The sequence below is a fragment of the Pseudorca crassidens genome, chromosome 19, assembly GCF_039906515.1.
Source record: "Pseudorca crassidens isolate mPseCra1 chromosome 19, mPseCra1.hap1, whole genome shotgun sequence".
Lineage (NCBI taxonomy): Eukaryota > Metazoa > Chordata > Mammalia > Artiodactyla > Delphinidae > Pseudorca > Pseudorca crassidens.
The window spans coordinates 16625757-17107727 of NC_090314.1; the positions used below are offsets into that span (position 1 = coordinate 16625757).

Here is a 481971-nt window from a genome sequence, read left to right on the forward strand (position 1 = left end):
GACAGAAATCCCGACCATCCTCCAAGTGAGGGTGACCTCCCCTCGTCCCCACACACCCTGCCCCCCAGGGAGACACCGGCAGGGCTCCCAGCCCTAGGACAGAGCTGGGTTTGACAGTCTCCAACTACTGCCCCATTCTTTACAGGAGGACCCGTGCTGGACTCCTTGTGTTTCTCCAACTGGCCTTCTCAGGCTTCTGAGCACGTGTTCCCGTGAAGGGGGGGAATGAACACGTGTCCACAAGGATGTCTGTAATCCGAGAGTCCACCCCCCGCAACAGCAAGTCAAACCCGGAGAGGTGGCAGCCAGAGCTCCAGCGGGGGATCTGCCTCTGACGCTCTAATCCAAACGAGAATCCCGGCTTCCAGAGGGTTCGACAGACGACCACGTTAGGGCTTGGTTCTCAAAAATTCTGAAACATAGCTGCCAAACATCCTGTGAAAGTCAAGAGGATCTTGTGTGTCCCCCCCCCCCCCCCGCCACTGCCCACCCCACGGAGCACAAGCCAAAAGAGTTTCGTTATGAAGGACAGGAATGGCCAAGTGGTTGATAACGTCCAGAGATGCCTGTTTTATTTCTTACTAGGTGACTGCATTTCAGGCTGGTAACAGTGACAGTCTAATTACCAACTAAATTTGTACCTCTGAACTACAAATCAACAATCCCACTCAGCAAGGAGCAACATGTCAACAGCTAATTGGAGGGGGCTGGGTTTTCCAAATAAATGGTCTTGATTGGCTGTGAGTGGAGCCAGGGGTGAGGCCTGAGATTCTTTTAAAGGCCCTGACTTCTGACTGAGATAGGCTGAAACCCTGTGAGGCCCTAGGCAAAGCCTTCCATCCCAAATCCTAAGAGCACAGCTGTTAGCTTCCTTTCTGTGGTCAGTTCAGCCCAAACAAGGAGCTGAGCTGGGCCCGGCAGAGCGGACCCAGGGCCTACTCTTAGCTGACCTGTTTTTGGCCTGCACTCCCACCTCAGGGCACAGCCCTTTCTGTAGGTTCTTAGGAAAAAGCTAGGCTTCTGGTAATTTTTTTGTCTCTTTTAAGTTCTGCTTTGAGAAGAAAAGGGAATGCAGGGGTGACCAAGGGTGGGCAAGAGCACCTCAGCAGAGCTCCAGCGGCCCCAGGCCCAGAGCCGGGCTGAGTCAGGTCTGAGCTGGTGAGCGGTGCTCCTCCGGGAACACAGGACCACCGCGTCTTCTTGGGAAGATGTCCAAGGGGGAGAACTTAGTAACAACATTCCAAGATTGTAGGGGCTGTTCATCTGAGAAGGTAGAAACTGGGAGAAGGTCAAGATCAAGGAAGAAAGAGCTAGAAGGAAGGAATGAGCAGCTCCTTCTTATCACATGGGAGGCGCTCCATCAAAGTAAGCAATTAGTACGGGAATCATTACCGTAGCTACTCTCTTCCTCACCAGAAAAGAACACAAACTTCCTTTGAGGGCTGGAGAGCCCCTGCCCGAGAACCGGCTGACAAGCTGGTGTTTTTCCCTCAGACCAAGGCAGACCAAGTCAATTAGGAAAGGACGTCCTCGCCAGCAGCTCTGCACGGGGCCTCCGCGGCTGCCGCGCTCTCCCTGTTCCACCCGCCGCGCGTGCGCCTCTGAACCCTCGGGCTCTGCTCGTACGTGCCGGCACCTAAGGCAGAGCCAGAGCACCGATGCTCTGTCCCTTGGTGCCCACTTGACAGAAGAACACCCTGGCAAATACCTCACCAAGAGCTAGGGACCAAGAGAAGGCTGCAGTCCCAGTTCGGGCTGGGTTATGCCAGCCCCGCGAATCCCAAGCAGAGTCTCCAAACACGGAGGTTCTTCTGCTGCTGGAGAGGATGCGCACCCTAGGGTGCTAGCTGAGGAGTTAATGCAGAAAACAAGGCACCACAGAGAGGTTGGACACTTGGGCTGTGTGATTCGGGACACCCTGGGAAAGTCCAAGGGTGGAGGGAAGGGCGGGGGAGGGGGAGGAGAAGAATGCGTTTTAAATAACATCCCGGGAAGCGGGAGCCCGACTAGATGGGCTCTGGTTTGAGCTTTTCTGCTAGGAAGTCATTCACAAAGGCCTCCACAATGGCAGGGGTGATCTCCTCCACGTCCATCACGTACTTGGCCCGGGCTGACATGTCCAGAATGGTGAGCAAAGGGGCAGCCTCGGGCAGGTTGGTGTAATCTCGCAGGGAGTCGGTCATGTCATCCTGGAAGTCACCGGAGGGAAAGAAAACCAGTAAGTTTCCAAGAAAGAGGGTAGAGAGTCCCCTGGGCCCGGACTCCCCAGACGGCCTAGGGACGGAGCCACCACATCATCCTGGAGCGAGGCCGGCCTCCAGGAAAGATGGGCTCTCAGAACGGGGAGCAGCCTGGTTCATAAAATTCTCTCTCTGCATCACCCCAAACCCCAGGCAAGCCATCTTTTCTTATTAGCATGAAAGCAGCTTTAACTTGTGAAAATGGGATGTCCTTTGATTACTTACTTTTGCAACCAACTCTCAATTATCTGCAGCCCCACTGTGGGCCCAGGCCAATCTGGACTTCAACTTCAGAATGTTTTTAAGAAAACAGCCCACTGCCCCCAGCCCCACAGCTGCAGCAGGGGCAGGAGTTACACCGCCAGTTCAGAAGCCGGGGCCCCTGAAGTGCTACTGAAGTTTACACGGGTCGCTGTATTTACCATACGTTCCCAGTGACTGCCCTGAGGAATTTCCCTAGTATCAGATGTAGCTTTAAAGTATAAAGGCAAAGAGAAATCCAAAGACAAGGAGAAAGATTTGTAAGGGAGCAACCACCTGAGATTACCTTTCACGCTGCTGATACAGGAAATGGGCTGTCTATACCCATCCCCAGCTTGTCTTACCATAAAATGTGCAAAACTCTCCACTGAATGAAAAGCCCTGAGTCGCCCTGCCGAAAAAGGACTCGGGGTATTCCTGGCCTTAAATGCGGGTGAGCAGGAGGCTCACCGGGCTCTGAGACAAGAAACATTTCTTTCTGAAAGGGCAGTTCTTTAGGAAAGATGATTAGTTACTGTCTTTCTTTCCCCCACCCTATAAAGAGCACGCACTTCCCAGCAATGCCGGGGATTCAGCATCTCTGGCAGCATTCACCCAACTCAGGGCCTCCATCTGGGTTAATAAACAATCTTCACGATAAACAGAGGGGAGACACCTGGACAAATACCATACATCCAATTCCCGTTAGGAGGCCGAGCCAGAGCCCGCTGCCTCCCCTTCACTTTCCCTGGAGCAAACGCGGGGAGATGAATTTTAACGTCTGTTAAGGCTTCAGAAGGGGCAACTTCTGCCTGCGGGAGAGGACAGGATCAAGACAAAGCCGCAGCCCGCTCAGCCCTGGGGGATCGTGAAGGGCCTAAGTCCAGGGCTCAGAGGCCCCCAGTCGGTGCCTGATGCTCCTGCGCCCTGTGCTCCTTCCTGGCTGCCTTGCTTCCGAGGTCAGACCAAGAGAGCTGCCAAGTCCAGGAGCCCAGGTGCAGAGCAGGGGAAGGCCTGGCGGTGGGTGGGAGAGCTGGAGCAGCGGATGCCCCCGGGCCTCTGCCCAACCTCCTGGTCCAGGCTGGGCGGCCCGTCTGCCAGACCCGCACGGACAGAGGAAGGGAGAGCACTGCTTCCAGAGTCACTCCTCATCTCACGTTCACTCCTCTCTCTGCCACCCACTTAATGCAGGACTTTGGCAGAAACTTCTCGGAGCCCAGCTCTCCTAAAACATGTGAAACGGATTCAATAATGGCTCACGTGGGGCTCCGCCAGCGTGAGAGCCAGCCCGCACTCACAGCCCGCCCGGGCGGGGCTCGGAGCCGGCTCACCCTCTCTGAGCCTCACCCTCCTCATCTGTGGGACGGTAAGGACGATGCTCCCTGCCCACGAGGTGAGGAGCACGTGGGTGGTCCAGGTGAGGCACCTCGCTCGGGCCTGGCCTATAGGAAACCTGCCATTGCTCCTTTTCAGCCACGTTTGTAACGCGGCCACCGGAGCCCTCCAGCCCTGCCCCCGCGCTGGCTCCGCCCTTTCTCCTCTGCGCCCATCTTTTCTCTCCGAGCCGTTCGAAAGGGGTTAGAGTTTAATACATTCAGAGCGGCTTCCATTTGTGCTTTGTGTGGAGCGGGCTGGGGACCCCCAAGGCAGGGCCCTGTGAACCTGCTTTGTTCCCTCCACCCCACGGCTGGGCAGGGTGACTTCAGCTGCCTTCCAGGGGCCCGCGGAGCAGGGGCGGCTACTGAGGTGATGAATGGGTGGTTCCGGGTGTCGCGCCGCCGCGGCATCCCCTGGGATCCAAACAGCGTGAAATGAGCAGGGGCTCGGACCAACTGGAGGTACAGATGGGAGCAAGGAGGGCAGGGGGGCTTCAAAACGTGTATCCGTCAGTAACTGGCTTAGGCCGGTTCCCCGGGTGGGGGAAGGCAGCGGCACCTGTGCGGAGGGTGGCTCGGGGTGGGGACCGGGGAGACGTGGCTGCGACCATCTTGCAGATTCCACGTGTGCGGGACCCAGGCTCCCAGACCCCCGGGGAGGCGGCCCAGCTTAAGGGCCTGCCCCTCGTCCCTCCCCCTCCCCCTCTCCCGGTGGCGAGCCTTCTGCTCGGTCCAGCCCAGACGAAGGCCCTCCAGGGACAGGCCTGGGGTGGGAGACACAGGGATGCCAGGAACGTCAGCACTCTCCCTGGGCTGGAGGGGTAATTGCAGGTCGGAGTGGTGGTCGGATCCCCGCCGGCATCCCATGATGGGAAAAGGCCCCCTTGCGGGCCGGGGGAGGGGACTAACCAAGAAGACACTCTGTAAAGCACCAAGAGCTTGGTTTGGACCCAGCCCAGAGGGAGTAAGTGTTGATCGCGATCTTTGTGGCTCCCCAGCAGCCGGGGTGGGCACAGCCTGGGTGCAAGGGGTGGGGGGGCCTCTGTCGTGGGAGGGCCTCCTGCGGCCCTGAGGCTGCTGTGTGTGAGAGATGGCAAGAAGGAGGCGGCAGGGGCCAGAATTGGTTTTCCTTGACATCTTCTTATGCTACATTTGTTTGTGGAGTGTTCTGGAAGCACGGTCACCCCAGAACCCCTTCAGACATCCCCAAGGGCTGTTATCACCGGTGTTTTAAAGCGGGCCAGCTGAGCCAGCCCCGGGGCCAGGCCACAGCAGCACTCACCTCCCCCGCCACAAAGAACAGAAGCGGCGCCTCCTCCTCTTTGGCTTTGTACTTGGCGATGATCTTCTCAGCTATGGGCTGGATCAGCTGCTTGGCCGCCTCGGACTCCCCGTCATCCTCAGAATCTGTGACAGGAGAGAGAAAGACACAAAGACGCACTGGCTTGTCAATCAAGATGGAGTGGTGCCTGGGTCCAGGGCCTGACTTGCCCATCTGAGCAGCGCCTGAAGGGAAGAGAAGCCTCCCCTGGGACACCAGCCTCGCCTCCTGGGTGCAGGAGCGTGTGTCCCCAGGCATAGGCCAGCATGCTCGCTGCTCTCACACACAGGCTGTCCTGAACCACGCCCCCAGGAAGAACCAAGTAGCGCTAATGCCCAGGCAAGTGCAGTCCTGTTCACTGAGCTCTTCACAAACCCACCTTGGAAGCTAAGCCTCCCCTAGGCCAGGACCTGAGGTCCCGGCAGTTTTTCCTCACAATCACAGAATGAGATGCTGTGACCGCGGATCTCTGACTTCCTAATGGAAATGGCAGAACTGGTGGTGGTGGGTCAGGACTGTGGTCTGATCAGCAGCTTTGGTGGTGGTTGGGAAGCACCAGGGCACTGGCAACTTCACAGCTGGCAGCGGGACTTGGCTGGGAAGGGACAGGCTGACTGCAGGGAAGAACCCCCAGCCGGGCTCTGGCCTCCAGTGAAACAGCAGCATGGGAGCAGCTCACTCCTGCTGAACCCTGAAACCCAGAGCAAGCGCAGACCGGGGGTGGGTGGAAACAGGTGCCCCGGAAGTGCCACACCACCCGGGAGGCCCAGTGCGCAGGCTCGGCCCCACACACTCTAGATCCACAGTTAATTAGCTCCGTGATGCTGGGAACTCGCTCTGCCTCCCTGGGACCCTATTTCCACATCTGCAAATGGCCAGTGAGGTTCCCTACGGTCCCTCAGTTCAGAATTGCTTCCCAGGCCCCAGGATGTGGGCGTGTGAGCCTGCCCAGGAAAGCCCCAAGGTGAATGGTCCCCCAAGGCCAGCCCCTCCCAGGGCCTCTGCCCTCCAAGCGCAGGGCCAGCCTGCAAGCCAGTTTGCTTCAGGATTCCCTCAAGTCTGCATGTTGGCTCCCGCCTGGGGGCCCCCAAACCAGACTCGCAGAGAATGGGGGTCGGATGCTGCCTGCATTCTCCAGCCCCTCACCGTGGTGCGTATGGCAGCAGCTCAGCCGTGATTCCGGTACCCAGATTTACTTTAAGTTGGAACCAAGCAACGAGTCCCAAGGCAGAGGGCAAGGTGGACCTTGGCCAGCAGTTGCTCCGTTTGCAGAAGGAACCAGGGTCACCCTATGGGCCTGCAGGGAGCCCGGAGTGGGTGTTCTGTGTCCTCCTGCTGTCACCCACTGAAAGTCAGAGTGGGAGAGGCGGGGAGACTGAGGGGCTCTCAGCCCCGGAGATGCCCCCCGAGGCCGGGCCCTGCTCCAGCCACCCTGGCGCAGCTCCTCAGAGCACAGGTGAGCGGCAGCAGCAGCTGGGGACGAGCCTTGGCCTAAGGGGCCCAGCCCCCCACAGCTGCTGTGCTGCAGCCCGGCCCCCAACAATGGGTCTGTTCATCACGGGGCCGAGGGCTTCCTCCCGGGCTGACCTCTTCCTCCCAGCTGGCAGCCGGGAGCAGCTAGGAAGGAAAGCACAGCAGCAGCTCCCAGAACACCACCCCCCACAGGGGAGAACCACGAGTAAATCACTGGGGTCAGGAGCACGGCAGCCGCGGAGACAAAGGCCCAGGCCCTGCGTTGCTGGCGACAGAAAGAAGATGTGGGGACAGACTTCCCAGACCCCCACCCAGTGAGCTCTGCCCATCCCGTCCCACCCTGGGGCTCCCGCTGAGCTTCATACCTACAAAAAGGACGAGGCAGGGGCCCTCGTTGAGCTGCACGGCGTTGGAGTCGGAGAGCTCCAGCACGGGCTTGGGGTGCCACGGGAAGCCCCTGCAGTCCTCGTCGTTCAGCACCTCCACCCGCCCCTGCCGCGTGATCACCTCCCCCTGTGGGTCCAGCACAATGAGGGTGGGGATGCCTGCAAGAGAGGGCGCGAGATTGGCCACAGACCCACAGTCCACGGGATGGCCCCCTAGGACACAATTCAGCCAGAGAGCTCTGGGATGGAAGCTGGGCTCAGCCTCTGAAGAGCCAGGGAGCCTCCCTGGGTTGGCAGGTAACATCTCCATGGGAGCCTAATAAGCAAGTCACTCCCCCGCCCCCCGGCTCCTGGTGAATGCACTGAAGCTCCCACCTTATCCTACCGCCACGTAAAGATCAACAAGGCTGTGCGTTTCAGAACTCAGCACGGGGGCTTGGCACATAGAAGCAGGGAAGTCCTAGAGAGATCCCCAAGAAGCAGGAGCTGCTCCCATACCTGCAGGGAGTCTAAACCTCATGAGGTGGTGTGAACACCCACTCCCCTGTAATGCAGACCAGCACAGGTCAAGGGCAGGAGGGCCCCACCCGTGCAAGCACTGGGGGCCTGTTGCGGGGAGGAGCCTGGGACAGGGGCTGCCAGGGGCAGAAGGACACGAGGAGGACAGCTGGCCGCCATCTCCAGCCCTGCTGCTTGGGGAGGTTCCAGCATTCGCTCTGAGGGAGGCAGTCCCTGGAGGGAACATGCTGACGGCAGTGCTGTCGCCCTCATGTTAGAATCCTGGGCTGGGGTAAGAAACGCAACACAAAGCGCCCCGCAAACCACAGCCCGCCTCTAACCATGAAGCCTCCAGTGGAAAATCAGAGGAGATCCCTCCTGGGTTACAGTCGCATGTGGGTTTTCCACCTCCCTGTTTTTTGTACCCCATTCCCCGCTGCTTCTCCTCCAGCCACCACCCACAGAGGCAGACTCGGCCCTGCCCTTTGGGGACACTTGTCTCTCCACTGGCAGCTGGTCCCCTCCCCCCTTGCACCAACCAGCTGCCTTCCCTCTGGAGCTGACCGGAGCTTTAATTTTATATGGGCCAGGGAAAGCCAGAGCAATTTAATATTTATAGATTCCACAGCATTCAGTCGGTAATTTGCTCCACTGACATTTTACTTCGCCACGGGGGGCGATGCTGAGGTACCAGAAATACAGCCCTGCTGTTATGACCTGCATGGTGGCTGGGGCAGCGGGCATGCAGTGGTGAGCCTGTCTGAAAAAGGAAAAACGAGTCTATTATGTTCACACCTATTAGAAGGAGTGGCTTGGCATGTTAGGGAACAGGTCCAGAGAGAAACAGACTCTGGGGACTGCCTTTCCCACAACGCACAGCACATACAAACGCACGTGGCTGCAGCCGGCACACTCGGGCTTTTAGGATGCGCCCAGAGCTGTCCGGGCCTCCTGAGTTGTCCGGGTCTCCTGAGTTGTGTGTCAGAGTACAAGAGACTTGGGGCATTTCCAGCCTCATCCGCACAATGGCATGTCATCCCCCAGAGGCCTGGGGCTCACATCAGGTGTGTCCCCAACCCGGATCGGGCTGGGCTTGAGTCAGAAACCTGAAGGGAGCCTGGGGCTGGGGCCCACAACATGACAGTCTGGCCATCTGCAGACAAATACCTCCCCAGCACCATACCTCATCTCAAAAATGCCTTGGCCAAGGTCTTTAATCAGTTTCTGAAATTGGGCAATTTCAAGTGTTGGGCTAAACCAGGGCCTGCCCACTGCTATGATTAGACACTGCAGCAGGCCTGTTTGTAGCTCAGACGTGGGATGCTGAGTTGGTCTGTGGAGGGCAAGCAGGCACAGAGGACGGACAGAAAAGGCAGGAGAAGTAAAATCCAAAGGCAAAGAAGCTCACTTCCTGGTTTGGTGCCTCGGTTTCTCCCAGTGACTACTCTAAGAGGCTTCTTTGTTACCACGGCTGCAGCCTCTCTCCAGTCATGGCTGGTGGGGACCAGGGCAGCAGGGCAGGGACACAGGCCCCCAGCTGGCTGCCATGGCGTCCTCGCCAAGTCAACAGAGGAACAGCTCCGCTGGGCCCCCGGGTCTCCCCACTCCTCCCCCACGGCTACGTGAAAGCGAAGTCCCCCTTGTATTTGGTGCTTTGAGCCCAAGATGATGAGGTGCATGTGCCTGTGGAGTGTAAACAGAAAGCGACTCGGTACAATGACCACAGACTTCAACCAAGAGAAGCCCATTTCCGGCACATGGACAGAGAAAAAGAATCAACAAGCATCGGGCCAGGCCGCCTTCCCATCACCGGATCTTGGGTTAGCTTGGCCCTGGAGCCCTAAGTGTCTATGTTCCTCCAGAGACAACCAGCAGGTGAGAAAAGGAAGCTTGCTCTCAGGGCATCTGCTCTGTGCTCCGCACAGGGCGTGGGACCTCACTCACTCCTGAAGTATGATTATCCTCCTCCTGCAGATGTTCAAGTTGCCTGCCCAAGGTCGTCTGGCCAGTAAGTGGCCACGGTGGGACAGGAAGCCTGGTCTGCCTGCTGGAAAAGCTGCTGCTCTTTCTACCAGGCCGGCCACTGGCGGGAGCGCTCACAGCCCGGGGTTGGGGACTCTCATCCCCATGGAGGAGCTGGGCAGGGTGGGCCCTGCATCCACACTCTCTGCACCACCCACCTCCCTCTTCTCTGAGGCTTTGGGGAAGGAGGCTGAGATACGATCACCTCTCCCCTCTCTCCCCCGCCCCCCGCCCCATCAGGCCTTTCCTGCTCCCCCCTCCCTTGAAGCAGGTTCCCCGAAGCAGAGACTTCTAAGGAGAAAATAGGGCAGAGCCTCTTATGGGAAACTTAAAGGGAATGGAAAATTTCTAATCAATGCCTTTGTACAGAATAACTACCACCCCAGCAAGGGGCTCGCTTCCCTGACGGGAATGAAAAGGGAGCAGTTCGCCTCTGCTTCTCTTGAACTTGTCGTTTCCCAGCTGGGATGGCTGGAATGGTTGGAGGCAGAGTACAGTAAGAATTCTAAGGAAGACCCCGGAAAGTCACTTAACTGCTCAGAGCCTCATTTCCACACCGTCAAATGGGGGTAGTGACAGTTTCCTGTCTTACTTGGGGGCTGGAAGTAGAATGACACGTAGAAAATGCTTTCGAGCAGACCATCTGGCACCCAGTAAGTACTCCGTAAATATTAGCTCTTATTATAAATAAGTTCATCATTATTTTTTTTAATCATCCCTAAGTTGATCATTTGGCTCGCGAGAAGGGACAGAAGACTGGTGCCTTGCTCTCGTGAGATAAACAGAAACCTCCACGCTGGCTCGAGGGAGTTTGCTAAAGTAATAGAACACCGAGGCGACGTCAACACCACAGGGAGGGCTCCGGGGATGGTATAATGCTGCCACGTGTGCGGCTGGTGTTCTGTCGGTTGCACCACCCCAAGCTTAACCTCTGCGAGTAGAACACACACTCTGCGCTCCTAGAGAGGGCTTCAGCCCCAGGCCCCCACCCAGGGGAGCTTGGGTGGACCACAGCAGTGCCTCAGAATCCCCTTCAGCATCTCCCCGAAAACCTAGAGAAGAAGGAACAAGGCCTAAGAAGCCGGCTCCATACTGTTTCCTCCTGGGAGGAGCCGATTCGTGAGTATTTAAAACCATCTCAAAGCCACGTGCGGGACTTCCCTGGTAGCGCAGTGGTTAAGTATCCACCTGCCAATGAAGGGGACACGGGTTCGAGCCCTGGTCCGGGAAGATCCCACATGCCGCAGAGCAACTAAGCCCGTGCGTCACAACTACTGAGCCTGTGCTCTAGAGCCCGCGAGCCACAACTACTGAGCCCACGTGCCACAACTACTGAAGCCCGCACGCCTAGAGCCCGTGCTCCGCAACAGGAGAAGCCACTGCAATGAGAAGCCTGTCCACAGAGTAGCCCCCGCTCGCCACAACTAGAGAAAGCCCATGCACAGCAACGAAGACCCAACGCGGCCGGAAAAAAAAAAAAGCCACGTGCATGGAGACTGTCCCACAGTTGCGTTTGGTTGCTTTCCTATCACCAAGGAAAGAGGGAGTTTCAAAGGAGGTGGTGGGTCTGGGGCAGCACCTGGGGGTGGGAGAGGACCTGGTCAGGGCCGTAACCCAACTTTGTTTCTCTGCTTCTAGATGGCAATGTGATCGCAAAGATTGCTGGCAGTGGGGAAGAGAAAGGGGAGGAAAAGCAGACCCCAAGACAGGAAGAGTGGGTTAGGGCACGTGGCAGGGCAAGTGGTTACGTGATCACGGAAATAAATGGTCATCGTGAACACTGTGGCAGTATGGAAATGTTTGTAATGCATGGATGAGTTGAAAATGCAGAATACACAGTGCTATGTGTACAATTACAACTATGTAGAAATATGCTTGAAGACAGAGACCAAAAGGACTCAGAAAAGTGAAAACAGTTGTGCTAGGAAGGCAGGAATGTGGGTAAAATAGATACATATTTGAGTTTTGTTAAATGATATTATGATGAATGCACTAACATTAAGTAAAAATCAAACAGGAACCGTAGGGCAGCAGGGGTGGGATGACAAATACAGACCACGCCTTGGCAACATCAACCCCAGTTCATCACATCCCTCTTTTCCTCCCCCTCCTTCTCCCCCAAACCTTCCCCTACTGGGAGAGTTAAGGAAAGGAAGAAGGCAGCTGGTTTGAGTGGTGAAGCTCAGAGAAACCCAAAGGAAGTCAAAGGGATGAGTCTGGGCCCACTTGAACTCGGCCAGAAGGCCCGCGTCAGGAGGCACAAAGACGACTTTTCTTTTTTGACCATGCCACGTGGCATGCGGGAATCTTAGTTCCTGGACCAGGGATTGAACCCGAGCCCCCTGCAGTGGAAGCTCAGAGTCTTAACCACTGGACCGCCAGGAAGTCCCAAAGAAGACATTTAAAATGGCAGCGTTCTTGTAATACAGAAAAGCCAGAAATGACCAAGTATCCACTGACGGTGGAACTGATAAACAGGCTGTGGTACAACAAAGCACTTCACGGCACTGAAATAAACCAGATGTAAATATCAACAGGGATAAATCTCAAAAACATAATGTTTAGTGAGAAAAGCAAGCTGCATTATGATATTACAGCATGTCAGCACTTAAGTACACTTCTAGAAACACACCCAGCACGACTATACATTACTCACGGATTCAGAGACTCAGTGAACTTCTGAAAACAGATGAGGAATATTCACAGTGAAGGGCTGATAGTGTCACCGCTCTCCCCCGCTGGGGAGAAAGAAGGGGCAAGGCTCCACGGAGGAGTAAAGGGAGCCCCACTTGGTCTGTGTTTAATGCTCCCATTCGTTGATAAATACCTCAGGCAGAGATGTCAGTTCTAGGTGGTGGCCACATGGGTGTTTGTTACATTATTCTTTGTCCTTTCCTGTTTTTCCTTTTTTTATGTTTTCAGAATGAAACAAGACGAGCAGAGAAGAGCACTGAGGCTGCTCTGTAGGCCCTAAGACAGCCCCCAGCCGCCCTCCCCAGGCCCAGGGGGCCCGCTCCACAGAGCCTGCGCCAGCCCACAAAAAACACCAGCGTGGGCCCCTCGCCCTCTACTCATTGAAAAACACAATGGCTGAATGTTTCGTTTCTATAGAAAATAAAGAGACTCTGCCTCAAGTCCATTTTGTGAAAGGAGCAGGGAAGAGGGCAAAGGAAGGGAAAGAGAGAGGAGAAGGGCGGGAAATGGATGAGAAAGGCAGGGAAAGGGGAAAAGGAGAAGAAAAAGCCAGAGGATAAGGCTAAGGAATAAGAGGGCAACAGAGAAACAGAAGATAAATAGATCCCGGGAGAGCGACGGGCCTCACACAACTGCCTCCCGGTCTTCCCTGCTGCTCTCCTGGTGGCAGGGCCTCCGTCCACCCTGGGCCCTGTCGCTGGCCCCAGAGGCGGGGGCGGGGGTGGGGAGGAGAGGAACAAAGCCAGCGAGGGCCTCTAACCCAGGAGAGAAGGGGCTCGGAGCCTCCCTGCGCAGAACATGGTATTCTCCAACAGCCTGCATTAGAGAATTGCTAATGGGATCTGCCTTTTGCCAAGTGCGTCTAAACCCTTTCCTTAGAAAGGCATTTGTCAGCAGCTTATAGGGCTACAAATTCCCCAGTCTGCACAAAGCGCTGGGAGGAGGGAGGCCAACCCAGCTACTCCCCAAGGCAAAGGAAGTGGATGGAGGCCACATGCCAGGCTTTGGTGAACTCAAGCGGCCCCATGAAGACTGCGAGCTAACACGGCCCGGGCTCAGGCCAGAGCACCCGAGGGACCAGCAACCAGCCTGGGAGCAGATGCCTCCTCAAGGCCTGCAGCAGGTCCTACCATCTCTGAAAGGGGTGACTGGAGGACACAGCCTCAAGACCCAGACTCTCCCACCACCATCTGGATGGACACCTGAACGAAGGGGCAGCATCTTATGCAAGGCCTCCTCGGGATGCTGGAAGATACTCAGAATCCGGGGGCGCTCTGAGCCCAGCTCCCAGGATGCTCGGAGGATTCCAGGTTCTTCTGCATTGCCCATTTTCACCCAAGCCTGTCCAGGTGACACAGAGCGGCTCTGCCCTCATGGGCCTCAAGATGGTCTGATGAAGTCATTTGCGCGCTATAAGGCCCAAAGACAGGCCAGGTGGAGGTGGCTCAGCTTGGGTGCGGGCAGGGGAAGGTACCTCATACTGCTCTCTGAAAGCACCCTCATCGAAACGTTCAGGAAGAGACAGAAAGTGGGGTGAGAGACCAGGACACAGAGTCAAGCAGGGAGCATGAGCTCTCGCAGATAGAGCCCTGCGGGATTTGCAGAAGACCAGAGAGCTGGTGGAACCCTCCACTGACTCTGCATATGCATGGAGTGTATGTACGTGCACATCGTGATACTGTAACATGGTGAGGCGTATGTATTTGGCCTTCATCCCCAGCTCCTGGCACAGAGCTCCTAAAACCCCTATAATTTCCTGAATGATTGGGGTGATAGGAACATCTTTTGTTATAATATTTGGTCTTAGTCCCAGATCCTGACGCAAGAGCTTCCAAGACTGTTGGAATGGAAGTGGTAAGAGTGAGTGTCTTTTTGGATGCTCGCGAGATGACGGGTCTAGGTCGCCAGAGAGACGTGGTTAGAAGGTTGGAACATTCAGCTCCACACCCTTGACCTCAAGAGCTGGGGAAGGGAGAAGGGCTGGAGGTTGAGTTAATCACCAATGGCCAATGATTTAACCACTCATGCCTACATAGTGAGACCTCCATAAAGGCCCCAAAATGATGGGGTTCAGAGAGCTTCCAGGTTGGTGAACATGTGGAGGTGCTGGGAGGGCGGTACCTGGAGAGGACATGGGAGCCCTATTTGAGCAAGAAAGAAGAAAGGGGATGGAGAGACACACAGACATTCTGAGTTACGGACATGAGGCTGTAAAAGATGCTTCGTGGTGGAGAGGAGGGAGACTGAGGGAATTCAGGAGAGCCGGCCATACGCCCACCAAAGCAGGTCTGCTGAGGAGAGAGACACTCACCCAGGGGAGGAGTCTGGGCCATGGGAGATGCCGACAGGGAGGAAAGTGATGGCCCCGGGACCTCGGAACCCCGCCCCCTCGAACAGGCTGTGGATCTCCTCGACCTTATATTTTGGTAGTCAAACGCACTGGGATGCTGACTGGTAAGATCAATGGAAATGCTGCCAAAGAACTTACTAACGACTAATGCACCGGGGAACCCAAAACATGCCATGAAGCTGAAGCAGCCTGTGAGGCTGGAAGGAGGCAGAGGCCGCCTGGGCCACCTGCCCTAGAGCCCAAGGGAGCAGCCTCCCTCTCTCCCCACAGGTAGGCCTGTCGTGAGCCACAGCCTGAGGTCTGGCTACAGTGGGAGCTCAGTGAGTCCATCAGAAATATCAGAGGATGACATGCCTCTGGGATTTCTCTTCTAGTCTAGTTTACACGTCACTACTGTACTGATCTCCCCTTAATCAAATTTTTCAAAAAGCTCCAAAGCCCAAAGTTCAAGGACCACAGCCTGGTGCTCAAGGCCTTCTGTGATGTGGCATCACCAGCCTTATTACCCAGTCTGCCCTACAGTACACCACGGACATCCTACTCTGGCCTTTGCCCTGGAATAAACCCTCTACCTAAATCCCATCCATTCTGTAAGGCCCTGCTCTAGAGTCACCTCCTCCAGGAAGCCTTCTGGGCTCAAGAGCTCCAAGCCAGAGTCTCGTGTGAATTCAGACTATTCCACCGTCTGCCCTTCATTAAACGCTGCCTTGAAAAGGATCCTGTGTGACTCTTCCACACTCTCGATTCACCGTGCTTTAGTGCATCTCTGGCTTCACAGGGCCAGAGGCGGACAGACAGATCAGGGTCAGCCGGCAATGCCTGCAGGCTGCTTGCAGGAATGACTCCTAAGGCTTAGCCAAAGGGGTCAGTGATCAAGTGAGCAGCTGGCAGAAAACACTGTGCCAGGGGGAGAACCCAAGAGTGAGGCAGCAGGAGGTAGAGAGCTGGGAACGCAGGCTGGTCCAAGCTGAGGAGGGACTAGTACAGATGGCAGGGAGTGTACACCGTGGAGCCAGCAGACAAGGAGCAGCGGGACGGGCCAGGTGCAGGGCTGGGCTGCAGAGGACACTCGCCGGCCAGAGCTGGGTTCTTTTGTGTGGCTGCCCGGCCGCTGCTTGCCTGGGCACAGGGCCTCTCCAGATCAGCTTTCTGACTCTCAGCTGAGGGCTCCTTGAAGTCTGGGAACCACATATGTACTCATCCTCACACTGCCAGGCCTTAAGAGACTGAGCCAAATGAATGCATCTCTGAAAACTCTCCATTCTCTTCCTGCTCATTTGTGGTCACCCGCATCCTGGCTGTCTGGGCCACACCTAGCAACCACGGCTCCTACTGCTGTAATATTTACATGTCGATAGCTGGAGAATCCACAAGGAGAGTTCCCTTCTCTGCTCTCTGAAGGCAGACAGAAAACAATCAGTTTAATTTTTTTTCCTTTTTTGTTTTTTTGGCCACACCATGCAGCATGCGGGATCTTAAGTTCCCCAACCAGGGATCGAACCCACACCGCCTAAAGTGCAAGTGCGGAGTCTGAACCACTGGACCGCCAGGGAAGTCCCGCGATCAATTTAATTTTTTCGTGCCCTGCCAATGTCTGACAGAAGGGTACCTTCTAGCCTCAGCCGTGTGCCCAGAACTTGTGCGGAATCTTGCAGGGTTTGTGATTTCTCCTTAGGAGACTGCTATTCTGTGCCTACCCCACCAACAAGGGCCCCAAGAAGCATCTCACAGAGCACAGGGAGGGTAGAAACCCCCACCCTCAAACTGGCTCTGCATGATATAGACTGTCCTTTGGTAATTTATTACTTTCAGGTGACCTCAGGGCCTTAGCATCGACCACTAGAATATGACCTGCACCTCACTGGCCTCCACCCCCAAGAAAGGGCAACTCCCTTCCTCAGAGAGGAAAAGGCTGTGCTTCACTGAGGACGTGTGTTTGGAAAGAAGATGCCCCCATATGGAGAGGCTGCCTGACTGAGCAGAGTGGCCAAGTGAAGCCCAGCACCCGCTCTGCTCTCGGGGACAAGTTCAGTCTTCTGAGCCCTTGTACAAAGTGACACCTATTTGACCAACGCTTTTTAGTTCTTCAGAAGATATCATCCTACTGTAGTTATTTCCCAATGTAAATCCCATCTTGCCCACTCAAGGGCAGCCCTGGGACACCCTTCTGGTTTCTTATTCCCCACCAAGCTCAGTGTACAGTATTGGTGGTTAGCTGGAGCTCAAGAAATAGAATCCTATGCATTTAAATCTACTCCAGCTTTTTTCCAAAAAGGATTTGAGGCTGCTTAAAAAGTGCATGATATAATCCAATAAAAAACTGATGAAAACATCCCACTGACAGGAAAACAAGGAAGGAAGAGAAAACCAAGCTAGGGTCAAGGGCACGCAGAGAAATGGTCAGCTTTGTAAAACTGCTAAAGGTGGCTCCAAATTCAGCTCTGAGTTTTCTAGGGGCTAAAGCAAGGAAAGAACTGTGGTCTGCGATGAAATCCAAAGTATACGGAAGATGAAAGAAAAAACCACAAATGCACCTCCAACTGCAAAAGAAGTTCAGTTTTTGCTGGGTGCTAGAGGGTAATTTCCTGAACATGAATTCCTGCAAGTGGGATTCTGAAATTAAAGGTTTTATAGATTTTTAAGGCCTCTGGTGTACACTGCCAATTTCTCTCCTTGAAACGTTGTCCTGATTTAGATTCCCACTAGCAGTCTGCTCTCTTTCCTATACTGGGGATTATCTTTTTTTGGCAAGTAGAGTTCTTTGCAAATGTGATAGACACAAATTCAGTGTTTTAATCTGTAAATCATGAATGAAAATTATTCTGAATATTTTTCTTATCCATTCTGACAATATGCATCAGGTGAATTGCCCACCTCATATCTTGTACATATTTTCAACTAAATTGTTTGTCTCTCTCTCTTTTTGGACTGGTATCTGGAAAGAGCTCTTTTTCTATGAAGGATATAGATTCTTTGCCACATGTGTTATTAATACTGTTAGTTGCCTTTCTGTTAGTAAGCTTTTTGACATCGAAAAGTTTATCTTTTTTAGGTTGTAAAATCAAATATTTCCCTTTTTTCCCCTAAGTCAGTCAGTTAAATATTAAGTGCCTACTCTGTATCCAACAGTGAAACTGCCCAGTTTTACTGAAAAAAGTTAGGTTAAGTAACTTGCTCAAGGTCAGTCAGCAGTAGGGGGGTAAACCCTCAGCAAATACTTGTTGAATGAATGAATAAGTGAATTGAGAGACATGAAGTTTTACTTATCCCCACCAAGTGGCAATTCAACCCTCTGTTTAGTACGACTGGCCTAGGATCATCACTTTTCTCAAGCAATACTGCTCCTACCCCAAGGCACACATGCTTTAAGGCTCTCTGCAAGCAGAGTGCTGGAAGGAAATACTCCTGGGCCATCTCCTTTAAATTAACCAACTTGGTACCCGTCCTTCTGGACCAGTAAACCACGTCATGTCTCTCCACTTCTGCTTGGAAAGAAAACTGCTTTCATCTTTTTTATTAGTAGGAGGCATAAGGCTCCCAAATTCTCAAAGGATGAACAGACCCAGACTTAATGCCCAAAGTGTGGTCCCTGGACCAGCGGCAGTGGCATCACCTGGGGGCTTTTGCTAGAAATGCAGGATCTCAGCCACACCCCAGAACCACTGAATCCGAATCAGCATTTTCACAAGATCCCCAGGGAATTCTTATGCACATTTGAAACTGAGAATCACCAATTTTAAATGAAATATTAATTTTTTGGAACTAGCTCCTAACAAAGCCAAATGCTTACTCTAAATGGTGAAGAAAAAAGGTTAAAGAACCTGATGAGTTCCCCCACAAGCTGTGGAGTTGGTGGGTAGATCTTGATTTGTCTTTTTTTTTTCCACTTCCTATAAACCAAGACACTGAGAACTCAAATATTAGCTGTTATCTGTCTAGGGTTGACCAGGATCTGGTACCACTGATACAAAGACAATGAATTTAACTCTAAATAGGCCACCAAGAAAAAACCTGGCTGGGTGAAGGCTGGGAAGGAGGTATTCACATAATAAAGAATAAAAACACAGATTGTCTCACTAGTAATCATTATTTCTGAAAAACACCATGATTAGTACTTCAAGTCCAAGTTTTCAACACTCTCAGGAAATCAATTTTCTTGCCTAAAAGGCAATAAATACCCCCTCAGCCGTCACTGTGACACTTCAGGAATGTGCGAAGTATGGGATTTGCATTATCCTATTAACGCTCCCAGCGACTCTTTGTGGCAGATATATCATCCACAGTTTACAGATGAGGAAACCGAGGCTCAAGGAGCTTGACTAACAGAACCAAAGGTCACCCTCAGGTCTGTTTGACAGAAAGAACCTTGGGATAGGGTTTTGGCCGAGTCATTGGGCAGCTGTTCTCCATAGCCCAACCACATTAGAACCCACTAGGCCGGGTGGTGAGAAGTAGCTGTCTCACTGGGACAAGCATTTTCAAAAAAAAAAAAAAAAAAATGGCTTTAATGAGGGATAATCTACATACCTTAAAATCCACCGCATCTTTTTAAGATGCTAAAGAATGTGAACATTCATGGAAATAAAGATGTTCTTTTCCCTCTAGAAGGAAAGCCAAAGAGGTGGTGAGCCCAGACAAGCGAGCAGGATTCCAAGGAACCCACAAGTCGGGCACACCTACCTTGGATTCCATACAGCCGGTTGAGGCGCGACCTCCGGGCCTCGTCGGTGTAGGGAACTGCGAGCCACGGCATCTCACTGAAGTACTGTTTGAATGAGTCCTCTGACCTACAGAGACACACACAGGGAGACAAAGCCCTATTACCCCACAAGGCACCACCACTGGGTCCTCCCCACCTTCCACCAAGTCGTGCCCAGGGCCCTACAGATGCCGGGGCTTCTAATCATCGTGCTCCTCGGACACCAGGCCGGAGGACACTGTCCTACCCATTCCAGCGCACACCCCAAAGCAAAGCTCCACACAACAGGTGGACGCCAAACTGAAATGCCAGGCTGCTTCAACATCCCGCTTCTCTGCACCCTACACATTCAGCTCACGCTTAACTTCTCCTTTTTCAACACTGACAGGTCTTACTTTTATGAGGAGTCTAGATGTTCAGACACCACATTCCCCACCATGTTTGTAATCTGTGCACATAACAGTGATGCGTACAGGACACTTAACCAAGCGTATACCTACGACTCCATGTCTAAGAAACTCTAGGAGTGATAAATCTAATCAAGGGATAGAAAGCAGATCCGGGGATCTGTGGGGCTGGGATTTGGGGGTGAGGATTAACTGAGAAGAGGCACGAGGGATTCTTTTAATTGATGGGAATGTTCTACATCTTCACTGTGATGGTGACACAGGTACATACATTAGTGAAAATACATTGAACTGGACACCCAGAATGTATGAATTTCATTGTATGAAAATCGTACTTCAATAAAGCTGACTTTTTTATTATTTACTTATTTATTTTGGCTGCGCCACGGGGCTTGCAGGATCTTGGTTCCCTGACCAGGGATCAAACCCGCACCCTCGGCAGTGAAAGCGCGGAGTCCTAACCACTGGACCGCCAGGGAATTCCCAAGTTGATGTTGTTTAAGGCTTTAACAAAGTGACTCCTCCCTGTGGCATGCCTTCAGGCTTGCCGCACTCCATGCGGGGTGGGGGGGGGCCCCCCGCGGTGTAGTGGGGTGGGGCCCACGGGCCAATAAACTGAGGACAGCATCATGCAGACATCAAGGGTACGACAGTGGACACAAGGCCCTCCGTGTGTTGCCATCTCAGAGACCCTTCTGTGAACAGAACACCTGGTGGCTCAGTCTGAACTGGGGCTGGAGTTTTGAGATGAAGGAAGGTCACTGATGAGTAAAGCCGGCAAGAGGGCGAGAAACAGAGGCGACTGAGGCTAAAAGGCCCTGACGTACTCCAGGAAGAATGTCTGTTCTTGTTTTGAGGAGAGCCCCTAGAAAAAGCACGTGGCCAGAGCTCAGAGAAATGACTGCAGAGCCCACTAGGATAGGTGCCACATTCCATTAGTCTCCGGCTCTTTTCTTTCCATCCTCCCCCCTCCACATCCTTTCACCACCATCCACAAAGCTGAACTAATCAGAAAAAAATGCGTGCTAATCTCAAATGCCCCAGGCCAGAATTGGGATGTCCCTTAATAATGACAGCAAGGACGGGTTTTTCTTGGCTCCCCTTCAGACAATTACGTGAGTAAATATGAAATGTATCTGTCCCTCCGATAATCATCCCAGATATGTCTTCCCTGATGCCTATCCCCCAAGCTCTAAGCTTAAAGAGGCGAGATGTGTATGGCAAGAGACATCCACCTAGAGAAAAGGGGAGATGCACCGCCACTCTCTCCAGCACGCGTTACCTGTCTGCACTAACAAAGATGATCTCGAATTTCTGGCCTGCCTCCTTGATCTTCCGGTAGGATTCCACCAGGACCCGGGTGAGGCTTCGGCAGGGTGGACACTGGAAGACATGAGTGGGATCCTGCAGCCTCACGTCGCGCCTTCGCCTTCCCAATTCCCAGCCACCTGCCCGTAGAGGCCAGGTCAGCAACACCCAAGCAGGATTCGGATCGCGTTTCCAGTTTATGGAAGAGGCAGAAACAAACGTGCCTCTCGTGATGGCGCGTATCCAGCACAGGCCCTGCCCCATCCACGTGGGTGCCAGCAGGCAGCAGTTAAAACGAGCTCCCGCGGGGCCCATGAGGAGCCTCGTCAGAATGGGTTAGGAGGACTCCTCTTTTTATTTATTTGTTTTTTAGGGGGAAGGACTACCCTTTTAGGCCAGTCCAAAGAAGTCGTTTTCTTGCTGCTAATATCGTTCATCACAATAAGCACTTGCAGCATGCCAGCAATGCATTGGGCACAGGAGAAGGCAAGAATGCCGGGAAATGACACCTGAGCAGTCACACCTCCAGAAGCCAACCCCAGCTGGGGTTGGTGGTGACATCACTGCTCCCTTCTGTCTGGACTAAAGAGGGACCAAACACTCACCCAGTGTGCAGAGAAATAGACTCCCACGTGAGACCCCTCCAGGCTGCTGCTCTCCAGGGACTGCCCATTATTTCTAAGCAAGGGCCCTGCAATGACTTCCCTGAAGGGTTTAGGCCCCCAAGGGAATTCCAAACCTGAAACAGGCAACAGATAGCGAGAATGTTAAGACTCTTCCTCGTGGCCTCTGACCCAAAAGGCCTCAGGGCTGCAGAGCATGACAACTTTATCACCAAACAGTATTTTTTAACATATCCGTAGAATCCGCAGCTAAAGCAGGAATAAAAGCAGGACTCATCCGCGGCAGAGCCCTACCTACCTTCAAGGCAATGGTTCCTGAACCTGGATGACCACAGGACCCATCTCCTGGGGGGCTTTTGAAAAGTACAGAAGCCCAGGTCACCCCCCACCCCCAGTCTCAGGATTCAGGGGCAAGGCTGAAGATGCATGTCCAAAACAAAGCAAAACGACTCCCCGAGTAATTGTGATGATGGGACAGTTGGGAAATCACTGCCTTGGGTATTAACTGTGAGTTTCTTCGATTCCACCTCTGGACTCTCAGTGGCTCTCAACTCTGCATTTTAGAATCAGCTGGGGAACTGTAAAATTCCCCACCCCCAAAGATTCTGATTCAGCCAGTCTGGGTTGGGGCCCAGGGAACCAAGTGAGATGAGAATTTCAGTCTACTGAAAGGAAAGCGTAAAACCACTCAACCCAGATGGTCGACATTCTGGTGACACGTAAGCCCCAGGCAGGAAGAGCAAATGATATGCTCCCCCCCTCAACAGAACAGTGTTTTCTCACAGGGTGGTCCAGGGACCACTGCCTCAAAATCGCCTGGGGCGGGTGGAGGATGGGAGGGAGAAAGAAGCACAGCCTGGCTGAAAAAGCAGGTGGCCAAGCCCACCCTGAAACAAATGGATCCAAAATTCTCTGGGGGTGGAGGCGGGGAAGCTGGGTTTCTAACAAGTTTCAGAGTGGAGTGTGTGTGTGTGTGTTTACATTTCAGAAAGTAAAGACTTGGTTCTACCTGCCCTGGTTTTTACTGAGGACAATTCTTTGAAGCAGGTGAAATTTTTACTGGGAAAATTTGTGACCCGGGTTGAATCCTCCAATTGGATCAGTAAGTGAGGGACAGAAGAACTTGTAACACTTCTATGACTTTTATGACTCCAGTGCACAGGGTTGGGGGGCGGGGGTTGAGAGAAGGAGAGAAACAGGCCCTGGACAGCCTCTGAGCAGGGTGATGAGAGCCACCCAGGCACAGCCAGCCACCCGGCCAGTCAGCAAGACCAAGGCTTAGGACTTGAGCAGCCCCAAGAACTGAGGGGCCCCCACCGCCAGGCCAGCAGAGTAATGCAGAGATTGCGACTTTGCTACGGTAAAATTTTAATGAGAAAAAACCCCGAAACCACACAGCCTGCCTCTGATTGTGAAGGTGAGAGCTGCCGTTGAAACAGCACTAGGAGTCGGAATCTGGGCTCAAGCCGCTTCTCAATGGCCTCCTCAGCCCTCAAAGCTAAACTTCCTTTTTCAGATTCCATCTCCGCTGGCCCATGAACTAAAGCCCCCACGAGGGACATTCTGATCTCCGTAAAAATCTTAACCATGACCTGGAGAATACTGTAATTTCATCAAGACAATATTCTCTAGCCAAATAAACCCACACTCATCTATTTCCTTTATACACTCTCTACCAACAGGGAGGAGGGCAGGGCAGGGGGGTAGAGCAGGGAGTATGGGTGGACAAAGCAAGGTCTTACCCTCTGGGTCATCGCGGATCACCAGCAGCCCATTCCTGCACACGACCTTCCCGGTGGTGGCGTCTAAGAATATTAGTGATGGAATGTTGGAAATTCGATATTTGTTCCAAAGTTTAAGCTATAAGAAGAAAAGTAAAAGAAGGTGGTTAAATCCAAACCAGATTAATTGCAGAGTTCTTCGGAGCCTCCTGGGCCTCAGGGGTAGACAGGCTGGAAAACACGAAAGTACAGATGAAATGAATTACTGATTGAAAGCAGGGCTGGCTGGGCAAAAGGGGCAAGAGAAGCTACAATCCCACTTGTCCCTGTGGCCTGAGACAGTGGAGCGGACCCCAAGTCAGAGCCACACCCAGGCTCAAGTCGCAGCAGAGGCCGACGGAGAACCACACTCGCCCTGGGTGAGCTTTTCTCTCCTACCTCCCCCATGGGCACTGTCTCTAAGAAGCATGAACATGAAGATGGATCCGGCATCTTTCAGATACAGTCAGACCTCCACCAGGTGGTTAAGGCAGGAAGGGAGGCTTTTTATTGGTGCCTCTCCACCCTATCAGCAGGCAGGTGTTCGGCCGTGTCCCCTTGGCCCCAAGGGAGAAGGGACAAGGGCATTCCACAGATGACCAAGAGTTAAAATCGGCCCCTCTCCCCACTTCACCGGGTCCATGCACCGAAATATCGGTAGTCGCTCTACGTGTGTGCCACTCAGCCTGCAGACACTGGGGAAGCACGGTCCTCAGCCAGCCCCAGCCCTCATTTCCCTGTGCCACTTAAAACAATCCCCAGTCCTTGGCAGGTGCCTGCAGTCAGCTGTGCCAGCTGTCAGAGGGCCAGGGTCTGAGAGCCGAGGCTGAGAAAGTGTGAAGGCGACAGCCCAGGGCTAGGAGCCGAGTGTGTGCCGGCTCCTCTGTAAGCTCCTGGCCGTCTGGGTGGTGCTGGTCAGGTGGGCTGCTGAGAGCTCTGGAACTCAACTGCCAAGGCCAGAAAGTGACGTAAAGAAATGAAATGTTGAACTACCAATGCACCTCCAGAAAAGAAAGAAACGAGGGGAGATTGCAGGATGGCCCACTGGTGATTCAGCTGTGAGCCTCCCTTCCGGGGGCCTGGGGCCCAGACAGGAGGGGCTGGCCCTGTGGGCACTGGCACAATAGGGTATGGAGGTGTCGAGGGAAACAGGCATCAGAAATCCAGCTGCATAAAGCAGAGGAAAAGGCATGGGTGGCTGTGACCATTGTTTTTAACTCAGTCCCAAGCAGCCAGGGAGTTGGGCAGTGTATGTGCCAAGAAATGTGAGGCCTACCCAGCCTATGGAGACCTGGGTCTTGGCAGGAAGGGTTGCGGGACCCCACCTCTAACTGGGTGGGCCCCCCTTAGTGCTGCATGTTTTTCCCAGTCTCACGTTTCCATTGGGCTCCCCAAACCGGCCAGGACCTCAGATCAAGGGTGACTCTGCCCATCAAGTTTCCGGTGACCAATTTTGCACTATTCCCAAGAAACCCGATACAGGATTCAGATTAAACATTCTTAAGAGATTCAACAACAAAACAAGACCATCCTACCAGTGGGATTAGCTTTACAAGTTTGCTGGTACCAGGATCCAGCCAGGTTAAAAAAATAAAAAAAAAGTTGGGGTGGTGGGGGATTAAGTTATCAGATTTTCCTGATTTCAAAAGTAACTACTGGGGGGGAAAAGTAACTATTGGGAAAAATGGGAAACATAGCAAACCACAAAAACTGAGATAAAAATAACCCATGACTCATCACTTATGAAAGCTTAGACAATTTTATATTCCACCAATGGCAAATGAGAGCACCCGTTTCCTGGTACTCTCACCAACATTATCACTACCATTAGTTTTCCCAATTTGATAGGACAAAATGATGCTCATCTTTGTTGCTTATCATTCTTTTACTTACTGATGTTTAGGAGATACACATCTATCTCACTGTTATAAATACACTGTTTTTCCCAAGATATTTTTTTACAAGTGGTAAGTGCTGCAATTCATTGAACAGATATTAACTGAGCACCTACTATGTGCCAGCCCAAGGGACAAGAAAGAACAAGGCAGATGACGTGGCTGCCTTTGCAGAGCTTCTATTCTAGTGGGAGAGACAGACAATATAAGCAAGAATATATAGAGAAAAATAATTTCAGGCACTTGTAAGCAATAAAAAGAAGCCAGAGCAGGGTAAGAGCGAAGGCACACTGGGGGGAGTGGTACACGTTTTAGTGAGTGCTCTGGAAGGCATCTTTGAAGAAATGGCATCTGAGCACAGATAATGACATGAAACAAGTCACGTGCACATGGGGGGAGGCTGAATGGGAAAGGTGATAGTGGACGCAGCCAGACAGTCAGGGAGGGGAGCCACGATGAGGTCAGAAGGGCAGCCGTGGACCAGATCTTCAAGGCCCTGTAGACGTGTAAAAATAACGGAATTTTATTCTAAGCGTACAGTCAGACCTCCATATCCACAGGTCCCGCATCTGCAGATTCAACCAAGCGCAGATCAAAAATATTCGGGGGAGGGCTTCGCTAGTGGCACAGTGGTTGAGAGTCCGCCTGCCGATGCAGGGGACATGGGTTCGTGCCCCGGTCCGGGAAGATCCCACATGCCGCGGAGCGGCTGGGCCCGTGAGCCATGGCTGCTGAGCCTGCGCGTCTGGAGCCTGTGCTCCGCAACGGGAGAGGCCACAACAGTGAGAGGCCCGTGTACCACAAAAAAAATAAAAATATTCGGGGGAAAAAAAAATCAAGGAAGTTCTAAAATGCAAGGCTTGAATTTGCCAAGCGCAGGCAACTATTTACATAGCGTTTACATTGTAGGTATAACTATTTATGTTATATGTACACTGTATTAGGTATTGTAAGCACTCTAGAAAAGATCTGAAGTGTACAGGAGGATGTGTATAGGTGAGATGCAAATATCGTGCGATTTTATATAAGGGACTTGAGCATCCACGGATTTTGGTATCTGTGAGGATCCTAGAGTCTTGGATGACCAGGTGAGGTCATCCAAGGAGAAGACACGGCTACAGAGGAAAAGGGACCCCAGGGGAGAGCCGGGTACCACCCACAGCAGGCTGAGGAGTGATGAGTGACACAGGAAAACAGGGAGACTCCAGTGTCCCAATAGGCAGGTGAGCAAAGTGTTTTGGAGAGGACAGTGTAGGCCACTGTGTCAAATGCCCTGAGATGTTGAATAAGATGAGGACAGAGAACTGACCAGTGGATGTGGCACCAATGGTCACATATGACCTTGATGGGGTCGGGGAGGAGTCAGCGCAGGGGTGAAGCTGACAGACACACTGGAATGAAGAGGGAAGGAGGGGGCACAGCTCTGTCCAGCACACATGCCTACAATGGGCCTGGGACCCAGACAAGTCCAAGTCGTCCCGACAACACGTGAAACATCAAGAGGAGAATAACACAAAGAAGAAACGTTATAAAAAGAGGAGAAAATAGCAGATAAGGAGCTGAGGTAGTGACTATAGGCAACTCTCTTTAAGAGTTTTGCTGTAAAGGAAGCAAAGAAATGGGATTGTAGCTGGAAAAATGAGGTCAGATGATGAGGTCAGAGGGAGGATATTTTAAAGATGGGAGACACTGTAATATATGCAACTGGGAATAATACAGAAGAGAAAGAAGAAAACTGATGAAAAGGAAAAGTGTAGAAGCAAAGTCCTTGAATAGGCAAAAAGGTGGGATCCAGGTCACAAATGGAAAGATGGAATTGTAAAAACAGCTAATTTTTAAATACACAGTCATTCCTCAGTATCCACAGGGGACTGGTTCCAAGACCTGCCGCAGGTACCAAAATCTTGGAATGCTCAAGGTGGCCCGCCATATTCTCGGTTCCACATCTGCAGATTCAACCAGCCACAGACAGTGCAGTACTATAGTATTTACTATGGAAAAAACACACCAAAACTGTGTATAAGTGACCCACACAGTTAAAACCCATGTTGTTCAAGGGTCAACTATACACATTTCAAAGTAGTTTTTTAGTCTGAATAAAAAATCATGCCATTTGTAAATAAAAACAACTTCATCTTATTTTTTCAATATTTATATTACTTATTTCCTTTTCTTGTAGAACTATTCTGGCTGGAATTTCCAGAACAATATTAAGTAGCGAGCATCCTTATCTTCTACCTGACTGTAGTGGATATCTGTAATATTTTACTATCATATGTAATATTAGCCATTGCGTTGAGACAGATATCCTTTAACATGTTCAACAAAACAGTCTTGAATATTATCCAGCCTGAAAAAGGAAGGGTATGCTACAATAAGGATGAACATTGTGGACATATGCTAAGTGAAATAAGCCTGTCACTGAAAGACAAATACTGTATGATTCCACTTAAATGAGGTACTTAGAGTAGTCAAAATCATAAAGACAGAAATTGTAATGGTAGTTGTCAGGGGGTGGGGGGATGGGAGAAAGAGTTACTATTCAATGGGTGTAGAGTTTCAGTTTTACAAAGATGAAAAGAGTTATGGGGATAGATGGTGGTGATGGTTGCACAACAATATGCATGAATATATTTAATACCACTGCAATGTACACTTAAAAATAGTTAAGATGGTAAATTTTATGTATGTCTATCTTACCACAATTTTTAAAAAATAGCCTTCCTTAACACTTTGAACAAAAGTTTTATCAGGAAAAGGGCTTCCCTGGTGGCACGGTGGTTGGGAGTCCGCCTGCCCATGCGGGGGTCCCGGGTTCGAGTTCTGGTCCGGGAGGATCCTGCATGCCACAGAGCAACCAGGCACGTGCACCACGGCTTCTGAGCCTGCACTCTAGAGCCCAAGAGCCACAACTACTGAGCCCGCGTACCACAGCTACTGAGGCCTGCGCGCCTGGAGCCCGTGCTCCGCAACAAGAGTGGTCCCTGCTCACCGCGGCTGGAGAGGGCCCGCGCACAGCAGCGAAGACCCAGCGCAGCCAAGGGTAAATAAATAAATAAAACAATGGATCTATTAAAAACAAAAAAAAAGTTTTATCAGGAATGGATGGTTACTTTAAGGTTATTCTTTTGACTTGTTGTGGTATATTTCATTAGTAACCACTCTACGGTTAAACCATCCTTGCCTTCATAGAAGAAATCTTCCCTGGTCACGTGTATTGTTAAGGGATCACTATAATCCTATCTCCCCAGGGACCTGGGACTCCCACAAGCAAATGGCATCTTGTAACAACAAGCTTTTTGGTAGCTAGTCTTTTTCCTAAAGGAAACTGCAGCCTGTGAGCTTTAAATATAAAGATGGCAGATGTAATGTGATTGTAATAGAGCGGTTTGAATGTAGGCACCCATACTATACTTGAAACATAAGCATGTGATTGGCTCTTGGCTAGATATTTTTCGAGGAATGGTGGCTTATGGTACCTGGGCAACATAGCCCCTAAATGCTGGGCCACTTATGGTATCTGGGCAACATAGCCCCTAAATGCTGGGCCACTCAGTGTGAGTCAGGACCATCCCCCAGCTGATGTCATAAAAGGAGGACCTGAGAATGAGGCCTGCTTAGTGTAGTACCTTTTAAGACTCTAAAAATAAAGGTGCTGTCCCCTCCCCCATAACAGATAAGGAAGAATTCAATTTTTTCTGGGTCCCTCATGTAAGCAGAAGGACTATAACACCCTCCCCTTGTCCTACCTCAGATCATCACAGATATTTCTTTTTTCCCAATATCCTCCTTAGAGAGGGAAGAAACTGTAGCCCCTATGACCCTTATCTTCCTCCCTCCCTAGAGAGCCTCCCCTTTCTTTCCCCCTGGATCTCAAGGAAGACAGGAGGTCATGGCTGTGTTTTGTCCATTGTTGTTAGACCTTGTTTCCAAGTAAAGGCCCACTGGGTTAGTGGGAAAAAATTATGTTTCTAGACTCACATCTGACGCTGAAAAGTTGATCCTTCTGTAGACGAACATATCATGGCCTAATTTTATATGATAGTGATTTATTTAGGAAGTTATATCATTCATCAGTGATTTATAGATTTGCTTGGGACTATCCATCTCAGGTTTTAGCATCCCGATTACTCTGCTCTGAAACTGCAGAAGGCATAAGAATGATCATTCCAGCCATGTCAATTTATGTTAGAAAAGTCACACAGGTCCGCTTTGACGATTCTTTTATGCCAACTGGAGATGAGCTTAAAGAAATGATCACCAAGATTCACCTCTGTGCCTTTAAGTGTGGCTGACACAACCATGTCTATTTATGTTAGAAAAGTCACACAGGTCCGCTTTGACGATTCTTTTATGCCAACTGGAGATGAGCTTAAACAAATGATCACCAAGATTCACTTCTGTGCCTTTAAGTGTGGCTGACATCTCAAGTCCACTAAAGGTTTTCAAAAAGGCGTCTTAAAACATTGGTTTCATAACCATTTTGGGGTCACAGACACTTTTGATGATAAAAGCTACATATAGATCCTTTCCCCAGAGGAAAATACACATGCACAAAAAAGTCTGTGTGTAATTTCATAGAGTTCGTGATTTCTTTGAAGCCAGATTATTGAACCTGACTCCAAGAGGTCTATGGATCCCAGAAAAAGACCCCCTTCTTTTAAGAGTGCACTTTAGTACATGGCTTAACCTTGATTCAACTGGGAGAACTATGATATGGCCCCATCTTTACTCTTGTCATGAAAAATCTAATAAAAATCAGCATTTACCTAAACTCGACGATGATGCAATGGTGAAGAGTGGGAGGTTAAAATCTCACTATACGCAGCCTCCATCTTCCCAAACTTATTCAGAGCTGGGTACCGCCGGTGGTCTCCAATTCATCCCTTTGCCTTCAGGATGGTGAAGATCAGAACCACCTGGGACAGAGCACTAATGCTGCTTATTTTTTAAGGATCCCTAGGAAATGAGCTCATAGTCTTTCCTGGTATGATATTAGAGCATTTAACCAGAGTCAGGCGCATAAGTGCTTCTACATTATCTCAAAGCTCTTCTTGGGAGGAAATAACGGTGGTGGAGGAAGCAAATGGGCTTCGGAGGGCCTGGGTTTCCATCCTGGCCCTGACATCTCAGTAGATGTCAGTAGGTGACACGGTACCAGACCTTGGGCAGGTCACGCGGGCTGGCCTAGCACGGTCATACCCACATCGCAGGATGCATACGGAACTTAAACGACGTAACGTTGTGTGGAGACACTCTGAAAACTAAAGCATTACACACATGAGACACATTATTAATATCTGAATCAAATTTATGCTTACTTCCCCCTTGTCTTGTCAGCATCCTTTTCAAAAAATGTTTTCCTGTCAACTCTATTTTAAAGTTAATCAATCAACTGCCTAGGCTGCATATAAAGCTCAGAAAACAGGGATTTCCTTCTGTAGCAAGTGGTCTTTTTGCCATAAGCACCTTCTACAAAACACGTACATATTCGGGGCCCAGTTTAATGTGGTCCGTTTGCCTTCCCCCCCCCACTTTCTTCCTCCCACCTCCCATTTTGGATTTCCAGATTTTAAAGAGGCGTCTGGATTTTTTTTCTTAAACTGACCCTGGATTTTGCTTTTCTCTCTTTTTAAGAGAACTCTGACCTCACGTCTGATTCTGGCTTGGAAGTGTGAAATACCATACAGTCTGCTACCAAGGAGCGTAGGAGGGAGAGGGGCCATGCCAGGCGGTTCCCATTCCAGCACCTGAAACTGGGAGGTGGATTGAAGGCAGGAGCTCCTTCCAGGTCACCAGGACAAAAAAGGCTAACGGCTACTGAACAGGTTCGTTAGAAGGGCCATGCTGACAGGCACTGCTGCAGGTGGGAGAGACCCGGTAACTTTTATTTACATCCAATGCCTGCTCTCGCTCAAGTGACCATCCTGGCACAACGTCCACCCAGAGTTCATTTTGATGCCACGTCCCACCTCCTTTCATAGCTACCCAGAGGCCAGGCAACTCCGAGAGAATGCGTCCCAGCAAACACCCAAAGCCTAGAATACAGAAGGCAAGGCAGCAAAGATGAAATAGACAAAAAAAGAGGAGACAATATTAGCTAGACTTGGCCAAAAGCAAAAAGGATGACAAACCGGGCTACCGGGTTACTTAAAAGTTCCCATTCCTCAGCCTGGTGGCAGGTTCTCGTTAGCGATCCCAAGGCTGCTGTAGGAGCCGTCATCCCAGGAGTGCCGACCAGAAATGCTTGTACAGTGACCCACCGAACAATGAAGCAAATATCCAAAGGGATGGGATTGGGGACTGGTAAACTGTAAAAATGCAGACTCTAAAGCTGAGCTAAGCGGAAACCCTGGTGGGATTAGTCAGCACCCACACATGCCACAGGGAAATTCAACCCGGCAATTTCTGAGAAGCCCCAGCTCCTGAGGGTGACACAGAATCTGCCTCTCATTCTGAGGACCGGGTCTTGCACTTGACTGGGGGTCTAAGTTTTTAATTTCTCAACAGCTGCTGAAAATCTGTGGGATCAAGCCAAAGCTGACATAGATGTAGGATTAATCAGCCAGCTCCTTGGCAAGGTTAGCCGGAACCTTCTCAGGCAGACCTTACTCCAGCCCTTCCACCGAAGGCTAACCACGGTCAACACCATCCTTTCTGGAAGCAGCGTGTGAAAACAGATCTTCAAAAGTGTCCCTACCCTTTCTAACCAAACATGACCAAAGCCCATGATATATGCAGTGTGAGAGGGAAATCCCCCCGTCCCACTGTCCAATGTCAAGGCGGTATATACACGCACTAGAGGTTACTCAGCACAGGTTCTGGAGCCCAGGTCTAACTCCGCTCAGGCCACTTATTAGTTGGTGACCTCAGGCAAGCTACCTAACTCCTCTCTTAGTTTTCTCACTTGCAAAATGGAGATAACAGTACCTACACCTCACTGGGCTGTTGTCAAGATTAGATGTGTCATATAATGTGCTTAGAATAGGGCCTGACCCAGGTTAGGTACTATATAAGTGTTAGCTGCTATTATTATTTTGTTGTTGTTGTTATCCCAGAACCATTCTAAATGCTCCAGCAGGCCCTTGTCCTCATATCCCCAGAGTTAAGACCAAGCCTTGCTTCTGAGGCAGGATTCCCAGTGTGTGATTTGGCCTGAGACTCCAATTTTCAGGCCTGGTACAGCGGTTGGCCAAGTACAGTGCTTGTGGCACATGTTATGTGTTCAGTAAATGATGGTGAGCAAATGGAGGAATGACAATGAAAGGAAGGAAGGGAGAGAGGAAACACGGTCGACGGGTCAGCCAGACTAGATGCCCAGCTACACAATCAAGTTCAGCCGTTTAAAGGGCTTCTTGATGACCAAGACTCTTCCTTGTTCCTTGGCAGACTTGGGGGCCCAGAAAGCTTTTTAAACTGCAGAATAAATTACCCAAAACAAGTGCTGGTGGAATTAAAGCTCTTATCCCTTTATCTAACAGTGTCTCTGATCCCTTCCCTTCCCCAGCTCTCCTCTGTCTGGAGGCAACACAGAGAATGGGCCAGTGAGATCAAGGAAGAGGAACGAGTGGACTGGGCCGGGCTGATCGGAACCTGCACCAGCTTATGAGAAATCAAAGCCCTCCCAGGGGAGCAGCTCTGAAACTAGATTAACAATCAATTTCCCCTTCACTACAGCTGTTTTAGAAAGAGGACCTGTGCCCTAAGGGTCGTTGAGCCTGAGGTTTACAAAATAACATGTCCTCGCTGTTTCCTGCAGACAAAGGCACCAGGCCTGAAATACACCACACGCTCTCCTTCTGGGTCCATCTCTGCTACTCCAGGCTGCAGTAAAAGAAAAAGACAAGACTAGGTAGGAGGGATGTTATAAATTTACTCTTCATTTCCCCAAATCTCAGAATAGTAAGTTTTCTAGCTGATTTACAGCTGACCTAGCCGGGCTGCGCAATCCAGCAGAGATGCAGCAGGTGTGATTCACTGACAGCAATAATCGAAGTGCCACAGGGGACATGAAGGGTGTGAGACACCAGGCCTGCCTTCAGGAGCCTTACGGTTTAGAAGTGCAAAATGGTAAACATGGTCAATGTTATATCTATTTTACCACACGCACAGAAGTGGAGCTATAACTACTTCTGTGCAGGCATAACACGCGGTAACTGCCAGGAAAACTGAGCAGAAAGGGCCAGAAGGAAGCCTGGCTCCATCTTAGTTCAATGAACGTGCCAGGAACGGCTCTGTGTGTTCAATCAAACACGCTTACTGTTTCAAACATCCTCCATAAAACCACTGTGATTCCATGCAGGGGCAGCCCCAAGAAGCAACAGCAGCTCAGGGCTGAGTGTGGTCCTTGTCGGTCACTCAAATCTTTAGTCAGTACTTCTATCAGAAGGCAGTATAGGTAAAATGGTTAAGAACATGGTTCTGGAGCAGACTGCCTGGGTTCAAATCGCAACTCTGCTACATCCCCGCTGGGTGACGTGGGGCAAGTTACTTCACTTCTCTGAGCCTCTATTTCCTCATGAGTAAAGTGAGGATAATAACAATACCTGCTCCACGTTGTTGTTGCTAGAATGAACTGGATTACTATACGTATAAGGCTTAGAACACTGCCCGGTACACAGTAAGTGTTCGATAAATGTCAGAAATGATGATGAGGCCTGAAGAGGACACTGCCATTTCTCCTTGACCCTAAGTGGAGAAATGCGCTGACCCCTCTAACCCCCATCAAGCATCCATGTCAGCTGCAGGTTACATTCTGGCGGAGGCGGGGATGTGGGAAATGACTTCTTAGGCCTTGTGCAATGTGGGACACCTGCAGACACAGGAACCAGGCCAGGAGACAAGCCTACGGAGTAAGTGCTGGGTACTCCCCGCCTGGTGCTGCGGGGACTTGTTAAGCTCTTAAGAGCCTCACTTTGCTCTGCAAGGTATTCTTTTACAACAGGAGCCACTCTGCCGCTAGTATGAGGTGGAGGATCTGATACGCTGCTTCTTCCTTTTATCTCTTTATCCGAGAGACGTCTGTCCTTGTCAGCAGCCAGCCTTCCAGCACACACCTCACTGGCTGACAGCAAGCTCTGCTTCTGTCTTCACTTGTGGCTCCGAAGTACTGTCAAAGCCCTGCCGGTTCCCAGCATGAGGGGCGCGTACTATGCTTCTATTAGGTCCAACACAGAACCACCACTGCCCCTTCATCCTTCCTCCGAGCAGACTGCTGTGTTCTGGGGGCCTCCAGATCCTCACTGCATGAACGCGGGAGGGAAGCACACGTAGCCGCTGAGAGCACAGGCTCTGGGGGCAGATGGCCTGGAATCCTGGCTCTGCCCCTCAGGCAAATTAACACAGCAGCCCCCCAGCCTCACTTTCTTCAATGACAAAATGGTCCCATGGTACCTACTGGGTTGGCCAAGAAGTTCGGGTTTTTCCATAAGATGTGACGGAAAAAAGCCGAATGAACTTTTTGGCCAGCCCAATACTTCCTAAGGTTACCATGAGGATAAATAAGACATATGACGTGCTTAGTAAACACTCACATGAGAACGCTTCTAATGTGTGTCCTTCCAGAGTCTATGGGTAGAGAATACGATGAAGTCTCTTGATGAAAGGCCATCTAGGGCAATGGGCCCTGCACATAATCAAACTGCAAGGGCACTTACTAAGCAGTGTTTGAAAAATGGTGACCAGGACATCACAGGGCCACTGGCCCCTGCCAGGGCTGGGACCCAGAATAATCCACACAAATAAATACAGAAGAGATTACAAGAGGCCTCCTGCCAGAAGGTAAGCAGATGGGCTCTGATGAAGGAAGGGAGAGCAGAGGAGGATCTGCTTCCCCAGCAGCGGCTCTGGGAGGGGCAAAAGCTCCCCTTCTTCGTGGAAATGCAGATACTTTCCAGACCAGCATCCAGTCCACGGATGCTCCTTCCTGCTAACAGGGGTGCGGCAGAACAACTAAGAAATGGCCACTAATTCTAACCACGACCACCTGAGACGAAAGGGACGGATGGTGTCCATGCTAGTGGACACGAGAAGCTTGAACATTAAAAAGTGGTGTTTCATGTGGCTAGGAGGCCTGGGCCTGGCTGCCAGCACTGGCAGTGGGCTGCAGCTTTGCGACTCTGGTGACAAAGCCACAGTGGGTTCCTATGAACGCAGCTGCATCCCGTCTGCAACCAGCAGTCCAGAAGGAGCCGACATGTTCTAAGACACGGAGGCCACGGCCTCCGTCCGCTTTCCCTCCTTCCTTCCTGGGAGTCACTCACCAGGCAACTTTGCTACTAAAGGTCCTTTCAGAAAACTGCACCTTCGGACTGGCTTCAATCAGCAACAAGAAAAAATTAATGAGATAAGAAATAATGCCCACAAATACAAAGACAAAAAACGTAAATGTTTTCTTCTTACCCTTTCAAAAGTGCTAAAATGCAAAATATTTCTTAATCCCTCACCTCGGGCTTGGAGAGTCCTGTTCTCCGAATATTTGGAACCTGGTCCCATTTGCAACTCCAATTAAAGAGGTTCGTTGACTGTGCCACACAACTTCCTGTCCTAATGAGTCAACAGGCCAGGAGATGAGCAGTTGCTGGGATCACAAAGGGACATATGGCTGCCAAGTTCTTTCTGGCCGTCACCAAAGACAGAGGAGAGGCTGCTCTGTTTCCCTGTGCTGCAGTTTTCACAAGCTGACAGAGGGATTTCCTAGAGGCCCATCTGGTATAAAAGCCTCTACTGGGCAGAGTGGCTTGGAACAGTAAGCGGGTGGCTAGTAATAACATATGCCATCAAGGGGGCATATGGGGGATGGCCGATTCAGGGGACGCGGGTTCGCGTCCGGGAAGATCCCACATGCCGCTGAGCGGCTGGGCCCGTGAGCCATGGCCGCTGAGCCTGCGCGTCCGGAGCCTGTGCTCCGCAGCGGAAGAGGCCGCAACAGTGAGAGGCCCGCGTACCGCAAAAAAAAAAAAAAAAAAAAGAAAGAAGAACTAAAGAAAGGGTTGGGAGTTTTCAGAGGAGAGAGGACAAGGAGCCAGAACCACTCTGGAATTGGAGAGACCACGTCGCAGCTCCCAAGGCACTCACTTCTGGGGGGGATAGGGTTTCTGTGGCTTGTGCCATTGTGGATCCCTCTTCTGATATTATCGGGAAAGTTTGCCCACATTCACCCTGAGCAGTGTGTTTTCACTGGAACACTGGGATCTTGGGTCTGCCACCTCCTTTGAGAGACGTGTCACCATACAAGTTCAACCCAGAATGTTTAAGTTCATACCAAAGAGAAATAAATTCTGAGGGTCTGCACACCCGGTTTTTATAGGGTCCATAAGGTTAAAACAAAACAAAAAGGTAAGACAGGAACCCAAGGAATAAGGACTGTGGGGAAGGAAGACTGCTGTTCCTTGCAGAGTTGGGGATTCTGCTGGAGGGAGTTGCTTGTCAGAGTAGTGGTATCTCCCACGTTCCCCCCTCCCGAGCCAGAAAATGGTAGATGCCATCAATTCATACCCACTCCCCCCTGCCCACCCCCACCCCGGCCCCAACCAATCCGTCCCTCACAGTTCAATATAAAATGTAAGGCCATCAAATTTGGGAACTGGCTATAGCTGATAAAGGGACTTCTGCAAAAAAAAAAAAAAAAAAAAAAAAAAAAATGCCAGCAAGGTTTTGTTTTCATTTAAATTAAAAAAAATAAAAACCCAGGGACTTCCCTGGCGGTCCAGTGGTTAGGACTCTGCGCTTCCACTGCAGGGGGCATGGGTTTGATCCCTGGTCGGGGAACTAAGATACTGCAAACCGCGCATGGTGTGGCTAAATAAATACAATTAAAATCCATACTAAGAAAACTTCTTCATCTGAAAACAGACCTTCCCCCAGGAGACGGTGTTAGTGCAGGTTCCTGAGGGAGGAGAACAGAGCTCCCCCAGCCTCCTCAGTTCTCCATGACCTTGGAGCTCCAAGCTCTGATTTTCCACTAACTCTCAGACTCAGCACTTGAATGACATGTCCAGCATGGACTTACTGCACACGATAGAACCCCTAGGGCCAAGGAACCACAGTGAAAAGATCCAATGAGAAAGAGAGGGAGATTTCACAAACTATGGGAACAAGGGAATTTAAGGATGTGACGTGATCCAGCAAGTCAATAGCAAAAGAGAATTCCACCCTTCTAGAATCCTCCTGTGTTCATCCTTCCAGGGCTCAAAACCACCTTGTGTCTCCTCCATCTGATGAGTCCCTCCAGGAGACTAAATCTTACGCTGCTTTTGCATCTTCAGTGCTGTGCACCTGGTAGGTATTCAATACATCATGATGACGATGATGATGACAACGACGACGACGATGGTGATGTTCAGGCCAAGAAAGTATGTTTACTAGCTTCTCACATTTGACTCTACAGATGCGGCATGAAAAATAAGCAAGTTGGTATTTCGCTCTCACACATTCATCATGGTTCCTAAACAGCTACTAAATAAGTTCTTATCCAAAAAACAAATCAGGCAAATAGGCTCAAAACTTTCTGCAGCTTCCAGTAGATTAGGAATGCGATTGCGTAACACCTCCTAACCCAAATGCTGTAAATTACAAGTCAGCGGGGTGAGCATTTCCATGTCCTCTCTCCAAATGAAAATAGGGACCGGAAGTATGGTTTGTGAGAATTTCAGCGATGTTTATCATTTCCGCACCACCCATACCTGCTCCACCGTGAGGCCATCAGCAGAGTACTTCTTTCAATTTCCTGACTGTTATTTCATCAAGTTTTTTTTTTTTTTTTTTTTGCCCTGGCTTCACAGAAAGCTCTGTTTCTTGGCAGAACTTTCTGAGTGCCCAGTTAAACCCCTTGTTATCACTTTCCTGCTTCAGGAAGTCCCCACGGAGCCCCAGCCAAATGACAAGGGGAGGAAAGGAAACATTTACAATGATGTGAGAAATTCTCAGTCTGGAAAAAAAGATCAAAGAGGATAGTCATAAGGGCCCTTTCTGCACGGAGCTGGGCACATGAAGGTCAGCCATAAATTGGACTGGATTGGTCCATGATGGGAACAACATTACCTCGCTGGGAACCCAGCAAGCCAGGCTCCTCCAGAGTTCTGAAACCAGGGTCAGCCATGCTGCTACGTGCTTTGGACCAGCAGTGTCCCCAGCAAAAGGAATCGCATCCTATACGAAGAAGCTATGCTCGCCATGCGCCAAGATGCCTTTATGTAGAAATGGATTGTGTGGCCTGCATTGTTCCCCTCCGCCAGCTCTTGAAATGAAAGGGTTCCACGGCACAATGAAATAAATAACAGCAGGGAGAGAGAAAGAGGGAGGTAAATTGTTTGGAAAGCAGAAGACGGGGTGGAAAAGATGAAATTCAAGACAGATGTGTGAGAGCTGCAAACATATGTCCTTGAATTTATGCATCCAAGTGATTCATGTAGAATAAGTAAGAAAGAGCTACATACCCAATATAGAAATAAATATGGGAGTCAGTGCAGAACAAAGTATTACAGCCCCCCATTCTTACAAAGAAAGATCCGTTTCCATCTCTCTTTCTGCTAAATAAAGCTGTTATAAAACAGGGCAAGTGAAGGAACTGAGATGAAATTATTAATTAAGCCAAGGGTCTCTGTCACTCTCAGCAGGATGTCAACCACTACCAATTTATTTCCAGTGACTGAATGTTGATTTCTTACCACCGAAAGGTACTGCTGCTGCTTGCTTTAACTGCAGCCGCATTTTAGAAAACAGGAGTATTTGCCAAGTTAATGTCTGACCATTAAGGAAAAAAATCAAGCAGGAAATTTAGATGGGTGTTTCCACAGAAACACAGAAGTCCAAGACATTGGCCGGAAAGACATTTTTACAATGCAGTATTAGTGTGTGTTGTTTAACTTCTAAACAGCTAACTCTAAGAGGCCACCACACAATTGGTTCCAAATGCCTCATTCTGAGAAAAAATACAGGCGGCCTGCCCCGTTGGTTAAAGGCTCTCGGTTTGAGACTTCAGAGGGTAACAAGAAAGAGGAAAACGGCATGAAGGCCCCGGCTGGTTGCGAGATGTCCTGGAGAAATGGGGTCGAAGCAGCGTCACACAATGTGACACAGGGGGTGGGGAAGTGGCTGAGTTTACAGAGATGTCAAGTGTCACGCTCGGCAGAACATTAGGCCTCCACCCCGCACGGGCCTCGGCGCTCATTCAACGATAGACATTAAGTGAGTGTCCAAAACCTACCAAGTATTTGTGCCAGATGTCGTGGGACCATAGAGATTGAGGACAAAGGTCCCCACCTTCAAGGGAGGAGAGGAGCCTGCTCGCTATTTGGATGCTCCACCTGGGATGCCAGTCCCTGCCCCCCACACACCCCCATCGTCCCCATCGTGAGGACCCTGGGGACATGTCTGCTCCCCGGGTGCCGGCCTCAGGCCACAGGTGACTGCAGCAAGCGTGGACACTTGATCTGAGACCAACCTGTGGACACTTGATCTGAGACCAATTCTACTCTCTCCTGGAAACTTAGAAATTGAATACAAAGTTCAGTTCAGTAAGGGCAGGGCAGGGCTCCCCAACCAGTGATCTATAAAGAGGTTAAAGGAGGGCGCCATACTGATCCTCTCAGCCCTTGGGGCAGCTGGGTCTCCACCCCACCCCCCAAGTCCTAGGCCTCTGGTGACAACCTGCCCTGTCCCTTTATCCCAGAAGACACACAACGATCATTTTCTAAGTGTGGCAGGGATGTGACAAAGGTGAAGTACTGATTAGGCGACAGTGGAGGTGGGGACGAAATCTCATGTAAAATGGAGACAGGAGTAGCCTTGCTGGACCAGGGACAAGAAGGAAATGACACAGTCCTACAGCCCCCTATCCTCCCAAACAAACAGATGGGACAGCGAGGAAGACAGACACTAGAGAGTCAGGGACCGAGAAGCAAATGAGAGAAACTACACGGCAGGGAGAGACACCCGTTTCTGAAATCCCATCCTGGTCCCGCCGCATCCCAGCTGAACCCTACTTCCTGAATCTGGATGCCCGTGTGATTAACAACTGTATTCTGAGAGCCTCCCCCAACCTACTGATGCCAGCTTGAGCAAATTTCTGTTCTTTGTAAACAACTCCTAACTAAGACAGATGTGGGGATATGCGTGCTCGGAGGGCCCCTGTATACCACGGAGTCCTCACCGCTCCAAAGCCCGGAGAAAGAAAAGCAAAATTACATTATGCTCTTAACCCTTTCCAATCTCTTTCTCATCTAAACTTCTTCTGTTGCCCCCACAGGATCCTGGGACCCTGGGGAGGAAACTCCTCCCTGTGCCAGGGATGCAGAGATGGGAGCAAGATGACTCACCTACGATGACACAGCAAATCAGTACCAGGGCCTCTGCTCTCTGCCAGCCACCAACTTAAAATACAGTACTCCTTACACACGAGCCTAAAATACTACATGCAGATGGGAGAAAAACTGGCCTGCCTCTCTGACTTGTGGGTCTAAGGGAAGGTGGCCATGGTGGTCAAACTGTCACAAACTTGCAGAGAAGAGGCCTTTTTTTGGTGGGTTTTTTTTTTTTTATATCTTTGCAGATCTCTTTATTTTTAAAAATTTTATTTTATTATTTTTAATTGAAGTATATAAATTTATTTTTCCTTTGGGAAAAGCAACAAGTTACATACAATGAAGTATGTTTTTAATTGAAAATATTTATTTATATTTTTTTAGTTCCCAAGGAGAGGGTGGCTCTCCCGCCAGGAAGGTTCTTCATTCTCTTTGGCTCCAGGAGACACTGCCCTGAGATAAGTCAGGAGGTTGAAGGAAGCCTGAGGGTTTCCTCTACAGATAAGATGAGTGGCTACTTTTAACCCGCCCCCCGCCACACACCGTGTAGTCTACATTCCGCAGGTGTAACAGCACGTGTGGCATTCAGGAGCAGACACAGCAAGTCTTTACCAACTTTCATTCTCCAAATCCAGCTCAGTGAGGGGCGGCCCTCTGTGGACACTCCCAGGCCAAGTACCTTCTTGTGGGCCAATTCCAGAAGCCACCGGTGCCGCAGAACCAAAATGGACAGAGTGTGTAAAGTTTCTGAGGTTGTGACTGGGCTGACTTTCTCCTCCAGGACGTAAATGTCCCAGTGAACCAGACCTTGAATATGCCACTAATCACTTGCTTAGGAAACGTAAACTGCTGAGGCCTTCTGAATAGAAACCACACACAAATTGATTCCCCAGGAGTGCGGACTTTCTGGGACATGCAGACCACTTTCAAGAGCACAATAATCCTGTCGACCTTTAGCAGAACCGAACTGTTAAATGTCAACAAGTTTCAGACGGGGCTCCAGACCACCCAGAGAATCATCTGCGTCCAAGAACAGGCAAATTCAGTCAAGAGACCGGGTTCCCGTGCCCTCGAGCTCTGTTCTTTGCTCGCAACAAAGAAGACCCCGTGCTCCCCGGGCTGAAGCGAAGGAGGCCAGGACAAAGGGTGAGGCCCAGCTCCTCTGAGAGCAGCTCTGGCTACAGACAGCAGGAAAAGGCCCAGAGAGCAGGGGACAGCGCAAGCAGGGGAGCTGAGGGTCACAGAAGAGTGTGTAGTTCCCCGTGTCCCCCAGTCACCACGAAGGGCAGGCTGAGAGAGCAGAGGGAAGTCGGCCAGGCCGGCCAGGTTAGCTCACTTCTCTGACTGTTCTTGCCTCACAGGGTTGCTGTGAGGATTAAACGAGATGGAAAATCCAGATGGCTCCTTCCAGGCCCATACTTCCCAAATTCAGTTGTTCACATATATCATTTACAGTTTGTATCCCTAACTCTCTTATTTACTTAGTTTGCTTTAAATAAGCCTTTTATGTAAGGAAAAAAATATTTTTATTTTGAAAGGAAATTTGATATTGCTGCTGTAAACAGAAAACCAGTACCGCTTACCATAAATACAGGGTAAGAGTCAAAATAAAAAGAACGAAGGCCAAACGATTATTAAATTGGACCTGGACCCTGTTGCCTGCAAAAGGCTCTGAGGTCTGCTTTCTCTGTTGAAAAGGAGACGAGCAAGTGTTCCAGAGCTTTAAAGAAGGGGTGCACATCAAGACTTCCTCCTGATATAACCAGAGACTTGAAATAGAGAATGGAAAAAAACATGATATAGTTTAACCAACGGCTCCGATCCCAGTAAGAGCCCTGCCACCTCAAATTCCTCAGGGCCAGTGCCAGCGGAGGTAGCAGCGAGAAGGGGGATGAGAATCCGGTGGGCTCGGCTTACCCCTGCATGCCAGCCGAGGCCCCAGAGTCTCCAGAAAGCTCTTCGTCAGGAGGAAACCCTGCTGGCTCGGTCTGAGCTTTCCTGCCGCCTGGGAGCATCACGATGACTTCTTCCCACAGGCCCTAGCAGGGAGAACCCGCCTCGGCCATGGCCAGTGACGTCTCCGTCAAGGAACCTCATAAAACTCACCCTGACCAGGAAGCTGGCAAGGTTCCCCTGAACACTTGGGGTTACACTCATGCCAAACCTAGGTGCATCCACCCTTATGAAGGAGGCCTGGAGTTTAGCAAACATTGCACATTGGAGGGAAAGAGCATCCCCCAACGTTTAATACAGTATTTCCCCAGATGACCTGCATCAGAATCCCCTGGGGTGATATAGGTTTGGGGGCCCCACCTCTGAACCACTGAGTCTGACTCTCTGGGGATGAGATGCAAACATGTTACTTTTAAGGACGCTCCCAGGTAACACTTATGCCCACTGAAGTTTGAGTCCCTCTGCCTGTACTGCCCTCCAACTTCCCCGGTTATTTCTTATTCATCCTGGGGATCTTGGATCAAACATCACTTCCTCAGGGGAGCCCAGGGGCCCCTCTCACCCCCCCAACAAGTCTAGACCAGGTTCCCCATGATACGTCCAAGCCCTGGTGCACTTCCTTCATAGCCCCGATTTTCATTATCTATTTTGTGTGGCTTGTCGAATCATGTCTATCTTCCCAGCTGGCCTGCAGAGCTCCGTGAGGGCAGGGCTGACCATGGAGCCCCCAGCGTCCAGCATTGTTCCTGGCACAGAGTAGGCACACACTAAAAATATTTGTTGATTAAATGAACGAATCTGGAATCCCTGTTTCCAATTCTCATTTCCCACCCTACCTCACTCTTCTCACTAAGGTTTTTCAGATCCTTGAAAGTCATAGCAGGTCCTGGGAAGGGGGGGGCCTGTTGCTGAGATCTTTTAAATGATTCCATCTGCTCGCCCGAGTAGAGTTTTAAAAGTTAAAAATTTTTCATACACTGACATATAGTAATAGGAGCGGCTGAAAGCCTTCACACAGTGGCCCCTGCTCTTCTCAGCCCTTGCGTCTCCTGGGTCCCACCATGTCCTAACAAGACAGCTATGCCCAAGGTTACAGGCAGAGGAAGGGCATCACTTTCTATGCAATCCAAAATACCTTCCCTAAGGCTAACAAAAAATGGACTGCTCCCCTAGAATCAATTTATCCCGTAAGTTCTATTCATGAATAAGTTTGCTGAAAAGTTTTGTTTGAATTAGCACAACTCTCTCTGAAAATATGCCCCAGAAGGAAGCAACCATCTCATTCTTCAACAAGTATAGACACGGCCCCATCAGATCCACCTCCAGTTCTGGCAGCCAAATACCCACAAGTGTTTAGTTCTGCCATGGGATATATAGAATAAATTAAGTTTAGGGGGGAGAAATCATAAAACAAGTCTCTAAGTCTAAAGACGCTGTGTACCTTGGCAAGGGGAATGAATGTGCTACAACAAATCCTATCCCCTGTGCCAGAGAACTCAATCAAAACCAGCAGAAAACGATTCCTGTCATATGAGACAAGCTACTCGACAGCAGTCCCCGAGGGGAGATGGAGATAAGGGGGTCCAATCTAGCCTTGCATCTGCCAAAATTCTTTTCCATGATGGCTGAAGAAAGAAAAGGCCTAAAACCCTACATAAGAGGAGGCAGACATTTGAAAGTCAAGGCATTTGTAGGCACAAAACAAACACTAAACCCCTCAGGAAAGCTTTCTCACTGTGGTCTTTACCTCTGGGATTCTAACTGGATGTGATCCAGCAAGAGAAGAATCTTAAGTCGTTGTGGAGCATGTGCTCTAGGCTGGGATCCTACCGGGTCTTCAAGCTTGGCTCCACTGGTAGTGCTAAGCACTTGTCTTTCACTAGAAACTCCAATTTCCATGGCTGAGCCTGCCCTGCCATCTGGATGGCCAAGTTCACCTGGACCAAGGTAAACCTAAACTAATTATTCTAGAAGGCCCAGCCATATCACCCGCAGTAAAGTGAGACTGACTCATCCCCGGCAAACGAGACAACACAGAGTACCGATTAGTTACTTTGCTTAATAAGTCAGGGTTTCTCAGGCCGATATTTTATACGAGGGGCAGGCTACCTCACACCCCTGTTATACCTTTTACCATTCTGTGGAGAAATCTACCAGAAACATCAGATTATCTGTGGCTTTGAGGGGTCTCTGCTTCTTCAGACAGGAAAAAGGTCATAGGCCAAGGGCGTGAACTCAACTCTGGGCTATGGAGGCTCATTGAGAACCTGTACTGTAATAGTTCAAGAGTCACTATCAGAAATGTTTCCTGGGGGAGCAGTTTCACCAGATTAGAACAGGTTTCCATTCATTCTGGCTTCCTTCTCTTCTTTGCAACTTGTTCTTTTTTGGCCGCACCACAGCTTGCGGGATCTTAGTTCCCTGACCAGGGATGGAACCCACGCTGCAGGCAGTGTAAGCTCAGAGTCGTAACCACTGGACCATCAGAGAATTCCCTGCAACTTGTTCTTAGTGATCTAATAAGTGATAGCACTTTCGGATGAGCCGGGTACATGCCATCTCCAGAACAAAAACCGCAGAAGCCTTCTTCTACCATCTGTAATGCCAGTTTCTCATCTCCGATGGACACATGACTTTGCTAATTCACTGTTGTCAGAACTATTCAAAAGCTAAAGTTGTTATTTTTGGAAGACATTTGCCAGCTTTTAGTTGATTTGTAAATTAAGTAACAGTCCCATGTGGCACGCAGCTTCCTTTGGGTACCATCACCAAGACTTCCCCAGGAACCAGGATCAAAGCCAGGTCGTCTGTGAGGTATCTGTGGAGAGCTGTCCTTGGCCAAGGTGATTGAACGGTTTTACACACTTTAAACTTCGTTCAGTCTCAAAACACCATATTGGGTGGAACGTGGGAATTCAATCACTCCCCCGTCTATCTGGGTCCTAGAGCAGATGCACATGAATTTCCAAGAGGAGTTCTTTCCCTACCCCACCCTCTCCAGTCATCTTCCCTCGGTGAAGCCCAGTGTGGGATGGCCTTCCAGCCTGTTCTTACTGGGCTCCTTGGCTTTCTCAGGAGGGCACCAACCTAACCTCAGCTCACCCATGGTCCAGGCTTGTCTGGGAAGTACAATATTAAACTCATCGCCATTTTCCTGAGTTCACTCTCTCCACATTCCGGGAAGAATGCTTGCAGAATACACTTGCAGATGACCTGAAGTACGTGTCTACTTCACAGCAGAGTGGCGGGGAGCTGAACTTCATACTGACTGCTCTCAGAAGCAGTTTTACTGAACTCCTCTCTGGTAGAAGACACTATCTTTTTCATTTCTTTGGCCATCAGAGTCTATCTATCAACAGTTATCTTATGAAAACTATACACTTACAATAAGGTATTGTTGAAGGCAACAGACCACACAAATTCCTCTCTATGAGGTTCCTAGAAGAAATGCTCATGTTTTTCTTAAGCAGTTGGTTTTATTTTTATCTTACAGATATTGGGGATTGTGGAATAGACACAATTTCCCTTTCCTCACTGGCCATTAGGAAGTTCATGCAAAATTTTATGTTTCTATGTGGCAGGTGTACAGGTCACCATGATACGAATTTTTAGTCTTACTGCTAATTCTATTTTGTCCTCTCCTTCCTTATTTTTCCTATTTTATTTCTACCTTATTTCCATGTTTATCTTATTTTGCTCCACCTTTATTTTATCCTGCCAAAGTTTATGCTTCCTTATAAGTCAACTTTTTTGAAACATGGATTAGAACATGCATGCATGTATTCTGTTTCTAGAGGAAACCTCAGTGCCTTGATCTGAAATAAGGGTTTTTTGTTTGTCTGTCTTTTTAAGACATATGCCAAACTACTGTGAGACGCTTAGTTTTAAAGGACATTTTTAAACGTTGAGCATAGAAGCTATCTGTATCAATGGTTGCCACCTTCCCAAATACAACCAGAGCAGTCAAAATATGGCATTGGGCAATGTTTCTCTAAGTGAAATTCCTTACCTATACCTAATGGAGGTCTTTCCTTAGGTGACACAAGTATTCCCCAATAAATAATACTGAATCAAAATGTTATTCCTTTTTTCAATTTTCTTTCAGTACTGGAAATTACTTTAGGGGAAAGTCTTAGTTTGATGTCAATAAGTGATTAACATTTTTCCAGCACTGGCTCATCTCCCTTTTTAATAATGATATAAATCTAAAATTTTAAAGTGAGTATATTTAAAGAAAAATATGAAGCAAATGGTAATACAACTGGTATCCTGACATGACAAAACCACAATGGTGGTATTGGAATGACTGAGATTTGGAAAACACCAGTGAAAACCTCATTCTCCCCTTTCTATCCCATTCTAGCCAAGAACAGGCAGTGGTCACTTTTCAGAGTTTATTTACTGTACTCTGAGCACCCTGACATGATCAAAATGGGCTTCATCATCCAAGGGAGAACTGACAAAACGATTTAATGTTGGAAGGGTCTGGTTCAAAGGCCATCCCACCTCTACCGTCTCAGAGAGTTTCTTGACCAAGAACATTCACCGTTTGAGAAAAGGACTGAATCGTTCCAGGAAATGCTTTCAGATCCAGTTTCCTGTCCAGCTCTAGTTTTCAGATTAACTCTTCTAAGTCTCCCCCCAAAACCATGTTTAACGGAATCTATTAGAGTGTTTATCCACATTTACCCATAGTTCACAGTTGTCATTTGGAAGTGGGACAAAGAATCACTCCCTAAACTTACTGAGGAGCTAAGACCAGATATACTGGAAGAGATTCCTACTGAGGTCATTTGGAGTTTAGGGGAATTTTTGGTTTGGGTTTTCTCCTAGTTTTAATTGCTTATAAAAGCTCCTTAATGTCAAGTAAGGAACAACAACAACAAATGTGAAAAGTTAACTTCCCCAAAATGTTTATTCTAAAGAAAAAATGTGTTCCCAGCAACTATTATGCAGGAGGGGATTAAAACTAGATAATATTATATGAAAAGGAAAGGGAAGCCCAAATTACTCAAGTGAAAAAACAACAGCTGCACTAAAAGGCCCACCAGAGAAGCAACTTATCTGCTTAGTCAGAATCTGTTTCACGGATCCCAGATCTGCTCTGGGGATACCGAGTCAGTTCCACCCCTGTCAAAGGCGATTAAACGGACCATCAAAACCGAACTCAGACATCTTCATTCTACCTGAAAGGCCTGCACCACAGGGCCTCCCAGTCACCCGTTAATTATCCTCCCACGGAGAGCTTTGCCTTTTGCACAGATTACCAAGCAATAGACAAAACTAAGCAAATTAACAGAGCGAGGTAAGATAGGGAATGCCACACCTCACTGTTTCTAACTTGTTGTCTCTGGTTATGGCTGGCCCTGAAAACCAGCACCTCAGACCATTCCTGTGTGTGCATAAAGAACAGGTCCTAATACAGACAGGTGTTGGTTGCTTTCACAATACGGAAGACAGAAACTAATGAAAATGGTTACTTCTGGAGGTAGAAGTGAGACTTTTCTTAGTATATTGTTTTATACAGTTTTGGCTTTTGCACCATAAAATATTTTATGTACTAAAACAATAAAATTTTAAAAATGTATGAGGGAAAAAGCAAATCCTAAAGTTGAATATGAACAGAAATACATGAGCCTAACTGTTATGATAATTATATTATCTGCACAAAAAAGTGAAGTCATGCAAGTTTTCTGCCTGTTCACCCTTATTTGGATGTAGCCAAAGGACAAAAAGAACTGAAAAGATCTACATCAGCAGCTGAACTCATTTAATAAATTTAATAAATGGTGCTAAACTTAAAAAGAAAAAGAGGGACTTCCCTGGCAGTCCAGTGGTTAAGACTCCACGATTCCAATGCAGGGGGCACAGGTTCGATCCGTGGTCGGGGAACTAACCCACACGCCATGCGGTGCGGGCAAAAAAAAAGAAAAAGAAATCCTGAACTTTACTTAATAGGTTTATTGTTGGCCACAATATCAGTGTTGTCAATCTGTAAACAAGGATCTCACTGTGTGACATGAGGGATGTAAATATGCAATGGGGACAGCAAGGAAGTACCCTGTGATACTGGTTCTAAATTGAACATATCACTATGAGCTCAAGATGAAAAAACAAAAAATTAAATTTCTTAGTTCTTTCTACTGAAAGTATCTGGAAGCAATGACAACCCTAGCAATAAGCACAATTTATGCCCAGAGTCTGGTTTCTAAATACCATTTCTGCACTAAATGGAAACAGGGCTTCTTAGAGAAACAGCTGATTCCAAGACTGGGCCAAGGAAAGGGCAATTTGAGCTTGAGCACTTTGCTGTGTCAGAAAAGCAAGGAGATACTCAGAGAACGTTGGGGGCATGTTAAAAGGACCCAAGAGCCATCTTGAAAAGGATCTCATTTACCGAGTTCGGCATAATTAGAGTACTAAAAACAATTATGCAGTTAATGAACTACAGCATTTTTGAAAAATCCATGAGTCTAAAGTGATACTAAAAGCGGGGGCGGGGCACAAAGGTGTCTTCTTTATAAAAGAATGAGGGGTAGGACTTCCCTGGTGGTGCAGTGGTTGAGAATCTGCTTGCCAATGCAGGGGACATGGGTTCGACCCCTGGTCCGGGAAGATCCCACATGCCGTGGAGCAACTAAGCCCGTACACCACAACTACTGAGCCTGTGCTCTAGGGCCCATGAGCCACAACTACTGAGCCCATGTGCCACAACTACTGAAGCCCACGTGCCTAGAGCCCGTGCTCTGCAACAAGAGAAGCCACAATAATGACAAGCCAGCACACCGCAACGAAGAGTAGCCCCTGCTCGCGGCAACTAGAGAAAGCCCGCGTGCAGCAACAAAGACCCAGTGCAGCCAAAAATACAATAAAGAAAGAAAGAAAGAAATTTATAAAAAAAAGAAAGAATGAGGGGTAGATGATGGGCATTCATTGTACTATTGGGAATGGAGAGAATAAGTCTTAACCCATTTCCTTGTCAAGGAATCTAAACTACGGTTCTTCAAATTGTTGGTTCTTGAATGTGCAAAAGCGTTGGGGAGTGCTAAATTAGATAGATCCGTGTTATTGCTCCAAGTTGACAACGTACACATCCTTTGGCCTAGCAATCCCAATTCTACAAGTTTATCCTACAGATACACACGCATGAGTGTGCAAAAATGTATGTGCAAGAATGTTTATCATAGTGTTATTTGAAATATCAAAAGACTAGGGGAGAGGAGAAACATTCTTTATAGAGGCCTGGGCAAGTAAATCATGCTATAGTCATTCAATGGAATACAATGCTAGGATTTCAAAGATTGAAGCAAGTCAGCATGTGCTGAAAGGAAAAGACTGTCAAGATGCAGAATTAAGTTTTTTTTTTTTTTTTTTTTTTGGTGGTACGCGGGCCTCTCACTGCTGTGGCCTCTCCTGTTGCGGAGCACAGGCTCCGGATGCGCAGGCTCAGCGGCCATGGCTCACAGGCCCAGCTGCTCCGTGGCATGTGGGATCTTCATGGATCAGGGCACGAACCCATGTCCCCTGCATCGGCAGGCAGACTCCCAACCACTGCGCCACCAGGGAAGCCTCCAGAATTAAGTTTTTTACAAATCAAGGGTTTTTTGTAAATAAGATAGACATTATGCATACATATATGTGTGTTTAGAAAAGCATTGAGAAGGATGTATTATACATATTCATATTTTAGGGGGATGTGTGGTTATCAAATTATACCTCTGTTTTATCCTTCAGTACAGCTTAGAAGGTTTAACCATGTGCATGCAGTTCTACTTCTATAATTTAAGAAAAAGGGAGGGGCTTCCCTGGTGGCGCAGTGGTTAAGAATCTGCCTGCCAACGCTGGGGACACGGGTTTGAGCCCTGGTCCGGGAAGATCCCACATGCCACAGAGCAACTAACCCCATGCGCCACAACTACTGAGCCTGCGCTCTACAGCCCGTGAGCCACAACTACTGAGCCCGCATGCCACAACTACTGAAGCCCACGTGCCGAGAGCCTGTGCTCTCAAGAGAAGCCACCGCAATGAGAAGCCTGCACACCGCAATGAAGAGTAGCCCCCGCTCGCCGCAACTAGAGAAAGCCCGTGCACAGCAACAAAGACCCAACGCAGCCAAAAATAAATAAATTAATTAATTAAAAAAAAAAAAAAGAAAGAAAAAGGGAGAAGGCCTCTTCTTTTAGAAAAGTCCTGGCAGCCTCACAGGTTACTACATCTCAGGCCAGGCCCCATCAAGTAAAGACTTTTTAACTGAATCAGCAATTAAACTGCTGGATATGAGCTAATCTAGTTTACTATCTCAAAATACATACTCTTGGTGAGACAAATGATTTGAACATGGGTCAGGGTAAGGCCAACATTCAAATACTTCTTTGCTGCAAACGCTCAGCTGGTGCCAGCCTCAGGCTGGAGTCAGAACACTTGAGTGGAAACATTTTACAGGAAAGAAAAATGATGCCAGCTTGGTCAGCAAGTTCCCTGGCTTCTCCAGGGAATTCCTTCCAGTCCCTTAAACTGTGTTCAGGGTAAGGCATGCACAGCTTCAAAAATATACCCTCCCTTTGTTGAAAGAAAAATTCAGTAAAACTATGTAGCTAAAAGACACTAATGGCTTTTTCTCAAAGCCTGGGAGAACAGCAGTTTGGTCCTCTTGATACACCCAAATTTGTGATTAAGAGAAAAATAGCTGAGACTTCCCTGGTGGTCCAGTGGTAAAGAATCTGCCTTCCAATGCAAGGGACGCAGGTTCGATCCCTAGTCGGGGAAGTAAGATCCCACATGCCGCAGGGCAACTAAGCCCATGCGCCACAACTACTGAGCTCACACGCCTCAACTAGAGAGCCGGCGTACCCTGGAGCCTGTGCACCACAACTACAGAGCCCACATGCCCTGGAGCCTGCGTGCCACAACTAGAGAAGAGAAAACCTGCACGCCACAACTAGAGAGAAGCCCGCGCACCGCAGCCAAAGATCCTGCATGCCTCAACGAAGATCTCGTGTGCCAGCAACTAGGCCCGACGCAGCCAAAAATAAATAAAATAAATAAATAAATCTTAAAAAAAAGAGAGAGAAAAATAGCTTAATGTGGGAGACTCAAGTTTAAACAGATGTATTAGCAGTCAATTAACTTGCAAAGGATACGCAGAATATGTCAAAATGTTAGGTGAACATCCTGGATGAGGATTCTGCCTAGTCTTGAAAGACCCTCAGAGTTCCAGGAGCCGGAGCTATTTTGAGGGGCGCCGCGGGAGACGTGCATTTTGTCCTGGGCCAGACTGTGGGGCTTGCTGTGTACCGTCTCCTGGCTGGGCCTCTGCAGTAGCCCCAAGTCTCTGCCTCCATTTTGAGAACACTTACCTCCATCTCCTACACTGCGGCCACCTGCAGCCCGTGTCCCCTTACTAAAACACCTGTTTAAAACCATTTTCTATTTAAAACCCTTCTGACACCTTCAAGATGAAGTCTGCACTCTTTGCCATGTAAGACTTTTGCTCCCATCGCTCTTTCCAGCCGTCTACTTGGATCTTATTTTTTCAACTGTACCTTGGATATTGCAATATTTGCAACTGTACCGCGGACTTCCCTGAACTCACCCCACCCTCTGTCCTCTGCATATGCCGTTCCCTCTGTCTGAATTGCCCTTCCCTGTCCCATTTATCTGACTGCTATTCGTTCATCAGACTTGCTAAGAATCTCTGAAATCTCCCTGACCTCATCTCTCTCACACTCTCGTCCAGCCAGCAGAGCGAGGACTGAGCGCACCCTTGCTCTCACCCTCGTACTCCGTGCCACCGCATCACACATCCACTTCTCTCCTGTCCCCACTAACACCGAGACTCCCCCAGGAGCAGACACCGTGGTAGCCCCAGTGCCACACAGGCCCTGTGCCGGGTTCACCATCCAGCACGTGTTTGTGGAAGGAGTAAATGAGCAGAGAGGAATATCCAGGAAGGACGAAGAGGACAGATACTTCCCTTTCATCTCAGAAATCACTGCACGAGTGAAAGGTGCAGAGCACACAGAAGCCAGGCCGTTCGGCTCTTCATGGGGTCAGTCGGTCTTTGCAAGGCTGTCCGATCCTTCCAGAAGTGAGCAGGCAGCCAGACGGCACGCCACCTGCACGCGGGGGCCTTTATCAGGTCTGGCCCTTCTCACAGATGAACCTCAAGACTTGGATGAACGCTGTCCACCAGGCAGTCCCGTTTCTCACGTCTCTTTTTCCGTTTCTTTATTTGTTAATTTCCCATCTCCAATCTGTTCCTCTTTAAAGTGCAAGCAGTCACAACACACACGGGGCTACATCAAAGGCCGGAGTGCCTTGAGGAGGCATCCAGAACAGACAGTGGTCCTGCAGCTCCTGACACTGACTCAGGAGCGTCCCAGCTTCTGACTCACCAGGCACCTGCTCAGCCTCTCTGATCAGGAAGCTCTGGGCAGGCGACTTCAGGTTCCAGGGTGCAGCCTGTCACGTCTCTATTATGATCCAACAAGGGTTTCAGATCTACACAGGTTACAAAGTGGAGGAAGGTTTCTAAAGCGCCAGAAATGGCCCTGAGCTGCAAACGGGATCATCTTCTCAAAGCATTCTGGCAAAAGTTCCTATCCCTGTTCACTTACGTGTATTTTATACCCTGAGTAATATTTCTGCAGCATGTAAACTTAATACGTTAGAAAGAGCCTATAAGAATAATTGTTGTACGTAAGTTTCAATTGAAACACAGCTCTCCAGCTCTACCCACTAGGAAAAGACTTCTCATTTCAAATACTTGGGTCTGTAAATTACCTGGAGAAGTAAGTGAAAAGGAAAGTGTGAAATAGGTAAAATCTTGATGTTTTTTATTTCCTCTACTCTTTTGTATTCTGTGGACAAAGTTAAGTGCTAAGTTCTGCCGATTCTCCCACCAAGTGTCTCGGGGAACTAGTGACCTCGGTGAAGCATTGCCCCAGTGTCAAAGGTGGCGTGCCTCTGGGAAGGCCAGCTGTCCAGGAAGAGGGGGATGGTACCAGGCAGAGTGCTTGCTTTAAGCCAGTCGTTCTCAACCAAGGGTGATTTCATTTTGGTTGTCACAGCTGGGGAGAGAGGTTGCTACTAGCATGTAGTGGGCAGAAGGCAGGGATACTGTTAAATATTCTACAATGCACAGGACACACACACACACACACACACACACACACAATTATCTGGCTCAAAACGTCAATAGTGCCAGGGTTGAGAAGCCCTGCTCTAAGCCTCTGCTGGAATTCTTCTGGTTTCCATCTGCTCCTGAATCACTTCCTAACTCCAATTCTCCAACACGGGTATACAGGTAACAGATTAGAGAAAGGAAGGGCAAGTTAACTCAGCAAGTGTCTGGCTCTGCCATGTGTTAGCAATAGGGAAAGCACCTTGAATTTATTGTGTAATTTGGAAGACTCACGGGCAAGCCTTAACGGTCTCATTTTTATAATCTGGTAAGAGATAGGTGGCATAAAGGAACATCATGGAATAGGAAGGGCCAGGTTGAATGGGGAATCCTAGCCCCATAGTGTTTCCTTCTGAGCAAATAGTTCCTTCTGAGCAAAGTGTGGGAATCACCCACACTTTCGGAGCTTTGATATAGGCTTTGATTTTAAACACAGTGATCTTCACGGCTCTAGTTCTGGAGCCAGGTTTGCAACCAGCATTAATCAAAAGAATATACACCTCTCAGGCCCCTTCCATCAGCAACAGTGCTGAAGACTAGTCTGGCAACATCGCCTCAGTGATGAGATAAACAACAAAATCTATTACTGCTACCAGTCCAAGGCAAGTTTCTAAATCATAACTTTTGCAAATGTAAATCACAGCACATGCATTTTTTTTTTTTTTAAGTTTTGTTTTGGCCACACAGTGTGGCATGTGGGATCTTAGTTCCCGGACCAGGGATCGAAACCGCGTCCCCTTCATTGGAAGCGTGAAGCCTTAACCACTGGACCACCAGGGAAGTCCCATGCATGTTTTTGATAAGCTTCCTCAAGCGGAAAAACTTCAAGTACCCTAGCTAACTGGGAATTACATGTTTTAGCCATGCCCAATCTAGCCATGCTACATTACTGATGAATTCTTAAGAGTTACTCCCAAGCTTGTAAAATGCTTTTGTGAACATGTCACAAGGCATCTGTGGTGATATTTACTTTATTTCTTGGGAAACCTGAGGGTGGGAGTATAGGGGAGGAATTGTCAAAATTCGGACATGCCCATGGAAGTATGTTATGCATGGAATTTCATACACCATGTGTGCTGCAGCCAAACAGTAAAAAAAAGTTGAGGGGCTGTGGTTCTAATGCAGAACAAAGAAGGCCTGAAATAATACCAGCTGTAAATGGAAGAGCCTGGGACGGCACGGAGAGTTCCAGTATCAAGTCCTGATCGTTCAGCTAAGCTGCCAAAAACTCAAGGCCAGGACACGGAACCACATCATTAAAACACAGAAAGACAGCCAGAGGGGCGAGCCAGCATGTGTGAGCACTGCACCTATGATGGTAGATTTTCTGTATCAACTTGACCAGGCTACAGGGTAGCCAGATATTTGGTGAAACATTATTCTGGCTGTGTCTGTGTTTCTGGATAAGATGAACATTTGAATCAGTAGACTGAGTAAGCAGATTGCCCTCCCCAATGTGGGTGGGCCTCATCCAACCCACTGAAGGCCTGAATTGAACAAAAGGCTGCGCAAGGGAGAGTTCACTCTCTGTCTGTCTTCCAGCTGGGATATAGGTCTTGTCCTGCTTTTGCACTTGGACTCAGACTAGAACTTACATCACTGGCTGGCTCTCCTCGGTCTCCAGCTCGCCAGGTGCAGATCTTGAGACCTCTCAGCCTCCAGAACTCCATGAGCCAACTCCTCATAATAAATCTCTTCATTTAGAAACATATATATATATATATATATATATTTATTTATTTATTTATTTTTTTTGCGGTATGCGGGCTTCCCACTGTTGTGGCTTCTCCCGTTGTGGAGCACAGGCTCCGGATGCGCAGGCTCAGCGGCCATGGCTCCCGGGCCCAGTCGCTCTGCGGCATGTGGGATCTTCCCGGACCGGGGCACGAACCCGCGTCCCCTGCATCGGCAGGCGGACTCTCAACCACTGAGCCACCAGGGAAGCCCTATTTTTTATATATACTAAATATTTTAAATATATTAAATATAGAGAGATAGATCCTATTGGTTCTGTTTCTCTGGAGAACCCAGAGTAACAGAAAGCCCAAATCAATGACTTTTGCAGACCACAGAGAGAGTCTGTCACCTTCAAAATTATACACCGGACAACAGCATACTCTTATTGGAAACTTCTTCCAGCTTCTGCTTATCTGAGGCCTCCTGAGCCCTTGTGCTCGACAGTTTGGGGGAAGTGAAGTTCTACAAGCTTTGTTCACGTTAATAATGATGATGATAATATGCAAATGAGTTTGTAGGAAATTGCCTCCCTCCATCAAAGAAAAAGCAAATCCTCCCACAGTTGATTAAGGAAAAATGTTTAAACCTGCACTTAAACCATTTCCCTGGGGAAAAACAGGAGGCGGTCATTTATTACATAAGACAATGAAAGAGCAGGGGTGGGGTGAGACAACGGGGGTCTCATAAGAATTAACACTTCTCAGTTTCTTTCAATTCTCCAACACTCACTCCTAACACAGAATCATATTCTTCTGCATAAGTTCTCTCCTCTCAAGCACAAGCCCTTTTTCACAGACAAAGGCAACCTGTCATCACTGCAGAGACAGTCCTGCATGAGAACCAGAATCTGCTCTAGATGAATAAATAAATAAATTAGCTGGGACAAACGACAAAAATGACAAGAGGAAAGCACAATTCTGAAGAAACACATTAACAATGCAATTAACATAATGCAATACATTGTTAAAAAGCAAAATAACATTAGTTACCATTGGTTGAGCACTTTGTCAAGAACCATGTGCTTATTTAGAAGAGTGTCTGGGGCTCTGAGTTAGTACAATGTAAGTATTAGCTACTTTTATTATTCAATCTTGTTACAAGTTAGAGCAAGTGAAGGGGAAAGAAGAAGAGACATCTGAGCTGCTTTTTGAAGAATGAACTGGATTTTATTAGGCAGGTTGTGAGAAGGATGGGGTAAAGCATCCAAGACAGAGAGAGAGGCAGGGTAAAGCCTAGCACGTTTTGGGGGAACTGCAAGTTTTTAGGACCGTGGAATACAAACTTTCGGAGGCTAGTAAGGAGGGTGGGGAGCAGTGGGAGACTGAGTCATACGGGCTGACAAGTGTGACTCTAATTGACGTCATCATTGAAACAAACTATTGGAAACGAGGCCAGACCTAGAAAACCTGGGCTGCACTCTGGGGACATAGTCTGAAGGGGGAGATAGACAAGAACTAACTAGAACATGGGTGACGGATGCCATAACAGAGATCTGTAGAGCAAAGTGATACACACAGCAGAGGGAAGGTTTCTTAGAGTCAGTGACGGCTGAAGGGACAATGGATACAGCTTACTTGGAGCACAACTTCACCAGACAGAGAAGAAGGGAAGGGCACCCCTGGTGGAGGAATCAGCACGCACAAAGGTGCAAAGGTGTAACAGCAGGTGGTGGTTTGAGGATCTTTGGTGCAGATCAGTGTGGTAGAGGGTAGTGGCAAGGTGAGAGGGCAAGGAAGCAAGGTGGGGCTCGGTGGTAGGAGGCATTGGAGTCCATGCCAAGTTCTGGACTTAATCCGTCAACAATGAAGGTTTGTATGTAGGGCAGTGACGTGAACAACTGATGTTGTAGAAAGGTCATCCTGGGAGTTGTGTAGAGGGGGTGAGACTGGAGGTCAGTGGACTAGTTAAGGGATTACTAAAACAATGGCACTGGGATCTAACTAGATTCAGAGAATGGGGGGAGTTGAGAAATGCCAAGGTTTGTAGCTTGGGTAAATGGTCAGTATAATCTTGTTATCAGAGTTAACTAGAGCTTGAAAAAGCAGGTAGTCAGTTAAAAGCTCAACTATTTGTTGAATGAATGAATGAAAGAATGGGTGGGTAGAGAGAGAAGGAGAGAACAAAGTGGAGGAAAAACTGGTGGAGGCTGGGGAATGAGCTTGGTTTTGGACCAGGGAACCGGAGGCCTCTCCAGCAACCAGGTAAGGACGCCACTGGCTGAGTGATGAGTGGGAGATGTTGCCTTTCCCCATCCTGGGAGGCTACATCTTACATGCAGGAGAGCTAGAGGGGAAGAGCCTCTTGCAACTGCCTCTTTTTGGCCTCCAATGAGGGCGGTCAGCAAAAAGGATGATTCAGAAGAAAGAACTTGGCTAGGTATGTGTCTTTCAAGCCAAAGGGCTCTAGAAGCTTCTCTCACAGGTATGGAATTCAACCACAATGCCCACTGTGGGGAAGCACTGTTTTGGTCCAAGAAGAAAATGACGAACAAAATGACATTAAGACCAATCAATTCATCTTTCAAATAGAATCTCTGAGCTGTATTTTGTTTGGTTAAGAATGGAAATTCCACTTTTATTCCAAGCAAATCTTCTGACTCACCAAACTCAAGGATGAGGTTTCATTCAAGAAAAAAATTTTTTTTTAAATTTATTTTAGGGCTTCCCTGGTGACGCAGTGGTTGAGAGTCCGCCTGCCGATGCAGGGGACACGGGTTCGTGCCCCGGTCCGGGAAGATCCCACATGCCGCAGAGCGACTGGGCCCATGAGCCATGGCCGCTGAGCCTGAGCGTCCGGAGCCTGTGCTCTGCAACAGGAGAGGCCACAACAGCGAGAGGCCCGTGTACCGGGAAAAAAAAAAAAAATTATTTTATTTATTTATTTTTGGCTGCATTGGGTCTTTGTTGCTGCGCGCGGGCTTTCTCTAGTTGTGGCGAGTGGGGGCTACTCTTTGCTGTGGTACGCAGGCTTCTCACTGCGGTGGCTTCTCTTGTTGAGGAGCACGGGTTCTAGGTGCACAGGCTTCAGTAGTTGTGCCTCGTGGGCTCTAGAGCACAGGCTCAGTAGTTGTGGCACACGGGCTTAGCTGCTCCGCAGCATGTGGGATCTTCCCGACCAGGACTTGAACCCGTGTCCCCTACATTGGCAGGCAGATTCTTAACCATTGCGCCACCAGGGAAGCACTAAGAAATTTTTTAAACAATGAGATCACAGTGATTTTTAAAAAATCATCATCGGGGTGGGGTGGTCTTATCATTCAGGGCATAATTCCTAATCCTGGTCTCTGAAGACAACACACAGCCTTGAGCGAATCATTCTCTTTTTTTTTTTGCGGGGTTGGGGGGTGGGGGGTGTTTATTTTCTCATATGTAAAATTAAAGAATTTAATTAAATAACTTTGGATTAACTACCAGGGCTGAGGTTTATGATAAGATTGTGATTAGGGGCACATAAAAGGAGAAAAATATCTTAATAACTGCTTTTTTATTGCCTGTTGGAGCCTTTCTCAGTAAACTAATAAATTGCACTTTTCCTGGAGAGAAAAATCTTGGAAATGACCCATTTCCCCAATAGGAGATCATTTCCTGTAATTCACATGTGGTAGAGTTAAAAAAGATCATTTGAACTTAGCTCAGATAGGTCAGGGAGAAAATTCAAAATAAGTATTTATTTTTCCGATTAAAACCAAACAATCAGACTCAAAATAGGGAGGCCATAGAAAAGCCACAGAATCTTCCAAGTGGCTGCGAGCTGCACACACAGAGACCTCTACTAATGGCAAGAAGAAGCAGGGAAAAGAGGGAAAGGTGCTTCCCCTGCTCCCCCAAGGGGGCAGAGCTGGGGTCTGTTGGTCAAATTCCTTACACATGTTAAGAAGCAGAGCATCCTTTTGGCCAAAAGAGTAAGTTGACTGTGAAAGACAGATACTTCCAACTGGAAACTAACTAAGGCATTTGGTCTGAAACTAGGATAAGGCTATCTGAAATGTGGCCCTTCTCCAATGAGGCTGATCAGACCGGGGTCCACTGGCTCAAACACGTGGAAATTTCTCCCTCCCTTTCTGCTCCCTCTATGCCAGGTGGCATAAGCCCCACCTCTGCTCACACTCTAAACAATCAGAAAGTGTTAGGTATTAGAGTGAGGTACAGAACAAAGGACAGAACATCAGCTGGAGTCTGAATGGTCGTGGAATGTCTTCCTGGGAAAAGTGAGACTGAAAATAGGTCTGAGAGTGAAAAAGAGTCCTAAACGTGAAAGGCAGAACAATGAAGCTTGTCCAAAACAACAGAAGGTGAAAGAAAACACTTAGGATGAAAGCCTCAGGGTGCTGAAAGATTTCTTACGACACAAAAGCACCCATCCTTAATGAAAGGTCTGACAAATGTGACTTCATTTTAAGATTAATACCTAATTCTATTTACATAAAACTCCCAAACAGCCAAAACTAAACCACAGTGCTTAGGAAAGCACGCTTAGGTTGAGAATTCTGGACGGAGGCAAGGAAATGACTGCCATTCAGGGGGATGGCTCCCTTTGAAAGCGAGGAAGGCCTTGTGCCAGGAGAGGGGCACATGGGAGGCTTTGACAGTATGACAGAGGTCTATTTCTTGATTTAGATGCAGTCATATGGGAGTTCACCTCATAATAACGCATTAACTCGCTCATTTATGTCTTTTGCACTTTTCTGTATGCATGTTATACTGGACATAAAGGTTTTAAGAAAAAAAAAAAAAGTGAAGGGGAATCAGACAGCTGAACTACAGAACATATGACCCCAAAGAGCCTCTACACAAGTTCAAGAAGAGCCAGTAAGCACAAATGAACCTACCTACAAAACAGAAACAGACTCACAGACATAGAGAACAGACTTGTGGTTGCCAAGGGGGAGGGGAGAGGGGGAAGGATGGACTGGGAGTTTGGGGTTAGTAGATGCAAACTATTACATATAGGATGGATAAACAACAAGGTCCTACTGTATAGCACAGGGAACTATATCCAGTCTCCTGGGATAAACCATAATGGAAAAGAATACCAAAAATCAATGTATATATATGTATAACTGAGTCACTTTGCTGTATAGCAGAAATTAGCACAACATTGTAAATCAACTATACTTCAATTAAAAAAATTTTTTTTGAAAAAAAAAAAAGAAAAAGAGCCAGTAAGGATAAAAAGGAGCTAGCTTGTCTTCTGTCAGTGATGATCAAAATTCAGACAAAGGTCATTCAAACAAACCATAGAAAAAGTATTACTACGGAATTATTAATTTTTAAGGTGTGATAATGATATTTTGGTTGTGTGTGTGTGTGTGTGTATTTTGAAGAAGTCCTTATCTTTTAGAAATAGCAAAACATTCATGATGGAAATGATAGGACATCTGGGATTTGCTTTAAAATAAGCTGGGGAGGAGGTGTTAGTGCAGGTGAATGTGGAACAAGCAGTACTGGCTGTGAACAGCTGAGGCGGGGTGATGAGGGTTCCTTATAATATCCTCTCCACTGTGAAAACGTGAAGTTTGGAATTTAACATCATTTTTTAAAAAAGAAGGCAAGGGAATACTATCTTGGAAAGATTCTAATACTGGTTGTTCAATAACTGGGAAGAACTCTCCTTGGCACCACAAATAAACATATTTCTTAACATACAGAGGGGGTCATGTGCCTACGTGGGTACTGCTCAGCTCCAATCCCTGCCTAGAACAAGAGTCAGCAACAGTGCCTCTCACACACATCGTCGTATTTAATCCCCAAAATAGCCCGGAAAGGTGGGCATCATCATCATCCCCACGTTCATATATAAGAAAACTGAGGTTAAGAGAGGCTAAGTGACATTTTTTACGGAGCCAGAGCCACTGATAAAGCTAGAACAGAAAGCAAAACCTCCATTCTGTTATTTCGACAACAGAAATAAGTGATTATAATAACTAAAGCCTGTTACATCTTATAACTTCCTGACAAGAATCTGAAAATGCCTCTAACGCTTAGTGCCTCCAGATGGGTAGAACCAAGTGATGTGAAAACCAAAAACTTATGCAAATGTGTATTTGACAAAGGATTCCTACCCGGACTACATAAAGAACTCTTACAAATCAACAACAGAAAGATGAACAGCCCAATAAAAAACGGGCAACAGATCTGGACACTTCAAAAAAGAAATAGGTGGCTGGCCAAAATAAGCATATGGAAAGGTGCTCCACATCATAGCCACCAGGGAAATGCAAATGAAACCCACTTCACACACACAAGAAGAGCGTAAGACTGGCAACACCAAAGGCTGCCGAGGAGTGGGAACAAAGGGAACTCTCACACGCTGCTGGTGGGAGTAAAGATGGTACAACCAGGGCTTCCCTGGTGGCGCAGTGGTTGGGGGTCCACCTGCCGATGTGGGGGAGGCGGGTTCGTGCCCCGGTCCGGGAAGATCCCACATGCCGCGGGGCGGCTGGGCCCATGGCCGCTGAGCCTGTGTGTCCAGAGCCTGTGCTCCGCGGCGGGGGAGGCCGCAGCGGTGGGAGGCCCGCGTACCGCAAAAAAAAAAAAAAAAAAAAAAAGATGGTACAACCACTTCGGAGAATTGTTATAAACGTAAATATACATTTACTCTATAACCCTACAATACTACTCATAGGTATTCACCCAGAGAAAATGAAAAATATATCCATAAAGAGAATTATACAAGAATGTTTATAGCAGCCCTCCCCCACCCCAAACTGGAAACAATTCACACCTCCATCCACAGAAGAATGGTGAAATTGTGACATGAGTGTTCATTCAATGGAATACTTCTCAGCAATAACAAACAGCACACTATTGATACATGCAACAACATGGACTATCCTTATGAACATTAAATGCATATGAATGATTCCATTTATGACATTCTAGAACAGGAAGAACTAAATTATAGTGACAAAAGACCAAAAGTGATGGGGGGTGGGGAGGACCAGTTGACTGGAAAGGAGCATAAGAGAACTTTCTAGAGAGACAGAAATGTTCTATATCTTGTTTTGAATGATATTTACATAACAGTTGTCCAAACACATTGAACTAAATACTTAAGATCTGTGCATTTTATTGTATTAAATTACACCAAAACAAAACAAAGCAAAAAAACACATGCCAAAAAGAAAAAGAAAAACCAAACCTTTGTTCCTCCATCGAGGGGTAAATAATTGAGAATTCCAGAGTAAACACGTGGGGCCTGCCAGCTGGGCGTGTTCGCTTTGCCCTGTGCGAACACCTCCCCTCCCTATCTTTCTCTGTGATTATTCCCTGTCTCGGTGAATGGCACCAGCTACCCTCCACCCAGTTTCCCAAGCCAGAAGACTGGGAGTCCAGCCATACTAATCCCTCTTCTTCACTTCTACTTGATCACATCCACTCCTGAATCTAACCACCCCTACCCACTGCCTGCCCTCCATCCCAGCTGCCTCCTGACCATTTCCAGGCTGGCTTTCCAATTTGTCCTCATCCCAAAACAAAATCCTCTACCTAACATCCTTTTGTTGTTCCTGGTCACCCTGAGGATAAGGACCAAACTCCTCAGCAAGATAAGCAAAGGCAGTCAGTACCCTTCGTGCATCAAACAACTCTTTGCTTCAGATGTTACAGCTGCCTGGGGCACCCTCCTCCCCCTTATTGCTCCCCTATCTTCACACCTGTCCACCTGGTGAGTCCCTGTTCTTCCTTAAGACTTAGATCAAGCAACACCTATTCCCACAAGCCTCTCTCCTAAGCATCCCTCCTTGGCCCTCTGCCTCAGACATCCCCTTACACTGGCACATGGCTTATATGCTTACAAAACGGCTTACATGATGGGGCCAGGCACCGGGTGTGAGCACATTACATATGTTAGCTCATTTAACAGCAATTATCACTCTGCACAGTGATGACTGGTTTTCTTTTGTCTAAACGGACTCAACTGTAAATAGAGGTTATTCTGTTCAACTAGGACCTTTTCAAGCACTAGGAAAATATAGGTACTAGCTTAACTCTTTCCTGAATAAATGAGGGTCACACAGTGAAGGCCTGAAACGGTTTGCATGTCATTTTACTTCGACAAGCAAAGTGAACATAGAGGACATCCAGGCAAGACGCCAAGGCTGCTACCTGGCTTGCTGGGGCAAAACCCAACTGCACCCAAACGATTTTTTAGGCATAAGTCACTCGCCACACCCAACCATCTGGTGTCTCTAGGGCTCTAACAACCAAACTCCTACAACCACCTTGCACAAAGTACCTACTGTATACCTTGCACTGTCCTGGTCTCTCATGTAATCTAACCCCTGCCACAGCTGCAAAGATAGGCATCACCATCATCCCCATGTTTATGTACAAGAAAATTGAGGTTCAGAGAAGTTAAGTAACTTTGTTTAAAGGATCAGAGCCACGGAATGGTAAAGTCTAGAACAAAAAGCAGTTCTAAGGCCAAAAACCTACCTTGTTCCCACTCACCACTCTGCTTCCCGGGAAGACAAAAATGGGGAACCTTGAGAAATGGTTTCTCAAGGTTTCTCAATGGCTGCCTTGAGACAATGTTTTTTTGACTCACTGTTATATGGATGTATATCCACTTTTTGTAGAATGGGAAACCCAAACTCACTGTGACTCTGTGACCTTGCTGAGGCCACTCGAAGAGCAGTGACAGGAGCGAGGCAGGAGTGAGGTCTGTTCTGCACCGCCAGGCGGCTGCCAAACGGCTGAACAGCAGGTCCCTAACTCCATGCTCACCCCACGCATCACATTTCTTACCTGCTCAAACCCACCCTACAGCTGCGAGTTACAGTGACCAACTGGGCTTGTTGGGCTTAAGGTATAGAATTTCTAGAGAACTAGGGATATGATGACAATATGTTTATAGTCTCTAGTGGCTCTGGATTAAAATAGCAAAAATCTTTAAAGCCAAAAGCCTAGTAGGTAAAGACCACAGAACTAAGCAGAAAATGTTTTGCATGAGTATCGCCTTAAGGGACAGGGGATGTGCTGGAGGTCATTCTGGGAGGAGAAGCTTCAAGGCTTTGAGGATCTAGAAGACACTTGTGGGAAGCTGTTTGTTTAAGGCGAGGCTGACTCTATCGACCACGGAGGATGTGAGGAGGCCATCAGTTCGCACCCTCCCAAGAGGTGATAGGAAGCGGAGAGCTGGGCTGATGGAACTGTGATCCCATGCAGCATGGAGCCTGCAGAACCCACAGCATGTGGGGAAAGTGAGCTGGACTCTGCTTTGCCATGAGTAACCATGAGATGCAAGCCAACGCGGGCCCCCAGAGCCAGGCCCTGGAGCACCAGGAGGAAGCTGGCAGGTGGGTGGCCCCATCTCTCCTGAGGAAGGGAGGGTGGGTGAGAGAAAGATCTCTAAGAAATCGATCCAGCCTCTTCCTCCTCCATTGTGTCTTGGACATCAATTCATAGAATATGAAATTCCCGTTTTTAAATGAAAAAAAAAAAGGACTATTTGCTAACCTTTCCTTCGTCCTTCATACCAACATGTGCAGGAACTGGGCCAATGAGGACAGGAAGGTAAAGACTGAGAGTGAGAAGAGAGCTGATCTGGATAAAGAAGGCTGACCCTCTGTTACTATCCTAGTTTCTCAGACGTGGAAACACCCTGTTCACAGCTGAGGCCTAGGCCTCTCCTCTCTCTTTTTCTCCACTTTTTTCCCTGAGCCCCCTGGGCAGAAGCTGCTCCCTGGCTGTTGTAAAAGTAGTCTTTGTTTTTGGAGTTCAACCAGCATGGGCCTTGAACTTCCATTACATCCACAGCTCCAAACTCCTCCTACAGCACCTTCCCGACCTCAGGCTAAAGAAAGAAAACAGCCGGCCAAAAGCAACCTGGGCTAAGACACTAAAACCTCCTCTCCAAAGAGATCACCTATGAGGAGACCCTCCGGAATCCTCTCCCAAAAGCAGGCACCACCCTGGGAGAACCAGAAATTCCCGTACAGACAAGCATGGAAGAAAGCTCCCTTAGTAAAGAGTTCGGGGGTGACTGAACCCCAGAGGTCAAGGTACAAAAATGGGGTCAGCAAGGCCACAGGACCTCGGCCTGGTGAGTGGGATGAGTACATCTAAAGACAGACTCGGGTCTCCGTGGGTGGTGGTGTAGGGGCGTGGTCAGCAAAGAGCGGAGAAAATCAGGGTTCACAGAAGGAAGTTCTGGAAGTATGCCTGGCACTGCCTGGGGGACAGAAATTCAGTGGTCACAGGAGCTGGGGACAGGTCAGGGGAAATGTCCCTCCACCTCTCCATCCACCTGCCTAAAAATCCCTCTGGTTCCTAGTTTGGTTTCTAGTCCCCTAGATAATGGGGAAATGCATGGTCCTGGGTGGGGATACAGATGTTCAGATACCAGAAAAGGGATGGATGGCCCCTTGCGAATCAATTAACTAGCCTGAGCTGATGTCTCATCACCTCTGTTTCTCATCACCTCTGGAGGTCCTGCTAAAACATGTTTCTAGAATGTGCACAAATAGTTCTCAAGCAGCTGTATCCCAAACACCAATCTAGAACCTAGGGAACCAGAGATCAAAAACATGGTTTCCATACACTCATATCTGATTAATCCACCCCAATAAAGTCACCCAGTGAATTAAAGATCCCAGTAGAGAGGTGGCTGACCTCAGCTGGCTAACAGCCATACACTGCTTGCCCGGGCTGCCCACTGTCCTGTACACAATGAAAATGAAGTATTAAAACCTGTTATTTTTTATTATTATTAACTTGTGGTGTTTCCCCCTCAGATGTATAGCTGAGGACAAGGAAGAAAGACTGAGGTATGGATGAAAGGAGTCTGGCAAGTGCCGTCTCAGTTAGGGGTGAGAGAGGCAGCTAAGATGAAGCAGTCTGCGTGAGATGAGCTGGTATAAGGGAGAATCCCAAGGAAAGGGTCTTGTCACAATGACGGGTCCCATACAGATCAGGTGAGGCTTGGATGGTATGTGCAGGTCTGAGCAGGAGGCAGACACTAAGAAGGGTTAAGGGTTCCATAGTCTTCCATTTCTCAGCCATGAATAGTCTATGGAATTAAATGGCTTTTTCCTTTTCTTTTTGCAGCTGCTCCATTCTGAAGACAGGCTCTATGCCCACCTGGGGACTACGATACATGCTTTTCATGCCCCTTAGGAAATCCTAAACAAAAGCTCAAACACAGCTCAAAACCCTGGCTGGGAACCACACAAAAGACAGAAAGAGGCTGACATGAGGTGGGGTCCACCAGAAGTTGAAGGCTCCGCATTCGACCCTTCACATTCTGATCTCAGTGCAGGATTTCTCAACCAGAGCTTTCGGGTCCCAAGCGTAAGGCAGACTGGACTGCTGCCAGGAAACTATGCAAGGCTATGTTCTTGTACAGAATCTTTCCAGCATTATTCTTGGCTCTGCTAACATTGCTTTGGCTTTAAAAAATCAATAAATAAAGCAAGCAGAAGGTCCCCTCACAACCAGGGCTGGACCAAAGATACTCCTTTCCAAGCCAAAGGAGTATCTAGTCCAAGGAGGTATGTTCTGCTGGATACCTGATACCTTCACATGATTTTTCCTTGGGAGGGCCAACAGTACCCAGGTGACTTTGCTACATGAGATCAGTGTTGCTAGGCTACCAGAAATCACTGTGGTAAGGGAACAGCCAAGGATTCCAGGGCTGGGGCGGTGGGGGCGGTGGGGGCGGTGGGGGGGGATCAGCAGGAGAAAGGGATGCGAGGACAGGAAATAAAGTCCCAATGACACAATGACTTTTAAGGCTCTGAAGGGAAATTGCTGGACCCTGAAAGTTTCAGTTCTAGAAAGTGGATCAAAATCCTTTCCAGTGATCTTGAAAGATACTACATAAAGAAAGTGTACAAATAACAGCTCTTACTCCTCTGGGTGCTTTGAATCCGGACCTAAATCAAAAGGAAGAATGCCTTGATCTCATTCTAGTATTTATTCTAACATTTTTGCTTGACAGTCTGGGTACAACAAACAAACTTTTATCTAGTAGGAGCTCAGTAAATACTGGTTAGTGGACTGGCCAGGACCCTCCCAGGGAAGAGACCACAGCAGTAAAGGATCAACAGGAGAAAGAGAGGATGTGTGCAAGTTCTGCAGCAACAGGGCAGCGTGTGATTCGTGGGTGTGATGCAGGAAGCTCTTGTCACCAAGTCAACAAGGATACCTCCTCCTGCACCACGTACTTGGAGATTTTCCAACTCCCAGGCATTTTCAGTCCTTTACTCCTTCCACTAACAACCCACAGCTTACTTCTGAGTGACGAGGCCAAGAAAAGAATCTACTTTGTCAGAACCAGCCATAGGTAAACAAATACAAAGCAAGTGTGCGCTAGCCAATTATATAATAAAACAGAAATGCAAGTTCGTGGCAGCTACGTGACCCAGTGTTTCCATCCACTTGATGTAGGTAAACCTCCATTACTGCGATGGCTTCTGGCGAGGGTGAAAAGAAGAAGGTTTTCCATGTGTTTCTATGAGCCTTCTCTACCTCCTTTTTCGTAAGGAAAAGCAAAATGCCATTAAACCCAATTCACATTCAGTGGGAAGAAGTACAGTCAAGTAGAAAGACTTAGGCTGATGTCACAGAGGCCTGAGTCTGAACCCTTGTTCTGTTATACCCCACTGGCCATGAGGTCCAGAGCTAGTATACTGAACCCCTCCAAGCTTCAGTCCCCTTGTTCATAAGACAGAGATGTCTACAGCTATCACACAGGTTGCTGAGACAACTAGGGCAGATAATCCACGTTCAGAAAGCACCTAGGACATAGCATGTGCTCGGTAAGTGTTCCTTTCCCTTCAACTTGGGTTTATACCACACCTAAGGGATGTGGTGCAGGTATCATCGTAGGTGTAGAAAAGGACAGAATGGCTTCCCTGGTGGCGCAGTGGTTGAGAGTCCGTCCGCCTGCCGATGCAGGGGACACGGGTTCGTGCCCCGGTCCGGGAAGATCCCACATGCCGCAGAGCGGCTGGGCCCGTGAGCCATGGCCGCTGAGCCTGCGCGCCCGTAGCCTGTGCTCCGCAACGGGAGAGGCCACAACAGTGAGAGCCCCGCGCGTACCGCAAAAAAAAAAAAAGAAAGAAAAGGACAGAAGACTAGGCTTAAGGAGCTTGTAATGCAAAAGAAAGAGAGTGAGGGAGAGAGAATTCACATCTTAGAACAAGGCTGGAGAAAGTTCAGCAGAGAAAAAAAAAAAATAGAGTGCTCCAAGGTCTTCAGACAATTGCTATTATCAATCAAAATGAAAAAATACAGATGGGATATCAGAGGACTTTCTGATACATTGGAACATACACAAACTTTGACTGATCTACTCAAAATTCCAGACTCAAAAAAACAAAAGGGGGCTCCCCTGGTGGCACAGTGGTTAAGAATCTGCCTGCCAATGCAGGGGACATGGGTTTGAGCCCTGGTCCAGGAAGATCCCCCATGCCACGGACCAACTAAGCCCGTGCACCACAACTACTGAGCCTGCACTCTAGAGCCCACAAGCCACAACTACTGAGCCCGCGTGCCACAACTACTGAAGCCCGCACGCCTAGAGCCCGTGCTCTGCAACGAGAAGACACTGCAATGAGGAGCCCACACACTGCAATGAACAGTAGCCCCCGCTCGCTGCAACTAGAGAAAGCCCGCGTGCAGCAACGAACACCCAGTGCAGCCAAAAATAAAAAATATTAATTAATTTAAAAAAAAAGAACAAACCAAGAACCAGAAAGTGGGGAGTTTTTCTAAGTCTTAGAGCAGCGGTCCTCAACGTTTTTTGGCACCGGGGTCGGGTTTTGTGGAAGGCAATTTTTCCACTGATGGGGAGGGGGTGGGGGTGGGGGAGAGAAGTGGTTCAGGCAGTAATGCGAGCGATGGGAGCGGCAGATGAAGCTTCGCTCCTGCTCTGCAGCCCGGTTCCTAACAGGCCTTGGACCGTCACCAGTCCACGGCCCGAGGGCTGGGGACTCCTGTCTTAGAGCACAAAGAGAAAGCATGACAGCCTAATGGCTAAAGGCTTGATTCTGGTCAGGAAACAGGTTCAAATGTCAGCTCCTCCACCCATCAGCTGTATGACCCTTAGCTTCTTGGAGAATCCAGTAATAAGGCAGAGCATTAAGCCCTGTCCCTGCATATGTTAAATGCTTAATAGGTGGTGAAGATACTGTTCTTGCAACACACTGAAAAGCTCTGAGCCCTGATACCTGGAGTGATTCAAAGAGCAGACTGTGGGAAGGTAGGGATAAATGAGAAATGCAGACAGGTTAATCCTTCAGGGCTGCAGGATGCAAAATAAGGGTGGAGCTTGGGGTTTCAAGTTTAGGGCCAGGGATACTTCTTGTACTTCAGAGTGAGGGACAAAGCACCGGAATGTTTTGTCCTTGCTCCCCCGGGCTTGCCACACAAAATGTACGCTCACCCCCTCCCCACAAAGAGGGTGCACAAGCACGGCCAGTTCATGAGCCCTTGTCATTAGTCTAAAGAAAAATGTCCCAAACCCAAGGTCCAAACTTGCCAAGACATTACATTTCAAACAGCCGAAGTTGACACCTCACGTGCGAAGGATCTTAATTAAACCATATTAAAACTGCAAACACGAACTCAGTGTCTGGACCTACTTATTATGAAATAAACTTGATTAAGAACAAATCCCTTTTAAGAAGAGGAAAGAGCCCAGCAACTCTCATGCACATCAAATGCTGTTCTCAGTTAGCCCTTTTCCTCTGAACTTCACAAGGTACCAGCAGGTGGGAGATAATTAACGTTTTAATAAAACTTGTTTTACATGCCTTAGTTGAACCTTTTAGTTCTGCAAAGTTTTTCCCTCTCCAGCCCAAAGACGCACCACAAAGGAGGACTTTTTTTTCAAAAGATCATTTTTCTGGTTACATTTGGGGTTTTATGACTTCAGGAAGATGAGGGTGGAGGAGGTCATGTATGAAAAGGACTATTTCTCTTTATCCATATTTACATTCTCTAAGGGAGTGAGTTTGGTTTTTGGATTCTCCTCCCAGCCCTATCAGGGGAATAAAGTCCTTGCTCCCACTTGACAAGACTTATGGAGCAATGAGAGGTCTGCGGGACCAATGCAAGCCACACCACCCAATTCTTGAGCACAAGCCCTCCATCTGCAAGAATAGCTGACGTTTACAAAGCCTGCGTTTTTCCCTTATAAATCTCGTCTTGAAAAGCAGTCATCTTACAGCCTACCACCCTTGCCCACAAACCTCAGCACCCACGTAAACTCTTTCCAGTATATATTTTATTTTGTTTATTTAATTTTATTTTTTGCGGTATGCGGGCCTCTCACTGTCGTGGCCTCTCCCGTTGCGGAGCACAGGCTCCGGACGCGCAGGCTCAGCGCCCATGGCTCACGGGCCCAGCCGCTCCGCGGCATGTGGGATCTTCCCGGACCAGGGCACGAACCCGCGTCCCCTGCATCGGCAGGCGGACTCTCAACCACTGCGCCACCAGGGAAACCCATCCCTTTCCAGTATAAAAATGCTATTTCGTGGGCAGTTTCTAATTAATTAGGTCTTCAACAGTATTTATTCCCTGCTGCCCATAACACAACGTTGGCATCACAAAAGCTAACGGTAGCGCGTGGCAGAGAGTTAACTCATGAAGTCGAGACAAGGAAGACAACTGTTTTCCTTAGAAAAGGAAACCGAGGCAGCGAGAAAACACTGACGTTGCTTAAATACAGGGGATCTGAACCCGAGACTTAGGATTTTAGTTCTGGATGGATCCGACTGCATTTAATTTGAGAGTGACCTAAGCTAACCCCACCATGCAAAACCCAGTAATTATAATTTTGGGCATTTTAATTGGACTCAGACCTCAGGGTTTGAATTTAAGAGGGTGAGAGTTAAAGCAATATGTGTAGGGATTACGGCTGAAATGCTGCCTGCAAGTTACAGTTCATTTTCTCCTCAGGACGTTACAAATCTTCCCGGGTGCCTCTTTGCTGCCAATGCACAGCCAGGCCTCCCACCATCTAAATGCCAGGTTCCTCTGCAGCCCTGGAGCCTCACGACCACCCCCCATCCCCCCCATGCACACAACCACACCTGCGCGAGCGTGTACAGCGGGGTTTCACAATCTTGGCACTACTGACTTTTCATTAGGGCATTGGCTTCCGCACTGCAGAATATCTGGCAGCATCCCTGGCCTCTACCCATTGGATGCCAGCAACACCTGCCCAGTTGCGACGATCAAAAATGTCTCCAGGGGGCTTCCCTGGTGGCGCAGTGGTTGGGAGTCCGCCTGCCGATGCAGGGGACACGGGTTCGTGCCCCAGTCCAGGAAGATCCCACATGCCGCGGAGCGGCTGGGCCCGTGAGCCATGGGCGCTGAGCCTGCGCGTCCGGAGCCTGTGCTCCGCAACGGGGGAGGCCACAACAGTGAGAGGCCCGCGTACCGCAAAAAAAAAAAAATGTCTCCAGAAGGCACAGGAGACTTGAGAACAGTGAAACTATTCTGTGTGACACTGTGATGATGGATACATGTCATCACGCATCGGTCAAAACCCACAGAATGTACAACACAAAGAGTGAACTTTAGTAAGCCATGGACTTTAGTTAATAAGGTATCAGTATCGGCTCATCAGTTGTAACAAATATACCACATCAATGCAAGATGTTAGTAATAGGAGACACCGGGATAAAAGGTGTATATGGGAACTCTCTGTACTTCTGCTCAACTTTTCTATAAACCTAAAACTGCTCTAAATAAATAAAGTTTACTTTTTTAAAAAGTCTCCAGACATTGCCGTATGTCGCTAAAGGGCAAAAATGTCCGGTTGAGAACCGTGCTGCAGAGGGCAGGCCAAGTCCCTCTCACTGCTTTATTGAGTGCATCAGCCCAGTTGTATCAGGTCACACTTCCAGAGGGAGGGTGGAAAAGGTGAGTTTTCTGAGTGTACCTGGATTGTGGAGACTCCTCTAGAGGATAATCTTATTAGGGGAGAAAGCGAGGACATCTCTTAGGAAAATCCAGGCAGAGGCTGGACGGAGGGCCTCAATCCTCCGTCAGGTCAGGGAACTAGATCCCACATGCATGCCACAACTAAAAGTCCGCATGCCACAACTAAGGAGCCCACAAGCCGCAACTAAGGAGCCCTCCTGCCACAACTAAGACCCGGCACAACCAAATTTAAAAAATTAATATTTTTTAAAAAAGAAAGATAAAGGAAGAAAAGAGGCTCCCCAAAGAAGTGGAAGAGTGAAAGAAGGTAACACACAAACCAGGAGAAGGGCTCTGGGGTGCGCTGCCGTGACAAAGCTCGGTGTGGGGACAAAATGGAATTAAATACCACTCGAAAGCCGATACAACAATACTTCCCAGCTCAATGAGACCTCATCTTTCCCAACATCATTCATTTTTCTCTACATGGTTGATATTTTCCAAGGTTAAATCTTTTGGTAAAATGGGCCTCATGAATTGTTCCTACACCTTCCAGGGTTGGGAGGGGAGGATTAAGTGTGTCTCTACTACTGAACACAGTGCCTGGCATGGTAGCCATGCTCACTAGATGGTTTCACCTATTCTCTTTATATTTACTTCAACTTCATTTTTAACTGAATCTAAACATTTATTAATGAGACTTCCCTGGTGGTACAGTGGTTAAGAATCTGCCTGCCAATGCAGGGGACACGGGTTCGAGCCCTGGTCCAGGAAGATCCCACATGCCACGGAGCAACTAAGCCCGTGTGCCACAAGTACTGAGCCTGTGCTCTAGAGCCTGCGAGCCACAACTACTGAGCCCGCGTGCCACAACTACTGAAGCCCACGTGCCTAGAGCCCGTGCTCCGCAACAAGAGAAGCCACCGCAATGAGAAGCCTGCACACCACAATGAAGAGCAGCCCTTGCTCACCACAACTAGAGAGAGCCCGTGCGCAGCAACGATGACCCAAAACAGCCAAAAATAAATAAATAAAATAAAAATAAATTTAAAAAAACAAAAAATAAACATTTATTAAACCCAGTCCCCCCACATCTCATCTCATCCACCTTAGCCCAGGGGAGTTTCTCTGGAACTGACATTTGTTTTTATAGGGAGAGCTGTTCCTGGTAACAGGACTTTGTCATCTAGTTCAAAACTCCTAAAGGACCAAGTAGCCTCGGCCACTGAAACTGACCCAGGCTCAACCACTTGCACGTGGCCACTCGATTACAACTCACCCACTTCTCAGTTGCCAGATATCAGAGACTATTCTCTCTTTTTTCAAATCGGTCCCTTCTTATGCCTTACTGTTTAAATTATGCCTCTCAGAGAAAAATCCCTGCAGCAGATAAACACAGGATCTGGAATGGAAACTCCAGCATGCCCAACAATAGTGCCACTGTCACACACACGTGAGCTTTCGTGAAACCAAGGGATTGGCAACCCAGGGCTGCCGTGCCCAGGAAAACTACTTCCTGTGGGAGAAAGAAAACAACCTTCAGCTCCTGGCAGGTCCCGGGCAAGCCCAAGCCAGGCTCACTGGAGAACTTGAATGTTCTGTCTTTGGGAAGGGGGCGCTGGAGGTAAGGGCCGTTCCCACCCTCACTTGCCCTGGTCGAGAAAGGCAGTAGTTGGGTGAGCATCAAGGCTGCAGCATAGACACCTGGCTTTTTCCTAGGAAAGTGGAAACAAAGCCACCATGGGCGGCTCAACACTGCTTAGGGGACGATCAATTAGCAAGATGGGTCATGTGGTCCAGAGAGAAAAAAGAAACTCCATTCCTGTTTGAAAGCACCTTCCAGGGTCGGATGCATTTTTCTCCCATCAGTCAGATGCAGAAAGGCAATCACTTCAATTTAATAAGAGAAGGAAAATGCTGAGCTGCCTTATTGACATCCTGCATATTCCGCTATTATTGAAAGGAAATAAAGAAATTACAGGCCGCATAAGCTATTAGCTTCATAATGCCCTGTCCCAGGGTAATCAGCAAAGACTTCTTCAATACAGGGTGCTCTGCAACTCGGTGGTAAATGAATCCTTGCTTCAGGATTATTTAAGGATGACTGGACATTGTGCATCTAGAAGTTCTCCACGTCCTGAGCCGCCAAACAAAATTCAATTCTCAAATAACTACCCGCCCACGGCTGCCCCTTTCTTTCCTCCTGCTGTTCGTCTTTGTTCCCACCTCAGCACCTGCCCCTCCTCCCTGGGCCATTCTTCCTCTAACTCAGGGTTTCTCAACCTGGGCTCTAGGGGGCCAGATAGTTTCTCTGTGGTGGGGCCCGTCCAGTGCACTGCAGGATGCTCCCCGAGTCACGCCAAATTTCCTTGAGGGCAATACTCTCCGCACCCCGCCCCCTCCGGCCGCCCCTGCCCCGTTGAGAACCACTGTCCTAATCGCTTACTTTGCACTCTTTGGGGGTAAAACTTACCACTGCCTGGAATACTTTTAGTTCCATTCTGCTGTCAGGAACCAGTTTGGACATCACCTCCTCTGGAAAACTACTCTAACGCCCCTCCCCCCAAAAAGGAGCAGGGCTGGGATTCTTCCCTCGTGTGCCCTCCCCGCCCTGTACATGCTTTTCTGATAGCACCTATGTGACAGGATAATTGTCTCCTTACTTCATTTAATAATTCATCCATCCATTCATTAATTCAACCAACACTGAAGTGCTGTGTATAGGAAACAGGACCACAAATAAGACACTGGGTTCCTGCTCTCATGGGCTTATATTCTAGTGATGGAGGACAGGTAATAAACAAGGACAAGAAAATGGCAGATATTAATAAGCTACAAAAAAATATATAGCGGGTGTCTCCCCCCAAGGGAGACTTAGCTCCTTAAGAGCAAAGACCGCGTTATTCATTATTTTATCTACAGGAATTAGCAGTGAGCCTTAAAAAAAAAAACAAAAAACCCCCAGCCTTTTCCTCCTTTCTCTCCAGGCATATGTCATTTTCTGCTCTCTGTTATAGGGATCTGGGAGGGGTTCTCTCCTGGGGGACAGTAAACTTCTTGAAGGGAGGAACTGCCCAACCTATAAATTTTACAGAGAGAAAATCACAGGGTTTTTGTTCAATTAAATGATTTTCCTCAAGCTATAGTTTTGAACACTAAAATTTTACTAAAGATATAGCTAAAAAGCTTAAGAGGAGAGACAAGCATTTAATAGATGGGGAAACAGAAGCAGCAACTTGCCCAAGGTCACACAGCCAGTAAACTGGACGAGGCATCTGCCTCAAAAACCACGCTTTCTTCGCCACCACATATCACTGCATCTTGTAGAAACAGACAGGCACAGATTAGGTAAAAATGTCCGGAGAAAATCTCTTTCCTGACAGAAGGCTGTTGGCAAACCGTGGCTAGCATTGGGGATCCTCCCTGGGTGGGAACGGGGAGGTGGTGAGTTTATTTACAGGCAAAAGGGAGCTGCCAGTTCAAGGAGAAGAAAAATGAATGACATTAATTTTTCAGATTCTTACCACTGGGACTGAGCCTCTACTTCAGCACTTTACTAGCAGGGCCAAAAATCACTCCAAAACTAACGCCTACAAAGAAAAGGGCCAAAAATGTCTGCCTTTTTTCTTTTCAAGGAAAGAAAGGTTTGTAATATATAAAAGCTGGGATCGTTCTGCACAGATGTTAAAAATGACCCAATCTGTTGGGCTGGAAGCATCTTCTGAGAGGCAGGATGGCTCTGAGGGACAAGCATGGACTTTAGGAAGACAGGTCTGTACTCCAATCTGCATCTACTTTAGCCTCTCCAAACTCAGGGGTTTGGAGGGAGGGGGTATGATATCTAAGTTAAGGGGGATAACAGTACCTGGCACAGGAAGTGGACACTGCCTCTCCTGCCGTTTACACCAGGTAAGAACCTTGGCCTGGGAAACAAGAGACCTGGTTTCACCTCACAGCTCTGTCCTGACTCAGTGTGACTCAAATACTTCAAATGCCCTGACCTCAGTTTCCTTTCTGGTCCCTACTTCAGATCATGGTCACAGGATCAAATGACACTTCATCAGTTAAAACCAGAACAATGCCTGGCAAATTGTAGGCACCCAATAAATGTTAGCTAAATCTGACATCAACTGGATCTTGTCCTATAAATGCTCACCATGCAAGTTTCCCTCGACTTGCTATTTACACATTGGCTCCATCTGTCTGACAGCAATACCAGTCAGCCCTCCGTGGTCATCTCCCAAAAATACCCCTGCAGTGTTTGCTCCAGCTGATGAGTCAAGAATGAACCTGAAACCAAGGGCAAGTATTATTGCTATCCACCTACCTCTCACCAATGTTATCTATTATTCACTGCTCCCATACATTCAAAGAACAAATATCTATAATCCACCCCAGACATAAGTCAACATTAGCTCTATCATGCTTAGAAACTAAAGGGAATATAAAATTTTTTTTTTTAATTTTGAGGGTCAACATCTGATATCCACGACCTTCAGGCAGAAGGTATCAGAAAGTCTTTCTGAACGCTGAAAATCATGGTGAAGGTCTTAAGCATTCCTCCACAGAGACTAGACTGGCACAGACTGATTAGGGGGACAACAGTGATGAAAAAAGACACACAAAAACATGCTGCCTCACTGGACTCTTACCCTGCCCTGCCCCCCCAAAAGGGTGAGCAGAGAAGTCTATTTAAAGTCAACAGTCATTGGGTGGCAAGGCCACAGGCTTTCCAGGACTTATTTTCTTTCCCCCAAAACCTGTTTACAAAGAAGTGAAGAAAGGAGAGCATAGCCTACAGAGGTGCCTGTCTCCACTTAGCATTTTAATTTTTTTTTGGAGGGGGGGGCCGTGCTGCACAGCTTGCAGGATCTTAGTTCCCCGACCAGGGATCGAACCCACGCCCCCTACAGTGGAAGCACAGAGTTTTAACCACTGGACCGCCAGGGAAGTCCCACCACTTAGCATTTTAACGCTGCCCCCCAGAACAGCTCACCGCAATGAATGATGAGGAACAACAGTAACCAAAGAGCTAACAGCTACCAGGTTCTTACCTCCTCCATTCCGCCTCGAGCTTTATGTGCATTAGCTCACTTAGTATCTAGACAAATCTCTAGGTGTTATCATCCCCATTTTCCAGACGGAACACTAAGGTCCAGAGAGGCTAAGAAACCGGCCCGAAACCACACTACCCATAAGTGGCTTGGCCGGATGTGAACCCAGGCTGTCTAACTCCACAGCCTGAAGACCGAACACCTGCCTTAATTCGAAGATCAGAATAACTCCCTTCTGGAGTGATCCCCTCAGAGCCCTCCCCCACCCTTCCAGGTTCTTACGAAAATTCACGTGGCCTTGTTGGTGGGGGAAAAAGTCACTAGGCCTGTGGACAAGGAGGAGTTAAGGCCACACTTGTGGACTTAGAACTCAGAGTAGTTTTCTCAGTTCTGTGGGCTGGAGCCAGACTTGTAGCATTAATTTTAATGTAAATTTTTTTGGAGGTGATTCATGTAGAATTCCTGCCAAGAATTTTAATAATTAGACTGAGCTAGACCAAACTCTGTCTGTACATGCCTAACAATATCTGCTGATTTAACAGTTATCCTGGAAGCCCCACAGAGCCCGGGGAAGGCCTGGCCATGCAGGCTGCAAACGGGGATGGTCAGTGGAGAAAGACACCTGTGAGCCCCCCAACTTTGGCCCCCCATCCTACAAACAACTGGCTCCACTTTCCTAATATCCCATTACCACCAGGGAGCAGAGGAAGGGATGAAACCAATCAGAAAATGCTCATAAAAGAAAACCTTTCCCAACAGTCCTTTCTACCACGAGCTGAGGGCTATAAAGTGTTCCTCTCTAATGTGTGGATTTTCAGCCTTTTTCCCTGCTGTGGCTCAGTGCATTCCCATTGGCAACGGGGACTCATCCGCAGGGTGGGATTTCTTTAAGGAGAGGAGGAGCTGGGGGAGAATCCAAATCTTTACTCCCCACCCGTCAAGAATCAGACTCTTTAAGGGTGGGGACCTACAGAATTTGGTAGAGCCCCTGGAGAATCCGTTTCCCATCCTCCTCTCCCCCTCTCTCGTGGTCACACACATGCACATACATACACACACGTGTGTCCTCACACACAAACTCACACTCTCACACTAACAGCACCATGGATCTAACAGCTCCCAAACGAGGACGGTGCCAATGAATCAAGCCTCTCCTGGAAGGCGGTGCCGTTAAAACCACAGAAATTATATTAAAATTATAAAATAATTTACAGGCTTCTTAAAGCAGTCTTCAAAACAGAAAGGGAAATTTAGATCAACCTCTCCCCAAATAATGGGGAGAGGGGTTATATGCCAGAAGAGTAAAATATAAAGGCATATTATTCGCATAAGACACAAATTATGCTATGGAAAACCATGGAAAATGGTTCTAGCCATTGCTGTCCCATAGAAATATAATGTGAGCCACTTATATCATTTCAAATTTCCTGATAGTCACCTTTAAAAAGGTAAAAAAAAGGGCTTCCCTGGTGGCGCAGTGGTTGAGAGTCCGCCTGCCGATGCAGGGGACATGGGTTCGTGTCCCGGTCCGGGAAGATCCCACATGCCGCGGAGCGGCTGGGCCCGTGAGCCGTGGCCGCTGAGCCTGCGCGTCCGGAGCCTGTGCTCCGCAACGGGAGACGCCACAACAGTGAGACGCCCTTGTATCGCAAAAAAAAAAAAAAAAGGTAAAAAAAAAAGGTGAAATTAATCCTAATATATGATAACTCAGTATATCCAAAACAGTATCATTTCAACATATAATCAATGCAAACAAGTACTGATAGGGTATTTTACATTCTTTTTTTCATACTTAGTCACTGAAATCCAGTATGCATTTTAAACACTTACAGCACACTGCGATTCGGACAAGTCATGTTTCAGGTGCTTAAGATCCATGGGGCGGGGTGGGCGGGGCGGCTACCATATGGATTACTCTGCTCTAGAAATTGGTATGGTGCAACTTTTAAAAGGTCCAGAGTTCCAGCTATCTTCTAAATTGTGTATTTCTGAATGACTGGCCTGTAAGTAATGAATACATTCTATGTTCTTTAAAGGTTTTTTAAAAAGAAAAAGTGTTAAGTTCATGCTTGTCCATTTACTACTAAATGGCTCTGGACAAGTAATTTCAACCTTCTTGAGCTCCAGCTTCGTCAACTGTAAATGGAGATGAAAAATATGTCAATATGATTTCCCTCACAAGGGCTGTTATAAGGATCATATGCTATATGCGTATGAAAGTGTTGTGTACTATGTGTGCTATGCAAATGCTAATGATCGTTATTCTAGGTCCTGTAAGAGAACAGCTCATCTTTGCAAATCAATAGCATTCTTCTCTTCAGACTATAAACGTTTTGCCCACAGCTGTCCTTCCTTCCCAGAGGCTTCAGAACAGTAAGAAATGCATATTTCTGTTACCCTATCAGAAGCTATAAACCTACTTTACAAGAAAAATCCCATCAGAATTTCCAAGTGATATTTAAACTATTTTGTTGAATAGATATTTTGTTAAAATTGAAGACCCTGCTTTAAAAACAGGAAGGCATCCCTGGTTGGCAAATTCTAGAGGGAACCAACTAGCCTTGCCTCCAAGAGAATTAGCCAATTCAAAAGACACACTCTAAAAAAAAAAAAAAAAAGACACACTCTAAACTAGTGAGCAAAGATGGAGAACACCCATCCCCCACCCCATCCACCCACCCGCCTCACCTTGTTCCTTTTCCTCCAGCCTTCTGACTCTTTTAAGAGTTTTCCCAAATTATGTGTGAATTTGAGTGGTTAGAAACAATCAATATTTTAAGACTGAGAGCTGCTGTCTAAATATTTCTTGATGGGTGAACAAAAGACCTTCTAGACGCCCCTCCCCACCCCAATCTGTTATATAATGGAGGCAGTAAGGCAAGCCCTGAGGAGAGATGAAATGAATAAGTGAGTAGTACGTAATTATTTTATGAAGAGTGACTTATACAAAGAGAAACCAGAGAAAGCTTTCGTCTTTGAGAATTCGCTGAAGGCAGAGAACAAATCCTTGTTCCCAAAGGCCATCTGAGGTACCCAGCATTAGCACACTTCCCTGCAGACACAGACCCCCAACCCGGGAGACAGACGTGAAGACCATGAGTGACAGCATCCTCACTGTACAGCTCAGCCATACTTAGAGCTTCTGAGGTTTGTAAAGTCCAGATTATAACTAAGATCAGCCTTTCCCAAAGTGTGCTCTGCACGATGTTTCCAGGCATTTCACATTTGGGGTTGGGTGGGTAAACGAGCAGGAGTTCCATGGCCAAATGAGTTCTGGGAAATTCTGGACCACACGAAGTTCAGCAGGTGCTTCTACTGCTCAGAGCCTCTAACATGACAGTGTCCTGCGGGAGAGAGGGATCTGACCATGCACTGGACCTTTCTTCAGATATCAGATCTGGAGTATCCTCAGGTTGACATGATCACGTCTTCCGACACTTCCACTTTCATAAATGGTTACAGAATATACTGGGTGGCAGAAAAAAAAGAAAGGTTCTCTCCTGAAACCAGCTGAATCTCTGTTTTGTTGTTTTCACACTTGTAGAACTAACTGCACATCAAAGCTGACCCTCAGAAGCGCCAAACTCAGCACCCACTGATATAACAGCAGTAGCTTCACCCACCTACCTGTGATTTCTCTGTTCTACCTCCCGGGCTACCCCCAGGCCTCCCTCCCTATAGACACCTGCGGCCCCTAATCAAAGGCATTCCTGCTTTTGCACCTATAGGTATTGATAAAAAAGGTGTAAACATCCTGAAACAAAATATAATCATAATAACTTTAACTGTCTTAACCTCGTGTTCCACAGAGCTTGCTCAGAGTAGGAACAACAAAGAAAGAAACATTTCAGTTCTGACCTCTGACTTTTCTCCTCTAGACTCAATTGGGCTGTTTCAAAAACCATGTTCTACTTCTTTGGACTGAAGCCATCATGGTTAAATCTGAACAGTGCACGGCACTGGTTCCCAAACATGGGCCAAGGGCCCCTAGAAGAGGGTCTCAGGGTCATTTCAAAGGTCTTCCAACCACATGAGCACCAAAAATTGTCTGCAGACCAAAAAGTCAAAGTGTAACTTCTATTATATGAAGGAATCCACGAAACCTTTTGATGTTAAAAAGAGATCCTCATGGCGCTTCCCTAGTGGCGCAGTGGTTGAGAGTCCGCCTGCCGATGCAGGGGACACGGGTTCGTGCCCCGGTCCGAGAAGATCCCACATGCCGCGGAGCAGCTGGGCCCGTGAGCCATGGCCGCTGAGCCTGCGCGTCCGGAGCCTGTGCTCCGCAACGGGAGAGGCCACAACAGACAGAGGCCCGCGTACCGCAAAAACAAAACAAAACAAAGCAAAAAAAACTGGAAACCAAAACTAGCGCTTTTAATAAATACACCCCTTGCCAGTAATCTATCCTATTAGCAAGAGAATAACACAACTCAATATCTTCTTTTAAGTTACAGATTAATTAAATGATTTAAAAAACTCTTTGATTTTGTTTCTCAGTCTTAATCTCATAAGACATGGCAAAATTTGAAATGACAAATGCTCATAAACCCAAACGTCACTCAACGGTCCTCCTTGAAATTCTACAATTTTCTATTCTTCGGCAAGGAACAGATTCGATTTTGTGTTTATTTTTCAGTGACACCAAATAGAGGGAGCTACTGGTGTGTCTTTAGAATAAAGCCTCAATATAACATTTTGACAAGATCTGCACTAATTAGAAAAACAATATAGCCACCAAAACCATGATGACCTCTGACGATTCACAAAAGACAGCATTTCTTTATTTCTGGGGAGTTTCTCAAGCAATGAAAAATGGAGGTATATAAACTTGTGTTCCAAAGGAAGCGAAAGTTAAAGAACTACTGTGAGTGATGCTTATAAACTAGACTAATGGGAAATGGCACACAATAGATAACATATCTTAAGAAATGTTAGCAAGTAAGATCTCCTTTAATATCTATTTCTATCCCCTATGGACATTATAGAATCATCATGAAATACTCTCAACATAAAGGCAATTTATTTGCCAGGAGAAAAATCTTAAAAGTCATTTCACCTATTCACAGTGAAGATTTCATGAAGACCTACAAAAGCAATCATTTTTCTACTAGAAGTTCTATCCAGTTCTCAGTTGGAGCAACATGTCACATCTTCTATATCAATCTGTGGCTTAAATTCTAATCCTTATAACTGGCATAGAGAGATAATAAAATGTTTTCCAAATGCTGTGGGAATTTTTTAAAGCTCCCAATGCATAATAGTGTGGGTTTTTTTTTTTTAAGAATTTATCATCAGTTCCAAGTTAAGAGTTCAGTTGCAACAAATACTCAGAACTGAGGACTTAAAAAAAAAACCCATATTTTCTCTATATAGCATTATTGCTTCGATGAATTAATGCCGACAAATGTGGTCAGTATTGTTTCCAGATTCTTCAAGCAATTGTACTCCTTGTATGGTCGACCCAATCCCGGCTGTACTTGATTACTTAATTTTCAGTCATTTGCAAACTCAAAAGTGAAAATGTAGAGGCATTTGGGCCACTTTACTCAGCAGTAGAACGCAAAATGTGGGCACAGTTCATAGACTTTCTCACATAGGTCTTCTCAACACAAAATATCCTGTAGAAAGAACTCCCTCCCTACATTGAAAAGCCTTTGGGAGGGCAGTTTCCATTTTTTGAGAGAATATGGACTTTAAGAAAGATTCCTTCTTGTTATATAGTTTATCATTTGTTAGCTTTTTTTTTTAAGTATCCTTTGCTGATTAACTCCATTCTGTCTATTCTCTCAAAGGACTCCAAGTTCCCACAATACATATGTATTCAATTTTATTGCTTTTCACTTGATATATTGCCTTGTAACTGTTCAAGGCATTTTTTTGTGAACATTATGTTTCTGTCTCCCAAACTATACTCTAAGCTTCTTAACAATAAAAACCATGCCCTGCCTCCACCTTGGGAATTTTTTTCTTTACCGTGACTGCATTTAACCTATAAATTTATTCTGATTAAACGGCATCTTTACAATATTTTGTATTTCCAGCTAGTCTGTTTCTCCATTAATGCGAGTTTCTTTTCCTTTAACATCTAACCAAAGTTTTTTCATTTCCTCTACAAAAACAAAACATGCACATGGTAAAAAAAAAACAAAAAACAAAAAAACTTCCAGTGAGTCTCTCTCTCTCCTCCCAGATTCCACTGTCACCCTGAGAGGTAACCCCCTCATGCAGCTTCCAGAACATGTTCACGCATATGCATATTTATATAAGCATAAATATCTTTTCCCCACCCCTTGTTTTTAAAAAGCTGGGCCAGTTATCAATATACTACCTCTTAGCTGCCAAAGAAAAATTATTTAAAAGGATCAGAACCATTTTCATAGATTAGGCAAGAAGAGTGAATTTGGAGCCAAGAGACAATAAACTGATATTGGGCACAGAAACTAAATATAAGCACACTCCATGTGACACCAAGTACAAATCTTTTATTTTTTTAAATAAATTTATTTATTTATATATTTATTTTTGGCTGCATTGGGTCTTCGTTGTTGCACCTGGGCTTTCTCTAGTTATGGCGAGCGGGGGCTACTCTTCGTTGCGGTGCGCAGGCTTCTCACTGCAGTAGTTTCTCTTGTTGTGGACCACAGGCTCTAGGCACGTGGGCTTCAGTAGTTGCAGCACATGGATTCAGCAGTTGTGGCTTGCGGGCTCTAGAGCACAGGCTCAGTAGTTGCGGCACATGGGCTTGGTTGCTCCACGGCATGTGGGATCTTCCCGGACCAGGGATCGAACCTGTGTCCCCTGCATTGGCAGGCAGATTCTTAACCACTGCACCACCAGGGAAGTCCCTACAAATCTTTTCAATGGCTGAACAGTATTATGTTGTAGAGATACATCATGATTCACTTAACCAGTCTTTTATTCACAGGCACTTACACTGTTTCACATTTTAGCTAATATTGCTACAATGAAGATATCTTTGTTTATATTTGTAAATTCTATTGGATAAATTCCTAGAAATTGAATCCGGAGGTCAAAGGTTACATACATTTTGAGTGACCAGTGCCAAAGAAACAGCATCAGTTTACACGTGTGCCTGCTTCTCCATAACTTTCCAACACCCTGTCATCAAATGTTCTTTTTGCCAATCTAATAGTGACATATCGCATTCTATCAGTTGCACTTCTTGCATTATAAGTGGAACCAGGCATCTTTTCATATTTACAAACATGTTTATATTTCTTTCTCTGTTTAAACTCTTAACTCAAATTGATTTTAAGAGCTCATTATGCATTAAGGAAAAAAATGGCCCTTTTCTCAGTTGTGTGTGTTGGAAATACTCTTTCCCAATCTATGGTTTGTCATTTGATCTCGTTTCTGGTATTTTGAATCAAACAGAAGTTTTACATGAGATTCATCTCTTTTATACTCACCAACAAAATCTAGCTTAATTTTCTGAACACAAGTATATGTTAACTTCCTTCCAAGAGACGAGAAGTCAGACAGAAAAATTAACAGTCACCAAAAATCCTTCCCCTGGATTTGTGAGAATTTGGAGGAGCAAATAGCTGTTAACTAAACCACTGCCAGCACCCAATGACGTAATTCATGGAAAGGGGATCCGCAGATCCCTGGAAAGGCACATTTTCTCCTTTTGTTTGCAAAGTCCATATGCTTGTCAGCTTCCCAGAGGCCAGCAACCCTCTTTGCCTCCAGTAAAAGATGCCTTGGCTTAGCCACTTCAGAACAGAAGTGGTTACAGATGAAGATTTTGGCCCTTGCCCTGCCCCAGCAGAGACTCTTCCACACAACACCCAGGTCGATAAGCAAAGAAAGGAGATTTGGTCAATTTCCCAGAGAGACTATGGCCCAACACAAGACCAAAGGAAAAAAATGATAATGAGTCAGGTTCTTCAACTCACGAAGTCCCCAGGCAATGAACAGATGACAGATGTGCTCAGACAGCTATTTCTCTCCTGCCACTTTCTTCTTCTTTCCAGTAAAAGAACAGAGGAAAATGAAGTAGAAAAAAAATACTAAAAATGATTTCTCTCTTCACCTACACTGCCTTAAAGTCACTTATGTTACAGCAAGGACATTAACCTTAATAAGAATGGTGTGTCCCCCCAAATTCAGGGAAGATTTTAACTTCATTCAATGTGTTCTTGGTATTTGAACATGATGGTACCACATTAATGCCCAACAAGTAGGACAGTTCAAAAATAATTAATGATTATTGATGATAAGTTCATGGCATCAAGAGTAGAGATAGAGGAAAGAAAGAAAACAGGATGAGTAAAAATACTAAAGGGGGGGTGAGGTGGCAGAAAGGAACTTGTTTTGAAAAAATGGGATGTTATAGTTGAGAATAAATAAGTGGGATTATGATTAGAACCTTCAGAGTATAAAAAAGTAAAATTCTGATGACCTCTAGGAATTGCTTCTAAGAAAGGAATAAAAGTGAGAATTAATTAGTACCTAGTATAATGCTCACCAGCTTTGGTACAGGAACAAAGAAAGTACCTGACCAACAAGGATACGGTGGCGCTGGAAACTCGGCAGGGTGGCAGACCCAACAAAGCAAAGGTGACAGTTCTCAGAGACTAGGACACACAATACTAAAATGGGCAACCACATACAGGGGGCAGAACTGGAACTTTCAGGGTTTCCCCCCTAAGTCTCTTCCCCTCCCCAGAGTTTTGGTCTCCAAGCAATCAGTCCTATGCTTTTGTTTCTATGCTCAGTTTTAAACCACATTTTGAAAAGGTACTTCTTGAAAGGCAAAGATTGGGAGAAAAATACTGAAGCTCTTAAGAGCTCCTGTCTAGCTGCCAAAGCATTGTTTTAGTCAAATGTCAAATGAAAAGGGAGAAACAATGATGATTTTATTTGAATTGCTTCCAAGGAAAAGTAACCTCCAGCAGAACACTGGGCCCACTTTGCTAGAAATCCTGGCACGTCGACAACAGAGATGGAAGAAGAAAACTGCATCTTCCAGAAAGCACGGTATCAAACAGGAAAAACCACAAGGAGTGATGCAGGTTCCTGTGGCTCAGGATCCCTTTTATTCTTTTCTATTTCTTTCTGTTGTAAATAAAATTATTTTAAATTTTCCCTAGAAGGGGGCTTTAAAAATGCTTAAAGGTCAAATCTCTTATTTTAAGTAAAATTAATATATTCCAAATTTACTGACCTAAATAAGGAGAGAGTGAAAATCAATATAAATATATTCCAAATCTTTAAAATTAAGATTTCAGAACATGGTTAAATGATGGTCCCTCCTGGTAGAATGTGAAAATACATCCCACTAGATTAGCTACTGTAAATATCCGAGGAATCAAGGTTCTTAAGTGTTCATGGGTTCCAGGGCTCCCTGTGGTCCAGAAGTGAATGTTACGAGCCAATGAGGGAAGGAAAAGAAGAAAAGATGGGGCAGTGATCTTGGAGAGGTGAAACTATTGCAAAGTACCTAGAGCCTTTATGTATTACACTCAGTTCATTTGTAAGTTACAGCAGCCAACAGGCCTCTAGGTTAATCGCCATCTTAACCTCTTCCTTAGAAACGTCCTTCTTTTTTTTTTTTGGTGTTTCACTGTTCTTTTCTTTCTCCAACTTCACTGAGGTATAACTGACAAATTAAAGCTGTACGTACTTAAGGTATATAATGTAACGATTTTATCCACATATATATTGTGAACTGATTACCACAGTCAAGCTAATTAACACATCCATCACCCCACATGGTTACCACTTTTTATGCATGTATCGTGAGAATACTTACTATCTACTCTCTTACTAAATTTCAAGCATGCAGCCCACTATTATTAACTATAGTCACCAGGCTGTACATTAGATCCCCTCCTTAGAAATTTTCCAAGGAAGGCAGATATTTTCTGGAGGTCCTCATCTTCATTCATTACTCAAATTTATTTGACACTGTGTCCTGTTCCATTACACATACTGGAGATACAAATCAAAGAGACTTGGCCTCCGGTGAGATGGCTTATTCTTACATGAACAAAAGAATGAAGTGTTCTGGGTCTGTGACTCTCTTACTCATGAAACGAAAGCCAAGCCACAGGTGCCACCTTGTCGTTTGTGGCCACTGTCCCAGATGCTCCTTGTTCTTTCTCAACCTGCTCCCACTCTCCGGTCATGCTGCCACCTCCTTCCTGATCCTTGTCTTCATGCCCCATTTTTCAACTTCTCGTCTACTCCTTGAACTTAGCACCAGCACCTGCGGGCGCCTTGGCTTGGCGGTCAGGACTCCCTCAAGGACACGGCTCAGACCCACTGCACCATCTCAGCCCAATTCCAACTACCCACCCCGACATTCCTACCAGGCTCAATCTCCTGGAGGTAAACCCTGGTTCCCAGCTTGACAGGAGGCAGGTACAAAGTACATCATGGGAGCAATGGGAAGGCGCAGCTAACTCTTTCCAGCAAAGCTTTGCAGAGGAGGTGATGGCTAAACGGAGTCTTAGAGGACGAGCAGAGTGGAAAAGGGTGGGAAGAGCATCCCAAACAAAGCAGAGAGTATGTTAGTGAAGAAAAATAAAGTGTTTTGCAGTCAGTTTTGTGGACAAGAACCCCTGATGGATAATAAAATGTTTACTGAGCTCCTACATTATGGAAGGCACATGGCCCAGGACAGGGCACAAAACAGAAACTCATTAAGTACATGGACTACATGAAATAACAGTTTCATTTAAAAAGTAATCTCATGTGTCTAAGTCAGAAAATAACCTATAACATTATCTGACTAGAAGTACCCAAAACAAAAACAACCCAGAAAATTCAATATCGCCTCTCCCAAGACAACAGAGCCTTTTTTTCCTTCTGTAATCAAGCACACAATGACAAATGAGGCTGTACAAGGCCTGTCCTTTGTGCCAGAAACAGAGCCACAGAACCCTGGGCCCAAAGGGATCTGGTCTTGATTAAGGTTAGTTTCCTTTGTAACGTTCGTATTGGAGAGGAAAGGAAGGAGGATCGAAAAGAAACTGGAGGAGCCCAAGATGCATCAGTGAGTTTCATCACAGCATTTTATTTCCTCTGTGAACTCGACTCAGGGAGCTCATAATGCCCATCTTCATTTGGCTACTGAGTCAATAATTCACTTCAGTTCTAACAGCCTACGGTCTTAGTTTCTTGCCTTTAAAAGGGTCTGGTTGAACCCTTGGTGAATTTAAGGACTCAGAAAACAAAATAAATTAAATCGAGTTTGCACAGCCCCTTATGAAAAATGTTTCTGGGGTAATTATTCCAACTAAACAGCCTTTGCTACAGGATTCTGTCAATGTAGTGTGATTAACTCCTTAATTCCATGATGCTGTCAAATGTGACTATTGTTGTAACAACAGTGAGAAACCTCTACAATTTCAGCATGACTGGAAGTTAAATTACTGCTGCCAGTTTTGTGAAGACTGAGTCAAATCCCTTTCCATACACCTACTGGTACTGTGGGTTACGGAATCTATATCCCCCAGGCCTCACTCACTGAACCGCATGCATTCATCTCATTTAGTCCTCCAATGGGAGAGAGAATAGCACCAATCAACATTTATCAGGTAGTGAGTGCATAGCTCTGGAGGCAAGCAACAAATGGGAAAATAACGTTGGAAAAGAATTCAGAAAATCCAACTAGATGCAAAGTGGTCTTCAGAGGAAACAGCGGGACATACCTGCCCTTCAATCTTAGCAGACTATAGTGGCGTGCGAGCTCACCTGTCTATACCTCCCTCTGCTCACCCTACAAACTGACATTCACTGACCTCCAGGCTTCAACTCCTATGGGCATCCTATGTTTCTCCATCACCCATCTAGACTGCCCACCCAGTTCCACCACGTCCTCCAAGCTAAGGACATTCACCTCCACTCACTTTAGGATAGCAACAACCTGAATTTTTAACACCCAAATACTCCCAAATCCAAAATTGCAAACTTAGAAATCCTGCTTCCCATTCTTTCATCTATCCCACTACCTCTTTGGCCTTGGGGAATGTGACGACATCTTCTGATTGTTCAGATTCAGCCTAATGAGCCAACATGCCCAGGCGGCTGCCCTCTCAGTCAGGGGTAGCTGAGGACACCTAGGCCCCACTGGAGTTTGACTTCACAACCCAGCGGTGCGCCTGCACAGATCCCTTGGCCTTGGTGCACACCAGGCCTGCCCGGGCTTGGCACAGTCTCTTACCCCATCCTTCCAACATTCTCAGCCCCAGGGTCCAGCTCCCCACACCTCTGCCCCCAGGTGACCGGCCCTCACCAGCTCCCTCCGGAACTGCAGTGCTCTCCCAGGCTCTCCACTCTTACCCAGATTGACTAGCCTCCTCCCCGGGGTCAGTCTCATCAGTCACATTCTCACTGGCAGCATCTACTCCATTCTTGACTAGCTCTTGATTTACACATTGCTAATCCATCCTCCAGTTCCTCCTCTTCCGCGGTACCAGGAGGACTCTACATCCCGGAAGTGCTTTCGGTGATTCTCCTCTAGCTCCTTTGCTGGGGCCCACAGCAGTTGTTCACAAGTTTACCAGGTCTTCTGCTCGCAACAATCTTGTCTCATCTTCACCATGAAAGCAGAGGGCATCCAGTAAAGACTCTTCCAGCCTCTCCTCAGCTCCTTCCCCCAGTCTCGGACGATGGTACCCCACTTCCCACGGCCAGCTCTTCCACCCGTGCTCTTGTTTTGTTATCCCAAACCTGCCACTCTAATGCTATGTGACCTTTAAAAGTTACCTCACCTCTTTGTGACTCAGTTTTCCCATCTGTAAGATACAGAGAAGAGCACCTACCATAGATGTGTAGTGAAGACTGAGCAGGACACACGTGTAAAGCACTGAGAACAACGACTGGCACGCACATGGGAGTCATTCCTTTACTGCTCCCTCTTCTTCTCCTCAACCTACCAATAGAGTCAGGGCTTTGTCACCCAAAAAACTAGCTGTTTATCCTCAAGCAACCGCTTTCTCTTGCTCAGCACCAAGCTTCTTGACTTGACTCACCACTGCCTCTTTCTCACCCTGGCTCACTCCTTGGCTCCTTGTAGGTGCCCTGGGAACTCTACAGGATTGGCTCTCAGGGAGGTCACTGATGACTTCTAATGGCAAATGCACTGTCAAGTTTTCAGTCCCCTCTGCCATCTGAAACCACTGCTCTCCAACTCCTCCTTGAAACTCTTCACTTGCCTCTTGTGGCCGTTTTGACGGGTTGTCTTTCTTGGTCTCCTACACCAGCCCCTCTGCCTGCCCCTAAATGCCAGGGCTGTTGTTTCCACCCTTGGCTTCCTCCTACCCTCGCCTCCGTGCCCCCACCTGCCCCAAAGATGAGCTCATCTGCTCGCACAAGGGAGACCATGCCTGGAGTGCCAGCGACTGCTCATTCATTCCTCACCCGGCCTCCCTTCGGGTTCTACCTGCCTGCTGTCTCCATCTGGTTATCCCAAGTGAGCCTCAAACTCAACAGGTCTAAACTGAGGTCACTGCTTTCCCCAAACCTGCTTCTTCCTCTGTATTTCTTTTTTTTTTTTTTTTAAATAAATTTATTTATTTATTTTTGGCTGCGTTGGGCCTTCGTTGCTGTGCGCGGTCTTTCTCTAGTTGCAAGCGGGAGCTACTCTTCATTGCGGTGCGCGGGCTTCTCATCGCAGTGGCTTCTCTTGTCGTGGAGCATGGGCTCTAGGCGTGTGGGCTTCAGTAGTTGAGGCTCGCAGGCTCTAGAGAGCAGGCTTAGTAGTTGTGGCGCCCGGGCTTAGTTGCTCCGTGGCATGTGGGATCTTCCCGGACCAGGGCTCGAACTGGTGTCCCCTGCATTGGCAAGCAGATTCTTAACCGCTGGCCACCAGGGAAGCCCTCCTCTGTATTTCTTATATAGGCTGATGACATCATTATCAACTCAGCTCCTGCTTCAAACCTGTGGTAGTGTGCTGGGCAAAGGACTTAATTCTCATAAACCCACTTTAACGGGTCCCTGCGACCATGTTGGTAAAGAGAAACGGGTTAACCCTGTATTCATGGATGTAGATTCCAAGTGTAAGAATCATTAGTCAGAAATGGGATAGGGCAACAAATAAAATCAAAGGGGTACATTCCCAAAGCAAGAGCTTAACATAAGACCTAGTTAGCTCAAGGGATGGGGAGGGGGTTAATTTGGGGGCTAAGAGCAAGAGAGATGGAAGAAGTCTCAGTTCTTACAAGGCGCTGTGTGTGACTTCCCACGGCCTCAGCTATGCTCACCTCCTCCCTACTCCTCTCTGCAACTGTGATATCCGGGACTTCCCTGGCAGTCTACTGGTTAGGACTCCATACTCTCACTGCCAAAGGCCTGGGTTCGATGCCTGGTCGGGGAACGAAAAACCCCACAAGCTGCGCGGCGTGGCCAAAGAAACAAACAAAAACCCTGATATCCACTCCGTTCCCAAATTCCTCCAGATTTCTCCTGTTTTACCTTCCTTACCACACTATCCCACCAGCTCAGCTCTTCTCTGTTTCTCACCTTACAAACCACGACCACCTACTAAGGTGGTCCGAGAGAGACCCAGCCTTGAGTCTCTCTCTTGTGGTCAATCTTTCTAAGCCATAACTGTGGTCATACCATTTCTCTGCTTGAAAACTCTCAATGGCTCCCAACTGCTATTAGGAACAAGCACAAGCTCTTTGGCCTTCACAATCCAGCCCTGACCTGCCTTTCCTGCTCCCATCTGGCATCACTATAACTGCCACAAATGGCGTACCCTTTGCCGCCACGGAACACACCACGCTGAGCCCTTCACCCACCACTCAGGCACTTCTGCCGTCTGGAATGCCCCTCCTACAGCCACCTGCTATCACTTCTCTTTAACCTGCAGTTAGCTGCAAACATCTCATATTAGTAAGCACTAACCCTCATATTAGTAAGCACCATCTCATTTAATCCTCACAAGAACTAGGTAAGCACTAATTATCATCACTTCCAGATGAGTGAGTGAGGCTGGCCAGTAGCTCGATAATGTTCCTGAAGGACAAACTGACTTTACCTGGTGAATGGTTACAGCTATTCAGTCTTAAAGAGACCCTCAATCAGGCCAGGGTCATTAAGGAGACAAAGCTCCTGGCCATTCCTGCACACAACAGAAAATTTTGAAACACTGTCTGGCAACTCATTCCAAGAGATTCTCAAGTTCCTGTATAGAGTGTGCTTAATACATCTCTGCCCTTTGCTGCCCCTCTCCCAGAAATGGGGTTTCTTCATCACTGGAGTCCTTTGTTTTACCTGATGACTGCAATGCTAGTTATTTCTTCCCAGATTGGTACGGGTGAGAACTTTGCTTACAAAATATCTCCTCAGGGGACTTCCCTGGTGGTCCGCTGGGTAAGACTCCGTGCTCCCAGTGCAAGGGTCCCGGGTTCGATCCCTGGTCAGGGAACTAGATCCCACATGTATGCCGTAATTAAGAAGCCCGCATACCGCAACTAAACATGCGGCAGTGAAGAGCCCGCATGCCGCAACTAAGACAGGAACGCCAAAATAAATAAATAAATATTTAAAAACAAACAAACAAACAAAATATCTCCTCAGAATTCCACCAATTAAAAGCTCATTTGTGGAGACTGGGACCAACATATATACATTAATATGTATAAAATGGATAACGAATAAGAATCTGCTGTATAAAAAAATAAATAAAATTCAAAAATTCAATTTTTTTTTAATGAGAACTTACATCTATATTCTGGATATAGAGCTATTAGTTTTTGAAATTTTTTTGAATTTTTATTTATTTTTTTATACAGCAGGTTTTTATTAGTTATCCATTTTATACATATTAGTGTATATATGTCAGTCCCAATCTCCCAATTCATCCCACCAAAAAAAAGAAAGCTCATTTGGATAAAATACTCTGGGAGGAAAACATAAAAGACCAAAACTCACTAAAGAAGTAAAAAACTTGAATATAGTAATAATCACAGAATATCTACACACTCTTGTCAAATTACCACCTGGCCAAAAAGGCACTGGGCTCAGACAGGTTCACAGGCAATTCCAAACCTGTTAGGAACAGACAATGATCATGCTACTTAAACAATTCCAGAGCCCAGAAAAAGGACTGTGGTGAGCTTTATTTTTTTTTCTATTCTTTTCTATGTTTTCTGAAACTCCACACAGAGCATATATTACTATATTAGAAACACTTAACCTATTCAAATTATAGGAATTTTTCATAAGGAAATAATTATGGATTTGTTCAAAGTTTTATCTGTAAGTGAAGGAATTATACTTTTATGTATAATCCATGAGCAAAAATCATAAAATGAAAAGTCCAACAATGTATTCACTTTTAGTTTGCAGACCTACTACAAGCCAGGCACTGGGGATAAAATGGTCAGTTGAATAAGAGTTTATACTCTTGTAAGGAGACAGACATCAAATAATCTCCAAAACATATATTATAAACTCTGAAAAGCGATACAAAGTAAATACCTAGGTTACAGTGAGAGTGCATACTGTTAGGGAACCGGTGACCGAAATCGCCCACCTTGGCCGGGCACTTGCACAGGTTATCTTGCAACAAGAGGTCCCAGTAAGGAACACGGTGCTGCCACCGAAAACTAAATTCGCGAGGAAAATCCTGGAGGGGCCAAAAGGAGGGAGGAAATGCCAGCCTATAATATGCCCTAACAACCTCCCAGAACCCTCCTCACTGGAATCCAACTTGGCTGAGAGATGCGCACGCCACCAGGAAGGATGCTGAGTCAGACCAGATATGGGCCAAGCAAGATGACTGGCCAGAGACAATCTGGAAACTAATCCCATCACCATAAAACCTGAGACTGCGAGCCACATGGCAGAGCAGCTCTCCTGGGTTCCCTTATCCTACTGTTCTCTGCCCAGCTGCCCCTTCCCAACAAGATTTTTGCTTTGTCAGCATGTGTGTCTCCTCAGACAATTCATTTCCGAGTGTTAGACAAGAGCCCACTCTCAGGCTCTGGAAGGGGTCCCCCTTCCTGCAACAATATGATACTGGGAAGGGGGCCTTATCTGGGGATCAGGAATGATGGAATATCAAGCAACTGTTCAAACTAATGATATGCTGATGAATACTTGATGACATGGCATATTCATGACATAGTAAGTGAAAACTACAAAGCAATATGTACAGTTTTGTTTCACTTCTGTATAAAAATATTTACACAGAAAAAAGGTTGGAAAGATATACAAATCCAGTAAAAGGCAAAAATGTTAGCCATAGAGAGATTTATGGTTCCTGTTTTCTTGTGCTTCTCTGTATTTTCCGAATTTTCTTAAAGATCTCCTATTACTAAAAAAAAAAAAAATCTATTACTTACATAATAGTCTTTGTGAAAGCCTCATTTGATTTTTTAAATTCTTTTTTTTTTATCCTGGTAAGGTATACATACCATCAAATTCACCATTTTACCGTGTACAATTCTGTGGCATTAAGTACATTCACATTGCTCTGCAACCGTCACCACCATCCATCTCCACAACTTTTTCACCTTCCCAAACTGAAACTCTGTGCCCATTAAACACCAGCACACCCATCCCACCATACCCAGACCGCCCCCGCCCCCACCCACCCCCCCCCCCCGCTCCCCCAGCAACCACCTCCCAGCAACCATAAAGCATCATTTAATTTTAAAATTCAAACATTTAGAGACCAAGTCTCATTCACCCTTTAAATGTCAATTACCTTCAATCTGCTAAACTCCCATCACTAGAAAAGACAGCCCATAAGGCAGGAGCTAGAGTTTTATATGGCTGGGAGACAGGTCTAGGTGGCAATTTGGGACAATCAGAGGATGGGAGGTGAGGGGTGTGGTAGTGGGAGGAGATTCTAAAGCGGAGCTGGGAAGGCAAAGGAACTGCAGGCTTTGAAGTTTGCCCCAGGGCTCTGGGAGCAGCCAGCTCTTCAGGAGCAAGGACTAACCAACCATAAACCTGTTTCTTTCAGTTTTCAGCTCAACACTGATTGCCTCTGGCTGCTAAGACACACACACACACACACATACATACACACACACACACACACACACACACACACACACACACACACACACGCACGCGCGTGCGGAAAAATGGAGAAGAAAAGAGACAGAAACTTAAACGTCAAAGAATCAAGCCTCCCAGGAACCAAATGCAGGAATTTCCTTCACAATACCCTTGACAGCTGGCCTTGTAGCACCTGCCGGAACACATCCAAGGAGAGGGGTCCAACAGAGCCCTGACATTCCAGAGAACATCCAGACAGCTTCATAAATCCCCAAACCCATAAATACAGAAAAGGTTGTAGAGGCTTCTGGCTTTTCCTTGCCTTTTTTTTTTCTTCCAAATGTCTCACCTCCCACTGCAAGTTAACCCCCTTTTCAACCTTCACCAAAACGATCTCACCAGAAAAAATGTTGTCTTGGCTCAGGCCCCTGCGAAAATGTTCCTTATTTCTCTATGAAGTACAGTAGGCAGTGGACCTAGTCCCAGTACAGCAAAATTCATCATTCTAGTTTCTCATTTATCCAAAACTCCTTTTTTTTCCTGGCTAAGACCTACCCCTTCTTTGGACATCTTTGCTTTTTCTTTCCTAATATCAACCATATGAGCAGCTGATATTCTTTTCAAAGAGCCATTTTTCACAAAGTTTTAATTAGTTAAGAGTTACAAGTCAAATCTGTATCTCAGCAAAATTACAAATTACTACCTGTCAGGAACCTTTGGGATCGCTTAAAGCTCTCGAAAAATCAGGGCAGTGTTAGATCTTCAAATTCTAAATCTATATTGAATAGTATTACTGTCTGTGTGGTCACCCCACCCCACCCTCCTCTCTTTATTAACAACAGCATCCCACATTTCTCAGGATTTGTAGAACATGGTTCTAGGTAACAAAAGCATCTGCTGTTAAATACATTTATCCGTCTTCCCACCCAGTGCAGCCAGGAAAACTGTTTATAATAGCCTCACCCCGCCTCCACCGTCCTGCCGAAGATGAATGGGTGATATGACGGAGAGCCAGAAGGGGTACAGGAACAGGACGTAAAAGTAACAAAAGGTAGCCGGAGAGTTTGGGCTGATCTGGCGGAAGGGCAGGGGCAGGGCTACTTATGTGGGAAGTTTTGCACACCAGTCAGAGGGCACTGGGCTCCTGGGGGCAGAGAACAGAGGGAGGTACTTTTTGGAGACAGGCTGAAAGTTAGAGGGGTGAAGCTAACTTCAAAATATCGCCTAGAGATAGCCCTGCCCACCTCCTCATCAGCTGTCCTTCGATTACTCAAGTCTGCACTTAATGTTCCTTCTACCTAGAATCTCACCAGCTGGAGAGGCTTGTGTTAACAAAGGCAACTCCTCTGAGAAGCTGAGCTGGTGGTAATTAAAAAAGAGAGGAGAGGATACTCAGAGATAAAGGAAAACCACAACCTGTAAGCTTGAAGCAGACCGTGGCCAAAAATCTGGACGCATTATTTATTTCACAGGATTGTTGTAAGGAACTAACGAGGACGCAGATGAAGATGTCCTGCAAATAAAGTGCTATCCAAAGGTACAGAGTGCAGAAGTGGGGATCTTAATGGCTCAGCGCCACTTTAAAAAGTGACATCTAACTTCCTATTTTACTTCAAAAGTAAAAGTGGCAATATGGGAAAAGGTGGGTATGCCTGGCATATCTGACTTCATAAGGAAAGCATTCGATGAGATTTTCTCCATGGAATCCTGTGGACAAGATAGAGACCTGAAGGCTGGATGAGGTGAACTGGTAAGTGGTCAAACCAAGACGCCCCCAAAGTGCAGATTATTAGATGAATATTAACCTAGAGGGAAGTTTCCCACTGGGTTCTAAACGACTCCTTTCTGACCATGTCCAGCTCTACGTTATTCTTTTTAATTTTATTTATTTTTGGCTATGTTGGGTCTTCGCTGCTGTGCAGGGGCTTTCTCTAGTTGTGGTGAGCAGGGGCTACTCTCTTCATTGCCGTGCGTGGGCTTCTCATTGCGTGGCTTCTCTTGTTTGCAGAGCACGGGCTCTAGGCGCACAGGCTTCAGTAGTTGTGGCTCGCGGGCTTAGTTACTCCGCGGCATGTGGGATCTTCCCGGACCAGGGCTCGAACCCATGTCCCCTGCATTGGCAGACAGATTCTTAACCACTGTCCCACCAGGGAAGCCCTCTACATTATTCTTAATTCCCTTGAAAAAAGGTATCGGGGAATATTGTAAACTCATACAGATATCACGAAACTAGCAGAAGACAAACACTACAATCAGCTGTCTAAATGCGGTATTCCGAATACTTGTTATGCCTGCAATTTACATTTAATCCCCATGCAGTAAAGCAGAGGCCTTAAATTGATGAACTGCATATGTGCTTTGTTTAGCTTGCCCAATGTTAAGAAAAAATTTAAACTGGCTAATAGCATGTAAAACTTAGCTGGTTTCACGTAAAAATCCAGACTTTAAGCTTGGAAAAACAGAAGACCTCATTCCTGCAGGGCAACATCAGCTGGAGGTGTTGCCATCTGAACCCTTGGATGAGCTGTGCCCCACCCATTTTGGGTACCTAACATGGCCCAATTCATCCCATTTCACCTGCCAGGCCCCTACTGGCATTTGACTTGGTGACTCCTGCAGTAAACATTGGTTCATATTATTAAATGTATCTAATTTGATTGTGCATTAAACTCTAATTCAATCTTCTCTCACTTTCAGCCTTTGCAGGGTTTCGCTCCTGCACCAAGATCCAACATCTAATCACAACTTCATGGCGAAAACCTGTGCATACAGAACATCTCAGTTTTCTGGTGTGCTTTCCTATCCTTCAGTTTATTTAACCTCCCCAATATTCCAGGAAGTCTGAGCTTATTGTCTATATTATAAGGGAGATCAACTAGCTAACAGGGGCCAAAGGCAAGATTTCAGCTGAGGGCTTGGGTCAAATCTTAATCTACTATCTCCCACCATACCATGCACCCCTCAACCCCTGGAGACAGCCCTGATTCCAGGCTGACCCAACCAGAGGAGATTTAAGTCAGGATTGCAAAACTGCCGGGCTGCTCTGAAAGGGGCCAGTATGTGGAATCCTTGTTTTACTTCCGTTTTTAATCTTCTTTTAAAAAAACTGTAGTGTTTAATCCAAAGACAGCTGATTCTCATTTACACTTAACCTGTGTTGAACTCACACTAAATTTTAAAGCTCTGCTCTCAAAAATGCATTTTGCTCTTTAAGATCTCCTTGGTAACACTCGTAATTGGTATCTGGGCTACAAAGGAAAAAAGAAGCTTGGACCCAATCAGTGACTGGGGTTAAAATAAAATCCAACTGGAAATCCAACTAAGTAAAGTTCCAGAATGACAGCTGTACAGCAGACTCAGAGAATAACCTGTCCAAATTGGAGGAGGACTGCAAAATCCCAGGAAGGGCGGACTCTCCGAGATAAAAGGGGAAATTCAAGGGAATTCCCTGGCGGTCCAGTGGTTAGGACTCACCGCTTTCACTGCCAACGGCCTGGCTTCAATTCCTGGTCGGGGAACTAAGAGTAGGACGCTACCAACATTCTCAAATCATAAAAAGTTAATTTAGAGGTATGGATATAATTACCAGAATTTAAAAAAAGAAAAAACCACAACACTTAAAAGTGGTAACTCTTGGGAAGAAACAGAGAAAGATCGCTTTTTATTATAAGCCTATGTATACTGTTTGATTTATTTTGGACCATAAGCATATAGTGCATAATTTAAAAAATATTTTTACCTATTTAGAAACCCAGGAAAAAAAAGGTAAGGCAAAGATCATCTAAAAAGTCTGCCTCGGGACTTCCCTGGTGGTCCAGTGGTTAAGAATCTGCCTTCCGGGGCCTTCCCTGGAGGCGCAGAGGTTGAAAGTCCGTCTGCCGATGTGGGGGACACGGGTTCGTGCCCCGGTCCGGGAAGATCCCACATGCCGCGGAGCGGCTGGGCCCGTGGGTCATGGCTGCTGAGCCTGCGCGTCTGGGGCCTGTGCTCCGCAGCGCGAGAGGCCGCAGCGGTGAGAGGTCCGCGTACCGCCAAAAAAAAAAAAAAAAGAATCTGCCTTCTAATGCAGGTGGACGCCAGTTCAATCCCTGGTCAGGGAACTAAGATCCCACATGCCGCGGGGCTACTGAGCCCGTGCGCCCCAACTAATGAGCCTGCGCGCTCTGGAGCCCGTGTGCCACAACTAGAGAGAAGTCCACGTACCACAACGAAGAGCCCGCGTGCCACAACTAAGACCAGACGCAGTCAAAAATAAATAAACAATTAATTAATTTTTAAAAAAAGTCTGCCTCCCTATCTAGCTACCAGTGTTGCAAAGTTTTACCTTGAGTAGCGGTTCTTTAAGTGTGATCCCTGGGCCAGCAGCATCGGCAGTATCACCTGAGAACTATGAAGCAGTGCAGATTGGGGGGCCCTACCCTAGACCTAACTAGTCAGAAACTCTGGGATCGGGCCCAGCAACCTGTAGTTTAACAAGCCCTCCAGGTGATTCTGACGCAGGCTCCGGTTTGAAAATCATAGGCCTTGAGCAAAACAAAACTCTGTGGCAGTTTTTGGTACTAACAGCTCCTCAGCTGAAGTGTTAACTATCCAATCAGGCCGCCGCAGGTCAAGGCCTGAGCCCCTTCTAAAAAAATATGCATTTTAAAGGTATCTCTAGAGTTAGTTTCCCCAGGGCCAGGGCCACAAAGAGGTGACCTCTGCCCTCTGTGAGTTCTGGTGGGAGCCGGCAGCAAGGACCCATCTAGGAAGAGGCTTCTGAGAGGTCCCCATTTGCCACACCATCACTGGGCAATACGTGGGCTGGCTGACCCCCCGGCTGAGCGGCTGAGTGAGTTGGAAGTGCTCTGTGGCTGGCTTTGCATAAGTCACCTGCTGTTATAAGGAAGTAAGAGGCACTTCACTTCTGACTCCTGACATTCTGAACAGAGCTCTCGGATATCCTCTAGCTATTTCTGACTTAAAATAGACCAAAGTGGGAGGGGGAAGCAAGATCTTGCATCCTATATACACTCTGATGAGGGGCTCCAGGGTATATGCTTTGCCAGCTCCTTTCTTCTGTTTCTATTTGGAAGGAGTCAGAGTTCCGGGAAGGTAGAGAGCATTTCATGATTCTGCAGAGCCCTTGACAGACAGAGCAATCAGACAAAGCCTCAGAATCCTTCTTAACACTCAGTTCACAAAGCTACAGCTAGTCAATGTTGGCAGGCAAGATGAAATTTATCATATACCTGGTTCAGTACACTCAAGAATTCTATAATCAAAGAAGTCCCAAAGAATGACAGTTACCCTAGCGTCTCTTAGTAGAAACAGGTGACTGTCATTAATGATTTATAATTTTCCACATATTTTCCTTCTTAGGGTAATGAATTTCATGAGTTTATTACCGGCTACGTGAAATGGGGCTCATCTTCCTTTCCCCTAAACAGCTTTGCTAGAACTTAGGTCTGGAGGTTGATGGGCTGATTTGTGGGCCTACCTATCCTTAATAAGGGAAATTGAAAGTTCCGGAAACCAATTTAGAACTGGTTGGAGTCCCACATGAATATAAACAGACCAATCTACATTTTCAGTCCTGTTTCCTTCCTTCCAAGTGCTTCTAGTACAGTTTGGAAAGCAAAACGAAAATTACAAATTAACATAAGTAAGTGCCCAACTGCTGATGAGAAAATAACACCAAGGTTCTAAGAAGGGACTATCCGAGAGTTGGAAAAGGCTTTGTGGAGGGCATAATTGGGTTTGGACAGGCAGAGTGTAGAAGGGAAGACATTCCAGGCAGGAGGAACAACCAGCGCAAAGAGAGGGGATGGGGAATGAGCAGGGGTGTGGGGTCTGTGAGGAGACAGGCTTGCTTGCGGGGGGATGCTCTGGTGCTTAGTGAAGATTAAAACTGAACTTGGGCAGGGGAGGAACAGCGCCTGGCGCTAAGGGATGGGCCCAGCAGGCAACTGGGAACTACTGCTCAAGTGAGTCACTGAGTGAAAGTGGCATTTGAGAAAGATTAGTGCCTCAGCAGAAGGGATGAACTGAAGCTTGGGAAGGTACAACAGAAGATATGGATCTATGGTCTACTTTCTTAGGTCTCTTCTGGGTACCACACTGAGTGGTCTGTTGTCTCTCCCTGCCTGCCATCCATCCATATGACAAGGAATTCAGAACAACCTCCTGCCATGTCCTCCCACTGCCATGGAAGAGGCCCCAAAGCTCCTGGAAGTTACCTGAGGGCTGGTAAATCTCTCCGGGGGTCTTATGGACACAGTCATAATGAATGAATTACAGTGGCAGCAGGGTATAATGGTGAAGAGCTTGGGTTTGGAGTCAGCCTGTCTGAGCCTGTTTGGATTTGAATCCCAGCTGCATCACTTACCAATTTGTGATCTTTTCTTTTTTTAATTTTTGGCCAGGCCGCGCGGCTTGTGGGATCTTAGTTGCCCAAACAGGGTGAACCCAGGCCCTCTGCACTGAAAGCGCCTAGTCCTAACCACTGGACCACCAGGGAACTCCCACCAGTTTGTGAGCTTATGAAAGTTACCTAACTCCTTGCATCTCAGTTTCTGCATCGATAAAATGGGTCTAATAATAGCACTTCCCTCATATGGTTGTTAGGTAGATTAAATATATAAATACATGTAAAAATTAAACCAATGTCTTGCACATAGTAAGTGTTCATTAAATGTGGCTATTATCAGTAGTAGTAGTATCCAACACATTAACTATCCTTGTTCTACGATTCTTTTTATGGATTAGTTATTTTGAGTCAACCAGTACATTGGTTTTTCTCTCTTTTTTTTTTTTTTTGCAGTACGCGGGCCTCTCACCGTTGTGGCCTCTCCCGTTGTGGAGCACAGGCTCCGGACGTGCAGGCTCAGCGGCCATGGCTCACGGGCCCAGCCGTGGATCTTCCCGGACCGGGGCACGAACCCGTGTCCCCTGCATCGGCAGGCGAACTCTCAACCACTGCGCCACCAGGGAAGCCCAGTACATTGGTTTTTCTTAGGAAGTCTACACATCCCTCAACTGCATCTGAATCCACATAACCACTTGATATTCACATACAATTTTAGAACTGGAGAGAACTTAGAATTATTCAGTCCAACTAACTCCCTCTTTCAAAGATAAGGAAACTAAGACACAGAAATGCTGTGTCAGTGCTTAGTAAAAATATTCTTTCCATTGATTTTAATTGTCCAAGATCACAAAGGAAATTAGAGATGAAGCAGCCAAGCCCCCTCTTTAAACTGCTCAGTCTCAATCTTCACGACCATTTGTAAGAGCCCCTTCCCACCAACTTCAATATTTGCAACTTGACTCTCCCAGGAGGACTTAAAATTCACTTGTTTCCAAATCCTCAAAAGTTCCAAAAGGCAAGATAACTTAGTATCTCATTCCGGGTGCTGCTGGGCCCAAGACACAATGTAGTCACAATCATGTAAAAGGTATTCGGTTTTCCTGTTACGATTTTGTCCTCCAGATTGAGGTTACTACTGATGAAGCCAACATCTGCATCTAAAACACAGAACGAGGAATTCCCTGGTGGTGCAGTGGTTAGGACTCTGCGCTCTCACTGCTGAGGGGCCCGAGTTCAGTCCCTGGTCAGGGAACTAAGACCAGGGAACTAAGACCGCAAGCTGCACAGCGTGGCCCAAAAAAACAAAACAGAACCATTCTAACTGGCGAGTGTGCATCACAAGACCAAGGCAAGGCCTTTGGTTGAAGAGCTTGGCCAAGGGAGAAAATCTGATTAACAAAAAGAAAACCAGGGCTTCCCTGGTGGCGCAGTGGTTGAGAGTCCGCCTGCCAATGCAGGGGACACGGGTTCGTGCCCCAGTCCGGGAAGATCCCACATGCTGCGGAGCGTGCCGTGAGCCATGCGTGTCCGGAGCCTGTGCTCCACAACGGGAGAGGCCACAACAGTGAGAGGCCCGCGTACCGCAAAAAAAAAAAAAAGATAAGCAGCCAAAAAATAAATTAAACGACTGCTCACAGAGAAAGCACGAGAGAAAGGAGGTGTGGAGACGCGGTGCACACAAAGAGGGACAGAAGAGCTTGACGGATAGGGATGGGGGAAGGGTAAGAACGGATTTTCTAATATTAGACTCGCCACATGCTTAATTCCCAAATCCGAGCCAAAACGGGGTCCCCTGTCCTGCCGATGAGTTCCAGGCAGCTTTCTGTTCCGGGATACTGTCTGCAGCAGGACTGGGCATGAATGCCAAAGCAAATCCCCTCCATCTCAACCCCTCACTGCAACACAAAATTACTCACAGGGCTTATCTTGAAATGTCCTTTCATCTTTGCCTCCCCCTGACTTAAAACAATGCCTGTAAAAACTACTCAAGACCCCTACAGTAAATCCATATCCCTATTATGCACTTACTATAAAGCTGTTTATCCTGAACAATACGTGGTCAGTTTGAGAAATATGCCTTCATTTAAGCTGCTTGTTATAAAGTAAATAAATAAAAGTCTTCAGGAATACCAGAACACTATCAATTTGGACTAAATTCACGGATTCCAGTGCAAGCAGCCAAGGTCCTCGAGCCTCGAGCACAAACAGCCCTAACCCTGTATTAATTGAAAAATAAAGAGATGGGGGAAGACGTGGGTACGTGCCATGTTATGTGACTTAAATGACGTGATGTTCTCGCTTCCATCTAAGTGGCATTTTATTTTTAACTTTATGATTATAAAAGTAATAAATGCTGACTACAGGAAACTCAGGCAGTACAATAAGAAGAAAACCAGCAGATCACTTCTGAAAAAGTTCTTGCATTGATAACTGATGTTCAATAAAATCCCAAGTCTGGCCAAATTCCAACCCAAGGAAGAACACTGTCCTAACCCATTTCCAAGCTAACTTCCTAGCTGGGCAGAGTATTCATTTGCCGCCACTCACGACTGCATCATTTTGCTGTGCTCTTTAAAGGAACCGCAGGTCTCCACCCCAGTTGCTAAGTTTCATCTCTGGCAAGAAGTCACCACCTCTCCTATATTATGTGGTCTATCTGACAGCCAAAAACCCCCTCGGCTTAACAACATTGAGAAGTGGGGGGCTACCACTGGATGAGGGTGCTAGCAAAACAAGGAGAAACCAGAGGCAATTTTGTGGGTAGCCGAGCAGGCAATGAGATTTGGGAAAGGGCAATTCTTGGGAACTGAGAGCTATGAAAACGATCGGGGTCAGGGTGTGGCTGGGGGAAAGCTCCGAAAGCCCTTGAACCTTCTCGTCAAGGCAGAATAAAGAGGAACCTAGGTGACAATGTTGGGAGAAGATCTGGTAAGGTCGTGTGAAAGGAACCAGACACCAGCTTTGGGGTCCATGGAGGGCTGCAGTAAACAAGCATTCTGATCAATGAGCTATATGCACATACATTCAATGTGTATATACCGGGCACCTACTGTGTATAAGGCCCTGAGCTATGCAGAACATGACCAGGAATAACAGAAGGTGCTGACTCTGACAGATAGAGCCCTGGGAGAGAAGGCTATTAATGTGGGTGTTGACGGTTGTGGTCCTTCAGAGAACACACCTTTCCTACCACTCCAACCACATGAGGGTCTGCTTAGCATCCTTCAAACATCCCCCAATAAAACCTGCATCCCTGCTGCCATGAGGTTACGCTGTCCTCAGACCCCCTCGCCCTTACATCAGTTGTCTTCCCAAAGATGGACGCGCTCACATAATCAGGCTTCAACACAGAGAGCATGGCTAAAGCACTCTTCTCTCATTAGCCCAAAAATGTTCTCGTGACAAAGCCTTCCGGTTCTGTTTTACCTTTTTCCTCCCATTAGAGTGGGAGAGACGCCCTTTAAGCACGGCAGCGGCGCGTGCTCAGAGTGGCGGTGGGGCAGGTGCAGCCCTCACACTCTGCTGGCTACTGTGCACCGTGCGAGGCCACGGCCAGCAGTCGCCCCCAGGAAAGCCCTTTCTGTGAATGAACACACTCAGCCAATGAGTCTTTCCTTCTGTGCCTTCCAGTCCCCCAAGGTGACCTGAAGACTGGACGCTGCTGTGGTAAAGAACAGACCTGGATGGAAAGCGCTAAGCTGGAGAGAAGCAGGGAGAGAACAGCAAGGTATGTTGGCTTTGCCTCCTTTCTGGGATGCCAAATCCTGGCCTCACGTGCAACCAGTGAGGAAAGAAGGATGCTGCTGACATATGACTTAAGAGGCGTAGGCAATGTCGGTCAGGTGTCAGAGCTGTCAGCTGAACCAATTTTCAGAATGTGTGGCCTTATGATAATAGAGTTTCTTCCTAACATGCAGGTACATATGGAATATTTTATAACGGCATTACAGTTCACACTTACACATATAAACTCACCTTTTTCTGAAAAAGTTAAAATGATATAAAACTGAGAGCGTCCCAGAAAATGCAGGACATGTGTATCACCTACTGACATAAAAGAAACAGATAATCACCCTTTCCCTCTGGCCCGTATAAGCTAATCTTTAGGGTTATTATGAGAATTAGAGAGCTAATATGCATAAGCGCTTAGAATAGCGTTAGGTACAGTGAGTGCTATGCAAGTCTGTTAAATAACAAAAAAGGAATAACATTTTAAAATACTATAGTTTGGTACTAAAATCTGAAGTGACCCCAGAGACTCAAAGTTTATGAGGAAACTGTCTATACCCTCCAGGGGCTCCAAGACCAAAGGGGAGAAAGAGCCCAGGGCTCCAGTCACAGGGCCTGTCTGGCTAGGAAGGTCTGAAGCACGGGGCACCCCCCTTCTGGTTAAGTGCCTTTCACGGAATTTCCCTTTCTAGCTTGGGGTGGGAGGGAGTTTAACTGGAGCACCTTAGGCTTTGGCTGGGTAAACACTTAAGTGAAAGAAAACTTGAGACTGAATCAAGATACACAGGTAATTTTAAAAGCTGACATATATCAATATATGATATTTTGATATATGAAATATTTGAACCCTGATTAGATACCTGATGTTATTTAGGAATTATTAATTTGGACGGTACAGTCATAGTATTGGTTATTTTTCAAACCCTTACCTTCTAGCGGTCACATTTCAATATTTATGGCTGAAATGATAAAATGCCTGAGATTTTTCCTCAAAATAATAGGGTGAGAAAGGGTAGAGATGAAACAAGATTAGCTATGAATTGATTATTGCTGCTGCTGGATGATGGGTATATGGGCTTCATGAGATTATTCTAATTCTGTATAATTTTAAATTCTCTGTAATAAGAAATAATTTCTGGTTGTGCTTTTGTTTTTTAAGAAAAAAAAAAAAAGGGAGAGGCATGTCTAAAAAGAAGATCCCAAGCCTTGGCCAGAGGAGAGAGGCGGCTGCTTTAGAGAATTCGGGAAACAACAAATACCTCAAGAAAACCACCAGGCGATGGATAATTACTGCACCATGAATACCGAAGTAGTGGTTGAAGGGAAAACTTGGGGCTGGGGTGGTGAAAAGGAAGGAAAAACTGAATATTCTCCATAATCGAGAAGGACATATGTTCTTCCAGGGTTATTGCCAGCTAAACCTCATTTCCTTCCGAACACGTACACGAAGTTGCTGGGGCTTCTCCCTACCTCCCCACTCAACACACACGGACTAGACAATTTCACTCTTCTCTGCGCAGATTCCAGGGAGGTATCCTGGAGACAGACATCAAAGGAATTAGAGCTGGCAGCCCAGAACAGGTCATGCTGTCAGAGGGAGGCTAGGAACCACATGAAAAGCAGAGAATTCACAGGGTGTTTTATTATTATTATTATTTTTTTTTAAAGAGCTCAGAAATGTCTTTCGTTTGAGTTTTAGTTTAAGGACAGCTACCTCTGGGGGGATGGCTTTGAAGTCATATAACCCAGAGCAGCACTCAGCAGCAGGCCGGCAAGGGAAGGAAAATGCTGTACCCAGCGGAAAAAAACAGAGGGATCCATGCCGGCTGAGGGGTTAGTCTCGCTTCCCTAAATAATAACCTGGAAGATTTATGCTTGGTATAAGGACAGGGAGGGAGGGAGGGAGGGAGGGAGGAAAAGGAATCACTGCTACATAGAAACAGTGTAGCTGGGACCAGATTTGAAAAGGCAACCAAGGCTAGACTTGCAATTGCCCTTCTAAGCATCAGCAGCAGGATATAGAGATTAAGTGAAAGAGACCCTGGTGAAACCCAGCTGAATACAGGGGCCAGCACTGGGGGATCAGAGTGGCCTGGGAGCTAGGATACAGCTCTTGAAACAGTCACTTGGACTGTTTCAAGGCTCTAGAAAGCAGTATCTGAAAAGCACGAGATAGGAGTCCAAGGGCAGAGGTGTGGTATCTACATCAGGACAGCAAGAGCTTACCCGGATGTGACTAACCGGTGGGCTGGCCACAGTCAGAACTTACAGCTATGGGGAAGAAAAAAGAAAAAAGCCCCGAGCATAAAGTTGACCCCATCTCAGCAGCTCCAACAAACACAGAAGAAAGAGAAAAGAGAGGTTCCCTACTAGCACTGCCCATGGGTGCCACATCTTCACCACACCCACTGGGAGACTGGAGAGCCGAAATAGCGAGATAAATTTATACTAACAAACTCAAGATCCGAAAAGAGGTTCTGTCGGCAACAAGGCAGTCAGAGGGGAGCCAAGTTGAAATGACATGCCCTGTCTGTGGGGAAATACAGTACCCGACAAAACTTTCTTCATTCCAGAACAGGAAAACAAACAATACAAACTGTGAAGCTTCCGGAAATATTCTGTAACACAACAGCAGTATGTAAAATGTTGCACTGAAGATACAAAGAGTAGACCAGTGGAAACAGAAGAAAAATGTGGAAAATGTATGCTTGTTTTCAGACCAAAACGTTTTTTTTAAAAAAAGCTGAATAAAATGAGAAAATACTGTAAGGAAACCAAAAATGCAATTGCATTTTTAAAATTTCCATTTAAAATGGGCTTCCCTGGTGGCGCAGTGGTTGAGAGTCTGCCTGCCAATGCAGGGGACACGGGTTCGTGCCCTGGTCCGGGAAGATCCCACATGCCGCGGAGCGGCTGGGCCCATGAGCCATGGCTGCTGACCCTGCGCGTCCGGAGCCTGTGCTCCGCACGGGAGAGGCCACAACAGTGAGAGGCCCGTGTACTGCAAAAAAAAAAAAAAAAAAAAAAAATTTCCATTTAAAGACAACTTTAAAAACCCAACAGAACCAATCCTACAGAATTAAGAATAATAATAAAAAAAAAAAAAGCAGGGAAAGAGAACAGGAAAAGAAATTAAATTAATGAAAAAAAAGACGAAATTGAGGCTAGAACAAATGAAACGGAAATAATCACTAAAATATAACAGAACCTTTGACCCTTAGGTTATTCTTCTTAGGAATTTATCCTATGCAAACGACCAAAGACATGCACAAAGATGTATATAAAAGCAAGTTTAGGGACTTCCCTGGTGGTCCTGCAGTTAAGACTCTGCGCTCCCAATGCAGGGGGCCTAGTTCGATCCCTGGTCAGGGAACTAGATCTAGCATGCCACAACTAAGAGCCTGCAGGCCGTAGCTAAGACCCAGCACAGCCAAATAAATATTTTTAAAAAAAAGGAAAAAAAAAGGCAAGTTTATAACAGCACTGACGATTACAGCAAAATTTGGAACTGGCCTAAGTTTGCCATAACTGGACATTGTTAAATGTTAAATTATAAATTGTTATTTATAAATTATAAATGGTTCATTTATATAGTAGAATATCATGTAGCTGTCAGAGATTCCCTTTTAGAAGAATTTATTCTGGACTTCCCTGGTGGTGCAGTGGTTAAGATTCCGCCTGCCAATGCAAGGGACACGGGTTCGATCCCTGGTCCAGGAAGATCCCACATGCCGCAGAGCAACTAAGCCCACGAGCCACAACTACTGAGCCTGCGCTCTAGAGCCCACGACCCACAACTACTGAGCCCATGTGCCACAACTACTGAAGCCCATGTGCCTAGAGCCCATGCTTGGCAACAAGAGAAGCCACCGCAATGAGAAGCCTATGCATCACAACGAAGAGTAGCCCCTGCTCGCCCACGCGTAGCAATGAAGACCCAACACAACCAAAAATAAATCAATCAACAAATAAATTTTTAAAAAAATTATTCTTAGATGGAACTATGCACACATAGAAAAAGATAAGGCTAACCTGTGACATAGGAACATCAGTTACTTCAGTAAGAGGCCTATAGGGGATTTTTCCCTCTATACACTTTTCTGTATTTTCCAATTTTCTCCAATGATCCTGTATTACTTCTCAAAGAGAAGAAAATCCCAATAGATGTTTTGGTTAAAAGAAGAAAAAAAAGCCTTGAGCAACTTTAAAATGCAACAATACGGCTACCAAAAATCAATTCCTCTGAGGTCAAAGGCAGCTTCCCTCATGAAGCTATCGCCTGGACAAGTCTCCCCACGAGTACTCAGGATTGGCACCTCACCACCTGCCTTATTTTACAACAAAAACCCAGTGAGCTTTCCAGAACACTTAAAAACAGGATTCCACTGCGCAGCCATAAATTCACTACATGTGTTTGCCTCCTTGAATTTACTATGGGGTAGGCAGGCACTAGACTCCATCCTCCCTTCCCTGTGCCAACATACTTCACTGTTTTTAAATAAGCTGTCAATTGCTAAAGGTAAATATTAGGGTTAGCTCCTTCCCAGGCGTCATAATTCTCTCTCAACTCAAATGTTTGTGAATTTTAAATCTCTCAGCAGAGGTACTTGTCCTGCACGAGGTTACCCTGTGAGCAACGCTCCATATTAGTTGTTCCAGTGCACGGACCTCCAGAGAAAAGTCACAGACAGGGAAATGGAAGCTCCAAGGAGATCTACTGCCCGAAGGGTTCTGAGATCACAATGGAAAGGCAGGGATTCCCTGGCCAGGTCCCACGCTCTCACCCTCAGGTAGGTCTACTCTCTACAACTTACACACTTTGACCACATCACTTCTCCCAGCCTTCAGTTGTTGAACATAAGTAACACCCTGTCATTAAATCATATATTTTTCTTTATTTTTTTAAATATTATTTTATTTATTTATTTGGTTGTGCCGGGTCTTCGTTGTGGCAGGCGGGCTCCTTAGTTGCAGCTCCAGGGCTCCTTAGTTGCGGCATGTGGGCTCCTTAGTTGTGGCATGTGAACTCTTAGTTGCAGTATGCACGTGGGATCTAGTTCCCTGACCAGGGATCGAACCTGGGCCCCCTACATTGGGAGCACAGAATGTTATCCACTGCACCGCCATGGAAGTCCCCACATATCTTTCTTTAAAAGAACATTACTAACAAATTTGAAATTAATCCTCTCCCAAAGACTCCATAATTGCCAGTCCTGTTTTATGAACAGAAAAAAAAATGAGGTTACAAAAGGAAAATCAGACATTCATAAAATCAGAACACTGGAAAAGACCTTAAAATTTAGTTCAATGACTCCTGACAGATGAATGGATAAGCGAAATGTGGTATATTCAAAAAGACAACAGAATATTAGTCAGACTTAAAAACAAAGGAAATCCTGACACAGGCTACAAGACGGATGAACTGACTGACAACGCTAAGTGAAATTAGCCAGACACAAAAGGACAAATACCGCACGGCTCCACTTAGATGAGGCTAAGAGACAGAAGGTAGTCAAATTCAGAGACAGGAAGTAGAATGCTGATTCTTAGGGGCTGGAAGGAGAGGGCATGAGGAGTTATTGTTTAACAGGTACAGAGTTTTAGGTACAGAGTTTCAGTTGGGGAAGATGAGAAAGTTCTGGAGATGGACGGTGGTGATGGTTGCACAGCAATGTGAAAGTACCTAATGCCACTGCACGAAACACTTAAAAATATCTAAAATGGTAAATTGTTACGTACCTTCTACCACAATAGGAAATATAACCTCTTTTTAAAAAGTCATTTAGCTCAACAACTCTTCCACTAAAAAAATTACCTGCTGGACTTCCCTGGTGACTCAGTGGTTAAGAATCTGCCTGCCAATGCAGGGGACACAGGTTCGAGCCCTGGTCTGGGAAGATCCCACATGCCGCGGAGCAACTAAGCCCGTGCGCCACAACTACTGAGCCTGCCCTCTAGAGCCCGCAAGCCACAACTACTGAAGCCCGCGTGCGTAGAGCCCGCGCTCCGCAACAAGAGAAGCTACCGCAATGAGAAGCCCGCGCACAGCAACAAAGACCCAACGCAGCCAAAATTAAATAAATAAGTAATAAATAAAAGATATAATGAAATAAAATGTTAAAAAAAATTACCTGCTACAAAACTTGCTTGGAATCTAGGTGACTCTTGTTCCAATCTTGCCCATGTTAGACCCAAACTCCAAGGAGATCAAATATACTTCTGACTTTGAAGTTTAATGTTTATACCGACCCTCCCTATAAAAGGACTGCCTCCTGAAGAAGTGATTTTTCTGGGAATTCCCTGGTGGTCCAGAGGTTAGGACTCGGTGCTTTCACTGCCAAGGGCCTGGGTTCAAGCGTAAGTAAGTAAGTAAATAAGTAAGTAAATAAATAAAGGAGCGATTTTCCCGTCAGCTGCAAAGGCCATGCTTGGTACTCCTGTGAGGTGAGGTGCCTTCTCTAACCTGTTCAACTCGCTTCAGCCAGCAGTTACGCTGTGAGCTGTGGGAGGGCTTTTCCAGTTGAACAGATGGCAAACGGCCAAGTTTGGTGGTTCTTTGCGTATTTATTTGTTTCAAGTTGCTAAAAGAGACCCGTGCTTTCTTCTTTTATCTAAAAAGTCGCTACGCGAGTCTGCCAGTTGTTGGGGTGAAGGTGGTGAGAGACGTAGAGACAGAAGGAAACCCTCTCCCTTGTTCCCACCTCGAAAACATCACCCTTTGTTTTGGGCTTCCCAGCGAGTTTGTACTCCTCCCTCTTAGAAACTAAACAAATAGAAAAATCCAGAAATGCTTGGGCAGAGGTCAAAACGTTTTAAATTGTGGCCAGCGGGGTCAGTGTTTTCTTCCAGACGAGGGCCGCACAGGGGAACCTTTAAAAACCTAATAACAAACCTCCTACCAACTGTGAAACACAGTAAGAAGAGAAAATTGGGTGCAAAATAGAAATGGATTTTTCTAAAATGGAGGCAGATGCCCCAAGGGCTCACCAGAAAGCTCTAGGAATGGTTGCCTCGGTAATCAACAACATACTATCTTGTAACAGCATTTGTCTCTAAAGTACTCGTGGAATTGCCAAAAGTAGCTGAAAACCGTTTTCTCCAGGCTTTGGGCCTGTCCTTGTGACAAGCCACGCTCTCTGTCACCACAGTGGCCTGTGTCCTCTCGTTAGCCTCCCAGGCCAGTGTTTCCCCTCTAGTTCCTCCAACAAAACTGTACCGTAATAATTCTGCTCACACACCACAATCATCTTATGCCTCTCCTCAAAACCCCTCAATAGGGCTTCCCTGGTGGCGCCGGGGTTGAGAGTCCGCTTGCCGATGCAAGGGACACGGGTTCATGCCCCGGTCTGGGAAGATCCCACGTGCCACGGAGCAGCTGGGACCGTGAGCCATGGCCACTGAGCCTGAGTGTCCAGAGCCTGTGCTCCGCAACAGGAGAGGCCACAGCAGTGAGAAGCCCACGTACCGCAAAAAAAAAAAAAAAAAACCACACAAATGAACATACCTACGAAACAGAAACAGAGGCACAGACATAGAGAACAGACTTGTGGTTGCGAAGGTCAGGGTGTTGACGGAGAGGGATGGATTGGAAGTTTGGGACTAGAAGATGCAAACTATTATGTATAGAATGGATAAACGACAAGGTCCTACTGTATAGCACAGGGAACTATACTCAATATCCTGTGATAAACCATAATGGAAAAGAATATATATATGTGTGTACATAACTGAAAATCACTCTGCTATACAGAAGAAATTAACACAACATTGTAAATCAACTGTGCTTCAATAAAATTTTTTTAAAAGTCAAGTGCTATGTGGAGAGTATGTGTTACGACCACTTTTGAGCCACACTGGGAAATCTCCCTAAATATTCCTTCTCCCTGCCCTTCCAGGCCAAGGCAAGTCCTGCCCTTCTTGGGGGAGCTTCTCTGACCACTCCAAGGGGTCCCGGGCTTGCCTTCTGCCTCCTATACTGTTCCATACGGCTGAACGCCGTCTTCTCTTGTTTACTGCTTCTCTGACCCAAGCAGGGCTTTTTCACTGTAAGAAGGCTATAAACTCCCTGGAAACCACACATCCATACTCCTGAGTGCTCCTGGGGCCTCCCCGTGCAAAACTCCCCGCAGGTGCCCCACAGATTGCCACGTACATACAGAGTACAGTGTTGGGAGTTGCTGCCCCAGTGGTAGCCCCTAAAGCCAAAATCACCAAGAGGCCACCAAGGGCCAAACCGAGCCTTTAGATGTGTTGTTTGACACACACACGGTGTTTTAAATTTTAATTACTTAACAATACTTAGAAATCAGAAGAGTCCACAGTTTGTAAACATTTTGCTAGATGTGACCATCCAGGTCTGCGTTCCAGCAAGGCTGCTCCTTTGAGATGAGGATACTCTCCCCCACTTGCCCCAGGCTTGCCACTCTCCCTATCACCTCCTGAGTCACACTTACCAGTTTACTCAGGATGGAGCTGAGAACAAAAGGAAATTACTTTTCCCTCCTAAGTCTCTATCAAAGGTTAGAAAATAGAAGATACACTAAAAAGGATCTACGTTTCCAGAAAAACAGGCAAGAAGCATATTTCTTTGTAGAGAAGAAAATTATTCCTATGTTTCCTGCACACAGAAAGTCTATGTGGAAATTCCCCACGTGCTTCATGCAATCAGGTGGCACTTAGTATCTGAGCTTGCTGCCCAATGGCATGTCCTAGAATGCCAAGTGGGTCTTCAAGGAACCTCGGGGAATAGATGAGCATTTCCCAGATTAGAGAGTTAGAAGACAGACCCTGAAAAGTCAGTGGCCACTAAGATCACAGAGTTTGAAGTTAGATACTGAAAAGCCAGTGGCTACTAAGGGTTTGGATGTTTCTCCCAAGATAACGAGTAGAGGGGTCCAGTGAAAGTACCTAAAAGCAGATCACGGGGGCCACGGGGCACACAAGTGACCCAACACCACTTCCCACTTTCAGGATGTCTGGGGCAGCCCTCTCCCATGTGCTATCTGCTTATCTCTTGGATTATTTTTTACCTTCTCTCTCTAGAATGTGTCAATTCTGCCCTTGAACAGAAATGCTAATCTTTCAGAAATGACCAACCAATCAGGAGGTCCTTTGGGTTAGGTCAGCAAATCACAGGCTGGAAATGTCCCTGGGGTCCTGGGACCTTGGCTGTTCTCACCCTGTTGGCTACTCAAAGGGCTCTTTCTTTGCTGCCACAGACATTCTTCCCTGGGGTAGGAGAGACTCGTGTGTGTGTGTGTGTGTGTGTGTGTGTGTGTGTGTGTGCGCGCGCGTGTGTGTGTGTGTGTGTGTGTTGAGGGAGCTGGGTTAACTAAAAAAAAAAGACAAGAGGTTGAAGGATTCTACATGCTTAAAAACCTCAGAAGGCCATTTCTGAGAAATGAAGGTTTGCAATCACTCCTGAATTCTCTCTTTTCCAATTCTCTGTGTTTGGGGTGCTCAAGACCTTAGCCTGCCTTATCTCCAGCAACACCTTGGCTGAGAAATTCCTGTCAAAAGGCAGAGGCCATATTTGCTTCCCAAATGTGCTGTACACCATGTTCCCCATAAGACATGGTAGGGCACAGAGAAAAAGAATAGGCTTTGGAGGGAAAGCCAACTGACCAGGTGATTCTGCCACTTACTAACTCGGTGGGCACATCTCGTATCTCTCTGGGCCTCAGTTTCCTCATCTATACAATGGGAGTAATGATGCCTACCTCACAGAGTTCTTGTGAAAATTAAATAAGGCAGCACATGGGAAGTCCTTTCCAACTCCATGCTTGACACCTGGAAGACACCTCCTTAAGTGACAGCCTGGGCCTGTTATTAGGCAGTTCAGCACATCTCCAGGGGCAGGTGGTAGAGGCAGAGTTCAGATACTGGCTCCACCATTATGAAAACTACTCAGTCCAATAGTGCTTCACTCAAAGGGTCGTGTGAGGATTAAATAAATAATACAAAGCATTTAGGGACTTCCCTGCAGTCCAGTGGTTAAGACTCTGCGCTTCCAAGGCAGGAGGTGAGGGTTTGATCCCTGGTCGTGGAACTAAGATCTCACATGTGGCACGGTGTGGCCAAAAAAAAAAAAATTAAAATAAATAAAAATTTAAAAAAACAGCCTTCTCTTAAATAATAATACAAAGCATTTAGATGGGGCCTGGCAAAGTCGGCACACGCAATATGTAAATGAAATCTGTAATTTTTATTCTTGTTATGATTGTTTATTCCCTCTTTATGTGTCTCATCCCAGATCATGAAGCACTAGATACCTGAGTAGAGTACTAACCTAAAAGCACATTAACCCTAATAATCATCGGGACATTATCTGAGATGGACCAGAGCTGCATGACTGCTGGGGACTTGATATAGGAAGGAAGGACACAGCTTCCAGCTGACTCTTGACTCTGTGTGTATGGATGACGGGCTGAGAGGCGGTACCTACTCACTTTCCTAGGCATCATGGGCAGACAGAATGGGTTTCCCATGCGTTTAACTCATTTTACATAGTGCACATCCTATGTACCAGGCATGTGCTCTACGCTGGGGGACATAACAGTGAACAAGCCCTGGGAATCTGTATTTTTTTTGGCCTCACCATGCGGTTTGTGGGATCTTAGTTCCCCAACCAGGGATCGAGCCCTCGCCCTCGGCAATGAAAGCGTGGAGTCTTAACCACTGGACTGCCGGGGAATTCCCGGAAATCTGTACTTTTAAAAGCTCCCCAGGTGACTCTGAATAATCAGCCAGGGTTGAAAATCACCACCTGATGTTTCACTTGGAACAAGCACTTGAGGGAAACCTAACAGAACTGGGATCCCAACACCATTCCCTGTCTCTCCCCGCTGCACATTGAGATTGAGACCTGTATTCCCTACAATAATGTGGAATCCACACATCAGAACAGGAAGAGCAGAGACGGAGCCTCCTCTTCCCTCCATTGGCCCCCTTTGCTATAGCCCCACCTCCCTTGTGGAAAGAGCAGCAAAGTGAGGTCCCTCTATGCCCCGGGAGGCTCGGGACTCAGCCTGAGCTCCAGCCTGGGAGAAGCAGCTGGGGCTGGTGCAGGCAGACATTATCCATCCTTCGGCTCTGTTTGTAGGTCCGACACCCTGTGATAACAGCCATTTGGTCAGCAGCTTCTGGGAGGGTAATGATGAGGCCAAACAACTCTACAGCCAGAAGTAATTTGCCCCAAGTACTGGTCCTGCCTGGAGGCAAAACAATTAGTGGGTTGATGACAGCATGATGCTTGAGAAATCATTTTTTTAAACAGAAGGGGGGGGGGAAACGTTGCTAAAGAAGCCCTTTAACTCAGAAGGCAGTCCCATCCACCTTACAAATTCAATGCCCTCTGAATACACATCCATCAGTCACAGCAGGGAATCTTTCAACTCGAAAAAGAGCAAGAGAAGGAATTCAGATAAACATCACGGACTGTAGCAATAAAGCGGGTGCCGATTCACCCCTTCCCCTCAAGGCAGGAGAGAATCAAGGAAGAATTTCGAAATCTTTTTATACAATTAAAGAAAGGGATCCGGTGGGGGAAGGGAGTGAGGACAGAGATCAAGAAGCTCAAGGTTTGCTATTTTAAGCTCAAAATAAATCATAAGAAAGAACTGGAAGGTTTTTTTTATTTTTAAGATCTTATCTAAGGCCGGAACAGCATCTAGTGTTTGGCCGGAGGGTGGGGTGAGCAAGCCGTCAGGCCAGGATCAGTGTTTTCACTCCCTCTTCTAGTCCCCCAAAACAAAAGCAGAGTCTGTCACGTGCTCCCAGAATTTTACAATCTTGAATTACAGCTTTCAAATAATTCAGATTCCACTATAACAAATCTCAGAAAAGGGGAGGCAGACTACAAAGGAAGTCCAGCAAAATATACCCAAAGAACTGTACCCCAAATGGTAACAGGGCAAAGAACCAGATGATAACGGTAAATCTGGCCACCAGAGGACCAGCAAATAACACGACAAACCAGTAAAGACAGCTCCGTAAGAAATGCACATTCATTATTTCCCCAAACTACTTTAGGATCCACTGTTGTCAACTATTACTTTCTAGAAGTCTAACTTTTACATGGTCCAATCTTTGATCATTTACAAAACAAAAGCAAACCATGCAGGACCCTAGCATCGTGCATATAAATAGCACTTCCTTTAAGAACCAAAGTTCTTGAAAATTGATAGACATCAGTTAGCTGCTGGGCCACGTCAAGGTCTACCCCTGTTAGGATCGACAGCTCAGGTTTAGGTTGTTTTTGCCACTTCGTTTCATCACAGCACTACTCCGTTTTGGTTTGGTCCCCTCAGATTTTCTTTCTTTTTCCTCAAATCGGTGAGAAAAGTGTATGTACGCTCATATGTTAACAAATACACGCATATCTATGTTTAGAAAATGGATCTCTTCTCCCCCACCTCCAAAAGCTTCTTTACCCATTTGAAGATTTAAAAGCTTATCACTCCCATCCTTAGAATGTTCTAACCATCACAGGGTTGGAGATAAGTGTTGTAAGCACAGCACTCAGGAACTAGACTGCAATTTCTACTGCTTATTCTCTCTGTGGAGATGCCCAAGTTCTCTTTTGGCAGACACGTATGGTTAAATGCAGGGTCTTTTTCAATAAATACATTTTTTACATGTGAGCCAGGGGGCTGTCAGCTGTGAAGAAGCAAACCTCCTGCTACGGGCGTGCTCCCAGCAGAGGCTGGCAACCCTGCTTCCATGTATGGAAGTGAACGAAAGTAGTAAAACCTCAGGCATGAGTCTGGGCAGGGCTGGGGGTGGGGGCAGCATTCCTCACCATGAAGCAAATCCTGGCCCAGAGGGATGGACTCTGCCCAGGGCCTGGGGTCCCGTGGATTCTTCAGTGGATTCTTTAGTGGAACAGCCATAGCACAGAAATGATGGGAAGCAGGAAAGCAACGGGGCACCCGTTAAGTGGAGGATCGTTCGCTCAGAGAGTGTGGACAGAAGGGCCCAGGCTGTCCCGGGAGCAAAGCCCGAGCCCTGGAAATCAGTGCCACTGGGAGCCCACATGCGCTGACCTCAGCACACTGGAATGCAGAATTCTCCCCCACTAGCCGACCACAGCCATCGTCCCCACAAGGCCAGCACCAAAGGAAGGGGAAAGCTTATGTGTGGCCTAAGACACTCATGACTGAGGCAGAAGGCACAGTTACCCACTTCTTGGGCAGGGCAAGTCTGGGAGTTGCAAAACTGTTTAGGTGACATTGTGGGGGAAGAGTCAGATCAAGGCTGGAGCCCTGCAGGCACCGTTGACCATATATGCCTCTGTGCCTCAGTATCTCCATCTGTACAATGGAGAGAATAACTTAGGTGCCCCACAGGGCTGTGGTATGAAGCCTGCAGTGCTGTGTGCTGTGCCTGGCACAAAGTAAATGCTGTCAAATGTGAAGTATTGTCACTAACAATAATAAACAATAGAAACGGCTTAATGAAGACTTATGGTACCCTTCCTAGATTGATAAATCGAAGCGGTGCTTTTCAAACTTTTCTGACATTTCATGTTCCCACTGTTGCTCACGCTCTCTCTGATACACCTTCCTTCGGCCTCTGTGACCGCCCCCCCGATTTGTGTCCCTCTATGTGTTCCTTTGTTGTCCTGTCCCCAGGTCTCAGCTGTGTCTCCCCAGCACCTCCTCTCAGGCCACCTCCTTCTCTCCCCACACGCTCTCTGGGACCCTCAATTCTTCTCACAGCTCTCTATGTGTTGCTGACTCACAGATCTTTCCCAGGCAGAGACCTACCTCTCCACAGAGCTGGAATCAAGCAGTCAGACAGCTGAACATCTCGACTGCTTTTACTCGCCCAGCCTCCACTTTCCCTACCTCAGCTGGTGACATTAACTCCTTCCTGTCTCACCCCCTGTCTTAGCTCAGGCTGCTGTAACAAAACCCAGAGACTGGACAGCTTAGATAACAGACATTCATTTCTCACAGTTTGGGAGGCTAGAAGTCCAAAATTAAGGGGCTGGCAGATTCAGTGTCTGATGAGGGCTCTCTTTCTGGTTTGCAGACAGATGCCTTCTTGCTGTGTCCTCACATTGGGGGGTTAGGGAGCGAGCTCTGAACCCCTCCTCTTATCAGGGCACTAATTCCATGATGGGGGCTCCATCCTCATGACTCCATCTAAACCTAATTACCTCTCAAAGGTCCCACCTCCAAATACCATCCCTTTGGGGGTTAGGGCTTCAACACACGAAATTGGGAGAGACATAAATACTCAGTCCATAGCATCCTCCAAAGGCAAGACACAACCATCGATTATATTTCCTAACGCTTCTCAAACCCACTCCCTCCTTCCCATCTCCGTCACCATGACCCCAGGGCTAGGCCCTCATCATCTTTCCCCCTCCAGTCCAGTGCTGTCCAATACAAATAAACACAATTTAAAAAATTTTAGTAGCCACATTAAAAAGTAGGAAAAAGAAGTGAAATTAGGGAATTGCCTGGCAGTCCAGTGGTTAGGACTCAGCGCTTTCACTGACGAGGGCCTGGGTTCACGCCCTGGTTGGGGAACTAAGATCCCGCAAGCTGCGTGGCGTGGCCAAAAAAAAGAACCAAGTGAAATTAGTTTGTTCTTTCTTTTTTTAACTAATTAATTTATTTTATTTTTGGCTGCGTTGGGTCTTCATTACTGCATGTGGGCTCTCCCTAGTTGTAGCGAGTGGGGGCTACTCTTCATTGTGGTGTGTGGGCTTCTCATTGCGGTGGCTCCTCTTGTTGCAGAGCATGGGCTCTAGGCGCGCAGGCTTCAGTATTTGTGGCATGCAGCCTCAGTAGGTGTGGCTCGCAGGCTCTAGAGAGCAGGCTCAGTAGTTGTGGCACATGGGCTCAGTTGCTCTGCGGCATGTGGGATCTTACCAGAACAGGGCTCGAACCCATGTCCCCTGCATTGGCAGGCGGATTCTTTTTTTTCTTTTGCGGTACGTGGGCCTCTCACTGTTGTGGCCTCTCCCGTTGCGGAGCACAGGCTCCGGACGCGCAGGCTCAGCAGCCATGGCTCACGGGCCCAGCCGCTCCGCGGCATGTGGGATCTTCCTGGACCGGGGCACGAACCCGTGTCCCCTGCATCGGCAGGTGGACTCTCAACCACTGTGCCACCAGGGAAGTCCCTGAAATTAGTTTTAATTGTATAATTTATTTAAGCCAATATATCCAAAAGATGATCATTTCAACATGTCATTGGCATAAAAAATTATTGAGATATTTTACATTCTTCTTTTCTGGTACCACATTTTTTATATCCAGTGTATATTTAACACAGCCCATCTCAACTAGCCCACCCACATTCAAAGTGCTAACAGCCACACATGGCTAGTAGCTACCATACCGGACAGCATGGGTCTCGTTTCTGTCCCTCAAGTCTACTGTCTACACAGCTACCGTGGTTATATATCTAATCTGATTATGAAATGTCCCTGCTTAGAACCCATCAGTGGTCCCCATCAGAACACAGTCCACACCCTGACGACCCTTCATTTTCTGCCCCACTTACCCATCTAGCTTTGTCCCTCACCCTCCACTCTGCCTCTCATTTTAGACCTTTTTTAAAATATTTATTTATTTATTTGGTTGTATTGTGTCTTAGTTGTGGCAGACGGGCTCCTTAGTTGCAGCTCAATGGCTCCTTAGTGCAGCATGCATGTGGAATCTAGTTCCCTGACCAGGGATCGAACCCGGCCCCCCTGCATTGGGAGCACATAGTCTTAACCACTGTGCCACCAGGGAAGTCCCTGCCTCTCATTTTAGACTCCAGCAACGAGGAACTGTAAAATGCAGATTATATAACAATAAGCACTGTTTGATACTAACTTTGTTTTAAACATACACATTTATGCGTGTGTGTGTGTGTATGTATATATATATATATATATACATACACACACACACACGCATAAATATATATATATTGGGTTGGCCACAACATTCGTTTGGATTTTTCCATAAGATGTTCAATGAGTGAGAGTACCAATGATGGGTAAATAGTTGCAAAGAAAAAAATGCTGGAAAGACATGCACTGAAATGTAAACAATGGTGATCTCTGGTTGGTGGAATTTAGATGATCTTAAGTATCTTTCCTTTTGCAAGTTTGTATTTTCTAATTTTTTAAAATAACACAAAATTTAAAAGGTGGGGGGGATAAAGTAACTTGCTGGAGGAGTGAACCCTGAAGCCAAGCAGTATTAAGTAGAAGCCATTCTGCACATTTAGCATAATATTTGGGAAAAATGGGTACATTCAATCCTCATGATTCACGAATTCCATATTTGTGAATTTGCCCATTTGCTAAAATCTCTTTGTAACCCCCAAATCAGTCTGGTGACACCTTCGTGGTCATTCTCAGACGTGCACAGGGTGGTGAAAAATCAGTCACCCACCACATGAGTTCCCAGCTGAGGTCAAGGAAGGCCATGCTCTGCTTCTTGATTCAACTCATACTATAAACAAGTGTCCTTTTCGCAGTCTGTTTAGTGCTACATTTTTTGCATTTTTGTGCTTCTTTTGGGGATTTCACTGTTTGAAATGGCCCCCAAGCATCGTGCTAAAGTGCTGTCTAATGCTCCCAAGCACAAGAAGGCTATGGTGTGTCTTAAGGGGAAAATGTGTGTTAGATAAGTTTCATTCAGACAAGAGCCATAGGGCGGTAAATTCAGCATCACTGAACCAACAACATATATTGAATAAGATGTCTTCAAACAGAGACACACATAAAACCAGCTCTGCACACAGTCACCGTGGAGGGCGTGACCACGTGCACAGGTTCACCACAGCCCCAATGCCTCATCTCCTCCCTGTACACAGCACACAGCAAACCACAGCTTCAAGGGGACCTGTCCTGGGTTTCCAACAGTATTTTAACATTTTTTTTTCTTTTTGGCCATGCCACACAGCATGCAGGATCTTAGTTCTCCAACCAGAGATCGAACCCACACCCCCTTCATTGGAAGCTCAGAGTCTTTAACCACTGGACTGCCAGGGAAGTTCCTCCGACAGTATTTTAAAGCACACCAAGATGAAGCATCAGTAAGAATTGACTTGGGCTTCCCTGGTGGCACAGTGGTTAAGAACCCACCTGCCAATGCAGGGGACACGGGTTCGAGCCCTGGTCAGGGAAGATCTCACATGCCGCGGAGCAACTAGGCCCGTGTGCCACAACTACTGAGCCTGCGCTCTACCGTCCGCGAGCCACAACTACAGAGCCCGCGTGCCGCAACTACTGAAGCCCGCACGCCTAGAGCCCATGCTCCGCAACAAGAGAAGCCACCGCAATGAGAAGCCCGCGCACCACAACTAGAGAAAGCCCGTGCACAGCAACAAAGACCCAATGCAACCAAAATTAATTAATTAATTAATTGATTAATTTAAAAAAAGAACTGACTTGAGAAACAATTCCCACTCCTAATTTTCTGAACATCTCAATTCTCCCTCTAGGAAAATAGTCAAATAGCGGGTCTGACCCAGCAGCCTCCTTTCCAATCACTCAAGGCCAAAGCCAAGTATGTGTCCAGGGCTGTGCCTGTCTCCACTGTGGCTTCCATCTTCCTGCTCAGGTTGGAATGACCTCCTGGGAGCACAGTATGAATTCCCGTGACCCGGTCCCCAGGCCAGGTGCCAAGGGTTCAGATCCCGGCTATCCCTCAACACGGGAAGGGCCCTAACTGCCCGGACAGGCCCCAGGAAACTGCCTCCCCTCCCTTCCCTACTGGCCCAGCAGGAACAAATACTGTGGCGGCCAAGTCATCCGAATGGAATTTCTCTTTAACACTTTTGAGCCTCATCAGCCCAGACACAGGACTTGAAGCACCTGGCTCTTTTTAAATCCTTTCTTTACATTTTACATTTCAGCCCTGGTAATCCCCTCGTTAAGTGCTGTTGTTCAGTGGGGTAACATGCTTGTTTTTTCAGCCACTTGAGGCTTTCCACAAAGGAGGTCTGGCCGGCACCCCGGGCCTGACCCCAGCCCTCCCACAGGAAAACAGCTCTGCTCTCAGAAACAAGCTCTTGGGACCCGGAAAATCATCCCCTGTCCTAGAGGCCAAGATACACAAAATTACTCAGGAAAAATAGGACTGTGGCATTTCCCTCTTTTCAGGATGCTTATCTCTCTGTTCTCTGAGCAAAGTTTGGCAACGGCATACAGGCACGGGTTGGCCTTTTTTTTTTAGGGCCACCAGGAAGAATGCCAAGGAACACCACTGACCTAGCAATGAGGACCTTAGAGGCTGGAGCCTAAGAGACTGGTCAGCCACGTGGCTGCCTCCTTTCTGGGCCTCAGTTTCCTCATCTGTAAAGGAAGGGGGTTGCTACCCAATCCCCAACATCATTTCCTGTTTAACGTTCAATGATCACATCGGCCAATGTTATGTAACAAGAGCTTTTGTTTCACTGCGATTGCAGTACAAGTACATGAAAGAATGTATGCCTTTGTTTAACTTTGAGACTCACCTTTATGCTCGAATTTCATTCCTCTTTCTACTGGAATTCTGCCAACCGTTCATTCATTCATTCTTTCTTTCAATAAATGTTTGTGCCAAATATGTATTAATCAGATCTATCAAATGTACTAAGTATGAACGACACAGTGATGAAGAGCACAAGAAACTGCCCTCAGGAATGTTCTGCTCTGCCAGAACAGGACAGTCACCCCCTCCTGACCGATGACCGTGCGCCTCGCGCTAGGCTGAGGGCATTTTACTGGGTGGGCCAAAAGGTTCATTCAGTTTTTTCCGTAAGATGGCTCTAGTAGCACTTAGTTGTCTTTAACTTCATGCGAAACAATTTTGTTAGATTGTATGTGACAGCTGTTATATCAGTGTGTTCATTTTTATAAAAAGTTACCAAAATTGGTGAATTTCTGGATTTCCCTGGTGGCGCAGTGGTTAAAACTCAGCGCTTTCTCTGCCGTGGGCCCGGGTTCAATCCCTAGTCGGGGAACTAAGATCCTACAAGCCACGTGGTGTGGCCAAAAAAAATTAAAATTAAAATTAAAAAAAAAAAAAACATGTGACTGACCGAGACTGTGCAGTGCCAATACAAAGCAATGAAAAGTGCAAACCTGATTTTTGTAATATAAGCATATATGAAGAGGGAAATCCAGTTTGGGAACGTCTTAGTCCCTGTCATCGCTCCCTGTCTCAACACTGTACAGGAGTGGAAAATCACCAGAGGACTTTCCTTCCCGTTATTTAACAAACAGAAGCCCTTAACCCAGAGTTTCTTCTTTATGATCTAAGGAAGCGTATACAAAATGCATTTCTGCAACCTGGCCCAGGATGAGGTTCTTTAGTTCGACGTTGGCCTCTTTGGTGCAAAAAGCATCTGTTTCTTACTATATGGCACGTCTGGAATCCAGACCTTCTTTCTCATCCCAAGCCCAAGCCCCTGAGAGAGGCCACCATCACCTTGCAAACAGGCCACTTCAGGCGGTTTCTCAGAGTCTTCACACATAAAATTGCAACTCCAAATCAGCATCACCTACGGTGTATTTTCCTGACCATCTGCCTATGGAACTTTTGTTTTCCTTAGAAAAGGTTAAACTGTTCCCCACTGAGCACGGGAAGCCTCTGTCACTCATCAGTTTTCCAACATGCATCATCTCTCTCCATCCCATACTCACTTCCGAGCTGGATCAAATGAACTTTCTCCTTCTCAGCTTTCCCCCTTCATTCCCATGTGGTTATTTATATCCAGAATATCTTTCTTTCTTAATCCACTGGACTATCCTCCCCCTCATTTGAAAAGGTCACTTTCAAGTTATTCTTTCCAGAAAGCTTTCTTGAAGTAGGTGGCTGCAAGGTGATTCTTCCCCCGCCACCCCACGTTTATTTGCTAGATAAGAAACGATGAGCAAGTTACCCATCCTTCTAAAGATGCCTCTAACTGCTAACTAGATCCAAAGGAGGGGAAGAAAAACCTTGCACTAAAACGAAGCATTCGGGTTTCCCTGGGGGCGCAGTGGTTGAGAGTCCGCCTGCCAATGCAGGGGACACGGGTTCGTGCCCCGGTCTGGGAAGATCCCACATGCCGTGGAGCGGCTGGGCCCGTGAGCCATGGCCGCTGAGCCTGGGCGTCCGGAGCCTGTGCTCCGCAACGGGAGAGGCCACAACAGTGAGAGGCCCGCGTACCACAAAACAAAACAAAACAAAAAACGAAGCATTCAAAAACTGGATGCACACTCTTTCAGGCAAGAGTCCCATTATTTTCTTCACATATACTTAAGTTTTCATTACAGAAGTGATTACATCACTTGGAAATCAGTGACCCACCACCCATAGGCGCCACCATCCCAACATAACAATAAGCAACTTGGGGTATACTCTGATGGGCTCTGATTTCGATCCTTCTTCTTATATAACTGTTTAAACAGTGCTGCAGTCATGGTATCTGTGTAATTCGGGATCTTGCTTTTTTGAATACAATATCTGAAGTATAGCTCTGCGTGCCAGCAAAGGCATTAAATCATGTTCAACAAGATTCTGAGCGCTGTAATTTACTTAACCACCCTGTGATGAACATTTAGGACATTTCCAAAGTCTTACTATTATATACAGCTTTAAAGAATACCTTCATGAAGGTAAGTAAGATGAGGCAAGATCATTGGTTTTGTTGACACATTCAGTCTGCATTTATGATGAACTGTTCAGAAAATATTCTAAATTGACACTAATTCCCTTTCCATTCTTAAATCAAGCCCCCTTTAAAGGTTCACCAGATCTTTGTAAAGTTTTCTTTTCATAAGTTCTATTATCTATTTAATAGATCTATTTAATTCCCATAGCAACCCTTTGGTTTTCCATAAGCAACTTGCCTACATGAATCTACCATCGGATGAGTAATAAGTATTCTCAGCTGCCTCATACAGAAAAGAATAAGGAATATTCAGGGGAAAGGGAAAGTGTGTGCGTGATCTGGGTAATCACAGACTTCTGGTGTAATATTTGTATGTTTTTCTCAAAGCAACAGATGCATTCCTATGATGCTGTAGACGAGTTTTTCTAAGTGGGAGAAATCACATTTCAAACACCTCTTAGGAGCTCGCAATCTAAAACAATCCAGCCTAATAAAATGGAGATCCTTCCATAATGAAAATAGTAGTCACAGCCCCTTACTTTTTCTATTTTATAACTTTGGATTCTGGAAGTGATGGATTTTCTGAAAGTGCAGCATGTTTCAGTAAACAAAAACTTACACTAAATACAAGTTGCCTAATACTAGTCACTACAAAAGGCACAGCATAATACAAATGGCTGGCCTGGGGAAGCCTTTTGTCCCCATATAAATCTGAATACTCTTAGAAGGGGAGACTGACAGCCTCAGAGAATAACCTCTTAATTTATCCAAACGGCAGGGCACAGAAGTGGTAATTTCACAGACGCTGTCTTCTCGTTGCTTTATGTTAGTCCTAGAGGAGGCCCCTCTCAGAGGACAGAGAAAATGCTCTCAAGGTCTCCTTAGCCCACCATACTCTGAGTGTGTCAGGCTAAGTCACTTTTCTTCTGGAGACAGCAGTAGTTTGGGGGGATCCTGTTTCTTGTCTCCATCTTTGTTGGGCTCATTACCAAGGGAGACATGACACCAAGTTAACACAGGGCTACAAAACTACATTTCTAGTCTTTGCCCACCTGAGACAGAAAAACTAGCACCTGTCCAGGAGCCAATGAGCAAGATATGCAAAAGGCTTGGTTAAAAAAAAAAAAAAAAGTATGTCTGTCAGGGCCACACACACACATACATGTTTATACACATACAAAATACCTTTTTTCTTTTATTGAAGTATAGTTGCTGTATAATATTATATAAGTTATAGGTATATAACAGTGATTCACAATTTTTAAAGGTTATACTCCATTTATAGTTACTATAAAATATTGGCTATATTCCCCATGTTGTGCAATATACCCTTGTAGCTTATTTTATACCTAACAGTTTGTACCTCTTAATCCCCTACCCCTAAATTGCCCCTCCCCCCTCCCCTTTCTCCACTGGTAACCACTAGTTTGTTCTCTGTATCTGTGAGTCTGCTTCTTTTGTTATATTTACTAGTTCGTTGTATTTTTTTAGATTCCACATATAAATGTGGAGTCTAAATGTATGTATAAATATCATACAGTATTTGTCTTTCTCTGTCTGACTTATTTCACTTCGCAGAATGCGCTCCAAGTCTATCCAAGTCGCTGCAAATGGCAAAATTTCGTTCTTCTTTATGGCTGAGTAGTATTTTGTTGTGTGTGTGTGGGTGGGTATGTGGGGGTGTGTGTGTGTGTGTGTATCACACCTTCTCTATCCATTTATCTGTTGATGGAAACTTAGGATGCTTCCATATCTTGGCTATCGTGAACAATGCTGCTATGAACCCTGGGGTGCATGTATCTTTTTGAATTCGTGTTTTTGTTTTTTTGCGGATATATACCCAGGAGAGAATTGCTGGGTCATAAGGTAGTTCCATTTTTAGCTTCTTGAGCAACCTCAATACTGTTTTCCCAAAATACCTCTGAAGAGACACACAAGAAACTGATAATGGTGGCTGCTTCGGGAAAGGCAAACTATGGCCCACAATGAAAGTGACACTTACTTTTCCCTGCATGCCTTTCGTTTTGCTTGAAATTTCTTCTAACATGTAAAGGCACTATCTTTTCAGAAATTAGAAATTTGTTTGTGTAAAACAATATTTAAGCATCTACGTTTATATATACAGTATATACTTACTTTTTTTGGAAGAATATACAAGACACTATTAACAGTGGTTATCTTTGGAAAGAGAATTATTTTTACAAGTAACCAGTGAAACGCTGGCTTTCTCCTGGAAATGGGAAAAGTTAATAAGTGGAAAAACAGTGCTTAAGTATATGCTGAATGAAGGAATATAAATGGCTTTTTAATGTAAATAGCAGTAAAGCCATAGTCTGCGCTGTGTATGCACACAGGCAAACAAATCCCACTCTCCTCGTGAAGGAGCACCATGTCTTGTTCCAAAGATCTGGATTTACCCTGTAACTACTGCCTCTGTGGCCCTGTCAACTGAAGAACAGACTCAGACGATCTCAGGGAAAATGTCACTACTTGAGCCTTCACAGGAAAGCAGTGCTTCAAAAAGTGCTTCAAAACCAGAGTGTTCCACACCACAGCCCCTGCAAGTTAATACTTTCCACAAATCCAAATGAAAGAGAATACGTTCAAGTGGTATTAAGTAGTATTTTACTCTTAAGAACGTGTGTAAAAGCTTAAAACAATGCATCCAAGGGCTGAAGCCAGCGATCTTCTGCAAATTTAGGCAAGTGATTTCCACCAGGAAAGGGTTTTAGGCATTTAATTCCAATTCATCTTTGTGCCTAACATTTGAAATGTCAGAATTCTTAGGTGCCAAGTTGTAAAGCACATCACAGATTCATGTGTAATCGTAAATGGGCAAATACACTTCGGCAAGAAAGCAAATGCATTTTAAAACAAGGTAAATTGTTCAAAATAAATGGTTAATTCATCCTAAAAAGCCAAATATTAAGAAAAATCTATCTGCACAAGTACGCTGGGTTGCTTTGTCACTAGTTACTGTCTCCTGCTCATTTTGAAACAAAATGCCACACATAATTAATTAGCCAGCAGAGTCTCATCCTGCCTGCGCCTGATGGGGAGAAGTGGCATTACAGAAAAGACTCCCTCAGGCTCTATTAGTGCCTTAATGAGATGGTGGGGGGTGGAGGGTGTCGGGATAGGGACAAGGCAGCCACTATTGCCAGGCAGCCCTCAGAAAGCGCAGGATCTGGGCCTCCTGGACAAATCAAGTGCTCTCAACTACACACCAGCTGTTGGAGGTGTCTGGCCACAGCTATTCCTACAGGATCTACCACAGGAAACAAATGTACCATCGCTCCACGGATACCCCGATGATCTAGCAACTCTTCCTATAAGGTATGAATTACATCAGAGGGGGAGAAAATGTGCACATTATATCAGGTAACTGCAACCAACAGATGGAATATCCATTTTCTAGAGGGCAAAAAGAGGTAGATTCTGCAAACTACAGGTTGGTGAAGTTGACATCGGCCCTTAAGTAAAACCTTGCAGGTTATCACAGTTACTAAACACTTCGGAAAAGAAGTGATCAACTTAGAAGCAAGCATGGGCTCACCAAACACAAAGCATTGCAGACTATCTTCCCTCGAAAGGGAAACAGCAAATATCTAAGTCATAGCAAGCTACCTGTTAAGGTCTCCTAGGATAAACATGTTAACCAGATGGAGAAACGTGGGCTGGAATAATGATACAGTTAGGCAGATTCAGAACTGGCTGGATTTGAAGTTGGTTGAACAACTAACCAACAGACCACTTTTAGCCCAGAAGAAGCCCCTAGCCATGTGCCCTGGGGCTCCATCACCAGACATAGACAAGGTCTGGAAGGGATCACATAGTTCAAGGTCCAGAAGGGGCTATGATCATAGTGGATGACCACACAGGCATAAAAAAATATTTCAACAGACTGCAAAAACTCATCAAATCTCAATAAACTGATTCTTAAAGGTGACAGACACAATATTTGGGACTCTGTTCTCATTTGTTCAGGTATTAAGATTGGTGAAAAAGACTTTGGAGTTTTGTTGACCAAAAGGTCTCTGAATCAACACCATGCAATGTGACTGTCAGCCTCAGAGCCACCTGTGCCCACAAGGGCCACCCCCCCCCGCCCCATCTGGACTTCTCAGATACAGGAGGCTAGGACCCTTTTGAACCTAGGACTCGATATTCCACAGACCTAGATAAAGAGGGAAATACAGCTAAGAAAAGGTTGGGAATGTGGCAAGTAGACAGACCCAGAGACAAAGACAATTTAAACGAAAGTGAACAACAAATAAATGGTCAGGAGAGGGGGGAAAGATTTGAGATATAGGTACCAAATGCAAAGTGGAGAGCTTATTTGGATTCAAACAAACGAACTGTAACAACAACAACAAAAAAATCATGAGACAATCAAGGAAATTGAAATACTGGCTGGATATATGCTGATATTAAGGAATTATTAGATTTTTAAGGTATGATATGATGTTGTGGTTATTTTTCTTTAAAGAGTTACTTAGTGAAATGTTTAAGAAGGAAGTGATATGATGTCTGGGAGTGACTTCAAAGTAATCCAGTGAGGGGTGGGGGCAGTGGGTGTCCCTGAGTTGATTGTTGTATCTGGGCACTGGGTGCATGGGGGTTCCCTATACTATTTTCCCCACCTGTGTGGTGTTTGAAGTTTTCCATAATAAAAAGGTAAAAATAAATAAATAAATGGCAGGAGGAATAGGCACAGACCAGTATCTTTCCCCTCTCCTCTCCCAGCTCAAAAGTGAAAATAGAAGCCACTTAGTAAAAGTGAGTATTCAATTAGTCAAAGAGATAGTCTAGAATCATACCCACATTCAAAGACATGGATATGTCATCACGTCAACAACTGACAAAGAATGATTATAGTCCTAGTAAGAAACTGAAGAGACACCAGATTACATGATAGGCCATTAGAAGCAAAGAGCCAGGTGTTGAAAGTAAAGGGGATACAGAGAAAGAAAAAAGCTGAGAATTCTTTTCTCCTGTAATCTGAATAACCATTTAAAAAAATGGAATGGGGACTTCCCTGGTGGTCCAGCAGTTAAGACTCCACGCTGACACTGCAGGGAAGACCCTGTGTTCCATCCCTGGTCAGGGAACTAGATCCTGCATGCCACAACTAAAGATCCCGCACACAGCAACGAAGACCCCACGTGCCGCAACTAAAACCCGGTGCAGCCAAATAAATTAAATTAAATTAATCTTTTTTTTTTTTTAATGGAGGGACTCCCCTAGTGGTGCAATGGATAAGAATCCGCCTGCCAATGCAGGGGACACAGGTTTGATCTCTGGGCCAGGAAGATCCCACATGCCGCACAGCAACTAAGCCCGTGCACAACTACTGAAGCCCATGTACCTAGAGCCCGTGCTCCGAAACAAGAGAAGCCACCGCAATGAGAAGCCCGCGCACCGCAACGAAGAGTAGCCCCCACTCGCCACAAGTAGAGAAAGCCCACGCACAGCAACGAAGACCCAACGCAGCCAAAAATAAATAAAAATTAAATCTTAAAAAAAAAATGGAATGGCATAACCAAGCACCTGGGTACACATTCCAGTGACACTATGTACCAGGCACTGTTCTAAACAATTTTCAAATATTAATTCATTTAATCCTTAACAATACAACCCTATAAGATAGATACTATTATCTCCATTTTACTGACCAGAAACTTAAGAGACACACAAGTTAGGTAATTTGCGTCACTGTCACACTGCTAGAGAGTGACAGAGACAGGATTCAAATCCAGGAAACTTGATCCAGAGTCCACACTCTTATGCACTGTGCAACGGATTTTAAATACCACTTATAATGGGGTATTTTTGAAGGTCTGTGGGTTTAAACACTTTTCTAAGTTGCAGTCAAGCACGTGCCCAAAGGTGAAAAAAGGCTGCTCTCAGACCCACATCCACTGCCATTCAGAGCTCAGAGGGCAGCACTGTGATTTTGCCTATTGCACGTTGTTCTGCCCAGTCTTTATATTTCACATCAAACCCTAAAAAATGAGTAACAGATGAGGCAGCTGTGCTGTGAGCCACCATGATCAAAAGAAAACTGTCTTGACCTGATCACGTACAAGGGGGAAAAAAGGCAGCATCTTCTGATTTTAAGCACACTCAATCCATTCAGATTTTCATCCCAGGAATACTGACCAAAAAAGACAAACAAAAAACTGCAAAAAACCGATTCATGTGGATAAAATTCTCCTAGGAAAACAAAGAGGGAAATTCTATCCCTGGAACAGCAAAACTTACCACACCCTATTTTATGACTACTCAACAATGATCCAAGATAAAAGCATTATTAACTGTAGAAATATTACTTGAATTTACCTGTAACTGGGGTTTCAAGATAATCTGAAGGGGAGTGGGTGATAGATGTACTAGAAAGGAATGCTGAACTTTAAGCTTAAATTGTTTTTTAAAAAGGGTTTTCTGAGGTGTAGTTCACACAAAAATCCATTGTATATCTGGTCCAAGAGTTATATGACCAGCAAGCAGCAGAAAATTTATGTTTGCATTTAATCACAGATGCCACAGAACAAAAGTTTCCATTACAGGGTTTCACTACAGAATAACAGCACTCAAGCAACTTTCAATTACTATACTTCTTACTTGTCATAAAGCAGAAAGCACATGTTTGAGATTTCACTGGAAGTTAGAACAGCAGTTTCTGAAAACCTCATAAAAGGGAGGACTGATTTAGTCCTAGGATCTCGGCAGGATACCTGAAGTTCAATTTCGTCTCTGAACAAAAGCACGAAAGCAGCCCCAAGGCTTTGCATAGGATGAAGGGGCGTTGGGGACACTTCACTGGCTGATCTAAAAAAAGCCAAATGATTAAAAGGCCCTTAGAAACCACCACCACGGAAAGGCAGCAACAGAAGACGTTCTGGCTCTCCTGTCTTCCCAGCAACAGCAAATGTTTCAAGTGGTTAAACTATCTCTATCTTATTTCAGAGTCTATCTAGAGTGAATCCACTCAGAAAGTGATTTGTTGAAAAGAGAAGTTTCGGCTCCCTCCTCTTCCCTGGAGAATGTTTGATGTGCACATTTTTTAAGATCCAATTTCTTGAACAGAAAGGACTGAGTTGAATTTAAGAGAGTTCAGCTGAGCCCTTTCTTCCAACACTGAGACCCTGATCTGATAATTGGTTCTCTTTGAATCAATTCTCCAACTCAAATATACTTTGAAAAACTAAAATGCTTAATAGCTACTGATGACTAGTTGCTAGAAGATATAATATGCATGCAGTTTGAGCTCACTGGAAGAAAGATGCTAGAGAAACACAAACTATTTAGGAAATATAAACGCATGGAATGATAGGCCTGCAGTTTTTAACTAAGATTTTTGACATTTCAAAACTGGAGAGGCGAGTCTTTTTCTATTTTTGAGCACAGAATTACAGGGCAACGGAGTTACACATTCACTTGCTCATGGAAGTACTCTTGAAAGCACTCATTAAGAAACAAAACCAGCCACATACTGTGGGTATATACAATTATACAGTTCAATTAGGGCCCAACTCTAATATTAAATGTTAAAATCGAGCTAAGTACCAGTGAAAGTGCACATTCCAACTCACACAGTGTGGAAACTACCGTGCTTTCAAGTTACAAATCTAAAAGTCACACGCCTGCTTTCTGTGACCATATTATCCGATTGTCAGCACCAAAACACTGAGCATCTTCCCCTCCCTTTGGCTGGTTTCTGTCCTCAAGGAGCTTAAAGTCAAATGAAAAAGACCAAAAAAAAAAAAAAAATCACACAAGGCTAAGTGCTAAGACATCTATGTACTCCATCTATGGACATTCACAAAAGCATCCCACCTAGAGAGGAAAGAGACAGGAAAGCTTCTTAGAGCAGGGAAACCAGAACTGATTTTAGAAAGACCCAAACAAGCCAGGTAGGAGGAGAGAGGACACTGCCCAGGTGGGAGAAGAGGCAGGAGAACAGTCAGGGACCACGCTTTAGAGTTTGGACTTGACCCCAGAGGCTATGAAGAAGTACTGAAAAATTCTTAAGCAGGAGAATGACAAGATCAAAGTTGTGTTTTTGAACTTGTCATTCCATTCCGGAAACAGCCCGGAGCAGTACTGCTCAAGGTGGGTCTGTAGCCCAGTAGTTATCCATCAGTTCTTTGTTACTGGTCCATGACAGGGCAGGTACAGAAATGGAGAGTGAGCACCTAGAACTGCTTACAGCAGCTCAACATTCCAGCAACATCCAAGCTTGTGACCAATGGTCTCATCTTGTTGTACAGGACAGAGACCAGTCTGTGTGTTGTCAACCCAGCGGGGAGTTGTATGTGGTTCAAGCTGTACAGTAGTCCTGTATAATAGGGCCACGTATGGGTGTGTGACTGATTGCAAATTAACACAACAAAAGCAAACTGATCCTTGATTACAGACAGTCTGAGAAGCTCTAGTCTTGAGAATCAGGGGTCAGCATTGGAAGCAAAGAGCCCATGGAGGAGGCTGCTGTGGTCCAGATGAAATATGAACTCAAGCAGTGATGGTAGGAATGGAGAGAAGGGGTCAGAGTTGAGAACTGTTAAGGAGATCAACAGGGTTCGGTGACTTTTATTTTTTAATTTTTTAATTTATTTTATTTATTTATTTATTTATTTTTGGCTGCGTTGGGTCTTCATTGCTGCACATGGGTTTTCTCTAGTTGGGGCGAGCGGGGGCTACTCTTCGTTGCGGTGTGCTGGCTTCTCACTGCAGTGGCTTCTCTTGTTGCAGAGCACGGGCTCTAGGCGCGCGGGCTTCAGGAGTTGTGGCTCGTGGGCTCCAGAGCACAGGCTCAGTAGTTGTGGCGCACAGGCTTCGTGGCTCCGCGGCATGTCGGATCTTCCCGGGCCAGGGCTCGAACCTGTGTCCCCTGCGTTGGCAGGCGGACTCTTAACCACTGCGCCACCAGGGAAGTCCCTCAGTGCCCTTTAGATGTGAGGGGTGGGAGAGAATCAAGGATGACTCCTGAGACTCAAGAACTCTTAGTCACTTTTTAAATAATGACAAGATGTAAAGCAACAGTATGCAAAAGCTTCATAAAAGTCAGGATCAGCAAAAAGATTCTAAATTCATAGCCATTTTCTTTGAGTGCCTTTGAATAAGTATAATGATAAATTAATGAAATACAGAAACCCAAGCACCCTGGTGGTTAACACTGAGCACCACTGGGGATTCAGAACATGAAAAAAGAACACATCCTATGCCAAGCTTACACTCTCCCCCTGAAACAAAATCGTGCAGTAAGGAGCCCAGACTAGTTCAGAATGGGGCAAGCTGGAACCCTGAGGTCCCAGGTCCTAACAGTAAATAAAGAAGAACCCCCGCCCCCGGCCATCCCCCCAACTGAGGGACTTGTTCACCCCCCACCCCAGCTGTATACAACACAAAGCCTTCTTTCTCCAATTTGCGCAGATATTAAAACAAGGCCTCAAACCACAAGGAACAGTGATAAAAAGGGGGTAGGGGCGGAGGAAACGGGTAAATGAAATCAATGACCCTAACCTCAAAACCCACTGCTTTCCTCTGTGCTCTAGTTCATATCCCAACCCACATCAGGAGACAAATGGATCAGCAAAAGCTGTGGACAGCTGGCCCGTCAGGCCCAAGCCGCTAACTAGAAGACAAGTATTAAATCCGCAAACGGCAACAGGTCTGAACAAACCTATCCTACAACATTCCAGAGCTGGAAAGGGAGGCGGCTCCGTCTTAGGGGGATGAGGCTTCTACAGCTCCAGAGACCAGAGCAGGCACCGTCCATTTCCCACGCGAAAGAGCGGCAATCCTGCAACCCCCAAGCCGCCCAGATCTGAGCAGCTAGGATCAGCAGAAGACATGCCTGATGGCTTTGGCAAACCACAAAAACGATCACCCAAGTACGTAATTAATCTCCCTCAAGAAGAGCGCCCCATCACCTGAAAGCTGTTCTCCTTTATCATGCCTGGCTTCCCTGATTTGCTGTCTCAAGTTTCACTGGCAAATATAAGTACGAAGCTCAGTAAATATCGGTACTATCAGTACTTTAAGGAACGATGTTTGTTATATCCATTTGCTTTTGTTTCATTTTTCTAGATCTTTCTCCTCGATTGTAAGCTCTTCTAGGGCAATTCTTTCAACTCCTTGCTCATATCCCCTTGTATGGTTATAAAGGTCATTTGTTCGAAAAGTTAAAAATATGCCTCATAACAGTTTTGCAATTCTGTAATGTGATATATTCCAAAGGCTCACACTATAAAACGAATTACTGAAGTTCATGGTCATTTATTAACAAATAATAATTGCTAGCACTTATTGAGCACGTACTATATGCCAGGCACGTGTCTATTATCTTGTGTAGTCTTTACAACAATGCTGTAAGGCAGGTGCTGTTGCCATCTCCATTTTATAGGTTAGGAACCTGAGACACAGAGAGGTAGGATAACTTGCACAAGGTCACACAGCTAATAAATGGCAGAGCCAGGATCTAAAGGACAAGAGTCTGTATTTTCAGCCACTACACTAGACAGTTTCATTATGCAGAGAAGAAAAATGAGATTAAAAAATACATTACAAATAATGGAATGAGGAAAAAGCCTCTCAAGGAAAATTGCTCTTATTACTTTAATCAGACTGTTGTCTTTTATTAGACGGATCCAAGTCCTGGAAACAGTCAACAGAGGGAACCTGTCCTGGCTGGTCCTTATGTGGAAGGCAGAAAACGCCAATATTCAAAGCGGTGCCTTTTTGCCATCTTTTTCCACCTCGAAAGTCATTTGTCAGTGTTGTAGAAATCATTCTCTTAGTGGCTAGGGTATTTGCATTGAGGGAGAAAGCACTGGGAGAGATAGAGCTGTAAGACTGCCGGGGTTGGTACCAAATCTCACCCCATCCAAAGAGCCCAAGTGATTCAGGTGAATTCTAGGCCAAGCCTCTGATTTAGTCTGAACCAGAATCACCGAGAGCAAACAACCCTGGTGGGGAACAGGAAGATACCACTTCCCCTGGCCGAAGCAGGTGGACCAGAGACGCTAGACCAGAGCCCCTAACTCTGCCGCTCTCCTGCTCTGACTTTCTCGTCCCCTTTCTGTGGGGCAGGAAGTTCTGGGACCAAGCCAGAGCCCACCAAACCTGTCCAGATCAACACCAGCAATACTGGACTTCCCTGGTGGTGCAGTGGTTAAGAATCCACCTGCCAGTGCAGGGGACACGGGTTTGATCCTTGGTCCCGGAAGATCCCACATGCCGCAGAGCAACTAAGCCCGTGCGCCACAACTACTGAGCCTGTGCTCTAGAGCCCGCGAGCCACAACTACTGAAGCCCTCACGCCTAGAACCCGTGCTCTGCAACAAGAGAAGCCACTGCAATGAGAAGCCCACACACCGCAACGAAGAGCAGCCTCCGCTCACCGCAACTAGAGAAAGCCCACACGCAGCAACGAAGACCCAACGCAGCCAAAAATAAACAAACAAATTTATATATATAGATATATAAAAAAAGACCAGTGGTACTGCATCCTTTGATGTCAGGGCACGCAGACTGACCAAATGTTTTTCATCAGGCATCCAGCCCAGGCAAAGCTGAGCCCTGTGTCTCTAAGACCAAAACCAGTGCTTTCCTCTGTGATGCTGAAGCAGATCCCAAAGATCTACTCTCTAGTTTTGACAGCTAAGTAACCCATATTAGTTTAAAGGGATAGATCAAATCCCAAAAGTCCGAATCTTCACCACTTTCCAACTATTCATCACATTTTCTCTCCAGAAATCTGAAAAATGTCTATCAACAAAACAAAAAACAAACCTACTTATTAAAACAAATCTAACTGCCTTAACTTCGGGATTATATGTTTCCTGACAACACGGCTCTTATAAAAGCACTCAAAGTTCTGTTATCATCTAATTACAATTTCTATACAGCTCTTTATACGTGTGTGCTTAGAAGCCAAAAAGTGAAGCTTCAATTACTTTTGCCCCAACCACTAAAGCAAGTAGAAACAGGACAAACTTCCACAAAGAATTTTTTTAAAAAAGATGCTGGAATCCTGTTATTTGGTGTTCTCTCACAGTTCCAAGCAAGGTGAGAGAAGCCATGCAAAACGCAGTTTTAAAGTCTCGGCCACCCCGAGACTTTCTTACTACATAAAGGGGAAATTAATAAAAGAAGAAAAAGAGAAATAATACACTGCATTTTCTTTCCCTACCATAATTTTTCAATTTTCTTTAGAGAAATGCCAGCCAATAACTAATTAGAACCATATCCTTTGTTATCCCAGTGGGAAGTATACCAATGGATTTAAGAACAAATGTTAATGAGAACTTAAAAAAATTAGTAATCTGGAACTTTGGTTTCCCTTCAGTGTAAAAACAAAATTCTCTCCTTTAATGCTATTTTTATAGTTGGTGAAACAACATGGACAGAATCCATCAACAAGAAGCTAAGCTGTCTAGCCAGTGAGCACCCTGAATCGCGGGTGCCCTGGGTTTTTCACTGTTGTTATCACAGAATTGGCATCCCAAGATCACAGATTTCTAAGCACACCAATTTCAAATAAGAGAGACAAAAACTCAAAGTTACAGAAAAGGAATTTGTTTTACATCTCTTTGGTTTCAAGGGGGAAAATAATTTCTTCCAAAGTGAGTACATAGCTGTTGTAATTTCCAAGAGTATATTTTCCATAAGAAACACAGCTGGAGTCCTTTTACCTGGTATATCACCACAAATAAGAATATTTCTAGGATCCAGTCTTGAGTTGCCTATTCATGAACATCAAGGAGCAGAAACTACCTCCTTGAAAACTGGACTTGTTTTATTTTTTGAATAAACTTATTTACTTTCTTTATTTTTGGCTGCATTGGGTCTTCCTTGCTGTGTGTGGCTGGGCTTTCTCTAGTTGTGGCAAGCGGGGGCTACTCTTCTTTGAGGTACGCGGGCTTCTCACTGCGGTGGCTTTTCTTGCAGAGCACGGACTCTAGGCACGTGGGCTTCAGTAGTTGTGGCTCTAGGGCTCTAGAGCGCAGGCTCAGTAGTTGTGGCGCACGGGCTCCTCAGCATGTGGGATCTTCCCCCACCAGGGCTCCAACCTGGGTTCCCTGAATTGGCAGGCGGATTCTTAACCACTGCGCCACCAGGGAAGCCCTGGACTTGTTTTAGACAACAAAGTGAACTACAGAATGTGAGTCAGAAAAGCTCTGAGCAAAAATAAATTTTTAATATGCTAACGCACCATGGTTTGGGCACGGGCCAGCAATCTGAACTGTATTTTCAAATGAGGTTCTGCCCTGTGTCATCCAGACTCTCATCCTGGTGGAATTAGCAAGTCCAGGCTGGAGCCACACACCACTTTTTTTTCATGTAAAAGGACTGCCCAGAGCGCACTGAACTAGGCACGGCCTATGTCATATCAGATATTCTCCTTTTTGGAAAAAAAGCTTTAAGCATTTGCAAAACATCTCAATTTGCCCCATATTTTTTACTACCCAGCAAATTTATTTCCCCCACTTGTTGTGGAGGAAAACACAACAATAGGCCTTAGGTCTGTAACATTTTACCATCACTGTGTATTTGCAAAAGCTAGAATTCATTTGTATCGCCCAATAAGGACATTATTTTACATGGCCTTTGGTCTACAACAGAAAATGGACATAACAATGAAAATATTTCTTGATAAATCACTTTCTGGACATTACTCCTCCCCAAAACGATCATAAAAACCACCACCAAGGAAAACAAAGGATTCCCATGTTTTAAAGCAAAAAAGGACTGGCTATTCATATTCAGGCACCATATAAATCAAATATGGGCAAGATCACCTAAAAAGTGTTTAAAACGCCAAGCTTTGCCTCTGTGTGGTTAGTGAGCCCATGTTTCTCCAATGTTAAATTTACAAACTGTATTTGTTAAACTGTATTTCATACTTTAAATACCAAGTCTGTACCTTACACTGCTTCCATGGATGATTTACTCGAGACATGGGGTCACAGTCTAAGCCTTTTACTCGACTAAGTTTAAATCATGCTTCTCAACAAGATTCTGTACACATTAAAGCAGCACATGGCAGCCCTAAACGCCCCCAGAAGAGCCCTTCTCCTGTCCACTCCATAAAATGAGAGTTTCCTCCGGAAAGGAAGGGGCTGGATTCACACGTTGCATCAGGCATACTAATTAAGCAAAAGTGCTCCAAAACTTTTTCTGTTTCGATTCATGGCAAAATTTCCTGAATTTGTTTTATTAAAACAGACATCTTCATCCAACAGACACACTCAAAAATCAAAGCTAATTTCAGCAGCAAACCGGGGGGGGGGGCGGGGGGGCGGCGGGAGATGAGAAGTTGACAGCAAGGTATAAATTTCCCCCAATCCTCGTTCTTCCGGTCAATCTGCACCTATGGGATCGGTTCAGCATTTAATTCGATGTCAAGGCAACACTGGCCCACCAACCAAGCAACTAAGAGCTGCACGGACGGGTCTGGTCCGGTGCCCGAGAGGCATCTGGTGAGGATGGCTGGACAGCCAGACAATGAAAGGCTCCCCGGGGGCCACTAGTTCAGCCCGGGGTAGGGGTTGGGGGCGGAGGGAAGGCGAAGGCAGACGAGCGAGCTCCTTCTCGCCCGAAGCCACGGTCAGCGGCCGACACCCCCCCCCCAAAGGGCGCCTGGCGGCCTAGCCTCGGCCTTCGGGTCCCCGGCCACAGCCGGAGAGAGCCCCAGGAAAGCCGATTTCTCTCGGAAAGAGAGGAAACTTCCTGGTTCAGGCATTATGGGTAGGGGGCTAGCGCCCTCCCCCACCACCACAGGTATCCGCGGGGAGTCTAGCGCTGAGGGAAAGGAAGCGGCCCCTCCCTGCGCCTCTGCCTGGGGGTGGGGGTCACCGAGTCGCGACCCCCGAGCGCAGCCACCCCCTAACTCGAGGCTTCCCACCATGGGGGAACCGGGCTCTCGACTCCCCAGGACGCGAGTCGGGGTCCCAGGGGTTTCAAACTTCCCCAGCGGGCGCGGCCTGGCATCGGCACAGAGGAGTTGCCGCGGGAGCCGCTAGCCGGCGAGGTTCCGGGACGGGGAGGCGGGCAGAGGCAGGGGACGCTGAGGAGCAGGAGGGGAAGCTCGTGCACGACGGAGAAGGGGGCGGAGGGGGCGCCGGAGGGGGGGCGGCGAGGACCCGGCTCCCGGGAACTCGCGGGCTGCGCACCCAGGCCGGGGACGCCGACGAGGCCGGAGCCGCCGACGAGGCCGGCGCAGCTCACCTTCCTGTGCTTCTCCTTGTAGGGCAGCGCCAACCACGGCATGTCCCGCACGAAGTCCTGCCACTGCCGCTGGTCCTGGTCCGAGGACACGAAGACAATCTCCAGGCGACGCCGCGACTCGGGTTCCGCCGCCGCCCCGGCCCCCGGCCCCGGGCCGGCCCCAGCCCCTGGCCCGGCCGCCGCGTCCCCCCGCAGGCGGCCGTAGAAGGCGGCCAGGCTGGCGCTGAGCTGCGCGCAGGGGGCGCTCAGGCTACAGCCGAAGTAGAGCCCGAGCAGCGAGATGCCGCGGGCAGCCAACGAGTGCACGTCCACCTCCTCGCCGCCGCCCGTCACCAGCTTCTCTCCCAACAGCTCCTCCAGGAAACCCGACATCCTGGCCCACCGCTGCCCGGGCACGCGGGCACCCGGGCAGGCAGGCGGCGGCGACCGCGCTCCCTCGGTCCGCGCGGCGGGCAGAGGCGGCGGCAGCAGCGGCGGCGGCGGTGGCGGCGGGCACTGGGGAAAAGAAAGCCCCGCCCGTGGGGCCCGCCCACGCCACGCCCCCTTTGTAGCAGTGCTAGCCGCCTAGGCACTGGCTGCTGCAGAGGGCGTAGGGGGCGCGGGCTCCCGCCGCGTGGCCGAAGTGCTCGGGAGACAACCCTGGCGGAGGACTTCCCATCTTCACACAATGTTACCTTCATCACGCTAGGTCTTGCTCGGCACTTACTTCTCTGTGTGTATGTTTCATGTTCTCTACTATAAGAGGACTGGAGGACGCCACCTCTTTTATTTCTTGTGTAGCTTCTGATCTAGTGCTAGGCACATGGGAGGGAATCCATAAGTACTTGTGGGTTGATCGCAGGTCTCACTGTGGGATTTCAGTCCCCAGGTCGCCGCGGCCATTTCCTCACCAGCGATTGGCTCTCTTCCATCTCCACAATATAGGGACCAGATGCCACGGCATCTCTAAATCGAAGCTGGCTGCTTTCCTGAACCGGTTCCGTGGCTTCTATTAAGTCTGTTGATAGTTGAGAAAAATTCTAGGGATTATTTTTTTCCCCCAGCTGGCAAGACGCTACCCTATGGTTAGAACCTGGATTAAACAGGTGGTCTGTGGCAAGTCTTCCGGCCTCGCCACCCCGACACACACACAGTCGAAAAAATAAAATGTACACCATGCCCACCCGCAACAGAGGAACAACAGTGTGTCCGCTCAGCTACCAACAGCCCAGTGAAAGGATGGGACGCCCCTCTCACAGCCCTCCACAAGGCTTTTGCAAGTTATTTCTTGGACATCTACCGCCATCTAGTGGAAACGTTGAAAAAGAAAACGAGATACTGGCAGCCAAGCAGAATGTCTATATTTTATAGCGGCTTTCCACACATGCAAACACACACACACAAATCATAGCCTGCTTTACAAGAGTTCATTTAAACCTCAGAATATAACTGCAAGCTTTGGGCACAAACACAAATCTTCACGCTTAAGGTTCCCAATTTTCTGGGATAGAACATGGAATTGTACTCGTTTTCGGTTCAGTGAAATGTTACCACATAAAGCGGTGAAAGAGGTGGAGGTGGAGGCGGGCGCCACGAGTGGACTGGCAATCTCTTGAAACGATATCTACTTTCTCAGCATCCACCTAACACTGCTGCTCATTTCACAAGTAGGATCTTTGGACTGAGGATTGCCTTTAGGCAGGCAAGAGACCTATGATAAAGGCGAATTCCAAGCTCATTTTTAGTGTCATGCCAAAATTCTGTGCGACTGCAGGGACAGTATTATTATCCAACACATGGAAAGCATCGCTTTTTAGTGAAAACATGTAAAAGCTATTAACATAGCAGACATTAAGTTGTTAGATATCTTTTAAAATACTGAAAGTGGGTTAAAGTGTTTTATTTTCTCATCCAAATCATATTTGAAACACCCGTGGGTGGGTTACATCAGGCCCCATCCAAAGCATGTGAGACAGATAGATTCCTACACCCTGACGTTTTCAAGTGAACACTGAAGATATGGAAGGGGACCATAAACATCCTATGGGAGACGAGGGACAAAGTATTTGGTGTGGAGGGAGGTGAGGAGGGAATTAGGGGGGATTGCAAATTGGGGAAATAGTGAAGTCATTATTAGAGTACTTAACTTTGGTATACTATACGCAAGTCTGTATAAAGAGGTGGTATGTTCAGCATTTTCCTTTTATTATTTGACAGGAAAGCACTTTCTACTGGAGTGTGTCCAAACCAGCATCTGGCACCTGGGAAAGTGAGAGTTTGAACATACTGCACATGAAATATAAATAAAATTTAGAGAATTGTTGGTGCAGCAGGCCTTGGTTAGATGCCAAATACTGCAGCTGCCTTTTAAAGGGGTGTGGAAAGAGGGGATTTGCAATGGAAATGATTCCAAAATCATAGTTCTAGTGGGTGTTTGTTACAAGAAGCAGCCTAAGGAGACTCACTGGGTTTCCTGTAAAGAATAGCCAACATCCTTTGGCTTATGGAAAGCACTCTCTCTGAGTACACGGTTCAAGAGACCCACTTAAAGAAAATGTCCCAACTGGTATTTAGCTAGTTAGGTTACATGAATTGACCTGCTATTCTGCAAATTATTATTGTTTTAAAATATGTGTTAGGGAGCCACAACATACCTGACATTTATAGCACTTACACATTAGAGTTTTTCTTTGGGGAAACTGCATTCTAAGGCACATGATGTCATACAAAACATGCACAGAACAAATACATATTTGTCACCTTTAAGAGTCATAAATCACATTCCTTGGTCTTCAGTTATAGTAGCATAAGGGCACAAAGATGTATGTGTACAGATAGTTATTGATACACTGGTGAAATCAGAAAAAGACTGGAAAACTGGAAAGAGCCTAACTATGTATCAATGAGGAGGATTAAAGGATGGCACATTCATCATTTGGGATACAATCTAGTCATTGAAAGGAATTAAGGAGATGTACACTGTATCAGCACAGAGCTCTGTGTCTGTGCTCTCCAGAGAAAGAGAACCAATACAGAGAGAGATTTGCTATAAGGAATTGGTTCACATGATTATGGAGACTGAGAAGTCCCAAGGTCTGCAGTCAGCAAGCTGGAGACTCAGATAACTGATGGTATAGTTAGTTCCAGTCTGAGTCCAAAGACTGGAAAATCAGGGGAGCTGATGGTGTAAGTTCTAGTCTGTATTGAGTCCAAAGGCAGGGGAAGACCTATGTCCCAGCTCTAAGACAGGCAGAGAGAGTGAATTCTCCCTTACTTTTTATTCTATCCAGGCCTTCAACTGATTGGATGAGGCCCAACCACATTGGGAAGGCAACCTGCTTTACTCTGTCTACTGTTTTACATGTTAATCTCATCCAGAAACACCCTCACAGACACACCCAGAATAATGTTTAACCAAATATCTGGATACTCGGGACTTCCCTGGTGGCACAGTGGTTAAGACTCCATGTTCCCAATGCAGGGGGCATGGGTTCGATCCCTGGTCAGGGAACTAGATCCTGCCTGCATGCCATAACTAAGAGTTCACGTGCCGCAACTAAGAGTTCGCATGCCACAACGAAGGAGCCCGTATGTCACAACTAAGGAGCCAGGTGAGCCGCAACTAAGGACCCTGAAAGCCACAACTAAGGAGCCTGCCTGCCGCAACTAAGAGCTGGCACAACCAAATAAATAAATAAATATTTTAAAAAGTATCTGGGTACTCTGCACCCCAGTCAATTTGACACACAAAATTAAACATCACATGTCTACCCCTTGTCAATTTGGCACCCATATGCATCTCCTTAAACCACACTTACTCTCCAAATAAAGACAATAACAAGATCATAATCCTGCCTAAAATGATACAAGTATCATGTATACAAGCAAAAATGCACTGACTCCATCCCCATAAGAGACGGTAAAGTCGTTGAGGATGTTCACTCACCTTGATATCCCGTAACTTAAGTACGATGATGTAAAATTAACAATACTTAAATACTACAATATAAAGTCAATACATTTTATGTTACATTATAAGGAAATAAGAGATAAAAGGAACAAAGATGTTTGCCAAATACAAACACACACACATATATTCATAACAAGGAAGAAATACTCATGACAATATAGCCCTCATTTCTATAACTGATCATGTGATCATAGCTGGTATTTATAACCACCTTCTTCTACTATCTTTTTTTTATGTCTTTTGACTTCAGCAAGCACCTCAGCTGGTCATGGTTCTTTACCTGGTGGAGTGACTCAAACCCTCATTACTGAAGGGTCTAGGTCATTAGTAGTCCTGCCAGGACTAGGTTATTGTAGTATTCCTTTGACCTTAATCATAGGGTATGATAACTAAGAGATGCCCTAAGGGGTCTCCCATATTGCAGATACGCTCTTCCTTATCTTCACTGTTGACCAGTGGTCCAATTTCCCCTTGGTGGTCAGGATCAATCATTCCACCCAACAGAGTAACTCCCTTCTTTGCCTGTTAACTCAGAGGCATGAGATGTCCAAAGTGGCCAGGTGGCAGTCTTAAGTTCCTGTGCAATGGAATCACTGTTGTTTCTCCTGGTGGAGGCACTCCTCCATTTGGAACTAAGACCTGTAGGCCAGCAGAGCATGACGTTGTGGGAACAAGAAGCAAACATTTTGCTAGTGGGTCACTAGGGGTAATAGTGATCGGTGCCCCTTCCATTTCCACCTCCCGATTCCTGGCTCCGTTACCCTAGCTATGGGAGAAACAGCACCTTATACTGGATGCTAATTCAGAGCACACAGTCTTCTGGAGAACCTTGCCCTGGCCCTGCAAAGTGCTGCCACCTAACTAGTGCTGTAAACCGAATGTTCAAAAGGCCATTCTACTGTTCCACCAAACCAGCTGCTTCAGAGTGGTGAGGAACATGGTAACCTGTGAATTCCATGAGCCTGTAACTTACTTGTGCCTTCAGGGCCTGCTTGGGCCCAATGGCATATATTCCACATCCATCTGATGATGAAGTGTCCCTGTGCACACCCAACCTTATGGCTTGGTGGGGCAGATAACACCCAGTTCATGACGGACAGCTCAGGTAGCGTGGTAACTGATGCGTGGTGGCCCAAGTGTTCAGCCTCTATGAAGATCCAGTAGCAGGCCACGTACTGTTTCTCCAAAGGTGAGTAGTTATCCACAGAGAATGGCAGGCCTCACCTACACGGGCTGCCAAAGTCTCCAAATAGCATCCCTATCTGCCTGTGACCTACCTCAAGCACCATCGGATCTGATGGGTCATATGGCCCAAGGGACAGGGCAGTTTGTACAGCAGCCTGGAACTTCTGCAGAGTCTTCCCATGTTCGGGGACCCCCTCAAAACCAACAACTTTTGTGGTCACTCAGTAAACAGGCCAGAGTAACACACCCAAATGAGGAATATACTGGGCACACTGTGGCCTAGTCAAGTTGACACATAAAATTAACCATCTCTTGCACTGATATGAAATATCTCTAAGATGTAACACAAGAGAAAGTAAGGTGCAGAATAGGTAGGAAAGACTAAGCTACCACTTGTAAATTTTTTTTTTTTTAATTTATTTTTTTTGCGGTACTTGGGCCTCTCACTGTTGTGGCCTCTCCTGTTGCAGAGCACAGGCTCCGGACGCGCAGGCTCAGCGGCCATGGCTCACGGGCCCAGCCGCTCCGCAGCATGTGGGATCTTCCCAGACCGGGGCACGAACCCGTGTCCCCTGCATCGGCAGGCGTACTCTCAACCACTGCACCACCAGGGAAGCCCCAGTTGTGAATTTTTAAGTGGAGAAAAAAACATATATATGTATACACAAATATAATGCTTATGTATGGAGGAAACATATCTGGAAAGACACTTAAGAAATAGTAACAGGGGACTTCCCTGGCGGTCCGGTGGTTCAGACTCTGCGCTTCCAATGCCGGGGGCACGGGTTCGATCCCTGGTGGCATACTAAGATCCCACATACCGCGCAGTGCAGCCCAAAAAAAAAAAATAGGAAAAAGAAAAAGAAATAGTAACAGGTTGCTTAGGGAAGGGAATTGAAGAACTGGGAATAAATGTGAGAAAAATATGGAAGGTATTATCTAGTCCAAAAAGAAAGTACTTTTTGCATTTTCAAATAAGAACTTATTCAAGGATAAGATGCTATAAATGGAGAAAGAAATATTTAAAGTACATCAGGACGTCTCAGAATAAAAGAGACAGAATGTCTCACATACACAAATTCAAATGCCATTAAAACAAAGCTGTTTAAAAAAAACAAAAAAACAAAACAAAGCTGTTAGCACAAAATGAACACTTTGATTATAAAAGTTTTCCAAGTCCACTTAGTTCAAGAAATAATTGAGTCAACAAAATGTGAATCAAAATTGATTCAAACAAAAAATGTATTCCATTTAATTGGGAGTTCCCTGTAAAAGGATTTTACCTGTAGATTAATGCCCTAGTACAGTTTTTGCATCTGTTTTATCATTTCCTTTTTAAAAAGCTGGGCTTTCGTGGCAGATCCACTGATAAGGGAAATTGCTGGATAGAGAGGTAAGTGAAACAAAATATGGAGTGAGATTTGACAAAGATCAAGATGAGGGAAGGGAGAGAGGGGCATTGCCCTCACTGGTTACAGCAGAAGTGTGCTGCTTCTCTTTCTGGGACCAACTTGATATGTAACCTCGGGAATTCACCATCATAGTTCTTTCTATATTTCATTTTATCCCTCAGTAAAGCAGGAGTCCGGTCTCTAGTTTTTGAAGCCTCTTAACTCTTTTCTGAGTCAGAAGTGTGAGGTGCTAGAAAAACATGATGTATATTCCTACTTGCCTCCAATACTTTTCAGAGCAGATCTCAGGATCACAACTTGTCATCAATGTGACCCTACTGCAGATCTAGCCAGAGTGTATGATTCATTGCCTGAGTCTGAAATAGGTCCTAAACATCCACCGACTGCCAGACTATAGGTCAAATCTCCAATATAGCTTTTCATAAGCAAAGTCAAAGCAACAGCAGAAGAGATAGTAAGCAAATCTGGATTGCTGGGTCTGGGTGAGTAAATAAAACCTCCAAACAGTTATGCTGTGGAAGAAATCTGCTCTAGAACATTAAGACCACCCATCAGAATCAGAGTCTAAGCATCTGTCACTGGAAACAGTACAGGATACCTCTGTTGTCACCATGGCTATCATAGGTCAAAGGTAAAAAGAATTAAGAAATAATAATAATAAATATTTTGTAACAATTTACACTTGACTGAGGACAAGGCACAGATCAAAGAAATGACACTGAGTCCAAAAGTCCAAACTCACCTCCCAAACACTAAAGACCACACATTGTTGCGAATGATTCTGAGCCACCACTTTCAGATCCAAAAGAGATTATCAAAAGCAGAGATCTGAGAGACTTCGCTGGCGGTCCAGTGGTTAAGACTCCATGTTTCCACTGCAGGGGCACGGGTTCGATCGCTGGTTGGGGAAATAAGATCCCGCATGCCGCATGGCGCGGCATGGCATGGCCAAAAATTTTTTTAAAAGAAAAACATGTTTAAATGGTTAAAATAGCACATTAAAAAAAGAAAGCAGACAACCAGGAATGGAAATATTCGAGGAAGCACTAAACTTGGGCGGAAGCATATGTGTCTTCCTGGGCACAAGTTGTAGAAGCAACACACCAAGTTTAGGCTTTATCCTGGCACAGAGAAGAATTCTGAGCAGGGCACATGATCACGCTTCAGTGCTGAAAGACCATTCTGTGGATGGTTTGAAGAAGAGCAAGATAGGAGGCATGCAGACCAATTAAGAGTCTATTAAGTGAGGGCTTTCCCGGTGGTGCAGTGGTTAAGAATCTGCCTGCCAATGCAGAGGACACAAGTTCAAGCCCTGGTCCGGGATCCCACATGCCGTGGAGCAACTAAGCCCGTGCACCACAACTACTGAGCCTGCACTCTAAAGCCCGTGAGCCACAGCTACTGAGCCCACGTGCCACAACTACTGAAGCCCGTGCGCCTAGAGCCCGTGCTCTGCAACAGGAGAAGCCACCGCAATGAGAAGCCCGCTCACCGCAACTAGAGAAAGCCCGCGCATAGCAACAAAGACCCGACACAGCCAAAAATAAATAAAATAAGTAAATTTTAAAAAAAAAGCTTTAAATACAAAGTCACTTGTCCAGTACCCACCACACATGGTGACTCAGTTGGCTACCCAGAGTACCTATGTGGCCAGACCTCCTGCCAGCGATGGGACTATTCAGACTACTGACTGTTACCAAATTCACAGCCAACTCAGATCCACGTAGGACACACTGCACTTCTCAACTTGGACCTCCTCATTCTATCCCACTCCTGCTATTTCTTTTATTTCTGCACTCCTGACATGCTGAGAGAACTAGAGGCCAGCCAGGCTCTCCCAGACACCTGGGGCGAGAGACGATCAGGCTCTCCTCCAGTTCAGCACCTCCCCATCTGTGCCCTGACCTGGAGTCCTTCAAGTGATGGGTCATCAACTCAGAGTGTTCTGACTTCCTACAACCCTGCCTGTCAATCTCATTCATCCTGAAGTGTCTCCTTTCTGACCCACTGAGATATCGCCCCACCTCTGTATCCTTGCGGCCAGAACAGACAACCTGTAACGTGAGAGCAGCTGGACTTTTAGTGAAGCTGTGGCCAGATAAAGTCCCTAGGGTGCTGGCAAAGATTCAGGCCAGGGAAACAGACATGAGAAACCACTTCTCTCTTTCGGAATATGCTTGAAGAGGTTCAAGTTTTCCATCAGGTGAAACGCATTCCACCTATGGAAGGAGATGGGTGGGGGAAGAGAGATACCAGATCAGTGTATCTGTGTCTCCATCTGTGATTCGGGCCATTATGTTCCATAAAAGTCTCCCTCCCTCACTCACCATGGTTACAGTGGATCTCACCACATGCTGACTTGGCTCGTACCTGAAATCTGAGGCAGGCCCTTCATTTAGGGATTAATTATTGCTCTCTAACTAGTCCCAGGGATTAATTGTTTAGATCGTTCCTTGCTTTCCAAGGCCACCTTGCCTGGGACTTGCCTAGGGCCCTGTCCCAACTTCTCTCAGATCCAGCTTCAGCTCTTAAGACCTCAGCATGAATCAGAGCCCTGGGCCCCTCACTCATCTGGAAGGAATGGGTGGTTGGCAGGGTGTGTTGAGTTAGAGGTGCCTACGGGAAATGTCTGGTTCTTGTGTTGATGGGAAGGGTCGAAGCTGGAGATGAAGATTTGGGAGTCATTCCTGCATTAGAGGTGGTAGTAGAAGCTACGAGTGCGGATGAGTTGCTCAGGTAGAGTGAGCTGCATGAGAAAATAAAGGATGAAGCCCTGAGAGGACCAACAGGAAAAGTTCAGGCAGCGGTGCCTGCGCCGAAGACGGAGAAACTGGACAGGCTGTAGCACAACGAGGGGAGAGGGGCTTTGAAGTTTCTTCACAGAAGGAGGAGTCAATAGCGTGAAACGCAGCTGAGCAGTAAAGTGAAATGAGGTCTGAATTAGACTTAACAACTGAGGCGTCACCAGGGACCTTAGGACAAGCTGGTTTAGTGGTCTGGTGGGAGCAGAAGCAGAGTGAACCACAGGCTCTGCTCTGCGGCACAGAGAACTCTGGCTACCAAAGAGGTATCTCTGCCTCTGTTGACTGGCTACCTCACTACCTTCTGTTGCCATTTATGTTTCTCTTAGCTGATACACCCAGATACACTGCTAGTCTGGATCAATACAACAGTTGGGGATCCATTTTAGTACCACAGAAACTACTGCAAAAGATTTTCTGGGTTCATACACGGTGCTCTCACAGTTAACCTTCAAGTCCTCAGTTTGCAAGCTAGTAAGCACTTTAATTGATTCAGCATAATATAAATTTGGCTTTTCATGGCAATGCTAGTCCCACATCATTAATTCCATTGACAACAGCTGGCTGGCGTGAGTAGCAGCCTCAGCTTCCCTTGCTCTCCGTCAGGCCAAAGCCACCTCCACTTCCTATCATTGTCTCATATTAAGCTTGGTTAGCATCACTATTTTTGTTTGTTTGTTTTTTGGCCACGCTGCGAGGCTTGCGGAGGCTTAGTTTCTCAACCAGGGATCGAACCGGGGCCCTCAGCAGTGAAAGTGTGGAGTCCTAACCACTGGACAGACAGGGAATTCCTTTTTCTTTTTTTTTTTAAATAGCTTCACTCATTTTTTGGCTCCTTCTCTCTCCCCTCAACGGTTTAATTATTGAATAAAACATTTATTCCATACATTTATACCACGCTTTCACGTTGATTTACAAAGCACCTTCCCCTATTGACATCTCACAACACACGCTAGGAATTAGTAGGCTGGAAGGGCAGTGGCGGGGCGCGCGTACCTCCTGCTGGCGTCCCGGCGCGCTGCAGCCTCCCTTCCCTCCCGCCCGTCAGGAGCTCGAGAGAAGGCTGAGACGCTAGTGCCCGCGCAAAGCTTCCTGGGAAATGTCTGGGGTGTACGTGTTAAACTACAAATCCCGATACTCACCGCGCTGCAGCCCCGAAGAGGGTGTTTTCTGGTGACTCTGAATCTTTGTCAGTGTCGTTGGGACTGCTGCACAAGCCTGATTCAGTATTCACAGGAGGTTTTGGGAGAACGTGATAGCTCTTCCGCCGGGTGTGCACGAACGGACTTGGGTTCCGCTGCTTCCTCGGTCTCGCTCGGTGTGGCGAATCTGCCGTTGCGACACAATGGCTGGGAGCGCAAGGCCCCACGGGAGGCTTGTGGAATCTGCTGTGGGAAGAAGGAAGCCAGGTTTCTTAGGCAGCCACAGTCATGGGGGAGACGGCCCGCAGTGCCGCGGGCTCCGCGCCTGGGGCGGCGGCTTCTGCCGAAGCCCCGCTGCAGTACAGCCTTCTTCTGCAGTACCTGGTGGGTGACAAGCGTCAGCCCCGGCTCCTGGAGCCTGGGAGCCTGGGCGGGATCCCGAGTCCGGCCAAGAGTGAGGAGCAGAAGATGGTCGAGAGGGCGATGGAAAGCTGCGCCTTCAAGGCGGCGCTGGCCTGCTTGGGAGGTGAGGCGAGGAGGGGGGCCTTTGGGAGGCTTAGGGCTTGGGCGGCATAGGGGTCCCCTGCCAATAAGACCACGCGCCTGGGAGGCGAGGAGTCCATGGGCTTCGACCTTGACCCACCCCCGCCTGGTTCAGTGAGCTCGAGCAGCGCCTCCCTAGATCCCGAGGGTGGCTTTCGCCTCTGGAAATTGGATAAGAGAATCGATCCTGGGTCGGGACCTGGGGGTTCTAAGATGGTTGACTTCATTCATTCATTCGCTTTTAAATAATCATTTTCCAACAACTTGTTACTTTGCAGCTATCACGTGTCAGGCGGTGGAAAGACAGGGTGAGAACAAGATCCTTGTTCTCATGAAGCTAACATTTTAATATACATAGAAAATTGTTGAGAAGGAGCCTGGAGGAGAGCTCTGCAGACATAGGGCCCTGCAAAGGTCTGGCCGGAAGTGGCTTGAGGTTAGAAAAACAGAAAGGCCAGTGAGGCCAGTGTGACTAGACAGCAGGGAAAGAGGGGGAAAGAAGTCTGGACTTGGCTTTTTTTTTTTTTTTTAACGTTTTGAGGATTTGAGAATGTATGTGTCCCTCCTGTATGCAGAATAAAGAGGGTGGCCACATTTGCAGGTGATTTGAAGTCTCATTGAGAATGAAAGGCAATTAAGAAAGGAATGTAGGTGAGAGTGCACATGTGAAGTAGAGCAGAAAGAAAAAAAGATCTTTTTTGGTTGGGGGAAGGCCACAAGAGGAGGTGAGACTAGAGCGTGTCTTGGAGGATTGAGAGAATGGGGTTAGACAAAGAGGAGAAGAAACAGCATTTCAAGTTGGGGGTGGGGTGAGGGATTTGGGCTTTTTGCCTTCAGGCATTAGGGCAGTCATTGATGGTTTTTAAATTATTTTTTTAATGTTTATGTATGTATTTATTTTGGCTGCGCTGGGTCTTAGTTGCGGCACGCGGGATCTTTAGTTGCGGCATGCGAACTCTTAGTTGCAGCATGCATGTGGGATCTAGTTCCCCGACCAGAAATCGAACCCAGCCCCCTGCATTGGGAGCGTGGAGTCTTACCCACTGGACCACCAGGGAAGTCCCCGTTGATGGTTTTTTAGAGGGTAACAAGTGGTAATGAGCATGATGACTCAAGGTGGAGTGTGGTGAAGGAAAGGAAAGTCTGTGGATAGGGAGACCATATAGGGAACTTGCTAGACTGAAGCTCCGTGAGACATGGACTGGGTCTTTGTTCATCATTGTGCCTGACCCTAATAAATACATATCTGTTGAAATGATGAATGAGTCTTTGTAGTGCACCAGGGGTGAAGTGATAAAGGCCTTAGACTAGGATGATAATTGTGGACATAGGGTTACAGGGGGAAGCAAAGAAACAGTCAGAAATGCCCCTGAAGTTTGGAGTAGGAGTGACTGGAAAGAAGGAGCCATAAGCAGGAAAGTCTGGAGGGGAGGTGCCCATGATTTCATTGAACGTATACCGACCTTGAGGTGGCAAGAGGACATCCATGTTGAAATGTCCAGCAGGCTCAGGAAGGTCAGCTGTGGACAGCAGTGTGGGGTTTGCCGTTTGGTAGCTTTGTGACCTTAGGGAAATTAGTTAACCTCTCTGAGCCTCAGTTACTTCACCTACAGAAAGGAGAGGATAATAATATCTATCTCACAGGACTATTGTGAAGAATAAATGAGGCTGGGACTATAAAGCGTCAGAGTGATTGGCACATGGTATTTACCAAATGAGTATTATGGATGTCACCGTCGTCAAGGGAGTGATTTGCAAAGTTGATACCTGAACTTGAGGGTGACTGGTTTACATGTGAGAGTGTAGAGAGAGAAAGAGGGCTAAAGACTGAATTTTGAGGAATGTTAGAAAATGAAAGGAGGAAGAAATCCAAGAAGAGTCAGAGAAGAAGCTGCCAACAAGATAGATTCTGGATTTTGTAACGTGGAAACCAGACAAGTAGAGAGTTTTCCAGGCAAGAAGGGGCGTCCTCTTCGCTGGTGGCCACCCAAAAGGTGCTATTTGAGTATGACCCCATTACAGTAATCCAGAAAACATACCAAAGAAATCTTCATCTCTGTGTTTGTTTTTAGGATTTGTCTTGGGAGGTGCATTTGGGGTGTTCACTGCTGGCATTGATACCAATGTGGGCTTTGACCCTAAGGATCCTTACCGCACACCTACAGCAAAAGAAGTTCTTAAAGACATGGGGCAGAGAGGAATGTCCTACGCCAAAAATTTTGCCATCGTGGGCGCCATGTTTTCTTGCACTGAGTGTTTGGTAGAATCTGTAAGTGTCCCTGTCTTCTGAGAAAGCCTTGCCTGTTTCCATCTTGGGACTTCTCAAGAGAAATACTCTTAATGCTACTAGAAAGCAGGTCAGAAATGTCCAATACTTGCTAGATTAAATTTCCATGAAGTAGTCCCTAATGTAAACTTTTTGTGCGTTTATGATTTGGGCTTGCATTATTTTTTACTTGTTTTTGGAGGCTAGAAGTTGGTTAATGAGTTTTATTTATTTTTGGCTGCACCGCGCTGCTTGCAGGATCTTGGTTCCCCCACCAGGGATTGAACCCAGGCTCCCTGCAGTGGAAGCTCGGAGTCCTCACCACTGGACCGCCAGGGAAGTCCCAGTGAATGATTTTAAACAGAATACTTACTGGGGAACTGAGACGAGATTTTGATTACTTCTCAAATGTTACACTTGGTTTCAGCGCTCTGGTACCACCTGCAGGAAGCATTTATGAACACATTCAAATTTTAGGAACTATACTTTTGAAAGAGAAAAAGATAGGTTTCCTTTGGGGAGGGACTAAATTCGCCAGCCAGAAACCCCATCTTTTTTTTTCCTTAATCATCTTGTCTGGCGTGTTTCTTTGGCTCTGAACTGCTCTTCTCCACCCACAGTACCGGGGAAAATCAGATTGGAAGAACAGTGTCATCAGTGGCTGCATCACTGGAGGAGCCATTGGTTTCAGAGGTTAGTAAACAGTTCTCAGATGGTTTTCTTTGTGGCCTTGGACAACATGCTGAAGTTGACATTTCTAAACATATGAGCATTCCAAGGACAGCCCAAGGCGTATGTGGACACTTGATATTCTTCCCTTCTGACAAGTAAATCACGTTTGCTTCTGTGTTAACTCAGTTTTGGAAACTTTCTAGTATCTAGATCAGGGTTTCTGATCCTTGGCATTGTTGACATTTTAGACCAGATACATGTTTGCTAGGGGGAGGGGGGCGCTGTCCTGTGCATGGTAGGATGTATAGCATCCCTGGCCTCTACCCCCTAGATGCTAGTAGCATCCTTTAGTGGTGACAAGTAAAAGTGTCTCCAGACATTGCCAAATGTCCCCTGGGGAACAAAGTCACCCCCAGGTGAGAACCACAGAGAGATCTAGATCTATCTTAGAAAAAAGAACTGCCCCCATCTTGAACGTACGGGAAGAACTTCCTCATAATATGCAGGTGTGTGTTGCTATGCGGGAAGTACAGAAGCATAGCTGGGCCCCATTTGGCCAAATGGCAGGCTCTGCTGAAATTTCAGTTTCACGCATTGCAAACAGACATCTTTCTTCGTACTATACAACTGTCATTTTAATTTGTGTGTAAGTTATCACGGTAATAGGGTTCTTAGATATCTACCCCTTGAAAGCCAAATATAGGTATTCTAGAAATGTTGGATTATCATCTATAAACAACAAAGAAAAAAACCGGTTCCCTGCCACTTCTCCGTGTTGGTGTGTCTGTCAAGAGTGTGGTGCAGCGCGTCAGTGACAGGGTGTTATTAACAGTGTACATTGCTGGGCTGCTCTCCATCTGCTGTGCCCGGACTTATCCAAAGCAAAAAGCCTTTTTTCTCATTTTCTGAGAGGCAGGATAACTTGCTATCATTAAAACCTGATTTTCCTCCTCAAACAGCCATTTGTGATTTATGGAGTAACTTCCCCTTTGGTCTTCCCATGTCTCAGCTTTGTCAGGGCCTTTGAGAGGCTCAGCTCCCTCTAGGATTGCTTTGATCACCTTCCCAGGAATTTATTCCATAAACAAATCAGGGTACAGGCCATATGCTTTCACTTGATTCCAAGGGATGGTTCTCTTAACCAGTTTCCTGCCTGTGAGGGGCTATTTTCATGAGGCTGGAAATAGTAATTCTTTAGAACGAGAGAAGTTAAATGAACGTACAGTTAGATAAAAGCACACTGGATCAGATCGTGTGCACAGCTTCACTGAAGTCTTCCAGCTCTCTGCTAGGTTGAATGATTTGGAACGCGTCCGCCGGTTTCTTTGCGTCTGCGGGTACCCAGGCTCTTCCTGAGTGCAGCCTGACCCGGCATCTGTCACCACAGGTGATGTCATTTGTGTTTGCTTTGCAGCTGGCGTAAAGGCTGGGGTCATTGGTTGTGGAGGTTTTGCTGCTTTCTCTGCTGCGATCGATTATTACCTACGGTGAGAGCAGTTGCCTCCAGGGAAGGATGATGCCAGCCCAGGATCAGAGCTGTTCTGTGTAGGGCAGTGTCTGCACCATGCCGGGGCACTTGCTTCAGAGACTGAAGACATTTGTTTTCCCTCACATAGTTGGTGTCGTGAGGGAGCTGCCTGGCTGCAATCTGCCACCTCTGAGCTGCCACGCTCTCTGCTCCTGGACTCCAGCCAGGCTGTGGGGGGCTGTGCCACGCCAGCCGCTCTCTTTCGGGCAGATCAGGAGTCAGCGTGTTGACCTGTAGGAGTTGAGTCCCGCAGACGTTCAGTCCTGACCACAACTGGCCCTCTGGTGGTTTGGTGCCGTGGGAATGGAGGGAACTTCACATATACCCGGGAAGCTGTTCTACCTTGGACCTCCATGCCGTCATCCATCTCACACACTGGGGCAGGGCAAAGTGAATTTATGCCATCCGACCAATGATGTCATTTTGTTTAGTGTTCTGCCTTGTTAAAAAACATATATATATATGTATTTATATTACAGTTTAAAAGGTTGGCTTATTTTTATTTTCAAATTCCACAATTCCCAAAAATGGTTCCAGGTGCCCAAAGATTGAACATACATAGGGAAAGCGTGAGCAAACTCCTGCGAAGTTTGGGAATGTTAGGTTCCCAGGATCTGCAGAGTAGCGTTATCCTCACTGAGATTGTTACGTTGGCCAGGGCCTTCCCCTAAAGCAGCCCAGCCTAGCCATGTCCTAGGATGCATTGAAACTCCGCGCATAACCCCTGCTGGCCTCTTCTAAGAAATCCCTCCTGTGGGCTGGCCAATGGGAATGCCTGTGGTCTAAACCACACACGGGTGTTCCGCTCTGACCACCAGACCAGGCCCGGCTCAAGGACACAGTGTGTGAAGGGTCCTGCTCTGGTCCTCCTGGTGACTAAGTCACAGCAGCCACTGGTTACGATCAGACCGAGTTGAGGAGCTGTTCACCGCTACCATTTTTCTCTGATGTCAGCGTTTTTCTTTCTTCCTTAAACATATTAGTCTTTTTGACTTGACCTGGTAGCCTTTTTTTCTGACAGTAGCAGCTCAGCCTAATTCTGTGCCATATGCAAAGAAATAGCCTTTTACAATTGGGATCTGCCACAGATGCTGCTTTACTCGGGTGCTCTGGTGGTGGGGTGAGGATGAACTCGGGACAGGCAGGTAGCTTGGTGGGGGCCATGCAATTCCAGCCACCGTAAGCCAGTGGTAACGTCTCCTTTATTCTACCTTTGCCTTTTTGCCTCTTTTTGGCTTTCGGCCCCCTTGTCTGCCGTCTTCCAGCTCACCCACCCTTAACCAGAACTCAGACTCAGCTGAACCATCCAGACATCCTGAGTGAGTGTGTGTGTGAGATAACGTCAAACCCAGCTGGTAACACCTTCCTCTGGCCATGTCTGCTGTTGCCTTTGGAATGAGTGAGCCAGTACACAAGACTCATGTCCTTCTATGGGGAATTCTATAGAATGCCTGTCCCAGTCTCAGTCACGAGGCTTCACTGCGGCTAGGCTGGCTGGAGTATCCTCACAGGTCAGAGAACAAATGTAGGAGTGTTTCCTCTACCGTCTGTAAATAAGTCGCCTATAAGCACTTAGAGCAAGAGTAGATACTCCTACCCTGGCACCTGCTACAGTGCTAGAAGCCCAGCATCTTCTACCATCCAGTCTAGTGCGTGGGGTCAAATACATTGACTGACTGAGTACAGGAAACTGTCCTCACGACTGCCTTGAAAAAGATGAGCCCCGGGCTGTCAGTAGCCATCAGTTCAATAAGCCAAGCATTGTCCACGTTGACTATTCAATCAAGAGAGGAGATGAATAGCTTCCTGTTTTAGATGGCTAAGGAGGCAGTATGAGCTCATAAACCAAACACCAATTTTCAGAGACATCTGTTCCTGATCTCCAGAATAAACACAGTGGCCAATGGCTTAGGCTGGTGGAAGCCTACATTAACCCCACTAGCTCTCTTATCGGAAGGATGGGCCTCTAGGGGATGCAGACTCGCCAACGAGCAGATGAGGACAAAAGGCTGCCCCAAGGACCTGCTACTTCCAAGGAAAATGGAGAGAAAATTCACATAAGATAAGCCTCCACTTGAATGGACAACAACTTCCTGCCATCTCTCTGAGGCACACTGATGGCCACGTCCCTGGTGGGGCAGTTGTATTTCATGAAAAGAACCGGCTGGTGACTGAGGTGGAGGCGTTGGTGAAAGAGCAAGGACGGGGCATGGGCTCATCGCCCCCCAAAACCGCCACAGTCTCCACAGGCCGAAGGGACGCTCAAGGGTGAGTTCACTAGGTAAACAGATTCTTGGAAGCACATCTGGATGCAGCTGGAAGAGTTAAATATTTAGATTGGTGGTCTTCCCTGGACTCCTGAGAACACAAACGTCCACACCACAGGGCTGAGTTGTGTGCAAATGTTGGGGCTTTGCATTTTTTTTTATTAACATTTTCCTCTCACGTGGTTTACATCAATTTATAATCTACGTAAGTTGAAACAGAACATAGACCAAAGAAAAATATATCCTTACCAACTTATTAAAGTCAAATATGAATGAAGTGTCCCATCCTACCTGTATCAGCAAACACCGGCGGCCCACAGCCGTTGCCAGCAAGGACAGGCATGCAGGATTCCTGTAGCCTGTCTTGACGGGCCTCTGTTGGCACAGACTGCCCTGCTGGGCACAGTGGCTGGGGCTTGTGGGCTGCACAGTCCCTGTCTCGTAGGAGAACCCACGGGCTATTTCCTCAGTGCAGCTCAGTCCAGGTCTGGTACCCCGCCCCTCCCTGCTCTTGGGGGTGGAATTTATAAATATTCTGAGCCTTTTGCATTTCTCAGCCCTTCCGGCCTTCCTCCCATTCTCATTGCCTAAGTGAGGTTGGGGGGCTGCAGTACACCTGATGCTGAGAAGCAAACCTCCCTTGTTTTGGGGAGGTGGGAGGCACCCATTTGGGGCTGTAAATAGCTCTAGCTGGCCCTCCAGTTCATTCCAGTCAATGGCTGTGGAAGCAAGAGCCTTCCATGCCACATACCAGCTCCTGAGTGCCGAGCAGACTCCAGGGATGATCAGACACTGGGGATCTTCAGACTCAAGCGGCCTTCTTTCTCTACCCCCTGTCTCAGAGAGCGGGGCTCCTTGCTGAGCTGCTAGCAGGCAGCTAGGGGGTCAGTACTGCCCTCCTCTTAGGCATCTCTTTCCTCCGATGTGCACAGAATGTGTACCGTTCTGCCCATGATTGGGCAACAGGTGTAAACAAGATGAGAAAGGGCCCTTCCTCTCACTGAGCAAGTGCGACGGCTTTAGGGCCCTAAACCCTTCTTTAAAACAGCTCTGAGCTCAAGCTAGGGGAGCTCTTCTCTCCAATCCTGAGGGCCTAGAATCTAGTCTCTGCCACATAGGAGAGCCAGGGAGCTGTGTACTGCAGCTCCAATCTCTGCAGCCCGGGAGTGTCTGCCCTCCCAGGCTAACTGCCAGAGGCCAGCGGCCCCTGCTCAGGTGGGGAGAAATTGCACTTTGGGGGTACTTCTCCTTTCCAGTGCTGAGCAGCGGGCCTCGGTGTTGGGATCGGAACCTGCTGATCCCCTACTCTGGAGCAGAGCGTCCACAACGAGGGTCCCCTGCAAAACCCAGTCCCGAGAGAGGCAGGTACCTGTGACTCCTCATTCTTCCCCAGCTCCTGGAGTTTCCCCGAGTTCACCTACAAGGCTGCATCTAGAAGCCGAGGGTGGAAGGCAGCACCAGGACGGCTGGCTAGCTGGACCGTGCCTGCCTTTCCCAGGGCCTGGAGCACACCGTGGGGGCTGCCCCTGGCAGTGCTTGGCTGTGGAGAAAGTGTAAACCCTAAGGCAAAGGTGCCACGAGGTACGGGAGGCACCGGGAAGGACTAGCCCTCCTGGACAGAACCTGCCTGTTTCTGGACACCTGCTTCAGCCGTAGTAGCTGCCCTCCCAGAAGCCCAGCTCCACGAGAAAAGCCACCACAACTGCTTGCTGCCGAGAGCCTCTTTCCCCCCAGCCTAGGACACCCGGCTCTCCCTGGCGCTCCTCTCAACGTCCCACCTGTCCCTTTTCCCCGGCGGCCTGACCCTCCCACCTCCCCTGATTCTTTCCTGACCCTCTGGCTACCTTGGTAGCAGGTCACTTGTGAGTCTTGTATACTCAAAGGAAACAGAACACCAAGGGAAAAGGAACTGAAAAGCAGAAGAAACAGTCAAAGATGCCTCACTGGTACTGGAGACAGAACAGATAAACCCAGAAATGGAGAGTCTCAGGTGGAAAAATCCCAGAAATCCGCCCTCCAGCCTGTGCTAAGCTGAGGATTAGTGTGAGTCTGTCTCCTTGTCCAACATTTGCACAGGCGGCAAGGCAAGCAGGTGCGCTTCCGCAGGCAGAGGGCAAGGAGAGGCCGGGGGCGGCAGGCGGCGGCGCGGCACGGGCCACCACTGCCACCGCCGCCCAGGGCCTCCTCAGAGCTTTCGAGGCGCTGGATCAAAAACCAAGGCTGCACATGCATGCAGGCAGGCTGGGAGGGAGGAGAGGGCGGAGGAAGACCGAGGGGAGGCTGCCAGGAGACTGCGATCTGGGGGCAGGGCCAAGAGAGGAGAAGCTGGCAGCAGTCACAGAGCGCAAAATAAAAGCCCTTGGACCGGACTCAGGAGGAAAGAAAGTGTTGGAGGAAATGAAAGAACAAAGCAGGCTGTCTGTGTGCCCACACCGGGTCGGTCACTACCTTTCCTGCATGACAAGTAGACGTAAAACAATTCCCAAACAGCACGGAGCATTAGACACAACTAGAGGAACAGAGGGCAGAGCCCGGGGTGCGCAGCAAGGCTGGGGCCGGGTCAGCTGGCTTTGTACAAGGTGGCACAAAAGATGCACGTCTTCCAGTTCTTGGAAATCTGTGTCCCTTGGAGTCTGGAGCGCTGGGTTTGGGAGTTCTCTATTGTAGTCCTTCAAGTCTGGGTTGGGTCCCCAGCTGGAGAGGCTGGCTCGGGCCACCCCCCCAGACGCTCCCACCTCGGGCTACACATCGGTGGAGAAGTACAGTGTGTTCCGCTTCAGTTCTGCGAAGGAGATGGGGGGGTGCTGCAGGTAGTAGAGAAGGACCTGGACCTGCGGGAAGACAGGGGAGACTGAGGCTGGGGTCCTTGCCCTGGAGGCCCTCTGACCCGCTGAGAAGCCCTGGTCTCCAGGCTGGGCCCCTGTGGCTCCCCGCTTCCCCTTCCTCTGAAGCCCAGGTGTGGCTGCCCATTTTCAGCAGTAGAGGGCGCTGCAGGGCAGCGGGTGGGGAGCCTGGGGCCACTTCGCCAACCTCAGTCATAAACTTCCAACCTGCTCCAGAGCTGGGCTTTGGCTTGGCAGCCCTGCTTCAGACCAGACCCTGCCCTGGGTCTTGTAGGGCTCCTAGGGAAGCTTCCTGACCCTGGAAGCGATGCTAGAGCTTCCGTGCGTGGGGACAAGGCCCCAGATTTTTCTGATACCCCTAGGCTTGCTTTCTGAGGCCCAGGCGCTCCCAGGATTGCAGCCAGCACTTGAGACAGACAACCTCTGGGCCCCTGGTCTAGGTTCCTACTTTTCAGCAGGACTGTCCAGAGCCCTGCCTCCCTGGTGACATCCTACAGACCATCGTCCCCGCTGTCAGGAGGGGAGGGGGTTAGGAGTCCTAGCTGTTCTCTCTCCACCCCTCAGGGAGGCTTGTCCTTCCCCTCCAGCAGCCGCAGGCCATGGGCAGTGCGTAGTTACCTGTGCCATGACATCGTGGGACCAGATGTCGGCAGCCGACGTGAGGTGTGCTTTGCTCTCCACTTCTGAGGGTCTCAGTAACGTGGGGCCAAACACAGTAGCCAGGTTGTGAAGGGACATCTTGTTGACGGGCTCCTTCTCAGCAACCCTGGGAGGGAGGGGAGGGGAGGGGAGGGGAGAAAAAAGTCATTCCTGGCAGCCGCGTGGGGCTCCAGACCCTGGGCTGTTACCACTCCTGGAAGGATTCCCACAGGTGGTCACTAGCCTCCCTCTCCTGAGGGTAGAGACCGCTTGGTAGGGAGGGGACTCAGCCAAGGGACCAAGTTCCAAGCTATGTTCCAGTACGTTCCAGTAACAGATTCCCAGCTCCTGGGCCGCCCCTTGAACTGATGGTAAACTGTCAGAGCCAGAAGGACCCACTCCAACTCCCTTGCCTTAGAGATACTATTACTGGTTCAAGAACTTTCCCTATAGTAATTCATGCTCATCACAAACCTTTGCGTAAGTAATATTATCATCTCCACTGTACAGATGAAGAAACCAGAGTACAGAGAGGTTAAGTGACTTGCCCGAGGTTACACAGCTAGCAAGTGGCAGAGCTGGGGTCTGAACCCAGGCAGTTTGCCTCCAGAGCCCAGGCTCTTCCCCACAATCAGCCCAGCCGTGGAGGGGGGCCCTGAGGAAGAGTCCGAGCAGGCGGGGCTGGGCAGGGGGCAAAGGCCTGAGGTCTGCCTGCTGCACTGTGGCAGGAACAACCCTCAACCCAGATGGAGCCCAGGGGCTGTTCTCCCAAGCTTTTCCAGAAGGGTCTGCCTCATGGGGCTCCAGAGCTGCCTCCCTTTGGATCTTCCTCTGCTTCTCTTGCATAATAAGCCAGATGCTCTGTAGATATTTCCCGAGTGACAGCAGGGGCTGCCATCTGTGGCTGGTGTCCAGCAGGCTCAGTACCAGCCAGCTCATCAGAGAGGCCCCGTGCCTCCCCCAGTCCCAAGCAATGTTTCTGGGGCTGAGACCCAGCCGCCCTGAACAGCGCCCCTCGCCGCACTCCCACTCCACCGTCACTCCACCCTCCAGGCCGGAGCCATCGATGCGCCTGCTGACTGCTTTGGAAACAGGCAGAAAAACACTGCCATGCCAGGAGGCAGCTGTGCAGCTGGCCCAGCCCCTCACCACACACGCGCGCGCGCACACACACACACACACACAAACACACACCCCGGCCAGGGCCCAGATGTGGGAACAGAGTGTGCCCGGTTCCCAGGGTGGAAAACCTAATGAATTTTCCTTCCCATTCCTCCTCTGTGTGTCCTCCCCACAGTGCTCGCCAAACTATTCGGGAATTGGTTGGGACTTCGGTCCTGGCCAAACCAGAGGGAAAATGTCTCATAATGGGAAAAACAAGACAGCAGCCCAGGCGTTCCCAGGTCTCTGGCCCTCCAGAGCCTGGCCTGGCCTGGTGGCCGAGCTGCCACTGGGAGCCTGGGCCTGAGGGCTCACGGCCCCTCACCAGGGGCTCCCTGGTCCCGGGTGGCAAATGGACTTAAGGGACGCCTGGGGACTTTTTCTCCCCACTCACACCTGGGACCAGTCCTGGACTCAAAAGTGAGTGCAAGGTCACCGTCAGGGCTAGCTTCCAGTATGAACTTTGCTGCAGGCATAACTTGAGCAGCTGTTGGTTTGACCTGACTGTGGAGGGGGCAGAGGAGAAGGTCGGAAGGGCTGTAGTTGAGGATCTGGGGGATGTGGCTTCTAAGGGCAGAGCTGCTGCTGACCCCAGGCAGTCCCTGCTGGGCTGGGGACTCAGATTCCCTATCTGTTCGATGAGCTGTGGGTCAAGACCAGCGGGCTTCAGATTTTTTTGACTGTGACCCACAAGCACACGCACACACACACACACACACACACACGTCTGACCTGAGCATCCAGCACACGCAACGTGCGTAACTGAACAGAACAATAGGCACCCCAAGGCTGTCTCTCCTACTCCGTTTAAAAAATGCTAAGTGGACCGAATGACCTACTGACTGTAAATCCACCTACAGTCCTTGGCTCTAGCCCTGCCTTTCTAAGCATTCTCTAGCCAGTATTCGAGGTTGCCATTAGGACCCAAATATTTCTCAAAAGAGAAGAATGTGAACACAAGAATGTGAAGAGCAAACTCTCACCCTGCTATGGTGTCCCAGCAGACACCAGCACCCACTTGGAGGCACGGAGGATGTGGGTTCCTCAGCGGATGTGCCCTCCCCCCAGCTGCCCCCTCCCCTGGACCGGGCCCCTCCCCATTACCTTTTCAAGTGTTCCAGCAGGAAGAGGAAGGTGATGAGGTTGGGGTCTGGCAGGGAGCGGAGCAGGTGCATCATGCAGTTTTCCTTGGCAGCAGGGTCTGACAGGGCTGTGGGGAGAGAAGGGGCTGGGGCGGGGCTCGGCTCTGGGCAGGGAGGCCTTAGCCAGCGCCCTGTGGTCAGGAGGCTACGGGACACTGCGGGAAAGCCCAGGCTGCAGAGGGTCAGGGGAGCAGACCCTGCAGGGAAGGGCCTGGTATTTCCCCAACAGTGGGCTATTGGAGGTTCCTACAGGAGGCCCCACCACAACCTGTAACTCAGCCAGGAGGCAGGCTGGTGGTTCAGCAGACACTGTCCTTCCCCTCCCTGCAGAAGCCTTTGGGGCTGGAGCCATTCCCCATACCTGGACTGTAAGGCTGAGTTTAAGACAGTGATGTCATGGCATGAATGTTCTCTCTCTCTCTTTTTGGCCGCACCACGCGGCTCGTGGAATCTTAGTTCCCTGACCGGGGATCGAAACCAGGCCCTCTGCAGTGAGAGCACAGAGTCCTAACCACTGGACCACCAGGGAATTCCCTGAATGTTCTTCTTCAAGTACCTCCGCTGCCGGAGCCCAGCAGTGAGCTGCCTTCCATGGGCTCCTCATTCCTGTGATCCAACCCAGGAGAAGACAAGGCAGGAGGGATGCACCCAGGCCAGGATTTGGCCCAGGTGGGTAGAGGCCGGGAGCCCTGCCAGCCAGGGCTCCCAGCTTCCTCCCCACCCTGGGCATAGGTCAGAGATGAGAGAGTGCTCCTTTTGGAAGGCTCGGTACAGGCCATGTCAAGTGTACGCCTGCTCACTTCTTCTTGGCCCCAGGGCACCAGCGCCTGACCACCCACCTCAGGGCAGATTTCCCTGGGTGCCTGGGTTTCTAGGCAAGGAGGTCAGTGTCCAAAGAGGAAGCACAGAGGGCAGCCCAGAGGGATGAGACGGGAAAGGGGCAGGGGAGAGAGGGTCCAGCCTCCAGATGAGGCCCCAGCAGGCCACACCTTGCCCTCCAGGCCACTCAGCCACACGGCCCTGTGCAGTGGGCAGATCAACAAGCAAGGGAAGCCACAGATCTCCTCTCTCGCTCTTTTTTTTTTGCGGTACGCGGGCCTCTCACTGCTGTGGCCTCTCCCGTTGCGGAGCACAGGCTCCGGACACGCAGGCTCAGCGGCCATGGCTCACGGGCACAGCCGCTCCGTGGCATGTGGGATCTTCCCGGACCGGGGCACGAACCCGTGTCTCCTGCATCGGCAGGCGGACTCTCAACCACCGCGCCACCAGGGAAGCCCTCCTCTCTCACTCTTTACTGGTCAGGGAGGCCTGGCTCAGCCCAGCCCTCAGGCCCCCACTGGAGGCTCACCGATGCCCTCCATGAAGGCTGGGTAAAGTCGGTCTGTGAGGAGGGGCTCGGGCAGCTCCCGGAAGTATAGCTTGAGGGTGCCAGCGATGGCGTTGATGTCCATGTCACTCAGCATCAGCAGGATGTCCTTGTTGTCTGTAGGGGAGACGGGAGGTCAGGGGCTGTGCTGGCTGAGCCACCTCTGCCCCCACGCAGCCCTCAGCTGGGCAGGTAGCCCTGTTCCGTCCCTCTATCCATCCTGAGACAGCTTGCCCGGGACACCCCCACGCTGTCTCTGGTCTGCTCTCCCCAGGAATGGCAGGATGTAGGTAGTGTCCACAGGTGGCCTGTGACTCAGCTCCGTGGGGGGAGGGGAGCATAGATCGTCGTCCAGAGTCCTGGAGCCACACTCATGCCACGTGTCACACGCCCTCCTTCCAACTGGAATCGCCCCACGGCTAAGCCCCTCTCTGGAAGGCGCTGTGCATTTTTTTGTACCTAAAATCATGTTCCGACAAAGCCTCAGCTTCCAGGTGGCACAGAGGAGCCGTGTGCCAGCACGTCCCCAGCTCCCCACCCCAGGCTCCCCGAACACGTCTGCCGGGCAGCTGCCCAGGGACACCCACCAGGCCCCCTCTCAGCTCCCATGGAATCAGCACTGCCCGGCCAGTTCAGGTGTCCTGACTACTGGGTGTGCTGTTGCTGCAGCCTGAACGGCGAGATAGGGGAAAGAACCAGAAAGGTCAGGCACCACCACCAAGGAGCCCACAGTCAAAGCGAGAGGCAGCAATGCCCCTCCCAGAGGGCACTGGGGGCCTGGGAGAAGGTGGAGGTGCCCGTGTCAGCCAACCCAGGCTCAAAGCCCTTTAGTTTCCCTGCAGCCCACTGGGCACCAGGGAGCCAGGAACACAGACTCTAGAACCCGAAAGATCTGAGTTTAAATCAGGCTCAAAGCCTATATACTGAGTAATCCTGGGCAAGTGACTTGGCCTCTCTGAGGCTCAGCTTCCTAATCTGTAGCAATGGAGAAGAGATTGGAGGGCAGGGGATCACCCCATGCCATGCTGGGCTGTAGTTCACAGACCGAGGCTCCTCTGCCATTGGCTCGTGGAGGCCTCTCCGTGGAGAAGCCTCCCGCTTCTGCTGCGCTCTCCTCCCAGCCCCACGAGCCTGCCGGAGCGCCCCCTCCCCGTTGCTGCCCAGCTGGGCCTCCCAGACTCACTGGCATCAAAGACGGCCTTCAGCGCCTGGATGTCTGTGGCCACCCCTGATATCCGGTAGATGCCAACCTCCTCGATGCCCCTCTTCTCCACCTCCTCCACGCACTGCCGGACGATGTAGGGCACCTTGGAGCGCTCCCGCCTGGTAGGGAGGGGATGTGAGGGGACGGAGGATGGAGGGAGCCCCCCAGTGATAGCTATATGTACCCCTTCTCTGCAAACCTTGGCCTTAGAGAGCTCTGGCTTCTGGGATCAGGAGGTGGGGGGGCAAGGAGAGGGCTGAGAAAGAGGCCACGCCACCCCACCCCCCAACAGCCTGCCTGCAGCTGAGGGACAGCAGGGGACAAAGGTGGGAGGGAGGAAGTTTTAGGAGATCAACCCAAAGACTAAAGAAAGAGTGTTCCTCAGAACAGAGGGCTCAGATTCAAATGCTTTGGGGACACCCAGCAGGTTATCTACAGAGGGGGGTGGGCCAGGTCCTGGAGACAAGGGGAGGGCAGGGGGGCTGAAGGGTGCCCTCTCCCAAGGAGCAGCCACTCCTGGATTCCAGCCTGCCACCGTCACACCAAGACACGGGCCTACAGGTGTCAGACCTTCCCACCTATTACAAGAAGCTGACCATCCGGGATCTTCATGTGCAGTCTCCCAATGCTTAAGTGCTAGCTCATTTATTTCTAAAGCATCGTGTGAGGCAGAGAACACACCTCTGCAGGCCACTTTTGCCCTCCAAACTGGCCGTGGTGACTGTTGAACTGGAAAGTGATTGTCGAGGGGCCAGACAAGGGCGGGGGGCCTGGAGGGCAGGGCTGGCAGGGACCCCGGGCGCAGCACCTACTTGGTCACCACGCTGATCTTCACACCGAAGACGCCGGTCTGCTTTTTGGACGGGGTCCTCTTCAGGCTCATGTCTCGGCTGGTGAATTTCATGGAGAATTCCACTTTGATCTGGTTGGGGGCAAGGCAGGTACAATCCCCCAGGGCATGAGTGCCCAAGAAGTGCCCCCCAGGACTGCAAACAAGGGCTACCTCTCCCACCCAGGGCTCCCTGAAACACCTACAGGGTGGGAGCGAGAGGGGTGGAGGCAGAGGAGAGGGGGGAGGGGCTGGGCTAAGGAGGCGGGGGTCCGACAGCCCCCCCAGGGCACCAGCAGAGGCCAGGCTGCCCACCCACTGTGCAGACACTTCCTATCTCTCTGGGCTCACCCCATTCATCTCAATCACATCTGTGTGCCAGTTCTTCGTTTCTACAGTTTGTGGATCCAGCTGCAAAGAAAGAAAGAAAGAGAACGTGAGAGAGAGAGAGAGAGAGAGAGATGACAGCTGAGACCAAGCCAGAGCTCTCCCTGCTGCTCAGCCACAGCTCAGAAGTTGGCTAAAAGGTCAGGAAGATGGAACTGGGGGCTGATACTTCTCTTGACATCAGTCCTTCAGGGGGCTCCAGCCCCCAGGCCCCTCCTGCCCTGGCTAGTGCAGGACTGCCCCCACTCTGGGAGGGAGGTGGGGTGCGCTCTTAGGCACATTCACCCATCACCTCTCATTCACTCCTGACCCCACCCTGCGAGACGGGTATTATCACCCCATTTCACAGATGCAGAAACCGAGGCTCACAAACCATCAGCAACTTGCTCAACTTCCTGAACTGGAGTTGACAGCAGGGGACGTAGCCCGTGTACCTTGAGGTGGCGAACGGGAGGCGGTGCCACATAGAGGTGAAGAGCCCTGGGTCTGAATCCCAGCTCTGCCACTGCCGACTGTGTGACGTTGGGAAGTTTTCACCTTGCTAAACCTCATTTGTTTCATCTGTTCACTGCAGCCAGTAAAGAACCTGCCTTGCTGGACTGTCGTGAAGACTCAGTAAGATAACGGGTAAATGGCTGGTCTCCCAGAAAGCAAACACTCTGTAGAGGAGGCCCCCAAACTGGGCAGGAGCCCCAGGGAAGTGGAGATGGCAGGGGGAAGCGCAGAGACATCCACAGGTGATCAAACGGGACTCTGTTTCTCTGGTTCAGTGGCCTTCAAACTGTTTTCCCTGTGCATCCGTAAAGTAATCTGGAAAAACAGTGCACACCCTGGCACATTCTTAAGTCAACATGTGAATATTTCCAGAGCAAGTTTAAATAGCTGCAAAGAATATAATTTCCAGAATAATGTAAATATTTACATCTTAAAATAAAACTGTTACATCATTCTTTTAAATGTATTTAGTGGAATCCAAATTCCATAGTGATTTGATATCCACCATCATCCATTTAAAAAACACATAAACAAGTTCTTCTTTCCTTTGTAGAAACCCTGCAACGTTCCTTTTTCTCTTTGATTTTGTGTTTCTAGTCTATTTCTCCCAAAGAATTATGCCCTAGTTTGCATTTTTCTTTTTTAAAGTCTTTTATTCCTCACCCTATTATATTTTGCTTCAACAAAAATGTCTGTATAAATGGAAATGAAAGATCTCCTGAGACCACTAGGCTCCAAATGTTCGAAACATGTTCTGGGTTAGTTATTACAACGATTAGCAGGACATAATAAAAAATTTGACCAACACAGTACAAATTTTAATAAATATTCAGCAGCAAAGTACCATCCTGGTGGAATTGCATCACTTAATGAGATGGGTAGAGCATTTTTTCTGTTTTAGTTCAATGTATGTATACAAATATTTGCTAGGGTGAAATGGGGTTTTAGCATCAATACTGTTTTAATTTTTATTTCATTTTTTTAATTAAAGTTTTATTCTAATGAGACTCCACCAAGATTTTTACCCAGGGAGTGACATGATTTAATTAGCATTTAGTATTGCTTAAAGATCTTGGTTTTTTTTTTTTTTTTTTTTTTTACCCTGGCCGCACAGTACAGCTTGTGGGATTTTATTTCCCCAACCAGGGATAGAACCCATGCCCCCTGCAGAGGAAGCGTGGAGTCTTAACCACTGGACCGCCAGGGAAGTCCCTTGGTTTGGTGTTTAAAGATGTAAAAGATGAAACATCTTGTTCACATACAGTAGATGGGGCTGAACCTCTTTCCTCTGTATTTGCTTTAAATTGCATAGATACCTATTAGCAATATTTATCTTAAATGATCTCAGCTGACCATTTCCATCACTTTTGTGGAAAGAAAGAACTGGAAACCACGTGACTTGTGAAAGGGTCGGAAACCCAGCTTTTAGAGTCTTTTACTTTCTCAGCTCCTACATCAGCACTTCAAGTGGCCCCTCTGTTGCCACCCAGGAGGCCTGGGAGCCCTGAGCCGAGTCCCCCAGGAAGCCTCGGGCTCCGCTGCAGAGCGAGGTGGTGGTGCAAGGCCCTTCTCTGGCGGGTCGCTTTTTGGCAATAGCTCTGGCGGGAGCTGAGGATCTGCAAGCTGAATGCTTTAAAACTCTTCTGCCCTCATACCCCTGGACCGTCTCTGCAGCCCCAGGGCATGTGCACCATAGTCTGAACACTGCTGCTCTAACAGGCCCCTCGCCACAAAGGAAAGCTGGACCCGAGTCTGTCCAGGGTGGGCTGGGCCCCGGTGCTTCTTACAGCTCAAGGTAAGACCCCCGCACCTTCTATCACCCACACACCCGCTGGGGACAGGGGGCACCCAAGCCTCCGACAGGGTCTGGGCCCTCCATCTGGGCCCAGGCCCAGCCTGGAGAACAGGACAGAGGGAGAGTGGTGTGGAGAGGACTGAACACCTCCTCAAACATGCTAGGGAAGCGTGTGGGACTCACAGCCCGGCTGCTGCCCCGACTCTCTATTCTACAAGGCTCGGGGCCAAGTCCTACTGGGCCCCTGAAACCTTCCTCCCCTAAACTTTTTGTCCCAACCCTCACCAGGCCTGTGGCACAGGCTGCTCCTTCCACTTCCTTCATCCCCTCCTGAATCCTGGGTCTTGGACACAGGGCCTTGGTCTGTCCCCAGCCCTGACCTCGAGCAGTGGCCACCTGGAGTAGAGAGATCTCCACTGCTCTTCGTCAACTGGGGCAGATACTACCTTGGGACACACATTCTGGAATGACCACCTGCTTCTAATGCAGCTCTCTCCAGTCATCAGCATAAGCCTCAGGCCAATTCTGTGGTCCTGGCCCCTAGTGCCCCTCCCCTGCCCCAGCCTCCCATGACCTGGCACCTCCTGTGGACTGATCCAGTGGTCCCTCCCTGGGCCCTTGAGTGCTATGTGGACATAGCCCAAGTGGGGAAAGTGCAGGGAATGAGAGTCAGACCGACCTGGGTCCAAATGTTCACTCTTCCACTCAACTGTGTGAATGTGGGTAAGTCACTTAACCTCCTGGCACCTCAATTTCCCTACAGGGGTGTCCATACCTGCCTCAGAGTGTTGCTATGGAAAATAGTAACAGCGACTGATGTGTGGTGAGCTATTTCCTGTAAGTCTGGCTCTATGACAAACCCCTGACATACAGCATCTCAATCAATCATCATAACAAGCCCATGAGGTGTAAGCCTTTCTAGCTGCTCCCCTTCTACAGATGAGACACCAAGGCTTAAAGAGAATGAGGAGTTTGCCCAGTGCTCCACATCTAGGCAGTGAGAGCTGGGGTACAAAATCAAGTATCCCTGACTCGCCCCAGCTAAGCCTGCAAGATCCTACCCAGCCCAGCTGGGTGTACTGCACCTAGCCTGGCATCCTTGCCTCTTGCAAGGCAGCTGCTGTGATCATTATTTATCTAGAAAGGAGACATCGGCCCTCCACGGCCTGGCCCCACAGGCTGACCTGGGTGCTGGCAGGCCAACCCCAGTACGATTCTTTCATTCCTTCCCTCCCCATCACTTCTATTCCAGCTGCCAAGTAGCAACCCTACATTTTCCTGGGAACATCTGAGACAGGGCCTTAGCAAGCCCTGATGCTAAGGCCTAATCCCAGCCCTGCTTCTTCCAGAAAGCCTTCCCAGATAACTCCAGGCCTCAGGAACCTTCAGTTCCCCTCTGCCTCCCTGCCACGCTAGGACCCCGTCCCCTGCACAGTTTGCTCTTGTTTCAGCCTGTCTGAGGCCAGGTCTGGGTAAGGTGGCACTGTCGTGTTTTACTGTGAGTCCTGCCACCGCCCTATGCCAAATCCCGTCTGCAGGTGCGGCCCTGCCACCCGCGTGGGGAGGCCTGCCCAGCCCCTCGGTGCCCTGACAATGAAGCCCTGTCTCCCAGGAGGCCAGCAGCCTCCAGAAACCAAGTCTATTTCAGGATGTCATTTAAATACAGAGAAGGGAGGGTGCAGAGTAGAGAGGGACATGGCACATTTTCCAGAGGAATAATGCTGTCTGAATTGCTGTGGTTATTTATAACCCCTGGGAAATGTGGACTTTGCTATTTCCTGATTAGATTAGCGCTGGGGGTGGAGGAACCAGCTCCCTGGATGTCAGTGGACAGGAACACCTGACCGCTCACCCTCCAGTCCCAGCCGATAGGTGCTGTGCCCCCCCGCCTGGGGACCAGGTACCAGGGGGATACCAGATCACCTGAGGTAGTGACACAGATGGGGCTGCGAAAGGCCAGGCTGGGGAAACCCCCCAAGAGGGGCCCCTCCTTCACCACACAGGTAACAAAAACGCAGTGGGGCTCCCCCCGAGGAGCACAGGCAGGAGACAGAAGCAGGCCATAGAACATCCCGGAGAAAGTTACAAACGAGTGGTTGGACGCAGCCTCTGGGAGCAGCTCGATTCTGTCCTTCTTGCCTTTGCATTTAGACCTGGTCAGGTCACGGCTGCACGTTCAGACCTCTCCTGTGGAGAAGCCGCTGCCCTCCGGGACTGATGTCCCCGAGAGAACCCCCCAGGTCCCCTGCGACAACATCCTGGGCCCCCGCTGGGAATCCTGCAACCCAGGCAAGGAGTCCACAGCGTCTGAGAGAGAATCTCGCAGGTGGCTGGGAGGCTGCCTCACGTTCCTGGGCCTCGGCAGCCTCACATCTAGGACAGGAAATGGGCTCCCCAGCCTTGCAGGGGGCTGAGAGGATTTGAGGCCCTGAGGCCAGGGGAGGATGCTCTATGTGCACCCAAACACCCCCCAGGTGGTGGGTGCGGCCTTTGCTTCAGGAATGTCCTCAGGGGTCTCTTCTGAGGGGTCTAAGCCCTTCCTCCCACCCGTTTCTCCCCAGCCTGGGGCAGGAGACCCTAATGTTCTCCTCTCTGGCTCCAGAGCTGTTCACGGCTACTTCCTAGTGCTTGGGATTTCGGAGGCACCAGCGAGTTTGGGGGCCCCCTTCCTGCTCCCCCTAGTAGGTGACAAGAGTCCTTTGGACGGTGGGCACGGTCCTCCCGCCATCCCACACTCCCTCCGCCACGCAGCTTGCCCCTCCCTGCGGGCCCTCACGGGGGCTCAATCCACAAGGAGGGGTCAGTGTGGGATAACCTGTCACAACCGGCAGCTACGGTCCCAGCACAGAACACAGAGCAGCGGCACAGTTACTTTGGGAGGTAACATGGGGGCTTGCGGGTGACAGGGACCCGTGAAAACAGTATTCACCTGGGCTCCCAAGGGCTCCCAGACCCCACTTTCCCACCCTGTGGCCCCTTGGCGCTGAGCCTCTTCCCTCAAAACCTCACACTGTCATTTCCACAGCACAGGCCCTGAGGAAGCCCACTTCCTTGTGCATGACCCCTGACCTCCTGTCCCTCTTGGGCCCGGCCCCACTCTTTCTTTCGTTGAGCACTGCTCTACCCTCTGCCCTCTGGGCCTGGGGCCTGGCATCCGGGGCCTGTCCTGGGTTGGTGGCATGGACTTCACTCGAAGCCCAGGGTTGTTCTGGGGGCTGATAAAAACTAAGTGCAGTAAACCATAGTATAGCTGAAGTTGTCACCCTCACAGGTGAACAGGACACCGAATAGAAGGCAGAGGTGTGGCTGTGTTTTGGGGACCCGGCCGGAGGCTGAGCGCTGGGCCGTGGAGACCAGGCCCTGAGCCGGGTGTTTTGTCTGATGGGGGGACATTTCCTGTGGCTCCCAGGTCAATGGCCACGGTGGCAGCCCCGGCTGGCCTTCTCCTGCCCTCCCCCAAGTGCATGCACATGCTCTGGGCTGGTCCCCTTGGGACACCAAAGCCAGCCTGTCATTGGGGCAGACCACAGGCGTGAGAGGCACAGTAGGGCTGGCAACTGGGGGAACAAACAGGGCACTGCCAAGAGCCTGCCCCCCTCCCCCCGCCCCGGGAAGGGTACTGGAGGGTTCCGTCAACGTGGCCGCTTGAGAGAAACTCCAGAGAGGCAGGGCGGAGTGGGAGGGGGCGCTGGGGCCTGTATCCTGGCTTCTAGCTCAGCAGCTGGTTGAGGGGAGACCAAGGTCAGCCTCAGTAAACTCAGCCCATTTTCCCGGGGCCCCCCCCCCCACCATAAGGTCAAGCAGGCTCTGTCCCTGCAGCCCTGGCCCTGCAGGGTCGGGCACCCTCTCCAGGACAGCCACACAGAAGGCCTGTGCACACTGTCCTTCCAGGCACCGGGATGAGGCCACTTTGCCTCCGCTTGCCTCCCCTGCCCCCTGGAACTGTGCAGTTCCCTGAGGCCCACGTATGGGAAGGGTTTAGCAGCTCTGAATGAGGCGTTTACTGAAGCCAGGTTAGCCCTGTAGAACCCACTGTGACCTGCCCCCCCAGCGCCCTGCATTCCAGGGCTCAGCCTCCACTGTGCCACCACGCTTTTAGCCCTCGGGCCGGCACAGCTGCAGACAGAACTGGGAGAGGGCCCGTCTTGCCCCGAGCCCCGGGGACCCATCTTCCCCAGAGTTGGCCTGCCCTCCACGGCCTGCCCGGCCTGGAGACTTCACCCCAGAGCCAGGCCTCAAACCAACAGCCAGCAAGCTGTCCCGCCCAGCTCAGGGCCACCAGCTGACGAGCACAGGGTCACTCTCGGGAAAGGGACTGGTCAGGGCTAAAGCAACACAGGGGCAGCCCCCAGCAGCCCTGTCCCCAAAGGGAAGGGGCCACCTTAGAGGTCAAAGTCCCAAGCGAGGGGCTCCCCCAGGTATGACCGGGAAGTCTCATGCAGCTGCCACGGAAAGAAAGGCCAAGGGCCTTTAGGACTGCCATGGGCTCAGTGGCCTCCCTCCAGACTTAGCGTGGTTTGGTAAGAATTATGAAAGTCCTTCTCTGAAGCTGAATTCATGCTCCCTGCCCAGGCCAGGAACACCGTCTGGGCGCAGAGCCTGCTGGTGAGAATGCGGCTCGGCAAACCCACTGCCCGTACCCGCTCTGAGGGGCCTCTTGGTGGGCTCTTCCCAGGCCCCACGTGCGGGCCCATTTCTGTGCACAGCTTGCTAGGCTGGGTTCTACACCCCCGGAAGCTCCCCATCGCGGGCACGCAGCCTTGACCCCAGTGGGGCCCCATGACCACCCAGACAACCAAGAGATAGCCGCAAACCCGAGTGGGCCCTGGGCCTCCTCCTCGGCGGGGGGCATGATGGCTAAAAGCACTTCCTGCACTAAGCCGCTCAGTGGGACCTCATCGTGTCACCCTCTGAGCCTAACAGCACCTCGTGGGTTATCACCTAACTCACATCATGAGCTAAGAATGATGCCTGGTACTCAGCACCGGATCAAAACATGTCAGCATCACTAAAACTGGGCTTAAACTCCCCAGTGGCTTCCCGCTGCACTCAGATTAAAAGCCCATCTCCTCGTCAAGGCCTGCAAGGCTGCTGCCCCCTCTGTCCGAGGTCACTTCCTATGCTCCACACAGCCTCTGCCTGCCTCTGAACACACCATGGTCCCCCCAGGCTGCGGGGTTTTCACCTCTGCCTGGAAGGCATTGTCCCCGGATCTTTCAAGAATCCTTTTTGTCATTGAAATCTTAGTTCAGAATTATCTCTTCAAGCAAGGCCTCTCCCCTCTGCTTTATTATCTGATCTGCTACCCAATTTTATCTTCCTGCAGTACTTGTGCAGCATAAAATGATCTCATTTATTGCCTGACTCTCCTATGGACAGCAAGTTCCCTGAGAGCACGGCCTCTGCCTGGGCTGCCTCTGGAGAGCCCAGCACATGAAGATGCGCCATCAACATATTCAGAGACCAAATGAACAAAGTGGGTTATGCAGGCTGGAGAAAGCAATGCCCTTTGTTCGGGACAGGGGTCGAGAAGCCCCACATGCCTGCTCGCCTCTCTCCTCCCGTGCTCAGTGAATGGCTGGCCGTGGCCCAGGGGCAGCCCTGTGACCTCTTCCACCCAGACTTTCCCAGCATGTTGAGAGTTTAAGGCTTAGGCGTAGGAATCTTGAGACGTGGCCAAAATCATCATATGAACTGGATCTAGGAGATCATCCTGTTCAGCTCCTTCATTATACTGATGCCAGAGAACCAGAGAGGTGAAGCGATCTGCCCAAGGTCACACAGCAAGTTAAGACCGTAGACTCAGGATTAGAAAAACGAGGCCTCTTGACTCCTACCAGCCCAGTGCCCTTCCTTCTCTGGCCTCCTAGGCTACACCAGCCTGAGAGGAGGTGGGGCGCTCCAAGGAGGAGGCCAGAGCACACAGGGGGGCATTCAGGTGTCTGATGGGAAGGGGAGCTGTGGCTGTCGCTGCTCTGGCTGTGCCCATCTGAGGCACCCACCCTGGCTGGGGTCACTGTCCAGGAGAAAGACGGTTCCACCTTCTGGCTCAGGCATGAGTTCCACTCTGTCTCAACCAAAGCAGAATTGGTGAAATCACCGTGGGGCTACAGGGCCCTCCCAGCCTCTCTGCAGCAGACTCCCACCAGCAGCTCCCACGGTCACTTCCCTCTCTAGGCCCACCTTGGGGGACCAAGGACAATGGGGCCTTAGTCTAAGCCTTACTGGGATCCAGGACGGACTCTGGCTTTCTCCCGGGGACTGGGCAGGCAAGTTCCAGGCACGGGGACGTGTGTTCCTTTGGGTGCAAGGGAGCTGTCAGAACACGAACATCTTTCCAACTCCCAGCACGATTTGATGGGGAAAAGGAAGCCAAAATAGCACCTGCGGACCGGCTCCTGACAACCTGGGCATCCAGCAAGGCCACTCAGCAGAGGGCTGGGCCTTTCAGACTTGGGCGCCCTGACCAGCGCCTGGTAACTCCGCCACACCGGCACCTGCAGAAGTTGCTGGGCTCTTTCCAAAACGTCTGCCCTCCTGGGCCTTCACGGCCTCTGGAGAGTCCTGCACCACTGGCCTTGGGCAGAACTGGCAGGCTCAGCTCTCCCTGGTCCAAGGCCAACCAAAAGCTGGGGCACCAAGCCCAGCATGGCTGCCTGGCCAAGCCACCTGTGGACCACAGAGATGCTGGAGAGGGCCGATGCCCCTTCTAACCTCCCCAGGCGCCAAGAAACAGCAGCTTGCCAAGTGCACTCAGAGCACGGGTTCCTACCTGGGTATCCGTGACCCCCCCGAAACAGCATACAGTTTGTGCATATGCGTGGCTCTGGGTCTGGGTGGAGCTCCATAACTGTCATCACATTCTCAGAGTCGAGGACTCCTGCTCTGTGGAATCAAACAGGCCTCTTGGGAGCCAGCTTAGTGGAGAAGTAGGGAACGGGGGGGGTCAGGAGGCCACCCGTGTGGCTCCAGGAGTAAGATCCTCTCCCTCTAGGGAGTACCTATGCTGGCTGCAGGGATGCTGGGAGGTCTCACTACTCCCCCTTCCAAGCCCCCAGCCAGCCAGCCTGGTCACAGTCCTGGCCCACACGGAGGCCAGGGAGGAAATGGCTGGCCGCAGGGGTCTCCAGCCCCGCGGAGAGGCACTACTGTCCCCTTCCGACAGCTGAGGGATCGCTATAGGGGTGTGAATGGGCATGTGAATGGTGAAGACAGGATGCAGGTCCCTTCCCTCTGGTAAATAAGGTGATGGGGGGGCAGGGTGGGAGAAAGGGGGTAGGGAAGAGAGGTGGGCAGCCGGGGCAGGAGAGGTATCTATTGGCGTCTAATAAGGTTTCAAGATCTTTCTTGATGCCCAGAGCCAGATGATGAAGTGAAAGTAAATGAGCCCAAGACATCCCTCTATACCCCGGCACCCTTCTACCCTCAATGCCTGGAACAGCCAGTGAATGGCCGACTGAGCCCTGGGGACAGGCACATGGTTTGCATACCTGATGCTACCTGTTAGGAAACTGTCAGGTTATATTACACACTCTGGGAGGGGTCTGGAGCTGTCCTGCAGTTGCGATCAAGATGACAAAGAAAGGGACCCTCCTGAACCCTAGGCTCCCCAGACTAGTGGCCCAAAGAGGGCTCCCCATCCTGTCTTTCTTTGGGTTGCACCTCTGACCTTCCCTAGAAGTAGAGGGGAGCAAAGCCCACCTCAGAGCAGGTGGACTCGTCCTGGAGCTCAGCAGGAAACATCTCAATTCACCCTGCTGGCCTCTGGTTTCCTGAGAGAAGCTCTTGGGTGGTGGGGAATTCCCAGACCCATGTGGCAACCCCTCGAAGCAGAGGCAAGGTCATCAGGAACCATCCTCAACTCTCCCCCACTCCCCTGGACCCTGCCAGTTCAGCCTGAGTCCCTGCCAGTTCAGCCTGAGTCCCTACCTCCAGCCAGTATCTGGCCTGTTCTGGGTCTGGACGTCTTCACCTTGGCTGCAGGGCAACAGTAGGGGCATGGATTCCTGTCCCTCCCCATCCCCGCTGCCCAGAGACAAAAACTTCTGGCCTGGCCGCTGCTTCCCTGGGGCACTCCTAGCCTCTCTGGCTCCCACGTGACCCCATTAAAACCTTTGGACACTTTGTGGGGTAGGGATGGGATTCCTCGTTCAGTCCTTCTCCCTCCCAAGTGCAACCTAAGGATCTAGAAACAGGCAGGATGGGAGGAAGACCAGGCACTGAGCCTGGTCTTGAGTGTGATTTAAAGCCAAAAATAAAGGAAAAGGAAAGCAGAAATGTGAAGTTAAACGCTGAGAGCACTGGCAGAACCCACAAACTCAAATGCCACGTGTCTCCTCTGCTCAATGCTTGCACAACAAGCCAACTGCCAAGTCAGAGTCTGGAGTGAGGCTTCAGCCCCAGGACTCTCCTCGGGGACAAGCACAACCCCAAACAGAGCCCCCCACTGAGGACCCAAAGGAGAGCCTGTGAGTGGTCCCTACTGCCCCTCTTCCAGCAAGCGCAGACTCCTGGGGCCAGAGGCTCCACAGGCTAACACTGGGCTTTCTCCATTCAAACAGATTCTTCGGCCCCAGCACGGGGTCCCCAGATGACTCACATACGCCCCCCTCCAGGCTTCACGAATCTTTAGTTAAGTGGCAGCAGGAGGGCCACAGGTGTCTCAGGCATCCACAGCATCACATCCTTGTGGCAAAGTTAAATGAGGAGTTAATGAGGTGACCCCTCCTGTCAGGCTGGGCAGTACCTGGCACCCTTCCCCCACCCACCTAAGCTGCTGCCTGATCCCAGCCCCCTCGTCTGGCAGTGAGTCTGCTGCACTGAAAAAAAATAGGTTAATGCAGCTGGGGAAAGAAGGGAGGTGGGCAGCGGGTCTGGCTCCACAAGCCTGCCTGCTCCCCCACCAACCCCGGGCAGAGCAAGGCAGGCACAGCAGGGTGAATGAATGTCCCTCTGTCACCCACGGTACAGACCCTTGTGTCTGTGACACCAACATACTTTGCAACACAGCAGGAGCTAGAGGACTGAATCACCCGCCGCATAGAGCATCCCAGCGCCACAGCCACCCTGCAGTTGCATTGATGCCAATCAGCTCAGCAGCCCAGAGCCTGGCTGGCCTGCCACTCTTGCCCAGAGGGCACCATCAGACACAGAAGTGTCAGACGCCACCAGAGGTGAAGCTGGCTAAAGGATTCCTGAAGCGGCTTCTTGGTTTTGCTAGTCACTAATGCCCAGGGAAAAGAACTGAAAGTCTGGAGTTTCAAGGTTTAAAAACTGCCCCCTACCTGCCACCCCCCAACCCCAGCAAAGGGGCAGGTAAACCGGAAGGACTCTGTTTGGCTGGGACTGGGCCAGGAACCTGCTGGGTCACTTTCTCGCCAACCTCTACGTCTGGAAATGGACAATGAGCTTTGGGCTGGTGTCTGCTGGCCTCAGCAGGGGTTGGGAAGGGGGTACAGGCAGGGGATGGCTCCGGGCTGCCGGGCACAGACAGCTGCCTCAGCACAGAGGGGCTCTGGTAGCAGCTGAGGCCAGCAGGGCTCTGCTAGCCTCGTCCCTAGAGAGGCTGAAGGTGACACAGGGGCCAATGCAGGACAGCTCAAGTTGCTGCCCTGCCCAGCACTTTCCAGGACTACTGTCCCCGCTGGGAGGTCACGTATGCCCCGTTGGAAGAGGATGAAAGTAGATAAGGAGACAACGGGCCCCAGATCACATCCTCTTGCAGGTGCCAGGAGCCTCTATGCTGGCTGGCAGTGAGGACCTGCGCAGAGGGACCCCCCTCGGGCCCCCACGGGAGAGCCTGTAAATCCCCCCCAGCAGCACAGACTAGCCAAGCCTCTGTTATCACTACCTCGAAGGACAGGCATGGCCCTGGCCAGCCGGGACAGGCACCCTGCGACATGTGCTTAGGTGGTTAATCTGGTCTACGGTTACCAAGCGCTCACTGTGTGCTAGGCGATGGCCTGGCTCCTCCTCAGACGCCCAACGCCAGGGCCCAAAGCCAGCCCTGCGGCAGCCTGCCCAGCTGCAGGACAGTCAGCTTCTATCTCAGACTTTCATCCCCGCCCAGGTCTGGGGCGGCAGGCAGGATGGGCAGTCTGCCCTGGCTCAGCTTGGTCTGAGCTGCCTGCTGGGTCAGGAAACCCCTGGCACACTGACTGAGTTGCCTGGTGCCTGACTAGCACTGGGCCAGCAGGCCTCTGGGTGGTCCCTGAAGAGGTAGCCTATAGCCCCCAGACCCGGCAGCACCGCCAGCTCCCCACAACCCCAAAGAAACCTCACACGGCCGGTGGTACTGAGGTGCTTCCGCCGGTGCCCCTCTGCAGAAGGGGCGGCCACTGGACGCAGGGGGTCGGGCTTGGGCTGGGCGCTGTAGGGGAAACTGAGACCCAGGAGCCCCTCGCCCCATCTGTTCATATTTCTACCCGCAGAGGCGCAGAAAGCAGGCAGGCAGTCCTCTCCCACAGGAGACAGCCCCCCTCTTCCTGAGACAGGGACAGAGGCAGAGAGAGCGGGGCTCGGAGGCTGGGGTAGCAACAGCGTTAATCATCACGTTAAGGCCACTGAGAGCCAACCCCAGCTTACCCCAGCCTCTGTCCCAGGGTCCCTCAGTCAGGTAGGAGGCGCAGTGAGCTCCGAGAAGGGGCCGCCCAGAGCCCCAGCAGGCCCCCCGCCCCCCTCAGTCCCTCTCGCCCACCCTCGCCGACCCCTCGAGCCCCTCGGGCACCTTCTGGCGGAGGAGCTTGCTGCGCACGCGGCCCCAGAGCCGCGCGCCGGTGTTGGGGGGCCGCTTGCTCCCCGGCTCCTCCAGCGGGTCCAGGCAGCAGCGCTCCAGGGGCTCGCACACCGCCTTCAAGCTGCAGTCGGGCTGAGGCAGGACGTCTGTCATGCCGGCGGCAGCGGCAAAGCCCGACCCGACGGCGAGCCTGCCCGCGGGGCCAGCTCAGCTCCGGGGACGGGGAGGCGGGGAGGCGGGGAGGCGGGGAGGCGCGGGCCGCCGGGGCTCCGGAGCCGCTGGAGGGAGGGTGGGAGCGGGCGCAGCCTCAGCCAGCCGCCGGGACTGTTACTCGAGCCGGGCAGGGAAGCGCATGGTGCGGGGCTCCGCTTTCTCCTCCCTCTGCGTCCTCCCTCCCCGGAGACACCGCTGGAGCAGCAGCAGCTCGCTGGTCCCGGCCAGGCTAGCGGGAGGCCAGCCCCGAGCGCGCGGCACAGCGCCCGAGGCTGCCGGGGAGCCCCCGCCCCCAGCCCCCCCCAGTGGAGGAAGTGACTCAAAAGAGGCGCGGGAGGCTGCCCCCTCCAAAACACCCAACCTCCCGGTTTTAACTCTTGGCAGGCTGGGCCTCCTCCACACCCATCCTTCGGCCCTCCCTCCAGCCCCTCCTAAAGTAAGTTTGACAAGCAGCACAACCAGCCAGGCCCTTCCCCTCTAGAGCCCTGGTTAACCCCTTCCCCACCAGGCGGCGCCTCGCTGCTGGGGTGTCTGCGGGAGGCTGGGGGAAGCCAGAGGGGGTCTGCAGAGCCCAGGGCTCAGGGCCAGGAGCCATCAACAGCTGCCCCTGTCCCGGGCAGAGGACCAGTCCTGCCCCGGGGTTCTACTCCTGCCCCAGATGCCTCCCTCAATGTCAACTCAGTGACAGGGCCCGACCCGCGTGGACTCCTGTGTAAAGGATAAAGAAGACCCCTAGCTGGGCAACCTCCTGGGCTTTAGCAGCCCCAGAGGGAATCAGCTACTATGGACCTTCTCTGGGGACATGAGCAAAAAAATCCAAGGACGACACGGGTTACAGATGCCCAGCAAGAGGTGCTCCTCTCACGGGCCACTTCTAACCATCACTGGTGCCCTTCACCAGAAAAGCCAAAAAAAGGGCTGTGCTGCTGGGGGCAGAGGACGTCCACTGACAGAATGGCAACAAAAGCCACTCTGTGCTGGGTGCCTTGGGATAGAGAACTAAGAACTTGTTCTTGACTCTCAGGTTGATGAATGTTCATTTCACAAGGTAACAAGTCAGTGTCCGGTGTTTGGAGAACAGAGAAAGGCCTGAACCCCAGATGATTAGGGTCCACACACCCCAGAGGTGTCCAGGCATCACACCCTGTAGAGTTTGGCATGGGGGGAGGAAGGAAACCAGTATTTTCGCAGTGCCAACCGTGAGCCGGGTCCCATGCAAAGGGTGTTCAAGTATCTGCTGGCGTTGAAGCCTTGCGACTTCTGTGCCGTTGGTGGTATTGTTTAGAGTTGTGAGGACTGGGGCTCAGGGAGATGAAGTTCTCGCCTGAGGTCGCAGAACTGCAGCTGGCTAGTGACAGGCCTTCTCCAAAGGCCCTGGTGCTCACAACCACTGAAGTGTGGCTGGTTCTCTGGATTCGGGGAAAAGAGGTGGGTCAGGCTACCAGGGCAGGTGGGTCGGGGCCCAGAAGCAGCCCCTGGCGTCTGGAATGCACCTGCTGAATCTCAACCAGCGCACACGTCTTGGGGTTTATCATCAGAGCCCGCGGTGCTTTTGCAGAAAGGGGCGGCTTCACCACAGAGGGAGCCAAGCCTTGATCATGACAAGAGACGCCCTTCACCGAGCTTACTATGCGACAGGCACCACGCTAACCCTCCGCTTGGAGTACCTCACTCACTGCTCCCCCAACCTGAGGAAGTATGTCCTCACATCCCCATTTTTCCATCTGAGGAAACTAAGGGTATAGCGAAGCTAAGCCACTTGCCCAGACCAGCCTGGGCCAGGCCACGAACAGAGGTCTGGCTAGGCCCTCACCACTGTGATATCCCAGTGTGGCAGGGTCTGGTCCTGTGCTGCCTTCTGCCTGGAGGTGAACGTGGAGTCCTGGAACTCTGCTGGACTCTGGTGATCCCTGCAGGGTGGCTGGGCCAGCCCCATCTCTTCTAGGGCTTCATGCTCCACACCTGCTTCTGCACAGTGCAGACAGGGCTGGGCGCCGCCAAGGCTGCACAGAGCCTCCTGCTACCTGAGCTAAAGTTGCCCAAAGCCAGTGCAGCTAAGTGGGGCAGAGCCACAACCGTTTTCCCAGTAACCCCTGAGTGGGACGGGGAGACCCACCAAGGCAGGGACATGCCTGTGTCCCCTGCCCAGCCGGGGCCTGAGCCACCCTTCTTGACCCACCCCTGACCTGTTCTCCCAGGGCACCTGGGGGCCACCTCTGAAGAGAATCTCCCTCCAGCCCCATGAGTGGCCAGCAGCTGCCCCCACCAGCTGCACAAAACCCACCTCCTCCAAGGGTTCACCCATTCCTGTGGTCTTCACCTCTTCATCCCAGTGATTTCATTCAAGAGGTACTGACTGAGGGCCTGGCTATGTGCCCAACCCTGGATAGGGGCTGGGGAATCACAAAGATGAATCAAAAGGCTGTGCTTGACAAAGCTGACAACCCAAAAGAGGAGAGGAGACAAAGGCTTAAACACCTCTTAACAGGAGGCAGAAAGGCATTCACGCATCTGGCATTTACCAATCGTGCACCTACCACACGTCACACCCAGATGGACAAAGCATCATTTTTGCCCTCAAGAAACCCAGTCTTATGCCGCAAGAACAGCACAGATCAAGTGCCACGAAAGCTGAGAGAAAGGAGAGGAAAATTCTAGCCAGAGAGAATCAGGGAAGGCTTCCTGGAGGAGGGGTTGGCATGGGCCAAAAGAGAAAAAAGGATCACCCTCCCTGGCTTTGCTCTGCATCCCTCAGCTAATGGGCAAGTGCTGGTTGTGTAACTGGCCAGTAAGGTGCCATTATAATTGCTAACCACGTTCACCTGCTGCAGACACATGGTGCGTGCTGGGCACTGCCAACTGTTAACTTCAGAACTGGCCCCTCACTGGCTTTCTAAGGTTCTCTGTCCTCTATCTGGGTCACATGCCACAGGATGCAGTTTGGGGGATGTCGAGTAAGGTGCGTCCCCCGCCAGGTGTGCGGGAGAAGGGGGGCAGTGCAGATCCTCTTCCCAAAGCTTTATACTTGTCTGTCTTAGGAACCCCAGGCTCAACACTTGTCTGGGTAAAGCAAGCTCTGATTGGATGAAAGATGGCCAACTGGTCTCCATGGTGACATAAGCGCCTTAGCAGATGGATAGCTGTTGGGAGGCTCTTCCCTTGAGATGCTCATCTTTCCTTCCTCCCTGTGGGCTGGGGGTTCTCTCTAGGGACAGTACAGATTTGCCTTCTCTTCCCCAAGCCTGACTCACTGCTTCCTGGAAGCAATGGTCTAGGAGCAGGCTGCAGCAGGGGGGTTGGGCAAGACAAATGATCCTAGGGAGTTCCTCAAAAGCAGCCGTCTGAGTTCTGCTCCCTCCAGCCCACCACAGACCCTTCCTCAGCTTCACTGGGTGGGCTAGGCTCAGGCTGTCCCGGCCACCCTGGAAGTGACGGCACCCCTTTCCCCTCTGTCCATCCTGGCAGAACCGGCCTCTGAGGATGAGCAAGGGCCCCCTGTCTGGATAAACAGAGCCTGGGTGGGAAGGCCCATATGAACAGATGTCGCTGCCTTTGGAATTAAAAACATTCCTAGTAGACTGTCCCATCCTCCCTCACCCCCTCCCCAGGCTCTCTGCCAAAGGAATGAGAGGGGCCGTCGCCAGGGAGGTGCAGGGCAGGACCCTAGGTTACACCGAGGGAGGGGTATACACCTGGGGTGGCTGGGACCGGCCACCCAGCACAGCTATGATTGAGGCAAAATCAGGCTAAAGTGATCAGCAGAGGCATCACTGAAGAAAAAAAAGGTCAACAGGGAATGTATGCAGCCTGAGCTGTGTGGGCAGGAGAGGCAGGGACTGCCACCAGTGCGGCACGGTGACAGCTGGGGATGGGGACGGCTTCCAGGCAAATCCTCCAGCCTGTGAACACGAGGAGGAAGTTTCTTTCTCAGAACCCTGGGATGCTGCTGCTACTTCTCTGGAGTGACCTCCTTTTCCCCACTGCAACGACTTTCATCTTCCCTTCAGTCCAGACTGGGACCCCGATTCCCTGCCCCTATCCTCCAGCCAAGTGACTTGGAGGCAGGAAAGGGGGTTTCTGAGCAGCCAGCTAGACCAAGGCCACAGGCACCCCAGCGAGGACAGCCTGGGAGTGAGGGGGAGGGAAGAGCCCCAAAGGGCCACCCGGAGAGGCTGGGTGCAGGAGCGGGAGCTGGAGAGGAGCCTGGGATGGCGCTGAGGAGGGCCGAGAGGGGTGTGGTCCGGGGTCAGCCAGGTGTGCTCCCTTCAGCCCCAGGGGAGCAGAGCTGGGAGGCAGGGTGTGGGTGGAGAGCAGGTGGCGTGTGAGGCTGGGAGGGCTGCAGAAAGGAAGCCCATGGTGGTTCCTGCCCAGAGACAGGTACCGGAGTCCAGCCCGAGAGAGAACCAGCAGGGCGGGCAGTGCACGGGAGCCCGGGGCCCACGCAGAGGGTGTGTGAGTTGGCAGGGAGGGTGGCACACCGCAGGGAAACTGTGAGAAAGGGGGGCGGGAGAGTCCCTTTAAAATGAATGGCCCTGGGGTCTCTGCATTCCTAACGTGTGTTCTCACCTTGTCCTGTACCGATCCTAACCCAAACTGTGGATCGGAAGGGCAGAGATCTTCAGAGAATGAGAAAGTGAGACCCGTTTATGTTTTTCCATCCACACTTTTTGAGCATCTGCTATGTTCCAGGCCTGCATTAGGCCTGGGGACAGGAACCCTTTGCTCAAAGTCACTGAGTAGCCAATGGCAGAGCTGAGGCTAGAAGCTACTTTTTCGCTCATTTACCCATTCATTCATCACTGACTAGATAGCCACCACATGCCAGGTGGGGAGGACCCTGAACGGGTCACAGCTCACTTGGAGCTGTGAAACTCCAAACCGAGCCCTAGCCAACCCACCGCTGACCCGCCACCCAAGGAGATAAGTGCTAGCAACTGGGGACTCTTCCAGGCATCCAGGCCAGGACTCCGGGGTCTGGGCCCTGCCTGCTAACAGCTGTGCATGGGGTTACAGGTCTCTAAGGCCTGGAGCCTCAACTCTGTAGATTAGTGGTTACTGGTAGCTTTAGATGGCCACCTGAGAGGGAGTTGGGGAGCGGCTTCCAGGATGTTGGGACAGGCGGCAGCCAGGACTCAAAGGTAGTTGCTCTGCAGCCCAACCTCAAGGTGTACCATGACCCTCCCGTCTCCCGAGGCCTGGCCTTGGAGTCAGAGGACAGTGCAAAGCACGGGCTGTTCTGCACACAGCCTCACCCTCCACTCTGCCTGGCCAGCCCAGGCTGGTGTCTCGAGGGTGCCTGGTGGCTCTAGGAGAGGCTGAGACAGCCGCAGGGCTTGCCTGCTTCAGGACTGTCCTAATGCCCTAATGGGCCCTGGCAACTCCTAGTAATTCTCACAGCGTATTTGGTCACGGAAAAAGGGCGGAAAATCCACTTGAGCCTTTGGGAACATCTTGTATGCCTAAAACAAAACCCACCAGGGATGGAGTGGGTAGAGCACACCCACCACACATCCATCCATTCCTTCCCACACAGCTCATGGATGGAACTCACAGCCAGACTGACACCCAGACCCCCTTGGCCGCTTGCCTGCTCCCAGGACGGAGGCAGTATGGCCGGGGTCTCCCAGCACAGCCACGAGCCTGAGCACCCCAGGGGGCCTCCCAGGCTGCAGACTGAAAACACAACAGCCTCAGGCAGGGGGGTTTGAAAGTAGGTCAGGGTCCGCTGAGCCTCCATGCTTTTTTTCTCTTTTGCTAATATTAAGCAACTCTTTTCCACCCACTCTGAGCTCCAAATGAACAGAAGACAGCTCCCGGGAGCCACGGAACCAGGGTGTGGGTCCTGCCTGGTCACTGTGGCAGCCACTCCCTCTCTGGGCTTAGTTTCCACACCTGTCAAACAGGATCTTGGACGAGACAAGTGGTCCGCAGTGAACTTTTTTTAAGCAGAGGATACAGCCCGCTTTCTTTCTAAATGAAACCTTAGGCCAAAGTCTCCCTGCCCCCAATCAGCTAACGGCAGAAGCAGGGAGCAGAGGCCCCTGGCTGAAGTGGGGTTTCAGGGCCCTACCCACTCACACTGCCGTTGTCCACCACTCCCTGCCTTGGGAGCACCTCCTCGGTTGCCCCAGTAATCCCCAAGCCCCGCAGACTCTGAAGCCTCTGGTCCTCCTTTAAGGACAGAGGCTTTAAAGGAGGACAGTTCCCATGAGAACTGCTATTCCTCTACCACGGCCATTGGCCCTCGCTCCCCTCCAGGGTGGGCAGATGTGGAAGTCGGGAGATTAGGGGCTTTTTAAGGAAACTTTTGGGTCAGAGTCCTGGATCCAAAACTCATGTTTTATCTCTACTTTTCTCCCTGCTTTGGGAAAACTCTGGGCCTCTGCTTTGCTGGTGTGGGTTCCCTTCGGTGGCCTTACAATAGGATAACGCTTATCTCATGGAGTCAGTCTGGTTGGTGTTTTCTGGGTCACCTCCGGCCTGAAGCCAGTGTAGCTCAGCTCTTGCCTCCAAGGGTGTGAGCAGGCTATGCCTCGCTTCCCCTGTGCCAGCCCATGGGGAGCGGGTGGCACCTGGCGGTCAGACCCTCACCAAGAGCCCCCACTGCCCCCACGGCTCGTGCCACGGCCAGGCGGGGCTGGGTGAGGCGCTGAGGTGGGCTGTGCAGCGCCCACAGCGAGGGAGAGCCACACGAGGCGCCCCCGATCAGCATTCACGTACAGCCTCAGCCCTCACTCAGGGAGTCCCTGGCAATTCCCCTACTAAGTCCTTTTCTCAAAGGTTTTGAATAAAATCAAAGACAGGACCATCCCAGGAGGCTGAAGCTGCAGCCTCCGCCAGCAGGGAGGTGAGCGGTTACCGGGAGCGAGCAGTAAGCCAGGTACTGTTACCTCCCAGGACTCATCTGGTCCTTGCACAGGTTTGAGAGGGAACACACAGAGAGGTCACCTCGCTGTTAGATGGTGGAGCTGCGATCAAACCTCGGTCTTCTGCTTCTGAGTCTAGGAGCCCCCGGGGCCCAGAGCTGGGAGAGCACCCTCTTTTGGTTTGTTGAGAGGCGGGATTGTTCTAAGGGCCTGAAGGAATCAGTTCCCAAGGTCCTCTCCAGATCAGCTTCTCTGTGCCTCTCACCTCTCCCAGGTAAGCAGGGGGCATTCCCACGCAGGGCAGGAGGCAGAGGAGACCCGTGCCTCCGTCTGCTTCCTGCCCAATGCTTCCTGTCTCCAGAACCCCCTGGGCGGAGCCCAGGCTCCCAAGATCAGGAACACCCGGAGACGGAGGTAGCTACGCGGGGGCCGGAAGAGAGAGGTTGTCCTACAAGTGTCGGGAGGCCTTTGGACAGCCAGGGGCAGGATCCTACGAGATCCCCTCTCGTAGGATCCTTCCCCTGGCTCTCCTGCATCCCGCTGCCCACTCTGCTCTCCAAGTATAACCGAGCCATCCAGACCTGCCTTGAAGAGGGACAGCAGGTGAGGCACTGGACGGTGAACGGGTCTGAAACAGCTCTAGTCACCTGGGCCCTGGGAGGAGTTGGTGTCAGAGGCAGGGAGAGGAACAGTCCCGGTGCCCCCGTCCCTCCCCGTCCGTGTGCTCCTGGGCTGGCACAGTGGTGATGATGGCAGCGAAGGGAAGAGCCCCCCATGGACCTGCTGAGAGCAGGAGGCAGCACAGATATAAAACACGGCCTCTCGAGGCAGACGCTTCCCCTGGACGTGCACACCCAGCCCAGGCTGAAGGCAGGGGAGGGGTCCATCTTCCAGGGAGAGGCTGGAAAGCCACACCCTGCATGGCCACTGCGGTGTCCCAGGGCAGGGAGCTGCCTAGCTGCCTCCCTACAGGCAAGTTTTCTCCCAGCTGCCCTTCCCCCCAATCCGAGTCACAACCAGCCACTCGCAGGGCCTGGCTGTGGTCAGTGTGGCCTGAAGGATGCATGGGAGAAGGTGTTAAGGACACCCGGTAATGTCCCCTGTCTTTCCACACAGGGAGGGACCCAGGCACCCAGCTGTGAGGAACCCGAGTGGAAGGGGTTCTGGGTCAACCAGGCCAATGCCCCAGAGCCCAGCTCCAGGGCAGTAAAGCTGGGATGCTTGACCCTTGGGCAGAGTCAAACGGGGACAACAGACACCTCGGGGGCCAGAGGGAGGGACGTGGGGTGGGGGAGCCCTCGACTCCTGCCCTAGCAGCCTCCCGACCTGCACTCACTCCAAATTTCCTCATGCCCTGCAGAGTAATTGAAAACAGAAGTAGTTCCCGCTGACAATGACCCCTTGTTCCCAGCTCATCACTCACTCTGGGCCTGACCGCACCACGCCGTCGAGCTGAACGCGGCTCTGAGGGGGATGAGCCCAGAGCTGCTCAGCCCGGGGCGGGGGCACAGCAGGAAACCTCAGGCTGGCAGGTCGTGAGGCCCCAACCTTGACCTCCTGCCCACTCCGAGGTCGGTTCATCAAAGCTGGTCTGACTCCAACAGCATAAGAAAACAGATGTGGCCTCAGCCAGCCTAAGGCCCAAACACAGGGGCCACTTGCAGGTGACAGCCTTTGGGAAGGGGGTTTGCTTGACAAGCTACACCCAGAATCCCTGCAGGAAGGCGGAGGACAGTGGACCTGGACCTGCCGGCTTGGGCAAAGGGCTGTCATCATTAGACAAGGACAGGCCTTGTGCCAGGTCCTGTGCCAAGGGCCTCACGGACTTTCCCCTTCTGTTCTCTTTACCACCCATTTTACAGATGAGGAAACTGAGGCTCAGAGAGGTAAAGTAACCTGTTCTCCCAACTCATGAATGGAGAAAGCTAGACTGAAGCCCAGATCTGTCTGGCCTCAAAGCCCCTTCAACACTGACTGAATGGTCACAATTCTCCTCTGTTCTCTTCACTACATGGGGAGGGAGGTCCTGTTCATTCTTTGCATCCACCACACAGTGCCTGCCACTTAGAGGGAGTTCAACAAACAGAAATGCGGGAATAAACTAGTGAAAGCGTGGATGTGCACGGACCAGCTCTTTCAGGGACATTCCATCCTTTGAGCCTCACAACAAGCCTCTGATAGAGGCACAGTGGGGATAATTGTCCCCATTTAATAGATGAAGAAACTGAGGCCTCCGAAGGTCAAGGGACCTGGATGCATTTTCCCACCCTCAGCCCAGTGTTCTTCCTACACTGTCAGGGTAACTGCACTCCACACTCCATCTATCTAAACCACTGACCGAGGGGAAGACAAACAAGTTAGGAAGGGAGGGGCAAGGAGACAGGGATGCCTAACCTGGGGGAGAGAAAGCCAGCGGGCGGCAGCTGTTTTCTTCAACTAGAAGAGGCTAATGGTGACAGATGTAAGCTTTTATATGTAGAATGGATAAACAACAAGGTCCTACTGTATAACACGGAGAACTATACTCAATATCCTGTGATAAACCACAATGGAAAAGAATATTAAAAAAAGGATGGGTATATATGTATAACTGAATCAATTTGCTGTATAGCAGGAATTAACACAACATTGTAAATCAACTATACTTCAATAAAAAAATATTGATTGAAAAAAAAAGAGGCTAGGGCTTCCCTGGTGGTGCAGTGGTTAAGAATCCACCTGCCATTGCAGGGGACACGGGTTCGAGCCCTGGTCCGGGAAGATCCCACATGCCGTGAAACAACTAAGCCTGTGCGCTACAACTAGTGAGCCTGTGCTCTGGAGCCCATGAGCCACAACTGCTGAAGCCCGTGCACCTAGAGCCCGTGCTCTGCAACAAGAGAAGCCACCGCAATGAGAAGCCCACGCACCTCAACGAAGAGTAGGCCCCGCTTGCCACAACTAGAGAAAGCCCACGCACAGCAACAAAGACCCAACTCAGCCAAAAATAAAATAAATAAATAAATAAAACAAAATCTTAAAAAGAGGCTAATGGTGACCAGTTGTGTCCTGGGGGGTTGGGGGGCCTGATCTCCTGTTACAGCTGAAGAGAGACGAGCAACAAGGGGTGGGGGAGGGGGCGTGGTAACCCTGGGTCTGGAGGGAAGGAGGCTAAGAGACCACGCTCTTCTCTGCACTTAGAAGTAAGAAAGTTTAAGGCGGAAACAACCCAAATGTCCATTGGTGGATGCATGGATAAACAAAATGTGATCTATACGTATAATGTTATGCAGCCTTAAAGAGGAAGGAAATTCTGACACACGCTGCCATACGACATAGATGAACCTTAACGACACTGTGCTAAGTGAAGTAAGCTAATCACAGAAGGATAAGTATTGCAGGATTCCGCTTACACGAGGTACCCAGAAATCGTCAAAGTCATAGAAAGTAGAATGCTGGTTGCCAGGGGCTGGGGGAGGAGGAATGGAAAAGTTACTGTTTAACGGGTATGGAGGTTCCGTTCGGGAAGATGAAAGGTTCTGGAGATGGATGGTGGTGACGGTTGCACAACAATGTGAATGTACTTAATGAATGCCTCTGAATTGTAAACCTAAAAATCATGAAAATGGTAAATTTCATGGTATATATATATATTTTACCACAGTTGAACAAAAAAATAAGAAGGTCTAGATATTGTCAGATGTACCAATCTGGGCTCTGAGAACACACCCAACTCCTGAAGGCAGGGGACTGGCCTTCATGACCTCCTCTGAGTGTCATTTCTAATAGCTCTGACCTCTTACTTCCAAGCTTCCAAGTGGTCAGGTCAAGAATGTCAAAGAAATCACCCTTCTTTCCCCTTCAGACACAGGCTCCAGGCTCCAGATGGGAAGAGGACAGAGGGCGAGGCTCCCAACGGGCCTAAATGTTGCAATGAGGGGGATGGGGTGGAGGGAGTGAGAGGGAGTTACCACTCCAGGCATTAGGACAGCTAGAGCTTCCTTCTTGGCCTGGAACCCTGCCCCAGCTCACCCCAGGGTCTTGAGCTCTCCTATGGCCCAGGGGACCACCCCTAGCAGGCTCACAGGAAAGTGTAGCTATGTCCCACCAGAGGGAACAGGGCCGAAGGTTGGGGGCCCGTCCCCAGGCTTGTGGCTGAGCTGGGAAGCAGGGGAGCAGGGGCATGAAGGGGATCCCAGGTCTCAGACCCCTCTCTAGTCTGAAGTCAGTGGCAGGAACTGAGCTGTGAAGTCCTCAGGGAGAACTCTCCCCTCTGGCCCAGCCAGTCAACGAGGGCTGGATCCTGGGAATATGCTAATCAGCCTGGGAGCAGGTCCCAGTAGGGGACAGCACATCTGGAGCCTGGAGCAGCATGGTTGGAAATAGACTGGGACAAACATACAGGAGTCCCCTAGGGCCAGGGAGCCAAGGCAGAAGAAGGGGGGGCCTCCTGGCTGAGGGGTTCCTGGGCTGGGCAGGGGCGGGGCAGCAAGGAGGAAGCAGACCGTGGGGGTGGCCTGGATGGAGAAGTTGGAGGTCTGGGGAGGGAAGGGAGGGCTCAGAAATGCACCAAGCTGGTGGGATCTTCTACTAAATTTGCAGTGACGAAGGGCTGACCCCTAAGAGTCACAGGCTGACATCCAGGTCTCCTCCTGCCCCGTTCACTCATTTGCCCAGCAGCTGACCAAGCACCACCAAACTGGGATCAAGATCCCGAATCTGGAGCCTTTGCTCAACCACTAATGAGCTGTGTGACTGTGGCTATGTCACTCACCCTTTCTGGTCTCAGTTTCCTTCTCCCCTCAAAACAGGATTGGATGAAATGCCCTCCAGGATTCCTTCTGGCTATAACCCTACCGATCCCCCTTTGTTCGTTCATTCCTTCAACCTCCCTCTTACTTGCACAGCTCACAACCCCTCCAGCCCAGGGCAGGCGGGCTCCTTAATTTCCTGGGACACTCCCTGTGCATTCCTGCCTCCCTCCCTGCTCTGGGCCACGTGGGCCCTTCGCTGCTCTCTGCTGATGCAGAGCCTGCCCACCTCGCTAGAATAGCAGAGCCTTAAAATGGTAATTAATGTGCTGGCCATTATGTAAATGATTTTTATAAAGTACTTTGGACAATGTAACAAGAAAGGTAATTATAAAGACTACGTTCAGACCTAGAAAAAAGGGGGTTTATGGTAATGCTACTTGAAAATAGAAAAAAAAATACGCACCATCATTAAAACCATATAAAAATCTGTATACCCGAGGAAGGGAAAAGGCACAAAATAAGATGGCTGTTTCAGAGGAGTGGCAGTAGGGACGGTCAGTGATTATGTTTCAAGTCTCATTATTATTATTGCAATTCTCTTTCTAATATAAACACTGCTTTTGGAATTTAAAAAACCCAGTGCTCTCAAATCCCTCACTCCACCTCCTCCTGGAAGCCTCCCTAACTCCAGCCCACAATGATCTCTTCTTGTCTGAATTCCTGCAGCACAAGTTTCCATCTCATTATGCAGGGAACGGTGGGAGGCATGCCCTGGAGAGGGCAAGGCAGGGGCTCTGGAGACTCCTGGCTCTCCTACCCTCTGGCTGCCTGGCCTTGGGCAGGTTCCTTAACCCTTTCGTGCCTCAGCTTTCTCATCTTTAAAACTGTGATAACTTTCCTACCCCACAGGGTACTGTGAAGATCCCCCGGGGTAACAGCTGTGAGCATTAGCCCAGTGCGGGCTCACGGAAAGCTCTCTGATGTTACCACCCCCCCCCACCCCCACCCCCACCGTCAGCAGCCCAGCATCACCACCATCTCCAGCATCGTTATTGGCACCTTGCCTTGTTCCCTAGTGGCGTGGCATATATCGATACTCTCGTCTTTCCAATCTGGCAGTCGATTCCCTGAGGCCAGGCCCCTGCACCTCAGAGCAGCCAGTCCGTGAGGGGCACACTGCAGAAGCAGAGGAAGTCCCCCTTCCCTGGCTCTTTTCCACGCACACTCATTCTGCTTCCTTCCAGGTACACCAGGCAGACACGTCCCCTGAGGGGAGCTAAGAGGACTCCAGACAAAGGCTGGAGAGGGATGCGGGGCTGGGAAATCACCCCAGCTCCTTCTCCAGGCCACTAGCCATGCAGTGCCCTTCACCCAGGCTGGGGCGTCCCCTGATGAAGGCCTGGGCCATGGAGACACAGCACAGAGGAGGGAGCAGGGCCTTCCCTGCTCACCGTCAGCGGAGGCACCAGGGCCTCAGTGTCCTCATCTATAAAATGGGGTGGATACGACCATCCTTTCCCTCACAGAGCTGTCGCAAGGATCACACGAGAACATTTGGGAACGGGCCTCCAAGAGCACAAGTGCTGGCCACACATGTTGCTGATTAGCGCTGCCATTTGTCTGTCACTAACCGCTGCCCCTTCCTCACCCCCCAGCCTGCCGCTGCAGGGTCCCTGCCCCCATTGCCACATGAGGCCAACCCAGAGAGGGAGACTCATTTTGGAGCAAATGCCCGGAGCTTAGGAGACGGGACCCCTCGCTGTTCTCTAGATGAGCTGAGGGAGGACAGGCTTAGAAAGAAGTGGGAGCAACAGGAGTGGGCCTTCTTCCCCTGCCTTTCTTTCAGGCCACCTGAACATCCCCTGAACACGGCCCCTACTGTGAGGCCACCTTTCGCTCCATCCTCGGCGCCCGCTGAAGGGGAAGAGGACCGAGGGCCAGAGGCTGGTTCCAATTCTCTTCCTTGGACACGAGGTGGGAGGGGAGGTGGGAGTGAGCTGTGGGAACAGACACCGCTCTGTGGCTCCGTGGGGTTCAGTGCAGTCTCTCCAACCCAGCCCGGTCATCCTGGGTGGCTCCGAGGGTAGTCCCAGGGTGAGAGGACTTTACAAGGCATGGCACACCCCTGGTGGGGACAGCCCGCCCTCTGATCCACAGGAGGGAGGGCAAGACAGCTCCACATCTGAGGACAAGGCCTGGGCCTTGGGGAGTTGAGGGCTGGGAAACTTCACAGCCCTCCAGGGGACGCTGTCTCTGAACCGGAGGCTCACAGGCCCAGGTCAGCTGGCAGCAGGAAGGTTTGTGTTTCTTTTAATATCAACTCCCAGGCATTTAACATTCCTCGAAGCTTAAACACAGAAACATTTTCCTTACCAGACTGTGCTTTCTGCTTTGCCAAACATAACCTGGCTTCCTCCCCTTCCCCCACCGCCTCCATCTGCTCCTGTCTCCAAGATGTAATGATTTATGGTGTGTTTCCCCTGGGGCCCGTGCAGCTGACAGCGGTGAGAAGGAGGGAAGCAACAGGGCTGCAAGTCCAGGTGGGGACAATGCCTTCGAGCCCTGGAATCCGGGTGCTGGGGGGTTGGCGCCCACGGTGCTTACTGAGCTGGCTGCCCAGGACACCCTTTTAAACTCTTCCATCCTGCAGCCACTAAATGACCCGGGGGCGTGGCCACCGGTCACGCTTCTTGGCTGGGTATCTCCCGGGGCTGGACAGGCCGGGGATGTGCAGATGGGGCCCCCATCCTCATCCCTGCAGGAAGTAGCTTCCCGGGACTGAATCTAGAGCTCACTCTCATCAGCTCCCATTTCCTAAATAATGAAGGACCGGCTCATGGTTGCCTGGCAGCACTATCTCCCTGGCAACGGTGCTGAAGAGTGAGGTGCAGGTCCCCAGCATTAAGAAAGGATGTGCTCAGGAACATGGGGTGACATGAGGCAGATGGCTGGGCCCCCGCTGAATGATGCCATCTCCCTTGTTCAAACACAGGAGCCTGAGACAGGGGCGGGGCGGGGGGGGGGCGCACGCAAGTCCCCAAGGGGACACTGCCACCAAGGACACCCAGTCAAGAGTCAGGTACCAAACTCTGCGGCCTCAACAGTGCATCAGAGAACAAATGCTTCCTGTGAAAAAGCATCATTGTGCTCCCCGCACCCAGATCACATCTGGGGCAACTGTTAAGAAGCCTGTATGTATACGTATAGCTGGTTCACTTTGTTATAAGGCAGAAACTAACACACCATTGTGAAGCAATTATACTCCAAGAAAGACGTTTTAAAAAAATAATTAATTAAAAAGAAACCTAGAGTACCCAAGGCCCACGGCTCAACGGCAGGGTGTCAGTTAGCACTTCCTTTGCACGGTCAGAGAATCCACACCCAAAGCAGGCTACTTGTGTCAAAAGCACGAGGCCATACAAGGTGCCAGATGGAATGTGGATAGCTCCACACTCAGTGGCACCCCTCCAAGCCTGCATCCCCTTGACAGGTAAGTGCATAGCCGCCATCTTCAAAACTGGCAGAACTTCCAAAGACACAGGCTGCAAACAAAGCCCTTTTCCCTCTGTACATTTGTAAGGCACCGAAAAACGTAGCTGAGGCATATATACTCTCACCCTGCCCCTGCTCGTACCACAGGACCCACCCTAAGCCAATGAACTCCTGGCACAGGTGAGTCAGCCCAGCAACCCTAGCAACAGGTCAGAGACCAGCCCCCAGCAACTCAGCTGGATCCTAAGCCCTTCCGGTCCAGTGGCCAATGCTTGGGGGTCTCACTCCTACCATGGGAGACAGGGCTAATCCAACACAGCTCTCACGGATACAGCCTCAGAATCCTTCTTAACACAGTGTTCCTGGAAAAAGCCACTAGTAGGCTAAAGATGGGATGCGAAAACAAAGGTAGCTGTCATCCTTACTGTCCGTCCTGCAGGAGTGTGGACGATCCACTGGCACCAGATGTGGAAGCCCAAGGAACCAGGCACATGTGGGCTTCTGGGGCTAGAATAAGACACCATCTCCAGCAGGGAAGAATAACCACCTCGGAGAACGCTTCTCAGAACAGCTTTGAACCCAAGTCACAAAAGGCCAATCACCCTGACCAAGAAGGTGGAGGAGAAGGACGCCTTCCCCACTGGCACCACCTCCTGACAGCTCCCCGAGCCTTGCCCTGGTGCCCTGGCTGTGCCTGCCTCTCACCTGGATCTGCCCTTTGCCCATGATCTTGTCCACGATCTCGTTGTTGTCCTTGTTGACCTTAGTCTTGTCATAGCACTTCTCGTAGCACAGGATCCTCAGGGACTGAGACCCCTCCAGCTCAATCTCGAACTCCTGGGGAAAGAAGGGACAGGGTCCTGAACCTCCAAAGCTGACCTGGCTTCCCAGTGGCTTCCCGCCCCACCATTGCAAGGGTGAGAGGGGGTGAGGTGGGCCTGTGAGGACCGCGTCGTGAGGCCTGGCGCAGCGTCCTCATTCTCTGGAGATCCAGAGGCCTCCGAATCGCTGAGGAAGTGGAGTTCAGGGCTTGAGCTGTAACGCCGAGTCCAAATACAAACCCGAGATCAGAGCCAGAGGAGCAGGGAGGTGGGGGCAGAGGGACAGAGCTGGCCCAACAGCAGGCCTGGCTGTCCTGGACCAGCCAATAGCACATGAGCACCAGGAGTGGGATGGGCACGGTGGGAGACAAGCCCAGGGGTCCCCATGGGGACACCAGCCCCTCCACTCACCTCGTCCCACTTGGGCTCTGTGGTGTCCCGGAACACCCTGGTTTTGGCTTTGCTGACAAAGTAGCCAAAGGAATCCACCTCCAGGGTACAGTACAGGTCTGCGGGGGGACAGGCAGAGACACACCGAGTGAGGCCCGAGGCTCAGACACCCGGGAGGGAAAGGGGGATCACTCATCGGTCCCCCCAGCATCCGCATGGGCGGTCTGCAAGTCCACACACTCCCTCCCGGGCTCAGGCCCTGGCAGTCTTCCCCTCCATGGGTGGTGCCAAGGCTGTTTCCCAGGGTAATGGTGTGTGTTGGAGGGTGGCTTTGGGGCACTACAGCCAATCCTCTGCAGTGTGAATCATGAGGCCAGGGGCAGAGGTCAGAGGATGGACATAAGTGCCCCTCCCAGGCCCCAGGAGCTGCCCAGCTGGGCCATCCTCCATCAGAAGGGCTTTCCTACAGAGGGGAGAGCGGGTACAGCCATCCCTGAGTTGCCTCTAACTGGGTGTGACAGAGACTAGATGTAACCGGGTATCCGAGCCCAACAGGCTGTGAGCGCAGGTAAACAGGCGAATGACGCGGAAGGCCTGACGCACCCTGGCCTCCATCAGAGCAGAGACGCGTCTGGGTGGCTGAGAGATGGAGGCGCGTGAAGGGCCCCTTAACTGATTCTGCTACGAGCGAACCCTTTGTCAGGGGCCAGGGGACAGTTCCTGGGATAAAAGGAAGGGCTTTGCAGTCAGACTGTCCAGGTCAAATCCCAGCTCTGCACAGACCCCCTACCTCTGTGCCTTCCTGCCCTCATCTGTAAGTCAGGAATGACGACGGTGCCTGCACCCTAGGCCTAATGTGACGAGTTTACTATGACAAGAAGCCGTGGCTGAAGATTCCCAAGGCTTAACTCCCTGAGTCAGAATGAATGCCTGAGTGGGTCAGGGGGCCGGGGGAAGGAGAAGGTGAGGACGGTCTGGAGGTGAGGGGAGACCCTGTAGCAGCACCTCACCCCATGTCTGAGCACCCTGACCCAGTTTGAGAGGTAAAACCCCTGCTCTGGGGCAGTGGGATGCCCCACCCCTATGGGCCTGCTCCCTGAGGCCCATCCCAGCCAAAAGGACGCAGAGAGACAGTAAGCAGGAGACATCTGGGCACCTGGTCCAGCTCAGTGGGCAGCAGACTTGGGTGTGTGTCACAGCCCCGAGGAGCTGACTGACCAGGAATATTCCTGGGCCACCCTCTCGCCAGGGCATTCTGTGGGTGTGGGGAGGGTCCTGGAAGCTGTCGCATGTACCACCAGCACAGCCTGGAGTGATGAGAGGGGTGGTCCTGGCCACATCGAGAGAAGGGCTGCTCTAGAGGCAAAAACGTGGGCTTCAGAGTCAGAAGACATGGATTTGATGCCACCACCTGTGTGCCCTACTGGGCCACCTGGGAAAGTCCCTGGAGCCTGCTGGGCCTCAGCCTCTTTGTGTGCCAAGTGGGAATGGCATCAGTGACCTCAGAGGGATGCCAGGAGAATCAGAGCAGATAACGCGCCTGAAAGTGCTTTGAACGTGTCAAGCACTATCCACTTGCTGGCCACGTTTGCGTTTTCTCCAGCATCTAGTAAGGGACCGAGGCACACAGTAGGTGTCTGGAAATAAACTACTTTGTTCAGCATTTCTGAGCTCCTGTTCATCCAAGGATTAAGGAGATGTGGTTTCTGTTCTCTACGAACTCATAGCAGAAGAGGCAATTTATTTTAATTTAATTTAATTCTTTTTTTGCGGTACGCGGGCCTCTCACTGCTGTGGCCTCTCCTGTTGCGGAGCACAGGCTCCGGACACGCAAGCTCCGTGGCCATGGCTCACGGGCCCAGCCGCTCCGCGGCATGTGGGATCTTCCCGGACCGGGGCACGAACCCGTGTCCCCTGCATCGGCAGGCGGACTCTCAACCACTGCGCCACCAGGAAAGCCCGAAGAGGCAAATTTTAAGTGACAAAACAGTATGACAGGTGCTGCCTTGGGGTGATGGGAACACAGAGAGGGGAGGCAGATTTACTGCAGGAATTCAGGCTTCACAGTGAATGTTTATTAAATGACTGTTTGCGAGCCAATGGCATAACCTCTCCGTGGTGCTCTGCAGGGAGAGAGGCAAAGGGCAGATCTCATCCGCCAGAGGGGAAAAGAGGGAGTGAGAGGAGTCAGGAGCCCTGGGTTTCCGATCCTACGTGATGTTAAGTCCTTTTATCTCTCTGTGACTCAGTTTTCTCATCTGGCAAATGGGGAGAAACTATTAGCTGTCTAACTGACTCACAAATTCCTACAGGGAGAAAAATTAGATAAAAATGGAACTGTATTTTGTGAAATACTAAGAACTGCACTGATGTAGTAGATGGTGATTTAGAAGGAAAAAGAAAGTGTGTGTGGCAGTGTGCTGGCACTACACATACAGGTCATATTTAAGCCTGCTCTTAGGTCTGTATTAACAAGCATGATTGCCTTTTATGGAGAAAGAAGCTGAGGCTCAGAGAGGTTAAGTGACTTGCCCAAGGTCACACAGCTTGTAATCGGCAGATGTGGGATTGGAGCCCCGTATTTCTGATACCTGGGGGTGGGGAAGGGCTTGGGGAAGAGCAGACCTTGGAGACAAAGGGCAGGGATGATCCCCCGCCAAGAGGAGCTGGTTCCTGGCCTTTGGGGGAATGCCCCACATCTCAGAGGAGCTGGCAGGGTCCCAGCCTGGGCAGACAAGAGCAGAGCAGGTGAGCAGTGGGAGGCCCTATGCAATGGGTCCACAGGGACTTTCTGTGAAAGGATGAACAATGGCCCACCCAGCCTCTTCCTGGGGCTGGTGGCCAGGGGTACTTACTGGCTGACTGTTTAAACCCCTTGGCAGAGTGGACGATGACATGGAGGAAGCCATAGAGTCCTGGAGACTCATCGTCTGCAAGAGAGAAAAGCCCCCAGGGAAGGGGGTGATGAGAGGTCTGCTTCTTCCCCTCCTGACCCCAGGCTGGTTGGATGCAGAAAGGGCGGGAGACAGTCTGTGCCTTGGTCCGACAGCACCACCTGGTGGCCAGATGAAGAAGCTTCCACAGTCCACTGCTTCCGGGAATGTGGGCCGATGCTCCTTTCTCCCTCCACTCAGCCTGGGTGGCCAGTTCACACCTTCCTCCTGGGCCAGGGACTTCGTCCCATTTCCCGCGGGGCACTTTCCCTCCCCCATGAATCCTGCCTAACCCCTGACTGCCCGACTCAGCTTAGCCTTCCGAATTGAAATTAACCAATATTAAGTCACTCTGTGCCAAGCAAAGAGAAGGTCCAGCTCTGCCTCCTCTTTGGGACATGCGGGGCAGATGACCCCCACTGTGGAGGAGAGCTTGCTTTCAAACCCCTCCCTTACTCCAGAACCTCCCACAGGCTCCTCAGCTTGAACAACATACTCCCTTGTTTGGCATTCAAGGCCTTCTAAGATCTGATCCCTGGAAACTTTTAGCCGTATTTCTCATACACTACTCTCATCCACCTACCCTTCCCCTCCGCCACCACCCTACTCCATGAACTGGCTTCCATGAACTGACGACCTCAGGAACATATTAACAACACAATCCCAGTGCACCAGGGCGCCAGATCTTCTCTCCAGCCAGAGGTGGCCAGGGAGTAGAGGGGGCTGTCTGGAGACTCAGCAGAGAACAACCCCTATTCAAACTGTGTACCTGGCAACTGAGTCTTCCCAGCCCAGCGGAGCAGAGATCAGCTATTTGTAGCTGAGTGTCTAGCTAGGTCTTTGTGCAAGGCCCCAGCAATGCCCTGGGGGCTTGGATCTGCTGATTTGAGTAACCTTGGGTTCCAGATCTTACCGTCTTTATTGCTGGTGACAGGAATGTTGTGTACAGTCCTAAGTTTGAAACAGGATCCCGTGAGCACCTGGAGCTCCACTGAGCTCAGGACAAAGGCCTGGAGATCTGCAGGAGGAGACAAGAGAGAGGGGAATGTCACCACAGGTCCACTAGGACCTACTGCTCTTCCTTGGGGGCTACTGCAGGAAAAAAGCTGAGCTCTAGGGGCAGAGTGGGTCACTGGCAGGGAGGGAGAGTAGACATTCAGCTGGGAATAGTCACGGGTGCTGCTGGAGGGGTAAGAATTGGAGGGTCTAACTAGAGGGGTTCACGAATGTGTGTACGAGACAACAAGAGCAAGAGACAGAGAGCTGGACAGCCCTGGGCTTTGGGTCAGTCCTATTGCTAATTCATCGTATGCCTAAAGCAAATCACCATCAGGGTAGCGTAGCTGGGGCAGGGTTTTACCTTTCTTCTGTAGTTTCTGAATTGCTTCTCTCCACTCTGACCTCTCATAGTCTGAGGACAGTAGGAACAGGTAGCTCTGTAGAAAGGAGAAGAGAATTCAGTAGGATGACCAGAGTCAGGCCAAGGACATTTCTGGATCCTGGGGCCCACAGTGAAGCTCCTTTACCCAGGTACCCCTACGCTTGGAGAAGGGCAGCTAGGAGGAAGGCCTTCCTCCTAGGAAGCCTGGTGACAGGAGTGGCAGTGCCAGTGATAGCCAGCAGAGGGCACTGGCTCCCCATCAGCGGGGAGAGGGAGTCCAGGGCTGGAGCCATGGCAGCCTCCTTGGGAATTGGGGGCCTGAGTCCCTGATTCCCACGGGTCAGGGCCAGGAGCTATAGAGAGTGGGCAGCCCTGGACCGAGGAAGGGAACTGTCTCTGTTCCGTCCCCACCCTTCTGACCTTTCCATTCCGATTGTGGATCCGAAATGGGATTGTGGGGGAATTGAGCAGCAGCAAGAACTCATTCTCAAACATCTTCTTTTTCAGGCGCTCAATGGCCCGGCTCTGTCCTTTGTTGGCTTTCTGCGGGGGACAGAGGGCACAGACGGTTCTCTTCACACTCAGACTCCACTTCTCACCCAGTAGCTCTATGTACAACATTCCCCTGTGTATTCATCATTTTTTTCCCTTTTCTATATTTTATGATGATTTGATGTCTTGGGGGGCCTAGCCAGCCACAGAGAAAACTGCTCCTCCCAGGACATGCTAAATCCTAAGCTAGTAAATGACTCCTCTGTGAGTGCGTCTCTCGTGTGCAGACCAATCGATCTTGAGTCCACACCTCCAACCATCTCCTTTAACGAACTCACACACAATCCAGTATTTCCTCTGCCCTAGATAACCCAGGGCAACTAGACACCACTACTCTAGCCCAGAGCCTGCTGCCTTATTCAAACTAGCCAGTCCTAAGTTGTTTCCTGTGGAAAACACAATCCAGGCTCTGGGCCACGCACTCCCCACGCTCCTTCTGCCTCTTGACCGAAACTGGTGCTCTCCTATGTGGCACGCCCCCTTCTCTTGGAAACTATAAGTAATAAAATAAATATAAGTAATAAAAATCTTCCAGTGGCATCAGCATCTCTGAGTTGTCACTCATTCATCTCCATAAATTAGATCCCGGGTACCACTGAGACACCCTGCTTAAAAACTGCAGACACCTTTCAGCATAAAGACCCCACCTCTGGCCTCCCACGCGGGGCCTCCCCTGGCTGGGTTCCAGCTTCCACGCCCAGCCGATGTCCCGTCACTCGCCCCCTGCACCCTCCACCCCAGCATCACGCTATTATTATCCCTGTTCTCTAACAAGCTGTCCCCCCTCTCAGCCAGTGTTCCCTTCTCCAGTTTTTCAAGTTTATATTTTATAAAGGATCCCTTTCCTTTTATTAACTGCTATCATGTTTCATATCTCTGTTCCAACGCCGTCCTCAAGCTCCACGGTTAGAATGCACCTCTGAAGCACTTTTTTTTACCCACTAGACTGGCAAAATTGTGACAATTGCTCACAGCTGGTGCTGTGACAGTGTGGGGGAACAGTGACTGTGACACAATGCTGGGGAGAACATGATCGGATGCAAACTTTTCAGAGGTAAATCTGGTAATGAAATGCACAAGCCCTCTGCCCCAGACATCCCACTTGTAGGGAATCTACCGGAGGGAAATATGAGTGCAGACTAAAGAACGAGAAACAAGCTGAAGACTCAAATACGTTGTCATGTAGTCGAGCAACAGAAGAGGATGCAGCTGTTACAAAGGATCTGATAGGGCTTCCCTGGTGGCGCAGTGGTTGAGAGTCCGCCTGCCAATGCAGGGGACATGGGTTCGTGCCCCGGTCCGAGAAGATCCCACATGCCGCGGAGCGGCTGGGACCGTGAGCCATGGCCGCTGAGCCTGCGCATCCGGAGCCTGTGCTCCGCAACGGGAGAGGCCACAGCAGTGAGAGGCCCTCGTACCGCAAAAAAAAAAAAAGGATCTGATAGATTAAATTGCAAAACAGCACGTGTAGTCTAATCTCATTAAAAAATACATACACACAAACACACACACACACACACACACACACGTATAAGCATAGAAGAGTCTAGAAGAATACACCTCAAACTGGTGATAATGGTGGGGTGATGATAATCAGTTCTACTCTATACACTTTGATATTGTGAGCATTTCTTGTTATAATAAGCTAGTGTTACATTGGTAATTAGAAAAAAAATTGTGTTTAAAAAATACTGTTGGGCTTCCCTGGTGGCGCAGTGGTTGAGAGTCCGCCTGCCGATGCAGGGGACGCGGGTTTGTGCCCTGGTCCGGGAGGATCCCACGTGCCACGGAGCGGCTGGGCCCGTAAGCCATGGCTGCTGAGCCTGCGCGTCCGGAGCCTGTGCTCCGCAACGGGAGAGGCCACAACAGTGAGAGGCCTGCGTACCGCAAAAAAAAAAAAAAAAAAAAAATACTATTAAAGAATAAATTGCTGCTTCTTTTGTGACTCAGAGAACAACACTGTGCCTCTCCAGTGACTCTTATCACGTTGTGTCACATGCTGTGGTCACACACAGGGATGTCTTCATTCTCCACTGGATACGGAGGTCTGTGAGGCATCTGGCACACCCCTGCAGCCAGCAGCCAGTAGAGGTGTGTAAGCATGGATTCAACTAAGCAGAAGGCCATGTCTGCACACCCGGGGAAGGACAGAGGGCACAAAGCCTGCTGCTCCCAGGACCAGGTGAGAAACATGCATGCAGGATGCCCCTGAAGTGGGGATGCTGGACAGAGCCTGATGGGGAAACAGGCTCCACCGAGGCAGGGTAAGCCTGGCTGTTCAGGAGGAGGACACCTGTGCTTGTCAGGGGGCTCCCTCTGGGCAGATGCACCCGCAGTCTGACCCTCAGCCCTAGGACATTCCCCTGAACCAAACATCCCTGGGGTTACTACTATGGTCTTCCTCTCCGCTGTTCAAAGAGAGATGCCTGGGTTTAAAGACTCCTTAGAGGCCATTTGGTCATGTATTTCTCAACAACTGTTCCCAAAGCACCTATTTATTACGTGCTGAGTACTAGGGCATAGGACTGGAGCAAACAGCCCCCTCACTAGAGCTGAAATTCTAGTGGGGAAAAGAGAAAGCAGAGCGTGCAACTTTCATTCAGTACCAACAAAGCAAAGCAAAGAGGTAAACGTCTGGAACCAGGAAGCTGGGCACCCAACCTAGACTGTAGCGGGCAGACATCAGGGAAGGGTCATCAGGTGAGGTTAGGCCTAAGGCCGAGCCTGGATGGGTGAAGAGGAGAGACCAGGCCAACCAACCAAGCCCCTCCACGCTCTTCCTTCCATTCATGCGTAAGGCTCTGCCTGTAAGGTGCTTTCCTCTAGCCACTGTTTTCAAATACGTGAATTTAAGGCTATCCATTGTCCTCTAAAGAGCACTTTGGCTACATCCCATGGGTTTTGACATGGAGTGCTCTCATCTTCAAGCAGGTCTAAACAGTTTGCAGTTTCCATTTTGATTTCCTCTTTATCTTGAAAGTTTTAACTTCCCAGGCATATATTTAACTATATTCTAGCTGTTAATTTCTAATTTTACTGCACTGTAGTTTGTGAACATGACCAGTACACTATCATTTTTTCTTTTCAATTTGAGATTTCCTATGCAGTCTAATACATGATAAATGTCTGTGAATGTTCCATGTGTGTTTGACAGAATCTCAGTTCTCTGTCAGGACACAAGATTCTGTGCATTTTTAGATCAAGTGATATTCAAGGCTCCCTCTGTTATTTATTTGCCAACTTGATCTGTCCATTTCTGAGGGGCCTCCCAGGTCCTTTCTCTTGCATACATCTTGCTTTTCCTTAAGAAGGACTTTTTCTTCTCTTGCTTTCCTATTCTGCAGTGTTTGGCATACACTGTTCCCCAGGAAACGTCCCATAATTAACCCCACTGCATTCCGAGCACTGACTCCTCCTTGGCCCGCCCTCCATATGCTCTGTGCTAATGGTTAGAGTCTTTCCCTGGGCACATAAATGTATCTTGAAGACTATAAAGAAAGACCTCCCACTCTTACATCCTGCCTCCCTTGTCAGACTCCCAAACCTTACAACTTCCCCTCCCTCCACCTCCCTGGCACACCCAGTTCAAAGGGCCCCAATAAAAATGGCCTACTTCCCTGCCCCAGCTGAGGCCAGGCTCTGCTTACCTCCTTCTGGATTTCACTCTTAAGGGCAGAGATCTTCATTTTCATGTCCTCCAGCTCATGGTCTGGGAAGGGGTGCACCTGGGGACTGGCCTCAGACTCCTCAGGGGATGGAAACACTAGGTCAGCCAGGGGGATGTACCATTTGCAGTCATATTGCTGGTGCTTCCTGCAAACAAGTCAGAGGGAGATGTGAGCCAGAGAGGAATTTGGATCTTCAGGCCTGAATTGCTGGAACCAAACACCACCTGAAAGGGATTTACTAAGAACTCATCACAGGCAAGAACGATCCCCCTCCTTGAGGAGCCTAATCAGGAAACACTTGTGGAATTATGAGAATTGGGTTCTAGGGTCAGGCAGCAGTAAGGGCTCTGGACCTTGGGCCTGTCATTCTTCTGGCCCAGAACAACTGATGTTCTTAAACAGCCCAAACCTCTAGGGTATGAGCAAGAGTGGTCTCATGCCTTCCTGTTCCCCATCCCACACTCTTCCTTCTCTTCTAGCCTGTCTATACTTAGCTTATATTCATTATCTTCTAAGCTAGAGATAGAATACAGACGCTATTTTGAATGCCAACTTTTATCAATAGAGGTCACATGGGATACTGAGTTGAGGATTATAAAGCCACATCCAAGGGACTTCCCTGGTGGCGCAGTGGTTAAGAATCCGCCTGCCAATGCAGGGGACACGGGTTCGAGCCCTGATCCGGGAAGATCCCACATGCCGTGGAGCAACCAAGCCTGTGCGCCACAACTACTGAGCCTGTTCTCTAGAGCCTGTGAGCCACAGTTACTGAAGCCCGTGTGCCTAGAGCCCGTGCCCTGCAACAATAGAAGCCACCACAATGGGAAGCCCACGCACCACAACAAAGAGTAGCCCCCACTCGCCGCAACTAGAGAGAGCCCGCACACAGCAATGAAGACCCAACGCAGCCAAAAATAAATAAATAAATTTATTTTTTTTAAAAGGGAGTAAAAAAGAAGTAATCTCTGAGAATGTACCTTAAAAAAAAAAGCCACATCCAAGTCTAACGAGAAACGGTGCCATGGTCCACTAGTAACGTCTGCCTTGGGCAAAGGACTTAAGGCAGAGGTACGTATACTTACGACTGTCACCTCCGCTTTAGAATCATCTCAAATGTCATCTAGTTCCAGGGAGTCATCCCTTCTTTTGAAACTCATAATAACCTCTCCTTCTCTCACTTCCCCCAGGACTTTGGTTTGCACCTCCCTGCAACACTGAGCGTATGGCTTGTCTTCCCTGGCACACCGTAGATGATAAGGAAATACAGCTGGAAGGATGTGGGAGTGAATACTGAATAAGCTTTTCTGCTCATGACACAGGGACACCCATATCACTGGGTATAGTGACGGAGCTGGAAAGAAGCTTTCAAGTCAGATTAAGGTTCAAATCCCATCTCCTCCACTTCAGTTGTGCGACCTCGGGCAACTTATTTAACTTTATTCTAAGCCTTTTCTCTCATCTGTGAGATGGGGATAATAATACCTACTTTGTGGAGTCACTGGGGAGATTAGAAATAATATATTCAAAGCATTTGTCGTGGCACCTGGCATGGCATAACCACTCAATAAACGATACCAGCAGATTTAATGAATATTCACTGAATTGCAGTTAGCAAAAATTTAGAGATGTCTAATAAAAGGAGAATGCTTAAGTAAATTATGGCATATCCATTCGTAACATCACGCAGGAAAGTAAAATGATGATTATGAAGATTAGGCAGCAACAGGGAAAATGCTTATGACGTGAAATGGAAAAAGCAGAGCCCCAAATTGGGTATTCACTCTGATTACAAGTATACGAAGAAACATAAGAACACTTTAAAAAACTGGAAGGAAATACAGCAGCAGGAGACCGATGCTTATGTTCAGGTGGGTGACGGGGTTTTTTTTTTTTCTTCTGTAATCTGGCTGCGTTATCTTTACAATTAAAACCATGATTTATTTTTAGAAAAAGGCTATGAAGTAAAATAAAATTAATTAATATGTTTTTAAAAAGGGGAAAAAAAATGCAGACTGCCCCCGGTTGCTGAGGGGCTCCACAGCGGGCAGGGTCTAGCTGCACTCCAGCCCCCCATCCTGCACACTCACCCCGCCGATGTCTTCTTTAGCTTGGCGCACAGTAGGACGTCTGTGAAGAGGAAGACATGCCGCAGCTTCCGGGAGCCCTCCGACACTTCCACCAGGAAGCCGTCCTTCACCAGCTGCCGTGTCTGAGGGAGATGGTACACCCGCCCCCGCCTGGGAGTCAGCCCAGGGCCCAGCCTGCACCCATCCAGCTGTGGGGGTGAGGGTGGAGCTCCAGGGAGGGACCGTAGTGTCTGGTGGTTAAGAGCACTGGCTTTGGGGTCAGGGACATGGGCTTAAATCCAGACTCTGCCACTTCCTGGCTGTGATCTTGAGGGCAATTTCCCCGATTTCTCTAAGCCTCAGTCTTAGAAACTGTAAAATGGGGATGACGATATTTGCCCCGCAAGGTAGGAGTCATGGTGTATGTAGAACAGTTAGCACAGTGGCCGGCATGTAAGATGTGATCAACAAGCGGTAGCTTTCCACTTCCCTGCAGCTCTCAACAGCTCACACCTGGATGGACCCACCCTGGGTCATGAACACTCCCTCCCACCCCCACCATAAAACCCCCCTAACCCTGCCTAAGATGTTGATCTAGTTTCAGCTAAACCTCGACCCGCAGAACCACTCAGGCCCATTTACACTGTCTCTGACCCTGGACTTCCTTCCGTGGGGCCATCACAGTGTCCTGCGGAACCTGCAGCCGTCTCTAACCTGGGCTCCGGCTGGCCCAGAGCATTCTGCTCCACGCATAACTTCCAGAGCCTCCTCCCTGCCGCCCTCAGAGCCAGCAGGCTGCTGTGGGGCTGTCACTACCTGTCCCAGCCTTCCCCGTATTACGTGCCGCGTGACCTATATACGTTGCCATATGTAGGTGAGCACCTAGAAAGTACACAACTAAAATGATCTGAAACTGGTCGTGTTCCAGGGCCTCTGGAGCTCTTTCAGACATCCGCAGAGTCCAACGAACCGGGGACATTCCAGGGTTTGCAAACCAGGGCTGGGAGCTGCACCAGGAACAGCTCTCTGTACCCTATTAGTCACTCTCCAGAACGTGTCCCTCATTACTTCCCTCCCCAGGAGACACTGAAGGCTCGTAAATGTCACAAAAGGAGCATAAACCCAGCCAGCCTTCACTCCTACACGCCACTTAATTACCTCTCTTGGACAGGAAACCCCGTATGTGGGCCAGGCTGCTGACCCATGCAGGTAACGGTCCCTTTGATTTTTCACATTGCTTCCCCTCACTGAGGTGTCCCCACCCTTCCACCAAAAAGGGCCCCCAGGGAACTGGAGCTGCTAGCCACACCTAGGCGCCCACCTGGGACAGTCCAGCCACCTGGCAGCCTCAGTCATCTCTCCCTGACTCTACAAGCTCCCTCAGCCCGAGCCATTATCTTCCAGGGGACTCTGAGGACATCCTACTGCCCAGAGGGGGCTGTCTGCATTCAAGAACGAGATAGCCAGAGCCCTGGTCTGGGGGTCAGCACATGAGGCTCGCAGACAGATAACCCCAGCTAAAGAATCCAGTTCCGACACTTATAGCCGAGAGACCTCATGCAGGAGACCTGGAGAGACTCTCCGGGGCCCCGTTTCCTCTTCTGCTCCTGTGGACTATTGTGAAGGTTCATGAGATGCTGGACTTTAAGCTGTCAGTCCAGGACCTGAAGGCCTCTCCTTGGCTGGGAATGAGAGATCAGGGTTGGAGAGCCACAGAGCATTGGGCAGGGGTGCCCGAGCGGGGCAGGAGAGCAGGGACGGGCAACCTGGGTGCTGGGCTATGCTGGGTCCTGAGCTCACCTCCCCCTTGGGGGTTGTGACTGCAGTCCGGCGGGGGTCAATGTCCTCATTGATGCTGGACAGGAAGTTCTGGGAGATGCGGAGAGCATCCTGTAGCAGCGGGTAGTCTGGGTGGTCCACAGGTGTGTGCTTCAGCAGGTCCTGGGAAGGATGGGGTGGTGAGTTGCAGGGAGCGGTTCTGGGGCTTAGTGAGAAGACAGTGGGGAGAACTCTACCCTCACTGAAAGAATTCCGAGGGAGACACTAGGGACCCACACTCTAACCTGGTCATGCCTGCAAAATCTGAAATAAAAATTAGGGTCGGAGCAGCAGGGGTGAGGGCAGTGGTGCCGCTTTATTCCTGCTGCAGTCATTACTCTTTCCCCGGGCAGCACAGGCCAGGTGGAGTCTCGTGTCACCAAGCAGCTGGGAGAGACACCCCGCTACTCACCCCACAGCTGCTCCAAGGACACTCGAGACCATCAGTCAAGGGATCGGGAGGCAGGAAGTGCCTGCCTCCTGGGGAGCATCTGGCCCAAAATCAAGCTTAGTAGCCAAGCTACTTTTAGGCCCTGGACCCATCGGCATGGTCACCACAGGCCAGGCAGGTGCAGTCAGGGCCCAGCGACCCTCTGCCCAACTCCCCAGATGGGCTGTTCTCAGCGACTCCAGTGCCCGCCCACCCTGAGTTCAGTCTCCCATCCAACTCTTAAGCCCTCTCAGGCCATTCAGCGGGGTATACACTCACGTGTAGGACAAGGGTGCTCCTGGTTACTCGGTCAATGGGCTTGTAGAGTAGAGCTGTTGGGGGCAGGGAGAAAGGAGACAGGTCAGATGAAATACAGGGAGCAGCCTGAGACCTTAGGGGGCAGCCTCATGCCCCCGCCCGCCTCCCTCCCTTGCATGGACACCCACTTACAGAAGGCCAAAGTGGGTTCCATGGTAACCCACACCTCCATTTTCACCCCAGGCAGGCCAGATAACACCAAAAGGGGGACACACAGCTCTGGTGGCCCGGGTCCCCTCCCACCTGACTCCTCATCTCCTCTCCCACCAGATGTGACTTCTTCGAGGGCTGTGCATCCCCCAGGCCCGTCCTGGCTTGACCAGGCTCAATGTAGACACAGATACTCCTCTGTACCCTCCACGATGAATCACACAGCCTTACCCCCCAGAGCTCCAGGACTCTGGGGGTCACACCCGGGACCCCAGAATGCAGGAAGGAGACACTGTTTTTCCAGGGAGGGCGGTGTCCCTGTGCCCCATCATTCTCATATCCCTCTGGTCCAAGGCCTGGCACCGCCAGCTGGGAACAGCATGCATCGTTCTGACCCACACGGTTGACCTCATCTCCATGAGGAAGACCCCTCTCCATGCCCTCAACCCCCTCCTGGCTGAGGGCCAAGGAGGCATGCCCAACCTCCACAGAAAGGCTCTGCTCTCAAGCTAGTGGCAGCTGGGGGGCAAAGATTTCCTAAAGGAATTCAGGTGGGGCTTCGAGTATGAGAGCCCCTGAAGAGGCTGGGAAAATGCAAGCTCATCGGGGCCCCCACTGGCCACACCCCTCGGTGACCAGGACACCAAATGAGGATTGCTGGGATTCAGCAGGGACAGGTGGCGGCGGCAGCTGGCCCGCTGACACTTCCAAACAAGGCTCCTGCAAGCAGCTGTGCCCTGCCCCTCCCAGCCTGGGGGGTTCAGCTCCGGTCCTGCACCTGGACACCTCTGTCCATGAGGTCATGACCTTTGTCCTCCTGCCGTGGGAGCAGTAAGAGGCAGGATGCTGGTCTGGGGAGGAGGACCCCAGAGTGGGTGTCCCATGGGACCAGGCCGTGACAGGTCCCAGAGCTGACATTCATGGCCCAGCCAGCCCCCAAACCAGAGAGTTCCCCAAAGCCCTAGATATAAATACCCTGCGCGTTGCTAAATGGACACTTTGGGGAATAATGTGCTGCCTGCGGAGAAGATGCAGTCTCAGTGGTGTGCCTCGAGCCCCATCTGTTGGCTTTGCCTGGCTGCCCGGCAGAATCACTAGGGAACGCTTAAAAGATTCAGATGCCTGTTTCCCCCTCTCCCATCAACTAAACAGCAGGCTCTGATGGGCAGAACCCAGGCATCACCATTTAAAAAAATCTCCTGTGCCGATTCTGATATGTCAGAATGGTTGAAAACCACTGCTTTGTGCAAACACATCTCCCATGATTTATTTGCAGCCCTTTCTTAATTAAGCAATTTCTAGAGCCCCTCCCCGTGGGCTATGGGAGCTAGAATGGACAGGACCAGGCTTGGGGTATCTTGGGACAGTGAGGGTACAGCCCAGTTACCAGCCCAGGAGGGGACCAGTTCTGAGGCTGTCTAGGATACCCACCTGTGGCTCAGCCCATCTGCAGGGGGGAAAAAAATCACTCCCTGAGAACCCCAGAGACCCAGAGAAAGTGCAAGCTCAGCAGACACCTGCCAGGGTGGGCCCTCGAGTTCCCGTCCAGGGAAAGCTGATACTACAGTGTCAGCTCCCTCTGCCCCGTTGTCAGGTCCCAGGAGGAAGAGGTTTCTGACTAAGCTCAGAGGTCTGCACAAATGGTGGATTGGGTTTCAGACGGGTTATTAATATGCCTAGAGTCACCTCAAGAGTCCACTTGATTGTGGCCGTGGAATGAGTCCTAATGCATCAGCCCCAGGTGGTGGAGGGGCAGGTGGGAGGAAGGGTGGGGAGAGGCAAGTACAGGGAGAGGGCCCTGGGGCCACGGTCAGATATGGAAGGAACCAGTGCGGCCCTGACGTTCATGCTCTCCACGGCACCTGCACACCTGCTTCCCCTGAGAATGCAGGGTGAAGAGCCCATCTTTCCCACCTCACCTGCTCCACGGCTCCAGCAGGCTGGCCTGCTTCCTGCCTCTGCTTCACCCACTCTTGCCCCTCCTCACCATGGGGTTCCTGTCTCTGGGACAGACACCATTCACCAAGTTGCAATGCCTGTCTCTCCCCCTCCTCCAGAAAGCCTCCCCTAACCAGGATTTTCACAAGCAACACTCACAGCGCCTAAAAGTCCAACCATGACATGTGCGAGCTGGCCTCTCTCTAGCTTGCTGAGTACTTACTCTGTGTCCAATGGCACTGTTTTACGTGCGTTATTTCCTTTAATTAAAAAGGGAAGCAATTATCACTAGCCCCATTTTACAGATGCAGAAACTTCTCGAAAGCACAGAGAAATTATGTAACTTGCTCACAGTCACAAAGCTGTAAGGGACAGCTGGGTTTTGAATCTACGCATGGTCTACCCGTGCTCCTATCTTTGAGATGTCCCCTTCCGTAGGGGAGGCAGCACCTGCCAAAGCTCGGTGGCCCTCGGGAGGATTCTGGGAAAGATTCACCGGGAAGGAGTGGATGAGCGGGCCTCTCTTGTTGCCAAGGTGAGCCCCCTTCTTAGGAGCCTGGGTCACACGCGGCTTTCCTTGCACCTCCACTGCGTGTGGCCCTGGAGCCCTGCAGACTGGGCGCTCGGCACACAACCGCTAAGGCAGACACCTGCAGAGTGAGCCCCAAGTGGCACAGCCTCCCTGATACCCCACAACCAGCACCCCTTGGAGGGGCTGAGAAGAGTCAAACAGCGTGGTCAGCAAGGGCTCCTTCACTCCTGACCCCTCACTTGAAAGCTGACTTTGCTGCAGGGACCAAAGAAACCCTGAACTCCAAGTCCCAGGCCTGTTTCACTAAAACTAAGCTTCTTTCGGGGGAAGAAAGAGGAAGCAAAGGGCCGACCGTTTCCTCTTTAGGGAGACTGATTGGAGACTTGACCAACTCCTAGGCCTGACCAAAAAGGGCATTTTCCCCTCAGATCTAGGACCACGCCAGTTTCAAGCCTGTCAGAATCTCAGCCGAGGGGCGGGGACCCAGGTCAGCTTCTGCCTGTGACTACAGCTGTCCTGCTGGGACAGCTGGAGAGGGGCGACCTCAGGGGCTATCTCCATCACGAGCAGTCTTCAATGCAGGACAGCCCGAGAAGGTGAGGGGACAGCTGATCGTGCACAGCGGCCTCCGGGAAGAGCCCGAGAAACCTCAGCGTCGCTCCTCCAGCATGCTGCCACCCCCCTCTGTTCAGCCTTCAACAAGGAGCTCCGGGTTACCACGGAGATATGAGAGCAAAGTGACTGAGAGGGGTGCAGAGACACAACGCCTGGTGGGAGAGAAGAAGGTCCTGAAACCAGCTGCCTGCCATAGGAGCCCAGAGCAGCTGGCCTGGGGCAACATTTGAGCCTTATGCCCCTGCCAGAGGCAGCGGGGCTCATCCCTAAGGTACCTCTGGCCTCGGAAGGCGGGGCCCACTAGCTTCCGGACACTTCCTTGCCTAGATCTGTGCCAGCCTCCTCTGAGCAAGAGCCTGGCTGACTGCACACACCTGTCCCAGGACCTCCTCCCTGAGGGAGCTGCGAAGATGATGCTCTGTCCGTCCCCGCTATTGTATGGTGGGTGTGTGACCTTCACAAAGCAGCAGCCGGCCACGCCCCCCTCTCCCACCAGCATTCACGGCCAAGACCTCAGCTCAAGGGTCTCCAGTGGCTAGAAACGAACCCCCTGGGAGCAATCCAATTCCTTCCTGCTCCCCTGCCATTCAGAGAGGAGAGAGCTAAGGCGGTGTGTGCACTCCAGGCACACAATACCCTGGCCTCTCACGAAACAAAGAGACTCCCAACTTCTCCCTCCAGCCGGGGCTGGCGCCCTTCCGCTCCAAGGCACTGCCATCCAGACCATCTGTCACCCTCTGATTGCCCCTGCTGACCCCTCTCCAACCCCAGGGTGGCCACCCCTGCAGGCCCAGCCTTGTCACTTTCTCTCTGCAACAGCCTCTCCAGGAAGTTGCCCCCAGCCTCTGAAGCTGAGGCTCCCCACAGATCCTCGGGGTACCTGGACCCCTCTAGCCTGGTCCTCCCATTTCCAAGCCGCCCTGCCCCGAGCGGCCCCCAGGCTCCAACTCCAGGCTGGAAGCTGGCTGGCGCGGGGTTAACACAGGTCCAGCCACTTGTCCCCCCTCCCTGCCCTGCTGCCCCCCAAACCTTGATAGCCACATTTCAGCCCACTCCAGCCAGCCCCCAGAGGTGGGAAGACACACCACCTCTCGGGAGAGGGGGCCTGGGTTACCATAGGTGCAGTTACAGCAGAAGCGAATGATGAGGAGAATTTCCATGGCAGCCTCCGTCCCCGCGGCAGGAGCGGGCGGCCATCGCTCCCGGCTCCCCAGCTCCCATCAGCGCCCCGGCCACTCAGCCACCTTCCCGGCTGCTGCTGCACAGCCTCCAGAATCAAGCAGCCGCTTCTGAGTGCTCTTCTAGCAAGGGGGAGGGGAGGGGAGGGGAGGGCTGCGTGCGTGGAGGGGGGAGGAGGGGGGGAGTGAGCCGCCTGCTGGCATCCTAGGGAGGAGCACGTTTGTAGCTGGCCAGCTGCCTGGGGACGGAGGCTGGATGCCTCGCGTGCACACGCTCACACACACACACGCATGCTCCCACACACACGCGCATGCACGCGCACGCACACACACAAGCCGGGCACCATAGTCCACAAAGCCAGACAAAGGAAGGTGACTGTTATCCAAGCCATTCCCCAAAGTACCTTCCATAGTGACTGACGTGTGGCTGTCCTTGGAGTCCTTGGGACCTTTCACTTTCAGTTCCTGCCAAACAGAGGAGAGGAATCACTACCTGGCCTGTCCCGTGAGCCTCCCCATCCCCATCGTGAGCAACGCAGGAAGCAGGGCTCTGAAACCCAGGGGTGCAAATAGGAGAAGAGACACAAAGACTAACACGTGCAGGCCTCCCTCTGCCTCTCCGCTTATGAGCCCCTGGGCCACACCCATCATCTCCTGGAGCCTCGGGGGTCCCCTGAAGCCCCTCCCCAGCAGCTCAGAGGGCCTTCCAGAGGAGGCCCACACCCTCCTCCACCCCGCAGCAGCGGCCACTACTTGGAGGTCTGTACACGCCAGCCCAGGGCCAACAGGCTTTTAGTGGACAAGCTACCAGGGCACCAGCTGCTCCTTGGGCGTGAGCAGCCCTTGAGGTAGGAGTGGAGGGCCCCACACACCTGCACAGGGGGAAGCACGGAGGGGCAGGCAGTCCGAGCGTATTGAAAGGGACTCACCCAGCCACCGGCCCCACCCGCACTCCCCACCCACCATGTCTGGGCTGGGCGTCAGAGAGGAAACTTCAAGGAAGGAAGAGGCAACACCCCTCCTGGATCCCGTGCAAAGTGACAGGGAGTGAGTGCCGGAAACAGACCCCAGGGATAGCTTATCTGATCCTAACCTCTTTCACCTGCCTTTAGAGTCAGAGGTTCCAGCTCTAGCCCTTGCCACTGGACCAGCGTGGCCTGTAATTGGAGCTGTAATGCAATCCTCACTTGGAAGACTGAGTGCATGGTTGGCGGGGGGCGGGGGGGGGGGTGTTCCCGGGGGACGTGTCAGCAGGAAGGTGGGGACGAGGTGAGGCCAAGGTCAGGTACCAGGTGATGTTGCCTGCTCTGCCTGGGAGGCAATGCCCAGGCAGCAGGGGCTCCACACTTCCTACTCCTGCCTCAAGCTGTTTCTAGACAGAGAAAACCCCCAGGGACTGAACCTGGGGTGTGGGGCTGGGGAAAAGGGAGGTTACTCAGCTTCTCAAGGATGTGTCTGGATTCCCAGGTTTAGGGAATTTTTCTCCACGTCCCCTTCCAGGGCAGCCTAGAGGTATGAAATCGCTCTGCTGCAGAGGAGGAGGGCCTAATTGCAGTAATTAAGCGGCAGCAGCAGTGGGAAGTGACAGCGTCTGCGCATGAGTCAGGGTGAGAAGCCACTGGCAGCAGGCCACGGGCCTCGCTCTGCCCTTGGGGCCAGCTGGCTATGAGAGGGGCTTGGGGAAGAGCGCGGGGGTTTCTGCCAACCATGGAGAACAGGCAGTCAGCCCAGGCTAAGAGGAGAACCTCCTGACCACTCTCTGGACCACACATGACCCGGGCACCCGGGCAGCCTTGGCAGGGTCACTCTGAACACAGATGGGAAAACCAGTTTGTTCCCAGGGAGGGCGGGGAGCCGTGAGAGGAACACCCTTTCTCCAGCCTCATTGCTCCACTTAGAGGGACCTTCCCACCCCTCACTCCACTCCGTCCTCCCAGGCAGAGGGTGACTCACCCGACCCCTGGGTTTGGGAGAAGAAACAGAGCTCAGCCCTCCTCTCTCTGCCCCCAGCAGATGTGTTTGAACGTGGAGGGGAAGTGTTAGCAAATCCAGTGTGGCTACAGGTCCGTGTCCACGTTTTTCCAATCCGGCTTTGACTAGTAATCAAGCTGACATTTCCATCTCCATCTGCCCTACTCTTGTACTGCCTCCCAGCTGATTCCAAACTTGGGTATGACCCTTGTAACCCCAGTAGTTTCTCGAAAACTACCCTGCACCTCACCAACTTTTCCAGCAACAGAGCTGAGAGAGAAAGCAAAGGATTCAGAGGGGACCTATACGGCAGGACTTCCAAAACTGCAGAAGGAGCTCCCTTTCCTTGGAACCAGAGGTTCTCCTGCCCCGAGCTTGGAGCTGGGTGTTGTGATTGTAAAGCCAGTGGCCTGGGTGGGAGGGGTGGGGGGTGGGGGGTATCCCTGAGATCTTTTTGGCTCAAGGGGTGAGCTGGGCTGTGCTCCTGAGGAATCCTAGAGCCCTTCCCTGCCACTTCCTGGATAGGAGTGTCGGCGGCAGACAATGCCACATCTTTGCCCTGCGGAGGAGGGTGGTGGGAGGGCTGGGCTGCAGCCGCAGGGACAGGCATACTCCCAGCCAGAAGGTCTAGGGCTTCTTACCCACGTGGCCTTTGTCCGCTCTCTGTGGGACTGCAAGGATCTTAAAAGATCACCTAGTCCAGACTCCCTCAAATCTTCCCGATTATAAAAATCACCTGGGGAAGTTTGTTAACAATACAGACTCCTGGGCCCCACCCCAAACCTTCTGAATTGAAGCTCCAGGGAAGGTGCCTGAAGATCTGCATTTTAAACAGTGGCCCCTGGTGGTTCTTGTCCAGCAGGCTTGGGATAAGCTGGATCAATCCAGACACCTCATTCTACAGCAGAGGAAATAAGCCCAAGAGAAGGGAAGTGACTTGCTTAAGGTCACCACAGTGTGGGAGAATGCTGCCTTTTTAATTTCCTTTTTTGCTTCCCCTGTTCTAATGCAGAATAACCTAAAAGAGAATAACAAAATCATACATAAAGCGATATTCTTATGTTAAGAGGGAAAGTGTCGCGGGCAAGAAAGCAAATCAGGCTCAGTGTTACTCATCCGGGGAACCATCTTCCTCACTGGCAAGCAGGGGAGGAGAGGCCCTAAGGCTAGAAGGCTCTGAGCAGCCCCCCAAACCCCGAGTCGTAGGGGTGGCTGTGCAGGGAGCTGCCCACCTCGGAGATCTTCTGGAATTGGTTGTTGGACTGGCTGCACTTCTCAGCTGTCTCCAGAGCGACTTTATAGTTATCCACAAACGCTTTGTACACGCCAAGCTGGCTGGCCTGCAGGGAGAAGAGAGAGAAGGGCAGGAGAGGGGTGGGGAGAGAGGATTAATGAATGGATGAAAGCATAACCAGAGCACCTGGAGCTCCCTTAGCACTCAGAACCTCTAACTCAGTCCGAGCGGCTAGCTGGGAGCAGAAGGAAAAGGCAGGGTGAACATACTACAGTATCCCTTTGAACTTGGTAGTTTCCATGGAAACTGGCTCAGCCAATAAGGTTAACAAGGGGGTATTGGGGGTTGGGGGGAGCAGGGCACGGCCTTTGTTGGCATGCCAAAACTCAGTTCATTGCAGCATTTGGCTTTATTTAGCATCATCAAAGTCTCGCACGGTTTGAAGCCCCTTAATGCCTCACGCATCTTTCACATCCTGGAATTAGCTGAAGCAGGGGGAGACAGGGAGAGGGGTGGGCACATGTGGCCTGCTCAGTGCCCCACTCCCCATGCTCAGTGTGGGGAACTGTATTTAAAGGCACAGTCCCCACTTCCCTTGGCCTCCCTCGAGGTCCTTGTCCCCACCTCCTCAGCCTTCAAGGAGCCAGAGGTCCTTCCTCTCTACACATTTGCATGTCGCTTTGAACCTAACACAAAGCTTTCCACAGCTTCGGACCACACAGAGCCTCGTCGCCCCCTTGGGGAGGCAGAACAGATGCCATCAGCCCTTTCTGCAAAAGGGGAAACCAAGGCTCGTTAATTCAATTCCGCAAATATTTATGGAAAGCCTTCTCTGTGCTCTGCACGTACATCTCCTCTTACCAGAGCAAAGGGTGGAAATTCTAATGAAACCACAATGAGATACTACTTCATACCCATCAACCTGGTCAAAATTTAAAAGTCTAATGATATTAAGGGTTGGAAAGAATGTAGGAAAATAGGAACTTTCCCAGACTGCTTGCGGGGGGTGTAAGTTAGTATAATTATTTGGAGAGTAATTTGTCAATAACTAATAAAGTTGAAAATATGCACAGCTTAGCCTGCTACTTAGCAAATCCTCTTCTACAGACAGACCCCAGGGCTACTTGCTACACGGGGATACTGAGCGCCTAAAATGGGACGAGTCCAAACTGAGATGTGCTGAGTGTAGAATACACCCTGGGTTTCAAAGGCTTAGTATGAGAAAGAGAATGTAAATGATCTCATTAATTTCTTAATCTTGTTTACATGTTGAAATGATAATATTTTGACTCTATTGGGCGAAATAAAATATATTCTTCACATTAATTTCACCTGTTTATTTTTAAACAGGTGACCACTAGACAATGGTCACTTAATGGACCACTTAAACAATGTGACCACTAGAAAAGTTTAAGTTATACACGTGGCTCGCACTGTATTTCTACTGGAAAGCACTGCTCTAGAGAAACTTGAATATGTGTGTGCACAAGGAAATGTGAACAAGGGTATTTACCTGCCTCACTCTTTCTTTTGTGAAAAGACTGGAAACTAATGCCCACAAGGGGAACCCATACACACACAATGTGTAGGGGAACCCATACACACTGTGCCGTTAAAATGGATGAACTAGATCTTTGTGTAGCAACGTTGACAAGTTTCAAAATGAATGCTGATTGAATTGCAAAATATATGATACATACAGACACACTTATATACACTTTAAAAGTACATGCAATGCCATAAAAAGATATATATGCATAGCGAAAACACGAACTGCAGCCTAGAAGGCTACACACCAAATTCATGTCAGTAGCTGCTTCTAGGTTGAGAGGAAGGGCAAGAGGAAAAGGAGAGAGAGAGAGACTTCATTCTCATCTGTAACGCTTTATTTTCTTGATTGAAAAGTCTTTCCATATATCTTCAGAGCTTAACATCTGTTATTTCTGGGAGGTGACTGCACCATTGTTTGCTACATTATTCTCTAGATTTTCTGGTTAAAATTTTTTCCAATGAAGTAGGAAGGACGTTCTACCCACCAAGGTACGAGGCGGGAAGTGGGCTGCCCCTGAGCCCTGCCCCGGATCGACTCTGCTTTCTGCAGAATCCCTGTGCTCCTCAAAGATCCGAAGAGGTGGGTGGGGGACCTGTAGCCACCCAGGGCAGAGACAGAACTCGAGGAAGCTGGCAGGTGGGGCGCAGGAAAGCCAGAGGGGAAAGTGAGAGCTGGGATGCTTGTGAAGAAGCCAGGGCCAGAGCCATGCAGGTCTCAGCCCCAGATGGGCCAGACTTTTCAGAAAGGAAAATCCCAGATGGGGAGGGGCGGGAAGGGATGGAGTTCGTTTCCTCTTCCAGAGGGAGCCCTGGCCCACTGGTGTCCCGCGCTACAGGGGATGTGCTAGCCAGTCACTTCCTAAACCAAAGTATCATTGCTATTCTTCTAAGTATGCACATTCCTTGTCCCCCTTCCCACAGAAGGATAAAGGCTGGGTGCTCAGGGTGCAACGCTACCCCCTCCTATCCCACTACAGAAGGGAGTAGCCGGAGGTGAGCCAGAAGCAGGAGCCACCTGGGCAGAAGGCCTGTGTGCGGGGGTCACCGGCCAACCCAGGCACTGCCATCTCCACGGAGCACCTCAGTCTGCAGGGCCCAAGGCCTGGCCTGCCAGGGCCATTAACTGGGAAGTGGAGGTTGCTTGGAAACAGCAGCTTGGCACTGGGGTGATCCCATAAAACAAATAACGGAGATGCTAATTCCCTTCTCCCGGTAATGGATAATCAAATACCCGGAGACCAGCTGAAAATAAACTGTCTCCAGATGCCTGGCCTGCCCAGCCTCCTCCCAAGCCTGTAGCCCCAGGGGCTTCAGACATCAGTTCATGATGCAGGGGGAGGGAAGAGGGGGGTAGCAAATTCATAGCCAGGCCAGTGAAGCTCAGACCAGAATGGGGAAGCCTGGTGACAGCAGGGTCCAAGTGACAAAGATAAACTGGGACAGCCTTTCCACTATGCTCCAGGCTACTCACTCCTACCACCGCCCCCCGCCCCCGCCACCGGGGTTTGCTCTCTTCTGCCCTCCTGAGGGCTGAGGAGAGGCTGCCCACCAAGCCAATCAGCTCAGGCTCCTGGACCAGGCGGGCAGTGATGACTGGGCGCTCATCATCCCTGAACTGGGGCCAGCACTCTGGGGCTGACAGAACCAGAAGTGTGGAGTTCCCTGGCAACAACGCCTTTCAGGGCTGCTTCTTCCTAATAATAATAATAATAGCGGTAATAATAGTAATAACAGTAATGATAATGGCTAACTACGCAGTATTTACTCATTTACTATATTCCAAGTCCTGTTCCAAGAACTGTTCAGGTATTAACTCACTCAGTCCTCACAACAACCCAGTAAAGTAAACACCATCATTATCCCCGTTTTTACAGATGAGGAAGCTGAGTCAGGAGAAGTTGGGTAAGTTGCCCAGTGTCACAAGTTTAACCTGTGGCAGAACCCGGATTCAAACCCAGCTGCGACCTGGCTCTAGAAACTGTGCTCATCTCTGTAACACTGCTGTCCCTCAGGACACAGACCTCAGGTCCTGTGATGTCTCCTCAATGCCTTTCCAACTTCTCCCTGGTCCCAGGGGTCAAGGACACGGTGCACTCATTCACCCATTCATTCACTCACTCACTCGCTCATTCATGTATTGATCACGGGGCTGGTTCTGGGGGTCCAAACTGAAGAAAATACAGTCTGTCCTCCTGGAGCTTATGGTTCTGGGGAGTCAGGCAGTTTAGTGTTCACGGAGTGGGTACGCATAGGGGCTGCATTTCAGAGGCTGTGGAAAGCTTCTCCACAGAGGTCATTTCTAAATTGGAAACTGACCAGAGAAGCCAGATAAGACAGAGAAGGACATTTCAGGCTAGAGCGCAAGTACAGAGAGGTCAAGCGCACCTGCAGCGTGAACTGAGACCAGAAGGTTCAGCGTCGGGGGCGCAGAGGGGGTTGCTGAGGCCAGCAGCAGAGGGTCTCATAAGCCACTCCTCGGAGCCTGGCCTTTATCCAAACCCCTGAGCAGGGGGGACTTGAGGTCCGGTCAGGAGTTTAGAAAACGCTCTCCTGCTTTTAGGTAGAGGCCAGAGGCTGCCTGGGAGGCAGGTCTGGGGCAGAAGCCACTCAAGAGGCCACAGCAGTGGTCCAGGTGAGGGCGCCAGAGTACTGGAGAGAAGCAGGTGGCTGTGAGCTTTAATGAAGTGGACTCCATGGGATGCAGGGAGGTGTTAGGGGGTGGGGGAGGGGAGGTGCCAAGGATGAGCCCCCGGGAGTCATGGATGGACGGTGGTTGGGACATGGCCGCACCCACTGAGACAGAGGCAGGGAAAAGAGCAAAGAACCTCAGAGCCAATGAGTTCAGTTTTTAGCATCTGAGCTTGTGGCCTAGGAGCATCCAAGCAAGAGTCTTCTCCATGTGAGAAAAGCAGAGCCCTGCCCATTCAACAGGTCCCACCACTGCAGGGGAGGAAACGGAGAAGCACTGCTCCCTGCCCCGCCCCCACCCATACCCAGAGGATAGGGCCACAGACTCCTGAGCTCCATCCCGCCTGCTGGACTGGCAGAAGTTATGTGGCGGAGAGCCGGTGGGGGCCCTGTGGGTGTGACTGGGGGTCCTCAGGGGACGCGGCCAGAGACGGACGCCGAGCTAGAGGAGAGGGTCGTTCCCGACCAAGGCCGCACGCTACTTCCACCTCCTCTGTCCCTCTCCCTGCCCTGCGGGTGGGCTGGGCTCTTAGTGCTTCCTGCTCCAGGGTCCTCAGGAGAGGATCGTTGGCTGACATGGTCTCCCTCCGGACTCTTCACTTCAGAGGCAGCGCGGAAGCGAGGCGAGCGTCTGAAGTCTCAGGTGAGCAGTCCCTGCCTGTCCACCTGGCACTTGGCCCTCGGCCGGCTGAGGTACAGGTCCCTGCAGCCCAGCAGGGGAGCCTTCGGTCCAGCCCTGGAGCCCCCAGGTGAGAGAAACAGTGCCCTGCCAAGGGCACCTACCCACGTGGCCTGTCCCTGGCAGCCCTAGAAGCAGTCTAGGGCTTCACTGGGGGAGGCCGGGAGTCGGGGCAGCAGGCCCAGGTTCCCCATAAGGCAGAAGCCCAGGCTTTCCTCCAGGACTCAGAAATGACTCAGGCCTTCAAGGAGGCCAGGAGGTCTGGGGCTGACCAGTCCTCTCTCAACACCGGCAACTCCACTGAGGTCCCGGGTAAGGGCCCTCCATCGACGGGAGACTCACCAGCTTCTGGAAGAGGTGGCCCATGGTGACCTGGCTGTCCCACTGCTGCACCTTGGGGCAGAGGTTGTCATAGAACTCCTTGTGGATCTCGTAAATGTCCTGGATCTTGTAGAAGATGGTCTCGATCTGTTGGATGGTGAGCACGGGCTGGGAGGTGGTGGCAGTGGCCTTCAGGGGTTTCATGGGCTGGGCAAGAAGAGGAAGAAAGAGCAGAGGTGAGAGGGAAATCAACCGGAGGGTCAGCAGGCCCAGGGCCCAGATTAGGCCCTCCTGCTGCTCGAGTTCTGCCCAGATAAGGCCACTGAGGCCAGGGGACCTGAAGCGTGCTTTGAATGGAGCAGCTGCTGTCACAGGCCCCAGCAAGCCACCCATTACTGTAAGAAGAGGGAGCCTGGTCCAGCAGTCCCATCAGGTCCGAGGGGTGGCGCCAGGACACACTTCTCCCACCCTGTGTCCCGAGGGACCTCTGGTTCTCAGCCTGTACTGGGTTTGCTTGATGGTTTAACAGGGTCCATAGCTTTCTTCCACAATGGCCTCATGCTCTGAGTCACAAACTCCCTTGTCATGCTTCAGTGGGAAGGAGGGTTGACGGGGAACTCAACCCCTTAGCTATTTCCTTCCAAGAAACAGAACATGATTCTAGGACTTGGGGAATAGAGTTTCTAAGGGACCCAAACCAATCTCAGCTGCACTGATATCTTAAGTTCCCATCACTTAGTACAGAGAGAGTGAGCGTGGCACGCATGCCACCGTGCTACCTCCTGTACCCATGGCAGACATTGCTAAGCAACCACAATGACCTTCCTCACTGAGCCTGGTCGTAGCCTCAGACTCTTTCTCAATGCTGAGGCTGACATGCAAGATGACATGCAATATCCCTATCTGTCATCTCTGCTTATCTACACCAAGGTGCTCCAAGGCTTGCTGGTGGAGAGGGTGAGGTGACAGATGGAAGCTCAGGACCATCCCCAACACTTGCTGGCTGAAGTTATCACCGTAAAGCCCAACATGAAGGGAAAATGAGCCTTGGATACATCTTCTTCAGTGGGATTTCTGTATTTTCTAAATCACCTCCAGTGAGTAAATATTAATTTTATAATCAGGAAAAAAAGCTATTAAAATTTATCACTGAAACAAACAATCAATGATACTGAAGGATAAAGAGCTCCTCCATGGTTGAGCTTCCTTCAGCCCTAAAGCCCCCAAAGATGCCCAGACTGCACACCAAAGGCCCTGCAGGGGAGAGGGTCTGGGAACCTGCCCTGTAGAGAAGGCATGGGGGTGGGGAGGTGGGGGGAGGGGTACGCGTACTTGAGAGAGAGAAGCCTGAGTCGGACACGCTTGGTGTTCTTCATCTACTGTGAAGATAAAGGGCTGTGTGGAAAGAGGTCTTTGACTTAGTCTGGGTCCTTCTGGAGACCCAGAGGGCAGAAAGGAGAAGTTGCAGGCGCAGGTATGGGCTCACTAGAGCTGCCCCCCGCTACCTCACAGGATTAGGTAGCGAGCTTCCGACGAGGCAAGCATTCTAGCAGAGAACGGGTGACTAGTGCTGGACTGCAGGGAACACCTCCCCTGAGGGAGGCCGAAGTTATCGCTGGCTCACCCTGAGAGAAGACCCCCAAGCTCGAGCCAGCCACGGCTGCCGGATGTCCAGCCAGGCTTCACTCTATCCTCCCATCTGTCTGTCCACAAGGGGAAGTCCCCTCTACTTAAAGACCCAGACAGTGCTCTGACTGCTAGCTCCCCTGTCCTCCCAGCTCTAAAAAATCCAGACGTGATGATGAAAGCAGGAAAAAGCAGAAGTCCTCCTCTGACCCTCTCAGTGCTGGAACCAATGAGGCCTTAACGTCCAGCCCTTTGCTAGGAAAGCAGGCTGGGGTTCGACCTGGTGCAGGCCAGGCAGTGTGGGCCAGAGTCCCAATTCTGCCGCTTAATAGCTGTGGGCAAGTCACTTAGCATCTCTGGGCCTCAGCAGCCTTGTTTGTGAAACCAGGATACTATTACCTTCTCAAGAACACTGATGGGAAGATCAAACGCCATCATTTACCTAAAATATTGAGTATGTGCCTGGCACACAGAAGGCAATCAGTAAGTGTTAGCTGCTACTGTTATTACTATTTACCCCACAAATAATGGACCAAGTGCCCACGTAAGGCCAGACCAGGGGGTGTAGTGGGTAGTCAGTGATTCACTGATCACTGCCCCCGTGGAGCCTCCGATCTAGTAGGGGAGACAAACAAAACACGAGGAAACAAACACAAAATCACACATAAGTGCAATGAAGGAAATGAGAAGGGGATGTCCTGCTGAAGGACAAGAAATGGAAGCGTGGGGGCAAAGGGGACAGTATTTCAGGCAGAGCTCCTCAACGCCTGGTCCCAAGGTGGGAAGAGCTTGGGCAGAGAGAGGAGCTAGAAGCAAGCAGTGAGCCTGTGTGCTGCGAGCAAGGGGGTTGGCGAGCAGGGCCCTAAAGGAGGGCTGGAGGGGTGAGCAGAGGCCAGATCACACAGGGGGAAGGAATGCGGCTTTTAAGCCCATGTAATGACCTGGCTTTCCCCGGAGGGACTGAAACAGGGGAGTGACGGGGTCCAATTTTCCCTTCAGGAGATTATTTTTATGACTCATGCTCCTTGCTCCGGACAACGTTACAATCTATTTGGGTAAACTGGACAAACACAAATGAAACATTTTCGTGGACAAAGCGAGATACACTTATTACTCGACTTGGACTGTAAATACCAACCAACTGGCACAGCTCGGAGAGGGCTTCACAGAGGAGGTGATGGGAAAGGGCCTCAGAGGGAATATCAGAGTAAGTGGAGGGTTGGGGCCTGGGGAAGCATGGCAGGCAGGGACACAGAGGGAACCGGGGCCAGGAGAAAGGAAGAACGTTTTCCCCACCCCAGGCGGGCAGCGACATTGAGCTCACGGCTCCCGATGTTCCGTGAAGGATACAGAGCCGGCCCTTGGGATCCGTCAGAGTTTATCCTTTTTACCTCTATCTACCCAGGTCCAGAGGAGGGTCCAAGTCACCGCGGAGTCCCTGTCCCAGCCGGGGTGCAATCCCCACCCGGGGGGAATAAAGGAAAGAGGAGAGAACAGTCCTGGGGAAGGAGCGGGGGGGGGGGGCGGTCAGGATTTCTCAGAAGCTGCTGGGGAAGCACTCAGGCCTATGCAGGGACGAGACACAAGTGCTCTGCTTCCTCCTGAAGTCCCACTCTGTCTGCAAAAGGGGAAGCGCCGGTCACACAGGGGGCAGGTCACACAGACAGGGACTGCGCTTGGGGCATCAGGCCGTTGGTTCTCAGGACAAGGTTGGGGGGGGCCTTTGGGGGAAGGGAAAGTGCTGGATGTGTGCCCCCAGCTGGCCTGAGACCCTGGGAGGTGAAGGCCTGAAAATAGGCCTCGGGCAGGGAGGGCAGCAGAAAGGCACAGGCAGCCCTGCTCTCCTGACAGAGCACACCAGCTCCCCCTCCCTCTTCCCAGAATCCTGCAGCAGAGGACGGGGCGCCAGTTCCCCATTTTATTAGAGTTAACTCTGGCTCTGGGTGTCCCATGAAGTGCTCCTCGGGAAGACGGGCCAGGCGGGTTCGAACTCCTTTCATGACTTCACACTGTCATTTGTCTCTTCTGTCCCCCAGCAAGTTGCCTTTTGACTTGCGAAACCAGGGAAAGAAATCGGCCCACTTCCTCTACCTCCTATCCCAAGAGGCCTGGAGGCTGCCACATGTACTTTTGTTAACTATCACCACAGGCTGGGGGTGGGGGTGGAGGGGTCGGGAGGAGCGTCCTGAACCTATCTTACAGATAAGGAGCGAAGCAAACTCCAGAAGGAGAGCCAAAGAGAGGAGGGCCAGGTGGGACCCAGGGCTGGAAGGTGCTAAGGCAAAGGCAGGCCAGAGGGAGCACCCAGCTCACCTGCAGCCTGCAGAGACTTGCAGAATTACATGCATTTCGTCTGCCCCCTTCCTCCACTCCCCACCTCAGCCCCAGCTCCCAGACCCTCTTCCCTTGTCATCTGAGCCCATCAGGAACCTGGAGGGTTCTGGAAGGTTACCAAACCTTGCCCAGCCAGCAACCCAGGCGGCGGGAACAGAGCCTCCTGTGTGGCCTCCCCGTCTGCGTCTGTGTGTCCACAGTCCAGGCTACACACGACCAGCTGTTTGCGTATCAGGAAGTGTGAAACTGAGAACAAACACTCAGGAGAAGAGCTGCGGGAATGGGGGTAGGGTGGCAAGGAGAGCTGGGCGTGGGAGGCGGAGGGAGCTGGGGAAGACAGGTTTTCTTCTCTGAACGCCTTTGTCAGATCACCCCAAAGAGCAAAGGGCTTAGCTCCTGGGTAGCTGGGAAGGGCCCCCAGCTCCAGGAGAGAGAGGAGGGCTTGATTCCTCATCTCTGAGGCTTATCATCTGAGACTGTGGCCGTGGAGGGTCCTGCCCCCTCTTCCGGAGGGGCCTCCAGGTGCAGACCAGGCCTCCTGGCCCGTCCCTCCCTAGCTCTTGCCTCTGCTCCAGAAAGAACCAAGCCAGGATGAACAAGCTGGGGGGAAGAGGAGGGACCTACCCTGGGTCACACCCCAGGACTGGCAGCCTCAGCCTCCCAGTTTTTACCTTGAGAGCGTGAGCTGTTAGAAAGGCAGGCAGGTAGGGAGTGTTTTGGCCCCTAAATCTGTTATCTTTACCCAGACAAATGGGACTCAAATTAGGCCCAGTGACAGATTAGAACGAGCTGTAATCTAAGAGGGGCATGCTTCTGATGGGAACATGTACCTCCCCTTCCTTCAGGGAACTGCTGGGTTGATAGAAACAAACAAGCTCTAACCTGCGCTCTTTCCCAGAACAGGAGGAAAAATTAGAACCCACTCACACTCAGGCTCTAAGAGCTTCCCCTGCAAACTCACTTACCCGTCACAACGGCCCCATGAAGAGAGTACTAACATTAGCATACCCGGTTTGCTGGTGGACAAAATGAGGCACAAAGGTTCATTAATCTGCTGAAGGTCTGTAGCTAGTAAGCAGTTGAGCAGGGATTCAAAGCCAGGCAGTCTGGTTCCTCTGAACTTCTTTCAAATATGCATCCTTTAAGTAATGACAACTACGCCCCTGTGTCTGGGCACAGCAATTCATAGTTTGTAAGGTGTATTTCGTCTGTCTGTCCTCCTTCCTTCGGATAATATTGCGGTGTCTAAGCACCTGGCACTGTACTAGGTCCCCAAAAGGATCACCTGATTTTCTCAACCCCACGAAGGAGAGAGAGAAGGTAATGGCCTTGTTTTCATCTTCAGATGAGGAAACTGAGGCTCAAGAAGGTTACCCATGGCTTGCCCAAAGCCGGTTTTTTTTTTTTTTAAATTACTTACTTACGTATTTATTTATTTACTCATTTATCTATTTATTGGCTGCGCCGCACAGCATGTGGGATCATAGTTCCCCAACCAGGGATGGAACCCTGGTTCCTTGCATTGGAAGTGCGGAGTCTTGGCCGCTGGACCGCCTGGAAAGTCCCACCAGTGGTTTTTAAAACCGACAACGCATGTAAGAAAGCATGTGGCCCAGTACGTACATACACATATCCACACAAGCCAAAAGTTGCATGAAATAGTACTTATTCTTACTACATGGGATGCAGGCCAACATTTTCTTTCTCGTTTGTTTTAAAATGCTGGTTCACCCCACTACACTGATTACATTACCCACTAATGGTTAAGTTGCACAGTTTGAAAGACAGGGGCAATAAGTCTACTATTAATGGCAGTGTCAAGTCTTGCCCTAGCTCTGGCCCCAGACCCGAGTCCTTATGGACCTGCCAAACTGTTCCTCCCTTGAAAAAATGACTGTGCAGACCAACAAACTCCCAGTGAGATCGACCACCGACTCATCCCAGCATGTTACAAAGCAGCTACTCATCTCAATAGTTACTCCTGGGGTAATAAATGCCAAGTCCCCTGGGACACCGGGTGACAGTACCTCACATCGCAGCAAGTACATAAACGCGTATCTTACAATTCTTGTAAGAACGACTATCTACTGATTTACATCTACCTTTCTGATCCCTCCTTTTTCTGATACCAGCTGATGTGTCAGACTGCGCAACACCCAAGGAAGAGGACTTCACATGCCACAATCACTCTGCACAGTAAGTATCCAGACGCATCTAATATGCACTTTCTTCAGAGGCAAAAACATCTTATGTCTGTGTGGTTACTTTTGCCTTTTGAAAACATTGTATTATTCCCCTCTCAGTCCGATTCTCACAACACCACCTCCGTCTTGGAGACGAAACTAAGGCACATTCCCAGAGGGCGGCAGCCTGTCTAATGCCTCAGAGCTTCTCAGAACCACACAGACAGCCCTTCAACACATTTCCGGCCAGAGGGCCTCAGGATGGGGCGAACGGTTAACTACTCCAGGGAGAAGGAAGGAACGGGACTAGGGATGACAAAGAGGTCTCCACGTGACTGACTTGTTGAGATTTGCCCAGAGTACCAGCCGGAGTCGGAGGCTAAGACCCCACCTGGACAGAGAACTGTGATCCATTAGTAATGCCTGCACTATAGTCAGGGATGATGGAGTGTCTGCCACCCCCAACCAGGTGGTGCTTCTTCTTCTACCTTTCCCAGGGCAGGTAATGGAGAACCGGGGCTGAGAGGCCTTTTCAGTGACCTTGGCTGCCAAGCCATAGGCAGAGTAGTAACACAGACCCCGCCCCTGGGAAGGACTGGTCCAGGTCCCCCTCCCTCTCCAACTCCAAAAGCAGTTTTAGAGCACAAAGGCCCCAGAGTATATACTCACCAGCAACAGAGCTTCCAGCTGGTTAATATAGATCTCCTCGCTGGCCAGGAACCCTGAGAGAACCAGCTTCCTCATCTCCAGGCCTTTCCCTGCTTCCACCTGTAAAAGCAGGTCAAAAGCCAACAGCTCATGAGCAAGGAGACCAAAACCCTGAGCTGCCTGTTTTCTTGCCTGTTTTCTCTTCTTTCACACTTTTGCAGGGGATAAAAGCCAAATACTTATTACAGAAAATTTGTAAAATACAGAAATATAAAAGGAAAAACAATCACCCTTACTCCTACTGCTAATGTCTTGCTTTAATTCTCTCCCATCCTTTTTTTCCCCCACATTTCCTTATTTGTATCCATCCACCTATTCAACCTTATAATAGTGAGCAAGATAAAAAAGAACCTGACCCCATGTGTGGGAGCAGTTTAATGGGGGTGGGGGTGGTGGGATACAGACAGTTAAGAAGGGAAATCAGAGTCATGACTGAGGCAGGGCATGGTCACGTGGAGGGCACAGCAGGGGCCAGAGGAGGTGCTCCGGGGAAGTGATGTGTAAACAGAGAGGAGTAGGGATAGAGAGGATGGGATGGAAGCGGGCATGGGAACCCCGGCCGAGCGGCCTTCCAGCTACACCTCTGACTATATCTTCCTGTCCCTGGGGGTTCAGTCCCACAATGGAAGGTGCTGGCTGTGGGCCATCAACTTTACCCCTTGTACCCCCCGAGCCCCGCCAGCATTTCCTGACTGTGTAAGGCACAGACGCCAACAGGCCTCCTCCTTCCTCCAGAATTCCTTCTCCTCTACGGTGGAGATCATACCCCATTTAGCCTTGAGTGGCCACCAACTAGCACAGTGCCCCGCACACAGAAAGTGCTTGAAAACTTTCCCTGAGTGAAAAGACGTAAAATTCTTCTTGTCACCTAAGATCCCCAAGTCATTCCTGGCCCCCTCTTCCTCCTCTCTCCCCCTCCTCTGCCACACTGAGTCCCCAAGCTCTTCAAAGTGTCCTTGCTCATCTCTTGCAAGGATTCTTCCCTCTGCGCCACCCTCTCCTCTGCTGTGGTAGAGACCCACAGCATCCCACTCCCCACTGGATTCCAAGTGCCGCTCTCTCCTGCCTCCGCTCCACTCACCAGAGCCAGATGAACCTTCCCAGAACGCCACCCTACACCTGAGGCTTGTCAAAGACTCAATGCTGCAAAATGTGATTACTGGGGGACTCAAGTAGGTTCTTCACTCATTTATTTATTCATTCAACAAATGCCCACCAGACCCTGTAGATACAACGGGAAACAAGCGTTCAATAGCCCCTGTGCTCATGTGGCTTATAATCTAGTGGGAAAGAAAGACGTTAAAAAACAAAAGCGGAAGCCACATAGCACAGGGAGATCAGCTTGGTGCTTTGTGACCACCTAGAGGGGTGGGATAGGGAGGGTGGGAGGGAGACGTGAGAGGGAGGAGATATGGGGATTTACGTATATGTATAGCTGATTCACTTTGTCATACAGCAGAAACTAACACACCATTGTAAAGCAATTATACTCCAATAAAGATGTTAAAAAACAAACAAAAAAACACAAAAGCCGAGTGAATATAAATATATGACTACAAAGTGTGATGCGGGTTCAGCATATCCTCTCCTTAAACACCTGCAATGGCTCCTAGTGCCTCTCCCTACTTGTCCAATCTCCCCAACAGCCATCAGATCTCTGCCTTTCCAACATGCCAGGAATGTTCCAGCCTCTGAACTCTGGTTCTCGCCATCCCTGCTGCCTAAAATGCCTTCTCCCACATGGGGTCTTCTCTCCTGAAGACACAGCTGAAGCCTCTGGCCTGCAGGGTCAGCCCTCGTGTCAGAATCTGTGGCACCGCCGCAGCACCTGACGCGCGCCCTGTCTTGTTACCTGCCCGGTGATTCTGTAGGGTCTTTGAAGCACCTGCGTCACACTCCTCTGGACACCCCTAAAGCCCAGCACCACGTGATGCCCCGAACATGTGGGCACCTGCGCCTTGTAAGTCCTTTCCACTCTCTCATTTAGCTTCATTCCTCTCTCAAATACCTCCCTGAGGGAGGTACTATATTTTTCCATTATAAGAATGGAAACAAGCAAATAAGATTTCAAAGAGGGAAGAGACTAGCCCAGAACCACACAGCCAGAAAGTGGCAGAGCTGGGATTCCCCTGAAGGTCTTCGAACACCAAATTCTCGTCTCATCCACTGCTCTGATGATTTCCTCACTCTCCTGTTCCTTTCTCAAGCTTTGGATGCTTAACTGGAATCTCAAACAGATCCCTCTCTGGGCATCAAATGCACACCCTTAGCATAAGCTGGGAGAGTGTCTGAAGCTACCAGAAATCTCCTACGTCCGAAGGAGAGCTGCTTTCCCCCTGCTGCATGGCCACCCCAGCATGTTCTCACAGGCTTTCCTGCCCTTTCCCCAGGTGAAGGACTTAACCCTTGACCTTCCATCTGCAAACTAGTTAGCAATTTGTGCTGGAGGCTGCCTCTCCCAGTCTCTGAAATGTAATCTGATCCTGTGATAGAAGAACAAGGTCCTGCCAAAAATGTCCACCTCCTAATCCACAAAACCTGTGACTATGTCACCTTATGCGGCAAAAGGGACTTTGCAAATTGATTAAGTTAAGGATTTTTAGGTGGGGAGATTATCCTGGGAATGAATGATCAGGTGGACCCTATGTAATCACAAAGGTCCTTGTGAGAGGCAGGCAAGAGAAAAGGCTATGAGCCCGCAGAAGGAGAGGGAGAGGCGGAAGGGGACGGGGAGAGACTGAGTGCAAGACTGAAAGATGCTACACTGCTGGCTTTGAAGACAAAGGATGCGGCCAGGAGCCAAGGAATGCAGGGGGCCTCTAGAAGCTGGAAAAGGCAAGGAAACAGGGTCTCTCCCCTAGAGCTTCCAGAAGGAATGCAGCCCTGTTGACCCTTGAGACTTGTAAGAGAATAAATCTGTGTTGTTTTAAGCCACTAAATGTGTGGTAATTTGTTTCCGGCGGCATTAGGAGACCAGTATGGATGCCAAGCTTTAGGGAGAGACAATGGTTATTTATTGATGGTTTCACAAGTACCAGGCACTGTTCTAAGCACTTTCCGTGGATTAACTCACTGGAATCCCACAGTCTAGAAGGTGTTATCATTATCCCTCTGAGGCACAGAGAGTGGAAAATGCCAGCTGCCCAGAGCTGTGGGCATCGCAGGCAGGCAGCACCCCCTCCAAGGAATGAGACCGGAGCTTGGAGCAGGGCTCGCAGCCCTGGAGGTGGGAGTGGAGGTCGAGGTCAGACCTGCTGCTTCCCCAGCCTGACAAATGGGAACTCGCCCTCCACGTTGGGGGCCAGCGCTCCCCTCCTGTGCCCCATTCCCTTCCCGTTCCCTGCCAGCTGGGGATTTGCCTGAGGGCCTGGCAAACACCCTCTCAAGGAAGTCACTTAAGCACAACGTGAGCTTAAATGTAGAGCTGGCTGGACCAGGACCAGGGTGAAGACGCGGTGACTCACGGCCCCACCAAGCCTTCACCCGCCCTGGCATGAGCACAGACCCTTGTGTCAGGCCCCGTGACGGCCCACTGCAGCAGGACCCGCTCCTCGTGAGACTCCAACCTCAGAGTCCAATCTTGAAAGAACCCCCCAGAAGGCAGTAAGTAGTCACCCCCAAGAGTCCCCACTCCGGGCCACATTCGCCCTGACATTTTGGCTGGCGTGGGGGTGGAGGTGATGGGAAAGGATGTGAAATTAAATTCTGTGCATTTCACCAACGGGTGGCCTGCTGTCAGTCACCACCCAAAACCTCGTCCATCTTCACTTTCCTCAGACCCCACCTGTCCCTGGCTTGGAATATCTGGAAATTCACAATTGTTTCTTCAATCCTCCTGGAGCTATTATCATCCCATAAAACACCAGGGCTCGACATCCATTCACTCATTCCCCACCATGTGCCCGGCACTGGGAAGACAAGTGAAGGAGACAGTCTCTGCCCCCAAAGAGCCCTGCAGAGGTGCCCACACACCCAGAATCTCCAGGGAGGGGTTTTCTGGAGTTCAGGGCCCCCAGAGCCCGTGCCACGCTGCTTGCCAGTCCTGCAGCACAAGGAAGCTGCCATCTGAGTGACATTGTCCCCACTTCCTCCCCAAGTGGAGCTTACGAAATGCAGCAGCCACGGGGGGCTCGTTCATGCCCAGTATTTTACATAATCTGCTGGGCTGAAAGTGTCAGCCTGAGGCCCCAAATCCAAGAGGTCAAGTCACTCTGGTAGGGACAGTATCTGCAAGTAAGGCTTAGCTGGCTCTGGCCCGGCCTGGTCTTCTACAGTCGGGGCTAAATAAAGTCTCCAAAGGTTTGGTTCCAGGCCAAGTCAAGACTCTCTCCAGGAGCCTTGACCTCCTCCAGGACAACAACGTGGGCTGAACAAGCAGGGCCACTTGCAATTCAGAGCCTTAGGCCAAGCAGCTCCACAGACAGTAGAATTCAGTCCATGGGCCACACCAGTTTGCGAGGAGCACCCCGTGGATGGGGGGGTCTGGTCAGAGCAGATGCCACTGGGTCTAGGCGCTACGTCCATGCCAAGTATCAGCCTCAGCCTCAGGACAGCTGGCCCCTCCGAGTTGAGTCGATGCAGGGACTCAACTCCAGCCATTCTCTCCTCTCGCCAGCCCTAGGCACCAGGGAGGTCTCTTTCAGCTAATTCCTCAGCAGAATAGAGAGTGGGGGGGGGGGGGGTCGTGGGGCGGGCACTGCTGGGGGACCCTCCTAAAGGGCAGATCTCCATATTCTGGGCTCCCTGCTGTCTGAAGCTGCAGGCAGGTCCCTTGGGGTCCAGCAGTGTTTTCAGAGTTCAGCTATTCACATCCCACACCTTTGCAGTTCTGTCATACGTACCACCGGCACTATTATTTACTTAATACTGTTCTTCACAACAACTGGCTTCTTAAAAGCACAGCCTTATCCCAAGCATTATATTTGAAATCACAGGAAAGATGTGCAAGTCACTTTTCTATTTTTATTTTTGGTTGCATCACGCGGCATGTGGGATCTTAGCTCCCTGACCAGGGATGGAACCCGTGCCCCCTGCAGCGGAAGCGCGGAGTCTTAACCACTGGACCACCAGTGAAGTCCCTATTTTTTTTCTAAGATACATTAAAATTTACGCCTAACTATTAAAGTGCAAAATATATATCCAGGTGCCACCTAAAATCATCCCTCAAACCATCTCACATGTGGCCCACACTTCGGGAAAAAAACCTAAGTGGGGGACACAGGCATGGCCATCACTGCACGTGGAGGGAGCGGAGACCTGGACAAGTGAAAAAGAAACACAGGTTGTTCAGATAATCCATTAAAAATCGGCACAGAATTAACCTGAAGGGTTAATCTGCATTACAAAAGGATTTCAAAATTCCTGACAAATGAGTTCTTTATATAGCAAGGCCCCTATCAGCCCTAGGTACCTTTAAATAGAATCCTATGAAAGATCTGGGGGACGTACACAACGCTTTACAGAGGGGAGGTGATGCTGCTATCAGTATTCACGTTATTATCCGTTTATAGACCATTAACTCCTCAAAGGGGAGTGTGGGTTGAAACACATAGCAAGCTCCAGCTCCAGCTCTGGAGAAAACCGCTGCCATCTTCGCATCTGTCCCCCAGGAAGACGAAGCATCTCGGAAATCACACTGAAAACAGGATTGATTTATAGGACTGGCCTTTGGACATGTGCTCAGGAACACGACTACTGTGTAAGGTTAAGTACTCCTGAAGCAAAGTAATAGCAAAGAGAGAACTGCCTTGGATCTCTACCAGCCGCCAAGAAGAGTCTACCAGGCAGGAGTATGCCCAGTCCACAGCACAGGACAGGAGCACACCCTCCAGAAATGAGCCCTGACCTCACACATGCACATGGGCACATGCACACGCACACGTGCACACACATGCGCCCAGTCCAGCCCTGACTCAACGAGAAGTGGTCCCTCCTCCTCTGAATTTAGTACCCTTTTATCAGAACCCTTCTCATGGCCCTGCCTACTTTCTCATTATGTTCCTATTATCTGGGAACTTGCCCCCTTACCCTGAACTGTGAACTCTTTTTGAGAAAGGACCAAGCCTTGTTCACCTGTCTCCTCCCCCAGGCAGCCTGCTTTGAATAGAACACAACCTGACAGTGTTTGTTGAATGAATCAATGAGCTTTCTGTTCGTCTTCTCCCTCTATAGATGGCCAAGCCTGGTAGAGGAGAAGGGCATCCTAGACGTGTTCAGGCTGGGACAGGGGGCTTGGAATCCCCCAACACTCAGGAAAGGGGTCCTCCCCCCAGTGCTGGAGACAGGTCCGGGAACACTGAGGCGGCGAGGCAGAGAGGAAGACTCCATCTTGGCGCTCACAGGGCTCTGGGAGGAACAGCATTTTCAGGTGTGATGTACACCCAAGCCCCTTTGGTATCCGTGTGCTTCCTCCTTAGAACACCTCTGAGATGGAATAAGGCCAGGGACATGGTACGCCCTGTGTGGGCCCCATGGAGCCTCACTCATTCCACCAATCCACTGGACACCAGCCACACACCAAGCACCGTGCAGCGTTCACAATGAAAACAAGAGGGCCCTGCCCTGGAGGAGAGAGGCACACGTCTAGAGTTCCAAACAGAATGAAACAGGGGTTAGCCCGGTATAAGCCAGACTAGAGGTCCAGAGTAAGGGAGGACCCATAAGGCAGCATATGAGTGGAACCCCATCTGTGCTGGGGAGGGTGTCTCAGAGAAGGGCCGTTAGGAACCCACAGAGGTCCCACCCTACACACTACTACTACTAAGCTCCCAGCAGGTGCTCTTGCCTCATAAACAGACTTTTCCCCATCCTGTTCCTGGGATGGCTGGGCAGACCCTAAGGGCAAGGCCCTGGGGGCCCAGTGAGAGATGTGACTTACCCCAGTGTGCAGAGGTAGCACCAGATGAGAAAACCAGGGCTGGGGCGCCAGCCACTGCCAGCCTCCCGTTACGGCTCCTCTCTGCCCCACACCCAGGCCTACAGCGACTGCTCCGCCCCTTCCACACATCAGCCATCTACCCGTGGGTCTGCAGTCTATTTTTACCTCCATTAGCTCCTCCTCTGACCCACACTGTAGCACGGGTGGAGCAGGGCAGTGATCCCCATCTTACAGGAGGGACAAAGAGGCCCAGAGAGGCTCAGCGACAGCCTCCTGCCCAGAGCAATGCTCCGTGCACCATGCCCTCTGGGGTGCAGTGCTGCCAGGGCAGACAGGCTCGGGCCCCACAAGATGGGCGCTCTGTTAGGCAGCCTGGCTTGCAGTCTGTGAACTCCCTGCCATACGTTCTCACTGGCCCTCCCTTCAAGCCACAGAACAGAGAGGAGATGAGCAAAACACTGAGGTTAGAGGTGAAAGAAAGGAAGGACGGTGTGGTGCGCATGCCTTAGGCAGCACTGGTGCACTTTCAAGTGGAATCCCGGCCCCTGGGGCGGGGTGGGGGGGCGGGGTGGGGGGGCGTGAAGAGAAGGGGATTGAGGCAACCACTCCCCTCCTGCTCTACCTTCGAGGCAACTTCTCTGATTAAACAGAGGCATTGCTGCCGAGACAGCCCCAGAGTCGGTGGGCTGGGGTCCAGCAGATGCTTCCTGCCTATGCCCACCTTGGGTAAAGTGCCTAGCCACCTGGCTCCTGCCTCCAAGCCAGCTGTTACCGCCCCTCTTCGGCTGATCCAATTCTTTCCCTTCAAGGAAGTTCAGGGACCTCTGGCTCTCGATCTCTCCAAATGCTCTCATGCCCTAGCCCAGATTCACCAGATTCCACTTGCTTGGAAGAGAGTGGCTCCCTTGGCCTGAACTTCACAAGTGCACTTATCCCACTGCTGCCATGGAAACAAGGAATTACGGCCTCCTAGTTTCACGTCGACCAGCCCCTCTGGGGCAGCAGGCTGACACCACTGGCGTGCCCACCAGGGGACTCATGTCACTGCCAGAGAAAGCCCTCTGCACAACTGGCCTGGGGAAAGCCAGCAGCCACTCCCCCTGAGGACAACTGGTCCAGGGGGAGGCGGCGGGCACTGCGCCTCTCCCCCAGGAACAGCTGTGCCCAGAGCACAGCCCCTTGCATCCCTTGGCAGGCAGGCGCCAGCCCCTCTCAGGCTGAGGTGCTTCCACTCGGCCACAAGGTTTGTGCACAAATCAGCCATTTCTGCCGCACAGACTTCGGCAGTCAGAGCTGCGAGCCCTGCCCCCTCCCCCGACAAGCATCCAGGGCGTGTCACATTCCCACCTTCACAGCCACCAAGAATGGGGACCCTGAGCCGGGGCTGGTCGGGGTTCCCAGCTCGCACTCCTCCAGGAGAAACACATCTTCATCCTCCAGGACCTTGTCCAAAAAGCCTATCGCCTCCTCTTCCTCTTCCATGGCAGCGGGAGCCGCGGAGGGCAAACAGGAAGCAGGGTCCCAGCAGCAGCGGCAGCGGCAGCCGTGGCCGCCGGCGCCCAGGAGCGAGGCCGGCAGGCGGGGACGGGAAGAGCGTGCAGGGCAGGCCTAAACCAGCACGCGGGCCTCCCCGGAGTCCGTCCTGGCGCCCGGCCACCGGCTGCCGATGAAAGGCTCCATTATGAGCCTTCTCCCGCCCGCCGGCTCCGGGTCCTCCCGGAGAAAGGGGAAGCGGGGCGTCCGTGCGGCCCCGGCCGCCTCTCGCGGGGAGCTCCGCCGCCGCTGCCGCCGCCGCGATTCCAGGGCTGTCACCGGAGCCCGCGCGCCCCTGCCGGCCGCCGCGGCCCTTCCTGCCGTGCGCGCCGGCTCTCCAGGCAGGCGGGGCCCCGTTCCCTGCCGCCGCTCCCAGCCCGGCCGGGCGCCCCGCCGCCGCCGCCGCCGCCGCCGGCCCCACAGATCCCGCCCTCCTGGACGCGGAGGTTCGCGTTCGCTCTCAAGACACAGGAAATGCACGACTCGACGGGTGAGGTGGAGCCGTTCCCTCTCTGCGGTCGCCGGGCCAGCCGGCTGGCGGAGGCTTCTGGAGCGCGGAGGAGGGGCGACGAGGCCGCAGCCGGGCCGGGCGCAGGGGGAGGTCCGCTTCCCAGAGACAGGCTTTATTTACAGCCCCTCACCGGCCCCGCGGGCAGGCGGGGGCGGAGCGGACGAGCAGCTGCCCGCACAGCCTCGCGGGCCCCCGGGCCAACCTCGGTGTCACCTTGGGATGCCTACGAGCCCCTTCTCATTTCCGCCTCAGGCTCTGACACCTTTGAGGAAGGGAGGCCAAGCCCTGGTGAGAAACCATAGTTTCTTTACATCGCCACCGTGGCTGAGGGAACAAGGCTTTGTGCAAAGGAGGCCTGACCTGCCTCGCCACGAAAGCACAAGTGCCAGCCAGGGGCTGCAGCTGGGCCGCCTCGGGCAGCCGGAGGTGCCACACCTCCTACTCACAGATTAGCAACACCACACCTCCTCAGAGCTCTTCTCCCTCAAGAGGGGCCTGGGCCCAGTAGAACCAGCCCCACAGGGGAGGGTACACTTAACCCAGGACCAGGAGCACGCCAGCCCTGCCCACCCCCAGCCTGCTTCCCCTGGCTTCTTCCATGGTTACAGAAGCTAAACTCTGGTCCCCTAGCCCCATCCAGAGATGTAATCCATCTACTCTCATGGGGGTGGAGTTTAAGGGCAGCAGCTGGGAAAAGCTCTTTCACAACACCTAGGGCAAAGGTTGCCAACTCCAGCACCCAAGAGGGTGCAGGTAAGATTAGTTAGTGAAATGAGCCAGGTAGGGACCAGGTGAACTGAAGAAACTGTCACTCAGCTCCAGCTGCTGGCTGCCAGGGGCAGTGCAGGCTCAAGGTTGCCCCATCTTGGATTGTTCAAGAGAAGCTGGAATCCGGATTGTTAGGTGATAGCTCTCAACTTAAAAATGATGGCAGATAAATTATATTTAAAAAACAAAACATGATGCAGTCTCAATGAAACACATCTGTGCACTGAATCAAGCCCACAGACAAGGTTGCTGCCTTCTTGCAGTTGGTTGTGTTTCTTTGAGGGAAGGTTGGGAGGGGTGTGTGTGGGGGGGGGTTGTTCCTTGAATATCACCTCTGTCCCATTTCATCACTGGACCTGGCATCTTGGAATCAAATTCAGCTTCACACACGACCAGCCCACTACTTATCTTTATAAACCTGTATAATACGTGCCACCAGCCGGACAGATCAAGTGAAAACTCCGGATTCTGAGTAATGAGCCCTGAAGCTCCAGCCCCACTCACGCCAATCCCCTCAATCTCCCACCAGCCCCCAAACCATGTCTCTAGTCAGGGATTTCCTCAAAATCTTCCTGATGCTTCTAGCTCACAAGTGTCTCTCCCAGTACACAGTTGCCAGACCAGCCAGTGTGGTTCTTAATGATACAGTGTCTGAGTTGTCCATTAATGCCTCGTGTGTCTACCACCGGCCTCCTTATACACACGGCACATCCCCTGTCAGGTGGCAACTGTATGGCCACAGGGGGAAGAGTCCAGCTCTTTGGAGCTCGTTTGGAAATGCATTCCAAAGAGGGGTTAACGGCGCGCCATCCTAGGCCCACCTGGGGTCATCACCTCTCCTTCCCACTGGGCATCTCAGCTGAGAACAGGGCCCTTGACTGATCCTCCAAGCTGGGTGGAGGGTTGAGGAAGAGCGAGGAGGGAAAAAGGAGAGGAATGGACATGGTTCCTTATCCCAACTCCCCCAAAAAAGTCTGTGGAGGTTCTGAGCTCTGGGTGGGGCTCCTGCCATTCTGTTAGAGCTGTCCTCACCAGTAAAAGGTTTCTCCCTGTCACCATAGCTGAAATGCAGACCGAGGGATTTGGCGTAGGTTCTCTGGGGCCTCAGGGCTGACGGGGCTCCCCAGCGGCACAGCCCACCCCACACCCGCCCTCTCCCTCATCCCTGGTTCTTCCCTGTCCCCGCCTGGGCTGGGTTATAAATAGCTGGCGTAGATCTGAAGGGCCCTCTCAGCCACAATTCCTCATTTGGTTTGGGCGGGTGAGGCTGTTCCCAGCGCTTGGGAAAAATCAGGCCTGGCATTCCCCAGGGCACAAGTGTGCCAGCCCGGGGCTCTGTGCCAGTCTGTCTCCCATCCTGCAGGCTCCGAGTGCACGGCATGGGCTGCCCGCTCCGGTCGGACAAGCAGGTGTAATGGGAGAAGGGCCTAACAGCCCAAGGGACCCCCCCCCCGGCACAGTGTCCCTTCCCCCACCCAAAGGAACATGAGGGGCCCTCAGGAGTCTCCGAGAGTACCCCTGTCTCCACTCCCCATGCCCCTACCTAGCACGGCAGTGTCGACACCCACTTCTTCCAAACTCTGAAAGCTCTCAGAAGCTGCTCCCTGAACATCCAAGGCATCTCCACTCCACCCCACCCGGGTTGGCTGGAAATTCCAGTGAGTAATTTGAATGCCCTTCCATCTCCACTGGGCACACAGACTCCACTCAGTTCTGCCCCTGGAGGGAAGTGACTCACAAGTCCCAATGGTGCTTCCTCCCTTTCCCCTACCAATGCCCTGGACACGAGCTTCCTCCCTGCGTCCTCTACAACTCTGCCTGCTTTGGCCTGGCTCCGGACCCTCCTCTCCAGAGAAGCAGCTGCTCCAAAGGCCTCTAAACGGCCTTATTCCAAAGTCAGAGGCCGCCTTCTCTGCTCCTCAGCCTCTGCAGTCTGGCTGCTCTTAAATCCCTCAGCTTCTGTGGCCGTGCTGATGCTGCCTCTGATCGCTCTGGTTCCGGCTGGCCCTTCTTCTTCCTGCCTCCTGTACGTGTGGAGTCGCCCCTTCGGACCAGGCCGCAGCCCTCTGCTCTCTACCCTTGGAGAACTCATCCCTTCTCACTGCTAGGCCAACGGCTGCCCATCACCATCTGCAGCTCCAACATCTTGCTCTGCTGCAGTGTGACATCTGTGCTGTCAGCTGGTTCTCCTCACTTGTCCCATGAGCAGCCCCTCAGCTCCACATCTCCAGACCAAACGACCCTTCCCCCTCCCTAAACCGGCCTCCCCTTCTGGCTTCTCCACTTCTGTTGGCGGGGCCGCCATCTTGTGACTCTTCCTTCCCTCGGGCCCCACGTCCCTTTCACCAAGTCCCCTTGGTTCTTCCTTCTCTTCCTTTCCCAAAGCCACCACCCCAACCAAGGTTTGTAGAATCTCACACCTACATAACCGCAATAATATTCCACTTTGACTTCTGATCTTGCCTGTCCACCTATCTGTTCATTCAACCCAGAGAAGGCCTGGCATTACAAATACACAGACCTGGGAGACACAGGCCTTGCCATTAGAATGCTCTCAACCCACAGGGGGTGAAGGACATATAAACAAATGAGGCAGTGTTCTCACTGGTCAACACAGTGGGCACACAGGACAAAGGCACTAACCCTGCCTGAGAGGTAAAGCTCCACAGAGGCGTGGCTTCTGAGCAGCATCTTAAAAAGGGGAAGCATTTCCAGGCAAAGGGAGGAAAATGTTTTGTAAGGAACCCCAGGAAGCACAGCTGGAGGACAGAAAAGGGGCAGGTGGTGAACCTGGAGAAGTGGGCGGGAACCACTCCCCCACGAACAAGGGGCACGGACTGAGATTTCAGACACCCACCAAATCCACGCTTTCCACGCCACCAACAGTTTACTCTCCCCAAACCCAACAGCCTTCTCTCACACTCATTCTCCATCCCCTCATTCCCTTACCCACTCAATCAACAAGTATCTATTCATTGCCCACCATGCACCAGGTGCTGTGCTAGCATCCAGGACACAGCCACAAGTGGGACGCTTTGTCTCTACCTCCGTGGGGGCTGATGGTCTCGGGGACAGACTGACCACCGTGAGCCAAGGCAGGGCCAGGGGAAGGGCACGATCTCAGAACTCTGGGGCTAAGGTACAACTCTTCCAGAAAGAATAACGTGGAAAAAGCTATTGTGATTTCATGTGCTCTCACCCTCTGACTCAGCACCTCCACGTTAAGGAATTTTTCTGCAAAAACATTTCTACAAGGACTCAAAGATCTTTGTACAAAGATGTTCACTGCAATGATGGTTACACCAGTGAAAGACTGGAAACAGCCCAAATGTCTAACAGAAGAGGACTGGCTAAGGGAATTATGGTACAACCATTAAAAGAAACACTGCATACAGTCATGAAGGAGAATGAGTTGCTCTTTAATTACTGATATGCAAGATGTCCAAGACTTATTAAATAACCAGAGAAAATTGCATAACAGTATTAATAGTATGATCCCACTTTTTTAAAAAGTATATATATATAATATATACACAGAGAAAAATGTACTTTTTACATATATGTGTATATATATATATATGTACTATCTCACATGGAAAAAGAAGATGTCTCTTAACAGACATTCTCTCTGTAGGATGAGACTTAAGGAGACTTTCACTTTCCATATTATATGTTTCTGTAAAGTTAGAATTTTCAGTGACGTAATCAGGAAAAATAAAGAAATTTAAAAAAGAAGTGTGGTAAGTGCTATAATTGGGCAAGTAGAGAGTCACAGAAGGTTCTCCAGAGGAGGTGACATTAAAACTCCTACCTGGGGCTTCCCTGGTGGCGCAGTGGTTGAGAGTCCGCCTGCCAATGCAGGGGACACGGGTTCGTGCCCCGGTCCGGGAAGATCCCACATGCCGCAGAGCGGCTGGGCCCGTGAGCCATGGCCGCTGAGCCTGCGCGTCCGGAGCCTGTGCTCCGCAATGGGAGAGGCCACAACAGTGAGAGGCCCGCGTACCGCAAAAAACAAAACAAAACAAAACAAAAAAAACTTCTACCTGAAAATGAACAGGGATTAGCCATGCCAGGGGGACTCAGGGGCAGACAGGATAGCATGAGGCATAATGAAATGAGTTCAGTCTGGGTGGCAAGTCTTCATCCATTCAACCAATACTTACTAGGCATCTCTTATGTGCCAGGAGCAGTTCTAGGCACTACAGTTTGCAGTGAGCAAACATTTTGGTACAAAAGTGACAAAGCTCCGTGGCAGAGCTCACAGTCTAGCTGGGAGGTTGTAATGAGCCTGCAGAGGTAGGCAGAGGTCGAGTGGTCAGGTCAGGCGCGGCCTTGACAGCATTGCTACGGGCAGGCATTGAAGAATTTTACAGGGAGTGACCAGACAGTGTTTCAGTGCATCCCTCCTGCTGACATCAGATTACTGTTTCTAAAACACTGCTCACTCTGTACCCAGCAGGAAGCCACCAAGTCAGCCCTAACAAGGGCAGTGGGGCCCTTGCTGATGACTCAACTGATCAAACGGTTGACAACAACTTCTGCTGTTTGCTGTCCCATGAAAGGGCCAGGTGCATTCTCACCTCCAGGCCTTGACCTGCCTTGGAGCCCCCTCTCCCTCCTCTCTGCCTATCCCTGGCCCTTCCAACTTCCTTGGTAGGAGCTCAAGTCCCACCTCCAGACTTTCTGGAGCTCAGCAGACCCTGGGCCAATGAGAACTGACCCCAGGGGCCAGTGCCAGGGGCACTGTGTCACTCGGTCCTCCCAGCAGCCCTTCCAGATAGGAGGTATTTATCCTTATTTACAGCTGAGGGGACCAAGACTCTACAGGTTATCCAAAATCACAGAACCAGAAAGACATAAGGCAAGGGCACTGAGGTTCCTGTTTTGGAGAGGTGGCAGAGAACAGCGGTGGTGAGCACCCACCACTGACCAGCTGTGGGACCTCAGGTGGGTTATGTCACCTCTTTGCACCTTAGTTTTCGCATCTGTAAAATGGGGCAGTAACGGTGCCTGCTTCCCAAGGTGTGGTGAGGACTAAATGAGTTAGTATTTATAAAGTGCTACAACAGTGCCTGGCATTTAGTAAGCGCTATGGAAGCGTTTCTCTTCTCTCTCTTCTTCTTTCTGCCACATAGGCAGGAGGGGGGCTGTGTGGCTTTTCAGACAGAAGCAACCAGCCCATAACCCTGTGGGAGGAAGGTCCACAAGGGCATCATCAGAGCATCATCGTGGGAAGAAAGTGCTAGCACCCACTAGCGGAGGAACTAGGTGAGGAGGATGGAAAAGAGAGTCCATGGGTAAGAGCCAGCCTGCTGCTGGGATGCTCCCTGCCCTTCTGCACCCTGGCAGAACCCAGAGCCCAGGGGGACATCCAGCCTCTGCCCCCTGGCGGCTCACCTGTGTGGCCAAACGTCTCAAACTGAAGGCGTTCTCAGGGGCAATTTCACACCTCTTGGCGCGATTAGGCGGGTCGGTTGGCCTCCCTGCCCCACCCCCAAAGACTCCCGAACCTCAAGGACAGAGAATGGGTCTGGCTCACTCTCCTATCCACTGTCCCCGGGACCTGCAGGAAATGAGCAAACCTTCACCGAATACATGTTGCTTTGGAAGTCGCCTTACTGGCTGATGTGAAACACACAGCACAGTAGCAGGGAGAGGGAGATCCCAGGCAGGCTGTGAGCACTACGGGATGCTCCAGGTCGGCTGCGTGTGGTCAGTCAGGGAAGCCCAGATCCCAGCCATGTGTGAAAGGGGGGCGATGAGCCAGAAATGCCAGGGAGCACCAGCCATGGAGGGGCTGAGGACCACAACCAGGGCACTGTCTCCCTACTTCCTATTCACATCCCCCTCAACTCACACAAGCCAAGGAACCCCCTGAGCCATAGCTCCTTCATCTACAAAATGGGGGGCTCTCCCAGTGGTTGCAGGGATAGGTGGTGATGAAGCACCTGGCATGTAGTGGGAGCCAGGCAAGCTCCTCCTCTTTGGAGTGGGGACCAAGATCCAGAAAGGGGGCAATGGGGAGCAAGGCTGCTGAGGCAGGAGGTCGGCAACCTGAGGAGAGATGTCTCTGGTTTTACCTGCATCTGGAAACTCCTGGGAGGCGTAAAGATAAAGGGCAGCCGCCAACCCACCCAGCCCAGGCCTCGAACGCCGTCCAAAGAGAGCAGACCGGGACACCACCTCAGATGTTCCCGGCTTGCCACGTGGCTTCTCCTTTCACCTAGAAGCGACCTCCTCGTCCTGCACCTCAGATCCCAAACCCCAAGGCTTCAGAAGGGACCAGGAAGGGAAGAGGGGGCAGCAGTTCGTCCTAGCTTCATCCCCTGAGACTGTATCTGCCCTGCCTCCCTGCTCCCTGGCCAACCCAGTGCTACTTGATTCAATTCCATAAACGCCGGGTGAATACTCCTAGGTGCCCGGGAGCTGCTGATGCGGGTCCCGGAGATGATCGGGGATCAGGGCTCTGGATCTCGCAGGGCAGACGTGCCCCACAAGTAACTGTGCATGGTCCCCAGACAGGGGAGGGCTCAGCCATGGGCTGGAAAACCTTCACAAGGGAGGTGGTATCTGAGGGGACCTGGGAGCACCACACAGACTCCAGCGTCAGAAAGACCCAAGTTTAGGGATTTCCTGACAGTCCAGTGGTTAAGACTCTGCTCTTCCAATGCAACGGGCACGGGTTCAATCCCCAGTCAGGGAACTAAGATCCCACATGCAGGCACGGCCAAAAAAAAGAATAAAAGAAAGACCAAGTTTAAGTATATCTCTGGCTCCCCATGTAAAAGGCTCAAGGTGAGTCTAAGTAGCTGTGAGGAAGGGGGGGTTGTGCGGGGGAGGGGGAAGATGAGGATGACAACGGCGATCATCTCAACTCTCCCCCACCTATCTTTAAATTATCCTGCCGTCTGGAGTCTAAACTCCTCAATTCAGCAGTTAGTGCAGTACTAACATGTACAGACTTTACTGGCAGCATCTCATAGAAGCCTCCCAAGAGCTGTGTGAGGTCAGGAGGGAGGAAATTCTCAGTATCTTCACTTTACAGATGAGCGAACTGGAGCTCAGATGAGTGAAATCCCTCAGGTCACACAGCTAGGAAGTGGTGGCACTGAGACAACAACCAGATCTTCTCTCTGCCTTGTGGCCCCTTTCACGGTGCCTCCCGAGAGGGGAGTCAGAGGAGTCCATGGCTTGTGGGGCACACGCTTTTCTGAATGACCACGGTCCTGGCAGGGGAACATGTGCCCCGCTTGTCAGTGAGATGCAGAGTCCCGCCCGTCCTTCCCAGGGTGAAAGCAGGCCCTCTCTGCTGAACTGAGCCACCAGAGGGAGCTGTACTCAGCCTGGGCTTGGGGAGAGTGAGGGTCTGCAGGGCGGGGCTTCAGCTTTCACCCTGATACCTCGCTGGGCTGCACACTGGGGCACATCTAAGGTGAGGGCAGAGTGAGGCTGCAGGGCGTTCTGGGGAGTGAAGAGCATTTGTCCTGCAACACCGGAGACCCAGTTTCATCTGGGCTACCACACCTGGGAGGACAGATCTGACCCCAGAAAGGAGGTTGCAAAAGCAGATTCAGTTGCTGTCCAGCAAATATTTCATTAGACCAGGTCCTCGCAGTGCTCTGGGCTCCCCACCCCTCTAATGGCTGGTGAGAAGAGTCTCGTGGGCCCTGGGTGCCAAGGACTGAGGACCCACAGTGAGCCAGGCCCAGCGCTGCAGGCCTCACCTGAGCTATCCCAGTCCGTCCTCTCAACAACCCTTCAGGTGATTAGTCCTATTTAGAGATGAGGAAACTGAGGCTCAGAGGGGCTATGACACTGATCCAGAGTCCCACAGCTAGAGAGCAGAACATGTTCATCTATGCAGAGCTCACGTCCCTTCCATTCTCTGAGCTGCTGGGAGAGTAAGACCGTGAGGGCTAGTTTTATGCATCAACCTGACGGGGCCACAGATACCTAGACGTTTGGCCACACATTATTCTGGGTGTGTCTGTGAGGGTGTTTCTGGATGAGATTAACACTTGAATCAGTTGACTGAGTAAAGCAGGTTGCCTTCCCAATGTGGGTGGGCCTCATCTCATCAGTTGAAGGTCTGGATAGAACAAAAAGGCTAAATAAGTGAGAATTCACTCTCTCTGCCTGTCTTTGAGCTGGGACATAGGTCTTCTCCTGCCTTTGGACTCAATACGGACTAGAGCTTACACCATCAACTCTCCTGATTCTCCAGCCTTTGGACTCAGACTGGAACTAACTATACTGTCCGTTCTCCCGGGTCTCTAGCTTGCTGACTGCAGATCTTGGGACCTTTCAGTCTCCATAATCTAGTGAGACAATTCCTTCTAATAAATCAATCCTTCTCTCTCTGTAACCTAATGGTTCTGTTTCTCTGGAGAACCCTAATATAAAGACCAAACCTTGGGCTTCCAGGAACAAGTTGGATGCACATTTGCGTGTGGAATGTCCGGCTGCCAGAGGGTAGATATCTGAATATCTAGAACAATCATCTGATTTGGTCCAAAAGTCCCCTTGGTTCCCAACGCCCCAACAGGAAGCCTGGCAGGGAGGGGACCTGCCTGGTCAAATGAGCAGAGCCAAGCAGCAGAAACCTTGGCTTTCTTTTTCTTTCCTTTTTTTTTTTTAAAAAAAAAACTGAAACAGCCCTCAAGTACTCCGGAAGAGGTGTGTCAACTCTCTCCAGCACCCCAACGTACACAGCAATACTTGCTGAGTCCACTAGATGGGGCCAGTGACACAGCAGAGAGGGCAGAAATGCAACTCAGGAGGGAAGGTAGGCAGGCAGCGGGTACACTGGGCTGGAATCTTTGCTAGGATCTCCAAGTTGGATTAATGCTCCCCACCCCTACCTTGTATAATTTCTAGACAATGGTGCAAAAATTAATCCTGGGCTTCGCAAGCACTTTGGCCAGTTGTCACTGTAGCATCTCTTGGATTTCAAAGTCCTCAAACCAAGCTCTTCCCTTGGGAGTCACCAAGCAAAATGGGCAGCATCGTAGTAAAGGAAGTCCCTGCCCCGAAGCCTCAGAGCTCCAGGTGGGGGCATCTCCCTGTTATGCCTGTGACCCGTTTCACTAGAGAAAGCACCTGAGTACCTTCCACCAGGGAACCTAAAAGTCGATGGACAAAAAGCACTCCAGCAAGGTGGTCATGTGATGAGGGAAGGAGACAGGACAGGAAGGCAGAGGAGAAAGGGAAATAAATGGCTTTTCTCTTCAGCAAGTGGCTCTAATCTGGCCACACGTTCTCAACTCTCAGCCAGGATTCCTGGTGCTGTGTTGAGTCCTACAGTGACTCTTTCTGCACCAGCTCACAGGGGTAATAGCTGAGTCTCCGGGATGGGAGGGGGATGTCTCTAAGCCCTGTTGTGGTCAGAGACCTAAAGGCAGAGACGGGAAGCGAGAGCTGTCACTTTGCTTCCCCTGGTTAGAGTCAGTTCAGGTCCCAGAGCACCCTCTCCTCCATCAGTAGCAAGAATCCTGCCCCGCAGGTCCAAGATGGCTGTCTCTCACCTGCCACCCTTCCTTAGGACAACAGGACAATACCCCAGAACGTCAGCTGTGGGGGGCCTGAACCTGATCGATGCCCTTGCCCATCACTTCCACCTCCCACCTGCCCCCACCATCCCTTCCCAAACTTGCACTGCCTGGCAGCTGGTAAGCTCTGCCTAGGCTTCTGTTGCCATGGCAACAATGTGGCTTCCCCCAAGTGGGAAGCTGGTTGCCAAGGCCCTTGTTGCCAAAGGCTATAACAGCCACCCGGCTGTGTGAAGAGGGGGTGAGAGCTCTACGCAGGGGTGGAGGGTGGCCGAGGAGGCTGGGAGGGAAGGAAGCAGGGGGTTCGCAAGAAATGGTAGGGTCCAGGCAGTCCCCTGGCTGGAGTGGGTGTGTGCTGGGCCCTGCAGGAGAGAAACAAGTATCTCGCAGCAACTCAGTGACTGCTCCTCGAGGGTAATAGAGGGAAGAAAGGGGACCCCCCCCCTACAAAACACACCTGGACACGCCCCCTACCAAGCAGGACCAAGCAATCCAAGCCACCCCCCCACCCCCCGCCCAAGAAGAAATTTGATTCTTCCCAATTTCTGAAAAATAGCCCCCAGGAATCCCTCTGTCTCACTTGCTCTTGTGTCTCAGACACACTCGCACAAGCTGAGCACGGACAGAGCTGGTCTCTGGGCCCAGGAACAGCATTAATTACAAGGATTGCAAACCTCCTCGCATCTCTATCCCTCCGCCTGTCTCGGAGCACATCCTCAATATTGCTTGTAAAATGCTTCTCTTTGGAGCAGAGCTCTCATCGGTGGACAAGAGGAGAGGTGGACACCATTACGGCTCATTCCCTTCCAGAGTCAACAGAGGAGGGCTGGACGGGGCCCTGGGTCCTCAGGGAATGCTACAGGAGAAGCTCACTCCCCCCACTGCCGCGCGGAGGCCAGCCTTGGTTTGCTGAGCTGGGACCTGTGCGTTTATAGCCCACAACTCACATATGCAGCCACTGCCCAGCCCGGGCCCAGAGCGGAGAGCCTGTTCCCTCCCACAAGGTCCCATCCTGCTAGAGAAGAACTGAGAGAGAAAGCTGAAAGAGCAAGTGAGGTGTCCAGGAGGCAGGGGGAGCAGATGGCTGGTAGAAGAGGCAGGGGTAGGTGCAGCAGTGGCAGAGAGACCAGCAGGCGGGGGGCGGGGGCTAATCTGAGAGGCCCAGGAGCACCAAGAGCAAGCCCAAATTTCCCGAGTCCTGCACCCCAGTAGCGCTCCAAGCAGAGCCTGGCCCACGACACCCATGCCTGCCTGCCCCCCCTCCCCCAAAGCCCCCTCTTCCCAAACCCAGAAGGAAAAGCAGGTGTACCTACCCCAGGTGCCAGCCCCTCAGGTGGGGTGGGGGAGATGCTGTCCCCGCCACCCTGGTTCCGGGCACTGAGCTGGGGCGACATGGTGGGCGACTCATCGATGTACGGCATGGTCTCCGAGCCCTCCGGGGGCCCCTTCTGCTCTTCATTCCCCTCTCCGTCGTAGTCGTCTGCCCCGTAGCTGAAGTCTGAGACAAGGAACAAGAAAGGCCACTGAGAGTCCTCCACGAGGGCTGCCAGGGACTGGTAGCGCAGTGGGCGCCGGCGGCGGTCCCCAGCTGCCATGCCCCGGGCCGCACCATCCACGCCCAGCCCGGGCAGGGCTGCGCGGCCCGGAGCGCCAGCAGGCACCAGGCGCTGCGGTTCAGGCGCCGCTGGGAGTCGACCGGGAGCGCCTCCGCTATTGCCACCGGCTTAATAGCATGTCAGTCGCGTATTTCGAGCTGCTGTTTCCTTTGCCTCCTGCCTAATTCCAAGTCTAAAAATTAACAGTGGTAGCAGGCAGCAGGACGCTTCCAACTCTCCTCTCTGAGTCACCATTTTGCTTTTTATAGGGAATAAGGAGGTGCGGGCGGGCCGAGCGATGTCACTTCCTGAGCCCCTCCTCTTTGGGTACCATTTGTACACTGAGCCCCATCCCTGGATCGGGGGGCAGAGCAGGGTTCGGGGTGGGGGCTGAGGAACGGCACCCGAGGGAGCCCTCACCCCTCGAACAAGGCTCCGCAAAGGTCAGAGCCCAAGGCTGGCAGAGCATGGGCGAGAAGGCGGCCGGGCCTGGCAGGCATGCGGTTGCACAGCAGACTTCTCGAAAGCCGGCACTTATTTCTGTAATTTCAATGTAGGATTCCTTGGGAAAAGGAGGGAAGAAACAGCCACAGGGAAGTCAAGCTGCCGTCAACCCCATCGGCTCTGCCAGCACCACTCAGGGGCCAGAGCCCCCACCCAGACACCCCCTTCCTGGACAGCAGGCCGGGTCCATGGGGGCACAAGGCAGCATCTCAGAAAGGCCCTCATCACACCCCACCAGTGTGGGTCTCTCCTACAGCTGTGTGAGGGACCCTCCCCCACCTCCACCCCTGGCTGGGTCTGTCCCATCATCTGCTCAGATATCACCTCCTCCACAGTGTCCCCCCCCACCCCGCCCCCAGCATCCCAGCTCAGAACTCCTACAGTGCATGGCCCTCTAGTGCCCCCAGTGATCCTGTCCATTCGTCCCTGAGCACCTGGCGCGGGAACTGGGTGACAGCCATCGCTGTGTGCCCAGCAGCCACGGCCCACGTGGGTCAGGTTCTTGGGAACGTGTGTGGAGTGAGTGAATGGGCAGAGGAATGCACCGTCCCTCTCAGGTCTGAGGCCTGAGCCAAGTTCTCAGCGGGGGCCCTGGCTCCTCCTCCTGTCACAACACACCAGCCCCCGGGGGCCGCAGGCAGCCTGAGAATGGTGTCAACGGGTCACCAGGGCGCCCGGCCACGGCCACACTCAGTCCAATCTGCCCCTTTGGCAGCCGAGAGCGTCCCCCAGCCTCGCTGCACCTGTTCCTGCCGACTTCCTCTCCAGTCCTGTGCTGACGGCCCATTAAGCTGTCAGGGACGTGAGCTATTATTTTTTTCCCCAGGACAGGCGTGCACGTGAAGAACCACAGGACCTAGCCATCCAGACACTGGGACGTGTGTGTGCCAGGCACCCGGGAAACAAGACCCACTGCCGGGAGGACACAGGGCTTCTGTCTCAGGAGCAGGTGGGGGTAAGCCGACTCTGCTATTTCCACCCCCCCAGTGGGGGTCTCTCCTACAGCTGTGTGAGGGACCCTCCCCCACCTCCACCCCTGGCTGGGTCTGTCCCATCAACTGCTCAGATATCACTTCCTCCACAGTGTCCCCCCTGGCGTCCCAGCTCAGAACTCCTACAGTGCGTGGCCCTCTAGTGCCCCCAGTGATCCTGGGAGGGAGGAAGAGGAACCACAGCATCCGGGCTGCCCGAGTCTGGCACTGCGAGGGAGCCCGGCTGTTTGGTGAGACCTACTCACTTTGGAGAAGCACGAGGAGGGAACGAAACACCACGTTAACCTGCGGTCTTTCCTCCAGGAGGCTCCAGGCTGCCCTGTTGGTGCCTAGAGTCAAGCGGGGGATGTGAACTCTGATGAACCCTGGCCTGGCCATCCGTTCAGATTCCAGCAGGCCCCGCTGATTCTCCTGGACACTGACCAATTCCCAGGGGTCACAGGACCAGAGCCTTCACTCTCAGGATATTTCCCAAGGGCAAGGGGAGAAGGGACCACAGGGAAAGTGGTGAGGCTTGACTCTGCCGCACAGTCTGCAGCTGCCTGGGTCACAGCAGGGTGGGAAGGCCTCTGGCAGCCTTCCACCATGTGTGCCCAATTCATCCTTATCAGAGTGGTGCCCCTGGACCCCACATCTCAACCTAGCCACATCGGAGAGGCTGCTCTCACGATCCCCAGTTCACAGGCAGAGTCACTGAGTCTCAGAGAGATTTGCACAGAAAGGATCTGAATCCAAGTCTGTCTCCAAATGCCATTTTTCCCCCTCTGAATCTCACTAATCTTCTAGGGAAATCTCCTTCTACAGCCCTCGTCTGGGGAGGCTGACCAAGGAGGGGAGAGAGGGCTGCCAGCCACAACAGCGGGGTGCCCGGGCGTGGAGGAGAGTGCCCGCAGAGCTCTCTGCAGATGTTCCTGGATACTGTCCCTTTCATTCCAACCTCCAGGAGACCCTGACAGCCCAGGAAGCCAGCCAGAGACCCCGGAGAATCCTACCAGGAAAAGGGATACAAAAGACAGAGAAACAACCCTTTGAGAAAGCAGGAGCCCTGGGGACTCAGGAGGGTGGAAATCTGCCAAGCACAGCCTTCAGTCTGTGCAGGTCCACAGACAGGAAGGCTGAGTGGACCATGGCTTGGCCAGCAGGTGTCAAAAGAGAAAAGGCAGAGGAGGCTGCTGACAGCCAATATCCATTTCCCCTCCTAGTAACAGAAATCTCACTATCTTTGGAGTGGCAGTGTGCTCCGTGGCTAGCTAAAAGGCTACTTTTCCTAGTGGTGTGGGCCACGTGATGAAGTTCTGGCCAATGAGATGTTGAGTGGATATGTGTGGAACTTTGAAGAAAGTTGCTGAGATTGTTTTCACTGGAAGGTATTTTTCCCCTCTCTCCATGCTTCCTCCTTCTGTTGCCAGTTTGGAAAGCAGATAGGAGAGCTGGAGCTCCAGCAGCCATACTGAGCCATGAGGGGACCTTGAGGATAGAACCCAGTGCTGAATATCGCTGAGCACAAAGCTAGGAGCTTGGGCCCGTGACGGCACAGTGAGCCAACATACCACCCCAGGAATGTCTACCTCTGGACTTCTTTTACATGACAGAAGAAAAATGCCTATGTTATTTAAGTCACTGTTATTTAGTTTTTACGTTATATGCAGTCAAACCTAATTATAACTGATCCAGATGGTTTTCCTTGACATTCTATCTGGGTGCTTTTCCTACGGTCTTCACTGCTCCTTCTAGTCTCCTTGGTGGAATCCTCTTTCCCCGCCCACCCCTTAAAAATTGGTATTCCCTATACATCCTTACAATAGAATACTGCTCAGCAGTAAGAGGGACAAAATACTGAGACACACAGAAATGACTCTTACAGGCATTATGCTAAGTGAAAGAAGCCAGACAAAAGAACACATCCTGTATGGCCCACTTATGTGAAGTTCTAGAACAGACAAATTTAATTTACGCTTGGAAAAAAAAAGAAAATTGTGGTTGCTTCTGGGGGTCAGGTAGGGACAGGAATTGACTGTAAGGGGCACAGGGAGTTCTCTAGGGTGATGGAAATGTTCTGTATCTTGACAGGGATTTGGAGTACACAGGCGGATGTGTTCACTGACTTCGTCAGATAGTACACCGCATCAAAGATTTGTGCATTTCACTAAATATTTAACTCTAGTTAGTGACATGAATGTTTAAGTGTCGAAGTGAAATGTATTGATGTCTGCAACTTACTCTGACGTACATAAAAAACAAGATGGGTTGATGATGTCCAGAGGGATGGCCAGATGTGTGATAAAGCAAGTGGAGAAAAATGATAATTATAGACTCCAGATGGTGGGTACATGGGTGTTCACTATACAATTCTTTAAACTTTTAGGTATGTTTGAAATTTTTCATAATAAAATGATGGGGAAAAATTGGTGTTCTCCAGGCTTCTGTCACCTCTACTTTACTCCCTCTCCCAAATTTTATTTATATTCTAGGGAGAGGTCTGGGCTGCAGACCCATCTCTTTGATTGTTTCCTGGACATCTCCACCCCCAGGAACTTCAAACCCAAGTTTTTCCTGAAGTTAGTTGGCCAGATCACTCAAGTTGGAAACCTAGGAGTCGGGCCAGATTCCTCCCTCTTCCTCCTTACCTCCTATATCCTGAAATATCCCCACTCCCTATCCACCTTCCCACCCTCACCAACTCTTACAAGGACAATTCCAACACTCTCTCCCCACGACTGCCAGACTGCAAATCTGATCGAGTTTCCCCACTGTTCAAAATTCAACAGTTCCCCATTCACTTCAAACTCCCGGGCTCAAGGCCTTTCCTAGTCAGCACCTGACTCTTCCTTTACAGAGTCGTATTCTGCTGCCCTGTAATATCAGACATCTTCTAGGTAGGTCCCTGAAAGGGTCTGGATAGTAGCCCCCAAATACATATGTCCAAATCCTAACCTTGGTACCCATAAATGTGACCTTATTTAGGAAAAAGGTCCTTGTAGATGTAATTGAGGATCTCTAGATGAGATGATCCTACTTTAATTGAGTGGGACCCAAATCTGATGACATGTCTTTATAGGAAACAGAAGGGGAGAAGACACAGACACAGAGAAGAAGTCCATGTGAAGATGGAGGCAGAGACCCGAGTTATCTGGCCAAAAGCCAAGGGATGCCTGGAACCACCAGAAGTTGGAAGAGGCAAGCAAGGATTCTTCCCCTAGTGCCTTGGCAGGGAGCATGGCCCTGCCAGCACCTTGATTTTGGACTGTGGCCTCCAGACTGTGAGAAAATAAATTTTGGGGTTTTTTTTTGGCCACACAGGTTCTCAGATCTTAGCTCCCTGACCAGGGATCGAACCCATGCCCTCTGCAGTGGAAGCACGGAGTCTTAACCACCGGACCACCAGAGAAGTCCCTGTGATGACTTTTTATTTTTACTTTAATTTTTTAAAATATCTAGGGGCTTCCCTGGTGGTGCAGTGGTTGAGAATCTGCCTGCTAATGCAGGGGACACGGGTTCGAGCCCTGGTCTGGGAGGATCCCACATGCCGCGGAGCAACTAGGCCCGTGAGCTACAACTGCTGAGCCTGCGCGTCTGGAGCCTGTGCTCCGCAACAAGAGAGGCCGCGGTAGTGAGAGGCCCGCGCACTGCGATGAAGAGTGGCCCCCGCTTGCCACAACTAGAGAAAGTCCTCGCACAGAAACGAAGACCCAACACAGCAAAAATAAATTAATTAATTAATAAACTCCTACCCCCAACATAAAAAAAATATATATATATATCTCTTTATTGGAGTATATAATTGCTTTACAATGTTGTGTTAGTTTCTGCTGTACAACAAAGTGAATCAGCTATATGTATACATATATCCCCATATCCCCTCCCTCTTGAGCCTCCTGTGATGATTTTTTTTAATGGCAGCCCTATGAAATTAACACAGTCCCCAAACACACAGTTTCCCACCTCTGGACCTTTGCACATGCTGTTCCTATACCTAGAACACCCTCCTCACCCTTTGACGGCCCAGCGAAGTCCTATTTAGCCTTCAAATCCAGCTCAGTTCCACTCTTCTCCTATGAACCTCCCTGCCTCCTGAATATATAAAGCGCTTTTGCAATCCAATGAGAAAAAGACGAATACCTCAACTTTCTAAATGAGTTAGAGAAATGAATGGAAAATTAAAAAGAGAATTACAAATGCCCAATGTGTGTGTGTGTATATATATATACATATAATATATATATATAAAACATATATATGTTAAATGTTAACCTCACCTGTAATCAAAGAAAATGTAAACCTCTATTTTTTGCAATTTTCCTATCAAATCAGCAAGGAAAATACTCAAGCTTGTAAGAGAACAGGCACTCTCAAAATCTCTTGGAGGATGTGTAGAACTGGCACAACTTTTCTGGAGTCAACTTGGTATCAAAAGCTTTAACAGTTGGTACAGCTTTTAACCCAGCATAATCTAAGACTGTGTCCTAAGAAATTAATTATAAATGTACATAAAATTAAAGTTACAAGGTTATTAATCACAGGGCTGTTTATGATTGTGAAATATTAAAAATAAGCTGAATGATTAATTATAGGGACTTGGGTAAATTATGGGATTTCTCCAAGATGGACTACTATGTAGTCATTAAAAATTATCTGGATGACTTACATCATCTTATTAAGTGAAAAAGAAATTAATAATAGTATGTACAGTACACTGTGTTTGAAAAAAACTTCTGTATGTGCATATGTCTGTACGTTGCCTGCAAGGCAACAATACAAAATAATTATAAAGCATTCAGATTCTGAGAATCTGGGAGCAATTAATACATGGTCTCTGCTCTCTAGGTTACTAGCAGACACTGCTTGTCTCCTACTCAATATCTATCTTCTCTCCTTCCCTGCTTACCTTATGCTGGTTTCATATGAGGTGGCAATGAACCCAGTCCCTGGCAAAATACCCACTTTCTCTGCCTCTCTTACGACTAGGAGTGGCCATTTGACATAGTTTTTGGTCAATGAGATGCAAGTGTAGGCCTCTGACAAGGCCTTTGCTTTGATAATTAAAAAGGGACTTTATACCTTGAACTCAGATGTGATGACCAGAGCTACAGTGGCCATGCTGCTGCCATGAGGAAATGATCATGAAAGAATGCAGACATTTCCCGGATGCTACTGAGCTAGTGAACCACACTAGAAACAGCCTACCTCACCTCTTGCTAAATGGGAACTATAAGCCCCTATATGTTGGATTTTCTGCCACATAAAATGAACACATTCCTAACTGAAATCCTTACAGCCCAGTAGAGGGAGGCAGTCCAACAAGCATGAAAACATCCTAGATGCTATGACAGAAGTACCTCACGGGCAAGGCAAAGAGGAGGGAGCAGGAAACAGTGTGGGTGAGAGGATGGCTGGATGGGCTTGGGTGATACTCCAAGGAAGGTGGTTTATCACTGTGGCTAAGAGCAAGGACCCTGGGGTCCCACAGTTTAGGTTCCAATCCAGGCTGAATCACATCCCACTCCTCTGTGCTCAGAAGAGTGGCTGGCACAAGGCAGCCACTTATAAATGGATACTGGTTAAACCAATGGCCGTGAAAGAGGATGACAAAGAGATGGAGTACACAGGGCTACTGCAAGGATTAAGCTGGATAACGCCCGCAAGGCACTCAGCACGTAGTAGCACCCAATAAATCTTAGCTGCTATTAGTAATATAATTAATCGAATCTTGAGAGATGTGTGGGTGCTTGCCAGGCAGATGGGGGACAGGAGCCGAGTTCCAGGCAATGAGAAGAGGCTTGGCAAAGGCACAAAGTGCTTTAGGGGGCTATAAATAGCCCAGCCTGGCTGGAACACTGAGAGAGCAGGGGGCTGAGGGGCAGATTGCACCGGAGAAGTGGGCACAGACCAGCACACCCAGGGCCTTGTGAGCTGAGCTAAGAGTTAGGTAGGACCCAGGGAAGACGGTTGATCTGCACCACTTCCTACAGTGGGGTCTTGCCAGCCACACGGTTGCCGGGCATCTCTAACTTTAGATAATTTCTCCCAATGGACGCGCATGTTCCTCTGCTGAGTTACAATGCAGGCAGAATCCTGTGACCTCCAGATCACCTAGGAACAGCCCAGATTGGGACCACATGTGAATGTAGGGTTACCTATGCTAAGCCTGTGATGGAGTCTGTGCCAGATGAAAGGATATGAACCAACCAGTGACAGACCGTGGAGACCTCCAACATGCTCTTTCGGGGCAAGGTGGAGAGTTGGCCAGTGGGGGTAAGTTCAAACCCAAATGACCAGCTCTCGTTTCTACCACCTTCAGCTCTGGGAGGCGCAAGGCAGGGGGGAAGGGGCGCCCGGGTGGCTGGAGGCACACAGGTGTCAAGCTGTTTACAACGCTCCCCTGAGACTGCCCATCGCCAACGACTGATGGACACAGCCAAGAATCCATCCTGGTGTCCCAATCCCCGAAGACAGATGCTGAGGGAAGTTTGCGGGTTCTTTCCAACCTCCTCTTAGACACTCTAAGAACCTGTGGGTACAGGATAAAGACAAGTTCCAGGTGTGGAAAGGTCCTGCCCTCCCAGCAGGGGAGGTACAAAGGCTGATATTAGGTGATTAAACCCCCTTTCTGCCCTAGAACTGACAATGGGAGTGCGGGTGGAGGGAACCTTAGGAGAACAGCGGAGGGAAGCTCAGGCCTGCCCATCCTTCCCACCAAAGCAGCATCAAACTTCCTCAGAGAGCATCAGAAGCCTCTGTATGCCACACGCTGTGTCAGGTGGGGACAGGGCCACAGGGCACAGGCTCCGTCCTCCCCTCCAGGACCTCACAGTGTGGTCCTAGCATGCTCACTGTCATCCGTGACTGGGCCGGGCCGTGGGCCGTACACTACCTCATTTCACCATCAGAGCAACCCTATGATGGATGAATCTTACCATGTGTTGAGCAAAAGAAACCAGACCCAAAGGAGCACGTGCAGTAGGATTCCATCTCTATGAAGTTCAAGAACAGGCAAAACTAAGAGACAGCGATGGAAGTTCACAGTAGTGGCTACCTGGGGGTGGGCTGCAGGAGGCAGTGGGTATTGACTGGGAAGGGGCTTGAGGGAACTTTCTGGGTTACTGGAAACGTGCTACATCTCGATCTGGGTGGGTACATGAGCAGACGTACGTAAGAGTTCGTTAAGCTGTATGCTTAACATTGGTGCACTCAAATTTTTTTTAAAATTTGAAAACCAAGTTTAAGTACCACCATTGTGATTCTCATTTACAGCTGAGGAAGTGAAGGTATAGGGGATTAAGTCACTTGCCCAAGGTTTAAAGGCTGTTAAATGCACTTAACAGACTAGCCAGCTCGTCTGACTCCGGGACCTGTGTTTCAACCATTATAATGTGTAGGACCTGTACAAGTAGAAGAAGCCACCTGGGCAGGCTGCTCTCAGGGCCCATGAGTGGAAGAAACAACCTGAATCAAAGTCTGGAGGAGGAGAGGGCCGTTTGGCGAAGGGTCTGAGTGTGCCTTGACGGAAGTGAGAGAAGAGGGGCAGGAAGAGGCCATTCCCACTGAGGGGGACAGAGCTGCAAAGACCCCGGGCAGGACCATGCCCTTCTTTTCAGGGCACAGATGAACAGACTGGTGTCGCTGAAGCTGAGGTCCCTCCTGCACGGGTACAGTCCTTCCAACTTGCCACTCCTGTCACTAGCTCCCAGCAAATGATTCTGTCCCCTGCTCAGACCTCCCCTGGATGCCGGGCACTGGATTGAGGCCTGCACTGATGCTGCTGTGAAACCGTGCACATGTGTTTTCCCAGTGTCGGCCCCTCCCCTGGGAGGTGCACAGAGCTGCCCATTTCCCCCCAGATCCTCTAACTCCTCCACACATTCCCAGCGGGCCAGGACACTGGCTGTTCTCAACAGGTGGGTCCGTTCTGAGGCTGATAAGCGCACACAGTGACCCTCATCTCCTTCCCACAGCTCGAGGCACACAGGGCTCCAGAAGTTGGCCTCTTCTCCCCCAACAACCTGGGGGAAGCCAAGATCCCCAAGGCAGACTCAGTCCAGAGCCTTGGAGCCACAGAACCGGGAGGACTGCTCTGCGGATTGTCAGCTGGTTGGCTCTGGCCGCCCCAAACTTCAGTTTCTCATCTTCGAAACAGAATAACAATGCCCGTGTCACAGGCTGGTTGTGAGACATTAAACATTATGGGGGTTAAAGAACTTGGACAGCATCTGGGCAGAACAGTCCTCAGGAGAGGATGCTGAAGGAAGAGGAGAAAGGGCTGGACACTTTCAGGGCCCCGTGACCCCAGCTGACCCCGGAGATCCCCTTGGGAGCCCCTCAGTGGTGGCATGGCACCAAGGTGAGGCATCCTGGGACCAGCATCTTTCCCATGGGACAAGCCGCCTCCTTCTCAGCACCTCCTGCCCTACAACTGATGGAAGAGGGAGCTGGGAGCCAGGACAGGGCAGTGGTCAAGGGCACGGGCTTTGAGTTAGACTCAGGTTCCAATCCCAGTATCATCACTTAAGAGCCATGAGACCTTGGGCAAGCTATTTAACCTTCCAGAGCCTCAGTTTCCTCATCTGTAAGATGGGGATAATACACAATGCCTATACCTCATGAGGTTTTTGTGGGGTCCCCATCAAAAAATAAATGCAATGAAAGGCACCTGGTCCAGGGCAGGTGCTAAATAAATAAGTAGCTATTATCATTACCACCCCAGTCCTCTTCCTGAGCAGTAAGTGCCCTCAGAGATCTCCTAGTCCTTGAAAAACAAAATAACCACCACCAAAACAAACCAGAACTTTGGAAACATACAACCGGGCTAGGCTCTAGCAGGCTTTCCTTCATCAGTGGACCCAACTGTTCATCGGTCAGCCTACGTTCAGTAGGCTTAGCATCAAGCAAGGCACCACAGGCCATGGGAGTGTTTAAAATTTGAAGTTGGGACTTCCCTGGCAGTCCAGTGGTTAGGACTCGGTGCTTTCACTGCCGTGGGCCCAGGTTCAATCTCTGGTCCGGGAACTAAGATCCCATAAGCCCCACGGTGCAGCCAAAACAAAAACAAACAAACAAACAAATAAATAAAAAATTGAACTTCAAGACACCAGTTCCAACCTTCCCTGCACACTGGAATCCCCTGGGGAGACTGGTGTCTGGCTCCTAACCCAGAGATCCGTATTGAGTTGGTGTGGTTAGCTGGGGCAGCAGGGCTGTTAAAAGCTCCCCAGGTGATTCTAATGTATTGTAAGGCCGAGAACCACCAGTTTCAGACAAGGACCCTGAGGTCACAGCCCCTAAAGTCAAATGAAACTGAACTCTGAAAGAGCCCCAGGAAGCCATCTGCCAGGCTCTATGAGAAGCACAAGAAAGGTTACTTTAAGAGGCAGGGTTTGACTTAAGCCTTGAAGGACTGGGAGGTTTGCTGGTGACGAGGTGAAGGAGGCGCACAGACAGGGCTTTACCGTGGGCAGGCAGGGAGGGCAGCCCCTGTCCCGTTCACACAGAGCCCTCAGACTCGGCCTGCAGCAGTCGCCTGGACCGCAGGATGGCTTACCCCTCACCCCCAGCTCTTCCGGCAGGCCTGGAGCAGGGGCACTAGCCCCGCAAAGGAGCAACTGAAAGACCCGGCAAAGGCGACCCGGTAGCTGGTTCCCGGAGGTGCTACCGCGTAGCTGGAACGCTCAGTTCTGGCTCCGCCCCCGCTGCTTGGAACAGACTCTGGCCCCCCGCGGGGGTGCGGCTCGGACTCTCTGGTTGCCATGGAGACGCGATCCGATCCTCCACCTCCAGGCTCCCGGGGGAAGGAGGCAGAGGCCGTGGACGCCAGGAAAAGCCAGGACTCCAAAGCCTGAAGCAAAGGAGTCGTAGGTTTTGGGCATCAGTAGCTGGGGCAGACGAGGCAGGCGAGGGATGGGGGGCCTGCCAACTGGCCCTGGGCAGAGAAGGGAGCGAGGCTTCACTGTGTCCAGGCTCAGAAAGATGGATGAGAAACGCTATTATCTGCACCGTATTTTGCAGTGTACAAATCAAGGCCACAGCCAGGATCTCATTTCATTCTCAAAACCCGGGGAGGTTGTCAGAGTAGATATTACTCCCCCATTTTACACAGGGGAAAACTGAGGCTCAGAGAGGTTCTGGGTCTCATCCAAAGCCACCTGGCTAATAAACAAGTGAGCCACAACTTAATGCCTGTTCTTTGGATCAAGTCTATTGCTTGTTGTACTTTGACATAATTCCCCACCTGGGCAGAGGGGCCTAAAATTCCTAATTGATCTTAGGAAATGCAGTTATATGTCCACCAAACATATGGGAATAATGGTGCAGAATGACCAGTTGACCTTACCATAATGGAGGAAAACTTACTTCATGTGTGAATGAGCAATAGTCATTCAACAAACATCTCCTAAGTTATTACGTACCAGACAGTGACAGGAACAGACCCTAAGCAGCAGTCAGCACTCCCACCTCTGCTAGCCAAAGATCGGCAGCCCGGGCTAGAAGTCAGATAGAACTGGGTTCTGGTCCCAGCTCTACACAGCCTCTCCTTCCTCACTGGAAAATGGGATGATGCAGCTGCCATGCCCAGTCCACGGGGCTGCTCTGAAGACCAATGAGAGACACCAGACAAGAAGAGTATTTCACAAAGAGTACAGTGGTCAATCAATCAGACCAAAACAATAAAAAATAAAATAAAATAAAAATCCTCTACAAAGAAAGTCAAGTGCATATTCATTTGGCCTTTGGTATATCCTGGCTTCCCCACTAGATGGCAGGATTCTGGAAGGCAAGGATGGCCCTCCTTTTTTTTTTGGGTTCCACCAGGTCTTAGTTGTGGCAGGCAGGCTCCTTAGTTGTGGCATGCACGTGGGATCTAGTTCCCTGACCAGGAATCGAACCCGGGCCCCCTGCATTGGGAGCACAATGTCCAATCCACGGTGCCACAAGGGAAGTCCCAGGCTGGCCCACTTCTATTTTCTTCATGTTATTCGTGGCACTCGGCACAGTGTTCACACACAGTGGATGCTGGATAACTGCCTGATACAATCGCTTAAAAATCCTCTAATCTCTTCCCATAATAGCCAATTCAATTACTTAGGGTCTGGGGCCAGGAGGTCACTGACAAATCCTATAGGAGTTCTAACCTTTGATGGAGTTAACAGCTTTAACTTGCCTCCTGCTTCCCCTCCAAACTGTCATGAATTGATAACAAGTAATGATCCTGGACTGATTTGATTTAAGGCTCTGTTCTTCCTCCCCTCTCCCCGCTTGCTGGTGGGAAATGCAGCTGGGCCCCCAAGGGGGGAGAAGTGGGAGCAGCCAGGAGGCAATGGAGGAGGAGGAATCAAAGGACCATTATGACAATGACCTTTGGATCCAATCCCACTTATCACCGGCCTCAGAGCCCCTCTCCCATATATGGTTTCATGAGTCCTTGGGGTATTTGTGAAAAATTAAATGACTCTCAATCTAGTGCTGAGAAAAGGCAGGGGCAGTTCATAGAACAACCATGTAATAGAAGGTCCAGAGAGGCCAGTAAGACTCTCAAAGGGCCTTGCACGTTTGTGGCAGCCAGGATCAGAATCTATGACCCCCCCTGTTACATCAGGGGTTCCCTTCAATCCCAGAGCCTGGTGGCTCCAGGTTCCCCACTCCCACCTGCAGAATCAGCCAACACATTCCCAACCTGAACATGCTTATACACCCTCACCCATACACCCACAGAAACACCCTGCACCTCTGTCCGTTGCTGCCAGGAGGCCAGGCTCGCTGGCGTTCAGCTCAAGCTGCTGGCCATCCACTCAGAGTCTCCCTAGACCTTAAAAAATTTCTACGATTGTCCAGGGCCATAAGAGGATGCCTCCAAAACTCACGTCCTTCTCCCTTCCCCTCAGCTCCAGAGTGCCAGTGGTTTCGCCTGTTCCAGCTTGGTCACCCACTGAGGGGAGATGAGAGGAACTCCCCAAGTCAATGGCCTCTTCCTTAAACACCAAAGTCACCTTTCTTCTGCGTGGTGCAAAGCCAGGTGAGGGCTAAGCTGGGGAAGGGCAATGGGGTTCCCCCCGCCAGCTCGTTTCTTCTCTTTGCCGACACGCGTGTGCGCGCACACACACACACACAGAGGAGCACACACATATGCACACATACGCTCACACATATACAGACACACTCACCTCCTTAAGGCCCTGACGCCCCTGACTCCCACTGTTCTGGTCAGCCCTCACGCACAATTCTCCCTCTCCTTCTTCCCCTGCGGCAGTGACCTTGAAGGCCTTGGGTTCCAGATGGTGCAGCCTCCATTAGGTTGGGTCCCTGAGTGACCACGTGGAGCAGAGGCCCCACCTCACTTGCCATGGACCAGGTGAGCAAGTAGCAAACCTTGCTTGTGCCCAGTCATGGGGATTTCAGCACTAAGCTTCTTCCCTGGCATTACCAGCCTGCCCTCCAGCTCCTTCATGTGGGGTCACCTGGCCACTCCACTCTCAGAGAGGCTGCATGGGCCCTTCCCAACACCTGACAGTCACTTTCTCCTAACGCCACCCATGCTGGGCTCATGGCGAACCACCGCTGCCCTCCTCCTGTCCATGAGAGAACCAGGAATCCAGCACCCTCTTCTGAAGGCAGAGGGGAAGGAAATCCGGAATGTCCTCAAGCAAGTAGGTTGGTGCCAGGAGCACTGACATCTTAGTGTTTGGTAGAAGCAGACACCAGAGGGCCGAGCCTTCCCCGTCAACTTGGTGAGCCACCCACTCTCCTGGGGCCAAGTCAGTGGGCCCATCCCTGACCAAGCCCCAAGGATGGCCCATTGCTGATGTGTGAAGTAAGCCCAAAAGTAGACAGGGAACACCCATGTTCATTGCAGCATTATGCACAACAGGCCAAAGGTGGAAGCAACCCCAGTGTCCATTGATAGATGAATGGATAAACAAAACGTGGCATAGACATACTATGGAATATTATTCACTCTAAAGATAAAGGAAATTCTAGCATGTGCTCCAATGTAGATGAACCTTGAGGACATTACACTAAGTGAGGTAAGCAGTCACAAAAAGACTGTATGACTCCACTTACATGACGTTCTTAGAGTAGTCAAATTCACAGAAACAGGAAGCAGAATGATGGCTGCCAGGGGGCCGGGGGTAGGGAGAGAAGGGGGAGTTAGTGTTTAATGGGTGCAGAGTTTCAGTTTTTCAAGATGAAAAGAGTTCTGGTGGTAGATGGTGGCGATGGCCGCCCAAAAATGTGAATGTACTCAACGCCACCGAACTGCATACTTGAAAATGATTACGATGGTAAATTTTATGTTATATGTATTTTACCGCAACTTTAAAAATAGAATAAAATATAACTTCAAAAAAAGCACATAGGGAAGGAGAAATACCAGAGAAACTCTTTCATGGGAATTAGCAGGGGGGGACAGGGACTAAACTAGGCCTGGAACCCATCAGTTTCCAAAGACAGCTTTCGAGTCACCTTCTAAGTAACAAAGCCAGGTTCCACCTCCATAGCTCATTTCTGTTTTGCTGCCAACTTCCTGGCACAAGGCAAGCCTGGCTCTGCCCTAGGCAGGGGCTGCCAGGCATCTGTCAGCTTCAATTCCAATACTCCTTCCCCCATCAGGCAGCACCTGGGCACCCCAAGTTCAACCTTCCAGTGGCAAAGGCAATGTCTTGGGGAGCATGCAGAACCCCCAGGGGTCATGGCTGGATATGAAACTTCCCCCAGGTCACCCCTTTTCCCTGGATCTGCCCCTATCCCTCTGTCACCTCCCAAGTCCTCTACTCAGATCCACACAGCTCCCACCTGGCAGCAAGAGATGCCAGCCTTCTCCCACAGGAAGGCAGCCTCCTCCAAGAATCAAGCTCAGGACCAGACACGGCCCAGGGACTGACAGGAGATGGGGGGTTGGGGGTCACAAGTAGTGGAAAGGAAAAAGAGATGTTTCAACTCGGCTCTCATAACAAGGGCGGCTGTAGACCACAGGTCAGAGAGGACAGGAGAGAAACAGGCAGCAGGGCCTCCAGGGCTGGCAGGACCTGCCCTGCCCCAGGTGTTCACACTGAACCACCTGTGTGCAGGCAGACTGGCGGGATGAGGCCAGAGCAGCAATGGCCAAAGTTAATTACCTCTGCTCCCAGGAGAGCTCCTGGAAACGTCACTTCCATGCCTGAGCACCTGAGCATGAGAGGAGAGAAGGGGCACAATTCCCACAAAAACTGAATGATGTCAGAGGCCACATCTCATACACAGGACCTGTGGGCAGGGAAGTGAGTACAACCCAGTCTCTCAGGAAAATAAAAACAAGATTCTAAACTGGGGGCAGAAAAGGGTTACAAGGTCTGGACGCTTCCCCTAGGAGGCATGAAAGGACACAGTCGTGTACTGTGCTTTCATATGCTCTGCAGCCTGGCTACCAGAATTCAAATTCCAGTTTTAGCTGTGTGACCTTGGGCAACTTGCTTAACCTCTCTGTGCCTTAGTGTCCTCCTTCATAAAATGAAGCTACTGATAATAAAACTATTTCATAGAGCTTTTGTGACAGTTAAATGAGTTAGTTCAAGTAGAGGCACTAAGAACAGTGCCTGCCATGTAGTAAACAAGGTTAGTTGCTGTTATTGTTAATTTCATTATTTTTATTATTATCTTAATTATTTCTCCCTACAATCCTGGCCCTGGGGAAGACAGGAGGAAGCCCATTTTGTCTGGAAGCAGCTGCATGTTGTGTGGGTAGCAGACAGGTGACCCAAGCACCAAAAGAGGCACAAGAGAATGCCCCCACACACACGGCAACTGTGCTCCCACTTTCCCTGCCTGCTCTTCCTGGGGCCCCTGTCCACTCTCAGCGCTAGATCTGAGCTCCTTCCTGAGAGCCCGGGGCCCTTCAACACAGTTAGGCAAGCAATCCAGGCACAAGGTCTGCAGCAATATCCTCCACAGCTCTACACCAGAGAGGGCAGAGCACCCAGCCTCCGGGGAAACACAAAGGGAGGGAGGGAGGGAAGAAGTGAGGAGCATCACACGCACGTACAGGTCTCCCTGGGCCCCCGCAAATGCACAGGGCACAGCCATCAATACACAGAAGCTCACAAGTGCAGCCACGAGCCTTCCTTCCCACCGCCAGTATATTAGGGTGTATGTGTGTGTGTGCATGTATGTGCACACACACACACACTCCTCAGTGTGGGTCATACAAGCTAACTCCCTATCATCTTTCCAGAAGGTACGAGCAGAGACAGTAGAACATTTGGTCAAGAGCTCATGCCCTGGAGTCAGACTGCCTGGGCTTGAATCCCCAGCTCTACCTCTTACCAGCTGTGTTACCTTGAGCAAGTCACTCAACCTCTCTGTGCCTCTGTTTCATCTTCAAAACGGAATAATAGCAACCAAACTCCCAGGGATTCTGTGAAAATGAAATGAGTAATTATATCTAAAGTGCACTTCAAAGAGTGACGGCACCATCTGAGAACTGACTGCCGTTACTATTCCTCGTAAGCTCAGCAAGTCAGATCTGATGACTGTCAGGCTCTCGCTGAGGCCCTAGTTCTCTTCCGGTTCTACATCTTACCCTGGACCAGTTCACCAGACACCTCTTTGTTGAGAACTCATCTGACAATTGATCCGCACCCGTAGAGGGCCCCAGGCAGAAATCCCAGGCTGTCTCTGTACCAAGTCTGGGCTTTGTCAATGCCCTGCCCTGACCTCACCAACTGCTTCCCAGGTTTTCCTCTGTCTGCAGGCAACGCCCACATCTCTCATTCTTCCCGTTCAGAAATCAGAAATAGCTCCAGTCAACCATTCGCCACATAGAAACTGTGTTTTTTCTGGGGAGAGACACTGCCAAGATTTTTCCACTAGGAGATGTACAGTGTGTCTCTTTACTGGACATCCTAAGAATTCCTGTTTCTAAGGGCATCTGGAATCCAAAAAAACACCAGTCATAAAGCCCAAAGATTTAGGTTTAAGTCTTTGGGCAAGTCACTTAAACTCTCCAGGTCCCAGGGCTTGCTCCCCTTCAGAACCGGGGCAGCATCACCTGCTCCCGAGTGCAGAGGTAAGGAGATGATAAAACGATGAGGCAGTGTCTAGTGCAGTGCCCAGCACACAGAAAGTGCTCAATGTGGCTGGAATGTAAACTTTTTTATCTCCTTTCCCACTGCAGGCAAAATGTGAGAGGAGAGATCTGAACTAATAAGTACGGTGCTGGCTTGGCCAAGCAGCCGTTATCTTTAGCAAGATGATGAGCTCTGTCAGGTGGTTTTGAAAAAAAATCATGATGAAGCCTGGGCAGGTTTCACTGGCTGGGATTCAGAGCAGCCTTCCGTTCTGGGTGACAGGTTGCATCCTGGTCCCCTCCCTTCCCCCAGAATCTGGTTTACTTGGTCAAATCACCCACTGCCGCCAGAATGAGGCAGAAGGGAGCCAACTGTGTCCTCTGTCACACGTAACCAACCTGGTCAATGCCCACACAGTTTCTGGAGCAGCTGTCCATCATGCCCACCTGAGCAGATGACACATCTCCCCATGCAAGGGCTGAGAACACAGACCCTGTGTGCCTATTACAAGACATCATCACAAGACAAGAAAACCACACCCTGCGACTAACTAACTCATCCTTCTCACTGGTTTGAAGCCTAGTGGTCACCATAGCAACAGGCTCCCGCTCCAGCCTGCCAGGCGGGGCTGATGCAATTCTAAGGCAGTGAGCAGCTCCAACCCAGCTCACACCGCTCTGCTCCCACTCAGGGGCGGGCGAGCGGGGAGAACAGCTGAAGAGGGAGGAGATGGACACAAACTCTACAGAAATCTCTGCTCTCCCTCAGTTCTGCTTCTAGGGATCTAAGGAAGGAAGAAGTGGATTCCCCTCCTGGGTCCCTAACAAATATAATGTCACTGCAGTGGCTGCCACTTGAGGAAGATTCATCTCCAAAGCCTTAGGGGATCTGGAGGGGCAGGGGACACCCTGTACCATGGGCCTCTCTACTATAATGTGGCCCCTTCCTCCTTCTGAGCCAGCACCCTACCAGCTAAGCACCCCAACTTCTCTCAGCTCACAGGCAGCCCTGCCCTGTAGAATTCAACAAGTTGTATAATGCAACTTTACAATTCTCTGCTCAATTGTGTTCTCTGCCTGAGCTGCACTAAAGCACCCATAAATTCGGAGCTCCCTGCAAGCTAGAGTGTCCCCGTGGTATCACAGAGCGCCATCCTCCCAGCTCTCCATCCCACTCCGCAAGGGGCTCTGGCTGCCCTGGGGAGTCTTCTTCACTGGCTAGAGTCAATGTGAGACCACAGTCCTGCACCAAGGACATACCGGCCAAGAGCCACTCGACCTCTTAAAGCACACACGTCCCCCAACCAGAAGGAACAAGCCCTCAGAAAGGAGGGGGATCAAGCCACACACACACACACACACACACACACACAAAGGAAACAGGGACAGAAGCCACCTTAGGAAGAGAGCCTGGCTATGCTAATGGCCCTCTCTAGCCTCCTAGTGCCTACCCATTGATGCAGGCTCTCCCTCCCAACGCCGCTGTTCTGGTGAAGATGCCTCTAGTGCCAGGAGAGGTTAGGTAACTACCTGGTCCGCATCAAGGGCATCCACCCAATTCGGAGCTGGGCCTCAGCACAAACAGGACCTGCTCTGGGAGGAGATGTGCCGGCGGCGTGCAGGTGAAGGGAGAGAAAGCACGTCTCCATGGCATCCTCCCCCACATGCCCTCAAGGGCGGGTCACACTGGGTCCTCCCAGTGGTCCCCCTGACAGATGCGGAAAGTGATTAACTCCAGGGGGGCCATTCGGGAGATGGCGCTCGGCTGTGGGATGTCCCATCAACGCTTCTTGTGGGAGTTTCCAGGACTGCTGAGAGCAGATGGGCAGAGACGGTAAACTGTTAGAGATGGAGGTGGCTCTCCAGATATATAGATCAATGCAGTAGACTTGAGAGTCCAGAAGTAAACACATCTATGTATGGTCGACTGATTTTTTTTTTTTTTCATCACGCGGGCCTCTCACTGCTGTGGCCTCTCCCGCTGCAGAGCACAGGCTCCGGACGCGCAGGCCCAGCGGCCACGGCCCACGGGCCCAGCCGCTCCGAGGCACGCAGGACCCTCCCGGACTGGGGCACGAACTCGCGTCCCCTGCACTGGCAGGCAGACTCCCAACCACTGCGCCACCAGGGAAGCCCTGGTCGACTGATTTTTGACAAGGGCGCCAAGACCATGCAATAGTTTTTTCAACAAATAGTGCTGAGACAACTGGATATCCACCTACAAAAGAATGAAGTTGGGCCCTTACTTCACACCACATACAACAATTAACTGAAGATGGATCGAAGATCTGTAAAACTCTTAGAGGAAAACAGGGATAAAGCTCATGACCTTGGATTTGGCTAAGGATTCTGAGATATGACATCAAAAGCACAAACAGCAAAAGAAAACATAGATAAACTAGACGTCATCAAAATTAAAAACTTCTGTGCTTCAAAGGACACCATCAAGAAAGTGAAAAGAGGGGCTTCCCCGGTGGCACAGTGGTTAAGAATCCGCCTGCCAACACAGGGGACACGGGTTTGAGTCCTGGTCCGGGAAGATCCCACATGCCGTGGAGCAACTAAGCCTGTGCACCACAACTACTGAGCCTGCGCTCTAGAGCCCCGAGCCACCGCTACTGAGCCAGCGAGCCACAACTACTGAAGCCCACACGCCTAGAGCCTGTGCTCCGCAACAAGGGAAGCCACCACAATGAGAAGCCCATGCACCGCAACGAAGAGGAACCCCCACTCGCCACAACTAGAGAAAGTCCGCGCGCAGCAACGAAGACCCAACGCAGCCAAAAATAAATAAAATAAATAAATAAAGTTATAAAAAAAAAAAGAAAAGACAACCCATAGAATGGGGGAAATCTGCACATCATATATCTGATAAGGGACTTGTAGCTAGAGTATATAAAGAAATCTTACAACTCAACAATAAAATGACACATGACCCAACTTAACCAAAAAATAGACAAAGGATCTGAATGGACTTTTCTCCAAGGAAGGTAAACACGGCTTCCCTTCATTCGATTGACAGATATCTGATGTGCACCTACTATGTGCCAGGCACTGTGCCAGGCAATAGGGACAAAACTTGGAGGCAAAGCAGATTCAGCCTTGGCCCTCAGGAGACTTACACCCAGTGGAGAGATAGTACACATTTACCACGTGCCTGGTACATGTAGTAACACACTCAAGCCCCACAGTGAAGTAGGTACTCTGAGAGCCCCCAATTTATGGATGAGAAAATTTAGGCACAGAGAGGTTAGGTAACTAGCTCAAGATCACACAGCTAGTAAATGGTGTGGCTGAGATTCATACCCAGGGTAGTTTTCTCCAGGGTCCATGTTCTCAACAATGACATGCTATTGAGTATTATTAGAAGTGTTTCATTCTATTGGGAGTGAGAGACGGCTGCTTGAGGGAGGTGACATGAACTGGGTTTGAAGGTCTTCATCAGGCAAGCAAATGGGGAAGAAGTTTGAGTTTGGGAAACACTCGGGTGGGGGAGGGCCGGCAGTACTAAAGTAGAAGGTTCAAGTGCAAGGTGAGGGGTGGGGAGAGTGATGCGGCTGGAGAAGCCAGCGGCCTGCCACACAGGCCCAGGGGCTATGCTGGGCAGCGGGACCCCTCCCTCCCACAGGGCAATTGGGGGCCACGGAAGGGTTTTCAGCAGGAGGGGGACCTGATCTGATTTTAGTTTGGGGACACCCTAAGGTGGCTGGGAGGCGGTTCCAAGGGAAGGCAGGTGGTCTGGCTGACCAGCTGTGGAGGGCTGGGGAGAAACGATGACTCGGGTGCGTGTGGTAGACAGCAGTGCACTGGGAACGTCCCACACCATCCTCCACCTCACTGCATCTATGTCTATAACAAGAATACGGGGTGACGGGTAGGGGGGCATCTGCTGGCTATCAAGGGACAGAAGGAAAAGTGCTCACTGGGGGGCATTACATGCCTATGCACAGATGACCCCCAGGCTGGACTCCAACGTGATCCTCATTGAAAACAACGGGAGTCCTGTGGGGACCCGAATGAAGACACCCAACCCAGAGCCCACACCAGAGGGAAGGCGAATATTCCACACCCACCCCACCAGACCACACCAGAGGGAAGGTGAGTATTCTAAGGAGCACACACTTTGTGGGGGGCAGGGTGGGGGGGGTGTGCAGGCCTCTGGCTGCAGTGGGCTTGTGAGTGGAGCAGTGCCAAAAAATGAACCTTTGCTGAGAGGGAACCTGGGGCCAGGTGGCCGCTCCTTCCACATGGGGTCACAGTGAGAAAGTAAACCTCTTTTCATGTTAAAAAAAGAAAAAAAAGAAAGAAAGAAAAGGGATTTCCCTGACAGTCCAGAGGTTGAGATTCCACGCTTCCACTGCAGGGGGCATGGGTTCGATCCCTGGTCAGGGAACTAAGATCCCACATGTCACATGGCGCAGGAAACAAAACAAAACAAAACAAAACCCCCGCCCCGAAAACCCCAGCTGTCTCTTGAGTATCAGGCTGGAAACCAGGTAGAAGGCGAAGCCAGATGCTGTACTGAAAGCTTTATGAACATTATCTCATTCAATTCTATTAACAAGCATGTGGTGAGTTCTATTATTGCCCCCATTTTGTAGATGGGTAAGAGGAGGCACAGGAAGGTCAAATAACAATAATAATGGAGCTGAGATCTGAACGCAGGCAGCCTGAGCGCAGAACCAGTTCTTTTTTTTTTTTTTTTTTTGGCCATGCTGCCGGGGATGCAGGATCTTACTTCCCCGCCCCTGCAGCCCTGCAGTGGAAGCACAGAGTCTTAACCACTGGACCGCCAGGGAAGTCCTAGAACCAGCTCTTCTAGCCACCTCCAGCTTCCTTTTAACTGGGTGTTTTGACCTCTTCCTAGTATAGCCACTGTGCCCAGAGATATTAACAAAGAATTAGACAGATTTCAGCCCTGAGGCACAGGTGGGCTCAGTAGCACCCCAACTGAGCCCAACACACAGCTACTGAGTGGCTAAGCTTGGAATCCAGACAGTCTGATTCCAGACACTACACTCTCTCTTGCTACCTGACTAAATCAGTAACGCTACAGCGCACACATTTCTAACATGCCCCAGGGTCTGGTCCCTCAGGTCACAGCCCATGAGATGCAGCAACTACAAGGGCAAGGCCAGAGCTAGAACACGCCCAGCAGGAGCAGGGAGAAGACAACAGCCAAGACAGATGGAAGGACAAGAACCAGCAGGCACCGTGGTCTGGTGCCAAGGGGTGTGTGCAGGCAGACAGCCCTGTGCGGAGCAGCAAGGCCATGCCTGCCTGCTGGGCACGGAACCACAGGGCCACCACGCCGGACACATGAGGGGGAGCATCCAGCCACTGCAGGTTGACCTGTTAGTGGATCACGCAATCAGTCTGGCAGGTCACCTTTGAAATGGATTGAAAAGCAGCAACTCACATACTAAGGGAGGATAGTTTTATGAAGCTAATTCAGATACACACACACACACACACACACACACACACACACAAGGTGTGTGAGCTGTGTTGCAGTATAAAATGAAATCCCTACTAAGGATTTTGTCCAAAAATGTAGGAGTACCATTGTTACCACTAAGTGAGCTGTAGTTTATTCCTATAATAGAATTCTATGCCGCTTTGACAATGAATAATCTAGAACTATAGGCAAAAACAAAGACAAATCCCAAAAAACATAATTCTAAGCAGAAAAAGGCAAGTCACAGAAAAACACTTCTACTATTAGTCTATTTATATAAATTGCGGGCAAAACTACATTTATATTACTTAGGGACACATACCTATGTAATAAACCTCTAAAGAAGAGGAGGGAATGATTAACACAAAATTCAGGACGGCGAGGGGGGCAGTGAGGTTGACAGGTTGAATTGTGTTCCCCCCAAAATCTGTTGGAGTCTTAACCCCCAGCACCTCAGAATGTGACTTTTTTGGAAACATGGTCTTTATAGAGCTAATCAAGGCGGAGATCGGGTGATGCATCTATAGATCAACCAAGGAGCGCGAAAGCTTGCGAGCAATCCACCAGAAGCCAGGAGAGAGGCATGGCCCTCAGAGCCTCAGAGGAACCCACTCTGCTGACACCTTGATTTCAGACTTCTGGTCTCCAGAACTGTGAGACGATCAACCACTGCGGTTTAAGTGCCCCTACTCTGAGGTGCTTTGTATTAGCAAATAAATACAGTGGGGCACACAGCAGTTTCTCAGGACTGGCAGCGGTCTCTTGAAGTTTAATGGAGGGCAAATGGATGTCTGTCTTATAAGTCTTTATGAAACCAAACCTAGACATTGTATATGCTCTTTCGTATATACGATACATTTCCTATATAAAGTAGAAATAAAAACCAGGTAGGGGTAGTCCAACCATTACATTTTGCAGTGGAAGGCACAGAGGACCTGCCTAAGGTCACCAGGGAGTAGCTGAGCTAGGGGAAGATCCCCGGTCTCCTGCCTCCCAGTTCAGTAAAGGCCACCATCACAGCCATGGCCCAGAGGTACCCAGAAAAGGCTGAATTCAGTTCAGACTACAGGGAACCTGGAACTCACAGTCCCCTGGGAGTGAGCAGGGACCCTTCACTCTTTCATGCCTTGATCTATCCATGGTAGTCTGGTGAAGCCAATGGTCCCTTTTCCTAAGAATGTTTTGAAATGCATTAAATACACAGGATTGTAAAGGAAATCAATTATATTAAAATGCTATTCTAGCCATGGGGACTCTAGTGAGTCCAAGAGAATGAACTGATCAGTGCCTGTATACAGTAAGCAATCAGTAACATCAGTGGTGGTTATTACTGTTAACATTAGGAGCTGCTTCCACGTCCTTGGGCCTGGGTCAGTGATACTGAGAAGAGAGACCCAGGGATCCACAGCCCAGAGCCTGGGCACCACTGCAGAGCCTGGACTCAGCTGAGGGATGAGGGACGCTGCTAGGTCCTCCGAGCACCCCCTACGCGGCTGGCTAAAAGTAACGACGGCATCCACTCTCCTCTGAACGCCAATGAGGTACATTTCACCGCAGGGAGGCTCATTAAATGACTTGCTTGATGCCCTATGAACATTAAGCAGGGGCTCTGGGATTCAAATCCAGGCTTTTGCAATTCTGCAATTTCTTGTTCCTTTACCCATATGTCCTTTGGAGATGAGAGGCTCCCCAGCAGAAGTGAGAACGTGTAAGACTCATTCTGTCGGGGGTACCTGGTGAGTGTTTATCAATAATAACAATTATCCCTTACTCTGGTGTTAAATGATGAACACACACCGTCACCATTCATCATCTTAGTTGATTTTTACAAACCCCAGGACATACACAGGGCAGGTATTTCCAACTCTCCCTTTGCAAATGGGGAAAGATGCAGAGAGAATGATTATACCTGGAGTGCACCCCTCCAGGTCCATTCTCCCTGCCCCTCCACCCTGTTTTCTGCCCCAGCAGGAGATCACAGGAAGGGAGGGGTGCGAGGGAAGCTGGAATATTTCTCCCCGCAGCTCCTCCCTGTGGGCCACCCAGGCTGTGTCGTAGCTCCTGCCAGGAAGCCGCCCCCATGGCCTCTGTGTCTCCAGGTATGGGAACCAGACCCTCCCCTCACCCTGCCCACACTTTGGTCGTAGTCTTGTTACAAGCTCTCCCCAAACCCCCCAAGCTGGGTGTGTCATCTGTTTCCTGCTGGACCCTGACAGATGAGGCATTTAAGTTGGGGACTCTGGTTGGGGACTCTGGTCTCCTGACGAATGAACCAGGGCCTCTCTGAACCTGCCAACAAGCATCTACTGAATAGTCCCTTGGGGACATGTGGGGAAGGGACAGGGAGAAAAGGAAGATGGCAGAAGCACGGAAGGAGGTAGGAGCAGAGGCAACAGGCCAAGCTCTTAGTCTCAGATTTCTCTTTGAATTAATTGGAGTTAACCTTCAGAATATGGGGAAAGACCACAACACTGAGAAGCTGGGCCTGGGGGAGGCCTGTGGTGGGAAAAGAGGTGGCAAGACTTGGAATCTGGGCTTGGGGCCAGCAGAGCCTTTAGTGCTACCTACAAAGTGTTCGGGAAACCCATCTCTGGTCATAAGCTGAGACAGGACGGGGCAGCCCCTTCCAACAACGGGCACTTCTGCACTGCTACTCATGGCGTGGGTGGGGGTGAGGACAGGTGGGCACGTGAAGCCCCTGAGAGAAGGGAGCTGCGGGCACCTGATCCTCACCTTGTCTCAAAGAGCCAGCCAGGACTCTAGAGAAGGCGAGATGGTGCCTACTGGTTTCCAGACCCTGTTTCCAACTCATCCCCTTTGGCACAAGCAGCCAGGGGTGGTGCTGGGACATGGGGCCATTTGAGTTTTCTATCGTGCTCTGGCCTGTAGCCTGGCCTCTGCAGAGAGCGCACAGTGGGGCTGCATGACCAGACCCCGGGCCACAGACAAGAGCAAGGGGGAAGACTCACCTCAGGGGGTGGGTCAGTGGCACATGGATTTCCTTCCTTCTACTTTTAGGTATTTTTCTAGTCCTTAATAACTATATGCATTCATTTTACAAAAGGAAAAACATTGTATCCTGGAAAACCGTGAAGGATCTCAAGAAGAGGACATCACACGGTGGCACAGTTATCTGTGAATTAATAAGATTGAAAAGGACCTGGATTAGGGTTTGCAGGGCCTCAGGGATGAGCTGGAGACTTTCACCTGGTGACAGGCTGGCACATGGCCAGTACCTCTGTGACCTTCAGGGGTGGTGGGCAGGAAGAGATAAACCATAGTGTGAGCTCCTCAGGCCTGGCTGAACCCTCTCTCCATGCAAGGATCTCGGCGGGGGAACCCGGGAAGTCACACCTCCCTCTGGGAGCAGTGCTGTGTTATCACCTGCTTTGTGAAACCATCCCTGTAGGTTTCCATGTCCTTGACCTTAAAGAAACTTTACATCTTTAACTGTGGCAGTTGGTAGGCAAGATGCAGCAATACGTCCTTTTAACACCAAGAACACAGGGGCCAGATTGCTTGGGTTCGTATCCAGCTCATCACTTACTAGCTATGTGTCCTTGAGCAACTTATTTACCTAACCTGTGCCTCTGCGTTCTCATCTGTAAAGTGGAGATAAGCATCTTCTTCATAGGATTATTGTGAAGGGTAAGGGGATTAATATACAGAAAGTGCTTGGAACAGCGTGGGACACAGCCAGTGCTAGGTAAGTGACAGCTATTATTATTGGCACTTGTCCATTAATCACTCATTTTTGTGTCAATTTTATAAAAACAATCTCAATATTTCTGTGACTGCTCCACAGAAATGTCTCATCAGCTTGGCCTCCAGGGGTCAGAGGGTGGCACAGAGGAGAGAAGAGAGTAATGAAACGAGCAAGGAACATTTAGATGGGGCCCTTGCTAAGTGTTACATACGATACACACCATTTAATCCAGCAACAGGGACACCATATAAAATGCAAGACGCCCAGTACAATTTGAACTTTGGACGAGTAATAAGTTTTTGGTATAAGTATATCCCAGATATCGCATAGGATATACTTATGCTTAAACAAGGATTCATTGTTTAACTAAACCTCAAATTTAACCGGGCATCCTGTATTTTTATTTGCTAAAAAATCTGGCCACCCTATTTGGTGGGGTTGGTAAGCTTCTTCCCATTTTACAGGTGAGGAAAATGAAGCTCAAAGAGGTGAATCCCAGCAAGTATTCAAAGGCTCTGGTTCCCCCTCAGCAGCAGGCGCTTCCCTCCAGCTGCTCTGCTCTCAGAAGGGGGGCAAGCCTATAGCCAGAGACACAGCCCTCGATCACCTGCCCACAGCCCCCAGGCGGGAGCCTGAATGCAGGAAGAGATACTTCTTTTTCCCAGAGAGGGGGGGCTACTGCTCCCCAAAACCAGTGCACGGGGAGGCTTCCTGCAGGGGAGGGAGGTTGGGAGGCAACAGGGAGGAGGTCCTGTGAGGGCTGCAGTCAGCCAGGGCAGCACCCGCAGCTCTTCCGGGAGCTGCCCCCTGCCTGGGGCTGAAATCTGGAGGCAAAAAAATCACAGGAGAAAACTCAGGAAGCACCAAAGGAAACTTCTCCGGAAGTCCTGAAATATTTCCACAGCTAGGAGAGAAAAGTTTAAAGTGAAAGCAGCTATGGGCTGGCCTCTCAGAGCCCAGGGTATGACCACAGCATCCTGGTAGCCCCGGCCCAGGTCACAGGGCCCCCTCCCCAGAGCTCCCGCAGATGGCCTGGCCTCCCGGGCTCCACAGAATGTCCCACATGCTCCACTCTGCTCTCCAGATTCCAAGCTGGGGCTTCGCTTGAGTCATTCTCAGCTCTATTTTTACTCGAAGGTGCCAAGAAACAACGAATGTTCAAAGCAGGACAATTAAGTCGCCTGATTCCATGCCTCTCCACGGCCAGGGACCATGGCTGGCCTTTGCTGGGAGCAGGGACAGGGAAGGGAGTCCAAGAACCTCTGGAGGGCTTGTCTCCAGACCCAGGAGTCTAGAGCCCATTCCCCAGTCTGTAACTTCCCAGGAAGGCGACATTCAGCTTCCTTCTCACCTGGCCAAGAAAGGCCAAAGCACATTCCTCCAGGCAAAGTAATGGCTTGTGCAAAAAGCAACAAACTCTGGCTGGGGATGGTGTGTCTGGGGAACAGCGAAGGATTCAGTGCAGCTGCAGGGTGGGGAGTGTGGTTAAGACAGCCAGGAGGTGAGGCTGGAGATGGTGTCTGAAAAGGCTCCCGTGCTGTGCTAGGAGTTTAGATTTGTTCCTCTAGGAAGGAGGGAGGCGGGAAGGTGCTAGACTAGTGAGGGAAGGAATCAGATCCTCCAGGAGGGCTTGAGGACCCCAGGGCCTTCCTACTGAATGGGCATCACCTGGGGGCTTGTTAGAAACGCCAAACAGGAGACCCTGCCCCAGACCTGCTGGACCAGAATCTGCATCCTCACAAGATGCCCCAGCTGATTCGTATGTCTAGGTGAGGCCGAGTTACGGCTGTGGTGGAGAGAGGGTCACTGGTTTGACCTCTCCAGTAGCCTTTTCTGACTGCCCTTCTGCCTTCCTCGTGCTCAGCTCTACTGTCTCCTTGCATCCTCCCTGCTCCGTGATTCTCTTAGGTGGCCCTAAGTGCTAGAACGCAGCCCCCTAGCACATCCTTCTCTTCATACCCGCTCACCAACCACAAAGCATTTCCAAGCTCCCACGTGCTCGGGGCAAAGGGAGATAGATGCACGCAGTGGTTAAGAGTCAGGGTGTTCAGAAGAGCTTTGCAAACACACAGATGCTGGGCCCAACCCCAGGTTCTCATGCCGAGGGCCCCGGCACTTGAGCACCTCTGGTGAGAAGCACAACCTCCGGCATCCCACAGACCTGGGTTTAGAGCCCAGCTCAGCTTTTCCTAGGCTGCGTGACCTTAGGAAAACTGTTTACCCTCTCTAGGATCATAAACAAAAAAAAAGTCTCCTCATCCTTAGAAGTGGATAAAAATAGTTGAGCCCTCTGCAGCGGGGGTTGAAGATTAAACAGGACATTGTTTGTCAAGTGCTTAAGGACAGTGTCTGGCCCCCTATAAATGGCAGCCTTTGTTATTCTTCTTTGTGCCTCTAAGGAGTGTAGAGTCTGGCTGAGAAGAAATGACAACAGGGCACAAAGCCTACATAGGTAAACACTACAAAACAATAAATAAGAAAGAACTCAATGTTGTGACCCAGCAAGAAGTGCTGGGTTCTGAACTGGGGTGCTCACCAAGGCCGGTGCTATAATCACGCAGGGCTTCCTGGAGGTGGTGGTAGCTTGAGCTGAGGCTTGAGCACAGAGGTTGGCTTGGAACGGTGAGGGTCTCACTGGCTAGAGCAGGGGGCACGTGCTGGGATGCTGGCAGATCTTAATGGATGGGTAGTGCGAGGTGTGCCCCAGCGTGGGGGATCTTGAAGGCAGTTTGGATTGGATGTGGAAAGAAAATGCCTCACTGAAGGTTTCTGGGCAAAGGAGAGGCGGATGGAAGCAGGTTTAGTGTAGTCACAGGCAACTGGATGGGGAGTGGTGTCTCAGGTCAGGGAGGGGGCCTGAGGATGCTCAGGTGTCCGCAGCAAGGGCCTGGCTGTGGTGGCGGCCACCGTGGGTCCCCGGGCAAGAAATAGCTCTTCATCCAATTTGCATCCCATCCTTCCTTTCCAGGGAGCAGGAGACAGAACAAGATCCTGCTTCGGGTGTCTAATGTTTCTGCACCCAAAGACGGCACACGATGCCCACTGACCCATCCAGGTCAGGAGCTGCCACAGGGTCTGCAAAATGTCTGTGGACCAAATGCAAAGGAAAATGGCCCTTCCACATGGCTGGGTGGCACACCAGCTGGCCTCTCATTAACCCTCTCAATGATGCACTAGAAAATTAACAACTAAGGCTTTCTGCTCCATTAACACCAAAGTTGGCCCTTGGCGGGGTGGGGTGGGGGTGGGGGTGGGGGGCATGGGGCGTGGGGGGTGGGGGGGTGGAGCGGGACAGGTTTTGTCTAGACAGAGGAACTCATAAAGGCCAAATGCCTGGGCTTCTGCCACTCAGGAAGCGGGTGGGCAGAGGAAACCTGGTATGTCTCCCATGGTGGGTGCCTCCCATGGTGAAGTCTCCAGCAGAGACCAATCACAATGGCCGCTCCCTCTTCTCATCCTTAAGATGAGGTTAACAACCTTTCACAGCTTTACTCTGAGAATTAAATGAGATTGCGAACATGAGAACACTAGCTCAGGTGTGGTACCCACTAGGTGTCCCATCAATTGCTTTGTTATTTTTATTTTTACTGGGAAACAGAAGGGCCTGACTTGGTTCAGGGTCCACAGTCAGTCCCCTAGGAGAGGGTATAAAGGACCCTGGAGCCCTGCTACCCAAATCGTGGTCCCTAGACCGTCAACAGTAGCACTGGCATCACCTGGGAGCTTGCTAGAATACAGAACCTCAGGCCTCAGTCCAGTCCTACTGAATGAGAATCTGCATCTTAACAAGATCCCCAGGCCATTAAAATGCACAGTAGAGTTTGAGACTCTGCTCTAGTATATTTGGTCCTAGGAAAAAACCATCTTCTCCCCTCTCCTCTCCCATCTCAGGAAATACGGGGCCCAGGACTCCGGGTGGACGGAAGTAGAGGATGCTGATGCCGCAGGGCCCTTTGATTAGCACCTGCTTGCTTGCCATGCTGCATTAAAGCACACGAGAGCACATGTTGAGAAAATTACTCCCTTCTTGATGCCTTTCAATCTTTCCCACGACTATTTGGTAGTAGATGTCTTTAACATCGATTCTGTTTCCTTCCCTTAAACAGAGACATAGGAGGCTCAGACCTAGAGCTTTCCAAGGGCAACAGTGTGTAACTAGAATTAATAACACTGTTGAGTGTTTAGTGCGTTTATTTGTAAGGAAACTTTTTATTTATTGGAAGAGATACAGATCTTCCATTCGTTTCCTTTCTAAGTAACTGATATTTAAAACAATGAGTCAAATTGAAGAAAAACAGTTAGGTCCATGATAACAGAAGTGTGTGAATCTGGCAAAAATCACAACACGGATATAAATCACGGCAGTTTGGTAAATTACTATTCCTTACAGTTCATAAGAGCCCGCTGAGATCAGCTCGTCCACTTTTTTCATATTACAGGTCATGAAATCAATGTAGTAGGTCATGACCAGCACTTCTTGGGTTTGTTTTTAATGGAGTGGAATGGAATGGAATAGACTAGAAGAGCATACAATTATGAGAACATTGCAAATGTGATAAAACGGTAAATACTATCCCACAAACTTCTGTTTCAGTTTGTGTGTGTCCTGGCTTACAATGTAAAATGTCTGTATTCTGTATGGGCTGTGGTCCAAAGAGTTAGCAAGCCACTCACGCAGTCCACTCTCCCTTTGGTAGGTGCCCCTGGCCTCTGCTAACTTAATTCCAACGGGAAGGAGTTGACTCCTTTGGCCAGACCACCCATGAGCATGTGTCGAGGTCCCACCACAGCTCTCTGGCTCCTCTCTCATGACAGAACTGACAATAGTAGTCTCTGCCACAAGTTATTAAACGGATGCTTCCCAGCCCCGCTGAGGTGAGGAAAGACTCAGGCACCTGCACAGAAAGAAGTGTGGAGATGCACTAGCATGAAGACATGTCATTTTTGGAGGGACAGGATCCCCATCACAGGATCTGCTCTCCTGGCCCTCTGAACCCTCCCAGGCTTGGGCAGCTCTGTTTCATTGGTCTTCCCTGAAAGATGTCTCTTCCCTTGAAGAGCAGCGATGGAGAGGGGGAAGGAGGCTGGGGGAAGGGCAGGAAGAACAGAAAGCTCTGGGTGGGGGAGGGGATAGAGTTCAGCACAGGGTGGCACTTGAAGGATGGACTTGTCAAGGCTGAGCCTCTGGCCGGCTGCATCCTGGACCCACAGAGAGGGCAGGAGCACGCCGCCAGGGCAGCAGGAGGAAGAAGACTGGGGCAGCAGGTTCAAGGTGGGGGTCGAGGAAGGGGTCCGGAGCGCGTAAGGCCCCAGCGCAAGCTGAAATTTCACACTAGCCCCCCTACAAACGGACGAGTGAGCCAAGGGGAAGGTTCATGGGTCCCTACACCCTACCAAGCAGGAATTCCTAAAAATGCCCGCAGACTCAGAGAAGGAAGTAAGCTGCCAGTGACATCTTGAGCAGCAAAGGGAAAGGACGAGAAGGGAGTTGTGGGACCCTTTCCCCTCCCCCACGTCCCCACTTTTACCTTCCTGCTTCGCTTGTCAGCTCAAGGCAGTCTTTCACCCCCTTTATCATACCCCAAAAACTCTCCACACGCAAACCCTTTGTGCAACAAGCCCTCCTATCTTGTTTTAGCCTTTCTGGCTCCAGCCAAAGAGGGGTCTGCTAAGGAGGAAGGCCCCAGGCACAGGCTTCCTCCAGAGGCCTGAACTCTCGGCGGGGGACTCTGGGTCTGCACCGGAGCCGCCCCATCATTAGCATGCTTTGTGTGGGTGAGTTCAAATGCAGAAGCTGGTTCTGTAGCCCAACTGGCCCTGGGCCTCAGCAAAGGACCTTGGTGCACAGTGGCCTGATTTATGGCCGAGAGCTCTCTTTATTTTCCTTTGGAAACTATGGGGGTGAATTTTAAAAGGCCTGAGATCAGAGCCAGCGTGCCAGCTCTGCCAAGTCCTCTCTTCCTCTAGTCCCCACTTACTTGTCCCTTGCCCTGCTCTGCTCTGGAAACTGGGCCTTCGCTGTACCCCATCCCTACCCCCAGAGTCTATTTTCTCTACTTCCTCTTTATCTTGGGGTTAACAAACAGTGCCTCTTGCCAATAATCCAGGGACGAGGTAACTCTGGGGTACGGGTTCCAAGTACCCATGGGAGAGCTCCTTGGGAATCAACCTTAGGAAGAGGCAGCCCAGCTGGTGGGCACTTACAGGGAACCCAGAGGCTGAGAGCTGCCCGAATACCACGGGGGCAGCCAAGACAGTCTCCACAGTTGTCATTCTAGCTAGAGAGGTGAACGGATCAATCAATCTCCACGAAATACCAGCTCCCATGAAAGGCGAGGGAGTGTGGGAGGAAGCGTGGTTTCGAGTCAGGCCAACCCTGTGCTCCATTCCTGGCTTGTACTCTAGCGCTAGGACCTTGAATTAATTACTTAACTTCCCTGAGTCCCAGTTTCCTCCCTATAAAATAGAGATAATTCCTTCCTACCTCATAAGGTAGGGGCTGTTGAAGATTAGTGATAACACACGGGCACTGCCCGGGACCGTGCTGACACATAGTAGGTCCTCATCGATGTTGGCTAAGATCATTATCGCTGTGGGCAGCTGAGTGGGCTCTATACAGAGTTGGAGCCATCTGAGATCCGATGCAGCTCAAACTGGGAGACCTTCAGCAATAAGTTAACCTCTCAGGGCTTCAGATTCCTCATCCATAGACCAGGGGGATGATAAAAGGTACCTTGGTGTGTTGTTAGGATAAGGTAAGGAAGTACCTACCACAGCATCTGGCACATAGTACGACTGGTTAAACTTTATGTTTTCTGCCATTCTTCCTTGACCAAATGGAAAAATCGAATTTCCTTGAACTTGGTTGGACTAACGGGCTTTCTCTTCCTTGGGTCCAGTGGTTGTGAGAGCCCCAAGGATGAGGTTTCAAAGGTTTCTCCTTTGCAGAGCTCAGACACATTTCCCTAAAAGGTCCCCACTGCACAACTCCAGGGGTACCATCTCATAGAGCACACAGCCACCCAGACCCCAGACCTCTCAGAAAGGGATCTTTCTCATAAAGCTGTACCTTCAAGGGAGAAACTCACTCAAAAAGATGGACTATATGTTGCTTAGGCCCAGGGCAACCTGCACCTGAACAGTGACCACAAGTGAGGAAACCAATTGCCGTTGTCCGTGGTAGCTATCCCCCAGCTAGGGAAATAACTAGGCTTAATTGTATAACATCTTCAGTCTCCATAATCTTGATCCATTAAACCCTTGCTGCTGGCCAGGAGGCAATGCCCAGGAGGAAGGGGTTAGCCCAACACACTAATAGGATCAGCCCTTCAATCCCATGAAGGTAATTATGGCCACATCCTTCCCCAACAGCCCTGAGTAAACCCACAGATCCCTAGCCAATTTGGGGCTTTTCTAGGTAGTACCAGCTCCACTGACACCACAGGAAGGCCAAGAGCTATGCTGCCTGGAGTGACGAGGACTCTGAGCTCCATCGACATTGGCCCACCTGAGTCCTCCCAGCTGCCCAACTCCTGGAGACGTTGCCCACCTTTGACAAAATGCCTGACCACATCTGCTACGTCTATCTGTGGTCTAGAGGGACACGGAAGCCTCAGAGGTGAAGGTGGAGGAAAGAGGGGAAGGGCAGCTGACCAATTAGGTCACCACAGAGCCCGCCCTGTCTCCCGACGACCACACTGACCCTGTCAGTTTCTATATGGCCAGTAAATCCACATTCGTCTTTCGTCCCGCAGTATGGTAGGGAAGGAAGGGCAGGAAGAGAAGACAGAAATAAAGCACAGGGGGCAGAAAACGGAGTGAGAGGCCCAAATGAGGTCTGAACCTGGGGGAAGAGAACTGGCTGTCCCATCTGCAGTGGGTCACGGTTGCAGCCGGCCCCACCTCAAAGGGCTCTTTGCCAAATGCCTTGGGCAGGGAGTAGGCTTGGGCGTCTATCCCCAACCCTCTTATGGGGGTGCATCCTCTAGTTTGCCTGTTGCCCTGATTTCCTTCTTCTTCCCCATTTACAGGATCAGGTTCTCCCCAAGCTTCAGAGACAAGCAGAACGCTCCCACTGCCAATCAGGGCCATCCATGGCTCCGTCAGACCATATCTTGCCAGAAGGAATGCAAGCTAGGGCAGACCAAGGCCACAAGTCAAAACAATCAGCCTCTCCTATCCAGCCCTGGAGACAGGTAAGCCTGCAGGCCTCTCTCCCTGGTACTCAGTGGAAAGCGCCAAGCCCCTGCAGGTAGAATGTGGTGGGAACTCCCCCATGGATTCCCCTCAGCCTACCAGAGCCAGGGGCCCGGCTGAGGCAGACGTCGTGGAGATGACGTGCAGGTGTCCTGAAGCTGCCTTCCTCCTGGTTTGCCCCAAAGGGCTCCAGCTGAGCCAAACAGCTGCAGCACCAACACTGGTGTGGGGAAGGCTTCCAATCACATAATCACAAGCCCTAGCAATGCGTGGGACTCCCTTGGGGGGTCTACAATTACCAGATCCACACAGCCAGAAACTTGTGAATGGACCAGCTAACGGGTTTCTGGGGTTTGCTGGTGGAGTAAGGAGTTAAAGGAACCAAGAACCCAGAAGTTTTCTCTTCCCTCTCATACTCACACACACAACTGGAAATTACTGTGGGCTGATGATAGCACAAGGCACTGGGCTAGGCACCAGCTGAGAACCTGGTCCAACATTCTTGCCCCTGCCTGTCCCCTCACACACTTCCCAGCCCCTTCCAAACTCCTCTGCAAGCCTTTCGTGGATCCCTGTTCAGTGACAGAGGCTGTGAGGAGCTGGACAGTTGATCAGTTCAATAGCACTCCTCATCTTCAAAGCACTTGAGAAACATTAACCAGTTAATCCCCGTGGCACCCACGGGAGACATCGTAGCCTCACTTTACAGAGAAGTGTGAGTAAGGAAGGTACCAGAATTGCCCGTGGACCCAGAGAACACCCCAAGTCGTCCATCCTACCGGCTCTCCCCGCTTCTTCTACCCACCTAGCTATTTCTTCACCAATGTTCCTGTCATTCCTTCCTTTTCCCAAAGAACGATAACAGCAGCGATCACAACAGCAACAAAAAATCACATTTCTCTGAGTAGGAGACTTAATTCTTCTGCCAGGCCCACCTCTGGGACTCCAGCAGCCACGTCAAATATGGGCTGGTGTTGACAAGCAGGCATACGTGACGGAGGCTTTGTCACAGGACAAGAAATCATCCATTTGCAGGTGTTCACTGGCACCTCAGAGTGGTCTGATGCCGCCTGGGTAGGAGAGTTGCCCTGATCAAATCCACACCGACTGTCAGGCCAGTGGCTTGGTCCTTGGTGCAGCTAATATAGGAATAAGGTGGGAAACGGAGGCAGGTTCCTGATCATCTGGAGATGGGTTTGTATCCCCACAGCCCCAGATGCTTTCCTGGCCATGGGACAGGGCACTGAGTCTGTAAGGGGCATCAAAATATCACCAGAGATTTCCCTTGGAAATGTCGCTTGGGGTCACAGAAGTGAGCTCCAAAGGCAGGTTCTAATAACTACAGATGATCATGTTCTGTCTTCTATGAGGCCCAAATATCTAGAGGTTTTACTTGGCTCCATAGTCGGCATGTTTGAGGCCAGAGCTAAATTGCCTGGGACAAAAAAGAGGCTGGAATGGCCAAGGAAGAGACCTTAAATGTAGCCCTCAGTTCTCTTTTACACAGATCCTGAAAGATTTCGTCTCTACTCGGAGGAACAGAGAAAGTTTCAGAGCACCTCCCGTTTTTGTTATTCCATAGAACTTAGTATGATCCGACCTGATCCCGTGGTATAGAAGAAAACCAAGAGAAAGTGGTGTCTAGTGGAAACAGTGGTGAGAGAAAGACAGAGAGAAGATAAGACGAAGAACACAGGCAGAAAAGACGTGCAGAGAGAAACACACCAGCTCCAGGGAAAGAATCTAGGCAAGGCACTGAGCGGGCAAAGCTGACACTATTACATTCATGTAGGAAAATGAATGGTCCAGAGACAGGAGGCGGGGTGGCCGGAACTCTCATCCGCCACACTAGTTTACCGGGGGCAAAGGCCGTGCTCCAATCAGTCCCAGGTCACACGGGCAGCTGGGAGCCAGCCCATCTCCTTGAGTCAGACAGATCTCCATCACTACAGACCTTCAGGACTTCTACTGTAGGCGAAAGAGGGGGTCTGAGGTTCACCCCTTATCAAGTGACCATGAGCCTGCAGCCGAAGCGTGCACATATGCTAAAGCCAGAAAGATTGAGCCGACAGCTACAAAGGTAAGACGTGTGAGGGGAGGGGCTGGTTGTCAGCCTGGCATCTTAGGTGTAGAGAATCACCAGCCTCAGTGAAATTAGACAGAGCCTCAGCCACCCCTGCCCTGGCTCCAGGGCCAGCCCTCAGTTCCTCCAAGAGACACAGAGGCAAGTTAGGCTCAGTCATTCAGACCACTTACCCCGCTGGACCATTTTGGGGAGAACTCTGACAGAGGTCCCCCATTCCATGACATTCCAAGACCTTGAATAAGTTCAGGCATATCTAGGTGACACTCAGGGTCTTCCTCGCCATCCTAGGGTATGATCTAAATCCGAGCTTTGTCACTTACCAGTCATGTGACCTTGGGTAATGATTTTAGCCTATTCAGCCTCTCTTCCTGTAAAAGGGAGATAAGACTACCTATCCTGCAGAGTTGTGAGGTATGGAGAGCCCGGATGGAGTGCCTAGCACAGTGCCGGCGTATGGTAGGTCCTCAGGAGATGCTACTATCACTGCCACCTGGAGCAGCGCTTAGAAGGAGCCTCTGTCACTGGGTCATTCACATCCCTAAGAAGTACACGGGCTACCCTGTGCCCTGGGTACATCCCCTTTACAATTCCTGATGGACTTGGCTTTTGTGGGGACTTGCCACCCTGTGAACCTTGTGAGCAGAGAGCTTCCTGAGAGGCAGAGGAACTTCCTCTGGGAGGCACAAAAACCATGCTGCCAGGCAAATGACAGCTTGGGTATTTGTTTTAATTTAGGCTCTTGTCAAGAGGAAAATTTATGGCTAACAGCCCAAACATGACTGCACAGCACCTCCCCAGGAAGCCTCATTCTACGGCTCTCCAATCAGCTGTTTGGAAGAAGGAGGCAAGGACTCCTCCTCACATGGCTGCCAAGTTGGTGTGCCCCCTCCCCTCCATCCAGGCTGCCCCAGGAGCCCAGAGGCTAGGGCAGCAGCATAAGGGTAGACAGCTCAGATGCCAGCCTGCCTGAGTCAGGGCTGATAAACAGGCACCCCTCAAAGAAGGCCTCCATCTAATTCCCTTTTCCAATCCCACCTTCCTCCAGTGGGAAATTTTCAAAGCACCCTCAGGCAATTTTGCTCCTTTGCTCCAGGTTGTGTTTGTGTGTGGGGTTAGGTGTTGGGGTGGGTTGGGGGTGGTAGGAAAACTTGGAAATGATCAGATGATCAGGTGGGGGAGTCTTCTTTAAGGCAATGAAGAGAAAGCCAGAGACAGGTTTCCATAGGATTCTATGCTCTGGGAAATAGGGAAAGCAGTACTGGGTTTTGCAAAGAGTCAGAAATATTCAGGAACATAAGCTGCATGTGAATATGAGGCATTGTTATGACTGTTATTTGCAAGAGCACAGCTAAGAGAAGGTCACTAATCCTTCCTTCGGGTCAGAGCTGATCTGCAGCAGGGCTCTGAACAGATGTGTGCCCCATTCAGGCAAACACACGTGCACACACACCACACAGCAACCGTGGGCCCTGACCTTCACCCAACGATGCTGGCCTCTGCAGGGGAAGGAGCAGATGGAGTGGCTGGGCTTGGCGGGGGACCGACACCCAGGGGATCCAGCTTTGTCCCTTTGATGTTGAAAAACCAAAGCAGAATGAACCATCACAAGGAGAGCTGGGGCGGGGGGGGGAGGCGGAGGAAAGGAAAGGGAAAAGGATGGGGATGGGGTGGGGAGGAGGAAAGGAAAGGAAAAAGGATGAAGGGAGAAGAGGGAGAAGAAAAAGGTATGCGGAATGGTGGGGACCCAAGGGGATACAGAGGTCAGAGGTTGGGTACTGAGTACTGAGGAGCCTCCAGGGCAAGCCTTTGGGGTTCAAGGCATCACCTTGTCCACTCCGCCCACCGTAAGACTGTTACCAAGGAATTCGAGCCAGGTTGACCCTTAAAAATGTCCTTGTCCCATGGCATCCAGGGTCCAGAACCAGAACCTGGCTCCACCTATCTCCCCCAACCCCTGCCCCTGCCTCAGGACTCTGGGCTAGGAGACCTAGCAAGAGAGAGTGGGAGGGTCCCACTGAACCGATCAGGGAGGGTGAAATCCACTTACTATCTTCTTCAGGGGTTATCAGGACCCTCTTCCTGTACCACTGAAAGCTAGGGGAAGGTGTCTCAAGGGAGGGGTGGGAGAAATGCAGTGCTTTAGCCACCTAAGCAAGTCGGAGTCGGAGTCGGAGTCGGAGTCGGGGTCGGGGTCGGGGTCCGGGCGCTGAAGGCTGGGCGCAAGCCCCCGGAAGGTACGAGTGGTCAGTTACACATCCCCAGCGGCAGTGCAAGGGCAATCACGTGATCGCGGCAGATTTGGGAGCGAGGGGGTGGAGACGCCGCCGAGGTTAGTGTTTTTTCTTTTTTGAGGGGTGTGGAAGGAGGGGAGAGGGGGAGGGAGGGGGAAAGTGCGGGTGATGCTGAGCCCGGCAGGAAGTACTGCTGAGCTGGGGGTTTTCAGGTCCTGAATCCAAATGGCCCCCACAGAGATGTGCACCTACAGTCTCCCTTACCACACGACCCCACCCCCACCCCGAAACACACTGGCCTCAGGATGTCCCTGAGGTGGCAAACTCAGGCGCCAAGGACTTTACCAAAAATGGCCTTTCTGCTTCAACGTGGGCAGAAGGACAAGCCAGTCGAGGAGCGGAGGCAGCACCCTACAAGAGCTCTCCCCTCTTCCCCAGGGTTGGGGAGTGCTCGGTTACACAACAGGTGGGAGAGGGGTGACACAGCTCTCCTGGCCCCGTCGGTCCACTGCGCACCCCCTCCGGGTTGAAGTCCACTCTGGGGACCCCATCCGCGGCCGATCGCGGGACCCTACGCCGCTCGCCCGCCTGCCGGCCCGCCGGGCACCTGGGCGGCCGTGCCCGCAGCCCCTAGTCCGCGCGGGGCTCCCCAGAGAAGCCCCGCATCGCGGGCCTCGGGGCCGTCCAGGCGCAGCGCGGGGTGCCGGGGCCCCTTCCCGCCTGGCCTCCCCTGCCCGAGCGCACACGTACTGCTGTAGAGGGTGTCGATCCAGGAGAGGCGCGGCAGGCCCCGGTGGCTGAGCGGCTCCATGCCCGCGGCTCCGCGCGGCGGCGGCGGCGGCGGCGGCGGCGGCTCCGTCAGATCGGAAACCCGACCCTCATCGCACAACAAAGGAGGGAGGGCGCGGGCGGCGGGCGGGCGGCCAGCCCCAGAGGCCGAAGTTGCCGAGCGCGGGGTGGAAGCCGGGGGAGGCGGGGAAACAGGTAGCAGGGAGGACCGAGCCGGAGCTGCCCGGGAGGAGGGGAGGGCGGGCGAGGGCCGGCGAGCGCCCCCGGGAGCCCTTCCGGCCCCTGCGACCGCCGCGAGCCCCGCTGCGGATCCCGGAGCGGCGGCCCCGCAGCCCGCCCGCCAACTAGCAACTTCTCCGGGGCTGCACGGCGCCCAGGGGCGGGGGGGGCGGGGGCCGCGACCAATCGGCGCGAGGCTCCCGCGCCCCCTCCCCGCAGCACGCCTCCAGAGCCGGGTAGGGGTGTGGGGAGCAGCCGGGGTCCCCACGCGAGAGGCGCTCCAGCCGGTGACGGAGGAGTGGCCCGCGGGGGGTCTCCGGGCTGCGGCGCAGGCCCAGGCTCCTCTTCCTCCCCTCGCTGGGCTCGGCCAAATTCTGGCAACCCGCTGACTAGGTGCCGCGGGGAGACCTACGAGCCCGCAGGGGTGACATCACCTGCCACCCCAGGATCTCTAAGCGCAGTTTCAGGGGCCAGTGAGGCTCCCAGGCCCCTCCCCTAGGCAAGCCTGGGGAGCGGCGCTGACGGGGTTAACGTCCTGCCCGCCCGCGGGAATTCTTGGCTGCCCTAGGACTCTTTCCTTCCAAACCTTAACAGTGCCTCATCTATTTAAACACCCTTGACCCAAAGGCCGGGCGGTTCCTGCCCTACACACCAGCGGGCGGCGGCTGGAGAAAGGCGGGAGGCCGGGGTTCGTCGAGGGGCTGTGGAGGATAAACTGGGTTACAGGAGAGACCCCAGGGTCTCCGCTGGGTTCCCTCCAGGAGCCTTCTCTGGGGATCCCAGCCACAGCCCCTGTAAGGAGAGACACCATGCATGCCTAATCACAAGCTGAGGGAAGGCTGGGGTCAAGATGCCTTTGAGAACAGACCTTTAGAAACCAAATTCCTTCTAAGACCGGCCCCCCCCCCCCGCCCCCCAAAAGCTGTGAAGAGGTTGGAGTGGGGAGTTTTATACCTGTGCCCTGGGTGCACGTTCTAAGTGACCCAAGGCAACTTGGCTGCAGGTTTGGTCCTACAGGCCTCCTTGGAACAAAGGACCCTGGAGAAGGGACTGGAGAGGAGGGAGGGTCAGGCTAGGGTGGTCCAGGGCAGTGGGGCTAAATCTCCTTTCCTGAACCCAAGGGAAGGGAGGCAGCGGGCTCACGAGGGAACCCTGCCCTGGACCATTTACCCTGCTTTTCCCTCAGATAGTGAGGTTTCTGATAATGGACCAGACCCTCCCACCCCTCATGTCCAAGCAGCTTTAAGGGCAAAGACTTCATGGGACCCAGGTCAATGGACAGGGTTACAAGGCAAAGCGCACCCTGGCCTCTATAGGGGGCAGTGTTGTCAGCATCTCCAGAGCATTTGGGGGGGGGGGGCTCATCATCTCAAACAACCACAGATCTAGTTCTTCTTAAAAAAGAAAAAATTTAATCGAAGTATAGTTGACATGCAATATTATATTAGTTTCAGACCTTGTTCTTAAGCGGAGAAGCAGACCCTCACCCATGATGCTGACAGGAAGCCTGCACCCAGCCCCTGCAGCCGCTTAGGGAGCGGCCTCCAGAACTGCCCAAGGGGAGGTGGTGGCCACTAGGCTCACAGCAGGCTGGGTGAGCCCCTGGGAGTTGCAGGGGAAGATGCTCTGGGGAGTGAAAAGCCTCCATAGGTGGCTGCGTGGGTGTTTTTCAACCTAGAGGTGACACTGTCCCCTCACTGCATCCACTTGGCTCTCTAGCACCCCGGGCCTCCTGGCTCAGGCTCTGGATCTTGTGGGTCTCCCTGCTCAGCTGTCACCCTCCCACCGTCTCTGACTTGCACACAAGACTGGGAGGACCAAGCAAGCAGGCACCTGGAGCTTGGCAGAGAGGGGGGCGTGCATCTCCAATGAGATGCTCCAGAAATAGAGCCAGGATGGGAGAGGAAGCAAACGGGCTCCTGGAGGAACCAGAGGGAGGACAGTGAGATGGAGGAGCAGAGAGGGGCCCAGGGCCTCTCTTCTTGCCACACGGGAGGCACAGAAGCCAGAAGAAAGGTGCAAGCAGGAGCCCCGCCCGGGGAAGCAGCAGCACTGCCCCCTCCCCAAGGACCCCCATCTCCACCAAGGCAGCCTGGGCCCTCTCTGCACGCCGCCTGATGGCCACATCTGGCACTGACTGCGAGGAGGCCACGGATGTATGTTTCTGCGCGAGTCACATACATTTGCATACATTTTACATTTTTATCTACAAAGGCTGGAACAAGCTATTTTCAGACTAAAATGTTAACAGTTGCTCTCCTTAACACTGCCATAGTTTGCTTTTTTCTACCTTCTGTCCAAGCCTGTCCTGGACCTCCCAATCCAGAACAAAATAGAGGGGAGAGGGGAGAGGGATCTTGGAGGAAAATAAGGAGGAACACTTCTAATACTTAACAGAGAACGCCTGCAGTGGACCTGGCTTGGATCTTAAGGCTTTGTTTACATGACAACCTCCCTGTTAGCTCAGCTCCTTCCATTTTCCAGATGAGCAAACTGGGGCACTGGTCAGCTAAGTAACCTGTCCAGACAGTAAGTGGAGGGCTGAGACTTGAACCCTGGCAGTCTACTCGTGTAGCTAAAATGCCATGCATGCTGCCTCCACTGTCAGGGTTGAAAGCAGGATGGCGAAGGTCCCTGGAAATCTTCGCGGGTCCGTGGGTTAGAGACCACCTTCTAGAAAACTCTCCCAATCCTCTTCCATCTCCATACAACTGTCTCACACATATGTCCCAGGAAAGGGCAGTTACTTCAAGATCCCTTGATGCCTATATTGGATGGCTTCCAATAGACACTAACATCACAAACGTTAGACATTAACATCTAACCTTGGCTATAGAGACAAGTGTGTGGAAGCACCAGGGTGATATGAGACCAGGACAGAAACCTCCAGATTCCTGGCACTGAGGGTGGAGAGGAGGTGGGGGGAGACCCAATACCACATCCTAGGAAGGAAGGAGTTGCAAGAGTCATTCTCATTCGCCTTGTGCCAAAGGTGAAGTGCTCTGCCAGCAACCCGCATCTGTCAGAGCAGCAGGGGGACGTTCCGTGGACAGGCCACCCTGATTCAGCTAAGTGTGGACCTGCCCGTGCACCCCAAGGCACTGAATCAGCACCCATCACACCTCGTCCTCCAAGTCTGCGCTAACCATTTGCTGTCTAGCCTTTTGGGTGAACACGTTCCTCCTTCCCCTCTGGCCTGTGCACTCAGTCTGTCCTGGCTCCCTGCTTCCCATAGCAACGGGCCTGCTCCTGCCTCACCACCAGATTTAAGGGGGATTTAAGGGTAGGTTGCTGGGAGCACTGGGCTGATGATGAGGGGCCGAGTGGGAAGAAGATATATCCCATCCTGAAGGTCAGCGGCCTTGCCCTTAATCCCCAGGGCTGTGCTACTCACTCCCTCTCCAATGGGAAAAGGGTGACCATGCTTAGAAACAAAACTGGGTATCTCCATTGTTCTTCCCTCCTTGCTGTTAGCAGCTCAGCTCCACTGTGCACAACAGGAAGGCCCCTGGGAGTCCCTGCAGGGGTCACTGTTGATGAAGAGGATGTCCATTCACCTCTTCCCACTCTGAGTCCCACAGAGAGCACCAGCGTGAGCAGGCTGGAGGTACAGGTGGTCAGGGGTGGGGTGGCGGCGGGCTCCGCATTCAAATTCACAAAAACAAGGGACTTCCCTGGCGGTCCAGTGGTTAGGACTCCTCGCTTCCACTGCAGGGGGCACGGGTTCCATCCCTGGTCAGGGAACTAAGATCCTGCATGCCGTACGGTGCAGCCAAAAAAACAAAAACAAAAACAAAATCAGACTGTGATAGTCAAAAACCCGTTGGCACCCTTTCTGGCAGATCAGCTCTTTAAAAGCTGGGACTGCATCTTTTTTCACTGCACTCAGCCCCGTGGATGAATGAAGCAGGTAGACCTCCAAGGCAGCCGTTACTACACTGCGCCCCCAGACCAGCATTCTGCCAAAAGCCCCATAGATCGGCCTTCAATAATACATGCTGAATAAATAAAACTAATGACGGCTAACTTTGATGGAGTGCTTCCTGAGTGCCAGGCCCTGCTTCACATAGACCACCTTTCTTAGTCCTCATAATGAACCAATGAGATAGGCACTACTAGTCTCTCCATTCCGTCCTGCAGAAGCAGGAAGGCTATGCTATTGGCCAGCTAGCAGGTGGTGATACTTGGAAATGAACCGAGATTCTGAATCCGGAGTCCACATGTGTAATCTCTGTACGGGGCTGCAATGAGGGAATAAATGAATAAACAGAATGAAGTTATAGACTCAGGGAGGATGGAATTGGAGCTACAGGAGGAAGGCAATTCCAGAACCCCCCAGAGCCACCAATGATTAAGCAGAAAGAGAACTGGTTCCCAAAGAAAACCGCATCTACTACAACAGGGCACAGGACCCTGGAGACAAGCTAGCTGCAATCGATCCGATGACGATTTCCTGAACTCTAGTCCCCGCCAAACCCCACTTTCCAGCCTCAGTTTTCACATCTCTAGGTGGGCACCCAGGTGGAGCAGGGAGATGACCTCCAGGCTTCCTATCTGCCCTGGCAGACCCCGGATTGGCCTGTTTCTGGCTCCTTGCTTCATTTCCTTTAACCTCTGTACAGTAAATCAGCATCTACTCTTCTAAGATTCACCCTCACCCCTTGGGCCTGGAAAGAAGAGAATTCCCCAGGCCTCTCCTGGGTCACCTCTAAGTGGGAAGTTCTGGCCTAACAGTCTGTCCTTTGCCCTCTTCCTTCCCGTCTCTTCCGAGGCTCCTCACTTTTCCAGCAGACAGCGAGATCTACAGGCAGCACAGGCTTACTGGAAGCCCTCCTCGCTGTTCATTTCTCTTCCAAAGTTTTGCGTCAGCTTGAGTCACGGGAGAGATGTAAGAGTCATGGCAAGATGTAAACCAAAGGATTACATTCACCTCCTTGTTGCCTCCCTCGGCACCCTGGTCGGGAGAAGCACGGTGACATCCAGGTCCCTGTAGCTGTGAAGCTCCCCACAGACACCCACATATTTCTCGGGGGCTGTGCTGAAGCCCCACTCCCATGGCTAGGGCCACAGTGAGTCCAGCATCCCCGGAAGAGTAGCTGCCTTAGAGTACACTAAGCAAGCTGCAATTTCAGGAGGGTCTCGGGCCACGCCCCAGCTAAAGTGGCCCTCACCCGACAGGGCTCGGATCGTTCCACCGAGAGGTCAACATGCGAGGTTTCCGAGAGCAGATTAGAGGGCTCGACAGTAGGGTCTGGAGCCCCCTGCCTGATTTACTTACCACAGCATCCCCATCAGCATTTGGAAAGAGGCAAGCAGAAGAGACAGAAGGATTCTACAAGTCCCCAAAACCCAGAGACAAAGTTCAATGGCTCCAACCTTATCAGCTCCAAGTGAAGCAAAGGCATGTCTCTCTGGGGCCAGAGCTCACAGGCTGGCCCTCTGCCCTCCCGTGGTCACCATTCCCCTGAAGCTGGCTGTGCTTCTTGCTCTCTCAGCCAGAGTTCTGCAGGTGCCTCCCAGCCCTGCGCTGCTCTGCCACGAGCTCTGACGCCACCCGCCAGGCTGGCCCTGTCCCTGTCAGGCCCAGGAGTGGCTGCAGGGGCTGAGGGCTGGCTGTCAAGGAGACCAGCTCCAAGAGGTGGTGGCTCAGCATTCAAGAAGGGGAGGACAAAGGAGCATCGGAGCCTAGCCAGTGGTGCTTGTCATCAGTGGAGTCTCGCTCTGGGGTTACCGTTCAAGTTCATGGTGTGTGGCCCTGTCTCTTTAAGGACCAGGCCTCTTTAAGAGGAGTTCCCTCTGCAGTCACTCCAGCCACCAGTGGTCCTGCGGCAGACAACGGGGACTCCCAAGCGCCATCTGGTGGTCCAACAGAGCAGCATCTCAGCCACCCTGGACACAGTCCTGCCACCCTGGACACAGTCCAGCCAAGAGGCCTGGAAATACCTGCACCAAAATCTCAGCTTCGTCCACCGGATCTTGCTCTGGGCTTTTGGGTTACCACTGTGAGCAATGAGGCTACAGAAGTCAGGAGGAACTCCCTTTGGGGTCAGGAGACAGCAGGAGCCCCCATGAGTGGCCTGGGAAGAATAACCATCCCACTGGACCAAAGCTTCTCTAAGATATTCTGAAATTAGAGGACTTATCAAGTCTTCCTGCTGGCCATCTGCAGGACATAAGGCCTGTATGTATCCTGTTCCCATAAACACTGGAACAGTAGTTCTCAATTAGGAGAGGGCTAGTTTGTATTGCCCCACCAGGAAGTATATTTGAAAATGTGTCGGAGCATTTTAAAGCCAGAGATGTTAAAATGTCCTGCAGTATGCAGAAGTATCCCAAAGAAGGTCTGTCCCCAAATGCCAACAGTGTTAAGAACAGTACATGGTTAGGAGGAATAGCGGCTTGTTCCTTAGCAACCACACACACACACACACACACACACACACACACACACCACCGTTCTTCTTTTCCCCATCATTCTGCCTTTGGCGTCCTCCCTAAGTTTTACCTTTATAACCTTAGAGGTGGAGAGAGGGAGTGATCTGGCCAAGGCCCCCTTCACAAGGAACGCCAGTGCCCCTGGCTGCCCCTCCCCCAAAGCCAGGCACACACTTGCACCCAGTGTGCGTTGGGCTGTTATGACCCTTAGATGGGAAAGGCAGACAGGCTGGCAGCCTGACTCAGACCGTTAGGAAGCAGCAGATGGTCTCTGAGAAGAAATCACAGAAGACCGGCCCCTCCTTCCCCCAAGGGGCCACCCTGCCTTCCTTCCCACATGGATGACTCAACCTAGCTTTGCTCTCTGTCTCCAAACTGTCCCGTGACACCCATCTTTCACATAAGGCACTTTCAAGTACTGATCGTGAAACCCGGTGAGTCCTAATTTCTCCTTCCCCAAGCTCACCGCATCCTGATCTGGGCTGGTCAGCTCAGTTTCATGAACACTGTCTGGTGCCACTGGCTGACATGAGAAACCAACACACGTGACATATGTTCTAATGAAGGAAGAGTGGAAAAGAATGAAACACCGTCTGCAGTGGTCAGTGGAAGCCACACAGTGGTCACAGCTGAGCTGGGCCTGTTGGTCTGAGAAGTCGTAGGCTCATGAGGCTGACATCATGGCTAGAACGATCAGTTGGGGGAAGAAGTTTTCCAGCATCAAACAGCAACTAGAGAACACTTCCCATTGCTGTCAGAATAAAGACCACACCCTTTTAGTGGCACACAAGGCCCTGTGGCCTGGCCCCTCCCCTCCTCTCATCTTCATCTGGCACATTCTTCTCCCGGTTCTCTGTTGCTTTTTCGGAACTTTTGAACAGGACGACATCTCTGGCTAAAATGCTCTATCCAACTCTGCCCAGATACCTCCTATCTTCCCTCTAATCGTAAATATCACTTCTGCTAGGAAGCTGTCCCTAACCACCAGACCGGGGAGGCCTGCATTTCAGATGACTCAGTGCTCTAGTAAATCACCTAATGCCTGTCTCCTCTGCTAGACTGAGAGCTCCGAGAAGGTATGAACCTCATCTCTCTTGTTCACCACTGTACCCCTGGCATCTTGAAATAGTGGTTTCAATGAACGAATAAGTAAATGAATGAATGAATGACCAAAGATGCTCCTGGTCACTAAGACCTTAGAATGCGGGAGTACAGAAGTTTCAGCCGACCCAGCTCCAACTGGAAAGAACTGTTGGGGGGAATTCCCTGGTGGTCCAGTGGTTAGGACTCTGCGCTCTCACTGCTGAGGGCCGGGGTTCAATCCCTGGCTGGGGAACTAACATCCCACAAGCTGAGCAGTGCAGGAAAAAAAAAAAAAAAAAGACAACAGTCAAGACCAGTTGGAATGTCACGTCGAGAATGGTCTCACTCTCCGAAAGATGCAGAAAAACAACAGGATCCTAGAGTCGGATCTGGAGCAGAAGAATCGCTGTTCCAATTAATTCTCTAACTGCTCACACGAAATCCCAACTAAAAACTCCCCAGTGCCCACGGCTCCCTTGCTAAGCAGCCAGCATTTGATGCTGCACTCTTTTTCACCCAATCAGACACCAACATGGAAATGGAATAGAAACTGAGAAATGGTTCAGCCCACTAAGGGAACTTTGGTCTCAATTTTCAGAGTCCTTCTCCTAGGCCTGTCCCAAATTTGCAATTAATTTTGATTTGGGTACGTTCCTGTCCTGTCTCTCCTCCTGGTAGGGTGCGGACACTGGGAGTCCAGGAGAGAAGATGCCAGTGGCCTGTAGCTATGCTGAACTCCCGTGTCCCAGGGGGCTGTAGGCTGCAGCTGTCACTCACCAGCTTCCAGTGATAACTTTGACGCCCCTTCAACCGGACAGATGGGAAATCTTGCTTTCAGCTCAGTGATGGGAGAAGGAGGTGGAAACTGATTCTGGGCACCCTGTCCTTCTGAGGACCCAGCTTGAGACGTTCTACAGACTGCCTGACAGTTGGACAGACAGACGGACAGGGCTTGGGCAGACCCTCTGTGGCTGCTGCTTGCACTGAGCTATGGTGACCACTGGGCAGACCTGAGAGCCCTGGAGGGCACTACACCAGACTTACCCGGTCTGCTGGGCACCTGCGAAAAGGGAAGCAGGTTTCTTTTCATTTTCCCCTTCACCAAAACAGACACAAATACAATGTCCAATTATTCGTCCAGGTCTGATTTGTTGGGCCTTGGGTCTCGATGGTCCAGGACATCACCCTAGGCCACTGGGGTCAGTAACCCAGATGGTTAGTCCTCTACGCTACCTGCCAACTTCTCACCTACTGCTTAGTAAAGAAGTTCTGGCGTAGTTAATACCCTTTGTGTACTTCTCTTCCCTGAAATGAAGGGGCCTGCCGGGAGGAGGCAGTGGTTGACAACAAAGGGCAGAGGAAGGGTAATAAAGGTGAAAGCAACAAACACATGGTGCTTCCCGTGCCAGGGCTGATCTAGGGACTGCATGCATTAAATCACTGAATTATCACAGTAACCCCCAACTACCCCAGAATCCAAATTTTTGCCCTTCAACACTCTACTTCCTCTCCCCAAAGAAACACACTAAACTGAGCACACCCTGAATCCAGGTCCTGGCTCTGCCCCTAACCTGCTGTGTGACCTTGAGGAACTCTCTTTCCATCTCTGGGCCTCTGTTTCCTCACCATGACATGCATGGATGAAGGCTGCCCAGTCTATCATTCCTTGAGAGATGACCAGGAAACAGCTGATGAGGGAGAGGAAAACTTTCTTCTTTCCTACGCCTCAGTTGCCCAAGATTTCAGGAAGTTCCATGGGTTATGAGGGCTAGAAAAGTTACTCATTACCTCATCGAATAGTCCCTGAACCCTATATAAATAAGACTGTGTTCCTTTGCTCAGGATGCTTATGACAGTGGATTTGAGACATGCCCAGAAGTCACCAAGAGGCAAGGCAGCCCCTGCTGTGCCCAAAGAGTGGTCTAGACAGTACGGTATGGAGGGAGTGGGGAGGGTCACCACTTGGAACTGAGTTGCTGACTAAACACTTCTTGGAGGAAATGCCATTTGAACCAGGGCCTAGAAGGACATCTCATATTTCATTGGCAAAAATGGTGGGGTGGGGAGGCAGGCATTCTGGCGGGGGGTGGGGGGAGAAGCATAAGCAATTACACAGAGGCAAAAAGTGGATGAGGAGGGGGACCAGAATGGATGACTGGGGAGAAGGTTCTTTTGGGAACTGGGGGAGAATACAGACTTGCTAATCTGATGTGCAACCTCAGCATGAATCAGGGACACAACAGAATCTGCAGCTTTTCTTAGGCCTGTCTTTATAAAGAAGCCTTTCTGGGGCACCTCCTCCCCCTGCAACGCCCACAAAGGTTCAGGACCACCTCCCCTCCCTGTGAGTTTGTGGGCAGAGGCACTCATTCCCGAAAGCCCTTCCATCAATGTGTCCCCGGCTTCACCAATATTTACGTTCTGGGCACTGTGCTAAGCGCATGACTTTCACTCTCACTTTTTTTCCCCAGCTTTATTGAGATATAATTGACAAAAAACATTTTGTAAGTTTAGGGTATACAGTGTGATAACTTGACATAAGAATGTATTGTGAAATGATTACCACAATAAGGTTAGTTAACTCATTTATTATCTCACGTAGTTACTTTGTGTGTATGTGTGTGGTGAGAACATCTAAGATCTACTCTCTGAGAACCTTTCAAGTATTCGATACGGTATCGCTAACTAGAGTCACCGTGTTATACATTAGAACCCCAGAACTCATTCATCTTATAACTGAAAGTTCGTACCCTTTGACCAACACCTCCCCATTTCTGCCGTCCTCTAGCCCCTGCTCACCACCATTCTACTTTTTGTTTTTATGTAACTCTAACCTTTAATACATGACACTTCTACGTGGAAGACACAATCATTATCCATACTTTATAGAACAGACTCAAAGTCACACCTCTAGTAAGTGGTAGAGCCAACTTCAGTCAGATCTGACTGGGTCCAGAGCCCAAGCTCTCAACAGCTTTTTTGTTTTTTCCAGTTGACTTTTTTTTTAACATCTTTATTGGAGTATAATTGCTTTACAGTGGTGAGTTAGGTCCTCAACAGCTTTTACGGACTGAATGTTTGTGTCCCCCCGTCCCCCCCATTCATAGGTTGAAGCCCTAATCCTCAATGTGAAGGTATTTGAAGGTGAGGTCTTTGAGAGCAATTAGGTTTCGATGAGGTCACGAGGGTGGGGTCTCCATGATGGGACTGGTGCCCTTATAAGAAGAGACCAGAGCTCTCTCTCTGCCGTGTGGACACACAGCAAGAAGGCAATGACCACAAGCCAGGAAGAGAGCCTCACCAAGAACTCGATCACGCTGGCACCTTGATCTTGGACTTCCCAGCCTCCAGAACTGTGAGAAAGTAACACCTGTTGTTTAAGCCACTCAGTCTACGGTATTTTGTTATAGCAGCCTGAGCTGATCAAGATACCCACCATGGACTGTGCCTGTCCACCAGTCATGACGCCGCATGAGGCATCCTAGCTTTTGACACCCCAAGATTCTTCACTGGCAAGGGAGCCAAGTTCCCGGGCATTCCAGGCAGCTTTGGCATCTAACACTAAAGTGAATTTATCGGCATAGCTCTTAAAGCTATTCTCCAGACACAAAAGGACACAGAGGGAATTCCCTGGCAGTCCAGTGGTTAGGACTCTATGCTTCCACTGCAGGGGGCACGGGTCCAACCCCTGGTTGGGGAAATAAGGTCCTGCAAGCCGCTGGTGCGGCCAAAACCAAAAAAAACCCCAAAGAAGACACAAAGGTACGTTTCCATCCTTTCTCCTCAACTGAAGTCTGACAAGCTCTGGGATCTTTCGACTACTCCTTGGGCACGAGGCCTGTAGCTGGAGTGTTCCTGGTGGTGAAGGTGTTTTGCAATGCAATAGGAAGTCTCTGGGGTACGTCTCTCACAAAAGCAGCCCCCAGCCTTGCCTGGGCTCAGGTTCATCCAAGTATTGTAAGGAGCATTTTAAGGAAAATCATCCCTTCGCGAACCTGTCAGGGGAATGCAGGAGAAAACTGGGGTATCAGCTCTACATCCTGCCTTATCCAAATGTTCATGCCTCCACTGCCCTGGCCCTAAAAAAGAAGACCAGTACACTCAGAACTCTCTCGAAAATTCTTTGTTCTCTGAACAGAGCTAGAGGCCTTGGGGGAAGGTAACACCTCATGGTAAGGTATAAGAGATTCACTCTCCTAAAGAAGGACACTGTGCTTCTGAGAAAGCTTCCCACAGAATCTCAAAAGGCAAAGGCTCTGAGGAATTTCAGTCCCCCGCCCTGCCCCGGCCCCTGCAGTGCCACCTGGGCGGAAGCACTTTTCAGTGCTGCAGGGGTTGGCTCATCTCTGAGGCATCTCTCCCACAAAGGCAGCCCCCAGCCCTGCCTGGCCCAGGCTCAGCTGAGAATTATTAAGGAGCACTTAGAGAGAATCCTTCCTATTCCAGAGCCACCTGGGAAACAGGGCCTGACCTCAAGCTCTGCGTGGAGACGGTGAGGGCTGGGAAGTGGGAGCTGCAGCAGCCTCAGTTTCCTCGGAATGATTTCAAACACCTGCCCCTGCACATCCCTTCCAGCGTGGGCCCCATATCCAATGTCCAGTCTGACAGGTGGCAAACAGGAAGACCCTGTCCCTCTGCCCCCTGCCCCCTCCAACGTCTCAAGCTCTGGAGACTTCCTTAGATCTTAGCCATGACTCGGATGAAACATGGTGCCTCACCCTAATCCCCCTCTCACAGCCCAAGGTCTTCTAGACAACTCATTGCCCAATCTCTTACGTGCCGCACTGAGTTATTTTCCAGGTTCCGGTTCCTATTTCTATCTGATTAATCAAGTTTCTTTCCTCCAGGAAGCCACGTGTTCGTTACGTGGGGGTAGCCATAGGTCACCGGTGGCGAGGAGAGGGTGCTGGGAAGACCCCAGAGCCTTGGGTAGTGGCTCCCCACTCCGAGCAGCCAGCATCCCAGGGAGCCCGGGGCCACCCGGGGGAGACAGTGCAGCCCCAAATGAGATCTTGACTTGGTCTCCAGTTTCCCCGGAGAACAGTCTCTTTTGCAGGAGGCCCCTGACATGGGCTCTGTGTCAGGCAGCCCAAGGCAGAAGGCAGTAGCAACCACTCCAGACAGGCCAGGAAGGACATGGTGCCTCCTCTTAGCACCAGCTGGCCCTGGCTCCGGGCCCACTCTGCCCCTCAGATCCCTGGCTCTTGGGGCAAATGCAGTGTTGGAGCAAAGCTGCTGAGACAGGAGGTTAGTTCTCTGGGGGCCCTCAGGGACGCTGGGCTGGTTTTTTTCTGGAGGTAAGCGGGCCGCTTTTGTAAAAAGAGACTCTGTGTGCCTCCCATCACAGCGGACCACAGACGAGGAAGGAGCCACAGAGGAGCTCTGGCGGGGCTCCTTGTTCCCGAGGCCACACGTGGAACGGCACACGCAGGCAGGCCACGTTTCTTTCCAGGCCCAGCCACAAGGAGCTCTGACTTCCTACAAGACCACGAACCCCAACAGCAGGACACGTGGGCGGCACTTCTGCTGATTTCTAACGTGGCTTGAGGACCCAAAACGAAGAGGTTCTGCCTTGTCCAGGAGAACATGGCCCGAGCCACTAACAGCAGCTGACTTTCCACCTGGCCTGCCTGATCCTGCTGGCAAAGGTGCTTGGTTCCAAGGACAAGACACTCTCTCCCATGCAGCTGGTGAAGGTGTGGAAGCTTCTGTCAGGAGTGGTCAGGGTCACAGACACCTCGTGTTGGAAAACAAGTTCTCTCTCGCTCTGCAGGTGGCAGGGAAGAATGGGGAAACAGGAGCCGGGCTGAGGTCCTGCTGTGAAGAACACCTAAGCTGTCCGCTCAGAAGCCACACTGCAATTAGCACCCTGCCATTTGCTCATTTGTATGCATTTCACATGTCACCAGAGGCCTCAAAGAAGGTGTGAGGCATATAGGCTGTTGGGTTTTTTTAACTATAAGTTTATGCAATTTGTTTTTCCTGTTGTGAAAGGAAAGCCACAATTAAAAAAAATTTAGACAGTAAAAGAGTGAAATGCGACCTGCTAATGCACCACCGCATTAGCATTTTTCAGCCCTTTCTGGTATGTGCACCAGGGCTCTCCGGAGTGTGCTCAGGAGCTTCTCGGCTACGGATCCTCAGCTGGTCCAGCCTTCCTTCGTTCTCCGCCCCTGTCCTGTTACGTCCAGCAGGGCAACCGCTACCCAGACAAGCTATGACCTCACTCTGCTCAGGGTCTCCTTGGCGCCAGACACAAAGATCAGCCCCTGTGTGGAAACTCTAGTTCGCCATCCAAGATTGTTCACAGTGCAAGTGAGATGTCTCTGGTTCCTTGGGGGAGGGAGGAACATCACCCGCTTGTCAGCGCCACCAGGGACACCAGAGATAAAGTCTCATCTGCAGAGTCCTTGGTAGGAAGCGAGAGCTGCTCCTGATGGGGCCCCAGGCCTCTTACTTCCTCGGGGCTGGGTGTCAGCTTGGAGATGGGAAGGGAGTCTGGGGGTTGGCCAGGGCTACCCACCTGCCTCAGAGGGGCTGTCCTAGTGATGTCAGCCCTTCAGCAAAGGAAACTGAGGAGGAGGGGAGGGAGGAACAGGGAGAATGGTAAAGACAAAGTTCTGCGGAAGTTCACTGCCTAAACCCTAACCCCCAGACAGGAACGGAACGAGTGGAGGGCTGGGTTTGCCGTTCCCATCTCAGGAGAGCAGGACAGAGAAGCGCTGGCCAAACTTTTTCACCCGGTGGCGTGTGCAGGAAATGCCAGTGTTTGCACAGCATGCTGCCATGAGCAGACAAAGCTGCCGGCTGTCAGAGGTGAGGGGGGCTGTTCCGCTGCCCCATGATTTGCCCTGAAGCTGCGATGTCAGTATTTCCCCACACCTTCAGCCTGTTCTAGGCACACGGATCGGGGAGCCCTGGGAGAGGCAGTGGGGAGAGATGGTCTTCTGCTTGCAACAAATCCTCCCAGGTGGCCGCAGGCTTCGTAAGCATTTCAGAGTTTAGAAGCCCCCACAATGCCAAGAAAAAGCCAGTGAAACTCCCTCTAAGGCAGCAATGCCAGCCCCCATAGCAGGTGAAACGAGGCAATGTCCAGGTGAATTCACCCTCACACCCAGACAACGGGGCTGAGGGCACACTTCCCAGGAGGACATCCTATCTGCTGGGCATGGCTGCTGATAAGGCAGAACTGACAGCCTGGAGGAGAATGCCATGGCTTGGGTCAGACAGTGGTTGTGCCGATCTTGTCAAAAAGTTCCTGTTTCCTGGCCAAGGTGGAGACTGATACTTACTTTTACAAAAGCAGAACTGCCAACACGGTAGCAGCTCTTCTCTGATGCTCCCGGCCTGGGTTAGCCCATCCTCCCATTCCAGGTGCCTGGGGGTAGGGACACCGGCTAATTCCCTTGGGCACTGCTACCAGGAGCTTTGGTCCCCTGCAAGCAGCTCACATCAGCAAGAGCTTCAAGAGGCCAGCTTCTGGGCTTCTGCAGAGCTGTGTAGAGAGTTCCAGAGTTCCGGATGCAGAGCTTAATGGTATAGGTCAGGATGTGGGTTCTGGAGATAGAACGGACCTGGGTTCAAGATCTGGTGTCCTTAAGCAATTCAACCTCTCTGAGCCTCAGTTTCTTTCATGGTAATAGGATAGTTATGGTAGCTGCCTCAACTCCATGGTTGAAAGTATCAAATGAGATTAACAGATGTTAGACCCCTCAGGGCAGTGCCTGCCCCATTATATCCACCCAAGCAAAGTTAGCTATTATCATTATGGTGGTTGAACTCTGCAGGCACACACACACACATTTCACATCTCTCTCCTGAGGGCCAAACAAGGCAAAAAGTGAAACCTGGCTGAAAAGATTACCGCAAACCTAAAGTAGAGACACTGCGACTTATACTGAACCCACCAAAGCCAAACCACACACTTCGTTTCCTGTAGATGTCTCATTGTCACTGCAGAGTTAATTTTTTAGCATTTTTAAGAGACAAAGCAACCCTATTCTTCTTAAGTGTGCCCCCTCCATACTTTGCTATTCAATAGCAGCTGGAATAAGAAAAAGAAGATCCCATCTAGAAAAACATAATCTCCTTGCCTTCAAGTCAGGGCTGTCGTATTGGAGAGAGGCAGGAACTTCTACATTGCTAAAGATCACTGTCCTTGAAAGATTTCAAGGACAATGGAAACTGAAAAGTTGAGTACAGTCTATAAGCTCTCCTGACAAATAGACTTTTCTCCAGGGCACCTAGGTAGAGTACCCTCTTTGAGTAAAAGGGAAACTGAGGTCTGAAGTGTTTAAATGCGTTCAAAGAAAAAAAAAAGATATATGAGTAATTTCATGTTAAAATTATAAACCTTGGTTTACCCAAAGTAAACACTCAATCAAAATCCTGGACCAAAAAAAAATTTTTTCTTAAAATGATAAATTAGTGTACCCCCTCCCCACTACACACAATTCTACACAAATAAATTGTAAATTTTAGGGCACGTCACTATTATTATAGGGACATGGGATCCGGAAGGACCTCTTATAATAACAGATTCAGCTATGCTAGAGCCCCACAGCTCACATTAAAGAGAAAATCTCTAGTCTATGTCTATTACTCATGTGGAACTTCAGTGTGATGGCTCACTCTAAATTGCAAATTGAAAGGGTATCCTTCCTGCCTTTTCATATACTCTTCAGCAAACGGTCTCCAAACACAGATGTGCCAGGAAACACACACACACACACACACACACACACACACACACACACACACCTTTAAGGGCATACATTTAAGGGCATTTAAAGGTATTTCCCCTGTGGACAAGAGGCACAACTTCCCAACTCTCTTCTGAAGGTATCATAGCCCCCTCCCCCATGGTGTGCCCACCAGAGTGTAATATCGCCTTCTCATGCTTCCACGTATTAGCCCTTGGTAAATGTTGCATGAAATTTGATGATCCTGTTAGGGAAGGGAAGATGATTCATAATCATCTATTCCTAATCCGCAGACGCCTGATGAAAGCCTGCCTAGGCTTAGGGCTTGTTTAGAAACACTGCGGCTGGAAACAGCGGGCTTGAAGACAAACGGCTCTCTCATTTAAACGAGGAGCCCCCAGACGCCTGCAGCAACGGTAAATTCAACTCTCCCCGCCCCCTGCTAGCTTCTCCATTAGTTCACGTGAGCATCGGATCGATGGGGCTTCGCAGCCGGGCTCCTGGCCAGCTCCCCGCCAGCTCCCACGGGGTGGGGCCGCAGGCTCGCAGTCACGTGACGGGGGCTGCGGTATTTAAATGTGAAATCTAGCACCGGCAGCTAAACCTCGCGGGCCACCGGCGCTGCCGCCGTCTGCACGCATGATTAATCCGACATCAAATGAGAAACCCCGTGGTGGCCTGCAGCTCATGGAGCCGGGTAGGCGAGGCAGCCTGGGTTTGTGAGGTTTACGCAGTTATTGCAATGCACATGAATTCCGGGTCTTGGGCCTGCTTTCTGTGGCTCTCCCAGGAAGGCAGATGCCACAACGCTCTGGGGGCCTCTCTACACGCTCGGCACTTGGGGGTGGTGGTGAAGGGAGGCCCAGGCTCTCCCTAATACGTGGGTGTGGCATTTATGTGGGAGCTGACACGCCTCGGCCAACACCAGCAGGAAGCGGCAGACGTTCAGGGAGGTGCTGCCTGATGCGGGATGTGAAACCACCTCCAACGTTTATTGTCTTTAAAAATCAACAGATCAAACAGCTTTCATTTTCTGGCCTAGGTGCTGGGTCCACTGAGGAAGTCCCTGGAGCAGAGCCGGAATGAGGGAGAGAGCACAGGCCCACCTGCCCAAGGCGCTGGGCCGGCCCATTTCCTCTTGGCTTCAACTCCAGCTCTTCCCAGGCGAAGCCACTGCCAGGGTCTCCTGGATTTCCCCCAGGGCACTTGGGGGAAGAACTGTTAGGGTCCCCGGCACCTGAAAACCTTTCCTGGAGGCACGTCAAGGATGTCTTTTCAACACGCCCTAAGAAAAGGGAAGATCTGAAATCCAGATGAGCGTCGCCTGAAATTCAAATTATAAATCAAGGGCTCGCCCACTCAGGTCTCCCAAAGGACAGCTGCTAGAGGAGAGTATAGCTGAGCTGAAAGACCCCAGTGTCCCTTGGGACTCCCTCAGACCGGTTTGGGTTTGTTAGAAATATACCACTGAACAAGACTCATTCCTTTTTTTTTTTGCCCCCCAAGAGTAATGCCTCCATCTCCTGAAAAAAAGGCATTGGCTCTTTTCAAAATGAGAACTAGCTGTGTGCTCCTTGGCACATTACCCAATCTTCTTAGGCCTCAGTTTTCTTATCCATAAAATGGGGTTAATACTAACCTCTTATGGTTGTTGTGAGAATAAATGAAGCAATGCAAAGATTAGAAAAATACTTGTACATGTGCCAAAAAGGACTAGAAGGATATAAAATGCACAACAGACTGTTAACTGCAGGTTCCTTCTGGAGAGAGGATTGAAAGTGGTGGGGAAGAAATGACAAGACTTTCATGTTCTACTCCAAAGACTTCAGTACTGTTTGCATCTTTTATATTGAAAATACATTTATGTTTCATGCAGGGACTGCTTCATGGTAGATACTCAGTTGTTAATTTTTAAAACTGAGATCTTAGTTCTAACTTAATTTTCCTTTGGAACTTCTGGTTCAAGGTGGAAGACTGAATGCATGTAGTTTTTTTGTTTGTTTTATACCATTATGATAAATTTGTCATATGCCTCTCCCTCTTAACTCAAATCTCTAGACATGCTTTGTCATATAGTAACCCCAAACCTATAACAGCCCAGGAAAATAACAGAGGGTACTCGCAAGGATGAGGAATTCTAAGTAATCCCTGAAAGGAGAGGATGTGGGTATTAGATTGAAAGAGGAAGCCACAGGTCACAGCATGCCTAGGACAGGACTGCTGCCAACACGTGGGGTGGGGTAGGGTGCAGGGAAGAAGCAGATCCCGGAGCAGGAAAGCTTCCAGGGCCAGCTATCTGGGAGACAAGTGGAGAGGAAGCAGGAGGGGCCCAAAAGGCTCTGGCTCTAGCTCTTTTTCACACTTGGCTTTTATTCCATTTCTGGTTCATGGAGATATATATCTTATGTTTTAGCCCACCTATACCTTTTAAATGTTAAAAACATGTTTTATTTATCATGGCTTTGTTTAGAGCAGAGGGATTAACTTAAAGCATGAATTCACAGCATGAACTTGATCAAAAGTTTGAGATGATCAGTTTTCCAGGAAAATATACAGATGATGGTTTGAGAGGAAAATCCTGCAAGAGCTTCCAAACCTTTACCAACAGAAAATGCCCATGTTATAAAAACTGTTTCAGGACATAGAAACAGCTGGGAGCTACCTAACTAACCACTGTGCACGGTTGTGCAGGTTGTGCACTGCACAACTTGATGCCATGTGAGTGAGTTGTATAGTGTACAACTGAGCCGCCCCAATCCCTGTATATCAGATCAAATAGGGTTTATCCCAGGAATATAAGCCTAGTTCAACATTAGAAATCTATTTGTGTAATTCACCACATTCATAGATTAAGGAAGAAAAAACGTATTTCTCTTAACATATTTGATAAAAACATTGTTAAAAGTTAACACCTATTTCTGCTTAAAAAGAACAGAAAAAAAAATACCCCTGGAAACTAGAAGTAAAAATTACAACAAATTTCCTTAACTTAGGGAAATCTAGAATTAGCATACTATTCAAGGTGAAATGTTAAATGTATTCACATTAAACCTAAAAAGTGGGCAAAGAATATCACAAAGAAGAGGAAATACGAATAGCCAAAGAATATAAGAAAAGATACTGTACCTTATTAGTAATCAGGGTCATATGTACATTGAGATGCCATTTTTTTGTCCATTAGATTGGCATGAGTGAAATATGATGACAAATATTGGTGAGGGACTAAACTGGTTCTCTCAAAAAGTACGGCCAGAGTATAAACTGGAACAACATGTTCAGAGGACGATTTGACAATATCTATTAATATTTTAAATGCACATTTTTTTCAGCTTTGCAATTCTACGTCTAGATATTCTCTAGAGAAATATTCACACAGGTGCACGCATGGGCTGTGTACCATACATGGTTTTTCACTGTGGCGTTGTTTGGAATAGCAGAAATGGGGATACCCTGCTAAGGATTAGATTTGTCCCCGTTGCCTTTTCTCTAACGAGAAGTGCTGGGGAAAAAGTACTCTTGGAATCACAGACCTTATAACCTCATAATCCCTTGGACAGCTTCTCTTAGAAGATCAACCGCTTTGGAGCCACTGACATGAAAGAGGGTTTAAGAGGCCCCCCTGTGTTCTGAGGGTTTGAAAAGTAGTCTGACCTCCCCCCAGATGGGTCCCCAGCGATGGAAAGGATATAGTGGTGGATTCTAGAACTTGTCCTGCCTGGCCTTCCTGGGCAGATGGACACATGGGAAGCAGCTCTGCCTGTGACCTGAAGGATGTGAGTGTAAGGAGTAGGTGTCCCCAGCTGAGCTCAGCACTGAGGAATGGACATTGTCTTCTCTCCAAGGATAGCAGCAGCCTGTGCTAGGTCTCAATCAGTGCATTCCCACTGCCTCTGTGTACCAGGGACATCTGTTGGCCTGTGAAATGAGAGGTCCCTCCTGTTAAGGAGACTCGGGTATGGTAGCCCCAAGCACTGCTCCTTCTTTGACTCTGTGAGGGAGAGCTTCAGGAACTGCTGGACTTTCTGCTGGAAGGCACGTGGGCACTGGAGCTGAAGAAATAAGGAAAAGTGCCAAATGATACGCCCTCAAGATTGTGGAGCCGGTGCCATCACTTTCATAACTACTGGTCATCCAGCAAAGGTGTGGTTGGTATTTGAACAGCAGTGGCTGCTAACAGTTTATAAAGACCTACCTTGGGTCTTATGAGACAGTTGAAGATGGCAAGCCCTTAGCCTGGGTCTCTATTGTCTATACACTTAGGTGGTGAAAACCTGCTTACCAGCCTAGTCCCACAGTGAGACCGTGAGATCTTGAAGCAGAGATTTGAACCCTTTCCCCTGGCTCACTGCTTGGCACAATTCAGGTGTCAATAAAGGTTGCTTTAATGGTGCCTGCATCCCTTTTTCACAGATAGAAGGAGTTTATGGTAGCCCGGAATTGGTCTCTCGTGGCCATAAAATCAGACATGCAATGCTTTACTCTCGGGAACCTGCTTTGAAGTAGGTGATTTTTATTGTCCAAATCCTTCTCTTTTAACCCTCTAATACTTGGTGATTTAGATACCCCATAAACATTGAGAATTAAAGGTGTTTTGTCGACCTTTTTATTGGTGGGTTTGGAGGTTATAAGTACTCCATGCTCTCACAGTGACTTTTAAAAATTACCAGAAAAAGTTCCATTTATCAAAGTCCGCCAGGTTTGCCTATTTATGAACTCAGCAAATTTACAAATTGCAGCAAAACTGTCGTCTTAATATCACATTGATCTCTCCTGCCAAAGAAAACACACACACACACACACACACACACACACACACACACGTATTTCATGCCACCTAAATCTGTTGATAAATCAGGGAAGGCTGATCTCTTTGAGAGAGGCAGAAAGTAATGGAATTCGGAGAGGCAGAAACTCAGCCTGCCTATTGGGACTTAGGGGCTGTCACTTGTCACCTGGTTGGAAAGAAGTGACCCTACCCCAGTGACCTCCTTCCCCAGAGCTCAGCAGGGAGAATGAATGTGGGTGAGCCTTCACACCTGGAACCTGACACCTTCAAACACCATGATCACTATCTAGGGGCAGCAAGAGGGTCACCTACATAATTCAAATCACAGCTGGCCAGGTGGTTTGAAATAGCAGATCTCAATGGATTTCTCTGTTCCACCATCCAAATGTCACTCAGCTTTCTGCTGCTGTGTTTGCTCTCGGGCCAAAGGTCACCTTGGGCTGCTTCCTCCCTCTAACCGCTTGCTGGCTCCTAACACAAATGGATTATTTAATCGACTGTCTGGCAACTCCTTATCTAATCACACAAACTCAAAAGGGCTTTTCCTTCCACATTTTGCTTAGAAGCATCTAAAGTTCTTAAGTAAACTGGAGATTTCTTTTTTTTTTTTTTTTTTTGGCGGTACGCGGGCCTCTCACTGTTGTGGCCTCTCCCGCTGAGGAGCACAGGCTCCGGACGCGCAGGCTCAGGGGTCATGGCTCACAGGCCCAGCCGCTCCGCGGCATGTGGGATCTTCCCGGACCGGGGCACGAACCCGTGTACCCTGCATCGGCAGGCAGACTCTCAACCACTGCGCCACCAGGGAAGCTCTGGCTTCCTTTTTAATGTCAATCTTTAGGCTGTATAGACAGAAAGGGCCTCACCAGACATAAACCAGCAATTCTACTTCCGGGTATACATACAAAAGAATTGAAAGCAGGGTCTCAAAAAGATATTTGTACACCAATTTCATAGCAGCATTATTCACAATAGATAAAACATGGAAGCAACCCAAGTGTCCATGGATAGATGAATGGATAAGCAAAATGTGGCGTATACATACAATGGAATATTATTCAGCCATAAAAAGGAAGGCAATCCTGACATCTGCTACAGCATAGATGAACCCTAGGACATTATGCTAAGTGAAATAAGCCAGTCATAAAAAGACAAATACTGTATGATTCCACTTACATGAGGTACTCACAGAATAGACAAATTTCTAGAGACAGAAAGTAAAATAGTGGCTGCTAGAGCCAGTGGGAAGTGGAGGGTGGGGTATAATGGGTATAGAGTTTCAGTTTTACAAGATGAAAAGAATTATGGAGATGGAAGTGGTGATGGTTACAAAATATTCTGAGTGTATTTAATGCCATTGAGCTGTACACTTAAAATGGTTAAACATGATAAAGTTTATATTATGTGTATTTTAACACAATAACATTTTTTGAAAAAAAAACAAAACCAGAGAGATAATGTACATAGCCTAACTCTGTTTTCCACATTTGGTGGTAATTGTAATACAATTTCTTTTTCAATGAAACAAACTATAAAAGTGCACATCAAAAACAACAAGAAAAACACCAGACACTGACCACCACCTCATATCAAGCACTTAGCAAAGCCTGCCGAACTCTGGGGAGCTGGGCTGGCTGCCGAGAATCCCCTTGGACCTGTTAAAATATAGATTCAAGATTTGCCCAGGGACTTCCCTGGTGGCGCAGTGGTTAAGAATCCGCCTGCCAATGCAGGGAACACAGGTGCAAGCCCTGGTCCGGGAAGATCCCACATGCCACGGAGCAACTAAGCCCGTGCGCCACAACTGCTGAGCCTGCACTCTAGAGCCTGTGAGCCACAACTACTGAAGCCCGTGCGCCTAGAGCCCGTGCTCCACAACAAGAGAAGACACCGCAATGAGAAGCCCACGCACCCCAATGAAGAGTAGCCCCCGCTCATTGCAACTAGAGAAAGCCTGCGTACAGCAACAAAGATCCAATGCAGCCAAAAATAGTAAATAAAATAAAATTTATAAAAAAAAAAAAAAAAAAAAAGATTTGCCCAGATCCACGGGGATTCCACTTCAGTGGGCTCTGGTAACAGGAATCTGTCTTTTTACAGTGTCCCTAAAGAGAATTCTGACTTGCAGTCAGTACTTCATCTCGATTATTCCAAAAGTAGAAGAATGATAGTTTAGTAAGTTCCTCAATTCTTCTTTCAGGTTAACCAGCAAACAATTGTCAAGTAGGCAAGACACAGAAGATACTGTGGCAGATGCTAGGAAAACAGAGGGTAAATAATAATGAGTTACGACTTGCTGAGCGCTCACTAGGTACAGAGAGGCGAAATAACTTTGAAAAATCCTCACAACTAGTAGATCTGATGCCAGAGCCTGCACTGTTTACCGCCATAAGCCAGTTCCTACCTTCAGCAGGCCTTGTGAGGTGGGGGAGTCCCGGAAATGACCATCATAAGGGGCAGAATGATATACGTGTTAAATTGAGATGCGAAGACAAGTCCTAGGGGAGGAGCCATGTTTGGGACCACAGTTTGGACGCCAGAGATTTTTCACCTCTTCATCAAACAGCGAAAGGACTGTGAAATTCCCTAGCAAATTCTGGAATGGAGTCACAGAGAATCAACCCATCTGTCCATGAGACAGATCCACAGAGGTTTTTTTTTTCCTAACAGAGATCTTTCTTCAAGACGTGGCAGCAAACAAGCTGCGGCCTGGGACCAAGGGAGAAACCTGGCTCTTTCCACTTCTCACTTTCTAAAACCTCTTGATTTTGTAATGTGCTTGGGGTGGGAGTCGGGTCAGGTTGGGAAGTGGTCAGACGTGAAACTGAAGATTCTGGATTTTCCTTCCACGTGGTGCCAGTGATTGACCCGAAGCCTGTGATTCCGGGTACGGGGAGAGGTGTCAGGCAGTTTGGGACCCAAATAGCAAATTCAGGGGCATCTAAAATCAGGAAGATGACCCTGTTTTAGGTAACTAAGCAGATATTATTTCGTCTGAATTAAGGCCACAGAGGTTGAAGGTCATTCCTAACTCAGAAGAAGTTCTGCGCTGGCTTCTCAGAGATTGTGTGTGAACTGCAGCAGAGACACTGTCTTAACCCCACAGTGATCGCATGTCTTCAAAGATGACAGGCTCTGTGGTTCCAAAGAAACAAACTGGTTAAAAAAAGGCAGTGCAAGACTTTTTATTTTGAGGAGACGTGAAATGCTCTTTTTGTGTGTGTGTGCGTGTGTGTGTCTCAATCCTAAAGATTAGCTATTAGAGAGCTCCTCCAACCTAAAATTTTATTTTGGCTTTCATCAATATTTAGAATTTATCTAGTATATTTTATTGTTCTCTCTCTCTCTCTCTCTTCCTATTTCCTCATGAGTAACTGCCTTAATTTTTAAATTACCTACCTTAACAAGGCCAAATGCTAAATGTCTACAATGAACCCAATATAAAGGAAGACAGTCGGAGAGATTTAAGATTTGAATATAAACATTCTGATTGTAAATGTCATATTTCCATTAATCTGGCAGCTATTTTAATGGACATGTCAGCACCATGGCTAAGTTGTATTTCCCTCCAAGTAAGTAACCCAGACGAAACACTATTGCTCAAGTCTAATTCTGATATCCTAAATCAATGCTTTTATGGTACATATGAATTTGAAGCATGAGATGAAAAAATAAAATGGTTGTTTCTCTCCTTCTTCCCCCCCAAAACCAAACAAAAACAAGGCAGTCACCCTTGGAGACATTTCATAGGCGAAAAGGAACAAGAAAATAGGTCCAGGGAGATGCTGATTCGGAGCTTATTTAATATGACCGTGGTGGCAAAGACAGTTGAGGGTTCACCAAATATTCCTGCCCCAGACCCCTCCCCAGAGTAGGGCTGTTGCTGGGAACCAGCTGTTCAGTCAGGGGCTACATTTGCCAAGACCCCCGCCTCTAAGAGGGGACATGTGCCTTGTGTTTGCCAATGGGATATGAGCAGAAGAAATGGATATCGGTTCTGGGCTAAAAGAGTTAAGAAGCAAGTGTGGGGCTTCCCTGGTGGCGCAGTGGTTGAGAGTCCGCCTGCCGATGCGGGGGACGCGGGTTCGTGCCCCGGTCCGGGAGGATCCCATGTGCCGTGGACAGGCTGGGTCCGTGGGCCATGGCCGCTGAGCCTGCGCGTCCGGAGCCTGTGCTCCACAGCGGGAGGGGCCACAGCAGTGAGAGGCCCGCGTACCGCAAAAAAAAAAAAAAAAAAAAAAAAAGCAGCAGCAAGTGTGTCTTCACTCTCTGGTTCTCCAATGCTCCCTGATAACTGAGAACCACAGAGATCTAGAGGAGGGCAGATCCACAAGAGTGCAGGAGCCTGGTTTCTGAGCAACCATGGGAAGCAAACCTGCCCATCAGGAACATGTACATATACTACACTTAGCCTGTTAAGCCACTGACACTTTGTTACGGCGGGTAGCGCTACTCTGTTACATTCCAAGGCGCTGAGCTTAGGAGCTGGAGGAGGGAGTAAACACTTATTAGTGAGTTAAGACACACACTAGGAAATAAATACATTTTTCTTCCTTCCATGGGAAACTGTGTAACACAAGGATTATCATCTCAAATGCCTAAAACACAAGGCAGGTACGTGGCGTTAATACCAGTATACATTAACACCTAAGCAGTACTTATTATGTGACAGGCGCACTATTCTAAGCACTTATTCTAACTCATTTAGTTCTCACAGATTTGTGAGGTAAACGGTTATAATCCCCATTTAGCAGATGCAGAAACTGAGGCCCACAGAGGTTAAGTAATTTGCCTAAGGTCACATAACTAGTAAGTGGCAGAGGCAGGATGCAAGGCCAGGCAGCTCTGTTCACCACAATGCACACACACCTCTCACAATGTGAGTGAATAAAGGGGCCAGATGAAGCTGAAGCAATCAGCGAAATCATGTCCAATCTCAAGGGGTCAGCTCCCCGGCGCTACCCGTAATTTCCACATGTATTGTAGACCTTCCCATCTTTCAAGAAAACTCAGAAATCCAGATTTTATGTAAAAATCTCCCAATTTTAAATTGTTTCAATTTTGGTTTAACCCCCTGAAGCCCAGACAAAGCACGTAGCATGTAGCCCAGGGCCAGACACTTGCCATCCCCGCTTTCAGAGCAGCTGTCTCCAAGGATCACACCACCTTCTGCTGGTCCAGAGGCCCTGGGGAATTCTGGGTCTGGTAGCCAGGAGAAGACTCAACACTGCAAACAACAGCTCTTCAGGCCCACTGATATGAATAATTAATTTCTGTTTTCTCACTGCCAGCCCACAAAGGTTACCAACAAGCCCGGCATTCAGGAAGAATGCCATGTCCTCCTGAGACAATGAGGACAGGCATGGGAGATGCTGGGGGTGCACAGGGAGCCCCATAATGAAGTCCAGCGTGGTGGCCTGTGCTCAAAGGGAGCCTGTGGATGTAGGCACAGGCCTGTGTTGCACGCTCCCTGCCTGGCTGCTTCAGTGGGGCCATCAGAGTGTCCACAAGGCTCATTAGAGATGTGACACTCAGTGGCTTTCTCTGCTGACTGTCAGCGGGAGAGGACTCTGAATTCCTCAAGATGCTTTAAAATAAAAGAAAAAGGCGCAATTATGCAGCCAAACCGAAGGCATGGCAGCTGCATACAAAGCAGGGCTTTCTTCCTAAAAGGACCACAACCTCAGCTAGACAATGGTGAGACCTCACCTTCCTCCCCAGGGTTCCGGCCGTGAGGCATCCGTAATTGGACGCTCCACTGCTTCAGCTCTTGGATTATTCAAACTGCAGGATTTCCAGAAGCCTCGGGTTTCAATTAAGGATATGACCAGGCAACAAGATGAGCCAGATACCGTTTTTTTCACCCTTATTGTCTATTTCAGCAATGCAAATGGCCAACAACAGTAATGTTTGTGATAATAATAAAATTAGTCAACACGCTCTGTTTACTAAGTGTCAGGTGCTGAGTGCTTTATATATCAAGTTATTTAATCTTCACACACACTTAATTAGGTATTGATATCATATTATTATCACTCAGTCTAAGATAAGGAAACTGAGGCACAAGAAATTTAAGCTAGCTTAAAGTCACATAGCAGTTACGTGGCAGAGCTGGGATTCAAACCCAAGCAATGTGGTCCTAGACGGTATGCTCTTGAGCACCATACCGGCGGCTGCCTGCATTTATACAGAGCTTATCGTATGCCAGGCCCTGTGCTACCTATTTTCTGTCCATTATTTCATTTAGTCTTTACAACATCAGGTGAGATATAATCATCTCCATTGTACAGAAAAGGAAATAGGTTTATAGAAAAGTGAAGTAACTTGGTTAAGGGCACAAAGTAACAAGCAGCCTGCAGCCTGGATCCAAACCAGGTTCCTCTGATTCAAAGCCAAGCTCTTAACCATTACTTGGTACAGAGTCCCAGCTCATCCAATTTACTGGTATTCATAAAAGTAGGCCTGGAAAATCATCTAGTCCAATCACCTTATTTTAGAGATGAGGAGCCGTAGCCTGGAGAAATTAAGAGTTAGTGGTGAGATGGAGTAGAGTAACTTTGGCCCCAGAAAGAGCTGGGCTCTATTCCTAGCCCCGCTTTTTTTTTTTTTTTTTTTTTTTTTTTTGCGGTACGTGGGCCTCTCACTGTTGTGGCCTCTCCCGTTGCGGAGCACAGGCTCCGGACGCGCAGGCTCAGCGGTCATGGCTCACGGGCCCAGCCGCTCCGCGGCATGTGGGATCCTTCCCGGACCGGGGCACGAACCCGTGTCCCCTGCATCAGCAGGCGTACTCTCAACCACTGCGCCACCAGGGAAGCCTCCTGTTCTTTATTAGCTAAGTGACTCGTTTCTAGACTTCTTATTACTATAGAATAAGAATAATAATACTTGGTCTTATGGGATTATACTGATTAAAGTACGTGTGTAATATATACTTGTACTAAACACTCGGCATGGCAAAACCATATCATTATAGTCAGGTATCCCCAAATCACAGATTGATAGTTTCAAACTTTTGTTTACAAGTGTGTTCTTTATGATTTGAAATAACAGTGTAAGTGGTGAGTAGGTTGTGAGGAAGCCCCTCCACCCCCGATCTAATCAACAGACAAAGACCTTGGAAAATTGCATTGTACTTCTGCAACTTTTCTAAGTGTCATGTTCATTCCAAGTGTGCAAAATCCCTGAGGAAATCACATTTCTCAGAGATCTGGGCAATCAGACATTTAGGCATTCCATCATCATAAATGAAGTTAATATACTACCATCATAAATGGATGTTGAATTTTGTCAAAAGCTTTTTCTGCATCTACTGAGACGATCATATAATTTTTATTTTTTAATTTGTTAATGTGGTGCATCATATTGACTGATTTGCAGGGATTAAACCATCCTTGTATCCCTGGGATAAATCCCACTTGATCATGGTGTATGATTCTTTTAATATACTGTTGAATTCAGTTTGTTAATATTTTGTTGAGGATTTTTGCATCTATGTTCATCAGTGATACTGGCCTGTAATTTTCTTTTTCTTGTGGTATCTTTGTCTGGTTTCAGTATCAGGGTGATGCTGGCCTTGTAGAATGCGTTCAGAAGTGTTACTTCCTCTTCAATGTTTTTGAATAGTTTGATAAGGATAGATGTCAATTCTTTAAATGTTTGGTAGAATTCAGCTGTGAAATCTTCTGGTTCTGGACTTTTGTTTGTTGCGAGTTGTTGTTGTTTTTACTGATTCAATTTCTTTACAGGTAATGGTCTGTTCATATTTTGTATTTCTTCCTGATTCAGTCATGGGAGATTGTACATTTTTAGGAATTCATCCATTTCTTCTAGGTTTTCCACTTTATTGGCACATAATTGTTCACAGTAATCTCTTATGATCCTTTGTATTCCTGTGGTGCTGGTTGTAACTTCTCTTTCTTCATTTCTGATTTTATTTATTTGGGTCCTCTCTCTTTTTTCTTTGATGAGTCTGGCAAAAGGTTTATTAATTTTGTTTATCTCTTCAAAGAATCAGCTCTTAGTTTCATTGATCTTTCCTATTTTTTTAAATTCTCGATTTCATTTATTTCTGTTCTGATCTTTATTATTTCTTTCCTTCTACTAACTTTGCGTTTTGTTTGTTCTTCTTTTCCTAGTTCCTTTAGGTATAAGGTTAGGTTGTTTATTTGCATAAATACTAGGATAAAATATTATCCTAAGGCGTGTGTTGTTGGTTTTTTTTTAGTTAATTAATTAATTTATTTTTTGGCTGTGTTGGGTCTTCGTTTCTGTGCGAGGGCTTTCTCTAGTTGTGGCAAGTGGGGGCCACTCTTCATCGCGGTGCACGGGCTTCTCACTATCGCGGCCTCTCTTGTTGTGGAGCACAGGCTCCAGACGCACAGGCTCAGTAGTTGTGGCTCACGGGCCTAGTTGCTCCGTGGCATGTGGGATCTTCCCAGACCAGGGCTCGAACCCACGTCCCCTACATTGGCAGGCAGATTCTCAACCACTGCGCCACCAGGGAAGCCCCTAAAGTGTGTTTTATTCTGTCAATCAAATAAACAAAGTTGCATAGGTATAATCTATTCTTTATGGTAAAAAACAGTCTCAAACCTTGAGACTGAAACAGACTTCCTTAGGGGAAGATATTCCATATATGCCTTCGTGTTTGCTGTTAGAGAGAGAGCATTCCAATATGGCCTATGACAAGGAAGGACATCAAAAGCCTGTGCTGGACCTCTCTGGAGTCTGTTGATACATATATTTTTTTTTGCTTTTGCTCTGTATCCTCTGTAAAAAAAAAAACTTAGCCATGAGTACAATCTGCTATTGGGTCTTATAAATCCCTCCAGCAAATCACTGAATGAAACAATGGTGAAACCGTTTAGCCATTTCTAACATTGTTTTTCACATTTTTGAGACCTACCCTCTCATATACACGTACAAACAGCTATGGTTACCACTTGGCCTTAGTGAGAAGGGAACTTAGAGGTTTTCAGGAAATTACTTTGATTTTTGAGGCTCAGAGAGCCATTCTTTTGTATGAAAATAAGTCAGGTGTTTGTGTCAGTCAAGATAAATGAGGTAATGCTGCAGTAACTAACAGCACCAAACATTTCAGCGGCTTCAAATAACAATGGTTTATTTCTCACTCTAGGGCATGTCCACTGAAGGTTGAATAGGAGCTCTGCTCTGTATTGCCCTCCCCCTAGGACCCAGGCTAACAAAATTGCCACCATTTGGAACAGTATACATTGCAATAGCAAAGGGAAACAAGTGCTCTGAAGGGTCTCATACCAGCATGAAATGCTCTGGTCTGGAAGTTGCACAATCACTTCCGTTCAAATTCATTGGTTAGAACTAGGCAAATAGTCCTACTCAGTTTCAAGGGAACCAGGAATATAATCCTACCTACCATGTTCCTGGACAGCAAAGGGGAACCAAAATGCTTAGTTTATGGTCCTAATGACTAGCACAGTTCTCCATGAGTTGGGGAGGGCCTAGTTGGGCAGGTTTGAATATCGGCCTTTCTGTGCATTGACCACCTTCCGGAAACAGCACACTCCTCTCAGGAAGAGGGGCACAAAACGGCAAATTCTCAACTGGTGGGCAGGTGGATTGCGGTAGTAAGCCAGAAGGGCAGACATCAAAATCTCCTTGGGGCATGTAATGTTTGAAAATAGCTTCAGGAAGAAAAAGCCAGCACATCCCTTGAGAATCACAGCTCTAGAATACATCTTATCCTACTGGTCCAAAAATAAAGAGGAGAAGGGAGAAGAAGAGATGAAGATAAAGGTAAAGAATAAGAAGAGGAAGGGGAAGAGAAAATGAAAAAGGTTTTAAATGCTTAAAGACCTCAAGAGTCTGCCCAGATAGTCCCAATCCCACAAAATTCTTACTTGAAAATGTACAATCTTTCTTTTATTGTTCAATAAACACCGTATGCCAGCATGGTGTTAGGGGCAGGGATACTAGAATTTTTAAAAATGGTCATCCTCTAACACACACAATTTAGGGGCTTGGAATCCAGTGGGGAAAACAGAGAGGCAAACCATTTTAAATCATTTTATAATTGCTCAAATGAATGCGCAAGTTCAGGGGAGGATTGTGGAGCCAACACTGGGCTGGTTTTCCAAAAGCCATTCACAGTCCCCTTCTACCTTAACACTCTTTACTATAGAGGCTGAAGAGTGTAAATTCCTGATTGCCCAGCCCTCTTTGCAGCTAAGGGCAATATGACCCAGTGTTGGCCAATAGCATGGAAGTAGCAGTTGCTAGGTAGGACTTGGGGGAAAGTCTTTTAAAGGAACAGTCAGCCAGTATGATCACTGCAGTCTAATCTCATTAGATTTAGGGGCTAGAGCAATCGCTTTGTCTTTAATGTGGAAGATAACTGGGGCTGGCGGAGAAAGGCTAAGGGCAGAACAATAAGTTATAGCAGTGATTTACATTAGAGGTAATGGAATAAACCTCTGGGTATTCATCAACATTTATTGAGCATCTCCCATTATGTCAGGCACTACGACATTCTGGGGCTACAGAGACAAATAAGATACAGGTCAGAATAAGGGTGCCTCTCACCATATCAATCACAACCCCAGGGCAGGAATGAGGGGTGCTCATGGAACCTCAAGTTTGGGATATTCTGCCCCCTGCCCCAAGTTCAGGAAACACAAATGGGGCAGGATGGGGCCCAGAGAAATTAAAGCCAGCCCCATTCTGCAGCAATTCAAGGGGCACCAGGACTGTTGCAGTAATGGGAAGAAAGCGACTTAAGAGGCGATGCTCTTTTTATGTATACATCTCACCCAAACAAGCCCTAATGTTCCTCCAAATCCAGTCTAGTTATTTTAAATCACTGCATGTGGCAAATTAGAAAAGGAAATGGCAAAGTTGTAGGAGAAGTCTAGGCTCGAAACAGTCCTACCTGACCTGATGAAAATGGTCTGGAATTGGAGAGTGACAATGACTGCACAACTTTGTGAATATAGTAAAAACCATGCCTATCCATTTTAAACAGGTGAATTTTATGGTATGTGAATTATCTCTCAATAAAATTAATTAATTATTTTAATGGGAGAAAGAATAATTCCACCACTTAGCCCTAAGCAAACTTGGGCTTGTTAGTTAACAGGTCAGAGCCTCAGTTTCCTCATCTGCAAAATGAGAATAGTATTACTTTCTTTACAGTAAGAACAGAACAGGAGACTGTTCTGAATATTAAATGTGACCATGTAGGTTAAGCATGTAACACAGTGCCTTGCAGGTTGTAGAAGCAAAATATCTTCTAGTTCCTTTCTTCCTAAGTGCCAATAAAAATTTTAAAACAATCATTTTCTCAGCCACAAGATGTGACATACGCTCTAGGCAACCTCCCTTCAGACAGTCTTATCTCAGGCAGACAAGAGCAGGGAACGAATGGGAAGACAGGAACACGGACAGAAGCTGATGCTCACTGCGGAAAGACTGAAGATTTACTCTGCAGCTATGCAGTGCAGAAATAACGGGAGCGATTCATGCAGTGTGAAAACAGCTACACAGACAGAGCAGTGTTAAGGAAAGTCAGGCGGGTGCAGACATTTCTGCTTATCATTCTAGTTTAGTATCCAAACAGAATCCAGTTTTGCAAAATAGCCAAATCCACCCCAACACCTGGACAAGTCCGTGTGGCCACAACACAGCCCTGATGTTTAGAGATGACCCAGGCCCCACTCTCCTTGCTATGGTTCCTCAAAACCAGACTGAACCCAAAACAAACCTTACACAACCAGAATAGTTGGGCACAGTACCACATTAGGGAATTTAAGTCTTCACTGAGCTTCTCTTTTGCGACTATTAGAAAATCAACCAGGTACTTTTCAAGTACCTGCTGTGTGCCCAGCCTTGTGAAAGATACTGTTGTGAGGGAGAAAAAGAAGCATAAGCCCTGATCCCTGCTTTCAAGGAGCCAGCTAACCTCTTAGGTTTGAGAGCAACACTTAACAGTAAACATATAAAAGGCATCGTGCCTTGCACAGAGCAGTGGTTCAGTTGTTATTTGTTCATCGGGTCAATGAATTAATAGACGGCACAATAATAAAACAATTGTGTACATGTGGGGCTCACTCTAAGAACCACAAGATGGGTTGGAGTACTTGGAAAAAGCTTGTGCCAGAGGCTGCTAGTTGCCTACTCAATATCAATTCTTCCATTTTTCCTTGTAACAGAGCCCCTATTTTATTTGAGGTGGCCATATGCCCAGATAAAATACTACATTTCCCAGCCACCCTTGTAGCTAGAGATGGCTAATGAGATCTAAACAGAAATTGTCATGAGAGGCTTCTAGGAAAGTGCCTTAAAAGGCAGACCAACAGCTGCTACTCACTCTTATGTCCTTTCTCCCTTTCTTCTAATTCTTGTCTGAAACATGAATGTGATGGCTGGATTTCCAGCAGCTATTTTGGACCATGAGGCAACCTTGAGACAGAAAAGCAAAAAGAAGCCTGAAGTTTTAGCCACAGCAATCAGAGAAGAAAAAGAAATAAAAGGAATCCAAATTGGAAAAGAAGAAGTAAAGCTGTCACTGTTTGCAGATGACATGATACTATACATAGAGAATCCTAAAGATGCTACCAGAAAACTACTAGAGCTAATCAATGAATTTGGTAAAGTAGCAGGATACAAAATTAATGCACAGAAATCTCTTGCATTCCTATACACTAATAATGAAAAATCTGAAAGTGAAATTAAGAAAACACTCCCATTTACCATTGCAACAAAAAGAATAAAATATCTAGGATTAAACCTACCTAAGGAGACAAAAGACCTGTATGCAGAAAATTATAAGACACTGATGAAAGAAATTAAAGATGATACAAATAGATAGAGAGATATACCATGTTCTTGGATTGGAAGAATCAACATTGTGAAAATGACTCTACAACCCAAAGCAATCTATAGATTCAATGCAAACCCTATCAAACTACCACTGACATTTTTCACAGAACTAGAACAAAAAATTTCACAATTTGTATGGAAACACAAAAGACCCCGAATAGCCAAAGCAATCTTGAGAACGAAAAACGGAGCTGGAGGAATCAGGCTCCCTGACTTCAGACTATACTACAAAGCTACAGTAATCAAGACAGTATGGTACTGGCACAAAAACAGAAATATAGATCAATGGAACAGGATAGAAAGCCCAGAGATAAACCCACGCACATATGGTCACCTTATCTTTGATAAAGGAGGCAAGAATATACAGTGGAGAAAAGACAGCCTCTTCAATAAGTGGTGCTGGGAAAACTGGACAGCTACATGTAAAAGAATGAAATTAGAACACTCCCTAACACCATACACAAAAATAAACTCAAAATGGATTAAAGATCTAAATGTAAAGCCAGACACCATCAAACTCTCAGAGGAAAACACAGGCAGAGCAATCTATGACATAAATCACAGCAAGATCCTTTTTGACCCACCTCCTAGAGAAATGGAAATAAAATCAAAAGTAAACAAATGGGACCTAATGAAACTTAAAAGCTTTTGCACAGCAAAGGAAACCGTAAACAAGACGAAAAGACAACCCTCAGAATGGGAGAAAATATTTGCAAATGAAGCAACTGACAAAGGATTAATCTCCAAAACATACAAGCAACTCATGCAGCTCAATATCAAAAAAACAAACAACTCAATTCAAAAATGGGCAGAAGACCTAAAAAAGACATTTCTCCAAAGAAGATATACAGATGGCCAACAAACACATGAAAGAATGCTCAACATCATTAATCATTAGAGAAATGCAAATCACAATTACAATAAGATATCATCTCACACCGGTCAGAATGGCCATCATCAAAAAATCTACAAACAATAAATGCTGGAGAGGGTGTGGAGAAAAGGGAACCCTCTTGCACTGTTGGTGGGAATGTAAATTGATACAGCCACTATGGAGAACAGTATGGAGGTTCCTTAAAAAACTGAAAACAGAACTACCATACGACCCAGCAATCCCACTACTGGGCATATACCCTGAGAAAACCATAATTCAAAAAGAGTCATGTACCAAAATGTTCATTGCAGCTCTATTTACAATAGCCAGGATATGGAAGCAACCTAAGTGTCCATCAACAGATGAATGGATAAAGAAGATGTGGCACATAAATACAATGGAATATTACTCAGCCATAAAAAGGAACAAAACTGAGTTATTTGTAGTGAGGTGGATGGACCTAGAGACTGTCATAGAGAGTGAAGTAAGTCAGAAAGAGAAAAACAAATACCATATGCTAACACATATATATGGAATCTAAAAAAAGAAAAAAGACCAGAAGAACCTAGGGGCAAGACAGGAATAAAGATGCAGACCTACTAGAGAATGGACTTGAGGATACGAGGAGGGGGAAGGGTAAGTGAGACAAAGTGAGAGAGTGGCATGGACATATATACACTACCAAACGTAAAATAGCTAGTGGGAAGCAGCCACATAGCACAGGGAGATCAGCTCGGTGCTTTGTGACCACCTAGAGGGGTGGGACAGGGAGGGTGGCAGGGAGGGAGATGCAAGAGGGAAGAGATATGGGAACATATGTATATGTATAACTGATTCACTTTGTTATAAAGCAGAAACTAACACACCATTGTAAAGCAATTATACTCCAATAAAGATGTTAAAAAAAAAAGAAAAAAAAAAGAAGCCTAAATTCCTGATGATCATAGAGTCACCATCCTCTCCCTGGACTGCTTATCTCTAGTATTCTTTTACATGAGAGATAAGTAAACCTCTATCTTGCTTTTTTGGGTTTTGTCGAATGCAGCAAACCCATATCTTAACCAATACAAGGTTCCACAGAAAAGCCAGGCCTTAAAGGAAGGGTTGGCTTTCCAACTGGGGAAGTGAAGGGGGGAGGGCATCTCAAATGCCAGAAAGAGCACTGGAAAGGACACTGGCAAGAAGGAGCACTGGCCGAAGCCAAGTGGGTAGAGAGTAGGAAATAAGGAGAAGTCAGATGATGGTTTTGCAGGGGAGACAGGGCTTGACTGGGGAAGGACCAGGGACCACGGAGGGCTAAGAAAGCTTGTTTCCCTCTGAAGGAGCGAAACATCTCTGGAGCTGGAGCAGGGTAAGAAAGGAAACAAAGAGGCAGATGAAGAGGCTTGGGGACTTTATTCCATGAAGAAATGTGAGTATGAGCTGTGGCCTGGTTCAGCCAGCTGAACGTTCCTGGACTGAAGATAGTAACTCTTAGATAGTAACACCATCTAAGATTTATTAAACACTTATGTGCTCTGCTGTGTGCTATACACCCTGTACACATTATCTCAGTGAAGCTTCTCGACAAATCTATGACACAGTCCTATCATTATCACCCCTATTTGGCAGACACAGAACTGGGGCTTAGAGAGAGTCAGTAACTTGTCCAAGGTAAGCCTCACAACCCTGCAAGCTGGGTAACATCCAGCCCGTTTTTCAGATGCAGAAAGTGTTTGCACCATTCTTTCAAAGCTAAGAAAAGGTATGGGGGACCTCCCTGGTGGTGCAGTGGGTAAGAATCCACCTGCCAATGCAGGGGACATGGGTTCGATCCCTGGTCCAGGAAGATACCACATGAGGCAAAGCAACTAAGCCCGTGCATCACAACTGCTGAGCCTGTACTCTAGAGCCCACGAGCCACAACTACTGAGCCCGTGTGCTGCAACTACTGAAGCCCGTGCACCTAGAGCCCGTGCTCCGCAGCAAGAACAGCCACCGCAATGAGAAGCCTGCGCGCTGCCACGAAGAGTAGCCCCGGCTTGCTGCAACTAGAGAAAGCCTGCGCACAGCAATGAAGACCCAACACAGCCAAAAAAAAAGAAAAAAAAGAAAAGGTATGAAGATCCTGACTTAAAACACAAAGAGGGCTTCCCTGGTGGCGCAGTGGTTAAGAATCTGCCTGCCAATGCAGGGGACACGGGTTGGAGCCCTGGTCTGGGAAGATCCCACATGCCACAGAGCAACTAAGCCCACGTGCCATAACTACTGAGTCTGCACTCTAGAGCCCGTGAGCCACAACTACTGAAGCCTGTGTGCCACAACTGCTGAAGCCCGCACGTCTAGATCCTGTGCTCCGCAACAAGAGAAGCCACCGCAATGAGAAGCCTGCGCACCACAACGAAGAGCAGCCTCCACTCGCCGCAACTAGAGAAAGCCCGCGCGCAGCAACGATGACCCAACACAGCCAAAAATAAATAAATAAACAAAATCTATAAAAAAGAAAACACACAAAGATTCAGAATCAAACACAGGGCCAATTGCTTTGTGAATAGTCTCTTCACCAGAAGAAAAACAGATGAGAAGAATAGAAAAGTTTTCAGGCTTGGTTACATTTACCTCTTGTAGAGGAGGAACACATTGTTAACAAACCCACCCACACCCCCTGGCCGAATGATGTTCACGAGGTGTAGATGTTGCTAAGGTGGGCGGGGGGAGGAGTGGGGGGTACCACGCATTAAAGAACCAAGCAAACAGTGAGGCCATGTCAGCTCTGGCTACAGATGAATCGTAGCCAACCACCAGCTCACGCGTCTCGAGTAGTTTTTTAATCTCTCTCCACAACAGGGAATGGGAAAAAAATTACTCCCTCACAGCTAAGGCTGAAAATTCCATACTTTGACTTAAGATATCCAGACACATCCAACGAACACAAGGAATTCTTCCTGGAGCAAAAATCTCATGAGTCACTAATGGGAAGGGGAAAAAAACCCATCAGGTCCCAAATGAACTAGGTAACATGAGTGCCTAGTAGGAAATGCATTTCCCATGAAGATTAAAAAGTCTCCATTGGCAGCCCGGGAGAATCTGATGCCAGGGCCTCCCAAGTCGTAGAGAAATCTGGAATTCTACAGCTGGTCCAGGACAGCCTTACATACTGGAAGTTAAAGAGTGTCAGTTTTGTAAGCCTGACCCAAGTTCCAATGCTGACTCCACCACGAGCTGTTTGATGCTGGGTAAACGTCCTCACCTCTCCCAGCCTCGGCATATTCACCTATAGAGTGGGACAAATAACTTCCACCCACTAAATGAGGCTAAATGAGACAGTCTGCTGCTCCTGTTACTATGATTTTGACAGCAGGGGTTCCCAACCCCCGGGATCTAATGCCTGATGATCTGAGGTAGAGCTGATGTAATAATGATAGAAATAAAGTGCATGATAAAGGTAATGCGCTTGAATCATCCCGAAACCATCTCCCCGCCCTGGTCCTTGGAAAAATTGTCTTCCATGAAAACAGTCCCTGGTGCCAAGAAGGTTGGGGACTGCTGTTTGATAGGACTCACATCTTAAGTTTTCTCTGCTTAAAATTCCAAGAAAGAAAAGGCCATAGGATGCAATGGAAACAGCCTAGATCTGGCTCCTAGACCCTGCCTTGAGGGTCATAAGCATGTGACCCTGAGGTTACTTTTAGGGCTCCAGGGTCCTCATCTGTCTGGAGAGGGCCAGGAAGATCCTAGATTTGGAAGACCAAATCTAAGATCCTTTCTTCTTCTGTCACTGAGGTTCTAAATGGCAGTCCTTACTTAGTCACTCATTTCAGGATTTAACAAGTTACCTGCTGGAAAGCTGTTTATCTAAAAACCTTTGGTTTCTACCCCGGAAGCAAAAAAGCCAGTGAGAACCTTGAGGGCAGGTCACCGACTTTTGCCATCTTGACCCTTAACACAGACTTGGCACAAAGTAAGACCTGCATAAATCCTTATCGAGTGGAATGGACAAGTGAATGAATGAAGGATTTCCAAGGGCTGGCAAAAATGACTGTTCATCCTCCACTAAGCAAAGTTTAATGCAAGGAGAAAACGCTACCAATTTAAAATATTAATGATATTGACTTTGTCATCTGAACTACATCAGAATACCAGATGAATAGCTGCTGCCAGTCAAAAGGATGCCTGACTTGGGCTTTAGCTGGACGAGCGCACTTTGGTCCACGTGTGGCAAAGGGGATGCCACAGGCTACAGGAGGGATATGTAAACTCCTGGAAGGACATGTTACCCAACCTCTTTGGCAGGGTTGGCACAGAAGCATGCCAACATGAAAGCAAAAATACCAAGACCTCCACATGTGGGTGTGCAGTTGTGTCTGCCCAAGAGCCCCCAGCTGAGGAGGGGAGATCTAAAATCCAGCAGGTGGTCTGCTCACCTGTGAGGCCAAGTCCACGCAGGAGCCCCATGGGCAGGTGGCAGCCCTCACGGTTCACCTCAACAGCAGATGAACTGGGGTCTTCTGGGGACTTTAGTGATAAAGAAAATAATACTAATGCATACACATCACACATATGCACTTAATGGTCACTGTGTGAAAAAAGTAAACTCTTTAAGTATTTTATTTTAGGTAATTTTCATAACTACCCTGGGAAGTAGGTGCTATTGTTTGAGGCAGTATAGTTTGCTGTTTAAAAGCACGGACTTGGGAGTCAGACTGCCTAGATTCAAATCCCAAGTGCCACTTACAAGCTGGGTAACCTTGGGCAGGGTTATTTAAGCTCTCTGAGTCTCATGCTTATCATATGTAAAATGGAAATAATAATAGTGCCTGTCTTATGAAGCTGTTGTGTGGTATAAATGAGTTAATATGTGTAAAATGCTTAGAACAGGAGTGGGCACAAAGTAAGCCCCCAGGAAGATGAGTTACTTTTGTTATTTCTGTTAATAGAGACTGAGGTGCAGAAAGGCCAGTGGCTTGTCCATGGCCTCACACCTGCTGTGGGGCAGAGCCTGGGCACACACACAAGTCTGTCTTCAAAGCACACATGACCCAACACGGCTGATTCTAGGTCTGCGACCCCCACCCCACCCCATTCACATTACCACCCGCATCCATGCCAACGTGGCCTAGTCTTTCTTGGTACCAACCAAGGCTGCAAGGTGCTAAAGGGAAGATACTAAAAGAACTGGCATCCTAACTGACTTAAACCCTGATTTGCCTACTACATGTAGAACAAACCCAAGTGTGTCCTGGTATGGGGATCTGTCCCTGAGCTAAGAGAAAACGGGCCTTTTCCAAGGAGGGGAGAACCTCTGCCTTTGGGCCTTTTTATGGGAGGCCTCACATGCTCTCCTCCAAACGCTGAGAGGAAGGCAAAGCCTGAATTGTGCAATAAAACCCCATCAGGTGAGGTTCTCTGAGTAGAGATAATGGGCCTGATTGCTGGTGGAGAGGGAGAAACAATTTGAGGGCCAATCCAGCAAGAGAGCCTCATGAGCCAAGATTACCACTCTGCCCTGGGTCCTGCCCTGCTCCTGGAAGGTTCTAGAAAGAGCCAGAGCCTTGCTAGAAAAAACACGTGCATCATAGAAAACCAAACCATCTGTTGTGGTACATATACACAATGGAATCTTAGCCCTAAAAGGGAACGAAATGGGGTCATTTGTAGAGATGTGGATGGACCTAGAGACTGTCATACAGAGGGAAGTAAGTCATAAAGAGAAAAACACATATCATATATTAACTCATATATGTGGAATCTAGAAAAATGGTACAGATGAACTTGTTTGCAAGGCAGAAATAGAGACACAGACATAGAGAACAAACATATGGACACCAAGGGGGGAAAGGGGGGTGGGATGAATTGGGAGACTGGATTTTACATACATACACTAATATGTACAAAATAGATAATTAATGAGAACTCCACTTCGCTGTACAGTAGAAACTAACACAACATTGTAAAACAACTATACCCCAATAAAAAAAGCAAAGAAAAGAAAACTGAACCATCTGTGATCCAGAATGATCTGGGAGTGGGAAGCTTTGAAGCATTAACTCAAAGAAAATGACCCACAGGTGTAGTTAGTTAATACTATGGGTGCCTACTGTGTGCCAGGGCCTGTTCAAAGTCCTTTAGAAATAATATCCCATTTACTCTTCATATCAATGGTATGATGTAACCTGTATTTATTAGTCCCATTTTGCAGATGAGAAAACTGAAACACGGAAAATTCAAATAACTTCTCCCAAGGTCACACAAGCAGTCTGGCTTCAGAGCCCACGGTCTTTATCAGCATCTTCCAACCTTTTGGCCCAACCCACGGCATGAAACACATTCTACATCAGGACCCAGTATACACTCACACAGTTATATAGAACTGAAACAAAGTTTTAAAACAGAATATTACTCACCATTACCATGTGCAATGCGCTCTGGTGTTTTCTATTCTATTCCATTAAAAAATATATATCATTCAACAAATATTTATGGAACACCTATTACGTGTTAGACACCGTTCTAGGCTTTGGGGCTAAGTCAGTGGATGAAAGAGATAAAAATCCTTGCCCTCTTGGAGCTTGCATTTGACCAGAGAGAGAGAGTGAATAAGATCCACGTGCAAAATCGTAGCATCTGAGGTGGTAATTTGGTGAGTGCTATGGAGAAAAGTAAAGCAGGGAAGGCCAAGGTGGCCAGAGAAGGCCTCATGATGTGTTCACTCCCCACTATGCTGATTTCAGTGGGCTGTCACTCACAGCGGGAAAACCCTGGCCCCTAATCTCTCCACTCCAGTGCGTCCTATATGTCTGGAGGCTCTTCCTCCTAGATTGTGCACACGTGCACGCTTGTATGTGCCTACGTGCACATGTGTATACATGGATAGGCATGCATGGATGTGCTACATGCATGTATGCATACACATGTCCACCCCATCCGCTTCCTCACTGGGGACGTTTGGGAGACAGGAGGCAGGGCTCCCACATGCAGCTTTCCGGGGGCTCCCTACACAAGCCTGCCCTGCAGAGGGGGTCCTGGAATGGGGCCTAAAAAACAGCCCAGGCACTGTCAGCCAATGCCACAAGCGCCAGACATACGCCCCGGCTGGAGTCTTAAGTCAGAGGAAGGAAAATCTTTTTATCACTGGTCCACCCAGAGGGAGCACCTCTTGTAAAGAGTTAGGCCAGAGGGAATGCTAGTTCCTAATCTGAATCAAGGTGCTCTATGTGCTAGAGTGCCCTTAAGGATAGAGGAGACAGAGCACAGAAATAAAAATCACTCCCTGGGGAAAATCCAGTGCATCGAGCACACCTGGCAGGGTGATTGAAGTGGGTCTCGGGGGGAGACGGGATTGGGGCCAGCTCTAAAGCAACTCTGGGGGACTTCCCTGGTGGCACAGTGGTAAGAATCCGCCTGCCAATGCAGGGGACACAGGTTCGAGCCCTGGTCCAGGAAGATCCCACATGCTGGGGAGCAACTAAGCCCGTGTGCCACAACTACTGAGCCTGCGCTCTAGAGCCCGCGAGCCACAACGGCTGAAGCCTGCACACCTAGAGCCGTTCTCCGCAACAAGAGAAGCCACTGCAATGAGAAGCCCACACACTGCGAGGAAGAGTAGCCCCCGCTCGCCACAACTAGAGAAAGCCCACGTACAGCAACAAAGACCCAATGCGACCAAAAATAAATAAATAAATTTAACAAATAATAAAGCAGCTCTGGGCCACTTGGGTAACCTCCACTGAGCGCATTTGGAACTTGGCACTATAGAGTGAAATCTTCAGACTCCAAGTTAAAGGGGCACATAAAAATGTTACTAGCATGGGCAGCAAAAGCATTACCTATGGGAAAAGCAGTCAGTCTCTGCTAATGAGTAAGTGTAATTGATCACAACAGATGACTTGATGGCCATTCCAAATGCGCTTTTAGCAAAGTGGACAGTTTTTTTCATTCAAATGCAAGCTCACCTAGATAAGATCTAATAATGGAGATTTTGGAAGAATCCCAGCATCAGTGATTTCTTTTTTTTCCTCTTTCACTGAGCAGGAAGGCATCTTAAGTTCCTGGTCACAGCTTGACCCAATCAGATGACAATTTATGCTTTCCCTATGGCTGAGGAGACCGTGACAGTCCCTGGGGGCAGCAAAGCATCAGTCACAGGACAGCCCACATCCTTATCTGTCCTTTCCTCCTTAGCCCTTTTCCCACTCCCAACCTATGGGGAGCTGGGGAGCTGGAAGACACATTCAATTCAATGCAATCGGGCTTCCCTGGTGGTACAGTGGTTAAGAATCTGCTTGCCAATGCAGGGGACACGGGTTCGAGCCCTGGTCCGGGAAGATCCCACATGCTGCGGAGCAACTAAGCCCATGCGCCACAACTACTGAAGCTTGCGCGTCTAGAGCCTGTGCTCCCCAACAAGAGAAGCCACTGCAATGAGAAGCCAGCACACCACAACGAAGAGTAGCCCCCGCTCGCCACAACTAAAAAGAAAGCCTGCGTGCAGCAACGAAGACGCAACACAGCCAAAAATAAATCAATTGAATAAAATTAAAACTCAATGTAATCATCCACTTATTCAATAAGTATTTATTGAGCACTTACTGTATGCAAGGCACTGTGCTGACCACCGAAAGGGGATTCCACCACAACATGGCTAAGACCGGGTCCTGTCCTCAGAAGAGAGGGCAGATGTGAGGAGAAGCAAGAAAATGACAGGAGTGCCGAGTGGAGGTCCCAGCTCACTCCAACAAGCACTTATTCCTTCTGGGCTTCAGTTTCCTCCTTTATCAAATGAAGGCACTGCTCTAGACATGATCTCTGGGCACTAGGCCAGCTCAAAAACTCTATGATTCCAAGCCCTCCCCTTCCCACTCAGGCTCCTAGGCGGCTAGGAAGCTGACAGATCAGGTGGTGCCTCTTAGGAAGGGGACAGTCAGCAAAGGAAGCGGGTGGTGAGGATTATTATGTACCTTTCCCACAGTGAGGGGTTCTTTCATTTTGGCCAGAACACAAGGTACAGGCTGGAGAAGATGAGCGATAAGTTCAGAACATTAAGTGGAAGATTTAGACTTCCACATCAAGGAATCTGGAGGAAATGGGAACCACTGAAGTTACTGCAGAGAAGCATACTATCAGTGTGGGTGGTGCAAGGGAATCTCACCGACTTGCAGAGGATGAGTTGGGGTGGGGGGCGGGGAGGGCGGTGATGTTGCAATACAGAAGAAAGGCTGAGGTCTGAAGTGAAAGATTCCTCCCTCCCTTGGTCTGGTCGAGCGCATGCATCATCCCCTCATCCCCTACCATCGCCATAATGCTTATTTTCTTAAACTTGCCCAAGCCGAAATCACTTTGCACCCTCTTTCTTTTTTTTAAGTTCCACGAGTGCCTTCAAGGTAAACAGGTAAATTTTATCTCCCTTCTGCCCAGGCGCCTGAGGTTAAACAGAACCAGCGAGGTGTGCCAGGGAGGGGTGGGGAAGCGGCCAGCAGGCGAGGCCCAGGATATAAGAGACGGGGATCTAGAGGGGTGCGCCTACCTGCAAAGGAGCCATCCTCGTGGTCGGAGCTGTTGTGGCTGCAGTCACTGCCCCTGTCGGGCGAGCTGTGACTGGGCGAGTCCCGCTCGGGCAGCCCCAGGAACCTCTTGCGCCGCCACGGGGGGAGGGGCTCGCGAGCCCTACGCTGAAGGAGCTCCTCTGCCGCCGGGGGCGAGCCCCGCCCGTCCTTGACCTCTGCCTCTAACTGCTCCAAGTCGCGGCTCCCGCGCGGCTGCCGCCGGCTCCCGAGGATCAGGTGCATCCAGCGATGGGAACTGTACACCCGCGCTGGCTTTTCCGCCTCATCGCAGGTCCCGGGCCGGCAAGGGGTCACGAGCAACTGGGTGGGGGTGAGTTTCTCGTTCAAATCCACCATCTCGAAGTCGTGGTCACTGCTGTCGCCCCCATCGTCCGCGCCCGAGGCGTCCGGCTCGTCATCCTCCGAGCCCCGCCCCGCGCGGGTCCGGGCGGACCGCTCCTCTCCCGGGGCGCTGGAAACTGTGCCATCGTGGCCGGGGGGCGCGCAGTCCTCCCGCGGCCTTAAGAGGAGGCGAGGCTGCAGTAGCTGCTGGCGGATGGCGGCGGTCAAGCTGCGAACAGCGCCCCCAGCCCCCGCCGCCCTGGGCCAGGTGGGAAGGTCCTGGCACAGGTAGGGGGGACTCTCGGCCTTCGCGGCCACCTCCGTGGAGGGGAGCGACGGGCCCGGGGGGTCTCCGCCGCCGCCCGCTGCGCCCTCCTCCTCCAGCAGCGCCGGCTCCCCCTCCGGCCCGGCCGGCTCCTCAGCCGAGGCCCCCCTGCTGTCCCCGTCTCCGCCCTCCAGGCGCCCGCAGCCGAGGTCCCGCTTCTCCAGGGCCGCCTGCAGGTAGCCGACTTTGAACTTTTCCTCAGCCAGCACCTGTTGCAGCCACTTCAGGTTGAGTTTGCTGCGCTCCAGCTCGCGCTCCATGTCCGGCACCGAGTCCAGCCGCATGACAGGCGCCTCCTCCCCAGGGAACTCGGCCTGCCAGTGGCGCTCAAAGTCCTGGGGGTCCCACATACCGGGAGCCCCTTCGGGCCTCCGGGGCCCAGCTCCTCCGCGCGCAGCGGGTTGGTGTCGCGCTCGGCTTTCTCCGCGCTGGCACAGTGGCCTGCCCTTCCCTTCAGCCCCAGAAGAGAATAAGAAAAAAATAATAAAGTTTTTCCCCTTCCGCCCTCGTGCCTTTTTTCTTCTTCTTCTTCTTCTTCTTCTTCTTCTTCTGGGTTTCGCCTCCCTGACGTCAGCGGCCACCGGCGGCGGCGGCGGAGGCGGGCGCCTGGGCGCCCAGGGCCCGCCCCGGGCAGGACGCGCTGAGCCGGCGATCTGCAGTCCCCGCGCCTTGCCCTGCGCCCCGCGGGCTCCGGTGTCTGGAGAGCCGCGGCGGGGGCGGAGCCTCGCGGGCGAGCTCTGGGTTGCGCCGGCGGCCGAGAGGCTGCGAGAGGGCCTGGTACGGCGGGCCTGCGGTGCTGCCCACTCCACAGGCGCCGGCGATACTTGAAGCTGGCCGCCGCCGTAGGCCCGGCTCGCATCTTCCTGGCCTGTCGGGCTGCGCCGCTCCCGTCGCCGCCGGCGCAGTGCGCGCTGGCTCCCTGCAGCCGAGCGCGGGGCCGCGCGGCCGGGGAGGCGGGAGCGGCGGGGAGGGAGCGCGCGGGGTCGCCCTGGGCCGCAGCCAACCTCCGCTCGCCCGGCCCTCCACAGCCTCGCCTGTCCAGGGTCCGGGCGGCGCCTGGGGCCGAGAAGGAAAAGGTGGGGGAAAGGCGATGTGGCGCGGCGGCGAGGGCAGGTGCTGAAGGGCTGACCGGCGGGGTTGTCCTCCTCTGGGATTTATGGAGCGCCTTGAACTAACTTGTCCAAAATCACGGAGCTGCTTAATCCAAAGCTGGGGATAAACCTGTTTTGTTTTGTTTTGTTTGTTTTTTTGGTTTGTTGTTTTTTTTTTGAGACCCTTTAAAGCTTTCTCTCCACTGCTCACTAGAGCTTTTCAGGTGAGAAACAGGCAAGGGTGACAGCTCCAAGTGGCTCTGCTTAGAGGCCCCTGTGACTTCAAAGCTGAGGATCCTCCCATGTGACTTGTTGTGATGGAATCAAACCATGACTGGCAGGGGCCTTAAACACCTGGGCGTCTAAGAGGACCCTCCACTCTGCTTCCTCTTTGTGGCCTCAACAATTCCCCTGGGGAGGAGCTGGTACCGACGCCTGGCCTGACACTCCGGGTGGGGCGGATGGAGGGCTCCCGCCTCGCCTCCTCTTCACACCTGGCTGCACCACTTTTCTAGGGTCTTCGGTGAGGTCCTACTGTCTGCAGAGAGAGGGCCTGATAAACTGTCTCGCGCTGTCCTCAAGGGGGGACCTTGTCGGTGATTCACATTTTCTTCGTTTTAAGGATGTTGGAAATTGATCCTGTAAGAGACTAAGTGACTTGGCAGCTGGAAATTCTTCCTGGCCACAATGCCCTTTGGGGACTGGAGCTAAACTCAGCGACCTCTTCTCTCCAGATCCCTGCCACTAGCCGCTCACTTGAACCATGTGAACAGGCCATCCCTCTCCCACCTTCCAATCCCTTTCAGCCTATCCCTCAAGGCTGGATATTGGAAAGATACCAGAAAGTATTTCTTAACCACAAATGAGATAGTGTCATGCTTCTGTTCAAAACCCTCCGGTGGCAGGGACTTCCCTGGCGGTCCAGTGTTTGGGGCTTCGCCTTCCGATGCAGGGGGTGCGGGTTCGATCCCTGGTGGGGGTGCTGGGATCCCACGTGCCTCACGGCCAAAAAAAAAAAAAAAAACCAAAAACAGAGAGCAGAAGCAGTATTGTGGCAAGTTCAATGGAGACGTTAAAGATGGTCCACATCAAAAAAACAAAACAAAATCTTCAAACAAACAAAACCCTGCAGCGGCTCCTCATAACGCACACCTCCAGGATGGAGTCCAGACTCCACTGACAAAGGAGGTCCTCGCACATTTGGTCCCTGCCCACCTCTCTGCCTTTCTCCTAGGCTTTAGCCTTACCAACTCCCTGCTGCCTGGGGGACTCCAACCCTCCTTTAAGACCCAGCTCCACCTATGAGAAAACTTTTCCGGCCCCTCTCCCTCCTCTTTGTGTCACACTCCATCGTGTATGTGTCTTTATCTTTGCCCTTGTTCCACTTTATGGCAATAATTAGTGACATCTTTTGTTTCCCTTTCTCATAGCTGCTCTCAAGGTCAGGGATTGTGTCTTTTCCAGTTTTGTATTCTTGCTGCTTCTTGGAGAGTGTGACTGACAGACAGCTGATAATTGTTGAATGAAATGAATGAATGAATGAACAGGCAGATGACTGAATCCTCACCTTGCAGTTCCTGCTTCGCTGCTCCAGTTGTGAATCACTCTGGGCTGGGAGCAGATGTGCTTCCCACAGACACTTCTCAACTCTGGAATTTCCTTCCTTGACAAAGTCTGTGTTTACTCACTTTCCCAATATCCCTTCTTCCTTTTTCTTTCTCTTTTCTTTTTCTTCCTTCCTTCCTTCCTTCCCTCCTCCCTCCCTTCTTTCCTTCCTTCCTTCCTTCCTTCCTCCCTTCTTTCCTTCCTTCCTGCTTTTCTTTTTAAATTTGCTGTGCCACTGGTATGACTCATCTCTGTGTTTGTCTTTGTGCTCGATTGCTATGGAGAAATGGATATGTTTTAAAAAACATTAGTTGCATATTCCCCAGCTTGTGTGATTTCTCAGTCCTTCACCTAGTCCCTTAAGCTGCTCTCTCTTCCACCTTTGCTTCATATTTTGAAGAGACTCTCCCTACCTCCCTAGAGGGCACCACCATCTTTGTCTACTGGGAGGGATTGAGGTGCTCCCAATGCCTACAGCCAGCCAGTGCAGGGGTGTTCCATCAAGCGGAGTCCACAAGCATCTTGGCCTCTGTGAAGATTTCAGAATGGGGGAGAAATGCAGCACAGCAGACATGGATAACCCCAGTCAACAGCGTATTGATTGGAAGATGTTTCCATATGTATATTTAAATGCACAAAGGAAAAAACCCTGTAAGTTACTATGAGCATCCGTTTCTGAATTTGTAATTTCCCTGGGAGGATAGTTTCAACTCTGTCCTTTAATTAAAGCAGCAGTATGATTCCCTTTCTGTCCAAGGAAGCTGTTACCAATACCACTAATTTTTTCCACGAGGACCAATATAGCCAGAAATGCCAGCATTCATCATCTGTAAACAGATCCCAGGAGCAACCTTCATTGTCTCTAGCTGGTCGATAGTTCAGCTTTATTACTTGGCTTTGGGTCATCATGGGGGCAGGGATAGAGTGGCTGACATTTATTGAGTCCACACTTCTAGTGGCCATGCATCTTTGATCTCACCTAATTTCGACAACAACCCGGTAAAGAAGGTATTATTGTCAAGATAGTGAGAGAGAGAGAGAAATGGAAGATCAAAGAGGTTAGAGGTCGCACAGCTAATTTTCTGGAGTCTAAAGCTCAGTAGCTTTGCAAGGGCTTGGCCCAGGTGCATCTGGGCATCAGCATTTATTCATTCAATAAATATTTGTTGAGCACCTATTAAGCTCCAGAGCCTGGCACATAAAGTTTAAACTTTGTAACCTGGCATATCAGACGCTTCACAATGGATCCTCTGACCCCAGCCTACTTGTCCGACCCCATTTCTTGAATTTCTTCTGCTTGCTGCACCCATTCAGGCCCCCAATCTGAGTCACCCACAGAGAAGATGCCTTTTCTGTTCTGTGCCACCTCCCTTTGGCCCATCTTGGGTTTCTGCGGCAGCTGCAGTGGACAGTTCCCAAGGGCTGCTGGGGTCTCACCTCAAACACCCACCCCTACTACTCTCCACTCTTCTGTCCTAGGGGTTTTCTCAAGCATCCCAGATGAAAGCTTCTTTGGGGGGAAGTTATTCCGGGGCATCCCATGGCCAGTGGAGTTGCTTAATAAATGGTGGGAGTTGGTTAATAAATGCCGCAGGCTCCTGTCTTTGGAGGGCCTGAGGTATATTCTGCATGGCTGCTCAGTGGTCTCCGAGAGGAATAAGCCCCCACTGTTCACAGTGGTAATCAATCCATGATGAGCTCTCTATTGGCTTTCCCTTCTTGTCTGTCTCCCTCTCCCTCACTCCTGCTTCCTGGAATAATCTCCTGACTAAAATACTTGTACCGGGTCCTTGTGTCAGTCCCTGCTTTGCCCCTCTGGTCCCCCCACTAAGACACCCTCCAGCCTCCCCACACCCTCTCTGATAGCCACACAAGGCGCTTCACCGTTCCCCCAATTACTCCCCCATCTCTCTTGTCTTCCTTTGCCATGTTGCTTCCTCCAGTGTGAAAGGATGAGATCCCTTTTCACCTGCCCAAGCCCAGCTCACCTGTGACATTCTCTCTGAAGCCTTCCCTTCCCCACGTCCAGTTAGGCGTGCTTGTCTACAGAGGGATTTAACTTAGTCACGCCACATTGTAATTAGTTCCGTGGCTCCTTGAGGAAATCCTGGCTCCAGCCAGCTGGTACCTCTTATTCCTCCTACTGCCACAGCCCCTGACACGGTGCCAGAGTCAGTGCCTAGTACATGTCTGCTAAGGGAATAAATGAATGAATGATGATAAATGAATGATGATAAATGAGTGAGTGGACTCTTTACACCATAACCTCACGCTATCTTAAATCAGGACCACCCTCACCCGAAGGAAAAGTGGGAAGACACCTCTGAGCTCATGCTGTCAGGAACTCTGCTTTTTACAAAATTCCTTTAGATTAACAAGCAGCCTCTATGGAAATATAAAATGTGACTATCAGTCATTCACACTTCAGTGTGAACTGCTTCTCCCTTGCTTTTTCCAGTTATCTGAGGTTCGTATTAGAGGGCTGGGAGTTTGGACTAGGAAGGAGAATGGAAGCGGAGTGCAGCCAGAAGGAGAAGGGTAACCTGGGGAGGACTGGGCTAGGATGAGGCCTGCATCTTTGAGTGCTAAAGGTGTGAACACAGAAAAAAGGCCCCTCTTTTGGGGGACCCTCTCTACCAGGCTTGCTTCCTCTAATGCAGGAGTTCTCCTGAGTACAAATTAGAATAACCTGGGGGAGCAATTAAGACTATTCAGCCTTGGACTTGCTTCAACGCCAATTCATCCAGAATCTCAGGAATGGGACCCCACATCGGTCTTTTCTTTTCTTTTCTTTACCTTTATTGAGGTATAATACAATAGATTCATTTGTTTTAAGTATGCAGTTTGATGAATTTTGGTCATTGCAAACCATGATGTGTGTAATCTCCACATTAAACAACATACAGAATAGCTCCATCACCCTCAAGAGTTCCCTCCTGCTTTTTTGCAGTCAACCCCTTTTCCTGACTCCCAGTCAGGAAACCAAGCAATAATTGGTTTCTATAATTTCTGTCACTATAGTTTTGCCTTTTCTAGATTTTTGTATGAACGAATGCATCTTTGGTGTTTGAGTGCTGAAGTTCAGTGTCCTGTTTTTGAGTTTCATCTGTTATGTGTATTTATATTTCATCCCTTCCCTCCCTCTCCCCCCAGGGTCAAGTGAATAGGCATTTTAATGTACTTTGTCACGTTCAACCCCCATCACAGTGCTGTGACAGAAGTATTATCACCACCTTGCAGATAAATAAATTATGGTTTGATGAGATTGAGAGAGTTGGTATAAATTACCTCCTTTTTATTGTTGAGCAGTATTCCATACTATGAATATACCCCTATTTGTTTATCCATTCTCCAGTTGCTGGCCATTTGGCTGTCTTTTTGTGGACATAGTTTTCATTTCTGTTAAAAAATACTAATACATAGGAATGGGATTATTGGGTCGATGACAAATATATGTTTAACTTTATAACATCCTGCTAGGGACGTCCCTGGTAGTCCAGTGGTTAAGACTCTGCCCTTCCAATGCAGGTGGCACCAGTTTGGGGAACTAAGATCCCACATACGGCTCAGCCAAAAAAAAAAAAAAAAAAAAGAAGATACTGCTATGTAATGTTTTCCAAAGTGGCTGTACCAGTACCATTTTCCATTACCATCGGCAATGTCTGAGAGTTGCATTGCTCTACATCCTTGTCAACACTTAGTGATGTCAGTCTTTTCATTTTAGCCATTTTAGACAGTGTGTAATGGTATCTCATCATGGTTTTAATTTGTATTTCCCTGATGACTGGTGATGTATAGCATCTTTTCATGTGCTTTATGGCCATATGTATATCTTCTTTGTGAAGAATCTATACAAATCTTTTGTTAATTTTTAATTGGATGTTTGTCTTCTTATATTTGGGTGGTAATAGTTCACATATTCTTTATTCAGACCTTTTGTCATATATGTTTTGCATTTCTCTAATGATTAGTGATGTTGAGAATCTTTTCATATGCTTGTTGACCATTTGTATATCTACTCTGGAGAAATGTCTCTTCTGGTCCTTTGTCCATTTTTGTTTTGTTTTGTTGTTTTTTGCGTTACGCGGGCCTCTCACTGTTGTGGCCTCTCCCGTTGCAGAGCACAGGCTCCGGACGCGCAGGGTCAGCGGCCATGGCTCACAGGCCCAGCCGCTCCGCGGCATATGGGATCTTCCCGGACCAGGGAACGAACCCGTGTCCCATGCATTGGCAGGCGGACTCTCAACCACTGCGCCACCAGGGAAGCCCTCCATTTTTTTCATTGGGTTATTTTTGTTGTTGTTGTTGAGTTGTAGGAGTTCTTCATATATTCTTGATATTAGGTCCTTATCAGATATATGACTTGCAATTATTTTCTCCCATTCCATGTTACCTTTTCACTCTGTTGACTATTTCTTTTGATGCACAAAAGTTTTTAAGTTTGATGTAGTCCCATCTGTCTGTTTTTGCTTTTGTTGCTTTTGGTGTCATACCCAAGAAATCACTGCCAAGTCCAGTGTCATGAAATTTCCCTTTATGTTTACTTCTAGGAGTTTTGTAGTTTTATGTCTTACATTTAGGTCTGGTTTTTGTTTTTTTGTGGGTTTTTTTTTTTTTTTGAGTTAGTTTTTTGCATATGGTATAAGGTAAGAGTCCAACTTCATTTTTTTTGCATATGTATATCCAGTTTTCCCAGCACCATTTGTTGAAAAGACTGTTCTTTCCCCCATGGTGTGGTCTTAGAACTCTTGTGAAAGATCATTTGACCATAATATGAAGGTTTATTTCTGGGCCCTCTATTCTGTTCCATTGGACTATGTGTCTGTCTTTATGCCAGCACCACAGTTTGTATTACTGTGGCTTTGTAAATGTTTCGTTTTACAATAAGAGAATTTGCACTCTTCCCAATGAACCAAAAATTGCTATTAAAAAAATTAACCTCAAATAGGTCTTGGAGATCCTTCTATGACAATACATGTTGTGTGATTTTTTTCTTTCTGACACCAATCAATCCTACAATTCTCTGACAGTAACAATTTAATTCAATTCTGACACCAACTTCCTGAAGTAAGTCAGATCCCACAGGTTAAGGGCTCAGTCCCACAAGACTGCCCCTACTTCAGATGCCAGCCACAAATGGGGGCCCAGGCTACCCACACTTCTGCCCAGTGAACTACAAATTTGAGGATTCCCATACCCTACCCTCAGGTTTGATAATTTGCTAGAACAACCCACAGAACTCAAGAAAACACTATATGTACTACTACAGCTTATTATAAAGGCTACAAATGAACAGCCAGGTGAAGAGGTACACAGGGAGAGGTCTGGAAGGTCGTCAGTGTAGCAGGGGTTGGGTTTCACCACCCTCCCAGGACACAGATGTGTTCACCAACTCAGAAGCTCTCTGAATTGTGCTGTTTAGGGGTTTTTATGGAAGTTTCATTATGTAGGCATGATTGTTTAGATTATTGGCCACTGCTGATTGAACTCAACTTCCAGGTCCCCTCTCCTCCCTAGAGGGGGAGGCAGTTCTAAGCCTCTAATCTTGTGGTTGGTTTGTCTGGCCACCAGCCCCCATCCTGAAGCTATCTAGCCCCCTATCATGAGTCATCTCATTAACTTACAATAGACAGTAAATTCCAAGGGTTTAGGAGCTCTGAGCCAGGAACTAGGGACAAAGATTAATGGTTTATTTTTTATTTCACCGCAGGTGTGGATCTTCCTCATTATTTTTAATAGATTCATGGCAGTCCACTGTATAGATGTACCATAATTTATTTAAACATCTGCTATTGACAGACATTGCAGGCGTTTGCCTACTCCTGCTATTGCTAACAGTGGTTTATTGCAATATCCACTATTGATAGATGTTGTCAGTATTTGCAGTTTTCTTGCAAACACTAACAAAGTTGCAGGAAACATCCTTGTTGAGTATTCCTTTAGGTTAGATTCCCAGAAGTGGAATTCCTGGGTCAGAGTATAGGTACCCTTGACATATGGACAGACACTGTTAAGTTACCCTTAAAAATCCTGTACCTGGGCTTCCCTGGTGGCGCAGTGGTTGAGAGTCTGCCTGCTGATGCAGGGGACACAGGTTCGTGCCCCGGTCTGGGAAGATCACACGTGCCGCGGAGCGGCTGGACCCGTGAGCCATGGCTGCTGAGCCTGCATGTCTGGAGCCGGTGCTCCGCAACGGGAGAGGCCACAGCAGTGAGAGGCCGCGTATTGCAAAACAAAACAAAACAAAACAAAACAAAACAACCACAATCCCCTGATGACAACTCAATAAATTAACAATAGTCCCTTAACAACCTAAATGCCCATCGACAGATGAATGGATAAAGAAGACGTGGTACATACATACAATGCAATACTACTTAGCCATAAAAACGAATGAAATAATGCCAACTGCAGCAACATGGATGGACCTAGAGATTATCATACTAAGTGAAGTAAGTCAGGAGGAGAAAGACAAATACCATATGATATCACTTATATGTGCAATCTAAAATATGACACAAATGAACCTATCTGTGAAACAGAACCAGACTCACAGACATAGAGCACAGACTTGTAGTTGCCAAGGGGGAGAGGGGGTGGGGAAGGGATGGACTGGGAGTTTGTGACTGGCAGATTCAGACTATTATATATAGGATGGATAAACAACAAGGTCCTACTCTACAGTACAGGGAATATATTCGATATCCTGTGATAGACCAGAATGGAAAAGAATATGCAAAAAAATGTATATACGTGTATAACTGAATCACGTTGCTATACAGCAGAAATTAACACAACATTGTAAATCAACTATACTTCAACAAAATAAAAAAATAGTTCCTTAATATCATCAAATATCAGTCTTCAATTTCCCTATTGTCTCATAATTTTATTGGTAGTTTGTTTGAATCAGCATTCAAAACATCCCATAGATTACAGTCTATAAGTCTCTTTTAACTTATAGGTTCTCCTTCCATGTCCCCTCAACCCCTACCTTCATCTGTCCTTGTAACTTATTTGTTAAAGACATTAGATAGTTTATCCTGTAGAGTTTCCCACAGTCTGTATTTTGCTGATGGGAACCTCATGGAATCCTTCAACATGTCCCTTCTGTGAATTGGTAGTTAGATCTAGAGCCTTGATCAGATTTAATATGGGGGAGAGGGTAGGACTGCTTTGCAGGTGGAGTTGTGTTCTTCCCTCGGATGGTAATCATGTCATCATGTCTTTTCTTCATGATGAGTGCAAAAGGTGTTATGCCATCATTCCTTCTCCATGTAGCAGCAGGAAAATGCCTATAAAGAGAAACTTCGGGCTTCCCTGGTGGCGCAGTGGTTAAGAATCCGCCTGCCAATGCAGGGGACAGGGGTTTGAGGCCTGGTCTGGGAAGATCCCATATGTCGTGGAGCAAATAAGCCCATGCGCCACAACTACTGAGCCTGTGCTCTAGAGCCCGTGAGCCACAACTACTGAAGCCCGCATACTACAACTACTGAAGCCTGTGCGCCTAGAGCCTGTGCTCTGCAACTAAGAGTAGCCCCCGCTCTCTGCAACTAGAGAAAGCCTGTGTGCAGCAACAAAGATCCAATGCAGCCAAAATTAAATAAATAAAAAATTTTTTAAAAAGAGCAAAAAAACCCAAGAAACAAAAAGGAAACTTCCCCTCGTCAACTATTTGTTGACCCAGAGGTATAGTTCATATATGAAACACAGGATGATTACTTGACTCTTTACCGTTATTTCCAATTTTTAAAATTGAGTTGGTTCACTGGTATCCTTGAAAAGGAACCAGTGAGGTTTTCTTTTGTTTTGACTTGTTTTTAGTATAATGATAAATTCAGGGATTTAAGTGTATTTATGCATTTTGTTCTAGTATAGTTATTAACCTTCTTGACATTCAAATTGTCCCATCTTTGGCCAGCGGGAGCTTCTTCAAGGTAACTCCTGAGGCCTTTTGTCATCACTCTAGTAGTCTTTGATAGTTTTGTTTCTTTCTTGTTTGACAAGATATTTCAGGCTTATCTTATATATTTCCTGTCCTAGACATAAGATCAGTTGTTTCTCCAAAGAGCTCTGGTTCTTTTTAGCGGGAAATGGCATTTGGAGACCTCAGTCAAGGTATTAGTGGCGTTTATTGCTACTGGATTGGTCATTGTTTATAGGTCTTTTCAGGGGAAAAAGCTAAGAAATATATACATTTAAACCATGTCATGAGTGTATAGTGAATTTTGCCATTAATATTCAGGATGACAGAATTTTCAATTACTCTCAAAGATCTCACTTTCTCCTTCTTCCTCCTCAGAAAAGAGCCCCTGTTCTCAATAATACTAATTCGATTACTCACATAACAGCCTCACGGGATTGGTCATCACTTTGCATGTCATCTGTGCTCAGGGACCCTGCCAAGGCTCTCTGTGTCATTCTACATCTAGTATATGTGCCGCTGAAGTGAGAACAAACTATATAATCCTGACCAAACTGAAAGGTGGAAAATTGTATCTCATTCTACTTTCATTCTGCATTTGTCTGGTGATTAATGAGGCTGAGGGGGTGTTTCTTCATCACTGGCAAGTCAGTGGTTTAAGTCTCTTCCCCCAAATCGTTGGTATCCTCCACACCGCATTTCCTGAACTTCAGTCATCTGCTTAGTATGTCTTTTCCCAATTAACAAATCACGCATGCTATTATTGACTGAATATATTTTTAGTTAATGAGCACCACCCCCCTCCTAAGTCGTCATATACAAGCACAATAAACATGAATAGATTTGGTGTCCACTTATATACCTCCCTAGTGCACATTAACATAAATACACATTAAATAAATGTTAAGAGGTTACCTGGTTAGGGTTAGGGTTAACACTTAATAAGTGGGTACCACCTGAAATCATCTCATGTACAACCCACCTGTGGTATGAGCACCACGCTCTGGGAATCACTACCCTACAGGCTTTGGCATTTTGTGATGAAAACGGGAGGAGAGACGTCGGTCATTGCCCCGTGCCCATCTGCCTCTCATGAGAAGGACCACGTTCTGAGAAAAGCCAGACCAAATGCCTGCCTTCACTTGGTGCTGGACGCAGCTGCACAACGGCAATAATGCGCTTTACCATTTGATGTGACAAAGAGGACCTGGGACTTGATTTGCAGAGCTGCCAAGAGCCAGCTGGGTGTCTTGGGGAAACCACATCACCCCTCAAGCCCTCAGTTTCCCCATCCATAAAATGGGGAAGTTGGAGGAAATGATTTGAAATCCCTTCCAGGTTCGAAGGCAAGGTTTGTAACCCCTTCCATCTCCATGCACTGAGAGTTCCTAGTTTAGAAACATTTTCTCCCTTCAGAGTTCCTGGCTCAGGACTGGTGGGGGGTGGTTCCAGTCCACACCAGCAAGCCTCTCTCTGGTGTCACTGGCAGAACATCTGAGCAGCTGACCAGCTCCTAAGCACAGGAAGCACCAAAGGGCAGCTGAAGCATTAAAGCAGCCCCATCCAGATCCTGGAGGGGCTGCTGTCGGGGCAATGCAGGCTGTGTCATCACCACAAGAGGGTGAGACGTGCCATGAGGTAAGCACACAGTTTATGTTTTTCTAAGAGAGACAGGGAGAAAGGAAGAAAGACAGAGCAAGTTAATCAGAACTACTTCTCCAGGAAGTGGGGGTGATGGGGTCGGGGAATGGTCTCCAGCCCCGAGTACCCAGAAATACACAGAGGTGGGGGCTTCTCTCACAGAGCAAAGGCTAAAAGCAAACAAACAAATAAACAAAAACCACCCAAAACAAACAAACAAAAGTGCCTTGAGGTATTTTGTTACTCAAGCAGGGCCCGGCGCCCCTGGCCTCACCCACTAAGGTGTGTCTTGCTAAGAAAAACACCACCACCTGAAACTAACATAATGTTGTATGTCAGCTATATTTCAATTTAAAAAGGGAAAAAAAACACACATTTTTCAGTGGCATGTGTGCCTCGTGTTATCTGTTTAAGGAAGAAGCTGAGTTACCAGTGATAGTATCTTCTATGGAGATGGCTGTGCAGCTCAGAGGGGTGTAAATTGCACTCATTCTGCAGGGAAAGTCATGGTGAATTACCGTGGGTCAGTACCACCTAGAAGGGCAACAGCTAGATCTGTGGGGCGGGCCATTTTCTCATACAGTTACAGGTACAGAGGAAACCATACATTGCTCTGGACGGTGGGTCAGGTAATCTGTTTGGGGCATTAAGCTCAGCTCCAGTCAGTGCTGGGGCCACCCAAGCATCCCGTGATCAACGAATGCTCGTGACCCTGACATAATCTCTTCCAGATGCCACACCCACAGAAAATGGTGCCCCAAAGGAAGTTGTTTCTTCTCACCAGAACAGCATCCCAGACCTATTGCAACATTACTATTTTTGTGTAAGTACTTAAAAAAAAAAAAAGTCTGGTCACGTCCTTGTAGCTGTGTGCGTGTGTGTGTGTGTGTGTGTGTGTGTGTGATATCTAGAGAGACAACCTTCCTTTCGGCCCCTTTCCTCAAGTGCTGGGGAAGGTTTGAATCCTGAACCACGTTTGACTATTTCCCTGGGATTTTTTCCTGCCGTGAGTTATTCTCCTTTGAGACTGGCCGCCAGAGTCAGCATGAAAGATTCAAGAGGCATCAAGAAGTTTCTTTATACCCTCCCAACACTTCCCCTCCTTGCTGGCAAAATGACTCAGGTTCCTTAATCTAGATCAGGCCTTATGTTCTACATCAGGAAGCTTATTCTGTAAAGAGCCAGACAGTAAATATTTTAGGTGTTGTGGGCCATACAGTCTCTGTCCTGGCTACTCAACACTCTGCTTAGAGCTAGAAAGCAGCCATAGACAATGTGTAAATGAATGAGCACAGCTGTGTTCCAATAAAGCTTTATTTACAAAAGCAGGAGCCAGACTTGGCCCCGTCAGCAAGAGGTTGCCCACCCTTTGTTCTATACTTACAGAGATGGCAGTGGGGTTGGGGAGGGAGAGCTGATATTTATAGGATATTTACCATATGCCAGGCACTGTGCTAGCACCTTCATTCGTGGTATTTCATTAGGTCGTCACAAAAATCACTGTGTGGAAGGTATAATCGATACCCATATTTTGTAGCTGAGGAAACTGAGGCTCAGAGAGGTTAAGTAACTTGACTGAGGTTGTTCAGCTGATGTTAGGATCCGATCTCAGGTATGTGAGGTTCGGAAGCCTGTGCTCTTTAAGAATGCTGGAGCTCACCAAATCCAACATCCTCATTTTATAGAGGAAATGAGAATAGTAGGGGGAGATCAGACCAAGACAAACTTGTCTTCTTTCTTCAATTTATACAAGAATGGTTCTCATGCCATCACCTGGGGCATAGCAACTCCCCTCCTGAATAAGTAGTCTTCAGTCGGGACTCTCACTTCCTTGGGCCAGACACCAAACTTCCTCTTCACATGCTTTCCATCCTCCTGCCCTTATCCTCTGCTGAACTTCCAGTAACACATCACGGAAACAACTAACAATTTTCTCTCACTGGAAGATCTATATTTCTTGTAGCATTGATTATGAAGCCTTGAATTAGCTGGACAACTTTATGCTGCAAGTAATAGAAACTCCAACTCAAATTGGCTTAAAAAAATAAAGGTCATTTATTGGCTCACATAACTGAATGGTTCAGAGACGGGGTTAACTTCAGGTGGGGCTTGATACAGGTTCAAATGGTGTGCCCAGTTTCTCTCTGTTGGTTTCTCAACGTCCTCAGTTTTAATCTCAGGCATGCTCTCCCTCATGGTAGCAGAATGGCTGCCAGGCACTCCTGAGGTTACATCCTTCCTTATTTGCATACTTCTGCCCCCAAAGGGGGCTTCTCCTTCCCAGAAACACCAGCAAACATTTCCTTGCATCTGACTGGCTTGGGTTAACTACTCATTTTAAACTAATCACTGCATCCAAGGGCGGGGACACTCTGTCTTAAGCAAATCAGGATCCATCCCTGGAACTGTGGGGCAGGGTTAGGTATATCTAAACCACGTGGCTGAGGGAATTCCCTGGTGGTCCAGTGGTTAGGACTCCGTGCTTCCACTGCGGGGGGCATGGGTTTGATTCCTGCTTGGGGATCTCCCGCGAGCCACGTGGCACGGCTATAAAAAACCAAAAAACAAAAAGTACCACATGGCTGCGAACCAGGGAAGGGTTAATTCCCCCATGAGAAATTAGGGTGGTGTGGACAGAAGAGGGGGTGGCAAACAAAAATATCTGCTCTGTGTTGAACTAAGGGTACTCAAAAAAGAGCTCCCCCGATTCCAAGAGTTCATTGTGTCATTCTTTCAACTCCTCAAGGCAGAGGAAGCTGTTTTTGCGTACATGATCCCTCCCTTATCTTCTTGGAGTTAAGGGTGAGCCTCTTCTGCCATCTGCCTGGCAGCAAGCCACAGTGAGAACTGCACACAGGGTGAATGTGGAGCGACTATGTACCTAACAGGCGCTTCTCCGTGGCCAACTGTGGGACTTCACAAGTGACCCACTGTAGGAGGGTTTTGAGAAGTTTTACATAGAGGAAGCAGCCTTGCCAATAGCCACTCACCCACTGTTCAGGATGAGTAAAAACGGATGCCAGAGAAGTAAGAAGGGCAGGGAGCTTATTTCACAAATTTGGTGATACCTTGGCTCAGGGTTAATGCCGTTTAGGATGCCCCTGCCCAGAAGCCCTCTCAGAGGAGGTCAGAACGCCACCAGCAAATTATTAAGCTTGCCAGCAGCCTTTTTCAGAGTTCAGAAAGCAAATGATACATTAGTGCCACCACAGGGCAGCTTTGCTGAGTGCCAAAAATCCCATGAGGCACAGCTCAGGTTCCAATTTACCTGTGAGTAGGTAGAAACTGCAGACCCATCTGTGCTTCCTATAGGGGGAGTGCCAGGCATCCTTTGAAATCCTTCCGGCCCTGGGATGAAGACAAACCTGAGATACCAGCACAGCTGTGGATCATCTGTGGGAAAAAGTCGACGACATCAAAGCCCGTGGCATTCAGTTGCCTCATGTTCATTTTGGTTGTGATGCATTTATGTGTAGACGGTGCTTGGCTGTTTTACATTGTTTAATGGTTTGTATTTTAACTTTCTTCCTGATTTTCCTTGCAGTCAAGAGTCTTCACAATCTTTGAGGAGGGTTGCTCTGGTTAGCTCATTTGGTTAAAAGCCAAAATAAGGGCAATTTCACTCCCAGGTATATGTTCCCCAAAGAACTGAAAGCAAGGACTCAAACAGATACTTGGACACCGACGTTCGTAGCAGCGTTATCCACAATGGCCGCAAAGTGGAAAGAAATCAAATATCCATCAACTGATGAATGAAGAACTAAAATGTGGTATATCTATACAATGGAATATTACTCAGTCATAAAAAAGGAATGAAATTCTGGTGCATGCTACAACATGGATGAACCTTCAAAATATTATGCTAAATGGGGCTTCCCTGGTGGCGCAGTTGTTAAGAATCCGCCTGCCAATTCAGGGGACACGGGTTCAAGCCCTGGTCCGGGAAGATCCCACGTGCCACGGAGCAACTAAGCCCATGCACCACAACTACTGAGCCTGCGCTCTAGAGCCCGTGAGCCACAACTACTGAAGCCCGCAAACCACAACTACTGAAGCCCATGCACCTAGAGCCCGTGCTCTGCAACAAAAGAATCCACCACAATGAGAAGCCCATGTATCGCAACAGAGAGTAGCCCCCACTCTCTGCAACTAGAGAAAACGCGCGTGCAGCAGCGAAGACCCAATGCAGCCAAAAATTAAAATAAATGAATAAATAAATTTATAAAAAATATATTATGCTAAATGAAATAAGCCAGGCACAAAAGAACAAATATTGTATGATTCCACTTATATGAGAATAGGCAAATTCATAGAGACAAAAAGTAGAACAGTAGTTACCAAGGGCTGGGGAGAAGGAGGGATGGGGAATTGTTGTTTAATGGGTACAGACTTTCTATCTGGGATGATGAAAATTTTCTGGAGATGGATGGTGGAGATGGCTGCACAACATTGTGAATGTATTTAATGCCACTGAATTGTACACTTAAAAGTGGTTAAAATGCTGACAAAACTATAATTCAAAAAAGATACATACACCCCTATGTTCACAGCAGCACTATTCACAATAGCCAAGACATGGAAACAACCTAAATGCCCATTGACAGATGAATGGATAAAGAAGGTGTGGTACCTACATAAAATGGAATACTACTCAGCCATAAAAAAGAATGAAATAATGCCATTTGCAGCAACATGGTTGCAACTAGAGATTATTATACTAAGTGAAGTAAGTCAAAAAGAGAAAGACAAATACCATATGATATCACTTATATGTGGAATCTAAAATATGACACAGGGGACTTCCCTGGTGGTGGTGCAGTGGTTAAGAATCCACCTGCCAATGCAGGGGACGTGGGTTCAATCCCTGGTCTGGGAAGATCCCACATGCCATGGAACAATTAAGCCTGTGTGCCACAACTACTGTGCCCATGTGCCACAACTACTGAAGCCCACACGCCTAGAGCCTGTGCTCCGCAACAAGAGGAGCCCCCACTCGCCACAACTAGAGAAAGCCCACGCACAGCAGTGGAGACCCAATGCAGCCAAAAATAAATAAATAAATTTTTTAAAAAATTTTAATAAAAGAAAATAAAATAGGACACAAACGAACCTATCTATGAAACAGGAACAGACTCACAGACATAGAGAACAGTCTGGTGGTTGCCAAGGGGGAGGGGTTAAGGGAGGGCTGGTGTGGGAGGTTGGGATTAGCAGATGTAAGCTTTTATATATAGAATGGATAAACAGCAAGGTCCTACTGTATAGCACAGAGAATTATATTCAATATCCTATGATAAACCATAATGGAAAAGACTATTTTAAAAAAGAATGTATATATATGTATAACTGAATCACTTTGCTGTACAGCAGTAATTAACACAACATTGTAAATCAATTATACTTCAATAAAAAATGGTTAAAATAGTTACTTCTATATTATGTATATTTTACCACGATTAAAAAATTGTTTCTTAAGTCAAAGTTAGAGGTAAAATTGAAGTAGGGGCCTGTTAGCTCCATTCTGTCTCATAAACCACGTCAGCTGCATTCCAAGCCCAGCTGGTGATTAGAAATCAGTGCCTTTGGCCAGAAGAGAGTTCATCTCAGGGCAATCTCTTCTGGTTGCTGGGAAATAGAGTCCATCTGCTACTTTAATAGTGGGTTAGGAGGTTGGCCATGACACTGAACGTTACACCTCAGAGGTGTAAATAAATAAGGCAGCCACATTGTTCAAACATCCAATAAAACAAAACACAGGTAGTAAAAAGTCTCCCTCCTACCCTTTTCCCATCCACTCAGTGCCCATGTCCCTTAATAGGTGACTCTTGATTTTAGTTTTTTGTTTATCCTTCTAGAAAAATTATGTGTATACCAACTACTATGGGTATACGTTATTTTTCTCTCTTTCTTTTTTTACCCAAATGGTAGCACACTGCTCCGGACTTTGCCTTTTTTTGTTAGAACGTACCTTGCTGAACTTTCCATAAAATACATAAGGAATTTCCTTACTCTCTTTTTACAGCTGTATAATATTCCAACATATGGAGGGACCATAATTTATTTAACCAATCCTTTATTGTTGAACATTTAGCTGTTTCCATTCTTTTGCCATTATGTAATTATGAATATCATTTTGCACATGTGTAAGGCTATCTGCAGGAAAAAATTCTGGGACTGCTAGATCAGAGTATAAACATTTGTAATTTTGATAAATACTGACAAATTGCCCTTGATAGGGGGTGTCATTTTACCCTCTTACTGGTAACGTGTGAGAATGCTTGTTTTCTGACCCATTCAGTCTGATTTCAAATTTTTGGATTTTACCAGTATAATGGGTGAAAAATGATACCTCAATGTGGTTTTAATTTGCATTTCTCATATGACTAGGGTTGAGCATCTTTTTATAATAAGAGTCATTTCTCTTTTCTTTTTTGTGAACCATCTGCGGACCATCTTTTGCCCACTCTTCTCTTGGGCTAGTAATCTTTTCCTCTGTAAATATTATGGAAATTAACTCTTTGCCTGTGATTTGAGTTGAACATATTTTTCCAAGTTTATCATTTGTCTTTGTTTGTATTTTGCATTGCAAAATTTTTTATGTAGCCAAATGTATCGATTTATTTTTAGTGGCTTTTGGATTTTGTGATATAATGAGAAAGGCCTTGCTCCCTTTGGAGTTAGAATCCTCTCATATTTTCTTCTATTATTTTCATGATTTCATTTTTCTTCCATTTCGAACTTTGATTCAATTGGAATTTATCCTCATATGTAGTGTGAAGTCTGAATCCAACTTTGTTTTTCAAGTGGCTACCCAGTTGTTCCAATACTACATACTGAGAAATCAATCTATTCCCCCACTGCTTCTAGATTCTATCTGAATTAAATACTATGGGATGGAACCACAGTCCCTACTCTAGGTGGATTCCATCTTTTGTCCCCCATCCCTATGGGACTGCACAAAGTACATCTTAGACTCTCAGCACATTTTCTGGAAAAAGTGACCCCAAGTGCTCTGCTCACCAACCCACTTTCCCAACCTCTCCCAGAACCTCATTCGGTAATTGATCCCTATCTTATTAACTCTTACTAAAATATTTTTGTTATACTTTGTCTAACTTAAAGATTTTTCTTTGTGGAAAGTATTCTTCTAAATTATCTAGTCCACTACTACCAGAAGAGGATGTTCTGGGTTTTGGTAGTAGAGGTCCATATGTTGAACCACCCTTGAATTCCCGGAACAAACTCCATATGATATATTAATTTTACTATGCTATATTCCTTTTATTAATATTGTAATTGAACTTTTTGCATTAATAGTAATTAATGACCTGCACCTATGTTTTTATATTTAATGAAGTCTTCACTGGATTGGTGTCAGTCTTGTGCTCATATTTCTAAAAGATTTTGGAAAAGTTCCTCTTTTTTCTATATAGCATGTTTAAACAGCCCTGGGATTATCTTCTCTTTAAAGGTTTGTTAGAATTCCCCTGCGAAACCATGTAGTGCAGTGGTTTTAATTGTAGTCATTGGGACCCTTGCTGGGGGGCTACGGAGGGGAGAAGTGTAATCTAAATGACAGACAGTATTTGATTCACACCAGCGCACACAGCTGGAGCTGGAGCAATTGTGTGATTTAAAACAATTTAATTCTAGTAAAATTTCAATACCATGAAATTATAAAGGTTAATTTTTTGTGGGTCTTTTTTCTTTTTTTGCTCCAAGAGTCAAAAAGCGTTAAAGTCTTTTCGTTTACTTATTTCATGCTCTAGCCTTTTTCAGAGATCAAAATATTAAAACACTTCCCAAACATTTATTCCACCTTTCTTGGCCATCAGAACTCTAGAGCTACGTATAGTTGCTTCAGGCCATAATGATGACCCTCCCTCCAATACTCAAAGCTAATCTCCTATAAAATTGGACATTTTCTCATCAGAAAACAGTTTCTATTTCTGGGCTTCTTATCTGTGCTGTTCTCCCCCACAGGCAGAGGGTTTTACCTCTTTGATTACTCCTATAAGTGGAATAAAATGTGATCATTAAGAATAAAGATGAAAGCAAGATGGGGAGGTGGAACATCAAATCTATACTCTAAAGCAAAATCAAAACAAACAAAACATCAATAACAGCATACGTCCAAAAGTCCTTCAGGACAAAGTGTTATTTATTAATGGGCTATTTTCACATCTCCCCTCCTGAGGGAAAAATCACTCACAGAGACCCTGACGCACAGCCAAAGGGCTTTGGGTCAAAAGTGACCTCGGCAAGGTGGCCTGGTTCCACAGGAGATATGGGACGTAGAGCGTAATCTGGAGCTTCAGAGTAATAGGAGACTAAGGGCATCTGAACTGGAACCAACCCTGCCCCACAACCCTGGGAAAGAGGGTGGGAGTCAAGTTCACTGCCAAGGTAAGAGGTGGTTGAATTTCAGAAGGATGTTGTCGTGTCCAGCCAGTATGTACCCTTACTATGTGACTGGTGTGATTTTGCTGGCTAAATGAAGTTAGTTAACCACTAACTAGGGGAAGCTGGAAATTCTAGTTGCCCAGATTCATGTCTGTCTCTGTCTCCAGGCTATAATCTCCTTGAAGACTGGGATTATATTTTAATCTCTGATTCCTCAGTGTCTGGCACAGAGCGCTTGCTCAGTACATGAAAGAATGAAATAATTAAAGAAAGGTTTATATGAATTCATTCATTCATTCATTATGTATCATGTATCCGTGATACATGTGTCGGTAATAGATCAGAGGACCACCCTGATCTTTGCTCTAATGGCATTTGTGGCCCAATGGTACAAGATGCCTGAGCACCACAGGAGCTCGGATGAGGGATGATGGATGTGGGCTCACCCCGCGCTCTAGAGACGCTTCCCACCTGCTGTCTGTGGGACCTGCAGAGCACAAAGCAAAGGAGTCTTGAGGGAAATGGCTCAGACACCGGGGGTCCTCTCTCTGCCTTAACCCCCATGGGGTGGGCGGCGATGCTCTCTTTGGGTGTGAAAAGATGAAGAAAACCAAGGCGCTTGCCTTGACAGCCGCTCCCAGCCCGAGGCCCAACGTGCAGAGATTGTAATCTACATCCTTGCTGTTACCAGAGAAGGAAAACCAACACAGAGACGGGAAGAAAAGCACACTTTCTGTGCAGATGGTGGGGGTGTGGTTTCGCAAGGGAGGGAGGCTCGAGCTCTAAATCAGGCAGCGGCGCGCCCCCTGCTGGATCTAAGATTGTTCTGCAACTAGCGGAACGAGGGCTAAACCCGGTGGGATGATGGCCGCAAAGTTGGAGCAAGGAATAAGGATTGTTCCTCGTTCCTCCCAAATGCAGAAACCAAATTGCCAAGGGGAAGAAATCTACCAAGGCTGATCAAGGGCCCCCCATCTTCCCAACCTTCTGGGGGAATCAGGAGTGGGTAAGTGGTGAACAAAACTCCATCTGTAACCAGGGCCTTGGCTAACCACTCTTCTGGCAAATTCACTACCCCTTAATGCCTCAGTTCCCATCTTGGGCTCAACCTGGGGGAAAATGTATGAATTATTATAAAACATCTGTCCCCCCTCTTTTTCTGCAAATATAAGAACACTGGGCATGGGTAATAATACAGATAGCATTCTTGTAAGGTCTTTGTATCTAGCTTGCTGGCATCCCCCATCACTCCCTCCCCAACAGCATATAATTTGAGGATTTTCTTTAAAACAAACAAACAAACTTTAACGCCCCCAGCTAATCTTTTCCAAATAGCAACAATTATAAATTCCAAACAAAAACGTAGAGGCATGTGAGCCTCTCTTAGGCTTTTCATTTTAATCGAGCTGCTAATTAAAAGCTATAATTTAACAAATAATGACCTAACCATCTCACTTTGAAATCAAACAAAAACCTACCACTAAAATGTTGGACTAGATAATGAATCCAGGCACAATTCAGACTCCTGCTGGGCCCGTGCTTGGCCCCCTTCCAGCAAAGGGCCTGACGCCTTTGATTAGCGGCAATAGTTTGGAGCAAACTCACTATGGGGAGGATAAGTGAGCAATTTGTGAGGCTAAGTGTTTTTTTGGACCCACTCCCACTGCTGATGGAGCCGGATGAATATTTATCCCTTCTTTGCCGTCATTCATTGTCACTTGGTCAATTTCATTTTCTCCCTGGCCCCTCTTTGGCCCCTGGGGAAGAATGTTGTTCTTGAGGTAAAAAGCAGGAAGGAATCGCAAACAGGAAAACTAGAGATGAAACCAGGTGATGCTCACTGCATACAGTCTCCTAAGTGGTTAATAAAATAATAAACGATGGAAGCACGATTGCTTCCCATCTACCACGCCCCCTCCCTTAGCTGGGAACTGGGCATCTGTGCCAGGCTATAAATAGTCTCCTGTTCTGGAACCTCCCCTGCAGCCCAAGCTCACACCAGTTGCCAGTACGTGCCATCCAGTGGCTCTGCAGGCAGGAGGACCTCAAACACTGGCCCCTTTCTGAAGTCCTAGGAGGGGAGAGAATTGGGTACCTCTGAAAAGGCATCAGGTAGTGGCAGAGCACTCCCCATGGATCCGAGGCAGGAGGAGTGGGCACTGCGTGAGACCCTAGGAGAATACAGATCTTGGACACTCAGTCTATGTGTAGGTGCAGGGAGGAAGGAGCTGCCAGGTGTATGCATGTCACACGGCCACTCTTAGGACCTCGGCTTGGGCTGTTACATCCCCAGGAGCTACTCCTGCTTTGAAACCTTAAACCCTAATGGCCTTTCTCTTGAGTACAATCCGTCCTTTATCTCCCTCTCCCCATCATTCTACCTGTACCTGTTCTTCAGCCTCAAACAGACCTGACAACAGTCATAATCGTCATCACCACCATCATCACTGCCATCCTCAAGGCTACCATATACTGAGTGCTTACAGCTCACCCAGCACTTCGAGAAATACTGTATGTGGATTGATTCCATTAATCCTCCCAACAACCCCAAACCAATAATAATAGAGTTTTTAATCCCTTGTTCCCTCATTAAAAAAAAATTATTTATTTATTTGGCTGTGCTGGGTCTTAGTTGCGGCATGTGGGATCTTTAGTTGTGGCATGTGGGACCTAGTTCCCTGACCAGGGATCGAACCCCGGGCCCCCTGCACTGGGAGCACATAGTCTTAGCCACTGGACCGCCAGGGAAGTCCCCCCTCATTTTCTTCCAGGCTCTTTCTGGATTCTTTTCCTTTCCTAACCAACTGTACTGCACAAGCCAAAGAGTTCTGAGTGCCTGCTACCCCCAGAGCCCTCCTCTGAGGAAATTGGTTACATTGGTGGGGGGCAGTTCTTGTTCTGTCTTGTGTCATGTCACTGGACTATGCTTCTGGTGCCAGTGGTTTAGTCTGGGGGTGGGGCCCAAGCCCAAAGTGGCTATGGATAGGCTGGACATCAAAATGACCAACCACCCATGATATGGGTCTGTAAGAGTCTGTCTAACAGAGATGCTCCATATTGGATAACGACAACGTCACCCAATCAGATTTTCTCTGGAGGGATGAATGTGAGATGCACACTGGGACGATGAAAGGCAGCCTCCACAGAGATGACAAGATGACAGATGATAACCACGGTATGTACCTGGATCTGTGTTTACTAAGTGCCAGGTGCCCGGCTGAATGCTTCTCAAATTTTAGATTATCTTTCAGCAGTCTTACAACATAGATACTATTAGCACCTCCACTTTACAGATAAGAAAACAGAGGCTTAAGCAAGTTAATCCATGTGCCACAGGTTACACAGCCATGGTAGGGAGGAGAGCCAAACCCAGGCAGCAGGACTGAAGATATTAGTCTATTTCTTTGAATAATAAACACTTTTTAAGTTTTAAAAAGATGAACAGGGCTTCCCTGGTGGCGCAGTGGTTGAGAGTCCGCCTGCCGATGCAGGGGACACGGGTTCGTGCCCCGGTCCGGGAAGATCCCACATGCTGCGGAGCGGCTGGGCCCGTGAGCCATGGCCGCTGAGCCTGCGCGTCCGGAGCGCTCCGCAACGGGAGCGGCCACAACAGTGAGAGGCCCGCCTACCGCAAAAAAAAAAAAAAAGATTAACACTTGGTTGCCAGGGGAAGGGGGTGGAGGGAGGAGGGATGAACAGGCAGAGCACAGAGGGTTTTAGGGCAGTGAAGCTACTCTGTATACTATAATGGTGGGTACATGTCATCATATATTTAACCAAACCCATGGGATATACAAAGCCAAGGATGAAGCCTAATGTGAACTGTGGACTTTGGGTGGTAATGATGTGTCAGTGTTGGTTCAGCGACTGTAACAAAGGCACCACTGTGAAGGGGGATGTGGATAATGGGGAAGCTGTGCATGTGCTGGGGCAGGGGGCATATGGGAAATCTCTGTATCTTCTGCTCAGTGTTGCTGTGCATCTAAAACTGTTCTAAAAAATAAAGTCTATTTTAAAAAGATAATAGAGTCACATGGTCCAAATGCTTTTTAAAAAAAGCATAAGAGTATTCAGTAAAATGTTTATCTCCCACTTCTGTTCTCCATCCGTCCAGTCCTACCCCACCCCAGTCTCTGAAACCACTATTATTTCTCATTTATCCTTCAAGAATTTTTTTCATGCAAAAAAAAAAAAAAAGAATTTCTTTATGCAAATGCAAGTATGTACATATATTTATATATAAACATTTATATTCTTATTTTACACAAAAGTAGGATTGCTGGGTCAAAGGGAATATACAAGTGCTACGTTGATAGCTGTTGCCAAGTTGCCCTTCGTAAGGGTGATGCCCTCTCAGGTATGGCTGCCGGGAGGGAAACTGGCCTCACTCTGTGCAGAGGGGGCCTGTCTTCTCAACCCTCTGTTAGACCAGAACCTCCTCCATGACTGGAATTCCAACGAGCCAGTGTCCTAGTTCTCCCTGTGTCCCTGGGTCACTGTGTGGCTGCCATGAAGGCGTCCCTGCTACCTCACTTCCCTGAGGATGGTAACGCTGAAGGCGGTAGTTCTCACAGTGTGGTCCTGAGACGGCAGCATGAGGACCACCTGGGAACTTGTTAGAAATGCACATTTTCAGGCCCTGCCCCAGACCTACTGAATCAGAAATTCTGGAAGGCAGGCATGTTCTAAACAAGCCCTCTGGGGGATTCTGATGCACGCTAAGGTTTGAGAACCACTGTCCTAAGGTAAATTAAGTCCCTTCCTTGTATCTTGAAACAACCTCAGAATCCAGCCGGTACCCGACGGTTAATCATCTTACTTGACTTCTCCAGAGCCTCTAGCTCACGACCGTGGCTACCTTCTTGAAATGTGCTACTCACTGGTTTCCATGAATCTTCTCTCGTGGTTTCCTCTCCACCTCTCTGACCTCCATCTTCAGCTTCCTTTGAGGGTCCTCTTTACCACCCACTACTTTAACGTTCTTAATGACTCACCGCTGTTCTCACTCTACACGTTTCCCCTGGGCAATTTCACCTGGTGTTAAGGGCCACCAGCATGTGCTGCTGACTCTCCAGTCTATATCCCCACACTCACCTCTCCCTCGGGCTTCGCGCTTCTTTAACCCTCTGCCTGTTGTGAATATCTCCACTTGGATGTCCCACAATCACCCCAACGTCAACGTTTCCAAAACTAAGCTCATTTTCTTCTCAAGACTCGTTCCTCCTCCAAAGTTGCCTATTTCAGGCAATTCCTTGACAACTTAAGTTGCTTGAGCCAGAAACCTTGGAGTCATTCTAGACTTTCCCCTTTTTTCACTCCTTTCATCCAATCGAGCACCAAGTCTTGTCTATTTAAAAATCTACTCCCTCTTCCCCATCCACCCTACTGCTCCACCTCTAATTCAGGCCTCCATTATCCATTATCTTTTGCCTGAACTGGTGCAGTATCTTTTGCCTTTGCTGGTCCTTTTGTCTCCAGTCAACCTGACCCAGCTTCCTCCATACCCAACACAGTTTTCTGCACCAGAAACTCCAATTCTGCACCCAGTTTTGACATGTGGCCTTTTCCCACACACCAAAAAATTCTCTGACACTAGCTGAATTCTGATACTATTTACTTGGAGGTAGCATCAGCTCCCACAGGTTAAGGGCTCAGTCCTATAAGGCTGTACCCCCCGCCCCGCCACTTCAGATGCCAATCAAAAGTCTAGGTTGTCACCTGTGCTTCTGACTGACTGGCTATAGACTGTAGGTTCCAATGACCCTCCTAAGGTTCAATTAATTTGCTAGAGCTGTTCACAGAACTCTGAAACATTTTACTTACTATAGTACTGGCTTATTGCCTAGAACTCAGGAACAGCCAGGAAGAAGAGATGCATAGGGAAAGGTATGGGCAAAGGGCACGGTGTGCCACTCTCTCCAAATCTCCATGTGTTCACCATCCTGGAAGCTCTCTGAACCCAACCATTTGGGGTTTGATGGAGGCTTCATTACAGAGTTATGATTGATTAAATCACTGGCCATTGGCAATGCGTTCAACTTCCAGCCCCTCTCCCCTCCCCAGAGGAACTGGGGACTGAAAGTTCCAATACTCTAATCACATGGTTGGTTCTCCTGGCAACCAGCCCCCATCCTAAGATACAGTCTAATAGTCACCTCATTAATACAACAGTAGACATGTTTATAACTCTCATCACTTAGGAAATTCCAAGGGTTTTAGGGGCTTTGTGCCAGGAATGGGGATGAACACCAACTACATACTTCTTATTATAAATCACAATATCACAATTTCCTATTGGTTCTGTTTCTCTGGGGTGCCTGACCACAAGGCACCTCCCTGGGTCTGGCCTCTTTTCCTACTCAGGTTCTTATTTGATCCCAGATAACAGGCTGCCTTAAAGAAAGAAAATTAAAAAAAAAAAAAAAGGCAAAATATTCATTTTTCACTGCTGTGAATTCACCAGAAACAGGAGGAGAACCTTGTAATGCTTAGGGATTCCAGCAACTACTTTACACTATCTTGTGTCTTCCAGTGAGAGGAAGGTTATCTTGATAGCATTTTGTTTCGTTGTTTGGTTGTTTTTATGGTGATGACTCTTTTCTTTCTCTCTTTATAAATTTTATTCAATAAATAAAAATTGTATATATTTAAGGGGTCCAACATGGTGATTTGATATACATAGTGAAATGACTACAGTGAAGTTAATTAACATACATCTCCTCACACAGTCACTGTTTTGTGTGTGTGATGAGTGTACCTGAAAAATATGAGATGCTTCAGGAATTTGGGTCTCATCCTTGCACAGGGGCCCTGTTCATCTCCTCTGTATTTTTCCAATTTTAGCAGATGTGCTGCCAAAGGGAGCATTTGATAGCATTCATTTTGGGTCGTATCTCTTCATTCTTTAGGATGTTTCTAGGATACAGAAACATCTGGGCTTGCAGAGCTGGAATTTTTCTTGAAAACTTTGATTTCTTTTTTTTTTTTTGCGGTACGCGGGCCTCTCACTGTCGTGGCCTCTCCCGTTGCGGAGCACAGGCTCTGGACACGCAGGCTCAGCAGCCATGGCTCACGGGCCCAGCTGCTCCACGGCATGTGGGATCTTCCCGGACCGGGGCACGAACCCGTGTCCCCTGCACTGGCAGGCAGACTCTCAACCACTGCGCCACCAGGGAAACCCGAAAACTTTGATTTTTTAAAAACATCAAGCCTGAGGACTTCCCTGGTGGTCCAGTGGTTAAGACCGCGCTTCCAATGCAGGGGACGTGCGTTCGATCCCCGGTCGGGGAAATAAGATCCCACATGGCCCATGGCACAACCAAAAAAATTAAAAGACCAAGCTGGGTTCATCTGTAATGACAGTTTGTCTTGTAACCTAACTGCCTTTATTTTATCAGTTGTGTAAGGATGCTCTTCATTTTGCTGTTTAGCAAGGTCAGATTGGGCAGCTTTTAGGTGCAAAATTGGCGCCTCGTTCTTGAAAATCGAAAGTAAAGCCTTGCTGACCACATTGAACGATGTGGGATTTGGGTTTTCATCGGCTGCTATTTCCCTGATGGACACATTGACTTACTCAATCCCAAATGCTTAGAGCAAAACTATCAGGTGTTAATTCTCTCCAGCAGCGTCTCCAGCAATATCCAGAGATGGGCTTTCATAGCTGGGCTGCTTAGGGTGAGTCTATTAATTGATTATAGGAGCTGTGTGAACTCCTCGGAGGAATATTTGCATTTCAGAGGCAGGGTTCAAGTTCAAGCCATCCTTCTCTTCCCTCGTCCTCTTCTCCAGACTGAAAAGGGGCTCTTTAAGGACAGGACCCCCTCTTGTTTATCTTTGCATTTCCCCAGCCCCTCATGAAAAGCCTGATGATCAAGAAATACCCATTAAATAGAATCAATGGAATCTGACCATCTGTATTCATTAGGACTCTTCACATTACAAACAACAATTCCATCTAAAGGCACTACTTAAATAATAAAGAGACTATTTTGGCTCACGTAACCGAACAGTGTGGGTAGATTTTTAAATCTGGCTTGATCTAGTCTTCAAATAACGTGACCAGGAACCTGGGTTTTCTCTTACCAACCTTCCTGGCTCTCCTTCCTTGATGCTAGCTCCATTCTCAGGCCTGCTCTCCCCCATGGTTTGCCAGATGGAAATAACCATCCCCCAGAGCTGGAGCCAGGCTCTTGCCTATCCAGCAGGTGAGTCTACTCAGGCAATTTCCACACAGGACGATGGAGGCTTGAGATTCTTGGAAGCTCCAGCAAACCTCTCTGGGTATCTTATTGCCTTTGGCTGGCAACTGCCCACACCTGAACCATGTACTATGGCCAAGAGGATGAGACCTCCTGACGGGATCCCACCCAGTGTGCTGAGAATGAAAGAGCAGTGAACCTCTAACAGAAAATTAAGATCATTTTGGTGGGAGAAGAGGGAATGGGTGTCAGGAAAACAACCAGAAACCCCCACCAGCTCCTCTGTGGGTGAAGGTGGCGGTCTGGAGCAGCAATTCCTTTGTGGATGCAGTTCACGCCTCTCTCGAAGGCTCTTTGGCCCCTTGACGCCGGAACAGCTTCAGGCAAGAGAGTCAGAGACCACATAGCCTTGGTGGGGATGAGGAAAGGCTTGACTTTCCACCTCTCACAGGTGCCCCCAATGCTTGCCAGGTTTCAGCAGCCTGTGAAGACTTCTCTTTGCCTTTCCCTCAACCACTAGACCCCTAATTCTGAGGCAGTTTGCATACCTCTGATGATATCTGCTGGCCTCAACTTCATGCACAGGGGGGAGTTTTTCTGTTCTTAGGAAAAGACCCATCAGTCTGAGTCTTGTAGACCTGGGACTCAATTTTATTTGCATAAGTGAGATAGTCATTGCTTTGAAAATTTCTGTAGCACTTCCCGAATAAACAAAGGTGCCATGCCTGCTCTGCTAAGCTTCACCCCTGTGACATGGGGATTGAGAGTGAGGCCTCTGACAGGGAAAGGCTGCCCCGAGTTAAAGGAGGCTAAAAAGACATGACAACCAAAGGCAATGCACGGACCAGGGGGGAAAAATACAGAGCTCAAAAGGACATTCATGAGGCAATTGACAAATCTGCATATGGACTGTAGATTAGATAATAGTATTGATTATTTTGACAATCGTACTCAGGTTACGTAAGAGAATGTCTTTGTTCGTAGGAAATACACGTGGAAGTCTTTAGGGGTAAAAGGAGCAGGATAGGATGTCTGTAACTTTCGAATTGTTCAGGAGGAAAAAAACATAAATATATACATATATAAAGAGCAAATGAATAATAATGCAAATGGGACAACATGCTAAAAATTGGGGAATCTAGGTAAAGGATTATGGAAGGTCTAACTGCCTGGGTTTGAATCCTGGCTCCACTGCTTGCTAGCTAGCTCTAAACCTCTCTAGGCCTCACTTTCCCCATCTGTGAAATGGAGGTAATAGTAGCAACTACTGCATAGGCTTTTTGGGAGAAATAAATGAAAGAATCCATAAAATGAGCTTAGCACAGGGTCTGGCTCATGGCAAGAGCCAAGAGTAATAAATGTTAGCTAGTTTTATTACTATTACTGTCCCACAGTTCTCCCAGTTGCTGGGATAAAGAGATATAAATAGAAACTATTCCCTCTAGGAGCATACATGGCAGGAGATGCCAGCCAGAGGGAGACTTTTCCCCCTCATATGGAATAGACTTGATCCAGTGTCACATTTTATATGCATATGGTGTTACCTATTATTATGTAATGAATACGTGTACCATATGGTAATATGCTTTAAGTATTTTTCTTCAACTTGCCCCTTTTACTCAACACAATGTCTTGGAGATCTTTCCATAATAATACCAATAATAATGAACATTTATTGAAGCTTACCATGTGCCAGGCATAGTTCTGGGCACTTTCCATGTATTATTTAATTCTCACAACAATCCCACAAAAGAGATTCTCTTGTAATTACCTTTTTTTTTTTGTAATCACCATTTTGTGGATTAAAAAAGTTGATGCTCAGAGAGGTTAAGTAACTTGCCCAAGGCCATACCAAAATTTGAACTCAGCCTGTCTCCAGAGCCCGTGGCCCTAATCACTATATTTTTCCACGCAGGTGTATACAAAGATCTATTTCACTGAAAGAAAGTGACAGGGAGTTGGGGGGAGCTACCTAGTATTTCATAAAATGGTTACACCCAAAACTCATTTAATCATTCTAACCCAACTGATAGACATTTAGGTTATTTCCCATATTTGCTATTTGAAATAGTGCTGCGATAAATATCATGGAACAAGCCTTCATAATATCCCTATGTGTCTGACACCAGAGAAGGAAGAAGTTAAAAATATTTGAGAGAGAAACAAAATAAAGCAACAAAATAAATAAGCAACAAAATAAGCAACAAAATAAAGTAGTATTAAACCAAAGTTATATTAAATTTTACAAGATAAATATTGATGAGCCCACAATGAAATGAATGAATGAATGAATGAATGAATGAATGAATGAATAGGAGAGAAGAGACAACTCTCCGGTGCAGAAGAATTCCAAATAACTTGAAATCCCACCAAATAAATGTGATGTGGTATCCAGGATGGGATCCTGGAACAGATAAGGAACATTAGGAAATTAAGGAAATATGAATAAACTGTGGACTTTAGTTAATAATAATAATGTATCAATATGGGTTCATTAATTGTAACAAATGTACCTGGTAAGAGGTTAATAATAAAGAAAACTGGGTGCAGAGCATATGGAAATTCTCTGTACTATCCTCTCAATTTTTCTGTAAATCTAGAATTATTTTTAAAAGATAGTCTATTTCAAAAAAAATTTTTAAAAATACAGGAGAGCGAGGGACAAAGTGTAGGTTTTGTAAGAGATGGGAGGGGAGGGGCTTCCCAGCCCAGCAGGGAATTATTTTATTTTTTACTTTTTAATTAATTTTTATTGAGGTATAGTTGCTTTACAATGCTGTGTTAGTTTCCACTAGTACAGAAAAGTGAGTCAGCTATACATATGCATATAACCCCTCTCTTTTTGAATTTCCTTCCCATTTAGGTCACCACAGAGCACTGAGTAAAGTTCCCTGAGCTATACAGTAGGTGCTCATCAGTTATCTATTTTATCTATTCCCCAGGAGGGGAATTAGCTTCAGACGGCAGGAGGAAAGGAGGCGCAGGTGGGTGCAGACAGACTTTTTTTTTTTTTTTTTTTTTTTAGACAGATATTTTTGTAGGCCTTCGGCAGGAAGTTGAGGGTTTCCACCTGATGGCCTCAGTTTTTCCTTTACGACACAAGAGGTGAGGGTGGGCTATCTGCTGAGAGAGGGCCTGTGGAAAAACTGTGGGTTGCAAGTGGCAAAAGTTTGGAGAGCCCGTGAGAGGAGTGCAAGAGGAAGCTGACCAGAGGCAGAAAAGAGCAATTTCCTCTCACGTCACAGATTTGTGTTGCCCCAAAAGGCAGAACCTTGGGCCGCAGGCCTAGAGGCCTAGCTGGACCGTCTCCTTGGAGTTCCACTACTTGACCAGCAGAGGGCGCCAAGACACCGCCCAACTTTTTCACACCCGGTCCTAGATCTCCCAATTTTCTCTCTGATTCCAAGAGTAAAACGTTCTTTTTGAGCCAGCCATATCTGAAGGACGATAAACTCTTTGAACTAGCCCAAAGGAACACCTTTGAAGAGCAAGAATTTAGCTATGTGTCTCAGAGCTAATGTCTTTTACTTGCCTCCTCCCTCCAGGAAGCGCCAGCAAAGCAGAGGACACGACCACCATTACTGAGGACCTACTGTGTGTCGTGTGATGTTCCAAGCGTGTCTCATTTAATCCTCACAAATCACCTCTGAGGTAGTGGTTATTATTATCCCATCTACAGAGGAATAAATGGAGTCTGAGAGAGGTAAAGGAGGTTATCTGAAGATCCTTCCTATGGAGTGTAGCCCTACTCCTGCTTCGTTTCAGTTAACAATCAACCAATTAACAATTTTTCAACAGGTGTGTGTGCTGGAAAGCTTGCCCTGGGAGATGCTCTGTGAGAAAAGGATCCTGCGTCAATAAATTTGGCAAAGCTGCAAACTCCTTCCATTTCTGTGAACTGGGCATAAAAATGGTCACAGCAAAGAGCTGTCCTGAAGCTAAGCTAGGCCTCTGCAGTGCCTGGAGAATGTCTGCTCCCTCTCCCCACTTCCCTGACCCACACCAAGCAGGTGGCTCTTTCCTTTATGGGGGAATGATACAGCTAAATTGTAGGAAAATTTTCATATCGACCCCCAAGAAGTAATTGAGGATGGAACAATAGACAGAACTGAAGCTTTGGAGTCAGGGCAAAGGAAGTCTCTGAGATTTCGTTTTCTCATCTGAAAAACAGGGCAACAGATACCAGAACCTGCAGGATGTCGTCAAGAATCAGTAAGCACGTGGAACCCCCAGCTCAGAGCCTGGCCCTGGGAGACCCTGGTGAGGGAGGCGCCAGGACCTGGGGACCATGAATTGTGGCAGGACGCGCACGGCCACCCTGCAGGATTTAGGCGGGTGGACCACCTGCCTCCTCGCCTAGCCCCTGGGTCCCCCCGTCGCCGCCCCCTCCACCCCTTCCTCACAGTACCTGCTCCCGGTCTCGTAGCTCGTAAATCTCCTTCACACAGAGGGCGATAAATTAGAGGGGTGTGAGAGACCCCCACACACACCTTCCTGCGCCCTCCCTCCCCCTTCTGGGGAGGACTGCGGGAGCAGGAAGCCCCTGGGACGGGGTGGGCGGGGTCACCCAGACCCGCCCACTTCGGCTTGTTAATTACAGACCCAGGGTCTGCAGGGCCTGATTTATGGCGGGGCGGGCTGAGTCCTGTGTCTGGGCAAGTCTAGGGGAGCCTGGAAGGGCGGGGGTGACAGGGGTGGGAGGGGTGGGAGGACAGGAGACCAGAGAGGATCCCGAATTCTGAGGGCCTTGTTGAAATGACAACGGTACTAAACTAATACATTTACATATAAATAAAATTTAAGCATAATAGCAATAGCTAATCAAATTAAACTGAAGCTTATGGAAATGGCTTTAAAAAGTATCTGTAGACTAAAGCAAAAGTGAGAATAGATGTGAAGGAGACGGTGAGAAAGTCTATCCTATGTGATTGAAGAACCATAAGAAAAGAAAAAAGAACGTGCAACAGAAGCAGTATTTGAAAAGACAAAGTGTGAGGAAATTTACCCATCTGAGAAGTATCAAACCACAAATTCAAGAAGCCCAACAAATCCTAGAAGATACATATTTTTTAAACCCACACACTTAAATGTGTCATAGTGAAATATCAGGAACCAAAAACAATGAAAAGATTTCAAAACCAATCTGGAAAAAAAATTACCGTCAAAGGAGCAACAGTTACTCTGAAGCTGACATCTCATCCATAGTAATGAAAGTAAGAAGACAACATCATAGTTTCAAAGTGACTTTAAAAAGCAGAACCGACAAGACTTGTATAGGAGAAATAAAGGCAAGTCATCACCAGTGGGCTTTCACTGGAGGAAATTCTGAAGGACATAATTCAGGCAGGGAAAAAAAAAGATTCCACATGGAATGTCTGAGATGCAGGAAGTAATGAAGAGCAAAGAAATTAGTAAATATATGAGCACATTTAAATGAACATTGATTGTATTAAAAAAAGATCTGTAAAATGCTATATGAAAAGTGTATTAATTAAGATGATATTAGGGGGACTTCCCTGGTGGTGCAGTGGTTAAGAATCCACCTGCCAACGCAGGGGACATGGGTTCGATCCCTAATCCGGGAAGATCCCACATGCCATAGAGCACCTAAGCCCATGCGCCACAACTACTGAGCCTGTGCTCTAGAGCCCGCGAGCCACAACTACTGAAGCCCGCATGCCTAGAGCCGGCACTCCGCAACAAGAGAAGCCACCGCAATGAGAAGCCCGCGCACCGCAACGAAGAGTAGCCTCCGCTCACCACAACTAGAGAAAGCCCACACACAGCAACAAAGACCCTACGCAGCCAAAAACAAAAAAAATTTTTTAAAAAGAAGGTATTAGGGACTTCCCTGGTGGTCCAGTGGTTAAGACTTCGCCTTCCAATGCAGGGGGTGCGGGTCTGATGCCTGGTTGGGGAGCTAAGATCCCACATGCCTCATGGCCAAAAAACCAAAACATAAAACAGAAGCAATAGTGTAACAAATTCAATAAAGACTTTAAAAATGGTCCACATCAAAAAAAAAAAAAACCTTAAAAAATGATGATATTAAATGCTGTAGGAGATAAATCCCCAAATCTCAAAGGCTTTAACATAAAAGTTTATTTCTCACTTGTGTAATCATTCACTGTGGGTGTTCCCGGTCAGGCAGTTTTCCTGGGCAGCTCTCCTCCAGGCGATGAAGGGCCTGGCTCCTTCTACCCTTTGGCTCTATCATCTTTAGCTTGCGGCTCCCATGGCTGCCCTGAGTCTTTGATCCAGGAGGAAGGGGAAGGAGTGTGGAGGCTGCACATGGGAAGTTATCATGGACAGGCCTGGCAGTGACACACATCACTCAAGCTCATATTAAGAGGAGAACTCAGTCAACTGCAGGAAAGGCTGGGAAATGGTATAACTGCTGTATTCATTATCTATTGCTATGTAACAAATTACCTCAAAACATATTGGCTTAAAACAACAATGAGCATTTATTACTTCACAGTTTCTATGGGTCAGGGTTTGAGAAGCGGCCTACCTGGGTGAGTCTCTTCCCCTTTTGTGCATGATGGAGTATGTACGTGATTCCTAGAACTCCTGCAGCCATTTTGCCACCATGAGGGAAGCCACCTTGAGAAACAAATATACATAGAAGAGATATGAAAAGAATCACAGAAGAATAATCATATGGATGATTAAATTAAACAAAGGGGTTCTAAAATTCCCATGGAAGTGTAAAGAGCCAAGAATACTCAAGAAAATTATGAAAATGAGCAATGAGGCCAAGGGATTGCCAGATCAGACAGGCATTAAACAGAGATGGCTGGAGGTGGCATTATAGAGATGTGGCATTATGAATCACTGGAGACAGAATAAACTATTCACCAAATGGAGGTGGAAAAATTGGCATTTGGTTTCCAATAAAAATTAAAATAAAAATCCAATAATAATGAAAGCAATCACAACGATAATGGCTACCATTTGTTGACAACCACAAAGTTTTAGAAATGTACATTTGATTTATTTATGTCTATTTTCACACCAACCCCACGAGGTAGGTATTATCATTTATTATTCCCACTTGACAGATGAGAAAATTGCATCTCAGGAAAGCAGACCACACAAGGCTCTCAGTCTCCTGGGCACTGAGTAGGAGCCCAGTTTCTCCTCCCCACAATAGCAGGACCCTGTCCCGAGAATTCCAGTTCAGGCCAGTGGTTGCCTCTCCCAGGAGACAGGAAGACAGAGCCCTCCCTCAACGCCAAGCCAGGCCCCAGGAACCAGAATTCCTCCTTCACCCCTGACTGACCCTGGGGCAGATCTATGGCTGATTAGACCCCAGCTAAAAGCACAGAGGCCTCTTTGTCATTGCTTTAATGAGAAGCCAATCACCAGGTCATTAGTGGGTGGAGGTGATGAGGAGTTTGGTACCGGGGTGGGAGGGAGGAGGGTGCTCTTGGCTTCTGGATGATTTACAGCTGCAGTGCCAGGCTGCCTGGGGAAGGGAGCAGAGCCGCAGGAGGATGAGAAAGTTAGAGCACCTCAGAGGAGCCAGGACCTCTTATGAGAGCATAGCACGCTGTTTTATTTAATCCTTGCAACTAATCTGATGAAGCAGTATTATTGCATATCCCCATTTCACAGATAAGGAAACTGAGGCTCAGAGAGGTTAATTAAGCATTTTACCCAAGGTTATACAGTTAATAAATGATGGTCTTATTCCAGAGCCCAAACATCCACTCTGTTGTTCACTGTTATAGGCACAGCAGAGGTGAGTGTAGGGGAAGGTCCAAGAAACATTCTAGCTTTAGACCAAGAAGGAGCAAGCAGTCAGGAGATGCCTGACTGAGCGATGTTACTTTGTGGGCCGGGAGTAGGGGCAGGGGAAAGGGATATTACATAAGCTTGGAAGAAAGTACCCCTGGGATGCTGAGTAAGTCTGCCAGAAACAGGATAAAAATAACACAATAACTAAATATTATGAAGTTTGCCAGGCGTTGCACCAAGGGCCTTCCGGTTGTGAGGCAGTTACCAATCCATTTTAGAGCTGAGGAAACTGAGGCTCAGAGAGGTTAAGTTACCTGCCCCAGGTCTCAAAGCTGGTAAATGGTAGGGTAGTACAGGGACTGATTTGGAAGTAAGAGAGCAGCAACAGGGCAGTTACTTCCTCTCTGCTCTAGAGTGTCAGGATTTGGGTCATAAATAACAAAACCCAACTTGGTTCACTTAAGAGGAAGAGGAAGTTGCTGGGCAGCTCTGAGATAGCTCACAGGATCGGTAGAAAATTGAATGGGATTAAGCTTGGGAAACTCGTTAGAATTATAGGAAACTGGGTGGCTGGAACCACAGCCCAGCCAGGAAGCTCCTGAGGATGCCCCCACAGGACACTGGAAGCTACTGGCCCAGTACAGGCAATTTCTCCCCAAGAGCCTGTTTCTCTGGGACACCTGCTCCGTATTCAAGTCAAGGAGTCAAGTACCTAGACTCCTGTCTGTCCTAGCTGCCAGGAGTCTTTCCCACCCAGAGCCCCACCATGGAGGCGTCCCTCCCCTAGACAGACAGACTATTAAAATGCTGCAAACAACAATGACAACAAAAAAACATTCACTGCAAGCCCCACGTGCCCCAGGTCTCCCAGCCCCTGGGAAGAAGTGACCAGAAGGCCATCAACTCTCTGTCCTTCCTGAGCCTCCTCCCACATCCAGAGTAGGACTCTGCATTTCAGAGAGCCCATCACTAGGGGCTGCCCAGAAATCTCAGGCCTCAGATTCTTGAAGGAGGATATGGAGATGGTAACACTTTCCTTTTCATCATCTGCTACCTCCAGCTGGCCACCCCCATGTGCCAGTTCTACTTTCCACACAGGTGTGGACTCCAGCCCACCTCTCTCACAACCACCTGCATAACTCAGGGCACTCCGCTCTCACCTGGATCTTTACAGTATCTTAACTGGAGTTTGCCTTAGATCCCTTCTCCACACTGTTTGAAGGAGCTCTAGCTACCATCCAAACATGACTGTGTCGTTCCTTAACTTAATATCCTTCTGTGGTACCCAGTTATCTACAGGATGAAATCCAAGCTTTTGGGCATGATGCCTAGTAAACCCCCAGCTTCATCTCCCATCACCCCCTGCTTTCTCATATCATGGTTTGGCCAATTTACTGTATTTTCCTCATCATACTATGATGGCTTATGGAATACTCATCCAGCAGTCAGAGAAAGAGAAAGCTAATGGGTTTTCTTTTGTATTTAAGACTCATGAAGTGAGGGGATGGAATTATTTAATGGCTTCCCATCTCTTGCCAAGTAAAAGTGCAAGATATTGCAGTAGACTGTGCAACCATGTCACCAGCTGGAGCTCACCTCTTGCTCCGCCCCAGCCCCACTGGCCACCTTGCTGCCCCTGGAACTTTTAGACAAGCTCCTGCCTCAGGGCCTTTGCACATGCTGTTCCTGCTGCCTGGAAGCTCTTCCTCAAGATAGCCACAAAAATACCTTGTCTCATTCAAGTCCTTACTCAGATGTCACCTTCTCAGGTGGGCTTTCCCTGACCCCTCCCACCCCCACATTCTCCACTTTCTATCTTTTCTGATTTTATCTTTTCTGTACCATTTATCACTTTCTAATATATTCTAATAGTACTTATTTACTACATAAATTACTTATTTTCCTTATTATTTGCTCTCTGCACTTGAATATGACTTCCGTGAGGCCAGCTTTTTGCCTGTTTAATTCACTACTCTGCACCAGTAACTAGAACAGGAAGCAGTCATCACATTTTTGTTGAATGAAGGCACAGAGCCTGAAACTGAGCCCAGAACTGCCAGATTCCACATTTCCCCCACGCCAAGTTTCTCTCTAAGTTGAACGCTGAGGATCCCGGTCTGGGAGAGAAGGGAGGCTGTGGGCCTTTCTGGAGGCCAGCTCTCCGGAGATGACGGGGTTCTCAGGACGCCCTGGACTCGGTTTCTCTGGAAGGCCCGTCCCTGGATCTCGGCTTTCTCTCCAAGGTGGGAGTTCTGTCTTCCCTCGGGGGAGCGACGCCGGAACTTCCCGGGGAAGAGCAGGAATTTCTGAAATCCAAGCCCCGCCGAGAGGTAATAGGTACCTTCGCGGCCGTCAGCGGAATCTCCCGGCCCTAAATCACGAGCGCGGCCCCTCCTCCCTGCGCCCGCCTCCTGGCGGCCCGGCCGGGAGAAGTGGCGCTCCCCGCGGGGGCGGATTCCAGCCGCGCGGCGGGAGGGACGGGCCGCCGCTGCAGATGCCGCGGAAATGCCTGCCCCGCCGCCGGCCTTTGAAGTCGGCCCAACCCCGCTCGAGGCCCCCGCGAGCTGCACGCCCCGGGGGTCGCAGCCGGGGATCACACGGGTCCCCTCGGATTCCAGGGATTCGTGGGAAGGGGGCCGAGTGGGGCGGGGGCGCTTTGGCAATTATCAAATAATTTGGCAATAACAGCTTTGGCAATTATCAAATTCCCCCCAGGTGACTGGGGGTGGGGTGGGGAATTCTATGGCATTTCTTTTTGGCTGCAAGGTTTACTTCCTTCTATTTTAATATGGAGCTATATACTTTTTTTTTTTTTGCCACACCGCATGGCATGTGGGATCTTAGTTCCCTGACCAGGGATTGAACCCATGCCCCCTGCAGTGGAAGCGCGGAGTCCTAACCACTGGACTGCCAGGGAAGTCCCATGGAGCTTCTATATACTTAATATACGTGTTCATGGCTGTCAACACACATGACAGCCTATAGCACTGGGCCTGGTATTTAGTACATGTTCAATAACTGTTTACCAGATTTGAATATAGAGCTTGTTTGATCAGACCAGTGTGGAGTTTCCAGAGTTTCGTGAATATCTTTTTTTTTTTTTTTTTTTTTGGCTGCGTTGGGTCTTTGTTGCTACACGCGGGCTTTCTCTAGCAGTGGCAAACAGGGGCTACTCTTCATTGCGGTGCGCGGGCTTCTCATTGTGGTGGCTTCTCTTGTTGCAGAGCACAGACTCTAGGAGGGTGGGCTTCAGTAGCTGTGGGGCACGGGCTCAGTAGTTGTGGCTCGTGGGCTCTAGAGCACAGACTCAGTAGTTGTGACACACGGGCTTAGTTGCTCCGTGGCATGTGGGATCTTCCCGGACCAGGGCTCGAACCCGTGTCCCCTGCATTGGCAGGCGGATTCTTAACCACTGTGCCACCAGGGAAGCCCTCGTGAATATCTTAATATCAGGGATGGCACCATTTATTCAATATTCAGCAAATATCTCCTTGCATCCACTATGTACCAGGCACTGTGCTAGGTACTGGGAATATAGAAGCGACCTGGATGTGGATCCAGCATGAACATAGAAGTATTGAATACGATATGTAGATAACCAACAAGGACCTACTGTATAGCACAGGGAACTATACTCAATATTTTGTAATAACCTATAAAAGAATCTGAAAAGAATATATATATATTCTTATATATATATATATATTCATACATGTACATACATATATATATCTGAATCACTGTGCTGTACACCTAACACAACACTGTAAATCAACTACACTTCAATTTTTAAAAAAAGACATATAAATACATGGGAAAAGAAGCATAATATGATCTGCTACATGCTAAGGTGGGGTAAAGCACAGAAGGGGAGGGTTCGGGGCTGGCTTCACAGATGAAATGTTGGCAAGCAGCCGGGGCTGGTGACCCACTGCAGGCCACTGAACTCAATCCACATCTCCAGCAGGCAGAGGCCTAAGGCCTTTCCAACACGTGCGTGCAGGTGGCTGCAGGCTGATCCCGAGTCCCCTCAGGCTAGTCCTGGCTTACAGGGCCCTGGCTTACCTGCAGTGGAGGGTCAGGTTGGCAAGTGGGCACTGGCCTGTCACTTCTGCTCTCTGAGGCTCCCCCTGGGGTCCAGCAGCCGTCAGTTCAGCTGGGGACAGAGTTAGAATTAGCCAAGGAAATCCCAGGTAGCGAATCTCCGTCCCAGGAGGCAGGCAGTTGGGCTGCTTCGGACTGCTCCTAGCTTCCAGCGCAGATTCTCTATATTTTTCCTGCTGGTCTGTCTCCATTTGGAGGACCCTCCTTCCCCCCCCCCACCTTCCCAGTCTTCTCTACAGCAGCCAAGCTTTTTATTTTCACACGCAGTTGAAACTATTTGACTATCTCGATGACTGTTGTTTCAAAGGGCAGATGCAAGGCCTCTATTACCTACAGGTGGTCGGTGGAGGCTGTCCGCACTGGGGGTGGAGAAGTGCTCACTGAGCCCAGAACGCAGGCCCAGCACAGAGGGGTTAGGAGCTCTGTGCTGTGTTAGGGGTTAGGTCTTCAAATAGGAGCCACGCTACCTGATTTGAAATCCTGGCTCAGCAACAGTTCAGCCCTCTGACTTGGCGCAGATTACTTAACTCTCTCAGTCTCAAGTTTCCAGTCTGTAAAATGGGTATTATAAAAATAGAGCCTTCCCTATAGGATTGCTGTGAGGCTCAGGCTCAGGGTAGAATCCTGCTTGAGGCCTGCATTTCTGTATGATTGTGTGTCTGTGGTTTCTAGGGACGGTGGGAAACGGCTTGAGAGGTGAAAACATCCAGCTGTAGCTGCTTCCATTCACTTTTAAATTTCACAGACATTGCAGATTTGGGGACTAGAGCCCTAGAAATACAGTGTCCTTAGGGTGCTTACAGTCTAGTAGGCAAGGCAGAAAATAAAACCAAAGAACAGCCCTATTCTTTTTCTCCATAGAGCAATTCACAGTTTGAAGTAATGGGGTTGTTAGTCTGCTGTTTGGCGAGATGGATGTGAACTCCATATCCATCCCAGCTGATCACACAGTCTTGGCATTTTGGAGGCATTTGGATTGTGGCTGGGAATGATATTGACCTTGGTGCTCCATACAACTTACTTGTGGATGCTGGAAATTCCATTGCGGGGGGAGTCTTTCTCTAGGACTAAGCATTATTCTTTTTCTGATACCCTGTGTAAAATTAAAAAATCCGTGGGGTGGGGGGTGGTGAGTGGGTTCACTGAGTTCATAACATGGCAGTGCTGTGTCTTTTTTTGTTTGTTTTTAACATCTTTATCGGAGTGTAACTGCTTTACAATGGTGTGTTAGTTTCTGCTTTATAACAAAGTGAATCAGTTATACATAAACATATGTCCTCATATCTCTTCCCTCTTGCATCTCCCTCCCACCCTCCCTATCCCACCCCTCTAGGTGGTCACAAAGCACCGAGCTGATCTCCCTGTGCTATGCGGCTGCTTCCCACTAGCTCTCTAGTTTACGTTTGGTAGTGTATGTATGTCTATGCCACTCTCTCACTTCGTCCCAGCTTACCCTTCCACCTCCCCACAGTGCTGTGTCTTGAGCTGCTCAAGGACTCTGGACTCCAAAAGATGCCCTGATGGGTACCACAAGGGGAGCCAGGGGGCCACCAGACAATCACCATCACCCTCTGAGTCAGCACTCAGCCCAGCTCTGCCTGCGGAAGAGGGAGGTAAAGAGAGATAGGAGGTGAGTTAAGGCCCAAGCAAAATCCAAATTCAGAATCACAGCCAGCCTCACTCTGGGAGCTGAGAAAGCCAGAAGTTCCCGGTCCATCTCATCTGCAGGCCCTGCTCTAGCTGATCTGCTCCTCCCTTATCGGTCCCGCTGGAACAGTCATGCTTTCCTCTGTGACAGCCCCGTGGTTGCCCACAGGACTTGACAAAACTTTCAAGGTTCTTTAAACACACTCAGCTACAAAACTGGGGCCCTTCTGTGCACCTATCAGCTCTCCTGCCCGGAGGCCAAATGTGGCACTCTTTTTGGGGTCGGGAGGAAGAAGGTGGAACCTAGCCACGCCAGAGAGGCCCTGGAGTGAAGCAGGGCAACCTCTCCCCGCGGCTGGAGCACTGCCCTGGGCGTGGCCCGGCTGCCCATCTGATCCCTTCCTACAAGAATCTGCATGCGTCCTCCCTTCCTTGCTTCCTTCCTCTGGGTTCCTCCCTCACCAACCTACCTGGAGGCAGGTAATAAAGCAGGAGGAGGGAGATGGATGGATGGGGAGGGCGGAGAGCCACGTGGTGCCATAAAGCCCAGCCAGAGGGCCTGTCCCGGGAGTGTCCAGACTGCAGGAGTCAACGCTCGGAAGGTGGACTGTCAGGCTTGTGAGCCGGAGCCGGGGCGCCAAGGCCCGGGAGGCGGCCATGCACCGAGGCGCGCCGGGACCAGGCCTCAGGGGCCTGAAGGGGGACGAAGGCTCTGCCCAGGACTTGGGGAGCTCTTGCCTGGAGGCCGGGAAGGATTTTGGGGTGCTGAGAGAGAACAGCAGTCCCCGCGACCTGGGCGAGGCAGAGGAGGTGGTGGGCAGCAGAAAGCGCAGCCGGCCGGTGCGGTCGAAAGCGCGGCGCATGGCGGCCAACGTGCGAGAGCGCAAGCGCATCCTGGACTACAACGAGGCCTTCAACGCGCTGCGCCGCGCGCTGCGGCACGACCTGGGCGGCAAGAGGCTCTCCAAGATCGCCACGCTGCGCAGGGCCATCCACCGCATCTCGGCGCTCTCCCTCGTGCTGCGCGCCAGCCCCGCGCCCCGCTGGCCCTGCGGGCACCTGGAGTGCTACGGCCAGGCCGCGCGCGCTGGGGACGCGGCGGACGCGGGCTCCAGCCCGCCGCAGCCTGCGCCGCTGCCCGCCGGGCCCTTCGCGCCGCGCTGCGCCTCGTGCTTCCTGCACACGCCCCTGGGACAGGCCAGGGCGGTGGCGGAGGCGCGGGGCGTGGCCCAGGCCTCCGCGGGAAGCTGGCGCCGAAGTCTCGGGGCTCCCTCTGCCTGGCCGCGGGACCACCTGCGAGCGGGCCCCGGGCTGGGCTACCAGCACTCCTGACCCGGCGCCGAGAGCACCCGCGGGCCTGGAGGAAGGCCGGCCTGGGAGGAGCCAATGACCTGATGACTACAGAAGGGAAGATTATAAAATCATCCTGGGCATAGCTGAATGGGCTGAGGCCAGAGGGGGAAAGGAGGCGCTTTGCCAGTGGGAAGGAACTCTGGAGCCCGGGGCTGCACCCCTTAACCCCCCCCCCCCCCCAATCCCAGCCAGGGTTGGCAGCTCCAAAAGGAGCAGGATCCTGCTGGGTTCTTAACCTTTGGACTCGATGAACTCTTCTTGGAAAGTGACTTTTGCATCCCTGTGCCTCTAAGTCCTGCTGTTTGTTAGGAGAATGGGGACTTTTGGACAGGGGGGTGATGGTATGTGGGAGTGTGGGTGGCAGCTGGTGTGGTCTGACGGCACAGTGTGGGGTCCCCTCCCCCTGCCTGTGCTGAGGCCCCAAGTCTGTGATCCGGGAGAGGCCATCAGGAGCAGCTAAATAAAAAGGAGAAGCTATGGTCTCTGTCTGCTACCAGGACTCTATTGGGCCCAGTAGCCCAGGGTGGCAAGAAGGCCTGAGGGGCTTGAGGCCTGGAGGCTCACCCTGGAATGTTGGGCCCTGGACTGAGTGAGGCCCACAGGTAGGTACTTGAAGACACTGGTTCCTGGTGAGACCCCAGGTGTGACGGAGCATTGTGAGGGGCACTGCGGGAGAAGACATTATCTGGAGACAGGAGGCGGGACTGGGAGGCTAAGGATGTGGTCAGCCTCCTCTCTGGCCCCCCGGCAGAGCTGCTGTCTGCAGTGAGCCACAGAGATGGTGGCAATGAGGGCGGAGTCTGGGCCAGTCTCAGGGAAGGAAGCTGAGGCCAGGGCCAAGGATTGGGGGGTAAGTCCTGCCTGTACCCCAAGCTATGGGCGGATGGAGCTCCCAGGGAAGAGTGGGCCAGTGCAGCCAGGGCCTCTGTGATGAGGGGCAGACTTGGAATCCAGGAAGATGGGCCTCGGGCCAAGGCTGCTGAGGAAGTGGGCGGGACAGCCAGCCCCCCCAGAGAAGTCTGGAGAGCTGCTCTGCATCTAAGGTGAGCACTCCGGGCTCGTGTCCGGTCTCACTTGGGCTGACCCGGCTGATGTTGCAGGTGCTGCTTGCTGGGGTGAGGACCCAGGTGTGCCAGGGGAGGCCTGAGGGCTTTCTGGTCTCCTTGGAGAGCTGGGCTCTTGCCAGCTTGGGGTGGGGGGAGTTATGCAGCTCAGAATGGGGGACCCCACAGAAGCTGGAGAGATGCCTATAGTCACCCAGGGAGGAGTGAAGTGTCCCCAGAACAGCTGAGATGAGGCTCACCGTCCTGATTACAGGTGTCTTTGCTTTCTGCAAGTGAGACACTGGCTGGCACACTTGGCATCAGGTCCACAGGCCTCAGGGCTCCAAATTTCACAGGGCAGGTAGATACAGATCACGGGAAGGCTTTGACTCTGGGGCAGAGGGGTCTTGGGGCCTAGCTAGGAGCAAAATGTGGGACTCTGGCCCCAGGCCTGCCCGCTGAGCCTGCCCTATAAGGGAGAGGCAGTGTCACAGTCTAAGAGCGGAAAGGAAAGAGCCAGACCGGCCTGGGAGCCAATCTCTGTTCTGCCACTGACTACATGTGTGACCACTTAACCTCTCTAAGCCTCTAGTGCCTCACCTCTGACACAGATGATTCCACCTCAGGGTGGCTGTGAGCATTAACATTCGTTCTAAGGTACAGTTTCTGGCAATGAGAAGGTGTTCAACAACTTAGTACTGTTTGCATATTATAATTTTATGACAGACCAGCCTGGACAATGCTTCCACCTTGCTTCCGCCTCAGGTTTCTATTCTCTGGAAACATAATAAAATGACCATCAAGTCCCGCTTTCCAAAGTTCCAGGATGGAAAGAAACGACGTTCTTCCCCGTCGAGGGCGCCCCCAGGGCTTTGAGCCTAGGTACTTCCATCCGTACAATGGGCTGAAATAAGTACTTACATCATAGACTGTTGTGCAGACTAAAGGAGAGAATGCATTTAAGGCACTTAGCACAGTGCCTGGCCCACAAAGCACTCACTGCATGGAAGCTATTAAGACAAGTTCTATTCACAGGGTTGTTATGAGGAGAGAATGCATGGGAAGGTGTTTTATAAACTAAAGCCCCCAGCACGTTAGTTATGAACATTGTTTCATCAGGGCTGTTTGTTTGAGTGCACACATCTGCATATTTCCAAGATGGTAAGTATTTGCCTGGCATTCTCAGGTCTTTTAACATGTACACACTTTGTGCATGCTTACAGAGATGTGTAGATCTGTGAATGTGTGTGTGTGCATATGTGTATGTATTGACCTAACAGGTACCCCCTCCTCTCCCTGATTCTTTAGGGGATGCTAGGCCAGAATACCTTTAATTATGTGCCTTCCAGGTTTTCTGGAACTCTTGCTTGAGTTTTTTAATCTGCTTCCTAAGACCATATCCATTCTCCAAGATAACTGATCTGCTGTGGAAAGAAGATAAATCTGTGATTGTTAAAGAAATGGAAGTTATCAACCAAGGCCACATAGGTTTATTCAAATATTGAGAAAAATAATACAAGGAGAGGCACTGAATGAATATAAAAAGGAAAGTTCTGGAAAGAGAAAACACATATAAGAGAGAGCTGCTAAAAGTTATGGCCAAAAGATATGAACGACTGATACCTAAAGACAGAAATTATGTATCTATAAGGTTAATCCCAACAGATCCCTCAAATAGTGTTCAAAGCAGAGAGAGGGTTCACTTTGAAAGGGCAGAAAATAATAACAATTTACAGCACTTTTAGCAGCTTTACAGCATAATGAATGAGACATGCCAGCAAAGTAAATAATTGTAAGACCCAGTGTTGTCAGGGATATGGAGAAAAGGGCACATTTACAGATTTCTACTTGTACTGTGTGTCTGTTCCCTTTTTGGTAGAGAACAATTTGGCAAAATCGCAGTAAAAATACCCCAAGGGAGTAATCCAAAAGCAAAAACAAATTTGCAAAAAGCAGTCCCATCGGCACTGTACCTATCGATGAAAGATTTTGAAACAACACAGATGCCCAACCATAGAGGCACGGGCAAAGCATTCTCTAGTGTTGTGACAGGATGCTAGTTATGGTGAGTTCGGGGAGCGGATCACAAACTGGTCTGTGCCTGCTGATTATAAGTGTGGACAAGCAGGTAGGTGCAGGAACAGACCTTGAGAGAATTTGGGAGGATGTAACAGGGTTAGTATCCATTAGGGTTTTTGTTTTTTTTTGTAAAGATTTTTTTTTGATGTGAACCATTTTTAAAGTCTTTATTGAATTTGTTACAATATTGCTTCTGTTTTATGTTTTGGTTTTTTTGGCCACCAGGCATGTGGGATCTTAGCTCCCCATCCAGGGATCGAACCCTCACCTGCATTGGAAGGCAAGGTCTTTTTTTTTTTTTAATCTTTATTTTGTTTGTAATTTTTTAATACATTAGGTTCTTACTAGTTATCCATTTTATACATATTAGTGTATATATGTCAATCCCAATCTCCCAATTCATCCCACCACCACCACACACACTTTCCCCTCTTGGCGTCCATATGTTTGTTCTCTACATCTGTGTCTCTGTTTCTGGGAAGGCAAAGTCTTAACCACTGGACTGCCTGGGAAGTCCCTCCATTAGGTTCTTGATAATTGTTTTTAAAAGGTGAAAGTTTTGTTTCCTTAGGGCACCTTCCAAAGAGGAGTAGGGAAATGTTTTGAGCACAGACAGCAAGGATTCCTTTGGAGGGACCCCACCTCCCTGGATGTGAAACTGGGGTGCTTGCTGATGGGTGCATGACCACATCAAGTTTTGCTCACACTTTGCACGTATGTGTGTATGTGTGTGCAGACACCAGAAGGCTGCCTGGAGCAGTGGAGCTGGGCCCAGGCAGGCCTCAGTGAGAAGTGGGGTTTTCTTAATTACTCCTGCCTTGTCAGCCCCATATGGTTTCCTGACACCCAAGGCGATGCTGGGGATAAAAAGGGCCTTGGGGGGAATTCCCTGGCAGTCCAGTGGTTAGGACTCCACGCTTCCACTGCAGGGGGCATGGGTTCGATCCGTGGTCGGGGAATTAAGCTCCGCACGGCTGAACAAAAAAGGCCATGGGTACAGGTATAGGGGGGCTTTTTACCTCTTCTCCTTGGATTAAGCTCGAACTTACCTACCCTTCTGAGGTTTGCTTCCCTGTCCACCCTGTCCACTTTCCACTCCACTGTTTACACCTCAGCATCCTTCACACCCGGGGTGTACCAAGGGTGAGACAGGCAGAGGTGGACTTAGCGTCGGTGTGGACACACCCTGGGCATTTTATTGGCGTCTTCATCTTCCTCTGGTTCATCCAGCCAGCCATCACTGCAAGTCAGGCCCTGGGCGAGGGAGCTGGGGTCACACCTGCCCGCTCCAAGACGTCACAGCCCATCAGGGAGGGGGCACAGAGAGGGGAGTGACTTTCTTCAGTTCCCTGCATCCACACTAGAGAACAGCGAGGCCAGCCTGCAGCAGAACAGAAAGGCCGATACACCTGTGTAGCTGCAGGCGCTCACAGCGCAGGCCGCCACCTGAGGCCCGCGGGCGGTGTGAGGGCGGAGTCGGAGTCGGAGCTCAGCGCCCTCCCTTCTGAAGGCTGCAGCGGGCCCAGCTGCTTGCTGCTCTGCAGAAAATGGGCCCAGGGTTCCCAGATCTTCATGTTAAAAGTCTGTGAAATGGATTTTTTAACAACACTGTTGAGCCAACACTGTGCAGGCCAAACCCACTTTGCATGATGAACGTGGCCCGTGGGCCTCCATCGAAGACCTCAATTGGGGCGGAGTGGGGAGGCCGCACCTGCAGGCGGGGGCAGGATCGGGCCAGAGGAGGCACAGCTGGCTGGGTTGGGCTCACCAGCCCCGGAGCCCAATCCCGGGGCCCCTGGTCCTGGTTTCCGCTCCCACTTCTGGTCCTTTCCCTCACCACCACTCGGCCACTAGGTGGCACCACAAGCCGAGGATCTCACAGCAGACAGAGCAAACGCGGCTCCCAAGTCCCTGAACCCCAGCATACCTGGTAACCTCGCTGCCGTGGGCCACCCTGAGGACTTCTTGGCTTTTTCTTTTCTCTTCGAGTTTTTATTAAGTCAAAAAATCCCTTTATGTCAGGTTCCTTCCGTCCTCCAGGCCAGTGCTGCCCAATAGAAATATAATGCAAGCCACGTTTTCAATTCTCTAGCAGCCATATTAAAGAAAGGACACAGGTGACATTAATTTTAAGAATGATTTATGTAGCCCAATATATCCAAAATATTATCATTTCAATATGCGATCTATATACAGTGTATTAATGAGATATTTTACATTCTTTTTCTCGTACTAAATGTTTGAAATCCAGTATATGTTTTATACTTACAGCACGTCTCAGTGCGGATGAGCCACATTTCAGGCGATTGGTAGTCACATTGGGCTGGAGGCTATGGAATTGGGCTGCGCAGCGGTAGGTCCACAGGGCCTGAGTCCTTCACCCCAAGAATCAGCTCCCAGGTTGTAACACGGAATCCTGTCTAAGCTGGACACGGACTTAGAGTCCAGGGGTCTCAGGCACCCAACCCGCCACCCTCTGCAGGAGGTCTCTTATTTAAAATGACATTAGCCAGTCTCTCGAAGTGAGAGAGTGGCATGGACATAGATACACTACCAAATGTAAAATAGATAGCTAGTGGGAAGCAGCCGCATAGCACAGGGAGATCAGCTCGGTGCTTTGTGACCACCTAGAGGGGTGGGATAGGGAGGGTGGGAGGGAGATGCAAGAGGGAGGAGATATGGGGATATATGTATAGCTGATTCACTTTGTTATAAAGCAGAAACTAACACACCATTGTAAAGCAGTTATATTCCAGTAAAGATGTTAAAAAATAAATAAATAAAATTGGAAGTTCCTGGGCACAAGAGCCCAGCTCACTCTCTCTGCCCCATCCCTGGCCTGGGGGAGCCCTCCTCCCATCCCTTTGTGGCCAGCTCTCCACTCCCTGCCCGTCACACTCTCTGCCTCCTTTGCCTTGTCACGGCCCTTGTTGGAAGCAGCATTTCTGAAGCCAGCTTGATACACAACCCAAAGATAATTCTTTCCACTAAAATGGCTCATCTTGCTCCAAGCCAGCCCCTGGACTTGGACCAGGGATTGATATCTGATTGGGATACAGCTTGAGATGACTGTGGGCCTTGCTTTTCTAATCTGTGATATCAAAGGATTTGAACGCCACCACCTCTGAGACCCCTTCTCACCTCTAACTTCCCACCCCCAACCCCCATGATCTATGCCCTCCCCCAAACCACACACAGACACACACACACACACCCTGGTGGTTCTAGGTCACCTTATAAAACAATGTAAGGAGAGAGATCGGGGACATAGAAAGAGATGCAGACAATAGAGAAGGTGGCAGAAACGGAGGGAGGAGACATGAGAGAACAAAGAGACAGAGGACAGGCAGCCAGAACCCGGGCCCTTCAAGTCGGCATCTGCGCTAAGGAGCTCCTGAAACAGGATCTTTGCTGGCTTTTTTTTTTTTTTTTTTTGCGGTACGCAGGCCTCTCACTGCTGTGGCCTCTCACGCTGCGGAGCACAGGCTCCGGACGTGCAGGCCCAGCCGCTCCGTGGCACGTGGGATCCTCCCGGACCGGGGCACGAACCTGCGTCCCCCATATCAGCAGGCGGACTCCCAACCACTGCGCCACCAGGGAAGCCCCTTTGCTGGCTTTTTAAAAGCACCTTAGAAAAGCTCTAATGGCCATGAGATGGGGCCAACACTCCTCCCTAATAACCCCTCTGCCCCACCCCTTTGTGAGCTGCTCATACACCCATTCAGAGGGTCCAGGCAGAATCCAGGGGCCACACTAGTAGTAGCCCCCCTGGAGCTAGGAGCCAGGCTCTGGCCTGGACGCCTCTGGGCGTTGGAGGTCAGGGTCGAGGTGGGATGCAGTAGGTCCAGGGGCCAGCGTTTCCCAACAGATAGGAGAAGCGGGAGCCTGCCCCAGTAGAGGAGCAGCAGAGGGCTCAGTCTCCCGTGACAGTTGAAGACACACCCATTTGGACCCACTCTGTCTTTCTTCCCCATCCAGAGCCCCCACCCAGAAGAGCAGGTCCTGGGTCAATAGTGGAAGCCAGAGGCTGGCCCAAGTCCCCCTGGGCTGGGCTGGGCTGGGCAGGGCTGGGGCAGAGGCAGAATGCTGCTGGGCGGTTCTCTGGGGAGAGAGGAATTGAAAAGCATCTCTGAGGAGGGCAGGGAGGGAGGGAGGCTGGGTGATGTACACACACACACACACACACACACACACACACACACACACCCTCCCTGACTTAGTCTAAGCCTCACTCCGGAGAACAGCAGTCTTCTCTCTGCTCTTCGAGCTGCTTTCTGTTGCTTCCCCGCCCATCTGTGCTGTCAGCAGCATCGGCAAAGTTGGCCTCAAACTTGAATGGAGCTGAAGGCTCCAGCTTCCCGGAGCTCCATGGGGCAGTAGGCCGGCCTGAGACTCTGAACTCAGCTGGCCCGGAGAGGTTGACCCTCCCAGCCCCCAGCTGGCCCTTGCTCTCCTGGGTGACACGTCTGCCCCTGACCTGTAGGCCCTGAGTCTGGGCTGAGGAATGGTGCGCTGAGGTCCCTCTGGAGCCCCTCGTCCCGGCCTGGAGCTGGAGCAGCCCAAGGCCCAGGCCAGCATGGCCCACCCCGGGCAGCCTCAGTTTTCCCCGGCGCAGGAGCCAGGCACCGTCTCACCCCTGGACCTGCCGGAGATGGAGAAACTCCTCACCAAGGTCGGGGGCCAGGATGACAAGCCCCTGAAGCTATCCAAGTCCCCCTCGGGGGCTCTGGACCTGGAGCAGGGCTGCCACAGTCTGCCTTTCAAGGTGGTATCCGAGGGGCACCGGGAGGCCTCGCTCCCCCAGGCATCCTCCCGGGCCAGCTCGAGGCGGGCATCCTCCATTGCCACCACCTCCTATACCCGGGACAGAGAAGTTCCCAAAGATTACCTCGTCCTTGCCATCACCTCCTGCTTCTGCCCCATCTGGCCCCTCAACCTCATCCCCCTCATCTTTTCCATTATGGTAAGTGCTACTCTTTGTTCCAGGGCAGGGGCTGGGCCTGGGGTCAGCAGCCACGCTTCCCTGCAGGCACCAGTCTCCCTGCCTGGGAGGTAGAGAAAAGAGCTGGGTGCCGGGGGCTTGGGGGAAGATTCCCCTTCTCAGCTGGTCTATTACTCCCCCTTGGAGAGGGGTCCAGGGGCCTGGAGAGCTTCTGTTTGCTGTCCTCCTTCATCTCTGCTCCTGGACATCACAGCTTGACTTTGCACACATCCCTGCTGGGAAGGGGATTCCAGAGAGCCACCTGGAGCTAAATTCTGCACAGAAATACAGCCAAGTTGGGGGTCTTGCCTTTGCAGGGGTCGGGGGCATTGTCCCAAGGAGTCATTCCTGAGTGGGGCTGTGAATCAGCAGAGGTTGCACCTGGCATGGGGTCCCAGGGCCCCATGTTCTCAGGAGGGGAGCCAGGCACCCCCCCGCCCCCGGAGTTCTGTCAGCCTCTGGCAGCTCTGGTTTCCAAGAGCAGGCAGTGGCTTCCCTGCCATGGACTGAGGGCTCCGGGGCCCGGCTGCCCCAGGGCTGCTCCTCTGGGGGTAACTTCTCGCTGGGGCCCTCTGGGCCTCGCCTTTGCACCGATTTCAGCATGTCTTCAGGGTGGGGGGGCCTGGGCCAAGGGTGGGAACACACGTGTGTCAGAGGGCATGGCTGGCCTGGCCAGGGAGGGGCATGGGGGCTAGTCCTTGCTTCCCACGCACTCATGCTCTAGGGTTTTGAGTAAATTACCTTAGATCAGCTCCAATCCAAGTCATCTGGATAGAGCTACTTACAGAGGAGCCACAGAAAATGTTGGTACGTGCTGGCAAGTGACTTCTGCGGTCCAGGAGATTGTGAGAGAGAGACACGGAGAGAGGCTGGCAGGGAATGACTTTCAGAATGAGGTTAGCAGCAGGGGACAGTACACTGAGAGCGGAGACACTGTCTGCTTCCCCTCTGGAGTGACTCCCCTGCTGAGTCATCATCATCATCGAGCCCCCAGGAGCTGTGGTCATTCCTGCTGCCCACTCTCCTCTGAGAAACCCCTTATTTCCTCATACGTCTCTATCCACCTCACCGAGGCCCAGTCTCCAGCCAGGGGGGCCTTCCCCAACCCCCACCAAATCCAGCACCACCTGCCAGGGCTTTAGGGGACACCGGTAGGGACTTGGTGTGGGCAGAAGAGCCAGGGCTGGGCCAGGCCTTTGAGGAACTTCCTGTGCTGCCTGTTGCTCTTGGAGGCAGCTGGGGGCAGAGCCGGGCCACAGGGGTGCAGCCAGTGGCTGTGGGCAGGGCCAACCTCTTGGTTACAGGGAGAAGCCCCAGGAGGAGAGACAGGCTTTGCGGAGGGAATCCACACAAGGACCCAGGAGAAAACGTTCGCTAGAATCCATCTCCTGCTGGGGGTGGCAGGGTGTGAGCTGGGTAGGAGCTGCCTTTGTCAAGGACAACCTGGGCCCAAGGCTGTGAGACCACCGAACCCACCCCCAGTGCATTTCTACATCCTTCTCAGGTTCTTGAGTCAGGTCTGATGGTCACCGGGCCTGGGGCAGGGAATACAGTGCTAAACCAGATGCCATCACCAATCCCCACGAGCCTCCTGATCAGTGGGGAGAAACTTGTAAACAGATCCTTACAACACATTGCAAGAAGCACCCACGCTAGACAAAACCACAGGGTATTCTGTGGCCTCGGGCAAGTCACTCAAACATCTTTTGTCCTCAGTATTCCCATCTGCAAAATGGGTGTCAGCATAACACCTAAATTATAGAGTTGTGTGAGGGTGAAATGAGATGTGCCCTACAAAGTGCTAAAGCACCCAGCACACAGTAAGAGCTATCACGTGATGGTAGTAATTAGGTGAGTGTCTCCCTGGCGGGGATGGGAAGCCATCACGTTTGTTGGGTTTTTTTTTGGCCGCGCCACACAACATATGGGATCTTAGTTCCCTGACCAGGGATCGAACTTGTGCCCCCTGCATTGGAAGCATGGAGTCTTAACCACTGGACCACCAGGGAAGTCCTGTTTGTTGTTTTTCTTAGAGCTTTGAAATATAATTCACATATCATACAATTCACCCATCTAAAGTGTACAATTCAATGATTTTTAGTATATTCACAGACAAGCGTAACTATAACCACAGTCAACTTTAGAACATTTTCCTCACCTCCAAAAGAAACCCAGGGCCTTTTCTCTTCCCCATCCCTCCCAAACCTGAGCAATCACCCATCTTCTGTCTCCATGGTTTTGCCTCTTCTGGACATTTTATAAGCAGACATACCTCGTTTTATTGTGCTTTGCCGCTATTGCATTTTTTGCAAATTGAAGGTTTGTGGCAACCCTGCATCGAGCAAGTCTATTGCCGCCTTTTTTTTTTCCAACAGCATTTGCTCACTTTGTGTCTCTGGGTCACATTTTGTTAATTCTCGAAATATGTCAAACGTTTTCATTATTATTATATTTGTCATGGTGACCTGTGATCAGTGATCTTTGATGTTACTGATGCAAAAAGATCACAACTTGCTGAGCAATGATGATCAGTATTTTTTAGCAATAAAGTATTTAAAAATTAAGGTATGTACATTGCTTTTTTAGATACAGTGTTATTGCACACTTACTAGACTACAGAAAGGTATAAACGTAACTTCTATATACACTGGAAATCCAAAACATTTGTGTGAGTCACTTTTTTGTGATATTCACTTTTCTAGTTCATAGGACACTCCCATGCCCTGTGGAGGGAGGGGTCAGTTATTTATCTAGAGCTGAAATACTTGGTGCCACTCAAACAGTAGCAGGGGTGAAGGAGAGACAGAGAGTATGGAAAGAGAGTTAAGTCTCCATGCTGGTGTCTCCAGGTCCTGGCAACAGACTTCAGAGCTCCTCATCTGAAGTCTTCCCACTGGTTACCAAGTGAAGGGGGTCAAGCCCTTGACCCCAGGGGAGAAGGAGACCCACAGCCCTGACAGCCTGGCTAGAGCTCACTGTCTGCAGAGCATGCCCTAGTATGAGGCTGACAGAGTCTAGCTAATTGTTCCCATTTACCAGATGAGGCAACTGAGGCATGTAAAACAGTGCCTTGCCCATGGTCACACAATTGGCAAGAGGCACATCACCTGGATACTGAATCCAGTGTTCTCTTCATGGCCCCACCCTGTATCTACCTCTGGGACAAGGATGGTGTGTCCCTCCCAGGAAAGGCAAACCTTTTAGGCATTTATGCAGGGAGGGAATAATTCTACTTCCTTCCCTCTCTTTCTCCCCCACCTCCCAGTAGCCTCCTCTCCACCACCCACTCACTCCGTCAGTGGAAGACTAATGGACCAGCAGTGTCCTTCCCACTGTAGCTCTGACAGGGGCCTGCTGGGACCAGGGCTGGGATCAGGGGCTCTACCTCAGGAGCTGTGATCACAGGTGTCCAGGCCCAGGCCTGCTCAGCACCGCAGCTTCCTGTGAGCTTCCTGGGGTGGCCAGGGCAAGGTTGGCTTCATCCATTTTACCTCTGGGTCAGGATGAGAAATGGCCATGCTCCCCGATCCAGCAAGATCTCCTGTCAGTGAGGGATGCTGGGCCCCAGGCAGTGGGCCTTCAGTTGTTGATAAAAGAAGCATCAGATAGACTTGGGTGTGTATCCCATCTCTACCCCTTTTAAGTCACATGACCATGTCCAAATCATTCAACCTCCTTCCTTAGCTCCAGTCTCCTCATCTATAAGATGTGTAATAAAACCACCTACCTCACAGGGCTGTTGGGAGGATTAAATGAACTAACGTGTGTGCCAAAGCCTGGAACATAGTAAATGCTTAATAAATGGAAGTGGTTGCTATTATTATTAATACTAAACGAAACTGCAATGTCAGCGGACAGGACAAACCCCCAGTGGACAGGCATTTCTGGCTTTTAGCAATTTGGATCTAATGGAGTCTCACCCCTCATTACAGCCTTGGGAAAGGGAGGCGGCCCTGTCTGTGGTTTGGGTTGCAGCCTCTGAGCAGTCCCTTCTCTGTAGGTTGTTCCTACAGCATGTGGGAGCGACGCAGAGACCCAGAGTGGCTTCAACGCTTCCTTACTTAGGCATTTTCAACAACTTAATTATTTAACTGATGTGTTGCAGGCTCATTCTCATTCATTTATGATTTATCCATTCACTCAACAAGAGTGCTAAGCCCTGACCAGGGCTGACGGTCAGCTGGTATGTAGGCATATGGCTTAAGATATTGACATCTTTTTTTCTCTTTTTTTTGGCCATACCTCGTGGCTTGTGGGATCTTAGTTCCCCAATCAGGGATCGAACCTGGGCCCTTGCAGTGAGAGCATGGAGTCCTAACCACCAGACCACCAGGGAAGCCTCTTGACATGCTCCTGAATAAGCTGGTAAACAGCTGCGGTCTCAAGCCCCTAAGTCTTGCCAATCCGTCCCATCCACCACTGCAGCTGCCCTGACTCCTTCCCCAGGATCCTCCACCACCCCTCCCCTCTCTCCAGCAACAGGGGGGTTAAACTGTAGTCAGGGCATTTCAGAAACAATTGTGTCTATGCAGAGACAGTGCTGGGAAGCACATGGAGAAGCACATCCTTTTGCCTTGACCTACTGGGAGATGCTTGATCTCTGTGGAAGGGCCAATAACTGATCAGCCCTGGCACATCTTGTCAGTTCTCCTGAGACCTGCTAGGCCTTGGCCTGAGCCTCATGGGTGGAGAAAGCTCGTTCCTGAGAAGCTCTGTTGTCACCCTCCTCTGGCTGGTTTCAGCCTCTAGCAGCTCCCATCAGCATCCTTCTCACCCTATCCTCTCCCCAACCCCGCCTTGTCCTTTCCCCACACTCAAACTTTTTTCAATATCTTTCCTCACTGATCTATTAACCTGAATTCATTTTCTCACTCACCATTCCCACAGTCATTGCAATCACAAATGATCTATTAATTCAGTCATTACAACCATTACTGCAATTATTATTAGTTGCCTTCAACTTGAGCCATTTGGTGTAAGAGGAAGTTGATGTCACTAACGGGGACGCAGAGCAGCTGGTAATTTACTCATAAAAAGAAATGAAGTGTTTTCCTCCATCCCTGGAAACAAGGGATGGATCTTTCATTTGGAAACTAATTGGGGAGGGGGGTACTTCAGAAATGAGTGCCAGCTAGCAGTGGACAACTTCTCATGTAAGATTAGGGCTCTATTCTTAGAGGCAGTTACTATCCCTCCTTTCTACAGATTGGAAAACTAAAATTTACAGAATAGTTGTGAGGTTTACAGTGCATAGAGTGTATAAAGTGTCTGACACAACAAAGAAGCCACAACCAGGTCTGCCCTGTCCCATGCAGCCATTCCCACTGTGTCTCCTTCAGTGGCGTCCCTCAGGCTTGAAGGAACAAGCACGACCTTCCATCAATCCAAGGATGCGTGGATTGATGGCTCTGCGGATAAATAAGTGAGACTGGGCTCAGTATAACTGAAAAAAATTCTCTCTCCCTCTCACCTTTCTTCCTCACCTCTCATACCCAAGAAACTACCTGTGTGCCTCTCTCCATGGCCCTGAATCATTACTGCACAGACATTTTCTGGAAAATGGGGGGCAGGACTCATCTTAAACCCTCTGCCCCTCCCCCTGATGCTATATTTACAGCTGAGAATGGGTCCTGGATAATGATTCAAGGTAACCCCAGGATTTCTGAAGCTGAAATTCCTGGAAATCCCAGAAGTCTTTCTGTATGTTGCTCCCTCTTCCTCCCAATGTTGCCTCGGTGTTGATGTCCTGAGTTTGGTGACCTGAGCTTGCCATCCATTAGAGCATTTTATCCTCTACCACTCCTATGAGGCAGGGATTGTTATTAGGCCATTTTACAGATGAGGAGATGCAGCTGGAATATAGAACACCAGGCAGGCGTGGTGAGAGAAGCAACTGGAGAAATGGAGAAAGGCCAGATCAAGAAGGGCCCCAACTGTCACAAAACGGAATCTGGATTTTGTCCTGTAGGCACTGGGGAGCCTACAACTGGGTGAGACAAATAGAGGATTTCTTCAAGACAGGAGAGAAAAAGATCTAGTCAAGAAGGAGAGTGTGAAAAGACCAAGGAGTGATTGGTGCCCCAATGTCCCTGGGCAGCAGAGAGAGGCTGAGGTCTAGACTTGATTGCATAGTTCCTGGCACAAGGTAAATGTTCAAATAATGCTAGGGATTATGACCATTCCAGTGGGGGTGGAGGAATCTCAGTGGGCTTCACAGAGGAGGTGGCATTGGAGCCAGCTGTTGAAGAATAGAGAGGATTTGGACTTGAGGTGTTATGGGGGAGCAGGAATGTGGGCGGGAGAAATAGCACGAGCAAAGGCAAGTGGAAGTCGGTGCTCATACCCTGAGCAGTTCAGATCGGCTAGACCCAGAGGTTGTGGAAGAGAATGGCAGAGGGTAAAACCAGGAAATGCAAAGCGAACCTGAGTTTGGACTCTGTTCTGCAGACAGTGGGGGGCCGTGGAGGATGCTGGACAAGAGTGATTGCCTCAGCCATCATCATCTCTCTGAGCTTTTGCCTGAGCTCCTGGCTCTCCTGTGATCCCCCACTACAGTCAGGGGGGTCTTTGGGAAACCTGCATCCAATCATACCATCCTCTGCCCCCATCCTTCCATCTTCACTGGCTCTCACTGTTCTGGGATAAGGACCGACCTCCTTGCTGTATGGGCAGAGCCCTACCTGGCCTGGCCCTGCCCGCCTCTGCAGCCTCCTCTTCCTCACTGTCTCAGCCCCGGCTGCACTGGCCTTTGTCAAGTTCCCACCTGCTTCCTTCAGTCAATAACGATTTATTGAACATCTACATATTTGCCACGTAGGGACTCCCCCTGGGCCTTTGCACATGCTGTTCTCTCTGCGCAGAACACTCTTCTTCCATTTGAAAAAAAAAGCTATTTAATTCTTACTCATCTCTCATATCGCAGTCCAGATGTCCTCCCTTCAGGATGTGTTCCCTGACTCTCCCCTTTTATAAACTCTCATAGTACCAGGTACCTCTCCTTTGGAACGCTACCCACACTTGCAATTTTACTTTTATTTGTGTGGTCACAATGGAGGCCAGCCTCCCCCCAAGGCTGTAAGCTCCATGAGCATAAGAACCGGGGCTCTCTTGTACACCGCTGCACCCCAGGGTCTTAGCACCATGCCTGGCATGAATATCTATAGGGTGAAATGGTGGTGTGGGGAGTAGAATGGAGAGGAAAAGAGCTTGGAGCCAGGGGGAACTTCAGGAGGCTCTTGTCATGGCTTGAGTGAGAAGTGGCCCCTGGAACTAGGGCAAGTGCAGCGAAGCTAGAGAGGAGAGTTGCAATGGAATTGACTAGGAGAGGAAACTAATTAGTAGAGTAGGATGGGAGGGGAGTTACGACCCAGTGGGAGGACACTCCAGGCTGTTGCCAATAATTGGGGCTTGAGCACGTGGAAGGAGGCGTGCAAGGCAAGGAGCAGATCTGGGAAGTAGGAAGCTGTGGTTTGGGGCAAAGTGAGTGAGGTCACACTGGGGCAGGCAGCTGGCACTGGCCTGGAAGGAGCTTGGCACAGGGAACCACGGGGTGGAGGTGGGGAATCAGAATTCTGAGAGATGAAGACAGGACCCAGGAGACGGGGGGTGCCCCAATGAAGAGAACAGGGGGGAGGTGTCGCTTCTGTGAACTTCAGCGTCTTTAAAAATGGGCAACACTGCCAACCTCATAGAATGATTCTGAGGCTAAATGAGACCACTTAGGCATAGTCGTCAGTAAGCTGCCCGGCACGAAGTAAGGGCTCAATACATCCTTGTCATCATCGTCACCATCATCGTCAAGGTACTTGATGGTTCCATGCTGAACTCAGGAGCCTCCAACAATCAGAACATAAATAACCAAATAAACGGCCTGAGGTCTTGTAAGTCGTCACACTCTTAGTACACTCCTGCCTGTGCCTGTTCTATCAATAGAAGTCCAAGTTCTAGAGCTGGAGGAATCTGGAGGTCCCAGGCCAGCCTGGCAGTGGTGACGGGGGAGAAGCTTGGGACACACCTCCTACTGCTTCCCCCCGGACCCCTCATGATCCTATCTGTCCCTATGTCCTCTGTCCATCCCCATCCTAACCCACCTGATTTCACCCAATTCAATAGGGCCAAGAGAAGCCGAGCTCACTGAGAAGGAGTGAAATATCAGATAGGGGCCCCTGTGAAGCCATACATGGCTCCGCCCCAGCCCCAGCCTTCCTGGTTCAAACCCCAAATGCCTCGCCTTTCTGGTGTGATCTGGGAAGTGGACTTGGTTGAACAAGGATGTGGTTCCTGGGTGGGATATAGGGAGAGGGAGGGCCAGTGATTTCTTTCCTTTTATGGCAAGAGGGGGCTCACAGAGCAAAAGAGGCAGGTATGGCAGGCCATAGAAAAAGCCACAGGGGCTGCCTTAGTGCAGCTGTAGGAATGAGCCTTGGGCTGGGGTCCGCGGGGGCCTGGCTTATCTCTCCTGCCAGCTCAGCACGGCCTGGACCTGGTCCACCCTCCCAGGCCCTCGGTCTCCACTATACCACCCTGCCCGTCACTGTCCTGAGATAACACCCTGCATTGCTCGGTCATGCTTCCAGCTGTCCCCTGCCAGCGAGGGGCAGGCTTAGTTACGGGTCTCCTCAAGAGGTCTGGCCACTGGAGTCCTGAAGGAGCCCCCTGCCGCTCCCCTATGGGGGCTGCTGGAGTGTGGGCCGCAGTGGGGACCGGGTGTGTTCCAGGGGCTCAGTAAGGGGCCCCCTCCAAGGCTGCCAAGGACAGCCTTCCTGAGGTCTCTGCCACCTTCTCTCTGCAGTCTCGAAGTAGCATGCAACAGGGAGACCTGGACGGGGCCCGGAGGCTGGGCCGCCTGGCCGGCATGCTCAGCGTCACCTTCATCATCCTGGGGGTCGTCATCATCATCGTCGCCGTGGCTGTCAACTTTGCAGGTGAGGCCCAGCCGCACTCCAGCTTCCTCAGTGAGGACTGTGGAAGGCTGTGGCCCTGGGACAGGGGTGCTGGTGGGGAGAAGGGTAAGAGCACGTGTGGGCCACAGCCTTTCCCTCTCACTCAAGGAAAGCAACCCAGTCCCCTGCAGGGACTGCCTGAGTGGGGTTGGCTTTCTGACTTTCTAATGCCTGGAGAATAGATCACTAGGAAAGGGCGTGGGAAGAGCACGTGCCCAGGAGTCAGAGGCCACGAGCTCTAGTCTCAGCTCTGATGGTCCTGGGTCCCGCACCAGGGTCTGCCTGGGTTGAGTCTCGGGGTTTTCACGTCGAAAGCGGTAGGAAGAAGCCTCCAGCACAGAGGCTTTTGTGAGCGTCACCTGAGATGATGCATGTGACTCTGCTTTGTAAACTGGGGGCCTGCCAGACAGCATCCCTGATGAGACAGCCAGGACCTACTGGAAGTCAACCATGCACGTGCTGGAAGTCAGGAAGCAACACTTCTGTGAGTGCCCAAAGGTGGCCCAGGGAAGTTATCCAAGCAGGACGACCATTTTCAAAGGTGACACTCAGCTGCTCACAGAGCCCAGGCAGCTTTGAGAATTTCTGGGCTATGCAGGTCAGTGTTGTCCATTTCCCTCTCGTCACACACTCACATTGGGAGCCTCCAAGCATCTCTGCCCCTTTGGTGATCAACGTAAGCTGTTCCCCTAAAGACCTTGCCCCTCAATGTGTGCTCCATGGGCCAGCAGCCGTGGCTGCTGACACCAGGAAAGGGTTGGAAATACAGAATCTCAGGCTCCACCCAGACCCACTGAATCAGAATCTGCATTTTAATAAGATTCCCAGCCCAATCGTTAGAGTTTGGGAGGCACTGATCTGGAATACAGAGTTTTCAACTTGGGGTAGAAAGCCTGGGATTCAGCCGTGGGGTCATGGGGGACCTTGGCCTCGTAGGAGAGGGAAGAGTTCAGGTCTGTAATCAGTCTGCCTGGCTTCAAAAGGCAGGTCCTCCATTTCGTCTGTCTGAGCGGAAGCATGTTCCATAATCTCTGAGTTGGACAGGTGTGCAGGTGCCTGAGAAGCAGGAACCCACTAGCCCAGGGTACGAGCCTCAGTATCACCTTCTGACGTCTCAGTCTCTTTGTTCTGCTGCTGCTTGTCACCTTAGCCATGACTCTTTCAATGGCAAGTGACAACCACTGGACTCAAATTGGCAAAGGGGACTGTTTAGTTTTCACTAAAATATTCAAGCAGCGATGGTTCTAGCCTCAGGGGTCCACGTGCCTACCTCCGAACCAACCACCGAGGCCCCGGTCCTGTCCTTGGTAGGAGCTCACTTCCACCGGGAGCCCCCAGCCAACTCACCCCGGTACCATTTCCCGCTAGGAAACAAAGACTCAAATCCTCAAAAAAGGGACCAGAAGACCCTATGTTCTGAGCTCTGTTCTGCCATACCTGTTCTTTTCTTTACAGTTCAGAAGAAATAAACCTAACTAGGGGGCTGTGCTAGCAGAAGCAGGCCCCCACCCGCTGGAAAGCTCCACACCCACATGCCCCATGTACCTCGGAGGACAGGATGGTGACTGCCAAGTGCCCACCTGTCCCCCAGCTCCAAAAGTGCAAACTTGGAGGGAAACCCCCAAGTCACCCCATTGCCAGCCCACATCAAATGGGAAAGCAAGAGGAAGAAAGGAAGGGAGGAGATGAAATTGACTGTGAAACCAGTGAATACTGTGGTTTAATCTCAGATGCACGTCCCGGCATTTTAACCCCAGGGTTCTGGCTGGTTTCTCATCCCCACGATTTCCTGGGACCTGCCAAGCAGCACATACAGCCAGAGTGAGAAGAAACCAGCCCCACAAGCAAGACTACAGCGGGGAGAGAGGCAGCACAGTCCCTGCATGTCTGATGACCGGGAGAAAAGACGCGGGCCTTTATTATCTTTTGTATTTTTCTTGAGGCAGGATAAAAAAGACTGTTTGCATGCCTTGTGCCACGTGCCTGCTGCGATCCCAGCCAGTACCCTGAGCTCAGAGGCCAAGCTTCTGCTCAGCACATGCCCTGGAACCCCTCGGACACACAGGATGTGCAGCTGCTCTGGAAAGAGGCAACAGCCATACTTCAATCCTACATCCATCGCAGGGTACAGGCACCAAGCGGAATGTTGGTGGAGACAGAAACGGGGACAGCATGACCCATAGGCCTCTTCCCAGACATTTCAGCCTCACGAGCATCTCAGCCAAGAAGTCTGGCGTCTGAGCATCTGCCAGGCTGATGCAGTCTGCCTCCAGTCCCTACCTGGGCCGTAGCCTGGGGCACCAAGAACTCCCGGGGCCTGACCCTGCCTCCAGGACAGCAAGTGAAAAGGAACCCAGGCCTGAGCTCTCATCCTGACAGGCCCTCCCTGGCTGTCTGGGGCACAAACTCGGAGTTTCATGCAGAGGGGCTCAGGGTCCCCATGCAGAGTGGCTCAGGTGGGGCCTGGGCTCCCAGCTCCCAGCCCAGCTGCATCTGATGCTCTGTGCCTCACCCTGTGCCCCTGGCCAACCACAAACAGCGAAGGCTTTCCCTGGAGCAGGCTTTGGGACCACCCCTGGGGGAAATTCCCATGGGCTCCCAGGCCATTAGGGGTGTTTGTGCCTTCTGCAGGGGCGTGGGCCAGAGTTTTTATGAAGGTTTGTTGTTCATGGGGTCTAGAGAGTTTCAAGATAGAGGGAAGAGCTTGGCTGAAGGGTCCCATCTTTGGGGACCCGGGCTTAGGAACACATCCACATGCCTAGAATCAGGGGCCCGGACACCATGGCCTTTGTCTCAGGACCTAATGGGACACCTGGAAGGAGTTAAGCAGGGCCCCTCAGATTTCTCCCGGGTCTTTCTTGCTCCCACTTCCCCTGTTGGCTTCAGCCCCCAAACCCTTGGAGAAGGATGCTACAGGCCTTCCCACCCTGTGAGGCCCTGCCTAGCAGCTAGGGTTCCAGGAGGTTGGGAGGGCAGGTTCTCAGGGCCCCAAGTTGGCCAAGAATGTTTCCTCTGTGCCTGTTCAGGACCCTCATGCCTCCTTTCAGGGTCCCTGCCCGTCTCTCCCACCCTCCTCAGAGGCTCCTGAGGAGGGAGCATGTCAGCACAGAGGCTCTGTCTGCCGGGAGGGGCTCTGGGTCCTGGGTACAGCCCCAAGCCTTCTAGGAGGGCCTGTATGAACGAAGGGAGGGTTCAGGGCCCAGGGGCATGGGCAGATCCCTCTAGGGCTGGCATTCCTGTGTCAGTCACCCACCCAGGGAATAAACTCCAACCTCTCCCGACCCTAAAGGAGGGATCAGCTGGATTTGCTTTATGGGACCTTTGAGGCCAAAATAGAAATGCCCGTGTTTGTCGGGGCGGGGAGGAAGGGGATAAGCCCAGAGTATCTGTGTCACTTTCAAGGTCAGGTCAGGCCAGGGGAGTCATGATGAGGTCTATGAATCTGACATTCACCGGCCCCCACCCTGGAAGGAGGGGTCATGAGTCAGCTGTCTTCCGGCAGGTCCCAGGGGTCCCCAGCTTCAGCACCCCTGGGAGAAGAGAGCAGTGAACCAGACTGTTTAGGCGTGGTCTTGTGGGAAAATGATGGCAGAGGTGGGACCGCGGCCTCTGTGTGCCCTGGGACCGTCACGCACACCTAGACCTGCCCCCCCATCTACAGTCTCACCCACAAAAACAGGCCCTGCCACGCACGCACTCCCACAGATACACACACTGGTTCCTACTCCAAACCCAGGATAGTGGAGAAGGAGAGAAGCCACAGCAGATCACTGCAGACGCAGGCACGGCAGGAGCATCCTTCCGTTCAGGCGAGAACGACTTGAGTCTCCTAGTCATACTAAGGATGTAGCTCAGAGGCCTCCAAGGTGTGCGGGAGGGGCAGAGGCCTCGGGAGACCGGCCCTTCCGGCAGAGAGGAGCCCAGGGCCAGAGGATGGGAAACCTTCAGAGGTAAGGCTGGGACGGAGGGACCCTGCTGCCTCCCACCCACAGGTCTCCTGACACCCCCAGGCCTCGTTGAACATGAAGGGACAGTGGCCCTGCCATCCTAGCGCCTTCGTGGGTCCAGTACTGGCTGCATGAACACAGTGGTCCCCTGGCTTGGGGCACTGACCCAGCCCCTCCCCAGGTCCCCTAGGGAACAGCAAGCACCACCCCCTGACCGCCACCGGCCCCCACTCACCAGTTCTCTCTGTATTTCTCAGCATGGAAAGAAATAAATCTGACCGTCCAAGCCCACCGAGGGTCTTGTTTGTGCCGCTGGGTTCAAAGGGTTCCAAACAACTTGGGGGGCACTGGGGAGCCTGGCCATCCAGGGGCTCCATGGCCACCATGAAGCATTCCCCTGGGCAAGCCATCTGTTCTCACCCAGCCTCAGTTTCTCTGGTGAGCGATGCTGGTCTTCCCTTGGTCGTTCCTTCTGCCTCTGAACAAAGGCCTCAGGCATTGAAGAGGGCAGGAGGCTGTGCTGGCGTCTTACAAACCTTGGTAAATCCACACGGCCATCCGAGGGGGTCGCTAGTGTTATCCCGGGGTTCCGATTAGTAAACCGAGGTTCAGAGAGGTTCAGACACTGGGCCCGGGTCACACCATGCCTGGCATGCAGAAGGTACTGAAGAAATGTTGGTGAACTGACCGTATCCCTAGGTCTGACCCCAAAGTTGGCTTCTTGCCGCCATGCTTTGCTGCCTGGAGAGCAAAGGCTGTAGGGGGCAAAGGGCGTAGGGGGACATGTGTCTGAGATTCAGCAAGGGAAAAGCTGCAGCTTCCACAATGCAGAAAGCCTGAAATCACAGATGGCTGCGCCCTCTCTCTACCTGGACTCCCCACCTGTGAACGGTGCGGTGATCCTCTCTGCACACCCACAGGGCTGGCGGAGACCCAGTGGCGTGTCCTGGTGAACCGTGAGGGCTGGATACACGTGGGGAATGCCAATAACAATTTCCCAAGGCACAGCCAGGAGAGCACCCCAGAACCTGGGAGGTGCTGGGCATCCCAGGCTGGCCCTTGAGATTCTGCTCCCCTCCATCCCCAGCCCTACCTGCCTCTCCCTGACCCATGACAGGAGACCACCCCGCATGCCCAGGAGAGGTCTCTGGCCCAGGCCTCAAACCTTCACTCCTCGGCTGTGTCAACTTGAGCAGCCCTGGCCTCTCTCTGGGCCTCAGTCTCCAGGTAAAGGAGTGAGCTGTGCGGGTCTAGAGCGGGCTTCTCAATCCCTCCTGGCGGCACGCTGGAATCACCTGGGAGCGTGGGCCACGCTGGTGCCTGGCCGCCACTCCTAGTGAATCAGGCTTAAGTGGTCTGAGGTGTGGCCTAAGCTTCCAGAGCCTTTAAAGATTTCCAGGTGATCTCAATGGTCATTTGAAGTTGGGAGCTATGGGGCTGGGCCCTCGAGACTTACTACTCAGCATTAATGGGCGTCGCCAGGAGTGGTCAGAAATGCAGAAGCTCAGGCCACACCCCGATCCAGAATCTCTGCCCTTTCACAAGATCACCAGTGGTTCCTGTGCACTGAAGTTGGGGACGCTCTGGGCTAGACGCCTGAAGCCGAGTCACGTGGGCCAACTTGCTGCAGTCTCCCCTTAGGCCGTACCTTCTGTGGGGGCGGGTCTTTTATCTCCCCTCTAAAAATAATAATTGTTTTCCTTTCTTTTTCGGCCACTCCGCGCGGCTTGTGGGATCTTAGTTCCCCAAACAGGGAGAGCACAGAGTCCTAACCACTGGACCGCCAGGGAAGTCCCATCCTCCTTTCTTTCTTACAAGGGTCTACTGAAACAAATGGAGAAAATCAAGGCAATACTGAGAAGGAAAGAGAAGGACATTAAGAGAAACCCCAAGTAAGTTGGGGGGGTCTCATAGCAGAAAAATTCTTCACCCTGTTTCCCAGAGTGTTTGTGAAACTGAGTTCCCCTTTAACGGAGTTCCCTTAACGAGTTTATGATTGATCTCTCTCTCCAAAACTTTATTCCCTTTCTTGTTCCCTCTGACCCCAACCCTGAACGAACTGAACATTAATCAACCAGAATCAGATGACTCAGACTGCTGTTGTGAATATCAACACCAAGGTACTAGAACTGCTGTTATAGATCTCGTCATTAACCTGCAAATTCAGATCACTTCTCTACGGCAAGATGAACTAACAGACCCCCGAGCCACAGACCACCTGGCCTGGGAATCCAGAGACATCCTGACTCATGAAACTATGATTAAGAAATGTCGCAAGACAATGATTAATCCCAGCCAGTTTGTTATTCCCTTTAAAAGAAACAAACAAACTGCTAACTCAAAGACCAAGTTGGAGTGGGTCTGAGGCCTGTCTCCCACTCCCTTGCTGGGTGCTCTGTAATAAACCTTTACTTTGCGGCAAACTCCTGCTGTCAGAGTCTGGCTTTCTGTGCTGTGGGCACACTAGCCCTTTGCTCCGTTACATTTGCCTGTGAGGCTGCGGCGCGCAGAAGGTGGCCTGTGTGGGTATGGGTATGTGTGGGTGGTGAGTGTGCCCCCAAAGCACAAATCCCTAGGAAGCCAGGACCTTCTCCCCTCTCCCAGCCTGTCACCCCTCACCCCCACCCCATGCACCGGCTAGAACCTGCATGGGGCTGGCGGAGGCAAGCAGGTGTTTTAAAGCTGCTTGGATGGAAAGTTCTACTCGCAGTCAAAATTAACACCCTGGTTCTCTTGGGTCTCCATCCCCCAGCCCCTAGGCCCTGGAGGAAGCGTGAAGAAGGGACCTCGAGAAACTGTGATGCCTCTTGCACCCCTGTCCTCTGGCAGAAATTCCTATTCCCAGGGTTGGCCCAGGTACACATGGTTCCCCTGTACTGATGGCCCAACAGGCCCACTGCAGGCAGAGGAAGTACGGAAATTGTAAAAGGCCTCCCCTTCCTGGCTGTGTTTGTAGCCCACTCCCAGCCTGGAGCCCTGAGGTCAGCTGGATTGCAGAGGCCCGGGCACAGCTGACTTCCCCCACTGGCCTGCCCACACCGCCCCACTGCGACAGGGCTGCCGAGGGTCCCTCCCCGGAGCCGGGGGACAGAGCTGGTCAGCTAGAAGCTGGGCCCTGCCAGGGTTTCTGCCTCCTGCATTATTGATCTGCTGCCTGTGGACGTGAATAATTCATCAGAGCAGGAAGCCTGAGGATCGCAAACTCTAGGCATCTGGGCCCCTCCCCACCTCGAGCTCTGGGTTTACTCTGCTCTGCCTAATGCGCTTCTAGGAAGGCCCCTGCTGACTCTCCAGTTTCTCCTCCTGCCAACAGGGCAGGCTTAGAAAGACCTCGAAGGTTTGGGGTTGCAGCGAACCCAGCTGCCCACAGCTCCGGGAGCAGAGCGTCCATCCCCACCATGCTCTGGTCACCGGGGACTCGAGGCACACGGCCTGAGCCCTTTAGCCCCTCTGATTAGGAGGATGAGTCCCGTGTGAGAAGGCTTAACACCATCCGACCCGCAGCACCTGCTTAGTAAACACGAGTCATTATTGCTGTTGAGGCCACTTGTCATAAATGGGGGGTTCTTTGCTGCTGAGGTCTTGGTGAAAGGCTGAGGGCCCCAGCTGGGAAGGAGGTGAGCACTGGATGATGGGTGAGCATGCTTGGGGTGGGGGGCGCTCAGCGCACAGGGGTGTGGGACCCCCGGATGTGGGTGCCTGGGAGCGGGGCTGGCCGTGTGGGACAGGGGGTGGTGGTAGTGGGCAGTATTGAAAGAATGACTCAGAATCTCTCCAGTGATTTTCCCTCTGACCGAATTTTTCCAAACCACAGTGTCAGGGGCTTCAAATCCCCCAGGGAGAGGCAGGGGGTACTGCACATGTTGGAATCTGCCCGTTCCCTGATGCTGGGGCTTTTGCGCTGAGTTCTGTTTGATGGTTCCACTTAACACGTGTTTAGTAAGGGTGATGTCAGTGTACAGTCTCAGGCCAAACTCAGGTGTGCAAGAAATGTTTGCTTTTTTTCTTTATAATTCAGTTTAATCTCTCTTTTGTCTCCATTCTGCCTAGTTGCAGAAAACATAAGCCCAGTCATTTCAGAGTTCCTTCCCCTTTCCCTGGGGATGACAGCAGGCCGGGGTGTCCAGGACACAGGTGGCAACAATCTGGTCCTCGGTGTCGTCTAGAGGCATCCCCGTTCTGTCACCCTCAGTCCCTGCAGATGGCTGCTGAGTCAACCTTCAATGTGCCGAAAATATTTACTATCTGGCCTCTTACAGAAAAAGTTTGCCTATCTCTGATTCAGAAGGATTTCTCCAAATGTTCTATTTATGATTTCTCCACCCTGGGCTATAAGGAAAAGTGTCAAGTCTGACAGTAGATGGCAAATCCTCTTTCAAAGCAAGAAAAAAGCAATTGCGTACTCTTCAGCAATTGCTACTAAAAACGAACTGCAAACAGTAAGCATGATAATAATAATGCTGGTTTCCATGTTGGTCATGCCAGCTCTTTGCAGGCCACATGGTCTCTGTCGCAACTCCTCAACTCTGCTGTTGTGGCACAAAGGAGCCATAGACAATACACAAAGGAGTATGGCTGTGCTCCAATAAATCTTTGTTTGTAAAAACATGGGGTGCATGGGAATTGGCCCATCGGTCGTAGTTTGCTAACCCTGCTCTAAACCCACTCAATATATTAGTTTCTGTGGCAAGAACAGGCTAGCTTTTCACTAAACCCATTTTCCTTTGAATTTTGGGCACCTAGCTACATTTCCCAGCTTCCCTTGCTGTTAGATGTGGCCATGGGACTAGGTTTTGGCCAAGTGAATGTGAATGGATGTGATGTGTTTCATTTCCAAGCCTGGCCCTTAAAAACTTCCCCCAGAATCCTCCATCTCTCCCATCTGCCAGCTGATATCAACTCCCAGGGAAGCCTTGGAAGCCGCTCATTGAAGACAGCAGAGATGCTGTCACCCTGGGTCCCTGGATGACTACATGGAACAGAGCCCCCCTCCTCAATCCCAAGCTACTCATTGGACTTATACATGTTATGCCACCTAAGATTTCAGGGTTTATCTGTACCTAATTCAATTTCCTTCCTTTTTTCTACCCATTTTACAGATGGGAAAGTAAGGCAAGCTAATTTAAGACGTGAAATATCAAGGTATTGGCTAAGTAATTTAAGTAAAGTAATGTCAAGTTATAGTTCATTCGCTGAACAAGTATTTGTTGGCCTACTATGTGCCAGACACTGTGCTGAGTGTTGGGTATACTATGCTGAACAAAACCCAACTGGGTGCCTACGCTCAAGGATTTTATGGCCTAGTGTCTGGAGAGATTAAACAAATGAATACATAATCACAATCTGTGATGGGTGGTAGAAAGTGTCTATGAAAGTACGTGATGGAGGGAACTAACACAGATGATGGAATCGGGGAAGCACTCCCTAATGAAATGACATTTACACCGAGTCCCGAAGGAGTTGCCCAGGTGTGGAAGTGGGGAGGGCATTGAGACAGAGCCAGGCCAACGGCTGGCATGGGCCAAGGTCCAGGTGGGAAAGTGCTGGGCTTATCACATGGCAATATTAGGAAGGCCAGTTAGTGCACCTGCCTCCTGGCCCATCGGTGATTAATCCCTTATTGTAGGTAGATTAATGACAGTGCTGGGGCTGACTGATTGTTCATTTCCCACAATAAACACCATTTAAAGAGGAACAAACGAAAAGTCAGATCATCAGTATCTAAACTGGAAGCAAACATGGACTGTAATTCAGTCCAATCCAAAAGCTCTTACTGCAAACTCCCAAGTGCCAGGCCATGGGTGGGAATCAGGGGCAGGGAGAGGAGATAGGAAATACAGTTCCCATGTCCAGGAGATCTGGGGGCCTCCGAGGAGGTGTGGGAAACCCACCAGGTGCCGGAGACACAGTGACCACCCAACAGGGAGACAGGGAGGCTGAGGGCAACATGCCTCGGCCCTGTGGTCGAGAAGGGGTCTCCACAGATAAGGGATCTGTCGTCAAATAGATCCGGAAAACACTGAGTTAAATAAAGCTAAATACAGTTGCTTGACTGTGACACTCCTCAGAGCCTTGAACACATCGACGTGCAACATGAATCTGTGAGAGAGGCTAGGGACATGGTATTTCCTAAATTTAATGCACCTCCAAGCCCTTTCTTGAGGTGCATTTTCTTGCGAACCTACTGTAGATTTGCTAAGCCAAGCATTTCCCTATGTTATTAAAGACTCTTTGTAAACATCTTTTTTAGTGGCTGTATAATAGGTATAAACCATCACTCATGTATTTACCTATCTTTTCTCCCATTGCGGGGCATGTAGGTATTCAGTTTTTCTCTCTCCATTTTTTTTTCCTGCCTATAATTTAAAAACAGGGCTTAAGCACTAGGGGAGGAAATTCTGAAAGCGCTCCAGGAGCATCTCTTGCTACTCGGGCCTCACTGGGTTCTGTTGCTCTCAGGAACCAGGGAGAAGAGCAATGCCTGGGGGGCTGACTCGCCGCCATGGCAACCACAGAGTCAGGAAGAGGGAAGATGCTGGCAGGTGGGACTACACAAGGAAGCTCCCAGGGTCTGGTGGCTGGGACCCTGAGCCCTGAGGCTGACCAGGTCTGACTGTTGGGGGACCCCCCTGGGAATGATGGATGGGCCTCTAAACTGCTTTTACTTTCTTCATGGCTACTGGCAGTGCCAGGCTACCAGCCAGAAGCCTCCTTCTCCACATGAATTTGCCTGCTGGGGCAAAGTGGGAGGCAGGGGTCAGGAGCTGGGAAAGAAGGGTGGCTGGGAGTAGATTAGCCCACATTCCTGCCTTCTCACTGGATGAAGAATTTTCCTGTACACATTTCTTAACCGGGTTTGAATTCTAGGATCCTCAAGGAAGTTTTAACAAGGATCCCCTTGTGCACAGTTGCCTGTCAGGGGAAGAGGTTTCTGGGTGAGAGGAGACTTGGTCTCCTTGGGACTGTCCCAGTAATGCAGTGGGCAGGAGGGCAGTGGTGCAAGCACCAGTGTCCCAGACACCTCTGTCTGCTGCTGCAATGCTCGCCTGACTCTCAGGCCCCTCAGACGTGGTCAACAACCCTCCTCCATGAGAACTTTCTGTGCTCCCAGGCCCATGCAATATGCATTCTTTAAACTTTTTTTTAAACATAAAAACTATACAAGTAATAGACACCACACTGATATCAGCAGTCACACATGGGGTGGGGGAGTGGCACTGGGGCAGTGATCAAGTTTTTATTCCATATACCTCGTATCCATGGAATCTTACAGCAAGCATTTATATCTGTATTACTTGGACAATTTATAATTTAATTTAAAAAATCTTCCCCATAATCCATTAGCTGAAGCAATCAATGTGAATATCTGAGTATATTTCTTTTAGGCTTTTAAAAAGGAATTTGTTTTTAATATGCAGCGAGTTGCCTTATAATAAAAGGGCTCATCTAAGTGCTCTTAGCATTGTAGCTGGACTTTGCAGCACTTTTAATTAACAGGCCCCTTACATTCCCTCAAGCCCGCCTCCTTACATGTGCCAGTCTCAGCACTACAACACGGGCGCCACAGGGGCAGGATGGAGTGGGTGCTGTCAGAGGGGCTGGAAGCCCCCAGAAGCTCTTCCCCTCCTTGGACTGACCGACTGGCCAGATGGGTCTCCAGAAAAGCTCTGTCCATCATCCGTCAGCATGGCCTCCAGGACCTCCCCAGGGCTCACTTCTGACCTTTGCTTTGGAGTCAGTGCTTGCCCTTGGTCCTTGCCCTAGAACTGGATGCTTCTGTCTGGCTCTTGTCTGGAGTTTCCTCTCAGCCCCAGCCCCAGGCCTCCTGGCTGGAACCCTGCCCTCCCATGACCCCAGCTGGAGGCAGATGCCCCTGGTACCTCCTTCCCCTCCTGAAGTCAGAGCTCCTTTCTCTTTGCTCACCTTTCTGAGGGGCTGTAGTTGTAGCACTCTGTCCATTTAAGGGACAACTCGGATGCTGGGAAGTCTACTGTAGTGGGATTAAACCTGGATGGATTTTTCTCTTTTACCCCTCAAACCAGACCCCACAGGCATCCCCAAACCCATCCGTCTGTTGGGAAGCTGAGGGAGGTCCCAGGTCTGGCGTCCTCTGGCTGGTTGGCCGGGAGAGACACTCTGGAGCCTCAGGACATTCCCCAGAGAGGGGGACCCACAGTTCCAGGCAGGGCCAGGCTGCCCTCCCAGGGGAACCAAGCGCGGTGAACTCATGTTTTGATCGCGGCCCGTGGGAGCTGCTCTGGCGCTGGTTGAACAGGCAGGAGGAAAACAGGCACCGAGGAGACCGGCGCCTGCTCCCTGTGCAGCGGGTCGCATTGCAAATGCAACATAACGACGACAGGGTAGAAAGTGGGGGACACAGAGGGAAAATCTCTCACCAGCCACCTCCCCCCACTTTTCCACTGTCTGGTGTGTACACTCTCCCTCCTGGGTGACTTCCACCAGAGTGTGGAGTGGTTTTTTCCTTCCTTAATTTCATTCTGATTACAAAATTAATACAACTTCATTGTGGCAAACTTGGAAAATGCAAAAAGCGTAACAAACAAAACAAAAATGTCTCCAGATTGTGTCCGTCAGCTCCTCTCACACTAAGCAGCCTTATTTTTAGCATCTCACTTGCCACCATCACCTGAATTCATCTTATTGACTTCTTTGTTTGTTTGTTTACTATTTCTCCCACCACAACCTTAATTTTATCTTTTTTTTTTGGCCGCGCTGCACAGCTTGCGGGATCTTAGCTCCCCAACCAGGGACTGAACCCAGGTCCTTGGCAGTGAGAGCGCCGAGTCCTAACCACTGGACCACCAGGGAATCCCCAGTGCCTTTTTTTTTTTTTTTAATAAACTTACTTTATTTAGTTTTATTTTTGGCTGTGTTGCGTCTTCATTGCTGTGCGCGGGCTTTCTCTAGTTGCGGCGAGCAGGGGCTACTCTTTGTTGCGGGGCACGGGGTTCTCATCGCGGTGGCTTCTCTTGTTGTGGAGCATGGGCTCTAGGTGCGTGGGCTTCAGTAGTTGTGGCACACGGGCTGTAGAGCTCAGGCTCAGTAGTTGTGGCGCACGGGCTTAGTCGCTCTGTGGCATGTGGGATCTTCCCTGACCAGGGCTCGAACCCGTGTCCCCTGCATTGGTAGGCGGATTCTTAACCACTGCGCCACCAGGGAAGCCCCCCCCCTTTTTTTTAAGTGTCTGCTGTTGGGTTTTCTCTTGGTTGGTTGCGTGTACACAGTGTATACAAGTTGAGTTATACAGAAGCCCAAGAAAGAGTCTGTCTTAAGTCTGCCTTGTACACAGCTAATGCCCAAGAAAGGGCCAGGCACATAGTAGGTACTTTGTTGCATGTTGGATGAATGAATGAATTCAGAGTGATGTGTATGTTTTCACTCAGTTGTGATGACCCAGTTCATGCTATTTTGTATACTGATCTCTTCATGTTCTTCATGCCAGTTGGGGTGGCATTGGGGAGGGAGGGCTGGTGGCTCTGGGCCCAGGCTTAGGCACAGGCAGGACAGGGAAAGGCACAGAGAAGGTGGTCTAATGACGTTGATGTCAGAGTCCCACGTCTGCCCCGTGTGGGGACTATATCTCATAACTCTTTGGGGTTGTTTGTTCAGAAATCTGAGAACTTAACTGAACTTGCTCAAGGCTTCAGAGCTGGTCGGCAGTGGAGTTAGACTTGGAACTCCAGATACAATAATAAAAGCTTCATCTTTTAGAAAAAAAAAATCAAATCAGAAATATGGGTTACATATAAAAGTGGCTTTTAATTAAAAGGAAGCTCTGAAGCCCATCTCAGGGACCCAGATGCCCTTTTCATCTGGACACTGTTATATCAAAAACCTTAGTCTCTGCTGATAAGAAAATGTGTTTCACAAGATTGAATTCAACAAAGAGGTTTGATTAGCTGATTAATTAACCGAGGCAAAGTTCTCACAGGAATTTAAATTGGGCGACCCTGGTCTTGTTCAACACAGGAAGATAAAGATTCTCTTGCTGTCAGATTGGTTTAATGTATGAGTTTGCCTTTATCCATCTGAAATGTAAAGCTCTATGTTTGTAAAATATATTTTAGATAATTGTGAAAAAATTGTGGTTCAGTCAGGAGATGGTAATAGTTCAAGTGTTATATATTCATATATATTTACAGTTGAATATATACCAACTGTATATACTCATCACTTCAAATGAAATACATCAATTGCACTTGCTAATTAAAAATAAATCGGCGGAACTTCCCTGGTGGCACAGTGGTTAAGAATCCGCCTGCCTATGCAGGGGACATGGGTTTGATTCCTGCTCTGGGAAGATCCCACATGCCACAGAGCAAGTAAGCCCATGAGTCACAATTACTGAAGCCCATGCACTCTAGGGCCTGCCTGCTGCAACTACTGAGACCGTGTGCTGCAAGTACTGAAGCCCATGCACCTAGAGCTCGTGCTCCGCAACAAGAGAAGCCACTGCAATGAGAGGCCCGCATACCCCAACGAAGAGTAGCCCCCGCTCGCCGCAACTAGAGAAAGCCCGCACACAACGAAGACCCAACACAACCAAAAAAAAAAAAAAAAATCACCCCACTTTTCTGGGTCTTTGTTCTTTCAAAATCAAAAAGTATCTCAGAGAGGCTTTTGAGAAGACTGTTGCAATCTGCTGTCTCCCACCAGCAACAGATTACAAGTGTGATCCAACAAAAGAGCTTCTGACAGTTTCTAGTTTAAAATCAAGCACAGGTCTATCTGTCCCCCAAATCCAGTCCCTTTCCCAGCTGCCTCCTCCGATGCTGTCAGTCTTCTTTCTGGTCACCTCCAGCCATCAACACTTACCCAGCCAGAACTATATCTGGTATGGATTGAACTTCATAGACCAAATCATTTTAACAAGAGGTCTTCGGGTTCTCATCTCTGGATAACCACTCATGTCTCTGGGAAGTCTGTTCCTGAAATTTTCCTGCAACTCAGTCCCGGCCCCAACAGTAGCCCTGGAGGGTCCAACCACACCAAAGGCAAAGTACTGCCTGCCCAAGGAGCCTCCTTGAGAAACCCACGGCCCAGCAGGCTGGAGTCCCCAGAGAGCCCTGTGCCCCAGGACACCTCCCTAGCTCAGAGGCGTCTCCCCAGGGCAGATCGGGGTGCAGGGAGGTGCGGGATTTGCTGGTGGGGGGCTGAGCCCTGGAGGCTCATTCTCAGGAGGACACTGGGTCCTGCAGAGAAGGAAAACCACCTCCCTTGAGACTTCTCCCTGCTTAAGGAGGGATTCACTGATGCAGAAATTAAGAAAATCTTCCCTCTGGGGACAAGGGCATGTGACTGGAGAGCAAAGAGACATGAAAAAGTCACCCCTTTTAGAGATGGCTAATAGTGGGCAGCTAGATGGAGCGCAGGTGAATTAAATCCATAGTAAATTGCAGATTTTCATTTTCACCAAAAACTTCAGTCTCATTCTTAAGGCTAATTACCTGGGGAAAAATCATGAGATACTCCATTCCACTCTCAGAAGCTCTATTTTAGACTAACAAATTCACATTCAACTAACATTTATTAAACATCTACTATGTGCCACTTACTTTCACATACACTATCTCATTAGATCCTCATGACAACCTATTTTAAACGGGGATTAGTCTTCCTATTTTTTTTTTTTTTCCTGCGGTAAGCAGGCCTCTCACTGTTGTGGCCTCTCCCGTTGCAGAGTACAGGCTCCAGACGCGCAGGCTCAGCGGCCATGGCTCACAGGCCCAGCCGCTCCGCTGCATGTGGGATCTTCCCGGATCGGGGCACGAACCCATGTCCCCTGCATCGGCAGGCGGACTCTCAACCACTGCGCCACCAGGGAGGCCCTAGTCTTCCTATTTTACAGATGAGAAAACAAAGGTTTATAAATATTTTAGTTATTATGCAAGGACACGCAGTCAACTGGAGAACAAAAATTAACATCTTTGCCTTCTACCCTTGACAGCGAAGAATCTCTCCTAAATCAGTTTTAAGCCCACAATTTCTTTTCTTTGTTTTTTTTTTTTTTTTTTTGCGGTACGCGGGCCTCTCACTGCTGTGGCCTCTCCCGTTGCGGAGCACAGGCTCCGGACGCGCAGGCTCAGGGGTCATGGCTCACAGGCCCAGCCGCTCCGCGGCATGTGGGATCTTCCCGGACCGGGGCACGAACCCGTGTCCCCTGCATCGGCAGGTGGACTCTCAACCACTGCAGCACCAGGGAAGCCCCATCTTACTCATTTTTAAGCGTATGATTCAGTAATGTCAAGTGCATTCATATTGTTATGTAACCATCACCACCATCCATCTGCAGAACTCTTTTCGTCTTGCAAACCTCAAACTTTATACCCATTAGACACTAACTTCCTATTTCCTCTTTCCCTGTGTCCCTGGCTACCACCATTCTACTTTGTCTCTAAGAGTCTGACTGTTCTAGGTATCTCACGTAAGTTGAATTATACAGTATTTGTCTTTTTGTGACTGGCTTCTTTCATTTAACATAATGTCCTCAAGGTTCATCCATGTAGTAGTGTATGTCAGAATTTCCTTACTTTAGGGCCGAATAATGTTCCATTGTACATACATACCACATTTTGTTGATCCATTCATCCATCAATAGATACCTGGGTTGCTTCCACCTTTCAGCTATTGTGAATGCTGCTGCAATAAACCTGGGTGTACAAATATATCTTAGACACTCTGATTTCAATTCTTTTGGGTATATACCCAGAAATGGACTTGCTGGATCATATGATAATTCTATTTTTAATTTTTTGAGGAACTGCCTTTCTGTTTTCCATAGCAGCTCCACCATTTTACATTCCTACTAACAGTGCACAAGGGATCCAGTTTCTCCAAATCCTCACTGATACTTTTTTCTTTTCTTTTTTTTTGGTAGTAACCATCCTAATGGGTGTGAGAGGTAAGCCCACAGTTTTATATCCTGCACATTGTCCCTAATAACAGGGAAGATGTAAAATGAAAAGGGCTCTGTTCATAGGGACAGTGATCAGAGAGACATCAGAATCTGCCAGTAAAAGGCACTGAAATAGGGCTTTCCTGGTGGTGCAGTGGTTGAGAGTCCGCCTGCCGATGCAGGGGACGTGGGTTCGTGCCCCGGTCTGGGAAGGATTCCACATGCCGCGGAGCGGCTGGGCCCGTAAGCCATGGCCGCTGAGCCTGCACGTCCGGAGCCTGTGCTCTGCAACGGGAGAGGCCACAACAGTGAGAGGCCCATGTACAGCAAAAAAAAAAGGCACTGAAATATTAAAAAGGCCTAAATAAATGGAGGAAAACACCATGTGCTTGGATAGGAAGTTTCAATATTATAAAGATGTTAATTCTCTTCCAACTGATCTATGTATTCAGTGTAATCTCAAAGTCCAGCAGACATTTTGTGGAAGCTGACAACGTGATTCTGAAATTTATATAAATTACAAAGGACCAAGAATAGCCAAAATGATCTTGAGGAAAAGAACAAGTCTGCAGGATTTTTACTATCAGACATAACATCGAGTGGTTGGTATTGACTCAGGATAGAAAAACAGGCCAGTGGAAAAGAATGAAGGATCCACACATACACGGTTTCTTGATTTATGACAAAGCTGACAAACAAGTGCAGTGAGGAAAGGATGGCCTTTTCCAATTAATGATGCTGGATCAACCGCATATCTGCAAGGAAAAATGAATCTTGACCTCTACCTCATATTGCACACAGAAATCAACTGCAGAATAATTATTACATTAAATACAAAAAGTAAAACAACACAGCTTCAAGAAGAAAGTACTGGAGAATGTATTCCTGGCCTTTGGAGTAGGTAAAGATTTCTCAACAGGATATAAAAAATACCAGCCATAAATGAAAAAAAATGATAAATTGAGTTATATTAAAATGAAGAACTTCTATTCATCAAAACCATCATTAAGAAAGTGAAAAGAAGGGTTTCCCTGGTGGCACAGTGGTTAAGAATCTGCCTGCTAAGACAGGGTACATGGTTCGAGCCCTGGTCCGGGAAGATCCTACATGCTGTGGAGCAACTAAGCCCGTGCGCCACAACTACTGAGCCTGCGCTCTAGATCCCACGAGCCACAACTACTGAGCCCACGTGCCACAACTACTGAGCCCACGTGCCACAACTACTGAAGCCCACGTGCCTAGAGCCCATGCTCTACACAAGAGAAGCCACTGCAATGAGAAGCCCGCGCACCACAACGAAGAGTAGCCCCCACTCGCCACAACTAGAGAAAAGCCCGTGCACAGCAACGAAGACCCAACACAGCCAAAAATAAATAAATAAAATAAATTTATATTAAAAAAAAGTGAAAAGACAAGCCACAGAATGGGAGGGTATGTTTGCAATATATTTATCCAATGGCAAATTTAATTGGAAAAAGATAATTCAATGAATACATGTGCAAAAACTTGATGGACACTATACAAAGGATATCTCCTCAATAGTGACAGCATATAAAAATGTTCAACCTCATCAGGCATCAGGGAATGCAAGTTCAGACTGGCAGCACCAAGGTGAGGATGTGGAGGAACTGGAATATTCATACGTTGCTGGTGGGAATGGAAACTGGCACATTCACCTTGGAACACTGTTTGATGGTGTATCATAAAACTGAGTGTATGCACAACCTGGAATCCAACAATACTACTCCTAGGGATATAGAAACAACAGAAAAGTGCACATGTGTGTCCCCAAACCCACATTCAAGAATGTTCAGAGCAGCACAATTTGTGATAGTTCCAAACTTAAAATAAAAATTATCCACCTACAATAGAACAGCTAAATAGAATGTAGATATTCATACAATGGAATACTCTAGAGCAGTGGTAGACATTTGTGTGCATCAGAATCACCCGGAGGGCTTGTTAAACTACTGGTTGCTGGGCTCCACCTGCCCGTCCTCTGGCACCACAGAGAACACAGCTCACATTTCTTCTTCCCCTTAGCTGTCCTTATCAGAGTTGAAGATGGCTCCCAGCCCCACCTTGAATGTTCTCTCCTTCCCTGTATCTGCAAAACAGGGGACTCAGGAGGCATAAGTGGCCTGGTTTCTGACCATTGGTGCATACACAAAAATCTCTCTTCTGTCAGGTTAGCTCTGAACCCCTGCCTTTGTTGATATACTTATGAGCATTTCCTCACGTAATCCTCACAACATACTTAGAGCATAATTTTGACATAATTATGGCAGCCATCTTTATCTCCATTTTATAGAGAAGGAATTGATCATTAGCTGGATTAACTGCAAGGTCATGCTGCTAGGCAAAAGTAGAGATGAGATTCAAACCCGTATCCTCTGACTCTGGATTAATGCTCCCTCCTCCATAGCTGGCTGCATCCCCGGAATCCCAGGCACGTTTCTCCCTCTTCTCCATCCATCTGGGTACCATCACGTTCCAGGTCTAAGGTGAGGCCCTCTTTCTCCAGGAAACAAGTACTGTGACTCAAAGCAAGATGTTTTTGCCTGATATGAATATAGTATTGTTTAGCTACATAATGTGCTTCTGGGCATTAAAAGTTCATCCCCGAAAGAGCTCGTTTAGGCAGTGTCTGCTGAGTCTGTGGCTAATTGGCTGTCTGGGGAGGTGGATGCAGCTGCAGCGAAATGCTGATCTTCCAGCCTAATCGCTTGGAGTGAGCTGGGAGACCATTTCCTCCATGCATCAGCATTTTTCAAACAGCTGCTTATGACTTTGGCAGAGCCCAATGGGAAGTAGGAACTCCTCAAGAGCAGCCTGCGACCTGAAGAGATTCAGCACCCAGGCCAGTGATTCCAGCCCCACTGGAAGACAAGAAGCCATAAAGCAGAGGTTCTCGGCCCTGGCTGCAAGTTGAAATCACCTAGAGAGCTTATAAAAAATTCCGATGTCTGGGCTCCACCCAGTGCAATTGGATTGAAACTTCTTGGGGGTAGAACTGGAATATACATATATTTAAACCGCTCTTTCCCAGGTGATTCTAATATGCAGCAAGGATTGAGAATGATCATAGTAATGAATCAACAAATAGGAGGTGGAGTGTTCCAAAGCATGGACCATGAGACAGGGTTTTAAAAGGAAACTTTCAGGGATTTCCCTGGCTGCCCAGTGATTAAGACTTCGCCTTCCAATGCAGAGGGTGCAGGTTCGACCCCTGGTTGGGGAGATAAGATCCCACATGCCTCGTGGCCAAAAGAACAAAACATAAAACAGAAGCAATATTGCAACAAATTCAATAAAGACTTTAAAAACGGTCCACATCAAAAAAAAAAAATCTAAAAAAAAAAAAGGAACCTTTCAGGGGAGGTCATTTAGTACCCCTCCCTCACCAACCCTGCTTCCATAAAACCATTCGTGGTCCACTCTAAGTGGATGAGTGCTACTCTCTCTACCCTGGCACTATCCTCCTTGGACTCCCTTCTTCTTATATCGACAATAGCCTAGAGCTTTCTTCACGGCAAACTGGAGAGCTCAACTGGGTCCAATTTAAAAAAAAAAAAAAAAAAAAAAAGCAAGCGGGCTTCCCTGGTGGTGCAGTGGTCTGCCTGCCGATGCAGGGCACACGGGTTCACGCCCCAGTCTGGGAGGATCCCACATGCCGTGGAGCAGCTGGGCCCGTGAGCCATGGCCACTGAGCCTGCGCGTCCGGAGCCTGTGCTCCGCAACGGGAGAGGCCACAACAGTGAGAGGCCCGCGTACCGCAAAAAAAAAAAAAAAAAAAAAAAGCAAACAAATACATACATACACACACCCAGAAGGAAACGAGGCTGCAGACATAACAGTAGTCTGGGAGTTGGCAGAATGTATCCTGCTTGTAAGATTTTTTAAAAGAAAAACCAAGTGTTGCTCAGTTATTTACAATGGGATAAAAATGGGAAACCACTTTATAGTTAAAAAAAATAGTGTTATAGCCATACAATGAAACAATCAGAAGTTGGGCATCTGCATAATGAAATTCAGTGCAGCCATTGCAAAGAATGCTGCATATGAAAATTTAATGACACGGGAGGCTGTGTATGCTGTATTACATGAAAAAAACCTGTTCGCAAGATGATATATACCAGAGGATCCCAATTTAAAAATATACGCATGTTTAAGTGTTTAGATATTTGAAAAATGAAAAACATTCCAAGGGTTAACAGCCATTATCACAGAATGTTGGGGAAATAGGTAGTTTTTATTTCTATTTTTCTATTTGATCCTTATTTCTATAATAAACACATCAATTTTGTCAGAAAAAAAGTAATAAAAAAGCTTAGATGCTGAGCCAGTGAATTGATCCATAAAATTCTGCTGTCTTCAACAGAGGGATGCACAGAGTTTTAGGCTGAAACAGAGTTTCACAGCATAATCAATGACATTCAAATAATGACAACAATATAGATCCTTCCCTGGAATAAAGAACTTCTTTACGGCAAATGTCCACATTTCCTTGGAGTCAAATGTTAATCTGATAGAACGCAGCCCCGACTAGGAGATAGAATTTAATTTATGTGAAATTTTTATGAACTAATTAGTGGGTTGGATCAAAGAGCAGGACCAGTATAGTCACAAAGAGGTCTTAGAACACAAAGCATTTCTTGTCAATTCACTACTGCTTTCTTAAAAGGACATGAACTTGGATGAGGCACTTACTTACCCAGGGTCTGCAAAACAACACCTACAAGCCTAAGTCACGTCCCAAGGTGGGAAGCAGGGCTGGAAGCAGAAAGCAGGCTGTGAAAAGGAAAACTTTACCAAATCATTTACCACAGACAGGCTGGGAAAGCCACTCTTGGCTTCTCTTTTCACAGGTCACCTTTTGCAGGGAAGGGGGAGGAAATTAAAAAGCTGGAACAGTATTCACTTAAATATAAATACTAAGTCGGCTTGATGGGGTCTTAGAGGAGCCATAGCCCAGACATCACCACCGTAAATGATTAAATACAAAACACTGTAAAATGCTCAATGTCTCATTAATAGTTCAGAGCTCCAGTTTCCTACCAGTGTGGAGTTTCTGAAGTGCTCGTGGCTAAACAGAACAGTCTCCATCCATCCATTAAAAAACATGCTTTCAATACTGCCCTTTTTCAGAGCAACCTACTTCTCTTTTTAAAATATAATTTAGGGACTTCCCTGGTGGCGCAGTGGTTAAGAATCCACGTGCCAATGCAGGGGACACAGATTCGATCCCTGGTCCGGGAAGATCCCACAGGCCGCAGAGCAACTAAGCCCATGCACCACAACTACTGAGCCTGCGCTCTAGAGCCCGCGAGCCACAACTACTGAGCCTGAGCCACAACTACTGAAGCCCACACGCCTAGAGCCTGTGCTCTGCAACAGGAGAAGCCACTGCAATGAGAAGCCCATGCACCGCAATGAAGAGTAGTCCCTGCTCACCACAACTAGAGAAAGCCTGTGCACAGCAATGAAGACGCAACACAGCCAAACAAACAAATAAATAAAATATAATTTAAACAAAAAATGCGGTATATGCAGGGTGAGACATTGAGTCCTTCTCATCTGTGCCTTCCAGTCTGCTCATTCTGTTTCCCAGGGGCAACTGCTCATACCATCTTCTTGAATATCTTCCCTCAAATTCTGCACATAAAATAAACAACCCATAAAAACAGGGAAAAATTTGAACAGACATTTCACCAAAAAAGATACACAGGTGACAGATAAAGACCTGAAAGATGCTCAACATCATTAGCTATTAGGGAAATGCAAGTTAAAACCACAATGAGACATCACTACACACCTATGAGAACGGCTAAAACATAAAGGCGTTGTACCAAGTGTTGGTGAAGATGTGGATGAACTGGAACTCTCAGACTGAATTGTAAAATGGTATACTTTGGAAAACCATTTGACAGTTACTTAAAAAAAGAATGATCTATTGGTACACTCACCAACATGGATAAATCTCAAAATAATTATGGTAAGTGAAAGACGCCAGACCCATACCAGAAGAGTACATATGGTATGATGCCACTTACATAAAACTTTAGAAAGTGCAAACTAATTGATAGTGACAGAAAGCAGAGCAGTGGTTGCTTGGGGAACCCCCCAGGGAAGGGGTTGGAGGAAGGGATTTACAAAGGGGCACAGGAAACTATTGGGGATGATGGATACATTCATTGTCTTGATTAGGGTGATCAAATTGTTTAAACATATGGAGTTTATTATATGCCAGTTATACCCAATAAATCTGTTTAAAAAAAACCCATATGTATGTGTCTTTGACACATGCATATCATTTCCCCACTTAACATATCCTGGAGATCATTCCATGTCAGTACATAGCAAGTTACCTTTTCTCTTTAACAGCTGAAGAGTATTCCGTGGTATAGATTTACAGAATTTAATTAGCCATCCTTCTTCTGATGGACATTAGGTTACTTACTATGTTTCTTTTACAGTCAACGCTGCCATGAACATCTTTATATATACATCTTTTTGCCCCTGTAGGATAAATTCTTAGAAGTGGACTTTCTTATTAGTCAAAGGTTTAATGTACGATTTTGAAAGACAGTATGAAATGGCCCCATTTCTCTCACAGGCTCAAGTCCTGCCTTGTTCTGAAATGGAAGGGATGGTCCTCACACGGATTAAAGAAACTGCCATGCAGCTTTCTGAGATCCACAAAGTGGGATTTCCTTGGCAATTACACTCCTGTGAGCTGATAGTGCAGTCCTGATTTGCAGTCACTCTTTGATTCCAAGCTTTCTTTGGCAACAGGATTGTCTTGGAACAGTTGTGGGAAATCAGGTGCCCCGTACCAAGGTGCCTAATTTATCTGACTGAACCCAGGGAAAGGAACCTGAAGGGCTGGGCTGCTGTAAAGCAGTGAGGCGGCAGTTAGTGGGGAAGCCACAGCATCTCATGACATTCATTTCCAGCGTTACAGCCACTACTTTAATGCAGGGCAACCAGATCCTTCCATTTATCTTTCTTTCTCTCTTTCTCTTTCTCAATAATTACTGAGCACCTACTATGTTGATCGATAGGGACTGTGGGATCACAGAGGAAAACAGGAGGCACAGAGGAGGGGAAGGTCAGAAAGTCTTCCCAGAGGAAAGACCATTTAAGTGGAAAATCGAGGTGAAATTCACACAACATAAAATTAATCATTTTAAAGTGTACAGTTCAGTGGCATTTAGTACATTCACATCATTGTGCAGACATTACCTCTGTGTAGTTTCCATTTTGTCCCCCCAAAAGGAAACGCCATACCCATTAAGCAGTTACTCCCCATAAACAGGGTTTAGAAACAAGGAGGAAGCATTGCACAGGCAGGCTTGGAAAGGAGGCCATTCCAAGAGAGAAACTTTACAAAGGCCTTGGGACATCAAGTCACTTGGGATGGTGCAAATGTGTGTGTTGCGGGGGTGAAGAAGTGATGAGATGAGGCAGGAAGGAAAGGCTAGAGGGTCAGGGAAGATCACACTTGCCACCTTTGTCCCGGAAGCAGCTCACAGGAGGAATCGGTGGTTCCGGAACCCATTTGAGTAATCTTCATGCCTGGGGGGATACTGTCAACTTTAATACGAATTCAGTTTCAGCCAGGGTTTCTCAACTTTGGCACCACTGACATTTTGGGGCCTGATAATTCTTTGCTGTCCTTTGCACTGTAAATTTTTTTAGCAGCACCTCTGGCCTCTATCCACTACCAGTAGCATCTGCCCTACTCCACCCCAGCCCAGTTAAGACAACCAAAGACGTCTCCAGACATTGCTAAATGCCCCCTGGGGGGGCATTATCATTTCCCCACTTAACATATCCTGGATATCATTCCGTATCAGTACATAGCAAGTTACCTTTCTTTTTAACAGCTAATAAGTATTCCAGGGTATAGATTTACACAATTTATTTAGCCATCCTTCTTCTGATGGACATTTAGGTTACTTACCATCTTTCTTTTACAGTCAATGCTGCCATGAACATCTTTATATATACATCTCCCGAATATATATACGTATTTATATATAAAGAAAAAATGTTTTTTCTTTATGTGTAAATCTCTCCAAGTTGAGACCACTGGAAGAACTCTGACCCCATACTTCACCATTCTAGGAGCGGGCAAACCACATGGTGCTGTGAGAGGCACCCCTTCCAGCTGTATGGAGAGCAGGACACAACACAGAGCAGGACCATCTCTGGGAACTGGTCAAACACAAGCAAATCAGCGTTAAAACTTTGTGGCATTTTAAAAATTCCTTCCTTCATTTATTCAACAACTTAATGCCTACTATGTGCCAGGGAGGCTGAACCTCCTGGCCCAGGAGCTCCTTGGCAAAGATCCCTGTGTTCAAGGGTGACACAGAAGCAGAGCAGCTGGTGGCTTCAAGGAGGACTACACAGACTCAGATGGCAAGCGTTATCAGCGGGGTCCGGTGCGGATTAGAGTACCTGCCCCAAGTGTTCCGGACTGTGAAAGACTCTTGGGAGCTTTGCATAGCCCAAGAGGCAAAGGGAAGGAGATTCAATTATGAGCAGGATTATTATTTTTTTTTGCTAAGCCCAGTAGGATGGGAGCTCTGAGTCAGATTTAATTGAACTTAGTTCTGTGACAGTTTCTGCATAAGGTTCATAAACATGACATTAAGATGAACAGACCACTGCCCTGGCTCTCCAGGGATTTGCAGCCTCATGGAAAACTCTCTGCCTCCACATTAGTTCTTGAGAAGATTCTGAGGAATTTTGTCCCACTGTTATCCTTGATCTCTACAACTGCATCAAGTTACTGGAGTCCATTCTGCAGATAAGAAAACTGAACTTAGAGTGGTTTAGTGACTTGCCCTTGGCCTAAAAGGATCAGACCCAGTGCCAGGATATAGTCAGAAACTCCAAGCCTCGTTCTTTCCATCGCACCAGGCGGCTCTGCTCATTCACGAGAGATGAGGAAACTCTGGTTAGGCAAAGGGCAGCAGATGGCTATCAGGAGTACTCTGATCTCTTGGGCTTGTTTCTTTATCTGTAAAAGGAGAATACTGCCTCACTAAGTGAACAGCATTTTTTATGTGTGATGTATGTAGGCACGCAGGTATGTACGTACAAAGCAAAGTGCTGCTATAACACACTGGCAGAGATAGAAGGAAGCTGCCAAATATTCTTTTTTCTTTTAATTAATTAATTAGGCTGTGTTGTGTTGTAGTTGCAGCACGAGGGATCTTTGTGGCGGCATGCGGGTTCTTTTTGTTGCAGCGTACGGCTGTTCATTGCGGTGCGCGGGCTCCTCTCTGGTTGTGGTGCACGGGCTCCAGGGCGCACGGGCTCCAGAGTGCGCGGGCTCACTAGTTGCGGCATGTGGGCTTAGTTGCCCTGCTGCATGTGGGATCTTAGTTCCCAACCAGGGATCGAACCTCCGTCCCCTGCACTGGAAGGTGGATTCTTTACCACCAGGGAAGGCCATGCCAAATATTCTTGAACAGAGTGATGACAGATTAGAAGTTGTTTAGGAACATAAACTAGGCAGCTAAGTGCAGAGCGGGTAGAGGGGTTAGATGGGAGACAGCACAGTCAGCCCAGAGGGCTGTTTGCCACAGGGAGAACTGATTGAGAACTGATTCCAGGGCGAAAATCCCCCAAATGCCATATTCTCGGCATGTTATCCTTAATGAGAGGGAGAACTGTAAAAAAAAAAAGCAAATGCCACATTCGTTTAGGGATAACTTGTCACTTTGGGGGAAATAATTATGGTTAAACCATACTTTTTTGGCACTGAGTTAAAAGTAGTTACCAACCATATTTGCCTGCTCTCTCAAGCTGTAAGCAATTTCATCAGTAAAAGACTAATTGAATGTTTGAGAGTATCTAAAAGAAATGTACCAATTAAGACAAAGTGACTGTTTCCTAAGAGCTTTATACCTCAAAGGAGAGAAAATGAATACCACAGATCGGGATAACAAATTAGAAGGCAATTTTACAAGGGTGAGGAGAACATTGTCAATGATCTCTGGGATTCCTCTAAGCAAAAAGTTACAACAGACTTTCAGCTTCCTATCTTCTTAGCTTTTAAGTGTCTTCCGAGAGTTAGTAATAAAGAGCTTTGCAAGCTGATCATCTCTGCCAAGGTGAGAAATCTTAGTTGAGTGGAGCTGAAGGCATCAGGCTGAAGTGCATTCCTCTTTGGTCCAACTCGGCCGGCAAATCTTTATCTTAGGAAGGAGGAATACACTTGTTTTTCTCATGGCTCTTGCTTTATAGAAACAAGAGAAAATGTCCTGATAGAAAACACCTTCAGTGAGATTCCCCAGCCGCCTTTGTTTTTTTTACTTTTAGGCGCCTCTGGCAGCAGACAAGCCATGTTGGGGCAGAGCCTCGGATCCTAAGGAAAGGCCAGGTTAGGTAGGAGCTGGCAGCCCTTCAAAGCCATGCCACCTGAAGGGAAATGTACCACGACACGGTCTGGGTGGCACTGACTGAGGATCTGTGCTGAGGTGCTTTGTCAGGCTTGGCCTCAGCCATCTCTAGGAAGACCTCCAAGGTTCTAAACTAGAAGAAATGGGCAGGAAGTTTGGTCCAAATTAAACCCATTAAAAAAAAAATTTCCTACAACTTCAATGCATTATTTCTTGTAAAGAAATAGTGATTTACAAATGAGAACTCTTTATTAAGCCCTTGGCTAGTAGCTAGCATTCCTTGAAAATAATCAAGCCACAGGGCTTTAAATATTCTAAATGTATTGCCTCTAAAATCAGGCGAAATTGGTGGTTCTTCTATAGCTTCTTTCCTAATCATGCAGCATGAGTTACAATATATTTTGTGGAACTAGGACAAGGTTTGGCACCAAAGAGCCCTCAAGATTCAAATCTTTAAACTGTTCACTCTGATTTTGAGCAAATTAGTCCTCTGCACTAGTTTGTTAATCTGTAAAAAGGTCAAGACCCCGAGGAATAGGTGGCTTTAGAAGCCATGTGAGTGGATGGGCGGGAAAAGCTGGGGGTGGCCCACAAAGGAAGAACAGCATGGTCAGATAAAAAGGATGAACAGGGGGTGGGGAATCATTACCAATGGGGACAGGGTTTCCTTTTGGGATGACAAAAATGTTCTAAAGTTAGACAGTGGTGCTGGTTGCACAACTAACATACTAAAATCCATCGGTACACTTTGAAAGGGTGAATTTTGTGAATTGAATTGTATCTCAATTATACTGTTATTTTAAAAAATACTTACTATTAATTATTTACTTCGGTTGCACCAGGTCTTAGTTGCGGAACGTGGAATCTTCGTTGCGGCATGTTTAATTGCGGCATGCGGACTCAGTTGTGGCATGCATGTGCGATCTAGTTCCCCGACTGCATTGGGAGTGTGGAGTCTTACCCACTTGACAACCAGGGCAAGTCCCTATGCTGTTATTTTTTAAAAAGGATGCAGAATACATGAATGAGAACATTTGGAGAGGTAATGGGAAGTGAGGGATTTTCAAACTCTTTTGCAGGGTGGGGGTCCTCAGATCTATACAATTAAATGTCATTATTTAGGGAGGGCAAGAACTTGTTTTTATTGCTAAATTCTACTATTTTACATTTCCATCATACTTCCTGAAGTTTCATTTTGCTAAGAGATTCTCCTTCACTTCTTGGGCTAAATTATTAGTGGAATATTCCTATGATGTTTTTGAATGATAGGTGATAGCTTTTCAGTGCCTGTACTGTTTCACCCTGGGTTTTAGGACACCATGAAAAATACTTATTAATACCAAAGATTTCATAACACTACCCCAAACTGCCTTGATGGCACTATTCCAATACAAACAACAGACACACCATTCATATTTCTAATTTATTATTAAATTACATAACAAAGCTTCTTCTATACAGTCAGAAAATGCACATTTAGATGAGAACAAAAAATTAAGTACAAATACAATAAACCTGGTTCCAAGAAGCCATTTTAAAAGCAAAAAATTAGAAAGTGCATTTGGAATAGATTTTTTAAAACCTGTATTGGCATTTTTCATGAGGAAACATCTTCCATCATGGTAAAGTGTGATTGGAATTGATTTCCCTCCCTAAGAGCTAAATAGGATAGGAATAGATGCAAATACTTTGATACTAAAGTAATACTTCTGATACTTTGTACTAGGCACAAAGAAAATGAGAAAGATCCCTTAGGACATGGCTCAGCTGTCTCAGCTTCTTATCCAATAAACATCCTCAAGAGTCACTTGTTCCTCATTTTCTTTTGCCCTATAAAACTTACGGGTGTGCAGATTTATAAAGGAATAACAAGATTAGTTTGTAAAGATCATGATGAAAAGCTCTGTATCTTTTTGGAGACCAGGCTAAACAACCCCTACCCCAAAAGGAGAATAGAACACAATCATTTTAATTCCCAGCAGAATCCATTTACTCTTTACATTTGCCACAAAATTCAGTGTAACACTAGACATGGCCATTTATCCTCAATAGCTTAATATTGCAAGTTAGAAAATGCAGTCAATTTCCAAGAAATCATATCTGGCTAGTGATCAAACATGAGGTATTAGAAAACCAAAAAGGCTAGTCCAGTTCCTTAAAGTCCTCTTCCTCAGGTTGAGATCATTAACAATGAAATAGAAAATTAATGGTGGGAATGCAAGTCCAAGGTGCCTCAATTCCATAGAGGCCAAAAGTCATTGCATCAAAAAGCTCCGTAAGTACATTTTTGTATTCAGCGTCCAACAGGAAAGAACTAAAATCAATATTAATTGGTTCCAGATACAAAAAGTGCCCTCATGATGACTCCTCTCACTGCTCATCTCCACTCTCAGGATTGTACTCCCATGTCTGATCTGAGTACTCGGCAGTATGGAAAAAGGCATTCTCTATAAAAGTGAATTTTGGTAAGCAGGAGAAATGAATAATGGAGAAGAAAAGCCCATATTTTTCTAACATTAGAAAAATATGGGTATGCAATGCTGCAAATTACAGGGACTCCTTCAGCATCGTTATTAATAACAGTAAGAAGAATATAGAAATAGCCAGGAGAGATCAACTGAAGCACTTGAATATCTGGGCTTGAACTTGAGTAATAGATTCATTAAGCATTTTAAACTAAAGTTATCAGCGCACAGTAAAACAAACTCTCAGAAGTATACCTTTTGGAATTTTCTGCCCTTTTTGTTGCCATGGTTTTTCATACTTTTAAGTGAAACGGAAAGTTTTGAGTGGTTATTAAGAAGATCCCAAAAGGAAAGATCCATCATATAAGACAATAGCTGAGAGAGAATAACTTCCTGTAAGAGGTAACCTTTGGGACAAGGAATAGAAAATTCCTTGGACCTGGCTCTGATTGGCTCTCATAAGCAATTTACTGTTGGCCCCTGAGCCTAGTAACTGGTTTGTAAGGACAGCAAAAAAGTTAAGAAAACCAAGCTGCTGAAAAAAAAAAAAAAAAAAGCTAAATGGCACGAAACTGAAAGAGTTCAAATCAGCTATCACGGGATCCAAAATAAGCCTCTACTTGTAAATGGCACACTTCTATCCTCGCTCTAGGGCCTCCTTCTGCAAAAGAAGGAACCATAAAGGACAGAGGAGCACAGCCCTAGCGCTCTACGTTTGGCCCTGGGTTACCTCACTATGGGCTACAGCACTGGGAGGTTAGTCAGACCTACCTGACACCAACATCTACACCACGCTTTTTCAACTTCCTCAGAAGAACTAGTTTCTTTATTTTCATAAAGAAAATAATCAACATAATTCTATTACTTCATTTAAGCACAACCCTAATGGAAAGGCTTCCCAACCATCAAAAGTGTTTGTTTGCTCAGCTGCAGCAAAAGCTAGATTAGCTTGGGTCCTAGTTTTAGTCTCACACCACCACCCATTAATGAACACACCAAACACACCAGTAAAAAAGACTGGTAGTATAATTAAATAAATAACTTTATTTATACTTCAGATTTTCTAAATGCCGACTATACAGCAACCAAAGTCCCATAAATTCTAGCTGAGGCACAACCACTGATCAAGACCCTTTGAAAAATCAAAGATAATAAAGTGTCAGGGGAGAGAAGTTTTGTTCTCCCAACAGAGAATTAAATAAATGAACTTATTTCTCTGATCTTTTAAGGTTCACACTGGGAAAACTTAAACTTTCTTTTAAGGGCATCCCCAATCAACTGACTGATCAATCAACCCATATTTAGAAAAATAAACCCCATAGTTAAAAAAAAGTATCAAACACTCTTCCTACCCAGAACATAGTAAAACTTTGACACCAGCATGAAAAACCTCTCCGTTTCTGCACCAGACCAGAGGTTAGTCTACCCATCAGCCTGTAATCAAATTCATCTGAATATCACCATCAACACTCTGTGATGTAGTTAAGAACTACATACTAATATCCTTTTATTCCCCATGGCATGGTCTTAAGCCAGTACTATAAATACCATAGTACATTCCAAAGGTGAAGAGTAGCCTTCTTTCTTGGTGAGGAATACAGCTGTTGGAAGTCTTCGGCCTATTTGTGGTAGTTCAGTTAGAGAAGTAATAGATTTACAGAAACTGAGAAATGGTTAAACTTGAAAAGATTTCTGGTGGGTGGTTTAAAATTTTGTCACTGTCCAGGGTGGTAATAGAAAACAGGTGCAGACAGAGATAGATTCTGTTATATGCACCTTCAATAATAAAGCCATTCTCTGGATGTCTGAAAAAGCTTAAGAGATTTGGAATGAATAGGTTTTCACAGAACACAGAATTCCTGGTACATCAGACAGTGGTTCTTAAACTTTTGCTCATAAATGTGGAACACTTACAAATGGAATTATCTGATGGTGACCCCTCACTCAGTGTCTTTTTACATGTGGCCTGTTAAAGAGATCTCACTGAAAACCAAGCGTTCCCCTCACTCAGTTGCCGGTGTTAATCCTGACATGATGAAGAATAGTTGCAATGACAGACACTGGCTTTTTGTCATGGTAGAACTGAGATTTCATTTTCTTACAGTAGTAAATATTAACCCAATGGAAGAGATTAACAAAAAACAGTGACTGACCAAAAAAAAGCCTGTCATTCTTGATGATTTTCCAGGAATACAGTTAACCCCAGAGTGTGCACTATTAAAAAATAAAATAAAGAAAAAAGCTTTTTTGCAGTACTTGTCTTCTATTTCAGACAACCTCAACTGTGTTGAAGTTGGTCTGTGAGCATCTCAAAGATTCTTTGAAAAATGTAATTTTTCTTGAATACCGAAAGAGTTGGGGACAAAGTAGAAATTTATAGCACAGATTATCAAGAAATGACTTGTGATTTACACTCATCATGAGTGTAAAATAAAAGGACAAAAACTATTTTTATTCACAACCCCATCTGGTGGCTGAAAGGAAAGCAGTCTTTGGATACAGAGAAACCTGGTTTTCTGAAGAATCCAGCTGTAAGACCGGGCTTGTCATCAGCCTTCAACACTTTCACCGAGGCACGGAAACTCTGTTTCTGATGGGTTTACTTACCTCTTCGGGAGACAAAAGCAACTGAAAACATTTATTATTTTTTTAAAACTAAAAACAGAAGGAAACGTGTGTTAGAAAAGATAGCACAGAAAACCTGTGACTTCAGCTCAACCTGACCACGTCACAGAGTCCGTCACTATCAGTCTTGAATTAATCCTGCCGGTCAAGCTAATTATCAGGTCAGTCAACTTCTCCTTCCTACTTTTTCTTATTCCGGATCAGGGTGTAAAAGTGGTGGCTGTCAAGAGTCCCTGGAGATGTCTCATCAATGGAAAGCATACAGCAGCAATAGGATGGTACAGACACCAATAACACTGCCCAGGATGAGTGAGTCTCGCCGCTTCCTAAGGTTGATCCTCTGGATAAGGCTGTTCACAGCAGGAAAACGATCTTTGGGAAATCTTTATTAAGGTCATATTTGGAAGAAGCCTCTTTAGTGAAAACTCACAGGAATCACAAAAACAGAGATCAGTGGAGTCCAGAAACGATAAATGATGAGAAGAAATAGAGGGGAAAAAAGTCACACTGAGGGAGCTACAGCAAACACAAATGCCCTACTGCTCAAGGGCAAATTCAAGTCTCCTAGTAAACTGCAGTACACAAGAACCATGAAAAGAAAAAAATTAACAGCGAGAGAAGAAACAATGATGACTGCTACCATGTACCAAGGGATTGCTATCAGGGTGGGAGCCCGTGTGGTCGGGAGAGAGGAACCCTGCAGGGCACGGAGGTACAGGTGCAGCCAGCTACCACCACCATTATCCTGAGGTTCCTGTCTTTCCTTTTTTTCCTTCTCTTTCTCTCTCCCTCTCTTTCTTAAACCCCTTTTCTCAGGAGACTGGGAAGTTTTGCCAGAAAGGTTTTGGGGAATATGTGATCTTCTCCCCAAGGTGATAAGCCTCCTTGGATTCAGGTAATTGGTGGGAACAAACTCTTAAGTGTCTCTATAATCAAGTACTGGTTAATTATTTAAAATTTTAAATTTACTTTACAGCAGTAGGCAGGATACCGTAAGAAAGTGGGTTAAACTGCTCTGGCTGTCCTATTTGGGGAACATAAAGAAAGGAAAGAAAATTTTCAATTTTAGGAGTTTTATAGCAGTCACAACTGCATTTTACTTAGTACTGTAAAATATCTTCATATCTTACTTGTTGGTATGTTGCAATCAAAGCACACGCTTCTGCATCCTACATTGTTTTGCATTTCTAGCACTGGTTTCTGACTACACACCTGCAGGTGCATCCTCTTTGTTAATAGAGGTATTGTATCAAGGTCAAGAAAAGCAACAACAAAATCACCTAGGTTACTAGAGAGCTGGAATAATCCCGGTGAATCCTCACTGCATTTTCCTGTAAATAAATGACTCTCAGCAGGGACTGTATTGTGTATTTATATACTCTACATATTGTATGTAGAGGTTATGTTTTTTTCTAATCTTGAATTTTCCTGTGCCTAATGAAGAGAACTTTACACATTGTAGGCATTAATGTGTTTTTCAAATTAATCAACAAAAAAAGGGGACAATTTGCAGAAACAACTTTTAAAATGCAGAACAGAAAGCATGAAGTAATGTGCAAAAACTTATACAGTGTAAGGTACAAATCTCTTTTAAAGCAAATGCTTAATCTTTTCTTGCTTGGTAAAAGAAGGGTCAACAACCCCGTGAGAGAAAGTAAGAAAACTTTTGACATTAGGAAACCCTGTCTATAGTGGACATATTTCTATCTAGTTTATTACCTTAGGGGAACCACCCCCCTCCTTCTATAATAATCCAGTTCAGTTCATGTAACAGGGTGGGGCTGACCTTGTCCTCTGACATCAGGTGTACATACGCACTCAGGATTGGCCAGAGAGAATACTCACTCCCCTTGGCCAATGGCTGGGTTAGGAATAGCTTGAGGTAACTCAAGCTAGGGCAACCACAGTCCTCTTGGGACATGTGCCAGAGCTGTCAGAAAAGACGCCCTTTTTCCATGAGAATTTTTGAACTGGTAGGAGGTGACTCTTGTAGCCATCTCTATCGGCACGAGGAGGAATCTGCCTGAGAATGAGGCCAACACACAAGAAAATAGAAATAAGAGATGGAGTAGGGGAACAGAGAGGAAAGGCAGATTCTTGATAATAAAATCTGAGCCCCTGCTTCCAGCTACACCTTAAGCCAAATTCTACCCCTGAATTTTACAGATATATGAACAAATTAATTCCCTCCTTTTCCTCCTTAAGTCAGTATGAATTACGTTTCTATTACTATCTCTCTATGGAGTCCTGACTCACACCCATTTTATTTGATTTTTTTAAACATAATTTTGGGAATGATTCTAATTTATGGTACTGGTAAAATGAGATAATGTATATAACAGTACTCTGTTAACTGTAGAGCCCTATATAAAATATAAATGATTTTGGAGGTGTGGTTTTATACTTAGGGTGACAAAGCAAGAACAAAATTCACCAAAAACTGGAAAATACCAACAGGCTTCAGGATATTCCTTTCCTTAGGCAAATAAGGTATGAAACTAAAAGTGACCTTTAATTATCTAGGACCAGAAGATACTCAACTTTTGAAAATTAAAGGTCCTTTCCCCCTTAGTAATTGGGGGAGGAAACTTTTTTCTCTAAGAAGGCTTGACTTCTCAGAGTAAACAAAATGTTTTAGCTTAGCAGGCTTATCAGTTTCCCTGCTGGGTTTCTCAGAAGTAGCAGTAATCCTACTTTAAATTGGGAAACTGAAGAATTAAAAAGGTAGAGGTCACAATAAACAAGCAGCAAATCTATCCTAGAGTTTAGCTTGTGCAAAATGAAACTACGCCACCAGCAGTGACAACTCATTTACATGTATGGCTGTCTACCTCCCTCTCTTTCTAAGCATGTGCCACTGACTTATTCTCCAAACTGAATAAAGAAAGAAGAAAAAGCACATAATTTATGATGTTTAGGTAAAAACTGTGTACACTGTGGAGTTCTAAAAGTTTAAAAGTTCAAGAGCTTTTAAAATGTAAAATAATTCTATGAATTTGAAAATTCACATAATTATTTTCTAGATCTACTAGTATTAACCCTCTGGTGTGCAATCTTTTACATATGGCATTAAACAGTATGATCTTTCAGGAGTGCAGGGCATATCATAATACAGAATTACTGATGGCCTCTACTGTTATTGATGATGGCAACCTGTCCAGAAGAGGGGGAGAGTGGTGAAGCACATACACAGATTTTTTTCCCCCAAAAACCCCCAGATTTCAAGCTTTCAAAAAGGATACTGGCCAAAGTGTTCATTTTGCTCTGAATTGACTTCAACATTCCTCTCTGTGAAGTCATATTTTCTTTTGTTGCCATAGCAATGCTGCAAGGGAGGAAAAGAGAAGCTCAATAAACTGATGTTTCAAGATGATCCTGCATGCATCCATCATACTCTTAAAAGTAAACAGAAAACTAAGGTGAGCACATCACCTTTGAAAAGCACTGGGCAGGAACATGGAAGAAAAAAAAAAATCACCTCCCAAGTCATCTTCCCATTGTCCTTTTTCTGAATGACCACTTCATCCCCAATGCTATTCTCTGATATTCTTTTGGACAAAGCAGTGGACTGTTTCCTGTGGGTTGCTTTTTTTTTCCCAAAGTAACAAATGAAATAAGACAACTGACAAATCACCCATTACAAAAGCTTCTTAAAATGGTTTTAAAAGGGGCCAGGTACTAAAATATCCTTAATCAGGAAAAACCCTTGAGAGGGAAGTAGGGAATTACAATTATAAAAATAGAACCAAAGGTGCAACATATCACAAAATATTTATATACAACCAGCCCTTAACTTATGGAAAGATCACGTTCCAGGGGCTTCCCTGGTGGTGCAGTGGTTGAGAATCTGCCTGCCAATGCAGAGGACATGGGTTTGATCCCTGGTCTGGGAACATCCCACATGCCGCGGAACAACTAAGCCCGTGAGCCACAACTACTGAGCCTGCGCTCTAGAGCCCGTGAGCCACAACTACTGAGTTTGCGTGCTGCAACTACTGAAACCCGTGCGCCTAGAGCCCGTGATTCGCAACAAGAGAAGCCACCGCAATGAGAAGCCCACGCAGCACAACGAAGAGCAGCCCCCGCTCACCGACCGCAACTAGAGAAAGCCCACGCACAGCAACGAAGACCCAACTCAGCCAAAAAAAAAAAAAAAAAAAAGAAAGAAAGAAATTTATTTAAAAAAAGAAATTATGTTCCAAAACTCTATTTGAGACCCAATCAAGTAGATTTTAGGACACACATGCAACATTAAGCTAGTTTCCAAGCCAGGTGACAAAGGTCACAGATTCATTAAGCAAATGAGAAAGAAGGGAAGTCACTTTTTCACTCTTTGTAGAGTACAGTTTCTTTCATGTAACTACTTTGATGTGCTTTTTAAAGAAATTTCAGTTAATATCTTTTTGCTATCGCTGCCAGGATTATTAACTTTCAATAGTCTTTTCTTCTTGGACATTAGTATCCTAGAAGGCAGGGTCAGTATACACTTTCATACGTAACACACAGGGAGCGTTTTAGATACTGATATTATAAAAAGCAGTAGGAAATAGGAAGTTCTTCAGTAATTCTGAAAATATGTGAAACATTAAAAAAACCGAAAAGCAACAGAAATGAAGATATTCTGGAAGATGGTAGAGCACAAATTCTTGACCTTATCTCTGGCCCAGTTTCCTCTATGGAAGAACACAAGACAAAGGCAGACATGCCGGGGAGGGTCCATCTGAGGTCCCAAGTTCTCTTGAGATCTCGAGGGAAGAAAGCCAGGGAGGGCTACACTCTCTCAAGCAAGGGAAGAACCAAAGAACTGATGGCAGGGAAGACTATATTTTTCTTCAAGCCTGGGGCAAAGAGTAGGTTTCACTGCATCTTGAGAAGCCCAGACAGTGGAAGGTAAGGGTCTGCATGCACAGGGGCTGCAGTGATGTACTGAACTGCTCAGTCCCTACAGCTGTGAAAGGCCTGCTACACACAGCCAGAGAGACCTATAAGCAGACAGCTGACATCTACAAGCTGGTGTGACAACGAGCCCCTAAGAGGGAAAACTGCTGGGCCATCTACTGCCACCTGTATGTACCTGCTTTAGGGTCTCTAACAGCCTGACCTACCAGAGGGCTAACTGAACACATTTTTGGACAGGCCAAGACCAGGTATACTTCTGGAGGAAAATGCTAGAGGGAGTACTTGGAGCAAATGACAAATGAATCAACTGAAATTTCAAGATCTGAGAAGGCAAAGAAGAAACAAAAGTGTGTAGGGAGATCTATAAAAGGATAAGCATTGTTTGGAATAGTGAAAGACAAATGAAAAAATACTCCCCACCATCACCCCCTCCCCACAAAACCTGGTAACAACATTGGAATGGTTTAGTAGATTATGGTATACCTATACTATGAAATAATATTTTCTTATTAAAAGAATGAGTCAGAATTATTTCCATTAACCTGGAGGGATGTTTATGATATACTGAATGATTTAAGTGAGCCACAGAATGTGTATAGTATTAGTCCTTTTTTATTTTAAGAAACACTCAAAACATCTTTGTGTATGTTTGTATGACAGTGAGAAAGCTATCAGAAAGATACATAACTGTCAGCTAATACAAGTTACTTCGGGGGGTAGGAATGGCGGGGCACCACCAGGAGACAAACTTTTTCTTTATACATTTTAGAATTATTTAAATTGTTATAGTAAGAACATTGTACTTTTATAATACATAAACATCTAATAAAGAAAATCAAAAAGAAAATTAGAGGAATTCCACCTGAGTGATTAAGAAATGTTAATAACATTACTAGCACCAAATCCCCTACTGTTATTCACCTCAGTACCATTATGAGTCAAGTAATGATTTATAAAGGTTTCCCCAGATCCTAGAAAATCTAAAGAATTGAAGGAATCAGGTATATCAGAAGACAGAATGAACATTTGTGGAAATTTGTAAAAGGAGTTGTCAGACCCCTAAATTACCTGCTCCAAACCATGCAGGCAGGTGACTGCCCTCAGTTCAGCAGAAAATCTAACCAAGAAGAGACCTACAGATACTGACATTTTAAAGCCCCCAATGAAACAGACAGGCCCCTTCCTGATCACCCATGGTGAAGCCTCCCACTCAACAAATCCTACCACCCACGCACACAGAATGAGCGTCCAATCACTAGATTTGGAGCCTCACCCTTAAATATGAACAAAGAGCCAAGGTTCACCAGACATTTGAGGAGAGCCTCTAACATAAAACGCAGAGATCCAAACAAACCAACCAGCAAACAGAAGAGTGATTCTGAGGAAACAGAGGCAAAAAAGGAGGCTCATGAAACTCTAAAATGTAATTATATTTAATGCCCTCCGAGATAAAGTATCACATCCATGAAACACACAAACATAAACGTGTGTGTGTGTCTATCTCTTTAGAGAGCTCGTGTAAATTACAAAAAGGAGAGTGGAAATAAAAACATAACAGAAGCGTTAGAAGGAAAAATTGAGTAAACTTCCCAGAAAGTAGGGAAAAAAAAAAAAAAGCAAGACAGAGAAAAGGTAAGAAAGGATCAAGAAAAGGTAGGGAAGTAAGAGGTACAAACTATTAGGTATAAAATAAGCTACAAGGATATATTGCCCAACACAGGGAATATAGCCAATATTTTATAATAACTAATAAATGGAGTAAAAACCTTTAAAAATTGTGAATCACTATATTGTACATGCATATCTTATAGAGTATTGTATAGCAACTATACTTCAATAAAAAAATAAGAAAAAAGGGGGGGACACTTCCCTGGCAGTCCAGTGGTTAAGACTCCGCGCTGCCACTGCAGGAGGTGCAGGTTCGGTCCCTTGTCAGGGAGCTAAGATCCCACATGCCACATGGCGCGGCCTTACAAAAATAAAAAGGAACTAGGAAAAATGCATGTTGTGGTTCCACCATTCAGGGGTTGGTTACAGTAGGGCAGCTCCCTAGACCATCATGGACTTCCACTGCCCAAGATTATCCTTGGTCAAGAATAGGAACCCCATTTCCAGTGTCCATAACCAGTGTTCTACAAGCAACCACCCTTCCCTTTACAGGGATTAACACTTACCCATATGGCCCTCTCACAACTTACTGATTTAAGTCATGGACAAGTTAGGTGATGGCACATACTAACCTGCTATGGTTAATATCATTCCACTTTTTCTAAATGCCCAATTACACATGTGTCTGCCTATATGAATATGTTCATATTTTTATTATTTTTACACAGATACAAAGAGAGACATAGAGAAAAATATGGAAGAATACATACCAAATTAACCAATCTAGTGGCTGTGTTTTAGGTGAATTCTTTTTTTCCCATTTTATTTAGATATATTTGACAAATATAGAGTGTATATTAAAAAGAAAAAAGGATCAAGAAGAACGAGGGAAGAAAATGGTAAACATAAGAAAATTTCTCAGATCTGAAGATAAGTTTCCAGACTGTAAGAGCCCACCAAATGCCTAATTCAATGGACTAAAAAAGATGCATGTCAAGCTCATATGGTGAGATTAAAAACAAACAAAAACATAAGGGAAAAGGGATGATCTTAAAAGCTTCCAGAGGAAAAAAAAATGCTTAACAAATATAAAGGACCAGAAATTTTAATTGGCATTGGACTTAAAAAGCAGCACTGGAAACAATGCTTTCAAAAATTTCAAAATTATTTTCAATCTAGAATTCTATATCTTAGCTAAACAATGAATCAAGAATATGGGTAGAAAAAAAAAAAAAAAAGAATATGGGTAGAATAAAGACTTTTTTTGATGTGTAAAGTCCAAAAATTTTACCTCCTATTCTTTCTGAGGAAGCTACTAAAGAACATGGTCCAACATAATGAGGGAATAAACTAAGACAGTTGAAGACTTTTATTTTTTAGAAATAAGTGATCCAATAGAGGAGGTCATTTTAGGATAATGGTGAAATGACATCCCAGGACCAGTACAGTGAATGCACCAGGTCTAGAGCAAAACCAGTCAAGATTAGAGCAGAAAGAGGCGGGCAATGTCAACTTTATAGCACACTGAATTTTAGATCCAAAAAGTAAAAAGATCACAAGAATAAGAGTCAAACTAACAACATCCTTTGCACCATTAGTTCTTATTCATAATTTTTCAGGTTAAGTGTATATCTATGATAGAATACGATACATTTAAAATTGGTTGTTTTATAATAAATTTACTTTACCAGGTATTTTTAAACAGGTATTATGGCCTTGTAAAAAGTTACAATTCAAACCTGGGCTGAGATATCTGAGGCCAATCTCTGAATCATATATGCCTCTGTTTTCTTAAACTGGGACTATCACCATCTCCTATGCACTCTGACTCAGAAGCAGATAGGGAAAATTAAAAAATAATTTCCGCAAAGCACTTTGTGTTCCTTGGAGAACGGATATTATCATCATACATTATGTTATTATCTTGTTGAATATGCATGATTTCCAGTACCACACCAAGTATATCTAGATATACTTTGCCATCTTATTCCATCATCTGGAGTCAAGCTGAGTGAATCTAGGCTGTTGTTATTTCAAGGGTCAAATATGCAGAGGCAAAACATAAGCTCCAAATAATATATAATGCTTTTAAAATGATAAATTATTGATGTGTTTACTGGAACTTCAACTTTCTCTCACGTTCTGTGAACTAAACTCAGACACTTATTTTTTCAACAACAGACAATACTAGTTATACATTTAAAGCTTAAGAATACATTTACAAATATTAAAAATATTCGTTCTTTTCAATAAACTGGTGTCAGCTTATATTCATTTGTGTACATATTCTAAAAATACAGCTCTAAAAGGAAAAGGTAAAATTTTACATGTAAATATGTAAAAATAATTATTTGACACTTTAATTTTATATTATCCATAAGTAATCATAACTAGCTTTATATTCAATAAAATTTCACTTGTGATACCTATCATATTTTGAAACAAAGTGAAATAGTGAAATAAAAGGTCTTCTAATTACATGTTTTTTTGCTTCTTAACTAGCAAAATAATAATATCAGTGACTTGATAGTTCTCAAATGTTCCTATCCTATGAGGTACTCCAAATTTTTATACTCATATCACCTGCCCTTAAAAAGGCCAGCTTGGAATCGAAAAGCTTAAGGCAGCCTGGTGCTAGAAGATAAGGTATAAAGGAAGAAATAAAAGGATGAAAAAAAGGAAAAGGGTTATAAGGAAACCTTAAGTAAAGAATCCTTTGCAAAATGTGACCCAACTTTATGTGCTGATGAAAGGTAAGGAGTCACAAGGGAGATATTTCAGTTGATAATTAGACAATTTTGTGAAAACGTTGGTCAGATGGAAGACCCAGTGCATGCAATTCAAACAAAATTCCAAGATGTGATAACTGCGTATTATTATAAAAGATAATTTATTAAGATTATTAAATAATGATAGGATCCATTTAATAAAATAAGAATCCATGAGGCCATTTCAACATAAATATTTAGGATATGAACGCTGAAATATTTAGAGGTTAAGAGGCAACATGTCTGCAACTTATTTTCAAGTAGTTCAGAAAAAAAATTGCAAAAAAGCAAATGTGGCAAAATGATAACATTTGGGGCATCTCGGTAAAAGGTATAAGGGAATTCTTTGTACCATTGGAACTTTTCTGAAATCCAAAATGAAATCAAAATAAAAAGTTAAAAAAAAAAGTATAAATAATACAGCTTCCATTTTCAAATTACCTAGTATCAGCCAGGCATTGTATTAGGCATTTTACTCATATTATCTTTAATTTTCAAAACAATCTTCTAGAGTAGGTATTATCATCAATCCCATGTTTTTAAACACATAAGAAAATGAAGAAACTTATCCAAGACACAGATCTAATTAAGTAGCACAGCCAGGTTTCAAACCAAATAACACTCCAAAGCTTGTCCTCTTTCTGTAAGGTAGTAAATATAGTAGTGGTTTAGATAGAGCTCTTATTCTACAGTTAGAGGCTCAGATTTGAGGATTTGAATCCTCAATACTATTTGTTAGTCATGTGACCATGGGCAAATTACTTACCTTAACTTCTTTTTTGTTTTGGAGATAGTATCTAGTGATCAGTGCCTATCTCATGAGTTATTGAGGAGATTAAATAACATACAGCATGTAAAACACTTGAACACAATACCAAAGCCTATGGTAAGAATACAAATGTTTGTTGTTTTTCCCACGTACTTCGTTCTACCTTTCCTGAAAAACAGTGCTGTAGACATTGCTGAATTTTAAAGAACGGAGACCGTTCCTAGTTAACTTACTTTTTTACTGTCTTAAAATAGGTACTTAAAAATTCACCAAACCTAGAGACTTAAGCAGTTCAAACCAACATATTTCCCTTACCTTAAGCAAGAAACTATTTTAATGTTATTACAGGTAATAGTAATTACTACAGGTTTTCTATAGCTGCTGTAACAGAAACCAAGTCTACATAAATGGTATACATAAGACATTTAACAAATCACATGTTCAAGACTGTTTTCATTAAAAAATAAGAATAAAAAGACAGAGGCTGAAAATACTGAGTATGAATTAATCAGAAAAATTAACCTAGGTAAAACAGCTCAATTCTACTAATTCTGGAAACAAATGTTTTAGGCTTCAAATGTATTTTACAAGGGAAAGTCACAGTAAAAATACATTACCATGTAATGAAATTCTCATCTTTAAGGAAGATGAACTGACTTTAACTCTAGTTATAGAATTAACTTTATCTGTTCATTTATATGCAAACAAACAAAAACAAAACATTTTTCCTACCTTATTGTCTCTTCTATTAGACGATCTGAGCTGCAAATAAAAAGAAAATTCAAATTCTGGAATTATTAAACGCACATTTAAAACTTGCACTTAATTTTTCTACATTTTACAGATAGATTACATTTCCAACCATTTATGTAAAAAGAGCACCCAGACTTTTGAAAGCGTCTGGAGAAAAATCTGGACTCTGAAATTAATTAATCCACATATACAGTTTTCATCTTACTTCTATTTGTTGGCTTAAATCTATTTCTTCCACAGAGATACTTGATTATTAAAGTCAGAACAGTTTTAATGACAGCACAAATAAATAGAACTACTTCTTTAGTTTAGATAGCTCCAAGTTGTCACCATTGTCTATTCAAAACTTAAGAATTACAACCAACTTGTTGAGACAGGATAGGCAAATATAGTTCTAATGCCTATAAGTAGTAATTATTCATATCTTAAAGTTCCTTCCTTTTTTGAAACACAAAATCAAATCTCAGCTTGCCACACTTTAGAATTCAAGAATCTGAATAGGGACTTCCCTGTGGCGCACTGGTTAAGAATCCGCCTGCCAATGCAGGGGACACGGGTTTGATCCCTGGTCCAGAAAGATCTCACGTGCCGCGGAGCAACTAAGCCCGTGCGCCACAACTACTGAGCCCGTGTTCCACAACTACTGAAGCCAGCGCGCCTAGAGCCCGTGCTCTGCAACAAGAGAAGCCACCACAAAGAGAAGCCTGCGCACCACAATGAAGAGTAGCCCCCACTTGCCGCAACTAGAGAAAGCCTGTGCACGGCAACAATGACCCAATGCAGCCAAAAATAAATAAATAAATAAAGGACCCTTCACTTGTTTAAAAAAAAAGGAACCTGAATAAAGACACCAATGCACCTTTGATCCGTAAAATATTTGCCTTTATGCATCACACACTGGAAACAAAGAAACCCACCAAAAACCCATTTTAGGGAGGAATTTACAGGTAGCTAAATTGGGTAAAGGGGCAGCTTTATAGCAGAAAGTAGGAAAACAAACTCCCAGACATCTGTATCCATTTGGTACAGTGCATGGAACACAGCAGGGACTCAAATACTTGTATGTTTTTTCCAACTACCTCTTTCCAAAAGGATTTCTAAGTTCATTGTATAAATTAATAAACTGAGGTTTTATTATAAGGTAGTGGACCAGGAAATCTAAGTTACTGTATGAATTAGGGAACAAAGATGAACTTTAAAAATGTCATAAATATCTTATATAAATGCTATATTAAGAATTTCAAAAATTACAAAGACGATGGAGGGATTAAGATCCAGACTATGTGGCTTTCTGAATGGTAACTGTATCACCTATTAGCTGAATAAACTCCATTCATTAAAAGCATCCTGGATAGTGTGGATACAATTCAGCAACGAAGTGGCTCCATAAAGACAGCATAATCTAGTTAAAATTGAATTTAAAATTATATATAATATATAATCAAGTGGAATTATCCTTCTTAAACAAGTACTTCATAATAGCCCAGAGGCATTCCAAAGAGTCATCTAGAGTCTATATTAAGCAACAAGTTTCTGTTTCTTTCAAGACTGATTTAAACTAGCTGAAAACAATGAACTAAATTTCATCACCAATTACTGTACCAAGGAATCACTAAAGCCACACTTAGATAATAATTCTGTTTAAAAAATAACTCATTTCCCTAAATACACAAACTGCAAATGACACAAATTTCAAGCACATATTTTAAAGTAGTTTTAACCAACAAAATGTAAGAACTTGGGAAAACCACTTAGGTAACATTAATTAGAATCTTCTTTTAAAAGAGTAGGTGAATAAGTAATAAACAAGAAAGTAAATAATAAACAAGTAAGCAAGTAAAAAAACAAACAATCAAGTGCATAACGAAGAAAATTTTAAAACTGATCCCTTTGTAAACTGCAAAAAAATCTGATGAGGTTGTCACCAACCAATGAGATAATTTACATCAAGCACTGTGGTGATGCAGTGTTTCACTTACAGTTAACCAGAGACCTGTGTCTTATTTATTTCTATATAATATCTTCTAAGACATGTTAACAATACAGTTAAGCTGCAGTAGGATACAAAAAGCTGTTTAAGCGCTAACAAAGTGTTATTTTACAGATAACATTTGGAAAATACCGAAAAACAAAGATGAACGTAGAAATCATTTGTAACCACTCTTCCATTAACACTGATATTGTGGCATATTTGTTTCTTGTCTGGGTAGACCAAGGAGTATCTCTACTTGCTTTTTTCATGGTTTATTTAGCAGAGAAATTTTGTTCTATAATCCCATAAAGTTACCTAGAAACAAAAAAGTTAAGCACCTGACAGACTCTGCCCGTTTCAGTCGGGGAGAGAAAAAAGAGAAAGATAAAAGCTAAATTATTAGCAGTGAAATCAGAGAGCCACATTTTCTATTTTTAAAAAATCAGTAGACTTTTTAGAACAGTTTTAGGTTTGCAGAAATATTCAGCAAGAAGTACAGGGAGCACATATACCCATTCTCCCCCACCTATTATTAACATCTTTAGTGTGGTACATGTGTTACAACTGATGAACCAATATTGATACATTATTAACCAAAGTTCATAGTTTATATTAGGGTTTACTCTTTGCAGTTGTACAGGTCTATGGGTTTTACAAATGCATAATGTCATATATCCACCATTACAGTATCATACAGAATAGTTTCACAGCCCTAAATATCCCCTATTCTCCACTTATTCATTCTTCCTCCTCTTCCCACCCTGAACCCCTGACAACAGCTGATCTTTCTATTGTCTATAGTTTTGACCTTTCCTGAATGTCATGTAGCTGGAATTATACAGTATGAAGTCTTTCTAGACTGGCTTCTTTTATACATTTAAGGTTCCTCCATATCTTTTGGGGGCTTGATAGCTTGTTTCTTGTATCACTGAATAATATTCCATTGAATGGATGTACCTACAGGTTGCTTATCCATTCACTTATTGAAGGACATCTTGGTTGCTTCCAACTTCTGGCAATTATGAGTAAAGGTGCTATAAACATTCATGTGCAGTTTTTATTTAGACATATTTTCAATTCGTTTAGGTAAATACCTAGGAATGTGACTGCTAGATCATATGGTAAGATTATTTAGCTTTTTAAGAAAAACTGCCAAACTGGCTTCCAAAGTGGCTGTATCACGTTATATTCCCACCAGCAATGAGAATTCCTGTTGCTCCACATCCTTGCTAGCATTTGGTGGTGTCAATCCTTTGGATTTTAGCCATTCTAATAGGTACATGGTGGTATCCAGTTGTTTTAATTTGCAATTCCCTAATGACATATGATGTTGAGCACTTTTAATATGGTTCTTTGCCAGCTGCATACCTTCTCAGATGAAGTGTCTGTCAGACCTTTTGCCCACTTTTTAACTGTTGAGTTTTAAGAGTTCTTTGTATATTTTGGATAACAGTCCTTTATCAGATATGTGTTTTGCAAATTTTTTTTTCCAGTCTGTAGCTGTCTTACATTCCCTTGATAGTGTCTTTGGAAAAGCAGAGGTTTTTCATTTTAATGAAGTAGATCTTACCAACTTTTTCTTTCATGGATGGTGTTTTTGGCATTGTATCTAAAAACTCATTGCCAAGCCCAATGTTACCTAGATTTTCTCCTATGTTATAAAACTTCTATAAGTTCTGTATTTTACATTTAGGTCTATGATCTGTTTTGAGTTATTTTGGGGAAAGGTATAAGGTCAGTGTCTATATTCATTTTTTTGCATGTGGATGCCCAGTTGTTCTAACACCACTTATTCAAAAGACTATCCTTTCTCCACAGACTTGCCATTGCTCTTCTGTCAAAGATCATTTGACTATATTTGTGTGTCTATTTCTGGGCTCTCTATTCTGTTCCACTGATCTATCTGTCTGTTCTTTCACCAATACCACACTGTTTTGATTACAAACAATATACAATAGGAAGTCAAGTTTAAATAGGGAGAGTTTTTGTTTCTCTTTTTCTCCCTCAAGTATTTTAATAAACATTTTTGTGCAAAAAAAATATTTTTTAATGTCAACAAACTTGTTTAACTATAGCAGAAACAAAAAGCCTAAGAGAAAATGTGAGGAATCACAGTTTCCACTTGTCGTTCTTTAGATAAATGGTATACAAGGATTGAAATCCTAAAAACCTACCTGAATTATAAAGAGTATGAAATATTAAGGAAGCATTTTCTAATTTGTTTCTGAGACCTCTAAAAATTTAACTTGTATATCAATATAAACTAATCTGCTTATGTAAATAAAAATGGAAATATACTTTTCATTGTATGTATATGTTTTTCTCTCTCACATACTTATAACTCAGAAAACAGTTCTTTCATAAATATAATCATAGAAATTCAATAGCATCAGCAATCATGACATTCATGAAACTATAAAGAATAAAATGGCTAGTTGCTTTCTCTTACACCCTAGAACCTGAGTTTTATTAGTCAAGGCTCAAGCACTTGACTATATGAACTCAGCTCATGGAGTTGTCATAAGGCTCAAAAGCAATAGTGTAAACAAAAGTACTGTGTAAACTGTATAAGCCTACAGATACATGGCTCATGTAGATCAAGGAACTTTCATGCCTCATAGTCTCTCTCTTGTTCTGCAACCCCTTTCCTGATTTTCAACATAAATTGCTTACATTTCAAAGTCCAGTTCAGAAGTCATATTCTTTGGGAAGCCTTTCCCATTCTATCTATACATCAGGCAAAACTAATACTTCTTTATACTATAATGTGTTTTCATAGCTCCTTGCTCTTCATCAATTCCTTTAAGATTATAACAAGCATTTAAGATATATCAGACATCATACTATGCACTGGAGGAAAAATATTTTAAATGTGTAAAGCTTAGGAAGTTTTTCACATGTTATCTCATATATTTTAAAAAATATAATATTTTGGGGACTTCCCTGGTGGTCCAGTGGTTAAGACTTCACCTTCCAATGCAGGGGCTGTGGGTTCGATCCCTGGTCAGGGAGCTAAGATCTCACAGGCCTCGTGGCCAAAAAACCAAAACATAAAACAGAAGCAATATTGTAACAAATTCAATAAAGACTTTAAAAATGGTCCACATCAAAAAAAATCTTTAAAGAAAAATAATAATATTTTTAAGAGTATATGAGGGCTTCCCTGGTGGCACAGTGGTTGAGAGTCCACCTGTCGACGCAGGGGACACGAGTTCGTGCCCCGGTCCGGGAAGATCCCATATGCCGCAGAGCGGCTGGGCCCGTGAGCCATGGCCGCTGAGCCTGCGCGTCTGGAGCCTGTGCTCCGCAATGGGAGAGGCCACAATAGTGAGAGGCCCAAGTACCGCAAAAAAAAAAAAAGAAAGCTAATGTTAATCTTGAATGCCAAGAGTCTACTACATTGTTCCATTCACAGATGTTATAATCTGACCACTATTTAACTGACTTGTATGGTATTTATTAAATAATATATATAAACTATGTATACCAAAAACTTTTGGGAGAAAACCACTCCATCAAAAGGTCACTAAATTACGGTGATCATATATCTCATATTTTTCAAATATGGTCATGGTCTGTTAATACATTAGAAATGCATTTCATCAAGACTATTCTGGCATCAAAAGTATTTCAAATTTTATTTAAGAAAGGTAAATTGACAGTGCATATAAAAGGTTTCCTCCTTCAGTATTTTCTTTTCTTACTCTTATAATCCCCGTTATGTTCTGCCTTATACAGAAATGCCTCACAGTTTACAAAGCCTTTTTACATGCATTAGCTCAGCAACTCTGTGAAGTAGATACCGTAAGAATCATCTTGGAGAGGTAGTGCAGTATAGCAGAAACAACACAATCAGAGGACGTAGGTTTAAATCTCAGCTTTTACTAGGCATGTGACCTCAGGGAAATTTAACTAAAATCATGAAACAAACAAAAAGTGAAAAAAGGCTGGTGAATTTAAAAATTCAAAAATTCAAGTCTAAACATAGCCTAAGACATAAGAAAAGTTGTCAGCAGATAAAACTAAGCCTCCACCTGAGAATTTTCTTTACTCATTCATGGACATATTTATACTGAAGTGTACAATTATAATACAAATATGTGTGCCATCTCAGATAACTCAATCATATCTGCTAAATAGTTAATGGATTGAAAACAAAACAAATTCTCAACTAAATAATGTAACTGATCCTGTTTAAGTGTAATTTGCTTTGTACAACAGTCCCATATTTGAAAAGTTATATGAAACAAATTCTTTAGATTTTTCGAGTGCTTTTAATTTTGTAAAATGCCTTAAATCTTAAGTCATTCTTCCTCAAAATCATCTAACATAAGGGAACAGCTACTATCCCATTTTAAAGATGGAAAAAACAGAGAAAGGCCAGGTCACTTGCTTTTCAGAGAAGTGAAAAGTCACTGGTCTTTCAATTCTCATTAGCATTACACCATGCTGGCTCCCTACTACAAGAAAAAATAAAGATTTAAAGAAGTAAATCACAGAGAAGGCAGTGTGATGTGGGACAAATATGGAAATAGGTTAGGAAATGTGGGTTTAGTAAGAGCTATACTATTAAATAGTTATGAGACCTTGTCCTCTCTGAATCTTGTTTCCTCATCTGTAAATAAGAGAGATGCTTGCCAGACTTTTATTATATACCATGTAAAAATTTGATTTTTAAAAGGTATTTCATGGAGAATTCATTTTGCAAAGCACAAAAAATCACATCAATAATATCCCCTTCAGTTCTCAAAATCAGATTTCATATATACATAGCATTGGAACCAATACCTTGTACACAGTATGTATTCAATAAATATTTGAGGAATAAGTATATGAATGAAACAGATTTTCTACATTGGGGCACACATGTATATACACATATGTATATGAAACCAAAATTAATACATCTTCTACTTATATCCAGTTATTCAAACAAGTAAATATTAAGTGTTCACGATATAACAGGAACTGGGGACCCAACACACTGCCAAGAACTAGATGAACTAGGCCCTACCCTCAGGAAGCCTAAGAAAAGTCAGATAATTAAAAAAATAAACAAAAAGAACAAATTATTACAGATTCTCATAAATGCTATGAAGGAAACAAAAAAAAGTACTTTGTTAAATAACAATAAGGGAGAGTCTATTTCAGACAAGATAGTTAGAAAAGGCCTCTTTGAAGAGGTGACAAGTGAGCTTAGACCATAAAGATGTCAAGGAATAAGGTATATGAAAAGCTAAGAGAAGAGTATTTTAAGCAGATAAACCAAAATATAAGAACAAAGAAGCAAGAAAGGAAAAGCCTTGATATCTTTGGGAAAGGAATGAATAAAAACCAGTCAGGCTGGTACCTAATAAGTAGAGGGAGAGAGTGATACAGATGAAGGGATGGAAAGAGATAAAACAGGTAGTATGTTGGTCATGTAGGGCGTTATAGACCCATAAAAAGTTCATAATTCATTGGTAGGGGATGGAGGGAGGAATGAAATATTAAAGTAAAAGTCCACTTCAATAACTATCACTAGAAAAAAGGATTTTGCTTAACTATACTATTTCTACGTCTATGGCTTAGAGTATAGAAGAGAGTGTAGTAAACTCAAACTGAAGTGACTAAGTTGGCTGATAACTTCCCTGGAGCCCTGTATATGCCGCATTCTCTTTCTTCTGATAACAAACTTTCCAGTCCATTGGCCACAAGGATGGATGTGTGACAGGCTGGGCCAATCACAATCACCTATCACCCTCTGGCCCAGGAATAAATGAAACAGAGCCATAGTCTTACATCTACAAAAGAAACCGAATTTGTAATTTAAGTATCTTGCCACAAAGAAAACTCTAGGCTAAGATGGATTCAATAGTAAATTCTATCAAATATTTAAGGAAGAAACAACACCAAGCCTGCACAAACTCTTTCAGCAAACAGAAAGAACTCATTTTAATGGTGCCAGTCTTACCCTTCCACTAAAACCAGGCAAAAACACGTCAAAGAAAAGGAATCTAAAGATATTCTTCATAAGCATAATGTAAAGATCCGATCAGTTCAACAGATTAAAATACATGAAAAAATTCAACCCCATTCAAGATAAAAACTTTTAGCAAGAGAGAGCCTAGAAGGAATGACACTTCGATAGCAATAAGCATATCTAGCACCCAGATCTTAGTTTCTGAACCACTCTCCAATAAGAGGAACCAAGGCTGCTTGGAGAAGTGGTTGGTTCTAGAGCCAAGGCAGGGAAAGTACAAGATGAGCCACAAACACTGTCGTGCCAGATAGTACAGGAAGTGCTCAAAAAAAGGATGGGGCATGTCAAATGACAGAAGCTAATCTGCAGGAGCTCCCAATGGCCAAAGGTGAAACAGTTTGAAGAACAAAATAATGATAGTGCTGGATTATAACCCAGAGTATAAAATAAGACTGAGTCTACCTGGTAATAAACAGTACCGTAAAGTACACAAAAGCACCACCACTGGTAGAGGATGCACGCACGTGACAATGTACATCAGACACGTGAACTAACTTACGTGACTGGACATGCGAACGCAGGTTCGCGTCTTTGAAAGTTCACAACTTGAAGGTTCGTATGTAGGGGACTTACTTATTGTTTCAGCACCATTTGTTGGAAATATTCTCCTTTCCCCCATTGATTTATGCTGGCACCTTTTGTTGGGAATTAATTGACCACATGTTAGTTGGTTTATTTCTGAACCCTGTTCTGTTCCATTAACCTATATAGGTCCATCTTATGCCAGTAGCTTACTGTTTTGATTATTATAGCTTTATAGTAAGTCTTGAGTTGAGATGTGCAAGTACTCTACCTTTGTTTGTATTTTCTAAATTTTTTGGCTCTTCCAGGTCTTTTGCATTTCCATATAAATTTTACAGTCAGATTGTAAAAAAATATGCTGGGAATTTAAATAAGATTACATTGAATCTATAGAACAATTTGGGGAGAACTGCCATCTTAACAGTAGGAAATCTTCCAATCCAGAAACATGGTATGTTTTCCACTTATTTAGGTCTCCTTTAATTTCTCTTAGCATTTTATGGTTTTCAGCATAAAGGTCTTGCACAAATTATATTCAGTTTACTTTAAAATATTTCCTATTTGGGGACGTATTATAAATGGAATTAAAAAATTTTAATTTTCTAATTGTTTTTGCTAGTATAGCAATAGAATTTATAATTATATATAACCTTTCATCCTGTGACCTTGCTAAATTTACTTACTAATTTAATAGCTTCTAGGTAAATCCTTTGGGATTTTTCTATTTATGTAATCTTGTTATCTGACAAAAATAGTTTTATTTCTTCCTTTCCAATCTGTATTCCTTTTATCCCTTTCCTCCCTTATTGCACTTGCTACGACCTCCAATACAATGCTGTAAAATGTGGTTAGTGCAAACATTCTTGCCTTGTTTTATATTTTAGAGAGAAAGCATTCATCCTTAAGTCTGATATTAACAGTTTTTGTACATGCCTTTAATCAGATTGAGGAAGAACCTTTTCCTTCCTATTTTGCTTATGGTTGTTTTTCTGTTGGTTGGTTTTTTTAGCTTTTTAGTTTGAAATAATTTTAGACTTACAGAAAAATTGCAAAAAATAGTACAGAGGATTCTCGTATACACTTCACTCTGCTTTCCTAATGTTAATGTCTTACATAACCCTAGTACAGTTATCAAAATCAGTGAATTTAACATTAGTACAAGAATATTAACTAAACTACAGACTTTATTCACCAATTTTTCTACTAACGTCCTTTTTAACATCTTTATTGGAGTATAATTGCTTTACAATGGTGTGTTAGTTTCTGCTTTATAACAAAGTGAATCAGCTATACATATACATATATCCCCATATCTCTTCCCTCTTGCGTCTCCCTTCCTCCCACCCTCCCTATCCCACCCCTCTAGGTGGTCACAAAGCACCGAGCTGATCTCCCTGTGCTATGCGGCTGCTTCCCACTAGCTATCTATTTTACGTTTGGTAGTGTATATATATGTCCATGCCACTCTCTTACTTTATCCCAGCTTACCCTTCCCCCTCCCCGTATCCTCAGGTCCAATCTCTAGTAGGTCTGCATCTTTATTCCTGTCTTGCCCCTAGGTTCTTCTGACCATTTTTTTTCTTTCGTTTTTTTTTTTTTTACTTTTTAGATTCCATATATATGTGTCAGCATAACGTCCCTTTTTATGATCCAATTCAAGATCCTATATTGCATTTAGTTGTCATGTCTCCTAAGTCTCCTTCAGTCTGTGACAAAATGGCCTAACCTTAATTTGTCATGAGAAATATCAGACAAACCCAAGTTGAGGGACATTCTACAAAAATAACTGACTAGTATTTTAAAGTGTTATGGTCATGACCTTACGCAGTTTTAGCAAGAATACCATACAGTGATGTCAGGCCCTTGAAGCATCATATCAGGCTGTATATCATGTCAATATGTCTTATTACTGATGTTAACCTAGACTGCTTAGTTAAGGTGGTGTCTGCCAGGTTTCTCCACTGTAAAATTACTATATTTCCTATTGTAATTAATTAACGTAGGGGAAGATGCTTTGAGAATATGCAGGTACCCTGTTTCTCCTCAAAATTCCCACTAATTTTAGCATCCATTTAGTGAATCTTTCTTTCCCATTATTACTGTGCTGTTCACCTACTGATTTTCTATTTCTATCAGTCCTTGTACATTTATTAATTGGAATTCTATAAGAAAGAATATTAGGAGCTTTAATATTCATATTCATAGCAGCTTTATTTGTAACAGCCCCAAATTGAAAACAACCCAAATATCCATCAATGGGTTAATGGATAAACAAATTGTGGTATAGCATCATAAAATGGAAAGTACTCAGTTATAGAAAGGAACTGACTACTGATATAAAAAACATATAGGGGCTTCCCTGGTGGCACAGTGGTTGAGAGTCCGCCTGCCGATGCAGGGGACACAGGTTCATGCCCCGGTCCGGGAAGATCCCACATGCCGCGGAGCGGCTGGGCCCGTGAGCCATGGCCGCTGGGCCTGCACATCCGGAGCCTGTGCTCCGCAATGGGAGAGGTCACAACGGTGAGAGCCCATGTACCACAAAAACAAAACAAAACAAAACATATAGATGAATCTCAGAAACACTACGGCCTCTCAGTTCATCCCTCCACTGTTTTCTCTTGCTCCCCATGAGGCTGCCCTTTCAGGGGCATGAGTAAGGCCTGTTATCTGGGAGAGGGTTTGTAGACAGGCAATAAATGAATGATATTTCTAATATATCTACATTGATCATTTATCAGGAATGATACAGATTTTTTTTTAAAAAAAGATATGATCATAAGGTTCAAGTTTCATCTTTTCCCAAAACCTTTTCTTATGTCGACTTTAGTGAATACCTACTCATCCTTCAAGACTCAAATCAAATGCTTTATTTCTACAAAGCCCTTTCAGAAGCTTTAGAGTTAATCATTCCCTTTAATGTGATACTATAGTGGTATGCACAAACGTCTCCATACATTAAACTTAATTACAATGCACGGTAATTACCTGTTAACATTTCTCTTCTGCCCCCCGACTCCCATCCTAGGGGAGCTCATTAAAAACAGGGCAGAACGTCACTAGGCTTTATCTCTTCTCTATCTCCAACACGCAGTACAATGCTTTCCACATTGTAGATGCTCAACAAATGCTTGGTAAAACAATGAAAACTGAATATATATATACCACATCTTCTTCAACCATTCATCTATTGATGGGCACTTAGGTTGTTTCCGTATCTGAGTTATTGTAAATAATACTGCAATAAACAGAGGGGTGCATCTATCTTTTTAAATTAGTGTTTTCATATTCTTTGGATAAATACCCAGAAATGGAATAGCAGGATCATATGGTAGTTCTGTTCTTAATTTTTTGAGTAATCTCCATTCTGTTTTCCACAGAGGCTGTACCAATTTACATTCCCACCAACAGTGTATGAGGGTTCCCTCTTCTACATACTCTTACCAACATTTGTTATTTCTTGCCTTTTTTATAATAGCGATTCTAATAGGTATGAGGTAATATCTCAATGGATAGAGAAGATGTGGTAAATATATATACAATGGAATACTATTCAGCCATAAAAAAGATTAAATATTGCCATTTGTGACAACATGGGTGGACTTTGAGGGTAGTATGCTAAGTGAAATAAGTCAGATGGAGAAAGACAAATACCATAAGATTTCACTCATATGTGGAATATAAAAAATGCAAACAACAACAAGAAACCAAAATAAATCAACAAACCAAACAAAACCAAATACATAGATACAGAGAACAGAGTAGAGGTTACCATAAGGGAAGGGAAGGGGAAGGTAAAATGGGTAAAGGGGATCAACTGTGTGGTGGCAAATGCGAACTAAATTTTTGGTGGTAAGCAAGCTGTAGCATATACAGAAGTAGAAATACAATGCTGCACACACCAAACTTCATTATATAATGTTATAGACCAATGTTACCTCAATAAACAACAGTAACAACAAAACTGATACAAAAAATTATATGTGCATTCAGATAAATGCAAAGAAACAGATGGAATGCAACTGGAATTTGAAAACTCCTATCTAGAAATGAAGCTTAGGAATAAATAAACCACTTATTATACTAATGAAAATCCAATGAGCAATAAATGAAGGGAATGATTTAAAAACACACTCTGAGCTTTAATAGATAATCAGGGTTAGCTGATAGTTATTTATTCCTACATACCATTTTGGCATTGAAGGGCCCCAGAGGGCTGGAGTCTCTGTCACCTAGCTCTAGGTACACAATTCTAGTTACTAGTCTACTTTTCTGTTCTAATACTGCTACGAGCAAGAATGGCTCAATGTAATTTGAGAACTGGTCTACTACATGTCAGGCACTGTACTAGGCAAAACCTTTACACATTATCTCTAATTTTAAGTGTTTTAACACTGTGCAAAGTAAGAATTCAATTTTCCCCATTTAAGACAGTAGAGAGTCAGAGGGTTTAAGGCCCTTGCCCCCAAATTTACAGTTCACACCAGGATTTAAACTCAGATCTGTTTGGCTTCAAAACCCATTCCCTATCTATTATACCAATTTAAGGAATAAATCCATTAAGGTATCTTAGTCAAGATAAAAGTGGCAAGTTAATAAGAGGAAAAACTAAAATGCCTATTTATATGTTCTTATGATGTGATCCAACTAAATGAAATGATAATTTAGAAACCGACATATTATGTAATATTTTAAATATTTTGACTACTTTGAAATACTGCCAAAGGTCTGTTTAAAATGTCAAGAATTTTTAAGGTGATGTGCTTAATATAACCAGTCTGCAATTCCAGTTGTAATCATGCCATTCCCACAAATCAGAGTACTTCCATGAAAACAAACAGAGCCTCTAAGTATGGATGAAATTCCTCAGCTTACCTTCTTAGCTGGGTCTATATAACTTCAGAATTTGTTCCTCTTTCTTCAACTCTCTCATTAATTTTATTATTCTTGGCAATATAAAAACCTCACCAGTTGGGCTTCCCTGGTGGTGCAGTGGTTGAGAGTTCACCTGCCGATGCAGGGGACATGGGTTCGTGCCCCGGTCCAGGAGGATCCCACATGCCGCGGAGTGGCTGGGCCCGTGAGCCATGGCCACTGAGCCTGCACGTCCGGAGCCTGTGCTCCGCAACAGGAGAGGCCACAACAGTGAGAGCCCCGCGTACCGCAAAAAAAAAAAAAAAAAAAAAAAATCTCACCAGTTGCTTTTCCTATAAATTTTTGAATGAAAATTTCAATTTCTTTCAATTTCTCTTCACTAGGTCTTCTTTATAGCTGCCATCTCTGGGGAGGAGGAATTGTTGTTATGATGCATGTCAACGACAAATAACTGGGCTAATGTGAGAGGGTAGATGACAAATAAGTTTCACTTGGTGGATTAGCTCTAATTAATTTCTGCCTGGAGAACACTATGTAAAGGATTCTGAGGCTACATCAGAAGGCAGCCAGGAAGGAAACAAAGAGTAGTAAGAAAGGCAAGTGGAGAACCAGTAAATTTCAGTGTTACAGTGGCCTAGGTTTTCAAGGAGGGACGAGATTAAGAGTATCACCTGAGGCAGAGCAGGCAAACAATATTAGATTTGGCCTTCAGGAGCTCATTGATGTCCCCAGTGACAACATGCTCAGTAGACTGTGAGGGAAGTAGTCAATAGGCTAAGGAGGAAATGAGTACTGACACAGAGACAGCAAGTGTATTCATAAACTAGAGAGACAGAGCCAGTATAGAAGATGACTGAAGAGTAAAATAGCTGAGGTAGCAGGTAAGGACAGAGATAGAAGCCAGACGGATGTATTAGCCTTCCCAGGAAAAAAAACTAGTCCTTTAAAAACTACAGGAAAGGGGTAAAGAAGGGTATTCCTGTACATGAATTTGTACTAAGGAGAAAGAACCTTAAAAATTCAATGAAGTAGGAGCTAAGGACCTCTCATTTTGGCCGCGCTGTGGCATGTGGGATCTTAGTTCTCTGACCAGGGATCGAACCCGCGCCCCCTGCATTGGAAGTGCAGAGTCCTAACCACTGGACCACCAGGGAAGTCCTGGTAAATTTCTTGAAAAGAATGAGAGAGACAAGTAAACTGGGTCAAGCAAGCAAAAGGTACTGGGCAATGCTGAATACTCAGACGAGGTTGGAAATAATGAATCTAAAACAAAGTTAATCTGTATATTGGGTGCTTTCTCTTTAACCCTTAAATAGAGGAGTAGAACAGTAGACTGTGGATCGGGTTGGCATTTTACTAGGGTACAGAAAAAGACAGGCGCACAGAAAAGGCCAAATGTTGGGAATATTTCAGTCGATCAACTATGAGATCCAAGCTAGCGAGGGTAGGAGAGGTTAAAGGTAAGAAGAAAAATATAAAAGAGAAGCTAGTGATGCTGCAGATAGTCTTGGAAGAATAAACTGTGTTGGTCAGAGTGAAATGTTAGAGTTGAAGATTTTTGAAGTGATAGAATCACAGATGAGAAGATGGAGGCAACAGCCTTGGTAAAAGGTGGCTAATTTTCACGTGGAGGTGATGATCACTGGCAGTAAAGAAGTCCAGCAAGAGGCTAGGCTCGTTCTATTTGTGTATACTTATGTCCTAATCCAAGTTTCTCACCACTACTCTGAAATCTGTCAACTTCATTAAGGTAAATGTGGAAGACATGTTTTATTCAAAATGACAAAATTCTTCTAAAGAAAAAGCTGTAAAAACAGCAATAATACAATCAGCCCCACACCCTTTAAACTAACTCAGATACTCCTTTCAAAAAGGAAAATATAAGGGAGCAACGAAAGAGAACAAACATATAAAGGAAATTAATCTAAACAGCAACCAAAGAGCTCACAGGAATGCATCCACAGTACAGCAAAACACAAACAGCTACAAGCTTGACACTCATTCAAAGCCAGCATTTTCTTCTGACATACTGAGACTCAGGGAAAGGCAAGTTAAAAAAAAAAAAGTTAGGGACTTCCCTGGTGGTGCAGTGGATAAGAATTCGCCTGCCAATGCAGGGGACACGGGTTAGATCCCTGGTCAGGGAAGATCCCACCTGCCGCGGAGCAACTAAACCCGTGTGCCACAACTACTGAGCCTGCGCTCTAGAGCCCACGAGCAAGAACTACTGAGCCCGTGAGCCACAACTACTGAGCCCGCATTCCACAACTACTGAAGCCTGAGCACGTAGAGCCCGTGCTCTCCAACAAAAGAAGCCACTGCAATGAGAAGCCAGCGCACCGCAATGAAGAGTAGTCCCCACTCACTGCCAACTAGAGAAAGCCCACGTGCAGCAACACAGACCCAGTGCAGCCAAGAATAAATAAAATTAAATCTTAAAAAAAACAATGAAAGCTAGCTTATCCACCAAATAGGAAGAGAAATGACTATCTTCTGTAAGATAAACTGCTACAAGATAACAACATTTATTTTTAGACAAAAAGAATATTAAGAAGAGCTTTAAAAGCAATTCATTACCAAGTCAGTTTTTTTTAATAAAGTTTACCATTCATTTATAAAAACTGCTTTACTCTTTTTCAAGACAAAAACATGGATTTTTTTTTTTTTTTTTTGTGTTACGTGGGCCTCTCACTGTTGTGATCTCTCCCGTTGTGGAGCACAGGCTCCGGATGTGCAGGCTCAGCAGCCATGGCTCACGGGCCTAGCCGCTCCGTGGCATGTGGGATCTTCCCGGACTGGGGCACGAACCCGCGTCCCCTGCATCGGCAGGCGGACTCTCAACCACTGCGCCACCAGGGAAGCCCAAAAATATGGACTTTTGAAGCAAGTTGTAGAAATTTACATTACCATGAAAAAATATTTTATGAAGAATCAAATAAAAATGTAAATATGCTCTTTGCCATAAAAAGTATGACCCTACTGCGCAAAATCAAATGAGTTACCTGAGTTACTGAGTAGTTTTTAAAAAAAAACACCTTTATTCATGAAAGATCAAACTAAAAAGTACCCTAACAGCAAATCTGGCCTCTTCATTACAAATGGTCTTGCTGCAATACATAATCTCTTGCTGTCCATTTCACTTTTAGGTTAATTTAACTATTACTTCTTCTTCTTCTTTTTTTTTAAAATTTTTTTTGCCACTCCATGTGGCTTGTGGGATCTTAGTTCCTGGACCAGGGATCAAACCTGGGCCCACAGCAGTGAAAGCTCACGTCTTAACCACTGGACCACCTATGCTTCTTGTGCTTGGCTGTTTGACCTATGTTTTCTCTAATGAAAATATATTTCTTATTTTAAAAAAAAATCTATTGCCTGAGAATTTTCGCCTATCTTCGTGGCATGAGTTAGAAAAAAATCAAGTAACTGTTCCTGAGAGCACTGGCAGAATATGCTACTAATGGGACTCTAAAGTAGCAAAACTTTAGAGGGAATTTTGACAATACTAAATCAAAAGCTTTAAAAATGAATGTATTTTTTAATCCTACAATGCCAATTCTAGGAATTTATCATAAGGAAATAATTATGGATACGTGCAAAGACTTCAGTATGTACAATAATAAAAACTAGAAATAATCCAAAAGGTCAACACTCATTAGGTTACATGAATTATGGTTTATCTGTATTATAGGATATGTAGACTATTAAAAGTTAAAAGAATTATTCAAAAACAAAAAAAATTGTCAAATAACATGGGAGAAGGCTCACAACCTACTGATGAGTAAAAAATGGTATCGCATCTGTACTGATAAGTGTTTCAAACTGTCTTTTCTGTGTTGCTGAATTATTATTCATACTTTCTAAAATGAGTACTATAAAAAGTACATATAGCTTTTACGTTAAAAAGTTATTCTAAAAAAATTCTTCCTCAAAGCACTTAGCAAATGAAAGAGAGACAACATTGAAAAAGAGAAACTTTTTCATATCATTATTACTTTGTATATATGTTAGTCCATAATTTTTTATTATTTTATTACTTAACAAGTATTTGTAATTTACACAAAATATTGATTTTTCTAAAACATATTTGGAAGCTCTGTGCTTTAATACTGAAAGCAATGACTAAACTCTTGTTATTGAGATTAAGCCTTAGTGTTAACAATTCCCCTCATTTATCAGCTCATGTTTCACTCAACTTCATCCTGCCTCAGTTTCTCTCTGTGTGGAGTAAGCACATACTAACTTCTCACAAGAATGCTGAAAGGAATATATGTAAAGTATATCATACATAAAATCACCTGGGAAACAAAATGGTAAATACCTTTTGATTGCCAATTTTCTTACCATTTTTATAACCCTAAACAAATTACTTAAGCTGTGTGCCCCTGAACTATTATATTTATTTTCCTGTAAAATGGACAATATTAAACTCCTGAAGGGTTTTCTCTGAATTACTAAAATGAATGCAAAACTAAAATTTTTCATATAAAATTTATAATAAACAATATGTTCTGAAATAATGAAATAAAGAATATCAATTTATATAATAACTCTGGTATACTCTTTTCAGCATCAAAACATCCTTAAAGTAATTAAACTATTGCATTTCTGTTTAACTTCTTTTGGGGTTGATAAATATAAAAATGTTAATGCAAGCTAATATTTATTTTTATGCTACTTGAGTATCTTATTCCTTAAATTACTCTGTACCCCAAGAATATATTAATATAGTTTTGGATATAATGCAAAATTCTTTTTATCGTGGTCTCTATCAAATACAAAAAGAACTACCAAAGCTATAAATAACTATAAACTAAACATACTCTAGGAAAGGCTGCCCCCTTGTGCCAATCAATAATATTTAACATTTTAAGAAATAACAACTTTCTGACACTAGAAGCACTCAGACTTCTACTAAAAAGGTCTTGATCTTTCCATGTTCTGATTTCAACAGCTCATATTTAAAGTGGTAATCTTTAAAGAAAAACAAATTGAACAGCACATTAAGCTCATATGGACATGACTAATTTATGACATTCAGCAGCAAATATCAACATAATTCATATCATTTAACTATCACGGATATTAGCTGCTCAAGTGCTTAGAGGCTGAGCTCAGAGAGAGAAGTAATTTTCTGATCCTTAAGTTCTATAACAAAATACAAAGAAAGTAATTAAAGAAACCAGTGTATTTCAGAAGGAAAATAGATAAAGCAGGGATAGAGTATGGTGGCTTGTTTTTATATGTGTGTGTGTGTGTGTGTGTGTGTGTGTGTGTGTATCTCGTTCATCCAAGTTTTTAGGTATTTTCTTCTGAGTTCTTGGGAAATAAGATATTTTCTTTGAATTTGATGTATGGCCAATTACCCTTTGTAAAGCTTCTTGACATATGTAAGTGGTATCAAGCCATTCAAACATAAGTCAGTATCAATATTACTATTATTATTACCAATAATCTATAGTAGTGGACAAAGTATTACAGCAATAGACTCACTAAAGAAAACAAACATTAAGGCAATAAAAGACATAGTACAGGTAACAAGTAATGAATGCATATTTTGTATATCTGATAGCATCATATTGTTCCTAATTATGGTCAGAACAGTTGCAATTCTATTTCTACCCAATAGGATCATTAGAAGAATTAAATGAATTAGCATTGATAAAGCACTTACTATAATAAACACCATAAAATGTTTGCTATATATGTGAATAAATAAGTAGGTACTATATAGTATGCATTTTTTCAATAATACCTACTTTCGAAGGTGGTCATGTTCTTTCAAAAATAGTTCAGTTCTTCTGTTGTTTACTCCAGACCCACTTTTATATGACCTAGAATAAAAATAAAGAAAACTTAAGAACATTTTTGGTACATGTTATAAAAAAGGATTAAATGATTGACTCAAGTAATATCCAAAGTGGAAAAATTGAGCCTCTCCATAGTTTTGAATAAACAATAAAAATGTATAATCCTTTTCATTTCCTTCTAAAAATAGCATCTATCATAAATAGATAAATATGAATGGCTCTCTAACTTAGGCCTAAGACTTTATTATTTTTCACCAAAGTAATCCAACATTCTTAAACAAAAATCTTACTTTTTCCTTTTTTTTATTTTATATACATTTATTAATAACTCTTCTAAAAGTGTATATTTTGTATCAGTTGCCAAAAATTCCAACTCACTAAAAGTACATGAAAAGAGAATATACATTCATTCGTTTATTCATTAACTCAGCAAATATTTATTCAACATTTGTGAGGTACCAGACATTATAATAGTAAAACATGCTACCTAGCCACAAGTTGGTCATAGTTTAGAGAGATACATAAATTATATAATTGTAATTCAGTGTAATAGGAACTAATATGATAATAGTTATATACAAAAGAAGAGAGTAGTCATTTCTATAGGGCAGGAGGTAGATTAGAGAGACTATGAGAAATACAGAAACATTCTTAAAGAGAGAAAATCCTTAAAGGGTACCCTGTAGAACGAGTGATAATTTAGTTATAAAAAGTGGAAGATTATTCCAGGAAGGAAGGAGAGCGTGTGCAGCATCATGAGGTGTGGAAGAACAGAGTGTATTAAGAAAACTTTGCATTGTCCATCTTGAAGAGTAAGGTTTGGGAGGATACTGTAAAAGATGAGGAAAGCAGAGGCCTTTAAAGCCATTACTTTTCCTTTCTTTGTCTATTATCTCCTATAACTTTATTTTCCCCAAGTGGGAATAATACTTTGTTGGGGTTTTTTTTTGGTTTGTTTTATTTTTGGACGCATTGGGTCTTCGTTGCTGCGCACGGGCTTTCTCTAGCTGCAGTGAGCGGAGGCTACTCTTCGTTGCGGTGCTCGGGCTCTAGATGCACGGGCTTCAGTAGTTGTGGCTCTTGGGCTTGGCTGTTCCGCTGCATGTGGGATCTTCCCGGACCAGGGCTCGAACCCGTGTCCCCTGCATTGGCAGGCAGATTCTTAACCACTGCGCCACCAGGGAAGTCCGGGAATACTACTTTGGATTGATTACTACACAGCACATGGGGTGGGGAAGCTACTGAAATGGAATGTTTCCCTTCACAACGATACACGCAGTCCATCAACTGAAGTCTAAGGAACACAAAAAGGAAGCTAAAGATCTGCCAGTTGTGGCATACTTAAGGATTTCTATCCTGGTCTTCAGTTCATTACAATTTACTAGAAAACGCTTTGTATCATTACTATCAACACTTACACGTTTCAGTTCCTTACTTACAAAGTATCAAGAACAAAATTAAAAATTTAAGTAACTGCACATACACCGCAGTAAGACAAAAGAGGGTCGTGCTGCTAAAACTGAATCACTAGCTGAGAGTAGGGCTGATGTGCAAAGTGCAGTGGGAAAGAAAATACCAGGAAAAGCTGCATGATATAACCAAGAACACACTGGACTTGGAAGACTGATGACTAGCCAGTTAACCTTAGATAACTCTTAATACCTAGTTTTATAAAATGGGACTAATAATTTATATCTATACTCAAAGATTATATGAGGCCAAAAAAGAGAGAATATATGAAAAAGCAGTGTGTAACTGCAGAAAAAATTCTTAAATGTCAGTTATTACTACTATATCTCATTTCACTAATCATATTCTGCCATGTATTATATTAATTTGAGTATGTGCCTTACTCCCCTCTAGCATCTAGAGGGCCATGTTGATCTTTTCATTTCTACCTTCTACTGTGACTGACATATTATCTTACTCATGGCTGGTAATCAGGAAATAGTTTAGTAAATGGATGAACATGTTTCTTTTATGATCATCTTTTAGAAAACAAGTTATTACATTGGAATGTAGTCTAACAATTCCCACAAATTGCATGGTAGTTAAAAGCCTACACATCAAAGGCTGTCCACTACACTGATTCTCAACGCATTCTTTAAAATACCTATGTAAATAGACTATATAGAAAACAGACACAAGACTTATATATGTGCCAGAGAACTAAAAATATTCCAAAATTCCCAATATGGCAAAAATGTTTCATTTTTTCACTCCTATATGTTATACAAAGTACATATGACTAAATATAACAAACATAGATAAAACACAGACAAACAATAAAAATTAATTTTCTAAGATAATTTCTGGAGATAGAAACACAACTGGTGACTGGATAATCCTGGTTTAGAGTTTTGGACAAAAATTTTGCATGGGATGAATATTAAATGATCTCTCCTGCAAAACTGTCTTACTGTTACAACAAAATAAAGGAACTCTAAGAAAATGTTTATCAGAGTACACATGATATATATCAGTTCATGAGATGGTAGTACACATCATAGTTCATGAAACATAAGTATCATACTTATGAAACTTAAGCTTATCACAAGTGAGACAATGATAGGCATCAACAGATGGTCCAAAAGTGGAAAGTCTGCAGCTTTAATTAGATGCCCAATGGATTTAACCCTGTCAGTCATGTACAGCTGTGAAAAACATTTTGAAAATGTGTATAAAATGCTAGAATATATTATTAAACGTGAGGTAAAGGAATGGAAGAAAAGAATACATTTTTAAAATCATGGCTTAAGAGCAGCATAAAAATGTTGGGAGTCTTTAAATAATTTGACTAAAGTTATGAATCTGTATAAAATCTGGAAAAAACAGATTTCAGATTCCAGGGAAGTAAAGGCTACTTTGATAGCTACCTAAGTATTGATATGTAATTGTTGGGGCAAGGGAGAGTGTAGGGGGATAGATGGTAATCAGGAAGGGAAACACGGACAGCTTCATTTATTGGTAATGTTATAATGCTTAAGGTGGGTGGTAGGAGATCAGAGAAGAACTCACGAAGACATCATCTAAACTGGACTTTGAATTAAGACAGGAAAGTCAAGGTTGGCAGGAGCCAATGATAAAACTAGGGGAAACTGGAGATAAGACAGCAAAGTAGATTAGGACTATACTGGAGCAGCAATGTTTAAAGAACAGTGAAATGGGAATTAGAAACCTTGAAATCTAAACCATGGTTCTGCCACTCAATTTGCTGTTAATCATGGATATACTCTAAATCTGATTCTGAATAAACATCCTACAAAAAAATATAAAAGGTAACTTACTCAATATCCTTTCGTACTGATCCCATGAGATTCTCCCTTTCCCGTATTGCCACAAAGTTTGCTTTGGTTTTATGGAATTCATGTGTATAATCCTGCAATCAATCAACATCTAGAATCAACACTAGCTAACTATAAATTTTCATCTTACTGAGCCAGTTATGTATTGTTATATTACAAATTTCTGCCCAGAAAACTGCTATTTAAGAAATCAAATTGCCAAGAGGTAAAAATAACATTATAATCACTTTCCTGAAGAGTGACCAACTTCTTTCAAATGAAAACAATTTGGAGGTAGGGTAACAGTGTCACTAAATCACTATCCTTTGTATCCCCTAGTACCTTGTCTTATGGGGCAGAATTGTAAAGAAAAAATAATTCTCAGATAACATGACTTCAAATAGCCTAGGATAAAACTTAAGAGGCTCCTTCTACTCATCAGTGTACCCAATGGGGCTTATTTTCAAATTTCACCTTTTTGGAACTCCTGCAGAAATTTAATTCCTAAACTAATCAAAAGAAGAACAGAAGAGAGCTGTAAAGAATAAAATAATTTTAAATATTTTCCTTTCTTTTTCTACCATATTTTTAAGTTGCTAAGGAGTATTCATTATTTTAAAAAATTCAGATCAGTATATAAAAAAGATAAAAAACATAATGCCACCTCTCAGAGAGCCCTTTAAAAACAAAAATAATACATGAACATGGGGTACCATGAACTAAAAGAGCACCAAAAAGAACAGAAGTAAAAACCATCTTGCTCCACAGTTCTTAATATTATGATCACTTTCTTTCAGGAAGTATGTTTTTGCATATATGAGTTTATTATTTCTTTCATTTATGATAAAGAAATCATACTATATTCTGCTGCAACCTTATTTTTTGTAGTTCATGAAGTATGAAGTAATCCTTCCATATCAGCAGATTGAAATCTACGTTCTTTTTAATATTTAATAGTTAATTTTTAAATTATGACTATAGTAATTTAATAAGTTCTCTACTGGTACACATTTTAGTTGCCTTTTTTTTTGCTGTTAAAAAAATGCTTCAATAAACACTCTTGGGTATATATTTTACTGAACTAAATGTATTTAAAGGGTAAATGCCTAGCAGAATAACTGGGTCAAAGAATCTTACATGAATTTGATAGTGTTAAAATGCCTTCTAGAAAGACTACACCAACTTACATGCCCAGCAAATGGACGAGTGCCCATTTTTCTACACTCTTGCCAACATTTGGGTTACAAATGCTTCAATATCTGCTAACTTGACAGGTGAAAAATCATATCTCATTTTTTTTTCCATATCTCATTTTGATTTGTATATTTTCATTTGGGAATGTGGCTGACCATATTTTTATGATTTTGGCCACTCATTTTCTATAAACAAGTTCATATCCTTTGCCCATTTTTCTACTGGGTTGCTTTTTTCTTATTTCTATTATCTCTGTATATTAAGCAAACTAGTCATTTATTATAGTTTCTGGTATCAGGTCTTGCTTAGGGAAGTCCTTTACTACCCCAAAATGTACAATTTCACCCATGCTTTACTCTGAAATTTTATTGTTTCTTTTTCTACATATAAATCTTTGATCCATTTGGAATTTACTCTGGATAGGAGGAATGAGATAGAAATTGAGGAGTTTTTCCCCTCAAATAGTTAGCAAATTGTTACAGCTTTATTTATTTTATAATCCCTCTTTTTTCCGTTGATTCAAAATAGCAACTTTATCAGAAAGTAAATTTTCATGCATGTCTGCGTCTATATATGAACTCTACTCTATTCGTCTACTTTTTCTCCAGAATCAAACTGTTTTAATTATTCTAGCTTCTTAACAGGTCTTAACAGGTGGCAGAATTAGGCATCCTTTACTACTTATCTTCATTTTCACATGGGTTTTTTTCTTGGTTATTCTTATATGACTATAATTCCAAATAAACTTTGGTGTCATTTTGCTGTTTTTTAAAAAATGAAACAAACAAAAACCCCTGTTATTTCCACTGGGATAAGATTCAATATATAGGCTGATTTAGAGAGAAATCATCCCATCCAAAAGCAGAGTAAGGGCTTCCCTGGTGGCACAGTGGTTCACAGTCTGCCTGCCGAAGCAGGGGACATGGGTTCGTGCCCCGGTCTGGGAAGATCCCACACGCCATGGAGCAGCTAGGCCCGTGAGCCATGGCCACTGAGCCTGCGCGTCCGGAGCCTGTGCTCCACAACAGGAGAGGCCACAACAGTGAGAGGCCTGCATACCGCAAAAAAAAAAAATAAATAAATAAATAAAAAAGCAGAGTAAACCTTCTTTTATGTTCCTCAGTAGAGTTTTATACATATAAATCCTATACATTCTTATTAAATTATACATAAAATTTTAATAGTTTCTTCCATTGTACTTTCTAACAGATTACTGTTTGTGTGTAGGAAAACTACTTGCTCTTATATATTAATTTTATAAGTCATCAACTTACTGAATGTTTCCAATTTTTTTTTTTAGTTAGTTTTCTTGGTTTGTATTAGCTATATAATCTTATCATTACCACAGAATACAGATTTTGTCTCCCTTTTCAGTATTTATATCTTGTTCTTTTTATTGTGTAACTGAACAAACCAAGAACTTCTAAACAATGTTAAACATCTATGGGGATTGTGGGTATTCCTGTCTTGTTTTTTTTTTTTCCAAATATATTTATTTATTTACTTTTGGCTGTGTTGGGTCTTTGTCGCTGCACATGGGCTTTCTCCAGTTGCCGCGAGCAGGGGCTACTCTTCGTTGCAGTGTGCAGGCTTCTCATTGCAGTGGCTTCTCTTGCTGCAGAGCACGGGCTCTAGGCGCACGGGCTTCAGTAGCTGTGGCATGCAGGCTTAGTAGTTGTGGCTCGCGGACTCTAGAGCACAGGCTCAATAGTTGTGGCACATGGGCTTAGTTGCTCCACAGCATGCAGATCTTCTTGGACCAGGGATTGAACCCATGTCCCCTGCATTGGCACACGGATCCTTAACCACTGAGGCACCAGGGAAGTCCCTCCTTGTCTTGTTTTCTTTTTTCCAGTGGGAAAGCTTTTAGTGCTTTATTATTAAGCATTATGACAGATTTTAATCTGATGTACACATTTTTGCATTAGGTAAATAAAGTATCCTTCTAGTCCTATTTTTAACAAGTTTTAAAAATTAGAAATGGTTGAATTTTTTCAATATTAAAAAATTTGGGGACTTCCCTGTTGGCGCAGTGGTTAAGAATCCACCTGCCAATGCAGGGGACACAGGTTTGAGCCCTGGTCCAGGAAAATCCCACATGCCGCGGAGCAACTAAGCCCGTGCACCACAGCTACTGAGGCTGCACTGTAGAGCCCGCGAGCCACAACTACTGAGCCTATGTGCCACAACTACTGAAGCCCGTGTGCCTAGAGCCTGTGTTCCGCAACAAGAGAAGCCACTGCAGTGAGAAGCCCACGCACTGCAACGAAGAGTAGCCCCTGCTCGCCGCAACTAGAGAAAGCCCGTGCGCAGCAACGAAGACCCAACGCAGCCAAAAAAAAAAATTTGCCTTCCTATTTGTACCACTATATTTTTAACACCTCCCATGTAAATCTTTAAAAGTTTTTTCATTTTATTGGTATACTTTTAATATTTTTCTCAAACAATACACTAAATATAGCAAATTACTTCTCTTCCATGTTATCTTCAAAGCTTGATGAAAGTATACTCTAAACCACCATATGACTGCTTATGCGTGACCACTGGCTATTTCACTGTTTCAGCTAGCTAGCAAGATCTTCCACAGTAGAAGTATACTTACCTACTGATGAATATTATTCAATTTTACCAGGCAAAAGCAAGAGCTGCTAACCATTTTCAGAATTTTATAATATCAAGAAAAAAAAGTAAAACAGGACAAACTTCTATAGCATGGCATTTATCCTCTTACAAGATTTTTCCCTTTGTTCCCCTACATACACGTGAACACATTCTATTCATAGAGTAAAAAAACCCCTAAAACTTCATATAATAACATAAAAATCTCAAGCCCAATGTACTACCTGCAATATGTCTCTATGTCGCTGTAATGTATGCATCAATGCTGCATTCAAGGAGGGGACACCGGCACTGTTGGTATATTCTGCCATTTTATCATTTACTCCTGTAAGCTAAAACAGAAAAAAAAAAAAAGAAAGAAAAAGAAAACCAATAAAAATATTTTAGAAAGCACTGTAAAGAGATAAAAGTAAATTATATGCCTATATGCCTTTCTGGCTAACAGCAAAAAACAAAAACAAAACCAAGAAGACAGCAGGCAAGGATTCAGTATTTCCCCAAAATAATCCATAAAGGCTAAAATAACATTCATAGGACCTGGGAATGGCTGTCATCAAAATTCAAGTGGCCTGGGGAGGCATACACCTTGAATGAAAGGGTGATTTCAATAAATATGTCTGCATTAATATAATCTAGTACCACATCTAACAGGTACACAGTTATTAGCAAAACAGCCACTTAACAGAAGGTACTTACCCTTGCCAAAAGCTGTTCAATCTCAATCGCCATAGTTTCAAACATTCTGTCTTGGCTTGATCCATTTAAAAGGGGTGTTGTGTCAGAGCTGAAGAGAAGTTCAAATAAAGAGTATCCATTACTTAAACCTAATCCTTTAAAATATACTTAAAATAATAAGGTAATTATTCTTAAAGAGGTCAAGTAGAACCCCGGAGACATTCTTTTTGTTTCATAAGAAGTTATAATTTTATAGAAGTTTTTCTATAAAGATCACACATCCTAAATATTAAATTCAGTATAAAATATAATTGAATGTAAGACTGTCCCAAGCTTTAATACATCCAATCTTAATAATGCAAAGAAATTCTAAATGCTTGTTTACTGTTTCCCAAATGAAAGTAACTTAAACTATGGCAGTGCCCAATTAAATGCTGTATCTAAAGGAACAAATTATGTGAAATAAAATTGCAGACCTATGTAGTACAGCATCTAAGAAGAGCCATAAAATGTATTACAAATTATGTTAGCTCTGTGAGGAATAACCTTTAAAATTTTTACCTCAATTATGTTCCTGAGACCTTAATTTAAGTTCTCTTTTCCTTCTATGACTCTTTCCAAGAAGAAATAAAATTGAGATTTAAACAATCCACAGATTGGATAAATAGTTATTAAATAATCAGGAACTGGCTTTAAGTCTAATACAGATAGCCACATCCAGCAGGGAAGTTTTAGTACCAATCCTTTACATTTCCACTTATATTACATAATTGTTTCTGTTTTGCTTTGCAAAATGTATTTAACTGTCTTCTGAAATCTTAATAGTCAATCCTAACTTTTTACAAGTGAAACTATGTTTGACAAATTCAAATATTAAAACCACATGTCTTGAAAGTTTCACTTGTCTCTTCTGAAAAACCATTAACCTTCATTAGGTCCCAAGTGGTATATACTATCATGAGCAGCTGCAGCTCAACACTGATCTTAGTTATACTGAACACAGATAAATATACCAGGAAATGACTATGCTCTCCAACCTTACTGAAGACTTTTTCTTGCCCTGTGACAGTTGCTTGGGTGCAGTAAATGAAAAGATTAAATAACCAGTTTAATGGTAAATTTACCTTAGCTCTTTCCCTTTTCCACATACACATCTACAGCAATAGTAACAAGCAGTGAAATAGCCAATGAGGATTTTTATTTTAGGATGTTTAACTAGGTCCAAATTTTTATTTCTTTAAAAATTTTAATTTATTTGCCTTAAAATATCTCATTCTTGATCATGTGTCAGAGCCAACCCAAGGTTCTCTGCTTATCTCAGAACATGCCCATGTGAAATGCTCTATATACTACTAATACAGATCCTCCCCTACCAGAAATAAGAAAAAGAACAATGGGCCAATAACATAAGCTCCGTCAGGAGGAAAACTGCCTATGTCTTGCTCACAGATATATGCCTATCACTGAGAATAGTGCTTGGCACACAGTAGATGCTCTTTAGATACTTGTTGAATGGATGAGGAGGCAATCTCTACACTCACCATTCTCAGGGAGGTATGAGTCCGGGGAAAAGGTCAAAAACATACTCTCCACAATACTAAGATTCAGTTAAATTTAATTCATTTTATAAGTACATGGTGATTCATAAGACCATAAAGTTCTCAAAATACAAAAAGTAAAAAATTACTCCTGAAAGAAACTTCTGGTTGTCACTGAGTTTATTCATTATGATGTGCTTTCAACCTGGGCAACAAACAAAACTTTAGAATGCACATTGGATCTTGGTCCTCACGGCTCTAGGTTTCTCATTAAAAGAGACAGTGAGGCTGAAGTAATTCCACAAACTCATTTCCAATTTGTTGTAGAATTTCTGAGGGAATGTTCTTGAATAGTTTCCCCTTTAAAGGAGTCATAAAAGTACAGGCATACCTTAGAGATATTGTGGGTTTAGTTCCAGACCACCACAATAAAGCAAGTATCTCAATAAAGTGAGTCACACTAATTTTTTGGCTTCCCAGTGCATATAAAAGTTACGTTTACAATTTACTGTAATCTATTAAGTCTGCAATAGTATTATTCTAAAAAACCAATGTACCTATCTTAATTTAAAAATACTTTATAGCTAAAAAATGCTAACCATCATCTGAGCCTTCAGTGAGTAATCTTTTTGCTGGTGGAGAGTCCTGCCCTGATGTTGATGGCTGCTGACTGATCTGGGTCCTAAAGGCTGGGGCGGCTGGGGCAATTTTAAAAAACAAGACAATACTGAAGTTGCTGAATTGATGGACTCTTCCTTTTGTGAACGATTTCTCTGCGGCAGGCAATGCTACTTGATAGCATTTTACCCACAGTAGAACTTCTTTCAAAATTGGAGTCAATCCTCTCAAACCCTGCTGCTGCTTTATCAACTAAGTCAATGTAACATTCTAAATCCTTTGCTGTCATTTCAACGATCTTCATAGCATCTTCACCGGAAGTAGATTCCATCTCAAGAAACTATTCACCTTTAAGAAATTTATATATCTACAGGAAACAACTCCTCATCTGTGCAAGTTTTATCATGAGACTGCAGCAATTCAGTCACATCTTCAGGCTTCACTTCTAATTCTAGTTCTCTTGCTATTTCCACCACATTTGTAGTTATTTCCTCCACTTAAGTCTTGAACCCCTCAAAGTCACCCATGACGTTTGGAATCAACTTCTTCCAAATTCCTGTTAATGTAGTTATTTTGACCTCGTCCCATGAATCAAGAATGTTCTTAACGGCATCTAGAATGGTGAATCCTTTCCAGAAGGTTTTCAACTGACTTTGCCCAGATCCATCAGAAGAATCACTATCTACGGAAGCCACAGAAATGTATTTCTGAAATAATAAGCCTTGAAAGTTGAAATTACTCCTTGATCCATGGGCTACAGAATGGACATTGTGTTCGCAGTCATGAAAATAACATTAATCTCATTGTACATCTCCATCAGGGCTCTTGGGTGCATTGTCAGTGTGCAGTCATACTTTGAAAGGAATCTTTTTTCCTGAGAGTAGGTCTCATCAATGGGCTGAAAATATTCAGTAAACCATGTTGTAAACAGATGTGCTGACATCCAGGCTTTGTTGGTCCATTTATAGAACACAGGCAGAGTAGATTTAGCATAATTCTTAAGGGCCCTAGGATTTTTGGAATGGTAAATGAGCACTGGCTTCAACTTAAAGTCACCAGCTGCATTAGCCCCTAACAAGAGAGTCAGCCTGTCCTTTGAAGCTTTGAGGCATCAACTTCTAACTATGAAAGTCCTACGTGGCATCTTCTTCCAATAAAAGGCTGTTCTGTCTACACTGAAAATGTGCTATTTGGTGTAGCCACCTTCATTAATCACCTTAGCTGCATCTCCTGGATTACTTGCTGCAGCTTCTGCATCAGCACTTGCTGCTTCACCTTGCTCATTTATGTTATGGAGACAGCTTCTTTCCATAAATCTCTTGGATCAACCTCAACTAGCTTCACACTTTTCTTCTGCAGCTTCCTCACCTCTCTCAGCCTTCACAGAATTGAAGAGTTAGGTCCTTGCTCTGGATTAGGCCCTGGCTTAAGGGAATGTTGTGGCTGGTTTGACCTTTTATTCAGACCACTCAAACTTTCTCCATATCAGCAATAAGGCTTTTCACTCTCTTATCATTCGTGTGTTCACTGCAGTAGCACTTTTTAATTTATTTCAAGAACTTTTCCTTTGCATTCAGAACTCGGTTGTTTAGCGCAACAGGCCTAGCTTTCAACTGATCTCGACTTTCAATATGCCTTTCTTACCAAGCTTAATCATTTCCAGCTTTTAATTTAAAGTGAGAGACGTGCAACTCTTCCTTTCACTTGAACACTTAGAGGTCACTGTAGTTATTAATTGGTCTAATTTCAATACTGTTGCGTCCCAGGGAATAGGGAGGCCTGAGGAGAGGGAAAGAGATGGGGGAAGGACCTGTCCACGGAGGAATCAGAACACACATAACATTTATCAATTAACTTTGTCATCTTATAGGGGTGCAGTTTGTTGTGCCCCAAAACAATTACAAAGTAACATCAAAGGTCACTGATCACAGATCACCACAAGAAATATATCCTAATAATGAAAAAGTTTGAAACGTTGCGAGAATTACCAAATGTGACACAGATACACGAAGTGAGCAAATGCTGTTGGAAAAATGGCACCAACAGACTTCTAAACACAGGGCTGAAACCTTCAATTTGTAAAAAAAATGCAATATCTGTGAAGCACACAGAACAAAGCGCAATAAAACAAGGTGTGTCTGAATTAAGATCGTGATACACAGAGAACACAGGAAAAGCATCATGTAATCGTATCTCTTAACAGTTTGGAGTTTTAAAATTGTATACTCACTGGCATAGTCAAATGGGAGACTTAAATTCAGGAAAAATGCTTTCTAGTGATAAAATAAGTTTATTCATAGAAAAGAATATTCCTCATTCTCTTTACCTGCTAAATATAAAGGCAAGCCGAAAGCAATGCATTGCAATCAAAGCTATGTGACATGACAATAGCTTAGTTTTAGCTCCTAAAGTCAATATGTTGGCCCTGCTATCTTTAATTCTTTAATCATGTGACCTTGTAAAAAGAAGCAACACTGGCTATAGTACTGAAATAAGACTTTTGTTGGAATGTACACAGAAAGGTTTGGAGCATGGGCTCAGGATATAGAAAGATCTGGTTTCAAATCCAAGCTCAGTTTTTATTATTACTAGCTGAAAAAATATCCCACCTACCACCAATCCTCAAGAAGGTATGTAAAATAAGTAAAAATGTTCCCAGCAGCCTTTATATAAAGCTCTTAAAAACAGGACCTGAGGCATGATGAACACTCTTGTGTTTAAAATTATTAAAATAAGCAAAAATTAGAAACAACACTCATCTACAGAATAAACTGATACAAGCACACGATGTAATACTATATGCAGCAAATGAATATACTAGAGTTAAATGTATCCATAGCTTAATCTCAAAAATAATGTTACACAAAAAAGCAAGTTGCAAAATAACTATTATGAATTGTTCAGGAACACAAATATATATGTAGTAAAAATATATGGAGATTACCCGGAGGGAGAAAATGGGATGCCATCAGGGGCCTCAACTGAATTGGTAATGATTATTTCTTAAAGTGGGAGATAGGCACATGGGGATCCATTATATTATTCTCTATATCTTCCTAAGTGTCTTAAATATTTCCTAATATTTTTCAAAACAAAGTGGATGGTCTAAAGTGAGTTTCAAAGATAAGAATACATTTAAATATGTTCAAAATAGTAGTATACCAGTTTCTCAAAAAAGAACCAAAATTTAAAAGAGCTTCGATCATTAACAGTGAGGATACACACTGCATTAGATTAACTCTAAAACACCAGAATAGCAGTAGGTATACTGTGCATTTGAGTAGTCTCTCAGATCCATTTAGCAATCAGAAAATATAAGAAATACAATGTGGGCAAAGCAACATTTCCTTATACTGGCTTATTTCTGATGCAAACTCACTCTTAAGCCTTAGCATTTTCCTCCTGACAACAACAGTCTTTGCCTAAGGATCCCAAATAAATGTTCGTCTCAAGACTTAAGAATTTTTATAAGTCACTAAAAAACAAGGCAAAAACAAAAAATAAAATACCAAAAATTTACCAATAGACCAAGTTACAGAGTTATATATTTTACTTTATTTTTTTAATGCTTCAAAAACATTATATAGTTTAAGGCATAATAGAGAGAATCTGGTAGTACCTATACCTGTCGCGTCTTCCATCTCGGGCACTGCTGTGACTGTAACTTGTACATAGTTTACTGAAGGAAACTAGTTTCAGGTCAAGCTCATTTTCCAGCTGTCGAGCCTGTTTCCTGAGATCTTTAACAAAATTACAAAAGCAAATAATTAGACACAAAAAATCCATCAGTAGATATAAAAATCACAAAACTTTTCTGAAGAAAACAAACTATGAAAATGATCAAATATCTAGAGTCTCCCTTAAAGAAAAGTATTAAAAGAAGCAAACCAAACACCTACCCAGGAAAGCAAATTGTCACTTATTTAAACTTCAGATGAGGCAAAAAGGGGAGAAACAGTGGGAAATGCAAATTTTCAGCTTTATCCCAAAGACACCTAGACAACAAATGCTGTTCTAACATCCCTGAAATTACTTATATAGCAATAGCTAAAATTTTTAATTTTAATTCAGGGGAAAACAGAAGAGAATACAAATCACAAAGGAACTGAGTATGGTTTATGACAAGCATTATATCAATTTACCAGCTAACTTTATAAGAAAGAAACCATCACTGTTTTTGACAAGGATTTTCCTATCTCTTTATGTTCCAAAGCTTTATTAAGCTTATGAAATTCTTAACAGTACAGTGAGTAAGTGCTTGAGTGTAAAGAAAAAAATCACTGACAAAGATTTAAAAAACTGTCTTTCAATAAGCTTACTGAAAGATATTTGGAGAGGATGAGTTTGACAGTAAACGATGTGCTACCGACAAGGTCAAATATAAGTAAAACAGAAATAAGAGTGTAAGTTTTTAAAGAACAGAAGCAAACAAGCATGCAGAGAAATTGGTATAATGGTTTGGCATCTAAGGTGGTTGAGTGAGAGGAAGCCCATATCTAGATGTGAATACTCTCATTAATGGTGAAGTAGAGGTCAAAATAAAAGGGCTGAAATACAGAAGGCATAGTATAAAGATCTCATCTTTCAGGAATAAGAATATGAAACATTATTTCAATATACTTATCAGCAACCAGAAGTAGGAAGCAGCATGCAGGTGATACAGGGGAGCACATTTTCTCAGAGACCAAACCTCAGTTAGAATCTCAGCTCAGCCTAAAGTTCTGAAGTTCTGAGAACTGGCTCTGATTTATTCACAATCTACTTAACCTATGAATCTCTGCTTTTTGTTTTTTAAACCCCTAGCTTCAGGGTTTTCCTATGCATTACTAATCATGTGTTTAAGGCACCTGGCACAGAGTAGGCTGTCAATAATAAGCTGCTATAATTATTAGAGCATGACGCTTCAAGAAAGTATAGCCTAATGACTAATGTTCAAGATACCAATAGGCACTTCTACATAATTTTAAAATATTTTCTAGCTACCACACACATTTCAAATAACCGTTTTAATACATGTTTTAAACTATAAGCATGCTTCTCTGTAATTAGTAACTGTCTTCTATAGTAGAAAACATCAAGTAAAAGCATTTTGAAAGTATAACAAGCAAGTATGGATGACCTCAGAATTAAGTATTTTAGACCAAGTGGCTGATAGTGACAATACTGCTATTTGTGGTGGGTTCCAGAGGCTTCGGTGGGTAGCAAGAGGAAATAGGTTAAAAGGGAAAAGGGATTCGGAGAGTAGTTTCTATTTTGCAGTAAAGCAAAGAGACAACTGAAAGAAAAAGGTCAGCCTTCTCTGATCTCTGCTTATCATCATGGTCCAGGAATGAGTTTTACATGAGCCCATTTTATCAAACAATATTTTCAGATTAAATAAACTTGCTTGTCAAGTCACAAGATTTTTTTTGGTAGAAGAGGTAAAGCAAATGCAATAATTACAACTCACACTGGTTCTCTCAACTTTCTCTTTTTAAGAAAACCGATTTCCAGAGCAGAGGGTAAAGTTATTTCCTCTGCCTTCAAACGCGACTCCACACCCAATCCTCGAAGTCCCAGCCTGAAGGTGCCAAGCGGACCCAACAGGAGGGAGACATTCCGCTCACACAACTTCCCTCGATGGACCGGACTGACAAGTTTCTCCTTCCTCTTTTCCTACTCAACTGCCCAACAGTTACCTCAACTCTAAGGCGCTGATACCTCCAGTCTCCTGGACTCGGCATATTCTCGCTCAACACTCGTTTCCTCCCAGAGTTCACACCCAACCCCCTTCGTCCGAGTTCCGCTCCCCCCTCAACCCAGCTCTCCTCCGGCGACTCAAACCCTCTTCCTCTCGGTCCCGGCTCAGCCCTCTCTGCCCAACCCCTGCCCCAGGTCCCGCTGTCGCTCAGGTCAGTCCCCTCCCCAGACCGCACGGTCTCTACAGCCCCCAGGCCCGGCGGCTCGCACTAGCCCGGCCCTGCCCGTCAACTCGGCCGCTCCGGAAGACAGGCTCTTCCCCCTGCTGCCTCCGCCAAGACCCGTCCTCGCTCAGCTCTTCTGCCCCTCGGCGAGACGCACACGGAAGTCTCCCCTTACCTTCCCAGTAATTGCTGGTTCCTGCCGCCATCTTTGTTGTCCAACGTCAGTCGGGGATAGGAGAGTAGAGGCGATGCAGGCCAGAGAGTCATTTCCACGCCTTCTTCCGCTTGGCGCCAGGGCCGATGGGATACGTGAGCTTCCACAGACACCGCCACCTGGCGGTCAATTCATCATTTTACACCTTTTGAGCAGCGAGACTGACAACTTCAGGTTTAGCACCTGACACTCCCTGAACATCTGCCTTTCTGGTGTTGGTATCCGCTCTCCGCGCTCTAAACCTACATCATCGCCCTCAGCTGGGCTTATCCCCTCTCCAACAGGGACCTCCCAGGCTGAGAAGAAAGTTATCCTTAGACACAACTACCTGTTTCCTTCACCTTCTCTCAAATGTGCATCTTCAGCCAGCCTCTCTCTTCTCCAAGCCAGAGGCTCTTTTCTTCCCAAGACCAACCTCTTCATGCTACCTCTGCCTGTGTTCCATTATCCCACATCTCTGATATATGTGCTCTCCTCCACTGGCCGCCTTTTCCTCTGTCTACGGTAGAATCCCAGCCCTCTTTCCTTCCCAGCCGCCAAATCTAAAAAGTGTGTGCTAACTGCTTCCATGTGCCTCATCCTGACCCCTCAACCTGTTAAAATTAGCTGTCCAAACTCACTCTTTATAGATACACAAACTATCACAGTTTGCTCGTGTCCACATTTTACCAGTTCTTGTGAAATGCAGAAATCTTACGTCTTGTAAAGGTTTTAAAATCACACCTGGGTCTTCCCTGGTGGCGCAGTGGTTAAGAATCTGCCTACCAATGCAGGGGAAACGGGTTCGAGCCCCGGCCTGGGAAGATCCTATGTGCCGCGGAGCAACTAAGCCCGTGTGCCACTTCTGGGTTGCCAGCTTCTCCAGCATCCATTATGGGATACATGAGGCAACATCTATTACGGGATATATGAGGCAAAAAGAAAACAAAGGAACTCATCACAGTGTCGTTCCTTGGATGCTGGAGGTCCCTTGGAGGTTCCTTGGAGGTTCCTAGCTGGTCTGCCTTCTTCTCTCCACCTTTCTGAGTCTTCTTTGTTTTATATATAACACATGAGGTTTTTTGCTGTGCTTAGTGGGAGGAATAGAAGAGAAATACATCTAGTCCATTTTGTCGAGAAATGAAAGCCTCCGTTTAATTTTTAATAGATTTTAATTATCTGCTAAAATTCTTCATCTTGGGGGCTTCCCTGGTGGCGCAGTGGTTGAGAGTCCGCCTGCCGATGCAGGGGACGCAGGTTCGTGCCCCGGTCCGGAAGGATCCCACATGTCGCGGAGCGGCTGGGCCCGTGAGCCATGGCCGCTGAGCCTGCGCGTCCGGAGCCTGTGCTCCGCAACGCGAGAGGCCACAACAGTGAGAGGCCCACGTACCGCAAAAAAAAAAAAAAAAATTCTTCATTGTCTTATACTTTTTTGAATTTATTCCTTGCCATTGTTTTAAAGTTTCTGATTGATAACTGAAAAATCTGTAACTCCCGTGGGACTGTTTCTATTTTTTTCTTGATCTTTCATCATTTGAGATGTGACAATAAAAGTAACTTTTAACTGGATGCTATATGTTATGGATTAAAATTTGCAGTAATCATTTGAGGCTTTAGATGGTATCTTGCTCCAGACACAGTTTGCTGCTTCTTGCAGGCAGTTCAAGTAAGGGCAGATCAGCTTACTCCAGTATGGGATGGGACTAATACCAAGTGGGATTCTACATAAAAATTGGTCTTTTTCTGACTAGCCCTTACTTCTAATGTGTGGCCATTCAAGTGTCCTAACTTAAAGTTGACTGGTGCCCACTGCCTTGATAGGTGCTGAATTCATATTTCCTGCCACACAGTGGTACTGCCTAAAGCTTCTGCATGGTTCTCTGCCTCTTGCCTGGCCTCTCTGCTACCAGGCATCTCTAAACTCTTAGTCACCACTTATGAATCAACCAATAACTTAAGGTAAAAACTTCATTATTTTCATCCCTGAATTCCCTTTGCTAGGATCTTGACCCCTAAGTCTTTGTTACTTTAGTAACTCTCCAATCCTTCAACAGGTGTTTTGGTTGTTGTTTTAAAATCCAAGCTTTTCTAATTATTCTTGATGGGAAGGTCTTTCTGTTTTAATGCACCCGTAACTGGAAGTAAAGCTAAGTTATGTTATTATCTCTAACTTATCTGTAGATTTTTTGTATTTTTCACATGCACAATCATATCTACAAATAATGACAAATTTGTTTCTTCCTTATCAATATTCATATCTGTTACTGATATTTCCATGCTTCATGGCTGAGATCTCTTCAGTCCATACAGCAAAGTTCACATGCTTTAGTGGGGTTTTTGTTGGTTTGTTTTGGTGATAGGGAGGGGTCATAAGTGTTCCAATTTTGCAGTTTTCATTTATCTTGCAGGACTGTAAATTTTCCTTTTTCTTTTCTCTCTCATCACCTAATTGTCAAAAGGTCCATCTCCTTTTTCACTTTTTTTCTGTATTTCAGAGACTGCCCGCTTAGATTACACCAGCCTCTTTAAATTGTGCTCACTTTGAAGCCCCTTCTCTATGGTTTGTGCTCTGATCTGCTTGCACATATTTTTTAGAGCATTCAGACTTATGGTGCACTTAGTCTTTTTGGCAGTAGTTTTACACTAACTTTAGGCCCATTTGCTGGCATCCTTCGTCTCTCTTTCTTGAAGTTCATCTCCCTCTGCCTTCTCTCCACAAAGCCTTGCTCTGAGGTGGGACTGGGGCAGGCATGTGAAAGTATATGCAGAGATTTGGTGATTTTTCTCATTTTATTGTTAGTTTGAAGTTTCAAAATTGTCTGGCTTCAAGTTACACTGCGGTTTTTGTATAGATTTACTTTTTCCTTCTTGTTTTTTGCCTTATTTTACAACAAAATATTGGGAGATGGGGAGCTTAGGTTGCCACCAATGTTTTCAGCTACCTGGACGTTTACCTTCATTCTTTTTTAAATTTTTTGGCCGCACCATGCGGCACGTGGGATCTTAGTTCCCCGACCAGGGATCGAACCCATGCCCCCGGCAGTGGAAGCCTGGAGCCCTAACCACTGGACTGGCTAGGGAAGGCCCTCACCTTCATTCTTGAAAGATGTGTTCAATAGAGAATTCTATGTTGGAAGTTAATGTCTTCCCTGGCACTTCCAAAGTTTAATTTCACTGTGCTGGTTTCCTTTGTGGGGAGTGATTCTAATCTCAGTCTAATTGCTAATTCTTTGAAGTTAATTTCTTTTCTTTCTGCTTTACATTTTTTTCTCTTTGTCTTTGATGCTCAGCAGTCTCACCAATGTGTCTAAGTGTGGATGTTTACTTTGTCTGTCTTGGATGGAGTTTCATCTACAGATACCATTTATCAATTTTGGAAAATTCTCCATCGTTGTCTCTTAGTTTCCTATGCTTCATTCTTTCTCCTTTTTCTCTCTAGAACAAATGATCAAACATGCATTCGTCATATTTTTACCCTCTCGTTCCTATTTTCTACCATTTTGTCTCTATATAGATCTGCCTTCTAGTTTCTGCTTCTCTGTGTCCAAACTGCCATTGCCAACTATCCATTTTAGTTTCTGTACTTTCATTTTTAGAAGTTCTATTATTTTACCTGTGATAGTCTCAGGTTTATCTTTTATTTCTTTGAAAACAGTAAGTTTATTTGCTTTACAGTGTTTGATAATGTCGTCATCTGAAGCTGGTGGGCTTTTTCTGCTTTTTTTTACTGGTGGTGTCTTATTTCTCTACATGCTTAGTTATCTTTTTCCATGTTTGGTCATCGCTCTTGAAAAATAGTGAGATCTCCAAATCTAGGAGGGAGATACCTTCCGCTAGAGAAGACCTAAGTTGAACTAGAAGTAGTCCCACGTGGCTTGACACCTGGACTACCCAGGCTCTACATACCTGACTAGGTTCTAGACATCGTGTTCCCTCCTATGCCCACTCCTTTTCAAATGTGTTCAAGTCCCACTGAATAGCAAACTGTACAATCCTTTCTCTTCTGCCCTCCCAACACCCACACCCTCCAAATAAAAGTCCAGCAGCCAATTCTATATTATCTTCGCAACTTTTCGGGAAATCTAAATCTTCTAAATTATTTTTAAAATCTAGCAGTCATCCAATTCAGCTATTACCATAATATACCCATTCCCCATCTATCCCATTCCCTAACTATCTTTAGGATCAATTTTTCTGGGCACCTGCCATCTTTCAAACACCAAATCAGAAGTCGTTTGATCTTGAGAAATTCTAATAGGAATCATACAAAAATAAGTGATGATAATACTTATAAGTATTGCAATAACTGCAAATACTCGAAATTACTAGTGGTTCAGATCTAATAATCTAGACCTTCCCTGTGATTCTTTCACTTTGGCTCAACCTCAATGACAATCACAGAATATAATCCATGTTAAAACAATTTCTATTTAATCCATAATCTCTTTCTACATGTTCTATCTTAAATTTCTCCTCCTACTACTTTTATTTTCCACCTACAGCTCTGACTATATCAAAATCTCTTCATACGGCTTCTGATTGAATCAATAAACTGTCTTAGCTGAATTTGAGGCATCCATCTCTATATACTCCCACTTCCAATTATCACATTTTTCAATCTAATCAAGCTTCTCACCCTTCTGCTTTCAAGCTTTTTCCAGGCTGGCCTCTAAACTTGAATGACTTTCTACTCTAATTCTTGCTTGCCTCGTTGACATTTGTTTACACAGGGATAGAGAATAGGATTCCAGGCACAATGCCAAATAACATGCTTACTTTTAACATTCTACTGATTAATGTAGGTGGAAATTGTGATACTAAAGTTAAAATTTGGCTTTATAGGCTGATTTCATTGGTTTTGAATTGGGAGTTAACGGTGTATTTATCTGAGGCTGTAAACAGCATAGCATCAGTTGGCATTCTAACTGCAAGTGAGAGTAAGAGGTGAAGACCTACATGATAGCATTTATTCGTAACTGAGTAGTGCATTAGCATTGAGCATTCATGTTTACTTTGCTGAGAACAATCAGCTTCTAGAAATCTGAAAAACTGAATATAATTGGTAGGTTACTATTTATAACACAAAACCAAAAGTTTCTTGATTGAGTTATGAGAAAACTCCAGACACAAATTCAGGAAAATATTTCAAACGTTGGGGGAAAAAGAGCCATCTTTATGGTTCATATTTCTCGCAGCACTTAAGTAAGGCTGTTTTCACTGAATATGCATAAATATAATCTAATTTTATTTAAAAACAAATATGAAGCATTTGGCACAATTTAAAACTTTACTGCCATGCTATAGACAATTTATGGAACCACATAATGGAAACGTTTATTTCATTTTTAGTATTCATGTCTAGGGATTTCTTCTACATTTAAAAGGCCACCTGTAAACAGATCTTTGTTCATATATTTGATAAAATAACTTTCTTTCACAGGGATCAGAAAACAGCAAATGATGCTGGTTACCATCACCATGGTAATTCAATTCTGAGTCAAATATTATGTTGGGCTCTTTGCTAACATTATTTCGCTTAATTCCCGCTCCAATCCTTTCAGGTATTATTCCTTAACCAGTAGAGAAACTAAGACTCAGAGAATGTTAAGAAGCTTATACAAAACTAAGTCACACAGGAAGCAAGAGCAGAGCCAAGAGTCAGTCTGAGATTGGTTCAACTCCAAAGTCCATGCTCAGATCTCTATGCTGTACTTCCTCTATAGCAGACTTTCTTTTCAGAGGAACCCGTCACTATAGAAGTACAGCTTATTTCCATTTCTATTTTTCTGGTCTGGAGTATGAATTCCTTGTCAGCAGAGCCCATGATT

General features: G+C 48.0%; 6 protein-coding genes and 2 non-coding genes across 24 annotated transcripts; 3 read left to right on the forward strand and 5 right to left on the reverse strand.

The window, feature by feature from the left end:
* Positions 1 to 543: 543 nt before the first annotated feature.
* NXN (nucleoredoxin) lies at positions 544 to 141761 on the reverse strand. 2 transcript variants are annotated; one of them, XM_067714650.1, is made up of 8 exons: positions 141287 to 141760; positions 23380 to 23497; positions 21620 to 21753; positions 20989 to 21089; positions 19281 to 19387; positions 7016 to 7195; positions 5139 to 5263; positions 544 to 2189 (listed from the first exon to the last, which is right to left on the reverse strand). In XM_067714650.1, the coding sequence occupies exons 1-8, from the start codon at positions 141656 to 141658 to the stop codon at positions 2007 to 2009; spliced, it is 1320 nt and encodes a 439-aa protein (XP_067570751.1). In that variant the 5' UTR covers positions 141659 to 141760; the 3' UTR covers positions 544 to 2006. The 2 variants fall into 2 exon arrangements, with proteins under 2 accessions (XP_067570751.1, XP_067570752.1); XM_067714651.1 differs by lacking the exon at positions 7016 to 7195 and having other exon boundaries at positions 141287 to 141761.
* A 10254-nt stretch (positions 141762 to 152015) lies between these two features.
* On the forward strand, positions 152016 to 157262 carry TIMM22 (translocase of inner mitochondrial membrane 22). 2 transcript variants are annotated; one of them, XM_067714661.1, is made up of 4 exons: positions 152016 to 152301; positions 154391 to 154587; positions 155205 to 155277; positions 156873 to 157262. In XM_067714661.1, the coding sequence occupies exons 1-4, from the start codon at positions 152064 to 152066 to the stop codon at positions 157019 to 157021; spliced, it is 657 nt and encodes a 218-aa protein (XP_067570762.1). In that variant the 5' UTR covers positions 152016 to 152063; the 3' UTR covers positions 157022 to 157262. The 2 variants fall into 2 exon arrangements, with proteins under 2 accessions (XP_067570762.1, XP_067570763.1); XM_067714662.1 differs by having other exon boundaries at positions 152019 to 152301; positions 156671 to 157262.
* Positions 157263 to 159172: 1910 nt separating this feature from the next.
* On the reverse strand, positions 159173 to 337532 carry ABR (ABR activator of RhoGEF and GTPase). Of its 7 annotated transcripts, none has more exons than XM_067714640.1 (23): positions 336314 to 337532; positions 251587 to 251771; positions 230998 to 231096; positions 224207 to 224392; positions 218945 to 219052; positions 216146 to 216206; positions 211290 to 211342; positions 210563 to 210703; positions 208784 to 208905; positions 206676 to 206841; positions 202897 to 203019; positions 202456 to 202531; positions 202009 to 202113; positions 201018 to 201092; positions 198184 to 198281; positions 197657 to 197788; positions 168587 to 168646; positions 168219 to 168328; positions 167386 to 167525; positions 166185 to 166319; positions 164799 to 164904; positions 162513 to 162660; positions 159173 to 161882 (listed from the first exon to the last, which is right to left on the reverse strand). In XM_067714640.1, the coding sequence occupies exons 1-23, from the start codon at positions 337347 to 337349 to the stop codon at positions 161793 to 161795; spliced, it is 3555 nt and encodes a 1184-aa protein (XP_067570741.1). In that variant the 5' UTR covers positions 337350 to 337532; the 3' UTR covers positions 159173 to 161792. The 7 variants fall into 7 exon arrangements, with proteins under 7 accessions (XP_067570741.1, XP_067570745.1, XP_067570744.1 ...); XM_067714644.1 differs by lacking the exon at positions 336314 to 337532 and adding an exon at positions 297456 to 297831; XM_067714643.1 differs by lacking the exon at positions 336314 to 337532 and adding an exon at positions 297358 to 297831.
* TRNAE-CUC (transfer RNA glutamic acid (anticodon CUC)) lies at positions 165293 to 165365 on the reverse strand. The gene has a single exon. It is a non-coding gene; the product is annotated as a tRNA-Glu (tRNA).
* Positions 337533 to 364423: 26891 nt separating the features above from the next.
* Positions 364424 to 364530, reverse strand: LOC137213702 (U6 spliceosomal RNA). The gene has a single exon (XR_010938325.1). It is a non-coding gene; the product is annotated as a U6 spliceosomal RNA (small nuclear RNA).
* An 11090-nt stretch (positions 364531 to 375620) lies between these two features.
* BHLHA9 (basic helix-loop-helix family member a9) lies at positions 375621 to 381187 on the forward strand. Of its 2 annotated transcripts, none has more exons than XM_067714207.1 (2): positions 375621 to 375934; positions 379042 to 381187. In XM_067714207.1, the coding sequence occupies exon 2, from the start codon at positions 380013 to 380015 to the stop codon at positions 380685 to 380687; it is 675 nt and encodes a 224-aa protein (XP_067570308.1). In that variant the 5' UTR covers positions 375621 to 375934; positions 379042 to 380012; the 3' UTR covers positions 380688 to 381187. The 2 variants fall into 2 exon arrangements, with proteins under 2 accessions (XP_067570308.1, XP_067570309.1); XM_067714208.1 differs by having other exon boundaries at positions 379180 to 381187.
* A 6795-nt stretch (positions 381188 to 387982) lies between these two features.
* Positions 387983 to 404115, forward strand: TRARG1 (trafficking regulator of GLUT4 (SLC2A4) 1). 5 transcript variants are annotated; one of them, XM_067714204.1, is made up of 3 exons: positions 387983 to 388793; positions 397603 to 397735; positions 403519 to 404115. In XM_067714204.1, the coding sequence occupies exons 1-3, from the start codon at positions 388407 to 388409 to the stop codon at positions 403578 to 403580; spliced, it is 582 nt and encodes a 193-aa protein (XP_067570305.1). In that variant the 5' UTR covers positions 387983 to 388406; the 3' UTR covers positions 403581 to 404115. The 5 variants fall into 5 exon arrangements, with proteins under 5 accessions (XP_067570305.1, XP_067570306.1, XP_067570304.1 ...); XM_067714205.1 differs by lacking the exon at positions 403519 to 404115 and adding an exon at positions 399209 to 401991; XM_067714203.1 differs by lacking the exon at positions 403519 to 404115 and adding an exon at positions 399511 to 401991.
* Positions 404116 to 426443: 22328 nt separating this feature from the next.
* Positions 426444 to 476241, reverse strand: GOSR1 (golgi SNAP receptor complex member 1). Of its 4 annotated transcripts, none has more exons than XM_067716068.1 (9): positions 476126 to 476241; positions 473673 to 473787; positions 467913 to 468000; positions 467441 to 467548; positions 463407 to 463498; positions 460069 to 460143; positions 440901 to 440930; positions 433367 to 433449; positions 426444 to 430496 (listed from the first exon to the last, which is right to left on the reverse strand). In XM_067716068.1, the coding sequence occupies exons 1-9, from the start codon at positions 476154 to 476156 to the stop codon at positions 430372 to 430374; spliced, it is 747 nt and encodes a 248-aa protein (XP_067572169.1). In that variant the 5' UTR covers positions 476157 to 476241; the 3' UTR covers positions 426444 to 430371. The 4 variants fall into 4 exon arrangements, with proteins under 4 accessions (XP_067572169.1, XP_067572168.1, XP_067572171.1 ...); XM_067716067.1 differs by having other exon boundaries at positions 473667 to 473787; XM_067716070.1 differs by lacking the exon at positions 476126 to 476241 and adding an exon at positions 475726 to 475851.
* Positions 476242 to 481971: the final 5730 nt, after the last annotated feature.

What these genes read in the sequence shown, in the direction of transcription:
- NXN (XM_067714650.1), bottom strand. Translation starts at nt 141,658, where the DNA reads ATGTCGGGTTTCCTGGAGGAGCTGTTGGGAGAGAAGCTGGTGACGGGC. An exon ending in GATCCGCGATGACCCAGAGG is followed by an intron (nt 21,754 to 23,379) that starts GTAAGACCTTGC and finishes TGCCTGTTTCAG; the next exon opens with GTTTGGAATTCCCTTGGGGG. An exon ending in TCTATTTCTCTGCACACTGG is followed by an intron (nt 21,090 to 21,619) that starts GTGAGTGTTTGG and finishes CATGTCTTCCAG; the next exon opens with TGTCCACCCTGCCGAAGCCT.
- TIMM22 (XM_067714661.1), top strand. Translation starts at nt 152,064, where the DNA reads ATGGGGGAGACGGCCCGCAGTGCCGCGGGCTCCGCGCCTGGGGCGGCG. An exon ending in GGCGCTGGCCTGCTTGGGAG is followed by an intron (nt 152,302 to 154,390) that starts GTGAGGCGAGGA and finishes GTTTGTTTTTAG; the next exon opens with GATTTGTCTTGGGAGGTGCA. An exon ending in AGGAGCCATTGGTTTCAGAG is followed by an intron (nt 155,278 to 156,872) that starts GTTAGTAAACAG and finishes TCCCTCACATAG; the next exon opens with TTGGTGTCGTGAGGGAGCTG.
- GOSR1 (XM_067716067.1), bottom strand. Translation starts at nt 476,156, where the DNA reads ATGGCGGCAGGAACCAGCAATTACTGGGAAG. An exon ending in TCAGTACGAAAGGATATTGA is followed by an intron (nt 460,144 to 463,406) that starts GTAAGTTACCTT and finishes TTTTTATTCTAG; the next exon opens with GTCATATAAAAGTGGGTCTG. An exon ending in CTAATAGAAGAGACAATAAG is followed by an intron (nt 433,450 to 440,900) that starts GTAGGAAAAATG and finishes CCTCCCTTGCAG; the next exon opens with CATTGCTATGGCAACAAAAG.
- ABR (XM_067714640.1), bottom strand. Translation starts at nt 337,349, where the DNA reads ATGTGGGACCCCCAGGACTTTGAGCGCCACTGGCAGGCCGAGTTCCCT. An exon ending in GGAGCACCCTTGTCCTACAC is followed by an intron (nt 210,704 to 211,289) that starts GTGAGTGTATAC and finishes CATCCTTCCCAG; the next exon opens with GACCTGCTGAAGCACACACC. An exon ending in GGGGTTTAAACAGTCAGCCA is followed by an intron (nt 198,282 to 201,017) that starts GTAAGTACCCCT and finishes GTCCCCCCGCAG; the next exon opens with ACCTGTACTGTACCCTGGAG.
- TRARG1 (XM_067714202.1), top strand. Translation starts at nt 388,407, where the DNA reads ATGGCCCACCCCGGGCAGCCTCAGTTTTCCCCGGCGCAGGAGCCAGGC. An exon ending in CCCTCATCTTTTCCATTATG is followed by an intron (nt 388,794 to 397,602) that starts GTAAGTGCTACT and finishes TTCTCTCTGCAG; the next exon opens with TCTCGAAGTAGCATGCAACA. An exon ending in CGTGGCTGTCAACTTTGCAG is followed by an intron (nt 397,736 to 398,159) that starts GTGAGGCCCAGC and finishes GGGGCCTGCCAG; the next exon opens with ACAGCATCCCTGATGAGACA.
- BHLHA9 (XM_067714207.1), top strand. Translation starts at nt 380,013, where the DNA reads ATGCACCGAGGCGCGCCGGGACCAGGCCTCAGGGGCCTGAAGGGGGAC.